Source organism: Nyctibius grandis, chromosome 1 (genome assembly GCF_013368605.1).
Source record: "Nyctibius grandis isolate bNycGra1 chromosome 1, bNycGra1.pri, whole genome shotgun sequence".
Classification (NCBI taxonomy): domain Eukaryota; kingdom Metazoa; phylum Chordata; class Aves; order Nyctibiiformes; family Nyctibiidae; genus Nyctibius; species Nyctibius grandis.
This window is the reverse complement of record NC_090658.1, coordinates 34,083,603-34,535,242: the sequence shown is the minus strand read 5'-3', so window position 1 is coordinate 34,535,242 and position 451,640 is coordinate 34,083,603. Positions and strand designations below refer to the sequence as shown.

Here is a 451,640-nt window from a genome sequence, read left to right as displayed (position 1 = left end):
TCTTTGCTTCTCATTCAAGGAACTGTAAAATGAGGTACTTGAGAATATGAACTACTCTTGTAGTTCATGAAGAGATTGTAGCCAGTTCACACTGGAAGTAATTTTGTATGCTCCTGGGAACTTTTATACCTAGAAAACAAATGTAAACATTTCAGAGAATACTGCTTAAAATGGACTATGTTTATTGGCACCAGGTGTTTATTTCATCACTCAAATACCTGATTAAAATTCTGCACACAGAACAAAAATAATACAAGCGGTAGTAAGCTGTGGTTCAACACAAAAGCTGATGTGGCAGGAGCTACTGTATAAGGATACAGTTCTAGTGTAACCAGTTCATAATCTCATGCTTAGCTGAGACTGTGTCTGTACATACTTTGCTACACAAAGGACAGCACTGGAGAAACAGTGCATAAGATTAAACTGTTCAAAAGTATTCACAGTACACATTTTAAATGGTGAACTTGTGCAATAGTGGGCTTTATCTCTTGCTATCAGCAGCTTCTCCAGGAGAACAAACTTTAATGCTGCTGGAAAGAGCCACTCTTAATAACAGTTCTCAAAGGCATCAGTGAGAAGGACGTATTTTTGCTTTCGCTTCTTAGTCTTCATTCATTTTTCCCTTTTGTTGAGGCAGCCAGCATGGGCAGGTGGGCATTTGAAAGTAGTTCTGCTTGAATGTTGCTCCTTATGGCTTTTCAGTACTCACCACACGGAAAAAAAGAATCAACTTTGTTCTTCTTGCAAGCCCCTGCACGTTAGTTCAAGCAGATTAAAATACGGACATTGGTCTATAGAAGTGGTAACCTCCTTGTGTATTTTACTACAGTGATTGATAGACTATTTCTGCAATTAACTGGAACTCAATGCAGACATGCTTTACTCGTTCTGGATAGAGCCATGGGTTTTTTGAATTTCAGTTCTGTGATACTGTTCATATACACCTTCCCATAAACTCTGCGTGCTTCGTCTTCCAATCTGAAGTTGAGTCAGGAGGAAAGAAGTCATGAAAGCAGGAGGCAGAGGATGCAAATTGCCAAGAGCTTAGGGATCACATCCATCTTCCTCATCAAGTCAGCTCAGATCATAAAATGGTAAAGAGGCAAATAATTACTTGCCAAACAGCACCAACTTTCTTGACTTGGTACTACAGAAATCTTTTGCTTTATCTTTGTGAATATACCTGTGTAGAGTTTGAGTCAATTCTGCAACATATAGGCAAAGAAATGAAACAGGACTGTCAGAAAACATTTTTGAAGGATTATTTAGTAATAACTACATATTTTGCTACGGGACCTTCCTATTTTGCAATATGCTGCTGTTTTCTTGGGAAGAAAAACAAGCAGAACTTTGTAAGACTAACTGCCAATGATTTCACATTCAATACATGCATCTGAAGCATTAGGAAAAGATTACTGAAATTATATATAGTTTTTAAAGATGACTACATCCTCTAACAAAAGGGTTTTGTTGTTCAGATAGTAGCAAGTGTTGATGGCAATGGTTTAACCATAAGCAGAATGTTCCTTTCTGCTAGGTTTGTGCAAAGCTAAAAACATGCAATAGGATGCTGTGAGTTAATAACTTCTAGCACGGTGCAGTGACTGTGTAGGTACTGAGAATAAAATTACAGAGACCTACTCTTGGCTGTTGGCTCTCCCTTCACACGAAAGGACAGAAGATGGCATCCGCAATTTCCTCCTTGCTTAGTCCCTTTTATTCTTTTCTGAGTTGCAGAAGACACTTTCCTCTACGAAGTGTGCTGAGGGAGGATGGGAAACTACATTCTAACTAGAGTTCTAAACACTTCAGGGTTTTTTAAAAAAAAAAAAGTTGACATCTGTGAAAGCAAAGCATTGAAGTCATCTGCTGTATCAGAGATGCAACACCAGAAGGAGCGCTCTTTGGGGTTCTCAGGACACTTGAAAATGGTGCAGGTTTTTTTTCTCCTCTTAAATTGTTCAGGGTCTCTTTGAAGCAAAGTAGCAATCCTTAAAAAGGCATGACATTGTATCATCTTTTGAAGGGAAAGCCTGCCTGATCAGTGCTTCTGCATTAAGAAAGCTAAATGAAAGGTTCATTGTTAACTCCTGAAATGCTTAGTCTTGTCTCCCTACTTTTCAAAGGAGTGAATAAATGCAAGACTTAGAGAATCTGAGCCCTCTGCTAGATAAGCTAAATTCAGAGTTCATGCTAGCAATAGTTTGTCTTTTTGTTGTTGTTGTTTCATTTTTTTTTTCCTTCTTCTGCGGTGTTTAAAGTATACTACGTTTGCTTCAGATTCCTGAAAGCTTTAGCTAAACCAGTTTCTGGAGACATCTTTTAACATACTACATTTGGCAGCAGCATGAGGAAGATGATGAGGTCCAAGAATAAGTTAAAATTTAAGTTAACCACTGTTGGCTAGCACAACTGTTCTTGTCTACACTAGAGTTTTAAAGTGATGGCTTGCTAAAAATGTTTTAACTGATCCACCCGCATCAGCTTTGCATGAATCTTGCTCCTTTAGATAGTCTGTCACGTGCACAGCAGCCAGAGGTGTTAAATTTATTCTGTCTGCATGCAGACTTTCCCCTTCATTACCCCCCATGTTTATATAGATTAAAATACTAATCAGGTAAGCAGCAGTTAGGTACAAATTCTATAGCTATCATCAAGTCACACTGAACACCAATTGTTTTCTGTTTTTGACTGCTTAGACTCAGGTCTTGTCAAAAATAAGAGTTCCAAACAGCTCTTTCCGTACACAGCAGACACATACAGACACACACACACACAAATCTCCTGAGACATCAAATGGCTGAAGCAGAATTATGCTTTGGGGCTAAAAACAGCTTTCACTTTCTGCACACCCACATACATATAATCAGTCCTTGTCTGGCTTGTTTTCTGGGGAAATGTAGCATGTCCCAATATCTCAATTTGCCTGTTTAATAGTAGCTGCAGTTTAATCATTATCAACTACTATAGACGTAGTCCTGGAAGCATCATTATGCTCATTTGCAATTCCATGAAAAATACTCCCCCCCTCACAGCTGAGAAGTTTGAGTGAATGCTAACAGTTGGGTTACAGGTATTTTTCAATAGTGTGTCTCATGCTGTTCCTAGGGGCACAGAACTTGTGAAGGGGTGGGTGAAGGGTGTGTGTGTGCAGGTGTAAGATCAGCTAGGTGCTGCTGGCCATGTTCCAGCCGCTCCCTTAATAGCAATACTTTGCCTCTGTTTGAGACAGCAGCTCCTGCTAAATTACTGGGAGCAGGGAAATATGTGCTATTTGAAACTTACTGGCTGATACCTCTGTCAGCCTCTGTTCTAGCCCCCATGCAGGCCTTCATTTCTCTACTCCCTGCCTTCTCTGCTGTAATTTCCGTAGGCTTTCTCTATCATCCCTTTCGCAAATTCTCCCTCATCAACTACAATGCCTCCTCCCACCGCCAGATTGTCATGTTCAAAGACAAGAGTCTGTGTGAAGACAACATAACAGTAGAGATGATCATATCTAAAGGTATTCAGGCTTGTATTGCCAGTAGCTGTTTCTGTCTGTAATGAAAATGTTACTTTTAAGTGTTAAATGGCTGCTGCTGTTTAGTATATGAAAATCCTAGAGCTGTCTTAATACACTGTAGCAAATAACATTAAGGCTGAGTTGTACTTCCACTTTAAACCCCTCCTTCATTGCTCTTAACTTTCTTTGGGGACTTTCTCAATACAAGGAACCTTAAGGCTAGCTTGATACTACAGCCACTAGAGATATGCAAGCAGTGTTTAACAGTACCTCTACAGGTACCAAATACCCATCCAGACCAAGAATAAAAAAAATTTGTTCTGCCTTTAATTCTTTCTTTCTATTGTTAACCCAATGTTGTTATTCTGTGGATAAAATATAAAGCTGTCACTCATTTGCCAAGTAATGCTAACTGTTTATCAATCACACTGATTGATTTAAAATTATTAGCATGTGGTTGATACTATGGGTTGGTTTGGTTTCTTTACATCAAGCTTCATGAAGACAATTCTCACCTGTGACAACTACCACAACAAGCAGATTTGATTGACATAGAAACCATGGGTCAAGTAGACCCAAGTCAAACTGCTGACGTATGTCAGAACCAGTTCCTTGCCTTTGCTGTTCTCAGTCTGGATAATAAAGGTAAAGCCAATTATGCTGCCCTAGCTGCATGCATGTGCAAGTTGTCCACTAGCTTGGCAGCTGCAGTGGTGCTCTGCACTGTTACCCCAATCCCTGAACGATCTCAGGATTCACCAAACCTATCATCCATGAGACCATGAAGGCAATCTAGTTGTATATTGTACCTGCTCTTTCTAACCACGTTTGTTGTGTGAAACAATAAAATTGTTTATAAAGAGATAAAATGTATTAAACAAGACAGTGCTGATCTGTGATTGAATTGTGCTTTCTGGGGTGGCTTTCTTTTATCAGTATTTGGCTGATAGCAGAAAGGTGGGGAATGAAATTCAACAGCCTATGGAACTTAAATCACTTCGCAGGAACGGAAACAAGCGTTAGGCCCTATACAATCTGCATACATCCAGCAAGCCAGAAAAACTAATGCAGTCTTTAACCATTTGTTTCAGACCAGCCCTGATTCAGTCACTGAACACTAACACCGATCAGTTTTCCTTAGCCAACATTCAGCACCTTTCTAGAGTAAAGTCATGGAGGATCAATTATTTTGAAAGCAGTCTGAAGATAAAACATACAGAGTTAAATATCTACCGTAAGGATTACACAGTTCTGTGTAAAATGTACCGAAATAGAACTCTAATACTGAAATGTGTTTCAAATACAACATTACATTTCTGATTTCTCAGAAAGCACCATGAGAGCTAAGATTGGGGCATTAACAGCAGAAAGAACAAAAGGCAATAGGCTTCCCATACTGTATCATTCTTCATGGTAAGACAGTCTGACCCTTGCTGTTCTTACTGTTTATGGATTTCTTGGTGTAATTTTCTGTTTGAGAGAGCTGAACCGTGAACTACAGTTTGTGGATACTGTGTAATTCCATTACTAGATAACTGCTACTCAAAAGCATATAAGAAGAATGAAAGCATTGTCTTAGAATGGCTAATTTTATTATTTTTTTTAGAGCATATGGCTAAGGGGTTGATCCCCTAAATACAGAAAAAAGAGAAATCTAAAGTAGTAAATTCTTCCAAGGAACTTGTGTAAACTCTTCCTGCACAGAATTCATCAGCATGTTAATTCGAAGCTGCCATGTAAATAGTCTTCAGTTTAAAAAAAAAAAAAAAAAACAATGATAAAATGACCTGCTCACTTCAGTCAGAAGCACATTCTTCATGCCATGCTTCTACTGCATACAAATTACGCAGTCTGCTACCCCTGACTGCTGGGGCCCTATCTGTGCCAGCATAACCAGACAAAGTACAAGCATTGCACGGCAACTCTTACAGTCAGTGAAGGCAGCTGAACTTCAAAGGTTCGCAACAGATAAAGGGTTTACATGATGCTGTTCTAACCAGTCTTTTGTATTACCTCTCTGATGGTATGTAGGCCTTATGGAGAAAGTATAACAACTTCTTTTGTATCAGTGAGGCACCGAGCAAACTAAGACTTAGTCACACACAGGGAAAAAAAAAAAAAATCTTTCCTTCTCAAGGATATGGAACCTGGTTGCATTCCATGAGTTGCAACAGATCTATGACACTCACAGGATAGTCTCACACACACAGGCATTAGCATTATTTGATCAGGTGACAGACTATGCAACATTCACCTGCAGGCAGTTCAGCAATTTCTTCATGCAATTTGACAAGGACAGAGAAGTACTACTAGGCGCTAAAGTTATCCCAAATTTATTTGAATGTGGTAGCCACCCCTGATACAGAGTTGCAGTCCAAACCCACCTACGTACAAGAATCAAGCTCTTTTTGTGTATTTGTCCATACTGACTATGCCATACCAGTAAAAAAAAATGCCATCCCCTGTGTGACTGGCACACAAGTACCTCATCACTCCAAAGTCATAGGCAGTATCAAGAAGTTCAGAGTCACTGGGCCCCACTGAGACCTGTGTGCCAGCCTCTCTACAGAGGAAAGAGTACAAAACCCTGCTACTGTGGACAGAAGTCACTGTGAGATTTCTTGCGCCTTCTTTGGTAGGCAGGCAGGAGAAAAGGGTGGTGATGTGTAAGATACTGACTGTACAGTGTTTGTGCAGCGCTGGAGCTAGTGAGGCATCTCCTGTTTTAGTTTCATGCTCTGCCCCTACCCCACTTGGCCACGATCTGCCTGTACTCTGCAGACCCTCTTCTCCAGCAGTAGGAAAGGGCTTAAGACCTCCTCTGCAGTAACATCTACCCACTTTCTCTCCCCAGACAAGTAGCAGATCAACACTGGCAAATGATGATAGATCAAAAGCTCTAGAAGAGGAGGGAAAGAGCAGAACTCCCCATGCCACCTTGGACTGCTGAAATCCATAATGAAACCTTCCCTCCCTCCATCCCCCAAGTCTTGTTCCAGGTCCTGGACACCTGGCAAGCAAAGCTCAGTGAAGGGACACACATGTTCCACACAAGCTTCCTTCCTACATCCCACCAACTCTCGTCGAAAGTTCCAGTGGTGGCTTGGTATTGGTGGTACTGGGAGGTTTGGTGGGGGTGGAAGGGGATGCAAGACTTGGGTGGAAAGTCCACCTGGCATGCAACAAGGGCAATTGCTTGGCTGTTTTTAGGCTTAGCACTAACCAGCCTCTCTTGCTAGCCAGGCTGTGAGCAGAATCTAGCAGTTCATTTAATGAACTGACAGTGCCCATTTTATCATCTTGGACACAGAGTTTCCTGCAGAAGCTAGGTTTAGTTACTGACCCAACCTGTGGGTGCAACAAGACCAAAGTGTTCCTCAGAAGCAGAAATAGTAGATCTGTCTGCCACATTTTCATTCTTTGTTTGCTGAAGATAAGCCCTGCATCAGTGACCCCACAATGCCAAGATATGACATAATATATCTGACTCCATGCTGAACTAATGCTTTGGCTCAGTATTTGATTTTCACAAGAAATGAAAAACAAATAGACATGGGCGATTACTGAAAGGACAGGTCACTAGCCAGGGTGACTGGGCTCTGCAGTAGACTGACTTCTTAGAAACCATTTAAGTTTCCTAACGTTAACTGGAGTACTATTCTTCTCTTTCTTGTGCTAAGAGGGTGTTTGATTTTGCTTGCAGTGTTGCAAATGCAGCTGTTTCCTCCCAGAGGTATTTGCCCTTTGGGAAAGGGATCAAAGCATGCAATCATATTTGTAAAGCACTGAAATACTTGTAAAAAATTGTTACATACAGACTGACTATTAAGAGTCTGTCTGTCGGTATTAATTTCAGAATAGCATAAAGAACCTTTTCTACTGGAAAAAAAAAGCTGCCTGTGTATAGGAGAAAGGGTCACACACGTATTTATTTTACTGAGTATAAATAAAGCCAGTATGTGGCTCCTGAAGGAGACCATGAACAAAGTAAACCCAGAAGCTGAAGGTCAAAGTTTAAAGGACTTTCCTTTCATTTAACAGCCTTGAAGTAGAAATTCTCCCCCATCTCACGTGGCTGCCTCTTCCATTGATCAGGTCTTTGCTAGCACTCCAGTTTCACATCTATATCTATCTAATGATCAATGTACAAAATTTATTGACCTCCAGCGTTTAGCTGCTGAGCAGTAAAGCTAAGAAGTAAGAGATGTATCAAACAACTATGAAGACTTCTGGTATCTGGCTGAAATGAAACTTGTTCCTAGATAAACTAGCAGCTCCTTCAGTTTGACCATTAAGATTCCATCCCCTTCCACTGGTATTTAAAAAAAACATCTCTCGCAATGCTGCAGCACCAGAGAAATTGCACGAGGCTTCTGTAAATTTCTGAGTTAATAGTGAAATCTTAAAACACAACTAAGTGCCATGAAAATGAGTTTGCTACCATCTTTTCAGGCAGCAAAGACTGCAGACAATGTCACTCTTCAAAAAAACTTTTAGTTTGATATTGCTAATAACAGTTCTCTAGACAGAAATTAAATGCATAGAATTATGCAACTGCGTTAAAATGCTTCAGTGTAAGTAATTCTACTTAAGTGCTGCAGGAAATAAAGTAAGCAAAAGAAGAAACACTTCTTTATAGCAATAAGAGGATCTGATGCCAGGAGAGAAGCAGCCATCCCAAGGGCACAGCAAACAGCTTTGTAGGTGTTGTTGCACTGACCATCCTTCCACTCCATGCAGATGCAAAAGCAGTTCTGTACTTCACTGGAGTATTGCTCAGCGTGCATTGCTTGGCTTGCAAAGGCATTGATCAAGCTAGCTTGCAAATCTGGCCAACAGTGTTAGGGCTGTACTTGTCTACAATAAGTCTGGTTGAATCCTTGCCACCAATCTAAACCTCTGTGTCTCGGACAAGTCCAATGTGGAGATCTCCTGACTGCAAATTTGCTAGCCATAGTGCTCAACACCTCAGTATCAACACACTACCACCATGCAGCAAGGACAGCAGCAGCAACACTGACCAGACTTCAGAAAAAATGTGTGTTATTTCTTAGATTTGGCAGAATTGCCATTTTGGCAGCTAAACTGTGCGCACCCTTGCCCTGCTGAGTCTCATGGCCCACTCTCTGACCTCAGTATAGCTGATGCTTTCGCATAAAGACCATTTCCTGTTGGAAACTGGGCAAGGTCTCTTCTGCTCTAAGATCACCAGGCCACACTAGCCTGCAAGTGATGAGCTCTGCCATCTCCTTTGCTTTTAAAGCACTCTGGACAACCATGATGCTGCACAAAACACACTCATTTATTTAGTCAAATGACATTAGCTCTGTCTAACACATTGGTGCAGCCAAACTGACATTTTTATTGATCCAGGTAGCCTGTTCTATGTACCCTCTTCATTATTTTCCATTTGTCCAATTAATGTAAAAGGAGAGATGAAAAATAGGCTGTGACAGGACCCTGAATCAGCTAGAGTATTCATGTGGAACTACTCCCTACCTTTTCTTTCAAATGAGCACATCAAAGTACACCAAGAAGCTCCCAATCTCTAAACTAGAATATGACCTAGTTTATTAGGCTCTAAAATAAGCCCTCTCTTCAAATAGATAAAAAACTGAGATCTGCTTGGCAAGGCAGTCAATAAAAGAGTTTCAAAGCAAATCCTCCATTCCTCATCACTGTCCTTGCAGAAAGAGGGACTCTGTCTCTCCTGCTGGTGTTTCCCCACCCTTGTCGCTCCTCTTTCCCTCTAAAAGGTTTTCCTAACTGAAAAGAATGACTATTTTTTTCTTAGAGAAGGTGCAAATACTTCCACAGTATTTCACCTGAGTGCAGCAGCTACAAGATAAATGGGCAGCTCTTCCTCACTGCTACTCTGCTACAACACACAGCACTTGAAACAATCTGAACAAACCAAGCAGCTATACCCTTTGCTGCCTAAGCCATCCATCTGGTGCTGTTTGCATATACTAAAAAACAAGAACCGTCCTAGCTAGCACAGCTCAACTGACATGCCCGAAATCTTCATTACTACAGTACACCCAAGATAATGGATTTCCTGCAGCCAAGCATGAGCAGAAGACCTTGGAACAACGAGCTAGCTAAATTTAATTCAGAGTGTTAAACCTTGATTTTTGTTTTCAGATTTGATGCACAACTTAAAAATAAGCCATGAAGAGCTGCAAAGACAATATTATTCTTCCCTTTCCAAAGAAGAAACTAAACAGAAGGCAGCTGCCAATAAGGTAGCATTTGTTTTAGTCACATAAATAACATCTTCCATAACCTCCTTTCCTTAATGTCAACAAATGACAGCAATAGAGAAACTGAGATAACAGCAGGTATCCCATGAGCCCAGAGGTAGCATTGGGTCTCAAGTGATGGACAGCTGAGCACTGTGTGCCAGATGGCCTCAAAACCTGTGCAGTGGCTCGGCTCATTCTGAATGGCTTCTCTTTAAAGTAGAAAGTACATGGTACATGTTTACTAAGTGGGAATCAGAGGGAGATGGTTTGTGTAACAGCTCTATTTTTTTGTTTTATTTTTAAATGAGATGTGTGAACCTGTAAATCAAAATGTTTTTTAAAAGCTCTCCCTTTTCACAGCTTCCTTTTCCAGCTGCCAACATGTTTTATATGTACAAGCTTTGAGAATTTTCATGATTGTTTGATGCAATAGCTTCAACAACAATTGTGGGGTTGTTCAATGTTTATAGATACATACAATTAGTTAGCATGGGGATGGCTTTGGTGCCCAATTCGTTCCATTTCTGTTTTCTCCAATACATTTCCACTGAGATCAGAATACCAGAAACAGAGTCAAACTGCACAAGCCAATCAATCACAGATGCTGAACCCAGCAGATGAAACTGTGAGAAGTGCCTTTTGAATAGCGATCTGTGCAGTCAGTGTCTTTTTTGCAGCCTTCGCTGATTGCCTTTGAGCTGGATCCTCAGCTCCAGTGACATCTTCAAAGAGACCAACAGCTGCAAGGTATTGCACTGATCACTCCCTGGGCTACCCAGGGAGGTGGTGGAGTCACCATCCCTGGAGGTGTTTAAGAAAAGACTAGATGTGGCACTTAGTGCCATGGTCTAGTTGACACAGTGGTGTTAGGTCAAAGGTTGGACTCAATGATCCCAGAGGTCTCTTCCAAACTACTTGATTCTGTGAACAGACTAGCACTAAAATGGCTGTGAAATCTCCCTGTGTCAGAATGAGATACAGATATTATAACACAACATGGAGATGTGAACTGGAGTGGACAAACAAGACACGCAAAAGGAATACAGCATTCGCTGACGGTAAAGGGCACTCACCCACAGCGTCAGCCCTCTTCTCCTTCACCTGTGCTAGTTCTAGCCAGATCCAATAGCTGTCTGTAAGATCAATGAACCAACAGCAAGCGTTTCTAAGTCAGCCTGACCTGTTACATTCAAGGCATAGCCCCATGTTTATATTGTGTCCATGATCCTTGGGTTGGAAGACGTGTCCCTAGACTGCAGAGTCTCTGGGATTCTAGATTAAAGCCAGGGATAACATGGCAGAACACAAGAAACACAGACTTCACAAGAGGAATTTCTTAAGCACAGCCGTTTTGTGTGAAACACAGAATCACAGACCAGGATTCACAAACCCCAGGTCTCTGACACAGCAGCTACCTAAGCCCACTGACAATGCTAAGGAAGAGCACGAAGAGCTAGAGCTGCACAAAGATTTCAGCAGGTACCTGTCCTGCCCAACTCACAGGCTGCAGGCACTGAGGCAGGCCTCAGCAGCAAGGTTTGCCAGCAGTAATGGTGTGGAATGGCAAAGGGGCCCATGCTAACGAACCTGAGCTAACAAGCTGTAACCGGCACTGTGGGAGTGCAGTGGCCGTGGCCACAGCTACAGTCATGGCACAAAGGAAGCCTAACGTACCGTCAGAGTCCTGGGTGGTGTGGAGGATGGGAGAAGGAGCATGATACGTACCTAAGAAATACCTGGGATCCAACAGTCTGGTTGGCAGAAGCAGTGTGAGGGCTCTGAGAGTTTTCTTTTTAACACAGGTGCTTATAGTCTATAGACAGTTGTACTTTCAAAGGTACAGGTTTATGCACATCTGTACTCCTACATCAGGTAGGACCTGAGCCTGTCTACACTGCTGAAAGGAAGCAGGCAGTAGAAGAATCTACTCAAAAAGCAAACTGCTGTCTAGACTTGGAACCAAATTCTGCTTCAGCTTTAACAAGAACAGCCAGGTGACTGGAAAACAAATGAGAAAAACAGAGGTGGGGTCACAGAGTGAAACTAGAAAAGGAGGAATCTAGGCCAACAGAAGCTGCACACAGGAATCACACACACTCAGCTGTTCCAGGTGTTTTCTGTGCTCAACAGCTGGGAACGATCAGAGGTGCAATCTCTGCCCTTTATAAGAGCTAGGCATGAGCATGGGCATCTTAGAAGTGGGAGAACAGCTCTCAGGGTAAACTGAAAAACTCTGCTGTAGATGCTCCTCACATTCTGCATCCTGAGAGACCCAAGCTGGAAAGTATAACCTCAGTTAGCTCTGCAGTCTAACTCTGCAGTAGAGGAGCTGTAAAATGAGAGACATTCCATTTATTTATCAGCTTACCAAGTAAAGAACTCATGCAGAGCATGGATGGCTCAGATGTACCTCATCCCCCCTTAACTGTCAGTGTAGGGGGTGCTCTGAGCTAAGCACTCTCCCTGCTATTGCAGGTGTTAACTGCCACTGGGCTAGGAGGAAAACCCAGAAGTTCTTCCTTCCCCCAAAAGCAGTGCCCCACTTACTAGACTACACAAAGAATGCAAGGGCAAGCCCAAGTGACACACCAGAAGACTTCAAGAATCACTGCACAGCCTAAACATGCCAGACATTGCTTCCTAAAATTGCTTCTGCAGTTGTTGAATCATCAGAAGAGCTCTCTTCACACCTGCTGCAGTTTAATTGGTTTGAACGCAGATGACCAGGCTGTATACAATATTCTACATATGGTGGTACAGTCTTAGTACTTCCCTTTTTCTGCTGAAAATTCCTCACAAAGCATGTCTGAAAACAGGAATACAAAATTGAGATCATCACAGGCTGCAGGTACAGTGAGCTTGTCAGAACACCCACTATCCACGTTCAGTTTGTTGAGAGCTCTGCTAGGGCAAGGGGCTGGCCACTCTGTTTTCCTCAGCCCGCTGGTTCTATTTGCATTACTACCATACATAAAGCAACGGTCTTTACTCCTTCACAGTTCACATACCTCCACTCTACAAATTTTTCTCCTAATATTGAGGCAAACTTAATTGCTCACCAAGCTAAGTGTGCCTCAGGCATACACTTCCTGTGCTGCCCTTTAAACATGGAAGCAGTCACACAGAAAAATCTAAAGAGCCACTGAAAAAATTCTTCGGTCTCATCTTCACTGCACTGCCCACAAGATACATGACAATGGTTGGACAAACCATCCTGTTCTAACACTGGTCACTTCCCAAGTTGCAACTCCTCCCCCCTGCCCTCGCCCTGTTCTACTGTTATCCTATGTTCCTCTGGCCTGTTGTGTCCCTCTCTTATTTTTCTATAATTGTTCAAAAGTCTTTGGGACAGGTCTTAACTTTTCATTATATACACAGTAGAGTCTTGAGTCTGATTGGAGCTCTTAGATGCAATGATACAAATTAATAATAATAGCTGCAGAACAGTGGTAATACTCTCCAGTTGTGATGGGCATGCTGGAAAGATTACTTGATGTTTATAAAGCTCTTTGAGACTCTTGGATGAAAGTCAAGCTAGTGATGCAAAGGATTTATTATTCTATTCAGCATTTCAGTATCCAAGGCTAGCATCTATTCTAGTTGAAAAAGATTTTTACTGTATTGTAAAATGGAAACAAAATGAAATATATACAGTGCACAGTGCTTTATATAAGGCACAGGCAGCACAGAAACAGAATTTCATTATTGAAATGGATGTAGCTGAAGCTGTTACACACAGCAGGTAAAAGACCAGATTCAGTGACCTCTTATTCCATTTAATCGAAACTGTTAGTATATGGTTTTCCAAAGGCCAAAGAAAAATTCTGGGTTTTTTTTTTTCTTTTTTTCTTTATCAGATATTTCATCAGTTTGTAATAAACCTTTTTAGTTGCTGTTCTGGTTTGGACTAGAACAGAACCAATTTTCCTTTCAGTGATTTTTTCCTTTCAGTTAAGTTTCCTGTAAGTAATTGCACTTTCCGAAGCTGACTACATGTTTTTCAGACAGTGTCTGCTTGTAGGATTGATAATGCTCAAAGTTCATAGTTATTACTAAGGTAACGATAGGAATGGTATGCAGAAAGGCTCTTGCTTAGACTTATTCCTACAGAAACCAAGGTCACTGCTAAATTCCTCATGATCCACAAGTGAAAGGCCGTAAAAGAGTTGCACTTGCAGGGAGGAGCGGACAGGACAGGTGACCCAACATTGACCAACGAAGTATTCCATCCCATACATGTCACTCCCAGTTTAAAGCTGAGGGATCACGAGAGTCACCCTCTCTTTTTCTATGGCCAGCATCCGAAGAGGACTCTGTCCATTTTTCTCCTGCTTTCGATCCCAATCCATGCATTCCTGAATCCAGTTCCCATCTGCCACTGAGACCAGTCTGTGACTCCCCGGAGCCTGCCCTGCAGCACCAGTGGTGATGTGACCGACATCGGGGGAGCTCGATCTTGGTTCTGTATGCATTTGTATGTATTTAGTTATTTCCATTATTACGATTATACTCCTTTTCATTGTTATAATTTATTAAAACTGTTTTAACTTTCCAACCCATAAGTCTCTCTCCTTTTTCTCTTTTCCTTCCCCTTCTGGGGGCAGGAAAGGGTTAATAGAGAGCACCTGCCATCCCTTTAATAGCCAGCCCAGCTTTAAAGCTTGACAGTTGCTTATGATGTGAATCTCAAGCAGATTTGACCAGCAATGAAATGAAAATAAAGTGGATGCACGTTTAACAAACAAAACCACAGTTCTGTAATACTCCGTGCATTTAACCACCAGATCATAACCATCCAAAGAGGCTGCACTCCCTCTGCCCCATCACAAGTTTCTGCTCATTTCACAGCATCCCCCACTGCTCTACTTAAATGCGGGTCCCTAGTAAGTTCCCCCCTCCTCCAGTTCTGTGCTTGCTGAGCACAGAGGGTAGATGATGCTGTTTTAATGGTGCTAGTTATGCTATATGTGGTCTTGCTGTTTCTAGGAATAGACATGCTCAGACATCAATTAACATCTAATTGCGGGAATTAATCTTGTTCCTCTGCCTCAGACGCCACAGAGATCAAACCAAGCCCATTTGCAGCTCTATTTTTAATTTAGTGGAATTATAGTTTTTCCAATCCAGTGAAAAATAATTAAGTGACATGCTGTCCAGAGAATATACAGTTCAGGGATCAAGATGTTTATGAAGAAATGAAACAAGCAGAAAGAGATCATAACTCTTTGTGCCAAAGCAAAACCATCTTTGTTATTGCAAGTCTTTCTTCTCTTCTTCACACCTTCTCACCAGTATTTCTCTTTACACCCTCCTGCTTGAATGATCCTCACAGAGACAGTGAGGATTAAGAGAGTGGCTTGGGAAGGAGCTGAACTTATCACCCTAGCAGACAACCCCTAATTCTCAGGGTCAGCCTGTGCACAGGGGCAAAACAAGCATGGAAAGAAGATAAAACAAGGAAGTGGAGAGAAAGGATTTAAAAACAACAACAATCAAGCAAAATGTTTTTGCAGCACTCCCTCAAAGCAGTCACCCATCTTCTTTATTACCTGCTGAAGAAAGAAATTGCAGGCCACAGACAAGGCTTTGTACTGTATTTTGCAAGTCTTTGTACTGAATGAAGCCAAGCAGATTTCAGCAGACAGCTCCCAGTCTTAAAATACTGCCCCAGTTTCCTGTGTACGTGAGCAAGGAAGACTTGAGCTTGGCTGGTGAAGTTAGGCTGGAAACAGGCTGGATTATTCAGCAAAAAAACCCAGAATCCTATATGATAAGAGCGATCCTGCAGTAGATAACAATCAGAAAGCTATCTGAGCCTCACCCTCTAAAAGGGCTGTGTGAGATAACTCAATCGTGAGACCACACTTTGGGATTGGGTCACAACACCATCTTATATTAAACCTAAAGCATCTGAAGCAAGCATTATGTCCTCTTACAACGCAAACTAGTGACCTATATTTCTCACTGTATGGAAAGGGACTTTGATGGCTCCTTCAGTTTTGAGAAAGAACTGAACCACTCCTTCCTCATTCCTAGGTTAAACTGGCAAAGTCCTAGGTTAAATTCCAAGGTCAATTGGCATGCCATGTAGCTTCACTCATTTTTACTGCTTGTGTCAGTCCAATTATTCTCTTGGCTCCTCAGCACCGGTGGCTAGATCAGAGTAGATCTCACCTAAGGCCATCTCCCCTTTTGCTTCCTCTTTCTGTCATTTGCTAAATACATCATGCCTAGTGATAAATACCACTGATACCCTCCTTTTACTTCCTCCTGCTAAAGGAGAATGTGGAACATTCCCATTTCAGTGCCTTCATAACAGCTCAAACACCTTCCAGAAATGTAGCTTAAGGAAAAGGTGCATGTGTGAAGCTTTCTGGCACCTTTACTGTAGGTCACTCCCTGTGTCAGGAGCCGATTTGGAGCAGATGAACATCAGCCAGCCCTGCACCCATAGAAATTTCAGAATTTACCAAGAAATAAAAAGGGTGGTGGAGGAGCACCACCATTCCATCTACTCTCATAGGCTTTCAAATCCCACTTTCTTACTTTAAAAGAAAGGAATGGTTCCCAGAGCTCTGGCAACCAGACCCACCTTTCCCACATTGCATTGTAGCCCTAAAGATGACAAGTGCTGGTGGAGATTTGCCACATCACAGCTGACTCAAGAAACTTCTAGTTCCTGTAGAAGGGGAAGACGCTCAAAAAAGAGACTCAGTTTGGGGAGACTTCCCTAGGAACAGGTCAAATTCACACATGCTTATGTGTGAGTGAAAGGCAGACACAGGCTGTTTGTAGCAATCTGCAGTAAGAAGTAAGACAAGAAAACCAAACCCATTTATTCAATGCACATCATTAGTTACTTAATTTACATTTCTACCAAGCAGCAATAAACATCCTGCTGCTGCTTCCCATTCCCCTCCCCCCAGCCTTTCCATTAGGAGCTCAGCTGGAGGCAAGGAAGGGGCAGGAGAGGAGGGCAACAGAGAACCTAACTCCATAAAACAGTTCCTAGTTCTCAAAATACCAATACATAATTCTGCCGATACATGTCAACCTTGACTTATAACCTCTGTGCCCCCCTGCAGTCCTTACTCATTGCTGACAGCAGAGCTCCAAACTACTAACACCACATCTCAAGAACAACATGACTTGCACTACTTCTACTACCTTATTCCTGGAGTTTTCCCCTGTCCTTCCGAATTGCATGCTCCCAAATCACTCCTCACCAACAATCTACACCATTATGATCCAGCACTTTTCTGAAGCAAGAGAAAGTAATGTGATCAGTGAGAGAGCTAAAAGAATCCATTCCACACTGTTTCATCCTATCCTCCCGTAAACATACTTTCTTTAGGAGACAGATATTGCAATAAAAGAAGAACATAAAGAAAAGTGAACCCTTCCAGGCACAAAGGTCTTAATTCTCTGTCCAGGTGAAACCCCTACAAAACACATAAAGCAAGGACCATTCTAACTGGATAGTGATTACCTTATTTGCAAATTACACAGACTTTTCTAGTGAGAAAAAGCATTTGCTATCACCTTGGAAATAAATCCCATGGTACGGAAGAAAAGAAAGAATACAGAATCAAAACTCTCAGATAAAGAAAGTAACCTTAATGTAAACCCTAAGCATAGAAACAGTACTTTAAAAAGTAAGCCATGCTCAAACAAAAACATTCTCACATTCAGAGATCTCATTTCTTTCTTCACAGACCTCAAAGGCACAGACAGTGACACCCTGATCCAGGAGCAATCAGCTTGCTTCTTCAGAGTAACAGATACACACCTGAGCTCAACAGTAACAACTAGTTACAGTTAAAGTGGTGCAAACATGAGAAAAGAATTCAAATTGCTAAACACAGCAGTGGTTTGGGGAACATGCCACAGGCATGGAAGTAATGGCAAAGCACTTTACACAGTATTTGTAAATAACAGCCAAGACTTTACTGAGTAGGAGGAAAGGGTGTTTAGGTGAAAGATTGCAGTATCCCATTTCTGACTTAAGCTGCAAAGGAAACCAAAATGTGACTTACATTCCTACCTCAGTTTCCCATTTGTATAATGATGATACTAATATTCAGACACTTTAAAAAACATTTTACTATCTTTGTTTGACAAATGCAACATTAATTAAGTTTATTCGTGCTAGTCACTTCTATCATACTCATTAGCTCTACTTGAAGACATCACAGCTTTATTAGACACCAAAACGCCTTCATAAATTTCAATTACCTAGTACAAATTATTACTATTATTTTACTAACTCTAGTGTAATTGCCTGTTGTGCATACAATTACAAAGTTAATACATGTAAATCTCACTTTAGAAGTTCTTTCTGCAGCTTTTATCTGCATACATAGCACATGTGTGTGCTTACATAATTTTTTTCATTAGCTTTAAAATCTCCGTCCTGAAATTTTCACTGTGCTTACACATACTGGTGTGATTTAGACATTAAAACATTTTTTTGTGATACCACTTACTTCCAAAGCAGTCATTTGTGTCACTGAAAAAAAAAATCATCTTACCATTTAGATGTATGCAGAAATATTTACATTTACAAGAAGTCTTGAAAAAGAGGATCGCATCATTATTTCTTTGATATTTTTTTAAAAGAGGAAAACAAAGACAGCCACATAGTTGGGTCTTAGGGATAATTAATGTATCAAGAGCCCAAATTACTAATCAACAGCTTTCACTCAGCTGTTGCCTATTGATGGCAATGGTCTGCTTTTATAGAACACCTGAGGACTCAAAACATGCACCTGGGAGAAAGCAGCATTCAGTTTTGAGCATCACTCCAAAGACTGTTATAAATTGGTAAAATAACTGGGTTCCCTGAGGCAGGGATCAGAACTCTGGACTCCCAGGTGACTGAAGTACTTCATGTCGGAGCCAAATTTCCTTTTCCCATGTATTATTTTTCTGCATGATACTACAGCTTCAGTAAAACAGGTAGTAAGTACTCCATCTCTGTCCTAGTAAGCTATAGGCTTAGAGTATTTCTGGGAGTAGAGAGAGACGTGAATTTGAAAGTTGTGAGGTTGCAAAGAAAACATTCTCTCACTTTCTGCACGGTTTCTCTGACAAGGTGTTATATACCAACGTGACACCTCCATCTCTTCTCCTACAATGAGGACATGTTAAGGAAAAAATAAAAGCTCTCTTCTCTTTATAGTCATCTCTGCTCAGTGAAGAACTCCAGATGATATCCCAAGTGTTTCTGAATTAAACACTTGAACTCTAGAGAGAAACAGAATGGATGATAAACCCTTCCACTCATAGTTTCCTACTGGCTAGCTCTGTCCTTTGTTGAAAACACTGTTCTGGATGTCATTTTGATATACCTATCTTTTTCTGTACCTCATTCAAGGAGTGCAAGTGGGATTTGATACAGGTTTTAGATTCAAATTCAGGGACAGGTGATTAAAAAATAAAGCATTCTGGCATTAAAGTGCCATACTTAATTGTGCTGAACTGGTTTTGGTATCTAGCTCTTAGAAACTGACATAATGAAGCTGTACTTACTTGCCTTCCTCAAAATTAACAAGCACCTGAACATAAACACAGCAAGTTGGTTTTTAAATAAAGAAAACTGTGGAAAAAAGGGTACAAAATTAAATTGATGGAAAGCAAAAAAAAAAACTTGTAATATTAGAATAAAATAAGGGATTTGAGGTAAGACTATAGTAATTTTACCTACGCAAGGGTGAGCAGGTCCTGTACAGACTCATATTCTTCCCTGGAGTGGGGCACAAAGCTGTGAATACCACCTTGGGGGCCACGATGGATGGCAGTCCCCAAGAATTAGATGGGAAATTATGAAACCATGATTGGAAAAGCAAGGAAAACAACAGATAAAAACTGAACGAATCACAGGGCATCTCTTGTAAATAAACATAACGACAATGGAATTACTGTCAAATTAAATTATACAAATTACGGATTGTAAGCTGTAGCTCCAAAGCAGCCTGACTGATTACTCAAAATGAAACGAGAAGCAGGAGGAGGACACCGCCAGCATATTAAGCAGCTCCTCACCCGACAGCTGCAGCTCCAGCAGCATGGCCAGGCCCAGGAGGGAGCTGGGGATGAACCACCCCGGAGGCAACTTCACTTACAGCACGACATCAACAGCCTACACGTTACTTTTAGGTCTTGTTTCTCCCCAGTGTGGTGCAGTCCTTGGGTATGGGTGCAAGTACCCGGCTGGGAAAGCATCGACAGGGATGGTGCGCTAAGCAACAGGCACAGGCCGTGGCAGTGACAGCGACCGATGGCGGCGTGCCTGCCTACTGCCGCCGTGGCGGAGCTGCTCAGGCTACGGAAAGGAAAGTCGCTAATTTACCCAACGGAGTTAAAACAAGGCAAAAAGGAGCCCCGGCGGCGGCACCGCCACCATCACTACCTCCACCTCCTCCTCAGCCGGGCGGCCCCGCCTTACCTCGGCCGCGCGGCCGGCGGTCTCCGGCTCCCTCTGCCGGGGCCGCGCTAAGGGCATCGCCGGCGCCGCTGTCCCCGGCTCCGCAGCTGCAGCCCCGGCGGCGGGCAGCCCCTCCGCCCTGCCCCGCCACGGGCGCGGCTCGACCCGTTGGGGCGACCGTCAAACGGCCGTTGGAGCTGCCGCGAGCAGCGTCCGCGTGGGCCTGTGGGTGGCGGAGCGGAGCAGAGGGGAGGTGCCGGGCAAGGCCGGGGGCCCGCGGGAGCCCCTCTGAGGGGGCGGCGGCCGTAGGGCGTCTGCCGGGGGAGGTGGAAGCGATCGGGGTGCGGCCGCTGGAAGGGGTGCGGGCCCTGGAGGAAAGCGTGCGGCGAATGCTGCGGGAGAGGGGTCGGAGCCCAGAAGACGGAGCGCTGCTCCGGGCGGAGCCGGGGAGGGGGCCGGGGCACGGCCTGAGGGAGAGCCAGCGCCGTGGGGAGCGGGGTGGCTGCGGGTCGCAGCCCTGCGGTGACAGCGGCTCTCCGGGCGTTTCTGGGCAGGGCCCCAGCGCCGCTGTGAAACTGCGGGAAGTGCTGCAGGTCGGAGATGGCCTCTCCAGGGGATTCCCTTGGGCCCGCCCGGCCCTCGCCTTGCGAAGGTCTGCTAAGACGTGCTGCTGTGTTAAGTCTTTCACGGTGATATCTGATCCGAGTAAGATACCTCTCCCTGGGACAGATAAACCTCTTTTCTTGTAAAAAGTAATCTCATTTTAAATTTGAATGGTCTCCTTCAATAGAATAAGTTGTTTTTATCGTTTATTCTGTCTGTACAAAACACACCAGATTGGTTGCTAGAGATAAAACTATAGCAAAGGACAATGTTTAACAAAGATATCAAAGGATTTCTCACAAAGCGATGCTCAATATACACTTCACAGTATTAATACCAAGGAAAGAAATAGATGGCCACTGTAGATCATCCATCTCCAGAGGGAAAAGGACTTTCCACAGCAGGTTTTTATGTAAAACTTCATCCAGCGCCCAAAAAGTCCCAATCGGTCCTTTCAGACGTATTTCACTGAGTATCACAGAACAAAATAGTAAACCTTAAATACATGATTGGCATTAAGCTCACAATGTCAACCTTAATATGTCACTGCTACCCATCTGGCTGGGTGTGTGGAGATCAGAAGGCATTAAATAGTTTGTAGATTGCTTTCCCTTCACTCTTTGCTTGCCCAGCAGTTTGGCAGCATTTGCTTGGGATACTCTGCAACAAATTATGTGAAAGCAGCAAACCCAAATAGTTGTCTCAGCTTCCATAACAGCATGAAGCTCATACTGTAGCTCAGCTAAATCTTTTGAGGTCTTGGCCAGACAAACTGTTATTTACCTGACCTGCTTTTATTTTTTAATAAAATTGTCTTTAAAATGTATGAGGCGCATTGGAGGGGACAAGGTGTACAAGGACAGAAAGTGCACTCTCAGCCAAATAAACAGCTAAACGCAATAAATAAGTAACGAGAGGAAGCAGAAGGCCCTGAAAGATGAGCCCATAAACATGTGGGAATGCGCAAGAGAGCAGTCTTGTAGAAGATCAAACACTACAGCTTTGCTCCCAGACAGCCACCCAGCACAGAGGATGTGGAAGAGAAACCTACCGCTGCTCAGGGCAGATGCAGTAAGACTCCAGACACAGGCACTTCCAGGGCTAGAAATATTAATGCTTTACATGGAAGTAGTCAGACATGCTAATTGCAGGTCGCATGGGAAAGGAGAATCAGTTCCTACTTGCAATGATGAGCTCTGTGTGGCTGTCCTAGAAGGATTAGACAGTTTGCCGTTTCAGTTCACTAAAAATCTATGGCATTGCTCAGTAATGACTGAGACCAATTCAGGGAAATCTGGAATTGTCTTTGCTTCTGCCTTTCCCTAACACCATGTGTCCAGGAAGTCGGAGATGCTATGCAGGATCTCTAAACCTTTACAGAACGGGCAGTAAGTAATATGCCTAGGCTGCTTGCTTGTTCATAAGAAGAATTAAAAGTGAAGATGGGGGTGGAGGGAGGGACACGACTGTGACCTGCCACAACTGATGCATACAGAAGTACATGGGGAAAAATCCCAACATCCATCTGTGGGAAAGTGACACTGTCATGAAACTGTTAAATCTGAATTGATGCCATTATTCCCAAGCATTTCATTGATTTGTTACATTGCCAAAAACATTATTAACTGCCCAGATCACTGTGTGTCCTTGGCTTTGCATTTCTCCATTTAAATAGATGGAGACTCAGGGAGATATTTTCAAATAGAGGAACTGTAAATTTAAGCACTATTTGATTTTCAGAGGTGCTGAGATTTCTTAACTGCCAGTGAAATGAATTGGAGGGGTATTTGCCTAGCACTGCTAAAATTAGGTTGGTTTTGTTCAGGTAGTGCAGGGATTTGAAAATAAAAGCCTAGTTTATGCACCCAGACTGAAGATTTTGACCGTGATTTTTATCAAGCATCAGTCTAAGGGCAAGTGCAAGATCCATGTGGCACATGGAAAAAAATCCTCATTTTGTTCTTTACAAATGTTAAGAGCAGCAATTTTGACTCAGCTTTTCTTTCTCAGTAGCACAGGGTGCTCTGGAGACAAATGGGCCTGCTCTGTTATGTTAATACTTAGATGCTCATTAGTAGAGTTGTCCCCTTTGGGGTAGAGGCAGGGGGGAGGTGGGGGGGTGGGGGGCGGGGAGGGAGGACAGGAGGATTGATAGCTAAAATTTCTAACACTGGCTACCAAAAGCCCTTTTCTCTGTTCCTTAAGAGGGGAAAGCCTATAAAAAGATTTGTTTTACCATGAAAATGCAAAAGGGCCTGTGGTACATTAATTTTTCATATGGAAAAGATAGAAACACGTTGCAAGTTTAAATAATTTACTTAGAAGAGGTAACATCCTCTCTTTTATCTATAACTCATTCATTTTTCAAATACCAATGTTTCTGAGGAACAGACCACTGCTGGCTCCTGAATAGTTTGTAGTGGTGTGGTTTTACCGGCTCAGCGGAAACCCCAGGTGACAATCCAGCCCCTAATGCCAAGTCATCCCACCACAGCAGGATCAGTGAACAGCGGGGAGAGGGAGAAGAAAGGCCCCATTGGTCAAGACTTCTGTAGTAAAATGCACAGGTGAAACCCAATAAACCATCCCCTAAAGCAGCCTAAATCCTTATGGTGATACTCTTATTAATTCATTCTCGAAGCATCTGGAATTGATATTATTCCTGGACTCCCATCTATCAGGATTTCTGCGATACTCTTTCACACTGTAGCTATTACATGAATGGGAAGCTTTGCTGCTTTCTGGGCTTAAGCTCTATATAAGGAAGAGGAACACCTCCCAAACCTTTTCTGGCTACATTGTGAAGTATTGTCGAATTTGATAATTAATACTATGCAGAGGGTTCTGAGTACAACAGTGCTAAATAGAGAAGAACAGAGGATGTTTGAAATGCACCAAACACATTCAAAATACTTCACAATAGCAGAAAAATGTGTCTGTCTATTTACAAGCAGTCCCATCTTTCAGAAATCTCCATCCAAATACCAACATTGGAAGCCTTTCTTTTTGCCAAGAATTCACTCCAGTTAAGAGACTGAATCAGAAAACAAAATCTGCTGCTGCTTTCAACACCTTTCCCAACAAGAAAGAGCATTACAAGCATAACAATAAAGTGTATTTTCTAAGGTATTGCTCTCACGCTAGGAAAAGCAGCTTTGGAAACACCACCACCTCGAGCCTCTCACCATGTCGGGAATGGCATTAGCAAAGAAGCTGGCAGAAAAGGAGCATCTTAATCTCCACTGAGTGGTATTGGAGTGTAACCACTCACAAAGGTCTTTCTACCATGCGAGGTCTACTCATAAGGAATTAGATCAGTGTCTCTTGTCTCTCACTGCAGAATGGCCTTTTTAAAAGAAAAGTGGAGAAAAATAATTGTTTTGAAAATTCCACATTACAAAACTATCTGACAGATGGCAGCTGACAGGGAATGTGGCTGTTTTGCCCTAACTTACTTACACATCTGAGGAGCAAAGAGCATTCTGCACTTGGGATGGATAGTTAAATCATGCTTATACTATTTGCTAATGATTAGTTTGTGACAGCTGATTATATTAGATACTAGCTATTTTCCAACAGCTATATGACCTCATGGAACAAGCCCATATCTATCTGATTTTAGATTGCAAACATTACAGTGCCAACCGGTGATGGCTATGAGTACAGCCCCTCTGCTAAAATTTCTTTACACAAAATAGTGAGTAGGTCTGGGTGTGAGATCCACTTATAGAAACTGGTATCTGCTCAGAAACAAAATTTAAACTCAGTGGGTAAATAACTTGTTGCAGATAGCTTTTGGAGATTGAGAGTGGCAGGCTGGGCATACTGTCACTGTTCTCCTCTGTACCCACAAAAACCATTTGTAAGGGTACATGCTGCAGATCAACATAAAGGACAAGCAGAACATCAAACATTTTATTTATGGAAAAAGTGAATGTGATGATTTTGTCAGCTGCTTCCAGTAGATGACATGAAGCTGTGGGCAGGAAATAGGAAGCTCTAACAGAACAAAGCTTTTCGAAAGGGCAAGTCAAGCAAGCGCTCTCTAAAATTTCCAAAAGAACAAGCCAACATTTTGCAGGCAAATCTGCTGTCTGGCTGGATCTGTTTACCACCTGCCTTATCTCAGAGACACAGCTGAAATAATAACAGGGATTTTGATGCTGGTGAGTTACTTTAAATATGGCTTATTAAAACCCTGGGTGACTTGGGAACGTGAAGTATTTGCTATAAGACACAGTAATGTCAGTATCAGGGACTGACATGTAAGAACACCCTTGTTGCTGGCCATAAGCTGGCCAACAATGAAGCCTGTGTGCTCGAGGAGGGTGGAACATGACTTGGTTTCACTCCAAGGAAGGGGCTTGAGGAGGACATGGGAAAAAGGGGAAAGTGTATAAATCCGAGAAGCTCAGAAGGACAACCTAGTCTACATCTATATCAGTGTCACTGTCACATTGGATGGTGGCCAAGATAAGACTTACTCTTCCAGAGCTTTTATAAGGAGCTGAAGCTTTCAGGCAGTCTGGAGAGAGAACTGCTATGGGACTGGGTATGACATGGTGCTTTTCTTATTAAAGAAACGTGATTAGCTTGTTGCTTACTGTACTTCCTAACCTTCGTGATTTGAAACCTGTTTCATGCTAACCATGCCTGGCTATGATCCCAGTGCATAGGACCTTGCTGTGAAGGCAGTTGGCTACCCAGGAGGGATGATTAGTGACTACCCCCATCACCCTCACCCAGAAAAGGAAAATAACTTATCTGACCTTTGCAGGAAACCTGAAGCCTCCAGCAGCCTTGGCAGCTAGATGAAGTAGATACTGATCAGTAGGAATCTTGCCAATGGTGTCTCTGGTCCACTCCTGCCAGCCCTCGGAGCACACTTGGCTTTTGCATCCTCCAAGGAAGACTCATACTTTTCTACCAGTTCCTGAATCATCTTTTTGTCGTCACAAACATAACAGAGCAAATGGGTATTCACTGAAGCTGGGGACTTTTAAACAGGACTTTTCTATTAACATTCATTCTGTATCCTTATCCAGAAAGGTGAAATGTTTGGCTCATATTGTTTATTGCTTCACGTTAAGTAAAAACAATTGATTCTTCATGGACGGGAAGTACTGGCACAGAGGTACCAATCAAAATCTTAGTCTCTAACCCACAACTGTGTTAGAATGTGGGAATCAGAAGAAAGTGTCAAAAGAATCAATGTGCCTTTACTCTTCATTATATAGTAATAAAGGAGAATTTCTTACTCTGTATCTGACTTGCTCTTCTCCCTTTTATCTCTCTGAAGCAGGGCAACAGAACATATGCACACCGAGTTACTCAAATCCAGTATTTAAGACAGCAGAAAATGGATTATAATACTATTCTCTGCCAGCTCTCCAGACATCTTATAACAGTTCACACAGAATCACAGAATGTTAGGGATTGGAAGGGACCTCGAAAGATCATCTAGTCCAATCCCCCTGCCGGGGCAGGATTGCCTAGACCATATCACACAGGAACGCGTCCAGGCGGGTTTTGAATGTCTCCAGAGAAGGAGACTCCACAACCTCTCTGGGCAGCCTGTTCCAGTGTTCGGTCACCCTCACCGTAAAGAAGTTTTTCCTCATATTTAAGTGGAACCTCCTGTGTTCCAGCTTGCACCCATTGCCCCTTGTCCTGTCAAGGGATGTCACTGAGAAGAGCCTGGCTCCATCCTCATGACACTTGCCCTTTACATATTTGTAAACATTAATGAGGTCACCCCTCAGTCTCCTCTTCTCCAAGCTAAAGAGACCCAGCTCCCTCAGCCTCTCCTCATAAGGGAGATGTTCCACTCCCTTAATCATAATTGCTAATTCAGCCTCAGAAACCCCAGTGAGGTAGGCTGGAGCCATTATTTTCATTTTTCAATATGAGGAAACTGAGACAGAGTGAAAGGCTGTGACTCATGGAGTATTGCTTCAGGAGGACATCTTAGAAACGTGCAATTGCTGCATCAGAGCAGACTGGTTCATGTGAGCTCGGCCCCCCATTCTCACTGAACTGCAGAACAATGTGTTGGCTTAGCTTAACGGTATTGGTCACACATTGGCAATTGCCACCACCAGATAAATCAGAGGAAGGTATAAAATCCCAGGGCATAAAATCCCATCATTCCCAGGGCATGCACTAATCGCTTTTATTAAAACCGCTGTCTCCCTCTTGCTTAATTGCTGCATATACCTTATGTTATTAGCTGCACAGCCGCCAAGCTTTAACAGGCCACAGAAGGGTGCCTTCTTCCTACAGCTTTCTTTATGTCATCGTATGGCACCCTCCTGGAAGATAACTGTGAGGGTCCTTTAGATGGAGAAGCTAGAGCTCGGCTATCCAGGTTTCTAGACAAGTGCTATAACTGTTTATTTTTTAAAAAATTAGAGGCCCCATCTCAACCACAACATTTTAATGAATTTATGACTGCAGTGCTCAGTGTGAACCCAGAGCTAATTCTATGAGTTAGGTATCTATCCTTGGTGCCTTCTAGATGACGTCCTATACCTGTTGTGTCTGGTTCCTCTTTCATCACTCTGGAAATTATAATTCTGGATATCCTTTAAAAGGTAAAATGAAGTCTTCCAGTGGCTTTTTGTGTTCCCAGGATTGGACAGGCATTGGAAAAAGAGGCTGATTTTTCTTTTGTTTTCTGCAACTGTAATGTTGGACTGACGTGCCTGAAGTTGGACACTTAAAAGTCTTTTGCACTAGCTCATCCTGAGTCCAAAGGAGGAAAGAGAATTGTGCTCTACATTCAAGCTCTATGAAACCAGAGTAGTCCTTTATTAGGGAAAAAACCCCACACTTTTAACTTCAGTTTCTGTTTTTTTCCAAGATCATCTAGAACTTGAAATCCATAATATTTTGGATTGTTTGCTTTGTCTGAGAGCTACTTGTTTTAACTCATCACCCACTAAGATCTTCTTTGGGTCCTTTCTCTAGGATATATCAAAGGGATGAAAAAATTAAGTAATTTTGGGGGAAGGGATGCTAGTGTTCAGTTTTCCTTTATCCATTAGAGAATCAGGATAGTCTATTAGTGCTGTTGTAGTGAAAATACAGCTCTCCTTCAAAGTCTTTAGAATGACGAGCTGATTTTAGTGGTTGGTTAGATATCAGTTTTAATGGAATTTTCCTTCCTCCCCCGTTAGCCAAGAAGGGGAATGTTTCAGATTACCACTGTTCCCTGCAGTTTTCCGTGTTCTCCCAGGGAGATGAATGTATCCAGGAGGCAAATAAAACCTGCTTTGGTTCTCTCTAAATATTTGAGTACTCGGGATTCTCTTCAAGGGCTTTTCATTTAGCTGCCTCTCCTTTTGCATATACATTTCAGTTGATCTAAGCAGCTCATCCTATTTTTCCACCAAAAATACTGATAGCCAATGTATCTGATTTACCATGACAGTGTAGAAGACAAGCACTTTTCCATGCTCAGCTCAAGACACCTTTGCAATCCATCTTCTTCTCCTGCACCTCCATTTTGTAGTTGTCCGAGCTTTGCAGAGCTGTAATTTGCAGAAATTAATGCCATGGACATTACTATACAATTACCTCTCTGTTTTCTGGGATTGGATTATTCAAATTGTGGTTTATCTCTAGTGTGGCTGCAGAGGTAGTTGGTTCTGATACACTTTATATTAAAGCTTAGGTGCAGTGGTGGAGAACATGGACATACCACGTACAGGCTTGGAAATCACAGAGCTGTTCTGTGTTGCATGGAGCCCCCACTATAAACCCTGTGAGATTCAAAATATCTCAGTGCCTGTGCCACACTGGCAGGACCAGGTGGTCTGTCAGGAATACTGTGCATGGACAACTTCCAGAGCCACAAGAAGTAAGATGGAGTACAGCTGTGCACAGCAGCTCTGCGCAAGCTGAATCTGAGCTAATGCCATGCAGAACCACTGCCTCTGCACCTGCAGCTCCATGCTCCTGGTTCCAGGGCTTGTTCGTTCAAGCCATGATGTAGCTGCAGACTAGCACCAGGCTAGCACCACACTGGGTTAATGAATCCTCCCTCTGGAAGACTGGGGAACGCTAGTGTGACTGCAAGAGCCAACCTAGCTCTGATATGGCCAGATAATAAGCTCAGCTGAACTCAGACTTGCACTGGACACTGACATTGGGTATATTATATTGTGCTCTCAGGTGTACCCAGTAGTACTTGTACAGGCTTCTCATCTCACAAGTTTGCCCATTACCTTTGATAATGGAGATTTTACTATAGGATCTCTCTCCCATCTCTTATCCGATAGTATTTATGTATATGGGAAGAAGAATAAATATGTCAGCTGCGATCTGTAAATTTGCCCAACAGTGCAACTGCAGCAGCTCTGCACGCATGTTTCCATTCTTAGATGAATGCATTTTGCAAGAGATTCTAAAGATGAAAAACTGTCCAGATATGACTTTATCAAACACAGCTTCATTCTTGGTTCATTTGTTGCCTCTGATCCTTTACTTATTTACACACAGATAAGACAGATTCAACGTGGAGTAGCACCTGCCTTACATTTCCAAGAGGCTAAGGAATGACCAGGCAGAGTGCCAAGACTGAGGATGCTACTGGAGAGGCCACCTGACACAGAGAAAAATGGACTGGTTTCTCTAGCAGAGGTGTTAAATTAATTAACTGTAGTTTGTAATATATTTGATATGCTTTGGGCCTTTCGTGTTCAGGAAAAACAACACTTTGGAGGGAAATAACAGTAAATAATTTTTTGAATTAGCTGATTATGACTACTGTTTCTCCACTTCTAGCGCTATTCCCAAGTCCTTGGCTATCCTTTTTTGCCCCATTTGTGTGAGTGATTTCCTTCAAACTGATTTAATAGAAAGCATACTTGCATGAACATTTCATTTTGCTACAGCTTCTCCACAACTAAGCTTCTTTGGGATTTTTGGCTTCCTGTATCTGTTTTTTGCCACAGCTTCTCAGTTTTCTCTTTATTTTGGCTGAGATACAAAATCTGAGATTCTGAGCAACTTTTTGCTTATTGAAGTTCCACTTTTTGAAAGAAACAGAAAATAGCTCAGTTTTCTTCAGGGAAATTCTGTTGGCTGTTTGCCTTTTTAATGCCTCTTCCATCTCTTTCTTAAGGATCTGTACCGCCCTTTTTATTTATTCTCGTTCTCCATGTCTCTTTTTTCCTGCCTATTTTTCCTCACTTTCCCCCCTCTAACCTTTCATTTTCTCTTTCTTTCCAGCTTCTTTCCACTGTGGAGTAGAAACTCCTGTTGTCCTCAGTCCTGCAGGGTTTTTTCACTTGCCATGCTTTGCAAGAAAAGCCTTCCACCTTTAAAATGCCTTCTACCTTTAGAGTAGAAAAGTATACCTTGATGTCAACTGTAATATTTGAATATAGCATGGCATTTTGAGTGTTAAGTTTCAATTTGACTATCCTCTGCGCTGCCTCCTCTTTCTGTATGTCATTCTCCAGTATTGTCCTAACTTCCACTCTGAGCCATGAGGAGGACACAGTCATGTTTATTCAGAAGTCCCACTTGACAGGTGAAGACAACTTCATGGTTTGCTGAGGCTTATAGGAAGTTTTGAGGTGGTTATTAGCTGATTAATAATTGTAGGAGAATGAATAATCTCCGTAGCCAAATCACTGTCCTGCCAGTAGCATCCGACAGGCTAAGAAACCCATTTAAATGTAGAGGTATGTACCCAGATTCACCAAACAGGGCATTTCAAGGGTGGGTGTTTAAAATAAAACTATGTTTTGGCAAATAAAACTTACATCAATAAATTATAAGCCTGTAACTTTCCATCTGCAGTCAAATTACAGTCATACAAGATCCTCTACCTGACTACAGGGACCAGTTTAGTAGTCAGATATGCAAGTTTATTTTGAGTTTCACTCTTGAATCTATCAGATGAGGCATAGCTTCACCACTTCTGAGCTTGTATCCTGCAGAGAATTTAAACTGTCCTACAGCTATGGATCGTAAATCCCTGACCTGACATTGTAGTGAGGGGTACTCGTTTGCTGTTTCCCTGCTACAACCATTAGGGAGTGCTTCCTCTTGATCAGAGTCCACAATATGAATTCCTACAGATCTCAGGCTAGCTGGTGAGTTAGTTAGCCTCTTCTCTTTCTGTCATGAAAAGAAGAGCATAGCATGAACAGAGGCCATGAACATAGGGAACAGTGCAATTATTTCCAATTCATATTTTTACCAGCTGTTAATCATGCCAGCAGTTTCCTCCCACTCTGCTTCATGTGCTGAGCCTCCTCATTTCCTTTAATTATGACTTAGTACAGTTGTCAAGCAAAAAGATTCTCACAAAGTCCAAGGCTCTTCTGAATTTAGTGATTGTCAGCCCTGACAGCCGTTCAGATAAGTTTACTGAGTACATTTTAGCAACTCCATTCAAGGAAAAACAGTTTGTCACCAAGCTGAGATAGATACCATATTGATCCTTGCTGGTTATATTGTGGGACAGCCACTTTCCTGACACATAGTTGTGCCGAAGGGACACTTGCATCAAATACAGGGCATAAAATGATTGCCCAAAAGAGCAGTAGGAAGGACCAGGAAGGAGGAGACAAAAATATGCAGAGCTTAGAGCTGATTCATCTATGATACCCTGTTTCACTTGTTGGTTTCTCCTCCCTCTCTCAGCATTTTTCCCCCTTAATATAGATGTTCCTTCCCACCTGCATAAATTGTAAATCTGACATCCCAGACTGAATTTAGTCGTGCTGTTTAGTGGCAGTGCACCAGGCTGAGCATCAGTATAAATACATAGACTTCTGTAAATGTCTTGATTTTTTCCTTAGTGAAGCCATTAGTCTTGTTTGGTAATCTAAATCCTGTTAAAGGGAAATCTAGACAAAACAGTAATTGAAAGACAGACATACAATAGTGAAATATGAGAGACAGCTGTTACAATCTCTTTTGCCTCTAGGTATGAATAAAAAAAAAAACAGCACCCCAAGTTAAGTTTCTTATGTTGTATGCAACAACATGTATTTGTATGCAACAAATCTTGAGTAAAGGCTGTCCCAGGATGGAATATACTAGCTGCTTTCTCTAGATTTAAAACTGCAATGAAAACAGGATACCATGTTTTCTACTGAGAGAGACCACTGTTCTATGGTTTCCATTTTCATGTAACAGACATTTGGGAAAGTTCCTTTAAATCCATAATCCAGTCTCTGGTATATAAAAATCAACTCCTTTTTCATTTGCTTGCACACACTTAAGTGCTTTCCCACAGGCTTGTCTGTTTTGAAACCTTATCTATTATTTTGTGTTTGAAATTAGATTTCAAGCTCCTTGAGACAGGAATCCCATAATGTATCTTGCACTGCAGAGGTGTTTAGAATACACTGAGGTGACTTAAAAAACGTATAAAAAAGAAGAAAACATAACCTGGCAATGATTCTGAATTTCACAGGCCTTCATTAATGCACATCTCTACCAGTTTTTACTTCTCATACAAAGGATTCTGGGTTAGACCTGGAATTAATGATTGCAGGTGGGCGAACTGTGAGCAAAGGCTATAAGCATAATGTTTTTACAATATTTTAGTTACACGGATCTGCTAGTAGGCTGTCACCTATATAAGTAAAGACAAGTCTCTTCACCCAGCTAGCTGATCAGAAGAGCGTTTTCACCACAGACACAACTTAAGAACTCAAGTCATTAGCTCAGGAGGCTTTTTATAGTGTTTCTTGAGTCTTTAAAGATCCTTTTGTCTTGTGAAAACACCAGCTCTTTGGGAAAGAGGTTGCCTTCAAGCCATGCATGTTCTGCTGTTTCTGTCTTTCTCAGATACCTATCATTGCCGGCACACTGATACTTCCTTCTGATTTTACATAGGGTTTTATTCCAAGCATTTTCTGTAATTCTACATTATAGAAACTAATGTTGATTCAGCCGTAGAGTTGAACGTTACACTCTTAACTCACTATGCCTGTGTAACCTAGCTAGGCATAGGCAGTGCTCATTTCCATGGTACCTGGGTGCCCAGGCAGAAAATTCCACAACAGTTTTCATTAAGAGTAAATAGAGTAAACCAGACAATTGTGCAGTTTTGAGATCAAAAGTCTCTCTCACACGTGCCTAGAATCCACACTGGTTGTGCCACTCTGGTGACTGCTTTTGCCAGAGTTCATTTTCCGGGTGATGGATCAGCAAGAAGCAGAAAGAATTTCTGAGAAATCACTGCACTCTCAGTCTCTGGGCAGTGACAACAGCAGCACAAACTGACCTTATCTATCGCTGATGAACGCTCTCCTTAAATACAAACAATGCAGGAAAGCAGCTGATATTGCAACTTCTTTGGTAAAACTCTGTGATTTAATGTGTAATACAGAGAACTCCAGCGGTTCACACGGTGCGAGAACATTGCCAAACACTCTGATTTGTGCGAGGCAAAACTGGAAAAGTAGAAAACGTGGATAAATATAATACATTGTCTTTGCTTGTTTTAACTACTTTGAGATGTATTTGCCAGTTAGCTGAGAGACTTGGGGAAGCTGGATCAAAGAAATCTCTTGTGTGTCTGTGTGTGTGAGTGCATCTGCATTTTTTCGTACATACATGTGCATATATTCATACATCTGTAGTCTTATTCATCTAGAAAAGTGGGTGAGGAGTTAGACAAGCTTATACAGTAGTAGTTGTACCATCAATATCTATAACCAGTTGATTATTCTCAGAAAAAACTCTGCAGGGTTTATTTTTGGTTTTATTACTTTACTATTTCAATTTTTGTTATCTTAATGCTACTGTATATCTGATGCTTTAGAGGTGTGAAGTACTAATAGAGTATAGGCAATAACTATAAATACTACATATGCCACCGACCTTAGGCTATACCTTTTCCTGATTTACAGCCTTTGGCTACCCACTATCTGCCTGATTTTCACTAACAGGAGGAGGAAGAAAGGAAGAAGAGTGGATTTGGGAGTTCAGGGGCAGAACATGACAGTTGTTTTTGTATTTTCTGTTTTGAAACCGCATGGAAGATAATCCAAAGGCTTACTACTTTCTCACACTAATGTTGTTTGTTACCATTAATTCATCTTTGTTGTTGATATGCATACACTGTACTTCTCAAAATCATGGTAACATCTTTCACAGTGTTGCTTTCCAACATCTGATGCTATTGCAATAAGACATTATATGAAACTACTTTATTACTATGACTAAGAATAGAAAAATCTAATAGATGTCTGAATGATAAACACTAATGCAATATACCATACCATAGTATGGTATATGCTGTGACATCCCTACTAGGAACTGGAAAAAGCAGCATCTAGTTTGGTTTGGGTTGGTTTTTTTTTTTTCAGTTGTGGTCTGAATTGGTTCTTCCTCAGCATTGGAAACCATTGCATAAGAGGAGTGTGCTGATCCTATCCTGAAAAGTCTCACCTAGTTTGCATTTCTTTGGACTGCAGTTTAGGATTTGTTGTCAGTGTGACTTGCTGGCTTCACCGACTCCTGTTGCCCTCTGCAAGACGAGCCTTAAGCAGGCCAATGCACTTGTTCTCTCCCCCTAGAATCACTATGTCACTACCATGGACATTCCCCCAGTATGATGATGTGAAAAGGCATGGTCTTTAGGAAAAGATAAGTGAAACAGCAGGACAATTGCTTTATTGTGAATAATATGGTTTAAACTGGGCTTTTTTTTCCTTTTACGAAAAATCTGAACACCCATGTTTGACTTGGCACTATCATTAAGAAACTCATATTTTCCTGTTGCATGGGTGGAACTACATTACTGTAATAGCTCAGCAAAGATCCTTGAGCATGTAGCATGCTGTAAATTTGCTATAACGGAAGAAAATATTTCTGGTCACTTTAGCAGGAGGGGAGTCTCTTTACTGTGACTCCCCAAGTTTTGCCATGGAAATCAAGACACAGTCAGCTGCAGGTAGTTGGAAGTCAAAGCTGCCTGCTTGCAATAGCTCCCATCTCTGAACAGTCCTGTTCAATATATGATGCCTTCTGTTCACTCTTTGGTGTTTCTGCAGCTTTCGGTATTCAGATATTGAACTTTAAAAGCCTTCCCCAATTTAACACAGAGCCCCTGAATGCATCTCTATCTAGGGAGGATAATTAGATGAACCAGGCACACAACGATGTTCCACTAAGGATAGTCTCTGTGGCAAACCTTTGAAAAGCAAAAGATAAACTCCCACTGGAATACACAAAGAAGCAGTAACCATATGGGGATTGTGATGTTGATTATATCAGAGAAATCAAGAAAAACATATCTCAGGATAAGTCAACATATGGCAGGCATCTGCAAGGCTTAGACATTCTCAGCTTGGGCTGTGTGTTTCTTACACAGGTCACAGAGAAAATGCTAATGCCAGGGAAAAAATATGAAAGATCAAAGTCTGCACATGAGCTAAAGCAGCTCAACATGTGGGCACAGCAAGTAACCCATGGAGCAAAACGAGCAGTGTAACGTATTGCAAGCTGATGCTTCTAACACCTGATTGCAGCCACAGGGGTGCAGCTGCAGGGGTACAGACGCCTCGGTTCCCCTGGCCTGCAGCCTGGTCTTCTGACCACCAGTATTTGCATCATGAAGAAAAGAGTAATCAGACCTCATATGGCAGGACAATCGGTCATCACATGAAGGGATAATTAGAATTTATCTTGCCCGAATCTCATACCGTGCTGATCACCATGGTTTCTGAAAATGCACTTTAAACAAAAATTAAACTGTTGTTTTTTTCTCCACACCTCACCCCCTGCCCCCCCATCTCTTACGAATTGCTTCCTGCCTCTTTCTATTCTTCTGTCTAGGACCACTCAACAGGTCATGTACGTTTTAGAGAACGCTTCCCTTCAATTAAAGCATCGGACACCACTCCCTGCCAACAGCAATATAACTGATTTGACAGAGCAACAGATGGGTGATAACATCTATGCTAGGAATAGTTTGCTCTCTTTCTGGAGGCAGTTCATACATTCACAAACTGGTCAAATTTGTTTTGTAATGCACCAGTCTATCATTCAGTGAAAGTGAGTTAGCAATTTCCAAGGTAATACCCCTATTTCCCTGCCAACAGCTCTGACAGGAGCCCCTGGGGGCATAACCATTAAGCAAACATCTGTGTACTTCCTATCTGTCAACATCTCAACAGCTTCAGAAGTGGGGGCTGACATGAAGGACCTGCCAGCTTTACCTGAGCCCAAATTCTGAGGCAGCTGAGATTAGCAGAAACTCTGACTGAACAGTGATAAAGACCCAGAGATATACTGAACTGCACAAAGTAGCAAATTGCTGTTTTCCTAAATGTATTATGTTCAACTTGATACAACATATGTCAACTTTTACAATAAAAATCTCCCTTGAGAACCTGCTGCAGGATTAGTATTGTCATCTGTCTGGTGATGACACCGTATTGTCATCTTGTCAAAATGATTAAGTGAGCTAAAAAGCTAAAATTTTAGCACTTTCATGATAAATAAAATGCGCAAAGGGTTCTTTTTGTTTGTCAGCATCTTCTGTGTTTTAGTAATTTGGCTCTGAAGGAGGAGGGAAAAGAAAAAACAGAGTGGGGAGAAAGACGGGTAAGGAAAACCATTAAACGTGAGAAAAATAAGACTGCTATCTGCCCATCAACCTTAAGATTAAAATCACTCAAAAAACAATGGGCAATTTTATTTTCACTTAGGAAAGAAAATGATAAAGCAACTCGCTACTTCACATTCTCAGAAGTAAAATCTAGACAACAGCTGTTACCTTATAGTTTCTACAATATTTTCAGGGCAATAGAATATGTTAGTATCTTCCTTGCCATAAAATGGACCAGCCAACACTTCCAAACAACATCTGAAATACACCTTTGCATAGCACCTAGCAGAGAATATTGTCTTCCGTGAGTCTACTACTGAAACTGAGATCTTATATCACCCTTAATATTTATTAAAAACAGGGAGGTGTTGCAAGTGACATTTGTGGTGGAGGCTGTACTGCAGTTATCTTGATACAAACTTGTAATCAAGTTGAAAACATTTGATATTTTGGATTTAGATATTACACTAGCATCTCAATTGGATAAAAGTCAACAATTAAATTTGATGTAGGACTGCTACAGGCAACCGTGGGGCACTCTCTACGGCACTTTAGATTTATGTGCCTACTGCTATGTCTCGCCCATGACAGCATGGTTCATTTGGCCTGCCCGCTACTGCAATTAGCAGAGAGAATTAGAGGTCATATTCAATACACATAATATAAATATCTACCAGCTTCAGTGTTCAGCCTACTTCCCACTGACTACATAGTGAGTAAGGATTTGGCAGCCTTGGAAAGCAGATGATCTAAACTATTTTGTCGTCTCCTGATCTTAGAAGCTGTTATAGACACCAACCTTACTTGTAGGTCAGTTGGTTGATGTGGCCCTGAATATTCATGTTTCATCACCTCCTTTCTGTCTCATCTCCTTCACACAGGTAAAAAGCCTTGCAACCATTACAAGAGCATCTCCTTGACTATGGATCATGATAGCGTAAAGTGAACTGCCAGGCCCTTTCATGAGCTCTTTTATATACATAAGTCTGGCCAAAGGATCATTTTCTGAAGATGAACAATAAGCCTTCTTCCTCTTTCCTTAACCTGCTGAGGGAATATCTGAAATGTGTAATAGTTAAGCTTAGAAACCATTGCGTTTAAGCTATTGGGACAGTCGTTCCCCTGAACAGCTACCACTGGGAGCTGTTCAGAGTTAATGCCTGGAAAACAAGAAAGAAAATGCCCTGGAGTATTAGTAAACTTGCAGCTTGTGTTTCTGAGGTTGCCAGTATTAACAAGGACATGAAGGGAGTAACAGCATCCTCTTTGGGCAGACATTTTAATCACCCTAGTCACGTACTGGAACCCCCAAATGTTGGCCCATCACCCAAAAAGGTTATGTGCAAGTGTGAGAGACAGGGGAAGTTCTTAAACACACTATCAGTCAAACCTGAATCTGGCAAAAGCCAGAAGATTACAGGATTTCTTGCTGTAAGTCATGCATCCTAATGTAGTTTGAAACAAAAAAGAAAGATCAGTTCCATGGGGATTTCAGATCTCAAAATATGCAGGATAATGTATGTATGCTTATACTATTGCTCCCAATTCCAGAAAAGTGGAAAGAATACTGGAGCTTGCTGACTGTTCTAATCAGGGGCTAATACTAAACCACAATTGTGCCAAAACTTTCCCCAGTTAGTTCTTAAGACTTTGAAATTACCAACGCTGTGTTCAGTGTTCTCTGCCCAAGTACTTCTACAGGTCTGCTGTTGGGAATGTTGTTTTTGGCAAGAGAACTACCTATATTTCCTTCCATTTAAATAAACCTTTTCACTATTCCTATATGAGAACATGGACAAAGGAAATGTTTGTGTAGCAATGACATGCTTTATTTCCCTTTCAGTAGATTGAACTTGAGCATCAGCAAACAGCTGTCACCAGCAGAAAGCCGTCCACGCTGGAGTTACAACAGCACAAAGAGGACAAAAGCTGCCTGGAGCAGGACAAAAAAGCAGTACCATTAAACATATGGGAAAGAGTTAAGTGTACATATCAAATGGAAAGCTGTTGACTGGGAATGTATACCCCTACTGTTATCTCCTGTGTTTTTGCTAAAAAACATGTTTCTTCTAACAGCCTCAATTGCAAAAGCAGTGCTTTTTTTATCCTCCTATTAGGTTTTAACCTAGACAACACTATGACAGCATCAAAAGCACAGGTAGTTCCTTTCCTCGTTCCATTCACATCCAAGGGTAGCTGTTTCCATCTGATATTATCATTAATAACCAGAGAAATCAAAATATAATCTAAGTTTATATACTGGCAGCAAACTTCTACTGATACTATATAGCTTAGAACATGGCTAAAAGAGCATCACGATATATATTCCATTTATATTAACAAAAACCCATTTATCTATTTATTAATAGTGAAAATATTAGCTTAAAAATACATCTATAAAAGAAAGTGTCACCTCCATTACATGATGCTGAAGTCTGAATGGTGCAATTAGCAATAAAACTACACTATGTCAGCACCTTAGCAAAAATATCTTTTCACCCAGCAGCTGATAACACGTGATAATGACACGTCTGAATTAAAACAAGGATGTTTATGTAGTGTCCTAGCACAGAGCATGCAGCATAAAGAACACACCCGTCAGACATCTATTCATGCTACTTTCTCATTTCTTAAAATACGCATCGTACATGTTCCTTTCATTAGACTGTTAGAAAGCAAGACCTTTTGAGATCGTCATAGTGGTGTCAGTTTAATACACTGAAATGATGGATTGATAGTAAATTGCCTTGTTAAACAGAATGGACTTGTAGAACTGCACCAGGGAGCCTCAGGTGTGCCTTAAGCAAATTTCTAATACTCTTACTGTGCCCCTCATGGGTATATTCAAATACATTTGTTTGTGTGTGATTTCTTCATACATGTGCCTAATGAAACCATGAAATCAGGCTGCAAAATGGCTATTTATCAAAAATGAATACCTCTGAGTAGAGCTCAGACTTGGTCTCATGCAGTCTCCAAGGCAAGGGCAATTAGGAGTAACAGTTGCTAGAATCACTTTTCCTTTTATAGGGTTTTCAAGCAGCAATCCTGGAATCTGCAACAAAGCTTACTACCCAAGAATACAACAGTCCGCATTTTCAAAGCTCACAGACTCTCTGAATCAAATTAGGGATCTCTCATTAGCGAAGCGTGTGCATGAACACAGCTGATTTGCTTGTAGCCATTTGTGTACATCAGGGATGCAGAAATATCTGCAAGTATGCATGACCTACAGGCAAACAAGTCTTTATATTAAATAAGCACAGCTGTGTCTCAACTTAAGTTGTTGCCTTGCGCATGAGCTCCAGGCAGTAGGTCACACAATTTGAGAATAACCAAGGCATGAGGCAGCACCTAAGGGTAGACAGGGGAGCAGATGCACTGGAGAACAGTTAGCTCTCCATGAGGATGACCAAACACCTTGGCTGGTCCATAGCTGTGCTTCCCCGGCGGGGGGGGCAGGTTGATTACCTGCACACAGCACATGCAGGCCCTAAGCAGCTGGTCCTGTCTTCTAAAAACCACACCACAAGCGGCAGTGAAGGACTGAATGAAACGGGACAGACAGGCAACTCTCAGGTAAAAGAGTATGTATGACCTGACACATCTGCAAATGTAAAAGCTGTTCCACAGTGCACAGAAGCATGGGTCATCTCTGTTTCCTCCTTGATAAACACAGAATGGGAAAACTCAGGATGGCTTTTGTAGAAGAAATAATTACCTCACAAATACATTTAGTGCCTTGAAGAAGTCAATGAGCACAAGGATACCAATGATTGAGTTCATATATTATGCTTAGGTTTCCAAAAAGCTTTTGATAATGTTCTTCACAGAATCTCATTTTCCTATGGGCTACCATCAGAGACAGGACACCAGAGCAGGGAGACTGTATGGCTCACTAAAGGCTCCAAGAAACTGAGCTGCCATAGGATATAGAATGTCCTCTCATAAAGAAATAACTGTTCAAACAATAGGAAACCAAATATACCTTTTATATTCTAATAATATCTCCTCTTGCCAATTTGATTTTATCCCAGAGATGGTGATATTTCAGTGCTAAGCAATACCACTCTCTCTCTTACACATATGCTGTGAATCTTCACATTCAAAAAACACAGGGAGGTGTTTGATCAAACAGAGCTGCAGAAGCGAGCATTTCCACAAACGCATCGATAACAACCAGCCCACATCCTCTCTGTGAGCCAGAAGGGAACCTGCGCAGCAGTCAGGCAGTTTGTTGCTGAGGGGAGCGAAGAGTTGTGAATATTTCAGTTTCTCCCCGAGTCATGCAGTCTTCAAGGAAAAAGCTTACTAATTTAAATGTCAACCTTCAAATGTAACATCTTAAAAAGCAGACAACAAAGAACGGTCGTTCATAAATGGGACTAAAGTTGGCCCAGCATAGACTAGACACATGCAACTTCCCAATGACTCAGCTGCATTATGGGATATTTTTGTGATGCATCCACTCTTATTAAATGGGATATGCTTTTTTCTATGCACCTTGGTTCTGATGCTTTTGAGACAAAACCCACATACTTTTCCAGCTGTAGAAGGCCGGCATATTATTGGGAGAGAAAAAGGGAAAGAGAATCACAGAGCACAGAAATACAGAGACTCAAATAAGATCTTATATGATTATTTCTTTTTTGCCTTGAGCTGTAAGGCAACCATTGCCTACTTTCTAGGAGATTTAATTTGCTTAGCACAGCCTACAAGGATATTTAAGCAGCAGTTAATAGAGGGTAAATTACAAAATGAGGAAGTAACAAAAACGTCCTGTTTATGTGCATTTTGCTCTGTATCATGAAGATAAAATGATTGTGATTTAATATGTATCTGGTCTTTCCAACTCAAACGATGTGCCACGGTGTTTTAAGCTTCAATTGCCACTGCTCATTAGCAAGTGAGTCCATCACTTAGAATTAGAAACAACTTTGAAATAAATCCCCAGGCTGTAGCATCCAAACTGACTCTGCGCTCTGCTACTGTTTGAAAGGCAGCTGTATTTCCACTTCTGCACTCTTTTCATGATCCCTACCTGTTGATGACGATTTTACCAGCCTAAGCACAAAGATAAACTGGACCCTTACGAACACAAGGAGAAAGAATGTTTCTTCTTAGCTTCGCTCTCATCCAACTTTTTTTTTTCTCCTCTCTATGCTTTGTGAGTGTATTTTTTCTTCTGTAACACTTGCTACAAATTGCATTGTCTTGAACACAATCAAAATTTTGCCTGAAGGCTGTAATGGAAATTTTCCAAAGCCCTCAAGAGGCCTCTGATTTGTCAAGATAGAGCCAAAAGCATTTACCTTTTTAACTTGGATGCATGGCCTGGGAATGCAGATGGCTTCAGCATTCAACTTCTCATTGACTGGAGCATACAACTTTCTGGCTTACATTCAGCCTGTACTCTATTGGGCAAACACAATTTCAAAGGGCTTCCTCGCAGCAGTATTCCCCCATGCTAGAAGTGTCACAGTTTAGTAACTGAGGTGAGTGGCAGCTTACGCTCCAAAATCCACACATCCATTTTTTAAAATCAACAGCAGGATCTGACACTTAAAAATCCCATTTTTACCCTCAAAATCTAATAATAACTGTAAAACTTAATAACTATTGTATGGCTTATCAACACACAAAAGATATTAGATCCAATTATATTATGGCATTGTATGGTTTGCTGTGGTACCTCAAATTGATCTCACAACTTGGTATCATACTTCCATCTTTCAAGTTTGACCTCTCCACTTTCTAGGTAACAAGGGTTATATACATTTATGAAAGGAAGAGCGTGACACACCTACAAGTGCTTAGAAGATGACACGACAGAGGAATGTATTGTTGTTAGGGGAGAACAGTCACTGCTTTCGGGCATGAAGTTCTGAAATCCAGGCTGGACTTACAAAAATTCTGTTCAATATGTGAGGCTGACAAGCCAGGCAGATAAAGGCCGAATATTCATGAATCAAACATTCAGTACTCCCACATTTCATGGTAGTCCAAAGGAAATCAAGTGCTAAGTACCTCTGAAAAATTAAACCTTTTTGGTTCGTTTGAAAACAGATTCCCAAGTCTCAAAATATTTGCACCCTTTTTTTTTTTTTTGTGAAATAAAGTGAAATACACATTCATACACTTCTTCCAGAGAGTACAGTGGCACATTCTGGTAGCAACCTAATGGCAGCTGATGTTCTCAGCATTCGCAGGAGCTTCATGGATGCACACTCGCCTGAAAGTCACTGTGAAAATCACCAGCATCTTCTATGTTGATATTAAAACTGCATCATTATGAGTTAATACATCAATGATGATGATATTAATTTCCTTGCCATACTGGGAAATCAATACAGTTCTGCCAAAACTCTTCTATTCTCACATGTAATATGTGAGCAGCACCAGAGAGGCTCTACCATTATTTTAACAAAACTACAGACAAGCAGTTAAACATAAAAGATCACTTTATTTCTCAAATCACACCCCTCTCATTCTTGAAAAGGTGCATTTCTAATTGTCCCTATCTTAAATATATTCTATATTTTCCTGTGAAGTTAAATACTTTAAAGAAAAATCCCCAAAGATATAAATACAAAGCACAACAGTTTCACTTTATGATTTGCTTTGAGCATTGTCTGGTCCTGCATCCGCTCTGGCGAGTTTTGCTGTTCTTTGAAACTCTTAAAAGAAATTCAGAGCCAGCCTTCCTTGCTCTCCAGAACCCTCTGCTTATCAGCTGTTAATACAAACTGTTAATACAATGCTAGAGCATGCACAGAATAGCTTGTAGCAGTTTAATAATTCTATAATTTTCATTACAAATACACACGTTACTAAGGATATAATTGTGATGCTTCTTTTTCCAGATGCTCATAGAAAATTCCATGTTACAAAATGCTTGTTTGATGATGTGCACGTCTGCTGGTGAGAAGGAAATCGGTACTAACAAGGTTTGCCGGGTTGTTCAATGGGTAACTTACAAAACCAGACAATTCCCAAAGGTATTGATTGGATCAAACCAATTAGCCCAAACCTAATTAGCCCAAATAGTTGGCAGTGCGTATCCATTGTGGTACAAAATGTTACCAATGTCATCAGAACATGACATGTGGGGTTTTTTCTCATATGATGAGCACAGTCCAAAGCAATAGCACAGCTCCTGCTAACATGCAGGAATGGAGGTCTGACGATGCAAGTCTTATGACGGTTATCACGTTAAAGGAGAGGTGAAAGTATTCCAGTGCAGGCAATATCATGTTCCTTCAAAGAGCTGAGACCAGAAATGCGAAGCGCTTCCCATATCAGAAGCTGTGCTCCTGAAATTTTTTTCTTGAAAGAGGTATCAGCATGAGCCTGAATGGGGGTGGCTCTGAATTCATCCCAGCTACGTGTCTTACTCCAGAGACAGTATTCCTGAAAACGCAGTCAGGGTTTGGCAGGCTGATTTCACTATGTATACATGAACTTAAAGAACATTCAAAGACTATGATAAAATATTCACCTTAGCTGAAAGTTGTACCTGTTCACAACAAGGTCTGAGGTAGTTTAGAACCACTCTACGTTTAGGAAATAGGAGAAAGAAGGGATTTAATGCACATAACTTGCAAGATACAATGATAATTTCTACAGAGAAGGGGAATGTAACCATATAGTTTTAAACTACTGTCTGTCAAGAAAGAGGAGCACTGATAGAAATGAGTGAAAATGTTCATTAAAAGCTGAACTTCTGTTTACCCTGGCTCCTTATATTTAATTTATGATCTTTGAAGGAACAATATTAACATTCACTCCAGGAAGAAAACCAATGATAATAATGAAACCGAGCAAAGCAGAAAGGGAAGAAAATTTTACAAGATACTGGACAAGGTTAATAGACATGGGCATTGAATTGTGAAGTAACACTATACTTCTCAAAATGAGTCCATGAGCTCAGTGTGATATTTGAATCTCCAGACAGCTGAAATACCTTCACACAGGAACACTGAAAATTCTTTTAAGATTCACTTTTGATGATGCAGTTTATTTAGAACACAACACTTATGTACAACTAACACACTGAACAACGCACAACTAGCAAAGTGAGCATATATCTGGTGCATCATGGTGAGAGAGAAATAGATTTATATTTAAACTTAACTTAGATAAGCCTGCACAAAGCCTGACCTACTACTTAAGTCAACAGAAAACCTCTTAGTGATTTTTGTCTTAAGAGTAACAAAACAGTTTGCAAACAGACTATGGAAGTACAAGCTCCAAAAGGGCTAATATTTCCCATATCCACAGACAGACAAATTTAAATTTTGCTCACTAGCACTTGACAACCTACTGGTAGTTGCCTTTAAAGTCTGATGTGAACAAACTGGGACTAGGATATTTTATTCAGCATATGACAAAGAGGTAAAAATAAATAAATTTTAAAAATCCTTAATTTATCACAATTTGGAGGAAAGTTCCAGGGAACACCACAGCAACAGTGGTATGATGCTAGGCAGGGAAGAAAAGAAAAGGAGTAACACGCAGACTGGGAGAAGCACGTAGGAAAAAAGTAAGAGCTGTAAGGACGGGAGACAAACAGAACTAGCTCAGACCACAAGAATCCTATCTTTGTGTTGCTCCTCCCATGAAAAACTACTAAAGCCTTGCTCCCTATGTTGTCTTCCTCTATTTTTTTAGTGCTTGCATTCAAATGAGTGATAGATTCCTTAACAAAATTCCCTAAATTAAAAGAAAAAGAAAGGCCACGTAGAAACACATCTTTGCAAATAGTCACTTCAACTTAGGTAACACATACATTTTCTCAGCTATACATACAGATGCACACATGTAAGTCCCTACCAGTCTTTCCCCCAAACTGCTCCCTGCAACTCCAGCTCTTGCTGTGTCATATGTTTCTAATCTAGTCATCCAAGTCCCATGATCTTTGTATTACTGCATACAAATTATGAGAAATTCCTGTGAAGAATTCTACTATCTTTTAGCAGCTGAAAATAACTAAAAAACCCAATAGACAGCTATAGAAGATGCCAAAAAACCAATTCTGTGGCTTGACCATGCTTCAAAAGCACAATCTAAAATTTTTATGTGAAGACAAAAACTTAACATCCATTGTTAAATGCATTTATTGGATTCTAGGTATTAACTATAGATCACCTAGCAACTACAGCTCAGGAGTACAGAGACAACAGACAGGTGATGTCGACCAAAAGTGATACGAAGGAAACGAGTGATTTCTGGCAGGTGTGCCAGTTCCCTGCTTCCTCTACAGAAAGCAGCTGCGATACCTTGTATTCACTCAGATTACATAGCACATAGTTTTAGATGCACAAACCCTCACCTGAACAGTAATACTGCCCAACTTACTTGATATTTCAGGAGTCACCTGGTGCTTTCTGGACACACAGTATTTGCCGTAAAAGACCACACAGGTCAGTTTTGTAAATTCCTCACACTACTTAATGAGGTTGTTGATGTCTGTCTGCCAGTTTTCAGGAGTCACTTGATAATTCTGAAAATCATGAGAGAATAGGTTGCCTTCTTTTGACCAAGGAATGAGTATCTGCACAAAGAGAACAAATGTGCCAACATGGTAATTATGAGACAGATGAGTAAAAGTTCTAATGAGGAAAAAGTATTTACATTGTACCAACAGAGCAGCTCTCCTCCTCTATGATAGCCCAGGGCCTGAAGTAGCAGGGGGCACTGGAGAGGCATGTTTACACCTGGGCAGGGTGAAGTCACCACTCATTCAGATTTTTAGCCAAAGTAATCTGAACTTCAATTCCCATGACACTTACGTAATGAATCAATTATAATTTTTTTTCAGAACACTGAGTTGTATTAGGCTGGAAGGAACGGGAAAAGAAGTAACTCTCTAATGTCTTGTTGGGTGATAATGTCTAATGCGAAGGGTGTGCGGAGCTGATTCTTCACTTCCTTTCACCATTTGTATATATTGTAGCAATTAAACAGATACAGTATTATAAAACTGCTATGTAGTTGTAAAGGCAGTCAGTCTGTTGGTAAGTGACAGATACCTGCAGTTTCCTCGTATTATACTACAGTTTTTAATTTGGGCTTTCTTTATCTAAGAAAAGTTGCAGGGTGACTTTAAAACTATTTTTCTAGTAAGCATTTTCAAAATTAAATGCACACCCAGATTCTATCATGGAATACAGGTGGGACTTTGACATTACTTCAGCCAAAGCTTTGCAATGAAAGCTTGTAAAAGGCCAAAGAAAAGTCTGCAGGGTTTTTTTGAGCAGTTAACAAAAGTCATACGAAGGCTCGCCCTGTGAACACCACCAGCCATAGCATACAAGGTAGCTATGAGGAACAGGTGAGTTCTTTGGACTGCACCCTGTCTCTGAAATGAGCATTTAACTTGCTCTATTTTATACACCTCACTACAGCCAAATTGCCAATACTTAACTGGGCAAAACCAGCTTTGGACCTGCTCACCCATACCTTGTTTAGACATTTGCACTTTTTAAAATCAACCACAAAACACAGTCAGCATCCTGCCACACCACAACGGTAGCATTTCACACCTGCCTGCACAGCATTTTTTTTTTTTTTTTTTAGTTTTGGAGCTTTAGAACCCATTCTAAATTCACAGAATCACAGAATCAATCAGGTTGGAAGAGACCTCTGGGATCATCGAGTCCAACCACTGCCCTGACACCCCCATGTCAACTAGACCATGGCACTAAGTGCCATGTCCAGTCTTTTCTTAAACACATCCAGAGATGGTGACTCCACCACCTCCCTGGGCAGCCCCTTCCAATGTCTAATAACCCTTTCTGTAAAGAAATTCTTCCTAATGTCCAACCTGAACCTCCCCTGGCGAAGCTTGAGGCTGTGTCCTCTTGTCCTATCGCTAGTTGCCTAGGAGAAGAGGCCGACTCCCACTCCACTACAACCTCCCTTCAGGTAGTTGTAGACTGCAATAAGGTCACCTCTGAGCCTCCTCTTCTCCAGGGTAAACAACCCTAGCTCCCTCAGCCATTCCTCATAGGTCAGACCCTCCAGACCCTTCACCAGCTTGGTCACCCTCCTCTGGACTCGCTCCAACACCTCAACGTCTTTCTTGAAGTGCGGGGCCCAGAACTGGACACAGTACTCAAGGTGCGGCCACCAGTGCCAAGTACAGAGGGACGATCACTTCCCTAGACCGGCTGGCTACACTATTCCTAATAGAGGCCAGGATGCCACTGGCCTTCTTGGCTGCTACTAGCTCAGTTTAACATATATATATATATGTACTCCTAAAACTTGACCCAGGACTTCTATTTCTGTATCCTGAACAAAGCTTTGTGCAGCTTCTGTACAGATCTGAGTTAACTAGTACAACTGACAACAACAACAATCTGTTCAGAGAGAACTAAGGATTCTAACCTAAATATACCATTAATAGAGATGGGGACGGGAACCAGGCCTCAGGCATCCTCTGGGATCTACAAATTATTATTTCTGAGGCACGGTTCAATTCTCCAGCAACTGATACCGGGACATACAAGCCTAAACGTTTACTCTTAAACACATTAACTCTTACTGGCTCTGATTATTTGCTGACTACTCCAGCCACAACAACAAAATTACCAATGCGTTCACTTGTCCATTTGACAGTATATTAACACCTGTCAAAACACAAGCCAATTAATATTTTCATGGAGAAATGCAATGTGCAGCATGTCTACTTCCTGTGAAACCACATCTAAGTTCTAATACCTTATTGAGCGTTTCTGAGTGGGCATCACTGTGTAACCAGAACTACTAATACACAACAATCAGACAAGAACGGCATTAACTTTGTCTTCTAATTTTCACACTGACTCTAGATGTACAAAACATCGCTGAATAATGAGTAGATGCTCGCACTCATTTGGTTGGAAAATTTCATTTACTTAGAGTGGAACAATTATAGACATCTTTTGCTTTCTTTCATGGAAACCAACTCTCATCAAGTCAGACAATAAACTGAAAATTCTCTAATTTAATGTTATCGTTAGTAAAGATGAAGATGCATTAAATTAATTTGAAGTTTTCAGCAATGCTGAGACACACTGAGCTCTTTCATGAGTTGCCATAATAAACAAGAAAAACTGATTTTCATGGGGAAAAAAGAAAGACATGGAGCTCTAAAGGAAGGAAACTGAAATGAAGAACAGTTCCTTCTCTAATAAAACTGGTGATTCCTCCTCTGTATTGAATAACTTCTCTCATTGTAATTCCATTTAACATGCCGTTTGAATTTGTCTTAGAGCTGATTGGCAATGGCTTGAAAAGAGCTACACAATTTTTGCTCACTTCAGGAATTAGTTTTCCTGGATAAATCAGTTTTAGGGAGTTGATATTTGGCCATACATTTCTGTGAATAAAAATATTTCAAATGCACTTGGAGTAAGTTTATTACATAACGAGACTTTAGAAAGAGCTTTGTTGAGCTCCATATGAGTTGAGCCAAAGTCTGAATTCAACCTATGGAAGAAAAACCAAGAAAATGAAGCCTGGGGAATTTAAGGATACTAAAGTACTAAACAGAAATTATGGCTCAATGGTGACAATATAGTTAGTTCCATTATGTAGAAATCTAACAACAGGTCTATTTTATAGTTTCTGACATGAAAGCAATGAATACCTGGTCAGTTCTGCTCTACTCCTGTTGCAAATAAAATACAAGTAAGTGATAACACAGTTCTGAATAATTATAGTATTTCATCCCTCTGATGAACCCTGATATTAAGCCGTAACAGCACAACTTCCACTGAAAAAAAAAAAGATTTCAGAAAAATATACAAGAACTTCCTTTGTCACTAGTAATACTCTGCTGACACAAAGTTTAAGACAGAGGCCTACACTAGGCAATACAGATATTAGGGGTGTTTGTTGGCAGGTAGCCTTTGAAGACCAAGTAGATTTTAGGTCGCTTAAACATTTCAACTTTATTTCTTTGAATAAAAAGGTAAAGGATTCCCACTAGAAAATGTGAAGTTGTGGCAGTGCTTGTCTTAAAAGCCTGAGAGCTCTATGATCCCATTGGACTCACCTCAGTGACAGGTTCTAAGAATAACAGGAGAAAATAAAGACTGGGAGAAAGGCCATGTGTGACTGAGAATCAGTCTAATACTAAAAATTTCTATTCACCTGTATAAAGGGACAATGAAAAGTTGGTTTTTGTTTTGATTGATTTTTGGGGGTGGGGAACTGGAGGGTCTATAGGACCTGATAGTTTTTGCTTTGGGAATCTCTCAGATCTGTTCATTCAGATTCTTGGCAAAGAGTGAATGTCATAGGAAATAAATAGACATTTCTGTTCAACAGTGAGTCATAGGACGAGATCAAAAAGATTTGCAGTAGGTTATAGTCTACAAGTCTTATTTGTATCATAAAAATTAATTGTGCACATCAAAGATTACAAACTGAAAATCCTGTTCTTTCTCTGAGAGCCTAGACTCAGAACAGCTGGCACAAACTTTTAAATTTTTTTTTTTTTTAAACATTCTCTACAATGGTGACTACTAAAGACTAACAGCTAGGAAGTTACACCCTTTGCTTATCCACAGCTTGAGAAAAGCAAACTTCTTTGATCAAACTGCAAAGATATACCACCACTGACTTATCTACCAAGGACTTAACTACCAAAGACAAGACATGCTCCATGCATCTCAGTAGTTCCAGCATGGATTACAATCAGAATAGAAAAGTTTTCTGGTTTTACTTTTCAAAGGAAAAAAAAAATATCCAACTTTCTGGACCTATACTTAAACAAGAGAGTTGTGTCCCCAGTAGGAAGTCTCAAACCTTTCATGCTCCAAAGGCTGTTAAGCCAGAAGGTAATTAGCACCCTAGATGAGGTGCTGGCCAGCACGAGCAGTATCCTGCCTCAGAACTCCAGACCGTCTGAGGCAGCTGTGGCACATCTTATAAGCTATATATAATGCAACAGGCATGCATCTTCACTGACAGATGTTCACAGGTCAGAAGACAGCAATGGAAAGGGAGGGGGTTGTACACAAATGTCAGAACTCAAGTGCAATTTGGCAATGAAAAATACTATAATATTATTGATAAAGCCTAATCAATTTTATTTGAAACAAGAAAAAGGAAGCTTTTCTTCTTCGAAGTTTCTATTGATTCATTGCTACCACTTGTTATATTTCTTCCTGTTTTTAGCACAACCCATATCCAACAGGGAAATTCTTTCAAATTAAGTAGTGTGATAAATTAACATACTATTTGCTATGTTGATATAACTCATATTATCACTATGTTTATGCAAAGGAAAACTGTATTTATTCTACACTAGCTTTGTTTTCTTCTGACAAGGCTATTTGTCACCACAGGAAATTCCAAGTTCATAAAACCAGATAGCTGACATATCCAATATAATAGACTGTGAGGAGTAACAACCCTCCTAATCAATTTTGCCAATTACATCAGCGTTTGTCTTAATACAAAACCACTTTATCCCATACTGAAAGACCAACATGGAGCTCTTCCTAAAAAGTCATGTAGATCTGGAGAGTAAGAGACTGCATCATCATCAGTGTGGTAACAGAATAAGCAAAGCGGCAGGCAGCGTAATTCAGACAGACGTAGCTGGATAACGAATTCTGTGATTGTAAAGTAAGAGCCAGATTTTTTACAATACAGTGTAAAATCATCGTATGTTATGAAGATTATGAGAAAAGTTTATCCACACACAGCCTTTGATTTTTTAGCTCCAGACTGTAAAACTTTTTTCTTGGGAAAAAATATGTATCTGCAAATTCTTCTTTTTGTATTCTGAACAACTGCTTGTCAGCGACCAGATACAGATCCATTTTTCTAATCCAAACATTTTTGCTGATCTGTTGCAAGTTTTCTTAGAAATACAGATAAAGTTTAAGTAATCATCTTCAGGAGTGAAAAATATGTTTTTCTTTAAGATGGATGCTTGATTTAGGAATTTCCTTTTTGAGTGTAAGAAATGACAATTTTGTACTTTGAAAAGTCAACTAAGGTCAAGATTAATATAGCATTCATTAATTAGTTTGTTGATGTCATGAAGGCTTTTCTTGTCATCCCAATGATGAATGAGGGAATTTGCATCTCGGTAGGTAAACATATTTGATACTTCCTTAATCTACTGCACAGCATTTGCTACAGCCAAAAATAAGAGAGAAAGTGAAATACAGAGTCAAAACAATTTAGAAAACAGATTACTAGTTACAAAGGAATATGAATGAAGAATAACTTTTAAAAATAACATATATTCTGGACTGATGTGTTCCATAAACATTTTCTTTGCTAATGGAAGCCTTCAGGGAACAAATAGTTATTTCATATGCCTTCCATTCTGCTCGAGACATTTTAGATTTCCACTGTGGCTCTGCCTTTTATTTCCTTCTGTTCTCCTTGCCTTGGTTAGATTAGAGAGGTAGGGTGTTAATGGGGTACTTGATGAAGATTGAAGACCTATTTTGTCCCCCCCTCAGAGACCAGCCTGATTTGAACAAATTGAGGAGAGTGAAGCACTCTCTTCATGTCCTTGGGAAAAGCCTTTTCCATTTCAACATTTCCATCTTTCAGACCTGGTCCTCTTTGTTCACAGAGAAAAAGAAAGAAAAAGTGCCAACACAAGAAGGGTTTGAATAACTTCATATAATGTCAGCGGGGCTGCAAAAGCTCCCTTTCAAACTCTTTTACAGCTGGTGAGCATGTGAAGGCGAGGTGGATCCAGGAGGGGAATGCAGGGAACTAGTGCTTGCAGCTCAAACAGGGCGAGGAACAAGCTGTTGTCCACCAGTCCCCACCTCTGTTGTTGCCACTTCCTTACTACTCTCATCCTTCTGGGTACTGTTTTGTGCTGGACACTCAAAATGCACACAGTGAAACACCTGGAGAGAACAAAAAATGAAGATAAAACAAAACAATTAGATGCTGGCAAAAGCATGATCAAACTATGATGAAGTCTATATGGAAGTATGCAGGCCAGATCAGTGCTGAAGTACTTCGACAAATTAGAATGTTTCACCATGAGGTCAAAAACATCTGTCCAGGGGCCATAAACATTATAAAGTGATACAAGTGGAGCAAGAGAAGGCCTTCAAATTATACCAACCTTTACATATGACACTAAAAATTAGAAAGATGGTTCCCAAAGCAGATAGAGGTATTTGTAAATGATTTTTTCTTTGCCAAGTAGCATAAATATCTACTACATGCTATCGGATAACAACAACAATTATATTAATTGTCTTAAATGTATCTTATGATCTAATTACTTCCTCAAAAGGCTGAATGTTCATACACGCTAGGAATGAAATTTAAATCATTACCAGTATGACTCTATTTCAAGATTGCCCTCTACTGTAATAGCAATGGTAGCTCTACAGACATATACTGGAGTATGCAGAAAGGTATTCAGAGTGTCCAAGGAGGCTGCTGCTTCATCAGATTAAATATTCCATTTCAAGCAGTGATCATTTTCTGAAGTTTCAAACAATACCTGGGACCACTGCATGGGTAACTGTATCTTAAGAGTAAGAGGACCATCTGTTTAAGCATTTTTTCCAATTTATTTTCTACTTTACTTACTCTTACTTCTACTTGTTCTTGAAGTTCTTCTGGGAGAAGAAGGGGGAGGAACTCTTTAAATTGTTACAAAACTTCTTTCCACATGATTTCTCATTACTATGAATTGCACTGCTTTGCCACATACTAAACAAATAAATCTTTTCTTATACTGATTTAAAATTAGCTATTTTCTCTTTCATTGTAGTTTTATAGCTAAAGCTTGATGAATATTAAAAACTGAATTTTAAAATTATTGGTTTAACTTAATTTTGTATGCTTTTATGACATCTTCTATCATTCTTGCACGTAGAGCACATCTTTAAAGCTCTTCTCACAGCAAAGGTAGTCTCTTATAATCTTGACTGCCCTTTCCCAGACCCTTTCAAATTAATGTGGGCAAAATCAAATACCAGAAACAAGACATGAGTATACTACACATTCATACAAGACTACAGAATATTACATTTTCTACCCTTTCCTCAATATAACTGAAAATCCTGTTATTCTTTTTGACCATCCCTGCTCAAGTGCACATTGAGCAGATGTCAGCAATAGCCCCTGGGCCTTTTCTGAGGACGCAGTTAGCAAATTAAAATTCTGATAGCATATATGAAATGAATAAAAAAATATTCACAGTCACTTTTTTTTATCCCCATTATATTTTCTTGTGCTTCTCAGTGTAAGAATTCTTGCAGTTTTTTATACAGATACATAAAGATGCATGTTTATATTTCTATATATACACACACACATGCTCACATAAAGATGTATCGCTATGCCTTTATATATACGCATATGAACAGATTAAAATCTACACCCATACCCACACATACACACATGTGCACAAAATGTTTTTTCTCTGCATTTCTTCTGGTGAGTTTTTTTCTAAAGCTGAACTAATTTCTACAGTGGCATGAATTCTCTCTATCTGTTACAGTTCTTGAGAAGCCCATTTTTGCACTCAGCTACACTTCTTGAGAAGCCCATTTTATACTCATTCTGTTCCCATGTTTTTAAAGTAACAGCTACTGTCATTTTTCCAGCTGCTCTTATCAGCATCAGGATTTGCAGAAAAGAACATTACCTCATCAGTGCACCTCTGTAAGATGCTTTCCTTGAAAGGCAGCACAGTCTAATGAATGGGATGGAGGTCTCCAAGTCTGAAGATTCCATATTTCTACTGTAGCCCACACCAATAGTGTTTCTCATTTAAAACTTCACTTTACACAGTGATGCATGCCTTTTTAAACATAGTATGGATACCACTGAAATTTAGCTAATACTAGCCTACGAAGTCTGAAGTACCCAATTCTTAAATTGTAACTTTCATTTTTACCGATTCTTTCATACTAAATTCTTAATGCTTCACTCAGCATCTGGCACATTAATAAGCCTGTGAATTTACAACATTATTTTCAGTTACTCTGCCACTTCAACATAGAGAGAAGACAGCTTGTGAAAGAAGCAGAGGAGAGAGAAGTACAATTGAGCTCATCTGCTTCATCCAATATTGGAATTATATATTTCAGAACAGTATTACTAAAACAATCCTGCATGTGCTTGTCTCAAAAGGCAGAGATGACAGTTCAGCATCATCCTCTGATCAACGGTGTGTTATACTTCTCATGGATATTTTAGGAAAGGTCTGACACACAAAGCAGGAAGGCCAAGTACATATACACTGGTGCAGTAATTTGAAAGATAAAGCTCTCACATTAGCAAGTAGGTGTCCTTTCCAGGTCAGTAATACTGAAGAGGAATAACAAGATAAAACTTACACAGTCAAAGTATCAGGTGACCTGTCTAACAAATAAATGATAACAAGGACTACGGAAAAATAATCGTTTTCTTTATAAAAGTAGGGTGTTGAGAAGCTCAAGAACACAAAAAGTTACACTTATATCATGTTCTAACATAACAAAAAATACACAAATACCAATTCAAAAAATCTGTGAACACCATGTCTTTCAAAACTTGGAAAACATGGCAAAGTAAAGCTGAGTTTAAAAGATGAAATCATTCACAAAATGAAGAAATTTTATGGGTTTTTTTGCAATTCCAAAAATCTGCTCTTCCCTTGGGAAAGTATAGATTGTGCTTCAAAGGTATGTGTTGGTAGAACAAGTAGGGAGTATTTTTGTACCTATTACAGTAAAACTCCTTGATGTGAATATGCTGCCATTAGCATCTTTTGTTTAAAATGAGAATGGTTTGACATAAAATACAAGCAGCTGTGGGCAAATAATTCTGGAAACTGCTTGTGTCCTTACTGAAGAGACTACTGAGACTACAGACTCCAGAACAAACCAAGACTTTGGTTATACTGTTATTATTTAAGTTGGAAGTATGAAAAATACCTTGCTGCCTTCTTTGGAAAATGAAAATTTATGACAAAATGTTACAGACCATCTGTTTAATACATATAAAAAATGTAATTTAGTAATATGTGCAGGCTGATAATTTATCTCCTCTACAAGCTTTAGGAGAAAAAAAAAAAAGTGTTGGGTACAGATTTTAAAGACAAAAGAGGAAGAGACCTAGAAGAGCAGCATGTGTTTATAGTTTCACTGAGCCACTACATGAATAGCTGTAACCTCAATTTGCACATACTGATCTTCACTATAGTTATGCAATGCTCCTTATAAATAACTACACAGGATATTACATTCCCTGGAAATGGGAACAAATTTGAAATGAGAATTATGTTTAAAAGCCCATTACTCTTCAGAGCTTAAAGCTACCTTTAAGAATTAAAAGTTAATGTTTCTTGTAGGCTGATTTGCTAAGTTTATGCAATGCACCTCATTCTTTTTTAATAAAGAGATGAGAATTTACTGGCAATAGACAGCAAACAAAGCTGTCTATATGGATCAGTAATGGAAAAGGCCTTCTTCATGCATGTACAACAACCCTGGAAGCAGCTTCTGGCTCTGTATTTCCAAGAAATCACTGATTAAGACTGAACGTGTACAGAGACATTGCTTAGAAAAAAAAATTTAAAATTGTATTCCCAGTTCAGTTGATTGGTCAGCTTCTTTCCAACTGTCTGCAGAGAACCAATGTTCATATCCAGTGGTGCATATGTTTGCAATAATTGCTCTGAAATTGGACATAAACAATGCTATCTGACAATTCTTCCAATGCTTAAGAACCTGCAAACCCATCTGCTAAATATGATCAGCAATCCTGACTCCTAGAGTTGACAAACTCTAATTACTACTAATGTAATAGTGCTATCCAAAGTTCACTGTAAAGTGTGAAAGTGCAATGTTTTGTGGTGACCTACTTGTGTGGGGGATGTAGATGTGCATGCATACACACAGAAGCAGCAGCTTTTGGTGCCTTTTATAATCTCATTGCATAAGGTCCTAATCTCACAAAGACTTACATATATTCTTAAATTCACATATTGTAAATTGTTTCACCGAAGTCAGCTGTAAAATCTGGACTTCATCTGAGACAATACACAACAATTATGAAAGACGGAAGCACAAGTAAACAAAAACAGGACGATATTGCACTTGGTCAGTTAGAGCAAAATATATTTTTTCCTTCATAAAATGAATTGAAAAAATCTCTGAGTAAATCAGTTAATTATTGGTTAACTGATTTACGAGGTATGAAAATTAATTAAAAGAGAATCTTATGCAAATAAGTTTTTCTTATGAAGAATTAGATTTTCCTTACGTTTATTCATTAAAACGATAATATAAAGGTGATAAAACCAAGTAATCAGAGACCGTACACCTTTCTCTAGTGCACTAAAATGGTATTTTCATTATTCGTGGAAATAAGGATTAATTTAAAACCAAAACCAACACGAATGTTTGATGGCACTGTGGAAAGGTCAAAACCAGAGACGCTTTACTGTACTTTGTCTGTAAAACCCCCAAAATATTCCCCAGACTGGCAACAACCCTTCAACTCTGTAGAGGAAAGACGATAACATAGTTCACAAGTACTCAAATAAGAAGAGCATTCATTCTTATTTTGCTAGATTGCCAGAGCAAAAAAAATGAAGCGAGTACATTTTTAGAAGGCATTAACGATTTCACTGCAAGATATTAAAAACTGTACTGTTGTATATTCATGAAGAATATAGGTTTTCTTAAAAGTTCCTTACCTCATTAGCTGTGTTGTGAGTTCCGACTATTCTGATAAAAGATGCGGGCTGTTTATCAAAAATGATTGTTTGCCAGGATCTACAAAAAAAGTTCCAGAAAGACACACAAATATTAAACATGGCCGCAACAGCTTGCAGTAAAATAGACAGAGAATCCATTCAAGTGACCGTACGTTCTATTATCACTTAATAGGGCAAATGGAGAAACACTTTTCATCGCCTGAATTTCCAGCACCCCTTGTTCATTTTTATTTTTAAGTGCCTTGACTCTGCTTATGTGTTTTCATACATACCTTATACTACTATAATTTGTATGCAGGAATAATACTCATACTATTGCTGAAAGTTAAGAAAATGGTAAAAGAAAAAAAACCTGAATCAAAGTCTAAAATCCTTGACTAATATTTACTGTATTAGATAAACAAAAGATCAGATAAATAAAAGTAAATGCACCCATCAGTTAACTACTCATGAGAAATCATCAGAGCTTGGTTAAAGAAAATTACAGCTCTGACACAAAGGCAGTGGGGAGAACAGACCCCCCTCCCAGAGCTGGAGTGTAACTTTTTGGGCTAGACTGAGAGCACTAGAGGTAGACTGGGACCACTATAATCTTCCTTCCTCTTCATACTCTTCTGATCTGGGTGAGGTACACCACCTCAAGCAGCCATATACACAGCAGGAAAAGGACACCAATACCTACCATACCTTTGTGCTTGCAGAACACACTGACAGTAAACCAGAAGAAACAAAAAGAATAATAGGAACTAGAGTTTTCAGTCTGATGACAGTCTTCCACTACACTAGATTAGTACTTGAACACATTAGAATTTAAATTATTTTATATTCATAAATCATGAAAGCTAGATAGAGAATTCAACTTTTTAGCAAAACTAGACTATCACAGGAGGCTTCAAAATAAAATGTAGTTAAGCAGCACTTGATTAACTCACTAGAGAAGAAAAACATTGGATAGTTTTCCTGAATGTGTTCAGAATACCTTCAGAAGTGTTCATATAAGAAATAAAGGACCAAAGCAGAACTGGAATAAAACCCCACTCACCACCAGCAGACTACCCCAAAGCCCGGCAGTATGAACAGCTTAGTTGCTGACTATTTATCAGGCACTTGAATTTTCCTTTAGTAGGAAAACCTCTTTGTCTCAAACACAGCATTTCTGGGTTTCATTTAGTCGACTATTAACACTGCTGTCAGGTTATATTTGCTTAAAGAAGATTACGAGCCCTATCAAGACCTAATTTCAAGTAGTTTACTGGCACTACTGCATGAAGTAATGGATGTAATTAGAGTTACTCATAATAATACAAAGGTAAGATCTGTGTCAGCCCTCAGAGGTACAGGAGTTATCTAATGGCATGGTTTATTTATATCCCTTATGCATCTATGTCCTCCTTATTTTAAGGCTCAGGCTGCTTCTTCAAACTCAAAATATAAAATGAGAATGGACTATTTTGTTGACTGTCTCAAGATCTGAAAGACTGCTATGATTTAAACATTTTTTTCCCTAAACAGGAAAACAATTCTTATTGAGTTTCCTTCTCATATTACTCTAGTATAGCCAGTCAGTTAACCATCATGGCTAAACGTAACTTGTTACCTCGAACTACAGAGTCCCAAAGATGAGTGGCTGGGACAAGCAGATGATTGCAACACTACTTCTCATACAAAGTATTGCCATAGTTTGCATTATGCATATGCTTTCACATTTAGACACGTGCACTTTATTCAAGGGGAGCGATGATGTAAAAATCAGATTTCCCTATTTAGTGATTTGGAAAATATTCTAAATAAAAGAGTTTAAAATCCTAAAGAAGCTATTAAGAACAGCCTGTGCCTACCTAGCCCCTAAGGTAGAGTTTGTGCTCTGTTACAAGAAAATAGGTTAATTAGGGATCATAGAAGAGAATATAAATGGGTCTGTGTTTATTAATAGTACTTCTGAGCACTGGTCAAATACACACTGCAAGAGTTCAGTGCAGATTTTCCAAAGATGGCAGTGAATGCCATTGTCTGTTGTATGAAGTGACAACAAGGAAGCTGATGCATCTATTTGGGAACACAGCTGAAGAGCATGACAGATATTAAGAGAGGTTGAGAAAAAGCCTCTGAAGATCCTTTTGACAACACACTTCTAGATCAGCTCCTCCAGGAAGCTCCTAAGTTCTTCCACTTCCCACGGCATTACAAGTCCTTACTTTTCTGCTACAATGCTGTTATTAGGATTGGATTATAATTACCCTTTTAATAATAATACAACATTGTAGAAAACAGTAAAAAAAAATCTTGAGGATGTGAGACTTGAAGTGAGATACGGTTTTCAACAAATTTGATCCTACGAATATTTACTGTTCTGATATGTGTCCATTTCATTCCTTCCCACTGGAAAAAGAAAGTCAAAATCATAGACAATCTGTAGAAGAGTTATTGAAATTCAAGTTATCAAAATTCAAGAATACTGCCACTAGAGAATTAGTACTTAATGGGATAATGAGCAAATTAGGTCTCTTAGTTTCTATTTCCTTAGCAAAAAGGAAAAAAAACAAAGTAGAAAACAACCCAAATGGATTTGGAAAAAGTAACTTTTGAAATAAGCAAGGCAAACCTTGTCTAGAAAGTTGCACTGATCTTGACTGTAACAATGCATTTGAGAACACTGATACATACAAAGCAATACCTCTGCAGTACTGATATAATTATGCAGCAAAGAGATAATTTATGCAGTGTAACTATACCCATAGGGGAAGAAAGATTACTGACAGAACAGTATCAAGGCATATCTGACCTCTTTTTGCATTTTTTTTTCTGATACAACAAATTCAGTAAGACTTATATTTATATATCAAGCCATAACAATTGTTCAGTGGTGTTCCTTGATTAAATTAAAGACATCATAGGTAAGCCTTAAGTTTCTTTTTAATTTTTTTTTTTACTTCTAGTTATCTCTTCTGGTACTATTGTAATGATTTCAGTTTTTCTGTAGAAATTTTATTTTCCAAATTATTTTGTAGTCATGCCATTTGTGTAGTCATGCCATGCATATATGCTTATTTTATACTTTCCTCACAAGAGCTAGTCTTTCTGTCCTCAAAACTGCTTTTGATTTACAAAAATTTCCTCCAAACTTCATACATAGCTCTGGTATTGATTCATACATAAATCACTGTATTCCAGGAACAGCAGCATTAAAAGATATCAAAATCACCTTATTTTTGGTCTGGGATTAGATACTTCTGTACAATAGATGCCATTTCTTCACCTTTACTCCCCATATGCCAAGCAAACAAATCTTTCAAGCTGGTGGCAATACTTTCACTTTCTTTACCTAGGACACAGTCATAAAGAAGCTATCAGAACTTACTGCTCCCATAAACTGACGTTGTTGTCTTTGGACACTCTGCCTCTCTGTACTCCTTATTAGTGACCCTATAACAAATTGATTTGTCAGGGGTTAGCCTTTTTAAATGTTTAGGAAGTGTTGATCTTTTTTTCTGCTTTCACACCTGTCTTGCTGGTTGATTCATTTTAGATTTGCTGCTCAATCTGCAGCAGTCCTGGTCATCACTTTCACAACAGAAATAATCACTGCTTCAAGCAGATGTTTACATCTCTAAGAGAAGACTCAGGACTAGCAGCCTACTCAGATTTATACCAGGGTTCTCAAGCTGAAATGCAGCACTACAAGTTGTTTGGCTAGCAAAGGTCTCCTGATACCACAGCTCCGTTTACCAAAAGAAAATAGCCTTGTTATAGTCCTACAGTGTTTTATTTAACACTCTACATCTCACCTCAGCCACTCAACTTCTAACTCTCTCGTTCTGCCCCACTCCCCTAAGGAGATGCAGTAATTGATGATTCGCATTCCAAAGCCATGCTTGCATCCTGTGAGCCTGTCATATTTAATCACATTTTAACTATATTCATCTTCTATAATAGCCTGAACATAATTTAGATAATTATCTTTTGCTCTCTTATTCTCTGCCTCTGCCTGTCTTAGAGCTCCTTGCAATGAAAATCACTTTCTCTGCTCAAACATATAAACAGGCTCTTGGGCCAAGTGCTTTCATCTCTCCAACAGCAACAGCTGTCGCTGAAAACTCAATGGCTCTGTGCATCCCACAATGTCTTCACCATGTTCTATTCAGAGCAAAAAGAAAATCATTAGAAACCCCTCCACTTTCATGTTTCTTTCTGTCTTTTTCTTTATTAGGCTATTGCAAGAAGAATGCAAGAAATACTGACGTCCAGGTAAACTATAACAATAGCTTGCTATTGCTTAAGCTATAGCTCCAAAATAGCAATTCACCTCTTTAAGAATTTCTCAGCATTTCGAATCCTTGCCTAGTTATTTCTATGAAAAGCTGCTATCTTTCTAAAGATTTATTACATATAATAGGATATAAATAGTGACCCTTCCCTGTTATTTCTTCTCTTCCAGAAAGAACAAATTAAGAAAGAAGTGGAAGCTTATCTTTTATTGAGGTTTTCTAATGAGCCACTGGCACTACAGAATACTACCATACTGTGGGATAACCAGAGCAGCACTGATCATAGCTGAAAACAAGTTCAGGCCAAAGATGTAATACAAAAGAGAAAGCTGTTACATGTAACTAACATTCATCAAGCTGTAATAACCATATCATATTCATACCATGGCTTGCTTTAGGCTAAGCACGTACATTTTGTGTCTCCTCACTTTCCAAGGTGACATACGACCTCCATTTTTTGTTCCTCTCTCCAAGAAGAAAAGCAAAGCAGATTTGGAAGCAAATGTGGAAATTAACACCACACCCTGAAAAATGTCAACTACCAGCAAGTAACCTCCATTTTGCTTTCTAATGCTTGTCCACATATGCCTCATTCTGTAGTAAGTAACAAAACACTTCTTACCTTATTTGGATGTGGACTTTTTCAACTGTGACTACGTATTTTTTTTAATGACATACAGCATTCATTATGATGGAACAGTGAGGAGATATTTGTAAAAGCAGATGACAGGAAAATGAAAGGAGAGTTGTGTTGTCTTTCCACACATCACTCTAATGACTGTACCGATGTAAACAAGGCAGCAAGTAACTAGCATGTGATCCTGCCAAATAAAAAATTGTGTGCACACATAAGCAAGCCAACTGAGACTCGAGAACACATCATGTTCTGCATGATATGTGTTACACCCCTTGCTTTATTAATGAATAGCATACTAACATCTGCTATGGAGTACCTACAAAATAAACACAGAAGCGTGCACTAAAAAAGCGATAACAGTTATTGTTATACAGACATTTTTCTTTATACAATACCAAAAAGATCTACAGCTACCTTATAAATTGCCTATAAAAACCATGTTTTCCACCATAACAGTACTAAACAATAAAGTGAAGTAATACTCCCCTCTCCTGTTAAAACTGTATTTTAACATGCTAATTCAGAGAGTCAGACTCATAAAGCACAGAAGTCAAACCGAGTAGCTGGCTCAGCCACCCCCTTTCCATCCAGTCTCCCAAGCCACTGAGGGGGAAGACAAAGTATGAGAAAGAAAACACTGTGAGGAATTAAAGGTCACCTACATTTCGGTTTTCAAATTAAAGTCAAATTAAGTGCAGTTTTACCCCTAGTCTACCTCAACTAAAAACTGAGAACTAAAACTGAGTTTCCATCTATTCTGCTGTCACTATGACAGCACTCTCTCAAAAGGTGGCCCATCAAACGTAGTACTTCTAAGGAAGCAAGGAAGGTGCAAGCTAAAAGTAACAGCTTTCTCTCTGCAGCTCAGAGGCAGAGGCAAAACTCACTTAGTAATGCATCTTGGTTGTATTTAAGCTATAGTCCATTGATGAGACAGCAAATATACTTTATCCAGTCTAATACGGAAAAAGAAAAAAAAACAAAAAGGACTTAAAGTACTAATGGTAGAGGTAATGAAAAATGGTTAAGAGGAATATAATGAGAGTCTAAAATAAATGTGAGAATAATAAATACTAAAAATCACCTGTTGCAGTATTTGTTACATAACAGCTTTATATATTGACAACTAAAAATATGTATTCTCACCTTTTGAGAAAACTCCCCTCAACAGTTTTTATTCTAAATACACTTCCAATAAGGAACACATAATTCTGAAAGCACCTGAACAAAATTTGTAGTTATTTCTGCCCTATGATTGGTCCCTCACATCAACCCAAACAAAGTATCTATCTTCTGTAAGACCATTTTATACTAAACTGCTATAAATGTTTTATTGCATATGATTTATTGTAGAAACCAAATGTGGGCTTGATTAAGCAGACCTATTAGAATAAAAATTCTGACATAAAATAGATTTAATGAAGTCTATACTGACTTTCTGACATCTTTATAAAGCTTCTAATGTGAAAGACTCCTTATAGTAACCCCTGCTTTCACACCTTCAGTGCTGACATTTTTGCTGTTTTAGAAAAAGTATTACATAAAGAAAATGTTAAAATACAGTCAAATTGAGCAATGGTAAAACTGAATGTACTAATTATTTTTCTAACTAAATGTAGTAACCAATTTCCAACTATATCCACATGCCAATGTAGGAAACCAGTAGCATTTTTGTACTGCATAAGCTGTGTACTCATACAATTTAGCTTGCTCACACATTTTTTTTCAGTTTCAACAGGTTGTCTTTCTGTACTTCCAGAAATATAGTTTATATTTTAAAATCTTACAAAAAATGAAATTATTAGCAATTTGCTGGAAATTGCCTGGCAGAACGCCATAAGCCAAATTTCTATGCTGCAGAAAGAACTGTGCATGTAGTATCTACACATACATCCTTGGGGGATGGCAGTGGTGGCAGACAAAGGCTGTGAACTTGACCTACGAGTTCATCTTACATACTTTTGTGTACACCACAGCACACATGCAGAAGACAAGCTTGCATAATCCTAGAGGTTGAATTGGTTTTGTTGTGCTTACTCATTATCAATAGGTACTGCTCCTGATGTTCACATAGATAGCGAAGATATGAAAAGCCACCCAATACATTAACATACCAGTAATACAACTAGTGGGATGCTTTTAACTTGGAAGACTTCTCCCCACCATAATCCTACAATAGATTGTAAGCTATTTTTATTATATAACTTTTCATACCAATGGAATGGTTGATTAACAGCAAATATATAAACAATATTTTAGAGATATGAGGCAGAATCATGCTCTCTATTAATCAGTTCCTTTGTAGCATGTAGACTAACACTGTATTTATCGCACTTCTCTCTTACATTCCCTTGGGCATGATTTCATGTCCCACTCATAAAAACTTCACATTTACAGCAACCGCCCTTCTGTTACTGTCGATAACATCTAATTGACATGTCAAACCTCCAAGGAATGCAGTAAATTGAACCGCAGCCTCTAAGAAGAATAAAACAGTGAAAAAAGTAAATCAGCATGTGCCTCCTCGTAACAGCAATACAAGCACACTGAGGTTTGGTACTGGAAGGGAGGAAAACTGCAACCCCTTCTACTACCACACTGAATTATCTATTAACCTCAAGGTCAGAAAATAAAGCCTTGCGACCTCAGACTGAAACTCACCTAGAAAAAAATGGAACCGGCATCCATGACTGCAGTAATTTTAGACATGAGACTAAAGTGAACTAAAACAGACAAAATAAAAAAATACAACTTTTGCTTCTGTTACCGTGTTTTATAACTGAAAAAATGTAGCTCCCCTCCCAATAGCTTCTGATAAACTAAATTTTAGTATTTAATTCGTAACTCTGTACCTTAAAGATTTATAGACAAAGAGCTGTGTAAAATTCACAAATATAATTTTAAAAACAGAGAAAACTTGACTCATGATGAAAGAGCACAAAATAAAGTCAAGCAAAACTTGTTTAAGTAGCAACCAGGGCAACAGGAAAAAGGAGGAATGACTTTATAAATATGTAGTTGAAGTGTATGAAATCCATTAAGAAAGAAAAACGGGTTTACAGGGATAGAATAAAAATAATGGAATGAAATTAGGTAATATGATGTTCAGTACTGGTATTGGGGAAAAAAATTCTTACTGTGGGAATTCAGTGTAATAGAAAAGCAAAGAACAGAATGGAAGCACCATCCCTTCAAATATATGAAACAAACTGACAGAGCATTATTCTAAAAAAATACACCACATAGCGCAGAAATCCCCAAAGGATGAACCTAAAGATATAATAATTCTTCTATTTTGTGATTCATGGATACAATCTGTCCTGGTAAAAACATTATTGTGAATAAATCAATGGCTTAATACTGCATATATCTCAACACAGGATATTTATAACGCTAAAGACCATACCTTTTTTGGTCAGCATAAGCAAATGTGTACTTTTCAGAGTTTTAATGAAATTAGATCCTGAATATCAACAATCTAATTAGGGCAAATCTCTAGACTTGATGCGTTAACATCTGACTGGCCTTCTGACTATACAAGTAGATGTCAACAGTTGCTATATTTAATGGCTTTGCCTGTAAAGAAAGGGCTACAAGCAAAATAGTAACTTACCATCTAGCTCATGAACATTTGGACATCTCCTGTTCATTGGGTTATTAGGTGATCTTATGCAACAATGAATTTCAAGATAAACAAACATAACTGCAAAACAACAGTTCAAGTATTAGGCATTCCTTTCTTAACTCAGGCAGATAAATGGGCCAGTTTCACAGGAGACATCTATAATTTGGATAACCTTTTTGTAGTAATATTTATTTATAAAGGTGCTGAGAGTGTGCATGCATGCATGTGGGTATGCGCATGCATGCACAGACATTTTCAAAAGAGAGAATATTACAACTCGGTAGAGGCAATCCAATGTACTGCCATAGGATCCTTCCATAATATAAAAGTAGTAATCTGCATTGTTGAGTCCTTACCCAGAAGCTTCAAATTTGTTCCTGTGCTGACTGGAAGAAAAACTTTGCTTAACAGGATGCAAGAGAGGAGTAGTATTCTCCTCCTAGTAAGAAAATTAGGATTTCTGTTACATTGAGCAGAGTTGGCAATAGTTGGCAAAGACCTCTTAAGACAGGCTTTTCCAGAATTGCTCAATGTTGTAGGTCAAACTGGGACCCAAATGTTTATGGGCAGGAATATTTAAGTATTCTTAGCCTGTATGAGCAATCAATCACAGAAGGAGGACGATAGACTTTACAAATATCTGAGAGGGGCAAGATACACTGAGGTAAAGCTGAACAACAGAATAAAGTTAAAAGAGGAATAAACTTACTAAGAGCAAGTTTTCTTACACTACCAAAGAGCTTCTCCATGGCAAATAACAGAAGGTCGAAGAGGTCATATATTTAAGTGAGGCTGACCACTGAAAACAATGCCGTTTGTTGTAAGACAGAGCCAAGATTATGAATACAATTTATTTTATAAGACAAAATTAACGTTTACCCATATAGCAAAATTTAATTCTGGCAAGGCATTATCTATAAGGTTTAAACGACACAGTGGTGATTTCCCATCATGTTCACATTTAGCCTGCATCTCCAAAGTAGAGTTATGTACTGATAAAATATGCAATGTGTAACTCACCATCTTACTGATCTTCTTTAATATTAAAAAAGTTACCACAGAACAACCAAGCAAAATATAGCAGTGCTATAACTCTCGAGGAATACATGCATTTCTTGTATGTCTACACTGTAAGGAACACTTACAGACCGCAGTATGTGGCTGCAGAAATGGCCTGCTCAGGTATCCATCTCAGTGTCTCAAAATCTTACAATCTTCAGTCTCAGCAAGCATTTCCTTATAATTAATTATCACCTTTTCAGAATTTTTTTTAGCACCCTTAAACTTTTCAAAAGGCATAAAGGTTTTACCTTTCACTAAAAACCACAGTGTTTATATCATCTGATTTCCTTTTTAGCCTGGCAGAGATGATAGATTAAGTCAAGAAGAAAGGGTACAAAGAGGAGAGGACAAAGTTTTATGATTAATCTCAGGAATAAGAATATGTAGATCAGGTCTTGGAGCTTCAGTATCCAGGAGTGTCCCCTACCTACAATATATACACCATATTTATCAACTTAATATTGGTTCTACAAAATCTAATTCATTAACACTGGTGAAGTATTTTTAGCTGTTTTGGTGGGACGTGTTGAACACAGCCATGGTACCATGCTAAAGTAAATGCAGAAGACAATCAAGTGAAGTTGAGAAGGATGTTTTAAAATGGAACATAGGGAACGTGTTCTCAGAACCAAGAAGTCTGAATGCTTCTATAATCTGGTCCCTGGGCTCAGGGAAACACAACTCTGTTTTGAATATCAGTGTTTGTATAAATCTATCCTAACAACAAGCAGTAAAGCAATATTAGAATAAGTAATATTATCTCAGATTCTTGTGTGTTCTTTCCTTCCACCCACCGCTCAACAAATATTCTGCCCACTAAGCAATGCTGTGTCTCTGGCATATTAAAAAAAAAAAAGAAAATGGACTGGGAAAGTCAATGGACATTGAAGTGTATCTGAATCTACCCAATGCACATGTGAAATATGCAACAAAAAGCCTATGAAATGGTTGATGCCTCAGAATGACAGATTTACCATAAAACATCAAAGTGCATGTAAAGTAATCGGTGAAATAGTTTAAATTCATATTGTCTTTAAGAAAAAGTAGTAAAACAACAACAAGAAGTCATATTGGAAAGCTGCAGAAACTGGGTTGTCACACAAAATCTCAAATAAATGTGTGCAAGAAAGCCTTCACTCTTGCTCAGTGGACAGTGAGCGAGAAAAGTTGCTGTGTCAGAAGGAAAGGCAATGCTGAGCACTATGCATGGAAATAATGCAAAGGACAAGTCTGACTATCCAAACCATGACTTTGCATTGATAACTTCTAAACTAAATGTGGTCAATGAATGCAAATTTGACAAATCAACTGTAACTATGTTGGATTAATGTGTTTTTAAAAGTCACTGGCATCAAAACAGAAGGCAAGAAATCTACAGGAAGGCCATGTATCAGACACATAAATGACAGCAACAACTTGTGATGAAAGCACCACAGCATGTCATCATGGTGATTTACACATCTTACAAGACAGCACAAAATCAGTGATTCTGGCAGCAGCAGCTTGCATTGCTCAGATTCAGTTGGGATAAAAGTAGTTGCAAAGAGGAATGTATAGATGAAAGAATGGCTAGTGCAGCATATGCAAGAATGAGTGCAGCAGCCAGAAAACAGATAGACCAAATCCCATCCACTTTCACAATACGGAAAACAAATCCCTTCCTGGTCAAACCAAAGATGCTTTATGAATGTCAATCCAGGGAGTAAGACAATCAGAAAAAGAATGAATAAATAAAAAATGTGTGAATATCAGCCCCCAAATATGTTTCTGATAAAACAATTAAGGCAGCCTCTCTCTCCTTCAGTACTGTCTTTTCACTCTTCAAAGCAGAATGAAAATACATGTACTGAAAACCCCTCCTGTGTCTGGCGCTTACAGTAGAAGCAGTGGTTATCCATAAAGTGAGAACTAGCTTCTACTTAAAATGTAATCTCTTGTAATAAGAATAACTTGAAAGTCTGCTATATTATCACAGAAGCTTTAGAAAGTCATCTGGCAAGAATCAAAACGGAAAGCCATTGGCAGTCTAATTTCTACTGAAACTTCAATGCAATAATAAGAAGAATCAATAATAAAATAATTATAATAACAAATAATAATTCATGAAAGGAAATGAATGTTTGCTTTGATTTTTATTTTAAATAGAAGACTATGCAACAGATATTTTACACATAATTACCACTATTTATTTTGAAAAAAATTCTTTTGAAAACCATTTTTTTTTTTCTAGATTATATATCTATTTACATCATTAGCTTGACAATTTTTACGGGCCTCCAAAGAGACATTAAAGTCTTTGATGGCATGGGAGAAAAATCCAATACCTAAAAGAAACAGGTACTGATACTATCGGTATTATTTGGTATTGCTTATTTTATCTGAGGCAGAACTGAGCTAACATCCAAATTGATGTCAGAGTTACTGTGATGTTTTCTTCCCTCTCCTCACAGTAATGCACGAAGAGGAGCTGAGAACATGGCAGCTGCACGGCAAAATGGAGCAAAGCAAAACTTCAATGCATACGGCACATGCAGAGCTGCAGTGAAATAAGTGTATGGCAAAACATTCAAGTGAGACTAAGACACAGTGGTTTGCAACTCCTTGCTACTCTGTTCAAGGCTCATTCAAAAGATCCATACATATTTGTGGCTGAAAAGCAACCACAAGGAAATGAAAGTAGAAGTGGAAAAAAGAAAAGACAAATTAACAATTTGAAAACCTTCTTGTGATCCTGAATCACCGTTAAGAAACGTAACTGAAAAGAAGCTAGACCTTTCTTCAATCAAACTAGACTCAGCTAAAATAAAAGCTAGCAAATGAAAAGTTAGATGCAGTGTTTCCACACTTCTGAGAGGTCCCTAACGCTCTGAAATGGAATACGACTCTGGTTTCTCTCTGTGAAATCTTAATTCTTTGTGCTTAATAAGGCAGGTCTGTGAAGCTGGAGCCTCTTTCTTCTTTTGCCTTATTAGAATCTTTCAAAATGTGAGCATATAAACACAAGGAAAAATGCCTTTGTCGTTCAGGGCTTTTAAGCTCAGTAATTACACAAAATGACCCTTTATATCTGTCTGACTTGCTCCAGTAGGCATTACTAGCGACATAATGAACAGATTAATGAGAACCCTCAGTTTATTTTTGTGAAGTGAGACTTGAAATTGAGCTTAACAAGCAAGACATCTTGCTTGAATATATTTCATCTTTGTATTGTATGAATGTGGCTACACTGAGTTTGGCAACTCTGGAGGAGGCATTTGGATTTCACATAGTTGCTGTGAAATTTGCTTCATGTGAAGTAGGACGAACTGTGGTTGAAACACTGTTTGACAGAAGAGGTACAAGAACAGTTCTGTTGTGAAATTAACTTCATGTTAAATAGGATGAAGTGCGGTTAAAATATTCTGACATCGCAGCTACAAGAGCAGTTCCTTTTGTCCTGTTTCACCTCGCCACTTGGGAGCTCAGGTGTGAGACGGAATGAAGGATTATACAAAAATTAGGAAAAATGTTATTTTTGTCATTCTTGATATGACAGGACAGTACATGCAAACAATACTGATGGGAAGCAACAGAAAAAGTGACATGAGCATGCAGGCAGTTGGAAAGGCAAGAGGGCTGAGAAATGTTCAAGGTGTTTTATTATGAGAGAAAACTGTCCTATGATAGCGGTTAAGGAGAAGAATGACAGATGAAAAAGGATATGAGGGAATTCTAAAGATAGGATCATAGAGTGATTTGGAGGAATTAGAGGAGGACAGGAGGAAAAAGTTGCTATGTTTGTGGCTAAGAATAAGGAGCTACATATATGAGTACATAATGTGCCATGTGCAGTTACAAGAAAAGGTATACACACACTTCAAATATTCTCTCTATAGCAAAAGAAATAATCACATCATGATAAAGATTAGCCTGGTTTCACAAAACTATGCCCAGAAAAAAAAAAAATCTAAAATTGAGTTTGCCACTAACATTGTGTAAAGCAGAAGTATTTTCTCACTTGAAGTCCTTCGACAACATGCAAAACACTCTTCTGTACAGCTGAAAAGTGGTTTAGAACTGTTAAGTGCATGACCTAGATCTCTCTAGGTGTTCTTAACCTGTGGTTTATTATCTAACGAAACACGGCAGTGCCTGAAAACTGGAAATGCACAGTACATCATAGGACAGAAACAGGAAACACTGGACAAGAGCAGTAAACCTCAAAGTTAAAAATTATTCTTGAAGACTCAATCAGAAGACTGTTAATAAATTTTGTTAATGAATCTCGCATCCACATCCCAAAGGGTTTTTCACGCCAAAGTACTAATTACATTCATACAAAAACTATAGAAAAAAAAATGAGGGGAACTGATCTGAGAACATAGGATTTGAAATAGCTATTATATAATAAAAAGATAATAAGCAATGGAAATGTGAAATTAAGTTTGGAAGTTTTTAAACATTTATCATAACAGCAGTATACTCTTCATAACAAACAATGAGTCCGGGGTGGGGGGAGATATAGTGCAGTATGTTATAAACCTTCTGGAAATGAAGTCATGCCCTCCACAAGAAAATCATAAAACTGTCCCAAACCAGCCATATAGACAGTTGATACCAACTGCCTTAGAACTGCCCATCAACAAACAATAGTCATTGTCTTCCAAATTCTATCTATTAGATCCTTTTTTCCTACTAAGGAATTGAACATGGCATATCTGCTGCCAATGGATTAGATCCATTTCACAATAACTACACAAGAGAATAAAGAATGAAGGTAAGTTGATAACCATCATGATAGCCTGTTTCATATTTGTCTTTGCAGGGCTTCTTTTATCAAAAGTGTCATTAACTCTGAGGTCTGACTCTTACAGCCCTTTGGTATCTTCTGTTTTTCATTTGACTTTCAGACTCTGTCAGCAAATTCTTCTAACAAGTGCAGGTCTCTATTGTTTGACACTAACACACTCAAGCCCACTTACCATAAATGTTTTAAAAAACAGAACAGAACATGACTGTTTTTCATTACTGTCATACTGTGTAGAGAAAAACAGCTTACTGTGGAAAAGAAAAAAAAAATAGCCTCCATAGAGCATTTGAAAATTGACAATTACACAACCAGTATGCATTAATTGGCTCCCACTTAGGGAAGGTACGCAAGCTTCCCCTGTGAAGATAACAGACATCCAGTTTCTGTCTTCAGCCTTTTAAAACTGGGAGAAGAGGAGGTTAGGAGTAGCCTGTCAGTTCCTGGCTTTGAGTACCGAATTATTAATTTACACCAAATACTACATTAAAAATAACCATTAAAACAACTGAAAACAGCATACTGATAGTTTAAAGGGGAAGTTTATGCTTCAGTGGACTGCCAAAACCAATATATGCTATTTAAACATAATTTAATTTTCTTTCTCATCATTTTGTTTGCCACTTACTGATCACCAAAGGTGTCTGTTGAGGTCTGTGTTTGCTACCTTTATGGTTCATCCTACCCCTTGCACCAGAGATTCGCAAAATGATTTGGAGACCTCACAGGACACTTGCGAGGCAGCATGCTAATGACTTTCACAAAGGACTAACTCCACTGAAAGACTGGGTAGACAGAAAGCCAGGCAGTAAACAGGAAAGGAAACAACTCTTATCCACATGTCTTTGAAGACAGGAAAGTGAATAGAGAATACTACTAGCAAAGTAAGTTTTCTCATTGCTAGTGTTCTCTCTCTCCAAATGTGGGCCCCTGTGAAATTCTCCTGAGTTTTAACTCCATCCACTTTCATTTGCCACTGCAGCATATCCTACACAGAAAAGCGAGTGAGTTACTTTTCTGGAGTCTACTGCAGTGTATTAAACACAGAACTAATGCCAGAAAGGGTAAACCTGGGATTTCAAGACCTTACAAACCACCTAGACTGCACTCACATCTCCAAAATTTGTAAGAGAAAACTGATGTAATCTGGAGTATATTTTTTGGCAAGAATTCATATATCAGCCTCACACAAATACATGTGTACTGATTCTTAGCTGACTGTTGCTCTGAGAGGTACTTGTAGTCAAAGAGCAATCATAGTCCCAAGCAAGGACATCTCTACTTCTCATTTTCTTTAAACAAAGACACATAAGCCTAAGTGATGACAATTTTTACACCAATGAAGGATTAGTCCCTTTCAGGCTGGGATATCCAAGTATTCATAAAAAAAATAGGATTTGGCTGAGACAAAAAATAGTTGCAAAATTTGACCACAGTAGCAAAAGGTTTGTTTTGTTTCTTCCAGGCGAGTGAGGGGTGCGGCATTCATAAACATATGGAAAAATGAAGAGATGAGGGTGCTGTTGCTTCCACCTCGTTATGCTGTAATCTGGTTAAGGCAAATTGCTGAATGCAGGAACCTTTAACCATCTGCCTAAACCTGATGATGAGTCAAATCCAGGCACAGTGCAGAGTTTCATTCTTGCTTTTCCTTGGGGAGTGCCTGAATCACTTGACTAAAAGGCATTTAGAGGCAGATTTCTCTCTGTTGGAGCTGTGGTGTTTGCATAAAATACCAAGGTATTCCTGGCAAGCGGAGGGACAGAAATGGTGGGGGGGAATCTCTTGCACCCAAGAAGAATATCTTTACCATTACACTATGTCGGTAAACCAGACAAACTGTACCACCTTTGCCTTACTACAGCATCTGCTAATTTTGGTTAAAATCCAACTTTTCATCTCCTCTGTTTGTTATTGTTGTTAAAATTACATGAAAAGAAACTTGTTTGTTTTCATGGCAAAAAAATCCATGTTTTCAATTTGTTTTGAGATTTTTTTTTTTAAACTTACAGAAACCAAACCAAAAAGTCAGTTCTTCACACATTCCTACCAGTGACTAGTTCCAATTTTCTCTTCTTCATTAAGAAGTCTCCATCACCATACTGAAACCTTGCCCAACAATTTTAGATGAGGGCCTTCATTCAGTACATGAATCACTGAGTGGTGATGTCTAATCCATTCTACATTCAACTGATTTGAGCACTAAGGTCATAGTACCACATTTCAGTGTTTTTCAGTAAAATAAAAGTGGTCCAGCTCTTGACCGTACGCAATTATGATCCTCTGTACTTTACAGACCAGTCCTAACATTTGTAGCATTTGGCGTTTATATAGTATTTTAGCTATTTATTTTACATATTGAATATATATAACTATATAATATAAAATATATAAGTATACATATATTATTGCATATGCTCATTTTTCTATATTATACATATATGTATTATATAGTATTTAGAGTTATCAACCTGCCATTAGTCAAAGTAATTTTTGAGCTGAATTCACCATTTCTGCAAATCCTACTCGAAAACAAAATCAAACATATTTAAAGGGTTTTCTTTTCTGTGGTGGGTGACTGTAAAAAAAAAAAAGTCCAATTTGCTGATTACAAAGGGCAAGAGATTTAAATTGAACATTAAAAAATGCTGTCAAATGCAAAGAAATCACCTGAAAATTGAGGGTGGTTATGTGGCGGGGGTGGCACAAACCTTTCAACTTATCTCAGTTACAGATCATACAGTATTTAAATGTAACTGCAGAGGACAGACAACTTTTAAAGAGAAGTAAGATTTTTCAAACTGATGCTCTTTCTTTACAATTTTCTAGTGCTTGTTAAATTGAATTGTTCTGGAGTCCACTGAGCTTTTGTAATTTTAAGCTTCAGGACCAAGTCTTTGTATTTGTTTAGAGCAGATAGTTACTGACAGTGCTGGAACACTGTAAGTCTGTAGACTTCAAGATTAAAGACTGGGATTTTGCTAGCTGGATGCATGTCTGTCAGAGCAAGAAGTTAGGCAAAATACAATTCTCTAATCCACATGAAAATAGTTCCTGCAGCCACAGTTTTTAGAACTTCCAGAGCACCTATGTTTTGAATCAAGATCTAGAAGTATACCATGAGAAGGCGGCTGCCTTTATTTTAGGGATGCACCTATACTTGTCCAAGGCTAAGGCTTTTAAAAAAAAATAATTGTGGTTTGAATATGGTGAGTAGATACTTGAATGGGGCAGTAAACCAGCAGTTCCAGCTGCACTGTGCATGCTTAAGGCAGTGCTCCTTTTGACTGTTATAGGCTATTAGTATCAAAATGTACAAGGAAAAAGTGCAGAAAGATTCTGATTCTGAGTCTCTCTCTTTTGTGGTTTCAGCCTTTTAGTGCTCCCACTGCTGGAGGCAGACAAAAAGATGAATTTTATCTATTATGCTGAGATGCCTTTGAGAATGAGTAAATCTCCTTTACTCTTTCTCCAGACCTGCAGGCAGAACACAGGTTTTCTGCTCATCAATACCCTGCCCTTTACAGACAGTGAAAGGATGCGTCAAGTGATCCTTCACCAACACGTCTAGACCACACTGTAACATGTTTGAATTGCAACATTTGTTAAGAGACGGAATATAAACCTTAGAAAAATGTTTATCAGCATTGTTGCTAGAAAGGACTGAATAACTCTCTTGCCTGATGTGACAAAGTGAGATACATCTCTGAATTTGTAAAATCAATTTCGTTTTGATTGGCACAAATACAGGCTGGGTGGGGGCTGTCCCCATATGAGCTGACGACCTCAATCTTGTCCCAGGAAAGCAAGCATATCTCATGGAAAACTGACTTGGGGAAAAGGAGGGAAATAAGATTTTTATAAGTCTGAGCTTCCCTGGGAATCAGCCAGGAGATCATATCCTATCAACATTCACTGAATGCTTAGCACACCTGGCTTCTGGATATGTAACGTATAAATTTGCAGCCTATATTTTCAGTCCCATGACAAGTATCTGGGTCATTCTTTACTTGGAATTAGAACTACTGAATGGTTTAAGGCAGCTATCAACACTGAATTACTCTTCCATACTAGAAGAATGGGTTTTATCAGCAGACCAAATAATTACAGAGAAGCCAATGGAGAGTATACATGTGGAGAGTATTCATGCCCAGTTTCTCCTGACTGAAGTATACAAATGAAAATGAAACGGTTTTTCTCTCTTTTTAAGAAGCATGTTTTTTCTATTGAAGGGTCCTGTTCAAAAGCAGAGTGGTCAGTGCATATAGGTGAGGTACTCTGCTTTTGAACAAAGTCAAGCTTAGGTAACTAGTTGATCTGTTATGGTTTGGTCCCTACCCCCACTTTTCCCATCCCCTTCAAATATCACACAATGCTTTTATGTGCTTCGATAAGGGTGGAATGCATTTGATAACGAAAATCCTTTACCAAGCATACTCTCTTTCTTCTCCTACCATGTTTCTCAAGGAGGGGTGATCTGACACCAAGGTCACCATAAACATGTGAACTGAAATATGATTTAACTTTCAGTGATCAAAAAACCAAGGGTATAGTAGGCAGACTGTTTCTGAGAATGAACAATCAAGCTGATTGTTTGAAGATCCAGTACTGATGTGCATCTTCAGAACTTGATTCTGGTTTGAAAGGCTAGATATTCAGCCACATTAGAAGCTGCTACCTCCTAAAGCTGTATTTACAAGGATCTGGAGTTAGTAATCCCTAGGTTATGTAACGATTATTCTTTTCACAGTCAAAAAGTTACCTATGTAAGTAACGAACAAAAGGATTAAAAAAAAAGCTTTCTAGTCCCAATTTTGTGCAAATAAGTGGAAAAAATTAAACTCACTTGCAGGAAATATTTGTGCGATCGGTCACCGTAGTCCATTGCTGCTGATTCGTTGAAACCTCAATGTAGTAGCTGTAGCTCCGATCATCACAGTCCCAAAGTAGCAACCTAAGTATGAAGAAGTCGTTGAGTGATAAGTAAGATAAACATTAAACCAAGCTGCTTAAGTTGTCCAGTCCTTTGTTTCCTCCTCTTAATCCTTTTTAGATTTAGCCGTTTCTTTTGGAATGTGCCTCTAACACTCAACAAGGTCTTTACTGCTTCTGTCATCTCCAACTTGAGTGTCTCTATTCTTATTATCCTAAGGCCAGTAACAGACTTACAGGCTTATAATACCATCTTACTAATATCAATCTATTACACTTATCCAGTTATTTTTAATTCATCTGAAAGTCAATAAATGAATGAATTTATTTGGCATGTGTCATTGCATGCTTTAAACCTGAATCAAAGTTCTGTTTGGAAAGGTCAGTTTAAGAGGGGAAAGAAAAAAGATTCTGGTGACTAAAAAGATTACACTGTCTTCTTAACTGTATTATCTTTTTTTTTTGGTAAATAAATCAGAAATGTAAAAAAAAGCAAGTAGGAAAATGGGAATTCCCAGTCCTGGTTCATCATAATATGAGAAAAAAGGCACTGAATTGTTGACCAAATTGCTAAAAAGAGAGAAGAAGAAAAAAGAAAAAAATAGAAGTCCCAGGGACTCATTCCATACTCATTCTAATGAACATGCAGCTCTTCGTGAAGGGCACTAAATGACATATTCAACAGCCTTCAATTTCCATACTTGTCTCACAGCGAGGAAGATCTAAAGTATCAGGGATGTGATTTAAGTATATCGTTCTTAAAAACCACATCTGGCAAATGTTGTATCCTCTCTACTCCTGTTTACATGGGGATTATCTTCCCATTGTAAGAGATATTTGAAACCTCAACATCATTCCTCAATTTCATTTTATTTCTAAGGATATGAAATAAAGCAAAACCAAGAACCTTGCCCCTCCTCTCCTCTCTCCCTCAGTGGATGGGATTGAAATATGTGTACTTAAGAAAAACGGCCAGCACAGACTTATTTAGCAAAAACCACGAAAAATTCTATCCAGCATGTTTGTGAACCCATATGGAGCATCCTTTTTTTCCAATGAAGCATCCACAAATAACAAGAGGGTATTTACACAACTTCAAGAGGCAATGGACTGGCCAGAACAGAGGCAGACATTTCTGCAATTTCTTTTTTAGAAGCAGTTAAATGTTGTCCATGTTTTGATTCATAGATGTGGTTTTGCCTACATTTTATGTAAAACCATTGGCTGGTGCCATTACACTCATTACCAGGGTACAGTTTAGAAAAATTAACTGCTGTTCTTACTGTTTTCACATAAACTCAATGGCAAATGTGATATCAAAAATAAAATTTCAAAAATCTTTTCTATTTGAGTTAGAGGTGACTGGAGACAGTTTTTGAATTGCAATATTCTAAGTGGACAATCCATATGAAGTCTGTCATGGAAAATCATGTTTTGCTGATTTTGTTTTCATTAAAACTCTTATTCTCTGAACCCTTACTCAACACGCCAATGGAAAATAAATACTCTGCTGCAATATATTGGCTGTTACCAACTGCTGGTGCCTCTTGATCCTCAGGTTCTTGTCAAAGTTAGCTAACACTTCCTAGGATTACTGCTTAAATCTGACTATTTGTTACAGAAGCAAATGAGCCTGCTGTAGTCAAATAACCAAAGCACAGCTAGTTGTCCGAAATAGCTATAACTGCAATGATGACCTAAGATGATCATTGTAGGTCCCCTCCAAGTGAAATATTTTATTGTATTCTAAATAAGAATCACTATAGCCACACATACAGAGAATTGCTAAAGCCAGGTAATACAGCTAACTTGGGTTCTTTCTCCAGCTGTGAGGAAGAACTTCCACAGATCCACATTTTTCAAAGTGCAATAGATAAGGATCCATTGATTGTCAATGAAAATAGCTGAGACATATATAAAAAGAAAAGGAACTTCTGCCACACTACAGATTTTCCCAGGCACAGTTTCAAGCTGTCTCTCTTTAATCATCTTTCAGAAGAGTATCCAAATTTTATATTATAAATTCCTTTCTTCTAGTTCAGAAAGTCTTTCTTGCTTTCAGCTGCTACCTCTGCCGAGAGGAATGTAACAGCAAAAATTATTGCTCACTCTTAACATTTAAAAACACAATACTCTTAGAAAGGAAAAATGACCGAGCCAGGTGCCTAATGCAGAATCCTTCCTCTTACAGAGAGGTGCAGTCCCAACCAGAAGCTGGACCATCTTCAGAATTTGGTTAATAAGGACACATATGTCTGTATCTTTGCCCTAAAGACCAGTCCTATTACCTTACTTTCGAAACAATCTATTTTAGCTCTCTATTTCCCATTTTGGAATCCCAGCATTAAAAGTGGAATTGGCTCTACTGGACAAGCAGATTTAAAATAAACTCCCTAGATGCTCTCAACTGAACCCAGCTCATTAATATTATAAAAAATAAGAAGCTATCAAAACAGCTTTAAAAAGCTGAAATAAAACACTTAACAGAAGCCTTTTAGCACATATTAATACTGTCTATTTGCAAATTTAAATATTCAGAGTTGACTTAGTAAAAAATAAAAACAGTTGCCTGTGGCATGATGAAAGACGTAAAAAAACCCCCACCACCCAACTCCAACCCTTCTCCCCCTGCTTCATCAGATCTTCCCCATTCTGCTCTTCTATAGCTTGAAGGTCTCCAAATACTGAAGAGACTGAACGAAACGCATTTTTCTGTTAAAAAAAAAAATTAAGAAAAAGTTTATGGATTAAAATCCTAGATTTGGTAACTGCTAATAATCAACAGATCCTGAATCGATTTAACATCTGTATGTAAACCAAGTCTTCTACATGACAAAAAGAGGGAAAAGCAAGAACATACGTAAACTTGTTTTCTTTTAAAAAGGCTATTAAAATGTAGCTAATTATGCTTTTCGATAGGATCCTTTTCATCATGGGAGCTCAGTGTTGTTTCCTTGATCCATGTTTTCAAAGCTATGATCAAGAGTTTCAGTATCAGAAGCACACTGGTGACTGTAATTTCAACTAACAATACTGTAATTAAAACACAACTGGCTCGACTTTAGAGCAAAAGGCTAACAGGAAATATGTATTCCTTTTAAGAATGTGTATAATTGCTCTCTCCCAAAACAACCTAGCCCAAGTTAAATAGGCTTAAAAAAGTGCATGGCTTGGAATTATTACAAACCAAAAAATGATTGAATTAAAGTTGGCAGAATCTTTCCCAAAGCAGTTTAGCATGAATGCTAAACATAGAGATTTCTGTTTCTTTGGGACTTGTGAAATAAAATAAAAAGTTCTTTCTTCACCTCCCTGCAGTAGCTTTTTTAGGAGGACTGGGGAGGGAGACTGATGACAGAACCTATTTGGAATTTATTCTGCATGAAATGCCTTTCTGGATAAGCAGTGAAAAACCGTCAGGTGATTACATGAATATTCACCAGTGCACAATGAGCACAAGGGCCACTTTTTATACCAGGTATAGTAATCTTTGAAACACATTCCAGGCAAACTACCAGGCTAAACTTTTGTAGAGAAGCTACGTTTTGCTAAGATGGCTATTAAATGACAGGAAGGAGAATATTCCACTTACAAAGTCAGAACTACACTCATTGAAAATGCATTGTTTATAGCAAAATTGCTCATGTTCCTAGGACTTCCCATATTAGAATAAAAAGCTAAGTTAGCTTGTTAGTAAATCTTGCCCTTAGGACTGAGAAGGAAAAGTGGAACGCAGCTTTATCCAGCTCACTCCCTGCAACGTCATGAGATTTAAACATATTTCTCATAGGTCACTTCTTTGGGTATCTAAAGTCTAAGCCTGTTAATCATTTAATATTGTACTGTTATTTACACCAACATGTTGAAAATAAAATAAAATAAAAACTTTTGAATATAAATAACATTTCATATTGCAGGTGTGGGAAACTGATTATATTGGCTACCTGTTACATCAAAAGATGCTGCAGTACATTTTTTAACAGTATTTCCCTAAATGTCATGTGTTTGCCTGTGACTGATTATTCTGCATTTATACAAGCATTTTGTGCTGTCTCTGCTTGCTTTTTATTCCTAGATTTCTGAAAAAAAGACTGTCACTGTTTAGTTCAGACTGCATTGTATCTACACAGACTCCAGGTGTTAGCAGAATACCAAACAATAGACGTGCACCTGACAGGATGACACCCGATTCCTGAATACTATAAAGTCAGTAGTTACCACATACAGTATAAATATTTCATAGTTCTGTGTTCATAAACTATTTGCATACTTATAGAAACCCAAAAGACAGAAATTAAACCATGATGTAGTGACATTTGTTGAAAGATGGGGAAAAAGAATGAAAACCCAAAACCATACGGAAACAGTATTTTTATACAATTGTCTCTGCATTTTTGCCTCTGGTTCTCTACACACCCTTTTACTTTCTACAGATATTTATGTTTCAGTAGTTATCTTGCAGGAAACCAATCTTTCTTCAGGATCCTACAAAGGAGACAAAATTCCTGCATATTTGATATGCGCTTATATGTTCATTTATTCTGAGTTACGATTTCACTCTCAAGTCAGGCAAGCACAGAAAATGAGCAGCAAAGAAAGAAAAACTTCATAAGCAGAAGTAGCATGGAAAATTAGAAAGCATTGTTATAGAAATTTTCACATAATTAATGTAAAAGTTCTTATGGGTTAGGGAGAGAAGGATCAATAGGGGTGAAATAGAATGAAGAATAGAATAATTAATATAAATCTATCTGAATAAACACAGGTGGGCTTTCACAATCCATGAATATTGTTCTCAAAGCTCCTTGTGTAATCCTGACCTATGACTGAACAAATCATCAATCAAAGCTTAATGAGTAGCTAAGCAGAAGTAGGCCTGGAAGTATTACCTTCTGATGATTTTAGTAAAGGGGATGTATGGTTAACCTTTTCTTTACCTTAAAAGAAATATAGGATACTTAGAAATAAACATTAATAGAAATAAAGTTCTAAATAGACTTTAGCTATTTTAGGTTAATACTTAGGAGACGCTGACAGTGGAAACCAGACTCTGGTCAACCCGAATCAGGACGGGACGCTGATCATGGCAAGAACATTAGGGACGGGGTGTTGACTGGAGTCGGAGCGGAACCAGAACATAAAGATCAGCTGACCAATGGAAAAGAATGGACGTTTGTGGACTCCTGACAATGGACTCTTGTGGACTCTTGACGAAGGAAGAAAGAGGAGTTGAAATAGTTAGTGGATTATTAACAAAAGCTCGTGAAAAGTTTATGAGGTAATTGATTATTAGTTTCTATATAAACCGATAGTGAATTTGAGTCAGGTACCATTCACTGCGATGGTGGTCCAACTCTGAGTTGTTTAATAAAACCAGCAAACCTAGAGACCCGGACTCTGCCAATTTTCTTTAACAAGCATAAGATATATATATATGATGATGGTATAAGCAACCAGTAAACACATTAAAGCTAACTGATACTATTTGTTAATTTAAGAATTACTCTGAATACAAAAAGCAAAACAGTTGGCTATCACATATTCATATTAGTAACAAACTCTTCAAATAGATTAAACTGGGATAAGTGGTTAATATACTTTTACAAAGATGTAAAATATTTCTAATTATTTTAACATGAAAACCACTACGGTACAGAAGAATTCTGTCTCCCTCCACCACATACATGATAATAAATCCTGTTCTATCTTGGTTTTGTTTGTTTTGTTTTGGTTTTGTTTTCTTTCTTTTTTTTTTTTTGAAATTCACAGGACAAAAAAAACCCCTATGAAGTTACCAGCCAATGATTGTAGCATTATAGTATTAGATTTCTATTCCAGATAAATGCAGGGAGAGTCAGACAGAGAGCTATTGTGATAGGGCAGTCTTTTCAATACTAAAGTTTTAGCCATTTAAAAGTTAAATTATGTTTACTATGTTAAATACATCAATTGCTGTCTTTCTGTTCCCAGTTAAATATAATAGTTTTTCTGTCATTGATAAGGACCTTTTCAGAGAGGAAAACCAGCAAGATTATTTTCTGTCCGGACAGGCAACAATGTGGAAAAACTACCTAAAATAACATATTTTCTCTGTTAACTGTTCCAAGTATCTTGTAAGCTGTTCCAAGTAGGAGTCTTAATAAAAGAATAAACCTCTTAAATCAAAAAATGTTTTAACTTCTATAATCTAAAAGATAATACTTGGTTATAATTATTTTAAAATAAAATGTTTTCCAGGTCTTTTCTAGCAGAAAATACTACTGAGCACAGACTATCATTACATCTGTTTCAGAACTTCTGAGTAAATTTTGATGTGGAATTCAAGAGTTCCACACTTATATACAAATACCTGAAGAAGTACTTGATATTAACAAGGTTTCAACATGGTTTCAACATGGTCTCCCATAGCATCCCTGCATCCAAGTTGGGATGTTACAGTTTAGATGGGCAGACTACAACATGGGTAAAAATTGGCTAGATGGTTTAGTTCAAAAGGTAGTGGTTAACAGTTCATCATCCATCCAGAGACTGGATGCAAGAGGAGTTTTCTCCAGAGTCTGTTCTGGGACCTATCCTGTTTAATATCTTTATCAACGACCTGGACAAGGAGGTGGAATGAGCCCTCATCAAGCTTGCAGATGACAGTACACTGTGGGGTGCAGTCAATACACTTGAGAGTATGGCTGCCATTCAGGAGGGCTGATTTCCAGCCTCTGGGAAGACTAAGGCATGGGCAAAAAAGAACCTCATGAAATTCAACAAGATGGAAAGCAAAATCCTGTACCTCATACAGACTAATCCACTTCAGTAGTAAATGCTACAGTCTGACTGGCTGTGCTAAAAAGGACACAGGAGTCACATTGAACAGAAGATGCCATTAGTTGCCTCTGTGTCTTCTCAGAAATGAAGGCTAGCAGCATGTGGAGCTGTAGCAACAGGAACTGAGACAGCAGAACAAGGGAAAGAGATTATTCTCCTTTACTTGACACTTGTTAGATCACATTGGACATACTACATCCCATTTTGGACCCAAATACAACACTGAAGATCCGAGCAAGTCCAGCAGAGGACCATCAAGATGGCCGGAAGGGTGGAGCACACGCACTGTGCAAGAGGCTGAGGAAATTGGCCTGTTCAGCCTAAGAAGGCCTGGGGTTGGGGAGGAACCTAACAGCACTTTTCAATACCTGAGAGCAGGTTATCAAAATGACTAAGCCAGGCTCTTTACTCACGTGCGCAATGGGAGAAAAAAAAAAAAGACAACAGTCAAAAACTGAAATAGGACATTCTGGAGGCATAGGAAAATAGGAACCTCATGAAAAGGAAAAAAAAAAAAGTACATTGGAACAGGCTACCCAGAGAAGCTGTAGAATTTCCTTCCTTGGAGGTTTTTGAGACCTGACTGCTTAAAGCCTTGAGCAGGATGGTCTTTCTTCATGGCTGACCCTGTTTTGAGGAATAGGCTGGGCTAGATGTCTTCCTCAAGTCCCTTCCAACCTGAATGGTTCTAAGGTTAAGACAATGGGATGAATTTTGCAGAAAGCATGCATACAAGATACACTCCTGAAACATTAAGCTCTCTATGCATTTCTAATGCATATTTGAGTACCAAGAGTTCTTCATACTCAGAATTTAGTTGCCATGGTAACATGTTCTGACTTGGAGGTTCTCTCCAGTGGTATTCTGATATCTATAGATTAAAAGCCTTTACTACCCTTTTTTCAAAGGCTCATATATTTACTGTCTCTGATACAAATATATTTAATGGCACATTTATGTCTCTGAACTTTAAAGATATGTACTTTAATTCCCAATTATTCATTTAGAATCCAAACCCACAGCTTTAATAACTCAATTTGTGGGGGTAAAGCAATTCACGTCATTCTGCAGTCACAGTGTACAGTTAGCCTAAAGAGAATGCTCCTGGAAATTTTTTTCTGTTAGGTGGGAGGGTGATATCAAGGGAGTTTTCAAGCAAGCAAACAGCAGGAAAACAGACAATGAATACAGTTCAATCAGTCGTGGAAGACATTCTGTTGAAAAAAAATCTCTCGCTTTCATTAAGATGAAATATTCAGACTTTTTGCTCTAATCTATGTTTGTATGTAATTTGACTTCTGTACCAGTCACAGATTTCCTCGTGCTAAATAAAGAGACCATTGTCACCATCTTTAGCATTGCACAGTACAGGACATGTTCTAGATGCTTGCCAAAGCTGTAGCTGCTGCATAGAGAAGCCTCATTTCCCCACTCAAAGGGGCATCTTTCCCTTGGCTGTCTATGATCTGCAACAGACGTGGCTGCAACTCAAAACACTTGATCTTCTAGGCAGAACACGAAAAGGAAAAGATGATGCTAGCATTTCTGACTCTAGGCAATGGAGGTAGTCTTCTCTGTCAGAAGATATCCTACATTATGTTTGTTATTGTTGTTTTTTAAGGCAAGCTGTTCATCTTGTTTGTCCTATACATGCACGTAAGCTGACAAAGATGAGATTCTGACCCTGTATCTGTACAATGCAATATCACACAAATCACTAAATGCCTTTTAGTTTTAAATTATGTAATGTTTGGGGTTTTTTTTGAATTTGCTCTACACACTTGCCAATTATACAATTATAATTTCTTCGCAACCAAAAGTCTAGCTCACCTAACACTCTATTTAATGAGACTTACTAAAAATCTTCTGCTCAAGAATAAACACTAGCATAGTATTTAATATAGGAAAGTCAATTTTTTGCACTGACTTGAAAAGACTGTACGATTCACCAATTGAAATATAGCAGAAAATGGTAAGATAGGAAGACAGAGACTATGAACTGAGAAACTATGCATTTTAGTTAATATATTCTTCTCCTACTCCTTCATGTGGCCAAAGCTGCTGCTGCTACTTAAATTTAAGTTGAAAGTGGCATCAAAACAATGTAATTACATTTTCAATTACCTCTTTTAAGAAATAGGGAGTACTGTGTCTTCCTGGTTTTCTACTTGAGATGCAATACTTAATTGAATGTTAAAAACACCAAACTCAATAGCATAAAACATTGAGTGTGGAAAGCTGCCAAATATACTTATTCAACTTGTTTCACACAGTGAGAACAATGCCAGACTTGCATTATGCATAACATGTATAGCTAGCATACAGACAAAACAGTACTTCTGCTAAGTTAGAGATTTGCCTGGATGTCTGATTTTAAACTTTATCTTCAAAGTTTTATAACCATCATAACAATGCCACAAGCCAAAACCAAAACACACAAAACAGAAATTGGCAGTTATAAAAGAGCTTTCAAGTCTCACTTGCTCATCAGTCAGTTTGATGAGGCAACTCTTAACAGGCAGATGGCACCGAGCTAGTTCCTAGCGATAACATACCTATGCACATGGTCTCTGTTGCAAGCCAGTACCTCACCTGGGGTTTCAACCTTTGCTCGCTGGTACTCCAACTTCAGAAACCTTTTTCTTTTTTGCCATTGTCTCAGAGAATACAAATTACATCCCTGACAACTTACTCTAAATTTACAAAGAATGGGAAGCCATTAAGACAAGGTTTTGTATGCCTGATTTTATGAAACAAAAGAAACATTTACAGTCAGAGAATCTAAAGTTGGCAAGAACATTTTTGTCTTCACCTGTGAACAATCCCTCTCTCCAATCTACTTCCAAAGTTTCTACATTAGCCAAAAGTTTGTTCTTCACATGTATACAGACATCCACTGTAGAAATAGCCCAATGAATTCAATACAGATTTAAACACATTCATTAATCCAACACTGTAAAGCAATATTCAGGTTACTGTACCCTTACTATACACTCCACGTTCAGGTAAGACCTGGTACTAATTGTATAGTGAAAAGGAAACCTGGCTGACTCGAGATGATGGCTTTCTTCAATAAATGTTTCTATTTTCACGATGAGGTGGAAATGAAGAACCACACCTACCTTGACCACAAGTGAGACTGCAATTAAATTTCTATTTTTATATAAGTATATACCTTTAATCTTACAATTTGACTATTACTATTATTATGCCTCTGAAATGTAATATTTTCTGGAATTGCACTGCTGTATCTCAACATACAATTCACACGTTTAATTTTTAACATGTTCATTATACTGAACTAAGCAGCCAAATGACAACTACTAAACTAGTCTCCTAATTACTGTTATTTCCACATGTCATGTATTCTAAAGAAAATAACTATGCTCAGCAAAAGTTTCACTGTTGCCCTTAATTTAGAGAAAAATAAACCCTCTTACCGCATTGATCCAATCATGTAGGGCTGTGCTAGCTGTACTACAATAGCTCCACTCCCAAGCTGATGGCACGTGTACCCAGAATCCCAATCATAGTTTTTTGTGTCTCCATTCAATAAGGCATTGCGACTGCGACTTACACCCTCAATCACACTGGCACATTCTGCAATTGTTGCCACATTTTCAGTGGGAACTGTGAATTAAAACACAAAGACGACAGACATGCAGTCAGAAAACAGTTCAGGTACCAATGGTCTTTATTTCTGTGAAAGAATGGGAAAAAGAAAGAAAAAGGATGAAAGTATGATTAACATAAGGAAATTCAACTCTTATTTAACATTAACTATGAAGCAGAATCAAGCGGTACAGATAACTTTTTTAGCATCGATACTGGAGTAGCTTGGTAAATTAACAGAGGGATTTCTGTCTTGGTGATATGAAAGCACTCTTCTAATACAATTGGGAAAAAAAAAAAATCTTGTCCAGCAAAACTTTTGACATTTTCAAACAATTTATTCTGGTTTTCATGATGAAACCTGCTCCCTGAACATGTAAAAATCAAGGTTGCCTGTTGAGCCTTTGATTTTTTGGGAAAATGTTAAAAGCACTGATTGTTTTATCTAAATGATAACAAAAATTATTTCAGCACAAGCTGTATTTAAAAAAAGCTCAGATTTTGTGTTTCAACTCTGATGAAGGACAACCAATCTGTGTGGTAGTACAATTTAAGAGAGAGAGAAAGAAATAAGTTACCAAAAATTATCACAACGACAATGATCAATTTACCATCATTTCCAAATTCACAGTATCTCATATCAAACGTTTTTGAAAATCAGAAATAGAACCACACACAGACAAAACAAGAATGGCACAAAAAAACCCCGAGAAATACAGAAGACTTACAACCAACACTATTTGAATTTTCACAAGAAAACAAATTATGTATAGTACAGATGCAGATATACCATTTTAAGCCCACTGCACACTAATAACTTAATTACATACTTTTAATAGTTGTCTGTAAAATATGTATTTAAAATACTGCAACATCTGAAAATGGCTGAAATATAGCTCTGTGATATTTCAGAGCTAATCGTAAGAGTCTCCAGCATCCCCAAAAGAGACAATTTTCAATGAAGAGCTAGGATTTTGTGGTTTAAGTGTGCTAGTGGTATCAGCAGCATGATCTTAAGAAAACCAACAACCAACCAGCACACCATAAACCACACAAGATAAAGGTGCAAGCTCGTGTCCAAGTAATAATCCAAGGCAGTGGAAAGGCAACAGTTTTCGAAAAATCTACTGTACTATCAAATGTACTATCATCTCTGCTCATAAAAATTGCTAAAACTACCATATTATTATTCTAGAAACCTCTTGATTCGCTATTACTGAAAAGAGACATTCAGAAATTCCCAGATTCTTATGGGGGAGCAGGTGGTAGACATCAGAAGTACTTCACTGGGAACAATCTCAATAAAGCAAAGACAATGCAAACTAAGAGTACTGGCATCGAAATAAAGTTTGCCTTGGCTTCCTTGTCTTCCCCTCTGCCCTAGAAGTACGGGAACTTCTTTGAGTATCCATTTTATATAGGCATTAAAGCATCTTCTACATATTGCTGCTTTTTGTAGGAAGAGGAAGCTACTAAAACTTAGGTTAAAAAAAACAAGTAGAAAATGAAGTGTCAAAATCAGTGTTCACATTGAGGCTCTATTGCATATTCTGGACACCCTCTGGGCTATGTAAGGCATTAATTGAACACAGTACACCTCAGTTCATCCAATATTTTACCTGCATGCCCTCTGAGCATCCTCCTGCTCCTTCACACGTTTAGATTTCTGCACAAATCTGTGACCCCCTAAGATGTTACCCTGATTAGTCAAACTCCTTAACAACCGCACAGAAACTGTCTTAGTGTGTCTTTAATATAATTCTGTGGTCTTCCCTACAACAGTTAATTAGAAAGTGACTCTAACTAATTGCAGTGTGCAGAAGGTACCATACTGTTCCTTCTCTCTAGGGGGTCTGCCACTCCCTATTTTGAATGTTCATTATCATCTTTTATATCTGCTTGATAAATCTATTAAAAATACCATATGGTGGGGACTCTGCTCTGTGCTGTATTTTCAAGTCTTCTGGTTGTCTTTCTTTTTCCCATTAGAATTTCTGCTTCAATTTAGGTCACTTGTTTAAAAAAACATACTGCCAAAACCAACAGTCTTGTTTCTATTTTTGCTTCTTTTTTTTTAATCCGCCAGCTATCCAGCTTTTACAGTAACGGATGTTGTAAGAGAAAACAAAAGAGGGGATTACAAATACGGAAATTCTATTTTTCCACTGTTTATACAGCAGTTTTGCTCTAACAAATCTGATTTGCTTTTATGGAACAGAAAAGATGTGCGTTAGCAAAGCGTACACATTCTGTAAGCAAACAAAAGGAGATGATGATTGAGGTTACAGGACAGCAGCATCAAACCATTTATTAAAACTTACTTTCCTGTCTCCTGGTCTTATGCTGCAGTATGAAGAAATGAACAGCTTGGCAGTATATTTAATTCTAGTAATAGCATTTTTATAAAGGATTACCATTTTCAAGGCATGGCCTAAGGGCCACCTATACTGGCTATATTCAAAGATAAGACAGATATGTTATTCAACTGTCCTTAGAGATCCCCCAGGTGAAAAATGTACCATGAGTGTGTGGTAGCCTCAGTCATATTTATTTATCACTCCTTAAGCTTTTTTTTCTTTTTTTCTTTACTTGATTTTCCATCGGATTTTTTTTTTCCCTGATGTACTCAGGAAAAAATTAACACAGTCGCATTAACTGCTTTGCATATCTGAGTGTAAAGTACTTCCTTTCATCTCCCAGTCTGGACAGGTCAGATTTTGCTTTCTGTCCATCCACTGTAATTTCACTGCAATCAGCTGGCTAACATGAGGGAGAAAAAAATGACAGAAAATCCTCAAACAACTCTTAGCAACACAGAAAGGAACAGAACGGAGCAGGTTCCTGCACCAGCTCACGCACCAGCCATTAATGAACCTTAATTCAATTACTAAAATAAACATACAGAGAGACAGCAGATCTACCAAGTAGTCTTATTTCATATGAAGTTAGGAATTTAAAGCAATATGGACTGTTGAATATATTAATACTGCACTCCAGGTGACAGTCAGTCAAAGGTTCTCAGCTAAAGTGTCATCACTGCAACACAACTGTCCATTTTACTAAATTCTCTTAAGACACAAACCCATTAGTTTGTGAAGAAACTATAAACAAGAAATTATACTAGAAGAAATAAATTTTTGTTTTAGTTAATACAAAGAAGTGATTTTTTTCTCACTCTGACAGCTGTTAAATGCTCAGCTTTCAATCTCTCCATTTTTAATGGTAAAATTGCATTCCTTCTCTATCTGAACATCTACCAAGCTGACAAAAGTTTCCTCATTAGAAAGTAATGGTTAGAAAAAAGAAAGCTGAGAGCAAATTAAAAAAAAACCAGAATTATAGATGTCACTATTATTCCAGGGTTTGATTTTATTGTATTAAATAATTAAGAGGATGTTGGGCATTTTGCTTTCATTATTTGCACATGCCAAAAGATTTTTTAAAGTCTAATCTTTATTCAGTATATGAATTAGCACTTGTTTATTTGCTACACGGTAGAAAATACTAAGCCTACAGACTTTTCAGTTAATTAAAAGTACAGTCATGAAGTCCAGTCTCCCCTCCCACGCACTGTTTCTTATTTTCTTGAGCTGAAACTTGCTGATGACATTGCTACATTTCATTTGAATCTTCAATGAAGAACTCAAGAAGTACCAACTTCAAATAAATATCAACAGCACTTCCACGTGTTTCAGTGAAAAGCTTTCTGCAAGCCCTGTTTAGCTGGAAAAGAAAACCCCACTAATATTTTGTCAATGTCCAGCTGTCAGTTTGGATTAGAATAACTTCAGAGACGGCTGATTTTTCAGTTGATATCTGCTAGAGCTCATGATTTCTGATCCAATAAATTAGACCAAAAGCATTCAAGCAATTAGAACTGGCCATATTTTTAATTGCCAAGCAATTGGCTGACTACAAGGCTCTTTCATTAAACATTCTGCCTGAAGAAGGCTTTCAGAAATAGCTGTTGTTTCAGAACAGCCCTAGGAAGCACACATCCTTCCTTGCAGCACTGGAAAAAGAAAGGAAAAAAAAAAAAAAAAGAAAAAAGTAATTGGAACCATATGAACAGATCTCTTGAAGAGTGGGCAGCAGTAACTAAACCGACCATGTGGCTGTCCTTTCCTGTAGAAAGAGAAAAAAAAAAGTCCCTGCAGTATTTAGATCATCTTCAAATTTTCATCATTTCCTAAGGCTATGCTTGCCGCAGAGCTGACTTACATTGCTGGGTAAACCTGCATAGTTTTGAAAGAAGGCTAACCTTTAAAAAAGAGAAGAAACAAAATATGATAGCTTTGTGTGGAGTCAACATTAAACTAGACACAAAAATAGCATCTCTCACTGCTTGGAGAGAGAGAGAGAGCAAGCAATCTTTTACAAAGCTGAACTACACACTAGGAAAATGGTATGACTGGTTTCTCTCTGTTATACATTTAATTTTTTTTTCCAATAACTGCCAGTGAGTAGAAGACAAGTGAATGATTATTTATTCATTTTTTCCCTTTTAAAACAAGTTCTCCTAAGGCAGTGAACAGCACACAAATGAAGGTTCACAATGATGCATAAGTACTGAACAGCATTCCCCAGAGGGTGACCAAGGACATTCCAGTGTTTATATCCGTCTCCTGCTCTTCAGTCATCATTCACTGTTCTCCCTTTCTTGTGTAATGTAAAAGTTACAAGATAGTCTGATAGACCGAGACAGACTACAGATAAACACCACTTCATATAAAAGCCTTCCACATTGCACTCCCTATGACCTTAACCGGGCTCAAAATAGGATGGTAGGCTGGTCAAACCCACATGCCTGCAGAGTCCCTGACTGTCCCTCAGCACTGAGTACTGATAAACGGACTAAGTAAGGTTATCAATTTTTTCCCTTTGAGGCAGAAAAGAGGAATTGCTTCTTGTATTTAGGTGGGGAAAAAAAAAACAAACCCCAAACTAAAAGAGTCATTGCATAGAAGCAGCCCTGTACCCACTGTTGCAGCTTCTTGCCACTGGGCAGATTAGAAGCTTTTACAAAACATCACATCACACTGGGTACTGCTTCTGCCTCCAAAGGAGTACATCTCTTGCTCATGAAAACTTTCATTTGTTTTAGATTCTAGATTAAATATTAATGACTAAACACTACTCTAAATTCCAGAAGCAGAAGTTAATTAAAAGCAAACACTATGCTTCTAAGATTTAAAAAAATATTTACATCTCTGTTAAATGAAAGTTATGTCAATCTCGTGATTCTAATATGTAGAACTGTTAACTTACACTAACATCAGAGATAACACTATGCCAAAAGGAAAATTACATCTCAACTCTAACATCTGCGTTAGGGAATAATTTCATATGATTAAATTAATTTCTGTCACTTACCTCATTTCACAAGACAACAAAGTGTAAACCAACACTAAAACATCAGACAGTGCTAGAAAGAGCATTTCCTGCTACTTTTACTTCAAAACTGCTACTCAGCTACCAATGGGTCACGTCAGTACTGCATCCGGTACTGTGTAAAGTAACTGTATAAATCATCCTCCATATTAACTTTTAAATGTAATACGTCAAGTTAATAATTTGTCATGGAAACCTTGTACGCTAAAACACAGCAAAATAAAATTGCTATTGTAATGAAACAGCGCTTAATTTTTATTATTTATTTACCAGCCTTCTAATCTTCACTTTACAGTGACAGCCATTACATAGATACTATGTATCAGTAGTAATATATCTGATAAATTATCTTTTTTGTATATACAGCTTTCTGATCAAGTTGAATAGGCTTCATGAAAATTAAATAAATATTTACTCTTAAATCTCCACATAAGATCTCTAAACAAATACCTCAGTGGCCTTATTTCTTTGGAACGAGGCTTCAAATGACAAACTCTTTGCATTTTATTTTCAGTGTTGCTTTGGTAGAAGCAAGGGTCACAAAGTCTTTCTGAAAGAACCATATGGCCTTCAAGAGCTGACCAACATCTCGTTTTCTTAATAAAACAGGTTATGGAAACAGCAGCTGTGTTTGTTCTAACCTACTTTAATACCATACTGCATAAACAATGAACCCAATAGTATTTCCTAATACTGCTTTTCAACAGTTGAGGCTGAAAGCTTCTATACTCAGTCAAGCTTAAAAGCAACCTACTCTGATTACTGCATTTTCATGTATTTCCTGGAGCTTTCCTAACTGCTTGCAGTTCACTTTACCCTATCCAGTCACTGCAGAAATAGAAACAAGCATTACAAATCCTCATTAGAGCAATACAATAAATCTGTGCCAACTACCTCACTGGTAGTCACACTCATTTTTTACAGAAGTGGAACTGGGACAGTCTGCTTGATCAAGGGAGCCATATAACATTCTACCTTACAGTAACCATCACAGGTATGTAAAACAAAGCACTAAATGGATATAAGGTCACTTTGCTGGACCAAAGCTGTTCAGAGTATTTTTGAATAGGTAATGTTGATGGACACAAATTCTGGAGGAACAGCCTTTGTGCCCCTGCACCATTTCACAGCAGGACAGCCCTCAACTAGTCCCAAAATTTTTCCATTTGTCCGTTTCTCACCATAAATTCTGCAAGGTCATGTATCCAACTGGTGCTGCCTCATGGACAATCAGAAGTTGGTTCACATCCCTCTTTCAATTAACTACTCACTGAACTCTTACTTTTTTAACTTCTATTACTTATATTGACTACTATCCCTTCAATATAAAAAGCTCTACAGGCCTCTCTCTGCTTATTGTAGATCGCTTCAAATGACTTACATGTTCAACAGCTTCATTTACCCACACTGAATGACAGCATAGTTCCACTGATCACCATGAACAACAATGGATACTTACTATTATGTAATCCAAACCTATTTACCCATAAGATTCTGTAACTACAATAAAAATTTTCATAAATGGATAAATTTTAATAAAGCCATATAAAGTCTCCATCCCCTAGATTATCTTTGAAACTCATGAAATGCTGAAACAGATCAAATAGTTCATCTCACTAAAATGCTCACTAAACCACAAAATATCATAGAGTGTCAGAAAGACAAGTCAATTACAGTACAATTACACTTCCATGAACATAGATCAATTCACTACCTTGCCTACTGTTACAACCAATCTTCGAGTTAACACAAAAAAAAAAAAAAGGAAAGCAAATGTTATTTGAGTCCTACATTAAATATTTGCTAAATAATACTGATAATCTTAGATCATATATATATATATATACACACACAGATACATGCATCACTTATTTGCCCACAGCAACTTTGATTTTGTATTAATTTAGGACTTCATAGCTAGCAGCGCTAAATATGAAGTTTAGCTCAAAGGTTTTATCAAACTTGAAATATTTTGGTTTTCCCCTAACTAGCTTACTGAAGGTAGATGTTTTCTTTAAATACAGTTCTTCCTTACTGCTTATTCTATTTTCTATAGCAGTTGCAATACTACTTGCAAACTCCCCAAAACAAAGGGAAAATTTCCTATTTGCATTATGGGACAGCTTGTACACTTTGGGACTATACAACATAAAAATTAGTAAAGCATGATTTGTCAGGCAATGCCTTTGTGTAGCGCATGGGGAACAGGCTGAAGGAGTTGTGTCCCAGTTTTTCACAGCTAAATATTATAGTTCTCTCAGAAAAACATTTAAAAGAAATACATCTTACTAAAATCTTCCCTCTCATCCTTTTTTGAAAACTGTTTACCCTTACATCTACCACAGGTGCATACTTTAAATTTAAATATATATTTTAAACCAGCATGAACTCTGAAAATTTTGCTAAAATTCTCAATTTCATGCCAGAAGTAGCAAACTGTGGGAAATCCCACCTAGACAACTACTAAAAGGTGCACAAAACTGTTCCCAATGAATTTCAGGATCTCACTCGTGAGTTTATATGGAAGAAAGCACAGAAATCAACCTGGTTTTGGCTATTAGAAAAAAAAAAAATTGTTATTAAATCTGACTTTGACATAGTTTATCATTCAGTATTGTTGGTCTGTTGGGGATTTCTATCTTAAGTAATGCAGTACTATGTAGAGGTACTTAAATCAGTATTATATAAGCTGTCCAGAGCTCCAGAGGTAACAGAGCTGCATCCATGTGGCATTCTGAGAATAAGGGTAGCCAACATAACGTTCTGTCATTGCTAAGCGTGTCTATGACTTTTTAGGGGAAAATCAGCACATGAGAGTTTACTTTCAGCAGTTGAAACCAGGCTGTATAAGAGGCCCTAAATGCCCAAATCCATCTTCACTGCAATAAATAGCTCTGGTTACTCCATCCTCATTACGAATTCAGGCTCATCTAGTGGGAGGCAAGAGCAACCATACTACGACACACACAGGAAAATTGGATTAACAGCACAGAGTGACTCAATTACCAGTGGCTTTGGCAGCAGTAGTTGATTTAATTTGAACTTTAGCATTCCTGTAGCAGCACTAATTAATCCACAGAAATGGAATTTCAAAAAAGTCACAAGGACTAGCCAACTACTTCTATGCTAACAGCATCATTTAACTCAAGTTAGAGATTTCTGTGTGGAAACAGAAGTGGCGTAAGAGTACAGTGATGGCCAGTCTTCAAAGGCAAGTGTTTGCAACAGTTCATGTAAAAAGAAAACAGTTTTATCTCTTACCTATCAGGCCTTTCTCAAGAATAAAGGTTTTGTTTGAGAACATGCATTCAAATGCCACAATATGGAAAACTTTGTTCACTGTGTTGTGGGTCCCAACAATTCGAATATACCTACAGGGGGAAAAAAAAAAGATAAGTAGCACAAGTTAAGTGTGACAAACTTCTACACACTAAAATATAAATAATTCAGCTGGACTATATTGTGCAGACCTGTAATAACTGAGTAACTGTTAAAAAGAATAAAATTAAAATAAGAAAAGGAGTAAAGAGAGTATAAATTTCACAGCAAACTTGCATCTACTTAGGATGATGGCTCCAGTACAATTTAAGGAAAAAAAAAATATTTAAAGAGCTGTGAAATCGATCAAAGATCTTTCTAGACTAATTTGCCAAGAAAAGTAAAATGAGGGACCTTCTGGTTCAGAAGTGGTCTTTTAGTGCAAATGTGTGCTCATGGAGGCTTTAAATAATAATTAAAAAATCCCTTTACCAACTACTTTCTAACACAATGAAAGATTTCATACAGCCAGGACAAAACCAACAAATCAGTGAGGCTTTTCTGCAGAAGCCAAAAATTAATTCCATTTTAGCATGACTGTTTCCAATTCTAACACTGGATGTATAGGATATCAATGTCTTTGTCAGTGTATCTTTTCTTAATAGCAAAAAAAAAAAAAAGCAACCTGAATCTGAGCAAATATTATGAATCAAAGCTAGCTCTGGGTTTCATTCCTGGTTGTATAACTTATACTTCTAGACTCTAACTGAAAATCAAATAGAGGTGCTCTTGAACACTGTGACCTCTTCACCTTCTCTATTACCCTGGAGGCTTCACCTTCTATAAACAGCCATTAACCTTGATTCAGTCTGATTCCCACATTTTCTTAAGAGATTCAGCAGTTCTTACTATAAATTTTGAAAAAATTTTAAATTGAATATTGTACACCATCTCAACAAACGTTGAACAAGCAACACAGAAAATAACCTAAAACGAATAGTGTTACCCACCAAAATGGGTTACCCACACTGCACAAGGCTTTGTCTTTAAATAAACTCATTTCAATTAAGAAGTATCAGAATGTATGCATCTTAAGCAATATCCTCGGTCTGTGGTATAAAGCAACGTTTCACTTATGCAGTATAATTATAGTTCCAACATAATGGCCATCCACCAACAGCATCATTTTGGCTTGTGTTCATCACACCAAGCTGAAAAGATACACAGCTTTCAGTCCTGAGATTTTTTTTAAACAATAAAAAAAATCCTCATAGCTATTTGCCATACTAATGTTCAACCTCTTCCTACACTTCAAGACTTGAGTGCCTTATGAAAGAGCTCTTATAAGCAAGCTTCAATGACTGTTACTACTGATATTCGTTTGTCTTTACTATATATAGAAAAAAAATCTTCTAAAAAAATAATTTAAAAAAATCCACCCATTACATGCAAACGATTTCAAGAGACAACAAAGTTACCTGAATATCATGAAATCACTAAAATTGCCGGGTTTTGACCTCTGCTCCTTTTAGCTTATATAATAGTTTCATTTAAAAAAACAACTATTATATCTTTTGACAAACCTGACACACAACATGCTAAAAATTTAACTTAAAAAAAATATTTTAATTATGACTTGAAACAAAAAAGAATGATATGCTATTCCCTAATTAATATTAACTCACAGATCAATTAATTATCACAGTAGCAAACTTCCTGCAAATCATTCTATGTAGAAAAAGTAGAAGTTGCAAAACTGGAGAAAATATTTATTTTTTCATAAAGAAGGTGAACCTACATTTTTAAGAGTAAAGCAGAACTTAGCCCTCGTTATGTAACTGTGACAAGTGCCTGCCAAGAGCATCACAGGAATCTTGGTTGACCATCAGGGAAACAGCAGTTCTTTCCCCAGACCTGCCCATGTGAGCCAGTCAATTGGTGCAAGGTGATACAGGAAAAGCCACATTTTGGGATTCACATTATGACGGCAAAACCGTATCAGCCTCAGTTTTTCTTAACACGCCGAGGATAACTTGCAGTGCTTTTGCAAGTGACGCACAGTCAGGAACAGCCATAGCAAAAGCACAGAGGACACACAGGAGTAAGACTCCAAGGTTTCTACTCACAAAGCTGACCTTCTGCAAAATTCACACTGAAGATCCACTGAAAAGATTACAATCAAATTATTCAGGGGACTAATATTTTGCTGTTCCGAGAAAGTTAACCTGAAATTTTAAAGAATCTTTCAGTTTTAGGAGGTCTGGTAGACATCTTCAGCTAAGGGTACGCCTCCTCCTTGAAGTTACATGCACAGATGTATTTGGTCCAGTCTTTTCAGATTATTTTCTTATCATCAATTCACAAGCACAGCATGAACCCTAAATACACAGGCAATGACCAGGATACAACGACAGTAAACGCTCTCGTTCTATCCAGCATCAGAAGCGCAGAATTCAACTAACCACAGGAACAATCTTGGAACATTTGTGAGTGCGCGTGGAGGCTGGCTCGCCATAGAGACTCCCTCGTCTCTCTCAGGCAAGAAAGGTATTGATTGAGTTGTGCTGCTTGGACAAAACATGCTCTAGGCTAACTAACAGAGCATCGCTAATGGGGATACTTTGACATACTTCAGTTGTGCTTCCTTGCTTTAAAGGGTTTAGAAAATAAATAAAGTAACAATATCAATAGGAACACAAGAAACTGCTTCATAATTAGTTTTAAAAGCTAATTTATTCAGATTTTTGTGTTATGAAATTGTAACACTAGAGCAAACTTGATTTGCTTTGGCTTTTTTGTTTTGTTTTTGTTTGGGGTTTTTTTGTGGTTTTTTGGGGGGGTTTTTTTGTTGTTTTTAATATGTCAAGAGGGTGAGACACACACAATAGGCTTGAATAGTTTGCCATAGGAAAAGCATTTTATCATACTGCACACAGGTTAAATAACATATCGCTCACTGGTTAACAAAGTTCTCTGACAATAGGCAGAAAGGAACAAAGCTTATTCTAGTATGCTAAATGGCCTATCAGTTATTTTGAACAATAGATGACAATGTTTCACATTGCTGGAAAGCTGAAATTTTGTAGTAATGTAAAACAAAATCTCAATCTTATGAAGTATATTATTTTGATGTTGTAATGTTATTACAAGGTAGAACATGATGATATGACAAACCCAATCCTTTCTCCCCAATATAATACATATATTTTATTCTTTCCTTATCTATCTCAAGTTGAATGACCAGCATGATTTTCTGTCTGAGTCTTGCATTCTTCTACTTGGTGGAAATTAAAATAACGCAATCTTCAAAATTACTTTAAACACCCTAACCTCTAAGATCACATTCTCAGATTTTGCATAAAAATGCAAGATACTAAAGCTGCCATAGCCTGAGACTGTAAAGATAATCTTCCCTCAAACAAGGCAGAATTGATTAGAAATGCTCAGTACTGCTACGTAAACAAACTGTATCTGAATTTCAAATATCACCAGTGAAGAGTGATATTGAAGGCACATAACCTGTTTCAGAAGAGTCAGATGAAGACATTGTAACTAATGAAGTAGTACATTTTAATGAGAAGAACACAAAACAATGGGCTGGAAACAAAGAGTTGGCTCAGAAATATGACAGCGATTTAAAACTGCAATGTGGACAACTCTAATGTGAGCAAGAAGTCTTAATGCAAAGCATACAGATTTCAGAAATTTAAAATGCATATTATAGCTCATGACATGCTTGAAAATTTGTAAGTATCCTAAGCAGTTTTCTGCCAGACAGAAATGCAACTGAGTCATGATTAAAAATAAAAGTATCCTTCAGGCAATCAGACTATGTCTACCATCTCATAATTTTCTTGGAGTGATTTATTAGCTGGAACATAAGAGTACAGGTAATGAAATTAATATGAACAACTTTTCAGCACATGCAACTTTGACAAATGCTTAAAATGCACGGAACATGGTTTATGTGATCATTCACTAAGTTTTTAAAACACACTGTAGTGGTTTTGGCTGGGACAGAGTTAAATTTCTTCATAGTAACTGGTATGGGGCTGTGTTTTGGATTTGTGCTGAAAACAGTGTTGATAGTATAGTGATGTTTCAGCTGTTGCTGAGCAGCACTTACACAGAGTCAGGGCCTTTTCTGCTTCTCACATCGCTCTTGTTATGAACTGTCTATAAGACATCATCATGAGATCAAAGGATACTCAAGACTGCAGGAGCGAAGAATTTCAGTAACCCTGTACCTTTCAGAGTCCAACTTTGGAAGTTTAACTGCCTTAACATTTGCTTTCTATTTACATATTTATACAAAAAATACACCCCATAAGAAAACAAATGAATCTTGGTTAACTTAGTATTTTCTTTCTTGCAACTAAGGGAATAAGAAACAAGCAGTTGTGGGATTGGATGTGCTGGAGTGAGTAACTTCTCCACTCTCTGTACCCTCTGTATGCTACAACAAATCAACCTACGGAAATAAAATAAAACCTTTAACTGCATAATAAAATATTTGTTTTTATCTTGATTCTTTTACATACTTAAGAATGAGGTCAAACTTTGCATATTTTTGCAATTACTTTTCACCTGTTCAAGTAGTGAGAACAAATATGTTCACCTCTAAGATGAGTGGTATACTCCCACCTCCAACACTACATGCTTGCAATTATTGTAGTCCTCGGAATCAGAAAAAAAAAAGAGGAAACAAGCTAAAGGTCATACTTTTAACAGATGACATTTCCTGAAGTACAATACAGGCATCTTTTATGCTGATTAAATCGACATAATACATATACTAATTATTTCCGGTAGCCACACAGAGTCATTTTCCTACAAGTGCCTGGCAAGCATGTCATTAATTAAAAAAGGACCACTGACCCGACTTACTTGCATATACTGAATTACAAGACAATTTAAAAGCTTTGATTACCACAAGGCAGATGGGAGGGAAAGTAAGCAGAAAGCCCAAACCCTAGATGAACAAAAAACTTTAGAGCACTTTGTTGGTGGGTAACACAAGCTTGGGCAAACCCGATTAAGTCAAGACATAGGAATGATGAAGAATTAACTGTATAATCAAAATCCTGGTGCCAAACTATGAATTTTAATTATATTGCTCACTGAGGAAGAGACATGGCAGACAAAAATGAGAAGGACAGACATTAAAAACACTACAGGCTGTTTTTCCAGTGAAATTAGAAATCGTTCACTTTCCTGTCAGGAACAAAGCAGCTTTATACAGCAAAAAGTTAACTATAAATCCTTACGTGATAGAAGAGTAAAAGAACCACAATTCAAGGGCTAAACTAGCTCCTCTGTCAATGGACTTTAGACTCAACTGATAGAGGGGAAGACAAAAAGAATCCTGAATCATTTTAAAAAAAAAAAACCTTGATCACTTTGGGGGGTTTAAAAGTACTTCCCCAGCAGGTGAACAGGACTGCAGCATGAGAATTTTGCCCCTTTAGAAGACATTTTATTTTGTTTTTTTTTCCCTGTTGGAGAATAATAGATATCGATAGTATTTAAGTGCTGTAAGAGTTTCATCCACATGTCACAGACTTCTGTAGTCACAGTTAGTCATGCTACACTTGGCCCTGAGATTCCCACAGCAGGAGGTACCAGAAAAATCTGTATTCTTCTTTTTTTTTTTCCCCCACTAACAAGAAAATTATTTTAACTAGAGGGAAACAGCATGTTCTACTGGATCTTGATGGAATCTTAAACTACTAAAATCTGAATGAACTACCTGGCTTGATTAATTAGGCAGCCACATGACGATGCCCTCATCCATCCCCTATTTTTCCCAGAGCAATTCTTCACCTTTACATGACACTATGACTTGGGCAATCTGTTCTGACTACAAATACTCACATTTCTGAACAACTACATTATATTTTACTTCTGTTCTTTACGTTTGTACAGCTGACACATTTAACTCGGGTTACAGCTGCTGCTGAGCATACCACTGATTCAGCTGTGGATACCCTGAAGGACTACTAATACCAAAGCTCAGCTGCCAGCATCAGAAGAGTACTTAGGACATATGTGTCAAAGCATAAAAATATGCATACTCTAGGATCTGTTTTAATCCTTCATTATAATAGCACCAGTAAGATACAGACAAATTCTGGAACATATTAAGCACAGATTCTAATTCCTTGAGAATATTGAGACAGAAGACTAAGTAAAGAGAGGTAAATGAAATTAACTGGTATTTTGCACTGATATTCACTCTAAGTCACTATCAAAGCAACTCAGATGAGCAACAGCAAACTAAAATAAATACCTAAATCCAGCTCTTAAGAACATGGCATTTCATTTTCCTTCGTGGAGCATTTGGTATGAGACACCAGTGCTAGTCCTACATACTTCATATCTCCTCTAACTGCATAGAAACCGCTAACATTCACATTCTGATCACTGCCACAGAGATGCATGAGATACAGACCAGCACACAAGGGCATTAGAAGACATTCTGTTTGTCTCTTAGTGGAAAAGGAAACAGCGCTATTCACTGGCATCTAAACCCCATTTATTGACAACTCCCTAAAACATGTAATCCTTCAGACTCTCACAGCTGAATCAACAGACTCATGGCAGGAGTATTAAAAAAAAGCAAGGAGGAAAAATCTATTGCCAGAATCAAATCATGTGGAAAAAACAGTGGACATAAATAAATATATAAAATAAAGAATTAAGGTAGAACAAAGGTGGAAAGCTTTTCTGTCTTTTGACAGGAGACAAGTTTTCCTGCACTTAGACAAGAAAGTCTAATAGAGTCTATTTTATACTGAAGGAAACCCCTGCTGCAAATACAGAAAATACCAGTGACAAATCAAATAAAACGCACAAGACAAAATCATTGAACTCTAGAGTAGGAAAAGCACATGTAACACCTGCAAAGCCTGTACAGCAACAAACATTTTCACTTCTGCAATATATGCAAATACAAACAACAGTGTGGCATTGAAGTGGCTAAAAATATTGGTATACAATAATTACACAGGATTTGTAATTGTTTGTCTACTACATATAAGCAGCGTATCAACCAAGCAACCAACGGTTCTGAACATATTTAACCAAATTAACACTGATGTGCACGGGAACATAAGTAACATCTGCATGATGTGATAATACATTTTGTAAATCTGAACTTGGCTCTGCAGGTTTTGTTTCAGGTCAGATCTCAACCCAAAACAGTTCTATTTCCCAGAACCTGTCGAGATATGGGCAGAAATCTCGAATATCACCTGATCTCATAATGGACTTTCACCACATGAATTCAAAATCTGGTAGAAGAAAATAGTAAGATTTTGATGCCTTGAAATCTCTATTCAAATCCTATCCCTGATTCAGCTTTGCAGCCAAACGCAACTGAAATATCACCTTAATTTATCTTTATGACATGTCACAGAATCAACCAACCAACCAGGCTGGAAGAGACCTCAGGGATCATCGAGTCCAACCGTTGCCCTGACACCACCCTGTCAACTAGACCATGGCACTAAGTGCCATGTCCAGTCTTGTCTTAAACACATCCAGAGATGGTGACTCCACCACCTCCCTGGGCAGCCCATTCCAATGTCTAATAACCCTTTCTGTAAAGAAATTCTTCCTGATGTCCAACCTGAACCTCCCCTGGCGAAGCTCGAGGCTGTATCCTCTTGTCCTATCACTAGTTGCCCAGGAGAAGAGGCCGACTCCCACTCCACTACAACCTCCCTTCAGGTAGTTGTAGACTGCAATAAGGTCACCTCTGAGCCTCCTCTTCTCCAGGCTAATATAGCCAACATACAGGCTGTATGTCGGTTGAATACATAAAATGGGACCCTAATAAATGAAATTTTATAGAAAAAAATAGTTCTTTTAAATAAAAGGAGAAAGCATGGTTCCTCAGGAAGTCTAGTTCTAGCACAAAGTGGACATGGGATTTAGAGAGCAGACATGAGCTTGCTCTGGATACCTTCCAGGCTGGTGTGACATGGAGCAGATTCCTTCCAAAATGCACATAATCTTCAACAGGACTTGTTTTCTTTGAATCACAGTATATCCTGATGTGGTTTCATGGCTTTGGGTCTATTTAGCTTAGGTTTAGATACATTGTAGCCTCCACATTTTTAAACATTGAATAAAACAGAAGAAAATACAGGAAAGTTCTGTTCAATGAAATCTGAGAATGTTTTTCATTTTCCCCAGCTTCTCATGTTCCACCAGCCTGTGAATTTAACGTGCAATAATTATTTCTTGCTCCAAGGACACCTCAGTAAGAGCTGTCTAGATCTAGACTGGAATCAGGTGACATACAAGATGACAAATACCTAAAAAGTATTAGAACAAAGTGATACAGAAGCAAATGGTCAAAAAAAAAAAAAAGATATATCAACTTGCATCAAAGTAGCTCAACAAAAAAATAATTGCGGTTTTGACCTGTGTTTAAAAAAAGCAAGGAATTCAGAAATTCTTCCTATAAAAATATAGTGAAGATATATATGTAACGTTGTATTTAGCTCTGGCATCTGAATATCTGACAGAGAGTCGTAAAGAAGGGTGGATATTTTAAAAGAGGATGAAAATGATAAAAAAAAGATGACAATTACTGAAAGAACCCTTTTTATACAAGGTTTGTTTGGATGAATCATTACTAGTCAGAAGTACAGCAACCCTAGGTATTTGAGCACGTAAGCAGAAGAGAATAAGAGAAGACCTCCCAGGGCTCTCAAAAGGGGGTCAAAAATGCACATGAAGAATGAAATGTTAAAGTAAATAAATAAAACCCAACCAAACACCATCCCCTCCCCTCCAAACAGTATGACTTCTAACTTACTGAGAAATATATCCAAGGATATGCAAGGAACACTACCATTTGTTATGTTAAAATTATACCAGAAAAGTACTAAGCATACTCGAGTGGAAACAGCTAAGTACTGGTAACATAAAAATGACTGGACACATAGTTTTCATCAATATTTTTATGATTTGAAAATTTGTACCTATGAATACAATTCCTTGCAGCTGGAGGTGGTTAGAAAATCAATGCAAAGTATTGCTGGCTCAATTTGTAATTTGCTGTGCAAAAAATTTTGGAACACTGAAATGTGGGGTAATTCATTAAGCCGAGTCTGCCTTATACATTTAAAACATTTATGATAAAGCATTTACTGTTAATATTCAAGAGGTTTAGATCTGAGGCAAGGATGGCTTTAATTGGCTCCTTAACTAAAGATATGATCATACATTATTAAAACCCTTGTACTATGCAGTGATTTACAGATGCCATGCCAACAGCAACTATGTCACTTACAAGAAACATCAACTTAAATTCCTCAACAGCAGGAGCAATGTTTGTAGGAGTAAAACAAGTAATGCCCTACTTACACTAGTGGCAAGTCAGTTCTGATTGCTTTGGTGTTCCTTTCTAACATAATTAAAGTGTGCAACACCTGTTCTGCTCCTGACAACACACAGCTTAACCAAACTCTTAACTATGATTGTTCTTTAGACACATTTTAGAAATTATTTAGTGAAGACTCAAATTCACACGGAAATATCTATCAGACTCTATGAAATGGAAGAGAAGCCTCACTGGAAATTACAAGACGTCTTCCATATTGGTGAAACAAATGACTGATGCGAGACAGATCACTCAAAGTATCAACCAATTATTTCTAAATTCACTAAGTTCTGTGTTTTATGAGAAAGATCTGTCATGGTATTAATTAGCGGTATCACCTGCTACACATATATGCAGTTGCTACCTCAGTTAATCAGTGTTTCTAATGCACATTGCTTACACTTTCCAGCATATTCAAGACCTAACTGCTAACTGCTGCAGGCCTGAACTGAGCTATAAAATAAAGGACAAAAGAAATATTATTTATGGGACTATTCATCAGACATGGACAGTGCAGCAGATTCAATCTCATAAGCTTCATAGGTCTAGTTACTTTTAAATCAAATTGTATTTTACTGGAAATAATAGATAACATGGCAAAAGAAGATCATAAATTTGGATTACAAGTAGGTCTACATTAACCTGCACAAACACTCCTACACAGCTCAGCAGCAGCGACATGGTGGAAGAGAAGGGCAGTGACTTCCAACATCTGTATACAGATAAAAACTCCAGAAACTTAAGTTCCTGTTAGAAGAGTTGAATTATTGTTATTTTAAAGGCAAAGCATTTGAGACAGACAACTACTTTAACATAAGTTATTTCTTGTTCTTTCTGCTTCTCTCTGTGCTGGGTTTGGCTGGGATAGAGTTAATTTTCTTCCCAGTAGCTGGTATGAGGCTGTTTTGGATCTGTGCTGAAAACAGTGTTGATAGCACAGGGATGTTTTAGTTACTGCTGAGCAGTGCTTACACAGAGCCAAGGCCTTTCCTGCTTCTCACACCACCCCACCAGCGAGTAGGCTGGGGGTGCACAAGAAGTTAGGAGGGGACACAGCCGGGACAGCTGACCCCAACTGACCAAAGGGATATTCCATAGCATATGATGTCATGCTCAGCATATAAAGCTGGGGGAAGAAGAAGGAAGGGGAGGACATTTGGAGTGATGGCATTTGTCTTTCCAAGTACCCACTACGTGTGATGAAGCCCTGCTTTCCTGAGGATGGCTGAACACCTGCCTGCTGATGGGAAGGAGTGAATGAATTCCTGGTTTTGCTTTGCTTGTGCGCACAACTTTTGCTTTACCTATTAAACTGTCTTTATCTCAACCCACGTGTTTCCTCGCTTTTACTCTTTCAATTCTCTCCCCCATCCCAATGTGAGGGGAGTGAGCGAGCAGCTGTGCAGGGCTTAGCTGTTGGATGGGGTTAAACCACGACATCTCTTTTCCCACTTTTTTTTTTTGGTCATTTGTTTTAGCTGTAGAGAACCACATTTGTCATATACAATTTGCAACATTTCTCTTGCTGATTTAATAAGCAATCAGGAGAACTGTTTGATTAATTCAGAACAGTACTTTGCAACATCTCACCAATTCAACTGATTACAATGGGTATTAGCTCCCTGAAGCACCACCATCAGGTTGGAGCGGTACATTGGGTGCCACAGCCCCAAGAAAATTTTATCATTTTGTTAAAATGTAGTACTTGATCTCCTACAATATGAAAATAATTTATGTTTGACATGTCTATGAACTACACCACTAAAACTTGTGAGCAGGTGAGCAGACGTACAGAAGACAGAAATACATTTACTGAGTTACTGAATTCAGGTCTCTTCGCCTGGTTCCTTAACCAAAGAACAATTTGATTTAATAACTAATCATATAGTTCCCTTCATATAGTAAAATATCTAAAAATAATAAACTGTTTTAAATCTAGTGTCATAAATCCTAAAATCAATTTGGAGGCAATGGAAGAAGAACAGAATAAATGGTAACTAGAAAAATAAAGTAAGACTTTTCTTTTAAACCTTATTTCTTTAATTTCAAGTGTAATGGAAAATAAAGTGCTCACCTGTCCAAAATTTGCTCAACACTGAGTGAGTTACAGATAGGTTCCTTCTAGGTGATACTTATCCATCATAATAAATAAGCACCTGAAAATTATCCATGAAGTTTCACTCTGTTGGAACACACTAAGTCTAACAGCTGAAGTTGCTATGCTTTTCATAAAATGATAAAAATCATTACATTTCTGGAAATCAGTTTGGGTTTTTGTGCTCTTTGGGCTCACACCTTATCTTTAAGTCACTCCTGCTCCACACTGGAACAGTTTGCTGACGATTCCAGCTCAAACGAAAGACAACTGAACATCTTTACCAATACATGCAGTAAAGCCAAGGTGCAACAAATCAAACCTTTGCATGTAATTCTATATTAATGTAACGCCTTCAACCACTAACCAAAAAGCTTCCGCTATTTCTGTTAATACATGCAACTAACCATATAAAACAAGCTGGTGCCAGAAGTACCTAGAAAAGAAAACTGAACCGAGGAATTACCTTTCATTTTGTCTCAAGACATTAAACAATATTATGTTCACTGAAAAACTAAGAAGTTAGAATGTGTTTGTGTTCGAACAATGTCTCACTACAGTTATTGGATTTTTCCAGGAAAACCAAAGAGTTACAGGTTGTCACACATTATCACCTATATCAGTGGTGTAAGAAGTATCTCACTGGGGTGAATGAAGCAATTTGTCATTTATACAACACCACCTGGTCACCACAGCTTAACGTAACAGGACACTAACAACACAGTACACTCAGACTGTGTTGCAGTGAAGGGCATTACCATTGTGAACACCTCTACGGAGAGAATTTTATGGAAGTAACTGAGCACTGTAGAAAGGATTATATTGCATGTTTGTATCAGTAACAACAACAAATCTGCCTTGATCTTCCTTTGTAATGCCTTTCAAATACTTAATAACAGATCCCACGGAGCATTGAAAGGACCTGAAAAAGTCAGTACTTGCCTCTGCACAAATATTTCTAACAGTTGCGCCAGGATGACTACTTCTGCAATGAAGTAAGTTTTATGGCCATGTAAAAAACCCTAGAGTTATAACTTCCTTCACTATGAACAAAGAATCTTTTATTTGGGAATCAAACAGAGCTCTGTCTAGATACCTACTTAAAGACAGAATGTATTAAGCCATAATCCTTTTAGCTATCTATATATTAATGAGTGTCAGAGAGAAGTTTCATCAACTGTTTCAAAAAAGTAACAAACTCACTGCGTATAAAAATTGCACTAAAAATGCTGAAGGTTGCAAACTGATAGGCTAAGAGCCAAGTTATGACGAAATAAAGTCTCTTAAAATAATTTTAATGATCTACCTGGGATCCTCTAATGTAACAAACTTACTCCTTTTCCATAAACCCCTGCCTTTTTCAGTCCAGAAGACATGTAGTACTCAGAAAGGATAAGTTTTCTTTTCCCAGCTTAATGCTGTCACTGAAATATTTCCATTACTCATGAATGTACTGTATTAGGCCCCAATTCAGGTAGATCTTCTTGATATTTTTTCCTTTATCAATTAAATTTGTTACTATGTTCAAGACAAAAACCACTCAAATGTAGCTCTAAATAACATTTTTTTCTCTCTCTATAAAAAGAAAATGTGAAAGAGATTAAGTGCTCTGATCCATCTAAACTCTTACCACTTCTTATCTTATCCCTGATACCACCTTATAAACTCGGGTCCCACGTCTGGTTTCACCCCCATAGCAGCTGGAAGAATTCTGCCCATACAGCACATACTGATAAACCAGAGCTCCCAAAACAAAACCACAACATTCGGTTTAATGGGAAGTTGTTTTCTTTCATTTCTGTCTGCTTTGGAGTATTGCTGAATTTACTTAGCTAACACTTTAAAATGTGACTCCTCAAAAAAGAAATAAACCACTATACTTGAACCAAAAAGTCGGAAGTAAAAAAAGGAAGGGGATGGGGGGGGAATAAAAGGGGAAAAAAAAGTCTTTTCAATAGCCCCCATCCTGCACAGCAGGTGAGATAGTGAGAATGAAATTAGTGATTTAGGATATTAGCTCTAACAATTGTACAGCCTATCAGAAACCTGCATTTACACATTTGTGTTGGAAAAAAAAGTGCTAAGCTGGTATATTCACATGCTTGTTTCACCATACCTACCCTCAGGATATCTGATACCTCTCCATCGTTACTACGTTGTATCTGGCCTTCCCAAAGTGGCTATGAGCGTAGGCAACTCTCTCATACTCGAAATCCAATTAGACCACTACAACATTACATTGGAACAACTGCCATTGAAAGGCATTAGCTTGTATCATATCATCTTCAAGAAGATTTTTTTTCCTCTAAATAACACGATTCTTGCCTCAAAAGCGACAGCAGTGCTCTGCAGTAAAGAGTATCTTTTAAAGGAATCTTACCATGCAGTTATGTGAATCTTGATTCAGTAGACATTACCTTCATTAGCATATCAATTCAATTTACCTGAATGTGCTGTATTACCTTTTAAACCATCTACTTGACTTTATTAAGCCGATAATTTGAACTCAGTACTGCATTATTTTGATATGCAGCTAAGAGAAGTTTATGTATTTTATTCTTGTATATTAATGTAGTGAAAACATGTTTCAGGAGGCAGCTCTTCATTATACTTCAATGCTTTATTCCTAGCTGTAATTGATGTCAGCTATGACTAGGAGGCTATTATCAGGCTAATACTATCTTTTCCTCCATAATATTATTATTCTCAGCATAATCACGTAAATCTCTGTTTAGAAATACAAGCAATCGATATTATTTATTGCTGTATTTTCATTAACTAGAAATTTACAGGGAATGCAGGACTGTGACTTATTTTTGTCCTTCATGGAGTGGAACCTTTGAACTTCAGAGCTAAGGTTACCCTGTCACATGCCCTTCTGTCCTTCCTTACCTATGTCCAAAGTCAAAGTTTCACACTTCATTTTCAGATCTCTTACTATACCTCCTCCTCTCAGCTCATGCCTCTTTTCTTTCACCTTGGCAGCTCACTTAGTGTTAGCATTTCTCATTTTCCTGCTAGGTCATGTATCCCGAAATAGATGATATATTTGATATATTCAGAATGAATGTTGATATACTTAGAATATAGCCTCCAAATTTTTGTTGAAATCAATAACTAGCCTGTGTACTTTTCACCATAAAATGTTTAAGAGCCCTACTGCCTCCATATTTAGCAGGTGAGCGTAGTATTGATTTATGTAATGTATGTCCTTTCATGTGTACCCTATCCATCTATTTCATATCTGATCACAGAGCTTTCTTGACTTCCTGCCACTCCCAATGGCTCAACTATATCAACCCCAAACTCACACTTCCTGATCATTTTTTTTAATATTACTTTATATTGCCTTTTTAAATAGTACTCCAGAGAAAGCTGGTCAGTGTTTCTACCTAAATACACACAGCTGACTCTCAATAGCTCACTTTCAGATTCTTAACATCAACTCAGTAAAGAGATGGATAAGCCATAAGAAGTCAATAGTGCCAAAATGTTAGTGAAACATTGTTTTATAGAAACCTTCGAAATTGGTTTAAGAGAAAAGAGTCCAGGAGCATGCTTACTTAGCAAATGTGATGGAAGCATATGGAAACAAAGTCATGGTAATATTAATGCCACAGTACCATTGGTTTTACACCCTATATTGTGGATTAAAGCTCATACAAGTCTTGGAAAGAACCCTCAGAATCTCAGTAGCTGAAACCTGCATCCCTACAACTCACCTGCTATTATTATCCATGGTAGCCAGACTAAAGTTAAAATGTGCATGCCTAACTCATGTTAGGATCACATTTTCATTTTGATATACACACACCCCATAGAAATAACATTTCTACGTGATCAAACTGGATTTAAAATGATTTCTTATACTCAGGTATTCTATTATATTTGCTGATTTTCCACAAATAAGTAAAACAAAAATATAGCGGTTGGACTTGACAAATTTCCGCTGTAATAATTTTATATAGCTGGAATACTAAAAATCATTTGCCCAATGTCTGATTCCATTTTTTATATGTAATGACCAAGTCCATATATTAACCACTGTGTGAAAACATTACAATTAGATACTATTTAAAGATGTATGTCTGTACACAACAAGCAATTTGGGCAAAAGATAACAAAATGCATAATGCTAAGAGAAAATCAACTAGCGTAAGAGATTTGACATCTACTTCTGTTTCAGGAGAGGTATTTAAGAAAAAAAGAAAAAACAAAACAACAACAACAAAAACCCCAATCAACCTAACAACCCCAAAGCATTACTATAACTAAGGAAAGTAGAAATAGTAGGAAAAGCGAGAAAAAGAAAAAAAAATAAAATGCAGTGAAAATTAATAAACAGGCATTTCCATGTTGTTCTATACTTATCTCGTTCCAACACATCTTTTTAAAAGAACTTGTTTTAAAAGTAATATTTAACCTCAAAGCAAAAAGTAACATAAAAAAATTCTTTCCCCATACAAATGAGATCTGATTTTACTGTGAGACCTCTTAACATATTTAGCTTCAGACTTTCACCATGGTTTGGGGGGCGGGGGGACACCTTTCAGCAGAATTGGTTATCCCCCTTAGCACAACCACCTCATGTTTGAGTTTACCCAGTTAGAACCCACCTGTGCCCCATCAGGCCATTATGGAAAGCATAAAGGGGCATTACTACACTTCTTTTGTTTCTCACAATACAAAACTTTGTTCTCCTGCACAAGCACAGAATAATTTTGAAAATATCTCAGCAGGTGTGCATTGCCAACATTAATTTGCAGAGAATTTAAAGGTTACTTTTATCATAAATAATACACTATTTTTGTAGAATGTCAGTATTCTAAAAGGTAAACCCTGTGCATATGCTTTTAGTTCCACACCTACAGCTTTGGTTTTCCACCTCTGTTTCAAAGCAATAATGTTGCACATACATAGAGAGAAAAGGACATCTGCAATGAATAAATAAAACGTAAAAGTATGTTTTATTACACTGCAAATGGAGAGCACTGTAGCTGCACCTGTACTATGGCTCTAGCCATGTTTGTTTTGCATTAGTGAAGTCTATGAACACGCCTACTCTACACCAAAAAATTCAACCTCGAAATGGTTCACATTCTCATAAATACTAATGCTAAACGTCTGAGACACATTTAAATTAGAACTCAAAGTTAAACCTTCATGACTTTTGAAATATTAAACCATCATCATCAAAAATACATTTTTAGAGGTATTAGTAAATTTTATGCTGTGATGTCCCTTTCCAGAAAGGGACATCCCAGATCTGCACTTCAATAAAAGGTTTGGACTACAGACCGAACTTTATTCAAATAAAAGGCTGAGACTGAAAACGTGGTGAACCCTTTGGCCTGGAAAAAGCAGCCTTGCTTCTGCAAGAAACATACAGTTTAAACTACTACTTGAAATATTCTGTTACTAATTTTCTTCTGTATTTATACACATATTGCTGTTAGTGCCATACGATCACAATTAAGTTCTGCACCAGTAGATCAGGATAAGCAAGCCTGATTTTCCTTACTGTCAACAGATTAATACTCTGGCTCTTCTTTTTTAAAAACTGTCTGTTCAAGACCTGTTCAACATCAGTATTCTCCACAGTATAGAGAATTCACTATATTATTGATAACCAATATAGGCTTACACTCAGTGTTCTTACTCTATAATAAATTCAGTCTGAAGATTAACATTAAACCTGTCCCACGCTGTATGAGCATGTAGTTAGCAAAAAACCCAAACCCCTTTCTGTATCAGTGGAGATTAGAATGATGATACATCCTAAAAGAGGATATATTCGAGATGGAAGTCATTAGCACTAGCCATCATTAGTATGCTCCCTATGCAGAGGGCAGAAATGCACCAATTCTAACCACCACCTCTGAAGTCCCCACGCTTGATATTTTGTTTTAAAGTAGAACATTACTCCATGGTCAACACATTCAAACATCAAGAGAAAGTGTTTCTACAACAGTATCTGAAAACTAACTGGTGGAGACTGCTGAAGGGGAAACAATTACGTCCAAAAAGTAGCCCATCAGAAAGTGGCATCATAAAAATTTCCACTTCTGCCATCCATATAGAATACATGATTATATTCTCTGGGGTTCCCCAGTTAAAATTAACTGGTGTATATATATGTATACACACACATATATGTACATATATATACATACACCTTTAATTACTAAAGAAAGCACAAAGCCACAGTTAACAGCTAGAACAGACTTGACATATTAGCTTATGAGCTTCAGATTTCAAAATAAGAAGTTGATTTAACATAGCACTCAATTACAAAGATCGAATAAAAAATGTTTTAAAAGCTTGAAAGAACAGGATTATACACCTCATCTGCTCAAGGGCAAGCATAAACTAAAGGATGCTCATGTGAGGAAGATTAAAATGACAACATGCAATTGATGATTAAAGGAACTTTATATATATTCAGGCTCTGACGTTCTTAAGGTGGAAAGAGGTGAAGGCTAACTTCCACAGAAATGTGGGTCAATCAAGTAAAACTGAGAATATCAGATACAAAGATAAATCACGTTTGGATATTATTGCTTTGATATTATACTTCTAAAATATTTTTTTCAAGATTTTTGAATGGTCTGCACAGTTTTATTTGTTTTGTTTTTTTAATAGAAATGTATTGACTAAGAATGGATGATTAGTCTCCTCAAGCAGGCAAGAGGCATAGAAGGGACATCCTGGCATTTAATTTAATATCAATAATATTGCCAGTTAATGTCCACATTCAGTAAATTTATAAGTTAAAATATGGAGCAGGTAACTACCTAACATTTGATGTAGGTTAATTCCAACTTGTTATATGTATCAGTTTTGAAAAGGCCAAAACTCTTATAGGAAACAAATTAATTTCCTTTTAAGGACATCTACACAAGGCAAAAAAAGATTTGCCAGAATCATAGAAATGTAATCTTATTTAAATCTTAAAATACATGACAAACTTTCTAAACCTACCACTTGAAAAGAACTAAGTATTACGATTATTTACTAAGGGTTTGGACTTTTTTATCCCTCTCAATTTGAATGAATCATTTTGTGAAGGTACACAGCCTATGAGTTTAATACTACAGAACACAATAGACAACAAAGGGGAAAGTTTTCAAGTTCCAATATGAAATTTCAGAGCAAATTGCCTCCCCCAAATACATACATTACATTGTGCAGAAAACCCCAGTCACAGAAGCAGGACCAAAGATTATCAAATTCAAAGGACAAATGACAACGATCTTGTCATTCCCAATCTCACACAAAAGATAACATGATAATGATTTAATTCTTTTTAACTATATTGGGTTGGGGTTTTTTTGCTAACTTGAAAACATCAATGTAGCTCTTATTCAATTCAAAGTCTCCAGCCCTTTCTGTTTTTTTCTTTATAATCCTTGCTCTGCTGAATTTAATTGCCTTGGCAATACCAGAACACTGCCTGATCCTAATAGGTCAGCATTGATCGCTCTAAACCAATTGGTTCCTTCATTACAGAGAAAATGAAGTAAAGAGAAAAGGCAGGTGTGCTCTCGCACAGTCAGCTGGACTTCAGCTTCTCTTGCCCTTCTCCCTCATTAACCAGCAACCAATCGATCAGGAACCTGCTCACAACCCAAAAAACTATTCATCACTTCTGACATGGAATAGTTTTAACGGTTCACTAAAGTAAAGAATATTTGACGTATCTATCTTTAGAGCCTTTAGAGCTCATATGGTTTTTAAACCGACGTCCAAGAGAAAGGAAAAATCGAAACATTACACTCCTATATAGTTCTAGTCTAAACCTCAAATCCAAAAAAAAAAAATCTCTTGTTAGTTATTTGCCCAAGACAAGAATCTGTGGTGTAGAGTACCTAATTTTAAACGTTTTTTTATTGTGAAGAACTTTGATGGATAGAAAGACCACAGCTGGGAGAAAGAGTGCAGATGGCCCCACCCCCCGCTTCCAGCTCATTCTCTTCTGCATTTCCATGGTCTTTAGTTGAACAAATTCAAAATGCCAGTGAATGTTCATCCTAAAGCTTTACATACCATTTCTACCTCCAACTTTTAAAATATCTGAACACTGCTTGTATTTCCAACCATTTCACATCACTTTTTCCTAATAGTCCCTTTCCTAACAAGCTCCACGCTTCATTTGCCCATGCAATTGCAACAGAACCCCTTTACCTCATTTGCCAAAAATTACTAACTGTTCAAATTACTCTTAAAAATTATTCTTCTTGAAAAGTTATCTGTACTCATTAGCTCTTACTTGAGTCAGTTATTCATGTTGTTTCTTCTCTTTCTCTGACTGTAAACTCTGCAGAATATGCCTTGTCATTATGCTTTGTTCACTAAAACAGGTTTGTAATTTCACACTACTATCAGTTCAAAATACTGCCACCAAGGCGATTCAGGAGAAGAAATCAAAGAGATACTGTAATAAAAATATAAGCAGGGAACACAACATTAGAAAGGGAAAAAAACCCACCAAACAAAACACCTCAAGAAGAGAACTAAACAGAGCATAAGGGAACAAGAAATGAACAAATGGAAGAGGCAGCAGACAACAAACAAACTGGGTGAAGAAACAAAGCAGAGTGGCACCACTTTGATCAGGAAAAAGAAAATTCCAATGAAAGATATTGCATAAAAAATTTAACTTACTTCTACTAAAAGAACCAGAAAAGAGAAACAGAGAACCAATACCTCACTTTATGGTACACTGAATGGGAGGAAAAATTTAAGAGGGCAGCAGAACGTAGAGGTGTAATCCTTTCACTTGCAAATCAGCATAAGAGCCATTTCTCTCCCAGTTATGTCTATTGTCTCACAAATAAAAAGAAAAGGTTTAGATTATTAATTTGAACAAATTCAGGGAATTGAATCAACTGAATTCATAGAACCCCATAAGGAAAATCAGGTGTTTCATCTGTGTTCTTTGTAATAGAAAAATGATGTGACCAGTGAAACTCACTTCAGTTGGGAAAAATTCTATTCATTATATCCTATTTATCCCAGAATACTCTAACAATTGTTAATTATACAGTAAAATAGAATTACGAAGGACAAATAAACTAACTCTTTTGCTAAATGTTTCCTCCCCTATGGTAACATACAGTACCAGCTTGTTTCTCCTGTTGTTTTTCACCCTCTTTTTCCCACCCTCCCCCCTTCTCTTTTTTAAACCTTTGAAGCAACTGTCCCATGTATCATTCAAGGGCCATGATTTCTGAAAAGATAATATTGCTATTCAGGAACACAATCTCCTGTGAAGCAAATCAATTCACCAATACAGTACACTATATAAAGGGCTATTCACATTAACTAAGTTAGCAATTTGGATTCTACCTGAGCTCCAGAGGATGATTCAAGTTCCCCAAGCCTGGCTTGGTTATCCTTTGTCATTGAATCACACACACACATTCATGAGTAGGTATCTAACTTCAACAGAAATTGGATGATTACACCTGCTGTGACTATTCGGCAACACACAAATAGTCATACAGATGTCAAAAGAGAAATATGAACACGCTCAACAACTATTTTAAAGACCATATGATGAAAGAACTTGACTGATCTTTCCCATAAACAGTCAGAAATTATCTTCTAATGCTAAAAATACTTTCCAGTAGATTTGTGACAATCCTACTAAAAAAAAAAAAAAATTGACATACTACTGCAGAAAAAAAATGCAGGGCCATTTTTCCTTTGGCATATTAAAAATCAGTTAAATCAAAGGTTCCCAAATTCTTTGGACAAGATGACAGTTGCAATCCTCCAAGTTTCTTAGACCTCTGGATACTCTATCAAACTTATTAAAAAAAAAAACAACTTATGAGTACCAGGATAAAAGAAGTCTGTTTTTCTACTGATGTGTGTCACAGGCTTCACTGGTTTTGACACATGCAAACTCCAAATCAGGTTTCTCCAAAACTGGCTATTTATAAAGCCTTTTGCTATCTCTGTCTGACCCCCTTCTGAAGAGAGATCCTATGATGTCTGATAATATTTAAGCCTTTTTCCAGTGAAGGCTTTAACAGAATCTCTTTCCTATGTTTGGTGTCTGTCAGCATAGACTTCATTTCTTTATGGAATCAGGTACATACCCTATAAAAGAAATGTGCTTTACCACAGTATGTCCCCCCACAAACAGTAATCAATAAATCATAGTTTATATACCATGGAGCTAAATTATCCCATGAATCACTTCCAACTCATGATGCACATGCTGACAACCAGAATGCAGAAGAAACATTAGCTTTCAAGAAACAATACTGTACTGACCCTATGGTCATCAAGCTGGTTTTATTTGAGCTACCAATTTGAGTCACACATAATGTGGAAATCAGAGTCCAGAAGTCACAAAAAAAAAAAAAGGCTTAAAAGAGAATTTAAGACTTCATTTAGTCCATCCCTCCTGTCACGCTGTCACAAAGAAAGGTCAAACCACATTTATTGCACTCCAGACAGATAAATATCTAACCCCTTGTTAAAATTCTCCACTTACGAAGCTCTCACAGCCTTCACAGACAACCTGTATTTAGCCAGTGTGACAGTGTTTCTTAGTGCCAAATCCAACTTTTCTTCGCTATAATTTATGCCTGTTACAGGAAAGCTGGAGAGGTACTTTTTACAAGGGCATGGAGTGATAGGACGAGGTGGAACGGTTTTAAACTGAAAGAGGGTAGATTCAGGTTAGATATTAGGAAGAAATTCTTTACTGTGAGGGTGGTGAGACACAGGCACAGGTTGCCCAGAAAAGTTGTGGATGATCCCTCCCTGGAAGTGTTCCAGGCCAGGTTGGATGGGGCTTTGAGCAACCTGGTCTAGTGGAAGGTGTTCCTACCCATGGGTGGGGGGCTGGAACTAGACGATTTTTAAGGTCCCTTCCAACTCAAACCATTCTATGATTCTTGTCCTATTCCTTATGAAGCTGAAGAATATATTTATCTCTTGTTTTGTATGAATTTTTTACCTTTTGAGGGGTTTTTCATGCCTCCCCTCAGACCTCTCTTCTCTAAACCAGTCAGTTGCAAGTTTGTCCATCTTGCCTTGTAGGTCAAACTGTGCTGGTTCTTGGTGTTCCCTTCCAGACTTTTCCCATGCTTCCTGAAGTATGAATTGGTAGTTCCCTCAAGGGTCCAGAATTAGCAATTCAGATGTGACTGAACTGAATGAGTGATGCTGATTCATATTACAAGCTATACTCCTGCTTATATATTCAAATATTATTTTTTACAACAGGTGATACTGAAGTCCCATGTCCAGATCAGCATTCAATAAAAACTGCAGGTCCTTCTGGTGCTGAAGTGCTAGTCAGTCATTTGCTCCTTATCCTCATTCTTTAAATTGTATTTTCCTGCACAAGTACAGATTCTTGTACTTGTTCTTAGAAAACTGCATTCTATTTATTTCAGACTGTGTCTCCAATTTGTCAAGGTCCTTTTTAATTCTAATTTTGTCCTTTCACATAACTGCATCTCCTCTCACAGTTTCATGCTATCCTCAAATCTAAGAAAATATAGTGGGTTTTTTTACCATCCAAAGCATTTCGCATATACTGAGTAGTATGGAACACAAGAAGGGTCCCATAAAAATTTCACATCTTATATCTTTCCATTTTCCATTTCCATGTAACTATGATTACAACAGGTGCTGCTCCAGTTTTATATCCACTTTACTATATTTTCATTTAGACCATGTTCCCCTTGCTTGCATACTGAAATACCATGTTAGTGTGAAAAGCTTTACTGAAGACAAAATATGACATGTACTGATTTATTTCTTATCCATGCTCTGTTTTTCTGCCTCAGAAGGAAACTAAATTTACTATCTGCTTTTGACAAATCCAGTTTAGCTGACAGTAATTTCTTTATCTTCTAGTGCCTACAAACAATTTGGTTCAATTACTTGCTCCAATATTCTTCTGGAAACTGAAGTTGTGCTGTCTGACACAATTCCTCAGCTCTCTCTTTTTGCTCCTTTTAAAGATGGGAAAAGAACAAACTTTGTGCCCATTACCTATTTTCCATGAGTTCATAAAATCAATAATTTTTCCAAGCTAATAGGTATAAATTACAACTACTACCTTAAAAGCTGTTTTCTGGGGATTAGAAAGCAAGTTATATATTTACATAAGTAAATAAAATGGGAACTAGAATATAGATTACAAGTACTAGCAGAATAACTTTATTTCTGGTTCTACAGTTACTAATCGTTAACTTCAACTATTACTGCCAAGAAATTGGGGGCTTACATATTGCAAATTTTCAAGGACAATATCTGATAGTTTAAGTTTAGCTCATTAGTCATATTTCCCAATTTGCATAAAATTTTATGAATGATAGAACAAGTACTTCCCCTTCCCTAACACAATTATTGCTCCTTACAGCTTCATGGTGAAGTAAATATGGAACTTTGGAATTAACTTTTGCATGTCATGAAGTTTTGTATAGTATAAAAGTAAACAAACATCAAAATGGAAGAGGAAAATTATGCCTTACTACGTAATATTCTCTAAGAGGCATGAATCAAGAATGTGGTAAACACAGTGACAATACCTTTTTATCCTTTATTTCTTTTTTTTTTTAAATCATTTGGAAACTGTTTTAAAGAAAGACTTTCTGTGAGAATATTCAGCTCTAGTGGTAAAAAGTGAACATAAGCCATAGATGCCAATAGCTCTGTTCTCTAATTTAATATGATGCAATAGTGTCCTTAACGATACACCACTGATGGCCTTTCAGAGACCTCCACTGGAAGGCAGAGGAGGGGGAAAGACTTTAAGTGAGAGACTATCATATTCTAATCCAACCTTCTTACAGAAAGAACTTAGATACCTCTCCTCTCCTCCTCCCTCTCCCCTAACCAAAAGCTACAGGTGTCCCCACTATTTACACCAAGAAAAAGACAAGAAGAGATCCCACCTCTTTCTGGCTTCTTGATAAGATTCCACTCAAGAGAAAAACCTCTGCAGGTGCGAGCTCATCTTACCAAAAAAGCACAGAAGCTACTGTTCAACACACACCATGACATAAGTTTTATTCCTTTGAAAAACAAGCCTACCATATTTTTTTAATATAGTGACTTAAATCACTAAAAATGTGATATCTGATCTGCTGGCATCTGCCAAGTGTCCATAAGGATCATCCATTGTTTTCTACCAAAATTTTTTGAGTACTATAGAAAACCGTCTTTCAAAGTCTGTCTCATCGTACCATATATGTAGGTTAAAATAAAAGAAAGAAAAAAACTAAGAGGGGAACTATTTAAAAAGAAAATTTTTTTCTAAATGTAAATTGGGTAGTGGAAGGCATAAGAAACTGAAGGAAGGCAACTAGCTCTGTCTTGCTCTTTCACTGCACATAAAAAATAATAATGTTGAAGTAAAATAATGTGGAGTTTGTTTTTATTTATTTGAAATAATTGTTTTATAACATGGCTAAATGGGAAGCAAAGCAGGACAATCTATTGCATTTGTTTGTTTCACGCAAATACTTGCATGTTATTTACACTATTGTTTCAAAATTCAGGGGCCCAAGGCAAGTAAGTAAACAGAAATTCATCTGTGTCAATAACAACTCCTTATATGCTTTGCAAGAGTGAGCTGAGAGCTGCCTTCCCACTTTAAAAAAAGTGTAAAAACCATTTTAGAACAGGCAACCACTTCAGTAACATCAGCCTATGGTGTTGGTAACAGATCAGTATTTCATGTTGGCATTCTTAGATTATTTAGATGCAGTAATCTTTGGGTAAAAGAACAGAACTCAGAAACCTGTGAGAGAAATTCTTATCCTAGTATCCCTGAAAATCTATACTCTGATTAGAGAGATACTTACAATCTGGCTAGGGCAGCTGAAGTTCCTGCCTCCCAACCAGAAGTTTTAGGCCTTTCATATGAAGCCATTTTCCTCTGCATTACAAGAGATGCAGTACGCATCATTGCATCTCAGTAGAGACACCTACACTCTACCAGAGGATACAGTAAGTAAGAAAATGATCAGAAGCTAGTTAGATAAGGAGAAGATAATGTACATGTTTGTTTTAATATATAAGTGTAAAGTAAGAAAAGCTATGTTTGCTCCTGTAGACATACTACATACTTCCTGACAAGAACAGCCTCACAAAAAGTAAGAGGCTAGATAAAATCCACTAAGACACCTCAGAAAAAAGCTGAGTACTTTACTAAGTTTCATTTTCAAAATTATTATATCATCCTTTGATGACCATGATCAGGTAACAGAAGAATGAGCAGTATTCCACAAGACAGATTAATTACCAGCTCTTCTTTTTAAAAGCTGTTATTTTGCATTCTCTTTTCCTCCATATAATACAAAAATCTTAAAGGAAACTAACAAAACATACCATGATTTTAAAATATTATTTCAAAAATTGTCAGTCTGAAAAAATAGAATGTAAAAATAGATAAAGTTAGAATTGTGGGAAGAGTTCTATCTTCTGATGTCACAACCTCAAAGATACCTCAAGTTTTCCTCTTGCCACTGAGTGATGGGCCTGCCACAGAGACATGGCTTGGAATTTTTTTTTTTTTTTTTTTGTTTTGTTTTTAAGATATTCCAGTCCTCCTAATGAGGAAGGATGTTAGGTGAGAGACAGTACAGAATGACAGTGTAAGTTTTCAAAGATGACAGGAGGAACAGGAATGGTTTCCTATTCCACCCAAATGAAGTGCAACATCTCAAATTTCAATAAATATTGTATATAAATGAAACTATGTACTGATAACTGTGCATCATACTGAACAAGTATAAAAGACTTAAAAGCTAAGTCTTTTTAAAAAAAACCACCAGCTTTAAGCACATTTAAGTTCTTAGTTTTTGAATATAAGATCCCTCAAAAGCAGCCATACCTAGGAGTTTCTATAAATGCCCATGTATCAGAAAAAATAACTAAATACTAAACATTTTCTCTCTTATTGCTAATCGCACTAAAGCAAACCATGATTTAGATAAATCAAGAAATATATATTCTATGATTTAATTATATGAATACCAACTTATCTATACACATTTTGCTGTCCAACTACTCTTCCAGTAACTTGGCGAACATGGTCGAGAAGGATCAGGAAAACTCCCAGCCAAAACTTTAACAAGCACAGAAACAAATATTTCTAACCAGGGACCAGAACTTGAATGTAGTGTTTCGAAACTATGGTTTACTTTATTGAAAGACCAGCGGTATCCTTACTACAGAGAAAAGGCATATTCTTTAAGCAGTGCTATAATTTATACCATTTTCAGCATAAAAAAAAAAGACAAGGAAGCAAAGATATCAGTATCTTTCATTACATTCACTCCCATTTGATTTTTTAGGCAATCATCCCTTACTTGAAAATTTTGCTTGTAGCACCTATTTGCTGTTTTAACTATAAAGGCATGTATTGTAACTCAAAATAAGATTTCAGACATACATACTATAATCAGAAGCAGCAGTATATACTGCACTCAGAAGAATACCATAGTGGCACGTGATCAACAGAGGCAAATGATCTGGGACTAGGCCCCAGAATATCCTTCTAAAGGACAGCTGTTTGTTTGCAAAACCTGTCCCAAAAAACAATACTACTACTGTATCAAGAACCACACTGAATAATGTTATTGCGAAGAGAATGACACAAATTTGATTTTAAACAAAAGAAATGAAGTAAAATGATTAAAAAATCAGAAGTAGTACTGTTCCCCCTCTTCCACCAAGCAGATTAGCCATACTACAGACTTTTACGCTACTAACCCACTTCTGTGTGCAGCATATTGTGTCTAACATGGTTTGTCCAGCTCAGGTACCCCATCTCATAAATGCTACTGTACTGCCTGCACATACTTGCATCTTCCTTGTATTGAGTCCCAAATAAAAGTCCCAAATCCAGTTCTGCACTCCAGTGTCTCAGTATTGCAATTCTTGAATTGTGACCACGAGAAACTAGTGTGGGAAGGAAGAGCCGTACTGTCACATGAATTTAACTCAAGTCCATGAAGACTGTTCAGGCCACATCCAGGCTAACTTCTGCAGGGCTGCTCAACCATTTCCTACCCAAGTTTATTACATCGGAACAAGCACAACACTGGTACATGTATTCCAAACAAAGCAAAACAGAAAAAGTTAGGTGATGGCACAGCTGGAGTGGGCATTGCTCTCTACCTGGTCATCCGGAGCGGGAAGGAACAGAGGGCAGAGGCTTCCAGGCAGGTCTGCAGGAAGCAAACTAAGCTTGTACAGGGGCTGAGATGGTGCTAATAACCCACTCTATCTCTGAGCAGCTTTCAAATATACATCTTGGAGATGTCTCCATTGAACTTTTCAGCAAATGGAGATTAAAAACCAGGCACTAAAGACTATTATCTGTGATATTACTGATCAACCCCCCCCATTTTCTTAATTGATACCTGCACCATAATTTTAAGCCAAAGTAAAGGTATCTTTGAACCCCCAAAGCAAAACCCGATGTCTCTCTCTTTCTCTGTACTAGTATACTTTATTCACTGTAAGAAATTAAGTCTGCACATTGCTAAACATAACATCTTTCCTTTGTCAACAGGCTCTTCAAACTGTAAAGTTAGAGTAACCATTTTCTAGCTTCAAGGTTTCATCTTCCTTTATTTCAGACAGAACGTTAATAAAGTTTAGTACTAGAATTTCAAAGACTGAAAATAGCTGTATCCCACTGAGGAATTTATGGGACCTATTTTTCATGTCATTACGAAATGAAAGTCAAGACAGTGGTCCATGGTTAATTTTCACCCTGGGATCATACTTCCTTTTGTAGGAAATCTCCTCACTATGAATTCAACTAGAACAGCAATATGCATTTACTTATCTTATTATTCTGCTAATAGTTCATTCTCTATTTTTAATATAGACATATACATTTTTCTGCCAGTAGCTTGCTGTTTCCCTGTGAAATAAAGATAAGCTCTTGCCTTTGAGCACAGTTTACTAGTTGACAATCCAGCCAAAATGCCAGAGACTGTCTAGACTGAAGTCATCAAACTTTGAGGCATTCAATGCACTCTGGACATTACAGAAGGGTCCCAACCATCAAAGCTTCAGTGACCCTAACTTCTTTGCTGACTTTAATTAAGAGGAAAAAAAAAAAGAAACCAAAAAAAAAAAGACACCAAAAAAGAGCTATCATTACAAAAAAAAAAAAAAAAGAATAAAAAATGCTGTGAAGTCAGCTGTAATTTCTTCTTTTTTCTGCTTCATTGACATTTTTGTTTTATGGATTAACAAGAGATGGCAATCCAAGACACACTTTCAATTTTCAAAAAAACATCTTTCATGTCAAAGTCAGCGTTAGCTCCTTTTCACTTAATATCTCAATCAAAACATGCAAGTGTTACACCAAATAAAGCATATTAGGAAATAAAAAAATATTGAACCACAAATAAACACCTGAAAGCCATTTTCATATAAGCTGCTGGACAAAAAGAAGCTTCAAGAACACTATATCTGTAGCTTTGGCACTTTGTAATTTCCAGTAACATCAACGAATTTCACTTTTGAAAAAATATTATAAGTCCACAAAATGAGAATTAGTTACATTTATTTTACCACTCTATTGAGTATATTTCTCAGACTTTCTCTGTCGCTGCTCCCATCACCCACCGCCTTCAAAGAGTGGTACAAAAGACATCAGCAGCAGGTTCAGTGTTGTTTTGCTAGTTACAGTACTGCCTTTTTGTTTGTGACAGACTCTAGTTTTGCTACAATAAGAGACCACATAAAAATTAACCTGTTCAACCTTCGACTATATCAAAGATTAATCTATTCCATCCATTACAATACTATCTTACTGATAATAGGGATGCAAGAATAAAATCGGAGCTAACAAAACTCATTCTGCAGCTTCCACAGTACTTCATCTCCACAAATATAATTTCCAACTAGTATATTTTTTTCCTGAGACAGCAGGAAAGACACAGCTGGACAGGCAAATTTTTCCAGTCAAACTTATCCTTCAGTATTAAGACACTTGATACATTTAATGTACTTTCAGACCCAACAAAACATGGTTTCCAAACTCATTCAATGGCACGTTATCATTCTGACTTTCAATATGTTTATTTTATCTCCATGAGATAAGGATTCAGAGCAATCACCGCAAATACATCACTTCTCTTATCACACCGTCCTCAGCTGGGGGTCAATTTTGGTGATGACATAAAAAGACGGCGCTATAACAGCCTCAGACACTATTGATTTAGCATGAATGGCAATGACTCAAATACATTGGCCTCTCACAGAAAGAAGATAAAGGTTAAAAACCAAGATGCAGAGCACACACCAGCATCACTACCAGACTCAGGGAAGTAAGACAGCTACAAAGCTTGTGCACTTAAGTGCAAATGCCTAACTTTGCAAACATATTTAAATCAATTTTTAAAGTAAAATGGATACCTTCTGGCAAGAGACAGATACAGAGTCTATTTTCAATGAAATTCTCTGTTCACCACATTGTTTCCAAACCAAGAATATCACATGGAAAGAATATTTTTCATATAATACATTTGATTCTGAAAGTACTAAGGCCAATTAAAAACCCAAAAGAAAACCCTTTAAACTTATCTTTTAGAAAAAAGGCAAGACTTTGTTAAATAGATTTCTCTTTTTCTGAAGGAATTGGATACTTCAGCAGACATAGCAATAGTCTGCAATACACAAAGAATCCCAAATTCACCACATCACATATTATTTTACACATATTTACATTTCTGCTCTCTTAATGTCAGTTATATAATAAACCAAACTTTTAGTATTCAAAGCAAAAAGCTTAAAATGTGTTAAAAATACATCATTATTCACACTGCTAACAAAAAATTCCAATGAAAAATATTTCTATGAAACTGTACAGCAGAAGTTTTCCATTTACAAGGAATTTAGGAAAACTAAAATTAATCTTCTGAAAAGGAATGGAGTATCCTTTGTTTGCTATCACATTAGCCTGACCAACACAATAATACTTAAGAGCAAATCTTTCGTATAGCCATGTCAGTATACAGAAAAAATAAAAACAAATGCAAACTACACCTCTGATCAGCATGTCTATACCAGGGAAGAACTGTAGAATGGGTGTAACTGCACCAGCAAAATACTGCTATGGAATCAGTCTAATATATAGCAGGAAAACAATACTTCCTTTACAAAGGTTTGATGGTCGTGTATTTATGTTGCAAACTGTTAAAGACACAAGCCACTAAAATTTACTTGTAGGGTTAAGCAAGAGCAATCGAAGGTTACTTGATTTCTGCATGACACAATCATCATGGTGATTTAAGATCCTTAACTAATATATACCACTCTCTTACCCCTACGTTGGTTCACTCTGCAGTCTTTCTGGTCCATTCCCATGTCTGTGCAGCCTGAGCAGGAGCTTTTTACACCCCTCATAAAGGTTACTTTACTATACCACATCCCACAAAGTATGCTGTGTTACAGCATATAAAATCTATGCTAGAATCACAGGGAGTGGGGTAGGAAAAAAAAGAGTGTAGAAATTTTGCTAGATTCCTGAAAGCAAATATTTTCTTTCCCTGTTACATTTAATAGCAATAGCTACCTGTCACTCAACTCAAATTCTGATAATTTTCCAGTGGACCTACACTCTCTTTTCCTCTTCTCTTGCACAAAAGTGTTGGCAATAGCGGAACCTTCTATTTCTAATATACTGCTCATATCTGCCTGTCATTCATGCTGAGATTTAAATAATGAAGTCTACAGGTATTAGCAATGTTATATGATTTTATTTGCAGTTTCTTCTGGCTCAACAGATGCACAGTAGGCTCTTCCAATATGCCACGTTTTACGAAAGTTAGCTTAAGCCATGACAAATTATCAGTTAGTATCTTTATTGTGCAAATTGGGTACAGGTCTGCTCTTAAACTGTGAAAAACTTCTCCTATCCTTAGTACCACCTTAGTCTGCAAATAAAGGTGAACCGAAGCATTAAATCTCTCCATTGCACAAAAGAATCCTGGAAGCCCTGCACCCTTACCTGCAAGATTCCTGTGCATCTGATCCCCACACATCTCAGTGTATTCAACTAAAACTCTTCCCTACGTTCCACATCCCAGGGGCTATGTACACCCCAATTCCCCACTCCTGCCTCACTGAAGTTACTCATTCACCTTGCTCCATGGAGCTCAAGTGCCTCTACTTCTCAATGCCCCTCTTCTTCTTAATATGTGATCCATGTGCTTCAACCATTTGCTTCTATGCTAAGAGAGGTATTGCAGTACTCTAAAGGTCAGAGCTCCAAGTTGATCCCCATCTTTCCCGCTACATTTATTGATATTTATTCCTCTCCAGAAACAGTAGGAGACTGTGTGTATCTATACATATAGATGAAACTTAGGCTTTCAGATGTATAAGCTAGATGGTAGGAATGTTTTAGACCATCGCCTAGAGGATAGGATATTAGCTGTTGTTTTAACTTGTGTACAACTTTTCACAGAAAAATCCAAGACAGAAATATGAATGATTCAAAATCCAGAAAAAATTCCAGTAGCATAGCCAAGGTTAAGCTAATATTAGCATCAAACTGCCAGTATGATACTCCCTCACTTATTTAACTTTTTAAAAGCATTTATAGCTCTTCTGAAAAGCTTCAGCTCAACAAGACCAGCTAAAATGTCAGTGTGCAAGAGTTTGAAATCCACAGTGAAAAGACATTAAAGTCACATTTAGTTATATGATTCATTGCTGTTGCTTCAATAGTAATGAACAAGGCAGTAAATCGGAAAACACGTCTACAATTATTTCTGCTATTTTTTTGGAGAAGCTTTACAGCAAGAATAAAAAAAAGTTACATCTTTTAGTCCTACTGAAACTTGCAAAACACTTACAGCAGGGTTTTATCCCTTTTACTAAGTGCCTTGCGGGGTAAAAAGGCAATTGCACATCAGTTGTAGGGATTAGAAACTTGTATGGCATCTGCATAAAATAAAACACCTAAAATATAACACAATGTTAAAGTTGTTGTTTTAACTGAATGAAGTCTGGAGTATTTAATTTAGAATCCTCTTAGTAACTAATTTCCTTTATATGTACTCTTCATCTCATTTATGAAGATATTCCACGAAGCTTTGGAGAGTCATAACATTAGACATACCCATGCACACAAAAAAATCAGCAAATATCACATTCTCAGCTATGCTTTAATTTCAACATATTTTTAAAATTGAACAGTCTTTAAAAACCAGTTAAGACTCTAATGTATTTAATGCTACAAAAAGCAAGATTTTTCCCTAGCCAGAAGGGATAATTTGATGCTTGCAGTGTGATTTTGAGCCTGCTAGGTTAGCTAAGTTTATCCCAAGAAGAGGGCTATTCATTTGTCAAAATGTGATGTACACTCCCTAGTTCCTCACAGTAAAATATAATACAAGTCAGCAAATGATGTATGCGTACAGTTGGAGCTGAGACATTCAGGTTGGTATATTAAAAAAGCCTAAGACTGACTGCAGGGCACATGCTCCATTACTGCTGAGGACAAAAGTACAGAGTAAAAGAGGAATAAGACTAAAGGAAATAACAGAGGAAGGTTGCATGATTCAGGCTTTGAATGCTGCATGGTTGAAGTGGGCACAACCCCTTCAAGGGCTGCAGAGTTCTGACATGATGCCCGAAAACCCAGGTAAAGCAAGGTTTTCTCAAGTGTCCCCCAATATTTGAAGCCTGTTGCTTCACTTTACATTCAGGACTGTAAACTGAGATCAAGAGAAGATGGGAAAAGAACATGAAACGGCAACTACAGTAAATGAAATACTGTATTATAAAACATAAATTTAAGGAGCCAAAGTAAGGTTACAGATACTACCTTGATTTTGGCATTTCTAAATATCCAATTACTGGATTTACAACTTTGCAGAGAAAATTTACACCGAAAATTCAATAGTAATTTCTGAATTTTAAAGCCAATAGGTCAGTCTATCATATGGTGTACTACTATCATCCATTCCAGTGACAACAACATACACATTTATCATGCAGACTTGTTAACTAAGAGTGACTAAGAACAGCAGCAGATACTCATTCTCCATCCTGATCAGCAGGACAGGTGAATGGGACACTCAGCAAGTTTCACAGACATTTGCTGCCAACAGAGGAATGCCAACATTCAAGAATTCCTGGTGCTATTTTAAAATTAACTGGGTGAGGGAGACAGAGAGCAATTCAGTCAGTCACCTGCCTCCTGGATCTACTCCTCCCCAGCCTTTTTTCAAACCAGTGCCTTACTTGATTATTAAAGTTCAAGATATCTGAAGGTGCTATTAGTTACAAATAGAAATGTGGCACAATTAGCAGTTCTGATTTTGCTTTTGCTTCATTTACTTATGTTCATACACATTTCCGATTTGGAAAGGTGAGGTTTGTTTGTTTGACTGTTTAAGTTTACTTTGTGTTAAAAATCCTTCTGCAGTTTAAATAAATATACAAGCTTGGGAAGGTATCATCAAGATATCTACCATGAAACCAATTAAGATATACATTATATATGTTGTTAATTTTAAACCACAAAATAAAGGTAGAAAAATACCACCACCACTGAAATACAAAGATCTGAACTTCATACTTAACACACTGATATTTTAACTCATTATATCTGCCCATTCTGATGTTAGGCCTATGAATTAATAAGAATCAAAATTAAATAGTAAATGTTAATAAACTGTAGGACCAATTGCATTAAAAAAAGCACACCTTTATCCTAAGCTTCATCCAAAACCAAAAGATGGGGTCAGTACAGTTGAAAGGTAAAATATTTTAAGACAAGTAAAAATGAAATACAGTAAATTTGTTCACACTACCAATACAAGATATAATGATTTATAGAAACCTTAACAAAATACCCATTTAAATATTATTGATTAAAATACACAAAAGCCTAAGTGTTGTTCACACATTAATGCAAATTCTGACCTCTATGCGATGACAGGAAAAAAACCCTATCAGTAATCTATCAGCAGATTACTGCACAGCAAAATACAGTGTACAATTTTTGTGCTACCTCCTGATATGTAATTTCCAATCCACCACTCAGAGACAGGCTATTGCCTGGCTCGTCAGATTGTTCTGCAAAGGCAAGTACAAAACCCTTTGAAAGTCAAATAACTCATTCCTCACAGTTTTGCCAAAAGAGCAAAGAAAGGGTGGGCAAAAAGGAATCACTACAGCAAAGTGCCTACAGGCACTACAGGCTACAGTTTAACTGCCTTTTGATTGGACCGGTTTGTTCCTAAAACCAAAATTTTTGGGAAAATGCATTTCCAAAGCCTTTCTGTCCCTTCCTTTCTATCATCCACGAAAAAATGCCAACGCATCCTCGGAAAAAGAACGTAGATCCTCTAGTGCCGCAATGTCTCGAGATGAACAAGAAGTCACACAACTATTATTTAGTAACAACAACAAAAACCATGAGGGAAGGGAGATGAAGAAAGAGAAGCAAGCTTCTGCTTACTGTGTGTTACTTGGTTCAAACTGAATTTCCCTTGTTATCCATCACTCAAGTCACAAGAATTCAAAATGTTTTTCCTCGTATTTCAGAGGGGTCAAGGATGCAATACACAAACTCAGTACCAGCACTTCTAGTGAAAAGCACCTAGAGAAAAACTCCATTTTGACTGACTTCCCACACAAAGTATTTCTATTACATTATGCAGCAAGTGACTGAATTTTTCTTTTGGCAGTATATCAACAATGTTAACCCTTACACTTTTATGTAAAGGTATGAATGCACCTACAATTATGCCCACTCAGAATACAGTTATGCTGTTGTTGTAAAGCAGGTTCATAAGACAAATCTGGACTATACAAAGCAAAAGCACTTGCACTTCGCTTACAAACAGCACAGCAAACATAAAAACAGATGAGCAGGATGGAAGTACCCATGACCTGCCTATCCTGAATGCTTTAGGAACTTGTCCTAGAAAAAAAATTTTTTACTGCCATGCTTATGAGGTCATATTGTACTGCAAGATGAGAAAGCAGATAAATACGGAGGAGAGTATTAACGAAAAGTCCTTCATCAGCTTCTCAACCTACAGTGTTACATGGAAGCTAATCAGCAGAATTGCTACTTTCTTTAAAATAAATAATGCTCTAATGGTAGGCTCTCAGGCATAGTCAAGCCCACGAAACTCATCCAGGGAAAACGTCTTTGAGATGTTAACTGGAAGCTTAACTGCTAAAAACTTGGGTGCAACACTTTTGTGCTTCTTGCCGATCACATAATGAGGAGACAGAAAATGTACGTGAAGTAGAGCTGCCAGGTGTTTGGGGTGGGAGGCCCTTAAATTCAGGGGGCTTGGTGTTTTCCAGAACCACATAAAACAACTTGATAGAGCTTCACCTAAATAATTCATATGAATCAGGGGTGTCTTTTTTTGCTTCAATCCTAACATGTATGTCACGTGAGTTTTTTTCTGACTCCCTTTTAAGATAATCCCGGGAAGCTAGATTCCTCCTTCCTAACTTTCCTAACTTCCTCCTTTCTCTTCCTCTAACTTCCCCTACATAAAGCTGGCTGATACTTAAGTCACTGCAAATTTCTTTTTTTTTTTTTTTTTTATTACTGAATACTTTCCTTCAAACTTTGGGAAACTACATGCCCTCAAATACCAAGCAACAGAAGAGAAAGGCAGCAATGAAAACCTAAATATGCTCATCTTTTCTAGCTTATTTCCAGCAATAACTGGAAAGCTGTCTGACAAAAACATGAATTTCAAAATATAACCTTTTAGTGAAAAGCAGAGAAAACAGTACACTACACAATGTCCCACAATGACATTCCTTTTCATGTTTCAATTAAAAACAAAACAAAAAAACCCAGACAGAAACAAATGCTTCCACAACTAATGGTCAATTCAGATTTACCTGACCAGCATAAGAAAAAAGTGAATTTAATCAAGGTACGGTTCCTTGGAAAAGAAATTCCAACTGTGGCTACTCTTTGCTTTTCAGCTATAAAACACGTAGTGCAGAAAAAGCAAAAGCCAACATTTCCTCCAAGTCTCTTGGTATTCAACAAGGTTACTGTTAAATTTAAGAACAAAGAGCTCTACCTTTCAGCTTGGGGAAAGAAATCCAATTCAAATACAGAATTAATACAGCAGTCTAACCATCTGACTAAGAGAGTTAGAATAAAGTAGTTTAATACTAAGTATAGTGATAGGGACCAATAGTTGCAGTGTAGATTCAGTTCTACTGACCACAGATAAGTATACTGTCAAAATGCATTCATTTTCAGAATAGTGTTACAGAAACATTTTACAAAAAAAAGACTATTTGAACTTGCTAAAGACCAAATACTCTTTGAACCAAGCCTGTTAGATTCATAGATATTTTCTTTTTCTTACATTCAAATTATCATGATGTGACTATTCCTTATCTCATTATCAGGTAACTCAACTTTCTACTGCTGACATTCTGAATTAACCTGGTCATTCCCATTATCAACTCTCATCTGCTAGCCTCAAAATAAAATTCTTAAAAACAGTTGAGCTGATCGAACAACTTCTCTACCATCCAAAAGGGGAGGTCTCACTCCATTTCCAATTTTATTATTTCAAGCTTCCCACCATTTCTACTTCCAGCCAAGGAGTTCCATCTCTTTTCTTGCAACACTTCTGGTGCTTATCAGACAATACTTATTCACTTAATCTACTTAGCTCATTAGGAAGTAGAAAACTACCGTGTCATGGATCAGTGAGTTGAACCTGCTCATGCAGAGACCAGACATGCACTTGAGTCAGCATAATGGAGAAAGGCGACTATATTCACTGAGGAATGGGGAAAAAGATATTTCATCCTTTTCAACCTTTCCAATATCCAGCTAAGGATTGTACTTGCACATACAGCTAACCTTTCTTATGAATCAATTAGTCTTCTAAATTGCTTCAGAGTAGTAAGAAAAAAACATTTCCTCACTACTGAGAAGAATTACTCTAACAGCGAGCATCTCAAGAGATTAAGTGAGGAGACACTGTTCACATCATCAACTTTGAGCACATCTTCTCACAGCATTGCTTTGAAGCAGAGAATGAGCAGAATTCATATGGCGAAGCTGGGGTACTCAGGTACCTGAATGATAAATGACATACCTGAAATCACATAAGGCACCTAAAACAAAGTAGAGAACTGTACCCAAGACACTTAAGTCCCATGTTAGTACTCTAAGCAGAAGGCATCTTCCTAATGAATATGAAGGCAAAGGGTCATCAACTGAGATCTGACAGATGCCACGACACGGCTATCAGAAGCCAGGCAGCTGTACTGCCTGGTTCCAAAACCACCTTACTCAGGCTACCAGGTCATACTAAGCTGCAGAGCAACTGACCTAGATGGAGCATCACATGCATGTTACATGCTTTCCAATATTTAAGCTACCCTAGCTATTTCTACACATCCATGAAATTCACAAAATCTTAACTAATGAAATTTAATAAAATTATTTACGACTTTCTAAAATCCAAGCATCAGAATCCTAGATGCAAGCGTTGTTCTTCAGATATATTTTACATCCTTTTCCTTTTCTTTAAAAAGGGAACAAAGTAGCACTTCTTTCCAAAACTGCTAAAATGCAAGTGTAAGACAAATTGCAACATAAATGTATCTGAAGCAATGAAACACATACAAAACATTAAAATTTACTACGAAAGAGATGTTTAACTAAGAAAATAATCCTTTGCCAAAAATTTAGTAGCAATATTCATTAGTTCTTTCCCCAAGACACGACTGTTCTTATTCATGCTATGACATTTCAGGTCTGATTAAAATACAAAATCTCTTTAGGAAATGTTAAGACTATATTACACCATAATTTACAGCTTATCTGTCAAACTGTGACAATGCTGTATTTCTTGTCAAACAACCTGTATGTCATCTATTACTATGTATGAAAACTCATCCTAAAATAACTTCACTGTTGTCAGAGATGCTTGTAAAACTAAGAAAGTCCACCATTCAGTAAGAAATGCATTCCATATATAATCATAAGAGGTTATACTGAGCTTTATATTGTGTACCTGTTTATGGGAAGATATATGGCAACATTCACTCTTACTTTCATTGCTCACTCTGTCCTGAGCTTTCTCAAATATTGTTTCTGTATGTGACAAGAAAAACAGAGGCATGTTGATGTGCCCTGAGCACCTGGAAAATTGGGTCAGGTGGCTGTACAATCACTGCTGTTCTTCACCTAGACTAAAGATTATTAGTGATGATTCTAAAGGGAGCTTCAGTAAATAGGGATTTGAAAGAATCCTGGTTACCACAACTTCGAAGGTAATAAAAACTGAAATAACAGACCTTATGCAAAGGTTTATACCAATATTTTAAAAATGGCAAACAACATAGAATAATAAAGATTAAGGTCAGTCTGACAGTCTGGTTGAAGAGGCTAGAAAATTGAAAAGGACATTTTTGTACAAGCATTTGATCTCTCATGGAAATGCTTAAACTGCAGAGAACAGTGGGAGTTTTGGTTGACACACTGTAGTTTTTAAAACAGATATAAAATTTTCACTTCAGTAAACCAGATAACTAGCTTTCATTTCTATTCATGGGCACCCCTAGATGAGGCATCCTAAAGCTAACCAAAATGTAGTGATAATAAACATGCCATGATTTCCCTCCCTCCCCCGAAAGAAAATAAATGGCCAATTGTTTTCTGGCTGTACCTTCATTGTCAATAATGAGGTTGGGGAGCATTTTTTCAGCTGCAATAGCCGTGGACTCCTGATAAGAAAATACTGCACTAGTGAGTCCTCGCACAATGTAAGCTATTGAATTCCAAATAAGAACAGCAGGCAAGACTCTTACAGCATTCTAGCAGTTGTCTAATTTCAGTAAATTCAAACCTTTAAAAACTGCACAATAAAATGCTCTTGTACACCTTTATTAGCTGAATCTATACCAAACAGCAAAAACATTCCTGATGAGATCTCTGGGCTTGAATGATGAGGTTTTAACTTCAAGCAATGGGAGACAGGAATTCAAGTACAACTGGCAGGTAAGTCAACATTTTAGTCCCTTGTTTGGCAATTACACTGATTTTGTTATTTCAGCAAACACAACATTCACTTCTGTTCAACAGAAGAATCACATAGATTTAAAAAGCCTGTACAATTGGTCTGCAAAAATCGAGATTTAGTGGAAACAACACCTACATCAAATCTGCACTTGTCTACTAAAAAAGAAAGACAGGGAGAATTATCAAGAAATATAAAACTGAAGAGAAGGAAGAAAACAATAGATCCCCTGAGAAAATACTAGTTTTAAAAGAAAGTCTTCAAAACTATGAGTATCTCCAAGCTTTCTTTCCAAGTAACTTCTCATGAACCCCATTGCAAAATAAGAATTATTTTTAGGGGTTTAATGTGGGTTTTTTGTTGGTTGGTTTTTTTGGTTTGATTTTTTTTTTCTTTTTTTAACACATGTAATTGATGCTAAAAACAATGTCAGCAGCATTTTGTTTTGATCTAGTCAAATAAGGAATTATATGAATTTTAGTAAATTATAAACTTAAAAATTTAAATAACTTGCAATTAAACCATTACTGTCTTTCAAACAAGTTTCTAAATTAAAGCCATCTGAAGAATACCAATCATTTATCTGTTTAATGTGAAGAAGGAAAGATACATTTGGAGAAATTTTTTTTTTTCTGAAGAGAAAAAAATTTTAGTTATAGCGTAGCACTCTCTAGTGGTAAAAGGTGTTCAAGTCAACTAAGTCTTTGGAAGAATTCTATATGACTAAAGAAGATATCATTTAAATTATAATTTTATATGACTTAATATATGTCTGTTTCTTACTATGGTGGAAAAAATATGGTTATTTGGGAAAAGTGCTTGATTTGTGGTGTTTTTTGTTAGTTTTGTGTTGTAGTAGTTTGGGGTTTTTAACTATGATCTCTCACATGCAACTTTCCTCATGGCAATGTTTCAAATATCATCTTTATGAAGACTACTGACGCTGAATCTAATAACATTTCAAACTTTCTTTAAATTATATCTTTTAATTCATATCTTTGTAGGACATTCCATGAACAACAAAACAGAAAGCATTTGCATAACTCTCCATTTACATTCTCTGACTTCAAGCATAGTCCGTAAGTACAAAACACTTTGAACTGCTTGAAAACAGTTTCTACAATCTGGATGTATATGTCTTTCTGAAATATATTTCCATGAGGCTGATGACACAGAGGTTATGAATGAGGATTTGGATACCCACACATGCAACCAAGTTGTATTTTATATATAATAAATTGTACCTAATGCATATAAAGACAAAGATCATCTATTTCCACTAACCCACACAAAAATGATGTGAGTTATAATATTTTATGTTGTATTTTTAAAAGTAATTTTAAGATAAATATTAGTTTTGCACACACCAATGCAAATTCACTCATCTGTCTCCTGGGAACAAAGACACGAGGTTGGTTTCTGCAAGAAGTGTAGAGGAATTTCCAATCAGCTCACTCCCTACCTCTTCTTCTAATGGGATCCTTATGCTCAACACAGTTTTGTTTGCTAGTCAAAGATGTGACTGTACATTTCATGCTAAACCTTACAGTAATTTTAAGGGTGGAATAAATAGTTTCTCACAGGCATATTCATTTTTGCTAAGAAAATACACTGTACATATACGATAGTTCTAATACACTTAATGCTCCAGTACAATGTCTTGTGCTACACTGCAAACTAAAAAGCCTAGTCTCTTGCTTCTAAGAGGTGCTCTTACAGTATTTTGATAGGAATAGGAATTTGAAATGTTAGCATGTTGTCTCAGAGGTGTGAGTAAACGTAGTATTTTGCCGGCACCTTTCCTTACCGTCAAACAAATGGACATTCTGCATATAAACTCTCAGAACAAAAATTACTTGAGATTTCCTGCTTACATCTCCATCTCAAAGTTGATCTGCCTCTGCATTGCAAATTTCAGTATAACACTAGAGCCTAAAGAGCAGCAGTTTTTTAATTTGGTATCATCATTTTTATCAACAGGCAAGCAATACAAACCTAACAGTTCTCATCCTCCAGCCCTTGTACTCCTTTCCACGTGAGAATGCAAATGGCCCCAGTTCAACAGAAAACAGAAAAGCATTCAACAGCAGAGACAGAATCCCCTTTTTGGGCCCATAATGAGATCTCCAGAGTCCAAGGCAAACCAATAACAAATTGTACTTTCCACACATTGGGAAGTGGGGGCTGTGAGGGTGGAGAGGAAGAAAACCCTGGAGCTTGTCATCTGAAATTAATTGAACTTCGGCATGCCAGGAAAACACTGGTAATAAACCCTCCCCATCTAAATTAAGGTTTTACACCATTAAAAAAAAATTTATGGCAGTAATTTCATCATGAGTTTTTCAAGAAGACCTTGCTGATTTTCTTGCACTCAGTAGAAAAATCCCAGAGGAGCAATGCAGGCAGCAATAAGGCAGACTTTTGAAAAGATACCACTTAATTTCTCACTCCTTCCCTTGCACTATTGCTCCTCTTTCACTTTTATTTAACTGAATATTAACTCTATCACTGCAATGTGCTACCACCAAGTTTCTCATTCTGTAAAGGTAGTAAGTCCCATGCTTCACCATCCCCCTGAGAGGGTATTAGAACTCAGCAGGTTCATCACTCATTCCATCATCCTAAAAACAGTCCAAAGATGCTAGACAACTTGGGTTTAACAAAATGGCATCAAAGATCAAAACAGAAAATATTTTAAAATATTAAATCTCAACTTGGGCCAGAGGATAAACTTCCTATATAAGAGTAACTGACACTGCACTTCTTATTCTCTACATGCTGCAGAAACAAAGTGATCTTGGATTTGGCTATTGCTGAATACATGTTTTGCTTCACTCACTTACTCATCTTATATCCTATTAAAAATCCAGCAACTAATATTGCATCTATTTAATATACAGCATCCTAACACTTAATTCAAGCACTAAAAATAAGAGTTCGCAATTTTAGTTTGTTCTGCAAACAAAAGCAGATTAGCTAATATCTTTTAGCTTTATTTTCCTCATCTGCAAAAGGATAATGACTACAAATTAAAGGAATTTTTAGTATTATCCATGCACTCTACAAAACCTAATAAAAATTATCAGTCACATTCTTTATTGGTTCACTCTGTGTCATAACAGAAAATGAAAATATCTATACAGCTCACACATATATCTATTGTGTCACTGAACAGCTTACACTGAGATGCTTTTGGTGTGTCACAAAAATGACTATCAAAGCTCTCCAAATCAATCATTTACCAAGTTGAACCTACACACACAACTTTTCACATTCTCTAAAACACACTATTCAAGCAAACTAAAGCCATTCCTTTCATGGACCTGTTGGACTCCATCTTAGGTCCACCACCTCCAAGCCGTTCCCCTACTCTGCACAGCAGTGACTGTGCACAAAAGCGTGTGAAAAGCTCTTCCAGAATTTAGTGTTGAGATTACTCTAGCTACACTATTGTGTTAGACTTGCCCCTGGCATGATTCCAGCCTAGCCCAAATGGCACTTCCTTCTCAAGGACTGCTTGAGGGTCCATACGGGCCAGAAGCTATTCCTCCCATGGGCAATAGGGATGGTCAACCCACTCTGGAAGCTGAGAGAGTTTAATAGGATGGATGTGGCCACAGTGTGACAGTTGTGACCGTTCATTTCAGGACTAACGAATGTGCCTTGGGACTCTTGAGTTCATTAATTGAGATGCAATTGTAGACTACTTGAAAAGGTTTCAAAAGTCTATTACAATAGTTATTAGAAACAAACATACTTTCTAGGCAGAATGATAAATTCTTAAGTTTTTTCAGGATTCCTAAGCATTCTCTATGCTTGCCTTGCACAGGCCATGTTTCTATGCTTTGCACATGACACTTGCTCCAAATCCTGTCTTCCATATACAGCTTACTTTGCCCTTTAGCTAATACACTCAGTTTAAAAGGCTTTGTTTACTTTAAGAGCTTATCCTCCTATTCCTCTCTTCTGTCCAGGCTTTCTAAATCTCTCCAATGTCTTCTGAGACTCACAAGCTACACAATTCTTAAGATCTTATTTAATCCCCCTGATCGGGCTAATACTCTGTTTTTGAAGAAAGTCTGGAGCAAGCCACCTGCCTTTATCTAGGATAAAATAACAGTTTTGTTACTTCAATGTAAGAGCCATAAAACTGGGATCAAGAAAGAAAATAGAGTGGCATTTGTTTCCCTTTAAATACCATAATTATCAGGCTGATCTTCTGATAATAACTTTGAGAATAAATGAGAGTGACACTGACAGGAACTATATTATCCTGCATTTATGTATTAATTCAATTATATTATCTGAAGATGCACAAAAATGCTTTATAAATAATCTTGACCACGTGCCACATATATCTGCCACTTCAACTGCTGAAACAGTTCCAAATCCTATCTAGCACAAATATCACATCATTTTCACATCAACAAAACATCCTTCCTAATTCTGTTGACACCATTTGACCCATTTTACCTTAAGATAACATCAGTACCTACAAGCTGTTGTATCATGGTTGACCACAGAATTCACCTCGCTGTCCAAATTTTTCTAAGCATCTTCCAACTCAGGACAGAAATATGCTGCCATAGTAACAATAGCCAATGTCAGCGAGGGATTAAGACTTGTCCCGGATCAAGTATGAAATGTTTCCTCTTCATTTTTCCCTCCCTCGTCCCTGCAGTATGACCCAGGTCTCAATTTTACCGAGATAAATAAATCATGAGCTCTGGTTGTCTTTACCACCTCTGTCTATATGTAAGAGCATGTTTAGGCTATTAAGCCATATAGGGTAAACTAAAACCAAAGTAAAAGCACAAACATGACATTGCTTTAAGCTATCTGGCATTAGCTCAGCAGAGAATCAAGACCATCAAAAACACAGAAGAAAAAAGATTGATGTGACAAGATACGGAAACCCAACAAGAAGCAGCAGAAAGAAGGGAGACAGCAGCTCAGCAAAATGAAGGCTCAGCCTGCTCCAGGGAATGCAAGACCAGCACTTTCCCGCATGACTGATGACTGGCCTGCAGACAGTCGCTAGGGGACTGTGCTGAGGGTGAGGAGCATATTCATGATTAGTCTAAAAGTGTGTTTTTCTCAGTTAATTACCGTGCATATAAACAAGAACTATTCTTCACTCACAAACTGGGTATGATCCTGCTGTCAAGAATCCACAGTTAGCAGAAGATACCGAACAGCGACACAGAGATTTGACAACTGCACCGTGTATCTCTATCACTGTGGAAAAAATGGGGGGAAAGAGAAAAGGAAGTCTCAAGCTTGACCCTTGGAGTTCCTTTCTACATCTAACTCAGTGGACTGTTCTTCTTTCAATAAGAAGCTGACAGTTTCCTACACACTGAGCAGGGGAGTACCAACTCTCACCGCAAGCGTAAGAGGTTAAGAGAAGAAAGTGAGAGTCACAAGCTCAGCCTCAAAAGTCCCCACCTCAGTGCTAACCTTGACCTCTGGGCAGAGTAGGACCAGAAGGAACCAGCCATCAAGTCCAGGAAGGCTTTCTGAGGCAGTGACAGATAAAATGGCATACGGGAGTTGTGTTTTAGTCACTAGTCCAAGAAACCAGTTGTCTTAACACTTGGTTTTCTGAATCAGAATGAATCACCTACAATTCAGCTCTGGCCTGGAAAGGGGATGCAAGCACTAAATAAGGAATTAATAGCTTTTCTAACTATAAAGGTCTCCAAAAAGATAGAGAAGGAATGTGGGCATCAAGACGGTGTTAATGTGCAAGCGATCCACTACATTTAAGTTGCTCAACAGAAACAGCAAAGAGGAAAGCAGAGTCAAAAAGAAAAACGTCTTTCAGCTGCACATGATCCAGCATGCCAGAGAGGAGGCATTTGTTCCATCTGTATTTTTGGAAGTTGTCAGAAATTGTATTCTAGAAAACAGGCCGCAAAAATTACTCCAGTGACCCTGGAGTAAAATATTATTCACATTAAAGCTTTAATGTTACAGTAACTATAAATGACAATTCTTCTAACATTAAAGTGTGGTCATAATTCTACAGAGCAAAATTTTCAACTTTATTTTTAAGATCACACTCCCGCCGTGCCTCCAAGTATGGCACAGCATATTCTAATTAGATGATGGCAATTAAGTTCACAGAATTTCTTGCATATTTCCCTCCTACATCTTAAAATAAAAAAAAATCTGCTACTCCGAGTGAAAAGCACAAGTGTATTTCAGAATATGTGGATAAGAATGCCCCGTTGTGGTTCTTGATATCAGTGATTACTGCTTTATTTTAGCTACTCCCTATAACTTCCACATCTATTAACTCTTATGTAGAACTTTGAAAATATTTACCTGTAATTATTATGAAAGAAGTCTATTCTAAATCACCATGGCTGAACACTTGAAACATCACACACAAGATAATATAAACCACAAAAAAAATTCTTTCTTTGCCTACAGTGATGCTAATTTGCACATATTATTACAGGTCTTGCATCATTAAGATGAGACACATTAATTTATTCCATCTCCATGGAACTTTTGCTTGATCAGTGTACAAGTATTTTAGACAACTTTGATGAAACCACTGCATTAAATGGGATGGAGCTTATTACAGAATCACTGAATCAATCAGGTTGGAAGAGACCTCAGGGATCATCGAGTCCAACCACTGCCCTGACACCACCATGGCAACTAGACCATAGCACTAAGTGCCATGTCCAGTCTTTTCTTAAACACATCCAGAGATGGTGACTCCACCACCTCCCTGGGCAGCCCATTCCAATGTCTAATGACCCCTTCTGAGAAGAAATTCTTCCTAATGTCCAACCTGAACCTCCCCTGGCGAAGCTTGAGGCTGTGTCCTCTTGTCCTATCACTAGTTGCCTAGGAGAAGAGGCCAACTCCCACTCCACTACAACCTCCCTTTAGGTAGTTGTAGACTGCAATAAGGTCACCTCTGAGCCTCCTCTTCTCCAGACTAAACAACCCCAGCTCCCTCAGCTGTTCCTCATAGGTCAGACCCTCCAGACCCTTCACCAGCTTGGTCGCCCTCCTCTGCACTCGCTCCAACACCTCAACGTCTTTCTTGAAGTGCGGGGCCCAGAACTGGACACAGTACTCAAGGTGCGGCCTCACCAGTGCTGAGTAGAGAGGGACGATCACTTCCCTAGACCGGCTGGCTACACTATTCTTAATAGAGGCCAGGATGCCATTGGCCTTCTTGGCCACCTGGGCACGCTGCTGGCTCATGTTTAGCCGGCTGGCGATCAGCACTCCCAGGTCTCTTTCCGCCGGGCCGCTTTCTAACCACTCTTCCCCCAGCCTGTAGCACTGCCTGGGGTTGTTGTGGCCGAAGTGTAAGACCCGGCACTTGTTCTTGTTGAACCTCATGCCGTTGGTCTCGGCCCATCTATCTAACCTGTCCAGATCCCTCTGTAGGGCCTTCCTACCCTCCAGCAGATCGACACTGCCACCCAGCTTGGTGTCATCTGCAAATTTGCTGAGGGTGCACTAAATCCCTATGTCTAGATCATCTATAAAGATATTGAACAGCACCTGCCCCAAAACTGAGCCCTGGGGAACACCACTAGTGACTGGCCGCCAGTTGGACTTTGCCCCATTCACCACCACTCTCTGGGCTCGGCCCATGGCTGGTGTCGGGCTCTGCCAGACGTTCCCCTGGGGAAGCAGAGGCAGCTGCAGGGGATGTTTCTTCAAGCCCGAGTTTGCAGCTCAGGGCTCGAGTACAAATCCACGTTCAGGTTCAAAAAAAGGGATCAGGGACAGCCGAGGGACACGCAGGGCCCTCCGGCGGCACAGGAGAGGAGCCAGCTGGGCGCTGGGATGTCTCAGCTCAGCGCTGCCAGTTTTGCTGGAGCTGGTTTGCCAAAGCAGGGGGCATAAAGCGGCTCGGGGATGCTCGGGAGGATGCGCGGCTCCGTCTGAGGAGGGACCCGAGGGAGATGGGGTGTGTGCGGAGGGTTGGGAGGTGGTGGGGCTCGAGGGAAGGAGCCACACGAGACAAAAAGCACTTGGAAAAGTCCTCAGCAGCCAAACTCACTAGCCCAGACGTGCTGCAAAGCACCTCACCGGGTGCCGCGGCCAGAAAAGAGCCTTTGAGGAAAAGCCGGGGAGCACGAACCCATTTTTTCTCCTTCCCCTGGGGGGAAAAGGTCCCGCTCCACGGCAGGGTGCTGCACCCCACGTAGAGGAGGACACTCGTGGGGGGCTTGTCACAGCATCCTTGGTTGGGAATGGGGGACTGGGGATGAGCAGGAGGGGGCTCAGTGGGATCCAGCCTCTGCAGGCGGTTGCTGTGGTGGAGGGGCGGGGGGGGCTCTGCTTCTTTGCCCACCATCCTGTTGTAAAGGGGCTGCTGGGAAGGTGGCGAGCGGTTTTGGGGCAGCGCGGGGGGGTACTCGGCTCGGCTCCCATGTGCCAGGCTGAGACACGGCAGAGGGCGCCCTGCTGCACGCGTGCCAGCGGCGGCGTGGCCGGGGCAGGGGGGCGGGCTGGCCCCTTCCCAAAGCCCCGAGCAAACCCCATTGCCTCCCGAAACAGGGACCCTGGCCGGGCCTCAGCCCCTGCTCCGCGGAGGGCAAGGTAGTTTGCAGCCCGCAGCTCTGCATCCTTCCAGCCCTGCAGCCCTGTGCCCCTGCCCCACTAATCACTAAATAAATTTGGTGGTTTGTTTCTGAACAGCTCAAACACAGGTCATCCATGGTACCAAATGAGAAGGAGTGTCAAGCAAGTTCAGAGTAAATATTCAGAGAAGATACATTTTAAAATCAGTTAATCTTTAAGGATTTTATAAATGATACACTAAACAATTCTTAAGTACTAGAAAAGTAAATACCTAGCAGCATATTTTTCTGCAGAGCACCTCACATGTCACACAAAACTTCAAGTGAGCATCTGCACTTCTCCAGCATTCACATTGATAAGAAAACAACCAGATACACAAGAAAAGTTGGCTTAAGAACAGTCTCCTAAATTTGTCATTGAAGTTGTAGTAACAGAAGAATTCTTAATAATTACCCAGTTATGGAAAACATCAAGGAACCAATTTTTGCCAAAGAAGAATGAGCTATTGGCATGTACTTTGCCATACTATTACCCTGTAAATGAAAACGTGCAAGTTAGAATTGAGAAACACCTATAACTAAAATTTCTAGAATACAATCATCTTCTACATACTTTGCCAAGCCCATCAGCAGGACAGAAAGATGTGTCTTTTGAATGATCAGACCAGTTTGCCTTTGATTTTCTTTGCATCCATATAGGTGATAGGAAAATAAAAGTTTTGGTGGCTGCAGATATTCTTCCTGCTAGCTTGCCTGTGTATCATTACTACAAACCCCCCAAACTCAACTTGCGTATGGCACTGTGAACCTTTCAAGGATGCCCCATTCTCTACAGAATGACAAGACTGTCAGTCAGTTGTGGAAACAAAGTATTCTAAATATTCTGCTGACCCCAAACCTTATTATTTATTTCCAGACATCTGTGGGGAAGACCAGTTAGGCGCTAGATGCGATGGTGCCAACACATGCCCATGTGCCAGAAGACTGTAAGGAACCTTCAGTATCTTCCCAGAAATCAGATCATGCAGAGATGATGCAGACCAGACACAGGTAACTACAAATTTTCCATAACACAAAGGATAAAAAGGGTTTAAGAAGACTGAAAAAATAAATTTTCTAACAGTGAACAACAGCTTCTGTTAAAATGATGGATTACATGCTCTTCTGTGTAAATTACACGAGAGTACAGTGAACCCCTTTTTCTTGACTGTAATTTAATACTCATGAACGTGTCCGACTACTGTTGATGATATGAGGAACATTCTCTTATTGCTAATCTGCAGTATGTCAATCCGCACCAAGAGGATAAAATACAGTTATAGCTTCTAGTTTCACTCAAGAGTGAATTATTTCAATTTCATTCATTTTCACTCCAAAGAAATAATATAGATTTGCCATATTGAAACAATTTGTTTCCCTTTCATTTACACACTTATCTATGAAGGCAAGGTGAAATATGACACAGGAAGTCATCTCTCTTTAGAGCTGTTATATGTGCTTTATAATTTACTACAAATAGGAATCATCAGCAATAATGTCTTCCAGCCCTTCACCCTATTTTGATCTACTGAAGTTTTAAAATCAGTTTTCATCTAAATATACATTAAATCTTTCCCTTAAAAAAGGGCGATGAACTACAATCTGAATGGGAAGAGTGTCTATGCATACACATATACACAGTGTTCTACTCATCCTTAGTTTTCCTACCTATTAAAATCAGAATCAATAATACTCCCATAAAAAAACAAAACAAAACAAAAATAACTCTCACCCTCCAAATAAAACATTAACATCACTCGTTAAAGTGAAAAAAATTTAAATTGTCTAACATCAATGAAAGTCTTCATAGACGTTTCACAGAGAAAATTGTCCTGCTACCGATACTGTAATAAAAATAATAACTTAAAAAAGCGAAGCTCAGTAGTTCTTATAAGTGAATTTTATCAGATAACAAACTTATTAATATGCACTGAAGAACACAACTGTATGGAAACACCCTAAGGCACAATTAAGATTGATTGTATGCCTTATTACTATGTAGTCATAATTTACTCCTCATTTTTTCACATGTCCAAACACGTGTCATTTAAACTCTTAATTTCTAGACCCTAAGAAGCTTGTTACAGAAACAGTAATGCATTACTTTCTTTCGAATTAATTGCTCTTTTAAATAAAGTTATTTTTAAACACCATTATCCAAATTGTGATGACATAAAAAGAGCAAGCACATCTGGTAAGGTACTGTGAAAATGAACACGTAACGTCAAATCACATGGAAATTTACTATAAATTCCCCACACACAAATCCTACACATTTGAAAAATCAAGTCTCTCCGAAAAAACTCAAGTCCTTCAAAATCATAAGGGTTTTTCAGGATTGTTCCAATCCAATTTAATTGTAGCCACTTAAAAATATATCTGCAAAACAACCAAATTTCCCCCCTCAACTCTACATAATTATTTTAACTTCAGAATGTTTCACTCATTTTAGAAGGCTATAATTCTAGTTATTAACTAAAAAAAATAAAAATTTTTTAAAATCCTGCATGTCCATCCTCCCTCCAAAAACAGACATTGGGTAACATGAGAAACTTCCTGGATAAGTTTAGAGAGATATTTTTGGAAAAATAAAACAAACAAAAACCACACATTTCATTTTAGCTTCTAAAGTATATCAGAGAATTAATCTTTGCAAACAATGAATCAGCTTCAACCCAAAGAAATGCTGCCAAATCCTACTTTTTCAAGCTTTAATACAAAAACACAAGTCTCATGTGAATCATATGGTCAGTCAAAGAATTGTGAAAGCCAAAGCAGCTTTTTTCATTTGCAAAATACTGTCCATACCAAGAAAAGAAGAGCCATGAAAGCTATAATCTTGTTTCTAAGCAGCCCAGGAACCTTCTCCTTAGTGCAGCCTCCCAGCCATCAGATGAGAGTAAGCTTTTTTGGATAGTCAAATGCCACGGGGTGGTGGGGAAATCACTGAAATATTGCACGTCATTGTGAGGGGTGCTGAGAACAAAACAGAGTGTCATTCTTTCACTCTAACAGCTTGGGGTGCCCGTATCTCCAATGCTCACATGCAGTTCTGGTCTCCACACCTCAAGGCGCACGCAGTAGAAGCACAGAGAAGATGACCTAAAATCATAAAAGCAACCAACCGAGCAGATGCAACCAAAGAGGAGACGGTTGAGGCAGCTATGCTTGACATTCACAAAATCATAATAAGAGTGGAAAAGGTGAATACAGTGTTGTTATTCACCAAATCCTGCAATGCCAGAACTAGAACACGCTGAAACTAGTACAAGAATTGTCTAACCAGATAAAACTACTTTCTTCATGCAGCGGCTAATGAGCTTTTGGAATTTGTTGCCACTATAAGCTGTGAAAGCAGTTGGTAACAGCCCAGTCAGAGAAGGACCTTAGATGAATGAATGGACAAGAGATCTATGAATGTATAACTAACATATCAGAGGAGTATAAGGGGAATGGAACACAGCATGGCCAGGCTCACAGGCTCTCCCTAACCAGCACCTCTCCTGCTCTCAGGGTCAGAGACAGGACACAGGGTGAGGTGCCTGTTCATCTGACTAAAGAAGGCACTAATGTTGTTAATGAGAATGCAGCTTGATTAGCCAACTTTGCAATTTGCCATTAAAAGAGGCAGGATAATTGAATTGAAGAGAATACAGATTTACAAATCAATATTTAATACACCTTCCATCACTGCTGTTATTACCCAATACAAACAACAAAGAAAATGGTATGAAGAAAAGTAAAGAAGCCACTACTTTACTGACCATCAATGATGTTACTTACATCATCTAAAATTTCCAAGATCTTTATTACATCTCCTGTAAAGTATGGAAATATTTGTCCCAATCTCACAAATGAAAAACAAGCATCCAAAGTATAAAGCTTTAAAAATTGCTTCATGGTAAAAATCAAAACCAAAATGCAGAATCTGATGTTTTACAAAGATCACTCTTTCTCTCTTTTAGAAGACATTACAAATAATAAAATACCTGCTTCCAGTAGTGGCCTGAAAATGATAAATCACACGTGGTTTTCCTATAATTATGCCTACTGTAAAAAACACTATCTTTTAAAATAGTTTTCACTTGCACTGATTTTTTTTTCTAAATAGGTTGTATTTTCTTGTGTGATCTCTCTTCCAATGCTATCTTTCCTTCACTCACTCGTTTTTGTCAGTTGAAGATACTTATGCACACTTTCACGTGTCTTATTTCCTAAAAATTTGATTCTCTGTAGCACCTAATTTGGTTTTTTGTATTTATTGGCCTTTTCAGCCTGGTTTTTCATTTTCAACTGTTTGTGTCCTATCTGCTTCCATACTAGGGGGTGAATATTCCTTTCGTGAAACATAAAACTATTTAAAAGCTGCATCAAATGGAACCATCAGCCTAATCCTCCCAACTGAAACTGAAATGAGAAAGAACAACTGCAGTCCAAGCTCAAGAAGCTTAAGCTCAACACCAGTCCTACAAGCTTCTTTTGAGAAGAAAAAAGAAAACTGAATAACGCAGTTTACTTTACAGCTTTTCCCACTCATACACTGATTTATACCTTTAAAAAGTGCTACACAGAAGATAACTTGAGGTTTGTGAACAAAGGATGAAGTTTAACCACAGACAAATTTGCTTTACTATAAAATTTTTAATGTCATCCAAATTATTCCACAACTGAGACTGGCCTAATGTTGGTTGACAGATGGCTTTATAAACTCAGAAACTAAAAAGCGAATCCACATAAGTGTATTATCTGGTTTTACATTTACAATTGGAATATTCATAATGTGTACTTGTAAGTGTGGTACAGTGTTTCAGATACACATCAACAAACCATGCCCATTATTTGCTGAGAAATGGGGAAAAAGAGAAATGCTTTATACAATGGCATCAAACAACTTCAACAGATGGCCATCACTGATCAACAAACTAAAATAAACCAGAATTCTTAAAATATGGCAAAACAAGATTTCCTTTTGTAAAAGCCTATTTTTGTAAATATATATGGCAAGTTTTCACAGTTAATTCTAGCTCTAGGAGTATAACAGATATCACAGAAGAGGATTTAAAGAAAAACAGTGTTGAAGATGCCTTTTAAACACAGATTTGTCTTATGCAACATTAAAATACAACTTGCTGTAGAATTAATTATGAACAATTTGATAATTTAGTGCTTAGATGTATCTCTATGTATTACTATCAAGCTGAATAACTACTGATGATTTTCACCTATGTCAAATCTCTTTTATGAGGTGAAACAGCTTGAAAATAGACCTAGAAACAATTTACAGCTTAAGAAACTCACAATGAATACACCAAAATTCAGAATATGTAGAAATTCTAACAATACTATGAAAAAACTGATTATTATTAGGTCAAACATGAGAAATACGTAATCTAGATATCTGAAAAATTAATTATTTCTTCTAAACTATAAACCAAAAAATAAGACTATTTTTTTTATAATTCATATCCAAAAAAATGGATTGGCAGGCACTCTCTCACATTTCTCAGGTTTTTCTATATAAGCCATATTGAGTCCTCTACACACACTTTTTCAGACAAATACTCATTTTCAGAGCATGAGCTGTCTGGCAGGTTGTCATCGACAGCTTAAAGGCACACTAGCTTTTTTGCTTTTCCTCAAAGCTGAGTTGGGGTCCTTAGATCAGGATTACTGAAATTGCTATGGCAGAGACAGAGAAGGAATTTGAGAAGAAAAAAGCTGCCTTGATAATGTTCTTGATGAAAAATGTTATTGATTACACCTGTAGAGAAATGAGCTTCTATATCACTAGGACCACATTTAGAGCTGAAATCAGAAGGGCAAGCCTAAGACCAAAAGTATACATAACCTGAAATGAAGAAAGGGGTCTTTTAAATCAATAAATGCTTCACCCCAGAGGAGGCAATAGCTTTCTTGATCCTGTGTAGACGATCTACACTGTCTGAAAAATCTGAGACTATTTCTTACCTTAGAAAAAGAAAAAAATGCCAGACTGAACATGTGCTGGCAAAAAAGATGTTTAAACACTGAAAGATAGAAAGATAATCAAGCAGCACCTAGTCACTAAAATGGAGACTTCAGGAAATCATTTATTTGTATTTCACAAAGTTAAAAATCAAAGTACTGGAAACACGCCAATAAAGATTACTTAATATGATCACTTTCTACTAGAGTGATTAGCTCTTCTCTCCACCCTCACCCCCCCACCAAAAAAAAACCCAAAAAACCAAACAAACAAAACAAAAAAAAACCAAACCAAACCAAAAACAAAACAAAAGAAAAACAAAAAAGAAAACTGCATGCCTGCAGTGAAAATTGATTTGTGAAAATAACATCAGTGAAAACCCTCAAAGGTCTGGAATGACATTTCAAAATTGCTTTCTTTTAATATGTTTCTGTAATACAAACCGAGATAATTTTTACTTGTCTCTGGACATTACATTATCACTGTATTGCATACAGTATTAGAATTACAAAAAGATTTTAAGATTTCAATTATCCAGAAATGAAGAAAAGCTAATTTGTATTGTGCAGCAAGGGGTTTTTTTTCCTAAACTCTGAAACATCAGCATATCTGCACAGTTAGAAGTAAAATATTTACACAACAGTCAATGCTTCCCAAAGCACAGTGCAAATAAAATAACTAATCAACATGTTGCCTACGCAACCATTTGTATTTCTCAGGTGTGGTAACTAAGGTAAAGATGGTTTTAGTTGCCCAAGTTTAATCATTCCATTTGCAAGAACTCCTTTTATAAGGATATTAATGACTTAGGGACAAAAAAAATTTTCAGATGCTTTTCAGACTGACTGAAGGCCTTACCAGAGCTCCTGTCAGCAACTCTTAGTCTACGTATTTCATTTAGGTCAGTGATGTAGTAGAGTTGCATTTTAAGTTAAAACAACGTTCAAAAGCCTCTTTTGGATGTCTATGTGCTTTTTCTAAACACCGCTGTTCTTCACTGAGGGAGGGGAGAGGACGCGGAATTACTTGCTTAAAAAAGCAAGTGCCAAATTAGGTCTGCAGACACTGCTTTCTTCTCTGTTTATTTCAAGTACCTGGGACAGTGCTTCAGCTGCTTTTTCTTCAAGAGTTAACTCCTTGCTTGTTTCAACATCTTCCTAAATTCAGAACGCCTTTTGGCAAATTATAATTACTAAGTTTCCACCAAGCACAGGAAAACTACAGAATAGGTATCTACTACAGGATAAGGATGTCATAGATGTACTGGTAACGCTGAAAGTGAGATACTGCTGCCTAATCAGTAACTAATTTCAATGAGTGACACTCCCAAGTAGAAGGAAAAATAAAATGACTGCACCATCACCAGTATAAAGCACAGGTATCTGAGGTTGCCGGACCAATAACAGAATTAAAGAAGAAAATCATGCCTAGCCTATACTTGAAGATCACATCCCTTCACATGTCACTACCTGCAAAATAATTGTGCACAACTACCAACATTTCTTAGTTTAGAACTGTGTTAGTACTGAAACATTTACTCTTTTTACATTTTGCTTTTTTTCAACACTCGGGAGACAAGGACTACAATTTAATTTGTCTCCACTCAGGCAGAGGATTACAAATGGTGTAATCATTAGTAGCAAAAACTGTTGAAGCACTGAACAAAAAACCCACCCAATATCATCAATGCTTAATAAAAGGAAAGGTAAGAAATTCTCTCTGCTCTGATAAATACATTTAATACATGAGTACACCTTCTAAAGTAAAAATAATTCCACACCACACTTTCTATAGCAACCAAGTACTTTAAGGGAAACACAAAGCACTTGAACATATTATACCAAGACTAATTCAACCTACTAGTATTAAAAAACCCCAACATTTTTCAATTTAAAACAAATTAAAAAACACGGAAAATAATATGCTTAAATAATTTCCCACTTTTACAGCATTATTCTACAGGCATCTATCAGTTCTTTTAATAGAAACATGCTTTAGGACCAAAAACTTATGCAGTAATGATTAATTAATATTTCCCTTTGATTAGTCACATTATAATATCTCAAGAAGAGGTAAGACAATAAAATAGTAGCAAACGCAGATAAAAACTGACCCCTTTCCCTTTCCATTATCTTTTCCAAATTCCGGTATTACTGACAAAATAGCATTACTTTTCAAACTATCAATTGGTCTGGTTAGGCAAATACTCCCCCAATTAAAATTCAGCATCATCCAATGTCAGATGGAAACACTGAAAATTAATTGAGAGTTTCCTTCTGATTTAATGTACCATCTCTGTACTTGCTCTCTCTATAGCAAAAACAGCAAGCCAGAACAATTCCAAGTGAAGTTTAGTACACAAGCACAACATACACTAGGAATAACAGTTTCACTAAAGGAGTTTAAACAAAAAGAAATTAAGTCTTTTTAAACTTTTATTATAGTGACACCTTGTGGCTACATTTGACTGACTTTGAGATCCCAAAATTTTTCATTTTCTTGTAATTCCTTTAAAGTTGTTCTTCAAAATTTGTGGTCTAGGACAAAGTAAAAAGATGAAGACGCAAAACAAAAATGAAAGGATGAAAAAAGTGAGAAGGACAAAACAGAAAACAGCAAACAGTACTGCCTGTTCAAAGATCTTTACAGGTATTAACATTCACTTAATATATTTGCACTTTCTTATCACAAAAAAAGAGCTGTGGCTTAGAATCACAATTCTAACTGCTATCTCTATTTGAAAATCTGCCTTTTTTTAAATGAACTATCGTTGCTTACCCATATTCAAACTGTTATCTTCATGGGTAATAAAAAATACCCTACAAGCAGCTCCTTTGTGATTTTTATCACTGATTTCTTGAAACACAACACAATTCAACGTTGTCAGGACTATGGACTGAGTAAGTACTATATGACAAAGAGTTAATTTTTTAATATAATCAAGAAGATGGCATTCATTTTTTCAGGTTAATGACAGGGTAAATAGTTGGCTTAATTAACAGGTACATATTAAAAATACTTGGAAATAGGAAAGAAAAATATTCACTTCAAAAACCAGTAACAACACAAGGATAACAAACACTCAAGCATTCTCTTCTACATTTCCTAACTATTACAAGAGGAAGCTGGAATAACTATGAACTTAACACTTGTTCCTAACTCTGACAGGAACCTGCTTACTTGACTATTTTCTGCCTCCCATCTTCCCTCTAAAGAAAGTCTTTAGCTCTACGTGAAAATTGCTATGTAAGTGCAAACAACGAACACAGGACCAAAAGAAATTCTAAAAAAGAAAAAAATACAGTACCATATTAGAAAATAAAAAATTACCCTGCAATCCTGCTCTCTTATTTGCTTTTTCTGCATAGTATATGGCTGTTCAAGTTTTAAAGGTGGTAGAATAATGTATTCTAAAAGTATTTAAAGCAAAAACTAAGTCTTTCTAAAATACAATTATGTCAATTAAAAGCCCTAGTATTATACCTAGCATTTTCTCTTACTTAAAAAAAACGGTCAAAATACAGCAACACTGTCTCCCACCTATTATACTAAGCTTCAATGCCTAAGAAATAACCTTCATCATACAAATTAGCTTCTATAACTAAATCAGGGATTACATCCTACAAATAAACATAAATAAAGATAAATTACACCCACAAATAAATCATCTTCTGTGTGTGAGAACACATGAACGATCTTCTCATCCCCTTTTCATTATAGAATTTCAGAGTCTTTGGTCACGGCCCTTCCATTTTCCATCTATTAATCTAGACAAAGGTTATGGCTGGCAAAAGTTATTCTGAACCTATTAAAACATAGACTGGAGCAACCTGGTCTAGTGAAGGTGTCCCTGACTGTGGCAGGAGGGTTGGAACTAGATGATTTTTAAGGTCCCTTCCAACCCAAACCATTCTATGATTCTATGATACAAGTAAGTAACAGGAAGAAGAAATGAGCATAAATAATCTTATCACATTACTTACTTGATTATGTCTAATCAGTTTGGATGGCTTGGTACATGCTTTGCCAAGTACAAATTATCTTTCATAGGAATCACAATAATGCCCCTAACTAACGCTATTTTGAATATGCCACAATGCTCCATACATCAAAAATAAAAAATCAGTGTCATGATAGAGACTATGACACACATAATAAAATAAATTACTTGTTAAGGAGACTGAACTGGTCTTAATTCATTGTGGTATAAACTATTTTATTTAACAACTAACTGCCAGAAGGCTGCATTTTTTTCATCCAGCTGGTGTGAAAGAGGCATTGATTGTACATTTAAAAATGGATAGATTCATTTAAGAGAAAAGTGAAAGGTTTTCAAAAAACAAACAAAAACACCAACCTGCATACATGCAAATAGAAGATACACTCTAAAAATTTTTATGCCCATGGAAATGTTTGAATAGCTTCTTAAAACTCAGGTGAACACGTTAGTTCAGCCCTTGACAACTCTCATCTTTCACAACTAATATTTATGTGAAAGGGCTCAAGTTCCCTTTGTAATCTATATTTGAACAACTGCTCTAGTGTATCAGACACAAACAGGCTGTCCTTCAACAATGTGAACAGAATCTGGCATGTTCTACCCCCTCGCTTTGAGAAAAGGTGTGTAAATAAAAAACACAGACAATAACCCTAGTCTCCAATTCTTTGTTGGTCCTCAAAATGTCATCCTATACAGTGATGCCGTAAAGCACTCTGAGCTAAAATAAACTGTTTTAAAAAAAACCAAACAAACAAAAAACAAACAAACAACAACAACAACAAAAAAAAAAACACCCAAAACAAAACAAAAAAAAACCCACAAAACACCACCTATCTCAAACCTGTACTGGTAAGTACAAAAACCTGAAATGAGAGATAGAAAAAGAAGTTTAACACTCCTTGCTTACTTCTTTCTAAACAGAAAATTAATAAAAGCCAGATAAATTAGAGTGTCAAATACTAATACGTATGCATACATAAGCCTCCTTCACTCAAAGCCTCTCTTCTGGAGGTCATCTGGTCCAAACCCCTGATCAAAGCAGAGCCTACCTTCAAGTTAGACCTACTTATATTAATATAAATAAATAAATAAATAAACACAAAGTTCTTAAAGTGGAACTCCTCAAAAATTTGTCAGCAATTTTAAGACTAATTACATTTAAAATAGTCTTTTCTTCTTATTTACAGGAAAAAAATACATAAAAAGAACAGCAAATTATAGCCACAGTACTTTTACTTTCGACTAGCAAATGTACTTTTACTATAACCTAGGCTTCAATTCACTGATGTAAAGAGAGATCACAGAACAGCCTTATCTAAACTACCCCGAATTATCATGTTGACTCACAACTGAGAACTCATATTGCCTTAAGGTTATTGCTCCTTAACAATACGTACTCATAAACTTACATTGCTACATGACTTTCTCTTTATCTCTTTCACTAGCTCTTCAAAGTAGCTGCACCTCCAGGGAATTCCCCACCACTTGGTAGGTATGATACTGAGGAACAGAGATTTATAGAAAATAACAGGTTTACTGAGGATCATGGAGCAGAACAGGAAAAATTAAGAGGCATGAGGACTACATGATAAGTAAAGCTGTGCTGTAGTTACCTGGACAACTGTATACTTCAAATATCTGCTAAAGTAAAACTGCAAGGGGGAGGTTTCCAGGTGTGCTTGCGCACGCATTTAAGTAGAAAATACATCGCAATGCATACAAAAACACCACATGAAATGAAATCCCTCCTGCTAATCTCTTCCTCCAATAGAGGGCAAGTCACAGACTATTAAGAGATCGTTGGAGAGCTAGAATGTACAAGAGGTCCTTTTGTGTCAAAAAATGAGTAAGTGTCGTGGTTTAATCCCAGCTGGCAAGCAAGCACCACACAGCCACCTGCCCACTCCTCCCCTCCCCGCAATGTGGTACGGAGGAGAAACGAAATAATGCAAAAAACTTATGGGTTGAGACAAGAACAGTTCACAGAATCACAGAATGTTAGGGATTGGAAGGGACCTCGAAAGACCATCTAGTCCAATCCCCCTGCCGGAGCAGGATTACCTAGACCATATCACACAGGAATGCATCCAGGCGGGTTTTGAATGTCTCCAGAGAAGGAGACTCCACAACCTCTCTGGGCAGCCTGTTCCAGTGTTCGGTTACCCTCACGCAAAGAAGTTTTTCCTCATATTTAAGTGGAACCTCCTGTGTTCCAGCTCGCACCCATTGCCCCTTGTCCTGTCAAGGGATGTCACTGAGAAGAGCTTGGCTCCATCCTCATGACACTTGCCCTTTACATATTTATAAACATTAATGAGGTCACCCCTCAGTCTCCTCCAAGCTAAAGAGACCCAGCTCCCTCAGCCTCTCCTCATAAGGGAGATGTTCCACTCCCTTAAATCATCTTCGTGGCTCTGTGCTGGACTCTCTCTAGCAGTTCCCTGTCCTTCTTGAACTGAGGGGCCCAGAAACAGACACAATATTCCAGATGCGGCCTCACCAGGGCAGACTAGAGGGGGAGGAGAACCTCTCTTGACCTGCTAACCACACCCCTTCTAATACACCCCAGGATGCCATTGGCCTTCTTGGCCACAAGGGCACATTGCTGGCTCATGGTCATCCTGCTGTCCACTAGGACCCCCAGGTCCCTTTCCCCTACGCTGCTCTCCAACAGGTCTGTCCCCAACTTGTACTCATACATGGGGTTGTTCTTGCCCAGATGCAGGACTCTACACTTGCCCTTGTTATATTTCATTAAATTTCTCCCCGCCCAACTCTCCAGCCTGTCCAGGTCTCTCTGAATGGCTGCGCAGCCTTCCGGCACGTCAGCCACTCCTCCCAGTTTTGTGTCATCAGCGAACTTGCTGACAGTGCACTCTATTCCCTCATCCAAGTCATTAATGAATATATTGAATAGTACTGGTCCCAGTACCGACCCTTGAGGGACTCCGCTAGACACAGGCCTCCAACTGGACTCTGTCCCATTGACCACCACTCTCTGGCTTCTTTCCTTCAGCCAGTTCACAATCCACCTCACTAATCGATCATCCAGACCACACTTCCCCAGTTTAGCTGCGAGGATGCTGTGGGAGACCGTGTCAAACGCTTTACTGAAATCGAGATAGACCACATCCACAGCTTTACCATCATCTATCCACCGGGTTATGTCCTCATAAAAGGCTATCAAGTTGGTTAAGCATGACTTCCCCTTGGTGAAGCCATGCTGAGTACCCCTAATGATCCCCCTATCCTTGATGTGCCTAGAGACAGCATCAAGAACAAGTTGTTCCATCACCTTTCCGGGTATGGAGGTGAGGCTGACCGGTCTATAGTTACCCGGGTCCTCCTTCTTGCCCTTTTTCAAGACTGGAGTGAAATTCGCTTTCCTCCAGTCCTCAGGCACCTCTCCCGTTGCCCACAACTTAGCAAAGATGATGGAGAGTGGCCTAGCAATGACTTCCGCCAGCTCCCTCAGCACCTGCAGGTGCATCCCATCAGGGCCCATGGATTTATGGACGTCCAGATTGCTTAATTGGTCCCTGACCCAGCCCTCATCAACCAAGACAGATTCCTCCTCTATCCTGACTTCTTCTGAGGACTTCTTCAACCATCAAAACAAAATAAAATAAAACAACACTAATAGCAATAATAACAATAACAACTGTATGAAAAGGGAAACAATAAAAAGAGAAACAAAACCCAGGGAAGACAAGTGATGCACAACATAACTGCTCACCACCCACCGACCAACACACAGCCAGTCCCCAAGCAGCAACCACCCCTCCCAGCCAACTTCCCCCAGTTTATATACTGAGCATGATGTCCTATGGTATAGAATATCCCTTTGGCCAGTTTGGGTCAGCTGTCCTGGCTGTGTCTCCTCCCAACTTCTTGTAGAGAAGCAGCTGGGAGGACAGGGGCAGCACGAGAAGATGAAAAAGTCATTGGCTTAATGTAAGCATTGCTTGGCAACAAGTAAAACACCAGTGTGTTATCAACATTATTCTCAGCACAAATCCAAAACACAGCCTCATAATAGCTACTATGAAGAAAATTAACTCTATCCCAGCTAAAACCAGCACAGTAAGGTACCACCTAAAACTCTGGAATAACGTTCTTCCCGCCACTCTTCCCTCTCTGCAGTTTCAGGCAAGGCTGCAAAGAGCCTTCACCAAAGCAGAACAATGATATTCTCAAAACATAGCACAGACACACACAGAGATGAAGATAGTTGAAGGAGGGGATGACAAACAGATAAACTGATGTTGAAATAGAAAAAAATCACTTTTGGACAAGTCTTTGGATGAGGCCAAAGGATGGCTGCCATTTTGAAAGAAGGTTAAGGAAAGTCCCACCATCTCTCTTCAAATCTTCTTGCTAACATGATGGAAGTAAAAAAGCTGTGCTTACTAACAATCTGTCCACTTTGCATCAAGTCAAGGTCACACGCACACACAAAAACATCCCCAAGAAATGTAAAACACCTATAAACTCCATAAAGCGCTTCACTTTGCTAGCTGATTTATTACAGACACCTTTAAGGAAATTTATCAGATATGCACACAAACTAGAGGACAGCGCTGACCATTTCAGAAAAACAGTAAAATCAGACCATAAAACTTACAGGGAAAGGTGAGAATGCACTTGTTCATATCAGGAAAAATAAATTTCACGTCAGTTACATTCAGTATGAACTTACTAGAAGGACAGGGAGGCTGAGAAAGAGCTATCTGAGAAGGACAGACACACAAGTGACCCACCAGACTCTTTCCACATAGACTACAACTGTTTGCCAGCAATCCCATCTTACAGAGCAGTAAAGATCACAGAAAGAGGTCATTCTTTGGGGAAAAGAAAACACTTCCCCGCCTTGGGGATTCCAAGAGTTGCTGTGCTGATTAAAAAGTTTATGTCTACAGAATAATTACTACTATACAGGACATTTCCTTTTTGGGCCTATGACCCAAAATCTAATGATGATATCTTTAGAATCTAAAGATTGTGGCCTCTCTATCAATGAGCTCGATTCAGTTTTTGGATAAGACAGCTTCAATGTGATTATAAGCTTTTTCCAGAATTCCCAGTATCTACAGTAAAAAGACAATCACCTTAATAATGATTAAACCCATCTAGCTGCTTTGGTTTACACAAAGCATTGCTCAAACCTCTCTAGTCCTAACTCTCCCCTTTCTCTCTTTCACAATTGTTTTAAACACTCTTTCAATGCAACAGCAGAAAATATATAAAATATAAAAAAACATTTCCAAGTTGTATAGCAAGTACATAAACACATTTTAAACATTTTGGCAGTCAAGGAATGATGTTTACTACTGAGTGAAAAAAAAAAAAACATCAGCTCAAAAGGAAAAGTGAGTATGACTCAAAAAAAAAGAAAAAAGAAAAGAAAGAAAGGAGAAAGAGATACATCGTTAGAGATGGAAGCACCAGAGTTTTCAAAACAGGATGCCTGCAATTTATCACCTATATTTATACTAAAAGAGCATCCACCAAGAGAGACAAATTTCTTTTTTTTAAGATAGCTGATGAAAGTTGTGTATATCATACATTATCAGAAATACATAATGCAGTAGCAAAATCCAGCAACTCATTCTGGTGTCTACATTATTTAATGATAGCCATGCAACATTACATTGATGAACTAACCTGCAAACGCGGGCAGGAAAATACAGATTCTGCCAGGACCGACAGAGGTATTTAGAGTGATCAATAACCCGAATCCAGTCTAACTCATCCATGGACACCTCAATGTAGTAGGAATAAGACCTATGGATTGCCAAAAAACACTGGTTAGAATACAAGCAGCCACATCTTAGGTATTAAATTTTACACTTTCTTCTGGATTTTCCTACCCACAGATCTGTATCTAAGATATCTAAGAGACCCTTATTTTCAAACTAGCTTTGAAAATAAATTCACATGCAGTTATGTTAAGATACATTTTCAGAATGACTTAAAACATCCTAACACTCACAATCTGCAGTAATTAGATGAGACCACTGTCCCTCAAAAAATGCAATGGATACTTTCAGCTCAGTCATAAAAATAATCATTTGTATTCCTTCTGCGTGGAATAAATCCAAAACGCCAGCGACACAGTTATTATTTCTATTGCAAAATCAATAAAGAAAAATAAAAAAAAAATAGCAGATCAAAAATGCAAATTCAAACCCTGCACTTGAGAAAAGCAAGTTTACTTTATGACCATTTTCTCACTGATACTCTTAACTTCGGACCCTTTCAGTTGTTTACAACACATTGTTAAGCCTGTCGCTACTTACTTACCCCAAAATTTACTCATAAAAAACAAGAAATAAAAAAAGTCACCAACACAATCTGTGTCTTCCTCTTGCTTATCAATTATGTTTAGCTTATAGTTTGCTGTTAGGAGAAAGCAAATCCAAACTAAAACTTAAAAGCCATGGCTATTTCCATATTATACCTACAACAGTGATACTTAGAATGAAGTTGGAACTCCACTTGTGTATCAGCAAATCATGAAATACATGTTTCAGAATATTTTTCTTCTCTTAACGTACTAGTCTGCAACATTGACAGGCATTTCAACAGCACCATGTTAGCGCTTAACCTCCTTTCACATTGATTTCTAAAAGAAGAGTTGCTCTTCCAGGGTTCTACATAGACATTTTTTGTTAAACGTTAATGCCTTTGTTAGTATTTCAAATTTTTTGCTGAGGACTTAGAGAAGTAGATTTCTAAAGTGGTATTGTTTAAAAAATCTTAAAATGTTAGATAACACTGTTAATACCAATTTATGCACTTAGAAAGGTAATGCAAAGTCTTTAAGATGTCAATCGCATAATCAGCTTTCACATTCACACCAACCAGATATGTAACATTCATAATCCACGTAAAGCCGCTGTGTTTTAGCAACATTATTATTACTAGCCCATGCACATATGACCAAACTAGGCTCCAGCATTTTAGAGTTTGAGCAGTTTGGATCCAAAAGTTGCTGACTTTCTGTCCTCTGCGCGGTGAGAATTTAGGGATTCTCACATCACCACCGCTAGACTAATGTGAATTTGTAACCAATATAAAACATGCTACTTTTGTTTATGAAGGTATCAAGCAAAGAAAATATCTCAAAAATACAGTTCCATTATCAAGGCACACCATGCCTTTTATTTTTCTTAAGGATAGAATCTTTTTTGCAGAGGTAATTTCGACAGCTAGTCTCTTTAGCACCTAAACTTGAGGTGCAAAACACACCTGTTAGCTTGTATTTGTTTCTGTAAAGAATACACATTATCTATTTAAAGATATCCAACAACCAGAGCTTCATAGAGACAGTTAAAATGAATGAGTAGTTTAAAAAGGTGTTCAACAAGAAGCCACCATGTGCTTGTACAATTGTTAACACACCTCTTTTAGAGACATAATTCACGTATCCCGTGAGAAAGATGCAGATAAGTGGCTGGTAATTCTTAGACTAGAAGTGTATATAGCTTGGAAAGGATCTCTAGAAAAAGCAAAGACAATCTTAGAACAAGTTCCTTAAAGTCTTGCCTGGTAAAGTTCTGCATACCTCCAAGAACTGATATCCATAACCTCTCTGGGCAAACTCTTCCCACATTCAACTACCCCATTATGAACTCTTTTCCTAATATTTCATAGGAATTTATATTTTTGCTTGTGTCCACTGCTCTGTGCCCTCTCAGCACACAGCTGTAAGAGGAGTCTGGCCCTGTATTCTCTATATTCTTCCATTAAATACATCAATAGCAATAAAATCTCCCTTCTAAGTCTTCTCCTCTTAAACGAGCAAATCCTCTCAGCACCTCTTTGTACATCGTGTACTCAAGCCCTCGTCATGTTGGTGTCCGGTTGAACTTACGCCAGTATGTCGGGTATCTTATAATGAGGAGCCCACAACTGGACAAAGTACTCCAAATGCTTCCTTTTCCACTTATCTTAGACACATGAGCTACCAGAGGGAAAAAACCTAACAACTCAGGTACTTTGCCTGGTAAGAAGCAAAAGAAAGTCCAATAGCAAACTTTTCACGGATAAACAAGTCAGGATGACACAGAAACTAGATCCACTAGCTCCACTAGAACCACTGTATCCTCAGTACTTCATGAAGACAAAAACCTCTAGATTAGAGGTCCTTCTTGTCTGATACTCTGCCACCAACAATTGTTTGTTCTACAAATTTCAGAGGAAGGGCACAGGACACCAAGCAACAGATACTTTTTAAATAAGTTGTCCCGAGGAGAAGTATTTTTCTGAGTTTCAGCAGCTGCCAATTTACGCCTTGCAGATGAGGGGCATTTTACCAGTTACAAGCTCTCTAAAAATTGCTAGAGAACTCCTCATTATTAGTATGTCTCTAATACTTTTTGAAATTTTATAAAGTTGGTTGATAATTGGTTTATAAATTTGGTTGATCTTCGGGGACAAGTACTATAATATTGTATGAAGTAACTCCTTGTACCTTCAAAGATTTACTTTTCAATCTTTCCAAAAGCAAAAGAGGAGACGCATAAATTCCAGTTGAACTGAATCAGGAGAACTTACTTGAAACAATTAAATAGCTAAAAATTAATTCAGTTTTTGAATGATTAATAACTGTAATTCATATTTTAAAAATAATTTAACTTACAAAAAATAAAGATCAACGAAACATTAGTACACCCTGTTCTAAAATAACACAGCTCAGCTAAGAAAACAAAATGCAACTGTTTTACAATTCCGAAGTGTTAGTCTGGAAGTAACATAAAATTAATCTTTTATCAGAAAGGTAATAATGTGTTAAAAATACAAGTAGCTTGTTTTATTGTTTTTAATAGAAAAGTGCTTATGAATACCTGCATGAGCTGTCTACTGAATTGCAAAATCTTTGTCATGACAAGTTATAAAATGAATATATTCAATTTGTCAGAAAAAAGAACCTTGGAATTTTCCTACTTAAGCAGTCACTCAGCTGTTCAAATATGCATAATTTGATTTTTCATGCATTCCATAATAACCTAAAGTAGCTGAGCATAAATTGGCTAAGGCATCCATGGCAGTTCATACTTCACCAGTCTCACCATGAAGTGGCTTCTAATAACTATTGTAGTTAGTTGGTAATTCACTTTTGAAGTAAATTTTACTATTTCTTAATTATTGTCAAAGTGTGTTATTTCTTAACAATTTTGATATATTGAAAAAATCTGAACAAACATTCCTTCAATGTTTGGAACGTAAATATGTAAGAACATGGTTTCTGCAAAAGAACTAGAGTATAGTTTTTCAAACTGAAATAAAAGCAGCTGAAAACTAACTGGCAAATAGAAAACAATTAAAAATTGAAATTACGAAAACTTTCATTAGTAATATAAACTATTTAATGAAGACACAAAATTACACTGAAATATTATGAGACAGTTTAGTATCACAAAATACGATCTGGTGTGAAAGCAACTGAAACTGCATTTAAAAAACAGGGTTTTTTCAAATAAAACTTGTCATTGTCATGTCCAACACTGTATCATGCTGTTTCTATAAAATATTTAATGAAAATTTTGCATTGATATATTACCAACAGTACAAAATGCATTACCTTTCCTTTTTATGTCAACTTGGCACCTACCGACAATCTCTGTCCCACAGGAGTATTCGTATGTGGTTGATTATTGACGGCTGGCCTAGTTTAACTTCAATTCCAGAACGGCAGTCATCATCGATCGGGTGTCGAGAGAAGCCATGATCCAAGTCATAGTTCTGAGTATCCCCATCTAATAAAGCAGACTTCAGCTCCCCTTTTACAACCTGTGCTCCATACTTCATTGTTGCAATATTTTCCCCCGGTACTAAGAAGAAAAGGAAATAATTGCTTAAGTTTTACACTCTCATACTGCAAAATAGATGTTCTGAACATCAACTGTATTAGGTCAGAACAAAGACTTATTGCCAGTACCCTTTCTCAGTCACAAACACATGCTCAAGGAAAAAAAAAAAAAACCACAACGTACAAAAAGAGAGGCATTTCAGAAATCTTGCTTCTTGCATTTCATTTGATGTCCCCTAGGTCTTTTATGGTAGTAATAATAAACAGTGACCATTTACTAGTATGTAGTATCCATATTCTCAGTTCCCTTCATGATTTTACAGAATTCTATTGCACCTTCCTCATACAATCATCACTTTCCTCCTGGTTTTAAAGTTTTGGTCTATTTAATCTCTCCTTGGGATCAACCTCTCACCATACCTCTAATAATTTTTTTGTCCTTTCTTTCTGATGTTTTTGTTTTAATTCCAACTGGGTTGTTTTTGGGTTTGGGTTTTTTTTTAAGTGGAAGGAAACTAAAAATCATATAAAATGCTCAAGATGTGGATGCATCATGAATTTGCAGAGTGGTATATACAGTGGTATAGCTATACAAGCTATCTTGATATCTATACAAGCTTCCAGTACTCTGCAAACCGAAATGAACCTGCGTGAAATGGGAAACTTTTGGCTACTTGGGCTTTGAACCAGTATGGTAAATCAAGTTTTTTATGCCACCATTTCACAGTAATAATAATAACAACACAATAAACCTGTTACATCCTAAGAAGAGACCTTCCATCAAGATAACTTGGAATAACAATCCCTAACTCCAACTACAAAACAATACATTGATGAACCACCCCATTAAAAAGACATTTTTAACAGTCTTGTTTGAGAAGGGACCCCAGAAAACATGATCTGAAAACTAAATTATGAAAAGCTGCTGCTGAGCTTTTCAGGCAGGTTGGCAAGAGAAGTATGAATTTTAACAGGATGTTAAGTTCAATATCTAAAGAATAGAATTTGAAGTGGTAAAATTTTAACTATATTGTAGTACTACTAGATAAAACCATCAAATGCACAACTATGAAATTGCAAGTGGTGGTCAATGTTTCCACAAACAGGAAAAAGTGCCAAGAGCCTGAACTAGTACTAAAACAATGCAGAAATTCAATTCTCTAAAAAGCTGTGATGTTGACAAAAATAGAAATTTTGAGATTTGGAGCACAGTATTATTGAGACATAAATATGCATAAAAAGAAGTCAGAAAACACCATTTAACTTTTTCAAATTTATCTACTGCACTGCCAACAGAATGTCTTGCATGGTAAGACTTTCACAATATCCTAATATTAACTCATATGTTTAAATATTAATATCTGTAACTTCTAAGAGAGAACAAAGGGAAGATGCAGTTCTGAGAAAGTTATTTTCAGGGCTCATCATGTATGATAAATGCTCTTTGAGACTCTGCACTGTAGTCTAACTTTTTTCTTTGCTGTGGGTCAAATACTCTATAAATCACATATTAGATAGCAAACTAACAAAGATCTTTCTAAAGCTCAGTGTTAGACATTCTTATTGAGTTAATAGAGAGCACAGACAAAAGTCGAACAAAAGGCTTCTCACACTTTTTAGGCTTCCTTTATAGAAGTCTTTCTTCATAGAAAGACTTGTTTATACTATTTGGGCAGGCATGTAAAGACTAAGAGAAAAATCAAAAGTACAGAATCACAGAATGTTAGGGATTGGAAGGGACCTCGAAAGATCATCTAGTCCAATCCCCCTGCCGGAGCAGGATTACCTAGACCATATCACACAGGAATGCGTCCAGGCGGGTTTTGAATGTCTCCAGAGAAGGAGACTCCACAACCTCTCTGGGCAGCCTGTTCCAGTGTTCAGTCACCTTCACCGTAAAGAAGTTTTTCCTCATATTTAAGTGGAACCTCCTGTGTTCCAGCTCGCACCCATTGCCCCTTGTCCTGTCAAGGGATGTCACTGAGAAGAGCCTGGCTCCATCCTCATGACACTTGCCCTTTACATATTTATAAACATTAATGAGGTCACCCCTCAGTCTCCTCTTCTCTAAGCTAAAGAGACACAGCTCCCTCAGCCTCTCCTCATAAGGGAGATGTTCCACTCCCTTAATCATCTTCGTGGCTCTGTGCTGGACTCTCTCTAGCAGTTCCCTGTCCTTCTTGAACTGAGGGGCCCAGAACGGGACACAATATTCCAGATGCGGCCTCACCAGGGCAGACTAGAGGGGGAGGAGAACCTCTCTTGACCTGCTAACCACACCCCTTCTAATACACCCCAGGATGCCATTGGCCTTCTTGGCCACAAGGGCACATTGCTGGCTCATGGTCATCCTGCTGTCCACTAGGACCCCCAGGTCCCTTTCCCCTACGCTGCTCTCCAACAGGTCTGTCCCCAACTTGTACTCATACATGGGGTTGTTCTTGCCCAGATGCAGGACTCTACACTTGCCCTTGTTATATTTCATTAAATTTCTCCCCGCCCAACTCTCCAGCCTGTCCAGGTCTCTCTGAATGGCTGCGCAGCCTTCCGGCACGTCAGCCACTCCTCCCAGTTTTGTGTCATCAGCGAACTTGCTGACAGTGCACTCTATTCCCTCATCCAAGTCATTAATGAATATATTGAATAGTACTGGTCCCAGTACCGACCCTTGCGGGACTCTGCTAGACACAGGCCTCCAACTGGACTCTGTCCCATTGACCACCACTCTCTGGCTTCTTTCCTTCAGCCAGTTCACAATCCACCTCACTACCCGATCATCCAGACCACACTTCCCCAGTTTAGCTGCGAGGATGCTGTGGGAGACCGTGTCAAACGCTTTACTGAAATCGAGATAGACCACATCCACAGCTTTACCATCATCTATCCACCGGGTTACGTCCTCATAAAAGGCTATCAAGTTGGTTAAGCATGACTTTCCCTTGGTGAAGCCATGCTGAGTGCCCTAATGATCCCCCTATCCTTGATGTGTCTAGAGACAGCATCAAGAACAAGTTGTTCCATTACCTTTCCGGGGATGGAGGTGAGGCTGACCGGTCTATAGTTACCCGGGTCCTCCTTCTTGCCCTTTTTGAAGACCGGAGTGAAATTCGCTTTCCTCCAGTCCTCAGGCACCTCTCCCGTTGCCCACAACTTAGCAAAGATGATGGAGAGTGGCCTAGCAATGACTTCCGCCAGCTCCCTCAGCACCTGCGGGTGCATCCCATCAGGGCCCATGGATTTATGGACGTCCAGGTTGCTTAATTGGTCCCTGACCCAGCCCTCATCAACCAAGACAGATTCCTCCTCTATCCTGACTTCTTCTGGGGCCTCAGGGGTCCAGGGCTCCTCAGGACAGCCTCCAGCAGTATAGACAGAGGCAAAGAAGGCATTCAGTAACTCCGCCTTCTTTTTATCCTCTGTCTCCAGGGCCCCCACCTCATTCATCAGTGGGCCTACATTGCCTCTAGTGTTGGCTTTACCTGCAATGTATTTGAAGAAGCCCTTTCTGTTGTCCTTGACCTCTCTTGCAAGGTTTAATTCCAAGGAGGCCTTAGCTTTCCTAGTTGCCTTCCTACATCCTCTGACAACAGACTTATATTCTTCCCAAGTGGCCAGCCCCTCCTTCCATGATCTGTACACCCTCTTCTTCCACTTGAGTTTCCCCAGCAGTTCCCTGTTTAACCATGCAGGTCTCCTGGTACCCTTCCTTGACTTCCTACCTGCTGGGATGCTCTGATCTTGAGCTCGGAAGAAGCAGTCCTTGAATGCTAACCAACTATCTTGGGCCCCCTTACTTTCTAGTACGCTGTCCCATGGGATTTTCCCTAGCAATTGCTTGAAAAGGCCAAAGTTGGCCCTCCTGAAGTCCAGGGTTGTGATTCTGCTAGCTATTCTGGTCCTGACACATGAGATCCTGAACTCTACCATCTCATGGTCGCTACAACCAAGGCTGCCCTCAACCTTCACCACTTCAACCAGACCCTCCTTGTTAGTGAGGATAAGATCCAGCAGCGCTCCTCTCCTAGTTGGCTCATCCACCATTTGCATCAGAAAGTTATCATCAATGCACTGGAGGAACCTCCTGGACTGAGGATGGCTGGCTGAGTAGGCCTCCCAGCAAATATCAGGGTAGTTGAAATCCCCCACGACAACCAGGCCCTGTAAGTGCGAGACTGCTCTCAGCTGCCTGTAGGCCTCATCACCCTCCTCATCCTGATCTGGTGGCCTGTAATAGACACCCACAACAGTATCACCCCTGCCAGCCTGCCCCTTAATTCGCACCCACATACTCTCAACTCGCTCCTGATCCGCCCCTGGACAGAACTCAATACGTTCTAGCTGCTCACTCACATAAAGAGCAACTCCACCACCTCTCCTTAGTGGCCTGTCTTTCCTGAACAGGACATAGCCATCCATGACCACATTCCAGTCATGCGAGGCACCCCACCAAGTCTCTGTAATTGCCACTAGATCATAGCCCCCCGACCGAACATGGATTTCCAACTCCTCCTGTTTATTCCCCATGCTGCGTGCATTGGTGTACAGGCATTTCAGGGAGCGAGCTGAGCACACCAATTTCTCCGAGTAGGGGAGAAAAGACGAAAATCTTCATGAAGTAGAAAACAAGTCACCATCAATGTAAAACCATTTAAATATCATATATCCCACAACCAATGCATTTTTGTTTTTAACGGTTTTGCAAGTTTTTCTATTAAAATAGCACTTCCTATAGGAAAATACACTCTTATTACAACATTCATTTTTAAGCAATATCCAAGATACAAAGCAAGAAAATATGTTGACTAATATTATTCGAGGAATAGAAATGGCAAGAACAGTATATAACAAGATATTTCATTATGTAAGCCTTTTGAAACACATAATAATAGATAAAAACTCAAAGCACAATAGTCACTAAATGAGAAAAAAAACAAACAAAAAACTTGACACTTACTTAACATGCCCCTGTAGTTGAGGTCCATGTCCCGACTCTCGGAACGAATCTTAATGGCATCTAGGATGACATCAGGTGACAATAATCCAGAAGGTCTTACAACATTTAGTAGTTCTGTTAGACTCATTAGTGGCAAACGTACTGCTTGCATGATTTCAGCATGGTTTTCCTTGGGGTTATGTTTACACCAATTCATCAAAGCTTGGAAAATGTCCTTCTCAGAAGCTGCAAATGAGTCCCTCAGTACAATACTTAGAAGAGAAGCCTGGAAAGGAAAACAAAAAAAAACACCAAATAAACAGAAATAAAATTAAATTTATTGAAAAAAAAAAAGAAATTAAAATAAGGCAAAAATTAATGGGTATTTTAACTTGTAGTTATTAAAAATAATCTCCAAAGAAGTGACTACCTGAAACTGTAGCTTGTTTTAGCTACTTATGCAAGAATTATAAAATCCATCACGTAAATAACGTAAATCCATCACATAAATTACAAACTCACTAACAGAAATAAGTCAGAATTGAAATGTGGAGAACTGTTCAAATCAATTTAAATCCAGTTACTACTTCAAATTTACTTTAGAATATAAGAAGTGATTTGAGGATTTGGTAGTATAGTTCAAAGTATTAATTTAAACTTAGGCTGGTATAAAATACTGATGAGGAAAATAAAGTGTGGCTGTAATCATCTTTTTAAACCATTTCTAACTATTTGGCATTCCCTCCCTGCCCCCCCCGCCCCTTTTGGTACTGACTTAAAATCAGCAGATAAAAACTTCAGTGGTTCTTACTCATGCAGAAAACCCACTGACTGCAAAATGAGAGCAAAATGAATTGAACAGCTTTTTGATTTTCACTCAGCAAGCAGAATAATTAGGAGTTTGCCTAAGAAAAGGATAAATTTCTCATATATATCAGGACTGGCTACGCCAAAGATGTCATAAAGTATGCGCTTCCTGATGAATGACGTTTGCTAATTTCTTTATTGATAATATGCTCTCAGAGCTCAGATTTAACAAACTGCGCATGACACAGTAGAGAGAAAAAACCCATTTTTTTCCCCTACACAACTAGTAATTTAGTCAGTGGAGCAAAGTGTCTTGCACTTATTCAAGGTATAGACCCATCACAGCTTTTCCACTTAAAACACTTCAAAAAAAAAAAAATTATACCATCACTTGTTCAAGATACTCTGCTGCTTCACGTGAACTCCACTTGAAAACACTCTATCACTATTATGTCCAGCTCAAAGACCATTTCACAGTAAATGGAAAATTTTACCATCATAGAACAGCCTGACTCGGCCACAAATATTTATGCATCTAACAACACCACCACCACCACACAAAAACCCCAAACCACCCTACACCACCACCAATTATGCAATTTCAGAACATGATGACAATCAGCAATACAAATCACAGCAACCTCCAGAACGCTTTAGCTTACACAGTAGAAAATCACCCATCACTGAGACAGCCTATATCAAGAAATCAACAGAAAGCATCTTCTGCTATCTTGAAGTCTTTACCTTATATCCCCTGGGCAGCATTCGGAAGGCAAATTACATTATTTCAAGAACAGATGAAAAAAAGACAAATTAAGATTAGATTGCCTGCTCCCACCTTTTAGAATACTCCATCAGATTTACTATATTTAGCTATACTGACTGGTCAAAATTAAATACGTAAAAAATTCAGAACAGATCACCAGGATTTTAAGTTCAGCTTGGCTTGAACGTTTCCAACGGTCACAGTTCACTAGTATAAAATGATACCTGTTAACTAATATATAAACTTGTATTCGGTGCCCCTATTAGTATTTTATCATGAAGTTGTATACAGATTAAAATTAACATTCCTGGGGAAAAAAGTGCAAACAGAAGATATACCTTAGAAAGAGATAGGAAGCCTTCGCTGGAGAGCACCTCTTGGGCATTTCTATCCATGAACATATAGCACATATACGTTAATTTGGGAAGGGAATAAAGACTGGCAGCATCAAATGTCATACAGACATTCTGAATATTAAGTATTGTGCAAAGATATTCAGACGTGGAATCCTCCAGTTCTGGGAACCCATATTTATGTGCTAGGCTTAGGAAGTCTATGAGAACCTCCTCTTTCTCATCCCGTAGTGTAGCACGACCAGTGTAAATATATTTCAACAGCATGGTAAATGCTTCTGCAGTGGTGTCCTGAAGAGGAATTTCTGCTTCAGGCCGAGATTCTCTCATTCCGCCATACAATAACGCTCTATAAGGAAGACAAAATTTGAGAAATTTATACCCTGATAAAAACCAAGCAAAAAGTAGAAAGAGAAAGGAATAAATGACTATTTACGGCAAGTGGAATACAAAGGGGATATGATTTAAGAATCTTCAAAAGAAAAACCCTTATACTTGGTATTTAAAGTGCAGCTCTGCTCTGAAAGCAGCTGCACAAGAATAATATTCTAATGCATCATGTTTTTATCCTACACAACAATCACTCCATCTCCACTTTGAATAATAGCTTGCAAAGCAGAAATTTAGATATGATTCTCATACCTTTTTTTTTAAATATAGTACTATCAGTGAGAAAGAAAAAAAATGAAAAATTTTCAGAAAGCAAGTGAAACCAATAGTTCACCACTGTAACAGCAGTGGGAGATTAGCAAATCTGAGGATTCTTGTTCCTCTACTCCTTACTCTAAACTCAGCAGACAGCAACTCCGATGAAATCCTGAATCTTGAAACAAATCAAAGTATTCACAATTATTTCTTAAAATCTGATGGACAGTTTGAACACAATTTGCATTCACACTTCAGTTTGGTTATTAGCTTATCCCCTCTGACAAAATTAACTGGGAGATGATTATCAGCAAGTTCTATTAATTACATTTAGAGTGAAAAATGCCCTTCTCTTAAAAAAAGCTAGATTAGTATTATTCCTAGTTTTAAAATACATATGTATCAGCCAGACCTCTTTAAATACTCAATTCCAACATGCCAGAATTAAACTTTCTAACTGAGTATGTTCCATAGAAGCACACCATCCGTACTCTGAGAAATCAAAACGATTTCACAGCAGAACTTTTCTGTTCTGAAGTTATCTTTCCTTTGAATTTGTGAAACTACCTTCAAATCCAATTTAATGAAGGTCAAAAGAATAACATCATGACATGGTATTTATCTTTTTATATTTGGACACAATGATTTGATGTGCTGGGAAACATTCACACAGAAAAGGTCACACTCAATGGACAGATGATTACACCCTGAAAAGTTCATAGAGAAACAATGTTTATCTTATTTGCATGAAAATTTCCTGTGAGCCTGACAAAAAGCTATACTTCACCTGAAATAATGGCACTTAGCAGCCAGGATCACTCTGTGTGCCGGAAAACGTTTCTTTTCTACAATAAAGGTAACATCACTATATTCTTCTCCATTCATTAGAGCACCAATATGCTCTGACAGAATGTGAACGTGGTCAATCTCGCCCTCAGCTGTGTAAGGACGAAGTGGATGGCTGTTACTCATCTTGGAGGGATGGGGATATTGGTAGCCTAAAGGGAAAAAGAAAACAACCAGTATTATAAAAGGGCACAAGTATTAAAAAATGGCAAAGATCAAGCTGCAATTACAAAAAAAGCGACTAGTGTTAAGTTACCATATATTACAGGAAAAATGAATCCAAGAGGTTTTCTATTAAAGTTCATTTACAACAGTACTCAATGTAGCTTGCATCAATGATTCTAACCAACAGAGAGTATTTCAGAGAATTCCATCACCTTGCTGTTCTGTCAATCCATTCACTTAAAATAAAAAAGCTTCCAACAACAAGAATTTAAAATTACACAACTTTAATTAAAATTATCATTAGAATTTTTTCTGAATTAAAATGCACATAGATTATGAAGAAATAAATGATTTGACCAATTAAGCATAGTCTTAACTCCCAAGTCTCTACTAAAATCAGCGACAAGTAAAAATATCAGTGTTCTCGCAGAATTCCAATTAACTTTCCAGAACGGGGAGAAAATAAACAATCAGGACAACTTTTAAAAAATAACAGACAAAGTCTGTCAAAGAGCAAAGCTTTACAATGCACAATTCAATTTTCTTACCCTTTCCACTCAGTCTCCTTGATGCCTTCTTGTTCCCTCATATATCTATGAAAATAACCCCCCTAATACCTCTCAGTCATAAAAGCAGGAGACTGCCACTAAGGTACAATACAGATTAATGAATGCATTGGTCATATCTTCTATGGAATTATTTTGTTACTTCTTAATTCAGAAAAGGGTTTAGTTTTGTTTTGGTTTATTTCAGCAACAGAGGCTTTCTGTAGTCTCAGTGGCAAAAACATTCACAGGAGAATTTAGGTCTTAAATCAGCTTCTATTGTTACACTTCAGTTTACTTTTAAACAAAAAGATGTTCGCTGTTTCAGATAATAACCATCCATATTTTCAGAGACACCTTCTGTGCTTCAATGACTAGCCACTTTTCAAAATGGGCACGTACTTAGTGCTGAAGAAAGATGGTGTACCACAAGAAGCAGGAAAATGATGAGGCCATACCCCGCACACAGCTAACACATTAATCTTTCAAGTGAAATGTTCATTACATTAATGCATTTTTAAGCTATATTTTAAAAAGTATTACGAGAAAATATGCATCCGTTTCCAGTCATTTCTACCCCAACACAGAAAAGAAAAAACCATGCATATGAGGTTAAGTATTATTTGCACTTCTGCAACACCTGGAAACGCTTAACCCAAAAATCAAGATACTGTAGAAACACAGTCCCAAAGAACTTTAAACTAAACTAGAAAAAGTGACAGAAATAGAAAATGAGATTTGAGAAAAATACAGCATACTAAATTGATAATACAGATCACAGCACAAACGGGAACAAAACCCAGCTTTCCTCAGGCTGTCTCTGCTACTTGAATTAGAAGCTGTGTGCCTGGGTAGCCATTACAGTGTGGAACCAGCAACACTGGCTGAGATACTGGAGGCAGCCTAACCATGGGAACACGGAATACTGTACAGTCATTCTTCTATCCTGACAGAAGGGTAAATTAATTTTTATGGTTTTTCATAGTAACAGACTGTTTTCTCCATTTGCACTGGTTAATTTACAATTAGCTAAGACAACTCTGCACTGAACAGATGTATGCAAGATACACTTCCAGTAACATTTACTGTGTAACAAGCAAGATTAACTTAACTCACATCAGTCCAGTTGCATCTACTTATACTAGCAAGAATATTTATCACAACATAATTATTTGAGTGTTTATAGACAATAAAATCGTAATGCCCTCCAAATATAAAACCTTTTATTACACCAAAGGAGCAAACAAAAGGATGTATTTGTTACTCAGATGCAAATCTCAAGCGTCGATACTCCTTCAAGGCTTCTGTACCTTCCAAGTCTACAATTGCTGTTGTTGATCTCCATTCACAATAGCCAGGCAACCCAATTATGTGCGAGTTACATGCACATTATCAAGCAACTCTGTACTCTCTCTTCTGCTAGTTCTGATTTTGATTGATTTGGGAAGTTCATTTATGATACTTCATACACGTACAAGTACAGGCACAGTTTGGTTTTAAAATCTATTTTTAATTCCATTTTTTCTACATTCTACTTCTTTGTTTCCTTCATCCACTCATATCTCTAAAAAACAAGAACAGGTACTGTCTGCATAAAACTGAGAGACTCTAAAAGCGGTAAAGATAAGGGAATGCCATCAGCTGCATACTAACTTTGCTTCCAGTAGCTGTGGATATTGTCATGTGCCAATAGGGTGAAAAGTTCAAGGGAAAATTGTTTCCATTTCAGGTTAAATAAATAAATAAAATCAAAAGCACACTTCCTTCTCAAGGGTACATAAACCTCTCTCTAAACAAGAATCAGTGTACAGAAGATGGCAAAGTCTGAACTGGGGACATTTGCTAATAAGCCAATGATGCCAGCCCTTGTGAACACCAAGATTCTGAACTACAGCAAGCCATGAAAGTAGAAATTTAGAAACCTCTGTGTGTAAGCTGCAAGACAAATTTGTTTTGATGTTTAATGCTCTCCAAATTGCTGGTACAATGTACTATTCTAAACTGTCAGTTTCAAACACAAACATCCTGACAGGGAATACAGGACTCAAACAAAAGCTACAAGCCTCTGGCTGAGAAGCCTTTCCAACCTTGAATGACACAAATTGTTGAAAACTGGCAACTTTATGAAACTACGTACATGCCTTATATGCTTTCTGTGGGTGACACTATATATTGAAGAAGCACTCAAACTCATTTATTTGTTTACTACTACGCATTTCCAAGACAAGTTTCGTCTGTATTGTGGATTTTCCACATAAAGCAGCCCAATAAGAGCAGTCCCGCCTTCAAAATATAGAACTAAATACTATATGACTTCAGATTTTCTCAGACTGGATTAATTAATGTTACGAATTCAGTCAACCCTTAAAGTGACCTGCACATTTCTTGTTTGAGGAAGTAATATACTGCTTTAGTTGTGGCAATCTGCTGTGAGCTCACAACTTCCCTGTATAGCTAAACATATATTTTTGTAGTTGCAACTTAGAAGTATTATTTACAATAGAAAGACAGATGCTGCCGGGACCTTGGCAAAACCCTTCCTGAAGATCCCTCTGGCATCTTCTGTCATCAAACAAGTCACCCATTTCAGAGGATACTGGTGTTTGTTCTTCCTGGCAGTCAAAGAAGAGCACTTAACCAACTTCAGAATAATAGGCCAAGCCATTTATGAGCCTCTTGCCAGCACCATAACCTATTTCCAGGAGGAACTCAAAGCTAATTATCTGCTTCAGGAGTCAGCTGCTGCAGGTTTGTTCATGCCACAGAAATAAACAAAACAAAACAGTCTTCTCAGTGAGTTTGAGGCACCACTAAAACTGCAACAATCTCAAAAGGCATCTGTTAAGTCAGAAGGCCTACAAATCACTTCTGCCTAAGACCCCATGGGAAGACATGCTTGGTGGCCATCTTCAACAGTGAGCATGCGAAAAACACAGCCTAGTATTTATTACATAAGGTAACATGTAATATTACACAATGTGTGTCATGGCTAGAAAAACAACAACAACCCCCCCCTCAGTTTTCAGCTTGCTGTATTTCTTTTTAGTTAAGTAATCTGTAACATGCTACAGCATACAAAAACATGATCAAGAAAATGCAGCAACAACAGCAAAACCCCAATGACATCTTTACTAAACAACTCTCAAACCAGAGCTGCAATAAAGACTGGTACTCAGTCACTTTCCCCCCTGCATTTGGGCTACCACTAGAGAGTCTGTGAAAAGCTGTTTCAATGAAACGTGGAAGAGTTGGTTTTATACTAGGCACAGAAAAAGGAATTTAAGAAATTGTTCATGAATAATTTGGAATTTTAATATGAGTGAAACATGTTTACATAACTAATAACCCTATTAAAACTTCAGAAATAAACACAAGTAAACAGACTATTGCTAGAATTAAAAATTTTATGAAATAAGTCTGAGTTATAAACACAGAGCAAATAATTTCATACCCTTGAAACACTTAATTCCTTCATCATCTAGTTTGTACCTCGCAAGATAATAGACGTTGTCAGACTTACACAAAGGGAATTTTCTTAAATATAATTCTCTTACACTGCTATTTTATCTAGAAATAGGAATTAGTTCTCAGCTGATTGAAAGGGATTTAAGTAGTATTTCAATTTTTTGTAACTCATTACTTCATAAAATATTTTGTTATGCTTTTCCATAACAAATAAATTCCAGCAAAACATTACTTTAATTACAATTTCTATTACCATACACTCACAGAACATGGTAGGTTGCTCATCTGCAAACACATTCCCATTACTTAAGTGCTGCAGTGCTAACGTTTTATGTTCTGCTCGGAGACACAGTCCTCCGATAGAAAAGCAGGAAGAAGTTTAGCTAGGTACAAAGAACAATATACTAAGTGCAGATTATTTATTAACACACATATAAAATAGGTTTTAATGCACTCAATACAACCTGGTTAAAACGGAATACAACTTAAGTTAAAATCTCAAGAGAATACATTGGTCTGCTCACCAGTAAAGCTGTCTGAAAATTTTCAGTGGATGTAGCCTGTAGGTAGATGACCAACTTCCTGAAAATTAGGGTTCTTCACCATTCTGAACAACAGACAGATTGAACAGCAAGCTCATAGAAACACTACTCAGCACATCTATCGGCACAGCAACAAGTGTACCATGTCCTGAAACAATGCATGAAATATATACCATGAGAAACTGGGGGCATGTAGCCTATGGCAAAAGTGAGTGAGATGCATATTTCTCAGTTAAAATTTTTGTGGAAATAAATCCTTAAAAATTCCTCCATTCTATGGTAAAGCTTCTAATAACGTTACAACATAGCACTAGAATTTCGTCATCATTTAATTTTGACCATTTTTTTAACTGTCAAAAGAAGATGGTAACATATTGCCATTCATTTGTTCATTATACGCCACAAAAATTTCATCCTGACATTCTTGCTACAGCATTAATGCCCCTGAGAAAACTTTTTTTCCAGCATGGGTGTTCTAATTAAACCAAACTGTATCACACACATTCCCTACACATCCAAAGTTCTCTAAATGTTCTTTCCTAAGAACTAACTAAAGGTTTTGGGGGTTTGTTTGGGTTTTGGTGGTTGTTTTTTTTATAATACTTCAGGCAGTTGCAGATCTTTCTCCTGTGCAAGCCTTTAATTTTACAAACAGGAAAACAAAACAAAACTGTAGGGTGAGGAAATACAAAAATATAGAGGCTTTATTTGTTTAAATACATAACCAACATAATGAGTCTCTCTAAAAGTATAGATTATTATTATTCTTCCCATCATACCTGCCAGCAGGAAAAATAAACTATAATTAATTTGCTAAACAGATGATATCTTGATCTGTGAATTATCTCACAAGAGAGACACTAATCTTCATTAAAGTATATGTTTAACGGGGCAAGGTAGGAAAAGGAAGAAAAAGTATTTTTAGGTAGTCTGATGAACTAAAAAGTAACCACACCTTAATCCAGCAAATTGAAAACAGGTATTTGACAAAGAAGATCACCTGGTTTTGGAGAGTAACGTGTGATACATAAATATTTGTTCCTACAAGTAATGTCTGTTACCAGATTGGCTTGTACTATCAAAACACATTCAAAAACCACTTATGAAAATTCTTGTGGGTTTTTCTTAGATAGATATGAGTGAACAGACCCCAACACAATAGTATACTTCACGCACACGATTTACAGATTTGTGACATAACACATGCCTCATACCCCTGCATTGTGAGTAGGCTCAAATTAAATCTTAAAACACAAAAAATTAAGTGATCCCAGCACAGGGCTTTGGGCGGGGTCTGTGTGCTGTACTTGAAAAATAACGTGAGCAAAGAGCATTGCTGGGCAAGCCACATCACAGGCAGACTGGTAACAAGTTAACACCAAGTTGTTTCTTTTAAAGTCTGATAACATGACAGCTGCTTCTAAGTCAAAAGTAAGGTCAATGAATCACAGCAACGCGCAACTTGCAAGAGTAGTTAAGTACTAAGACCCCAGAAGAACCTGTGAAAATATCGTGTGTACCATCAAAGCGTCAAAATATTGAACGAATATGATAAGTAAATAAATAAAAGCAAGCCACAAGAGGGTCTTGCAAAGCGCAGGGGCGGGCACAGGGGAGGGCAGGTGAAGCAGGCGCACCGGACCCAGGGAAGAGAGGGCGGCCGAGAGCCAGCGATCCGCCCAAGGTCGCGCCCGGGGAAGCCAGGGCCGCCGCCTGCCCAGAAGCCGCCTCCCAAGTCTGGAGGTGCCGAGGAGGTGACCCCCGCCCGCTCGGCCGCCCCCCTCCCTCTCCCTCTCCCTCCCACCTCCGCAAAAAGGCGCTTCAGGTGAGGCCTGATGCGCCCAGCAGCTTCCCGCAGGCGGCCCGCGCTCCCGGCGGCGGCGCTCCCTCGGCCCGCGCCCGCCCCGCCGCCCGCTCCCGGTGGGAGCAGCACGTCGGCCCGCCGAGGGGCCGGAGCCCACCGCGGGGGAGGCCTCGGGAGCCGCCGCCCGGTCGGCAGGAACCCGCTCCGCAGGGGGGAAACGGCCGCCGCGCCCGACCACAACCTTCCCCCGGGACTCACCAGTCCAACCGCCGCCAAGGCCCCCACCCCCCGCCCCGCCGCTGTCGCTACGTGAACCGGCGCGCTGACGCCACTTAGCAACCGCAGCCGTCGTCCTGCGTGCTGACGTAGGCGAGCACCCTCAGGAGCGGGTCCCGGTGGCGGCGTGGGCTCGCTGCGGCCTCCGCAGTTCCGTTCGGGCGGCGCCAGGTTTCCTTTTCCGGCCACAGAGCGGAGGCGGCCGGTGGCAAGCAGTGCCCGCGGGGCCGAGCCTTGGGGAGAGCACTTGGGGCTCGGGCCCCGCGGCAGGGCTGGTGGGGCGGGCCGCGGGCGCGTCCGCAGCAAGTCGCGACGCCGGTTCCCCCAGTGAGGGGAGTCGCTAGGCCTGGGGCGGCTGAAAGGCCGACCAGCCCGCCGGCACCGCGCCTTGGCACCCCTCGGCGGGAGGGTGGGGGCGGCGAGCGGCCCCGGGAGCGCCGCCTGCGCTCGGTGAGCAGGGAGAGCCGGGCGGCCGCTGCAGCGCCGGCGAAGCTTCTCTAGGCGTGCTGAAATAGCGGTGTCCCAGGCAGGGGACCTTCGCGGCTGCACCCTCCTGCCTGCGGGCCACAGCCAACGTGTCAGCAGATGCCAGCATTTGTCAGAAACCGGGCACTTGTTCAGACAACAGGGACGCTTAAATGTCCGGCCCCTATAAAATAGCAACTGATGTTTAACCTTCCCAGTTGCTCTCATCTGCTGGTGCTCGACTACGTCCAACATACGTGTTTCCTTTAAGTGTAACGGTGTGCTTGCCAGTCTGTTGCCAACTGGTATGTGTTCTGCTTTCCTCAGTAATGAGAACCTCTTCCTGTCTGTAAGGAGAATGTGGGCTCGTCTCTATGTGACCATTAGATTAATTTCTAATGTACTGTACAAAGCTAAATTTAGGCCCTCCAAGTGGCAAAGCACTACATGGTATTTAATGCCATGCTTTATTTAGCAGAAAAGAATCATTACCTTGGAAGAAGTAAAAACAGCATTGTCTGTAATCAGTAAGAACATTGAATAATTTCAAAATCAAAAGTTTTTACATTTAAAGTCTTTAACATCTGTTGCAGGCTAAAAGAATCATCATTAAGTGTTTTTCTTTAGTAGTTTATTCTTGGATTTCATAACTGAGAATACTGGTTTTAATTAGTTCTCAGTATGGCAAGCAGCAGTAACTTTTTTTTCTAAAAAAACCCCACCATACCTTGTCCACTTCATGATACTGCTGTAATTAGTTTGTACGTGCCAGTGTTTTTTTACTAGTTTCCTCTTTATTATCTCATCATCTATCATGTTGTCTATACTTTGTCAAGCACATAAAAAAACCACGGGTTATTCCAAGATTAGCAAACGTGCTTAGAGTAACTTCCAAGTACTGAGCAGAGAACCTTCAGCATAGCCTGCTCCTCCTTGTGTAGTTATCCACTGAACTACTTATGCACACCCTTTGACTTACTCATCTGATTTATGAACTATTCCGGTTTTAATTACTGCATCCCATACAATTGGGTCAATAGCTTTACCAGTCACACACACCTGTACTTTGACGTGTAGCGAAACAAGTCCAAATGAAACACTGTATGTTGATACAAATGAACCACCAAGTTACATGTTTGCAAAATTTTGATATTTTCCTTGCCAAGGCCTTGGTCATAAAGCTTTAGATGATACATCTGTAGCGACTGAAATAAAACTTAGTTTTAGACAACTTCACTTAGACTACTATTAGTCTATTTTTTCTACTCACACAATCTAATGAGAGATTCTGAATGGTAAGGAACTGCAGTTAGCACTTGTGCTTCAGCTGAGTTTTACTTCAAGTTCCTATTTCAGAATACCAGCAGCAGAAGGGATGTACATGAAAAACAGTTTAGCTGCAATCAGCTGAGTGCTTTGTCTCATTGCTGTAGCTCTCATGCTTGTTGGCACTATTCTTATCCTACTAACCTCAGAAGATAAATTACACTACAGTAGTCTTCAGAGTCTCTTAATTACTGCTGTAAGGTATTCTGCAATATTGTGTACCTTTTTTAAAGTAGGGTGAGATTTCATGAGTCAACTGCGCCAACCTAACTTTCTGCTGAAAGGAACAGCTTTATTTACTCCTTCAGGAAACTAAGGAGCCTTGAACTGGCTTCTCATTTCTACATAATCAACTTGGTATAAAACTAACCCAGCATTCAAGAAAATCTTTGCCACTTTATTAAGCTGAATTAGCCTGCCTGGGGCAGGAAGTGCAATGTCAAAAGCCCCACATCTGGGAGGAAGACGACTGTGAGATCATGTGGTGACAGCTATCAAGACAGCTCACCTACTCAGGAGATCTTGCTCCAACCAGTGGTAACTATATTGTCCCTATCAAAATGACCTAACATACAGGAGAATAACCGCACAAGGAACAAGGCAGGGAACAGGGTAGGTATTAGTTCTGGCAGTACAGGAGGGCAGAAATAGAGAATACAACAATGAACCAACAGTGTTGATTATTGCAGAAAAAAGGCAACTTGGCAAATACTCAAGGGAAAGAATCTATTGTGTATGAATGACACTGATAAGGCACCACCTAAAGCACAGTATCTGTGGACACTGTAGAGATCAGCCAGAAAATATACAAACGACCATTTAAAATATCGTGGTTGCTTCATATAACAGAAAACTAAAAAAAAAAGATTTTTTGCATTACTATGTCTACCTTCCAATGAGTTTATGATTGCTTGCACATCCATAGGGGGTATTAAGCAGAACAATAGTTCTCACATTCTCTTTTCCAACACTGTCCTGGTTTGGCCTAAACCAGGCCGATTTTCCTTTCAGTGATTTTTGCTTTCAGCTAAGTCTCCTCTAAGTAACTGCATGTTTGCAGACAGTGTCTGCCTCCAAGACTGATAACGCCCGAAGTTTGTAGTTATCGCTGAGGCACCGGTAGGGATGTTGTGCAGTAAGGCTCTTGCTGTACTTATTCTTAGAGAAACCAAGGTCACTGATGAATTCCTCACTGCTTACAAGTGAAAAGCCGAAGGGGGGGGTCGCAGCTGCAGGGGGGAGCAGACAGGGCAGGTGACCCAAAATTGACCAACGAGGGTATTCCATTCCACACACGTCATTCTCGGTATAAAGGGGGGGGATCACGAGGGTCGCGCTCTTTTTCTGCTATGGCCGGTGTCCAAGGAGGACTCCGTCTGTTTTCCTGCTGCCCCCGATCCCGATCCGTGCATCCCTGAATCCAGCTCTCGACCGTTGCTAGGCCCAGCCTGGGCCTTCCCGGAGCCTGCCCTGCAGTGCCGGTGGTGACGTGGCTGACTTCAGGGGAGCTCAATCTTGGTTTTGTATATATATTTGTATATATTTGATTATTTCTATTATTATTATTATTATTTTTTTTTCATTATTATAGTTTATTAAAACTGTTTTAACTTTCCAACCCGGAAGCCTCTCTCCCTTTTCCCTTTCCCTCTGGGGGGAGGGGGGGGGGATAACAGAGGGCATCTGCCACAGGTTTAATAACTGGCCCAGCTTTAAACCGTGACACAACACCTAAAGCTCAGATGAAGCATATAATCTATTTTACTCATTTCCAAGGGTAAACAAAATATCTTGGATTAAGTTTTATGAATTATTTTTTATGTGGAGCTCTGTAAAATTACTAAGTTTATATATGCTGTGTTGTTAAGATGAGGCAGACAATTAAGGATTTTTCAGATAAAGAGAGAGGACAGCAATACTTAGCATTTGTCATTAACATGTATTAGCATAGCAGAAATCAAATGCAATACTTTCTACATTTCTGTTTTAATTTATAAACCAGGGAGTTATTGACAGCTATTATTAACTCTGCACATTAAGTTACTAAAACGTCCTGCTAATCAAGTGTCATGGTTTTGTGGGGATACAGTTTATAGAATAAAGTTTCTGTTACATTTTGTTTTAGTTTGTGGCAGGCTGTGGTATGGTGATCAAGGCCCTTAGCAGTTAAATCCAGGGCAGCTGACCCAGGCTGGCCCACAGGTGCATTCTGTAATATTAATGTCAGGTTCACTATAAATGGGAAACTTGCTGGGGAGGGGTGGGCCTCTTTTTGCTCTGCTCTCTTCTCCCCTTCTTCTTCTCAACAATTGCTATCCCTGGAGCAACTTGCCACCACTCTGTGGGCTAAGTATAACTTTGTGTGGTTTTGTATTACTATTGATACTGGTTCCCTTATTTTAGTAAATCTGTTTACATTTTAACCTATGAGTCTCTCTCCTTTTCCCAATTCCCTTTCTCTGTTGGGGAAGGGACATTGGGTGATAGAACAACTGGTTATTGTTTAGCCCCGGGTGCAGGCTAAGCAAAAAGATCAAGTCACACAGTTATCTTCTTCACTACTGTACTCCCACTTCATCACTAGATTTCTTCTCAAAAAAGAATCCACAAACCAAAACAAATAGCCTTTTGGTTATCTAGGATTCAACAATTAGCAAAACAACAGGTCATACTGCTTTAAAATTATTTTGTACTTTTCAGCAATGCTTTATTTGGAAGTAAACTGCAATGCCATTACACTATGCAATAGTCGCATAACTGAAGACTTAGCAGGAGTTAAGCGCTGCTTGAACCACACTAAGAGAGGGCAGAGGGTTTTTTGGTTGTTGGAAGAAACAACAGGATTTCAAAACTTGACATTGTTTACACTGTTTGTGACAGGTGGAACAGCTTATAATCAAATAATTTGTGTAACATATGTAAATGTTACATGTTTTCCTGCTGTTTACTGGTATCATTTCAGTAACCATTGCTTGTTTTGAGAGGGCAGATCAAAACATCTACTAGTAGGAAACTGTTGTTTCAGATTTTCGTTAATTTCCTAATGCAGAACATACAGAGTGTTTAAGTTAAATATAGCCCCAGACTTTGATTAAAACAAAAATTATGAGCAAGTTCTTTCTAGTGTTGGAAGAGACAAGAAGGATCACTGTGAGTTAGCAACTATGAGACCTTTTATCTTGGCTGTCAATCAGCAGCCAGAAGCTAAAAGACTGAACTCTTTCTGCTGGATTGATTTGTTGCCTCCATAAAGTTTCTTGTTTAAGGCTGCTCCTCAAAGATTTTTGCCTGGCATAATACAACATTAGGACTTTTATAAACATGCTACTACTCAAGTCAAAGTTAGGTTGACATTTTATTTTCTTGTATACAAGATAGGGCATGAAGCCTTCAGGATCTTTTGACTTCATTACAAAAATATTCTGAAGTTTTGGGTAATTTTTTCCTCCTTGTTGAAGCTTAGCAGTAGAAACACACGATTTTTTTTTTTTTGTCAGTTTAAATCTAAACAGTGTGAAATGCAGTGAATTTCTGGTCACGTATCTTTTGGTAGTGTTTAGTGAAATATTAACATAATGTTTAAAAGGAGAACCTGTGAAAATGCTCTTCCAAAAAATGGTTGAGTATTCCTAATTGGAAACAAATTGCAGTGGCATCACAGGACAAGAAAAAAGGAATTCAAGTACAGCAAGGTCCCAGGGGATAGTTTTAGAGGAGACTCTGAACATCACTGATTCCTCTCCACTAAGTGAGAATTTCACAAATGCTGTTACAGATTTTCATCAGAGGACTGAAAGTGGGTATCTCTCATATAATATACTTCATTAGAACTAAGTAAGAGTCACCATGTGGTTAGGGTTCAAAATTTCAATCCAGTAGCCATCAGGATCCTGAACAAATGCAAGTCCTTTCATTTTACCTATTAGAAAAAAAAATACAAGATAAAGTTAAGACTACATGATTAGTTCTTAATGTTATGACTACTTTGAAAAATATTTTTCCTTTTTTTCTTTTGCATGAGAATTAGGTTAAATTTAGACAGCTAATTTTGAAAACATCCAGATTAGTTTTTAATTAGCATTAGATCTGTGTATGCTAAATTGGCAATCTTACTCTCAACTAAGCTGTAGTTTAAAGTCACTTTGAAATTTTATTTTTTGTTGACTGGAGTTTTCTGCATTATGCCCCTGTAAGTGTTCATCCTCTAAACTCAGAAAAATATTTTTGTACTCCAGGATGTTTTGAGATATTTTCTTGGTATCTGGCTTTGCCAGTATAAAATCCTGTGTTCCTCTCCCATCATTCCTGCCTCCACACTGAAGTTTTATGTTACTGGCTTTTGTTTGGTTTTCCCCCCAATGTGGTTTACAGTACATATTTGCATCCCTTCATAAAACAGAAATGCAGGGCAGGAATGTTTTAAATTTTACTGTTGGAAAAAATATTACTTATTAAAACTGAGTCCCCAAAAGTTCTCTTCAACAGTAGATCAGGATAGCAAAGTTTAACATGTCATCTTAACGTGTTAACCACACACTTGCTTTATGAGGCTATTTACTGTAATAGAACCAATGTAATTCTTAATATATTCTAGTTGCAAAAACTTCTGAGAGAATAGTAGATGTTTGATTAAGTAATGTAGGAAAAAAAATAACATTGGGTCTCTCAGACTCCTCCACAAACAATGAATGTGAAGTCCCAAACTTCCTCCTCCTCGGCATTTGCTGCACCAATTTCATTTCTTAATGTTAAAAAACAGCTTTTGCTCTCCCCCTGCCTTGACTGCTTCAAGAGTTCTTTCCTGGGATTTATTCCATTTACAGTCTAAGCTTCTCCTCTTGTGTCCTTAGAGCTGTGCAGTGATACAGAATCAAAGTCAGGATCTCTCACTTCAACTCTCTCAGGGTTCAACAGGTGCTGAAAGAATTAAAAAGGGCTCAGAAACTCCAAAATGCTAGAAATACTACGTTCAGTTTTTAAATCAAGAAATCCATGTTCAAATTAAGTTTTCAGCTACACTTCTTACATTTGCTTCAGCTGAGAACACAGTGAATATGATGAAAATCACTTAAGTCTGTCTTCAATTACTTGTTCTTACTCCTCTAGCAAGGAATCTAAAAGATCGATTCCAATACATGTAAACTGAAGCCTCATGTACCAATGTTACTTTCAAACTAAAAAACCCCACTGTTACTACAGGCCACAGTCTAGTTTCTATAGCCAGAAGGAAGAAGTATCACAGATTTGTGCATGCTGATGAGTATTAGATGCCCGTTTTGGAACGCATCAGTCATAAAACTCTCACGAGGTCTCTTCATGAAAGAGAATCCAGTTGAAAAATGCAAGACTTTTCACCACTGATTTCTGCATTTTAGGCTATTTTGACATAGACATTCTTTGTTTATGTACTCTCTAGACATTTGAGCTCTACGTTATGCATTTTTTACTAAAAAGTCAAATATGCTATAGACTAATGAGGCTATTTCTACCAAAGCTGACAGAACAGTTAAAATGATAATTAGCTAGTAGGTGGTGTTAGGTGGATTTAAATAAAAATAGCCAGAAAAATCAAGAATTACTCGGTTTTAATGGGTGGCGGTAATTATGTCTTCCGAGTCATCTTGTTTTCATATGATAAGAACCAAACAAGTATGAAATGTGGGAATTTGATCCATGTTAAAGTAAAATCTGTAATAACTCCAGGCAGTAGTATACATAGTAAACTATGACATCAACAGAGCATGTGAATTTTGACGAAGGTCAGACTACATACAGAAGGCACCTAGCTAGACTGATTAACTGTTGGTACTGAGATAGATCTATTGTCAGTTTTGCCCTCTGTAAGAGGGTGCAGGGGTAACTGGTTCTAGCAGTTTCTGAGCAGTCACAACTACTAGAAATGTATTACCCAGTTTCCCAGGAAGATCTACTAGGCAGAACATATTAAAAGCAAGGAAAAAAATTGACTTGCATTTCTGATCAAGACTTACCATCATCTGGTTTCTTCACAAATTTCACTCCTAGTTCTTCAAACCTCTTACAAGTTTTATAAACATCAGGGACAGCAATTCCAATGTGTCCTGTGCAACAAGGTAAAAAGAGTGAAAAACACTGTAAGTACTGCTAGGTATGCTAGGAAAAAAGTTTACATGCTGTAGTTCACATAAGATATGATTGTATACAAGAAAAACATTGCTTCAACATTATTCTCCTTCAGAAAGTTGGCTTTTTTGATAATGCCTTTTAAAATAGGAACTTTAGAGTTAAAATATCTCATTATTTAGGTGAGAATATTATCTAGAGTAGGAAAAAATAAGATTTTCAATCAAACGGTTTTATCTGTATTTCATTTCTCGAAGCACGTCCCCATAACAAGATTTTGTTGCATTTCTTCAGTTCAACAGGACAAGGAGGTTATCATTAATCCTGTATTTGTAGAGACTAACAACAGCACTATGCAAGGCCTGAGCTTATAAATCAGTTCAGAAGCTTTAAATATCAAGTGGCTAGACTGAGTATGAAACTTAATTCACAAGCCAGTGACCTTTCAAGCACTCAAAATACCAGATCGAGCCACACAAATACTATCCTCAGTGCTACAGACAGACAGAATTCTCCTTCTAGCTTAAAATGAGTAACCAGTGCATTATAAAATAGAAATCCCAATGTAAATTAGTCTAAACGCCATGATAATCTGATCCACAACAGCAATTACTGTTCTTCATTCAGTAGTTACTATTAGCATGTGTTGCTTGCCGAAGGATTAGATTCTTTATAAAAAGCGTAACTGTGGCTCATTACCCTGAAACACATTTGTTCACCTATTTTCATGATCTTTCACAGCATACATGCTGGAAGAAGAGATAAAGGATGAGATGCAAGTTCCCTTCTTTCCTAGTGCTAGTACATTTTCTTCAAAGTAACCTATTAGAAAAGTTTTTTCACCCATACAAGTTTAAAATATTTTCTCTACTAGTTCTCATTAAAATAAAGCCTACAGTGTACACTTATCCAACAACCTTTGCACAGAATTTATATAGATGTTTTCTAAAATACATTTGAAATTCCATTTTTCCCCAATACACCAGAGAAAAAATGTAATCACAATAAACCAAAGCTTAAAACCTACAAACACAAAACTAAAGACCTACCAAATCCTCGGGGATCTGAATTGCCATTGTGGTAAGACTGTTTCTCATCATTTTCAGTGCCCCAGTTGCTGTAAAAAGTAATTATTACATATTGAAGAAAAGCATAGAAATTAACAAATCCTAAACACTCCATTTCCTCAGGAGGATAAGTTGTTTCTCCTAAGAAACCAGAGAATTTCAGCTGTTGGCTGCATTCATTAAACTATCAAGATTTTCCCTAGTCACAGGTCCTAGGGATAGTCTCGGGGCTAATCCAGTCGTGTTCACAGCCCTTCACTAGCATTCAGGTTCTACACTGGAACGAGCCAGAGACACACCTGTCTCATCAGAACAGAGAGAAGGTTGCGCTGCATGAGTCAGTTTATCTACCCATCACTGGGGAACAGTGAGGGTAGCAGGTCCTGAAGCCAAGCAAGACAGTGGGGTATTTAGGAGAATCTTTCTGCACAATTACAACGATTAGTAGCATTAACCAAATTGTCCTGTTTATGGGAAGTGTATGTTTTGATTTAATACCTCTTTTGATCAGATGCCAAAGCAATAGTTATCCATTATTAGGATGCTCTGGGGATCCAAAGGGAATTCTAACCACACTGGGTTTTCCTAAATTCTGTGGCTTCCCTGCCCAGATGGCACTCAAAATACAGCAAGCATTATTTCCTGTTTATGTTCCACTCTCCACCTAGCAGTTTGAAAGAGCTCTGGAAAGAGAAAGATTAAGCTTGCCAAGCATCCAAGATCTCAGCCATATTTTAAGGCTTTATGACACTAAAGATGTTTTGACAGTACTGTTTACATTTTTAAATTCAATCCAACAGGATTTACACTCATCCACTTCTGCTTAATCACTGTTAGCTAAATGTCATCTCTTATTATATTAATACTTACTGTGTCAGTTCAAGCGTAGCTTTTCTAGAGAAGGTCCAAGCTGTTCTCTCAGTTTTATCTTTCGGGATATCATTTTTATCTTCATACGCCAGGAAATAGAGCGAGAACTTCATAGCAGGAAAGTCAAATTTTTGAAGCAGTCTAAATGGCAACAAATATTTTGAAATAGTAACTTTAAAAGGCCATCAGGTAACTTGCAAATAAACCAAGACGCTTCCCCCATAGAAGAATTACTGCTGTGATTTTTTGCCTTTCCGACTGCAATCCACATCTTAAAATAGCTACATTTTGAACTATCACATAGAAACAGTCCAGAACACATTACAAACCTACAAAAATTTGAAGAATCAGATGCTTAAAAGCCAAATTATTAGTAACTGAATAGCAAACCCAGTACAAAGGCTCAGGTCTTGAGGTTGCCACTCTGTTACTTGTTGGTATTTCCTCAGGAAGATCTTTATGTTTATCCACTTTAAAACATCACCAAGGAATAAAAAGATTTACTTTGAAACTTAGTCGTTCTGGGGAGCTCACTGGCACCAGACAAAGTTTAAGAACACAGCAGGATTAAAAAACAAACATACCTTTAGATGAAATATTTTTACAATTTCAATAGCTATGTATAATGATAAAATCCATTTCAAATGTGACAATTTAAGCAACTAAAAAATACTTGAGGAGAAAGCTGCTTATAAAATTTATCCTTTTACTAGATGCAAAAAGTCACCCACTTTCCGGTGAAATATTTGATACATCTCTATTTTCACCTAATTTCCAGAGATGCTGTGGCATACTTCAAACCATTTTTATGCAGGACGTTTAACTAGAAGAAGCAGGCATGCAAAATAAATCTAATTTCCTTTTCAGCTTACTAGGTATTTAATTTTTGTTTTTTCACACCCACATCTTCACTAAAGTGGAAGTAGCTTATTTTACTTTAGTCTGGACTCATTTCAAGATGTTTAAAAATATACTAGAATTTTGTTATGAAATAACTCATTTCAAATGTCAAGAATGTGCACTGAGCCTTAGCATAAACACGTTAGGCTACTGCAGGGCATCTGCCTCCCAACGGCCTTCTCCAAAAGACTGAGTTCGGACCTTGTCTCCAGCTTCCACTGCCTTGGTCTCTTATGACCGAGGTGGTCATAAGCCACATCTGAGAACTAGTGGAAAACTTAATTTCAAGATTTATAGCAATGACTCCTGATTATAAGCACTGTCATAAAAGTTACCAGTTAGCTGCAGGCTCAGTGAGGAGGAAGTAAGCAAGTTGTACACTGATAATTAATGACCTATTTAAGAAAAAAAGAAATTTCTAGTCAAGGCCAGTATTAGTTCATTTGCAGCTTAGGCACTAACTGTGCTGTGGGAGTTCTCAGAGATTGCCAGACTGTCCAACTGGGCATCAGCTGATGGGCCAGCATTGTTTATGTACTTAGACCAATTAGTATAATTACATCAAAATAACAAAAACTTTTCAGAAGAACAGTAGGAAAAAAAAAAACAACTTATTGTGGCATACAACTTCTACTCACGTCATTCCAAGAACTCTTGTATAAAAATCCAGTGATTTCTTAGGATCCTTTACTCTTAACATTGTCTGCTGCAACAAAAAATCCTGTGGGGAAAAAAAAGGTTTATTATTTATACATCAACCAGAACTTAATTATGGCTATTAACAAAGATGCCAGTTAATAATGAATCTAAAACTAGCAGGTTTAGAAGTAACAAACGGAGTACTACATTTAAGTGTAAATAAAACCTTTTATCTTGATCCTACACGTACAGATTTGTGTTAAATAAATATGCCTTTGTAACATAATGTTTAAAACAAATAAACAATAACACCACTGGTATCACTCAATATATATTATATATTATCAGTGGTATCAAAAAAAAGGGTATCATTCTTATGTTTATTATTCTTTTATGGAGCTGTACTGCACATGAACCACTTGTGCATGCAGCACAGTAGGCACATGAATATTTGATAGCAGGCCTCACTGCAGACACACAGCTAAACTCCTGGACTAATTATATTTATTATTTCATTGCACAGGTGCTGAATTTGTGTCAAGCTTGATGATACTTTGGCAGCAAAACCTGCCTGCAATTTTCTAAGGGTATTTTCCTCAAGCCATATATACCATATATTCCTCAAGCCACTTTATATACCAAGGGCTAATGAACAACTAAGTGGATGAAAAGTGAACAGTAGGATAGCCTTGACAGATGTATTAAAAAAAAAAAAAAGACAGATGTAAAACAACAGAAGTGCAATTACAAGGTTCTCCTAATTAAAAAAAAAAAGAGTTTGGGATGTTTTGGGGGATTTTTTTTGCAACCCTGGCAGGTGCTGGCTGAAGAGCCCTCGGAGCACCCTATGGCCCCCGGCAAGCGCGGAGCGGGCCTGGCTCTCCTAGCTCCAGCAGGACCGACGCTCCGTGCACCAGCACCGCCGCCCACCCGGCTGAGCGCGCCATGGCGGGCCGGGACGCGGGCCGGGGGGTCACAACAACCGGCCCAGCCGATCCGCCCTTCACCTCGAAACGCGAAACCGAGCCGGGCTGGCCGACGCCGGGACCATCTCCCCGCACAAGGCGGGGCGGCGCACCCCGAGTGCCTGGGCAGCTCCCTGCCCAGCCATCTCCGCCCGCCCCTCTCGCTCCCTCACGCCGGACCCTTCCCGGCCCCATGCCGCCTCCTATCCACCGCACGTCCGCCCGGCAAAGAGCTGGGGGTTGGAGGGGAGCGGGCGACCGGCGCTTCCGCAGCCCTAGGGCGCCCTCGTCACCCCCAGGGCATCCTTGTCACTCCCATCCACCTCACCTTCGTGCTGGCATCCGGCTCCGAGCAGGCACCGTAGGCTGCCTCATCGCTGAGGCCGCTTAGCTCTGCCGAGGCCGCCATGTCGGCAGAGGAGGACGACGCGACGGCGCCCGTAGGAAGGCGGTGCCTCGCCCCGCTCCGCCCCGGGGGGCGTCCTCCCTGCAGGCGGGCCGCTGCTTAGCGGGGACGCCCAGGGGGTGCTGTAGGGGTGCCTGGTTAGATTTAGGGATGCCTGTTCGTTCCTAATAAGCGTTAACGAGAAGCTGCCTGGGTGTGGAGTTAATTAGCTGAAGCGTGGAATGAAACCGTGGACCGTCTAGGTTGCCGTGACGATGCGCCCCTCCAGCTGCCGCTCGCGGGCAGAGGGGACCATAAACGCCTAAAGCAGGCGCAGGGTGTCCGGCTCCAACGGCACGGTGCGTTTTTGTAAATCCTTCCGGCTGCCGGCACCCGAGGGCGGGCTGGGAACCCGGCCCTGTGCCCTCAGCCCTGCTTGCGGCACAGCTCGGGGCGCTGGTTGGTACCGAGCCGTGCTGGGCTCTGCCTTTGCCTGCAGGGGCTGCGGGAGGGTTCAGATTTGGCGCCCTTTGGAGTGGCGCTGTGGCATTTTAGTATGAAGTTATTTCAGGTGAAAAATAATAATTTTTTTTTTCTAAAACTCGTCATGAAAAACAGGATTGAATACTCTGGGGAAAAAAATACACTTTTGATAATTGAGAGAAAAGCACTTTCGCAGAGCAGCATTCTCACTGCGTTGCTTAGGTAACTTCCACAGGTACGTTTAAAGCCAACCCCTGAGCACGGGAACGTACGGTACGTCGCCGCGCAGAGCTCTCCGGTGCCCAGCACGGTCTTTACCGTAGAATTACGGTTCAGCTGCTGGGGGTACAATTTTGGCTGGCCTTACCTGCGCAGGAACGGCGGGAAGGGCCGCCTGCGGCCTCCCGCGGCGGGAGCGAAGGGGCGAGCGCCGCAGCCGTTACCGCGGACCACCTCCGCCGGCCGCTATCACATCACCCGTACTCGCCGTGTCCCTCCGCCGCGCTATGTAGCCCCAGCACCGAGGCAGAGCGTGAGGGGGCTGGCGCGGAGGTGACTCCTCGCGGCGGGCGTTGGAGGCGGTTGCGCCGCCGCCTAAGGGGGCAATGGCTGGCGGTTGGGCCGTTGCGCGGCTGCTCCCAGCTCCGTGAGGCACAGCTCCAGCCAGGTCGGTGAGGCTCTTTGCCTGCATCTCTCTGCCAAAGCCGAAGTGCTGGGTGAGGCACCTCAGCTTTTCAGAAGAGAGCCAGAAGTCAGTACTCCTCATGTTCCATGCTTAGGAATCCTCCACTTTTCCTTCCCTCCCTCACCTCATCCTCCTACCTTCTAGGACATGTGCTGGAAACTAGGCTCGCTTTCCTTGCATGAACATGTCCTGTAGACAAGGTTTAGGGTATCCTGGAGGGCAGGAAAGGAAGTTTCAATATAAAAGCACATGAGCTGTTACAACCAGGGTAGGTAGACAGCTGGAGTTCATGCTGTTTTTTGAAAAATGTGAAAATCCCAGCTGAGCCAACAGACGTCTTGAGTACAGATGTTTGGAGAGGCAGGGAGGATGCCAGTATACCATGTGGTCTTTGTTTTTAAAGCAAGCTTTAAGAACCGCACCTCTCTCACCTTGAGCTTTAGGGAAAGGTAGGAACTTCACCATCCAGCTTAAAGAGGACTAGTTAAAAGGCAAGGAAATTAACATCAACCTATTACACCTGAGTGTCAAGGAGGAAAGTACCCCTGCTAGCCTTATAGGTGACCAGCCCAGTCAGATAAACATGAAAGAAAAGAAAGGAATTAATTAATTTAGAGTTTACATTTTCGTTTTTTTTTCATGACTTTCCTAAGTTATTTTTAGTATTTTTACTTCGAGAAAGAGACAAAGGTATTCTATAACAGATGCCAAAAGTCCATAGAACAGTGGCCACTTTGCTACTCATGGGCAAAAGTAAGGAGATAGTAATGTAGCACCAAACGTTGCTTTTCATGTCAGCCTCACTTCTGATTTTTTATTTTCTGAGTCAGGCAATAGTGTCTAAGAGGGTCTATAACGAAGTTACGCATGTGATTGTCTGCCCTAAGGTTTTGCAAAAACTACTAGGTAATTCTTGATAGTTATTTTAATTCTCATAGTAATTATCCTCTGAGCAGAATAACAATTTCCATGCTTCTGTTTTTATATTATCCTGGGATGACCTTAATGGCATATCTTAACATTTGCTTTATAAAATATTTCTCCATTATAGTAACCCTGTGAAACTGAACAAGCTATTTTTAGAGGAAGAATTAGACACAAGGTAAGGAGTTTAGGTATAGCTCTACTGGAGTTTACAGTGCCTTAAAACTAGTTGCTCAATCCATGTGTAGATTTGAGCACACTGAATAAAACATTTAATTTTCTATATGAATTTATGAGTGTTAAGATCTACCAAATGGGATTGATGGCAGCCAGCACATGCAAGATGAGTGCACCCCAAGATAGGAAAACATGGAGAAAGAGGATTTAGGTGCTTCTTTGTAGCCCTGAATTATGGGCTTGGGATTCACAAACCAAACCTTTCCGAGGCTGATGTGCTAGTGGGGTAGAAAGGGAAAGAAAATGGAAGAAGCCACCTTTTCATAACAGCCTACTGCTTAGCAATCAGCTATGAATATACTTTGTTTTGGGCCATTTTAGAAATCCTCATCTGGGACGATTAACCTACTAGTCCTTGGCCACCAGGAGATGGACCGAGAAATTCTTTTCTCCTGTTGAAGAATGGTATCCATTCCCTATGCACTGCAGTATTCCAGGGTTTAGGCACAGAATTAAGAGGAAGTTTGACTCTGTTTCATTATGCTGAAGATGTCTGATCTTAAATCAAATATTTTTCACTGAAATAATACTATCCAACATCCTCCATCTTGCTTCTGCAAACACACATGTTAATGTTATGCATGGTGGGGCATTCGTATAAAAATCACGTGTAAGTGCTTGTGTGAGCAATGCTTTAAGACCTGGTATGGAAGTGTATGCCTTTTTGTAAGCTCGGTTGCTGAATATGTGTGTATATTTTGCAAACTAAAAGTTAAATCATTTATGTTCTAAACTATTTCTATTTCTCAGAATTCAGATATTCAGTGAAAGTACTAATATTTTTTAAAAGTTACTATATAGGAAGATGTTCACAAAGTATAAAGATATGGTAAATGATTTTAAAGAACTCTTTCTGTAATCATCTTCAGCTTGACACTTGTAACCTATCATAAAACGTATATAAATGTCTGTTATCTTAGGAACTTGAAGAGGACTTGATGAGACTCTTAAATTTATATATGTGGGAGGTCAGTTTTTTGCATTTTTATTCCCTACCTTGCTCTTCCTTCTGATCTTCTTGAAAACGTAGACTTGAAAAATCTAGATTGTTACAAACACAATTTTTTTTTCAGATTTCAGAATGAAGGGGGTACAAAAAAATAATAAAGAAAGTTCAAACACTGGGGAAGATGCTGGGCCTGGTCTTGCTGCCACAAACAGTGCTGGGCGTCATCTCACTGCAGAGAGTTCTGTGCCTGCTCCTGTTACACCAGAAGATGCTGTAGCCAGATCTATTCTCCATACTCGACAAATAGCAAGCTTTTCCTCTTCCCAAGAGTCTGTTGCAAGCCGAAGGATATCTAGGTTTTGCCGGAGCACTAGTGGAGCTCTGTCCTTTCAAGAAGCTTTAAAAGAAAAACAGGTTTAGTATTCAGCCTCAAGTCTTGAAATAAATTTCTGGCTCTTTTCTCAGATGATTAAATTCAGTTTATATTAATTATTCCTTTTTTTTTTTTTGTTCTTTCCTTTTTGTTTATACTCAGTTCTTTTATTAAATTTTTCCTGGTAGAAAGTGACCGAGTCTTTGTTTTTAATGTTTGCAGTATTTTAACATTTTACTTTAAATTAATAGAGGAAGGAAGCAAGAGATAGTAACTGAATTATTTACACTGAAGCAAAGCTGTACCCAGTTTAGTTCCTGCAAATATTTACCCACTCTAGATACTTTAGTTTTAGATTGATTTGTGACCTTTCTGTATTAATATAATACATTGAAATATTGATTGTGGAAAATAAAACCAGTTAATATGGCACACAAATATCTTAAAATCTAGCTGTAGTATATTTAATGTTTGCTTTTCCTTGACATATCCTCAGAGTTCACTTTACTTCTTATAATAATTCTCAATAATTTGTTCTTCTGTTAGCCTCTGAAAATTTAGATATTTTTAAAGACTAGTAGTCTTATAATAAAAGACAGTAGATTTCAGCATTAGTTGCAAATTAAGTAGCAGGTCGTTGTTGCGATCACTTTGTGTATTTTTAGATTGAAAGACGTTTAATGTTTTAGGCTTGATACAAAGAAGCAAGAGAATATCGAAGAACAAAAGTTGATGCTTCATATAAATACATATTTGAAGTTCTCAGTATCAGTCTAGGTTTGGACTTAACAACTGTGGAAGAAATGATTTTGGATGTCCCTTCGGTGAGTGTGTTCTGTATGTTTGTTGATTTCAATTTTTAATCAAAATATGTAGCCGACTGCCCCTTTGATATGAAGTGTTATCCATCATTTAGATTGTTTCTGCCAGAAAATGTGATTAATAAGGCACACAACTCATCTAAAATGATACCTGACTAAATCATTCAGCTTAGTTTCCTGGCAGATTTGCAAATATTCACAGGGTTTTTGATTGTGGCTTTTTCATCTTTCTTACCTCAAGGAAAATATAACTGCTGCTGTTATTTTGACCCAAGGAGTTCTTGTCACATCTACCAGTTCCAACAAGTTTCATCCATCTCAGCCTGACATTATTATATTCTAAAGATAATAGTCTTTATTTTTTAAGCTAGTCCTCACCGAAATGCCAAAGATTATGCAAAAATATGTGTAACTTTGTAGGAACGTTTTGAAAATTAAGAGTGTTATTTAGTAATAAGAGGGAAGATTAATCTTGTGCCATTTAATTGGTGTAATTACATTTGGAAAGACTCATCATATAATTTCCACTTTTGAGTGCTTTGTTTATTTCTGAATGTTTAAAAGATGGGATAAAGTGTGGTTTGTAGAGTGAGTAGATTCCAAAGGTGTGGAACTTCTGAAAGCTCAGTCATTCTTTGTGTGTCTTTAGTCTTGTGTCTTTCATAGTGTTTCAAAGTGTTTGAACAAACAGGAGCAACCAGCTAAACTCTTCTTTTAGCAGAGTATCAGAACTCAGTATAGCTGGATGTGAAAAGATATGGCCCTTGCCTTCTCTGATTGCATGATGTTATTTTTGTCTGTTAGAGATTTGACTTAGCATTCAAAACTCAGCCAGATATTGTCTCCTTTGAGCAAACAAATCAATTGTTCGAATTTCAGCTGTTCGGTTACAAGCCAAATTTAGTCCCAGTCCAAATTTGTTGTTTATTGTTTATTTACTGATTTTATATATCATAAAATGTACTTAAACAGTCCTGGTTTTTCTTATGCTTATACAACACAGAGGTGCTTTAAGTGCTGTCAGCCAACTAACATTTCCTTTTTTTACAGTTGCTAGGTGGTATATAGTTTTAGATCATCCTGACTTCATGTAAAACTGCTGTTCTACATTGAGTTTGATTAATTCAGACACTTGAGAACCTTTGGGTTCTTAAGGCATTTTTTTTTGTTTTGTTTTGGGGGAGGGGGTTGCTGTCATCAGGACCATCTGAAAACTTCTTATGGTTGGAAAGTTTCCAGTTTTAGTTTATTCACAAACAGCTTAGGCTGCTGGAGCTGTGTCAACATTGTCCTTTAACAAACTTCAGTAAATTCCCATATACATATCATGTCTTTGACATCCATGAGTTAAGTTTTACCCTTTAATTCATTAGTCTGTATGTGTATTCACACAGCGAGTGTTTGTACCACATGGACTTGAACGAGAAGCTGTTTGAAAAAGCAGTAGCCATGGGAACAGCTCACGTCTTGACTCCTGTGTAAAATCATACAAGTCCAAAATTTACTGTTTGCCTTTCTCTTCCTCTCAAGTTGGAGTGCTTTTTGTAGTAGTGAATCTTTTTCTGACTTCTGTCATTGATCTTTCAGTACTTTACCAATTTTTCTTCTTTCACTATTTTTGGGGGGAATTTTTCTCAGTTTTAACCCTGTTATTCAATAGTGCCTGTTAATCAAAGAGAAAGCACAGCATGCATTTCTAGAGCTGGCTTGCTTTTACTCATTTTGTTTTTGCACAATGTTTTCTTCTCAAAAGAGTGGGTTTAAATTCTGTCCACCTGGGTGTCACTCATTTTCCTGTCACTGTTCTGATTCAGATTTTATATTTGTATATTTTGGAGAAAAAAAAAATCATGGTTATAAGAAATATACCACATTTAGAGGTGTATGCTTTGTACTTGAACAGGTGATGCATCTCCAGACATACTTTCTAGCTGAATTTCTGACTTTTTTGATGAGGTGGAAACAGGAGGTCTCACTACCAAGGTTGAACCCTTCAGCTGGACAGTTTGAATACCCATTCACATCTTGTTGAGTTAGTCATCCTTGCAGATAACTGCAGAGACTGTGAAAGAATCTGGATTTTGACCAGATCAGTACCTTCTGATCTCTTCCAAACCTTTGAGTGCTTTTCAGAGCTTTGTTCGCTTCCTGCTAAATCACATATCCTGGTTTTACCAGGACACACAAATTGCCTAGGGCAGTTTGAAAATTCGGATTTTGGAAGCCCTAGCTATAATTTCAGGGAAGATCTTCAGAATGATAATCCATACACAAACAGCGTCTGTTTCAAAGCGTTGTGTCCTTATTATGCAAAGCACCTTGTATAATACGACAGAATAAAAATGGCCATCTAGAGACCTGTAGTGTTTTAGGGTGGCCAGTTTATGGACAGGTACAGCAAGCTAATTTTGGGGTAACATGGTCTCCCTCAGATGTGATCTCATTGTCCTGCCAGAGGTCGGCAAAATCTCTGTCATCATGAGAAGGTTTTGAAGCCAATGTGGCCAATTCGTGTCTCCAGAATAAAATCCTCACACGTCATGCTACTCCTGTTTTACAAATGAATCTTTTACATTTAGGGATAGAGTAGCAATAGCAGGGTATGTCAAGTCATGCAAATCTGCCGTGTGTGTTTTTAAGTCTTTTATGACCAGTTACTTCCAGTTGATACTTTAGACTTACGAATCTTTGTGAGTGACAGAATGTCTCCAGTGTCTCTGCATTACTGGACAAGACCATAAACATACAGTAATCAGGAGCTAAGCCACCTGTGTGTGCAGGTTCCGTACTTGAAGGCAATATTTGAAATATCTGTTATGTTATTTTGTAACTCCACACAATATTTGAGGATAAACATTACATGCCACTAAAACTTTAAACAGTGACACGGTTAAATTATTTTTGCGTGTCTTAAGGGCACATAAAAATTTAATATTTTGGATAACACGTATTCACTTTTTGATTTAACAGTTGGAAGCCTTTGATTCTTTTTTTGCCAAGGGAGGAAGTAAAACATTGAAAATTTTCTATCAAGAAGGAAAAGCACCAGGAATAGGTAAATTTTTAGCAATATTAATACAGGCGGATGTAATAGTGCCTTCTATTGTTAATTTTGTTTACTGTTTCCCAGAATAAAATATGTTTTTACTTGTTCATAATTTTGCAGTCTTTTGCTATAAGGACTGAAAATTCATATTTTAAATGCTTGCTTCAAGTTGAATTGTTTCAAAAAATTGCAGTCAATTTCAGCCATTCTTGGAAGGAAGGCTATAAAAAGATAAGTTCTTCTGAAATCTTAAAGTGGTTGCAACTTTTTCTTACAGGAATTATGCCCCCAGTTCATTAGAAAGTACTTCTATAAAACCTGTCTGAATTTGCATTTATTTTTTAGTTTTCAAGTGCTCAGTAGAGAATTAGAATTTAATGTCTGAAATCCCTAATGATTCTCTAAGCACTGAACATGATGTTCCCTTACCTATTTATACGAAACAATCCAATTGATAGGATTATATCCACAGGTGACCGGAGGGTATCTCTTATTCTCTATTTTCTCACTTAGACATGACATCTTGTTTGATAGGGTGAATGCGAATAAACAAAGTACCTCAGTCACCAGCAAATTAACCCAGAATGATAGGCCTGAGCAAATTCATTTGTCAGTGCAGTACAATGTGTCACAATTGCTTTGTAAGACAGATGTTATGTGTTTGGTGTAGATTTTTAATTGTGTCGTTCATTACAGCCATGGATTCTGCCATTTTTGCTTTTCTTACACACAAAAGAAGAAAATAAATCATGTCTACGTTGAATTTTATTTTACTATATTATTTTTAAGCATTTTATAATACCTTTACTTTTAAAAATAGTAACATCTATGAAATTCTTTTCAGAATGTGGTCGAACAATTCCAGGAGTTGTAAAAGGAAGTAAAATGATGCGATTGTATGTGGACAGTGCACCAGACAAATTCGTAGGACTATGCTTATTTTTCGTTCGTTGTAAGAATGACAGCCCTATAAGTGCAAAAACTATACACGAGGTATCCTCTCATATATTTTAAAAACTAAAAACTTGTAAAGTAATTATTTTTGTTTCATTATTTGTTTTGCTGTTGTCACATAACTAAAGTTACTGGTAACTGCATTTTTTGAATGTTAAGCTATATCATGCTCTTTGCTCTCCTTTTTGGGTAGACAATGCATAGCTGTATTCAGCAAATACTCAGGATATCTCATGAATTCAGTGTCTTACAGGACTCTTATTAAAGAAGTCAGCATTTAGAATAATTTCTCATTCTCCTTGCTGTTTTTGAAGAAGTTAAAGCCACTAAGTATGTTTTAGGAAATCTCTAAACTAGAAGGACTGACTGAAAAGACTTTGTTGCAAATACCAGGAGAGGAAGTTTACTTGTACCTTTCTCTTTTATGTATCTTTGAATGCATTAAATATGTATTTATCCTATGTAAATTATGTAGCATGAGTTTTTCTGCTTTACAACTATATCAGACAAATTATTAGGTTAAGTGTAGGCTTCATTCTCATTTATAGCTACACATCTTAATACTCAGGCAGTGCTCAAGAGACAGTAAATTGATAAGGATCAGTCCTAAATATGTGTCTTCGAATTAATATGATTTCACATTCTTTGGGCAGAAAATCCATTATTAATTTATATACTTTATATTATATATTAAAAATGTTTTATTCTTTTTGAGAGCTTAGAAGGTGAAGGGGGAAGAGCACTATTAGAATTAAGACAAAAGATCTGTCTTTATCAAGAGTCTCAATATTGGTCATAAATATTACTTTTGCATCAAATTCCTTACTGAAGTGATGAGAAAAGGAAATTTATGTTCTAGTGTCACGGTTTAAAGCTGGGCTGGCTATTAAACCTGCGGCAGATGCCCTCTGTTATCCCCCTCCCTCCCCCCAGAGGGAAAGGGAAAAGGGAGAGAGACTTCTGGGATGGAAAGTTAAAACAGTTTTAATAAACTATAATAATGAAAAAAAAGTATAATAATAATAATAGAAATAATCAAATATATACAAATATATATACAAAACCAAGATTGAGCTCCCCTGAAGTCAGCCACGTAACCACGGGCACTGCAGGGCAGGCTCCGGGAAGGCCCAGGCTGGGCCTAGCGACGGTCGAGAGCTGGATTCAGGGACGCACGGATCGGGATCGGGGGCAGCAGGAAAACAGACGGAGTCCTCCCTGGACACCGGCCATAGCAGAAAGAGAGCGAGACCCTCGTGATCCCCCCGCTTTATACCGAGAATGACGTGTATGGGATGGAATATCTTCGTTGGTCAATTTTGGGTCACCTGCCCTGTCTGCTCCCCCCTGCAGCTGCGACCCCCCTTCGGCTCTTCACTCGTAAGCAGTGAGGAATTCAGCAGTGACCTTGGTTTCTCTCAAGAACAAGTACAGCAAGAGCCTTTCTGCACAACATCCCTACCAGTGCCTCAGTGATAACTACAAACTTCGAGCGTTATCAGTCCTGGAAGCAGACACTGTCTGCAAAAACATGTAGTTAGTTTCAGAAAGTGCTGTTACTTAGAGGAGACTTAGCTGAAAGCAAAAATCACCGAAAGGAAAATCGGCCTGGTTTAGGCCAAACCAGGACATCTAGGAAGTTTGTTACGTGAAGTATGTTAATATTTTCTGATTTGAAGGACATTTAAAATATTGGAAAATTAAAAATAGTCAGAACTTGTAAAGCTTAGTTTTGGAAAGTAGGCAAAAATTTCATCTGATCCAAAGTAATATATATTCAGTCAGATAATTGCTTCTAATATAACTTCAAATATGAACATTCAGAGCATTTTTTGCTATTTGCATTTCATTACTTAGAACCTAGTTGTAGATGGGACATTTAGAATATTTTTAATTGCTATGTACTATTTAAAAATTTCCAAACTTTATGTATGATAGGGAAATAACTGAAATTACAAAAATATAACCTGGCAGTCTTTTAAACTGTATTAAATCATACTGACTTCCCTTTTTTATTGAAAACAGTATCTTAGGATCACATTGTAGATATCAGTATTTTGTAAAGATTTTGTCTCCTTAAATTAAAGTTTTAATTGAGAAATTAGAGTGCCTTTATGAAAAAATACACTGATTTTATAATACTGTTTCCAGTCTAAGTTACTGTATTACTAACAATCATTCTGTCACAATGCAGGATATATTCTTTGGTGTTTTGGATGCCACTGAAGGACTCCTACGTGGTATTAAGAATATGATAGAAAAGATTTTTCTCCCTGCTATCCTTGCAACAAATAATTGAGGTGCTTTAAGTCAGACCAAACAAGATACAAAAGACAAACAGGATTTTGTAGAAACAATTAACAGATACCTTTCATCTTTAGAAGGTAAGCATTACATTTAGGAAACAGCAAAGTTTTCCAGGAATTCTACTTAAGAATTTCTGTCTAAAGGCACTAGCACATAGGTAAGGAACTTTTCCTGTTCTGCAAGGAAAAATAAAATGATCAATTACTTACATAATAAATGCATGGGTAGATTATTTACTTAAAAAAAAATCTTGAGTGATGTTACTTCTAAGGAGAAACACTGGATTTGAAATAAGAATTTTCTGTTTTATGTAAGTGCAGTAAAATGGCTATTATACTGAAACAACACTGATTGCAGACATATATTTCCAAATTTAAATTGTTTACACTGGTAGAAATTAATTTTAGAGTCTTAATCAGTTCTGTATTGTAACTGCTTTTTTTTCCAGGGGCTATACTAAGCATTGAAGGAACTGTTGAGTTGGAAAAAATAGATTACATTAATTTTTCTGAACTCCAGTCCTTTGAGAAACTAACTGCAGCAGCTGATAATCCTGACATGGTTCACCAGCTAGAGGAAGTACTTATGATATGGTATATGTGATGAATGGGTTAACTTTGTTCATGAAATCGCATGTAGGTGTAGAAGGCTTTACTGTAACTTAGCTAAGAGAAACCACAAACCGCAAACATTCTGTTAAGTAAACAACTGCTTGCTGATTAATCACGTATATATAGCAATACTCTCACAGCACATGAGCAAGACCCAGGTCACCTAAAGGACACCTGAGGAAGACTTCAGCCTTCATCCCAACGACCACCAGGAGGCAGATAACGACCACCTAGCAACTGGACACGCGAGCGCAGACACAACGCAGAGGATTCTAGAAGCCACGTATACAGGAACTAAGGACTGTATAAAAGGGGATGATTCGTGTAACAAAAATGTATTCTTAGGTCCAGGATCAACATCCTGTTATGTAAGATAGTAGGTTTAGAAGAACATGTGCTAAGCTTGTAACTAGATAAGGAAATATCAGCACAACCGACAAACGACAAATGCATAGATAAGAGGGAGGAGACTTACGATAATGAGTTCCTGAAAATAATTAACATAATCACACCCATTCCCAGAACTAATTGTAATAACCCTACTCATATTAACGAATATGTATGCTTTATTAATGAATATGTATGCTTTGTCTAATAAATTGATGTTTCCCGTGTGATTCGGTGTGAACCGTTGGTGGAGCTGTGACACCCCTGGTCACCCAGCGCTGTTTTGCTCATTTATTGCTTGCTAATAAATTTTCTTGTGAGCAACATAGATTGGCTCTTCCGATTTATCCCAAAAATCTATAACAGTATAGACAAATTGAACGGGTAAGTTGTTATTTTAACACATCAATCCAGCATGAATATGTATAGCTATTTATAAATGAGATATGAGACCTGGAGTTAGTTGAAGGCTTCAGCTGCATCTCCACCTGAGTTCTTACTCAGGTACATGTGCTTCAGGTTACTTGTGCTTCACTTCTATGCACAAGTAGGTAGTCCTTATCCCTAGGAACTTAACAGTCTAGCAAGAATAAGAGTTTCTGAACAGTTGATACACAAATAGTAAGTAGGAGACAACAGAAGGATGCAGGAGTAATAACACTGGCGAGGACCACATATATATACAGTTAGGTATACTCTATACATTACCTGTTAAGTTTCTGCTGCCAGTCATGGTATGAGATGCTACTCTTAGAAAGAACTTTGACAAGGCCCATTAGGGCATTTTTTTTATCCTGTGTAAATCTTACATGGTAAGGTCTCAGTTATCCAAGAAATTAGTGTGTGAGACTCCTGTGATAAAGCACAGAACCCTTTGTCAAAATACACAATCTGTGTAGACTGGGACATACTGTACTTATTAGGGCATACTATGCTTAGTGTGTTTAGCTCACAAGAATAAAAATGTAAAAGACGTGTAAAAAGAGCTGACTGCATGTTTATCAACATACAAATGAGTACGTTTATGACTTAATGTCTGATATTTAATGTTTTTATTAAAATAGTTCTTCGAGTTTTTTACAAGTGAAGTTACGTTTGCTGCATTTCAATCAATAGATTCCAATTAAAGAAAAAAACATGGATACGTGCTGAGATTCACCCAGTTTATGACAGCAGCTGAACATATGTATTAGTTGCCTTCATTTCAGTTTAAGAATATGATTAAGAGACTTAGGATGCTTTTCCAAATCAGAACCATTTTCATGTGTCAATAACTGCAAGCTTGTTCCTTTTTAAGTTAGTCTCCTCAGAGTGTTTCTTCTTTATAATGATTTGTCTATTCTCTATAGTAGACATTTGTTTTTTTTTTCAAATTGGTTGCAGGTTCTGATTGAGAGTAAGCAGATTAGGAAAGAAGCTGATGATTCAGGTCCACTGACTGAACTAGAGCATTGGGAATGTATGTCTGCTAAATTTAATTTTATTATTGAGCAGATCAAAGGACCAAACTGCAAAGCTGTCATTAATGTTCTGAAAGTTGGGCGTTCTAAACTACTAAGAATAATTATTTTTTTTTCTTTTTTTATGTTGTTTTTTACTATAGTAGACAAGGATTGCAATATTTATTTTGTTTCATTGCATCTAAGAGAGATTTCCTGAGGAGAATTAAGAGAGGGAAATTTAGGTATGGTTCTGGTGTGCTTAATATAGTAAGAGAAAGAACAAGACATTTTTAGAGACACAGAAAAAAATTATCATAAATGAAAATATCTTTTATTGCCTGCTTTGACAATGCCTTTTAAAAATTAATTTACCAAGGTTTACTTCCGGCAAATCAGTGCAAGTTAAAGAAATAGTTCACTACATATGAAGTTTTTTACAGTACTGTTTTCCCTCTAGAAGTGGCAAGAGTTAGATGCCAGGATCACAGATGCAGCAAATGAATCAAAAGATAATGTGAAATAATTACGCATACTTGAAAAAGTTTGTCAGCCACTTTATAACTACGATCTTGTAAGTATGCCTTTTGTAATTCTTTAAGCATAGTTTAGATATTTACATAGAATGCCCGGAGCAAAAGAAATCTTCTTTGTATTTGCTTAAAAGTAAATTTTTCTGATTTACTTTTCTATTTTCCTAATTTTTCTGATTTTTTTCTAAATGCCTGTCAAGCTAAGTGTTAAAGCATTAGTTTATTATATATGACATAAAATATACTTTAAAATATGTATTTTATCAATAAACATAAATACATATGATTGCCTAGTAAGTCAGTCCTGCTGCCAATGTTATTTTTAAAATGAGCTAAAACAGGTACATATTTGTATTATAATACGAGAATCTCAAAATGTCTTGCATTGAAAATTCCATATGTTTCAATGTTTACACAGCTGTAATCAAATGAGGTCCTAAATGGGTAAAATAATATTTTCGTATTGAAAACAGTATTAGCTGCTTCTATTTGCAGAAGTACCAGCTAGTCAGAATTTAAATAATTGGTTGTCCATGTACACTAGTCAGCCCTAGTTCAAAGTATCAGTTATTAGGTGTATTAACTATTAATTATTAGAACAAGTATGTGTTCCTAATGATTGTTGCAGAATAGGATGGTAGGAGGAAATACCCCAGGAAAAATTGCTTATTCTGCTTTGTTTTTTAGTCCTCCTTGTTTTGGTCCTACCTGCCTCCTGTCCTCTGTCAGGAAGTGTTGCATTTCGTTTGAATTTCTGGCAGTTTAGGATCCTACTTCAAAGTTTTAACTGAGGGGAAGCAAAAAGACTGTGATAGTATGTGACATAGAGCTGATACTACATGGAATAGTAGAAGAGAGGAGTATGATAAACAGTATTACTAAGCAGCTGTTTATCTTCAGCTCTTCAGAGTATCACTAGAGGGTGCCAGGTATCAGGCCATAATGAGGAGCTGCTTCGTAGGAGTCATGAAGATAAAATTAGTTTTATCTATCTATCTTAAACAAAGACAGACATTTGTGGGTGGAAACCCATTAAAGAGTTCATCATATTACTAATACTGGATAGTTAACTATAGTTCTTTGTTTAATCTGGAACAATTTGGATACATCTGAATTTCTGTTTCATCTCTTGGAACGTTGTTGCATAGATCAAGATAATTTAGGTAGGATTTTCTACGATATTCAACTTAAAAGTAATGACTTCCAAGTTAAACATATCCTGTTCTAAAAAGAACTACGTTCTGGATTGAGTTGAATTTAATGTCTGATACTGAAAAGTATTTTAAATATTAGTGGATCAGGAATGGGGTACATGCAGATTTAATGTGATATTTAGTGTGTGCATAAAATATGGCATTTAGTGTACGCAGTATCACACATAGTCACATTTGTATCTGAAGTGGTTTACTATATGAAAATTTAGACTGAGCATTTAACTCAGGGCTTTGAATCAGAGAAATCTCTATACAGTCCAGTATTCAGGGCTTTATTTTTCATCAAGGATTAAAAAAGAGATTCAGAATCTCCTGATTTCATTTGGGGGCAGGGTGGTGCTGATGATGTGGACACTGAGGGTAGTTTTTGTACCATATAGCCTTTCTTTTACACTCTCCTGCCAAATGCAAATGCCTGCTATGTCTATCCACAGTATTAGAGTGTTTACTTTGAGTTTACAGCCCAAAGTTAATTCCAGGAGCTTGGCTTCTCTGTTGAGGGGTGGCAGTCAAAATTACTTTTTCTTGATATTCTGAATTGCAACTCTGATAAGTTCCTGATAACGTTAATGAATTTTCGATTTTTGCCTTTTTTTCTCTTTTTTTTTTCCAAATACTTTGGAAGTGATTGAATTACAGAATACTTGTAATACCACGGTTTGATTTTAATGATCTGACCAACGATTTCATGAAATCTGTGAAAGATTTAGAAGTTTCATATGATGATTGAGTGAATTAGGCACTCATTAATTAAACTAACGTTGTGACGATTGTTTTGTGAGTTTTGTGAAAGGTCCGAAAGAAATATTTTATGTAATGATTGTTATCATAGTGTAATTGCAAAGAGTATATTTAACAGCTGTACTTGAAGGAAAAGAAAAGCATTAATCACAGACAACCACTGTCAGCTGCCAGAAGAATACTTCTTTTTGTGCCAAAAAATGCAACCTGGACTTCTTGAATCAGTGTTCGATTTTGATCATCAAAATAGAATATTAAAATATTCATATTAATAACTTTAATGTGATTTCTCACCAGATCATCTGAGAGTCTTATTGTTTTTATTAGTTGAGGTTTAAAAATATATTGAGCATGATTAGCTTTTTTTTTTACAAGAAACGTTTTGGTAAGATGACATGGCATTTTGAAGATTGGTTCATGTGATGTAGGGAAAAATGTAATTTAGAAGTTATCAATAGAACAGAAATATAGTTGCTAAGAATAGAAAGTGAAATTTTTCTCAAAACTCTGCTTTAAGGTGTCAATGAGACATGAAATACCGAACTTGATAAATGCTATACGAATGATTCACCGTGTTTCAGGATATTACAATACTTCTGAGAGAATAACATAATTGTTTATAAAGGTAAATATACTAAGTATAATATTCATTATAAAAATTATTTGATCTTTCAGAAAAAAAACTAATTTTGTTTAAATCAGTAAGACATTTGTTAAAAAATGGTAATAGATAGTGGGTGTTTGCATGGGAAAGGAAGAGAAGTCTGTTGATCAGGAGACGATTGAACTTGTATTAGAGACTTGTCTTCTGGGAGGAACTTTGTTGTTATTCTTGGTTCAGCGAAATTAATTTTTTTCTTGTCTTCTTGATTAATCTTCTGATCTGAATTAATCTGCTCAGTTGTTTCCTAAATCACTGAATCCACAAAGATTATTTTATTATGAGCCTTGAAGACCTAATTGGCAGATGGCCATCAGTCTGACTAGGCTATTCCTCCAAAAGGTATGAAAGACAAAAGGTTCCTGTTTTCAGAAGCAAGTCATACTTGAAAAGTTAATTGAATCTCAGATCATAAACTTTGCCACCTTAAACAGAAAATTAAGACCGGCTAGGTAATTATACCAATGTCTTTTGCAGAATCCAGGTATTCACTACAGGAAAAAATGGTTTGTGTAATGGTTTTAGAACAAAGAAATCCTTCATAACTAAAATACACACCTCCAGTAAGCATATAGAGGAAATTCACAGTAGACCTTCATTACAGCAGTTTTGGGGGTTTTTTTGGTTTTGTTTGGTGTGTTTTTTGGTTTGTTGTTTTTTTTTTTTTTTTTTTAGAACATGCCAGGTTTTAGTGTAAAGTTTGGATACAATTCAATTTGAATTTTAAGAAATATGTGCTTTTTTTGAGGCTATATTTATCCATGGCTGGGGCTATTTTCTGTACATCAGATGTTAGGTATAGATTATGCAGCAACGTTTATATTGTCTGTTATGTAATTGTTTTTTATATGTCTGTGTATTGACACTTGCTAGTGTCTATTATTTAATGGTCTAAGGCATTCAGCATTTCAGTAGAGGCTAATAACAAACTGATTACATGAAGCTGTGCTAAGAAATAGCAAGGAAAAAGCTCTATTTTAATCCAGTGGCTTAAGGTCGCCCTTACTGTTTTTACTGCTATTTGAAGATCACCAGAGCTGACGCTGGAGGTCCTGTCTACAACTTCACTAGTCATCGTATTACAGTGTGAGGCTGCCTTTGTTGTGGCAGTTTCCGGTCTTTATTCATTTAGGGATTCTTACAGCCTGCTTACAGTACTCTTGTGCGTCAGGAGAACGTTTTGAATTGGTCACGTTATTTAATAGACAAAAAAAGATTATCTACCTGTAGCAGTTCTCTGAGATGTGTTTTCTATATCTGCATTTACTCCTGTACTCCTCTCTTTTTGTCATTACAAAGTTTGGATTTTTGTGGTTAAGGATTAGAAGAATGTTCTCTCCTTTTCATAGCCATGGGAGACCAAGGTAAAGACATACTGCTAGGATAGATAATTCTTTAATGGCAGTTTTTAAATAAGGATGCAAACACTATGAAGTGTAAAGATGACAACATAAATGAAGAATAGGTAGAGTTAAATAACTTCTCTTTGGTTTTGAGTTATGGTTGGTGATATTCTGTGTTTATGCATATGTATTGCTGGGCTTATAGTACTTATAAATGCTTCCTGGGACTTAAATATGGTTCTGGGAGTGTTTTAAGACTTTTATAGGGTGTTTGTCATGTATATTACACATATTGTTTAGCCACTGTTATTCCCGCAGGTGAAATTTATCCAAACTCTGATGGTACTAATCCGTGTGTGTGGGAATTTTGTTAGATTTTGTGAAACAGGCAAAATTCCCTATGAGCTGGAGACCTACTTGTTTTCATTTGTCTGCACTAGGTTACAAATCAAATGGTCATGACACGTAGAGCATATATTACAGATGGTGGCTTGTCTTGTGTCTGGGAGCAGGAGACATCAACGGTCATTGGAAAAATTAAGGTTGGTATTTTGGTATTTTATTATTTACATATCAAACCTGTTGATTACCTATTGATATGCACAAGGAAGACCATATCAATATGTATCAAGTACATGACACCTCTTTACTGTTTTATTTCATGATGCTTTGAGTGTTTTCCCATTTCTTAGCCCCTTGGCATTCGTTGAAATTAGAATGGCCTCATCTTTATCAGGATGGTCAGTCACTGACCTTGGAATTGGCATCTTCAAAATATGTGTGACCAAGGAATTTTGTCATCCTGCATAATCCACATTCTTCCCTCTTGAGGATATCTGATATGGTACCATCTTCCTCTACCATGGGGAACCTGGTATTTGAACAGACTCTCACTTTGTTACAGTAGCTCCCTCCAATACCAGATTTCCTTGGCACACCACAAAAGTTCAGTGCTAAGAGGGTCTTCCTTTTCTTCAGCTGATGGTGATATATTAAGAACAAATTAAGCACATGCAACATACCATGGCAAAATATATTCAGCTGTAGGGTTAGTGGTTGCCAATAATGACTTCATTTCCACCTTCTCCTTCATCAGACCTCAGCTACTGACTTCCGGTATTACCCAGAAAGATACAGGATTTGATAGTCCTTTAAAAATTAGGTCCAGAGGTACAAAAGAAAATGTATTGAATGTATGTCTCCTGACATGACAGGATGATATGACTCTAATAAGTCATCTGTTTCATTGAGGTAATCTTGTGGCTGTTCTTCAGCTGACAAGCCCTCATTATTGTGTGAGAGAAATATAAGCCCAATTTCTAATCATGATGATAGTCTTCGTTTTAGTATCTGTATATTCTTAAAGATCTGAATATTCCTTTCAGTGGAGACCTTTTTCATTTCCTATAACTCATAGCCAATTGTTATATATATATTCAGACAGTCTGGTGACTGCCAGTATATTGTGATAAAATCTGCTTTCTGTTTTCCAAGAACTGACAGAAGATTTTGTATTCCAATGATTATAGACTTTACATTTCTCACCTGTCATTATTTTTAGATCTGATAAGGTCTTAGTATTTTAAGTAAATGATCGACTGAGAAAGATTATTCTTCAGTCTCATTAAACATACATTAATTTGTATAATCAGTTTCCTTTAAGTCCCCTGGGAGTTCCAAACGGACTACCATGTTATGCCAAATTCCGTCGTCCAGAGGATAGTCTGATCATTCTTCATTAAGGTAATGGCTTTTCTTAATATTCAGATGTCTTCTTTAGAGCGGGAGTCATCACTTGCTCTTCACTGGCCTCTAAACCTCTCTACTTCAACAAGAACTAAAACTTTCCTTCTTTTTTTGGTGACTCATTTCCCAGTATTAAGCCTTTTACTGTTCTGTGCTGTTGTATGTTCATATCTTGCAAATATTTGCTACACGTATTGAAAGAGAACCACTGTATCTAAGTCGTTAGTACCTGTTGACCTGTTGACCTGTTGACTGAAACTGGATTCAATGATAATTAACCACTTTGGAATGACAGTAGGTTTGAGTTTTCCAGTCTCTCACCCATAAGCATAGCATAATGAGAATGGTATTCATTCCTTCACTTTTTAGGACTGCATGTTTCTATTGAAAGAATATCAGAAATGCTTTCATGCAACAAAGCAAGAGATTTTGGAAACTCTAGGAGAAAAGACATTCGAAGTATCGGAAACGTACATTTTTGGAAAATCGGAAGCTTTTTGTAGGAGATTAGAAAAAGTGAGTACACAGTGTGCTGTTGTTAAAAGTAGAGAAGAAGAGCTTCTCCAAAGAACAGGTGGACACTTGTCAACATACATGCTCTTATTCATCCTGTGAAGGAGTTTGTAACTCTCTATTGAGAAAAATTAGGCACTTCTACAGAGTAAGTCATCCCCATACTTTAGGCAGTTACCTCACAATGCCCTTCTGAATTAGTCAATTTATCTCTGTTAGTGTGGAGAGAAATAACCTGATTGATCTAGACTTAGATCATTATTTTAGGAGGTTTAAAATTATGTGAAAAATAACACACCTTTGCTTTTTTGAATGGTGTTCTAAGGCATTAAAAACTCCTGTTGCTGCCAAAAACAATTCTTCAGATGATTCTGCTGCTTGTTGTGGTATTAACATTTAGCTTGCTAACCCGATGAAAGGATTTTGAACTAGCATTCATGGAGTTTGCATGGAAAAGATAATAGGTGCTCCTTGGTGCAGAGTAAGATCAGACAAGGGATAAGAGGATATTGGGGCAGGCTAGGAATTCTGTGAGTCTGAAGTTTTTCCTTATCATGCAGTATATATACTAATCTGTAGGGTTGGTTTTTTTGTTCTGTGAAATCTCTGTGTTGTCAGTATGCATATGTCATGTTTTAACTATTTTTTATATTACCCTATTGAATCTAACAGTGAAATATAAAAAAAAAACCCTTTACCATCAAGAAAAATGAAGATGATTTTACTTTGTATTGAGTTGTGGTGAGAACTGATGTTGAAAACTGAATTGACCATGCCTTGTTGAAGATACTTCACTCAGAAGCTCAGAAGCAACACATTTGTGAATGCAGTAGTTAGAGAAGTGGCTATTGCTTATTTTATTTTACTCAGCTTTTAGTTTATAGAGGAAGTAACAAATAATTGGTTATGAGCATGAACATAATGTTTATATTTCAGATTACAGAGATGATAACTGTAGTACAAACTTTTAGTGCACTGAGTCTGTCTACCATCGAAGGGATAGATATTATGGCAGTAAAATTCAAAAATATCTACCAAAGTGTTCAAAAGAAACAATATGACATCCTTGATCCACGAAAAAAAGAATTTGAAGTGGATTTTGTGAACTTCAGGGCAAAAATTGAAGATTTAGAGGTAGGTAATATTGCTACCTACAACTTGGGGAAGAATCTCATCACTACTTACTTATTCAGTATCTCCCTGAATGTCAGTGAGACTTTGGACTGTGAAAAGGCTACATTGTTCTTCCAAAGAGCATAGAGTTTGTGTTTGTCTGGAAGGAGGCTTTTTCCGTTCTTTCTCCCCCTTCCAAAGGAAGCTATGAAATGCATCATACAGTCCTCACTGAAGATCAGTCACTCTGCAGCCAAAATGACAAAAATTATGAGACCTGAGAGAATGACCTACATGGAGATGGTTTATTAGCCTGGAGACACGTGGTTAGATTTTGGGCAGAACAAAGCTGCAACTGTTTTCAGTACATGATTTGATTCTTTCGTAAAATTGTCTGGCATTTTAAGAGATTACTTCACTAACACTAGCTATTTATTGATTGTCTCAAGCATAGACTGGTGAAGGCTGCTATTTAGTGCTTTAAGCAGTAATAATTTCAAATGCTACTATGTTAAGAAATTATCAGACATCAAAATACTATTATATGACTAGAAAAACTATACTAAATTATATATTCTTTAGATGCAGATACAGACATTTATGCGTACCTGTTTTGGGAGAATTTTGTCTTCACAGCATGCACTTCAGTTACTTCAAAGGTACTAGCAATTATGCTTTAAAATATTTCAAAGTAACTTCAAATTACTGATTAGCACAATTTAAATAACACAGCTAATTTTAGAACAAAGGACCTAATCAAGAATTTTTCATTATTGGTGTTCTGAACCATGTAATCATCCTAAAAGATGTATTTTAGCTTTCTTATGGGAATCAATATATTCTTCTGTTTCTTAATTTCATTACAGTTTATTTGCTATATACAAGAGGATACTAAAAGAAAAACTTAAAAAAAACCACAACAGCAACAACAAGAAAAAACCCACCAGAGCAGAACTTTTCAACTTGCTTAAGCTTGCTCAAAACAAAAAACATTCCCAGATCCAGAAGCATTTTCAGATTTGTGCTTCTTTCGTTTTATGTAACGTTCATATATCCCAAAATAAAAAAAAAAATTACTATTTGTGTTTTAGAAATATAATTTTGGATACTCATTTTTAGTACAGGTTTCAAAATCTGAGAATTCCATGCCTTCAAGAAGAAACAGTATGTACAGTTGGTTGTATTCTTCAACATTATGTAGCAGAACTTGAAGCTACTAAAAAGGTATTTCATTTCTTTGCAATAAATTTTAAACATCATGATAAAATAAGAGCAAATATTTTAATATGAATAATTTTTTTTTATTCTGCCCATTTCACTAACTGACTGTCAGTGCTCAATTTATCATACTTCTATTTTCCTGTTATAGATAACAGACCTGAGTGTATAGGCAAATACGATATATATGCTCTTGTGGGCAAATGCGTCATCACAATTTTACTTTTTAAATGAAAATCTTTTCTGTTATTCCTTCATCAAGTAAAGAAAAAAAGTGTGTTCTTCACTGGCTGTGTACATCACTTGCATATACTTTTCAGGGTTTTTTTTATTATATGAGGCCTCTACAGTTAATTTGCATTTATACGGGGCTATTATCTAATGCTGTAACAGTATAAAATAGATATAAAATGTAGGTAAATTGCATTTATGCTCATTATAAAGTAATTTTCCATGATTTGTGTAGTGTACCATGACTGTAGCATAAATGAGAATTAACTTGTCAGTTAACTTTTAACATTTATAGAGGAATTCAACTAATGTGACATTATATGTCTGCAAAATAAACATCTGCGTCAGAACTAGACATCCATACTCCCTTTCTACTCAAGAAACTAATGTTCTAGAGTCAATTCATCTGATCTATTTTGTATGTTAACTTAAAGATTTAAATAATTCCGTTGAAATGGCCGTTTTCTTCAGTGAGTATAATGGGAATCTGGAAAACCAGACTGATGCAAATATTTTTTAAAAATGTTTACTTTATGTCAGATGAATGACACGTTTACGTGAGGAACCAAATATCTGTAAACTCTGCACTTATGAGAAAATGAGTCCTCTAAACAGTGACTTAAAACTGTAGCCTAGCATAGCTGCTCTGAACCACTCTTTAGTGTCCTTTCCCTTATCTACTCACTGTATATACCACTTCCTGAACCTCTAATTACTGGCTTAATTTGATGAATGTATTTTCAGCAGCCCTGCCTGCTTAAGAAACCGCTGACCCCACCCCTGGCTGCTTTTTCCCAGCCAAAAGAATAGATAATGTTTTCTGAGGGGGTTTCATCCATGTCAGTTCCTCTGTTACGTTCACTGTGAAGCTACTTGGGTTTCTTTTGTTGGCAGTGTGCAGGAGACAGTATAGGGGTAAGAAGACATACCTGTTCAGGTAAAACCTCTCAGTTAACAATATAGCTTAGGCCTTTCCTGAGGGCAGTTCCCAAGCAAAGGAGGAAAAGCCCCAACAAGGGTTCTCCCAATGCTTCCTTACCCAGCTTGCTTTCATAGCAGATGACTCCAAAGTTACACAGCTGCACCTGTCAGGCTTGGCCTTGAATATTGGCTGCTCAGCTCCTAGGTTTGCAACACCTTTTGGTGTACTCAGGGTTCTGTCATAAGTAAGCACATCTAAGAAACAGCATGACGTAATGAAGACAGGAGACATACCTACAACGGTATCAATATGCGCATGTCAGAAGAGTAGCAAGTGGGAGAAGCAATACATTTTTCTCTCAATGAACTGTTGTGTGACTCCACACAAATTTAATCTGTTTAGGAGGAGGAAGAAATTGTGGTACTAGAGGGAAAAACAGTTTAACATTTCAACAGGTATTTTTAATCCATGTGTTTAATGATATTGTTCTTATCATAGCTTTACCAGATTCAGAAAGATGACCCTCCTCTTGCTCGAAACATGCCACCTGTTGCAGGAAAGAGTCTGTGGGTGAGACACCTATTCAGGAGAATAAATGAACCAATCAACTATTTCCATGTAAGTTGATGGGAGGAAAAATTATGTGTTTTGTGTGACAGTGAATTTACTTCACTAGAGTCACCATAGTGTTTCTGGCTATGATGATGTTACTTCTTGTATGCTAGGAAACCTGTTTATTTGTATGTGTATATCTAGTTAAAAAAATATGCTCTGCAGTAACCACTGTTGTAGATCCAAGCTGTAGTGTTTCTTTGACTTACCATTGAACTAGCACCCCAAGCTGGAAATATGCACTGAGTTGTTAACATGTCTGTCTTCATGTTGCGCAAAGAAATACTTCACCATTCCAGCCAGTGGTGTTTTTCTTCTTTTTGTAATGGAGCAGACTGGGGCTTGTACATAAGACTCATGTCCTGTATTTTAACTGAGTACCCACCTCTTCTGTTCCTCTAGCCCCACAGGGTTCTCTCATCTCTTTACCAAGCGGCTGCTAGGAGTAGCTTAAGGCATAAATATGGACTGCCTGACACCCTGAAATTCTGATGTGTATGTTCTGGTACCACTGAAAAAGCAAGTTTATTATAAGGACCCACACAATAGCTGCAGTACTGTAACTGAGAATCTGATCACCAGTTTCACTGTAGATGATTTCTAAACTAGTCTGGGAACAGGGAATTCCATTACTGAATTTCTCAGTTCTACATTTTCTGTACCATTAAACATACAGCTGAAAGTTGGTACCAGCCACATAAGCTTTGGCATTTATGGCCCTTAGGAATTTCTTGATGTTGTATTTCCTTCCTTCATTGGAATAGTCAGAATCTTGCAATAGTAGGATCTGCTACAGCAATAATATTTCTTGAAATGTTTGAGTGATTCTCCTACAAAGTATCTAGGGTCTCCTGCCAAGTTAACTTCTATGTGAGAGAGGTTTTCACTTTCCTGTTTCCCTCAGATGGCAATAATGATTACCTAAATCTGCTCCAAAGAAAACAGACATAAATATCATTACTGATTAAAAAAGGAGAATTTTTTAAAAATCAGTTTTTAGTTACTGTTCAATTTTGAGTAGAACTGAGCATCCATTTCACTGGGAATTACAAGTGTTTATCACAGTGTAATAATTACTCTTACATGTGTTAAATATTTCGTATTTATTATTCACAAGTTCTTACTGCTTTATCGCACTATAAATTTGATTCATAAATACTTTATACAGTTTTTAAGAACCCTGTAAGTATAATTTGTAATATTAACTTATGTAATGTATAGTCAATAGTTAAATTAAGGAAAACCCAAATAGTATGGTTTTCTTTTGATAAGGTTTTGATTTGAATGTACTGTGTTTTAACAGAAAAAGTCAAATATCTTGGCAAGTCCAGAAGGTAAAGCAGTTGTTCGATTATACAATAGAATTGCCTATGTATTGGTAGAATTTGAGGTAGTCTACCATGAAGCATGGATGAAGGAAATTTCGCAATTACAATATTGTAAGTAATTGGCTTTTTAAAAAACTGTTATTGAATGCTATGTTAACACATAAAATCAGATAATTTTTAATGCTATGTTAACACAAATCAAATCAGATAATTTTTAACGTGCAAATTAATCATGATCAAATAAGCAGGCCCAATAATACAAACTTTTGTCCCTTACTGACCTGGAAACTTAGTTTTGATGCAGAGGATTGCAGATTTGGTACACTGTTTGACAGATGACTGGAAACAGTAGTGAAATAAATTTAAGGCACACAGTTGTTCATTTTTGTATTCAAATTCTTTATGTATACCATTTAATAATCTTCCTGATTTCTTTCCACTATAATAATTTATAGAGTTGTATTATCCCAGTCCCTCTTATGACAGTATTACTTTATGCCTAGAAAAAAAATGTTTCATAACCAAGCTTTATCATTTTAAGATTAAATGAGAGTTGAAGTTTAAAAAAAATAAATTTTTTTGAGTAGATTTTTCATGTAAATTGTAGATACTCTGTGCGCTTCAAAATTAGGAGTAGATCTATAAGAATAAAATCTTGTCATCACACAGTCAGCAGAGGTTTTTGTGTTGCTGCTGGGACTTTTAGTTTGTTTTTGATTTTTGCAATATCCCTATGTAAGCATTCATCCTCCGGGTTAACAAATTCCTGTAAGATACTGAGCGTCTCATAGGCATTGTGTTTCCAGGCCCTTAGAAAATGAATTTCATAATTTTCTAACTTGAGCTAAGAAAAAATATGCCACAAATAAGACTGGATCTGATGCTTGTGTAACTTATGAAGAGAAAGGTTATATATGGCAGAAAGCTAATATGGTGAAAGTCAGTTGTATATTTTCTTTAACTGAAAATGTGAAGCTATTTCACAAGTAACCATATGTATTTAATCACTATATACTAATATTAGAAATCTGTGTTCCATAATAATTTGTATAACAGAATTGTTTGTCTTAGAAACTGATATAAAAATATCTTTACAGCCTTGCAAGCCACAATATTTGTGCGTCATCCTAAAACTGGGAAGTTCCTGGTTAATTTTGATCCCCAAATTTGAGAGATTGTCTGAGAGACAAAATGTATGATCAAGTTGGGTCTGGAAAGTACCAGAACAAGCGAAAAAGATAGTAAAAATAGAAAATAACCTGAAGTCAAACAAGTTGCGCTTAGAGGTAAACTTTAAAATTATCATGATTGTTGTTTTAAAAAATAAAAAAGAACACTTGATTAACCATAGAAATTTTTCTATGGTTAAATACAGATTAAAGCTGGGTATGAGGTAGTTTAAGGTAAATTTGTGGAATGCACAGGTGGATATAGAGAATCTCATTTGAAAAACCTCTACTAACTGCCGTGTGGGCTAGTACATACTTAAATATGAGCATATATATTTCTCATACCCTGTGGCATGTTAAATATATTCTGGTGATGAAATAATTAGAGCTATCCAAAATGCATTCACTATCTGAAAAAAATGCAGTTTTACAGAGTGTGTAAGAAGCAAAGACTGGAATTCTTCTGGATTGGAAGATATGGTGAACCACAAAAATATCAAGAATTTTGCAGGTTACCTGCCAGAGAAGCCAGATTTCTGATACTTGTTGTAGTATTTGCTATTGTTGTAGCATTTAGAGAAGCTTATATCTTGGGGGTGAGGTGCACCATACAAGATTTGTGTGTGTATGTAAGGCATCAGACGAGGACGTTTTAAAACTGAGTTTATATGTGACTTTAATTACCTAAAGCATATGATACACAGTTTCAAGAGGGTATTGCAAGTTACAGTCACTAAAGCTCAAGCTGTCTTTAGCTCTAGAGAAAGATCATACTTTGTCTAGCTTTGTGCATAAGGACTAGGAAAGTGTTGTGTGAAGGCTGCTTTCATTCTTCCTTATGTAGCATGGTACGGATTCATTACATTCCAGAAATGATGTACGTAGGTATGTAATGTCTGTGTAAAATTCTACACTTGTTTTGAAACGTAGTCTTGTACTGCTTTCTGTGTTTTTTTCTGATGATTTGGTTGTATAACAGGTTGTTTGCTTCTGTAAAGAAAGCACCTAAAATATTCTCATTCATACTACCCTTTCTAATAATTAACAGGGTCTTCTCCAATGTTATGAAGATTTTTGTCAAGAAACACCAATGGTTTTTGTAAATCTAATGGCACCAAAAATGAAAAAGGTTGGTATTGCTAAATGCACTTCAGTATACTTCAGAAGCTGTTAGAATAACTTAATAATAGCTTATAATTTTAAAATATTTAGATGGATCTGCATGTTGTGAACTTAATAAATTTTACTAAAACCTCTAAGACCAAAAATTTTCTCTTTGCATCCCTCATACAGTGCTCAAATAATGTGTATTACAGTAAAATAATCTTAGTGCCTATGAGATGTAAACCCAGTAGAACAGAGAATATGGGCTTTGTGGGACTATTTATGTACACAAATCTCTGGCTTTGACACAGAAATAAATTATCACTTATTTCAGTTTCAGAGGTTTTCACGGGAAGTTGTGCTTTTCATTTAGCTGAAATACTAAATGTCATGTTCTTTGTCTTTGCTTGGAGAGAATTATTAGCTTTGTGAATTGAGTCAGTCTCTTCAGTGATGTAGAAAGGTTATATGCTACACTAAAGGTGCAGTTTTATTGGAGAAGCAGAATGTCTATTCTACAAGCCACTTTGTTTTGCCAGACACTTGCAAGTGTACATGTGTGGTTGTTCTAAGTAACTCTTCCCTTTTTGGTTGTAAATAATAACATCAGAAGGTTGCGGAGTTTGTATAAGTTTGTGTAACTACATATTTGGCGTGTGCCGAAGTGTGAGAAACAAAAAACTCATCCTTGCTCTTAACAGTTAAATAATAAAAGACAAAGAGATGAAGTGATGGTAGTCTTCACTTCAGTGATACTACTTGAAACATATCGTAGAGGGAATCATAAACCTCTATATTTTAGAGGAAACAACTGGCAAAAGAGAAGGATGAGTATTGTACAAACAGCAGAAGATGAAAATGGTTTTTTTTTTTGAAGAAGGGAGAGAAGTCTTCAGTGTATAGGAAGAATAGAGGAAAGCACAAATCCAAAGATGGAATGAGCAAATCTAACCTATGGCTACACTGGTGACATAATCTGACAGCAACTCATGTAGAGCCTTGAACTGTTTCTAGATTGACTATGTTGGTTACCAGTAACAGTACCATCCTAGCATTGTGGAGTTAAATATATTACCCCAAAGCATATATATTAAGATAATAGTAATGGCTGTATTTGCAAATAGCTGTGTGTCTATTTGAGCTGAATTCATTGTTTTATCTCTGATATAGACATAGCAAAAAGAAACCTTAGGATGAAGAGAGCGGGTGAAGTCCAGGCAGTGACTTGGTAAATGTCAAGATGAAAGAGTAGACATTATAGGTGGCTAAGTGAAATCAGTTCGAAGTTTCTCAGCAATTAAGCAAAATTAAAATTCTGTCACTTCAAGGATGATGGGGATGGCAAAATTTAAAATTGTGATGGCTGTATACTGGGAAATCAGTGAGAAGTTTTAGAGTTCTAGGCAAAAATTTCAAGGGAGCTCTGTGAGAGAGTCTGGAAAGGTAGTTTTTCCTAGCCTGGCGGCAGTATAAGATTTCCTTTTTCTCAGAGTCCCATCTCCTTCGAAGGTACAGGATCTGCAATGAAGGAAAGACCTTGGTGTAGATCATACAGTGACAGGGAAACGAGCTGATTTCAGCTATGTGCTGAACATATTGGAGGTGACAAGTCCAGATGAAACAGACCATGGAGAACCAAGAATTCACTAAAGGAAACAGTAGGGAAGAGAGGAATTTTAAAATTAGCATTGAGGTTGTAACAAAATTTGGAGGTGATCAGTGTGATTCAAAAAGGGACGAATGAAAAATGTCATTAGATAGATACATGAGGTTGAAAGACAAGTTATTATGCTGTTGAGAGTTGTCAAGATATATGTTAAATGACAAACTGTAAGATCAATAGTGGACTTGATTTTAATTTTAGGAAGTAGTGGGAACCACTAAAAAACACTATCCAGGAGAATAGGAAGGGGAAGATCTTTGCTGAGCATGTACACTTGACAGTTGTGAACAGAGGCTATTGTATGCACTACCCTCCCCTTTCACAGTATTGCATAAATTTATTTGATGTTTTCCTTGAAAACTTGTAACCTTCCTTGCAAAACTTAGACACAATTCTTTCATCGGTGCCATTAGTGATTCTAATAAAAATGGCATTTGTTTTTAATTATGTGGGATTTTTTTTGTTTAATCTATGAAATTGTATTTTTATGCTTAGATCGAAGCTGTGTTGAGGCAAGGACTTACCATGTTGACTTGGTCATCTGTGACATTGGAAAGTTTCTTCCAAGAAGCTGATCAAGTTCTGTATATATCTAAACAGTTTTTGAAAAAGTTATACACTTGATCACTATATAAATGAAATGAGAGTTTAGAGAAATTATTTCCAGTACACTGCTCTTCATATTGGAAATTAATCTACTTATTTTTGTACCACTTGAAATACATCATAGAAATTTTGTTTGCTTGTTAAAGTGTGTTCTTTTTTTGAAGAATGATATACTCAATTATTCGCTCACATTATTGCCCTCAAATGTTTGATCTTTGCTTCCATCTTGCAGTAGAGGATATTTCCACTTGTTGTCCTCAAATTCGTGTCTACCACTCTGATTTTCAGAGTCAGCCTCTGCTTCTCTTTGAGTGTTTGTCCATGAGTGCAGTTGCACACAAGATAACCTCCATGTAAACCCTGTGTGCATTAACTGTGTGCATAGCAGGTGTGCTGTGAAACTGGCCTCCTCTTTGTGCAGTCCATAAAATAATGAAGGGGCTTTTTTCCTCTCTTAGTGTTTGCCACGTAATTTCTGAATTCTTTTGATTCCATTAACATGCTGGAGGACCTGTGTTGGTTCTTTTTCTTTTCAAGACTTCACCTGGATAGTCAGATCATCTTTCTGGCTTGACAGTTGACTGTACGGCTCTGATCTGGCAGATGGTTAGTCACTAGGGGGTTGTCATGGTTTAACCCCAACTGGCAATTAAGCACCACACAGCTGCTCGCTCACTCCTCTCCTCCCAGTGGGATGAGGGAGAGAATTGAAGGAAAAAAAAGTAAAACTCGTGGGTTGAGATATAGACGGTTTAATAGGACAGAAAAGGAAGGGAAAATAATATGCACAATACAGTTGCTCACCATCTGCTGACTGAAGCTTAGCCAATCCCTGAGCTGTGGTATCGCCCAACCAACTCCCCCCAGTTTATATACTGGGCATGGTGTCATATGGTATGGAATACCCCTTTGGATCGTTTGGGTCAGCTGTCCTTGCTGTGTCCCCTCCCTGCTTCTTGTGCACTCCCAGCCTCCGCTGGCGGGGGAGTATGAGAAACTGAAAAGTCCTTGCCTTAGTATAAACACTGGTTAGCAACAACTAAAACATCAATGTCTTATCAACATTAATCTCATCTTAAATACAAAACTCAGCACTATACCAGCTAATAGGAAGAAAATTAACTTTATCCCAGCCAAAAACAGGCCATGGGTATATCCACTTCTTTTTCTGTATGGCAGAAAAACATAATTATGATCAAGTGCTCTGTTTGCTGCTGAAACCCAGGCTGAGAAAAAGATTGGCTATGTAAGAAATTAACAGTTCTCTGAGCCTGAGTATATCTGAAATAACTATGTCTTTTATAGCTACACTCTATTTTGCTTAAATATGTAGGTTGTGTACATTTCTGACTTTCTTACTCTTCTTGTATCAATACAAAAAGATGTAAACTTGGTTAGACCCTTGATTACTGTGAAGGGGATATTGTAAACAAATAGGGAAAAAGTGATGTAAAACAGAAGCATGAGTGATATTGTGACAAACAAGATAGGATATCACAGATGCAGAATGTTTCAGGTAAAAAGTAAAAAATTGGACAGAAATCAGTTTTATTTCGATTTTGCCACAACAAATGCACTTCACTACAGTTGAATGAATGCTAATAATGCTGTAATTTAGAATCAAAAACCCAGTGAAAAGCTATGTTGAGTAAAAGAGGGAGAAGGACTGAAGACTAAACCATCAAGCAAGTTACAGCAGCACTTCCTGCCCCTTCCCCCCCCACCCCTGCCTTGCAACTAGTATCATGGCCAGTAAGATCATGAACAAGAATCTAATCATCTTACATTAACGTAGCTTGTTTTGTTACTCTGTTTTATTTAATCTAGTGGCAGCGTATCTTGCAAACTGGAATGATCTGGAGTCTGACTTACTATTACTGCCTGTCTGCCTAAAACTGCAGTTAAAACAGCAGGGATTCATCAGGAGTCTAGCATGCATAACATCATGGAGCAAGAATTCTCTTCTATTCCATCAATTCCTAAACTTTTGGGACGGAAGGAAAACAAGTTGAAAGAAGCTACTCTTAGTCTTAGGACCACTTTCTGATGAGGTTCTCTGAGCATAGGAGATAATTCTTTCCATTGTCACTCATTCATCTAATCTCCAAGATTGGACAGCTCTTTGAGCTGTCAAGAGAAGCTCATTCAAAAATTAGATCATTGCTGTTATGGTGCAGTAGTCTTAGCTTATACTATCTGTGAATTAATTTCACTTACACAGTGAATCTTAAAATATGGTGCTGATAACCAGAAACCTGTGAAGAAGTAGGTGGAAACACCAAATTCTTCTAAAGATTTCACTTTCTCAAGGATTCATATGTCCCAGTTTCCCAACATGGAACCAGCAGATAATTAAGAATTACAAAATTTTGTTTTTAAAGGACTGCCTGAAATGAAATTGTGCACACTACTAATCTTTTAAGAATTGTGTTATCACAGTGTGCAGAATTTAAATGCACCCACTCTTAGCAATCGAATTCTTGTTTTCTGTGGCAATAGTAACTGTATAATTTCCAGACTTTACATCTGTTCTTTCATTGTTCATATTCCAGATTGTCTGCAATGGAACATGTTAACAAAGACTAAATTTTTTGTAGGGTTCTTGTCTCCCTAAATTCCCTGTGTAGATAACAGAGGATAATTCACAGTAAAAGCAGGCTATATTTAGCCATTGTAAATATTCCCTAAGTTACCATAACTTATGAAGCATTGCTGGGCTTCCTTTTTTTTTCTCTGCTTCTCTCATCTTCGGGTCTTTTGTGTTGGCGCTTTTACCCCAGGGTTTTCTCTTATGATTCACTTTCTCAGAGGATTTTCTACTATGTAAGGTTCTTGCGTTTTCACTGGGTGGGGTGATACAATTTTTATTTTTCTGTAAAACATTGCATACCTGCTAGAACTCTCTAAAATAGAATATATTATGTTTTAAAGATAAATGTACAGTATTAATACAATTTTCTCTTTTCAGGTTAATGATTTTAGTGAAGTGCGGATTGATTTAATATTAAAAGAAATATCAAATACTCTTTTAATTGTGTTACCAGTCGATGGTCCTATCAAAACAGAGGATATGTTGACCTGTAATGAGGTGTGTGCCACTTTACATCTTTGAACTTGAATTTTTGGGCGTGTTTTAAACAATGCCTTAGTAAATTAATATAAAACTAGAAAATAATTCTTCTCAGTGTAGAAATACAGAACATTATTTTTTAATTAAAATATTTTGGTAAAAAGATAAATTGGTTCTTAGGTATTTGAGATAGTTAAGTTTTAGTATTTCATAGATAATTTTTGTTTATTTAACTGCTTCACAATTAGATGAGATTTTTTTTGTATGAAGATACTCGGACATATGCAGCTTTTGTGTTTTTTTTTCTTTTTTCCTATTTTTTTCCAAACTGTTTTCTGAAATGAAAAGACAAAAAGTACTTTCCAACAAGTATATTTGAGAATTTGAAAGTTTTCTTGATTCCAAAAGAGGCTAAAAATGTATTTAGTTAGTTAATTACTGCAAGTAAATAAAATTGTTAAGGACAGTTTTGTATTTGGCTAATTTCAGATTCAGACTGTGACCTACCTTCAATATTCAGGGTTTTCTTCTGGCCCTTAAAAATACCATTGCATTTCAAAAATGGAAATTAAAAAAAAAGCATTAAAATATAGTGATAATATAACAGAAGATTTTTATAATTTTGAATAAAGATTTTGGGTTTGGTTTCTCAGTTGTGTTTTAAAAATGTTGCTGATTCATTGAAATAGTCTCAGTCTGAAGAACGCAATACTCAGGGAAATGTTTTGGCTCTCCATGAAGAGGAACAGTAATAAGATAATCAGTGATACTAAGATAATTCATTGATATTTTTATTTAACAGACTTACACTAAAGAATGTGCTGAGTTATTGAATCACAAAAGCATGCACATTGAAGATGCTGTTCAAGAACTAATATCTGTATTTGAAAATAATTATGAAATTAAATATTCCAAGGAAGCCTCAGAAAAACACGTATTACTAGGTAGATAATGTTGATTATTTAAAAATTTCTGTCCCTAGTTCTGTAGATTTATCTAGTACATATCAAAATTGAATTGTTTTAGCTAATTTTCTTCAGACTTCTCCCCCCCCACTACAGTTTCACCTGTGTCACAGTTCTGCCTTCGTTTACCACCGTTAAACTAAACCACTAGCCTATGAAATACAGAGGTAATTCAGTATTGGAGGAATTTCTAGAATTAAACTCTGTCCTTCTGTTTAGATTACCAAGGTATTTGCTCTAGGGGAAGGACATTATAATTCCATTTTTCTTAGTCACTCATGTAACTTTCTCCCCCCCTCTATAAGTGAAATACAGTGTTCCTCTCTTCTCAGCTATGTCAGGTATCTGATACTGTCCCTCCCTTTGTGACTTTTCTGCCACAGTAGAATTGTATCTCAAATACTAGTACTTTACTGGCTGGTCCATTTAAATTAGTAGTCAATTGACTATCAACTGCTAACATACGAGGCTCACAGCTGATCAATATGACTGGTTCCCACTGCCCTGGGGTGTAGTACAAAGATTTTAGGAGGTCCTGTACCATTATAGGAGAAATAGTTGGAGGAAAATATTCTGGTTTAAGGAAAAATGTATTTTGAGGCTTAATGAGTAATGGAGCTCCTCTTCTTGCACAGGGTTTTTTCCTTCTGAGTTCAGTTTCCTCTAGGTATAGAGGCATGGTCAGCGTCAGTACTCCAGGTAGTTCAGTACGATGCAACCAGAAAAACCTGATGAAAAGATACTTCTCTGTATTTTGTTAAATTGTTTATATTGATTTTTTTTTGGCCATTTCCAGCTGATATATCCATGTCTGTCTACCTATCTTTAATAACATATTTGTAGTGCATGGTGTTTGTTAGGCTGAGGCTTATAGGCTTGGCTCTTACCTAGATTCCTGATGTGAAAAAAATGATGTGAAATAAAACCAATTAGCTGATCCAGGTACTACTAAAATAAAAAGCAATATTATTTTGCCTGTAAAGAGGGGGGGCAGCAAGCTTCAAAGCAGAACACAATGTTCAGTTAACAAAAAATACATATTTTTTAAAATTTACAGTGAAAGAAAAACATTTAGTGTTTGTAAATAATGAAGAGGAGAGAGAAGAGAATACTTCTGCAACCCTTCATGGTGACAATAGCAAGGACAATGATAAAGAAGATCAGTTTAAAAAGGTATTTTGTGATAAGAAGGGAATTTTTTTCAGACTGATCAGATTTGTAAACAATATCTTGAGTTTTGGTAGCTAGTTATCTGTATTACAGAAAGACATCACACAGAGAATATCAAACATAATGTAAAAATGATTAAATAGTTTCCCTACAAAGTGAGTTTAAGATGGATTTTAGCTTTCAAATGTATGTTCCATGTTATTCCAGTTATCACCTTTATTAAACAAATTCTCGATGTGTGAGTGGTAAGCATAAAAGTTTGGGTAGAATATTGTGCCTGAGCCTAACACAGGCTTTCCTTCTTCAATGGGCAGAAACATTCGTCCTCTCTATCCTCCTCTTCCAACGTCACCAAGAAAGATCACCTTTGTACTTTTTCCTTGAAGAATGCAATCTCTTCATATTCAGCAGAGAAGGGAGGTGGAAGTAGAGAACAAAGACTCACAAACTTGCAAGCACAAATGCAATAATGTTACAAGGTTGCATTCTGTTGTTTTGTGCTAGTGATCATTACATGTTGCTGTATTTTTTATGTTGTTCTTAATCTAGTACAGTCAGATTTTAATGTATTTGTCTCTTATTTGAAAAGGGTACATATGCACCAATATTCTTGGATAATTCATGGTGGTTTTGTTTTTTTTTAACAGGGAGAGCTTTTCTGAAGCAATATAGATTTCAGCCAGATCTCAGTATTCTGTCTCTGAATGAGACAAATTGAGTTTCCTCAGATGCGGGATTCTCTTTTTCATCCAACTTTTACTTATTTACTTACTTAGAAGCTATTTTTCCCCCAACTTCCCTGCTTGTGTTTCTCATGTAGCTTACAGCATGAATTCCTTCAGACAAGAACTAATATGTTTGACTTAAAACTTTTTGAAATAATCTTCAGGTTCCTGTCTGAATACAGTGCTAAATAATGTACATTTTATTTATTACAGAAATGTGAAGAGATGGTTGCCTATTTCAGTCACCAGCTGCTAGATAGCCTCCAGAAAGCCACCCGACTGTCTTTGGATAGTCTTAGACAAAGAATATTTGTTTCAAGGTAGGTTGCAAATGAAAGATTCCTTCAACAGTATTATCAGAACAAAGTTATTTCTGTGTTAATATAATTATACAAAAATATATTCACATGTGTAATGATACATGCACATGTATCATTAGTCAAACAGTTCCAGACCTCTTGGCCCTTTTAGCTCAAGCAAAACCTGGAGAGCATTCACTTTTTGTGGCAGTGATGCTTTGGGTCCACACTTCTCTTTTATGCTTTAATTCTTTATGTTGTTATAGTCTATGCACTTTGTTTTGTGCAGAAAATGAAGTTTATTTCTACTATTATTTCCCCTCTGCCTGTACCCTTTTGTTTTTATTCTCTTGGGATTGTTTTCAAGATGCTGTTAATAAAATTTATTGTCCAACACAAATGACTAGAACTTAAATGACCATTCTAAGTCATATATGGCAGTGTGCCCATACATTCATCTCATTTCAGATTATTTCTGCAAGCATGGCTATGCACTCTTGAGTTGTTTCCCATGGGTTAAAGATCATCCATGCACTCTTTATGAATTCTATATGATAATGGCAAGATCCATATGATCTTATAATTCTCCTGCATTCAGTATAATTCCCAGAGATTCTTCTCTGCTTGAACAGACATACACTTCAGAGAGAGAATTGCTTCAGTATAATACATTGTATATTGCAAAGCCTACTTAGAATTCTATTAAGAGAATTTATTTTAAGCAGGTAAAGTTGATGATGTTTTGTTATTAACGTGTGTTGAAGCTTGAGTTACTTTTTTCTTTTTCTGAGGCCATCTTTCATAGAAAATGTATTGAAATCGTGATCTTATTGAAGTCAATAGGAGTTTGTTTGAGTCCTTTATATTTGTCTACAGTATCGTATTGTTGAATTCTCTCTTGTTTGGTCACCATGTCATTTCATAGCATTTAGAAATTGTACTTTGCGTTGGTTTTTTTTTTAGTTTTAGTTTTGAGTGAGTTTAGGTCATGTGTTTATCATTTTGCACTAGCTTGTCATCTTTGAAACTTTTTTTTTCTGTTCCGTTGAATATTTATCTAAAATGTAATGAGGCAACTTTTACTCTTGATAGGTTGTTGCATGAAATGGTCAGTAAAACCACCTTATGCCCTACTCAAAGCAGTGGCAGAGTTCCATCATTCTTAAATTGAGATATTAAAATCCAGAATCAGAAAATATTCTGGATAAAAAATTCTGAAAGCAATGGCTAGATCCAAGGCAACCTTTGAATGATAGAGCTCTGGCTATTATCTTTACCCTTTAAACAAGAAACTTCTGTAAGTTTTGTCAAGTAGTTCATAACTTAATGTGAAAATTCTCCATGAGGGTTTGCTCAGAAAAGGTAGCTCAAAATTATATTTCTAAGATAATTTGAGGGGGTTTCATGGTGAAGTATTTATGACAAGTTTCAAAATTATTTTCAGCAAAACTACATTTGGGAGGACAAAGTCTTCTGTTCCTCCGAGCAAATCTGAAGAGGTAGCTTCTTTTCTAAAAGCGGAAGTACACCTTGCTATTCCCAATGTGGTAAGTTATGTGTCATATGGGTAAGCTAAAATACACTGTCTTATAGTTATGTCTGCATTTGCCAAGCACAGGATGTGGGCGTGCTTCTACTGAACCAGCATCCATTCCAAAGAACAGTTACTCAGGCCTTTCAGTGCACTGAGAGCAATGATGAAATGTGCTCACAGTCACAGTGTTCATGTTTTCTCTCTTAGTGGTGCTTGGAGAACCTGGCCTTTTATTGTTCTTGTGTGTTTCAGCAATTATATTGCAATTTTTCCTCAGCGTTCTTTGGAGAATGATTATGGTTCTCCTTCATGTGTAGCAGCTGCATTGCTGGAATAGATTTTTCATGTTTGTTTTTTAACTGTTTTGTTCCTTCTCTGATTTAAATCCTTTGTTGAATAAAAATAATGAACATTATCTTTGCTTAGTTTGGCTTTAGTCATCTCGATAGGAAGTAAGATCACCAGAAGGAGGAACACTGTACAAAAATGAGAAGATTCAAAACCAAGAAAATAGCTGTAGATTTGTGTGTGCAAAGAACAAAAAGGCAGCTTGATTGCAAAGAACTAATAAATGCTTTTCCTTTGGTAGAGTAAGAGAACTCTGTATCACCAATATGTATGGTATTTTGTTTTATATATGAGAAGATAACAATATTATCCAATTGTCTTATAAATATTAAAAGTTTTATATTAATGAAATTATGATGAAAGAAAAGCTCTGTTCTAAGGTGATATTCCTTTGACATTGAAGCTGTGTTCATAGTGTCATTCTGTTGTACATTCACAGTGTGTGTGTACACATAATACACGAGGTCTATCAGTATAGAATTTTTACCTTGTTGATATTTGCATAAGCATAAAGCCCTAAGCTCCACCCACTGTGAAGGAAAGTGCATCTTTCAAGTCCTCTGAAATACTTGACTGATCCAGGGCGGTAATCAAGTGATGCTGGGTAAAATAACACTTTGCTAATGCTGGTAGGATTTTGCAAGATCCTTGCTTTTATGCATAAAACTGCACAATCTGTGAAATTGATTTATAAAATATCAGAGTCACTTTTAAGCAGTTCTGAACACCCTAGTGAATGATTTCATAATTTCAGTATAATGGCTTGCACATGAAAGCTATAAGATGACGTTCTAAGGACTGTATTTGAGGATTGAGCTTATCCCAAGAGTGATCTTTCTTCTGAAGTTTAACAAGAAATACTGTTTTTCTGTTCTTTCCTGGATCACTCTCAGGTAGGTTCTTCCTCCTGCTCAGTATTTTGGAGAAATTGATGTGTGCCTTTACTCTACCTTATCCTACATAGAATTATTTTCAAACAAGGACAGGACAAAGTCACAATTAGCAGTATTGCTGCCAATACAGTTCAAAAAGTTTTGGGTTCAGAACTTCATGGCTGTTTGTTTACTACTGAATAAAACAGGCTAGAGGCTGTTCTTTGACCTCGAAGTGAACTGACCTGAAATGGTGTGTATCCACAGTAGTAGTAAATGCTTTTCTCCCTGAATCCAGGAGTTTGCATTCAAACTGTGTGTTAGGAACAGCCCTTGTCATGCTTTGTGTGCCAAACTGTGCCTGAATTTTTTCTGGGAGAGTGCTTTATTGCATCATCCCAAACTATGCTAAGGGAGCATACTAGCATTTATACAGTGTGGATGACGGCAGACCAGAGCCTGTGTTTTGACCCTATTCTGTTCGCTAGTTGTTCTTGACTCAGATCAAGAATCCTCGTTTTCCTTCCAGTTCTTTTTATCATGTGCTCTGGTAGTTGAATATGAGTTCTCTTCCTCTTCTGACTTGGGTATTAGATTGCTCTCAGAATTATGATACAAAATCCTTGCCAAATATACAAGTTGAGATCTCCACAGTTACTGCATGGAGTTCCATTAATTTACTAAAAACTGTGCTCTTGCAAAAGTTTTTGAGGTAATGCTACCTTTGGGATTAAAAAAAAGAAATTAGTATTTATTCAACTAGGACCTTTGACACTTTGGTCTAGGTGGTTTTGTTTGCCTGAAATTACCTACAATGTGAATATATGTATAGATAAGCACATAGAAGTTATGTAGCTGTAAATCTTCTTTAAAATGAGCTGTCCATATGTATTTTTATGACCATCCCTCTTACAATTCTCTCTCACAGAATTTAGGATCCAGTGGTTAAGAGCAACAGAGAGGAGGATCTTGGTCTCCAGTGCCTGAAGGGGGCCTACAGGAAAGCTGGAGAGGGACTTTTTACAAGGGCATGTAGTGATAGGATGAGGGGGAATGGTTTTAAACTGAAAGAGGGTAGATTTAGATTAGATATTAGGAAGAAATTCTTTACTGTGAGGGTGGTGAGACACTGGAACAGGTTGCCCAGAGAAGCTGTGGATGTCCCCTCCCTGGCAGTATTCGAGGCCAGGTTGGATGGGGCTTTGAGCAACCTGGTCTAGCGGAAGGTGTCCCTGCCCATGGCAATGGGGTTGGAATTAGATGATCTTTACGGTCCTTTCTAACCCAAACCGTTCTATGATTCTATGATAATTTTTAATGCTTTATAATTCTAGAATGCAGGAACCAGGACTTGTAATGTATTCCCACAGATTATGAAAAATAATTATAAAAATGCTGTTTAAAATGTTGTAGGAATTGTAAAAATAATTGTAAAAGACCCAATAAATCTATGTACTTATACACTTGCTTGTCATTTTGCCCACACTATGACTGTACAAATAGGTACTAGGTCAGTACAGTATGTTTCATTTCTTTAGAGGCAATTCTGAGCCAGACAGACTCTTAAAGTTACATTTTCCAGCTTCTCTTCTGGGGCAAGTTCTGCAATTTGTTATGAGTCGAGTAAAACTGAGGTCTTAGAAAATGACTATCGATCAATCAGTTGCATTTATTTCAATAATATTTCAACTTTTTTTAAATAGGTAATGGTTCCTAGTTTAGACGATATACAGCAAACCATCAATTGCATGATTCAGTTAATATTGGAAGTAAGTCATGGAGTTGCTCAGTGGGGACAGAGATATTTGCAAAAATCTATTTTAAGAGCAGAAACAGGCACACAGCAAGTATCTTCAGCAGGCTTTGGATCGGCAGGAAAAATAGCCAAAAAAGGGGAAAGTAAGTAGTTTTTTTTTAAAATTTATTTCAACCTTTTACTTTGATAAAAATGCCATATATAAATATTTGTGAATAAGCTCACTTTTCTTCAAAGGGTCCAACTGTGGATTATCTTGAACTAATTTGTTGGGTTTATTTTAATTTAATTAGCTGTCTTTTTCAGAAATAGCTTTTCAGGCTTATGTAAGTGTTAGAACTCTGAGAAACAATAAGCAAACCAAAATCTTAGAAAAATTGCTAAGTTCTGAATCTCCTATTTAATTCGAGGCAAAGTAAGCTTGTAGATTTATCTTTTTACTTACTTACTATGGAATGTAGCTATAATGATATAGTTGAAACGATAAATAATGATTGTAGACTAGCTCTCATTGTAATATTGAGATAGAACAAGATCTAGTTTAATAATTGGATTTCAGTAAAGATTTTAATTGCTGGCTATATTCCTAGAATGGATTATAAAACACTTCAAGTGTTTGTTCATGTGACTATTCAGACTGTAGATAGACCTGCATCCATTTTAGGCAGATACTTTTTTCCTTAATATTATTTCTAAGCATTTCTCCATATGCTTTTCAAGCATCCACAAAAGCCCATATATATTTTTACCATCCAGTTCTCTTAGCTGCTTGGCTGAGCCAGTGATCTGCAATACAGTTGTAGCTTTGTTGTGATTCCTTTGGAAGGTCTTTAATCTCTTGGAAAGTTTTTCTTTTTGATAGTCCAGAGCTGGGACTTTATTCTTCTACTAATGTGCTTTTTATGATTTTAACCTCTACAATGGGCTTCAAGCAGGGTAGCAGGAGACTATCCTCATCAGACAGTTGTAGCCTTTTCCTCTGCTGTGGCAAAATACATCAGCCAGTCACTGTTTTCATCACCTTTAAACTACTCATCAGCAACACCTGGGGGCATATGTTAATGTTTGGCCAATGAGATCTATGGAGTACACTGGCAAGGATGGATCAGTCTGAGACTTTGTTTCCAGTGACCAGACCCCTGAAAAGGTCATCAGAATAAAAGAGAACTTGAATTTGCATTAAATCATCCCCATGAAACAACGTGTGTGGTGGAACGAGTGGATTTTTCTTCTCCATTCTCTTAAAACTGCTTCAGAATGCTCAGGCATTGTTATGACAGAAGGGGCTCATTAGATCTCAGGGATATCAGCATCTATATTGACCCTGATTGTCTCAGCAGCTCATGAAGGATGAAGGAGGGACATAATAAATTGCATTTATTTTCCTTCTATTTGAGCTTACTTAGTTCTTAAAGGAGACAGGGCTCCAGTTTCAACATCAACAGTGTAACTGGACCAGCAGCTACCAGTGTCTAAAGTGCCTTTGAAAGCATATTTGGAGGCAAGAGGTTTAGGAAAATCTCTAGGTTCTCCTTTCTCTTCTTTTTTTTTTTTTCCTAACCTCTTTCAGACAAGACTGAAAAGACTGACATTAGCAGTTTGTGAGACAAGTATAGCTTCAAGACATGACAAACTTTATTTGTGCACTCATTAATATGTGACTTGGCGAAGTTTAGCATCTTTTTTGAAACCACTAAGTAGAATAAGCAGAATTTATTTATTTGAAGCATATTAGAGTTCAAGAAACTTACACTGTTTTAAGGGGTTTTTACAATTAAAAAACTTTAATTATATGAATTTTTAAAAATATAAAACAACACAGAATGTTTATGAGGCCTTGTTGTGTTCTAGTTACAATTAAATTACAGTGGAAAAAATTGAATACATGAATTAATAAGACTGTTTTCTTTCCATTTGGAAACATTCACTCTAGATTGAGTTTGCTGTAGCTGTATAGAGCCTGGCCTGAACTAGCACTTGGTACTTTCATATTAAGCACTTAGAAGACAGATATTCAAACTTACTGAACAGCATCATTGCTTAACTTGGCATGCATAGGTTTAGAACAGAAATCCAACCAGACTTTTAATGGTCATTCACTTACATATAATTTTATTTTACAGAAGGAGAAGAAGATGTTGTCCTGGTCAGAAAGCTAAGAAATTTTTACTCAGGTGTAGCAGAACATGAAGATATTTCTAAATTAGTTGTGCTCCTCTCTTCTTCTATGAATTCTATAAGAGAAGTAGCTAGTGAAGTTCTGCAGGACTTTCAGAAATATAAAGTGCTGTGGACAGAAGATAAAGATGCCAAAATTCAGGTGAGTTTAATGATGATCACCTACAGGACGGTTCTTCATTAATCTTATCTTTTGAAATCAGAAAACATTGAGGGGAAAAAAATCAAGGAAAAAGATGTAGAAAACACATTAACAGCTGAAATTCTTACTTTGTCTTTCAGTAGTAATAGTGGTGTATTTCCAAAGCAGAAGTAATAGCATGCTACCCAGTTTTTGTGTTGGGGTTTGGCTTTTCCTGCTTCTGTGACATTCTAGATACTGATAAACTGGTCCTAATTTGTTTAATTTTTGTTTGTGGAACTCTGGATTTTAGGCCACAAGAAACTACTTCAGTCTGACATGATGTATACTGCAACCCATAGAAATTCCCACAGCATCAGTGCTGATAATTGTGCACTTTTCTCTATGGAAAACATTTATTTTGAGTTTAATACATATTTTATTCACCACCCTTCCTGTAGTTATTTTAGGTGGTGAGTTCTGCATTCTCTTTTCCAAGAAGACTCATCTATTCAATTCTTGGTTGTTTGAACTTGAAGTTGAATCCTCAAGTGTGGTAGAAAAATTTAGTGTCTGCTACAGCGAGAAAAGTTAGTTTCTAGGAATTGGAGGCTGCTTCAAAATATTTCACTCTGTCCTCCTACAATGGAGTTTTAATTTAGAGTTTGAATTTAGAGGTTCAGTAGAAGGAAGTTGGCTTCTATATCTACTTTATTTAACCTTGGCTTAATTCAGTTTTCTATTCTTATCTTTTCTATTTAATGGACTACATTACATATACATAGATCTGTGAACATCACATCATCTTGCTACAGGACCACTGGTATCTTTTGAGTGTCACAATGGAAGTTGTGCAGTTTATGTGGGCTAAAAAAACCCCACTTTATATGCAGAGCTGAGAATTTACTGTTAGTCTAATTAAAATTTTAAGCCTAATCAAATAAATATTATTAATTTGATCTAGTTACTACTGAAGAAAAGAATACTGCTACAGAGAAAGCCTCAATAATAATGCAGTTAAGTTTTATACACACATGCCCTAGTTTCTACATTCTTTCTTCAGCACTATGCTATCCCTTCCTTTGCCTGTCTGGGTACTCTCAGACAAAAGAATAGAAGTGGGAAATAGCTTTCAGCATTCATTACTTGCCCGTGCAATGTAGGCGTATTGAATACAGCTCTTGTGTAACGTTTCTGAAATGCAGCTTTTCAGAATGGCAAAATTTTCTGTGCTTGAGTTCTGCTCATGGAACTACTTAGAATATGTGTTTTATTGTGATTGTTTCACATATAATGGGGCTAATGGTGTAGTCTTTCTGGAAGTGCAGGCATGTATTTTTTGATCTCTGTTTCGTCACCTGTTTTCACACAACCAGTAGGCACTTAATATGTCTTGGATATCTGTTTCTCTGTTAAATTTGACTGGAATTTCCCAACAAGCCTGAGAGTTACTGACAGGGAAATTGATAAACATGAACACCTCATCACATGCATTTTACTATATTAGCAAGGCTACAGAAGGCTAAAAACAGGTATAATATTGGTGTAAATTTTCAGTAATTCCTGAATAACTGTTGCAACTTGTTTTACCAAAAGTATGCAAAAGGACATTTGTTGATTGACATTTTAAACTACACACAGCAATTTTTGGCTAGCTGTCCATCTCTGACTGAAATTAAGAAGAAATACTTCACTATACTATGTTTGAAGGAGAGATGAAAGATTTAAAACCCATTATTCTTCTTGGTCCAATTGAATTGCATACAGGTATGACATTTTTTATCTTTGTATGTACAGTAAGATACTGAATACAATAGTTATGTTATTTGGTTTATTCTCTGAAATAAAGGCTTTACAATACAAAATTACGGAAGAGACCTCCCTGACTGATCAGCCAAGGCTCACTCAGACCCTTCTAAGGAATCTGACTTTAAAAACCCCTCCATTCCCCTTGCCTTTTGCTCTTTGGAGTGGTGAAATTAAATTCTGTCATGGCTGTGAAGTTATCATGAAGGCTTGCTAAAGAGTTAATGAATGTGTATTGATACTGATTTGGTCATTTCTGACACTGATCTAAGGCACCAGGTCAGCCAGTGGTTATAAAGAGCATTGGAAGCATAAATCACCTTCTCTGATATTGGTACAAGAATAGTACATAGCTGCATTAGCTTCTTTTTCACTACCAATATTTGTTTCAGCAGGAGATATGGCTGCTTAGCCATTCCAATATTTAGCATCCACAGGTCTCAGAATATCATGTGTTTTCCTGTCCACCTCTAATGTCTTTAAAGATAGAGACGCATCAAGACCTGGTGTTAGAATGTGTTCCCTCACACAGTGTGTGTTCTCTCAGTTCTGTACAACACCGTGCCTCAGTACCTGGCCTTCTGTGGCCCTGACAACTTGGTACTCATTGATCATGTTACTCTGAAGAACAGTCAGGTGTGGAAAAACGTATTCTTTCCAGACAACTGCTTGTTGAAGAATTAAGCCATTTGTGCTATGACAAAGACGCAAGGTTTTCAATGGCACTTATCCCATTCATCTCACAGATTATGTAGCTGACATGTCTTCTCTGGACCAGTGTTTACTGGGTTGTTTGATGGATTTTTTTTTTTACTTTCTGTGGCAGATGTTGTCATGGTTGTTATCTAGGGAGAAGTAGTAAATGTATCCCTTTCCAAATGAGTGTGGCCATGTTTCTGATGAGCAACCCCCATCTTCTAAAAGATTAGACTGAGAAATCACCTCTGTACAATTTGTCTTCCTCGTACATCAGAGAAGACAGAAGCTGCACTCTTTGATGACTAGAGTTCATTTCAGGATCTTGGTGGCACGTTATCCCTAGCTTTCTTCCAGTGAATAAAGAAAGTTGTCAAACTGCTGACTGCATATCCTCATCCAGTTCCTGGATGCAACTTCTTAATGAAACCACTCTGGAGCCAACTAATTCACTCTGGAAAACTCTTGCTGTCTATTATTCTGTGACCAAGAGTGATAAGAAGCAGTGTATCCAAAAGAATATGGATTTTGTTTATGGTCACACTACTCCCTCATCTGTGACCACTGCATGAGAGGGAGGCAAGCCCTCTAGGTTCAAGAGCAAGGATATTAAATGTTTTTATGATCTGGGGAAGCAAGTTTTTTTCTTGGACTCAATTTAGGTTTGGGAGTTCATTTATTATCACTTATATATTCTAGCTTCTGGACAGGGTACAGTACTTTTCTTCAATTACCCCTGGCCTTCAGGAATAAGATTTTCAATGCTAATATCCACATTATTAAAGAAGAAACCATATCTGCTGTAAAATTTGTTTTGTGAGCAGAAGGCTTATATGCTGTTAGTATCTTTCAGTTTCTTTCACCTGAGTGCAAGATGTTGCCTACTAAAATCTTAATTTATTCTGATAATAAGTTAGAGTGCCAATGATTGTCTTTTCTCTCTCTTCGGTGTTGGTTTGTGTTTATATATTAACTGCATATGATATGATGTGACACCTTACTGTTATAGTTGTGAAGTATTCCAAATCCCAGTATTGAAATCCCAAGATATCATTTCCTCAATAGGTATAGAACATTTAAATATCACTGATCTTTATGCATTTGGTTAATATATATCAAAAGTATCCTCTGAGAATCTGCATTAAGAAGTAGTCGTTTTTCTTCTTCATTCGTCTTCGCTATGTATTCTATTAGATAAGCTTATCAATATGTTTTAGAGATATTAAAATACACAATAAACCAACAGAAATATATTTAAGTAAAGTTGAAATTGTTTTGGAACTTTTAAAATGCAGTAATTGGATTACCTATTTTCTTTTCCTAATTGCTGTTAAAGAACCATATGTGATGATGTGGGGTTTTTTTTACAGAAAAATATCAAGATGTTGATTGAATAATTTTTTTTTTTTTTTTTTTAAATCAGAACCCCTGAAAATAGCTTTAGCAGTTGAAGCCAAAGCCTGGAAGATACTCCTCTGTCGTTACTTAAATGAGGAATATAAAAAGAAAATGACAGACATGATGTCATTCGTAACGGAATATTTAAAGAAATTGTCTCGACCTCTGTGTGACTTAGATGACGTCAGATTTGCGATGGAAGCTTATCTACTATACATGATAATAAAATAGAAATGGATATGACTCTGGAACCTATTGAAGTAAGATGACTTTTAATTTTTATCTTGCTGAATATGATATTATATAATAGGAGTCATAAAATAAACTGAGAACCCAAACAATGAGTTTATTGTTCTGAAGGATCTAGGCTGAAGAAAGTGAAAGAAAGTAATATTTTTTTGTTGTTATATTTAGTATAAATTATGAATCGGTATTAGATACTTTGCTAGATACTGTATGAATGCTGAACAGAGAAAAATATTCTCTCTCAAATAAATGATAATATAAATACAATCTAGGAGACAAGTTGCAGAAATAAGCAGATGAGGGCACAAGAGAAAGGAGCAATACTCTCCCTTTTGCTGTGTGCTTTTCCATTAGCCTTAATCCTCTTGCTAACTTTTCTGTATCTATAAACAAACATCTTGATCATTTAACCTCTTTAAATATAACCAGAATGTATTCATAGAGCCACATATCATTGTATACTGTCAGAAACTTTCAGCATTCTTTTAGTTTTCCCAATAAGAAAAAAGCTAAAAGAAGCTCATTAAGTCTTATATATATTTGGTATTTATTATCACATTCTGAAACAGTCAGCTTAATAGAACACATTTTACATTTTCGTCCACCTTTTGGAGAAGAAATTGTATTGCTGTATAGTAACAGTTTCTTTCTTGAAGACTGTTCTATTAACAAGGTACCAGAAAGGACTTTCAGTGCATTGTCATAACTTTTCATAGTTTTATGTTAAGAAAGTGGGTTTTGTCTTAGCAGTTTATGCAGTGGTTTGTAAGCCAGGAATGGTACAGAGACTACTTGAAGGCAAATATAACCAGTTCTGTGATCCAAAAGAGGTAGAGGTTAAACAAGTAAAGGAAGAACTTGAACAATAATTTCAACATTTAAAGTACATTCAGATCTGCTAAATGTTATTTCTTAGTCTGACTGTCTTCAGGCTGAAGATATGGACACGGTAATCATACTCATAGATGTTAAACAAGCAAGAGTTTGAACTCAGTAAACTGAGTTCAGCACTGTCTATTCTTTCATGAGCTTTCCTTAAATAATGAAAGAACATAGAGCTGATGATAAAATCAAGAAGTGAATATAGAACAATGACAACTGATCAGTAATTTCAATATTTTGTCTTGGTTTTTTGGTGGATTTAATTAGAACTTTATTGATGGGGTGATTAAGGATTATATTTCTTACTAGAATATGATTGAAAGAGGGCTTATGTAAGGAAAAGTAGGACAGGAAGGGGACTGAGCATAGTTGATGTGGATTTATCAAGAGAAAATCATGCATGACCAACTTCTCTGAGTCTTTTAGAATATTGTATCCTTTTAAAAAATATTTCTGCCATTTCAAATACATTAACAATGCTGAGTGTCTTAAATAGTATGGGTTTGTAAAAAAAGCTACAAATATTGCAGTAATGCTGAAAACTTAAAATGGTTTTGACACTGTTGAGAGGATTAGATGTAATTAGTTTGATTCAGAAGTATTTTCTAACCTTTTAATTTAACTCTATTTTTAATATTTTCAAAAGTACGTATATTATTTTGGGAAGAAATATAATATAGAAGATTAGGACAAGGATTATTTTACAGCAGAATAACTGCATCATTGAGCGCAGTCCCCAACTCTCCTGCTACCTAGTCCTGTTATGAGATTGGGCAAACTCCATCCTAAAACAACTTCAGCTTTCTTGGTACTTTCTTTGCACCCCTAGTCCTCCTATTAGAACAATATTCCAGAATCTTACATTATTAATTTCCAAAATGAAGGCATGACTAATTGATGTACATTTGTATTTGTGCCAGTATTTGGTATTTTTGAGTATATCTATACTACAGTTATAGAGCAGTACAGGCCTATTAAAACAGCTTTAAATCAATCTTACATAATGTTAAAGTCTGATTGCTGAAATACAGAGCTCCACAAGAGCTGAATTGTATTACTCTGAAATTGAAATTTGTTTAAGGTAGTTCAAGTAGAAGTGCATAAAAGGTCAATTACTTTTGTAACTGCAGTGAAAAGAAAAACCTTCAGTACAAATAGTTCTGTCTTAGGCTAAGTACTCATCCTACCTATTTACCCATCATTTCCTTCCATTCTCCATTTTGTCAATATATCTTACCTCTTGGCATTACTTTGGCAGTTTTTCATGGCTTAAAACACTGATGGGTTCAGGTAACACAAAAATGGTAGCATAACCTTCCTAAACTAGGGGGAGAGGATCTGTACGGCAGAATGTGGAATTTTTTACTTCAATTTTTTTTTGTTATTGGCTTCTAGTCCATGGTGTCATGGTAGTCTAGTAAATACATGTTTTCCTGAAGGTTAACTGATATATCAAATATGGCATTATGAGGCATAAAATTGGTAAGTGAAGAATTTCCATAGTTTTGAAATTGCATTTTGACAGTCAGAGTTGAAGGTTGGGTCTTAGATTTGAATTATTTCTGAATTTCTGAGTGGGAAACACTAACCAGAGACTAATAACCTTTGAAGGAAATATGTGCCAAAGAGTATTTTTCTTTCCGAAATTTGAGGTTACATACGCTGATAGAATTTCAGGGATTAAGAGTCTCTTAAAGAAGCAAGATGTTGACAGACACCTAATTGGCAGTATCTTGTCTTTCTGTAAAATGATATCTCCAAGGTCACAAGACTCAATAAGGATAGCAGGGGTCCCAGCTCTGGAGCCCGCAGCATGTCATTCATAATCTGCCTTTTTGCTGTAGCTGATTCCTGTGTCCCAAATCACTGAACTAGACATTAATTCTTCACTAATGAATGAAAAGAATGGCAGCAAACAGAGAAATTTATAAAATATACAGATGTTTTGCCTGGTTTTCTAAGGAAAAATGTGATCTGTGATGTCACTGTCTGACCATGTCTGTGCTCTTCTTTTTCAGCATTCTTGAATACTTTTTTTTTTATTCTATTGGCTTGTTTCAACTTTCAACAAGGCAGATTTTCTCACAAAATAACCTTAAGTGCCTATGAATTTTATAAAAGTCAAAACTTCACAGTAGTCCAAAAACAGACACAAAATACTTTCCCCCTCAGGGAAAGGCAGGCAGGTATTAAACATTCTATTTGACAGCAGCCAGGGAGCTAATCAACATGAATGTGCTGGCACCCACACAGCACCAACATAGGTCTAAACCAGACACAGACTGCTGTATTGTACTTGATTACAGAAAATATGAAATTATATCAGTGGGAGGTAGAGAGATAAGTGACAAAGGATGCAAAACCAAGGGAAATATGACCCAGGGTTTATTACTCTTTTTTGCTAAGAATATACTTTATCATTTACATCAGGACATTCCTGTGGTGGGTCAACTGCTTAATTCTTAGTGTGTAGGCTCTGTAAAAGTGTGGTCAAAGAGGTGAATATTCATTTAACTGTTTTTCTGGGGTTTTCCACATTAGAAGTATATAATTTTCATTTTCTTAGTGAATAGTTTCAGAACCACTAACCAAAAGTAGAGGAGAAGGTGGTCCTATCTTTCTAATTTTCATGTCTAGCTTCGAAGTGGTATGTTAATATATGCCACATGTATTACTGGTATTGTAAACGGAAGTAAATATTATATTTGTACTAGGATTACATATGTGAAATTTAACTAATTTTTCTTTGTTTTTTGTTTGCCAATAAAGACTTTGTGATGATAAGCAGCAGATAAGCTATGTTTTAATGCAAACTGCAATATTTCTGTTTATTTGCAAACATAACAGTGGTTAAAACTGTTAAATATTATGATTTTGTTAGTAAGGCATTTGCATTAGTTTTTCCTAAAAAGGTAGACTAATTGACACAAATTGGAACATTACATAGAAAATGTTGACCTCAATACAAGCTACTTCATATCTTCTTGTCTGTTTTTAAAATGTTTAAACAATTCCTATTTTGACAAAAGAAGCATTTACCACTGTATCAATTTAACTCAACTGCAGGTGCCGTAGACTACCTAAAGGACTCCAACACTGGCAAGCATTTTTAGATCTCAAGAAAAAAATCAATGATTTTAGTGAATCCTGTCCTTTGTTGGAAATGATGACTGACAAAGCAATGAAGCAAAGACACTGGAATCGTATTGCTGAAACAACAGGACATCAATTTGATATAGAATCTGATTCCTTTTGCCTTCGAAACATCATGGAAGCACCAATTCTTAAACACAAAGATGATCTTGAGGTAGGTACATACATTTTTTCCCTACTTGTTAATTTTATACAGTCAGCAAAAATAATATGATTACTTATAAAATTACAACCTTTTTTAAAAATATTTTTTACTTTTGTTAATATCCTCTCAATCAGACCACACTAAAATAATTTATATTTTATTTAGAAGTTCTTATCCACATGAACAAAGACTGAGGTAGCAGCTGGAATCTTTGGACACTTCTTTCTAGATAATCTCTTCTCATTCTTTCTGGCCCTATTTTCTATCATTTTCTTATCCCTTTTTAAACAGGAAAAAAAAACCCAAAACTTCAAATGATCATGGTCACCTAATTTTTTTAACTCTGTGGATGCTTTAAAGATTTGTAAATAAATCAGAAATTTTAGAGGAAGGCTCCATGCTTATTGATATTCAATATGAATACTTCTCTAGATCTTTACGGCTTCTTCTGAACCATACAACTTCAAAAGATCCCCAACATAATCTGAAAAAACTGTCAATGGAGTTTGCAAGTTTTATAGGGTAAATATGCATGCAGAAGCTACTGTTATAGTTATACTTGATTTATATGAAAGCATTCCAAGGTGACCTGCTTAATTTTGAATTAAGCTCTGATTTAAATAGAATATTGGACTTGATGACCTTTCCAACCTAAACTGTTCTTAAATTCTGAGATTCTATAAATTGAAAAGTGGTAACATTGAGAGTTCACCTGGTGATGAGTCTACATCACTACCCTAAACCTTGTAGAAATGATGATTCAGAAATCTTGTTATGCAGAAATAACAAAATGTGAAGCCAGAGAAATGGTGTATCCATGCATTTCCAAGTGTGTATTTTTCAGTTATCCATACATGTATTTTGAGTGAGTAAAATTAGTAGTGTGATCTCTGCATGTGTGACACATTTTTGTACTGTTTTATAAAATTTCATATATTATTTTTAAATATTTTCTCACTAGATGTAAAATATTAAGAAAGATTTAATTTCTGAAGAATAAAGATTCTAAAAAATGGTACTTTCTTTGCAGGATATATGCATATCTGCTACAAAAGAAAAGGATATAGAAGCCAAACTATCTCACATAACTGACATTTGGGGAAGCCAAATTCTGAGCTTTTCATCATTCAAAGGGAGAGGAGAGTTACTGTTACAGGGAACTGAATCATCAGAAATTATAATGTTGATGGAGGACAGTTTAATGATTCTTGGCTCTTTACTGACCAATAGGTATTTGTCAGTGTATTGTGTATGGTATTTTCAGAAACACACAGAGATAGCAGCTGTACTGTTATTAGGCTAAATCAGCAGTAAAATTGAATGGAATATTATTTTTTAATGGAAAAGAATGTTACAATGTCTAATGGAAAACTTCCTCAAGTGGAAGCCTTTCATGTGTTAGTAGCAAACTATTGTCTCAATATATATGAATGTAATCAAGCCGGCAGAAACTTTCCACCAGATTCTTCTTGCTTTTAATGAAACAAGTGTTGCTTGGGGTTTTTTTTCCACCATTGGACATATTTATTTTATAATAGCTTTATTTAGAATTAAATAATTTCTGTTTCTCATCCCTTTCTAGATACAATGCACCATTCAAAAAGGAAATTCAGAGCTGGATTTATAAACTAAGCAGCTCTACAGGCATAAATGAAGAATGGCTGGTTGTGCAGAACCTCTGGATTTATCTTGAAGCTGTTTTTGTAGGGGGAGATATCGCAAAGCAGTTACCCCAGGTAAACTTTAAAATGCTTGCCTATTATTGTGTATTAAAAGCTATCTGTGTAATAATTTCCAACAGATTATGCTGTGAAAGTACTTATGTTTTTGCTATATATAGGAAGCAAAACGTTTTCAGAATATTGACAAATCATGGATCAGAATAATGCAACGAGCTCATGAAAACCCAAATGTAATTAACTGCTGTGTGGGAGATGAGACTATGGAGCAACTTCTCCCTTATTTACATGAACAGTTGGAAGTATGTCAGAAATCACTTACAGGGTATGAATTGTTTGATTTTTAATGCATTATTATTTTGAAAAAGGTTTATATGAAATATTAATAGTATTTCAGTCTTACTTTCACTCTTATGTAGAAGAAATTGAAGAGCTGAAATATTCTAATAAAAATCTTGTTCAATTTTAAAGATACTTATTGAAGAAAAGACTACTGTTTCCTAGATTCTTTTTTGTTTCTGATCCTGCCCTTCTTGAAATTCTTGGACAAGCAAGTGATTCTCATACAATTCAGGTAGAAACTTGGTCATTTTTTTCTGATTGTAACAAAAAAAAATAGAATATAGAAAAGCATTTAATAAATTAAAATGTAACCATTTTCTTCTTATAAACTTTGCTTGAGAAAAATTTTCTTTTCTTGCTCTTTAGTCTTTAACAAAATATGAAATGGATATCTAATTTAAAAAATCCTCAGAATTTGGAGCATGAAAATATGATCCCATCAAGTGATTTACTGGTGGTTCCTTTCACAACTAAACTGACAGAAGGGACCCTGTGAGACTTTCCTGCTTTGAATATGGCCAAATTCATCTAGCTAGTCTGGACTGTTACTGAAGGTTTTTAGTCCAACTGGTCTGGATCGGTACTGAGGGTTGATTGAGATAAGATAGTTGATCTCACACAATAGCTGATCTCTGTTCTGCTAGATCACCTCTGGTAACTGTAAAAAACCAGCAAATGGAGGTAAAATCCTACACAATCATTTCTGTAATTATTACCTACAGATGTCCTGAAATTCATGTGTAGGTTCAGATGAACCTTTGCAGGATAACCTTACTTGAGATTTTTTTCTGTTTGCTAATGTTATGTGTTTACATTGAATGACTTCTGAATTATCCTTACAGCCACATCTGCCTTCCATATCTAACAATATAAATGAAGCAGACTTTCACCCAAAGGATTATGATCGCATACTGGCAGTCGTATCAAGAGAAGGAGAAAATATTCCAGTAATTCTCTAATTTTTTTTTCCAGAAATGTTGTTGATAAATAAATCATTCTATTACTGAATATATAAGTATATATTAAATGGAATTATTATTAATTACTAATGAACATTTCAGGGAATGCTGTAACAAAACTATAGTATGTCTTCATTAAATAAATTTCTAGTATGTTTATTGAAATTAAATCTGTAGTTGTCTTGAATAGAAATTTAGTAACTATTTAGTAACTAATGTTCTTGAACAGAAGTTTGGTAACTATGTTGTATTTTGTATCCTTTACTTTTATTAATTTTTCAGTTGGACACTCCAGTGGTTGCAAAAGGACCAGTAGAACTTTGGTTACAGGATTTGTTGCGTGTGCAGCAGATTTCATTGCATGGCATAATTAGGGCAGCATATTACCAAATTATTGACCCAGGATATCAGTTGCTGAATTTTCTTAATCAGTTCCCAGCGCAGGTGAGATTACAGGATGTGGATTTGTGTGTGCAGTCTGGGTTGTGTGTGTGGGGAGGTGGGATGTAAAGAGCATATGAAATTGTCTATATGAGGAATTTTTCACAAAGGAAACAAGGATATGGATCTACTTAGTAGAAGGAAATCCTTAATGACTTCAATTTTGATACCCTATATATAGCATAATATTTTTCTTGTAATCTACTTTAAAATGACTTTTTTCTTCTCTTGGAGAATATAAAGTAGAACTTATATTTTCTGTAATGGATATTGAACCCCTCTCAGATGCAAATAAAATTTCATGTGCAGATTGATTTCTCTCTCATAATTTAAGAGTGCAAGAGCTATGATTATGATTATTTATCTCATCATTTACAAGATTTACCTCATAGTTCACATATTTGTCACTATGATAATGCAGTCCTAGTAGAGGCTTATCTTCAAGAATTCTTGTTTGCCTAGGGACTCCTTCATCTTACTGATATTTCATACATTTCATTAACAAGTAATGAATTGTTTCCCATCCTGTACAAATTCTGACTCTTTAATTTGCTAATCAGGACAGTGCTGGGTGTAAATTTTTTAACAAATTCTGCAAATATTAGAACTGGCCAATACATTGCTAATTTAAAAAAATTCAGTATACTTAAATATTTAATAGAATTATCTTGAAGTTGTATTTATGCCATAATTATGTATTATCTCAGCAGTATTTATTTTTAAAAGTCTACTACTTTTCTTTAAACAGATAAGGACTGTCTGTCTTATTTGCAGGTCAGACATTTTGAAGTATCCTTATTACCATCTCCAAAGGTCTCCTTTCCCATGTCTTGCTAATCCAAATGTTTTTATGTTCAAAGAATTATTGTGTTAGGAGAGGCGGGATGGGGTGGAGAAGAACTAAGAAATGGTATTTGGGCAAGAAATGGAAAGTACAGAGAAAGAAAAGCTGTGTCATAGGACATAGAAGAAATTGGGCAAAATACTGACAAATATTTGAAATGTTTTCTTCAAACTGCCATTTTCCTGTCTCAGAAGCTTCTATTATAGGTAGCATGAAAAAGTCACATCCAAAATTTTTTTTTTTCTCTGACTAATTGGTCATTCTAAAATGAATTTGTTTTAGACTCTACTGATGATAGCCTAATGATTCTAAAATGGTGAGGTATTTCCTGTTACACAGTCTCTGTAACCATAAATTCACTACAGGTATCAGGAGACAGAAAAGTGGAAAGAGTGAGTGAGTCAAATTTTTAGGTCTCAGTGCTTTGTGAATGTAGAAATGTGAGGGGAAAAGGTATTGATACAGTTCTCATCTATCCTGTTTTGTCATGGGTGTACCTGATATTGTAAATCAAAATCAATCCAAGATTGTAGTTTACACGCAACGTCCTGTAACTCTCTAGATTTGGAAGCAAAATAGCTTGTAGTTCAATGTGCTCCAGGCTGTACTCCAGTCATGACAGCATGTTAGAAAGAGAGCAATCCATCCCATGTTCAGTAGAAATGCACAGCATTTTTTTTTATGTTCTTTTATTAGCTATGTGTTGGCAATGCGAAATTTTCAGCAGGACTTCTCCGCACAATTTCAGACCTGTTTATGTTTGTGATACTGGAGTACACTAACGGATTCTAAGCGAAACTGAGAATCATCCTTAATTTGTGTGTATCTCAGTATGTGACAAATTTTCGTAAAATTTTTAAAACATTTTCTCAGGAGTTTCCAGTACCACAGCACAGCTAATTAACTCAGGCACAGTATCCTGATGAGATAGCTTCATGCTGATGTAATGATAATTTCGGACTCCCTATACCATCATTTATTGTTCCTGTTACACCTAAGTCTTCTATAATAAGGCTAGTGTTCAACAAGCGATTCTTTTGTATTTTTTTCACATATTAAATTTGTAGGTTGGATTACTTGGGATTCAAATGTTGTGGACACATGATTCAGAAACAGCTCTACAGAATGCTAAAGAGGACAGAAAAATCATGCAAGTAACCAATGGGAGATTTCTGGAGATTCTGAATATGTTGATTAGCCAGACCACACATGATCTTTCCAAGTTTGACAGAGTGAAATTTGAAGCGCTTATTACCATTCATGTGCATCAGCGTGATATTTTTGACGATTTGGTAAAGTATAGATTTTTATTTCTGACAATTAAAAGCATTTACTGTTATAATAATTTTTCTTAGATGTGGTAGCTACAGTCACATGTACGTATGCATATGTTTGTAAGACAAAGATGTCCGTAATCTCACCGTAGTAAAAATAGTACACTTTTGCTTAAACTAGTATAAAATCCATCAGTTCTGTCATCTAAATATTTACTCCAAATTTTTACACTTTTCTTAGAATATTTCAATTTTCTACTTCTTCCTACAGAATTGTTTTGATAGACAAAAACCTTTTAGTATGTCCTTTCTTTGAAAAACTGTTGTATTACTCTTACTTGCATAACTGAAAAACGAGTCTGCTGAGGGTGTTGTAGCTTTATCATCATAGATAATTTCCTCATGGCTTGTTACAGAATCTCAGTGGTTAGAACTAGGCTGCGCTTTAGCTCCACCCATTCTAGAGTTAGAGCAATGATAGCAACATCTTCCATATCTCCTAGTTTCTTCTTTCTGTCTCTCTTATTCCTTCAGAGAGCAAGCTACTGGGATTCTCTTTCTGGCTCCTAAGGAGAACACATAGAAGACAAACAAACAAAAAACTCTACTAAAATCAACAGATAATGCCAATCCTATACTTGAACTTCTTAGACTGTGCTAAATTGTTTACATTCCTTTATTCTTTGAGGAATGCCATCCCTCAACACTACATGTATCTCATATTTTTACTACTGATGACAGGAGCTTATTAGATTGTACACAATTTGCCTTCCATGCCTCAGTCAGATTGTTCCTTCATCATGATCTTTGTTCCAATGTGTTTGGTGGATTTAGCAGTGTGTTGTTTGCTAGTTTCACTTGGATGATGAGCTGCACTACCAAAGCAATTTAAGATTAATTTGATTAACAGAAATGTTGTGATGATCAAGTTAAGTGATCAGGACATTTTTTAATATCAGTTTAGCATACATTTAAACATATTATGTGATACTTATATGTATTTCAGTTTACTTACATAGGAACTTTAACTTGAGTAATCACTCATTATTCTCCAACAAATAAGCATTTTATCACAGTTATCAAATACAATAAACGTGGATGCTCAGTTATAACATATACATGTATTTATTTTCTTTTAAGGTAAAAATGCATGTCAAATCACCAACGGATTTTGAATGGTTAAAGCAGTCTAGATTCTACTTTAAAGAGAATTTTGATGAAGTCTTGGTATCCATTACAGATGTTGATTTTGTTTACCAAAATGAATTTCTGGGTTGCACTGATCGTCTGGTTATAACACCTCTTACAGACAGGTTAGAAAAACAATTATACATAATGAACAGTTTTAATATGTATAGGTTTTTTTAACATATATCTTCAAAGAGATACATTCTGAATTAAGTCCTGCATGGGCTAGGTCATTCATGAAAATCTTCTCATACATTTGCTTAATCATACTTTTTTAGAAAAGGTAAAATAACGTCTCACTAACTTGTACACTTTTAGTAATTCCTAGAAAAGTTTTATCACTGCCTAGTCTTAAAAAATATTTACTAACAGAAATGAATCGTTTTAAGGTTATATAGTAATGTATCGTTTAGCCTTATTTCTATACTGAAGAAAAGATTCAGTCAAATATTTTAAATTCTGTAATAAGGGATTCTATAAAGATTTTGTGGCTACCCATGTCTTTGAAAGTCTAAGACAACCTGTCAGTGTCTGTGGTCTTATTAGTACTGGGAAACAGTTTAGATTTGTCCATAAGAATCTAGATGTTGACAAAGTCCCAGCTGTATGCACTCACTTGCCATTCTTCTGTATCCAGGCAAGCAAATGACCATCGATTTTGTTTCAAATGTGATTTAACAATGAGAATTATTTTTCTTTTTTCCTCTTGGGAATTTCTTGGCTTCTTTTTTTTTGTCAAAATTCTTCCTCCATTTATTCCTTTCTTGAGATTTCACCTTTGACCAAATGAGAAAATAGAAAGCCAAAAGATTCTTCACTTGCAAAAACATCCCCTCAAGAAACAAAAATAACTTCCAACCTACAATCATTCACTTTACTGCCTATGTGGAGTATGTGCATGTACAGCTTTTTGAACACCTTTATTTCTCCACAAGAGGTAGAACTGCTATTGTGACAATATGGAAAGTTCAGTACATTTCTGCAGTGAACTGTACTACAGGTATTTTTGAAGCAAAATGTTAAATTCTACCCCAAAATTTGCCTTGACCCCAATATAACTGTAGGAGTAAAACCCTTATGTCACTTTGAAGTTTCTTATTGGTTAGAAATCATCAAGGTCCCTGCAGTGCCAGTTTGGCATAATATATTTTAGTGATTCAAGCTAAACTGTAGGAACTAGTTAGTTATTAAACTCTGTTCAATTGTGGATTTAAACCAGAAATACTTTAGTTAGAAATGCGTTCAGGGTATGTTGAGTTGATTTGACAGTGAAGATACCCCATCATTTGTGTAGGAACTTTGTCATTTAATTCCTTTACCGTTACTCTTCCATACCCTACCATGAACGAAAATTGTAACCTAAGACTCACATATAACTAAAACAGTAGTCTGAACTTTTTAAGACTTAAAAAAAGAGGGGTAAATCTTAGGTTTTTTTTTCTTAAAAATGTAAAAATTTTTTACCCATAATTGTGGAAGGGGCCATATATCCTTATTCTTTCACACTTGAGGATTTAGACAAAGGTAATCTAACCTAGTAAAATGTATACAGATTAAGATACTACAGAATCACAGAATCACAGAATGTTAGGCATTGGAAGGGACCTCAAAAGATCATCTAGTCCGATCCCCCTGCCGGAGCAGGATTACCTAGACCATATCATACAGGAATGTATCCAGGCGGGTTTTGAATGTCTCCAGAGAAGGAGACTCCACAACCTCTCTGGGCAGCCTATTCCAGTGTTCGGTCACCCCCACCGTAAAGAAGTTTTTCCTCATATTTATGTGGAACCTCCTGTGTTCCAGCTTGCACCCAAATATGATGAGGTGGCAGAATTCAACAGCAGAATCTGCTCTTTATAGCTGCAAAAAGAGTTAACGACAATTAATTTCCTTTTTGTGGTGTGCATTAATTTTTAGCTCGTCTAATATTCACAGTTTGTAACAAACTAGATTAAGACCTGATAAAACTTTTTGCTTTTATAAATAGTGTTTAAATGCTGTATTTTGTGACTTTTACCAATCTGAACTTCCTGCACTCATATAAATCAATGGAACTGCTTTATGAAGAAGTAATATTTCAACATAAGAGCTGTAGAATTTATCACATAACTCATTTATATCTTATATATATATACACATATATCTTTCATATGATTTAATAAATTAATATGAACTAACATTTATAGGTGCTATATAACTTTAGCACAGGCTTTGGGAATGAACATGGGAGGAGCTCCAGCAGGACCAGCTGAAACTGGTAAAACAGAAACGACGAAAGACATGGGAAAGGCTCTGGGAAAATACGTAGTAGTCTTTAACTGCTCTGATCAGATGGACTTCAGAGGTTTGGGTAGGATTTTCAAAGGTAAGACTTCTTCATGTAGCATAGAAGAGACCTACACAGGTCATTTAGGAGGTGCAGTTAGAGCAGGTTGTTCAGGACCTTATTCATGCTGGGTTTTGAGTATCTCCAGGGATGGACATTCCACACCACCTCTGGGCCCCTGTTCAAGTGTTTGTGTCCATTGTCTGCTCTTCTTCCACTGCACTTCTGAGAAAAGCCTGGCTCAAATTTCTCAGAGCCTCCTATTAGCAATAGGCTTTCCCCTTAGCTTTCTCTTCAGGCTCAACAAATTGTGTTCTCTCAGCCTCTCCCTCTGTGTCATGTCCTCCAGCCACTGACCATCATGGCAGCCATCTGCTGGACTCATGCAAGTGTATCAATGTCTCTCCTGTATTTGTAAGCCCCAAACTGGACACAGTACTACAGCTGCTATCTCACAAGTGCAGAATAGAGGCAAACAATAATTTTCCTCAACCTGCTGCCTACGCTCTTGCCCAATATGCAGCTGGCTTCCTTTGCTACAAGGGCATAATTCTGATTCATGTCCAGTTAGTTGTTAAGCAGGAGACCAGGTCACTTTCTGCAAAACAGCTTTGTAGCCAGTCAGCACCAAACCTGTACTGCTGCATGGAGTTATTCTGTTCCAGATAAAGGACTTGAAATTCATAAGGTTTCTCTCAGCTCATTTATCAAAGTTATGGTATTGTATGTATTGAGAAACAAGGGGTGAAACTATTAATGTTTTTTATATTCTTTTTTTTTTTTTAGCAAGCAAATAATTGTGGCATAAAAGTGCCTAAAGCTGTGGGTTTATAAACATATTGCACCTTTGAAAGTCAAGCTATTCAAATTCTAAAAAATCTTTGAGTATATGACAGAATCCCTTTAAAGTGATTTAGCCTTAACTGCGTAACAATAATATACTCTGAATCAGTTGGATAAATTTTTCACTTTTAAATAGCCATCTTTCAGTATACATGAAAGAAAACTACTGCCTACTTGTACTTTAATATCATTTGGAAAAAAATGCTGCTACAAATTTTTATTATAAAGTGTTGCTAAAGGAACAACAATTATCTTAGTTGCTACTAAATAAGTGATACTTTTCCAAATTGAAATTAGGCAACTGTGAAATTAATCCTTTACAAAAATGTTATTGTTATTATTATAGTCTTCTAAATTATTTCTCTTTCCATTTAATTTTCTTTCTCTGTCTTCCTCTTTCTTTCATAGACAAGTTCACACAGAACATTGTCCACACTTTGGATGTTGTTAATATCATGCACCGTTACATGAAATACTTGTAGTTTAGTGTGGACTTACCTCTATGCACAAGCAGTACCATTTTATCTGCTCTAAGATTAATATTTTCTGTCTTGTGAGATTCAGAGTTTTATTTAAGGCCCTAGTTAGTGCAAAAATAATTTCAATTTTTAATTGTAACCTTTATAAGAGGCAAGAAAAAGTAATTTAAAAACATTGTGAAGTCTGGAAGACCCAAATGAAAAGAAAACACTTGGAATTTTTTGTTGTAACATTTAGGGCTAGTCTTTTGTAGCTCTAAGTCACTTAGGTTTTTTTAGATTAACAATACAGCTTTTTGTAAATAATTGAATTGTCGCTTTACAATAAAAGGCTACATTCACAGAAAGATGTGGACGAAAGGTCTGCCAAATGCCCCAAGATATCAAAAGATTTTTTTCTGATTTTGATTCACTTTTAAGTATTTTGTATAAATTAACTAATATTAATTCAGATTGGTATGGAAATAGTCAGGTGGATTAGAGGACGATAGGCCTTGGCCACAGGGCAATAAATAAAACTAATCTTATTTAATTATTTGAAGGAAAAGTCATCTAGTTCAGATATCTCAAATATGCATGACGAGTAACAAATAATAAATTTTTCTGTCCCGGTTTTAGGTCTTGCACAGTCTGGATCTTGGGGATGTTTTGATGAATTCAACCGAATTGAGTTGCCTGTCTTGTCAGTATCAGCACAACAAATCTGTATTATTTTAACAGCAAGAAAAGAAAGAAAAAAGCAGTTCATTTTTTCTGATGGAGACTGTGTAGATTTAAATCCAGAATTTGGAATTTTCCTAACAATGGTAAATGTAGTAATAATTCCAGAGGAGTGACAAATTATGCTATATACAAGTTAATTAAATGGCAAGGTGAAGATAACCCATTTTATTAATTAAGTGATACTGTTGCTGTAGAATTAGACTAAACTACTGGAACCCATAAATAATGTGATTATTCATGAATTGCATGCCTTCAGTTTTACTTTAAGATTACTGAAAAGCTTCATAGTTATGTCCCTTCATTACTGTATTGCAATTCATTATGAAGGCTAAGAGTTTGGCCAAACTTCCAGAATTCTCTGTGCTCACTGAGAGGACTGAAACATTAATATGCTTTACTACCTTATCTTGAAAAGCTTCAACAGTATTAGTGAGAAAGATACTGTAGGAAGAAAAAAGAACATTTACTTAAAGCAGGAGATGTAGGAAAGAGATTTTTCAAGGACATATGTCTTGTCTAATGGGTAGTTGTCTCCGTTTAGCCTGTATCTGGGGCTAAACAACTGCCAGCTGTTCTACCACCCAATGACCCCTCCCCAGCCAAGAAAGGGAATTGGGAAAAGTAAGGAGACTCATGGGTTGAAATGGAAACATATAGTAGTCATGAGCTGTGCACTGCCAGCAGCGAATGCTAGATGTCAAACACTGCGAGCACCACAAACAAATGGGAGGGTAGAGCCTGGGATCAGAATGACAGGCGAGACCCTCCAGGGATGATGAACACTGAGAAGAGAGAGCCGTCCACAGCAAACTTTCCAATTTATAGTGACCGTGACGTTTACGGTATCGAATACTTCCATTGGCCAGCCTGGGTCCCCTGCCTTGGTTTTCACTCCTCCTAGCTTAAGCACCTGGCTAACTCAAAAGTGCTAATAGCCTTGATTGCTCTTCTCAAAATTGCAGCTTTCCTGAACAGAAAACTGATTCTATGATTCCATCCCAGCAAAACCAGGACAGTACTTTACATGGATATATAAAAAGAATTCTTCAAGCTTATTTACAGAAGACAAGTATGATGATTCTGGAATAAACCACCCTCCTTGTACTGTGATGGCAACAGGTCTTTTCAAAACCTGTGCAAAAAATTATCAGATCCTTTCATTTGTTGATACAGAATGTGTCTAAACTGGTAAATATGATCCTGGATGTCCACTTTTGGCCTTTTGTGGCAAAGGGGCCCATTCTGCTCTGTGCCTCAATCCTGGAATCAGTGCGGGCATTATGACAGAACTGTGCTTCTTATATCATGAAGTTTTTATGGACGGTATTTAAGATACATTATTCCCTTTCTTGTAATGGCTACTTGTGAAAAAGGCTTGAAGTATATATATAGATCAAAGTTAGGTCCCACAACTGAATGGGTAAGCTGCGCAAAAAAGATATGCAAGACAGTACGTATAATTTTATACCAGTTACCAACCATTACCCAAGGGAGAAACAAAAAGTCCTGGATTTAGAATATTAACTTTCAGAGTAGAACTTTCAGAGATGCTCAGAGGGCTGGAGCACCTCTCCTATGAAGACAGGCTGAGAGAGTTGGGGCTGTTCAGCCTGGAGAAGAGAAGGCTCCGGGGAGACCTTATAGCAGCCTTCCAGTACCTGAAGGGGGCCTACGGGAAAGCAGGAGAGGGACTTTTTACAAGGACATGTGGTGATAGGATGAGGGGGAACGGTTTTAAATTGAAAGAGGGTAGATTTAGATTAGATATTAGGAAGAAATTCTTTACTGTGAGGGTGGTGAGACACTGGAACAGGTTGCCCAGAGAAGTTGTGGATGCCCCTCCCTGGCAGTGTTTAAGGCCAGGTTAGATGGGGCTTTGAGCAACCTGGTCTAGGGGAAAGGTGCCCCTACCCGTGGCAGGGGGCTTGGAACTAGATGATCTTTAAGGTCCCTTCCAACCCAAACCACTCTATGATAATATGCTGTCTTGTTGCCATAAGTTTCCTAAGGATTCATAGCACTAATTCCTGTAATCTCATGGACAGGGAATTCTATAGTGTATATTTCCTAATGCCAAGGCAGATGGCAATCCAAGATGACTTTATGGGAAATTAAAATCTTCATCTGCATGTTTGAGTGCAGAATAACTGAGGAGGTCATAAATATCTTTTGACTGCTTCTAATTTCTTAAATGTCACCTGTTTGATGTCAGAGTTACTCCTCATGTTTGCAGCAAGTTTCCAGAAATCTAGTAGTCAAACTTTCTTGGTCATTAAAATTTTCTTCCATATGATTTTGTTGTAAAGTTTTTATGTTTTAAGTTTGACTGTGTTATTTTTACTGTGTCATTACGAAATATTCTCTGTGTATTCTTGAGCCAATATTAAAATCAGTTCTGTCACTAAAAGAGAATTACAATTTCTTATATGATTCTTACTTCAGTGGATAAGATTCACTCACAAAATATTAAACATTCAGTGAGATTCTGTACTTTAAGGCTAGCCTTTTAAACACAGGAAATAGAGAAGGGCATCCTAATATTTTTTCACTGTAGACTGCTTGTTATCCTATTTTTTCTTAATTATTATTTTGGCTCTGAATTGGACACTGAATTTTTAATGTGTTACAAAACCTACCTCTTCTGCAAAATGGTAATGGAAACTTTATTTGCATTGGGACTACACTAGAAGAAATCAACCAACCAGACTCTATTCCATGAGATTTTAAAATTCTGATTGCTGGCTTGTTATGATAAAAAATGCAGCTATTACTCTGGCAGTTATGATTAAGTTATTAAATTTGTAGTTATGGTTGAAGGTTTTTCTTCACATTTTAGTCATTAGTAGACAAGAGTTCTAACTCTGAACAGATCTAGGTATTTGTGCATAAATTTACTTTTATTGAACAATAAAAAGGATATTATTTTGACTGTTGTAAATAATAATGCAGTATGGTTTCTTATATAGAATCCTGGATATGCTGGATGTCAAGAACTACCAGAAAATCTCAAAATTCAGTTTAGAACTGTTGCAATGATGGTTCCAGATAGACAGGTACAAATACTGACTGAACTGAAAGAAAAAATGTTTACTTTGCTTACGTATCTTCAGAAAAACTAATGGAATTTCTAAAAAAAATTGTATTTCAGATGATTATAAGAGTTAAGCTTGCAAGTTATGGATTTATTGATAATGTGATCTTGTCTCAGAAATTCTTTGTTCTTTATAAACTTTGTGAGGAGCAGCTCACTAAGCAGGTAGTGTTACATATTCCCTTCCTTTTTGTCTTCGTATTTACACAATACAACCCCTTAGGTTTTGGTTTGTGCAGATTGTTTTTGAAGCATCACTTTTATGCTTTTTACCAAATATTGAAGTAGTTTAAATATAATTCAAACAAATATATCTATAAAATTTTTGAACAAATAACCATGTTAATTCATGTATATGTAGTCACGTACACACATTTGTTTAATTGTTAAAGAATGACAGTTTGTGGTTGCAAGTTGTAGGGATCGGTTCCTTGTCCCCCTCTTTTTTTTTTCCTTTCGGCACTGTCTCAGAAACCGTCCTATGCCACGTGCTCAGACGCCATCTTGTGGAGGCCCGGACTGCCTGACCTTGGCGACATTTTATGACGCAAGAAGGTAGGCGCGGACTTGAGAGGGAGGTCTCCGCCCTGCACCCTCCACCTCCTCCGGAGAGACACATCCGGCGACAGCCTGGCAATGGGCCAATTCTACGGTGCAGGAACTGGACCTGTCCCGCCCTTGGACCTGTAATTGGTGCGAACTGTTGACTGGCGGCTCCATGTCACATGACTCTGCTGAAAAACTCTATAAAAGAGGCCGGATCGCCCGACCACGCAGGCCCCCACCGCCGTCTTCCGAGAATCAACAAAGGACCCGCAGGACGCCGCTGGATCCCAGGGTGGTGACTATCCTTTCCCTCTCAACTGTTCTTGTTTCCTCTCTTTCTTTTACTTCTCTCTCTCTCTCTCTCTCTTTCTCCCCCCCTTCCTTGCTCACTGAGTTGCCTCATTGTTGGACTTAATATAAGTCAGAGTTAAGTTTATTGATACTGTGCCTTGGTTGTGCTTTGTCCGAACTCAAGGATCACGAATCTATTTTATTTCGGGTCAGGATTTTGGGGGGTGCTTTACCTGCAGGCAGGTTAAGCATACTGGGTGATTTATAATCTGGCGGGCCCCGCGTGGGCTGACTGCATTGAACCAGGCACGCTCCACGTGGGCTGCACTGGAGTTACTAATCAGGCAGGTCCCTCTTGGGGATTGTCTGCATTTATTTTCTAGATTTACTTTTTTTACTAATTAGGCGGGCCTGACGTGGGCTGTCTGCATTTTATTTCTAGATTTACTCCTTTTTACTAATTAGGCGGGCCCCACGTGGGCTGTCTGCATTTTATTTCTAGATTTACTCCTTTTTTACTAATTAGGCGGGCCCCACGTGGACTGTCTGCATTTTATTTCTAGATTTACTCCTTTTTTACTAATTAGGCGGGCCCCACGTGGACTGACTGCATTTTATTTCTAGATTTACTTTTAAGGCAGACCTTAATCCGGAACCCGACACAAGTGCATGAAGTTCTCTGTCTAACCATGGCAGCCAGGTAAAAATTAACCTGGTTATGTCATTTTTCTGTAAGAATTATCTAGGGTTAGAGAAAGTAGTTGGAAATTGGAAACCACAGGAGGGGCCTCTCAAGTTTGATTTAAGTTGCACTTCTCCCCATAGCACTGCTTTGATTTGAGGTCTTGGATTTAAGCTGCCTCAGTTGGGAAGACCCAGTCTCGAACGGAACTATTATTTTTTTAGAACCCTGCCACAGAGAGCTACAAAATAATTGCTAAATGGCATTATAAATAGTGAAGTCAGTTAAATTTAAATTGGAAAAGAAAAACCTTATAACCTCCTCCCCCTTTCCTGAAAATAACCTGATTATCATTCATTTCTTTTAATAGAATAATTCCTGAACAACAGCAACAATTCCTGTTTTAGCTACCTTTTCCAGGCAGGGCAACTATACTATACAATATTAAGTTAGGTTTCATATACTGATGAAATGAAGCTAGAGAACTTGTTACTGATGCATAAGCCTTTTTCCACTCTCTAGGTCCATTATGACTTTGGTCTGAGGAATATCCTTTCAGTACTGAGGACTCTTGGATCTCAAAAGAGGGCAAGGCCAAATGAAAGTGAATTAAGTATTGTTATGAGAGGGCTAAGAGATATGAATCTTTCTAAACTGGTAAGGATCTAGTTTAATATTTTAGCACCATGTATAGGCAAGTCTATTAGATATTTCACAGGGTTTTGTGGAATGTTAGAAAAAATCTCAAACATCCTTTTCTTTAAAAATAGAAACATTATAATCATCATGTTTTCATTAAACAGCGATGAGAGTTTATTAGACTTGTAAACAGTGCTCAGGGTGCATACGGATGACATTTTCAAAATGTCAGCTGTCCTATGGGCTGGCTGTATTTAGACAATATGTTCTTACAGTTTATTATTTTGAAATAGAGATTAATTTTGGTTTGAGAACATTCTTTGGATAACCACGCTTTAAGCACTTAACTTTTTTTTGTTTCAGATAGATGAAGATGAGCCTTTATTTCTCAGTCTGATCAGTGATCTCTTTCCGGGGTTACAGTTAGACAGTAGTACCTATGCTGAGCTTCAGACTGCAGTAGCTAGTCAGGTTGAAGGGGCAGGATTGATTAACCATCCACCATGGAATCTTAAGCTTGTTCAGGTAAAACTTTTTTTTTCCCAAAACATTTTTAACAAACAGGAGTCAGAACACCGTTTTAATAGTTAAACCACTGTCTCACTCAAGGACCTGTGCTTCTAATATTGGAAAAACCAAAGGTTTGTGTACACCACACTAAGGAAGACCATTCCAAGGGACTTACATTTTTATTTCTTTAAATTATCCAGAAAAAGAAAAAAAGATACCTTAAAGCATGCTATTAACCCAGCCTTTCCCAGATACGGTAGTGCATCTAAGTTACTTGAATGAGGCAGCAAGGCACCTACATGGGTCTCTAACATGAGTTTCTTAGACTCGAGCAGGGACAGTAGGGCATAAGAAGGATTGGGAGGCATTTTGAAGGCTAAAGCAGTAAATAAAGAGTGAGAAGAAACACAGCCAGGACAAAACTCCTGCTAAGTAGGAGGAGAGAGCTAAAAGACTTTTGTAAGGGCAAAGAAAATGTAAGAGGTATGTAATTTCTGACTTAAATATATTTCCGTAATGAAGGAGAGTCTTCATGATGAGTTTGAGCAGACAGAATCACAGAATCACAGAATCAACCAGGTTGGAAGAGACCTCAGGGATCATCGAGTCCAACCGCTGCCCCTACACCACCCTGTCAACTAGACCATGGCACTAAGTGCCATGTCCAGTCTTTTCTTAAACACATCCAGAGATGGTGACTCCACCACCTCCCTGGGCAGCCCATTCCAATGTCTAATAACCCTTTCTGTAAAGAAATTCTTTCTGATGTCCAACCTGAACCTCCCCTGGCGAAGCTTGAGGCTGTGCCTTCTTGTCCTATCGCTAGTTGCCTGGGAGAAGAGGCCAACTCCCACTTCACTACAACCTCCCTTCAGGTAGTTGTAGACTGCAATAAGGTCACGTCTGAGCCTCCTCTTCTCCAGGCTAAACAACCCCAGCTCCCTCAGCCATTCCTCATAGGTCAGACCCTCCAGACCCTTCACCAGCTTGGTCGCCCTCCTCTGGACTCGCTCCAACACCTCAACATCTTTCTTGAAGTGCGGGGCCCAGAACTGAACACAGTACTCAAGGTGCGGCCTCACCAGTGCCAAGTACAGAGGGACGATCACTTCCCTAGACCGGCTGGCTACACTATTCCTAATAGAGGCCAGGATGCCATTGGCCTTCTTGGCCACCTGGGCACACTGCTGGCTCATGTTTAGCCAGCTGTCGATCAGCACCCCCAGGTCTCTTTCCACCGGGCCGCTTTCTAACCACTCTTCCCCCAGCCTGTAGCGCTGCATGGGGTTGTTGTGGCCGAAGTGTAAGACCCGGCACTTGTTCTTGTTGAACCTCATGCCGTTGGTCTCGGCCCATCTATCCAACCTGTCCAAATCCCTCTGTAGGGCCTTCCTACCCTCCAGCAGATCGACACTGCCACCCAGCTTGGTGTCATCTGCAAACTTACTGAGGGTGCACTCAATCCCTACATCTAGATCATCTATAAAGATATTGAACAGCACTGGCCCCAGAACTGAGCCCTGGAGAACACCGCTAGTGACCGGCCGCCAGCTGGACATTGCAGTAAACAAAGGTTTTTCTCACAGAAGTTTTGAATTATAAAATTATGTGTTTGGCAGATTTTGGAAGACTGTCAATCCTATACTGCATGTTTCCAGCTGATTGGTTTATGAGTCTGTTTTCATCTGCAGATTCTAAGTCTCCAGACTTTCAATTTTCCATATAATCTCAGTTTTATTTCGACACTCTCCTAACAAATTCAGTAGTGCCTTTGAATAAGAAGGTAGACAATATAATATTTTGGACAACAATGTAATATTGAATTAGTCAATTTGCACCCAATATCTCCTTACTGTTCATTAGGGATTTAGCTTCAGATTTTCAACAGTTTGAAGTATTTTGCTGCAAATTAATAGCCACAGTAAATGCTGCAAAGATTAACTGTGCAGTATCAAATGGAATTAGGATATCAGGAATTGAAGTCCATGGGCAGAAATTACATAGCTGGCCAATTTATGATGACGAACAAGATGGACATGTTATGCACAAAATTTTTAGAGAGAGATAATATTTTTTTGTTCTACATTTGTTATCTGTGAAACTTCTGACTGAATTGATGCTGTCTTTATGGAAGACTTGCTGGGACTAGAAATTTCTATGTTATTTTTGATTAGGGCTTGTTAGGAAGTGTGAGCAAGTTGGTGTTCTACTCATACTGCTTGGTCAGGGAAATATTTCCCTGATTTAACCTGTATTGAATGTTTCTTCCTGTGAATGAAAATCTGTAATAAGTTTCTGTCAGGCACTTACAGTTGTGACAGAGTAAATAACCGTTAGTGCATCTCCATGCTGGGGTTTATCTAAGAACCAGTGAGACCAGAGCTTTTACACTACTTGTTCATTTCACAGATTGATGTCCTCACTTGCTTCCCCCCTCCAGTGTTACATTCACTTAGTCTTGATTTCTCTTCCCAGCAAGGACTTCATTCTTGGTGTGGGAAGGTAGGGCAAAAAGTTGTGTCGGTTTCTGTGCTGTGCAGCCGCTTGCAGCTACCAGGACTGGGCATTACTTGACAAGGTTTCTTGGCATAATCCAGCATTTGTCTACATACATCTCTCTGATCTCCAGGATCTTCCCCTGTTTCCAGGATCTTCTCCCTCTTTCTGGGCCCCTTTTTTTCCAAGACCACTTCCTCTGAGGACCCTTCTTTTCCGCACCACCTCTCCGTTCCAGAACCTTAAGATCCTAGTTTTGCCATTAAGTGTTCTGCGTGCAGAAGCACTGTACCTTATCACCTCCTTATTGGTGGTTCTGTCTTATGTCTCTTTATTAATTGTGGGACTCAGGACATGCTACTTTTTGTTTAGTTCAGGTGTTTTCAGAATTTATAACTATCTCAAACCATTTGCGTCTAGCAGATAGCAGACATGTACTTGAGTTCTGAAGTCCAGTTTTGGATGTTCATCCACACATGCACATGTACCAAATTATCTGTCATTTGTTAGCACTCACAATTTAAGCTGTTTTTTCATCTACAACAGCTTCATAATGTTTTAGGTAAACATTATAAGTGATCTCAGCTTTGCTTTCTTCCTTGTAATTTCCACTGACTATTTAACTGTATATATTCTGGTATTGTTCCTGGATTATTTTCTTCTGCTGTTTTTATTTATATGTTTTTCTTTTGGCTGTTTACCATCCTCTGGCCCACCTCATTAGGTGGATGAATATGATTTATTTTAGGAGATTCAACATAGTTTCTGTTTAGGGTTATCCTGCCTTAAAAGCCTATTGGAAAAGTCAATAAACTTGTAGCTAAACGAGATCTGGTTGATACGGTCTGCATGAAGGAACAAAGGTGTTTGACAAAGTTCTTTACAAAGGATTTACATGGAAGCTAAGCAGTCATAGCAGAAGATAGGAGGTTCATTTCTAAATAAATAACTGATTAGAAGTTAAGAAACATGTGACTGGAGTATCAGTTCTTAGGAAGGACAGAGGTTATCACTGAGCCTGAGGTACCTTTACTGGGACCAATGCTGTTCAAAATATTCATAAACAGTTTGGAGAAGTTTTAGATGAAGATGTTTACTGATGATACTAAATTAATCAGGATGGTAAGGACAAAGCACCTAACCATGAAGAACTGAAGACAGACTTTATGACTGTATAAATAGGTAATAAAATGGCAAATTAAATTCTGTGAAGATAAGCATGAAGAGGTTCACACAGGGAAAAACAAACTGTTCAATGTTATGAATAGCAGACCTGTGGAACAACTTGCCAAAGGGTATTATAGATGATAAAAGTTTGTGTAGGTTCAAGACCAGTCTTGATATTTTCAGAGTGGAAAAATCCTTAGAGGATTACTAAAACCAGAAAAAGAGTATTTGGTTCAGAAAGCCCCAAGCTGAAGAGAGTAACAGCAGGAAGTACCACCCTCAGCACCACCACAAGCCAAGAGAGTTTTTTCTTTATTTTTACTCTTCTCTAAGCGTCCACTTTTGGTCACTATTGCAGATGAGATGCTGGGCAAGCTGAAGTTTTCATCTGATTTGTTGCAAGCATTTGTGTATTTTTATGAGTCAGTTTAATTTGTTCTGTTTTCTTTCTCCGAAAACTTGTTACAGAATATTGCTAAGTCCCAAAGCATCATGGGAAATTTTGAACTCGATCTTGTATATGTATATGTATACATATGTATATATGTAAAATCCCTTAAAAAGCTGTTCTGTTACCCTAGCTCTTAAAGGACGCTTATTGTATAGGCATAATTTAAAAGGATAGTTGATGATCAAATTATTTAAGTAATTTTGAAAATTTTATCCAGTTTTATATAGATATCTTCAATCTATTTTCTTGGGTTTATAGTTCTGAATTTTATGTTATTCTTTGATAACCTGTATTGGGTTTCAAATTATTATTTAAAGTTTGAATACATAGAAATAATGCATGTGCATATATGTATAAAAATAAGAAGTGATTATGTAATAGTTTGAATAATTAAATATTTAATCTAAATAATTTAAATAACTTAAATATTAATGCATAATATTTTAAAATATTTTCAGTCCATTAACCTTCTGGAGGGTTTGATTCCATCGAAGGAAGAAGGTGGTTTATCAACTATATTCCATCTGCATAAATTGTTCTGCTTTGCAATAATGTGGAGTTTAGGTGCCCTTCTGGAGTTGGATGGTAGAGATAAACTCGAAGCCTTCATTAGAGCTCATGATAACAAATTAGACTTACCAGAAATCTCCCCTGGCACCAGTCAAACAATGTATGAGTTTTATGTTAATGATTACGGTAAGAAAAAGCACTAACGTTCTTTTTTATACTGGCATTTTAAAACTGAGTATAGCTTCTTTGAAATTTAAAATTACTCCTTTAGTCCTTATTATACAGTCATATGAGCAGAGATTTCTGATTACAGTATGGTAGTAATACAGATTCTGTATGCAGCACCTCTGTGGAAGTGAGAAGTCAGAAACAATGGATAGAGTACTCATTAGTAACATTTTCTTATTTCTTTTTTTTGTTTGTTTAATTCTCACAGATTTCTGTTAACTTAGCTAGACTACAATTTTTAGATAATTTATGCATAGGCTGGGTTTGTCTAAATTAATATTAGTTTTATATTTAATTTCCTCACAGCTAGTATTTTTCGTTTAAAAATATATTCTGATTTTAATTCCACTTAATAATTATTTATGCATGTCTGATAATCAGTAATAAATCTTACCGTTTATAAAACTGTAAGAATAGTTTGAATGTTGAATGTTGAATGTTGTGAATATTGATATTTTGAATAGTGTGATATTTTCCACAAGGAATTTATAGTTTAAGTAACACACACACAACCAATTTCACAAACAACTTACTGTTCTTTCAGAGTATATTCTCACATGAATACATCTATTTCTCTTGTATCTAAATTCAGAATTTTTTGCCAGCAATGTTGATTTAGTGTGCACATATGCAACCCATATTCTCACATTCTATAATTCTTCACCAGCAGTGTGAGAATGAGTTTCTACGTAAACATTCTTCTGGATTATTAATCAGATAACTATATAAAAATTTAAGAAATATGTGTATATTTAGTAGAATCGTAGACTAATTAGCGATCATGACTAAGTATGTCCTTTGTTAGATGCGTTTTAGCTAGATTTGAGAAAAATTTATCCCTTTTTATAGCATCTAGTTTGGGTGTGGTTTTTTTACTAATAAAATATTGAACGTGTTCAAAATATTGTGAGATATTTTCCTCTTTTTTGTCATTTCAGGTGATTGGGAGCACTGGAGTAAAAGAGTTCAGGAATATGTTTATCCAACAGATAATATCCCAGACTATGCGTCTATTCTGGTTCCAAATGTTGACAATGTCAGAGCTCAGTTTTTTGATAAACACAATTGCAAGACAACGAAAAGTAAGTACAGGATTACTTATTTAACTATATGCCTACTATATGAAATAAATAAAAACCTACTTATAAAGTAACTGGGAGTTGCAATCATTCTTCGTATTCTCTGTCTCTAGTCATTGTATACCAGGTGCATCGTTATTTACATATTGCTCTATTTTTATTTTCTTAACATGAATCCTCTGTACTTATATCTGTGCATGGGCAAAATGTTTAAAATATTTTTATAAAATAATTTTTTGTCATAGTAGTTTAACTCCAACAACTTATAATTTTTCTCAGAGAAAGACATAAATCCTTATTTTGTCTTTACACCATATTCATTTTTCTGATTTGTGCTTTCTTGAATAGGGAAACAAGGAAAATAAATTTCACAAAGCAGTTCACTAAAAACCTGAGACTCATAGCCTTTAGTCTATTTTTTTTTCTCTCATTAGGAAAGCTGTAGTTAATAGCAGTAGCCACAACTATAGAAAAGGAGAGAACACTCCTCATACAGCTTTAACTAATATGGACCAATCTGGTATCATGGCTTTTGACTCATGCCACATTACACAATAGTTATTCGAACATACATAGGCCTATTTTCAAATTCTGAAATATAAGTCAATGTACTCCCTTCTTAGTAGCTGGAGTCAATATTAGATATACCACAAGTGCATGAGCCAGTGCTGGAACCTGTTTTTTTCTGTAAGATTCTGGGTTTTGGACAGAAAACCTGTTGATTGGGTTTGATGAAACTCTTCCAAAGGCCGTAATGTGGCTGTGCTGATCGACAGCCAGCTAAACATGAGCCAGCAGTGTGCCCAGGTGGCCAAGAAGGCCAATGGCATCCTGGCCTCTATTAGGAATAGTGTAGCCAGCCGGTCTAGGGAAGTGATCGTCCCTCTGTACTCGGCACTGGTGAGGCCGCACCTTGAATACTGTGTCCAGTTCTGGGCCCCGCACTTCAAGAAATATGTTGAGGTGTTGGAGCGAGTCCAGAGGAGGGCGACCAAGCTGGTGAAGGGTCTGGAGGGTCTGACCTATGAGGAATGGCTGAGGGAGCTGGGGTTGTTTAGCCTGGAGAAGAGGAGGCTCAGACGTGACCTTATTGCAGTCTACAACTACCTGAAGGGAGGTTGTAGTGAAGTGGGAGTTGGCCTCTTCTCCCGGGCAACTAGCGATAGGACAAGACGGCACAGCCTCAAGCTTCGCCAGGGGAGGTTCAGGTTGGACATCAGGAAGCATTTCTTTACAGAAAGGGTCATTAGACATTGGAACGGGCTGCCCAGGGAGGGGGTGGAGTCACCATCTCTGGATGTGTTTAAGAAAAGACTGGACATGGCACTTAGTGCCATGGTCTAGTTGACATGGTGGTGTCAGGGCAATGGTTGGACTCGATGATCCCAGAAGTCTCTTCCAACCTGATGGATTCTGTGATTCTGTGATTCTGTGCCTTTGATGTATCTGACACAAATTACGAAAAAGTGCAAAATCTTTATATTTGGAAACAAATAATTAATCTTTGTACATTAATGCCTTGGGAGATATTGATTATATTTCCAGGTACATTTTTTTGGCCATCATTGGAATAGAAATAACAAACATTGAAATCTTCCAAAAGAGTCTCTGAAACCTGGCATTTGGCACAATTCAGTGTTTCTGTGGTATACTGTTTATATCTTCCTCTCTTCAGTTGAAAAGCTTCAGCATTCAGTGTGCAGTGGGCCTTGTCTATGCTTGCCTGTTGAGCAGAATGTTCCCCTCCATGGAAGCAGTCAGCTTGCTTTGTTTTCAAGCCCTTTTTATTTGGTAAGGTTTGATTTAATCACATATTGAACTGTGATAGAGAAATACCTTTTATTTCTTTTTTTTTTTCCCCTGGGTCAGATTACAGCAGCATGAACTTTCTTTCCAGCTACAGCTGAATTACATGTACTAGATGAAACTAAAGTGGTGTTGTACAGGTCTGACATCACTTGTTGGCTCTGCAAGTTTATTACTATCATCTGTGTTTATCATGGTTAATTGATCACTTGGATGTTCAAAAACAGGGCGAAGAATGAGACCATGTGGTTTCATTGTGGCTATCTGTTGGAGAGCATTAATTTAAAGCAGGAGCAAGTCAGTCAGGAGTATTTGAGCATTTCAAATCTCCTGCAGGAATCTCCTGCATGATCAACTTCAGTGCTCACAGTCATAAATATGTAGATACTCCCTTTTGCAAACTGATTAAATTTCTTTCATTGAGTGGATATAATAATGAAGATAATACCATCTGTCAATAAAATAAGTAGGATGAAAATCTGAGCTAGGAAAAAGCCATGGAGGATTCTTACACGTCTGAAAAATGAGCAGGGTTCTTCTCTAACTCACTTTCATGAGATGAAATGGGAGATTTCTATAAAAAGTTTGAGAAAGGAAAGAAGTATTCATCTTTTGGTTCAGCAGCTTTATGATTTAGATTCAGATTTTACCAAGATAAGAAGGAAAGCAGGAAAGACTTTCTTCTTTCTTGCCACATTTATTGCTTTTTTTTATTTTTCAGGGAAATTACACGTAGTGTACAGATTAACCAGAAAATAAGTTATAGAATAGTATATATTTTAACATACAATATTAAGAGAAAGCAGAAATAAAATACGTACTATCAAAATATCAGCTTGAAACAAGGATTTTCTGCACATTTGAATGAGCCATCAGAAAGGAGTAAAAATGCTTTGAAAAATAAAAATATATATAGTGAGGCATACATTAAGATAGCATGAGTTATTAGAGCAAAAATGCTACATTAGAAGCATCAAATGCTGCTGTTTTAAATACTGCAGCGATAAGGAGACAGAATAGTTATATTCTCAGTAAAAGGGAGTTTGTTTCCAATAATAATAAAGCAATCAGTAATGAAAAACAAATTTGGGGAAAAAATCTAAAATTTCCTGACTATTCTGTGAACATCCCTTGTCAAAATCTGCTTTGTCAAACCTTGATATCCTGACTAAGTGATTTAAAGGCCATATGCAACAGCAATCATCTTGTTGTTAAAGCATTCTGAAAAAAATGCATTGGTTTCATACTCCTCCGTGGATGTTTAGAGAAAGAATCAAGCATGTCCATGACAGGCAGTTGATGAAATTCAGGACAAAAAGCACAGGTCAAGTTTGGTTTCAATTCTGAAAACCATACTGCTGTCAGAGGACACATGGACTCTTTTAAGATCCAGAAGGCCTTTCTTGCTAAGTCAGTTTATGTCAGCATAATTAGGCTGGGGTACCTGGGTAACAGACTTAAAATTCCAATTTAGAAGAAGAGAATTGGATAGGAACCAGTGTTTCTTAAAGGAGGGATGGTGTTCTCTTGAGGAAAGTTGAAGAATAACTGCCTGCTTGGAAAACAGGTGATTTTCCTTTGTTGCTGTTACATAGGAGTCATTCTCAGTTCCTTTTGTGAGTGAAACATAAAACACGTTTCAGAGTTTCACTGTTAAATTGCTTCTTCTCCAGTCACTTTCACTGGCCTGTCTAACAGGGGACATGAGCAGTACAGTACTGACTGTAAATCGATTTTATGTATCTTCTCACACATTCAGTTTAGAGAAAAAGATTGAATCAGGTTTTTTAGACAATATATGGAAATATAAGAGGAACTTCAAAAAGGAGTGCATTTCCAGAGGTGGAAAGTAAGTCTTTTATCCAATTGTTTCCTACCTTTATTAACATTTACCATAAAGCCATAGGTATTTCTGGGTCAGTTAAGACTGCTGTACACAGGTCAGTATCTGTTAGTCTTATTTGTAATTATCATTACATCATGTCTCTACAGACCTTTTGCGTATCTCTTTTAGTAATATACTTGAGAGGAGATATAGCTAAATCTAATTTATACTGTATTGTTGCTTTAAGGGCACTGCTGGGAAGGAACTATCCTATTACATGCATGTGTCACAAAGGATACCTATAGCAGAAGCAGAGAGTATAAATTTTATATTCAAATTAGATGTCAGAGACTACTTTCCATTATAAAGAAAGCCGCCTTAGAGTCATCCACTACAAGAGGCTGCTGTACTGAATGTGTTAGAAAGTGGAAGAAGTTGAGCAACTGGAAGGAAAACCTCTAGTACATTCTCTCTTCATCCTTTCTCTTTTGACTGTAAATAATTTGTTTTGGAGAATCTGGGTAGGATTAAAAACACATACTGTGTCACTGCATATGGAGATACAGGAAAAACCTACCAGAATAAAGTATCATTCAAAAGTAGACACAGAAAGTATCCTTTTCTCTAAAATAGGTCTGTTATGAGTATTTAATTAGAAGTCTTGATACCACTTAGGTGATTTAAATGTCTGTTACAGGCGGTTTTGCTCACAGGAGAACAGGGGACTGCGAAGACAGTCATGATTAAGGGATACATGAAGAAATATGACCCAGAAAAACATTTGTCAAAATGTTTAAACTTTTCATCTGCCACAGAACCATTTATGTTTCAGGTAAAAATACAGATTTTAAGCAATTCTTGCATATAATTTCCTTGCTAAGTATTTAAAGTGTACTTAATTCTGATTATAAAAGAGGTGATATAGAAATAAAGTCTAAAGTATCTTTTTCCTCTAAGTCACTTAAACACTTCAGAAAATTCCATAAAAAATAATTTTTGCAGGTCAGAATAAAATGTAGTCCCTCACATAGAGATACATATATTCATGACTGCTGTGTGCTTTTTCATTATGGAATTCTAAGAATCCATTTTTTGCTGAGACCTTTCCTTTTAATTTTAGATTAATGGAAATTTTTGATTATAGTTCTTGAGTTTTTTTCTGAATCTTTAATTTATAACTATAATTTTTTTTAAATAAAAGGCAGATTTCAACTTACAGATCCTCTTATTTTTCCACAGGATCAGAAGTCTAATCTTTAAGGTCCTCTAGCACGACAACTTTATAGAGATTTCCCTTTCCCAATATAACTGCTAAAAGGTCCATATAAATAGAAACAAATACTATAAATAGCTTTTTCAAATTATCGAAAGGATGATTTATACCACTGTGCTATGATTCAATACTATTAATTTGCTACGATGTGAGCCTGTAAGTTGAATTGGCTTTCTTGATTGAAGAGTCTGCTCATGGAGCAGGTCTTACAAACTCCATCCAAAAATCAAGCGTCTTTTTTAAGAAGCTACTGTAAATGTTATTAAGAAAATGGTGAAAATTAATGGCTTAAACATCTATTTTTTTGAAATTCCAAACTCACAGAACACCTTCTGAGCTTTTCTGCTATGTGTAAGATCTCTGGCCACGGTTTGTATCAAACTGTGAGATGGAATAAGGCAGGCATCCTTTCATTCATGCAAGATTAATTGAACAGTCGGTATCTCTGTATCAGTGTCCTTTACTTAGTGTATTATGGGTCCCTAGAATGTTACGGTCTTAACAAAACGCAGACTTCCTTGTCTCTGGTACAGAGATTCTGTGAAAGGATCTTATAGTGTCTTGTCTCTGCTACAGTCCTGTAGTACCTCAGAAGATACGCTTTCTTTTCATCTAGCTAGCTGAATACATAGCTCACCCTGCTGATTTCTGAGAGAGAGATGTAGAAGAAAAACAGTTGAAAGAGCCACACTGAAAATATTTTTTTAATTTTGAATCATCATGCTGAGGATATTTGAAATATTGGGTGATTTGGGGTGTGTTAGATGTGCTACAAGGTTCTTAATTTCTTATGTAATCATTTTCTTTCTCTTAGCAGTTCATCTTTTTCACCTTAATCACATATGTCCAAAATCACACGTTAATGCTAACAATGTTCTATATGTGTTTATCTTACAACACTCAGCTAATTATTTTCTGTTTTGAAAAAATGGGACAAAAACATTGTACAAAACCTGTATCTGTTTTCTGTTTCTAAAATGCTATTAATACTTATAGATTTATGACAGCACATGCCACTGTGCTTATATAGGATGACAGTTATGCTTGTAAAACTAAAAGTTATTTGTGTAAGAAAACATTTGCTACCATCTTGTAAGGTATTTTTTCTGCCATTGTTTATGTTCCAAGTACTTTTAAAACTACTGTGGAGCTGTAGAAATTTGAAGATTTATTTCAATTACATATCAATGTCTTATTTGTCTGTTTGATCCTGCTTCTTATTTAGTTGAAAACTCAAGGTTATTGCCACCAAAATGTTAAAATACTACATTACTTAGCTTACAAGACATCTGGGAAACCATTGTAAGAGGAATCTCAGTTGCCTCTATATGGTCTGCAGTTGTACTGCAAATATGAAACAATTGAACTTAGCTAGGGGAAATCCAAAGCAATCATAATTTTCAGACAGTGCATGACAAACTCCCTGAAATCAGATTCCATTCCTCTCCAGAGCTACCCTTTGGAAGGGAGATTCTTAAGTACATTTCTAAATAAGTCCAATATTTATAAAAATTACACTGTAGATAATGAGAATACTATTTCTGCTTGTTGATGTTCTAGCTTGCTCATAATTAATACAATGTTGATTAACCCTTAATTTCTCAAATTGTGTGTGCTATATCTTCCCACTGTCTCATTGATTTGTGAAGCAAGAGAAAAAAAAAGCAACTGAATTCACAACTTCTGATTTGTTCATTTTCTTTTCTCGTAGCAGTTTCTCTTGCATTAATCTTGACATGTTTGAAGACTGAAATACAATTCACAAGAAGATGTCATGTTTCATACAGAGACAATGCATCATACTAAAATTAATGTCATTGTAGTTTGATGACTTCATGGTAATAATTGGCTTCCATGCTGATAATGGAATAATAATTTCCAAGTTTGAAAACTTTTTAAAAACTTCTCTGGTAGCCAGAGGTGGGTTGCAGGACATAATCCTAAGGCTGGGGAATTGCATAGGAATGAGTATGATGAACAAGAGAAGAGGATTCCTTAATGATGAATCAGAGATGAATCTACTAACAAAAAGAGAAAATGACTGGATAAGTGCTGTAGCAGAAAGCAATAAGTAACACATTTTCTAACAATACTTTTTAAATATTGTTGCTTTGATGCAAACTAAGAACTTTCTTTAATTTTTAGAGGACAATAGAGAGTTATGTGGACAAACGCATTGGAAGTACTTATGGACCTCCTGGAGGCAGAAAAATGACTGTTTTTATTGATGATATCAATATGCCAGTTATCAATGAATGGGGAGATCAGGTAAACTGTTTTTTAACAAATATGACTTATTCGCAAGTTGTTGCGCTTTTTAAAAATGTAATATTCATGGAAATCAATGGGCTTCCTCAGTACTTTAACTAACTCAATTACTGGAAATGCTTTCTAATTATGGTGCACTGATGAAGAAAAAAAAAGAGAGCAGATTAGATTTACTGAAGGGAGATGTAGGATAATGGTGACATATCTTACATTATCTCCACTTTCTCGTTTTTTTTTAAGACTAAATAAAGCATCACTGTACTAAAATGCTATATTATTAGTTTCAAGATTGACATTAATTTGAGAGCACCAGTAAACAAACTTTCTGCAAAATGAAAGTGTGATACATTTGGGAAAGCAATAAAGGCTGTGTCCAAATCCACGGGTAACACATTGGCTTGTGAATTGGATTAAAGATTTTTGTCTTTTGATGAGCTCATGTACAATTTGGGTGTGTAACATTCATATGCCTATATAGACCCAAAATCAGGCAAAAGTGTCTCACAGTAGCTCTGAAGTATTTTCAGCCCAGGATGCTAGGTCTTCTGGAATGTCTGTTCTAACATAAAGACCAAATATGCATTACTTTCTTTTTATTTGCTCAGAGTAAATAACAAATGAGAAATCTGGAGCCTCTGTGCAATTTTGTACGCTCAGGCTCTCTGGCTTCAGTGATGCTCACAGTTTGGGTTAAGGCTGCTCAGAGCATTGAGCTGGATTGTTAACAGTGTGGGTAGTAGGTCTGGTTGTGAGAGTGGGCTTGGACACATATTTAAGTGTCAGTACGAATATAAGTGAGTCTATATAGAGTGAATAGTTCCTCTTCACTTCAGAAAGGTGTTTTTGTCAAAATGGCAGTCAAGCATGTGTTTTTAGTGTCTCTGAAGTGGAACCTGGCCTTCTTCTTAAATGCTAATATATATCAGTTCTTTGGTTTGCATCATTTGCTCTCACAGGAGAGAACTTTAATTTTTTTAAAAAATCGAAACTGGCATTGAGTAACCCACAACACTGAACTGCTTGACCATAGTCTAGAACATAGCTGACTGTGTTGGAGGCAAAGCCCTCACAGGCCCAGGCAGTGTTCAACAGGAAGAATCTCCATTATGGAAGGACCTGCACTAGGTCTTCCATTATGGCCTCAAGACATTGATGAAATATTTTTAATGCAGTGATGGTTTGCAATTGGTGCCCTACTGCATATCATGTGGCTTTGTTGGGGTGTGTAAGCACATAAGACTTGCTGAATATCACTGGAGCAGTTGCTATGGGGGCAAACTCTGGTGCCTCCTGGTCCATACAGATGCTGTAGAGTGGAACGTGGAGCGAATAACCTTTTCAGAATAAACATCTTCCTGTTTCAAAAAATAATTAGCTGTTTTGCTTCAAAGAAGCCCCAAGGGAGAATGGAAAAGCATAGTTTGAAGATCTGGAGCTGAACGTACAGCAGCAAAATATGGAACAAAACAATTTTTTTTCCAGTTCATTGCTTTATTTAGTTAAAAGGAATACAAACACATTTTATTGATACTGTATGGTAGTACAGCTCTGAAAGAATTTTCCTGCTGTTTAAAATCACGTAAACCAAGATATCCCATATGACTAAAGAAGATAGTTTAATCTGAGTTTAGATTAAGGTGAACACTTCTCTCTAGGGATTAGTGGTAGTGTTACAAGAAGAAATTAAATTATCAGGGTATATTTTCTTTTTTTCTTGTTTGAATTTCTAATTTGTACAAGTTACATAAACTTACAGGTAACAAATGAAATCGTTCGTCAGATGATGGAAATGAAAGGAATGTATGGCCTGGATAAACCTGGAGACTTCACTACAATTGTAGATGTACAACTAATAGCAGCAATGATACATCCTGGAGGAGGCCGTAATGATATTCCCCAACGTTTAAAAAGACAGTTTTGTGTGTTCATTTGTACATTGCCATCCAATGCATCCATAGACAAAATTTTTGGTACTTCTTTCTCTTGTTTTAGTATAAAATTTTTCCATAATTGACTTAAAACATATAAAAGTATGTTCTCTCTCTCACTTTTGTCATGCAAATTCAGAGTACTTCCAGTGAAACAACTGAAGCTGTATTACAGCAAAAATAGTGCCATGGAAGAGAAAGTAACCCCTTTAAAAGTTTGTCTTTCTAATTTTGGACAAGCAAAGTAATTAATAAGAAAGTAATGGCATTTCCTGGAAGAATATGAGCACTGCTATTACTATGCAGGTTACCATTCCCCCTCACTGTATGAAATGCCCTCTGTTGCTGAAGTTCTCAATTCTGATAACTTTGTCAATACAGTATATTGTGGAAAGCCAGCAGTTACTGCCAGTTGTTTCTACACCAGTTCAGAAAAGCCATGGACAAGAGAGTAAAAACTATTTCATCTATAATTTAAAAGCAAATTAATGTTTTAAGTAAGTACTTACATGTCTTACATGTCTTGCTCACAACCTACCTTATTATAGGCGGCTGTCAGAAGCCGCCCGGTCGCCGGCCCTTGTACTCGTGGGCGACTTCAACTTGCCGGATGTCTGCTGGAAATACAACATGGCAGAGAGGAAGCAATCTAGGAGATTCCTCCAAAGTGTGGAGGATAACTTCCTCATGCAAGTGGTAAATGAGCCCACTAGAGGAGGGGCCCTGCTTGACCTGTTGTTTGTGAACAGAGAAGGACTAGTGGGAGATGTGAGGGTCAGTGGCCGTCTTGGGAATAGTGACCATGAAATGTTAGAGTTTTCGATAGTGGGGGAAGTAAGGAGGGGCAAGAGTAGAACTTCTGCCTTAGATTTCCGGCGGGCTGACTTTAGCCTGTTTAAGAGGCTGGTGGACCGAGTCCCTTGGGAATCGGTCCTGAAGGGCAAAGGAGTCCAGGAAGGCTGGACATGCTTCAAAAGGGAATTGCTAAATATTCAGGAGCAGGCTGTCCCAGTCTGTAGGAAGGCAAGCCGTCGGGGAAAAAGACCGGCCTGGTTAAACAGGGAACTTAGACTAGAACCTAAGGAAAAAAAGAGAGCCTACTTGCTCTGGAAGAAGGGTCGGGTAACTTGGGAGGTCTATAGGGACGTGGCCAGGTCGTGTAGGGAGAAGATTAGAAGGGCCAACGCTCAATTAGAGCTCGATTTGGCTGCTACAGTCAGACAACAAAAAAAGCTTTTACAAATACATCAACAGCAAAAGGAGGGTCAAGGAGAGCCTCCACCACTTGCTGAATGAGGAGGGTAGTGTAGTGTCAGGGGATGAGGAAAAGGCAGAGGTGCTCAATGCCTTCTTTGCCTCGGTCTTTAATGTCAAGACCAGTTGTCCTCAGGAGACTCGGCCCACAGAGCCTGAAGTTAGGGATGGGGGGCTGTGTGAACCTCCCATGATCCAGGAGGAGACGGTTAGTGACCTGCTGTGCCAGCTGGACACCCACAAGGCTATGGGCCCGGATGGGATTCACCCCAGAGTAATGAAGGAACTGGCAAATGAACTTGCCAAACCACTCTCTATTATCTACTGGCAGTCCTGGTTAACTGGAGAAGTTCCAGCTGACTGGAAATTAGCAAACGTAACGCCCATCTATAAGAAGGGTCGGAAGGACGATCCAGGGAACTATAGGCCTGTCAGCCTGACCTCGGTGCCAGACAAGGTGATGGAACAGATCATCCTGAGTGCCATTACACGGCACATGCAGGACAGTCGGGGCATCGGGGCCAGCCAACATGGATTCATGAAAGGCAGGTCCTGCTTGACCAACCTGGTCTCCTTCTATGACAAAATGACCCTCTTAGTAGATGAGGGCAGGGCTGTGGATGTAGTCTATCTAGACTTCAGTAAGGCATTCGACACTGTCTCCCACAGCATCCTCCTAGGCAAACTGGCTGCCCGGGGCTTGGATGGGTGGACTCTTAAATGGGTTAAAAACTGGCTGGATGGCCGAGCCCAGAGAGTGGTGGTGAATGGGGCAAAGTCCAGCTGGCGGCTGGTCACTAGCGGTGTTCCCCAGGGCTCAGTTCTGGGGCCGGTGCTGTTCAATATCTTTATAGATGATCTAGACATAGGGATTGAGTGCACCCTCAGCAAATTTGCAGATGACACCAAGCTGGGTGGGAGTGTCAATCTAATCTACTGGAGGGAAGGAAGGCCCTACAGAGGGATCTGGACAGGTTAGATAGATGGGCCGAGACCAACGGCATGAGGTTCAACAAGAACAAGTGCCGGGTCTTACACTTCGACCACAACAACCCCATGCAGCTCTGCAGGCTGGGGGAAGAGTGGTTAGAAAGTGGCCCGGTGGAAAAAGACCTGGGGATGCTGATCGACAGCTGGCTAAACATGAGCCAGCAGTGTGCCCAGGTGGCCAAGAAGGCCAATGGCATCCTGGCCTCTATTAGGAATAGTGTAGCCAGCCAGTCTAGGGAAGTGATCGTCCCTCTGTGCTCGGCACTGGTGAGGCTGGACCTTGAGTACTGTGTCCAGTTCTGGGCCCCGCACTTCAAGAAAGATGTTGAGGTGTTGGAGCGAGTCCAGAGGAGGGCGACCAAGCTGGTGAAGGGTCTGGAGGGTCTGACCTATGAGGAATGGCTGAGGGAGCTGGGGTTGTTTAGCCTGGAGAAGAGGAGGCTCAGAGGTGACCTTATTGCAGTCTACAACTACCTGAAGGGAGGTTGTAGTGAAGTGGGAGTTGGCCTCTTCTCCCGGGCAACTAGTGATAGGACAAGAGGACACAGCCTCAAGCTTCGCCAGGGGAGGTTCAGGTTGGACATCAGGAAGCATTTCTTTTCAGAAAGGGTCATTAGACATTGGAACGGGCTGCCCAGGGAGATGGTGGAGTCACCATTTCTGGATGTGTTTAAGAAAAGACTGGACATGGCACTTAGTGCCGTGGTCTAGTTGACAGGGTGGTGTCAGGGCAATGGTTGGACTCGATGATCCCTGAGGTCTCTTCCAACCTGATTGATTCTGTGATTCTGTGATTCTGTGATATCCTACCACTTGAGATTAATTGTATATTGCATTTTATCTTTTAAGGTATTATTGGCTGTGGGTACTTTCATTCATGTAGAAAATTCAGCCCTGAAGTATGTGATATGGTGAAAAAATTGGTCCCAGCAGGCAGAATATTGTGGCAGTGGACAAAGGTATAAATTACAGGGAAAGTTTTATCAAGATCAGTCTGAACAGAGTGCCTATTAGTGTAATTTAGGCACATGTTCCTTAAGAACATATCTATAACAATAAAAAAAACAGGAGAAAGATGGGCTAAAAAAGTTTTAGAGATACAATCTGGAAAAATATCAGATCACTATACAAGACAGATGAATGGAAATATCAGTCCATTCATTCCTATAGTTTTATTCACGTTACCCAAAGCTTTAATCAATACAGCTAAGGAACAGGGAATGAAATTCCTTATAAATTATTTTTGATTTATAAAGCACAAAGCAACATATTAAATAATTACATGTTTATAAGAATCGGGGTTTTACATTTAGTGCTAGGTCCTGCTTCCAAACAACTGAGATTTTTTGATGACTTCTTAGAAATTGTTTACCCACAGTATTGCATGAAAGTTAGTAGTTTTGTTATTTTTATATTTCATATGTGTTATAAATTATAAATTCATAATTTATATTATTTTTGATACCATCTAAATGTTATTAATTTTGAATATCAACAATATTTTTCTTTAGACAAAAATGCTGCCTACACCGTCTAAATTCCACTATATCTTCAACCTTCGAGACCTTTCTAGAATTTGGCAAGGCATGTTAACTATAAAGGCGGAAGAATGCAACAACAACACTGTCCTTCTAACACTTTTTAAACACGAATGTACGAGAGTAATTGCTGACAGGTATAATAACTATAGCATTTTATACTTAGCAGGTTTAGCCATTTACTTCATTTACGCTCATACATCTGTAAAACTTCTTAATATGATAAACCTTATTAGGCCAATATGAAAAAATTTGTCTTATTTTACAGGCAGTCTGCATTGGAGTATTATCCCAACAAATGTCATGCTACGTACTAATAGATTAGAACAGTAATTGGATGGAGAACTCCAAAAATATACACATATTCTATGTTATAACCTACATTTTTTGCACTTATCTTTGGCTACACTCAGCCAGTTCCTCTGTAAAAAAGAGGATTGGATTGTAGTGTATCCTAAATTTATATACAGAGAATAATTTAAAATTGCTTTGATCTCCTCACAGAAAAAAGCATCACATGCCTATGATTAAAAAATGGCCCATCTCCTCTAAATCTCCTTTAAATTATTCATAAAACAGATACAGTTATGAGTTGTATGCATTAAAGATCCAGTAATATTTTTGTGTTTACAGTGTTTAAATTTCTTGTGAAATTCTAGATGGAGTACTGTAGCTACCAGTAAAAACTTGACATATGCTACTACTACTGTGGATTTTCACGAATATAATTATTTCTTATTCTGTTATCCTGACGAAGGACCTTCATAATTTTTATAAAATTAATGCTTTACAATTAAAGCATTAAATGTTGACTCTTAAAAATAGGTAAGTGTATTTTATTACACTGCCTTTACTTTATAAATCTATCACAAAGTGAAAGAAATTAAAACAGAGGGCATGTTGTATTGCTTTTGCTTTTAATTAAACATAAAGGTCTTGCAATGGCAAGTGCTTAGGAGTTACCTGCCATGACCAGAATTTTTTCAATATTCAGCATAGGAACTTATCTATTTTAAGATGCCGGCTACATAAATGCAGTTTGGTGCAGACGATTTGGCGTGGTAGCAGGCAAGTTGCATACATAATGATTGCATTGTATTCAAGCACAGTCAGGCTTAATCGCTATTATTCCAGTATAGAATCATTGAATGGTTTAGGTTGGAAGGGACCTTAAAGATCCTCTAGTTCTAACCCCCCTGCCATGGGCAGAGACACCTTCCACTAGACCAGGTTGCTCAAAGCCCCATCCAGCCTGGCCTTAAACACTGCCAGGGAGGGGGCAGCCACAACTTCTCTGGACAACTGGTTCTGGTGTCTCACCACCTTCACAGTAAAGAATTTCTTCGTAACATCTAATCGAAATCTACCTTCTTTCAGTTTAAAACCGTTCCCCCTCATCCTGTCACTACATGCCCTTGTAAAAAGTCCCTCTCCAGCTTTCCTGTAGGCCCCCTTCAGGTACTGGAAGGCTGCTATGAGGTGTCCCCAGAGCCTTCTCTTCTCCAGGCTGAACAGCCCCAACTCTCTCAGTCTGTCTTCATAGGAGAGGTGCTCCAGCCCTCTGATGATCTTTGCGGCCCTCCTCTGGACTCGCTCCAACAGCTCCATGTCCTTCTTATGTTAGGGACCCCAGAGCTGGACACAATGCTCCAAGTGGGGTCTCACAAGAGCAGAACAGAGGGGCAGAATCACCTCCCTGGACCTCCTGGTCACGCTGCTTTTGATGCAGCCCAGGATACGGTTGGCCTTCTGGGCTGCAAGCGCACATTGCCGGGTCATGTTGAGCTTGTCATCAACCATCACCCCCAAGTCCTTCTCCTCAGGGCTGCTCTTGTAACTTGTCAATGTAAAGAGCAAAGGTATAAAAGAATTATAAAGAGTTCCATCTCTGTTTTCAAAAGATAAGAAGGACAAAGTGAAATCCTCCTAAGTATACATTGGTATGTGGACTTTAGCATGTACTCAGTTAAAACAGAAACAAGACGAGATATATAAAACTTAGAGATGAATTACACATTGACAAAACTGGTGGATAAAACAACTGCCCTCCATTTCAGGTAAATGTTAGAAACAGTTCCAAACGAAACGTAGACCATTGTCAACCAGTTTTGTTTACCATCCCTACCCGTATCTTCTAGAATCCCTCATTTTCTTCCCTGAGAGCTCTGAATCAGCTGGCAGATGCCTTCTCATTTTCCCCGGGAAGGTGCATTAACAAACTTGAGTTAAGAGCCAGGGAAGTAAGATTGCTATTATGACCAGTTCCAATATCCCAGAGGAACTCTAATTTGAAAATCTTGCTCACTTTCTCCTCTCTCCTTAGATACATACACTGAGTTCAGAAAATGCATGCAGGAAATCTAAAAGGAAATCTTATCTATGAGTTGTCAAGAATATAAAAATGAAGGCCAGAGTTTTGTGCTGACTTTAGTAGTTATTTCTCTATAATCTGAGAAAGCCTACTCAGTGTAAATCCACTACAAAGTCTAACAAACAGTGCTGATATTTCTAAGTGCCTGAACTACCATACGTTATGCAAAATTACAATTTACCTGAAACTGATGTATATGTATGTACATGTGCAATAGAGTGCTGTTGATATAAAAAGGGGGAAATGTTTAATTTGAACTTGAAGTTAGGATCACACCCACTGATGCAAAAGTGTCATAAAACATTGAGTGTATTATTTTCTGCTTTAAAGTTAGGAGTAATATCACTGACATTTACAGAAAGGTTCTTTTTTTTTTTTTTCATCTGTTGTGGGGAATTTAAAAATACATGGAAGATACGTATTTGTACAGATATGTTAGAGAGAGAGAGAGAGAGATAGTGTAGTCGTGGAGTCTCTTATTCCACTCTGCTTTTAGATTCCATAGTGGTTAGTATTACAATGTCATCACTAAGATCCTCTAACAGTAATGAAGTATATAATGTATGTCTAGGCTGTCTCTGTACCACAGTTCTTTAGTATTCTTTGTCTTATTTGAAAACTCAGAGCACTGTGTACAGCTTTTTCATGTTTGTCCTATTTTCCTCTCAGAGGTATCACTGAAAAGGAAAAGAAGTAAAGATGAAATTTTTTTTTTCTGTAGTTTGGCATTCACAGTTGACATTCCCTTTTTCTGGGATTGAGGTGGTTCTTGCCTTTTATGTTTACCAGTTACTACTGAGCATCATTCTTGATTGCTTCTCAGATAATCACAACCACAGATAATCACAGTAGTCAAAGATCTTGAACGGTATTAAAACCATCTTAAACCTAACAATGGAAGCAGATACAGTTGTTTAAACAATGAAATGTAGTCACTAGTATTGTGTTTGCAGACTTCGCTTTATTTCAATCTGCATTAGTCCTCCCCTCCCCACCCCCTGCAATATATATCACCCTACGTTAATTATGGATTTTGGTGTAAGAGGGATTGAGAATGAAGTCAGGTTGTAGTGATATATACTATCTTTCTTTCACTACTCCTTATCTTATTGCAGTTTCATAGGCAGTACTATGAAGAACATAAACTATGCTATCCTGCTGCAGATTGAAAGATGACAAGGGTCACTTAGCCATGGTTATTTGGGAAATCATTCAACCTTTTTCGTCTGAGAAATGAAATGATCTGTCATTTCCTAGTTCTAGGTGAAAGCTGGAAAGTCAAGTTGTTTCTGTATTTTATGTTTTATGTGATTGAATATTATGCTTTAGAGTATGGAAGTATTTAATTTCTGTGAATATTGCCTAATCCATTTCTGTCATTATTGTTTAATATGTATTGCCTAATATGTATTTTTCTTTGAATTGTTACAAGTTTTTTTTAGTATTTAATTATCTCTTTTTCTCCCTATATAACTAGAAATATTTTTTTTTAAATTGTACTAATCTGTGATTTTTAGATTTATTACTCCTGAAGATACAGCCTGGTTTGATAAAACTATTACTAAAGCAATGGAGGAATATGTGGATAAAGGCTTAACAGAAGTTCTCCAAGCTGAACCGTATTTTGTAGATTTTTTACGGGAGATGCCTGAACCAACTGGTGATGAACCAGAAGGTTTTGTGTTTGAACCACCAAAAGTTTATGAGGAGGTATTTCATTTTACGCCTAAAATACTAGGCACTGAAGTTTTCCTTTCATTATTAAGTATGTGATATTGCTGAACTCATATCATACAGAAAGTTTTGTTGAATACCTACCACATTTTTTGTGAACATGTATCTAGATTTTTCTGGTTAGTATGCAATAAATCATTTTAGTGATGTTAAAGTTAATAATGCCACGTAAATGTAGTTCATTCATTCCTATTCTACTTGCTCCTTTTTTTCCCACCATTAGCATAAAATTTCTTCTTTAAACACAACTACAATCACTACAGTGAATTAACAAGATAATCTCATTACACGTGGCAAATACATAAACTCAAGTTTGTGAAAAAATGTCAGTGCAGTTTTAAATTCTGAAGGGCTACACTAGTATTGTTACTGAATTTTTTTAAAATTTTTTTCAGATTCCAAGCTTTGAATTTCTTTGTGAAAAATTGCAAATGTATCAGAGACAATACAATGAATGTATTAGAGGATCATTTCTTGATTTGGTGTTTTCTAAGGATGCAATGACACATCTTATTAAGGTTTGGGGTTTGTTGCTTTTTTATTGAACTGTCGCAACAGTGTTCCTGATTTGGGCAAGCTGTGCTTAAAGGGCATTCTGAAAAGCTACTTTTATCCCCGAACTTGCTTGCCATCTTTGCGTAGTCATTTTCAAGAACTGGGAAATAGCTACAGTCGTTTTACCTGTTTTCATATTTTGTAATAAATACCTTATTTTTTATATTTGTTTAAGCTTCTGTGTATTCAGAAGATTTTCCTTGATAGGAAAGGTGATGTCATAAAAAGGCACATTTATATTTTGCATATAGAATGATTTTTAATCATTAATAATTCAAAGAACACTTCAAAGGTATCTGTTCCTGACAAGTGACCAAAGCAACATGAGGCAGAATCTGATTGGATGAGAGACATGAAAAGAAATATAAATTAGGGCTGCAGTAGAATCAGTGTGTAGGGTAGAGGAAAGTCTCAGTGTACAATCAGTTGAACCCCTATTCAGAAAGGAAGATAGAAGGAAATAATTCGTCTGAAGTCAGAATCTGATTCATGGGGGGAAAAAAAGGCTAAGCGTGAGATTTGTTTGAAGCACTGTGCCTCAGGTTTAGGAAGCTGTGTTAGTTATCTGAGGAATTACTTTAACTTGATGATCTGTTTAATAATTTTCTTTTTAAATACAGTTCATGTGATGCTAGATGAATTTCAGAAGACCTTGGAAGTCTCTGATACTCTATTTCCATTGGCAAATTTTAACCGGAATATCTGGGATGTGCAGTTAAGTAGTAGAAAGGAGCTGTGCTGTAACTATGGTGACAATAAATTTAGTCACCCTCATAACTATATTAAAATAGAAGTCTAAATGTGAAATTATCTCGATAGGCTCACTGGGAACTGTGCATAAAACCAAAATTTCCTTGAAGGAAAAAATGAATGGAATTCAAAAGCTTGACGTAGATGCCAATCTTTTGCATTTTCTACAAAACTGACACGAGTAAAGCAAACTGTAGCATCTAAAACTAATAACACACTAACATGTAGTAAAACCAAGAAAGATATGATGTATATACAGGAGATATGTAAAAAAGTAAAAGCAAAAACAGTAAATTTGTAATCCAGCTTTTGTATCTGGGATACTTGTTAAGAAAACTATCTCAAAGAAGATGTTGAAGGTAGATAAAATAGAAGATAACACTAAATGATGGTTTAAATGTGTCCAAGTCTTTCAGACGCTTAAAATTAGGAATGTACTATGTTTATTCTTCTAGCTAAAGGTTTTTTGTTGATATTTTTAAACACATTCAGAATGATACTTTCAACATAGAATGAAGCTCTAAATGTGTGTCTTTACGTATTTAAATCTTATGTGTAACTAATTATAACTATCCTATATTCTTACATGCAGCTTTTTCATTAGCTACCCAAATTCCTAAAGAATGTAGGAGTATTCTTTTGAGAGGAAAAATTTTCTGCAAGTATCCTTTTAATAATCTTTACATTGTACTCTAGTAAATAAAGTGTACAGTATAACAGATTTTCAATTTTGCTAATTAATGTTTTAATTTAAATTTATTAATAAGGTTTTCTTCTATTTTTTCCTATATAGATTTCCTGGATAATTTGGACAGCATATGGAAATGCTTTACTTGTTGGAGTTGGTGGTTCTGGAAAACAAAGTCTTTCAAGGTTGGCCTCATTTATTGCTGGCTATAAAATATTTCAGATCACTTTAACCAGGTAAGAAATGCAAGGAATGTATAAATCCAGTTCATGCTATTGCTTTCTCTTCACACAGTCATAACCTTTTTAACAACCTTTTTTATTTTTTCATTTTGTCACCATTTCAAAATAAGGAAAACAATAAATTTGTATCTGGTTTGTATACAACATTGGATTAAATTTGAGCTGAAAAAGCTGGACCATGTGTTAGCTATTTGTCATGGTTTAAGCCCATCCAGCAACCACACAGCCACTCATTCACTGCCCCCTGGTGGGAAGGGGGAGAGAATTGGCAGAGTAAAAGTGAAAAAACTCATGTGTTGAGATAAAGACTGTTTAAATAAAGTAAAAGCTGCACACACAAGCAAAGCAAAACAAGGAATTCATTCACTACTTCCCATTGGCAGGCAGGTGTTCAGCCTTCTCCAGGAAAGCAGGGCTCCCTCACACCTAACCGTTACTTGGGAGGACAAACGCCATCACTCTAAATGTCCTCCCTTTCCTTCTTCTTCCCCCAGCTTTATATGCTGAGCATGATGTCATATGGTATGGAATATCCCTTTGGTCAGTTGGGGTCAGCTGTCCTGGCTGTGTCCCCTCCCAACTTCTTGTGCACCCCCAGCCTACTCGCTGCTGGGGTGGTGTGAGAAGCAGAAAAGGCCTTGGCTCTGTGTAAGCACTGCTCAGCAGTAACTAAAACATCCCTATGCTATCAACACTGTTTTCAGCACAAATCCAAAATAGCCCCATACCAGCTACTAGGAAGAAAATTAACTCTGTCCTAGACAAAACTAGCACACTATTCCTGAGCCAAAATCTGTGTGTTTACAAAGGATGTTTTCCCTATCATTTATAAAACACTATAATCTGAAAATAGCAGTATCTGAGTTGCTTTGAATTAACAGGAAATGTTTCTTATTCCTCCTATATCCTATAATGTAAGCAATCTGTCAGATGATTTAAAATTGTTATATAGAACAGCTGGAGCAGAAGGACAAGGCGTCACTTTTATTTTCACTGATAATGAAATAAAAGAGGAGTCATTTTTGGAATATATTAATAATCTGCTGTCTTCAGGCGAGGTAAGAGTCTCAACATACTTTAGAAGCAGGAAACTGCAGAATTTGTCCCCACTAGTTTATTTCTATTTATTTTGGTAATAATAAAATCAATAATGATTAACTCTAAAATATCTCAACTTTTAAAATAAGGAGTGCTCTTGGTATGGAGTTCCTTTATCTCTGTTTCAGTGTAAGCCAGGAAAAGATAAGGAGCTGTGATAGGTATTTCAGTAGCTTTTATTAAATGAGGATTCACTGGCCAGTCAAGATCTGTGCTTCTCCTGAGTTAGACTTCCTAGTCTTTAATGGAGTCACATGAAGTTTAAATCAGGGACAAATTTGGTTTTTAATCTGTCTGAACTGTATATATGCAGAGAGAGAGATACAGGTGTAAACACACAAATATTTATAAACTCTATAATAATTACATCCATGCAATTTATTTTCTTATCAATTTTAATTTTATAAAAAGATTCCTAATTTATTTGCTCGGGATGAATTCGATGAAATCACCCAAAGATTAATACCTGTGATGAAAAAAGAGATGCCTCGGTGTCCTCCTACCTTTGATAATCTTTATGAGTATTTTTTAAGTCGGGCAAAGAAGAACTTGCATGTTGTCCTCTGCTTTTCTCCAGTAAGTTTTTCTTCATATCTGTCTTCCTTAGTTGCATTAACAAATTATCTTGTGAGGTGTGACAGGATTATTCAAGCTTTATAATCACAGAATGTTAGGGATTGGAAGGGACCTCAAAAGATCATCTAGTCCAATCCCCCTGCCAGAGCAGGATTACCTAGACCATATCACACAAGAATGTGTCCAGGCGGGTTTTGAATGTCTCCAGAGAAGGAGACTCCACAACCTCTCTGGGCAGCCTGTTCCAGTGTTCGGTCACCCCCACCGTAAAGAAGTTTTTCCTCATATTTATGTGGAACCTCCTGTGTTCCAGCTTGCACCCATTGCCCCTTGTCCTGTCAAGGGATGTCACTGAGAAGAGCCTGGCTCCATCCTCATGACACTTGCCCTTTACATATTTATAAACATTAATGAGGTCACCCCTCAGTCTCCTCTTCTCCAAGCTAAAGAGACCCAGCTCCCTCAGCCTCTCCTCCTAAGGCAGATGTTCCACTCCCTTAATCATCTTCGTGGCTCTGCGCTGGACTCTCTCTAGCAGTTCCCTGTCCTTCTTGAACTGAGGGGCCCAGAACTGGACACAATATTCCAGATGCGGCCTCACAAGGGCAGAGTAGAGGGGGAGGACAACCTCTCTTGACCTGCTAACCACACCCCTTCTAATGCACCCCAGGATGCCATTGGCCTTCTTGGCCACAAGGGCACATTGCTGGCTCATGGTCATCCTGCTGTCCACTAGGACCCCCAGGTCCCTTTCCCCTACGCTGCTCTCCAACAGGTCTGTCCCCAACTTGAACTCATACATGGGGTTGTTCTTGCCCAGATGCAGGACTCTACACTTGCCCTTGTTATATTTCATTAAATTTCTCCCCGCCCAACTCTCCAGCCTGTCTAGGTCTCTCTGAATGGCTGCGCAGCCTTCCGTTGTGTCAGCCACTCCTCCCAGTTTTGTGTCGTCAGCGAACTTGCTGACAGTGCACTCTATTCCCTCATCCAAGTCATTAATGAATATATTGAATAGAACTGGTCCCAGTACCGACCCTTGAGGGACTCCGCTAGACACAGGCCTCCAACTGGACTCTGTCCCATTGACCACCACTCTATGGCTTCTTTCCTTCAGCCACTTCACAATCCACCTCACTACCCGATCATCCAGACCACACTTCCTCAGTTTAGCTGCGAGGATGCTGTGGGAGACCGTGTCAAACGCTTTACTGAAATCGAGATAGACCACATCCACAGCTTTACCATCATCTATCCACCGGGTTACGTCCTCATAAAAGGCTATCAAGTTGGTTAAGCATGACTTTCCCTTGGTGAAGCCATGCTGAGTGCCCTAATGATCCCCCTATCCTTGATGTGTCTAGAGACAGCATCAAGAACAAGTTGTTCCATCACCTTTCCGGGGATGGAGGTGAGGCTGACCGGTCTATAGTTACCCGGGTCCTCCTTCTTGCCCTTTTTGAAGACTGGAGTGAAATTCGCTTTCCTCCAGTCCTCAGGCACCTCTCCCGTTGCCCACGACTTAGCAAAGATGATGGAGAGTGGCCTAGCAATGACTTCCGCCAGCTCCCTCAGCACCCGCGGGTGCATCCCATCAGGGCCCATGGATTTATGGACGTCCAGGTTGCTTAATTGGTCCCTGACCCAGCCCTCATCAACCAAGACAGATTCCTCCTCTATCCTGACTTCTTCTGGGGCCTCAGGGGTCCGGGGCTCCTCAGGACAGCCTCCAGCAGTATAGACAGAGGCAAAGAAGGCATTCAGTAACTCCGCCTTCTTTTTATCCTCTGTCTCCAGGGCCCCCACCTCATTCATCAGTGGGCCTACATTGCCTCTAGTGTTGGCTTTACCTGCAATGTATTTGAAGAAGCCCTTTCTGTTGTCCTTGACCTCTCTTGCAAGGTTTAATTCCAAGGAGGCCTTAGCTTTCCTAGTTGCCTCCCTACATCCTCTGACAACAGACTTATATTCCTCCCAAGTGGCCAACCCCTCCTTCCATGATCTGTACACCCTCTTCTTCCACTTGAGTTTGCCCAGCAGTTCCCTGTTTAACCATGCAGGTTTCCTGGTACCCTTCCTTGACTTCCTACCTGTTGGGATGCTCTGATCTTGAGCTCGGAAGAAGCAGTCCTTGAATGCTAACCAACTCTCTTGAGCCCCCTTACCTTCTAGTACCCTGTCCCATGGGATTTCCCCTAGCAATTGCTTGAAAAGGCCAAAGTTGGCCCTCCTGAAGTCCAGGGTTATGATTTTGCTAGCTATTGTGTTCCTGCCACATGAGATCCTGAACTCCACCATCTCATGGTCACTACAACCAAGGCTGCCCTCAACCTTCACCGCTTCAACCAGACCCTCCTTGTTAGTGAGGATAAGATCCAGCAGCGCTCCTCTCCTAGTTGGCTCATCCACCATTTACATCAGAAAGTTATCATCAATGCACTGGAGGAACCTCCTGGACTGAGGATGGCTGGCTGAGTAGGCCTCCCAGCAAATATCAGGGTAGTTGAAATCCCCCACGACAACCAGGCCCTGTAGTTGAGAGACTGCTCTCAGCTGCCTGTAGAAGACCTCATCACCCTCCTCATCCTGATCTGGTGGCCTGTAATAGACACCCACAACAGTATCACCCCTGCCAGCCTGCCCCTTAATTCGCACCCACAAACTCTCAACTCGCTCCTGATCCGCCCCTGGACAGAACTCAATACGTTCTAGCTGCTCACTCACATAAAGAGCAACTCCACCACCTCTCCTTAGTGGCCTGTCTTTCCTGAACAGGACATAGCCATCCATGACCACATTCCAGTCATGCGAGGTGTCCCACCAAGTCTCTGTAATTGCCACTAGATCATAGCCCCCCGACCGAACACGGATTTCAAACTCCTCTTGTTTATTCCCCATGCTGCGTGCATTGGTGTACAGTCATTTCAGGGAGCGAGCTGAGCACACCGATTTCACCCCAGGGGGATGGGAGGCCTCCTGGTCTACCTCAACACTAGAGCGTTGCCCCAGTGGTGCAAGCCCAGCTACTACCCCATCCCGCTTCGAATCTAGTTTAAAGCACTCCGAATGAGCCCTGCTAATTCCTGTCCCAGAACCCTTTTGCCCCTATGACATAAACCTTTCCCATGTATTACCGTCACGCCTGGTGTCTTATAAAACCAGCCGTTATCAAAGAACCCAAAGCCCTGCCTGTAGCACCAGTCTCGTAGCCAGGCATTTATAGAGAGAATCCTACTATTCCATCCCACGTCATCACCTGAAAATGGAAGGAGGGAGGAGAAAACAACTTGTGCCCCAGACTCTTTCACCAACCGTCCTAGGGCCTTGTAGTCTTTCTTCATCCCCCTCAGACTACGGGATGCAGCTTCTTCCCCACCTGTCTGGAAGATCAGCAGGGGGTAGTAGTCTGTGGCCTTCACCAGGGCCACAGACTATATTTTTAAGGAGATTTAAAGGCACGTAAAAAGATTACTGAAGTCTGATTGTAGTTGCTGAGATAATAACAGTAATAGTACTGTTGTCAGAACTTAAAAGCAAAATACTTAAAAAAAGTAAATCATTCCTTACATGTTGAAGTGATTTTTATTTTTTTCCTCCTGGCATATTCTTTCGTAATACAAGTCAATGAAAGCATCTTTGTGGAATTCTTCCTTGTTACTTGAAAACAAGAATTTAATGGAAATTAAAATAAGTTAATTGAAGTTTTAAAATATTAAGAAACATTTATATTTTTCATGAAGTTTGTTCAAATTTCGTAAAATATTGAATGTTGGAAATTTAGAAAAATACTTATATAAAAGAAAGAAACTGTGCAGGTTTTCTAAGCAGAAAATTAGCAAGGAAAAAAATAGACTATTTAGTTGTTTATATAAATTAAACATTTTGATCAACCTAATTAAGTATCATATCATCAATTAACATTTACTCTCTTTAGGTTGGTGAGAAGTTCCGTGCACGGTCTTTGAAATTTCCTGGTCTCATATCAGGGTGCACTATGGATTGGTTCAGTCGATGGCCCAAGGAAGCTCTTGTAGCTGTAGCCAGTTATTTTCTTTCAGAATTTAATATGGTTTGCTCTGCATCAGTTAAAGCACAAGTAGTGGAAACCATGGGTGTCTTTCATGATATAGTTTCAGAAAGCTGTGAGAATTATTTCCAAAGGTAATATTTTATACACATGCAATAATTAATCCCAAAAGTATTGCTACTGATAGTGTTTTTTGAACTCATTGTGTTATGTCAATCAATAAGCATCTTTTAAGACTAATACAAACATAAATCTTCTATATGAATGTATGCAAAGGCCATGAAAAGTAATGACTATTATGTTGCAAATTCATTATCTTCATTCCCATTATTCAATGATCTTTAATATTGCTTATGTGGATAAAAACAACGTAATCAGAAATAAGGGTTTGCATTATGAAGAAATTTGATTTTGACTGAATTAAAGACTTGTTTTATATAATCTTCTGTTTCATTGGAAGTAATCAAATGGTTGCACATATCAAAAATATGTACGAAGTTGATGTTGCCAATATACCGTGTTTTAGGTATCAAAGAAGAGCTTATGTAACGCCTAAATCCTATCTCTCTTTCATCAATGGCTACAAGGAAGTTTCTACTGAAAAGTTAGAGAGTATTAATGAACAAGCTGAACGTATGCAAATTGGTAAGCAAAATAGGGATAAATGTATCTTTCTATATATGGTCTCAAATGATCTGGTTTTAATATTAGTCTTCTTATTCAGTGATCACTTAAAATCAGTTCTGCTGGATCACAATACAAAACTGGTAGCATATGAGGACCATTTCCAAGCACTCCAGCTATCACCAGCTCACAATGATTCTCTTACAAAAATGCCTCAAAGATGCTGCCAGCTTAGTCATTCATCTCAGCATTATATTAAAATTGAATATTTCCATTTTAACATTTGTAATAGAAAGTAGAACCTGAAAATGGCCAGAGAAAACATCTGATTTACTAGTGTAGAGAGAGGTAGCTCTAAACACATTTATTAATTTGCTTCTGGTCTTTTCTATGGCAAGTCTTATTATACAATCTGAGCACTTCACAGTTGATTTATTTCATATTTCTGCTGCAGAATAAGTAGCTGTTACTTGTGGTTGTGTAATAACAAGGGATCTGAAATACAGGAAAAGTATGGTTGAAATGTTCTAATTTTGGATATCTGTTTGAAATTACCTAATCTTTGGCATTAGATTAGTACCTACTGGGTTAAGAATACATTTCTAGTTTTCTCTGGTTTGCATCTAGATATGCTTTTCTAAATTTGCAAAGGCAACAGAACAGCTTAGGAAACTTGTTTTTTATGGGAAAAGATACTGTATATCAGTCTAACAGAACAGATAATTCTACATGATAAGATTTTTCATACAAAGGTAAAAGGATGTAACATTTAGACAATGATTAACAATGCAACTGGTACACTTCACATGAAGAAAAGAATAGAATAAGAATGTGTAGATATTCACAAACTGTTTGCTGAATTAGAGTGAAGTGTAGAGGAGTAAGAGATTCTCAATTTTCACATTATGCAAATTTCCCTGTATGGATCTGTTGCCAGTTCTAGAAATCAGAACTTATCATTAGTCTTGCTTGAGATGGGGATCAAGTCTGAGAGTCTTAAAGATTTCTGAGGGTGGCAGTTTTTTTGTGTTTTTTCTCCAGTTCTTCTATTTTCAAAAATAGTTTAAAAGAAATAACCTAAGTAGCTTCAGCACTGCCAAAAAAATGTCACGTGTAGATTTTCCTAGCCTCTCACATTATATTATTGCTAATTCCTTATGTGATCATCAAAACAAAATAATCACGTACAAGTGACAATGTACATGTATATCTTCTACTGCAGCATCTTTGTCATCGATACTCAGAAAATCATTGGTGTCAGCTTATGGGCACTACTTATGCCAGTTAGAAAATATTCTAAATAGTTTCACTTGCATAGAAAAGGTGTATTACAAAACAACAATACTGGTCATCCCTGATGTTTCACTGTTTATTGCTTCCTAAGGAACTTTCTCAAAAAGTTTGTTATTTAGCTACTATCTCACACATCCATCCTTTAATCCTTAGCCTTTCATCACTTAATGTCAAAAAGATTTAGAATGTTAAAAAGATTAACTTTGAAAGTTGGTTCAGTTTGTTAGGAGATTATCCTGATATGGGATTTAAATTTTATGTTATTAAACTCGGCTGAGATAACGTCACTCTTTTCATCTCCTTGTTGAAATGGTTTTCCTGTATGTAATGATGTCTGGGTCAATTCAAGATGTTTGTAAAGCAGCAAAATTGTAAGAAATACCTTGATCAATACCGCTTTCTAGAAATGTCTCTGGCTCGAGCACACAAAGTCTCCTTGTCAGCACTGTAATATCTATACGAGCAACATATTTTGAAAGATAGAATTAATCTCTTCTCTTCTGCTTTGTCACTTTGGGTGAAAAATCTTGTAAGACAGATGAGGAAGAAACTGAGATCCAGTGACAATTACAATTATTTCTGAATGCTTAACATCTTGTGTCTTCTCTCAGAAGCTATCTGGGGAATCCTTGGTAGAGAACCACATGTGTAGATAATGTCTTTTCATATAGAACTGTGATTCTACAAAAAGACCAGGTTAGCTTTGATAAAGTGGGCATGCCATTGATTTGAGCAACTTGTTGCTAGATCTCCTCTAATTAAGTGACAGAAATTACATCCTTGAGATGCTAAGAGTACTGTGGCTTAGTATCTTTATAAAGATTTTTATAATTTTTCTATATTCTCTACTTTTCTGCAGTCATCATTCAGAGAAGTTACAAAAAACATTAACAAGAGGTGAAAGATTACTTTGATTCTCTCTATAGGATCAAAATATATGGTGCCTTTTTAACTTGCTTTAGATAAGTTGTAGCTGAAATTTGTCATTTCCTCATGCAATGATACAAATGCAGTATCAGTCTCATTTTCTGATTGTCCTGTGATTTTATGACACAACAGATTCTTTGACATACTCCTCCCTTTTTTTTTTAAAGTCAATATAATGAGCGTAAGTATATATTTTATTGCAGATAATATCCCAGCTATACTCTTTTAGGTACTGTTTACAGCTATAACAAAATAGAACAAGTATGAATGTCTCTTTTGAAGAATCAAGCTTGTTTATAATAATTTTGCACCTCGTAAAATTATTTATATCCATGAAAAGTGAACAGTAAGCACAATCACGATAGTATGACTGGTTACGCCCACTTTATCTCCTTTACACAACCTTAAATGAGAACACAAGGTACAAGGCATTTGGGATCTAGAGCTAGATTGTATTATCTAACTAGGAAAAAAATAGTTTTCATTTTTCTAAATTTTATATTTTACTTATTAGGTCTATCTAAGCTGATGGAGGCCAGTGAATCTGTTGCTAAACTCTCTCAGGAGTTGACCGTTAAGGAGAAGGAACTGGCTTTGGCATCTATTAAGGCAGATAAAGTAAGTACTTGAGCGTTAAGTAGCAAAAGGCAGTGGATAGCACCAGGAAATAATAGTGCGGTAAAGTGCTATTGCAGAATTTTCTCATAATTTGTACAACCCAAAAAATGTGCTTTGTGGTCTAAAATGGGGTTTCACCCCTATCTCTGTAGCATGTTGATTCAGCATTTGCTTCTGAAAGTGAGGCACTTTAAGACTGCAACAGAGGTTAAGTCCTTCCTTGTTCTCCTTCTGTTTCTTACCCGCTCCTATAAGCGTCAGGTTTCGTTTTCTGTTTCTTGTTTTTTTTGTGTGCTTGATTGACGTTTATTAAATTTGGGGTTATATGTGCACTTATTTGCAGATAGGAAGTTAACAGATGATAACAGGACTTAACTATTTCAAAATTGCTTAGGAAAAAGTTCACCACAGTTCAGTTTCATATTTTGTCTTCTACATTCGTAAGGTGTCTGTGTGTTCATGAGATTGGTCGTCTGGTAGAAATCTAGTTTCCAAAATGGTTCTCTGGAAAGGTATGTTAGGGAATGTATTAACATAGGCATTCTGTTTTCTGAAAGATCATAGAATCATAGAATATTTTGGGTTGGAAGAGACCTTTAAAGATCATCTAGTCCAATCCCCCTGCAGTGAGCAGGGACATCTTCAACTAGATCAGGTTGCTCAAAGCCCCATCCAACCTGACCTTGAATGTTTCCAGGGATGGGGCATCTACCACCTCTCTGGGCAGCCTGTTCCAGTGTTTCACCACCCTCATTGTAAAAAATTTCTTCCTTATATCTAGTCTAAATCTACCCTCTTTTAGTTTAAAACCATTATCCCTTGTCATATTGCAACGGGCCCTGCTAAAATGTCTGTCCCCAAAAGATACCGTAATGCTATGATGGTGCATATTTAATATGCACTGGAGAGCAAACTTTTGGCTAGTGATGGCCAAGGGACTACCTGCATTCTTCAAGGCCTTTAATCTTGTAAGAGAGAAAATTATGTCAGAACGGGGTAAAGTTACACTTCTCACGTTTCAGGAGTATGACAGATATGCTGGTAGAGTTCACTTTGTTTAATATTTATATTTGATATAAATTTTTAAATAGCTCTCTGGCAATCATTCACATAGCCTCTTAGCTGTCAACTTTTTCAGTAGGGCATTACTTATGAGTCATCAGAAGTAGAAGACATATGGACAAATAATAAAAGAACAGACATTTATTTAACCTATGTGTAATATTGTTAATATTTTATATATTTCTTTCTTTCCCTAATACTGAGCCCTATAGAAATCAGAATTGAATTTCATGAAAAAAAATTGATTTAGGGATTTGAGGATTTTATCTATCATTTTTTTCTCACAGGTATTTGGGGGCATTATTTATGTTCTTGTACATGCATAGAGTGCTAGCCTTGAGCCTATAGCTGATACTGGTCAAAAAAGATTCTGGCACCAACTGTGTCACACATGCATAAGAGAATTAAAAATATATGTACTGAAGAACCAGATACAAATGGATAACTTCATTCTGTGAATTCACATGGGGCTGTTCTTTGAATAGACTGATTAAAAGTGAGTCTAGACTAAAGGAGTAAAAGACAGGCTGACCATTGATGCAGATGTTTGCCATCTTCCATTAGTTTTATTAGCTATACTATTTTTGCTTTTATCTGCAGAATTATAGTGAAAAAAGCAAATTCCTATTGTATTGAAAAAGTATAGGTTCAAATAGGATAAAAAACTGGCTTTAAAAGCCACTGAAAGGTCTTCTAGGTGTTATAAAAATAATCCATTTTTTACTATTCAACTACTGCTGAGAGACTCATGATATTTCTTCATGGGGGTTCCATAAATTGTATTAATTTTTATTCCATATAGTTAGGGTGAGCTTTACATTTTTCTGTATAATACCCTTTACATATCTGTTTTGTGTCTGATAACTTAATCACTTGTTCCACCATTTTGATTTATACATTTTATGTGTTTATTATCAATTCCAGGTACTAGCAGAAGTCACAGAAATTGTTGAAGCTTCAGCTAAAGTAAAAAATGAAGTCCAAGGTGTGAAAGATAAAGCACAAAAAATCGTAGATGAAATGGATTTAGAAAAAGTGAAAGCAGCAAATAAACTGGAGGCAGCTAAACCAGCGTTAGAAGAAGCAGAAGCTGCGCTGAATGTGAATAAAATTCTTACATTTTGATTAGTATAGTACTATTTGAGTCACCCATGAAAAAAAGGCTAGAGCCACCAACATGCAGTTGTCACTTGGTTTTGACTGCTGTCACCAGCTCTTCACAGTTAGTGGTCATGTCTCTGATGAATATTTACAGACCTCACATTTTGCCTTAAGCACGTAGAGATTATTTTATAGTGTTTGTTCTGTTTCCACCCTAATACTTGATCATTATGAAGGCATAAAGCTTTCCAAAAGTTACAGATGCCTTTAAAATATCTGTTATTCTGAATTCAAGAGAATACTTCTTGTGCTAAAGGAATGTTTTTTCTTCATACTTCACTAGTTGTATCTTTCTTTTAAGAGGAATAAAAAGCTGTCTCTTCCTTCACCAAAAATATGTTTAATTTGGAGAGAAACATAAACCAAAGTGGATTCAGGGTGATCAGAATCAGCGTTAAGAAATATGGAGGCATTACGGTGCTACCTAATTTCATTATTCTGCTCTGAACAATTATAAAGTAAAGAACTCTGGAATCAGAAATCAATGATGTATTATATTTTTAAGACCTCCTGTTCCAGTTACCAGAATTTATGTGACAAAAAATATTGAGTGAAAAAAAGCCAGAAAAGGAGCATTGTTTGCTCTTACACTGACATTTAGATAATGAGATAAATGAAACTTCCAAAAATGGTCACAAAATTCACTTATAAGATATGTGAACTCATACATTATCCTGTGGTTTCTATAATGTGTCTGTAACTTCTCCTTCTAGACAGGTAGTGACATGCGTATATTTTGTAGACACTAAATTAATGTTAGTTTTGAAGTTTGCAGTTATTTATTATTTTTGTATTAGTTATTGAACTCAGCAAAGTGTCAGTGATGTTACTAGAAAATGAAGTAAAAAAGCAGTATCTCACACCTATCATAACTTAAAAAACAACAAAAATAACCAAATCCATCTCAGAATAAATAATGACACTTAACCCTTAAAAATCCAAAATACTATTTTACCAAGGAAACTTGTTTTAATTAAGTCTTATGCAATTTTACAATATACTTCAGTCACTTTGACAAGTTAAGTTAATGCTGCTGTTCCATGTATTTAAATTTTATTTTTGAGTGGTGTCTTTAGCATTGGGAAAATATTCTTTTCTAATATATGTTCATTAAAATAATTAAGTTTTCATGAAACTATGAAATTTATTAAAGTCCAATTACTCACTTTTTTGTATGTACTTAGTACAAACTTGCTTCAGAGAAAAGTATGACAAAGAAACATTAAAATTAAGATCTTGAATGGAAAAACAGAATAATGGCATTGATGCAGGATTCTGTTACATTTTTCTTCAAATAGACCATCAAACCAGTGGATATCGCTACTCTTAGAAAACTTGCAAAACCTCCTCACCTAATTATGAGGGTCATGGACTGTTGTCTGCTACTATTCCAAAAGAAAGTAGACCCAGTTACCATGGATCCAGAAAAGCCTTGCTGCAAGCCATCGTGGGGAGAATCATTAAAAGTAAGTGGAGTTTTTAAACAGTATTTCTTAAACATCAGAAATAGCAACTTGCATATCAGAGAATTTATGATGCTGTTTACTCAAAACAGGACAGAATTTGCAAAAATTCAAACGTATGGTTTTAAGATAGGCATAGTATATAAATAGAGTTTATTTGGTAGCAAGTAGTAGGTGAATTGCTTAGAGACTTTTGCAGTAGGAACTTTGATTTATTTGTCATCAGGTCATACGCCAGGAACAGGACAAGGAAAATGCAATCATACCAACCATGTTAACCACACATGAGATAAGGATGTTCTGGAAAACCCCTCTTATCTTTGGGAACTTGTGGGTTCACATTTAAACATTCTTTTCTGATCCTCCCAGGCTCCTTGACTGTTTGAAAGATTATCTGCCTGACTAAGAGAGAGTAGCTTTTCCCATTATGCATTTCAATATTCCTGGCCCAAATTCCTTGGTCAGACAGCCATTTTTTCCTTTTGGACTTTGATCTTCTCTCAGGATACTCTTATTTCCATGCCTTCTCCTGCCATTCTTTAAATCCCATTCTACCTCTATTAGCATATTAATTTGCCAATATTACTGCCTAAATTCTTTTGTCATGTAGATGAGGAAAAATACTTATTTTGAATATGAATAGAGCTCTTGCTTTTTATTTAAGCTTTTCCAGGAATTAAGAAATCATCGAAACTTTTTATTTTCCATGGACATAATGAAATGGGATAAGCAGTTATTCCATGAGTTGCCTTTAACATGTTAAACATTTGCTAGAAAAAAGCTAAAACCAATGATTTCCCTTTCCAGAAGAATTTATATCACATTTCACAAATGCATAAGCAGGGTTTTTTTGCATTCTTTAGATAAGTTACAACTGTATCTCTGAGGCTTTATCTTGGTTCAATTTTTTATGAAATGCTGCTTCTTAAATGCTTTTTAAATTGCAACATGGGAATATGGAAGATGGAAAGTACATCAACAACTTTCAAGCCTAGTTACTGAAGTGTAACTGCTTAAAACTTTAAAATAATTGACAGCATATGGCAGGAGTTACAACTGAATAGCACACTTATAATATTAACTGTATGAATTACCTCTTTTTATAGAAGAATTTTAGGAACAGTTTTTTAACATACTCACCCATGAACAAGCTTTTGAGTGTAAAATGTGTAAATAGCTTATAAATATCCTGTGTTGTTTTTTGCAGCTTATGAGCGGCCCATTCTTGCAGAGTCTACAGCAGTTTCCTAAGGATTCAATCAATGAAGAGACAGTAGAATTACTCCAGCCTTACTTTAACATGGAAGACTATACACTGGAGTATGCTAAAAAGGTGTGTGGTAATGTGGCAGAACTCCTCTCTTGGACACAAGCAATGGCAATATTTTATGGTATTAACAGAGACGTCTTACCTCTTAAGGTAATACATCATCTCTTGCTTTGTGTTTGCTTTCCATGTAATTTAATTTCATTTACTTTAATAGTAGTAGGATTTAAAAAATGTATTTGGCTAACTTTATTCAGACATAATTGTCTGTAGACTTTAGTGGCTACGGATGATAAGAGCAGAAAAACCCCATATCCTTCTCTTGATTCTAGACAGAACACAGAACAAAAAATTAGCCTAGATTAAATTTATGTGCTCTGGTTTACTGTCTACAGCGAAAGCTGTTTTCAGTCTTTGTTTTTATTATGTTATAATTACTTTATAATTGTTTTCAAAAAGTTGTACCAGGAGAGGATCTTCATTCCTTCTCTAAAGAGTCCTGCAAACAGAGGTTTGCAGCTATTTTACCTTCTTTGCTTTCACATGATAACTTAGAGGGAGTGGAGGACTGTTATCTTGCCAAAACATTGGCATTCTGAAGAGATTCAGAGCTCACATCAATAAAGGAGTTATGTTGCAATAGTGGGAACCAAACTGAGTAAAACATTTTTAAGAGTAATTTTTACTTTATTGTGGGTGCTCCTTTTGACGTTTATGGACATTTGAATAAAAAATTTTATCAGACATAAAGACCATATATAAACTCAAATGCAGTGATTGTTGCTTTTTGGATTCTAAACCAAGTATTTAATCCCTACTTGTAGCACAGTGTACACAAAAGAAAAAAAAAGTGAAAGGGGAAAGCATCTGAATGGTGATTCCAAATATTTTCCACATTTTTTGTCACTAGTAGAAGTGTTATTTACAAAAGCAACAGTAACGCATGTGGATGATTCAAAAAATTATTTAATGAATTTCCCGTGTTCAGCATAAACATCAGTTGAGGAGCAATGGGAAGATTCATTGGTTTAGGACCATGATTTTCTAGTGGGTAAAAGCTATATTGTTAGCTGATAAAGGACCAATCTCTTGTTGTGATTGTTGATTGCTACAGAATGTACAAATAAAAAAGAAATAATAAAGCATGTAATCAAACAAGAAGATTGAGTGATTGTTCCTCTTGGTTAATCAATATGTACGAATTGGAAACCTTACTTCCTTAACCAGCTTCTTTAAATGTAAATTTTTTTAAAAGAAATAAAGTTGACAATATATAGTAGGAACCTTGAGTACTACATTGTTATTTAACAAAAAAATCATATCTGCAGTGTATATATGGCATAGTTTTCAGATTTAATATTTTTAATATGTGTATAAATATTAATATAATATATATTTTGATGTATTGTTGTCTCATGATTACCACCTAAGCAGGCTTAAAATAATTCATCAAAGTATATTCAATTTTTTTATGATTATTATTTTAACATTTCTTCTCTTTGCAGGCTAACTTGGGAAAACAGGAAGGCTACCTGAAGGTAGCTAATGCAGAATTAGCAAAAGCTCAGGAGGCATTAGATGAAAAGCAAGCTGAACTGGATAAAGCGCAGGCAAAATTTGATGCAGCAGTGAAGAAGAAAATGGTGAGATAAAAGTATTTTAGTATTACGAAAAATGCTTGCGTACAATACGCTATGTAATCAGGAATTGATACAAACACATTTAGGGCCTGCTACCTTGAATGACAGGGATGAAGTTCAAGTATAAAAAGAAGATGTTTAAATCTATGTTCTCTCATATTTCCTTCTTTCTGTGAATAGGAACATATTAGACAGCAGATGCACTTAGAGTTCTCAGGAATGAGTTTTAAATAAATAAAATAGTCATAATAAATATAAGAGGATGATAAAAATACATGAAATAACTCTTTAGATTTTTGCATTCTATTATTAAATTAAGTATGACTTTTTTCAATTTTAGGACTTACTGAATGATGCAGAAACATGCAGAAGAAAGATGCAAGCAGCCTCTGCACTTATAGATGGACTGAGTGGAGAGAAAGTTAGGTGGACTCAGCAAAGTAAAGAATTTAAATCTCAGATTAACAGGTATCGTCAGAGAAAAAAAAAAACAAAAAACTAAAATAGTTGTACTTCATTTTCCTCCTGGAAATTTTAATATAGTTACATAATTAAGTGAACTATCCTGAAATTTGAATTTTCCTCCCATAAGTGAATACGTGAGTCCTACGTGCTTGTATTTCACTTCAGAACAACACCTCTGATTTTGGAATTTATTTCTAAAGGGTTTTTTTCTAGTGCAGTTATGTACCTGTATTACAGCTGCCTCTCCTGCCTCCCTAACACTACACCTCTTTCCCATATTTCCAATAGGCGGGAAGTAGGGATGATCTAAGACTGACACTGAGAAGGAAAAAGGAAGGATTCCTAGCTTAATACTGGACAGGAAAAGAAATATCTCTTTTGATATTAGTTATGGCATATTTGAATAAAAGAAGGAGGCCTAGAGACCAGACAGTAACCCTTGTCCTATAGTCTGTGTGTTGAAACTCATGTGGGACAGTAGGCCTTATTCTGAGAAACTTGGGAGTCCTCATCGTGTTGCTGTCCAAATGACAAATGTTGAGCAGCCTAGGAGCCAGAGGTCCTAGCTGTCTAGAAAACAGGAGACCTGTCAAAATTGTTGCTAAATGTAAAGAAGCTGAAAATTTAGGCTCAGCTTCTGTGGAATGCTTCTGTTTCCATAAATTTCCTATGGGAGAATTGGGCATTTCTGGTGAGGTCTGCTCATTCCAAAAGAATTAAGTTTGTATCTTTTGATAAATATTGTACTGCAGACATAGTTTTAAGAAGTAAACCAATTTCTTGCTTCAGTTACAAACGAAGGAATAGTTGTTATCAGGGCTTTATTACTTTATGAGGGTGAAGATAATGTTTTCATACAATACTACTCAAGTTTTGCCACAAAAATATTTTGGAAACACAAAAAAACTGTGTTGTTCTCAAAGAGCAAGTTCTCTCCTTAAATTGTCCTCAGGACAGAAATCTTATGTTTCAAAAGCTGGTTGTCTAAATCAACAGAAATTGAAATTGTACATCACCTTTTAATTATTATTTTTGTCCTTTTCTAGACTTGTGGGAGATGTACTGCTCTGCACAGGTTTTCTTTCATACTGTGGACCTTTTAATCAAAACTTCAGAAAGCTTTTGCTTAAAGATTTATGGGAAGCAGAGATGTGGGCCCATAAAATCCCCTTTTCTGAAAGCTTGAACCTGATTTCTATGTTGGTAGATCCGCCTACAGTAAGTTCTTGGTGCTTGGGGGGTTTCATTTTAATTTCAATTGACATATTCTGTGACTGTTAGCCAGCATTATGCTTGCTTGGAACAGACTATAATCCCCAATATTGCTCTGCAATGTAGTTCTGTGGTTTCCAAATGTTCTTGGCAATTTCCATCAAATATCTGAGTATTGAGCAATGTTTAGATAGATAAACAAGTTATATATTATAACTAAGTGACACATTATACTATTAGACAATTGCGAGTAAGATAGTGCACTTTCAAGTGTCTTATTTTGATAACCTATAACCACAGCTATATATCACATATCTACTAATACAGTGGGTTTGGTTGTTAGTTTTTGGTTCTGTCATTATCTGGGTATGGTTTCAAAAATAAATCTTATATCAGAGAGAACAATTTAAAAAGAATGTGTAATATCTTTTCATTCAACGTGAATGTATGAGAAATCAAACAGAGGACAATGACAGAATCTTAGAGTCCTTCAGTAAATATTAAGCCCTCAAAGCTCTCTTAGCCTCGTTTTCTCTTAATTGATCCCAATGTTTAATTTGCCTGTCAAGCTGCCTTTTGACTTTTAAAATATACTTTTTCATCATTCTATGTAATTAAAAACATTCATAAAAAGAAAATCCTGGAAATATTTTTCCATCGGCATTAATCATTTTTTAGCAGGTTCAGATATGCATCCCCCTTGGCTTGATGTCTCCATTATTTCTTAGAACAATTGTAATTGAAGGATAATTCCAGTGAGATTTTATTCCAAACTACTTTTTGGTGTTTTTTTTGTTTCTTTTTTTAATGCTTCAGATTAGTGAGTGGAATCTTCAAGGACTGCCTGGAGATTATCTCTCTATTCAGAATGGTATCATTGTCACTAAGGCAACTAGATACCCCCTTTTGGTAGACCCACAAACTCAAGGAAAATCATGGATTAAAAAGAAAGAACAGGATAATGAATTACAGGTGAACAGTGTTTTAAAGGAATAATGTGCTTGCTTATATTTAAACGTTATTGCTTTAGGGTGTGTCTGCATTTGAGTCAGTGTAACTCTCATACATACATATCTGAGGTGACTTTAACTTGTATGGAGACTGATAATGATGTAGGTGCATCATCAGGGAACTTGACAAGAGCTGCAAATCCCATTCAAGGACTTGGAAAAGATTGTATAGTAAGTATATACTGGTATGAAATCTAGCAAGAAGTATGAAAGAGAAGGAGGTAGCCTTATGTTCAAAATTGGTGAGTACATTCCCTATACAGAGGGCAAAGTGGTAAAAAGTATAGCAAAAGAGTATAATATGAAATTACTAAATGAGAGTAAATTGGGCAACTATTAGTAAGATTACAGACAAAGGCAGGACAATTTACAGCTTTGAAAATGTAGGCAAAGTACTTAAACTGATGAGGTCCAGAATTTAGAACCCGAGATGGAATTCATACATGAAGTTACTGCTACAAAAGTAAATTGAGGACAACCAGTTGAAACCAAACCCAAGATAAATCTCTCTATCCTAATGTTACTGCAATTTTAATAGCTCTTTTATAGCTTAAGTCAATAAGATTAAATGTCTGATCATGAAATATAATACAAAGACATTCACGTGTCACCTGTAGTTTGCATCACAAATGAATTTTTCACAAATGAAGTAGCATGGGAAAAAAGAACCTGCATTTTAAAACCCTTAACCTGAATGTTGCAGAATCTCACATGTCCTGAATCTCAATAAATTTTCGAGGTTTTAGGATCTCTAGATTTTGAAGATTTTAAGTCTTGGAGTAAAGTGAAAGTGAAGTTCTTGCTTATCATTTTATCATTAATAAAGCAAACTGTCAGAACCACAGAAAAGTTGAGGTTGGAAGGGATCTCTGAAGATCACCTAGTCCAGCCTTCCTGCTCAGAGCAGGATCTACTGAAGCAGGTTGCCCAGGACTGTGTCCAGTCAAGTTTTGAATAACTTCAAGGATGGAGACTTCACCATTTCTCTGGGCAACCTACTGTAGTGTTCAGCCACCCTCACAATAAAGTTGTTGGGTTTTTTTCTTCTATTTAACTAGAATTGCCTATTCAATTTGTGCCCATTGCATCTTGTCCTGTTACTGTGTGCCACTAATAAGAGTCTGTCTCCCTGTTCATTCTCACACACCAGGTATTTATATACATAGGTAAATACCCTTGTGAGTCTTCTTGAGGCTAAATAATCCCAGCTCTTTCAGCTTTCCTCATGTGTCAAGTGCTCCAATCCCTTAATAATCTTGTAGTCCTTTGGTGGACTCACTTCAGTGTCTCTCTTACATTGGGGAGCCTAGAACTAGACAGAGGGCTCCAGATATGTCTCTCCAGTACTGAGCAGAGGGGAAGGATTGCCTTCCTCAACCTTGCTAGTAATGTTTTTCCTAATGCAACCCAGAATGATGTCGGCTTTTGCTGCAAAGGCTGATTGCTAGCTCATGTTCAACTTATCCACCAGGACCCCAAGGTCCTTTTCTGCAAAGCTGTTTTCCAGTAGAATGGCCCTATTTCAGACCTGTCAAGAAAATCTTGAAAATAATATGAGAACTTTCTGAAAGTCAAAAATCTAGGAAGCAATACAAAATTAGTGTTTTATTTATTTATTCATCTTTTTTAATGATTTCATATATTATGAATCCCATTTCATAATTCAAACATATGAGTTCATAATGTTGTAATAACAATTAATCTGGTAGACTGAATTCAGATTTCCAGAAAGAATCTCTCAACACTTCATGTCTAAAATTAGAAAATCTAGTCCTCAGGACATAGAATAGAAAATTAAAGGTTAGACGTCTCTGATTTCAAAAATATATGTAATATCTTCAGTTCCTAATAAGCTGTACCACTTTTACTTGGTACATTATTACTCTCGTAATGAAGTTTTGCGGATTCCATTACAGCCAATATTTTAATTCAGCTTTTTATGGTACTTTTCATTGTATACACAAGAAATATTTCTGCATAAATGGCTGCATGGTCAACATTTATTACTTTCTTTAAAATGCAACTAACAAAAAAGATGAAAAAGTTTTCATAGTTAGATCTGTGGTTTTCATGTAAGACTTTGAAGTAATGTTTTTGTCCTTATATCAATTTATAATTTACTTTTTGAGGTAACAACTTTGAATGACAAGTATTTCCGTACACACCTAGAAGACAGTCTTTCACTGGGACGATCACTGGTGATTGAAGATATAGGTGAAGAGTTGGATCCAGTCCTTGATAATATATTAGAAAAGAATTTCATGAAGAGTGGTTAGAAAGCGGCCCGGTGGAAAGAGACCTAGGCGTGCTGATCGACAGCCGGCTAAACATGAGCCAGCAGTGTGCCCAGGTGGCCAAGAAGGCCAATGGCATCCTGGCCTCTATTAGGAATAGTGTAGCCAGCCGGTCTAGGGAAGTGATCGTCCCTCTGTACTCGGCACTGGTGAGGCTGCTCCTTGAGTACTGTGTCCAGTTCTGGGCCCCGCACTTCAAGAAAGATGTTGAGGTGTTGGAGCGAGTCCAGAGGAGGGCAACCAAGCTGGTGAAGGGTCTGGAGGGTCTGACCTACGAGGAACGGCTGAGGGAGCTGGGGTTGTTTAGCCTGGAGAAGAGGAGGCTCAGACATGACCTTATTGCAGTCTACAACTACCTGAAGGGAGGTTGTAGTGAAGTGGGAGTCGGCCTCTTCTCCCGGGCAACTAGTGATAGGACAAGAGGACACAGCCTCAAGCTTCGCCAGGGGAGGTTCAGGTTGGACATTAGGAAGAATTTCTTTACAGAAAGGGTTACTAGACATTGGAATGGGCTGCCCAGGGAGGTGGTGGAGTCACCATTTCTGGATGTGTTTAAGAAAAGACTGGACATGGCACTTAGTGCCATGGTCTAGTTGACAGGGTGGTGTAAGGGCAACGGTTGGACTCGATGATCCCTGAGGTCTCTTCCAACCTGATTGATTTGTGATTCTGTGATTCTGTGAAATCCGGAACTTCTTTTAAGGTTAATAATCAAACAAAAGACCTGGAATAAGTAGTTAGCTTTGTGATGAATGATATTTTACCCTTTTATTCCAAATCTCTGCTGAATCAGGTAAACTTTGTATTCAGTAGGGTAGTGTGAAGAATGAAACTGAACTAATAAAATATAGGAGACAGAGCCTCAGCTGAGTAGTAGGCTCATGAGTCTAAAGTTTAACTACTGAAGGTTACTACTGAAGATTCCGAACGGGAACCAGTTGTGTTTATCCTGTTGAATGCTTACAATACTTTCTCTTGATTTTCAAGCACTTTCATTTTACACTCTTTAACAGAATTAACAGAATTGAAAAGATCTCTCTCTTCCTAGTGTGGAGCACTCATTGTAGCAACTGCAGACTCTTTAATCTGGAATAGAACTGTTTTCTGATGGAACAAGCCAAAACCCACAAAGTTTTATTAATAATATTAAGTACATTCCCAACCTTGAAAAATCATGAGTTTTTCTGACCTTCATTAGATAAAGAAATCACTCCAAAATTTTAAAAACAACCTCCCTTCAAACATCCTGAAATAAAAAGACTGCACATGCTGTATATTTCTGTAGGTATTTTTCTCAAATATTATTAATTAACTGTCTGGGATAGGAGAGAGATGGTAGACCAGATTGTTGATGATAATGAAAATAAAATTATTGCTATTTTTGTGGAGTCATTTTACTTTGAAAGTCAGAAGAAACAATATGCTTAAGGGAGTGGTTTGGTCCTACTCCTTCTTAAGCCAGGTATTTGAAGTGGCCTTGGAGGCTCATACACAGTGATCAGATTTCCTTGTGCACATGCAGCTTTCAAGTTAGACTGCTGATCTGGAATATCTTAACTTCTGTGAAAAATTCTGTCAAAAATCTGAATACACTCATAGTTCCTTTAGAAAAAGAGTCTTTAACATCCACTTAGTCTTAATAAATATAGAATTAATTTCCAATAATTTATGTTCCATTGTTGGATCAAATAATTTCTTTTTTTTTCCCTGAATATAAGAGAACAATGATTTCTCCAAAGGTCAGTAGTTTCTACCATCTTTATCTGAGGTGTGATTAGAAGCACAAACCTAAACCAAATGGTTCAGAAGCCATTAATTAGAACCCACAGTGGGAGTAATCCCTATATTTACCTGGAGGGGAATGCTACTTTTATAATGTACCCTAACTGCTACCTTTGGTCATCAGTTGTTATTTTCATGACAAATTTCAATTGTGAAATAAACTTCCTCTCTTTGGCATTTCAAATAATGTACTTTTTTTTCTGGTCAATATTATTGAGTTGAATAAAGCTCATTTTCCTCTGCTTAATAATATTCTAACTTACTTCACAGGTGAAAGTTGGTGATAAGGAAGTAGATATTATGAGTTCATTTAGACTGTACATTACTACAAAGCTACCCAATCCTGCTTTCACACCTGAAATTAATGCAAAAACATCAATTATTGATTTTACTGTTACAATGAAAAGACTTGAGAATCAGTTACTGAGAAGAGTAATTCTTACTGAAAAACAGGTAACCTGTCAGTGCACACAAACAATAGTGATGCTTAATTTGTTTTTTATTTGACTAGTTTTAGTATGTAGGGGAAAAGAAATGTTCAAATGGAAAAAAGACAGGGGCCATTTTAGAAAATTTTATTCCGATTCAGTATAGAAATTTCCAAATAACAAAAATACACCTAGAGGATCTTCTACATATGGCTGTCAGTATGACACAATTAAGCAGAAGCATTTGGCATTGATACTTCAGAAGACACTGAATAAACACTGCTTTAAAAAAAAAGAATGATTTAAAACCACATTTTAGATACCTGAAAAAGTAAAATGCACATTTCATTAACTTCAAAAATCATTAACTGAATTTTAAGTGTGACTCATAGTTACAGTCCGTAAAATGTCATGCCGTTTTCTTGTTTTTCAATAATAGGAACTAGAGGCAGAACGAATTAAACTCATGGAAGACGTAACTTTTAATAAGAGGAAGATGAAAGAACTGGAAGACAATCTTCTGTACAAACTAAGTGCAACCAGAGGTTCTGTATTAAAGTGTAAAAAAAAACAGGATTAAGCAGATTAGGCAGATTAATCTGATTCACATTAGAACATTTTCATACAGAAATTGATTTATCTATCCAAGATACAATAAGAGAATATCCCATGGCAGAAATCTGAAGTATGGTGATTTACCATAGTATGGGGGATTTGGTACTATAGCATGCCACTATATACTCAACACTAGACACTAAGTATTTTTAACACCTAAACAAGTTTTGTGAAACAAATCAATTTCTTAAGAGCTTTCTGCCCCTCAAATGAGGTAAGGTAGCTGATCATGGGCAAATCCTTAACCCATTGCAAAGTACAATGGGCTAGCTTAAATGGTGTTGAAAGTCTTTTGCAGTATGTTAGGAGCCTGCACATGGTCAATTACTATCTCTTTGGTGGAAAAAGAAGGGGGTAACTTCCAGCAAATTGGTCAATAAGTCCTTGAGATACCTGAATACTGTTGTGTGATTATTGCCTTTAGGATCCTAAGACATTTTGACTTTGAGTGTACCAATCAACAGACTTTAAAATAATTGAAGTACTGTGTATGAATATGTATGTTATGTGCATAAGAAAGTTCACTTCTCTAGTACATGCTGTAAAGCTGTTGGTATATATACATTCATATTGACATAGGTTGAATGCATTTGTTTAGCATGTTGAATATAAAAATATTAGTATTACATATCCTATTTGGTCTCCATTTTAAAAGCTTTCTGTATTTCAGCAAATTATTTCCAATTGTTATAAATCCTGTAATTTGGCCTTTCTATTTTTACATATATCAAGTGAAAAAATGTTATAAAAATGTCCTAAACATCCAATATTTGACTTTTTAGGTTCACTAGTAGATGATGAACCCTTGATTGGTGTTCTCCAAACAACTAAGCAAACAGCTGCTGAAGTAGCTGAAAAGTTGTCTGTGGCAGCAGAAACTGAAGTGAAAATTAACACTGCTCAGGAGGAATATCGACCTGGTGCTACACGTGGAAGCATTCTTTATTTTCTTATTACAGAAATGAGCATGGTCAATAATATGTATCAAACTTCACTGGCTCAGTTCTTGAAGTTATTTGATCAATCCATGGCCCAGTAGGAAGACACAGATTTTTCTACTATTCAGATGTTTTTCTTTCCAATGTATTTGCTGTTATTAACATGCTTTCTTTGTGCTTTGTTTTCATGATTCAGATCTAAGAAGTCTCCTTTACCTCAGAAAAGAATCTCAAATATTATTGAATATCTTACCTTTGAAACTTACTCATATTCTGTTAGAGGCTTGTATGAAAACCACAAATTTCTCTTTACCCTCCTCCTGACATTAAAAATTGATCTTGAGAGAGGACATGTGCGGCGGGCGGCAAGGAAGGCACAGACTCTGAGATCGAGGATGCAAGGGCCTGAAACCGAAAGGCCTAAGGCTTTTTATTGTTATGCTACTACCCTATTTAACTGCTACAATGCAGGAGCCAGACTAGGCAGTTCAAGATAACATCAACATTCACACACTAAGCACTCATCACCCATCCTGGGAAGAGCCCACAGTGTCCTGGGCTCAAAACATCAACAACCATTCCTGTTTTCAGCTCTGTGTTCAGAACTGACCTTCAACACATGTTTACTTGTTACATGCCTCAAAGAGCCCTGTGAACTGGTCTGGGCTCCTTTATCTCAGAAGCAAGCAAAAACTATTCTCAGTGCAGTGTTCCCAAGCAAATCTTATGCTCCCCAAGTAAAGCACAGCTCTTTGCAGGCTGAGGGTCTTCCACAGACATGTGAAAAACAGAGTGTTCCATGCACTCATTAGAGGTATGTTTAAAAGATTATTTATATGTAGAGCTAATTTCAACTTTTTAAACTTTTATACCATTTCAAAGTATGATTTTTTTGGCTGCATGGTTTCTACCAGTAGTTCTGTGGGACCTGCCTGTGCCCTTATCCCTGCTGTGGTCCAGTGAAGTTAGATGCAGTTCCCATCTCTGCCATTTACCCAGGCTGTGTTCTGTCCTGAGAATAAGATGATAGTTCTGCTTCTCAACTGGTTTAATAATTGTATATTTTTGTAATATATTTATATCCTTATTTTTATAGTTCAGATGACTTCTTGCTCCTTTGCTTCTCTGCTTTGATGGAGCTGAATAAAGCTACCTTCTAAATTGCCAAAACAGCTCCACATAAATTCCAGGAAGTGCTAGAAACAGTCTTTTAACAGTTTCAACTTGAGTTTTCACTGACTTTTGCCAACCAGCTAACACTGACTGGTAGAGAACATAATGTGTTTCTGTGGCCCAACTGGACAGGCCTGCCGCCTCTGCACTCCGTGAATTTGTGCCTCTGCTGAAAAATGTGATCAGGATTGCTTACGTGGAGGTCCATATAAAACCTGTTTGAATTTTAGTGTTCAAATGAATCCTCCAAAGGTCTAATGTCAAAGTAGTGAACCTAGATTTGAAGATCATTATCTTCCTTTAATGAATAAAATGGATAGGAAACAAGATTAAATTAACTTTCTGTTTTGCTTTCCAGTTTGTTGTAATGGTTTTATCCTCTGAGAATGGTATCCAGCTACCAATTTACCACTGATCTCCGGCAGGGCATGCTTGGAAATGCTTTCAAAATTAACTGTCTGCTTTAGTGAAGCAGTAGACAAGGAACCATATTTCTTGGCTTGCTCATGGATTCTTGTTTTGCCAGAGGAAAATATGCCTTGGGCTTCTGAAGCAGAAAGTGGTCACTTACCCCTTTTTAACGGATGAGAATCTGTAATAAAAGACAGGAGAACTTTTAGCAATTTTTGTCTAGAACGTATGATTGCAGTTTCCTGCCTAGCTTTACCACAGTTGATTCGCTAGTGAGAAATTCTGGTGGTGTATAAAATGACACTGAGAAATTCTTCTGGGGTATAAAATGATACCAAAGTAACAATAGATTTTCTATAATTATTTATGTGATATTAAATCAGATTGGGAAGTGGGCACATGCCTAGCCAAATTGTCCTGGACTCAGGTATCTTCTGCAATGAATGGATTGTTCAATTTTCCTCCTTGGATGAGCAGTTCTTGGTGCAAAATGAATGCCATGTTACCAAACATCATCGGGCAGCTGAAGAAAGGATTTATTTGAAAAATAAATCTCTCTTCCTCTTCTTTCCTTTTTTTTTTCCAGGAGAGCTTTCATGGCTTATCATCAGCCATGTTATCATGGGATGTCTCAGAAATAAGCATTGTTATTTGAAATGCAAAATTATCTAGAACTCATTATTCAGCTAGTCTCAGGAGATTATCAATGCTAACTCTTTCCTTCTGCTAAAGCACATAAATTGAATTTCATTCTATTGTTTGCTGTATTCCATTAAAGCCAAACACTAGGCCCTTCCTGAATATTTTAATGCTATAGCTTGAAGGTAACCTTAAGTCAGCAAAACAGGGAAAGCAGGTCCCCAAATTATAGGAAAATAGCCTCCCATGATGGTGGCATAGAATTTTTATTAAAACTGTAGAAAGAAACAAAATCTAAAAGATATGAGAAAATCTAAGGAGTTTATTGACAGTTTTGTAGGTATCTTGACACTTAGGTAGGCTGTGTCCTTTACCAGTAGAAAGTGAAGGACTGGCACAAGTGAAGAATATGATCTTCTCTAGCAGAAAATGTATTTTACTAAGAAGTTCCATAAATATTAGAGAGCATGTTACAGAGGAATTACAAAACATCTTTGGCTTTGTTGACTTAAATAAAAGCCAGAAATATTGCCAAGTGTGCTATTTTATGGACAACTAATGATTACATCTTAAAATTAAGAAAGTATTTTTGGCTAAAGTGATCGTGATTCTCTCATAGAATTCAATAATTTGCAAAATATTCCTGTTGGCCTGTTGTATTAAATTTGGAAAGATGTGATTCTGGAACAGGGTATCATTTTTTAATAATACTGCTAATAATGGATTACAGATTTGTGTAAACACTTTCTGTTATCCTCTCTTTGTTTTCCATTATTTCAGTTTGCAGAGACTAAGAGGAATTTCTGGGATCCATACATGAATCCCGGGCCTTTATTTCAAGCTATATATCCTAATGCCAAAAACATAAGAGGATACTTGAAGGAAACTTTAACAGGTAGTTACAGGAAATGCAGGAAAATCAGTATTTGCATCTCAGATTTCATGAAGCAGCCCTTTCTTTCTGTGAGGTTACTGAAGCTTGTCATCCCTGGGGTAAAGGGAAGCAGAAAAAGTACAACAGTAGGAAAACTTTGTAATGAAAGCACATGAAGTAACTTTACATTTTTGCATGACAGAAATAATTTGGATTTCTACATAGGAACTTCACATTTGCCCTTTAATTGGCCCTTCAGTAGTTCATGAAAACATTCATATATTAATCGTATCTAATTCTGTTTCTTGATTATATCTAACTGTATCCATATTTGGAGGAAATCATTGCACAAATTTTTCTAGGTGCTGGAACTTCTCACATATGGCTATGAATGGCAAAATGAAAACTAATTAAAGGAAAGACTTTTTCAGTCATTGCATATTTAACTCATTAACATAACAAATGACTAGCCATAAGAACTTAGCAGGATTTATCAAAAGATTAGGTATGGATATTAATAGCAAGAACATTAAGTATTACAATGAGTCTGGGAGATTACTTTGCCAACATGTGTAACATTCTTTTGATATTATAACTATGGATTTCATTAGAGAAGAGGTAGAAGTTTGCAGTTGAGAAAACGAGAATTTCTTTTCAGTTTCTTTTCTTTTTAGGAATAGCAGGATAAAATATAGACTGCCTAAGGGAATGTCTTCTGAGGAATATTTTTATCTCTCAGATGAATACAAAATGATCTTTATTGTAGTATCAGCACAGACGAAAAGGAAAAGAGATTATTAAAGACTTTCCCCTACTTCAAATATAATCAGTACCATGTATAAACTTGTAACAACAAACTGTGTGGCAAGCATGATCTAAGATGAGAGGCTGAGAGAACTGGGCTTGTTCAGCTTGCCGAACAGAAGGCTTAGGTGAGACCCAATAGTAGCCTTACAATACCTATGAGAAGGACATTGAGAAGACAGAGCCTGGCTCTTCACAGTGGTGCACAGTAGGACGATGAGAGACAACAGGAAAAAACTGAAAAAAAGAGAGGTTCAAAGTGGATATAAGGGGAAATTTTTTCATTATGAGGACAGACAAACATTAGAACACATTGTCGAGAAAGGTTGTACAGTCTCCATCCTTGGAGGTTTTCAAGACCAGACAGGATAAAGACCTGATTTTATCTCGTAGCTGACCCTGCTTTGAACAGATTGGACTAGAGACCTCCTGAGGTCCCATCCAGACTAAATTATCCTATTATCTTATGAAATAAATGCTAAGTACACAAAAGTGCAATTAGTACCCCAGTGAAAATTACATGGGACAGAAAACATAATTTAAAAATAAATATCAAATATATCTTGACCCCTGGAATGTCACATGTATTTTATCAGAATGTTTTTATCTACAGGAGGTGCAGCATTGGATCTACAGGCTTGCCCACCCAAACCATTCCGCTGGATTCTTGACATGATGTGGCTAAACCTAGTGGAATTGAGCAAACTTCCACAGTTTGCAGAAATTTTGAATCAGGTGATATCTACTAATTATCTTTTTAAAGTTAATAACCAGTTTCCCCATCATAAATGTGCTCCCATATTTTACATTTAGAATGCACAAGAGATGTAGTTAAGAAAAAGGCCAGGGAGAATGCAGAATAAAGGCATAGAAATGAAGAGTTAGGTAGCATGAATGGGGGTATATTTATTTGCTCTATGTTTTTTTATCTACTATATTGTGTTTTGTATTATAGTCATTGAGGTAAAAAGAGAACAGGAGCAAAGAGCTAGTAAAAAAAGGAAATCAATGAAAGAGAGACATAAATAAGGAGAAAGGATAAAAAAAGTAAAGGTATCAAAAAGGCTCTGAAAGTTAATCTATGAATGTCAGACTTTAACTTACAATATTTTATGTCTTGAGTCTGATAGATTTTTACAGGTAAATTGCTGCTTGTTTTTAAATACTCATTTCCATTCCAAGATTAACATGTTATTCAGATATGATCAGCTAGCTATACAGATACTATTTATTTTATTGAGACATATGAACTTATATGCACATAAGCTTGTGACGTGTTTATCAATTGTTTTCTTTACTTTGGTAAATTTATCTTAGTGTAGTTAACACACTCCCTATGCATTTCTCTTTCTGTACCTCCTAAGCACTCCTTGTTAATCAGGCTGAAAACCAGGACACTAAGTTCTTCTTGCTGTTTCAGTAAGTCCATTTTGTGATGGCATTTAGTGCCCTGAAGGGTAGCAGAGATTTTATCTAAATGGTGTACCTGGAAGTGGTCCTGGCTGTTTCCCAACTCTGTATTAAGGCAAGATCTGGATACATACCTGCCCATTTCCTCCAGGTTATGGTTTCTGGAGGTATCAGAGTACTGAGCTAGAAGAAAGCTGGGGGAATTCTAGTTAGGTCTTCACTCTGGGTTGTTAGAGCACCAGAACCCAAAATGCATGCGACTGCACACTTGCTAACGTTATTTAAATTTAGCCATGGTGTTATGAATTATGTATTTTGCTTTTAATTTGTAGATTGTAATGGTTCTATTATAGGACTTTCCTAGAACTAGTGCAAACAAAATTTTAGATTCCAAAATACTTAGGTGACCGTGTTACCCGCAAAGGCCTCTTTTTTTAACTAATCTTTTAGCACTAACTTAAAATTGCCATATATTTACAAGTTGAAAAGTGACAATTAGGTTATTTTAGTAATAGATAGAGATGGAATCTTGGAGGGTGCCAAGTAGGATATAATTAAAAAGCAAATATGGAAATAACATCTTTTAAATACTTATTTGCCTCCATTAGATAATGCTGTAAATACAGTTGTATTTTTGTATCATTATTAATTTAGATACAAACAGAAAAGGATTTCAAGTAAGTAAAAAACCCTTCAAAATGGTATACCCAGTTCTCAAGAGGTTCCCTGTGTTTTTCTTTTTTCCTTGCCAGTTACAAATCTTTTTCTTCTCTAAAAATGAAGTCCTCCAGTCCCAGATGCCTAACTTAATTTAATAAAGACATATTCCTTTTTAAACATTTAGATGACCTTGTTCCTTTTCACACTGTTACTACTTCCAGCTGTGGTTGAGCGAGAGACGGTACAAAGAAATATATAATGAAAGCTTAATGATTTCACTGAGTCCCTTTGGCTCAGTAACCTATCTCTGGCTGTGGCCTACCTTTGAGAAGGTACCTTGTCTGAATAGTCTCCTAGCATGTGGTCAGGTTGATGTCAGTTAATGTAGAACTGAGCTATTTGCTTATAAAGTAATTTTTTTTCTCAGACTTGGATTATAGTTCAGAAAGGGACATTTGGTGTTTATGAATCTCTCTGAATGAGTTTCATTATAGGAGATACGTGGTTGAAAGAGGTCCCTCTGTGTTTGTTTCTCGCTCCTCTCTCGGTCCATTTTTGGTGTAGGTTGTTCTGAAACTACTTCTATTTGAAACCAAGTCAGTCAACTGGACAGAGCTACCTGGTTTATAACAGGCATATAGAACTGTATTTCAGAACAGATGGTATCAGTATGTTCCTTGTTCTCCTTCCAGTGATCTGAGAATGTTGCAGTAGCTGACTCTTCTCAGTTACTGCATTAAAGGCTCAACTGCATAGCAATTTTCACTATGTCCTGTCCACCAATATCCCCATTTTTTTCATATCTTTTAAAATGAATTATTTTAAATAACTTTAAGTAAGTGATTAAAAAAAAAAAAAGATTTGTGAAAATGCTAAACAAGTATTCAAAAGCGCATGTAAAAATTGTGCTACAAGTTATTTTATTGCATCAGCTAAGATCTCCGTGGCAGGACTTGGGATAGAATGGAGTTCCCCAAAGCAGCATTCAGCTGCCTTATGCATGAGATCATATCTTCCTACGTTCACTGTATACTTTTCACATGCTGCAACAAATAAATCAGACACTCTACAAAAAAACAACATTAATTACTAGACCATGATTTGTCTTTGGAGCAGATTCAACCTGTGCAGTAAAAAAGGCCAGAATCTGATGGAAGAAGTATCATATTGTTCTATGCTATACACCCTGAAGGAGGAGCTGGAGCATCTAACTCCTAAGCCTTTAAATAATAAGCCTATAAATTGAAGCTTTGCAAAGTCATATCTTTTATCCAAAAGTAGTTGTTTGGGGTTTTTTTCCCATGGGAAAAATAAAGACTCATCCCCAACACAGATGCAATCCAGCTCAAGAGAGTTGAGTCTGTACCCTAAAAGACTAACACACCCAATGAAACATCTGCAGAATTTGACTAAAGGGCAAAAACAGTCTTACATTTCCCTACTTGGGTCCTCAGATACAAAAGCTCTGTTTAAAATTAAGAATGTCCCAACCTGATAAAGGTACCCAGAACAGAAAATTCCAGTGCAAATAGTTTAAGGCAAAATTGGAAGCAACTGAAAAGTATTGAACAGTCATAAGTAGAGGGAAGACTACTAGCACTGTCTATTATTTTATCTGTAAAGACAAACCTACAAACATATATAGAATGCGTATGTATGTATATATGCTTATTATGAAGCAAAAATCTCTATATGACAAAAATAGAATTTCTAATTTAAGTCTGGTCTTTGCAACAGGAAGAGGCATTGAATTTGTATCTTGGTATATATTTTTATTTCTAGGTCTTGGTGTCCAGACCGAACGCTTATCCAAGCCAGGAAATATATTGTAAATTCCTTGGATGAGAAATATACAGAACCAGTCATTTTGAATTTAGAAAAAACTTGGGAGGAAAGTGACACACGAACACCTCTCATCTGTTTCTTGTCTATGGGATCTGACCCAACTACTCAGATTGATTCCTTGGCTAGGAAGCTTAAATTAGGTATGAAGTAATTATTCATTGTCATGTGTTAAGATACAGAAGAGTAATGTAAGTAACTTCAGAGATTTTTTTTTTTTCTGGAAAGTATTTCTTAAATTCTGTTGCACTATACATTGTTCCTGAACCATCATCTTAAAGATAAAACAATATTTTAAATAAAAGATGGTATGCTGAGGATCATTCTGTATGCAGTTGGACAGTAATGTTTTCAGTTCTTTTTTTTATAAATTATTATCATCCTTCCCAGTGATGATTTTTTTAAATTTCTAACTATAAGACAATATTAATATTTTTTTTTTATTCTGGCATGGTGACAATACTGTTTTCTTGTTTTAACTCTTAACTGCAGGTAACGTGAAAATCAGCAATCTGCTTACAAGATCACTTTGTAACAAAAAATACCCACAAGATCTGCATTTGTATAATCTGGTCTTTATGACTACATTATATGGAAATTTTGAAAAATTGTGCATACAAACTCAGTTGGAAATAGATACATATATTCATTATATTAGTCACATTAATATGTTCACAAATGCAATTTTACAATTATGTATTGTGCTCATTTATGTGCGTCATTACCTACAGTTAAAAAAAATCTTGGTTCATATTTCAAATACTGTGGCTTACTTTGTTAAAATTTGGCACAAATTCCCATTAACAATAACATTAGTCAGTCTTCCACTTCTACAAACACTGTAAATATTGTGGATGTATATTTTAATGTTATTGTACAAAGTTTCAATGTTTAGAAAATTTATACATAGTAGCATAATGTGATGGTGAAGAGATTCTACTTTCATAAGTATATATTTTTGTATAAAAATGTACTTAATTGTGCTGTATTTATATGAGTGTTTTTTTGGACTGAATTTGAATTCTTTTTCTGAAGAATGTAAGTTCTTTAATCATATATTGTCAAATACGTTGTAGAATGTAGGACGATCTCTATGGGTCAAGGACAAGAAGTTCATGCACGCAAATTCATACAGATGTCAATGCAACAGGTGGGAAAAAAAACACTGCAATATAAGTTGATTGTTTTAGCATTCTTTTACACCTCTTTTGCATGCAATCTTTAATATTTTGCATTTTTAAGGCATATCTTAGGGTAAAATGTCTCCTTGAGTGCCTGAGCCTAAAAACTTTCCACATGTGGCAGTGGAGTCCAAGTCAATACTTCTGACAGCAGTAATACTGACCAGCTTTTCAAAGGTAGCACATTACCTTCTTATAATAATGCTGTCATGCAACGGTAAAAGGACATAGCGTCCTAGTTCTATCCTGCAGGATTTGCAGATCCCACCTCTTTACTGGAATTCTTTTTTTTTTTCTTTTTTTTTCTTTTTTTTTTCCCCCTCCTCCCCTATGAGAGCTACTTAGAAGTTGCGTAGTTTCTACTATATAAAACAGTGAGTGCACACATAGCTTATAGCTGTACATACAGAAGGATGTACTGGCTCGTAATACTGCCTAACATTTTCCTCACATCTGTGCTAGTGAGAGGGTCTCTTGCTCACTCGCAATTGGTTTTGGTTCTTTGTTTCTTGAATTGCCTATCCTTTTGGCTTTGAGTCTCAGGATGTCTAACAATTTCCAAACAATATTTAAGAATTTTTATCTTAAATATTGTAATGTATTTTGTTATGGCAGATCATATTCTCAAACAGTAAAAACATGAGAAGTCTAAGCAGCAGCTCCAGAAAGATTATAATTGACACCTCAAATACAATATAAAAGTTACAGTGTAAAGGTAGCACAGGCTGGTCAGCTGGACACTTCAAAGAGTTGTGGACAGTGTTGCAAATAAAGACATACAGGGAGAGTTGCCATAGCATCCTTGCAGCTAAACTGAGGAAGTGTGGTCTGGATGATCGGATATTGAGGTGGATTGTGAAGTGGCTGAAGGAAAGAAGCCAGAGAGTGGTGGTCAATGGGACAGAGCCCAGTTGGAGGCCTGTGTCTAGCGGAGTCCCTCAAGGGTCGGTACTGGGACCAGTTCTATTCAATATATTCATTAATGACTTGGATGAGGGAATAGAGTGCACTGTCAGCAAGTTCGCTGATGACACAAAACTGGGAGGAGTGGCTGACACAACGGAAGGCTGCGCAGCCATTCAGAGAGACCTGGACAGGCTGGAGAGTTGGGCGGGGAGAAATTTAATGAAATATAACAAGGGCAAGTGTAGAGTCCTGCATCTGGGCAAGAACAACCCCATGTATGAGTTCAAGTTGGGGACAGACCTGTTGGAGAGCAGCGTAGGGGAAAGGGACCTGGGGGTCCTAGTGGACAGCAGGATGACCATGAGCCAGCAATGTGCCCTTGTGGCCAAGAAGGCCAATGGCATCCTGGGGTGTATTAGAAGGGGTGTGGTTAGCAGGTCAAGAGAGGTTCTCCTCCCCCTCTACTCTGCCCTGGTGAGGCCGCATCTGGAATATTGTGTCCAGTTCTGGGCCCCTCAGTTCAAGAAGGACAGGGAACTGCTAGAGAGAGTCCAGCACAGAGCCACGAAGATGATTAAGGGAGTGGAACATCTCCCTTATGAGGAGAGGCTGAGGGAGCTGGGTCTCTTTAGCTTAGAGAAGAGGAGACTGAGGGGTGACCTCATTAATGTTTATAAATACGTAAAGGGCAAGTGTCATGAGGATGGAGCCAGGCTCTTCTCAGTGACATCCCTTGACAGGACAAGGGGCAATGGGTGCAAGCTGGAACACAGGAGGTTCCACATAAATATGAGGAAAAACTTCTTTACTGTAAGGGTGACTGAACACTGGAACAGGCTGCCCAGAGAGGTTGTGGAGTCTCCTTCTCTGGAGACATTCAAAACCCACCTGGACGATTTCCTGTGTGATATGGTCTAGGTAATCCTGCTCCGGCAGGGGGATTGGACTAGATGATCTTTTGAGGTCCCTTCCAATCCCTAACATTCTGTGATTCTGTGATTCTGTAAACTCAAAATATTGGGAATTAGTCTTATTCCAGTATTCTGAAGGACTAGAATATCTCTGCTAATAGAAAGTAGAAGACTGCAAGAACTATATTGATAAATGAAATGTATTTTTCCTCTGACCATAACTGACAGTTAGTCCTTACTAAACCAGGAGTACAGCACTGCTTGTAATATTCACCTAAAGAAGCCAGAACTGACTTGTGTTCAAGTTGATTGGTACCATTGGTACCATATTACCTATTTACCAGTGGCAGTATTAATCAAAAGTTAGATAAGAAGTTAAAGATGGATTAATTATGAGCTTTAAAACTTAACTCCTCACAATATATGACATCCATTAGGTTCTCTGGGTCTCTGTCCTCACCCGTGAGAGTTCTGGAAGGCCAAACGGTGAAAATGAGATCACAACATGGAACACTCTGCAAGAACAAATGTACTTTTGAGTCTGTTGCAGATTCATTATCAAGATTATTTCAGATTTCCATCCGAACTAAACAGTTCTTTTGTCACTTCATTCTCCAATGTTTAAGATGAGGAAATGCTTCTTTCTTCAGACTTCTGCAAAGTCCTGTTGTCTTAATCTGATAGACGGAAGTGCTTCAAAGCCTTTGCAGGACTTCCTGTCTTTCATGCAGAAAAAAGAAAAGGTCAGGCAGTATCAGTTCAAGGAATTCCAATTGTATCGCCTGCTATCTGTGAGATATCTTTATTTGAGGGGGAAAAAAAAAATTTATTGCCAGATGACATTTATTCATTTGATCATAGTACAATCTGCTTAATTTGTGTTTCTCTATTATGGACAGATATAATACTTGTATATGGCCTTTACTGCACACTTGCTGGACATTACTGCATAATCCAAGGTTCTCTAGCTAATGCAGCCTTGGTTATGGAAGTTTTTATATTGTATCCCAGTAACCTCTCAAGTCCTACTGAATGTTGTGACACCAGTACTGGAATATAGATGTACACTGCTTTGGAAAAAGAGAAAAAAGAAATCTCTTTATAGCAGGTAGCATTTTTTATGATGTGCAAATGCACACATACATCTTTCATACTTCACCGAATCACAGAATCAACCACGTTGGAAGAGACCTCAGGGATCATCGAGTCCAACCGTTGCCCTGACACCACCCTGTCAACTAGACCATGGCACTAAGTGCCATGTCCAGTCTTTTCTTAAACACATCCAGAAATGGTGACTCCACCACCTCCCTGGGCAGCCCATTCCAATGTCTAATAACCCTTTCTGTAAAGAAATTCTTCCTGATGTCCAACCTGAACCTCCCCTGGCGAAGCTTGAGGCTGTGCCCTCTTGACCTATTGCTAGCTGCCCGGGAGAAGAGGCCGACTCCCACTTCACTACAACCTCCCTTCAGGTAGTTGTAGACTGCAATAAGGTCATGTCTGAGCCTCCTCTTCTCCAGGCTAAACAATCCCAGCTCCCTCAGCCGTTCCTCGTAGGTCAGACCCTCCAGACCCTTCACCAGCTTGGTCGCCCTCCTCTGGACTCGCTCCAACACCTCAACACCTTTCTTGAAGTGCGGGGCCCAGAACTGGACACAGTACTCAAGGAGCAGCCTCACCAGTGCCGAGTACAGAGGGACGATCACTTCCCTAGACCGGCTGGCTACACTATTCCTAATAGAGGCCAGGATGCCATTGGCCTTCTTGGCCACCTGGGCACACTGCTGGCTCATGTTTAGCCGGCTGGCGATCAGCACTCCCAGGTCTTTTTCCACCGGGCCGCTTTCTAACCACTCTTCCCCCAGCCTGTAGCGCTGCATGGGGTTGTTGTGGCCCAAGTGTAAGACCCGGCACTTGTTCTTGTTGAACCTCATGCTGTTGGTCTCAGCCCATCTATCTAACCTGTCCAGATCCCTCTGTAGGGCCTTCCCACCCTCCAGCAGATCGACACTGCCACCCAGCTTGGTGTCATCTGCAAATTTGCTGAGGGTGCACTCAATCCCTACGTCTAGATCATCTATAAAGATATTGAACAGCACCGGCCCCAGAACTGAGCCCTGGGGAACACCGCTAGTGACCAGCCGCCAGCTGGACTTTGCCCCATTCACCACCACTCTCTGGGCTCGGCCATCCAGCCAGTTTTTAACCCATTTAAGAGTCCACCCATCCAAGCCCCGGGCAGCCAGTTTGCCTAGGAGGATGCTGTGGGAGACAGTGTCGAATATCTTACTGAAGTCTAGATAGACTACATCCACAGCCCTGCCCTCATCTACTAAGTGGGTCACTTTGTCACAGAAGGAGACCAGGTTGGTCAAGCAGGACCTGCCTTTCATGAATCCATGTTGGCTGGCCCCGATGCCCCGACTGTCCTGCATGTGCCGTGTAATGGCACTCAGGATGATCTGTTCCATCACCTTGCCTGGCACCGAGGTCAGGCTGACAGGCCTATAGTTCCCTGGATCATCCTTCCGACCCTTCTTGTAGATGGGCGTTACATTTGCTAATTTCCAGTCAGCTGGAACTTCTCCAGTTAACCAGGACTGCCAGTAGATAATAGAGAGTGGTTTGGCAAGTTCATTTACCAGTTCCTTCATTACTCTGGGGTGAATCCCATCCGGGCCCATAGCCTTGTGGGTGTCCAGCTGGCACAGCAGGTCACTAACCGTCTCCTCCTGGATTACGGGAGGTTCGCACAGCTCCCCATCCCTAACTTCAGGCTCTGTGGGCCAAGTCTCCTGAGGACAACCAGTCTTAACATTAAAGACCGAGGCAAAGAAGGCATTGGGCACCTCTGCCTTTTCCTCATCCCCTGACACGACACTACCCTCCTCATTCAGCAAGTGGTGGAGGCTCTCCTTGACCCTCCTTTTGTTGTTGATGTACTTGTAGAAGCTTTTTTTGTTATCTTTGACTGTAGCAGCTAAATCGAGCTCTAACTGAGCTTTGGCCCTTCTAATCTTCTCCCTACACGACGTCGGGTCTTTATCCCCGATGGCTTGTCTTCCTACACACCGGGACAGCCTGCTCCTGAATATTTAGCAATTCCCTTTTGAAGCATGTCCAGCCTTCCTGGACTCCTTTGTCCTTCAGGACCGACTCCCAAGGGACTCGGTCCACCAGCCTCTTAAACAGGCTAAAGTCAGCCCGCCGGAAATCTAAGGCAGAAGTTCTACTCTTGCCCCTCCTTACTTCCCCCACTATCGAAAACTCTAACATTTCATGGTCACTATTCCCAAGACGGCCACTGACCCTCACATCTCCCACTAGTCCTTCTCTGTTCACAAACAACAGGTCAAGCAGGGCCCCTCCTCTAGTGGGTTCGTTTACCACTTGCATGAGGAAGTTGTCCTCCACACATTCGAGGAACCTCCTAGATTGCTTCCTCTCTGCCATGTTGTATTTCCAGCAGACATCTGGCAAGTTGAAGTCGCCCACGAGTACAAGGGCCGGCGACCGGGTGGCTTCTGACAGCTGCTTGTAAAACGCCTTGTCCGCCTGCTCATCCTGGTTGGGTGGTCTATAACAGACTCCCACCGTAATGTCCGCCCTGCCGACCTTCCCCCTGATCTTCACCCGCAAACATTCAACCTTGTCATCCTCACCATCTTCCTCAATTTTGACACACTCTAAGCACTCCCTAACATATAGCGCTACCCCACCGCCTCTCCTGCTTCGCCTGTCCCTCTTAAAGAGCTTATAGCCATCCATAGCAGCACTCCAGTCATGAGAGTCATCCCACCACGTTTCTGTGATGGCAACCACATCATAACCTTCCTGATGTACAGTGGCTTCTAGCTCTTCCTGTTTGTTGCCCATACTGCGTGCATTGGTATAAATGCACTTCAGCTGGGCTAGCGCTTGCCCCTGACGCAGGCCTGTCACCCCTAGGTTCATTTGCAGTTGCCCTGGTCTTATCCCTCTCCCCCATTGAACCTAGTTTAAAGACCTCTTAACCAGCCCTGCCAACTTCTGGGCCATAACCCTTTTCCCCTTCTGATTCAGCTGTTCCCCATCCGGCATAATCAGGCCCGGTGCCATGAAAGCCGCCCCGTGGTCAACAAACCCAAAATCCCACCTATGGCACCAGTCTCTTAGCCACATATTAATCTGTTGTACTTTTATAGTCTTTTCCCTATTTTCACCAAATACCGAAGGAATTGCAGAGAATATAACCTGTGCACCTACCCCCTTCACCAAACGCCCCAAGGCCCTGAAGTCCCTTTTGATAGCCCTGGCACTTCTCTCTTCAATCTCATCCCTACCCACCTGGAATACTAATAGTGGGTGGTAGTCAGAGGGCCTCACCAGTTCAGGAATCCTCCTGGCAACATCCCTTACCCGAGCCCCAGGGAGGCAGCAGACTTCCCTGTGAGTCGGGTCTGGCCTGCATATAGGGCCCTACGTTCCCCTTAGCAGGGAGTCGCCTATAACAATTACTTTTCTTTTCTCCTTTTTGGAGCTGGTTGCAACCCTCTTACTTGGTTGCTTCTGTTTACGTAGCCCCGTAGAAGTTCTTTCCCCTAGCATTGTGTCTTCCTGACACTCAGGAAGACGCTCAGGCTCCAGCACCTCATACCTATTTTTCAGGGGTCGCTGGGAGGGGAGGAAGGTCGGGATGGGATTCACCTGCCACCCCGAGCAGGGACCTGCCTCCATTCCCCCCCATCCCCTAGGTCTCCTCCTGCTCCTTGTGGAGGAGGAAGAGGATCCTCCACTACCTGGGGAGCATTAGGCCCGTCCGTTTTCCCCAGGACAGGCAGGGAACAGCACTGCCCGCCAACCTCTTCCTGGGATGCTCCTGTGCTCCTTAACCTTTCCACCTCCTCCTTGAGTTGGGACACCAAGGAGGTCAGGTCGTCGACCTGTTCGCACCTCACACAGGTGAGGTTTCCATTACCCTCGAGTGTCAGGGCCAGGCTCTGGCACTCCCTGCAGCCTGCCACCTGCACCTCCGCATGCTTCCGCGACAGGTCTGTTTGGGTTGCCATGTCTTTTCTGGCACCCGCAAGGGACTTAGGGCCCCGCCGAGTGGAAACAATACCTTCCTGCCCGCCTACTCTGCTCGCCCTGCCTGCGTGAACTGCCACGCAAACTGCCATGCCCCTGTTTGCACGCTCCTGTTCGCCACGCTTCGGGTCGCTCGTGCTCCCCAGGGGGCCCTTCAAATCTCCCACGGTGCCTCCGGCTACACCCCCTCCTCTCCTGGGACGGGACTCCGGGCTGCTGCTCAGGTGGCCCTGAGTAGAGAACCTGCCCAGTACAGCCCGGGAGAGAGTCAGCACCCTGCCCAAAGAGCTGCAAACGGCTGTGGCCTCCCCCGCCCCGGGACACACACAGTCACTGCTTACTCACCCTGTCCCCTCTGGGCATGGACTAGTCCCTGTCCTCCCAGAGGTTTCTTATCACCCGATCAACAGGGGATGGTGCTACGCCCCTCCTCTCCTGATTTGCTGCCGGGAACTTCCGGGTCCAGATGCGGGGCTGCTGCTCGGGGGGCCCAGAGCACGGAAACTGCCCGGTACAGCCCCATCTCGCCCTCGCCCCGCACTCACCTCAGCTGCCGCCGCTGCTGCCGCTGCTGCCGACTGACTGTTTGTTATGGTTTCACCACGTTTAAATCTCCCGCGGTGCCTCTGGCTACGCCCCCTCCTCTCCTGATTCGTTGCCGGGAACTTCCGGGTCCAGACGCGGGGCTGCCGCTTGGGGTCCCCAGAGCACGGAAACCGCCCGATACAGCCCGATCTCGCCCTCGCCCCGCACTCACCTCAGTCGCCGCCGCTGCTGCCGCTGCTGCCGCTGCTGCTGCTGCTGCCACCGCTGCCGACTGACTCACTTCTTTGTGAGACATATGAACACTTCTTTGTGTTCATATGTCTAGAATGGTCATCATGAACTTCCATTGCATTGGAATGGTGAAAACTGGGGCATCCCTGCCTTTCTTTGCCCTCAATTAAAACCACAAGGATACTCAAAACAGCACTCTGGTAGAGCTACTAGTAACAATTTCTGAACTAAATGCCTTGGTGGTGTACACGTTTTACAGAGGGAGTGATACATGAACATTAGATTTGCAAGAACAAACCAGAACTAGTGAATATGAAGACAAATATCTAGGGTTTTTTCCTACCTCTGGCCAAGAGTATATAATATGATTGAAACTGCTATGCTGTGTTACAGGTAGACAATTTTAAAAAACTGCGCCTGATTCATTTGGGAATGCGACAAACTGATCGAAAATCCTCTTAAAAAAAGTGGTTCCCCGTAAAAGAAGGAAAAAGAAAACCCTTCATTTAGTCTTTCTTTTTTTTAATATCCATCAGTTCACCATAAATATTTCAATTATATTTTGTCACCAAATGTTATTTATTTCTTTTTAAATGAATTAAACCAAAATTGCCAAAATGAAATTACAAGTTGTAATGAAATCCACATATCACTGTTTAGAACTGATTAAATAATGCTCCTTTTTTAATATCAGGCTTCTGATTCATCAGGCTTCTAAAGTGATACTACAAAAGCTGATTGAATTTAAATTCATAAGCAGAAATGCAGAGAGATAATAGTCAAAATAGAGCTTTCATGCAACTTGAGAGCTGAATAAGATCAAAATTAATATACAGAGGTTGAATTTCATGCATATGCATTTAGTGTATCTGCAATTGCAGATAAACTAATTGTAGTTGAAAAGTTTTAGAGTCTTGTTGCCACCTCTTTACACTTACTTTAGATTATGTTATCAACAAATAAGTTTTTAAAAAGATGTATTCCTTAGATTTCGGCTGTTACTTTTCCACTTAATTCTTTTGGATCTGATGACAGGATTGCTTATCACTGGTGTTTTGCTGGGAGACAACAGGAATTACTTCTTTTTGCCACTAGGTAGCACTGATACTTTACTTAGAATATTGTCTCTGGTTATATTTTCATTGTGAACAACAGGATGTGGAAATAACTTTTGCACTAACTTTTCCTATTTGCTTTAACTCCGCCAACATAAAATCAAATGATAATGCATATTCAGGAACAGAGCAAAAGTCAAAAAACTCAAAAAAAGCCCCAAATCCAAAAAGCCAAACATGCAAGACCAAATTTGATCCTAATATAGGCAGTTGGTTTTAGCATTATGAATAACTTTTTCTAAATTTTACATGGTAATAGTCGATATTCTTATTTAGGGAGGCTGGGTGTTGCTTCAGAATTATCATCTTGGACTGGATTTTATGGATGAACCACTGGGGACACTTCTTACTGCTGAGATACAGGATGAGACGTTTCGAGTTTGGATAACTACTGAACCACGTCCTAAATTCCCAATTACACTGCTACAGGTTTGTTCAAATACTTAATTCAGGTACCTCATGCCATCAAAATTATTCAGATTAAATGTGTAAATGGAAATTAAAGAAATGGAGTGGGAAAAAAGAACCAAACAAAGACAAAGAAAAAATGAACTTACCTTACAATGCAAATATCACTTTAAACAGGAAGGTTACTTACCAGTAACTGGAAGTTCTCAAAGATGCATTATGTATATGTGAATTCACACTAATTCTGTGCACAGAAATACTAGAATCAAAACTATCAGGGTTTACCTGTATCTCTTTTTGCCTAACCAGATGCCTTTGTGAATAGAGTAATGCCTGCAACTGCTCTTAGACTCTTCCAGATTTCCCTGTCTGAAATAAAGGATAAAGGGGACAGAATACACATGGACAGCACATGTCAAAGAACATCATCTACCAAGAAGTCACTTGTTTTTCTTTGGATAAACTATAAATGGTTGTTCTGTAGGTCTCAAGGACACGTTTTTCATCAGTTCCAGGAAAATTGCCTAAACTCTTATGTAGTGCATTTAAGTCACTTATGATGGTTCCTATCACTCTCACAGCAGGTCATAATGCTAGTTAATATCTAGTGTAATAGACGTGTGTTGACACTTCTGTGTTCATCAACCCCTTTTGAGTGGGAGTCTCCTTAGTGGTTCTCATTCTCTCTAAAAAATAGATAACACACCTGATATCTAGGATGTGAAGAGAGGGATGGGTTCCTTTCTCAAATGAATCTAGGAGACAACCATGGAAAAAAACTATGTATAGAAAGCTAGCTGTATGGACCTCCATTCTCTTGTATTCTCTCAACAGAAAATGAAATCATCCTGCATATTCAAAGGGTTTATGAATAGTGGGGTATATCAACACACAGTTTGCTAAAAATGAGAATAGAAAACTGAGAGGGTTGCTAGACGAGTCTTCACTGTATTTATCTCAAATGTTTCACATGTGATTTCCCAGTCTATAGTGTCACATTACCCGTTAAAATATTAACATATTCAGGGATTCCAGAAAATGAATAACTGACAAACCAAAGGTCAGCTCTTTCTCAGAAGAAAGGAGAGAATAATTTGGGTTTTTTTATACAGAACATTCATCAAAAACTGAACAAGATATCCTTTGAAATGTGGAAAGACTGTTTGGCAAGTGTTCCCATTCAATCCAACACTTTAGTGTGTTCATGTGCAGATAGGTCCTTGCAGAAGGCTGGAGCTCATCTCTGAGACAGCTTGCCTGGGCTCTGCAGCTCAGAAATAAGTTTGTGAGGCTGAAGTTGAGAAGTCATTCCTTAAAAATAATTGAAGTTCTTTACCACAAATATGGACATAGTAAAACTGGTAGGTGAAGTACGTATTCATCAGTGTCTTCCATTAAGTGTCTCTTGGAAGCAGAAACAGTTCAGAGCCATGCTTGCCATTCAGCCTACGGGCAGCCTGGCATTTACTATCCTTTCAATGCATGTTTAAGCCAGCTAGATAAGTACTTACTGTTGGAGCAGAAAAATACTTTTTTATTTGGGTTCCTCCAGCATTTGAAAGTGTCTCAAGGAATACAGATTTTGGTAAGGTCAGTCTGTGTCTGAACTGATAGATTCAAGTGTGCCCATGAACATTACCCAGCACTGGAATGCAATAGTCCATAGGGGTAAGTAGTTACAACATTCTCTGACATGAGAACCTGTGCTAACTAGCACTCTTTCAAATAATTTGCAGGCATGGTTTGACAATTAAAATTTTGTAGAAACTGTTCCCATTAGGCAGTTCACATGAAACTAAGGGGCTGTATTCTAAGAGGCTGTGGCAGTTTACTACCACAAATGTAGATTCCATGCCTGCTGACCGGAGTGCCCAGGAACATTCTTAGGTGAATCTAATTTACTGCTGCAGACATAGCCACAGAGTTCACAGTAGCCACTGTGAACACATCTGATCTGAGGAGAGATGAGATTTCTTTGTATTTACTGTGAAGACCTGGGACCAGAAATACAACAGAGTTCTTGTGATCTACTCTGGATAGTTCTCTTCTATCATTCAGTCATTGAATTAGGGATAGGGAACCATATGATGCCTTCTGAAAAGCATGACAATTGCTTCCAGGTTGTTGATGAAAATTCTTAGATCCATGGACAAATGTCAGTGATGCTTCTGACCAACATAAGCTGAAGGTCTGTGTTCAAAATCTTAATGTATATTACAGAGTTTTGTGGCCTAATCTAATAAGTAGTCCTTTTATGCAGTTTATAGTAAAACTACGTATTAACTTTGTATCTACAATGCTTCAACTATTTACGTTTTATTTATAACTAATACTTGTGACGTTTTTGTATGTTGCTTGTTTTGTTCAGTAAACAAATCCAATTCCTTTATCTTTTTCACATGACAGATTGCCATAAAGTTCACAAATGAACCTCCCCAGGGTGTTCGTGCCAGTTTGAAGAGAACATTTTCTGGAATTAATCAGGGTGTCTTAGATGTTAACAATATGCCTATGTGGAAACCTTTGCTTTACACTGTAGCTTTCCTGCATTCTACTGTTCAGGTATTTATTAGAAGGTTTGCAAATAGTGTTATATATGGAGTCACATTAACAGAGGTTCCTGACAATACACATTCTGATATTTATTGTAGCATCATGTTGCAGGGCTGAAGCTTTAATTTCTATAATCTGTATTTCAAGATTCTTTATTCTCTTAATTGTTTTATAATTTTACATAATTTTCATACCATGGGCATTTAGAATGAGGACTTTTCTCATCTAATTTTAGCTGTCCAAAAGTTAGTCATTCAGTGTAAGGGGAAAAGCTCTGTCTGTAGTCAATAGAAATAAACACCTAGCTGTGACATAACTAGATGTCAAAGACTGTCAGTCATTGCTGACCTGGTAATTTAAACTCTAATAAATAAGTTACCACTTAGTTAATTTTAGAATGTCAGTATTACACTGTTTATTCATTTAATAAACGTCAGCACTATTCAGCAATTTAATTCTTAATTTCTTGGATTAATTTATTCTACATTCTGAAAAAAATCATTGAGCCAGGTAACTGAGGTGGTTAAAATAAAGTTGTGAGAAATCTAATAGTGTTGGATGTTTAAAATGTTTGGGCTGCAGATTATATTCTCTTATTTTTATAGTCAACTATTTTTCTGTTCCTGCAAGTGTTGTTACTTTATTTTCAAATATGTATGCAGTAATAAATTTGAATAATGTAGTGGTGGCAGCCTTATAATAAAGTTGGGGATTTTGAAAAACCTATATTAGAACAATAGAGTGAAACAGTAAGACAAAAGGGGCAACCTAGAAGCCTTTGGATAACTTAATACAGGAGCTTGAAAATTGAAACTATCATTAGTAGACTGTATATGTAGAAAAAAATTAAAAACTATAAAAGTCAGCATTGTTGAGTGTGCTGAAAATGCAGGGATTCGGTTATTCTTTATATTAATTACTTAATATAAAAATCTGATCATCCCCCCTGACATGAGACATTTCAAACCTATGACTGATACATTGGTCAGTAAAGGTAGCAATAAATGGTTCTGTTGCATTTTCTATAAATATTTATCCCTCATGGTGTAACTTAATAATAAACTCTGGTTTTTACTGATGTGTATGAGGCACATAGCTGTTTCCTAGGCTAGCTTTCTTCTTCAGTTCAATTCTTTACTCCACTATTATTATTATTATTAAACTTTAATAATGAAACAAAACTATACATTGTTTCATAAACATATTTTGTTTTAATTGTATTCCTAAGGAACGACGCAAGTTTGGGCCTTTGGGTTGGAATATTCCCTATGAATTTAACTCAGCAGACTTTACAGCCAGTGTTCAGTTTATACAAAATCACCTAGATGAATGCGACATCAAGAAGGTGAATACTAAAATTTGCATACAGTATATTTAATTGCTTTGTACAGCATCTGTAATTTGTTTTTTCTTCATATTACTATACATAGTACTTTATTCATTGCTAGTCTTTCAGTGCAGCTTCTAGTGATCAAGGTTTCAGATTCTCTGCAAGACTGTCAAGCTGAAATATTTGGCGTGCTATCATCCATGTAAAAATATGTAATAGTTAAGAACTTCAGAATTTGATCTTGGTTTTTTCAGTACCATATCTAAAATATTAACAAGTCTACACAATATCTGTTTTGTAAAGGGAGCTAAACTATTTACAGAGTTTGACAGAGCCATTCAAACTTCTCTATGGCTGCCATTTGGTCTTCTACTATTTATCAGGGAATAATGTAATAGAATAGCCATTCCTTGCAAAGCAGCACTTTGTCAATAGAGAAAGATTAGAAACTGGGGGGAGGGAAAGAAAAAGAAAGAGAGAGGCAGTAGCAGCTGAGAGTGATTTCAGGTCACACAAGAAATAGAGATATATTTCTAATACCAGGATCAAACCCAACTCTACTATAAAATTATAGAGCTGAGCTCAGAAAATACATTAGAAATAAAGTATTATTTTTTTCTTGCAACAATGATCTTTTCAGCTTACATTTCAGAGCCTTATGAGCTTCACGTGATATCAGAATTACAGGCTGGGTACCTTTTTCTTTACATGTAATAACTACAATCTTTTATTTACTTTCCTTGCATCCAGGGGATATCATGGAACACAGTAAGCTACATGATTGGAGAAGTACAATATGGAGGCCGAGTTACAGATGACTTCGATAAGCATCTTCTTAATTGCTTTGCAAGGGTGAGAGACCTTGAAAATACAGGGTTTTTTGTTGATTTTATCAGCAGCTGCAATACAGAAATCAGAAGACCACCCTTCTGATGAATATGCACTTCTTCATAAGTTTATAAAAGTCTTTGGAGTAAAATGGATTTTTCAAAACTTCATTCTTTGACAGTGAGGTTCTTTCCCTTGGTTTCTCTTTCATGTTGAGCAGAAACTATTAAAAAGACTTAGGTGGAACTCAAACTTAGAAGACATAGCTTTTAATGATTTATTCAGGTATTCAAGTAAAATTAGATGTAGTAGCTAAAACAAGAACCCTAATTCTCCAAGAATAAAAATGAGATAAAAAAACCCTCTGAGTAGCAAAGTAATTGTGGTTTTTTCCTCTGGATTTTTCACAGGTGTGGTTCAATGAAAAGATTTTTGACAGCACTTTCTGTTTTTACACTGGATATAAAATTCCAGTGTGTGAAACTTTGGAACAGTATTTTGAATACATCCAGTCACTCCCTGCCATGGACAGCCCAAAGGTCTTTGGTCTCCATCCTAATGCTGATATTACGTAAGTAGATCTCAACATATTGAAAACAAAGACCCTTTCTTTTAGTATTTGGAAACAAATCCTTATGAAATGCTTAAGTAAAGAATATTTTTAATAGGAAATCTAGGATTCGTGTGAATTTCACTATTGAAGTGGAACACTTGATGTGTATGTACGTGTTTATGAATGCAGTATCTTCAGCTACATTTTACATATTCTTTTAAAGCAGTCAGAATTCTTATTACTTACTCCTCACGGTTTTAGAATTTTTTTAAAATTTGAAAGCATTATAAAAATTTTATATGAACACGATACAAGGTTCTATACAGTTCCACTACAGAAAGTTTCTAATGTTTGCCTTCTGTTCCAAGTAGTATATTATTTTTCTGTGCACACTCATTAAATGACTCTCTGAATTGTCATTTGGTTTACAGCACTCCTTTGGATGTAACTACAGTCTTTTGTTGCCATCAGTCCTGCCATTCCCATTATTTAAATGAGGCTTTTCAACCTCACCAAGTACTAACTCCATTTAAAATTTTATCTTTGACTTAATTCACTTTTTCATTCCAAATAATGTGTGTAACAGCTTGGCTTTTATTTCCTTCTAATGTTATATGCCCTGTGAAAGGATATGAATCATCATCATATTTTTTGCACTGAAGTTCTTAATAATTCTGCCATGAATTATTGCATTTTCATTATGTCCACATTCATTGTTCCTTAACAAGCTTTTTGTATTTTTAAACAAAACAAATGTTATTCAAATGCCCAGATGCTGTGGAAATCTAATATCTTCTAACATTTTTGGACAAAACGATAATTTCCCACAATTTTTCAGTCTCAAATTTGAGAGGTTGATGCCATATCAAAATCCCAGCATTCTAAGCATGCTGTGAGAACAGTACACAGTTTATTGTCAACTCTGCCTAGCACCTACCATTGTAAATACATACTTCTGAAGAGAAGAATCCAAGAGTAGATTCTGTTTCAGGTCATTCTCTGATACTTGCAAGTCCTCCCTTCCAGAACTGATTAAAAAAGAGCCAAGATTTAACAGAGAACTAAACAAAGTCTTAGAGAAAGACGTGCTTTGGATCCAAAATTAGGCTTGTAGGAGGGCTAATTTATAGGAGGAAACTTGAGACTAACAGTGTTTGGGGAGCTTTAGTGAGTAGAAACAGTGCTTTCATTTCTTTCTAGTACTGAGTTTTTCTTCCACTTGGTACATCAGTATATTCCTGCTACTTTAGTCCTTTTTCTGGAGATTTTCCTTTGTAGGTATTTCTTTAGAGCCTGGGGAAAATATTCAACAGCTTCATGCTTTTTTCCATGTGCTATCACAATCAGTTATAGGCAACTATGCACATGTACTGTCTGTCTAAATTTCATCTTTGACACACAGCTCAAATGCATTAGCATCCCTTGACAATATAAAAAGTTGCATTCAAATTCTCCTTAAAATATCCTATCAGCTCATCTCAGAGTATGCAGAAGGCTAACTGCTAGAATTGGAACCCTGAGACAGCCAGGACCTCCCCTGTTACTATTACTGAGGACAAGAAAGACCTTATCTCTCACTGGTTTAGCAGGACAGTTTTCTAGTTCAGCCAAGAGCTCGATCCATTGATTCCAACTGTAAGACTTCACTGAGTGTCAATACTTTAATCCACTTGGGTTTAACACCTGAAGTCATTGCGACATTGCAATTGATTTTAACTTGCTATATGAATTGTAGGCTCTGCAAAGGCAACATAGTTAACAGGTACCTGAGCAGGCAAGGAATGTTGTGGCAATCTGTCAAAACGCTTTCTCCAATTGGTTCCATACTGAAGCCTTAAATCTAACTGAATTTTTGTAAAGCTACTGCAAGCTGTTATTGAGCAACTGAAGACAGAGCAGAATCTCCCATTGTCCCTTGGTGAATGTAGGGTTTTGAATACCACGTTGCAATGGATATTGCTGTTTTCTACACAAAGCTAAGGTAATGTTTCTGTCAAACTGCACTTGTTCTTAGTTTTAACTTCCAGTACAGAAAATTCCTGATGGCACAGACTGCAGCTATCAAACTATGATAGGGTGTTGAATCCAAACTCTGTAAGAAAATATCCTTAATAATACTTTTTGGAGCAAATAAAAATCCAGAGAAAATTCCTTCTTTTTTCTTCTTATGACAAAATTTGCTTTGCAATACTGCTTCAGGGAAAACCAGTATAAACAGGTATAAAGTGCTTTATCTTACGTACTCACTTTTAGGCAACATTGACACTGTAAATGAGATTCATTTAATGTTGCTTTAGCTTCTTTTATGGTTACCCAAGCCTTCCTATACTGTAATAGAGAAAAAAAGACCCTTGTAAAGTGCAGTTCCTCTGATGACAAAGCAAAGTCTAAAATACATGAGCTGAATCATGCTGCTTTGCATTACATATAAGGGCAATCTGAACAAACAGCTGTTATGTAGATATTTACACTTAGATGTATAAATGTGATCAGGGACACCTCATTGAGTATGTCTGATTTCCTTCCCATGAACATGGTACTTCCTCTACAAACCTATGCAATCTTTTTTTCATTATTGTTTGCATCTATACTTCATCATTTTATTTGCAATGTAAAGGAAATTCAGGTTTTCCAAAGCCAAGAATTTTTTTTTTCAGAGTGTCTTTTATATTCCCTGTGTCCCACTGTTACATGAACGAAATTTCTTGTTTCTATTTTCTCCTCACTTCCACACTAGAATATTTTTTTTAATTATGTACACATTGAGATGCATCTTCTTTGTCTTTTCTAATTTTATTAAAAATAAAAATCTTCTTGTTCAAACTGCTATTGCTATTCATGTTTGCTTCTTTATACAAGATTCAGATGATAATTTTTCCTCTCAAGAACATTCCTAGCTTGTGTCATTGAAGAAAGGAATATTACTTACCTTTGATTCTGCTCCTTTGAGGTTATTTTTCAAAAACTGTTCCTTGCTTTTTCCCTAAGTTTGCATATTGCCTTCTTTTTAAAATTGTTTCTATTTTTGTTTAGATTTGGGGAAAGACCATTCATTTTTTATAATTCTGTAATATTTTATCATTTAATTGATGTAACAATCATGGGACCTCTTCCTTCCACAAAGAATAGTCTGACAGCAGTACTAGAAGAACAGTACTTGCAGTGTGAAGAGGAAGGTTCACATCTCTTTTACCACTAGTTGTTAAATCAGTGAGACCAACAGTAAGGGTTACAACCACAAGTATGTCATCCAAATTAGGAATGAAGCTCTGAGTCCAAAAGGAATTTGATTTTATCCAACTTTTCTGCTCATATGTGGTCTTGAATAAATCTATCATTCTTTAAATGGGACCATAAATGGAAAAAAGCTTGAGAGTTTTGAGTTGAGGGTTATTAAAAACTGTAAAAGCCCCACCATTCCTATGTTCAAAAGCAGAAATTATATCCCTTGAGAAGCAAACTGCCAGTAGGATTTCTTCTATTTTTCTGATTTATAGTCTTTATAATTGCATTCACAAACAGTTTATGTTGAAATGCTGCAATATCTAGCTTCTGTAGTCTTATGATACTATCTCCAAAGCTTAGATGCTTTAGGACTTCATGTGTTCTATCCTGTGACACAATCCTTGGTTTCATTGCTTACATAATTATGTACGACAAAGTAATAGAAGGAGATGGGTGTCATATGAAGGTCAAAAAGTAAAACTGACATGGAAAACTATGCTTTGAGTCAGTATAAATTTATGTTCTGAGTCAAACTCAGGCTGTATGTTCCTCATGGAGCTGATCCTGTAAGGTAAAAGTAGGCAATGCCAGCACTGCACTACCAACAGATACACTGTTATGTTTTCTTTCTTACTGCCTCTCATAGCTCTATGCCACTAGATAGCATTATAACAGAAGTACTCCTATAATTCTGCTTGTGTTGAAAGACTGCCGTGATCTACTATCTTTTACCATCAAATGCCATATGAATTTACTTCACTTATTTGTATTGGCTCAGAACATAAATTTACGTTAGCACTGCCCATGATGTAGTATGGAATAGGAGGTTTTAATCTCCAATGTTGTAAATCTAGCAGCTTTTATCCTGAAATACCTCAAGGCAGAATTAATTTACTTATTAATAAAGGGACAGCTTGCAGAGTTATGCCTCCACCTTTTCCTTCTTCTGCATTCCACTTTTAAGAAGTAACTAAATGAGGGAAATATTATTATTACAAAAATTTTGTTGCTTTTCTTCTAAGCAGTAAATAGCTGCTTAGAAGTCCTTATCAGGCATATGCCATTTTCTTCCCTTTCCTCAGAATCCCTGGAAATCATATGATAGGTTTTTCACATTCTCAAAGGCTGAGAAGCAGCCTGTGGAACCCTTTCTTCTTCTTAGCCCTTGAATTAGAAAAACAGCAGGTGTATAGCAGGGAGTGCAGAGGGAAGTTCATATTCTTTACAACCACAGAAAACCACACAGTTCATGATCGGTGTGTTCAGTTTGGCGCAGGAGGCAGAGGAAAACAATTTCTTTTGGGAGTTTCTACTTAACCTGGTAACACACTACATTTTTTCTCAACTTTCAAGTTGTGTGTTCTACAAAGTATCCTTTTAACTGTTAAAAAAAATCCCAGCAATTTATAACATGTATCTTATCCCCTCAGATACCAAAGTAATACAGCAGCTGATGTTCTAGGTACTATTACCAATATTCAGCCTAAAGAAAGTGGTGCAGGATCTGGAGAAACTCGTGAAGCAATTGTTTATCGTTTAGCAGAAGACATGCTAGAGAAACTTCCTCCAGATTACATACCCCATGAGGCAAGCTAATCTTGGTTGTTTTCTTACTGTTCTCTGTTGAGTTTTCACATAAGACATTCCAGAAAAGAAACCCTGAACTGTAAAGAAAGATTGTATAGCTAGTAGCAGATTCAAACAAGGAACCAACATCTTTATCGCTATCAGTGTGAATTGATATGGGGGTTTTCTATCTAAAACTAAGACATATAACAATTTATCAAGGAGATAGGTCATGGAGGCTATGCTTGGACTTCCAAAACTGCATGTGAAAACATGGAAAAAAATCAGTCTTGACTTTTTGTGACAGCAGTCTCCTGAGCCTTCTGGGTGAAGTTCTATTCTAGCAAAATCATGAGTACGTAGGTAGCAACAGACAAAAAAATAAAAATAAAAACTGCAACAGTTTTAAGGTGATAAATGTTACTTGAATAATGTGAAGTACAAGTCTACTATTTACTTTTCTGAACACAAGAAAGTGAAGAAGTCTATGACAACGGTATTTCAGCATTTCAGTTTTAAATAAATTCCTTCTGCACTCCTATATTTTAGGTAAAAGCTCGTTTAATTAAAATGGGACAACTTAACCCTATGAATATTTTTCTTCAGCAAGAAATTGATCGAATGCAAAAGGTGATCACAATACTTCGCAACAGTTTGAATGATCTTAAATTAGCCATAGAAGGAACCATTGTTATGAGTGAGGCAAGTAAAAGCATATTTACTATGTATGGAATACTCTATTTTACACTATTACCTTGATTGCTTTAGTTCATATATTATAATTTCATTCCTTCAGAATTTGAGAGATGCACTTGATAATATGTATGATGCACGAATTCCTGAAGTATGGAGAAGAGTATCTTGGGATTCTTCAACACTTGGCTTCTGGTTTACTGAACTTTTGGAAAGAAATACTCAACTCTCTACTTGGATATATGAAGGAAGACCAAATGTGTTTTGGATGACTGGATTCTTTAATCCACAAGGTAAGGGTACTGAAAGGACTTGAGCAATAATGTATTTAATCATAATTTAATGCTTTTTACTACATATCTAATTTAATATTACACCTAGAAAAAATGTTTTCATCACTGTCAGAATATGTCATAGAAGCCAAGATGATAAATGGATTCAAAAAAGAGATTAGATAGAATCATGGGAAACAGGTCCAATGGTAGCAATAAACATGACTATCCAAACTCAGCCTTCGAGTTGGGAGGTTCCTAAGCTTCAGATTGCCAGAATCTGAAAGAACATAGAAGAGAAAGGATTTATGTGCCATTTTGCCTGTTGTAATATTATTTCACTAAGCATCCGCCTTTGTCCAGTATCAGAGACAGGATGCTTGTACAGATGGTCTTTTAGTCTGACTTGTAAACACAGTTTTTGTATTACAAGAAGGAAAACATGTAGTTAACAAATAAAATGCTTTATTTTCTTGACATATTGTAGCATGATATGATACAGCTTCTAAAGAAAATATACTTATTGATAATGATACAGCTTTTAAAGAAAACACACTTTTCCTGTGGTTTCACGCCGTTTAACTCATTTCAAACTGTAAGTTGCAAGTATGGAAAAGCTTTAATCTAGGGAAATATGTTATTTATGTGCTGTACAGTAGCAACAGAAAGAATTTTTTTACAGTAAGAGCAATCATTCATTGGAACAATCTCCCCAGGGATGTGGTAGAGCGCCTGTTGCTGGACTTTTTCAAGATGCAATTGGACAGGGTGCTAGATAATCTCATCTAGGCTCCCTTTCCCACAAAAGGTTGGACCAGGTGATCTTTTAAGGTTCCTTCCAACCTGAGTTGTTCTATGATTCTATGAACATGCAACTATACCAGAATTTATAGTAGTTATCTATCTTTCACAGAGAATCCTCAAACTGTAGTTTTCACAGTGTTTCCATTTCACAGGTTATTTAATGAACAGTTTGTTCACATTCATCAAAGATATACTGCAAAGTACAAGTGAACATTATCTATCATCTGTTATAGCTTGAAATATTTATCATTTTATAGGAAAGAGAAAGAAAACCAAATTGTAACTATCTCATGTGTAACAAAACCTGTTACCTTATTAGATGTATGTTCATAGAAGAATCTCATGTAGCCTACACAACTGCCCATATAAAATTCTCGTGAGAAAATTCTCTCATGTAACAGCTATGAGGTATTTTTTTTTCATTAGGATTAACCTCTGAAATCCTTGAATGTTTTATGAGTTATCTTCACTTACTGATGCTTTTATTCTTACTGGCCTTTCTATGACCAGGACTGTAAAAAGTACTGATATCAAATTTTTTTTGAGTCGCTCTCAGAAAGAGTTGAGGTGCTTGGAGTGCTTCCAAATTGTAATTAAAATATGGTATTAAGATGCCAATCAAAACATCATTCCACCTCTATCATAAATGGCACAGCTGGTAAGCATACTGATCTCTGATGATTCAAGAGCAGCACTCTTGGTGGTGTAAAAGAAGATAATGGACCAGATTCTTCTGACCAAACAAAATATTTAGCCTAATAGCAAACAAACCTGAGACACAGATAGTCTTGAACTTGATGATTGCTTCAGCCTCTGTGTTCCAAAAAAATTGTCCTGTAGATGGAAAAAGAAGTCTGCTAAGCACAAAGGTGTGCTATGGCTAGAGGTGAGGTATGTATAGTTAATGCATTCATAATACTGCTCACCAGGAAATTGTGAGTAAATCAAATCACACAGTAAAGCTTAAAAATTGACTGGTGTGAGGCAAATCAGAAATTGGACTCCTCTGTGCTGCTGTTGCAGGAAAATCTAGACTGATTGCACTGGTGAATCAAGCTCTAAATCTATCATAGCATTGGCAAATACATTATAATGTTAAAACATGAGGAATGTATTTTATCAGTTTAGTGGAAAAATCTATTTGCAGTACTGTAAAGTATCACCAATAATTGTATGTAAAACCTGTTGTGATTTTATTAGCAGTTATCAGTGTGTCTCCTAAAAATTATCATTATTAAAGGAGAATGAATGTTTGTGGTGGTGCAATATTCCATTCAGTAGACACAGCACTTGGAATGAACAGGCTTATGAAAAGCCAAATACCATATTATAAAGATAAAATCAATTTTTAGCAAAATTTAGAAACCTAGATCAGACTGTTTTGTTTTTATCGGGATATGTAGTATTTGAGAAATGAATCCATGATCATTTCAAGTACTACATTAATTGTATTTACATCACATATGAATATTTTAGCTGTGACAAATAGCTTTTAATAGGCTTTGTCCTAATTAGCATGATAAACCAGTTCTTGCCTCTTGAAATGCTGTCTTCTACTGCATGCCCATATACTTTCATGATTTCCCCCTGGCTTGTCAGTATTTCGTTTGGTGGTTTCTCCTCCTTGTAGATACTTGACAGCCCATGAAATGCTAGTCATCTTTTCCTTTATGCCCTATCAAGAAGGAACTGATGCCATTTCATCTTTAAGTCTTTACAGTAATCACTCTTAAATATGCAATTCTCTATTAACATTTCTCTCTTCGCCTCTATCTCTTTCTAACAACTCCAAGTAGTACTTCATCCAGTAGCATAAAATAGCAGCTATTGGTTTTTTGGTGACTGTGTTGTCATCTTCTGAGACACTGACACAGAAACAACCAGGTATTTACTGCCCAGTTGTTGGTCATCTTGTGTTTGTACTATTCAGCCCTTTACCTCTCAAACCTTTTCTATTGCAAACGTCTGTAAAGCCTGTTCAAAACAATACTCCAAAACTCACTGCTTGATTGTGTCATCCTCTACCTTCATTTCTGTCTAGGACTCGCTTTTCTTCAATAACAAAATATAATTTTTTTCATCCTTCATAGGCACTGCTTTGTCTAGATTCCTCATGCTCATATAGTTATTTTTATTATCACATTAAGACACACCTTTTCTGTTTTCCATCAGTGAAATTTTTTCTACTTCTTTCATTTAAAAAAATGCCTTTTTCCTAAGTTGTCTTACATAAATACCAGCTCACATAATTGGTATCTTGTCTGCCTTCAAATTCCTTCTTGAAACACAAATCTACCATGGATCCTGTAGTTGATTGCCTAATGATAATTTGTAAGTTAGCATCCTGAGCAAACATTTGTTAACTGAATAATTCAATAGCCAAAAAAAAGTATATTATTTGATGTGCCATTTAAAAATATTTTTCTCAGTGTAATACATTCTATGCTACTTTTGTCATTTGTTCCTATTTTGGCCTCAAAGCAAAGTTTGCTATCATTAGTCAGGGTGCTTGTTTTCCATAGAACTCTGAATATGTCTATAACATTCAGTGCAGAACCATGCAGATAACCGAGCAAGATGTTTTTGTCATGTGAGATATGTACTAAATCTCTGACCTAATTTCTCAAGGATTCCTGACAGCAATGAGACAAGAAGCAACTCGAGCACATAAAGGCTGGGCTTTAGATACAGTTACAATACATAATGAAGTGCTAAAGCAAAACAAAGAAGAAATCACAGCACCTTCTTCTGTATGTATGACATGCAAAGATGCTTCAGTATTAATTTCAGTATTTAATTTATATTGTGCATCATTCAGTCGTTTTGGATTGCTACAGGAAAATGTTACTATTGTCTTCACCTCACTGTTTTTGTTCAGCATAGATGATAAATAGCAATAAGTATGAAGATTTTAATTTTTTTTATTTTGCAGTTACAAAAATGTTTTGTTAAAAGAACAATTTCATTGTACCACCTCTTGATTTTTGGACTTTATAGTAAACTTTGGATCAAATTGTGTAGTGTATGGGCTTTACTAAACAACTTTTATTGCCATCCATTTCAGTAGCATTATCTTCTGAAAAAGGGTGATATTATAGTTTAAATAGTTTGAAAAGATTCAATGAAGTCAGATTTTTTTACTATAAAATATATATTCCTTTTAATGGTTTAAGCCAATTACTCATTTTACAAAACAGATGCTTTATTTTGTGTGATGTATCTGCTTACTCTCCACACAGGAAGGAGTATATATCCATGGGCTATACTTGGAAGGTGCAGGCTGGGACAGAAGACGTAACAAACTCATTGAATCTACACCAAAGATTCTTTTTGTCCAGATGCCTGTGGTGCATATATTTGCTGTTAATACCACCAGTCCTAAGGATCCCAAGCTCTATGTTTGTCCTCTTTACAAGAAGCCCAGGAGGACAGACCTGAACTATATTACAGTGATCTATTTAAGGACGGTAGTGTCTCCAGACCATTGGATATTGAGAGGAGTGGCTCTCCTGTGTGACATCAAGTAAACTGGTTTTCATACCATAAGAGAAACAGATTATATGGCACATATAACCAATTACATGTGTAATTCTTCTACTGCTTTTCATTTGGTGGCCATTATACTAGAACTTTCATTGTAGTCTTGGTTTAGTGATTTTTTTTCTCTGCTTCCAGTAAATTCAGTTTGTCTTGGCTATTTGGTGACAGTTTTAAAGTTTTCAAAATAAGTTCACTGATAGTAGTCTTTGATGTTTCCCTTATATTACTTAAAAAAAAAAGATTTGCTTTAATAATACAATTGAGGTAAAATAAAATGTTGTTAAATCTTAAAGAGAAAAACTTAGCTTTTTCACATTCTTTCTCATATACAGCTTTTAATTTGTGTTTCAGTGAAATATGACAACAGAATACAATATAGAACATAAAAAAAATTTAAGTTCCCCTAGATACAAGTTTTTAAATATTCCTGGATTCTGCTTGATACATACATTATTTTCTTTGTCTCTGCAGGAAACTTTATATTTAAGACAGAAAAGTATATTTGATCCATATTTTTTGCTTGAGGTTTTTGAGGGCTTACTTGTTCTTGTTAAAGTAGATAGATTAAGCAAAACTACGCCAGGTATGTTTGTGTCTGGAATATCTGACAGAGACCAGTACATTCTCTGTCCAGTTTAGCTGTGTGGGAATGCAGCTACAGAAGTAGAACAGTGCCAACTACTTAATATGGATGTTCTTGTAATTAAAATAGAGAAACAGATTATCTACAAGTACAATTATTTTCCTGCATCTCATCTTAGCTCTAAAATACAGGGTGGAGTCCTTGGAGTGGCTATCACAGAATTATTCTGTGATAAACCTGATGAACATCCATGAATTTTCCAGACATAATTAGTATTAAACTAATTCTATGTATGTAATACTTAACAAGATACACACTCTACACTATCTCTTTAATAATCTGCATAAAATTTGTTCATCCTTCAAATACCTGTATTTGGCAACACAGGGTTTCACTTACACCCCATGACTGGACTATGTTCTTCCTTTTGCAGTTTAAGAGCGATCAAATGCATTGGCTGTGGCAAAGTGCAGCTACTACTTGATGAAGTCCTGGGGCATCTGATGGGGTGGTAAAAGGCTCTTCTTGAGTTAGAATCCTACGGCTTTCTGTGAGAGGTCACCATCCCAGGATATCCTTTTGCAGAAAGGCCGTAGCATATAGGAAATAGCAATACATAGATACAAAATGATGAGCAGAGTAATGAAAAGGAAGATCTCCAAATGCAATTAAGTAAAATGTTTCTTCTCTCTCTCTCTCCTCTGTAGACTTAGTTAGAGCCAAATACAATAAACCAGCTAAGGCATTAGGTAAAAATACACAGAAATTGTGAAAGTTAAAAGTTGTACCACAGAACTACATCTGCATAGACGGACAAAAAAAAAATCTGACTGTGCAACTGCAAAAGATTTTGCTCCAAGTAACCAAAAAATTGATGACAATACTTGTGGTGGGTTGAACCTGACCAGCAGCTAAGTACCTGCCCAGTTGTTTGCTCACTCCTTCCTGCCCCAGCAGGATGGGGGAAAGAATTGGAAGAGCAAAAGCTAAGAACATGTGGGCCGACATGAAGACAGTTTAACAAGTGAATCAAAGCTGCACACACAAGCAAAGCAAATCAAGGAATTTATTTACTGTTTCCCACTGGCAGACAGATCTTCAGCCACTTCCTGGGAAGAAGGGCCTCAGCACATATAACAATTACTTGGGAAGACAGATGCAATAAGCACAAATATCCCCATTCCTTCTCCTTTCCCCAAGCCTTTAGAGCTGAACATGACATCATATGGTATGGAATATCCCTTCGGACAGTTTGGGTCACCTGTCCCAGCTTTTTCCCCTCACACATTCTTGCACACTCCTAGTCTACTCTCTGTGGGAGCAGAGGGGGAAAAGGTTTGTATCCAAAAAACAGCATAACAACTATAGTGTATTCATTCCTAAAGTTTTTTCCTGGTCTGGCTTTTCAGCTTAATTACAGTGGGGGAAAGAATGTGTAACCCCGTGAATGCCTCCACAGGTCGAAGATGTGCATTGCCACATTTACAAGTGAAAGTCTATATTGGAAAATACCAGGGAAGGTGAAAATTAATAATGTGCTAAGTTATATAACTTACACCAAAGCAGATTTTATTCTCCATCCTGTATAATATCAATAATAGAGATGGACAGTATATTGATCTCAATTATTTCATATGTTGCATCAGATTCTTTAAAATATCTCTTTCTTCTGTTTGTTAGAGTCCGATCGTCATTTCCTATCTCCTCTGAACCTGTCTGGGGTTTTGTTCCATTCTGTTTCCTCAATACCATGCATTAGCTCATTACTGTTACATTGTAATATTACAATGAATGTTAATTTCCATATAGCTTTACAGTTAGTTTATGGAAATAATCTACGTTTTGTGACAGCAACAATCTATTATCTGTTCAGAAGGATCCTTTTTTGTCTCTGCATGCTTTAAGAATATTCACAAAGTATCTCTCTGTCCTAGTTTTATGTGAGATAGTAAATTCTTACACTTAACTTGGTGACAGCCAGCTCGTCAAGCATCTAACAAGGTGCAGTTGATTACTTGAATCACCACAAATCATTCCTCCCAGCTGATATAATCTATAGGAATTCAAGACCTCAGTTCAAGACCTTTCACTCCCAGGAATGCTCTACACATCCAGAATATTGTAACAAGCATTTAAATTTCTAAATTAACTCTAGCATAGTTTTTTTTCAAGTTACTGAACAAGTTACTTCCTGAACCTTTTTATGCTCATTTGCCATTTAAGATACTGCTGTTCAAGTTGTGAGACGATGTTGTGGTCCCTGAATTAACAGAGAGAAGAATGTCGTGTTAGCAAAACACCAATATTTAACAGATTATCAAAAAAAGACAAATACTTGAAATATGACATTTAACTAGCCTCTGTGAAAGCAAGGGCCTAACTCATGAAGGTCTGTGTTTGAGAATGCAAAGAACATGTCCAGAATTAGCTTAGAGGCTAATAGTCTGTATTATTCTTTCCTCGCTTGGTAGAACTGTCACCACCCAAAAGGATTTTCCTACCCATTTCCTCTGATGTTCAGAGGTAAGTTCAAGCAGGTGAGACAAGGGAAGGCATACTCTTTCCTGCTGCTTTAGAATAGATACATTAACTGGGAGTCATTGATCTGCCAGTACGTCAAGATACTCACTTTTCACAGAAGTGTTTATTCTTCGGTGATGATTCATGAGGAGTCTGGAGAATGGCTGTATGATGAACTTTTATATAACAATGTGTAGAGTTAATAAAAACTATGGGAAAGAGCTTGTAAATGTGGGGGGAAAGGGATCTATTTTCTGGTCAGGTTGCTAAATCTCATAAAACAACTGACTGGAATGAGCTTGTTCCAAGAAGGTAACATTTCAGCTGAACCTCAACTTAAAAAATTTGTTAATTCCACAGAAGAATTTTCTTCATCCACACTCTCTGTTTCTGCCTCTAGATTCTGATTGGTTGTAACTAGAATTTGTTCAGCAGAGCTTCGGAACATTCACTTTCAAGGTGAAATATTTTATGGAAAGACCTACAGTTTTCTCGTTCAGTAATCTCATTCACTGACTATATCTATTCTTAATATTTAAACTAATTATTTTTGACAGTCTAGAAGAACATTTGGCAGCAGAATGTAAGTATAATTCTGTTGACACAAGTACTGAAAGTCAAATGTATAGAATGTGCAAGTTGCGGTTTCAAGTATACTGATGTTTCTGCTGATTTTTTAATATTGGAGTGTAATTGCACAGCTATGACAAGACTCTTGATCAGATTTCTTCAGAAGGCTCTGGTGTTATTTATACTCCTAGGGCACACATCACACATACTAAACTGGACATTGTAAGATGTGGTACCTGTCTCTGCACCACACAAGCAGGGTATTCCTGAGGCAAGTCTAGTTGTATAAAAGCTAGAAGAGATGCATTTGCCAGTGATTAATACTGCCTTGAGAGCATAAAAGAAACATGCATAGATTAACTCCTAGAAATTCAGGAAAACTTTGGGTTTTTTTTTAACTTGGCAACACTCCACTATAAAGGTCAAATCCAGCAACAGACTTTAGAAATAGAAACACCACGTGATTCTTATATAGCAGAGATTAGGATGGGGAAATAAACAACTGCTAACAAGTATGACTAATTTTTATGCCTCTTTATTTCCATTACAATTTCTAATTTATTAGATATAAATAAATGCTAATAAGGTCCTTTGGGATATCTGAACAGTCTCTGACTTACTGCGTTGGTTATTTAGTAAAGGAATGACTCAATGAAGGTATTAGTTAGTTGGATGACCAGTAATTAACAGATATCCAGGAATGCAAGACCCAACTTTCCCAACTTCCACTATCTTCACATTCCTAAATGTCTAAAAGGATTAGTGGTTGTGTTCTGCCAGTTAGAAAGTTCATTTTTTTGGGACTTTAACTTAATTCTTATCTTGCTGATAGACCTATCATTTGCCTTATATTTTTGTATTCTTTATTATTATTCAAGATATTCTTCACAGCATTCAGGTGAGGTTCAATCTAGCAAAATTATTTTATAATTTTTTGTAAATACTGAGATCTCATCCAAAATTTATCCTTAATGTCAGTTCCAACATTTACCTTAATTAAGACATGGTTATCAGTATTTTTCCCCCTAAGCCTCATCCAGCTCCAGGGAAATGTGATTCCACTCTCTGGATATTAGGAAAACGTTACCTTTTTATCTTTCTAGGACAAAATGACACATCTGAAGTTAAAGCAGGTCCTCTCTGACCCCTTGCCTTTGCCCCCACCCCTGCCCCAACTCCTGGACTTTCCTTGCGGATCTGCAACTTCTAATGTTTTACAATATCAACAGGTTGACTCCCCCAATTCACTTTACATTTCATTTTTCCAAAGCAATCTTGTCAGCGTATCTTAACAGATAGATAAACTGTCTGCAGCTTCCTGCATATCTTCACTAATTAGTAATTCCTCCTACCAGTGTTATGTTTGAAATTCAGATTAGTCAACTGGTTGTTCAAGAGGTTAGCTAATTAAAACTCCTAATATTAACTTCTCAAAGTCTGCTGGCTAATCACCAAAGCGGGATTTCTGTGAACAGATACTGAAAGGCAGAATGACTATTTGCCTTACAGACATGGTAATTCAGAGAAGTGTGTTAAAGAGATCATTGCCCTTCTTCCTTGCAGCTTCAGATGACTTACGAGCAGGCTGCTGTGTAGCAATGGAAATGAACGATGGTTAGGGTCACCCTCTTTTTTTGGGGGGTTGTTTATGATGCAAAAAGCTATGGCCTCAAAAGACACTGTGATTAACAGTTTGTGATCTCCTCGCTGGGCACATGAGCACAAAAAGTAAAAATACTGTAATGTAAATAGCCATGTAAGTGTAAATGGAAAGGATTTAACCTGTATATTTACAGTCTTTACATATTTATTTATTTACATATTGACATCCAAATGGTACCCCCCTCTCTCTCTTTAGTCATGATAGCACATGGGAAACCCATGAAACAGGTTCCCTGTCTCAATCATTCATCCAGGGAATATTATTTGATCCAAAATGCTAGACTATAAAATATCACCTCTTTCTCAAGAGACACATCCTGCCCCTCTTCAAGGATATTTTTTCTCAAAAACCCATCAGATGCTGCAGAGAAGCTACTAAATGCTTGTCTCAGCATTTGGGAAGCCTTTTACTGAGGGAATCCAGGTCCTGCCTACTAGGCATCTAGCAGCAGAGTAGACAGAAATCATCTCTGTCTCTTTGGAAAAGAGCAGCATTATGATCATTGCACATGACATCTATCAAACTGTACAAGGCAGTTTTCCTTTTCTGTATCAAGGTTTCCCTTGGTGAGAAGATATTGAATGGAGTGATTTCCAAATAATTTCCTCACAGAAAAAAGCTACCACTACAAAAGAGGGAGAGAGGAGAGTAATATTTCTGTCAATTTTACTTAATAAATAATAATTTGACTTTACTCTTTCCTTCTTTTATTCTGTGATTCATAGCTTCCTACTTTCTTCTGTGAAAAACGAGGAGAGAAATTGAATGCTTTACAATTTCCTACCATCATTGCCTTTGTGGAGCCATCTTTTCGTTTTGCTCATCCTAGCAGCCTTCTCTGGTCCAAAATAAAATTCTTAACATTCTTGAACATTCTTTCCTTCCTTTGTTCTGTGATTCATAGCTTCCTACTTTCTTCTGTGAAAAACGAGGAGAGAAATTGAATGCTTTACAATTTTCTACCATCATTGCCTTTGTGCAGCCATCTTTTCATTTTGTTCATCCTAGCAGCCTTCTCTGGTCCAAAATAAAATTCTTAACATTCTTGAACAGGGGATTTTTAATTAAGAAATTTGAATTAGGGGTCAGGGATTGTGGTAAGAAATTCAAACTGTAATAAAGTTGTTTCCTATTATATTACATGACTGCAAACAACCTTTACATTTCTATACTTCTAAGATTTCTAAATATAGGAATTTATGGGTCAGATTCACAAATCACTCAACACAGGGCCATATTAATCCTTCAAGAACATTTTATGGAAAAGATTTAAAGCAATTTCTTCTTTATAAGACAGAGAATGTAAGCTTTGTATTGAAAATAAATACCATCTCAATCATTCCCTCCATGCAATCATTACATAGAATGAATTCCACAAGGCAGCTAGACCCCAAAAGTAGATACAGCTATTTCAGTTCATTATGTACTTTACAAAACTTTAGTTGAAAAAAAAATCTTTGCACTCATTTGTTTGTTGTCATCAAGAAATACATAGCCCAAAGTGTACAAGCCATACTACTGACAGCTGAAAAATGGAGCTGTCCATTTTAAGCACTACTCGTTCTTTTCATATATTTACATACAATGAGGCCCTCACGTCTGGAACTGTAAACTAGCAACAACTTAAATTCATTCATTCTGAGTCTGCATCTACAATCACAGAATCACAGAATCAACCAGGTTGGAAGAGACCTCAGGGATCATCGAGTCCAACCGTTGCCCTTGCACTACCCTGTCAACTAGACCATAGCACTAAGTGCCATGTCCAGTCTTTTCTTAAACACATCCAGAAATGGTGACTCCACCACCTCCCTGGGCAGCCCATTCCAATGTCTAATAACACTTTCTGTAAAGAAATTCTTCCTGATGTCCAACCTGAACCTCCCCTGGCGAAGCTTGAGGCTGTGCCCTCTTGTCCTATCGCTAGTTGCCCGGGAGAAGAGGCCAACTCCCACTTCACTACAACCTCCCTTCAGGTAGGTGTAGACTGCAATAAGGTCATGTCTGAGCCTCCTCTTCTCCAGGCTAAACAACCCCAGCTCCCTCAGCCGTTCCTCGTAGGACAGACCCTCCAGACCCTTCACCAGCTTGGTCGCCCTCCTCTGGACTCGCTCCAACACCTCAACATCTTTCTTGAAGTGCGGGGCCCAGAACTGGACACAGTACTCAAGATGCGGCCTCACCAGTGCCGAGTACAGAGGGACGATCACTTCCCTAGACCGGCTGGCTACACTATTCCTAATAGAGGCCAGGATGCCATTGGCCTTCTTGGCCACCTGGGCACACTGCTGGCTCATGTTTAGCCGGCTGTTGATCAGCACCCCCAGGTCTCTTTCCACCGGGCCGCTTTCTAACCACTCTTTCCCCAGCCTGTAGAGCTGCATGGGGTTGTTGTGGCCCAAGTGTAAGACCCGGCACTTGTTCTTGTTGAACCTCATGCCGTTGGTCTCGGCCCATCTATCTAACCTGTCCAAATCCCTCTGTAGGGCCTTCCTACCCTCCAGCAGATCGACACTGCCACCCAGCTTGGTGTCATCTGCAAATTTACTGAGGGTGCACTCAATCCCTACGTCTAGATCATCTATAAAGATATTGAACAGCACCAGCCCCAGAACTGAGCCCTGGGGAACACTGCTAGTGACCAGCCGCCAGCTGGACTTTGCCCCATTCACCACCACTCTCTGGGCTCGGCCATCCAGCCAGTTTTTAACCCATTTAAGAGTCCACCCATCCAAGCCAATACCACACATTATACATCCAATACCACATACCACATATCCAACACCACATATCCAATAACAATACCACAATACCACATACCATCCAATACCATCCAATACCATCCAATACCACACATTACAGAAAACTGGGTGATTTCAACCCCTGCACCCCAGCACTACGTAACTACCATGAGACATTTCATGTACTGAGCACATTCTCCTACATGTAGGCAGGCAACAAGTAACAGAACAATTAGGATTTATAAGCACTAAACTAAAAATAATGAGATTTAATGCATAAATGTGTACTGTGGCCATTAACCAGAAGAAATTCTCCTGCTTCCTAATGCACTACACATTCAGAAGTTTTATACATTGATCTGTCATATAACTATTTGCTGTAGCCATGTTCTGATAGAGAATACTGTAAGATCATTTTGAATATTACTAAGATGCATAAATTACCCACTTCCCAAAGTCCAGGTTTCAAGGTAAAATTCAGATGATTTTATTCCTCCAAATATATTGAAGTATATATAACTCCAAGACAAGATGATCTCCCTTCTAAACACCAATGTGCTTGTAATTGCAGTTGTAGTTTATGTGTTTGTAACTCTCATTTGCATAACACTGCTCAGAGCTACCTTATTTTTTTCCCCAGGAGGTCTACAGAAGGATTCAGCTTAGATGAACTTTTATTTCAGTTAAGTAGGTATCTATATGAATTAAAATTCTACAAACACCATCCACATTCAGTGATTCAACACTAAAATTCTTCTGCTTCCTTTCCTAAACACATATTTCAAATTTCCAAGTGATTTATTTGAGTAACTTCATAGGTGCTGGTCTTCAGCTTGGACACTTTAGCTTTTATCAAGCTTGGAAAGATCTTTACTGACAGTTCCTCTTGGCTTTGTAATGAAAAAAATGAACCAGAATATATTCACTGCTGCGGCACACTAACATTACAAGACACAAGAGTAAACAGCTAACAGCCTTTCAGGCACATGGGCAACTCTTATACAGCCACAGTACAGGGCAGCAGCTCCCTCCATTGTTCATATAAATCCTGAGTTTAGGTAAAACTTCATTCTCCAAATCTCAGCAACCCTGTACGCTGCAACTTCAAATATACATATACAAGGTAGAAAGGAATAAAGTCTCACTAAGAGTTTACATCTATTTGCACTGTGGTTGTTTCCAAGAATTGGATGTCGCTATCCCATAAACAAACTGATTACAAAAGACGATGTTTATAAAAGCCAATAATTACTGGTCATGCAGGAGCACGAAGTGCCGAACTTGCACTGAAAACTGTTAACATTCTTTAGGATACTGCCTAAGGCAGCTTGGGAAAATGTCTGTTACTCAGCAGATGTCACAGCAGAAACATGCAGTTTCTCCATGAAACAGAGTTTTCTCTTTAGAAAGATTCAGAGACAAAGCATTCAGTCTCATGTGGGGCAGGGATGTTCCTTTCTGCGTATACAAGGCTAGTGGGCACAGTGTTCAGGCAGGAGAGAGCCCGAACCCTTGCGAAGGCTTTGTCTCACCCACGGGAACCTCCCAGGGCAAGCCACCAGTTACGCTGTTTCCGTAGAAAAAGGATTATCGAGGGAGGTTATTAAAAGAGACACTGAGCTTTTTCAAAACGCAGTTTTGCCCTCAAAATATAATAAATTGCATTAATAATGCTCAACGGTCGCAGGAGTACAATAATCCCTGTGTTGCAGTGTAACTGCAAGGCAGCTTCTCCCTAATACATCTGAGAGCTTTGGTTCAGCCTAGAGCTAAAGGAATAAGAGAGAAGTTATAAAGTCCTGCATTTTAAATAGCATTCGCAGTCCTTCAGCTACAGAAAAAGAGGTGTGCGCCTTAGCAAACAAAATTCTTAGGTTGTACAAAGATCCCTCAACTCATTGCATTGTATTTTTCAAACTGAAAGGTCCCCAGCTCCTTTCAAATTTGGGTAGTGTTATTTTAATGCTTCACTTGGCTATTTTCAAACTGTTCTTTTCTTACGTTAACACTGTTAAAAGATCAAGTTAAATTTTAGTATTAATAAAACCATGAATAAATATAACAAAAATCTAGCAGACCCCAGTTTTAGAGACAATTTTCATCAATATTTCCGCTCCCAAAAGACTTGAATTTATTGTACAAATACCTTTCCATCTCTAGGAAAATGACCTCTCTTTTATTACAGTGATTTAAGTCAACAGGATTTGTTCAGTCTTCTGAAATTTGATAGTAGCTTCTTAATGGGCACAATGAAAATGTGCCTGTTCAGTTTTTACTCTTACCCATTTTTTTTTCTTCCAAAAACATTTGTGTAGATAACACTAGTGTATGATGTCATCATACCTAAAACGTTATCTGATTACTTCTGGAAAGCAGAATTATTCCTAAGTAATACTTCTGCTTCCAAAGTGATCTGTGTCACCCTCAAAGCTCTGATAAGGCTCTTCAACAGAGACATGAGCCTGTTAAAGCTGTGCGAAAGCAGCTGGCCCTCTGCTGTGCACAGGTGCTGGGAGTCATCTTGGGAGCAGAAGTCCTAACTGGAAAACGTAATTAATACGTCTGGTGCAGAAACAACAGAAAGGAGCAGAGATTTGCATGTGAAGAAGGTGCATGCACCCTGCTATGGCTGGTGGTGATATCCAGGTGGAAGAGGTTTCTTTCCCTTGATTTAAAGGTTTCTGTTGCCTGGCCTGAAGGAAGCTGAAGGACATTTTGCTCGGTTGCCTGGCAATTTCTTTAAAAATCACAGTCTTTTCATTGTTCCAGGTGACGTTGCTGTGGCTGAACACACTTTTTCAATTAGATCCTTATTCTTCATTCCTTCTCACTGTTCCCTAAGTCTTCAGCAATGTCTGTAGCGGACATATTATTCTACAGGAACAAAGTACTTATTTTACTAGGATTGTAAAAAAAGTAATCTCAATGGGCAACATAAAAAACATCACTTGAGGGGTTTCAACTAACTTGGGGTGTTTGGGGATCATCTCTTCTAACAACCCAAAATCTATGTTCTTTCTCTCCACTTTGGGAGTAATTTTTTTCCTTCAATCTTTGTTTTCTCTCACTTTATAAAAGTCGAAGGAAACATCTTTTCAGCCTTCAGTTAACCAAACCACCACGGCAAATTCTTTCTGCCTGGAGTTAGCTGTTGAGATGTAACTGCTGTCCTGCCAATTCATACGCTGAGGAATGTCATGATTTCATGATCTCACAGCATCAATGCTCTGACTAGTTACATTCCCAAAGCATCAGCCTGATGCTGTGTTGTATTTGAAATTAATATACATCATTAATATTTAAGGTATTAATTTCTTTGTATTCCAGCAGCATCTAACAGACCAACGTGAAATCTTTCCCCCAGTTCCCTGTTCAGTTTTGAGCTTTCCTTCTAAATCTGTTTCTGCATGCTTTCTTCTTCCAGATGCTGCGGTATAATCTCACCAAATATAAGTGATTTATGGAAGGTTTAGTTTTGCTAGTTAGTGCAAAGTGAGTACGTAAGGACAATAACATGAATATAGTACAAAACACGTTCAGAGCACCTTTTTGCTAGGCGAGTAAGTTTTCTAAATTCTCCAAATTTACACATCATATTACTGCTAGGACTGACCTGTGCCCTGACTTTAACTTAGAAACCAAGCTCTGATCTGATGCGCAGCTCTGCAAATACATGTTATAAATGGGCAATTGCACTTACTGTTATTAAAAACAAGTAGAACCTCGACATCACGACCAGCACGAAGGGCACCAAGATGCCCAAGCCTGGACAAAGTCAGACTAAAACAAAAGGAGTTGAAGAGGTGGGGGACGGGGTCGCAAAGGCGTTTTCTCGGCTTGCTTTTTTTTCCCGTCCCGTGACGACACCAGCACCCAGCCCGCCCGCCCTGCGCGCCGCGGGCGACCCCCGCAGCCCCAGTCCGCGCCGGCCACCCAGCCCCGCCGGGCGGCGCGGGGCCGGGCCGGGCCGGGCCGGGCCGGGCCGCACCTGGGCCGGCCCCCTCCCCGCCTCCGCCGCCGCTACAAAAGCGGCCGCCGAGCCCCCGCGGCGCTCGCCGTTGTGCTGCCGTCCGCCGCCGCGGAGTCTCCGCGGGGAGCGGGAGCCTTGCCGGGCCCCCGCGCATGGGGGGCCGCCCCGGACATGCCCTTCTCCCCGCCGGCGGCGCTGCTCGGCTTCGCTCTCGTACTGCTGGCGGCCGCGGGAAGGTCCCTCCCCGTGAGGCGGGTGAGTGCCGCGGCCGTGCCGCCCCTGTCTGCCCAACTTGCGCGGCCGCGCTGAGCGGCTGTGGCTGCGCGGGCACCTGCCCCCGCCCGGCGGGTCCCCCCTTCGCTGCCCGGCTCGGCATCCCGAGGTTGTTCCGCCGTCCCCTTCAGGGCTGGAGCAGCTGCTGCGGAGGCTGCTCTCCGCCGCGGTTTTCCGCGCCGCGGAGCAGGACGCGGCCGCGGGGGAGCTGCGAGAGGCGGCCAAGACTCCTGGTGCCCGGGTGCCCCTCGAGGGCAAGTTAGAAGTTAAACCCGTTGCTTTTGTGGGTGCCCACGCCAACTCTTGCAGCAGAACGAGGGGCCGCGGGGTTGGTGCGCGGGGACATTCCGTGCGTGGGCCCCGGTGCAGCTCCAGCACCCGACGCGTGCGCCCCCCCGGGGGGGCCTTGAGGGGAGAGTTTGGGTTGAAGGCGAACGGAGGGGAGGAAGCAAGCGGAGACGCTGCTACTCCCAGGACGTTGCCCTCGAGGTGACGCCCCCCCGGGAAATAACACGCTGGTTCGTAATGTCAAACAAATGGTGCCGTGGGAAAAACCGAGCGGGGTCGTGGCCGTGGGTTGTAGAGTCGGCTGCGAGGGGGAGCGAGCCGGCCGGGGACGCGGTAGATGCGGGGGCGGGGGAAGCGGGTGGGAACCCCCTTTACTGAACCCGAGCAGGGGACGGCGGGCAGGATCTGCCCGCCCTGCGCGGGTGGCCTCGCCTCAGCGCTGCCTCCCCGAAACCACGGGCGGGTTACTCTGATGCTTCCTCTCGCAGCGGCCAGGTGAAACCAATGAGGCCGGTGGGTTTTCCTCCTTTTTGGCGGGACCCGTGGGCGCGGAGCAGCTGCCAGCCCTGCCGGGCTGTGTCGTGGAGGAGCCCGGAGCAGCGGCCGGCTCGGGGGGGAGCTGGGCTGTGTAGCCCGCACACAGCGCGAGGGTGGGCAAGCAAAGGGTAATTTGTTGTGAAGAGGAATGAGAGGGGATGGGGAAGAGGGAGGGAGGGAAGGAAGGGGTGGTGGACAGAGAAGGCAAACTGCAGTTCGGTGGGGTTGGGGACAGAGAAGGACAAGAGAGACTGGTAAGAGGGTGGAGGTGACAGGAGGAGGGCCGCTGCTGTAGGGAGTGCGAGGGGCAGACTCAAAGCCGAGGTTGTGGGCAGTGGAGGTGAAGGGAGGGACAGTGAAGCTGATGACAGACCAAGTTTACTGTCTGTGCAGTTTCTTTTTAGCTGCTAAAAGTTTTTGAGGTTACTGATTTATACAGAACAGCACTAAGATGACCTGCTTAGTTCCCAACTGGGTCTAAGTCTGTAGGGTTGTCTGAGGCACTGGCTTCTGGGTTTTTTTGGTGGTTTTGTTTTCCTCACTATGGACATCAGACCCTTAAAGAAGCAACAGGCACAAGTTGCATCAGGGAAAATTCCAGTCAGGAAAATCTCTTTGTCATGAGGATGATCAAATACTGAAACAGGAGCCCAGAGAGGCTGGGGACCCTCTGTCTATGGAGGTGTTTGTTATTTGACAGAATAAGGCACTGAGCAGCTTGAGCTTCTTCTGCCACTGAGCAAACTAATGACGAGGCTCCCCGAGGCAGAGAATCAAAGTGAAGTACCTTTGCCAACAAGTGGTCTCCTTTAGCCAGATGCAGAACTGGGGGGAGGTGAGTGGAAAGAGGCTTCTCTGGTCTCAACACTATGATCACCCTTTGACTTCAGTCTCACAATAAACCGAGTACTTTTATAGTCTCTTCTGACACTAGAGGGTCTTATCTGACAACTTGTCTAGAGCCGTGATTGTGCTTATACACTGAGAAAATGTACAAAACGCTCTGCTCAATCCTATGTATACAAAAGCATGAGACTTCTGCTGTCGGGAGTTTTTGGTCAGGTTCAGTTCAGAGTAGTGTTAATAGGTAATATTTAAATAGGTAATATTTAAACTGAAAATAGCACTGCTTAGGCAGTAGTGGATAGTAAAATCTAGGTGATAACAATCAGCTGCAAGGTCTTCAGGTTTCAATGGGCAAGAGACAGGTGTGTTTTCCTTTGACCTTCCCTCTCTCTTCCCCCAACCAAGTGAAAAAGGGGAGAGGGAGAAGAGAAAGCTGGGAATGTACATAGAAGGAAGAAAAATTTAAGTCCAGAGTTTTTATTTGAGGTTGTGCTGTATACTTGCCATCATCTTAAATGTAGGATGACTGGAAATTGCTTAATAAGTGTTTAGATCTTCCTTACTGCATTGAGGGTAGTAAAATGACCAAGAGCTGGTGGCACATGGCTGCATTGCAGAATCTTATTACTAATGACAACCCTGTGTCCTTTCCCTGCTTGGCCTTGAGCAGCAATGTCCTGCTGCTGACAGAGCTGACACGCAGCTGGCTGCTGGTTCCCTACCGTCTGGTTCTCTCTTGGGTTTGGATTTCAGATCCCAGTTTTCTATGTAGTACTTATTCTCCAAGGTTTGATAAGATAATCTTAAAAGTAGTTTAAATGTCAGTGAAGAGCAGACAAGAGCTGTGCCATAGTTGGTAATGGGAGGGTCTGCTCTTCAAACTACCCTGCTGCTTTTGTTCCTCAGGTTAAAATGTGAGTAGTACAAGCTCCTGGGTGAAAGTACAAACAGTTGAATTCAGTGGAAAGGTTGCTAATCTTTTGCTCTCCTCAGCTCTTCTTTCTGAAGTGCTGTTGTATGGGAATAGAAAAGTAGTTACATCAATATCAACAACACTTCCATTAATTAGAGCACATGGGTGTTTAGCTATGTGTGTGTCCTTGGCGTTCTGTTAATTACTATTGTGTTATTTAGGCTTATTTAGATACAGTCGCTAGTCTGTTCTCCAAATGAACAGTCAGCACGACTTCTTAGGTTGCAGGTGTTGGGGGCGCATATAGTTACTGCTGCTTGCTCCGCCTTCTGAAGCCTTCTGCGGCTGCTTCTAGTTCTGCAGCATCTGTGTCTTTAACCGTGGGTGTCTAGGATCAGGCATTTGACTCGGAGAGTGCTAGCTTTGAATCCTGATAAGCCATGATGAAAAGATGCAGTGTGAGGGAGTGGTTTCACGTGCCTCATTAGTTTGCTGTACTCGGCCGTTGACAGCACAGAGGTCCCTGTGTGTTTGTTCCAGCATGGGCTTGCAGGACCGTGCCTATTTTGTCTTCTTGTCTTCTGTTGTGTGCCCTAATGCTGAGAGAACTGAACTAAGGCTCCTGACTACCACTGTTGTGTAGACCTTTTTTCCTTAAAAGTTGTTAGGGTGGGAAAATGGCTACAGAGCTTGTCTGAAAAACAACTAGAAAAGTGACCTGGAAACTAGCGACTCCATGCAGAAGCAAGGATCGGGGGCTGGACTGCATCTTGATTAGTTGGATCTTCACCTGGGCAAAAGTCCCTCCATACTTAGACTGGCTGGAAGTTCTGAGTTATTCTTTTTCTTTCTCAGTTTTCTGCTCCCAAAAGCTCACGTGGAACTCGTTTTCTTGTGCTTGCACTCTGAAAATCAAAATGTGCTAGACCAGTCTCAGCAGCACATACTGGCAGTGGTACAGCAAGCAGCGGAGGGAAGGGCGAACAGACAAGGTCTGACACTGTGCCACCTTTCTGTAGTTGTTGTCAAAGGATACTTGGCTGGCTTCTAGGTAATGAGCTTGTTTCCCAGGTTTTTAAAACTTAATATTTGTAGGCCACTTAAATTCGTGACTATATTAGTATGGTGTAAAACTTTGAATTTCTTAATAGTACAGTCATCTAAATTAATACAGATTAAATCACTGTCCCAAATGACTTTTATGTATTCAGAAAATAATGAGGTGGTTTGTTTTTTTTTAGAAAAAATTCTAATTTTCTGGAAAATTTATAAAGCTAGTGACAGTGCCTGTGCTAAAGCCAGATGGCCTAACACAGCAAATCTGATTATACAAGATAGAAAAAAAGATACTTATTTACTTGTTATAATATCCCAAACCTAACTGTATGGGAAGGGAAAAAAACATTTCAGGCTTGAGAAGCCTGGGATATCAGATCTCCCAGGGCCAAAGGAAAAGACTGTATTTCATACAGCAGAACAATGACTTGGCCCTTGGCATTGTTTTAAAGCTCTGATGTCTGGTCCGGGCAAGTTTAAGTTAGTGAAACAGTTGTCAAATCTTTCTACCTTCCCCATATTTCTAGTGCTGTTACTGCACCCCCCCACCAAAGTAGGCAGCAGTCTGAAACAGTTTGGAAAAAAGTATTTAAGTATTTGAGGTAAAGTGTAGGAAGATACAGCTGGGCCTGGAGGGACATGTTTCATGGCTGTACCAGCAGTGAAGCACGTGTAGCTCTCTTCTGAGAGAAGAAAAGCTCATATTCTGAAAGTGATGGAAGTGGCGGAGCTTTGCAAAACTCAAACTCCTGCCCTCCGAAAGCTGTAGCTCTGTAGCTGCAATAAAGTTCAGTGAAACTGTGACCGATATACAAAGCATAAACAGTTGTCTGCTGGCTGTCAAAGATATTTTTAAAGGTATTGTATCATATACTGCTTCTGTTAGCCTGTCAAACTAAATTGAGCTTTAATTTGCTGCATTGATTGATCACCAGTTACTTGAGAGGACAAACCATGAGGAACCATTATCTCTGAAATCACAGGGCCTTTGCTAGTTTATAACTTGGAGAAGTCCTTTGGAAAACTGATTGTTTCCTTCTGCAGTGCTGTAGTGAAATGAAAGCTATTATCTTTGCGTTCGGCTGCTTTCATTAAAAGCTTTTGTATTTCTTTCTCTGTGGTAAATCAGTGTATGTACTGCCGCCAAGGCTGTCTGCTCAGGTTTCCTTGGCGCAGTGCATCGGTTCTATTAGTTTGTGTCTTAACAAAAGTAAGTTTACACAATGATACGTCTTCGCTATGGAAAAATCTTGTCTGCTCAGTAGATAAGAGACCTTCTGTTTAAGCCCTACAATGTTGTTTTCTTGTGAGGCTGAATTAAAACATCAGGCAGAAACTCCTTTAAATCAACTCTTCCTAACCTAACTACCAAAGAAAAGATTGAGTTTAATGCTTACATCTGATCCTTCCCATCAGAAGAGCAATGGGGTAAACAGTACCTAGGGATCTCTAGCTTGCTGAGTAGAAGGTAGCCCATTCAAATGTCATAGTTTTATACAAAATGCAGCAAATTTGAACTTACGATAGGTGAATATAGATTTGCTGCTGGTGGCTGAATACTGTTCTTTGATGCCTCTTTGTTCAGTATTGGAAACTGGTAATCATACATTGCAGCCACACTGGCCTGTCATCTGCTGCATTCCAGTGATCCTTTGATGTGAATGTGGAGGAGCTTATGAAACGCGTGTTGATCTTCACAGGTAGGAGGAGAATCTCCAGGCAAAGATGCAGCAGCAGCATCTGCAGTTTGTAAGCATAAGTGTGGAAAGTCCACCTCTTCCACTGCTGAAGGAAAGTAGATGACTCTACTCTTACTGCTGTGAATGTGGACCCGTGCAAAGGGAAACTCCCTGCAGTTTTATCGGGACTTTGGTAAGCCTTACAGGTACTGTTCCTGCGATACAGTGTGGCAGATATTTGTGAAGGAGAACACAAGTGGATTTCCACCAGTTATCTTCCCCTTAATCTCTATGGTCGTCTTAAAGAAACAAGCAACGACCCCCGCTCTCTGATGTACGTGAATGAATTGATACAGCTTGCGAAGTGCAGATGTGGTAGCATAAGAATCTCTTTCCCAAACGCTTACTTGAAACCCTTGTGAGTGATCCCTTGCCCCAGGTTCAAGTATGGCTTCTTAATAGTCTCATGAATACTGCAGCTACGTATAGAATAGACACAGGCTTAATTTAATTGAATGAACAATTGAAAAATGGTAACTGGGTAGAGAAAATTGTAGTTTACACATGTGGAAAAGAATAGTTCCTTCAGCTGGTCATAAGACTACATCTTATTGCTGTTGCACTATAATTGATTGTTAATGGATTGCTGTCTTATAGCAATCCATTAACAGCAGTCTGCTATTGACTGCTATTTTTCTTGCAATTGATTGCATTTCATTATTAGTTCACCCTCTTGCCATCTTTTTCCTAAATTGTGTTATGTTGCCTTTCCCAATTACCGTATTTTTCTGTCTTGTGCTCTTCTGTCCATTGAGCTCATCTGCATTCTCCTATTCTGTTCTTGCCTTGTCTCACTTATGCACATTCCCTGCCACTCTCCCAGTGCCTTCTTTGATGCCTTCAGGACAATTTTTGAAACTTGCATTCTTGTCTTGATGTGTAGTTTTAGCTGCTGTTTGCTGCTGCCGTTTTCCTTGCTCTGTTGCTACTCCTATGCACTCTCTCTGCTGCACTACGGGAGAAGTTCAGGAAAGTGAACCTGCTTTCTGATTGTGGCTTGGAAGTAGCTAAAGAGTCCAGATCTGTGTGGAAGAACCTTCTGCAAACGTTAGAGGATGAACTGCTTGAGCACAATTAAGAAGCTTGTGGGTCTTTTGGTGTCCTGCCTTCTTCACTGCTTCCTGTTCCCTTAAAGGACAAGTGAGCATGAGTTAGCTTGCCATCTAAATTTTGTTATACTTGGGGCAGATTGTCTGCTCACCTGCTCATGCCTCTTACCATTGTTCAGGTTGATCTTCCCCTGCCCCCTTTGTAAAACTGCACTGTTTCTTTTTCTTCCCTGCCTGCCCCCTGCCACTCCGATGAAGCAGTTTCTTATCAATTTGTTAGACTTAGTGTCTTCAAGGCAAACAGAAGGGGTGTGTGTATGGACATATCTGCATGGGACAATCTCTGAAATCCTGCTGTCTTTTAAGACTTGCATTTCTGACTAGGATGTTTTGGTCTCCCCTCTGAAATGTGCTGTTCTGGTGCTGCTCAGCATAAAAACCGAGCCTACTGAAAGGCCTAGCATCAGGTAAACCAAAAAACTTTTGTTACTAGCCCAAGGGAAAAGCTGGAGGGAAGACAGTGCTCTCATATATATCCTTCTCTAAATGGGAAGAATGGTGGCCACAGAGACTTTTGCATTGAGTACATCTCTGGTGCTTGGCAGAAGATTACGGAACAGTCCTCCTACACCAGAGCATGTTTTTGTGGCAGCATGAGCAGTTTAGACTGTGACTTGCTCTTCCGTGTGGACAAGCCAAATGCAGACGAGAAGCTCAGCTACCAGAAGAGCTGCCTCCTGAGTGCTCTGGCTCTGTTCATAGTGGGTATTTCTCTGGTGCTTTGTAAGGTGATCCGGCTACTTGTGAGTGTGTCTTATGTGTTGAGGCAAGTTGAGGAATGGCAGCTGATGCCATAACCAAGCTTTACCACGCTATCTACTGAGCTGTGATAATCAACGGAGATGTACAAAACTCCTTCCAAAGGAGTGTGGGGATTGCACCTCTTAAAACCAGACTTGGGATATTTCAGGATGTGTAGTGTCAATCTTCCTTTTCCTCTGAATTCTGCTAGCAACAAACCTCTGCGTTTCTTTCCCATAGGAAACAACTGTCTTATTCTTCCATTTCCTAATATTCCTACTCCCTTTCTGCTCTATAGATATCAACACTGCTCATGGTATTGACCAACACCTCCTGGATGCTATATTCACCCTTATGTATTGTTTCATTCTGAAAACTGAAAAATGTTTTTCTTTGCTCAAAGCATATTCCAATTCCTTCACTACAGCTCAACTCTTTGCATGTAAGTTTCAAAGAGTTTGTTTTTTAATGTGATCACATTATGAGTAAAATTTTGCATTTGCTCGTCTTTCATCAGTCTAGTCTTTCTTGGTGGCTGAAAAAAGCCCTCATAAAATGAGTGTAATTGGGCTGCATGACAATGTAGGGTGTGACTAGGTGGGGATAAAGGAGGGGTGGCAGGTAGATGACTTCTCAATTGCAGCAAATGTGATTCAGTCCTCTAAAAATCTCCTAGAGCAAATAAATCAGAGGATTGCCTTGTCACCATGATGGGTGTCAAAACCCACCCCCACCTTCAAAAAAAAACAAACAAAAAACCAAAAAAACCCAAAAAAAACAAACCCCAAAAAAACCCCAAACCAGGAAACCACCCTAAACCAGTACTGAACTTCCATAGCGTTGTAGAACATCCATTTTTTTTTTTTTCTTTTGAGTTTGCTGTCATGTATAGGGCATTAGAAGAATTGTAGGTGAGAGGGTATGGTATGTTCCTGCAAGTGCAGAGATATCATCACGAAATCTTTTATTTTTTCAAGATGACTTAATCAGCTTTTCATGGAGAGAAGAAAGGACAAAGGATCTGTGCTCAGTTAGGTGGGGAGTTTTTAAGTTAGTTGTTAGATTTGAGGCCACATATGCACCAAGCATATGAGAAAGTATTTGATGTGCATGTTAGCAGGAGCCTTGGTGGATGTGCCTAAAGATTGTATTCTATGCTGCCGTTCATTTCTAAAGCCCCATCTTTGGGGAGGGGTTGGAGACATTAGAGTAGCTTTCTCTTGACTTTTGTCTTGCATCCTTTTGTGATACTCAGCTCTTTCTTAGCTTTTTGTTGAGTGCAAGATAAATCCTAGGCACAGTGTGCCATATGTGCTGTCAGCATCCCAGCAGATTTTTTTGCTTCCTCCTGTAAAGGAGACTTTACTCAGAACCATTGCACGTAAAGTAATGGCAGAATGCTTGCTCCCTTTGGAGGGTGTTTCTGGTCTAGTTTTCTGCTTTTGCAGGTGCCTGGTAGAAATTCTGAAGTATGGGGTTAATGTAACTACCAAGCTGTGGTGTGAAAAAGTAGTAATTATTGCCTTTCAAACTTTCTGGGAGACCTGCCTGATATCCACAGGCTTCTGTCGTAAGATTCATTTCCTGACATGCACAGACTCCTGGCAATGCAGTAACCTCTTCACAGATTTTCTTCAAGATGGAAATTGGTAACTTTGCTCCTCTGACATGCCTAGAGTTCTGTACGGAAGCTGCTGAAGAGTTGCAGTAAGACATTTTGACATACAGAAAGGTTTGGGTGTACAGAAGCATTGACAAGCATCAGGTGTCTTGCTTTATGCTGAATTGGAGGGGGAAACCAGGAAACTTTCAAAAGACTTGGTTTATAAGTTACAGAATGCTCTATTCAAGTTACTGTTTTGTGAAATGAATTCATTTACTCATCCCAATTTGATCTTTGTGGTGTTCAGATTCAGTTAGAGTGAGCCCCTTGGGAGCTGGAATAAGGTGGCAGGGCAAGGTGCCTGTCCGGTTTGGGAAGTCTAGAAGCTTGTTGCCTTTATGTCTAGGCAGCAAGCCTGTGACTCCCTGCAGACTGGTCATTGTGCTGAGGAGTTTTGTACACAGAAATTCAAATTCTGCAACTTTTGGACAGGGTGAGAATCTAGATGTCAGCACCTGAATTTTTCACTCTGTTTCAGTAGGTGGAATTGAGTAGGAAGTGCAAAGTTTGAAGGGAACACCAACATCTAGGAAAGGTAACAGCCTGCCTCATGTGCCCTAATATCACTAGAGGTGCTACTGCTGTTGTGGAAAGAGCCAGACCCTGGAAAAAACCCTGCACTTCCATGTAGGTCAGCTTTAAAAGTGTTGTGGATATTGGTAGAGCTGTGCATAAGAAGATACAAATAAGAGATACAGCCCTGTATCACTGGTTCAATGATACTCAGTTATGTCAATCCCCATCTTCCTCCTTCAGTCTCATTCCTCCCAAATAAAAACATTCTGTTGTACAAAGCTAGTTATATAGAATGAATGAAGCTTTTAGGTTTTGTCACTTGAGATGAGAAAATTAAAGGTATAGTATTTTATTTGAATTATTTGAAATAGTCTTTGCTTTTGTCAAATGTTGTGGTGTCCTCTAATCTATTGCCCTTTTCATTACCATTTCTTAATGAAGAAAAATTCATCAAGTAATATTTGAAAGGCATCACTCTAAGAATAACAAAAAGATCCCATTCCTTTTAAACTTGGTGACACCGCAAGCAGAGTACACTCTGGGGAAAAAAAAGACAGGGAGCTATTATATGCTGTTTAGAGTGACACTGCATAGTTATAAATCTCACATCAAATAAATTAAGATGTATTTGTAGTGGATGTCTTTCAAAAAGCCCCTAATCCTTAATATGTATGACTTGTCTAAATGAAATATGAAGCATTACAGAGATGGTACGGAAGACATTCAGGTATAAAGGTGGTCAGAAACATCCTGTTCAAACAGTATTTCAGAAGAGTAAGTTCCAACACATTTAGTGTTGTGATGGATGTGCTTTAAGTGTAGATCTCACCACTCCTGTTTATTAGCTGAATTTAGCTAAAAGTTGACACAGGAAACTTTTTAAAAAACTGCATTCAATCTCATTCAGTTTAGCTCCCTATGGACTTCCAAGGGGCAGATATTATTAGTTAAAGCATAAACTTGCATTAGAAGATATCTGTAGAATAATTCAGTGTGCTCTGAATTTGTTCATTGCTCTTTGGGATTAAGACACCTGATGGTAATGAATAAGGCTATTAAGCTTTCTAGAATAAAACTGATTCTATTACTAATAAGATTTAAGGATAAAAGAATATTAGCTTTATGGTTTGAACTCATAACTTAATGGCCTTGCAATAGTAGAGATGGTTGTAAATTGCAGGAAACAAAGCTGGAGTTTCAAACTGCATTTCTTGATTTCTTACTTGTTTTGATGTCTAGGCTACGTTGGTGTCTGAGGGCTGGAATCACAGAATGGCTAGGTTGGAAGGAACCTCTGGAGGTCATCTGTTCCAACCTCCCTGCTCAAGCAGGGCCACCTAGAGCTGGCCATGTGATGGAAAAGATTATTTATTTATTTACTTGTGTGGTAAGATAACATCCATGCTGTTGGGTCATTGAGCAGCCAAACAGCTTTGTATTTCCTAATCTGTTTGGTTTGGTTTTTTTTTTTTTTCCTCTTCCTTGCTTCTTATAGTAAATGAGTGCTGGGACATCCTCTAATGATTCAAGGAAGCTTTCGTCTTGCTCCTCATTCCTACTTTCTTTTGCACTCTGCTACCTTTCATCCTTCTTAATTAACTAGAAACTGAGTTTACATGTGTTATTTCACCATTCAAAACTTTTTTTCCAGATGCAAAGGTCTAATAAATCTCCATACAAGACTTGTAATCACTTGATTGGACTCAGAGCTTTATGTGATTGCACTAGCAATGAAACATTGTATGAGTAGGGAAATGGGCAAATGCTTACATGGATAAATCTTCTCCCCTACATATTAATTCTAGAGGAAGCTGTTACAGTTGTAGACTGTTAGTTTTCTGTAAAAGAAACCTTGAGGTAGTGCAGCTTTCACTACTTCTGCTTGGTTTTGGCAAAAGGGTGTCACAGGCTTTCCAAATGTGAATAGCAGTCTCTTGTTTGGACCTTTATGGTGATCTTCCAGGATGTTCTTTCTTTTCCCAGAAAGAAGATAATATAGACGGGTTTGTGGTTTTTTTGTTGTTGTTTGTTTGTTTGTTTTTTTTGTTTTGTTTTTTTGGGTTTTTTTGTTCCTTTTTTTTGTTTTTTTTTTTTTTGTTTGTTGTTGTGTGTTTTTTGGGGGGGTTGTTTTTTGGGGGGGTGTTTTTTTGGGGGGTGTGGTTTTTCAGGGTGTGTTTTTTTGGGGGGGGGTGTTTTTTTGGGGGGGGTGTTTTTTTGGGGGGGGGTGTTTTTTTGGGGGGGGGTGTTTTTTTGGGGGGGGGTGTTTTTGGGGGGGGTGTTTTTGGGGGGGGGTGTTTTTGGGGGGGTGTGTTTTTGGGGGGGTGTTTTTGGGGGGGGGTTTTTTTTTGGGGGGGGTTTTTTTTGGGGGGGTTTTTTTGGGGGGGTTTTTTGGGGGGGGTGTTTGGGGGGGTTTTTTTGGGGGGGTTTTTTTTGGGGGGGGTTTTTTTTGGGGGGGGTTTTTTTTGGGGGGGGTTTTTTTGGGGGGGGTTTTTTTTTTGGGGGGGGTTTTTTGGGGGGGGGTTTTTGGGGGGGGGTTTTTTGGGGGGGGGTTTTTGGGGGGGGGTTTTTTGGGGGGGGGTTTTTGGGGGGGGTTTTGGGGGGGGTTTTTGGGGGGGTTTTGTGGTGGGGTTTTGTGGTGGGGTTTTGTGGTGGGGTTTTGTGGTGGGTGGGTGGTGGGTGGGGGGGGTTTTGTGGTGGGGGGGTGGTGGTGGGTGGTGGTGGTTGTGGGTTGTTGTTTTTTTTTGGGTTTTTTTTGTTTTGTTTTTGTTTTTTTTTTGTTTTTTTGTTTTTGTTTTTTTTTTTTGGGGGGGGGTTTTGGGGGGGGTTTTGGGGGGGGTTTTGGGGGGGGTTTGGGGTGGGTTTGGGGTGGGTTTGGGGTGGGTTTGGGGTGGGTTTTGTTGTTGTTTGTTTGGGGTTTTTTTTTTGGTGGGGGGGTAAAGGGGGATGGTGGTGTATTGTGGGGAAACTCTTTCAAAACCTGTTCAGGATAAAATGTTTCCTGTCTTCATCAGAAAACTGAAATTTCTGTATGGGGATGGGTGGGAAGTATGTGCTTTCAGCTACAAAGTAGTTGGGGCCCTCTTTGGGGACAAGGCTCTGAATTCTATACATGGGAGAGGAAAGAGAAGAAGATGGGTAATGAACTGTCCATGTTATTGCTGTGGTAGTTATGGTCAGTCTGAGCAATCAAGGGAGATGTGCTATCCAAGATGGTGGTTGGTGGCAAGGAGTCTGGCCAAAGTGAAACTAGTGGCTCATTTATAAGCTGTTGTTCTTTGTTAGATTTTTCTTCTTATCTTATATAGCTCCGGTGCTTGCAGATAAAGGCTTTCTTCTAGGAACTAGGGAATGGAATAGTCAGGTGAGAAAAGAGAGGTGGCTCAAGATTTATGTTAAATGTGTCTCTGTGGCCCCTATGCAAGTCTGGTGGAACATCTTGTGGCTGATAGATGACAAGAAATGTCAAGTTTGGGCTCAGGGATGTGTTTGCTTTTTCTCCTTGCCTATCTTGCACAGAAAGATTTAAAGTTGCAAACTTTCAATAATTTACTGCCTTCATTTTAAGGAGATTGAGTTACGTGATTAACATTCCTGTGCACGTATGTTTTAATTATTGAATAGGGAAATGGGTTACAGTGTTGTCTTGCATTCTGCGTAGAAAGTAGGAGCGGTTGTCACTCTCACTATTAATAACAAGGTAGGATGACCACACATGCATGTTGCTATAATCCATGCAGTAAAATGACCCCTTCTAAATACCTGTTTTGAGGAAGGAGTGGTAGTGATGAGCTCTCTTCTGTGTGCACTTAATTTACCAAGTCTGTGTGCTTAGATACTAATATGATAGGTGCCTTGGAAATACCTGTAATAGCTATAGAAAGCAGTGGAGTACGAATCCCTTTTTATATTGAGTCAGGGTTGAATGGCTATGTTTTTCTGAAAATGTTCTCAGTTCCTGTATAATTAATTGTGGGGGGAGGAGGGGTTACAGCTGCACAGTAGACACCTTAATCAATGAAACTATTTGTACTATTAAACAGTATACTCTTTAGAGCCAGGCACTTAATAACAAACTAAGCTGTCAGTTGGTGCTACACATACTAGTTAGGGAGCTTGAAGGCTGTAATATTGAGAGAACAAAGCTAATGTAAACATCCTTTATAGTTGATGAGGTTAACTTTCTACTTGCTTTCAGTAATTAGTTTCCTTCATGTCTGTCCCTTGTATTGCCCCTTGCTTGTAGAGTTCTCCTGGGGTTCAGCAGCTTGGTTCACAGCCTGGCTTTAATTGTTGTTGTGTGCTGTCCCCTATTGTCTTTGAAAATATTCCCTAGTTTTTCTTCAACAGAAAGACTTAGAGAGTCCTCTTTAATCTTGACTTTGCCATTCTGTCTGAGCTGCTTGGCATAATGCTTAAATAAAGCTTTAAAGAAAATTCATATGTTCAAGTAATTAATGAATATGCCTGTACTTCAGAGAAGGGGAGGGAGAGAGAGCCTATGTACTGGCTGATCAAGAGAAACTATATTTCCAGTTAGCGTACTAGAAAGAACTTGCATAAAAATCCTGAATTCCAAATTCTTTTTTTCTTGTCCCCAAATTGCATCTGAGATGATGATCTTTATGTTGATGCTACTTTATGGCCTCTGGAGTTTTTTGGTTTGTTTTTAATTTATAGCTGTTCTTGTTCTTCCCTATTTTCCCTATTTTTGTCATGCTGAAAATATTTGGAGCAAAATCAAGTTCTGGAAATAAACAGATTTATTACACTGTTCAAAGTGTCTGTATCCTGCTCAATGGACAGCTGGGATCAGCACAGAAGAAAAGTGTTTCTTGAAAGGAGCATGGGCAGCAGACTATGTCACTGGGAAATGAGAAGATAATTTCTTAGCAAATCTGTAGCAAGCTTGGAGCACTGTCAAGTATGGGATGACAGGCAGCCGACATAGAAATATTCAACTTCCAATACTATTGTGAGCTAACTGCTTTGTGCTTATTTTGCAATGCTTGTCTTTAGTTTTATGATCCAAACTGGAAAAGAAGTTTCTGGAAAAGAAACTATTTGAACAGTTGGGAATGGAAAGTGTCAGCCTACTTTGGTCTTGACTAAACCACTTTATCTTTATCTTTAGCTTCCTTCTCCCTCTCATCTGTCTTTTCCTCCACCCTGGCGCCTTCTTAAGTTTTTGACCACTTCTGGTCCAAGTAATCTGACAAGAGAAATGTTCTGCGGGTTAGTGTCCTTTCCATTAAAAGTTCTGGTAGAAACAAAACAGACAACTGGCCAGTCTGTGTGTTTGTCCAGTTGCCCAAGCTGCTCATCTAATGGGCTCCTCCAGGGAGTGTGTCTCTGCTCTGGACAGAGCTGTCTTCCTGTCCTCCGTATAGTGAGTTACTGCCTTTTTTGGTTGTGTTATTTCTTTCCTTGAATTCCATAAAAAGGATACTTCTGGACAACTCCAGTTAAGACTGAGGTTTTTAGAATTTCTTATTTTTTTTTACCTGAAAGACTTGTTTATATAGTGATCAGCCTAGTGAGATCCTGTACTCAACTGGAGCCTTACTAAGTTGTAGTGATAAGCACTGATGTTTCTTTTGGTTTTGGAAAGCTAAGAAGAATGTTCTTTATTTTGTTGTCTTTTTTTTTTTTAAACACTCTCTGTAGCTGAATGAGTCTTCATTTTGGACATAGGAAGTGCAGAGGATGAAACTTGGATGAATTCATGACTCATAAATAAATAAATGCAGAATTCAATACCGAGGGTAATTGACCACAGTAGCAGATTGCCTAAGGGTGCAGTGGATTCTCTGTCACTTGGAGTCTTCAAGTCAAGATTAAATGTGTGTCTGAGTGGTAGTTTCTGGTTAAGATAGCATGTGTGAGATGGATGCAGAAGTTAGTGTGGGGCTCTAGAAGGTGCTATTCAGGAAATTGGTAAGATTATGATCATGGGTTCTTCTGGCCTTGAGGTCACCATGGTTGCCATGTACCATTCCTAGCAGCAAAAGGTGAAACATCATGAGTTGTCTAGTAACAAGCGTAGATGAAGAGATCTTAAGGGCTTTTTCTTCAACAGCTGAAGTCAAGTCTTTGTTTCTTTGTGAGTAATAAACATTTGACTCCTATCTTAACATTTTTATACAGGTAGTGGTCTTCATTTTAGGCTCCTCTTGGTTCTAAGATGGTGGATAATCAAGATTATTCTTATGCCTCACTGCTAGCTGTGCTGCTTTTGTCTCTGCCTCGCAGCACTCATCCTCTTAAACATTTTGCCTGTTTAATTTTACCCTGGAGAGTTTGCCTGTCCAGCTCACAGTGTTGATGGCATGAGTGCTTATGGTGGCATAAGGAGAAGAGGGGAGCGAGGCATGGGGGAGGAAATCACCACCTTTCTCTGGGACAAAGAAACCACTTCTTTCAACAGCAGTGCTGGCTTATGCTGCTTTAAATGCTGATAGTTATGCTCTAAGATGACTCTGTGCTCCAGAAGTGCGTCTTCAGGATGAATTGAGATGTAAAACATAAAGATACTTTGCAGAGCGACTTAGTTCAGAGAGCAAACTCTTCCTGAGAAAAGACATCATGTCAAATAAAGCTGCTGCTATTTAAATTCCCAGCTTTTTTCTCTAGCCTATTCTCTCTGAATCTCTTCTGTTCCTACAAGTGCTGCTTAATTTAAGGTTAATGTCAGATGGGAAGTATGTGGCTATGAAACTACAAACATGGAACTAATGGAATGATCTTAATTCCTTTAAGTGACCTATCCATTTTCAGCTTTATTACTGCATGGTCACTGTTTCCCTCAGTGCTTTGAAAATTGGAGCTGGGGGAGGGGGAGCTTTGTGCACAACTTAAAATGTTCATTTTGGCAAAGGTTAGAGACCTGGCTGGAGGGGCAGCTCTTTCTTCTGTGTTTCCATTTGTCCAGTCTGGTCAGCTTTCTTGAGAAGCTCTCTGCATGTTTTTCTTTGCTTGGCTTACGAAGTTGTTTCACCTTGCTCTTGGGCTTTATCCTGTCTCTTGCTTTCTGAAAACCAGTATGCTTACTGCCTGAACAGTAGTCTTCCTCGGTTGCTCACTTTTCCCCTTTCTTTTGAAGGTCTTCCCAAAGAAGGGTGGGAAGAAATGTAAGTCCACTCAGCTTTAACATCAACACAATCGCAGTTCACTTCTGTAGCTTAAGCTACAAACCTGTTTAGCTCCATATACCTCTGTAAGAGTATCAAAAGGAAAGAAGGGGTGGGAGGGGGAAGGCCGATTTCTGGGGAGAGTTATAACTGTCTTTGAAACTGGCTGTTGCCCCAGCAGACCTGCAGGGCTGTGATATCTACCAGAAGTAAAGAAATAAGACCCAACCCTGGAGCTGGTAAGGATCCTGAATGAAGAAAATCACACGATTTCCCACATGTTGTGAAAATGATGTTTTGAGACTCCCAACCGATGAAGATCAAAGCCTGCTAGAAGTGGCCTGAAGATGGGGTAGGGATAAACTTCTGAAAAACTAGAATCTGAGTTCCTCTCCTGTGCTGCTGTTGGGAGGCAGGAGCAAGGTAGCATGTGGGATTGCCTTGCAGAGCTAATGCATAGACCCTTTGCTAGTGGTTCAACTTGTGCAGTCAGTGCCAGGATCTCTAGGCAGAATGACTGAGTATTAGTATCTGAGTATTATGTATGCAAGGTTAATGCAACACAGGTAAGAGTGTAGAGGAATAAGGAGAACAGTGAGCTAATGTATGCATGATACTGAAATGGGTTGCAGGCTGCTTACTCATTTCTTACCCGATAAAAATATTTGGAAAGGAAATTGGGTTTGTTTGTTTGAGAGACTGATGGTGTAGAACGTCTGATAAACTGTCCTGATATTGACTACTGAAAGAAATGTTTGAGGATTGTTTTTTTATTAAAATTCTTAAACTACAAAATCCTCTGAGCTCAGGGAAAGGGTGTACTGAAGCAAGATCTCAGGATTAAGCATACAGAAGGATTTTTAATTTTATTAACTTCTGTGTCATCTACACATGCAGCTGTTATGGTACTAACTTCAGAGAACTGATACTATTGTCATTTCCTTGGGGAACTAAGAGAAGACAGAACTCACGGAGTCTATTTGTGTCTTGATCACCCATTCACTTGCTGTAACACTTGGCATCTCTCATAATATTTTCATTCTGCTGTGTTTCCACATTGAAGAAACTACAGTGTTCTTTTTGAAGGAGGTATTGTGGTAGACTAATTTGCTTTTGAGGAAAAGCCTGATCTGATTCCTATGGTAATAGTGTGGTTCATAAGTTGCTTTGCAGTCCTAGAGTAAGGAAAGTCTGTGATTCAACTTGACTTGCCTGTATTTCTGTAGTGTCCTTCCCTGGCTGAGAGGGACTGTAGAAAAACTGGGAAGTAAACCTATTCTGGATAAATTTGACAGGTACTTTTACTTGTGTAAAGAGGGAGAAGGGGAGGATGTTATTGATCCTGCCAATCACTTGAGTCAAAGGTAGTAACATAATGTTATTACAATGAAATACTGAATTGTTTGGAATTCCTTGATTTCAAAGTCTTCAGCCTGCTTAGTCCTGTGGAATGCTCTAAAAGCACCAGTCCTGTATTAAAGATACAAAAAAAAAAAAAAGGGGGAGAAAAAGCTAATGTCAATTAAAGTATTAAAGGAAGCTTCTGATTTTAATGGCTTTCATTCCTGTGTCCTGCAACTAGTTGAATTCTGTTTGGTTGTAATTTTAAGTATTGTAGAAGATGGTGATGACTGTCCTCAAGAGAATGAAAAAGCAAAAATCAGGTTGGAGCTGTTTTATTTTTGCCTTCAAGGAAGCTGAATTGGCCTCTGCAAATAAAAGCAAATGTAAAACTGCGCAGGAGTGAAAGCAAACATTGTAGCACACTCATATCTGCTGTTGACTCATGCTTGTAACATCACTTCTGGAGAAAGATGACAGTACAGCCTTAGCTACCAAGACCTCACAAATAGAGCAGGCTGCTGTCAACTTAAGATGATGCTTTAAATTGCCCCTCTGTTTAGAGGCTTCCAGGAGCATAGCAAGAAAAAAAAAGCAGCCCTATGTAGGGAAGCTAAACTCTTCGAAGTTCTGTTTTACAAGAAGGTAGAAGGAAAAGGACATGGGAGATGGCATGAAGGCAGGAATACAGGTTCCATGTTTGGGTGGTCCCTGGAAGTGGTAACATCATCTGTCTCCCTCTGCCTGGGAACGCAGCTCAGAGGATGCTGCTGCAGTAGACTGTGGTGCCAGATATTTTTTCTTCTAGCTTGTGCCCCCTATTGCTTTTGATGTCCAAGGACTGCAAGATCTTCCCCTCAAACTTTGGATAAAATCACATGATCATCCAATGTGAGTTTAACTTCAGGCATGTTGGTCCTTGTTTGTCAACCTGTGTTACTTCTGTGTTTCATGTGATCAGAGTGCAGTCCCTGGGTAGCATCTCGGTACACCTTTTTCATTCATCTTACTTTTTTTTTTGTTGTTGTTCATTTTAATGTTTTTCCATATAGGCCGTGTTAAGACTCTAGCCTTTATGCAACATTGCTCCTGTCTTGTTTTTGACAAATCAAGCCCTTGGAGTATAACACTTGGCAGCCATGTGGGTTGAATGCTGAAAAGTATATAATTATATGCAGGCTATAAAACACCACACTGCATCCAACCAAGTAAATGTGAACTCTGCTGTGTATGATACAGTACTGCAAGGGGGATATTATTGTAGAGGTTCTGTCCTGTCGTTGTGTTATGCGAAGGTGTACCTCTGCATTGTCTTTAATATTTTGAAGGAAAACAGATAATGTCTGGAGAATGAGCTTTACTGGCAGAACTTCTCTTGTATGCTCTATTCTCAAATGTGACATAACTGTTGATGAAAACACTAGCAATTTGCAAAGGTGCTACATATAACTGCCTTGGCAGAAGGATGGGTAGGCGGGGAAAAAGCAGTATGGAGATAATGGGACAGTGGACCTTGAGCCATGGTGACAATGAGCTGCTGAGCGAGTTAATTCGCATTAGTTAAAACCAAAATAAACTGCTGCCCTCAACTAGAACTACAGAAGCCATACAGATTTGATTGCGTTCTTTTCTAGCAATCTCTAAACAACAGTAGATGCAGAACTCATGAAATTATGTACTGGAGTTTTTGGTTCTGTGTGTTGTTTTTAGATAGCTTTGTAGTGATTTGTTTTTCTATCAAATCCTTTTTTTTTTAACTGGAGATCTAAGTTTGTTTAAAAGAAAAAAAGTGTAAATGGGAATGTATTCAGTGAGAGAAAGGTCTGTGAATGTTAATATGTCTGATTTATTTGGGATTTTTTCTTATTATTGAGCTTATTGCAGGGATTGCGGTGATGGGATGACAAACTGGTGACCAGGTTGATGTTGTTACAGGATTCGTGATCCTGGGAAAAACAGTGAACTCTCTACACCTTGCCTTGTCATCCAGCACCATGGCTCTTTACAAAGAGAAGGTGAAAGGTGAAGGTGAAAAGATTTAGAGTTTTTCTTGCCTAGTGAAAATACAGGTTCTTTACAACAAAGTTATGTTCACTCAGTCCCTGAGGTTGTGGTGAAGATGACTTTTGTTTTTTTTTTGTGAAATCCTCTTTTTTTTTTTTTTTTTTTTGTTCCTGGAAACTCAAATGTTGCAGTTCCTTGGCTCTGTGGGACTGCAGGCTCTGTCCCTCTGCTCAGGCAGCTCTGGGACTGGACCATTGCTGGCTGTTACAGAGAAACTAGTCATTTATAAGCTTAAGAAGCAGATCCTTTTAAATGCATTTGGTTCAGTATATCATAAAGAACCAGCTTAACTAATTGCATTTTAAACTACAGCAAGAGGAGCCAAAAGTCCAGCTGTGACAAATGTTCTTTGCTTTGTTTTGCTTCAGCAGTTCAGAGACCTTCAGGATGAGTCAGTTGCCCAAATGTAGGCATCTAGTGCTGCTCAAAACTTCCTACAGTATTCGAGACTCTGTATGGTACTAACAGATATGATCAGGGTGCAGGGGAAACCAGCACCTCTTTGCAGCTGTGGCAGGAGACAAAGCAAGGCACTTGTGCATGTTGAGAGGAACAGTAGGTGCCTGTGATCAGGCATCTGAATTCCACCCTAAATCTCCTCTACTTTTTCAGCCCTATATATCCCTCACTGTCCCTCTACTCCATTGTGATAGTACATGATAGCGGTGTCCCTCATGGGTCTGTATTGGGACTAATACTGTTAAATATCTTTATTAATGACATAGACAGTGGGATTGAGTGCACCCATGGCAAGCTTGTGGGTGACACTTAAGCCGAGTGGTGCAGCTGATTCACTTGAGGGGAAGGGATGCTGTCCAGAGGGATCTTGACAGGCTTGAGAAATGTGCCTGTGTGAACTTCATGAAGTTCAACAAGGCCAGGTTCAAGGTGCTGCACCTGGATCAGGGCAGTCATCAGTATCAGTGCAGACTGGGTGATGAATGGATTGAGAGCAGCCCTGCAGAGGACTTGAGGATACTGGTGGATGAAAAATTGGACATGAGCTGGCAGTGTGTGCTCACAGCCCAGAAAACTAACCATATCCTAGGTTGCATAAAAAGAAGGGTGGCAAAACAGGTCAAGGGAGGTGATTCTCACCCTCTACTCTGCTCTCATGAGACCCCACCTGGAATATTGTATCCAGCTCTGGGGCCCCCAGTACACGAAAGACATGGACCTGTTAAAGTGGGTCCAGAGGAGGGTGGTGAAAATGATCCGAGAGCTGGAACACCTCTTCTATGAAGAAAGGCTAAGAGCGCTTGGGTAGTTCAGCCTGGAAGAGAGAAGGCTTCAGAGAGACCTTATTGTGGCCTTTCAATACTTAAAGGGAGCTTATAAGAAAAATGGAGAGAGACTTTTTCACTAGGGCTTGTAGTGTGATAGGACAAGGGGTAACGGTTTTAAACTAAAAGACGGTCTAGTTATATTAGATATAAGGAAGAAATTATTTAATATGAGGGTGGTGAGCCACTGGAACAGGTTGCCCAGAGAAGTTGTGGGTGCCTCATCCACATAAATGTTCAAGGCCAGGCTGGGCAAGGGCTTTGAGCAACCTAATCTAGTGAAAATGTCCCTGCCCATGGCAGGGGGATTAGAAATAGATGATCTTTAAAGGTCCCTTCCAACCCAAACTGTTCTGTGATTCTATGTTATTACAACATTTTTAATGAAATGCCAAGTTCCTCTTCCAGTAGCATAGGCTGCATTTTTGTTTCTAAATCTGTGAGGGTAGATCTGAAGTGCTCTTCTCATCTTCAGCATCATAGCTTTCCCTGCTCCCACAACACTGCTCAACTTTGCCTTTGTTCCCTCCATAATGTTTCTAGTGCTACGCTTTTTGTATATCTCTAAAAATGCAATTTAAAATCTTTATTCTGATGTTTTGCTTGTTCTGTTATATAACTGCATCAATAAAAGTCCTCTTCTAAAGAGCACTTCACAAAGTATGTGTCTAGATTTGCAATGCACAGTAAAATCTCCTTGTGCAGGAGTCCTGTGATAATTTAATTCTCGTGAGTGCTGGCACACTATGTCTCCCAGTAAAATTATGGGATTGCTTTCTGCTCTCCAAGAGTTTGGGAGTTATGGTTGCTTTTGAATTTTTCTTTTTTCTTCTGTCTCTCTGCATACTTGCTCAGTAGTTTCTTCTGTCGTGTTTGACTGGCTCAGGTACTACGGCCTTGACAGGAACATTTACCAGAACAGATGAAAGACATTGTAATGAAAATAACATTTTCTGGTAGCAACGGCTGTCAATCTAAATATGTGTCTGCTTCAACTGTAAGCATTACAATTCATGGGTCCCACAGTGACCAAAGAGGAAACCTCTTTCCAGGCTGGGAAAGCTCTTCATGGGACAGAAAAACTCTGCAGGTAACTGTTCTCATCCCAGGTCTGTCCATCACTGAAGACAGAAACAATACAATAACCCCTTGAACACAGGTTTGTACCACATTTTCAGTCTATCCTACCTGACCTACAGGAGTTTGATTTTATTTATGTCTCTAGAAGATGATGCTTAATTTTGTAGCATGCTGAAATATTGGGCTGAATCTATTCCCTTGATTTTTTGAGACTGTGTACTGTGCAAGTTGATTTAGGTGTTAAAAATTTTGCTTTGATATCTATGCCTTTGAATGCCAAATACTTTGCCTTGATCCAGAAAATTATAGGAGCCAAGAGATATTATTCACATTGAAACGCACCTTGTCAAAACAAAAATTTCGGGGATGGGAAGAGAAAACTGGCCAGTTTCAAAGCATGAATGAAGCATCCCAGGACAGACCTGGTATGTTTGGTCCTGCAGTGGAAACCCTTGTGGTCAGGGCTGAATTCTCCCCCCGGTCAGACAGCTCATGTATTTGGAACAATTTGTGAAACGATAAGTCAGCTGGACTGGGAGCTGCCTGTGCGTAGTCAACAGAAGTACTGAGAAGCAGGAATGTGCCTCAAGTCAGTTTTTTTTTGTTCTTTAAAATACCTTATTGGAGACTCTGGGCAGAATCGTTCTGCATTTGGAAATCTGCTTTTCCAAACCTTCTTTAGGAGAGGCATACACTTATCCTTTTCTCCTTAATCTAGCAAGAACAATTCTTGGTCCCTTCTGTAGGGCGTCTTGACTGATCAGATGATACAATATTAATTATGCTTCCCAAGTCATATGTTACAAGATACTTTGTCAGCAGTTGGATCACTCTGGACAAATCCCTCACCCTTTAGAAAAAAAACAAACAGGATCAAAGCAACTTTTCTTTCAGAGAAAAGTCCATTGCCAGCTTTCTAGGAGCTTTTCCTGTAAACACTTCTGTTCCTTAGTTACTAATGAACCAATGACTTCACTAGCTCAAGAGCACCAGAAAAAGAAACCTTTCAGCATCCTCCCTGCTAGTGAAAAGCAGCAAATGAGCTCCCACAAAAGGAGCTACTGGATTCAGCGAGAGACTCCCTGGTAACATCTGCCAGCTGAGTTTTCTCTTAGGCTGCAGCAACTTAGCGCTTGGCTTTTATTGATGCAGACCTATAGCTTATGCTGACATAACAGATGATTTAATAAGTTCCATATTATACAGGAAAGAATGTCAAGTCAGAATGAGCATAAAGCTAGTAATGTGCAGTCTTCACCTATCTTGGACTTAGTTGCTGTGATGATTCTGAGCAGAATAGCCTTGGAATAATGTGTCACTGGACTTTTGGAAAAGACCAGTAAAGGTTAAAAGTAACTCGCTGGTGCTTCCGAGATAAAAGGCAGTAAATGTATCTGAACCCTCCTCGCAGGAGATAGATATGCCATCGTTACTGTGCGAGGGAAGAATACCAAGGCCATATCAAAGTATGGTTCAATGCCAGGTTGCCTAGTTCTTGCTTTTGAAGACCAAGATTAGCATTTTGGAGGTCCCAGTGGTTGTAACATTACATATGAGCCTTTAGCGGCAAGTTGAAGTCTTGCTTATTATCCTGAAATGTTAAAAGCATGAAAAAGCTGTAACGTAAGTGTTCCCATTAAAAACAGGCAACCAAGGCACAAAACACAAATATAAGGAGGAGTTTCTCGTTCTGTTGCATGTAAGACCTTTTCTATGGTGATGGGAGAAGAGGGAAGAAGATAACCCCAGGAGTCGCAGGCTGCTACTGAAGCTCTGAGAATTCTCCCTTCCACTCTAAATGGTGCCATTTCATGGTGCATTCTGTCTGGTCTGAGCCCCCTGTAGATTTATACTCTGTGTGCTCAGATTTTGCTGTATTAGAATAGTGCTTTTGTAATTGATCAGCTTGGATCTGTGTGGATGAAGTTTTTGTTGCAGCAGGAATAGTTTCAAAGATGTTGAAAAGTGATTAAAATGCTTCCTTTTATGGTACGGTCTATGAAGATAAATGATGGCTACAGAAAGAGACTTTACTATAAAGGTATTAAGTATTTGTAAGGAATTCTGTCTTTAGGCTGTTGAATGAGCGAATTTATCACTAGAGATTAATTACACTTAATTATATGCATACACTGAAGGCTCCCAGTCTCTGCTCTTGCCTATCTTAATTTTTCTGCATCTGTTTTATGCTCCTTAGGCTGTACCAGTACTCACTTCCTTAATGTCCTTCATCCATCCTTGCCTTCTGACTCCTTCACCTTAACCAGTCAGCCATGTTTCCATCCTTTTCTCCTCCACTATCCTTCTGTGATATACTTTCACAACAGCAAAAGTACTACTGTTTTTCCTCCCATGGTTGAGTATAACTGGAAAAAAAAAACCCAACAAACCCACAACTAAAATGCAAGGACCACTGCTTTTAGCAACAAAAATATAGTCCTGAGTTTAATAAAGCTATTTGAACCTTTGCAATTTACTCCAAATTTTTGGTACTGACCCAGGAACCTTGTCCTTGTATATGTGTGTTTAGTGCTTTGATGTTGCAGAAGGAATTAAATAACTGTTCTTGAAAATACAGTCTCTCTCATTTGAATAACTACTCACAGTGTAAATCTGTGGCACTGTATAACTTGTGATTCTTGATCATATGGGCCAAAATCTCTGGGAAATGAGGATTAGCATATATTAAAATCAAATTTAAGTCAATTTGATAACAAAATGTGGTGTTTAGCTGAACCAGAGTGAACTGTTGCATAGGGAGAACAAATTATGTAGTCTTGGGATTTATATTTGATAGTCTTATTGCAACAGACTATAGATAATAGAAAACTGTCTACCAAATCAGTCATCTCCACAAAAAGGCATGTCTAATTATTTTACTCTTATAGTTTGCTAATCTCCTTGTTAGAGTTGTCTTCTCATATTATGAGAAACCAATATAAGTAGAATGTTTCTACTTTTTCATTAAATGGAGGGATAGAGGCTTGTTTTTTTCCTAAGCTGTAATTAAAGCTGGTTATTCCTGCATTCACGAAGGCAATAGATGAAACTTGATTTAGAAGAAAATACTTTAAGGCTTGCTGATTGCAAAAGAGCTAATTTTCTTAGTGCAAGCAGTTTGAGGATATTTTCAGGATATTTTAAAAGGTTAGAGTCTTGTTTCTAAATGAAACTCTGTATGCACCTTTATCTTGTAATGATTTTAAAAGCTGAATTTGGATTAACTTCATGTGGTCATCTACATGTTTGATCAGTAGTTACTTTTGGGGAAGATGTATGACACTTAGCTTCTGAAATTATTCTGAATCATAATTTAAGAGTTCATCCTGACAATGTTCCTTCTGATTCATTTATTAAAGTATTAACCTGGTGATGAGTGGGTGGTGAAACAGTCCTGTATAACTTCAGTAACCATCCGTGTAAAATGAAGACCTTTTTAAACAACGCATAACCTGAAAGTTACTTTTTAAAGACTGCCTGAGAGAAACTTAGGTTTGAAAGTTGTTCCCTCTCCCTGTACTCTGGTCATCCATCTTTATTCAGCCTACGTGGATCTGTACATGGCATTTTTGTTTTAGTTACTGGTTATTTGTTTCTCTACACGCACCTGTAGACCTAATTTAGGTGATGATGTTTTCTTTCTCCTTCAGGTGTGTTGAGCATAGATCACTACACTACAGGTTTTTGTCTTTCCATAGGCACATAGGGTTAAAATTCAGTAGAATGCATTCATTTTACACTAGGGACTTTAGCACAGACAGACTTTGGCAGCATTTATTGGCATAGATAAGATGATTTAAGTCAGGCGCACAAGGGTCAGAGTTTCAAAGATCCACAGGCTTGTGCTTGTTTTGACTTCAGGGGGAGCTGGCTAAATTCTTCTAAAAATTACAGCCTTGAGGCCCTAGCTGCAGTTAAGTTGCATGTAGTTATTCTTGAAACACAACACAGGTATCTAATAAATGTGGTACTTCTCATCACGTGTACAAGAGCATCTTTCTCATTAAATATAGTGCCTTATTCCAGGCAGAAGCATGATACATATGGTGGTTTGTTTTTTTCAGACACTTTTTTAATCAGAAGGATACAAGAAAAGAGGACGTGAGAGGACTGTAGTCCAAAAACGGCAATTCTACTTCTGTTCTTTATACCAAGGTGATTGTACTGATGTCTGAATTTTAGTCACATTGGTTGTAGTGGACAGCATTCATTTTGGCTTTCCTGAAATGCAGTATAGGTTTAAAATGACTTTGTTTTAAAACAATCCTTCCCATGCCCTGGTTTCCTTCTAACCATCTGAAAAAGATTTAGAAGCACAAATGGAAAATAAAAATTAGCAGTTGAAGCTGTGAGGGTAAAATTACAAGGATTATTTACCCTCATGCTTCACTTAATAAACTGATGGACAGATGGGATTAAATGAATTTTCCTCCACTCAGTGTTAGTGTGTTGTACCATTAGGTTCATGCTGTTGGTTGTATGTCTGAGACATCCATGCTGGGCCTTTCTCTGGAAAAACAATGCTGAGTTAGCTGCATTATTGATCACTTACAGCCTGCTAATCCTGACATTTGTAATTCAGTTTATACGAAATCGGAGAAGGGAGAGAAGGACTGATGTCTCTTTTCTTAAATCCAATGAGTAAGCTGGGCCTCTCGTGAGCCAGGTGGGGTGTCTGCTTGAGTTGAGCGAGTAGCCAGTGCTAAATTTTGCAGTTTAATAACAGCTAATATCTTTTTGTGTTCAGACAGAGTTTGTACATACTTTTCACCCTGCCCCCTCAGTACCTGGGCTAGCTGATGGTTGGAACCTACAGCCTTTCAAACTGTGCAAAAAGGAGCTCCCTGCTCTTTCTGTGGCTTCAGGAAAAATATGCTGGATGCAGGGAAAAGCTGTTGTTCATGGAAGAAAAGCTGAGCTGGCAAAGCTATTCATCCACATTCTGGAAGAATGCTTGGGGAATATCTGCTGAATACAGTGAATTAACTTGGGTCTCATTTATGGGGTGCAGAAATACTGCTGTTGGAAAGAAAACTTCTCCTAAATAGGACTTGCTGCTGTCCCTGTCTTTTCATGAGATAATAAATCACACAACTGGTGCATGTTCAAGAGAGCAAGGCTAGCTCAGTTTGGGTTTCAGTGAGGACGTGGTATAGTTGTTTATGGGTTTTTTTCAGTTCCTCATAGTACAAATAGAAAGGGATTTCTTTGGTTGGAATCAGGTAAATGCATAGCAGCGACCTTGTACCCCTTATGATAAGCAGTGCTGTTTTTGGCTTGTAGTCATTATTCACACCCACCTACTCAGGCTGCATGAAAAATGCACAGTTTAAATCCCTGCAATGTCTGAGACTCATGATTTCTCTTTCAGAGTTCAGATGGATCCCTCTCTGGGGTTATGCAGAAGTGGAAGGAGTATCAGCTCCAATGCCTGAAATACTTCCATGAGGCACCGCCCCGTCACGGCAGGTAAGCCTGCTTGGTAGAGATAGGATGTATTAATTTTTAAAATGCATGATAACAGTAGCAAGGGAGTGATTATGAACTTGAAAATACTTCTCCAGCTTACTTTCCAGTCTGTTTCTTCTTTATCTCATTTGCCTTCCACCTGCTCACTGTGGGACTCTTCCTCTGTTGAGGAAGCATCTTATAGAAACAATATCATTGTAAAGGTGTTAGTCTTAGGTCCAGAGTGTTTTGCAGTGGCAAGTGGTGTCTGTAACACATCAAAGCAGCACACTAATGTAATACCCTTGAAACTTCTTTAGGGGTCAGCGTTGAGAAGAGCACACAGGTGTTAGGAAATCTGGGGACCATGCTGTTCACATTGACCTAGCAGTTTGTGGGCCTTAAAGTTGGTGTTAAATTATTTTGAGCATTGTAAAATGCTCAAATGGCTTTTAAAAAAAAAAACAAGTCTTAGTGAAAATGAGAATCGCAGCTTGGTCTTAGCAGTTGAGCTGCTGTAATGTGCTGAGAGCAGCTACGATGTGCCAGCATCATGGTGTTTAGAGGACGCTGGTGACTTGTCAATGACACTCAGAAGTAGATACAGTGCAGCCTCTCCTATGCTTCAGTGCTTTTGTGACACACTGAGAAAGATAAGATGGGTCTAAATTTGTATCTGTGAAGAATTATTTCAAAAATGTTAAACTTTGCTTCTCTTTAGCTACCTATTATGGCAGAGTGAGAGCGGGTAGCTGATGACAACAATGCAGAGAAACATTCATCTCCTCTGGTGCATTGTCCTGTTGAGCGGTTTGAGTGCTGCCCTCTCAGAATGACAGTGTAATAAATCTGAAGTAGTGAAGTATTCTCATGTGATTAAGCTGTAATGCAAAGTTATGGCTGTGTGTGGGTATTTTGTTGATGGATATATAGATAGGCTACACTTTCCAACTGCATGACTGTGAACCATTCTCAGGAATGATTATCTACAGTATTCATAGAAAAAATATATTTTAAATAAACTGAGACACTTAAGGTGTGTAAAGAGAAAGATGGAATGGATCAGTATTGATTTACCTTTCTTGTCTCTTGATTTAGTCAAAGACACTAGTCTTCTTCAGTTCCCTCTGAAACAACAGTTTCCTGTTGTGTGGGGATAAACTCCTTTGGACAAATAAATCTTGTTTAACTCTATGTCAAGCTTAATTGCATAATGCTGTTACGGCTTAAATGCACATGTCCGTGTTTCCTTTTATCTTCTGCTCTTCAGTCTTTTCGTCCTTGCAGTATTAATACAAGGCAGTGGCATGACCCTCCCTTCCATCTCTCTGCAGAAGGCAAGTTCCGCAACAGAACGTTTGACAATTATGCCTGCTGGCCAGATGGACTGCCCGGCACCTACGTGAATGTCAGCTGCCCCTGGTATCTCCCCTGGGCTAACGCAGGTAAGAGCCTTTCCTTATAGGCACAGCTTTACACCAACCCTCTTTTCCTTGAACAGTCTTAGCAAGGATAAAATTGACTTAAATGGCTATGAGTGCAGTCAGTTCTCTGCAACATAAAAGTAGGAATGGGGCTTAGTATGATACACTTTCTCCTGCTAAATGGAGGTAAAATGAAAATGAGAGAAGAACCCTGTTCTTAAGGGTTGCATTTAGTTTGGATCTGGTTTTGCTGCTTGAATAGTGGTGACTATTAATAAAATAGTACTGTGGTGCTTGTTTGAAGCGACTATCGAATAATAACAATGGTGGGTTTGAAAACTGTGAGACTAAAAAAAGTAGCAAAGCTAGAAGCGGTAGGCTCATCCTGTCATAGATAAAGACAAAAAGGTCTAAAGTGAAAAATGTTTTTGTGCTGCTTTCCTGAGATAAACTTATTCCCAGAATGCTGCAAGATGAGGGTATTGTCAGTGGTTTGCAAAGAGACTTTTTTTTCTCTGACGTACTTAATGTCGCCTTTAGATTTTACACCCTTATGTACATGTACACTTGATGCCACTTGAAGGCAATGTGTATTAGATCGCTTCATCTAGTATTCTGTCTTTGAAACCAGTGACTTGTACGCTTGTTCTTTGTGAAGACCTTTCTATGTTTTGAAGTCTAAATGAAACAGTTTATTAAGTAGCTACCTTGGTGTGGCAAATTGTCTTCGGCCCCTGTTAAGGGACAGAGGATATCTGGTTAGTGAAGATGTATAAATCTGACTGCTGGACGTAAAGATGGTTAAAGTGTGGAGTACATGTTGTAAGTGTTGGTACGAAGGGATTTCAGGGAATGAAAAAGAAAGGAATGGGATGGGGTGGTCAGAGGATACTTAAATGTATTGGATAATGTGGGACCGGGGCATGATGCAAATGGTATGGACATAAGGGGTGGAGATTGGACTGGGTCTGTCTGGGATGGAGGTAACTTTCTTCATAGCAGCCCATATGGTGCCGTTTTTTGTATTTATGGCTAGAAGTGTTGATAATGCACCAGTGGTTTGGCTGTTGCTGAACAGTGCTTGCACAGCATCAGAGCTCTCTCCAACACAGTGCCCTGCCCAAGGTCAGTAGGCTGGGGGTCTGCAAGGAGGTTGGGAGGTGACATAATTGGGACAACTGACCTGATCTGACCAAAGGGATATTCCCTGCCATAGGACACTGTGGTCAGCAATAAAAGCTCAGGGAAAGGGGGAAGAAGGGGGTAGAGGCACTCATGGTTATGGTGTTTGTCTTCCCAAGTAATGGCTTACTGCATGTTGAGGCTCTGCTTTCCAAGAAAGTAGGCTGGACTATCTGCCTGCTGATGGGAAGCAGTGAATAAATTCCTTATTTTGCTTTGCTTGCACGTGCAGCTTTGCTTTCCTTATTAAAACCAGTCATTATCTTGAAAGGGGTGATGGTGTGTGTGTGTGCGGGGGAATCCTCACACCAAAATCAAAATGTCATCACAACACTGACAAAGGTTGGACAATTTACACACACAATAAAGCTCCACCCCTTGTCCCTTCACTGCTTTACAACCACAAAAGATACCCCACAATTATTCCCCTCTCTGGCAATGTCCAGACCCAGTTTTGCCCATTACCTCTCCCAGTTTACTGTCTTTATCTTGACCAATGAGCTTTTCCATCTTATTTTCTTCTCCATCCTGTTGCGGAGGGGAGGTGGGGGAGCGGCTGGGTGGGTATCTGGCTGCTGGTCAAGGTCAGCCCATCACATCCACCATGGTATTTCCAGGAGCTGCAAGGAAGTCTCTGCTCTGGTGCCTGCAGCACCTCCTCCCCTCATCAGTCTCTGACCTCAGTGTTCACAGGGCTGTTTCTCACACTTTTTTTTTCTTACCCCTCACTGCCAGCCAGTGTTTGCCCCTTTCTTGCATACATTTCCCCTGAGGTGGCACCATCTTGGCTGAGGGGCTCAGCTATGCCCTGCGGTGGGTCCATCGGAACTGGCTGTGTCCATTATGGGCAGCTCCAGCCTCTTCCTCACAGAGGCCACCCTGCAGTCCCCCACTGCCAACACCTAGACACATTAACACTTGGTAATCTGCTGTAGCACTTAACAGCTCTTAGTGTTGAGTGGGAGAGATGCTTGGAAACGTACAAATTTGGTATGGTGTGTGTGGGGGGAAAAAATGTCAGGTCAACTATTACAACCCTTTAACTTTGTGGCTAGCTTGTCTCAGAAGCTAGCCCTAAAACAAAAGTGGATTGTGTTTGGATGCTATTTTCACTTTAACTTGGTGCATCTTTTATACTAGGGTTTCAAGGGAAGAGATGGGAATTGTTAGTATTGTACTTAATGATTAGGAACACACGTGGTGTGTGTGGGAGAGATCGTCTGCTCCACTCCTTCTGCCCCTGTGCTCCGGGGTCCTGCTGCCACTTGGTTACCTCTTCTGCCTTGTCTGCTTTCCTAAGTGACCTTGCACTCTTTGGCAGTTTTATTCGTGTCTTGTTTGTGCTGAACATCTATGTTGGGGTGACTTCCCCTCTTCCCTCCCACCACCAGATGTATTGCTCTATATTCTACTGGTGAAATATTATGCTGTTGTGTCCATATTTCTGATTTTCTGCACATCTCTTGTATTATCTCAAGCTGTCTTGGTAGTAACTGCCAATTTGATAACCTCTGAAGTTAAAATGCTATTTGCTAATACTCTTCAGATTATTAATAAAGATGTTATGGTTTTAGAATGGGTAAACAAGCTTTTATAAAATGTATGAAATTAATATTTACCTCATAATTAATTGACATAAAATCAGATGCTGCAGAATTTTTTCCAATAATGCTAATCTTTCTGGATATCTAAAACTCTTCACAGGATTAAAATTCTTTCCTCTAAACTTGTTTACTTGCAATCTTTAAGACCCTGGACACAGTTGTTTGACTTCCAACTGCTCTTGAAACATCACTGCTGGAGAGTGCCAAGGTTTAACACAATACTGCAGATTAATAAATATTGGAAGTTGCAATATGTTTCATACTTCTGGAAATAAGTTTTTTAAAAAGTTAATTATCCTGAAAATAGTGTTTGTTTGAGTGAAAAGAATAGCAGCATTTTGTATAACCCCTTGCTAGGGAGATTACAAAAGTACTTCAGAAAGTCATTAGACCTCTGGATGTGTTCCCTTGTTATGCATGCTGTGCATGTACCTCAGGCTCTGTTTTATCAGCGAGGAATAAGAATGGAACAAGGAGGCCTTTCATTGTCTAATATAAAACAGAGAACTTTGTATCGGTGCCAGGTATGCAATTTAGTAGCCTGAATTACCATGACCTGATACTATTTCAGTGATGTCTTGTGGATTCATGTTCAAAGTGAATGCAAACTGGGCTGCCATGATGAAGAGGTAACATCTTTATAATAGACTATGCTAGAGCAATAGGAAATTAGACACCCTGTGATTTACAGTAGTTACTAAAGCATGCTTATTACTTGTTCTTGCTTAGACCCCTCCTTGGAACTTGAAATGAGTCTAGCACTGCAGGCCTTTCATCTCTTCACCTGATGAAAATGGAAGAAAATTAAAAGATGAGACCTTGTTTGGGAAGTACCTTCAAAACATGTTAGTGAAGGTCATCATTAAGTGTGAAGTGCTTCAGCCATGCTTACTCATTTAAGGCTGCTGTTCCTTTGATTAGGAGTCAGGTTTTCAAGTGCATTAAAAAAAAAAAAAAAAAAATTGCTGGGGGACTTCCCACCATCCCCCAGAAGTCCCCTGGGGAATAAATTGAAACACATGAAACTGAATACTGCTTATGATGGAGTACTGAAATGGAGCAAGCATTGACTGCAAGTCTCTTGCACCTGGCCATTCCTGTAAAAAGTGTAGAAAGAGTTCGGAAGAAGGGACAGGGTGACCCAGGAGGCATGGGAGACACTGATCACTTCAAGGATAGGATTAGGAAGGCCAAAGCCCACCAGAATCTGACAAGTGATGTGAAGGGGCAACAGAAAGGGCTTCTAAACAGATACATGAGAGAAAAATTTGGATCCACTGCTGAATGGGGCAGGAGGATCTTGTGACAAAGGATGGGGAAGTGACTGAGGTACTCACTGCCTTCTTTGTCATGGCCTTTACTGGTAAATCTTGCCTTCAGCAATCCTGGCCCCTGAGATCAGTGGTAAAGTCTGGAGCAAGGAAGACTTACCCTTAGTGGAGGAGGGTTAGGTTATGGAACACTTAAAGGGGACATACACAAGTCCATGTGACTTGGGTGGGATGTACTTAACAAGTGCCGAATGAAGCTGGTTGATGCTATTATGAGCCCACTCTTGATTATCTTTGAAAGGTCATGGCAATTGAGGGAGATTCCTGAGGACTGCAAGAAAGCAATTGTCACCACTATCTTCAAGAAGCGCAGAGGAGAATCTGGGGAACTGTAGGTGATTGGCCTTGCATTCAGTCACCAGAAAAGTGATGGAGCAAATAAACCTGCAAACTGTTTCCAAACACATGAAGGACAAGAAGGTGATTGGGAGTAGTCAGCAATGGATTTATGAAGGTGAAATCATGCTTGATGAACCTGATGAGACGACTAGCTTGGTAGATAAGGGGAGAGCAGTGGATGTGTTTAATCTTGACTTTAGTAAGGCTTTTGACACTGTCTCCCATAACATTCTCATTGACAAACTGATGAAGCGTGGATTAGACAAATGAACAATGAGATTAACTGAAAACTGACTGAGCTGATGGGTATATAGTGTTGTGGTCAGCAGCACAAAGCCCAGTTGGAAATCGGTCCCTAGTGGTGTACCCCACTAGGGCCAATACTGTTTAACATCTTTATTAATGGTCTGGATGATGGGACTGAGTGCACCTTCAGCAAGTTTGCAGAACATACAAAACTGTGAGGAGCGGCTGATACACAACATGGTTGTGCTGTCATTCAGAAGGACCTTGAGAAGCTGAAGAAACAAGCTGACAGGAATCCTGTGAAGTTATGCAAAAGGAAATGCAAAGTCCTACCCCTGGGGAGCAATAGCTGCATGCACCAGTAGTGAAGGTCCTGGTGGACATCAAGCTCAGCAGGAGCGGCAATGTGCCCTTGAGGCAAAGAACACCAACAGCTTCCTGGGCTGTATTGGGAAGAGCATCATTGGCAGCTCAAGGGGATGATCCTTCCCATCTGCTCTGGAGGGTGAGACACATCTGGAGTGCTTTGTCCAGTTCTGGGCTCCTCAATATGAGAGAGACATGGACATACTGCAGCAAGTCCAGAAAATGACTGTGAAGATTATTAGAGGATGGGAGTGTCTCTCATATGAGATGAGGCTGAGAGCGCTGCTATTCTTCAGCCTGGAGACGAAAAGGCTCAGGGGGGATCTTATGCGTGTGGTCACAAATTGAAATACAGGACACTTCCTTTAAACATAATTATTTTACTGTGAGGTTTGTTAAACACCTGGAACAGGTGACACAGAGAGGTTTTGGAGTCTCTATCCATGAAGAGAGAGTCAAAGCCTGACTGGATGTCGACCTGAGCAACTTGCCCTAGTTCTCCCTGCTTGAGCAGGGTATTACACTAGGAAATCTCCAGAGTTCTCTTCCAATCTTTGCTGGTTTGTGATTCTCTGTTTCTGTCGCTTTTTTTAAGATAAGTCTCAGTAACTTGTTACTGTCAAGTGTTACAAATTTCCATTGGTGTCATCCAGAATAGAGATGGGGAAAAGAATTTGCATGGGAAGAGTTTGTAATGCTGGAGCATTCTTTGATCAATTACAGGTTTTGCAAATGTTATACTTTAGCAGCTTTTAATCTTGTTTGTGTCCCACTCTTCTTGTCGTAGTGGCTGTCAGTCTTGAGCCTGCCCTTCTGCAAATCTCTACAGCAGATGTAGCTCAGCAGGTTGCCTAGCAGAGTGACAAGCCAAAACTGATATGGAGAACTTTTTACCTGCTCAGCAGCTATGTGCTCTGTCACTAGTCCAACCCCACATGATGTTAGTAGGTTCTGGTCTCTACTTGCTGCCACAGAGGTGCTCACTGAGGTGTAACTTTCTTCTTGCTTCCTTAATGTGGCACCTTCTGAATCGCTGCCTGTATTGTGGGCATGGGTTCAGCAGTAATGCTTTCTCCAGGTCTTTGGATTGCTCATTTATTTCAAGGTACAAAAGCAACTGCAGGGAGATGGGAATCTGTTCATTGAAAAGCTTGAGAATAAAACCGGTGTTCTCAATGCTGTCCGTCTATTCAGACTTGTGTGCGTATGGAGACTCAAGACTGGTCTTTCACAAGGCATGTCCATGGAGGATGGGCCTGCAAGTCTTGTGTGCTAAGCAATGTGTGCATTTGCAAGGTTTTGTCTTGCAGCATCTCTTGCCTTGTGATTGCAACATCCGTCTTCTGCCCTTTTTGAAAGTGCTGCTTGCTAAGGCAGCCTATAAAGTACAGCAGAGACAATCAATAGTGTCCCACTTGTGTGTCAGATATCTTTAGAAACACTGAGCCTGAAACTTTTTTTTTTTGTTGTGTTACCTGGCAAGTGTGTCAGCATCCCTGCCAAACTCTGTACTGGCATGCTGTCAGCAAGGATGGACTCTGAAGGCTGGGAATATGCTAGTGATTATTCAAGAAAGATCGCAACATTAGACCAAGATTTTATGCTTGAAATCATGTATCCCTGTACTGCTACAGACTTGCTTTGTGACAGGCAAGTAAATTAAACCTGAATTTTTAGAGGAATTTTTGTTTTATAGCTTACACTGAAGTACTGGGCATTGGGTTGTCGGTGCACTTTTAGGATGTGGCTCAGAGGTTGGTTTATTACGTGTTTCTTCAGTGGCACTTCACTGCTGCCTTTTTTCCATCTGTAGCTGTGCAGCAAATGAGATTGGGAATTCCACCCAGTGGAAGTGCGAGGTTTTGTCCTTGTTCCTTTGTCTTTTGCGCCCCATCGCCCCGTGCAGATCAGTTTCCTGATTGGTGTGATTGCAAGTGTATTAGCATTCATCTGCTTCAAGTATATTGGTCATCATAGTTTTGCCTTAACTCAACAGGAAATTGTGACATAAGGGTATTGTAGGTATCTGGGTAGTCAGTATCGCACTGAAGCCAAAGGAGCTGAGGTTTAGAGTAGCCTCTGCTTCAATGCAGGCTAAACCATTGTCACTGGAATGAGAAATGGGTGGCTAATGTATCTTACAGAACAGTGCAAGGGTTTGATGTTACAGAGAATGAGGAGCCCAGACACTGCTGGGCTGTAACTACATGGTAGGAGTTCATAAAGTCATCTCTGTCCCTCTAGTAACATGTAAAGTAGCTTTGTGCATGCAGTGAGGAAGCCGTTTGGGAGAATGAGAAGCAGTGGCATTGGGACAAACAGAAGGTGGAGGGGAATCTAATTTTGGTCAAACAAAGCATTCTATTTAGGACTCTAGTGAAATTCATAAATTTTCTCTTTGGAAAGACTTCTTGTTTTTCAAAGTGGTGTTTTGAGATGCTTTGAAAATATGAAGTGAAATGGCTGGATTATCAAAACACATGCATGTTTAATTTCTGCCATGCCCTGCTTCTTCACCCCCAAAAGAACCCAAAAAACAAACCAAAGCTTTTTTTAGCCTGCTTATGCATCTTTGAAAGAGCAACAATTTCAAACCTGTATGGGCTATTTCACTCCAGCTCTGTTTTGCTTCTATTTGCTCTTATGCAACTCCCACTGTTAAGCAGGTCTTCATGGGAAGATGCTGAAGTAGCAGGAGGGAGGCTGTTGCTAAAAAGGATTTGTTCTGTGAAGTTGCCAGCACAGATTGTGGACCATGGCCAAAGCTTGTTGAAGGCAAATTCAATACTTTCTGGCTGCCTGAGTCAAAGCTTTTGTTCACATATGTGTCTTGGGCCAAACCTTGCCTTTAGTGAAAACCTAGAAGCCTACTCAGTTTATGGTAGCATTGAGGTTACCCAGGTAAACTTTGCATGTTTGCTATCCACACTGCAGTCAGTGAGATTACCATGAGTTATACTAAGGCAGCGGCTGTCTCAGGGTCTAGTCAGCGCAGAAGCCTCCGAGAGGAGCAGTATTCCTTTAAGGGATGGCAGGCACTTCACCTCACTGTCCCTGGCTGTGTACTTTTTCTTGTTACCTTCTTATATTGAAGGCTAGCTGCCAATAACACCATGTGGATTTGGAAACTGTGGAGCTGCACAATCATCTTGCAATTATGCCTCCTGTGGGTTCTGATATTTTATTGTTTAATAGCACTAAATCCTTTTTAATTAAAAAACCTTCCAGAGGTACTAGTTTCAGACAAATATGTGAACAGTAGCAACATCAGTTGCTCCTATATGCACTGGGCTTCATAAAGGCTGGCTGCAAACTTGCATTAACACAGATGTGGCTATTATTTGGATCTCCACTCAAAATCTTCTGGACTCTTTGAATGCTTTTGTTTCAGCTTAGGACCTGTCTCTGGTTTTGAGGTATCTGGCACCTGAATGGCTCGACTCCTGGTCTGTATCTGTATTGGTATCTTACTTTGGCACTGTAGTGAATTTTGAAGCAACCCCCTGATTGTCCTACTTGCTGTGACTGGGTTAGTTTGAGCAGTTTTGGGGTCTGTTTCTGTGGAGGAATCTAAACGAGAAGTTATTCCCCAGGTGTGCATTGGATTCTCTCCAGTCCTGGATGGAGACATAAGACCTAATGATTTGTCTATACTACTGTGAAGTCTTCCAATATGACCATACATGGGCCATTGGAGGACTCCTGAACTACCAAGCTTTCATTAAATCCTGAATGTTTTCTGTGCCAGGTAAAGGGCCAGATGGCTTGTATGCCTTTAACTGCTGTTGACCATGAGGCCTCAATGCTTTATAATTCCCCATGTTCTCTAGTTCCATGTTTCTCCTAGTTTGAAATCCTTTCCTTTTTTTAACTAATAACTTCTGTTGTTATTCACCTTTGCTTAAATCACTTGTTTCCTGTAATTCACTTTATTTTCTATATTATCCTCTCTTTACTACATTAAGTGTTGCAATGGTGACACCTGCTCCTTTGCTCTCCAAGAAGACCAGGCAAAGTACAGCCTGGGGACCCCTGGAAACAACATAGCTTTTCAGCCTGTGACGTGAAAGACCGGAAAGTCTCTCTGGTGGCAAAATAACCCAGCAGTAATATCAGATGATCTTTGATAGTAACCTTGTGTCTACCTCTGGCTACTAGAGATGCAGTCAGAGTCTGATTAAGTCTAATAAGTTGAAGGGCATCATGGAGATCTGGGACCACAGCTGTACTTTGCACAGTAGTTTTGCCCAGTCACAGAGATTGCATGAACTGAGCTTCATCTTGGGGGCATGGTAAGGCAGAGGCCAGAGAATGGGTTGCTGTTCCAGAGTACCTTTAGGAGCAAGGACACATCCAGGTCAGCTCTTTCCCTTTTCCCCCTGCTGTAACCTACATCTGAGACCCTTTTTCCAGCACTCCCCATTCCGTCTCTGGTGATAGAACTGCTTTTCCTGTCTTTTCTTTAGGTAAGTGTAAGCTCTGCATGAGGCTTTCGGTAGAAATGGGGCATTACCTCAGAGCTGCCAAGTGCTGGAGGTTACCAGTCTGACCATGAGGATTTTATGCTTTTTAAAAGCAATTTCCATAGGGCTATGAGGTATAGGCAAACCTTCTTGTGGTGCAGCAGGGATGGTGGAAACTGTCTGCACAGTCCCCACTCTGCATTAGTGTCTAGCTTAGTGCTGGCTACTGTTTAAATGATGAACTCAGCAAGCCTTTATACTTCTCTCCTGTGTGGCATCTTCCCCTCTCCAAAAGCTGTGGTTGTAGACTTACACAGGTGTAATGGCATCATGCACAGCAATAGTTCAGATCCTATTCCCTGTTACACAAGCAGCAGAAACATAAGTGTTGAAATGGATTTTGTTTGGATCTGAGATTAATCTGTGGTGGTTGTGGCCACCAAGGAGAAGGGCTGAAAAAAGGAAAGAAAAGCTCGTCACATTTGTCAAGGTGTTGCCACAAGTGCTTTGGGTCCATGACACGCATATTGTGAGCCGAGTGAGAGAGGATTACAAGTAGACTTCTGCCTTGGCAGGGATTTTGGGTTGTTGACTGTTGGTGGGGATGGCCAGTAGCGTAATGCCCTCCTCACACCAGGTATGCTCCTGGGCTGGGCAGGTAGCAGTGTGGTGGGGAGCAGGCTGGTGGTAAGCTCTGGTTTGGTGTCAGGGGACTGATATAACAGACTTCATCTATCTGTATCTGTAACTCTTGCTCAAGTGTTGTCCCATGAGCAACGTAGGCCCACCAGTCTCCTGGGCCCATTGTCTGCAGGCCATTGGAAAAGCTTCTATAGCCAACTTTTTCCTAAAAGTGATTTAGTGCCTTACTCCCCTTGCCCCTGCCATCAAACGTGGCCATATAGGGCTGATGTTCAAGCAGCTGCACTCCTGGGGCATCTGCTGTGCTGCAGGATTAAATCCACTGTCCTGGTACTCTTTCCTTTCTCTAGGGTTGCCTGTGTTTGGGCACTCGAACTCAGAGGGGGAGGGAGTTTGGGGGCAGAGTGCCATAGTGCCACAAGCAAAAAGCAGAAACAGAAGATTCTTGCTTTTGTTCGTGAGATCTCCTGTGGGTGATGATGCTGGGGCAGTGAAATGCTGCTGTCACCTGTGCGAGGCAGACCAAAGGAAACAATATATGTTGCTTTTTAGAGGGGTCTGTGGAAAGCTCTACAGCTGAGGAAGGAGATGTTTGTGTGAGAGTTTTCCTTCAGATGGTTTTGAAGTATAGGCATAGCTGGAATGTTTGGTTTCGGGGACCAGATTAAACGTTGTCTGGTTTAATCTCTCTCACTTTTTGTTTAATCATCTAGTTTCATAGTTTGAGATCTTCTTAAAACCAAGATAGTTAGCAGATGGCTACGTGAGCATGTAGCTAAACTACCTGTTTGTCTTTAAACATGCAAGAAAATAAATTTCACTTCAAAAATTTGATACAGTGAAGATGATTAGACATTTATTACATTTCTTCCCTTCTTTGCTATAATAAAACCAAGTTTCCAGAAAGCTTTCCATAACACTGGAAAGGGGTGTGACCTTTTTTCAGTGAAAAAGATGTTGCTTTCCATTTACTAACTCATAAGCAATTCAAAATTTATACTTCCTTGCACTAAAAGCTGTCTCAAGCTAATTGGCAGTCTCAGTTTGCTTAAAAAAAATAAAATCCCCTAGTCTTTCAAGTTCACCTCTGCCTCTGTTTGTTAGTCTCCATCTGGTAGTACACCAGAGGACTCTAGAACATATGCGGCACATCTCAAGGGTAGATATAGGAACTGTTGGAAGAAATAATTTAAAAAATCATTAACAGATATTTATTAACATGCATCTATTGTGGGCCACGTGGCAATGCCATTCTCCATTTTCTCAATCTTATTTGTTTAAACAAATGAAATACATATTTTAAATTGCTGGTTACCTTCAGATTGAGGTATGTGCAACAGAGCAGTGGCTTATGAACTTTCAGCTGGGATGAGATATGTGACTTTCAGGACAGTGAAAAGCTCTGATTCCTCTTCTACTGCAACCAAAACATGGGCATTCCTCATCAAATGTGTAATAGGAACAGGAGACTTTGCATGTGGCCAGTCATTGAAGTGTATATATGGGTGATGGGAGCGGCTACATGTTGTTCATATGTCAGGTACAGATATGGTCAGTTGAGGCCCTCTGGGAAGAATTTAGTTTTCTGCATTGCTGGACACAGCATAAATGCTGGACAGCCTTGCTGTAGGGTATCAGCTTGCTGTGACTGCGTCTGTGGGAGTTAGAGTAGTTGGCAGGACTGAATGTTTTCCAGTAATTTTTCAGTTATAACTGTATAATGTTTTTGTTTTGTTAAAATAATTCCTTGAGATGTAGTGTCAAGGATATCAAGGCACACCTCTGCAGAGACATAGCTGAGCCTCATTCTGCAACTGCTTGAGAAGTTGGACCCAGCTGATCTGACTGTGAATAGAACATTTAAGTGAGAAACACTGTTATACCCAGCTGCAAGGAAGCTATTGGACTACCTCTGTGCCTTGCCGGTGCTAGTCTAGCAGGTAGCTTACCTTCCAACAGACGTGTTTGAGCTCACCAATTACCTTAAACTTCATCTACGCTCTCATTAGAGGTTTTGCGTAACTGAAGTATATATTATCTACCCACTTTTATTTGTTCTCGGTACCAGTATACGCTGTTAAACGGAGGGACCTCAAACCTTTCTTCAGGTTACTTGCACTTAAGAACTTGCAGTTTTTAATTAGAGTGGAGAAAGAGTAAACTGAACTAATTAAGGGCCTGAATAAACATAGTACTTGTGTGTGCTACGTAATTAAATGACTTGCTGAAAACAGCTTATTCTCTTTCTGGCTTACTTAAATGTTGCTAATTAGTCAAGTATTGATTTTTTTTTTTTTCCCCCCCCTCAACTCCCAAAGATGGGATAAAACATGAATAGCTGATCTTAATGCAGCATAGGTGGAGAGCACCTTCCTAGAAGAGCCGTATGACCTACAGCCCACTTCTTCCTTGCTTTTTCAGGAATCCCTGGCACTTCACCTTTGTGTGATGGAAATGCTCTTGCATCCAACCTAGACGTGTTCTCTCACATACCAAATACACTTCCGATGTGATTGTGAGCTTAAAGGTTGCTTCTTTCTCCCAAGATCCTCAGCTGAATTTGAGTGAAGATACAACTCAGTCTACTTGTATATCTATAAAAGTAAATATTTCTGTAAAGGTGAATCCCACTCTTTACCTCTTGAAGTTATTAGCTCTGTGTTTGTTTGAATTTTTAATAATTTTTCATTTGACAGAGTAGTCATGCAAAAAATATCAGCTGAATTAAAAGGTGTCTGCATGTAAGTAGTCAAATTATAGAACATCCGCTCTTTCACGCCATTTCACAAATGTAATTTTAACTTGAAAACGTGCTAACCTATACAATGTTTGCACTTGTTAAACATGTACATGGTTTTATTTATTTTGCAGTATTACCCTTTTCCACTCACGTGTTTTGCTGGTAACTTTCCCCTTGAGAGTTTCTCTGATAGACTGGATTTCCCTGAGAGACCCAGGTCTCTGATATGAATTTTGAAAGTATAGCTACTCCTCCTCAAACATGCTCCAAATGTTAACTATTAGGATTCCCATACATCACTTTAAATTTTCTTTTAATAAGAACAAAGGTTTTCTGGGCAACATGTTATGAGAGAACCTGGTTACATGACTAGTTCAATGAAAATATTAATGATAGTAGTGGTTGGCACCTGGCCAGACTCATCTGACCTTTCTGGCACTAATTTATTTTTTGACAATTGGAATGAGCAGAAATGAATTAGGCAAAAAAAGGATCAAGTGTTCATCAGCATATTTCCTCCGAGAGCAAAAAAATGGCTTTCACATGCAAACCTGCCTGATAATTGTCCTGGAGCTTAATGAAGCAGGGCATCAACAATTTCCTTTAAACAGAATGAAAGCATGGGTAAAAATGTGGAAAATATTGCATTTGTGTGGCTGATGGACGACAGTGGGCCTCTCTAAATTCTTAAAAATGTGAGGTGGAGTTGGCAGTGGATATTCAAGGAAAGGATTGCACCTTGGCAGGAAAATAAAAGTTGAAGTCAAAAGGATTTTCTGTTCATCCAAATACCTTTCAAGCAATGGAAACTGAGTGGAAACAGAATAGAAAGCTTGGTGAAGATTACCAATAGAATGGTGTAAGAGTTCCTGATTTTTAGACCAGGGGTATGTCCCACCTGTGGGATGGGGGGTAAGAATCAGAGCTTGAGGTAAAGATTGGCTTTGTAATGGAAAGGTAAATCCAGACATAACTCTGCAGTTTTAGTTGCCTCCAGTAATTATTGACAGGAAAGATGGTGGTTTCCATAAGGAAAGAACTTAGTGATTTTTTTTATTATTTGTAAGAGCTTGTCTTTAGTAGCTTACAGGTTTGCAGAACTTTGACTGAGATTCAACACAATAGAAGTCTGTTTTAAGGCTGATGTTTTTGAAGAACATTTTGTCAAAACCTTGTTTTGCATTTCATCACGTGGATGAGGAAGAGGAAGCGGCTCCTATGGTATTGATGATAATGCCTCTTGCTGCTCATGCAGGTGTGAATTCCTTATGTGTGCTCTCTAGACTTCCTAGAGTTTGTACCTACAGTCTCCAGAGGCCACATGAGAGCAGAGCAGTCTGTTATCCTCAAATCCTGTGTGACTGTTGGGCCAGATGTGCTTTTGGCACACAGGCTGAGCAGGACTTCTCGTGCCCTTGCCGGGCACAGTAGGCTCCAGATCAGAGGGCAGAGGTGCTTCATTGATTTCACCCCTCCTCACTGCTTGGCTGGAGCAGGAGGAGGTGCTGGGGTGCAATGAGAAGGGCTTGAGGAATGGATCGTCGAGAAGGAGATGTGAGAGGCTGGAGTCAGGGTGCAATTCTGTTTAATTCCAGTGTTTTTGGAGGATGGAAAGTCAGAGTAGGAGCTGAGAGAGGAAGAGAAAGTGCACTGTGAAAGGGAAGGGTCAGCAGTGGGTAGGCAGATCAGCAGCATAGAAGTAAGCATTCCAGCAACAGGGAGGGCTGGAGGAATAAAGCTGAAGAGGAGAACGAAGGAAGGGAATGCAAGTAGGGGAGAAGGAGGAATGGTGTGACAGTAGCTAAAAGGAGAGGGGCAAAGGAGGCAAAGAGGAAGGGGTTGGGAGAGGAAGGCAGAGAAATGTTAGTGTTAGAGTATATCTGCTACAGAGCTTGAAACTCAAAATTGGTATCCTCTTGTTGTGTAGCAGAGAAATCCATTGGCAAAGCATGTGAGTATATTGATGTGGCGCAGGCAGTGTCCTGAGCAGTAGAATCAAGGGCTGTATTTATTCTTACAGCTGCGCTAGCTGGGTTTGGGGTTTTATTGCATAGTACTACTTCTTATCGTGTACATGCAACTTATTTCTGTGATGCCAGGTCTACAGAGAGTATAAAAGCAACATCTGTAGGAAAGCGTTTACCACCTGATATAATTTTTCTTTACAGCTTCAGATGCTTTAGCTCATGTACACAGAGGTAACAAGCCTTTAACCAATGCCAGAGTGCACAACTTGCTCAATAAAAAAATGTATGTCTTCACTCTTTGAAATGCATGAGATGCTTCATTGTATTTGTTCTGCTTTGAAGTATCCCCTTCCTTTACTTTCTGTAGATAGTGGGTAACACTTGTGGAATTACAGTAATCTCTAAATGAAGTTTGATGGTTTGGGTTCCTTTTTATGATATGTTTTGCAGTTGCCTGTGCTGAAAGCTTCCAGTTGTTTAGGATTTTTTGGTTTATCTTTATAACTGTCCTGTGAGAGATGATAAATTAGGATTATCGAATCATTGGTTCTTTATAGCATTGTTTTTGAGGATAACTAAATACCATTAATTTCCCTGTTGCCAAAGATTGGCAATGTGTTTGCAGCACCTGGCATTGGTTTTAGCCTGCATCTTCTGGAGCTTCTTGTTTTGCTCAGAAGTTGTGTCAAACAAGCGGTGTCTATTTGCATGTGTACTTCCCTCACCCTCCTAGCTATGCATATTTAACATACTAGTTATCTGTTGATTTGTCTCAAAGTTGTTTTTCCTTGCTTTAGCTCAGCAAGGATTATGCTAATGATTTGCCTAGCTGTTCCCCTTCTAGCTTGTTTTTCTTTCACTGTCTGCATGTTTTGTTTGTTTATTTTAGGGTGTGTTTTTTTACTTATTTTTATAAATCCTTGAAGCACGGGCATAGTAAAAGAGGTCACTTCCCCTGCCCTGGGAAGACTTTAGTTGTGTCTTTTGTACCCTTTTAAGAAAACTTTTTATTGCATAATTTTTTGCTTCATTTTAACATCCTCTAATGAGATGTCTTCTATTAATTACATTAACTGATCCAATAAATTTAAAACACAAAACCTCTTAGCACTGTTTTTACAAGTTTATTATGCATTAAACTTCCAATCACGTTTGTTGTTGCAATAAATTTATTCCAACCCACTTTTATTTATTCTGAACAGAACTTTTAATGGTGGTTTTTGGTATCTTACCAAACCTTCACAAAGCTGTACTATTATCATAAATACTTGTTTTTCATAACCTTCTTTTATTACATTAATTCACATATCTTTTATAGTTCATAAACACTCTCTATTAATCCTAATGCACATATACTTGCATATATTTTTATGAGTTGCTTTTTAAAGTATATTTCAAAAAGTTATGTTAGGTTTCAGTGTGGTCTAGCATAGTTAATGCAGCTCTTCCTCAATACAAGTTACTCAGCTGAAATATTTGGAGAGTATAGCTCCTTTTAGGGTAATACTCTGTGTTAAAAAAGGTATTGTTTTTCAGGAAGTTATTTTAATTTTTGAGATATTAACTCCTACCCAATGATGTATAAGGTTACAACTTAATGACTGCTTTATGATTTGGCATGGTTTACTTTGCTCACACAGCCTTTATTGGCCACCTTCATGCAAGTAGTTTTAATTAGGAAGCTATATTCTATCACTTTTCAACAGATCTCTTATTCCTTCATGTCCTGGTTTGGCCTAAACGTGTTCCGTTTCCTTTGAGCTGGTCCAGTAGGAGGGCATTTCCTCCTAAAGGCTGCAACGCGGGCCTGTGTAGGTAGAGATTTAAGTTGATTCTTGATCCTGGACAGTTTTTCTGACAGTTGTTTCAATGAGTCCTTGTCTTCCTTAGAAGTCACTTTTCCCACAGCCGAGACACGGGCCTGCAGTGGGGAAGAAATATTATCTTCATACTGTCGCATACAGTTAGCCATTTCGCCCACACTAGGTCGTGCCATAGCATCTTCTCCCCAGACTAATATTGACAATGTATGGGTATGTGTCGGTGGAGCACTCCTCACAACCTTCCGGAACATGGATCGGTTGCATTCCACTTCATCAGGATTTACAGGATCTACAATGTCCCGTGGGTATCTATAAATGATCTCTTGCACAGCCAGTTCTCTAAGGTAGTTAATACCTTTTTCTATAGTGATCCATTTGCTTAGGTGGCTCATAACATCATCTTTATAGGGATACCTGCTCTTTACAGCTGACAAGAGTCGCCTCCAGAGACTGATAGTGTTTGACCTTCTTGGAAGCATCTTATCAATACCACCATCTCTGGACAGGGATCCCAACTGTCTGGCTTCTCTACCATCCAATTCTATGTTATCCGCCCCATTATCCCAGCATTGGAGCAACCAGGTAATAATTGGCTCACGGTCATAACGACTAAAGTCTTTCCTTATACTTCGCAGTTCTTTCAGGGATAAGGAGTGGTAGGTTATCTCTGCGTCCGAGTCCGAGTCCTCCTGTGATTGTTCTGCTTTAGAAGGATCTTTCTTGTGTGATGGGTCTGCTTTAAAAAGACTATCAAGGAAACCCCCATCTGTGTCAGGCCCTGACTCTGACTGAGAAGGGCCTTCACCTGGGTCCTGTGCTGGCTCTGCCTTAGAAGGCTCTGAGTCATCATCCTTCACTTTACTAGCTGATTTCTTTCGGTGTTTTCTCCTGGTTACAGGGGCAGCATAATACCTACCGCTGTTGCTGCACTGACATCTAATCACATAGCACACCAGTAACACATTCAGGACACCCAAAAATAACAACATGCCCTGTTCGAATTTTGTAGGGATCAGCTTGGCAAAAAAGGAGCAGATACTATCAAAATCAGTTAAAAGACGCCCGGTGTGCGCAGCTACCGATTCGCGATTAAAGCTGCCCATCATTGTATCACAGAGATAAGAGATTGGAATAATAACTGCCCAGTCTATCACGACATAAATCAGTATCACAACGCATACCGAAACGACACATTTCGACCAGCACGCCCTGTTAAACCACATGTAAGCACTAACACACAACGCATATGGCAAGTAAGGTATGATTACACTTAACTGTCTTAACTGTAAAACAAGCTTTAAAAAGAAAAAAGGTAACACAAGGTTCGCAAATGACATTATCATCTTAGCTATTTGTTTTAATTTCCAACCCCTCGTAAATCTCAAAGAAAGAAATCTGATACTCTCTTGGCTGAGCTCTCTGGATCTCCTCCCACTGGAGCTGGGATTCGACTTATCAGAGCAACCTGTCGGAGCTTCTCTCGAGCCCCACTTTGGGTGCCAATAAATCTGTCACGGTTTAAAGCTGGGCCGGCTGTTAAACCTATGGCAGATGCTCTCTGTTAACCCTCCCTCTCCCCCCCAAAGGGAAAGGGAAAAGGGAGAGAGGCTTCCGGGTTGGAAAGTTAAAACAGTTTTAATAAACTATAATAATGAAAAAGAGTATAATAACAATAATAGAAATAATCAAATATATACAAATATATATACAAAACCAAGATTGAGCTCCCCTGAAGTCAGCCACGTCACCACCGGCACTGCAGGGCAGGCTCCGGGAAGGCCCAGCCTGGGCCTAGCGACGGTCGAGAGCTGGATTCAGGGATGCACGGATCGGGATCGGGGGCAGCAGGAAAACAGACGGAGTCCTCCTTGGACACCGGCCATAGCAGAAAAGAGCGAGACCCTCGTGATCCCCCCCGCTTTATACTGAGAATGACGTGTATGGGATGGAATACCCTCGTTGGTCAATTTTGGGTCACCTGCCCTGTCCGCTCCCCCCTGCAGCTGCGACCCCCCTTTGGCTCTTCACTCGTAAGCAGTGAGGAATTCATCAGTGACCTTGGTTTCTCTCAAGAACAAGTACAGCAAGAGCCTTTCTGCACAACATCCCTAACTGGTGCCTCAGTGATAACTACAAACTTCGAGCGTTATCAGTCCTGGAAGCAGACAGCGTCTGCAAAACATGCAGTTAGTTTCAGAAAGTGCAGTTATTTAGAGGAGACTTAGCTGAAAGTAAAAATCACTGAAAGGAAAATTGGCCTGGTTTAGGCCAAACCAGGACACTTCACTATGCAGAATGGATCTGCTTGTGAGATATGCAGTAAAGGGGGCTCTTCTCTGCAGGGTCATTGCCTCATTAACTGTGGGAGTTTGTGTTGAGTGAGGCAAGATATTGCAGAGCTGGCAGGGATCATTTCTGCACTAGGAGAACTGAATGCCCATGCAGAATAAATTTTGTGGCTACATGATTTTCTTTGTTGTATAAATCTGGCTTTATTATGTGACTAGAATATGCTCTTTAGTTTTTGGATCATCTGTTTGCACGTATGAGATAATAGCACTTAGTGTTCATTGGGGAGCTGAATTGGTGGTCTTCGAATGGACCATGCAAATAAAAAAAAAACCTGTATTTGCTGTAGACTTGGTTCAGTATGCTTAAATATGACTAGACCTCTCACAGTGGTAAGGATGAATAATTTCCCATTAAATGATCTCCCTCTGTTCTGTATCCTGAATAAAACAGTGGATTCTGTTGCAAAGCTGTATGACTGTGTACGTAGAAACAGTGTTATTGGGTGGAACTAAAACCCACGTAAGTAGCTTTAGCTTAATGTTTCCTAGATCTTGAATGTTTAGTTTTGTTGTGTTAATTTCTTTCCAAAATGAATATTTTAAAATAAGAATTTATATGCAGGCAATATCCCTTGGGTGATGCCAAACAGCGTCATCTCCATATGCAGAATCTCTGATTTCGTGCTTTTGATAGCACAGCACAGGATTCAGGCACTGAGGATTTCTAGGGCACGCAGGGGGGGCTCGTGCAGCCTGTGGTACGGCCTGTGGTCGCTTAATTGGATCTTCCCCTGCAACATGTAAAGGTATCTGTTAGGTCTGCATAAGCTCAAGTCCATCTCTTAGTAGGATGGTGGTTGCATGACTCTTTCTCTTGCTGTTGCTCTTCTTTGCAGTAATTTTTTTTTTTTCACTGGAAAAAGCTGGAGGGATCCTTGGATCTTTCAAGCTGGGAGCTAGTGATGGGGAAAATTTACCGTGGGGATGTTTGGATTTGTTTCCCCACCTCCCACCCAAACCGTAGAACGTAATTGAAAATTAATCTCTTCCTGCTGCAGGAACTTGAAGTGACCACCAACCTTTCTGCCTTCAAGGCAAAATGCAAGGTGTAGCTGTTTTTCAATTTTTTTTATCATCACTAAAGCAAAGGAGTTGGGATGACTAATATGCTATGAGGGAGGAGGAATAGTGGAAACGGATACTAAATAAAGTACTCATAGTTAAACTGCCTGCTGAGGTACTGTAATTTCAGATGAGTGGCAGTGAGCCCAGCATAAATGCGCATTTTGATAAATTTGATTCTTGGACAGTAATGCAGGCTGGAGCTCCTCCTGCTCCCCGGAGGCTTCGTGATCAGGCTGTTCCCTGGTGTCACATTTCCAGCTGCACACTCACGGGTGAGTGCACAAGTCCTGGGTTTAGGATGTCTTTGCTGTAAGCAGCACCAGGATTGGGACTGAGTGACACTTACGCAGCAGCTTTTACAACCAAGAGCGGCTCTTTTCTGGAGAGCAGTGCCCTGGTCACACGAAATGAAAACTGAACAAGAGCTGCTGATGGGGGTGCAACCTCCTAAATTCTGATAAATTGTTGTCCTCATCAAAGGGCAATTTGCTTATTTCAGGAACAAACCAGTCTGTTTTGAAGACTGTCATGATGCTCGTGTACTACAGAGCCTCTGTTTTATGGAGAAAATTGTTACCTTTTTCAAAACGTTTCCCCTGCTGGAAATAGAGAATAGGTATTAACAGAGGAGAGGTCTATGATACTTGACACACAGCAGCCAGACAAAACTGCGGTCTCTCTTGTTCTTTTTCTCAGTCTCTCACCTCTCTGCTTGAATAGAATTGATTGGATAGGACATGCTGTAATTTGTCTTCACAATGAATAATGTTGCAGTTTATGTCCCAGGTAACAAGTGATAGGATGAGAGGAAACGGCCTCAAGTTGTGCCGGGGGAGGTTTAGATTGGCTATCAGGAACAATTTCTTCACTGAAAGGGTCGTCGAGCATTGGAACAGGCTGCCCAGGGATGTGGTTAAGTCACCATCCCTCGAGGTATTTAAAAGACGAGTAGATGAGGAGCTTAGGGACAGGGTTTAGTGGTGGAGTTGGTAGTGTTAGGTTAATGGTCAGACTCAATGATCTTAAAGGTCCTTTTCAACCAAAATGATTCTATGATTCTAATTGGTAGTTATCCTCAGGGACAGTTGGGTGAGTAATCTCACACTGGCCCTGACGTTGTAAAATGCAGTTCAGGTTGGTTGTTTTAAGCAGAGAAATCATTTAATTTGGTTTTATTTTTAGTAAAAGGGGGCTAATGTTTGTGAGCTTCCTGTGCGTGTGACAACATATTTTTTCCATATGTAAAAGTATTTAGCCAGTTGTAGGATTTGATTTGATTTGATTTACAGGCTCATCAGAGAACTAGATAGATCTTATTAACTGCACTGCTAACTCTTGGGCTCTCTGTCATTTATCAGTTTACAGAGACTGAGTTTTGGGCATCAGTCCATGTTTTAACATGTAATTCTAATGAGGTGTGATTGACACTGTTCAAATAGACTGGCATCATTAAGCTGCTGTTCCAATGGTTGTGCAACTTTTAGCTTACAGGTTAAATAAAATCAGATTCCCTATACATTGGCTGTAGATTTTGGTTTTGTTTGTTTGTTTGCAGAGGATGATAGCCAATTCTAGAATGTAACAATCAGTGTGACTTGAAACATTGATTATATGGTAACAAAAAGCATAACAAGACTGGAAAAAGGTATTGTAGGATAGCAAGGAGGCAGCAACCACTTGAACCTTCAAAAAAGATTGTTCATCATGCTGGTCTGTTAGAACTGAAGCTGATCATTGTATGTTTGGTATTTGCACTTCATTAAAGGTAAGAAGGCCTGAGTCACTCTGCAGAATTCAGGCATGGACAAATGTGAATCACCTCTGACTAAACCACCTGCAAGCAAGAAACTGAAATTGCTCAGCAGTTGAGGGGGAAGCTGTGTGCGTGTCTTCCTTCTGTCATGGCACACAGGCGACCTCAGAGCATGTCATTGTTAGTTTGCCTCTGTATGTATTAATAACTGAATTTTTTCCAGGAACAGCCTCATATGAGAGCTGAAGGAAATGGGATTCCTGGTGAGCTTTGGATCAGGCCCACAGCAGAGACATTGTGTATGAATACTATCCCTTTATCCATTTTAGGAGGTTAAAGATCTCTGCCATCCTAAGCCATGACCATCTGTGCAGAGAGGGAGTCATAAAAAGTCCATGTGAAAAAATTGTTTTAAGAACATTTGTAGGTAGCTCTAATGCAAACCACATGCTTTCCTCTGAGCAGTAAGAATGGTAAGATACTTGTAGTGCTTGAGTCAAAACGTCCCTGATTAAAAGCCAGTGGATCCCTTTGAAATTACTTGGAACTGCTTTCAAAGCAAAGATGAGAATTTAGCTTTTATATGAAACAAAAAAGATCTAAATTCCCCACTTCAGGTTTTTATCAGTTATTTTGGAGACACACCAGAGCAGAATTTCTGGTGTTGAGGCTGTTCCTGTCCCTCTCTTCAGTGAGGAAACACCAGGGAAGAGCATTCAGTTAAGGAAACAACTCTTTTGAGCAGTCATTAACAGCCTTTGTCTTGTGTTTGGGTGGTAGCAGGAGGCTGCCTGTGATGGAGCCTGTGGCCCAGAGGAGGAGTAGACAGAAGTTGTTTGCCTTGTGCTTCCAGGAAACAGAGAAACCAGGAGTGGGTGCAGGACCATGCGGTTCAGGAGGGGTCTGCTCCGAAGGTGTATCCTGCAGCAGCCATGCTGCGTGAAGGCTGGGGCTCATGGGACTGTGGATTTGGGCCTCCTTTTTGGGGGGACTTCTGCAGCCAATCATGTGGCATGTAAAGACGCCAGCACCTCATGGTCTGGGTTTGCCTCCCAGGTCCTACATGGTGCTGGTGTCGGATGTGCCCAGCTGCAGGGGATGAAGGTTGTCGCATGTGGTGTGTATCCAGCATCAAGCCCTTTGGGGTCCCTACAGTAAACCTCTGCTGATATCGTGTGAGTTCTGTGGTGTTCAACACATAACTGAAAATAATCTATCTCCACAATGGTGAGACTGGTTTTCCTGTTCCTGCGAGTAGCTGGCTGCCTCCAGGACATCAGCCCTGTGCTCTCTTCATGTCATGAGTTGTGCAGTCTCTCAGCTCTTTCATGAGCATCTCTACATATATCAATCAGAATCTCAACACTGCCTTAAAGTCTAAGTTTTCTTTTAACATTTTCTATCTCTTAAACATTTTGGCTGATAAATGGTTCCATAGACCAGACATATATACGCTCTCACACACTCATACCCAGTCTCATCTGTTTGGATTTTTGGTTTGATTAATTCTTGTTGCTTCTTAAGGCTCTTCCTGGATACAGGCAGCCCAGTTGGTCTTTAGGTGCCTCTGGGTCCTGCACTGACCACCACTGTTATGGCAAGTGGTGAGGCTACGATAACCTGGCGCAGCTGGCTTGCGGCTGCCTAGAAGTCCGTAAGAGCTGTCAGTCCAGTTTGAAGGTTTGTGATTCCGAGATGTGGCAAGAGCTCTCCTTTCCAGTGTAAAAGGGTTACATTTGTTTTTCCTCATATCTAAATGAATTGCCTCGTCTTTCTGTCCGATGGCTAATTTCATGTTTCATTTACTGTAAAGTCTTCCATTCTCCAACATATGCCAGACTTCAGCATACAATAGATTTTCCTTCTTATTATTTCAAAAGAAGTGTTATCAATAAAAAGAAAATTAAAAATGTGTCACTATGATTTGGAGAGAAAATAAATACACTGAGGATAAGCTTTCATCCCAATTAGACCTTGACAGTAAGAAATACTGGGGAAAAAAGCTCACAAAGGATGTGAAATAATGTTTAAAAAAAAAATCAGTTCTCCTTAGCAAGTTTTTCCTTTTTTCAGGACTATAGTAGAATTTCTTTTTTGTGTGAGATTTTCTCATAATAATTTTGTCTAGTAATACTTTTTGGTTACAGCTCATGCAATGGCAGTCAGACTGAATTTTTGAGTCCTGTGACCCCCTGGACTTTAGCCCCCTGGACTTTAGCCCCCTGGACTTTAGCCCCCTGGACTTTAGCCCCCTGGACTTTAGCCCCCTGGACTTCAGCTTCATTGGCTTCTAATATATAATATTTACTGATTCCTAGAGCTGCCTTTGCATAGATGTTTTGTATGGATTACTTCTATTTGCTGTCCATTAATCTTGAGGGGGAAAAAAATGATGCTTTTCTATTTGCTGCCCTCCATCAGGTGAGATACCCTTAACATTGTAGCAACATCCCAACTGAAGGAGGGGTTGGCACTGGCAGTAGATAATGAGAGCAGGTGACAACATGTTCATAGCAGTTAATGGATGTGAATGTGTACGTTGCATGCGCTGCCCTAATCTCTCCTTCTGTTTTTGTGTAAACTTATGCAAACAGATATCCTTAATAGTAAGGAAAAACCTCCATGAGGCATAACTTAATTTTTATATCATCTCAGATAACTTTATATTATCTTTTACTGGTATATTCAGTACACCAATTACAAAAGCAAATAGACTATGTCTACCAAAACCATTATCAGTTATCATTTAGCATACTCATTAGAAATGGCTTAATAGAATATGTATGTCTATATTATTTTTAAAATATCATTCTTCACTTAGAATACCTGCTACTAGTCTACCACTGACAATTATCAAACAAATTGCCAGTTGTCAACTAATATGCAAATAGACTTACTGGTTTGTTATAATTTCAAATAAGTTTCAGTATTTTCCCATTGAACAGAACTGCCGAGTTCTAATGAGTTCTGGTTCGCAGTAACGAGGGAGCTGACAGCAGGATGAGGTTGCAGTAGGCAAGGCTGGGTTTGAGCAAAAGCTGTAACTGAGAGGTATTTTGGTACCAAGGTAGAACTGAACCCTCCTAACTTGGCTTCTCATACCTCAAAATTTTATAAGTGAGGCTAATTCTGGTTGAGGGATTGACCCAGAACTGCTTTTTGAGGGGTAGCTGCATAACATAGAATAGGCCAGTTTACTGTGTCAGAAATGTGATTAGTAAGAAACTTGGTTTGCAAAGCAGCTGACATCGTTACTCTAGCTGTGCTCTGATACAGGGGCGTCTCCAGGTTGCTTATGTACAGCTGTAAGAGTTGTTGGACTTCCCCAATACTCCAGACACTGGAGAAAGTGTTTCTTTTGATACGGTATGGTTGAGAGCTCCTTCCCCTCTGTGCTTTTATTTTGGTGCTTCAGTCTGATGTAATTTTATTATGAGCCATTTAATTGTACCTGGTTTTACAAGATCAAGATGTTAACTGCTTTGGAAAGGCATTTTATTTATTGCTGGTTTTGTTATTCAAACATGTGGACAGAAGGAATAAAAGGAGTATATGATGGGTAGTTTAGGCAAAGATTTACAGCTTCATTTTGTAGCACAGATGTTTGTATAAGCATTTACATTTTGGGGAGCTTGTGTTAGCCTACCTGTTCTGAAGTTTCTCTGGATCTGCATGATCTCAGAAAAGAAAAAGCCCATTTACTCTTTGTGGAGTCTCAGACAGCTCTGTGCACCTTGCCCCGCGTGCAGCCTCTCCTTCCGTTAACCCTGTATCTGGTTTTGCTTCTGGCAGTGCCGCATGGGCAGGCGTACCGGTTTTGCACCCCGGAGGGAACGTGGCTGCTGAAGGAGAATTCGACCCTGCCCTGGAGGAACCTGTCTGAGTGTGAGGCCTCTGACCAGGTAAGAGTTTCCATCTCTTGCCGCTGTTGTTTAGGACAAAACAGAAGAGAGGAAAAATACAGTCATTGATGCCCACGCGTTTTTGTCCTGTCAAAGTAATCTTTACCGACTCGTCCTGGGTGCCTCCCTTCAGTGAGCCTAATGGTAAGGGACGTCAAGCCTCTCCCCTTCAACAAAGGGAACGTGGGAGGGTACGTGAGAGCAGGTTTAAATGTACATGAGAGAACCACGAGAAGTGAACCCGGTAGTCCCAGTTGCAGTGCGGTGCAGGGAGCTCAGGTGCAGCCCACCCAAACTGGAGGAGTGACCTAATGTTATTCCTTTGCCTTTTCTTTCATTGGCACGTCGTCACAATAAAGTGACCATTCGTTCTCTCTGTCTTGTTAGCAGCTATTAAGGTGATTAAGATGAACTGAAGTGAAGGATATTTGCTTTTCACCTTTGGGCAGGGGGCAGTCCTGCTTTTTGTTTGTTTGAGGTTTTTTTTGTCTTTTTACCTTAATTTGCTGTGGGCAATGGAATTAAGCTTGTCAGTGTTATTTTCTTGCCCTACTGCTTTATGCTCTGCAGGGGGCTGAGATACCTGGCACCAAATGAAGTAGAGGGTAGGCATTTCCAGGGGATTTTTGTCAGCCATTGGCGTCAGCTAGCACACTGTGTGCGTTCCCATGACACGTGATACCATTACTGTTGTGAGCCTCCAAGGGCGATGCTTTTCCTCACATAAACTGAGTGCGCTCTCTCTCTCCCAGGGTACTAGGAACTAGTACATACCTAGCCAAAACAATTCAAGTGTATGAAATTCCCAAGTGCTGCGGGATTTGTCCTCTGGAGTTCCTGTTGCTCAGTGCCTCATTCTTCAGAAGGAATAAATGGCTGCAGACTAGGAGGATATGGGAAAAGAAATAGTTTCAAATTCTCCAAATATGTTAAATTTAACTTTTTCCTTTAATTTGCGGCCTTATTCCTTGTCCCTTCCATGTTCTGGGGTATCCCAGCAAAGCGCATTACCTTAACTCAAGGTGTAAGCCTGGTCGTGTGACTTTTCCTTGTTTGCCATTATGGTTTCTTACAGAGCTGTGTTGGGACATGCCAAGGAGAGAGATGCCTGAAATGTGAACAGTCATGTTTGGTTTTCCAGCTAATGTATATAGAGCCCCCTAAAAACCTACTTTTTGTTTTATGCATCTTGTACATGAGAACAAGAGGTTGTTTTGATAAGTTTTCTGTGTATTATGTTACAACTGTTACTACAATAAAATCCAAAGGGTTTGTGAGTGAATCCTTATAAAATAACATTGTTTAAGTGAGTGATGTGGTTTTGATCTGTATAGATGTTTTAAATTGTCAGATCTCAATAGTTTGCCTGAGCTTTGATACTAAAGAGATTTTTCTTCTCCCTTTGTAAGGCAGCTCTCATATCATTCCCTTTAAAACATTAACCTGGCAAATCCCTGAGGAACAGCCAGTATGTTCACCTTAAATCCTCCTGGCTGTGCAAAGTACATCTGAATAGCTGTACTTATTTCTGAAGTACAATGAATGTATTCCTTTGTACAGCACAGGTCTTGGGAGTCAACTGCAGAATTAGCAGCTTGAAGAAGGGAAGTAAAATGCCTGCGTCTATTTAGACAAAGATACGTGCTTAGAAATGAACCAGAATAGAGAATATGAATGTGTCTCAAAGGCTGAGCAATAAGCCTGTGTTATAATTCAGACCTGCCTGTAGCTTTTCAAACACTTCTCCCGAAAGATTTTGGCCAGCGCTTTCAAGCAAGGGTCTCAGTGGTCATGACTTCAACAGTGAATCTGAAGAGACCCACAGCCCAGGACTGTCAAGGGGGTGCGAGCATCCCTGCTGCTCTGGCCTGCATCGGGTCGCTCCCTCCCAGGCAGTGCTGTAACACCTAGGTCATGAGATGGTGTTGGGCTATGGTTCGTTACCAGGAGGTTGCATAGTTGGGGCAGAAAAGAGACTATTTGGGGGCAAAAAAGAATTTAGTTGTATGAATGCAAGGCACACTTTACTTCAGAGTCAACGAATAGGACCTGGCTTCTTTTATTTCTAGGTATAGACGTAGCCAAAGGACCTCCCTCATTACAGCAGTAAGGAGACTTGCGTTAAGTCTTCAAGTCTGAAAACATCAGCTTTGCCATTTTTACTGCAAGGTTGAGTTGTGTCTGTGCTTCCTGCCATGTGTTTAAGACTTGCTTGTGTGGTAATTCATGCCTCTCCGACTTTATTATGAAATAATGTCACATTATCTATTTTCTAGCCTGGCTGCAAAACCCAACTGTTGAGTGAACACGTGGGAGCAGCTGGGGAATTAAGATTAAATTTTTATTTCTTTAGAGCATATGGAAAGTGGAAGACTGATTTGATATGTGCATTTAAACTTGAAAGTAGGAGAATGACTTCTGGTTATCATTAAGAAAAGTTAGAAAGCAGCTGGGAGAAAAGAACTGAAGCCCATGAGCTCTGTCTTTTCCTCCCTCCCCTTTTTTTTACTTTTCTTTTCTCCTTTATATGCTCTCAGGATGCACCAGAAGAACAGCTCCTGAATTTGTCCATCATATACACCATTGGATATGCTCTTTCCTTCTCTGCCCTTGTAATAGCAACTGCCATTCTTCTTGGATTCAGGTAACTGGTGAAGCTCTGAAGGGAATGGAGAAAAGGTGTTATGTTTTTCTAAATGATAGTATCAGACTTTGACAGAAACATTTGATTATTTTTTTCCCTTCTTCTATCACCTCATTATTTCTCTATCTTATGTCACTTCTGTGTTCCTTCCTACAGTCATTTTTCTCAAAACTCAAGTAAAATACCTAAATTTTTGCAGTTACCTGTATGAATGTGTGGAAGAGATGCTTTTATAATTTGAAATATTTTGTTGTGATATATTTTATTTCAATGAAATTTCCACTGGAAGAGATGGAAAAAGAGAGAGATTCCAGCATTCCCTCATGGTGTGTCACCTTGCAGATGAGGCACTTGTCTGGGGTGTAAGAAGACATCTAGGACAGGAGTTTTCATCTTAGCTTGCTTGGAATTACACAGAGCATAAAGCTCAGTATGGCCTATTTCCCAGCCCTCGCGTGCAGGGTGTATCTCAATGCACAAATGGATTTTTGACACAATTTCTCTTTTTGGAGAACTTTCAGAAATTCTTGTTTCTTTTGCAATATGGAAGAGAACCTAATTTTGAAACTTGAAAAGTTTCTGTGAAATAAATTGCTGTCACCTGGTCAGATTGATGTATTGACTTCATCCGATATGCACCAACAAATTGCGTGGAGCGCATCAAAATTAAGAGACTATTGGTTGCACATGCCAATGATATACTGTGTAGGTTTGGTTAAAAAAAGAAAAAGGAAAAACCAAATGAACAAACAAACAACTTTGGACTCCAACAGAGAGATCTCTTTCTTTTTTCCATCTGTAAATGCAAGAGGTGTCTTGGTTCCAGCCAGACTTCCCTGCAGTTTGGGGATGCTGAGCACAGGAGACTGGTATTCAGAAAATAAAGATGTGATCCTACTCTGTTGTGGGAAGGAAGTCCCTCTGCTATGAAGTCCTGCTCCCAGCTGCTGTATATAGCCAGGTCCCATCATTCCTCTTCCACACTGATGAGGCTGCCTCCTTAAAAAGTATAGTTTTCCATCTCCTAGTATTCTTATTTGAAGTCAGGTCAGGAACCTTCAATGCTCTGATCCTTAAGAAACTTTCTTCCCTGAGTAAGGAATTATTGCCAGTTAATGATCATTTGCTCTGGTGCCAGCACTCTGTGTCAGCAAGGCAGCCCCTCTCCTTTCCTCCCTCCTAAGTGTTTATACCCTTTACATGTTTAAAAAGATCAGCCATGCCTTTTAGCTTCTAAGTTCCAAAACTAATGATGCAAGCCTTCTAATATTGTACCACTATACATTGTACAACCATTGTACTTCTAATATTGTACCACACCTTTTAGCATTGTATTATCCCTCCTCCTTCCAGTGGAGAAGCATAGGCTAGCAATCTCAAAGAAGATTTAAAATGACTACAGAAATGCAGAGATGTGCTCACCCTCTGTGAAAGCCATGTGATAATTATGATTTGTACGTGTTGTACCTGTGCAACTTTGGGACTCATCTGACAAAACACCAGATGGTCTTGAGGTCTCCAAATGTCTCCCTGGATAAGTGCTTTCTCCTTGTTTCACCCATCAATGACACTTTTTGAGTAGTCTTAGAAGCCCAAACGTAAAGGTCACAGAGCACAACCATATACTTTTTGAAGGAACGAAGGATGCGCATGTTTTGGCAGGGAACAAAGAGCAAGTTTGTCACTGAGGACTGGTAGGAGAGAGGGAATTTTGATGCCCTGACTTTTGTGGAGAGATGCTTTAGCATTTTTTCCTTTAACTGTGAAGCAGGGACTGGAGAAGTGTACACAAGTGTGTGCTTCTGATTTTGAAAACAGAGGTTTCAGAGATGTTAAAGGGCCTGAGAGCCTTGTTAATACTATGCCATCAATCCATTTTGTGCTTTCCTGTCTAAATTGTTTATTTGGAGACAACTTAGTCCTGAATCTCACAAAATACATGAGACCTACCCCTGCGTGGATTGCAGTTGCTGGATTCTGACTGGAACCTCTGCTCGTGGCCTCTCCCCAGTACCTGTGCAACCTCAACAAATGGGGATCGATCTAATTCAGTGGCAGCAAAATACTGATGTTCTCCACTTTTGCAATAGGAAGGCCTTTTTAAGTTCTTAGACTACACAGTAACCTTTGCGTTTGTTTTTAATAATGATACAACAGAGGAAACAATCATCTCTAGTGTCCAATTTTGCATCCTCTGAAAGAAATGGAAGAAAAGTCTGTAATTTCAGTGATGGAAGCTGAATTAAGCCCATAACTTCATGACTGAAATGATTTGAATAATTTGCATTGCCTGTAGCTGTAGCCTGTAGCAGAAATACTCAGTAACTACTTGCAACCTATTTTCTTCAATTGGCTAATTTACATAAATTTTCAATCAGATTTAAATGTGTAGCAGTTCTGAAGGGTAGCAACAAATAAATTTTGAGTTAAAGGGAAATAAATATTAATCATAGGTAAGTTTTGAAATAAGCTGTGGCTTAAGAGGTGCAAAAAAATCTATTTGACCTATGAAAAATAAAAGTTCTACTTCCTTTTCAGTGCAAAACCAGTAACTTTCAGACCAAGTCTATTTTTCTACCCAAATTTACAGAGCAGTAAAAATAGACATTTAAAGCATAAGTTCACTGAAACTCTCGCTGGAACAATTACTGTTTATTGTATGTTACCTGTATCTTTTAGCATCAAGAAAGAATCATACCCAGTGTAACTTCCTTGGAAGGAATATGTGTACCCTTGCAGTGCTGGAAGAAAAATGTTTGTGGATAAGGCTGGTAAAACATTGGCAGCACTCTGCAGTTGGATACCATTTACATGACTGCAGTTTCTTTTGCTATCCCTTAACATGCTCTTTTTTGACAAGTAGCAATTTTATTGTCTTTGCAGCTGGCTGCTGAAATTCAAGAGGAATTTTTTCTTTGAGGGTTTTTTTTTTGTTTCAATTCTGAATGCAGAGGTGAAAATTCTGTTCCTTTTAGTTCTACAGAAAGTATTTACAATTCCCCCAGGAGGCAATCTGAATACAGATTTTTCTCTTGTTGTCAAAGCAGTAATTTACAGGTGGATGTTTTCTCATTGTGGGTTTAAGCACAGCCAGAAGCTGTACTGCACACCGAACTGAGCCTTGCCAAGGTAAACCTGTGCAGTGACATTGGGGTCAATTCAAAGAGATTAGATTCAGCATTATGTGAAACTTGACTTTTTTAGTCCTTTCAGATATGTCTTCTGAAAATGACTTTATTTTTACACTTTTAAACTTTTAAAATATCTTTTTCCTTATGCACTGATCTCCTTCCTTCCCCCAAACATTCGCATTTAGGGCTGAAGTTTTGACTGTCTTTTCCTTGATAGTCACTTCTTCCCAAAGACAGTTTGAAATCCCTACAGCCATTCTCAAGTTATAGGATTTCCTCTGGTACCTTCTGATTTCTAACAGAGCTCATTGTTCCCTTCCTCAGTCCTATCTGTGATGTTGCAGCTTTTACATAGGTTGTGGATCATGACTGGTTCTTCCTTTTTACAGACATCTGCATTGTACGAGGAATTATATTCACCTGAACCTCTTCACCTCTTTTATCCTCCGGGCTATATCCGTCTTCATTAAAGACTCAGTGGTGAAGTGGATGTACAGCACAGCCACACAAGAGCACCAGTGGGAAGGACTTATCTCCTTCCAGGTAGGGGCAGACACTGTGGTGGTTCTCAGGATGTTGGAGTCATCACTGTGGTGTGTCTGCATGACAGCAGGCAATTTCATTTTGTACAATGAGGGTTGTACGATATGCTGTTCTTCAGTCCATGGAGTTTCTCTGAAACTTGTAGCACAATGTGTGTGTTTGTAGTTGTGCCACCCCGGGCTTGGTACAGGCAAGTAGTTGATGCTGTGGCATGTTTCTCTGCCTGTGAGAAGTTTGCTCCTGCTAGACAGAGGAAACACTAAGAAGTGGATTTTTTATATTTATATATATATATATTTATATTTATATATATATATATGTAAATGCCCATATCTTCTTCCTGTGCTGCAGGTTCATTTCTTCTAGCAGTGACAAGAGGGCATTCATTTGCTAAGCTAGCACCTTTTGTGATAGGACTGTCCGGCTTGTATAATGATCAAATTAGCTGGTCATTCTTGGAGGTCTTTATAATCTGTTAATGACAGAAAAAAGGGAAGCACCTGATTAAAATGCAAATATGAAAGCATTTAGAAAAGGCTTTGGAGGAACAGGCTAATTAAATACTTCCAATTGAAGGGAGAGGATGTACAACACTTGTGAATATGATGAAAGCAAGCCTTTCCCCCTTCAGATGTGGAATACAAAATGTACTTGAATTGTCAAAGAAAGGGATTTTCATTATTTGTATAGCTCTTGTGATTCTAGAACATGGGTACGGTGTTTACTGTTGCAATACAAGGTTGGGGTCGTAAAGGATATGTCTTCTGATGCATACTTAGTACCCATCCTTTTCTGACACTGTGTAAGGCTTAAGTGCTAATACCACACAGTGAATTTCATATGATGGCTGATTTCTTCTCATCTGCCGTGTATCAACTGGCAGAAAATAACATGTAATGCATGCGTCAAATAGTTTGGAAATGTTTGCATCAGATTGCAAGTCATTCCTTCCTTCCAGAAGAACCTAGGCTTTATGCTTTCACACATTGTTTATCCAATAGTGGTTTCATCCAGTGTGATGCATATGTTAATTAGGTCATCGGGCTGCATGCTTATCTAAAGCTCTGCTGACCACCTCTCTGTAATTTACAAGCTAAGAGAGATTTTACACTTAAATGTGATGCTCTGGGAAATATTGATGTTCTATCAAAAATCTTTTGCTTTGGAAAATATTCAAAATTATGGCATCCACTACTTGCTCTTTATAATGGAGAAATTCCCAGCTGCAGAATAGAATACCACAGAATATCTGGGGAAATGAGAAGATTCACTGACTGCCGTTGATACAGGACCTTTCACTTGCTCTTCTTTTCATCTTTGTGTTGTGCTTTTCAAATTATAATCCATTGCTTATTGATGGAAAATGCAGAACATGTAATTTTTTTTAAAGGAGGAATGTTGTTGAAAGCATCTACCTGCTGTGTGTAGCACCTGTTACTGGCTTCTGTCCTTTCAGTACTCAAATATGATTAATCTAGCAAGCATTGTTTTGAGGAGCAAGGAAGAGTAAGAGAGAAAATCAGTCTTTTGGGTTGGTATCCTTTTTTTTTTTTTTTTTCCCCAGCCCCTGTTGCATTCATTTGGGCTGTGCTTTCTTCTGTCACAGGAATCACTCAGCTGCCGCTTGGTCTTTGTGATGATGCAGTATTGTGTGGCTGCAAACTACTACTGGCTGCTGGTGGAAGGCATGTACCTGTACACGCTGCTGGTACTTTCAGTCTTTTCTGAGCAGAGAATTTTTCGGCTTTATCTCTGCATTGGCTGGGGTAAGTTGATCTTTCCACATGTCTGCCTGTGGCTGTGTGCACCAGCAGATGGTATAATAGGAAAAAACATTGTATGTCTATCATAGTGCTGCCCAGTTCCAGTCCTTCACTCTCCATTCCCTTTTTGTTGCTGATCCCTTATCTTGTTTGATAAGGGTGCTGGGCCAGCACAGCTCCTGCATGCTTGCAGTGTAGAGGCTGTGGGTTCATAACAGGGGTGCTGTGTGGCACCGCAGAAACTCCATAAACCAGTGGCAGGCACATCGTACTTTTCCTTGAAGACGTCAGCTTCCCAATACAGAAGACATGTGAGTGATTCCAGGTGAGTGTGGACTTTGCTGGACTGCCCTACTTCATCTCCTGAAAATTTCCCATTACATTCAAAGATGTGTTAACTACTTGTGGTGCAAAACAGCAATGATGTCTTGTATCTGGTCAAGGATAACAGTAGAGAAATGGTGGCAGCATGAGCCAGAGGGATTCAAAAGGGCTGATGAACAAGAGGCTGCTAGCAGGGAATTGTCAGGTTGGTTATGTGGGCAGAGCAGGTCAAGTCATGCTTGTCGGGCATGTGCGTGCTTGAGATTAAAGACTGTGATGCCTTGAAATCAGTTGGTTGAGCCAGAGTCGCCTTTTGTAGAAATGCTGAAGCGTTGATTCTTTCAGTGTCCAGTTGGCCTGAAAATATATTACTGTTCAGGATTAATCCTATTTTTGGAATGATCGCTTGTGTGCTTTGTGTTCTCTCCCTTCCTCTTCTCCCCCTGCCTCTTTGGTGGAAATCAGGCGTCTTATGGAAAGCTGAAAGTAAATCCAGTACTGCAAGTGCTTTCACAGATATTAGTTTGAACATTTAAATTACTTTAACTGTCTTTCTCTATGGATTTGTCAGCTGTGAATATTCTAGCAAATTAGTTCACTGGTAAAATGCATATAAATGGCTTACTGTGAATTACCTAATTCTACTGAACAGTGATATATGAGGAGCAAAGGCTTTCAGGCACATTGATAGGAATAAATAAATGCAAATAATAACAGTTTCCTGCTGGAGAATTTTAGTTTAAAAGTTCTATATCTTCCATTATTGTTTTACATAGGACATGCAGCAAAAGCAACAGCATCTTGTATAACATTTGAACTACATATGTTTTAATAATATTTTATGAATAGCCATGCCCTCAATTAAAAAAAAAAAAAGGATGGGGGAGCTATCCTGAAGCACTGAGAGAGGTGATGAGAGGAAATGGAAAAGAAATTAGAGCAAAATTATACCTAGCCAAATTCTGAGGGTATTGTGTTTTATAAGTAGGGGATAGGATGGTTTTGGTCTGAATCACTTCTAGTTAGAGTTCGTCTCTTGCAACAGCAGAAGGCAGAAACAGGAGACGCTATTTTGTTTTTGTTCTTCCTTTACAATTGAGGTTTTGCTACTGTATATTGAATTTCTGGATGAGTTTGTGGAAATGAGTGGCAATGCCAGAACTTGGCACTGGATATATGGGTTTCATCCAAGCTTCCTAGAAAAGCTCTCCCTGTGTCATTCAATCCTCATCTGTACAGTTTCTTGCTATTCTAGCCATGGCTGCATGTGCAAACCTTGCCAATGATTCTCCATCTTCAAATGCAGAAGCATCTGCTATTTCAGTCCTCCCAGATTAGTTATACCAGGTAACAGTTTCGTCTCTAACACGTGAAAAGAGATGAAGATTTTTTCCACTCTCTCTTGCTGCTTCACTGGTGATTCCATTTTTTTGGGTGCTCAGGTCCCTCACCGGGTGCCTTTCTGCTGTATGCAAAGCTGGGAAGATTTTGGTTTTATTGAGCAGCGTGATAGCCTCAGCATAATGCCAAGGCTTTAGAGAGCCAGTACGTTCCTGTCTGAGCTGAGAGAGTCCTGCTCTTTGAAACAGTTTATCAACTGTAAAAATAAAGCTGGGTCGAAAAATAAATACCTGTTTGATTGTCAGAGCTGATTTGATACCCTGGCCCTTTGTTCTGTTAATGAATTGTGCTCTTGCAGGATAATTTTTAACTTGTTCATTACTCATCATTTGAATGAATATTTATGTTTTCAAATTTCGTCTATGTATTGTTCACAAACTTAGTGGGTGTTAGTCATTTCATGTTGTTATTCTAATTATAACTGAACTTTGTGATCACTCACAGACCATATGGTATTGTTTTTGCTGTCTGAATAGCTTCTGCAATCCCCCATGTGATCACATATGTTTGGGCTTGTACTTCTTTCAAATGTACACATGAATAAAACTGTGTATTCTCCTCAAGGTTTTTGTCCACCTGAGTGTTTGCACATACTCTTGATCATGATGTTTGCCCCGTTGTACTTCTTTCGAGGAACAACAGGTCTCAGAACAAACAAGAGATTAGAGCAGATTATTTCCTCAGGTAATCCTAAGCAAAACTGGGCCAGCTCTCAAATAGGTAGAAATGTCGCAATACCTTTTTCTCTCCAAGCTTTTTAAACTGCTGTATTAAATAGGGCTATATTTTGTTAAAACAAGGGAAAAAGCCCATGTAATTGTGTAAATAAAAAAAGTACTTCTCCTATTTTATGTCTAACATGATCATTTCATCTCAATTCAAAACATGGAAAGGGTAAACCTGCTTTTCAAATAGAAACATGTAAAAAATACCATACTTAGTCTGTGTCTTCCTAGGAACAGTTAGCAAACAGTCAGGAGTGTAAAGAAAAATTAATATTTCTCAAATATATTTTTGCTATGTGATAATTTCAGGTGAGTTCTTAATGTTATTAGATGGTACTCCATTTAGTATCAGTTCAAATGAGTAATTATTCTTTGCTATTGAAGTGTTTTATAAGAGGAAAAATCTGCTTATCTCTTGTTATTGTACTTTGCAAAAGCTAGAGAAATTATAAAATCTTGATAGACCTAAGGAACTAATGTAGTTTTACAAATTGGGAGTCATTTATATTGACATCATGTATATTGACAGGATTCTATAAACCTTCCTGATTACTTGTGAGGTAACTGTATTCCTGTAACGGCCACTTCCTTGCCAAGATTTCACACCATACTAGACTTTGAGATGGTAGTGTTAAATTTTTCCTATTTCATTTAATGTGGAAAATGTCTTGCTTATATTGTCTTTCTCTTTGTGAAAGCAGACTTTCATACATATTTGTCAGCCCCGAGTTCCACATGTCTTACTGCAAAAACAATGGTTTATGCCATTTTCAAAGCTGATGGGGCGGGAGGGAAGCAGAAACACTAACAGCATCAACAAACAAAATTCTTCATAGGCTAATGGCAGAGCAGGTAGATGGGTTGTTCCCTTCAGTCTGGAGGTCAGCACAACAGCAGCTAAGCAGGATGTTGATTCAGATAGTCATTATCACTTGCAGAAAAAAAAAAAGAAGCTGCTGCTGGTGTTGGGACACCAACTCGCTCTTCATCGTGTCTGAGCCCAAGTGAAGAGTCACTGAGCTTGACATTGACTTCAAGCAGCTGTGTCAGTGCTGTACAAAGTAGTCTCCGGAGAAGCACATTTTATATTGTAACGCTGCTGTGTGCGTCTTTCAGCAGCTTTTAGTGGAAGAAGAACCTGTTGACATTCAGAAGAGGGGAGGAGGGAGGAATGGGGAAACAACAGCAACATCCCACAGTGACATCCAGATGGGAAGAATGACAGGAGGAGACAATTCTCAGCACCAAAGGCTAAGAAGAAAATGTTAATAAAAAGCTGAACATTCTCTGAACTTCTATGGCAATTTTACACTCAGCTGCACTTGCAGCAGGGAAACTGCCATAAAAAATAATTCCCCTCCTTCCAACTGTTGGCAATCCAAACTTGCTCCAAGGAAGAATATTTTGAGGGAATGAAGCTATTAAAGGCAGGAAGCCTAGCTGGGGTGTCAAAAATCTCCATTCTCGTTGCTGGGAAGATCTGACTGGAACAGAGCCAGTAAGAAACCTACCTTCTGGGGCCCAGTATGAACTCAGTATAGCGACGGGATGCATTCATTGCACTAACCATTTCTTGTCTGTTTTCAAATGAAAACTCTGTTTCAGACAAGGATGTGAAAATTGGTTTTGTGTCCAGACTGATCCTGGTAGGAAATGCATCTGTCAGGAGTTTCTCTTAATTCTCTTTACTCTTGTCTTCTGGATTCAACTCTTTCATGCTTTTCCCTTTTTAGAAAGGAAAACATTTCATCTTTTCTTCTCACATCTTCAGTGCTCTTATTCTTTCTACATCTAGTCATTTTTATTTATCAGTTCTTTCAGTTCCTCATCACATATTTGTTGCATTCATACGTCAAGCAGTTGATCAAGTCGGACTGTCTTGGATGGTCTTCTGAGAGAAAGGAGAGGATCGGAGTTGTTCTAACAGCAGTAGTGTCCCTCTGGTTTGTGTGCCTGATTGTCTCAGAGGTTGAACTTCTCACCATGTGGAAACCATTGATGTCAGGTTATGTCTGAAATATGAGCTTATACACAAACTCATCAGTCCTAAACTGGTGTATTCAGAATACGTCCTTATTTAAGGGTCTCAGCGGGATGGCAGTGCTCTGGTCCTACAGAGACCAATTTACTTCACGAAGAATCTCAAATGAGCACGTGAGGATGAGGGGGAACCTCTCTTGCTCCTCATACATCTTTCTCTCCTGAAGTTGCCTTTACATACAATGCAAAGCTAGAAATATAATGTGTCTGTAAGAACGAAAACTTGCTTGCGCATCGAGGTAAGGGAAAGAAGGAAAGGCTGTAGGAAATAGCACCACCTGGTGACGCCTTTCATGGTAACTGCTACTTAGTGGACTCCAGAGCAACCCTAAGCTTTTCTGTTCTTTTACCAAAATATCTCACACCAGGACATGGAGGTTTCCATTAGCAGCAACACAAATTGCTCTCCTCTTTGCTCATTAGGGACAGTGGAGCATTATGAAAATGTCCACCAAACGGTGGTTCCTGTGTAGAATTTCTCACAGCTTTCTTCTCTTACTACCCCATGCTGTTGTCATTCCGGATAATGCCTAGTTTTCCAACCTTTTTTTTTTTTCTTAATATGCAGACACCTGGCCAGGTGTAGAATATGTAGCTAGAGTGAAAATAAGTAGGTTGTGCTGCTTATTTACGTAGTGGGGTGTTAAGACATCAATTTGGCAGTTCCATTACTTTCTCGTCATCTATAATATATATTATTGTTGCAGCCTGTAGCTCAGATGCCCTGTTCCCTGTCCTTTGAAGTTGAACTTTATTAGCTGAGCTGTTGGCATGCTTATTTCCTAGTACACTTGACAGATTCCATAATCACCATGTAGTGTTCAAAGATTTTTGGTCAGTTAGCCTGCAAGAATTAACATGGCAGAGGCTATTATGAGCAGACTGTTGCAGTTTCTGGCATCTTCAGCAGTGATGCAGTACAGACCAAAGTAGATGTTACCATGTCCAGAATTCAGAGACCTTTCTGTGGTCAGTTAATCTGGGAAAATACCAATCTCTGAGCTTTCTGTATGACAAAAAGCAAAACCAGAAAGAGTTCAGCCTATGTCTTAAATAAGTGCATCCTATAAATGGGTGCAGTTTTTTCTCAGATATCTGATATTCTTTGAATAGCAGCAGCAAGAGAAAGAGATGTAGGACTGAAACTCAGATGCACCAAAAGAGCTGCATGTTGGTAGCCCAGGACTGGAATACAATGCTGATTCTGTTAATGAATGATAGCCACCTGTAAAGTTTATTCAAGGAGCTGTATACAGTTTGCTTCCACTGCGTGCTCAAGACAGACAAATTTCTCTTGACTGAGTGAAGTGACCAGAATAATATTTGCATTTGTGCCAGTTAATGTAGGTTAATTACATATCAAGATTGTAAATTAATCTATGGAGAGCCTCAGTGATCCTTGCAAATTACAGTTATTGCAGAGATGCTGCAGGCTTGCTCTTTTGCTGTTGTGAATGACTTCTACAGACTGGAGGTGGATTAGGGAATGTTCTTGGGGCAATCTTTTCTTTAGATCTTGACTAGGGCTTTGGAAAACTGGATGCATTCCCATCTGCTGAGAGTGTCCCAGGCAGTTTTCAGAGCCACCATTTCTTAGAACAAGACTTGGTGAATTTGGTAAATATCAGATAATTTCCATGTAGAACTTGCACTGATGTTCAAAGTTTACACGTATGTATTGCACGGTTAAGTCTTGGTGTCTCAGATTAAAAAGTGTATTGCTAGGACAGAAAATAATGTGACTGATGGTGTTGCAACACCAAGGCACCAGGGGCCTGCATCACAAGTGGGAATGGGCAGAGGATGTTGAACAAGTCACCTTGTACATGCTGCCTATTAATTTGTATAATATTTGCATAGCAGGATGCTGATGTAGGTCAATAATACCAGCCTCTCTCTAGCTAGGCTCTTTTGAAATATAATATTAATAACAGATTCTCAATTCAAATGTCAAATAATGCGATTACATATGGAGAGATTTCTGATGTATCCAGAAGGTGGAGATATCCACGAATCATTATTGTTATCACTCGATATATCCATTCCCTCCACTGACATACAGCCTTTGTGCTCTCAATGTTCATGTCTTATCCTGTAAGTTTCATATTAAGATGTCTTAATTCTCATCAAAGTCAAGAAAGGAATAATTCAGACTATAATTAGTTTCTGTGAATCAAAGGCTCATTTGTGTTTGGTAGTGATTTGCAATGAGCCTCTTCTTAATCTCTTATGCCACTATCAAAGCAGCACGGAGTTCTCGGTAACTTTCCTCCCAAAATATTGTGTACTCTCTGTATCAGGTACACCCATGGAACATGTTCAACTACTTGCCCAGATAATATCTACTCAATTCATTACCTTTGCTATTATTCTAATTATTGGTATTTTTTTCTTGCTGGTCTTTGTTTTCACTGATTCTGTAATATTTAGCTGTTCTGATAGAGAAAGAATACAGTACAAAAAGAGAAAAGGTTTAACTGGTAATACCCACTACAGATACTGCTTGTAGATTTTCAGACTGCAAGAGATCACTGATTTCCCTGTGGCTTCTGCTCTCAGGAATTGTGTATTTGCCCTGTGCAGTGCTTACTGCTGCACACTGATGTTCTTATGGTCCCTTACCACATTGGTTCTTAAGAAGGCAATAACAAAGCACATTAAATGTTGTCCTTCCTATAAAATGTACATACGGCATCAGACACTGTCCGACGAGGTACACAGAGGAATCTTGATCCATCCTTAGGCAGAAATTCCTCATCCTGCTTGTAGAGTCTCAACCTGCTCTCCTGCCTTGTGGGCTTTTTTGGCATTCCCTGTACTGAGTATTGGTTGGTAGATGCACTTTTAAATTATTTTTCAAGACCTAGGCATTTCATAAATGAAATAAATTGAGAGCCTTTGATGTTGTGAAGCAAGTAATGACTGCCAGCTTATTTGGCTTTTCTCTCTTCCCTTTACACCCCAGATAAACTGACCAACCGTAGCACATGCCCTCTCAGGTAAGCGTAGGACAAAGCCTCTTCTCAAGACCAGATGCTTCTGCTGTCTTTGCTGCAGCCACTCAAGTCCATGCCGGGTACCGCAGCCCAAACTTGGGACTTCTCTGCGGGGGGGGCCTGAGCAAACTTGCTACATGCCATGTGCCCACACTCCCCTTTGACATTGGGTGTATGTGGGGCTGAGCGTGCTCCAGCCCCGATGCCAACAGACAGCCTGAGCTTGGTGCTGCCTGAGTACAGTGTAGCTGACCCGCGGGCAGAAATGTGGATGCAAAGGTTCAGGTCAGAGCACACTGCACTCTTCTCTGGTGTGAATATAGAGGCTAGCAGAGCTTCCAGAAATTTTGTTCCCTTGGCCCCTCTGTGAAACTTTCCACAGAAAAGCTGGTATATGCTGAGTATGGGGGTGATGGTCTGTTGTTATTCACTTTTCATGCCTGTTAGGAGTAGGGTGGGGGCCCAGGCAAAATGAGTTACATGTATTAGTTACTTGCAGGTTAGATTCCTCCTCCCACCATTGACAGCCATCGGTGCTGGGTAGGAGCTGCAACCCTGCCACCAGTTAATTATGTTGCTCATCATTATGTGGGGGGTTTGTCCTTCTCTCTGTGTTTCCATGTCTCTTAATGTCAGTGTCAACCTTGTCTCCTCTCTTCCCAGGTGTGCCAATGCTGTTTGTTATCCTCTGGGGAACTGTCAAGTACCTTTATGAAGATGAGGGGTTGGTTTAGTTCTGATTTTTCTAGCTATCTCATTTGTGCTGTATGTGTGCACCGGCAGGTCATTGTTTGCTTTCTGTTTGGTGTGGTTTGCTTTGGCAATGTGCTGAAACCTCACATAATTGCTTCTGTTTTGTCTGAAGGTCTTGCATAACATTTCAGAAAGGAGCATATGTTTCTTTCTGATGAGAATTTTCTGCATGTCTGAATGAATCTATCCTTTTGCAGGTCAAGGAAAGGTATGTTTTGTTTTTCTGTAGTTACAGTATCAACAGTAGAAGTCATCATACCCAACCCAGACCACTTCTCATACTGTGCCTTTGGCAGTAGCCTTTACAGTTATGCTTCAGAGGAAGGCAAAAACCTCCCACGGGATTCTGCCTGCGATTTGTAGTGGTTAGCTTATGCCTAGCAGCAGAGATGTGATTGCCTGTTCTTGTTTAAGCTTCTATTATTTAGATCTTCTTAAAATAAAGGCACATTCTCTGTCTGCTTATATTAGTCTTGCTGAAGTCAACTCTACCACACACAAGACTGCTGCAAAACACACAATACTTTTCATCCACTTTTACCATAGTGGCTCTTCTGAAAAATTGCCTTTATATATGCTTTATGTACCAAACAGCATTGTAGTTTGTGGTGTTTTTTTTTGGTTTGGTTTTGTTTTGTTTTGGTTTTGTTTGGTTTTTTTGTTTTTGTTTAAAAAAAAAAATAAGGGAGGAAAGTGGTTTCCTCTTCTTAGTGACTGCCTGGAAATACTTGGGTAGCTTTCTTTGTGATGAAATAAATAACTTTATGCTATTTCCTTTTTATTCTAAATGTACTATTTATTGGGTCTTCCTCTTACTTAGTTTCCAAACAACCCAGCCAGGTCTTCTATAGAGGGACTTATTTTTCTCCCCACCCCGCTCCCCGACACAGTCCTTGCTGGAGAGATGGTGCAATGTGAAAATTCAGTGTAGTCAGAGCCAACCCCAGACTTTTTTCTGGGGTTCGTGAGTATTAAGAAATGGCTTTTTTTTTTAGTGTCTTTCATAGTGCTGAACCAGTTCAGTCAAAGCTGCCTTTTCTGGCTAAGCAATGCTGGGATTTTCTGACTTTCCTTTTCAAGGTTGACTTGATAATATTCTGTAGCAAGATTGTGGCCGTACTGATGTATTGCAAGTTTTGTTGAAATTATCGGAATAGGTATAAAGAACATGTGGCCTCTGAACGGGCCATATTCCATGGGCATATCTTCCCACTATGTAGAAAATGTATTCAAAGTGCTCATGCTGAGCCTCCTACATTATGCGGTGCTCAGAGCTGATTTATGATTTCTGTTAAGGAAAACCGTCACTCACTGCCTTCAGTGGACCTTAAAAGGGGCAATTTTGCACCTTATTGAATTTTCTAAATCTTGTATAAATATTTGTAAAATACAGCGATAAATAACCACGTGCAGCAGCCTCTCTGAAAGGCGAGATTTCTGTGCCTTGGGCGGGCATTTGCTGGAGCAGCCAGGGATATCTTTCATGCTGTTTGCCATAGCGCTGTCACCATGGATGTGCAGCGGGCTGTAAATTTAATTTGTGACTTAACTACTTCCCTGGCTATGAGGAATGACTGGAAGTAAATGTGGTCAGGGCTGGGAATTTGAGGCAGTCCTATGAACGTAGCCAGTTGAATGAAGGACTGAAGCCTGCAAGACTTACTTACAGATTGGCTTGTTCTTTCCTTACATGTGCGAGTGTGAACTCTTTTAGAAAGCAGTTGCTGTTTTAAAAAGAGAGCTATTGAAAAAGGCTTTGTCTAGATTACAAATAAAATTAAAGGCAAGCTGTATTTCTTAGTTATTAGACTGTGCATAAAGATCTGATACTTACATACCTGTGTTTCTATCTGCAATTAATTATGGGAGCAAGACAGCCAGCCTACAATCTTTTTAAAAAATGGAGCTATTCAGCTGTACTTCTTCAAAGTAAAAATTCAGTGTTTTCATTTTTAGAAAAAGAATACCAGATGGGCAAGCAAAGGCAGAAACTTCCCAGTAGCCTTTGTTTCACTGGACCTATTCTCTATTCACGGCTCTGAGGCTATTAGTAGCCAAGCATCTTCTGCGTGGTGCTGAGCAAACTGCAGGGAGAGATCCCAAACACAGTAGTTGTTGGTGTATTTATCAGTGTGGCAATCCCAGAAAGCACAGATGGACAAGAAATCATGTACAGATCTATCAATTTTATTTTCTGGACACTTTAATAGCCATGACACTTTAATTGGGCTGTAATGTTGTTTTATTGCACATATTTGTATAAATTTAAAAGTAGCTAAAACTGTTCTGTGCCACAGGAAGCAAATTAATATACACAGAAATGTAGCAGAGTTAATGTAAAGAATCATTTCTCAGCCTCCGTCATTATCAGGAAATTTTAAAATTGCCTCTGCTTCCACTGCAGCTAGTCAGAAAATTAGGACTCTACTTCCAGCCATGCCTATTATCCTGCTAGTCTTGAGGGGTTCAAATAATTTTAAAGGCTCCATGAAGCTGGCTCCCAGTCACACGTACCAATTAAGTTCTCCTGTTACTCAGATTCCAGCTCAGGTACACTGACTGCACACAATATGTGCACCTGTTTTCTCCAGTATATAAAATACAACTGAGTTATAGGTTGTGGAGCTGCTGGTTGCAGTAATATGCTTGTTATGTGTGCATTATACTGAAATTGAAAGGAAAAATTAAATCCTCAGCCCTTCTTGGGCTTTTGCAGTACTTGCAAGGGAATATGGAATTGCCACAGCCAAGCTGCTTCACTTTCCTCTCTAGTATGTGAGCGCACATGGGTGTGGTGGTGTAGCATGGATCCCTACCATGGTTTGCTAGTTTCTCTCAAGTTGACTGTCCCATTACAAGGTTGGAGAGGGTTTACTTTCCACCAACATCACCCAAGGTGAAGTTTCATAGGCCTGTTAAGAAACCTGAAGGAAAATTGAGCATGTATATGTTCTGGCAGATGAGATTTGGAGATGAAGAGAAACTTGTTTTGTGAAGGAACTTATGTTTTCTGTAGTGCTGTTTCACAGTTTGTTTCACAGCCTGTGTAGCTCAGAAGCCTGCTGGCTTTACTGATGACTGTTGCTTTTGAATAATGCTGAGCAATATGGCAGGAGGCTAACAAAGTTATTTCACGGAGATATTAAGAATGCTGTCCCTGCAGCAACAAGCGAAGTGGCATGTGAACACTGCCCCAACACCTGGGCCATGTGTGTGCACACATGGCCCATCATACAGATGGGGGTGGCTGGCTGTGGCCAGGGTGGGATCTAAAAGAACCAGATGTACAAACCCCCCAGTGTGAAGTTCACTTCGAAACAGTGATCGCAAACTGTGGCTTTTGGGCATCACTTTTCTTGTGATTGTTCTCCAGTATTGCTCAAGGACACAGGAATTTAAAAAGCTAAAATGAGACTTATGAGGAGAACGAAGTATTATAATGCCTGTAGCATGTTACTTGGCAAAGGGCTCAGCTGGCCAACAAAAGGTGGGAACTATTGCTCCCATCTTTGATTTTACTTGCTTATAACTTTTAAAACTCCCTTTGGGCCTGAAACCTGTACATATACACTGAAGGAACTGGAGTTAGCTGCCTTAATTGCTTTCTCCTTGTGGAAATTAGTAGGTCCTTTTTGAAAATAAGGAACAAATAAAATAGATGACTGATCTAAATATTGAGATGAGAAAAGTGATGGTGGGTAATGGAATAAAGAACTAACAAACAGTTAAATAACGAGATGACCTAACATTGGAGACTGCAGAGTAATAAAAAATAATGCAAAAAGCAGAGGATAGGAACCATGCAGGAAAGGTCTGACTCAAACAGATTCCCCCTCCTTCTCCCTTCAGCCACATGAAAAATTTGACTTTGGCTTTAATGGAGTAAATCTTCACCATTAACTGATGATAATACATAGAAAACTGTGGAGGAGAGCTAGCCATTAGGGCAAGAAAGGCCAGTGAGTAGTATCCACTTGGATTATGATAGCTGCAATAGTACAAATCATTCAGTGTTTCTTAGAAGCAACTGCATCTGTTTCCATGTCAGCGTGATGTGCTTTCCTGGTATCTGGTCCTCAGTATTGTTTTCCATCTGCATTGCTGTGACAGAATGAAAAGCAGGAGATTTTAGTAATATACTGAAACTTTTTCTTCTTGTCTCGTTCTTTTGCCATCTTCCCAGTTGCTGGACCAGAAACTATAACATGAATTACTGGCTGATCATCAGACTGCCCATTCTCATCGCCATTGGGGTGAGTACAGGGCGTGTGCAGCGAGCTGGCAGATTTCCATGAGAACACGACGTGATATAGTACAAAGAACAGATGTGCACGTGGCTGTTGTGCATGTCCAAAGGCTAATAACCTTTGAGGGTGTTGACATTTTCATTCAGAAATGTGATTTTATGAAACCAAATTGGTTTCTGTCACTGGAATTCCCGACTAGCATTTTGTTTAATTTGGCCACATGCTGTCATGTTGTAGTGGCAGCACATGATAACAAAACAGCATGCTGCAGCAATCCAGTTAACTCCGTGTGTGCAGAAAGCTATGGCAGGTCATACAGGGAGGAAGAAGATAATATTCCAGGTACTGGGCTGCGGAAGAGCAACAAATTATGTGGCATTGTGAACTGCCATGTTCTGCAGCCACAAAACCATATCAGTCTCAGACCACCAGACAAGGCAAAAGGACAGCTCACACCTTTACTGTGTCTCACTCCCCAGAGATGTAGGTAAGCTCCCCTGCTTTGTTTAGTGATCTGGCTGTGTTTTCAAAGGTGACTTGTGCATTCCTAGATGATGTATTTAGAGCACAATTCTTTAGCAAGGAGTTGAGTTCCATGGCAAATTCTGCAGCTGCAGAGCAGCAGGATGCACAGGGACCTACACATGCATACACAAACCAGCTTTTTTGAACACTTACGCACATGTGTTTCTGAATGACGATATAAATCCTTCTCTCATTTCTCCAGGTAAATTTCCTGATCTTTATCAGAGTTATATGCATCATCATCTCCAAACTACAGGCCAATTTGATGTGCAAAACTGACATAAAATGCAGGTATGTCATATGGTGGTCTGACACTTTTTGTGCCCATCAAAATGGAAGTAGACAAGGAGGTACGTGAAAGGAGTGGATTGACAAAAGTGGTTAAAGATCACATGCCTTGAGTACTGCACAGATGTGGTGTCACACATTGGTATGACTGCTTGGACAGTCAGTCCCCAGACAAGCCTCCTGGTGAAGCCAGGGCAGGTGTTACACCTGTGTTATAGATAAACAGAAGGCTTGATCTCAGAGTTCATCACTTTACAGTCTTCCATAATACTAGATGAATATTAATTAAGCAGATATTTTTTAAATACTTGCAGCATATGCAAGTACTGGATGTTAAGGTCCTTGAATGCATCCAGAGGAGGGCAACAAACTGGTGAAATGGCTGGAAGGAAAGTCCTGTGAGGAGCGGCTGAGGACTTTGGGCTTGTCTAGTCTGGAGAAGAGGAGGCTGAGGGGTAACCTCATTGCTCTCTACAGCTTCCTGAGGAGGGGAAGTGGAGAGGGAGGTGCTGAGCTCTTCTCCCTGGGATCCAGTGATAAGATGTGTGGGAATGGTTTAAAGCTGCACCAGGGGAGGTTTAGACAGGACATTAGGAAGCATTTCTTTACTGAGAAGGTGGTCGAACACTGGAACAGACTTCCTAGAGAGGTGGTCGATGCCCCAAGCCTGTCAGTGTTTAAGAGGCATTTGGACAATGCCCTTAATAACATGTTTTAAGTTTGGGTCAGCCCTGAAGTGGTCAGGCAGTTGGACTAGATGATCACTGTAGGTCCCTTCCAACTGAAATATCCTACCCTATTCTATCCTATCCTGTTCTATCCTATCCTATTCTAATTTGAAAAAAAATATTATGAGTGATAGAAATAAAAGCTTTAACTTCAATGAAGATCAAGATAGGGGTACTTTGGAGTGTTGTTCCTTGTCCTTCTTGCCAATTGCTATTGGGGCAGACTTTCAATCTTGAATGCATAGGATGTTTCAAGAGAGATGTCAGGGTCATCAGAGAAATGTTCAATTTTCATTTTGCAGGCTTCACCCTGTCCGTGTCTGTATTCTTCCTGTTATTTAATCAGCTTGCTAAGATTCATGGTCATATCCTTCATTTCTGCATCTTGGAGAATACTTTTGTATTGCAGTCTGAAAAATAATGTAGAAATAACAAGTTAGCTATTGAATTAACCAGTGCGGAGCTACATGCTGTGGTGGCTGGACTGTTACTGGCGGTTGACTTAGCTAGTCTGAAGTTGGGTATTTCAATGCGGCAGCCTTCTAAGCTAGACATGGTATGTATTTTGGTGCATTCTCATCAGAGTATAGAGTTGCCTTGTATGTTACCTACCTTCTTTACCTCATGTGAAATTTTGGAAATCTTATTGCATGTTTAGAGCTCAAAGTAGAGAAAAGGACTCGTTTTAACAAGCTTTAAGCTTTGCTTTCATGCCTGCTGTTTTTTTGAATATATGTGACCTTTATTTGCCAGGGTAAAACTGGCAGTGGTGGAAGGGAGGAATTTTCCAGTTCTGATGGCTTTAAGACATTTAAAAGTCTGTCTAAATTTGCTCTGTAAAGGGAGAAAACCCTTACCCTCATGACTTCTGCAAGCAGCAGGAAGGTTTGATGCAGGTGAGCCATTTTTCAGAGGTGTATGTTCATTCATTTCTTCATGTTGCATGTTCAAAAATCTGCTGTGTACACAGAAAGGCTTTATCAGAAAAGGATTTACCCAGCAACAGAGCCGCCCTCACTGATGAAGACTATAGTCTTGGTGGTCTGTCCAGAGGTTGGTGGTTATAGCCAAAAGCTTTGGGGAAGTCTTTTGCCCAGAAGAGTTCAGTTCATTGGTATGCTTCTGATGATGACAAGACCAGTAGTCAGAGATTCCTGTATCACAATTTTTCCCCCCCCTTCTTTTCTGCTCAAAGACACTGGAAAAGATTTTGAGTGGAGGGAAGACAGAACTTCTGTGTTGGAATGTGTTATTTTAAACAAGGACCAATCTAGATGTCCTAGAAAGTCACTAGCTTAAACACAGTTGTGTATAGAAAGAAGAAAAGTATTTTGCTCTCAGGCTAGTCTTTCCTTCACCTCTCTCCTGTTGCGCATTCATTTGACAAAGAGAGAGAGAGTACTGTTCAGTATGGCAGCAAATCCCTTTTCCCTACAGAAGGACTGGAATCGTGGAGAAACTTCTCCCCTTGCTGAGGGAAAGCATTTTCTTTAGGCAGATCTTCATTACCCAGGAAGCCTTTTCATAGGACTTTGCATGGCTTCATGTTTAAGGCAGAGCTCTCCAAGTATCCCATCTAGAACAATTAGCTAGGGCATTGCTGTAAACCTACACAACTTCCTTTTTTTACCCAGGCGATGCCTCCAGAGCCAATTCAGCATCAGCCTCCTGCTTCTACCTCTGTCTCAGGCAGGTGGTGGTGGTGAAGCAGAGCCTCCATCACAAGACTTCCTGGTCAGCTGCTCATTTAAACAAGCCCTCTGTTCCCTAATGCAGTAGTCTGCTTAGGTCCACTAGAGATCTGCATTTCTGCTTACCTGTATGTGTAAACTGTTTAATTTCAATAGTTGCTTTGATTCACCATCCCTCAGTCCTTCTGTATCAAGGACATTGGCAGGCCACTGGATGGGCTGACAGGAGCCTTGCACTTGATGTGTAATAACCCCATGCAGCAGTACAGGATGGGCAGTGACTGGGGAGAAAGCAACTTTACAGAAGACCCAGGGATGCTGGAGGACAACAGATTGAACATGATTCAGCTGTGTGCCCCTGTGACAGCATAGGCAGACTGCATACTGGGCTGCACTAGTAAAAGCATAGCCAGAAGGTCAAGGGAAGTGACCTATCTCCTCCATTCAGCACTTGTGAGACTGCTTCTGGTGTTGAGGTTGAGGCTCCCCAGTACAAGAAAGACATTATGTCCTGTCCCTCTAACCCCATAGGACTTGCATCAGTTTTGCACCAAGCTAGCTCAGGGGCTGGACCAGGCGACATAGAAGAAGGTGCTGAAAACTGGGTTTATTCAGTCTGGAGAATAGAAGGCTAAGCAAGGATTTAATTGCAATCTTTAGCTACCTAATGATGGTTATACAGAAGATGGAGCTGGAGTCTTTTCAGGCATGCACAGTGAAAGGACAAGGGACAGAGGTCATAAGTTACAGCAAGAGAAATTCCAATTGCATGTCAGACGTGAAAAAAAATGCACAGTGAAAGTGGTCTGACGCTGGAAGAGAGGCCCAGAGGGGCTGTGGAGGACCTTGGAGATATCCAGAACTTGGCTGGACAGAGCCCTGAGTAGCCCACTGCAAACTGGAGTTTGACCAGAGACTTCCAGAAGTGTTTTCCAACCTGAATGATTACATGATTCAGAATAGCAGCCAACAGCGCTAGGGCACACAAGATCTACTGAGTACTGACAGCTCTGCTAGTTGAGTGACTTTTTATCTCCTGAATTGCCTCAGGACAGGTTGTTGTGAGATGTTGATAGGTTCTGTGGCCCAGGATAGCCCTATAAACTCCCATGTGTGGCTCCGGCATCTTTCATTATCCTGTTGGGTGGCTAGGATGTATGTCTATCAAAAGAGAGTTAAAGACCATTCTTGTGAATGTTCTCCCATGGTTGTATCCCTGAGCATTGCTCTCTCACAGGTGAAAAATGTTTTATTTCAGGTTGGTTCATTTTTTTTCCTTTGCTAGCTGTGTCTTTGAACTTGCCGTTTAAATCATGGACTCATCACTCACTTTAAGACAGTTTAACTGCTTTTATAAAGTGTTCTGCAGTTATGGTTAGTTACAGTGTTTTGATGATTTAACACACCACAGAGGTGGGGAGGAATAGCAAATACTTCTCCCTTTGCCAGGATATTTTTAAAATATTCCAATTATTGATAGATTATTTCTTTCAGGGCGTCAACAAAGTAGGTTTTGGTAATCTTTCCCACTTACAGATGGGGAAAAGGATATACAAGAAGACATCTTAGGTACAAGAAAGCACATGGCCCCCTCCTGAGTTTGGAAGAAGATTTTCCAGGTGAAATACAGCCAGTAGCTGAATACAGAGCTTTGCTCTCAGCAGGAAGGGGTCTGCAGTGGAGTGGCAGGGGCAGTTAAAACACATTGAAACCTACTAAGGTTATTTTGAAGATTTTTTCTTTTTCTGCAGCCTCTGGAGGAGGACCCTGCGACACAAAGTGGTGCAGTGACTTGGGAAAGCTGACAGAGTGTCAGAAGCAGAATGCAGAAACAGTGACTTCCCAGTGATCGTTGGGATCAACAATGATCTACTCAGTGGCATTGTTTTTTTCTTTCTTTGTGATCTTAGGCTGGCCAAGTCTACGTTGACTCTGATCCCGCTGCTGGGGACCCATGAGGTCATCTTTGCCTTTATTACTGATGAGCATGCCAGAGGGATGCTGCGCTTTGTGAAGCTTTTTACTGAACTCTCCTTTGCTTCTTTCCAGGTAGCACTCACACCGTGCGCATGTGGATAAGATATTTTTTAACTGCTGTTTGGGGACCTGCTTTCTGTCTCATTGCATGTTCCCTGTTCTGTGTTTCTCAATTTAGCACTGGATATTACAGGATTATGACAGTGGAAGGGAAAGTATGAGGACTAATTTTTAATAGCCAACTTAGATATTAGTGTCACATACTCTTATTTTCAATGTCTTAAATTTACCACAATAAACTGGTATTCCTATCCACATATTAATACCTACTTCCTATGGGACACCTCAAGGCAATAATGAAATTGTCTGTGATTTCCTGTAATTGTATAATGGCATTGCTAAAAGCAAATTTTGTGCTTTCTCCAGGGTTTTTGATACTTCTTGGAAAATCTGTACTGTCAGAGGTAGCTGTCTACAGCTGTAACTGCATGTGAGGAGGATGAAGGTTTACTGTGATTTTTATTTAGCTGTTGCCTTAGATAAGGCCATTTCAAAAGAGTCTCCTTGTCTAAGGGAATCATTATTCTTCTAGTTTCCCTGCTCACCCACTCATTCCCTGTTTATAAAGCACAGAGCTGTATTTAAGATCACTGTGAATTGTTCACTTATGAAGTGTTCATAACTTGAAACCAAGTAAGGAAAAAGGAGGGGAAAGGAATCTTCAGAAAAAAAATAACAGGTTGAAGAAAACAGTAACTTCTTTTTCCTAAGATCATGTGCTTTGAGACATAGTTTGGTCAAACCTCTCCTCTGGCATCAGAGCTGATAGGGACCACAGATTGTCTCCATCTTTCAGTCTTATATGCGACATACTAGTGTGGAGCCTCTAGCCCTCTGCAAGTTTGTTTGGCAAAGCGAGGGAACTGCTCTGCTCACTGCTCTTCTGGTTTTTGTTGATTTCAGGGGCTGATGGTTGCAATTCTCTACTGTTTCATCAATAATGAGGTAAGAGAGCCACTAGTGGTTCCAATTTGCCTTATCAGCATCTGCTATAGGAAAAGGAAATTGAAAATGGTCTTGAACTGCTAAATTGTCCTTGTTCAGGGCTTTTTTACTTTTTTACACGCCCTCCTTTGTACAGCTACACAGGATCACTCCTCAAACAAATGTTGTTGGAAGGAATTCAGACAGTATAATTTAGGGCTGCTATCTGTAGACATGAAATCTTGCAAGTTGTCTTGTTCACAATTCTATAGCTTGCACTGCTGGAGCTTTTCGTTTATTAAGAATTATAGCTGCTCTTAATCTGTCTCATAGTGCTTCTTATTTGCTTGTTTTGGTGAACATGGGAGTAGAGCCCATTTTATTCTGAGAACTCAGCTGGCTGGTGGGGGTGGAGGGTCCTCTTGGCTAATGCCCGTACAGTTTGGTTTCATTTGGTTTCTGTGTGGCCCAGCTACTTGAAGACATCATTGTGCTCTCATTCAAACTGAGCTTCATGGAGTGGTGAGCTCTCCCACAGACCCAGAAGAAACGTAGCCAGGGCTTTGAGTTAATTGATTGCAAGTACCATCTTCTATGGTTTCTGCTGAATCCCAGCCCCCAGAATCTTAGGGAAAAGAGTATTGTTCTGTTTCTATTGCAGGGATTTCTCATGTTACCTTCCAAGTGATGATTATTATTTATTCAGCAGCCAGGTTTGCAAGGGAAAGAAACACTGCTGATTTGGCAGCACATTATTAAGTTTAATGCACATCAATGTTTTACACTCATGCTAAATCTACTTCTAAACATGACACGGTAATTCAAGATCACCTATTGAGAGATAGGCCTCATCAAGGAATTGGAATCAATGGAAAAATGTTCTGCTTGTGTCATTGTGGCCAGTCTGGAGTCAACAGAAGAGCAGCTGGCATCCTCAATTAAGCCCTGCAGGAGACTGTTCACTTTTGTAGCTTGAAGGGGCCCACGGGAAAGCAGGAGAGGGACTTTTTACAAGGGCATGGAGTGATAGGATGAGGGGTAATGGTTTTAAACTGAAAGAGGGTAGATTTAGATGAGATATTAGGAAGAAATTCTTGACCGTGAGGGTAGTGAGACAGTGGAACAGGTTGCCCAGAGAAGTTGTGGTTGCCCCCTCCCTGGCAGTGTTCAAGGCCAAGTTGGATGGGGCTTTGAGCAACCTGGTCTAGCGGAAGGTGTCCCTGCCTGTGGCAGGGGGGTTGGAACTAGATGATCTTTAAGGTCCCTTCCAAACCAAACCATTCTATGATTCTATGATTGTGGGTAAGATTTTGTTTAAGTGAATATGTTAATTGTACTGCTTACGGAAGTCAGAGGTGGGTAGCAGCAGGCTTTGCTCAAGCATGCATTAGAGAATATTTATTTCAAATCCCTTGTACAGCTTTACAGGTGTACTTTAATCCTGAAATGCAGCACTGTCTGCTGGTGCATCATGTATTTCTTTTCTTCACTTTGGCCTTTGCGCGTACATTCCCTGTGCAGCTGCATCCAGGCCTCTCATGAGTAATGCCCAATCATTTCCTCCATGTGATACAAGGGCAAAGGTACATCATAGCCCAAACTTTATTGCAAACGGGTAGGCTTGTTTCATTTGAGGAAAACTTACTGTGAAGTAGCCTACCTACATTTCTAAGAGATGCTCCAAATCTCTTGTTGCTATAGTTCTCTTGCCTTTGTAATGTAATTTGTAAAATCTAACCACAATGTGCTCACCTTCACAGAAAGCTAATAGACAATCTAGGATGAATTATTTTACTTGTTCCAGCTCTTGTTAAAAGAAGGGAGAAGGGTTTTGTCAAGCCCAATCATCAGCATCCATAAAATAAATCCATGTAAAGAGTTTGATTAGGTCAAGTCTCTTCTATTTCTTTCCTAAACTATAGGAGAAATTTTTCCTAAACTAAATGAGAAACTGTTTTTCTTCTGACAGACTATATGTGCACGAAGACTATCCTTGTTTGCAATATGGTCTATATTTTTATTTTTGTCTGTTACTCATTGACTCCTTTTCTTTTTCCTTAACCATACAGAATGAAAGTTTTTTGCAAGTCCTGGTTCCAGATCAAGAGTAGAAATGAAGCTAGAAGTGATATTAATGTCCTTTTCTAGTGTCTACTTATGTTAAAACATCAAAATATGTTCATATTTCGGTCATATTTCACCTGAAAGATTCTGGATTTTCTCTAATATTGCTCTGAAGCCAACAGCAGGGTCTCATCAGATTGCCTATTATCACCAATGTTCTTTGCAAAATGAGCTGGGCTTAATATGACCAGTTTTTCTGCAGTTAGTGTTGCTTTCTATAAGAAATATTCTAAACCACAGAGATGCTGCCTCTTTCCACCAGAATTAGTTTAAGCTGGTTCAGGTTTCATTCTCTGTAGTCTTGCTTCTCCTTTTTTGCCTCCTTCCTATCACAAAGGAAGTACACCTCACTGTCTTCTACCTTAAAGCATCTGTCCTGACTTCAGGACTCCAGATTTTATTTTTTTTTACTGCCCAATCTTCCCTTTTTCTTATAATTTCTTTTCATTCTCTATACAAACTATCCGTTGAACTCCATCACCACCTCCATTCCATCCCATTTCAGACCTACTTTCCTTTCACTATGATTTGCTAAGATGTTTTTTTTGCCAAAGTTTAACTTTTTTGTAATCAGATTCCAGATTCATTGCCACACTCTCAACATCCTTGCCCATTAGCTGCGTTAAGCTCAATCAGCTGCTCTCTGTGAGAAGTCTTCTCCACCTTTAACCTCTGTGACCATCTTTTCCAAGTTCTCATACCTCTTCCCTTTCTCTTTCAAAATACTCTACGTAAAAATGTTCCTTCTTCCCCTTTCTCACGGGAGCTTTGTTCTTGGTTCTCTTTTCCCTGTATAGCTTATTTCTGGGGAATCTTATCCACACGTGAAAGATACTGGGCTAATTATTTTGCTGAAAGATCTGTAGATCTACTTCTGTGCTCAATAACTGCCTCTTTGCAAAATAAATCTTAACCTGTTCCCTCAGTCATACATTCATAGCTGTCTAGGCAAAAACTCAATTCAGCACAGACAGCAGGGCTGCTCTTTACCCTTTTCCTAACCTCTGGAGAAAAAGCTAATATTCTGTCATTCAGATCCATTCCCAAGACATCATCTCTGATATAGTCTTCTGTTCAGGTCTTCCCATGCACTTCATCTCAGTCTTGCAGGCTATTTGTATCATAGCTCTAGGGTACAGCCTGTCATGTCCAGCCAGACTCAAGACTCATTTCCTCCTTTTGATTGATTCTAAGATACCCATTTCTATTGCTTATTGATTTATTCTGTCAGTAAGTACGTTCATGCTTTCTTTCAGGATCTGTCTGTAAATGTCTACAACTGCTTTTTCCCAGTGCTGCCTATTAAACCAGATGTTTTCCATGCCCACCTGAAGTACTGGGGTGGTAATACAGTCAATTCTTCTCCTGCAGACAGTATGGTCCCTGCATTTCACTGTTGCCTTTTCTGTCTTTATCAGGCTGTTCTCCCTCATTCTTCTGTGCCAAGCTATCCCAGACACACTGCCTTTTTCTGGTGTCTTTGTGCAGTTTTTGACACAACAACCCACGGTTATCACAGTAAAATACAGCCTTCTATCTCAGCATCTTTCCTTCTGTCCCATTTGGTTGTGATACCAGAGGGACCGATTCTGTTATCAAAAATGCAGAGATGCAGCCGGTTCCCACCAGGACAGTATTCAGTAGAAGGGCTGTAGCCCAGAGCTGACAAGCACTGCTAGAGGTAACCGCCAAGGGAAGTCAATTGGTTATATAAAGGCTTTGCTCCATTTTTAGGGCTGCCTCCCAGATTCAGTATTTCACAGTGAACAAGCAGAGCAGACAGACATACAGCAGCTGGTTCCCTAGGAAGTTTTCCTCAGAGTATGAAGTTTTCAGCAGCCTGGGTATGATGACAAGCCTGTGCTGGAACTGCTATAAACCTATTTAGGCTTTTGGTGGTCAGTACCAGACCTTAAAAGGAAACAAAAAGGAACTCTCCCAGAGAAGGCTCACTTGAGTGGCCCACCTATAGTGAACTTACTTCCAGGCTGAAGTACACACCATAATGAATTGATTACTGTAGTTACACTCCTGCCTTTTTCTAGAGTAAAAAAGGTTCAATTTTATGTCCTCTGCCTTATGTGTTAAAAGCTAATGGAGGTTCTTCAGTCAAGTGGCAAGAACTTTGCCCATGGAACAGGAGGATCTAAATTGTGTTCTTGTTTAGCAGTTACAAGACCCTCGATAAACTTCCAAATGAGTACAGAGGTTACACAGTTTTAACTCAGAACCTGTGACTGGATGAGCATATTTTGTAGCTTTAAAAAAAAAGCTAGTATCTGGAATGGGATATTGTAATTGCTATTTAAAAAGCAGGGGGAAAGTACAGTCTTTAACATGCTTAATTGTTGGGTTTTCAATTCTGAATAAATCTTCATTTTTTTATGGAATAAAAAACCCATAAATATTCAAAGAACAAAAATAATCCAAGATGTAATACTGTTTAAATCAAACCAGAAGTTAAAACAGAACTCTTAAGAATACCTGTGGTAACAGTATTGAGTGGGAAGCCAGTCTTTTCAGTCATTTCAAGGCGGATAAGCAAAATCAACTTAATTGTTAGTACTGATTAGGGCATAGAGTACATTCAGTATTGCAGTTGAATACAATTTAGAATAAAATAATGAAGATAAGATTTCCTGGTGCATAAAAGAGCTTTATTTCCACAAGTAAAAGTGAATGCTGTCATTATTTTAAATATGAATGTCCTACAATGGACTAATAAGATAATTGGATAATTTGAAGGAATAATATTGCAGGTTTAAAGCATTGCCAGCTTTTCTCAGTAGTGTGGTATCTTTATTTTTTTACTTGCTCTTTTCTAATGGAGTCATTTAAAGATCTCATTAGTTCTACACTCATTCCTTTTGTTTCCTTCTTTGCTTCTGTTAGGTTCAGATGGAGTTTCGGAAAAGCTGGGAGCGCTGGAGACTGGAACATTTGTATGTCCAGAGAGACAGCAGTATGAAACCTCTGAAGTGTCCGGCCAACAGCATCAGTAGTGGAGGCACGGTAGGCAGTAGCGTCTACGCTGCCACTTGTCAGGCCACGTTCAGCTAAGATTTCTGCAGGTGAATCAGACTGAGAACAATGAACTGTATAATATACCTGAAAACCCTTAAATACCCAAGCAAGTGGCTTAAGTATGCCATCTCCAGCAAGAAACTTAAGCATATGCTGCTCATTGCCTGCAGGCTGTTGGACAAACATTTCTAGGGAAAGCAATCTGCTAATACAATCAACACATCAGAGGAAAAATTGATCACGTCTAAAGTAAGTTAAGAGTTTCTTCCTGTTTGCACACAAGGCCTCCAGGTGCCCAAAACTTAAGCATAACATTGATCCAGTCTGAAACCACAGGGTCAATGTCTTATTATTGTTGAGTGGGCGAGCTGCGTGATCGACTGATTAAATTACAAGGATACAGAATATGATTATTGCCAAAAAATACATTTAGACTTTTATGGGGATAGGGTAAGGTGCTGTCACCAATTTTAGAAAAAAAGAACTTAGTGGGACACAACTTGTGTTTTAGGGAAGAATCAGTTTTGTAGTAAGAGTTTCCCAAAGAAAATATGCTTACCTGTTTTCTGGGTGCGTGAAGAACAGCATCCTGAAGATCTATCAATGCAGCAGGTAGCGTGGTGCATATTTCTGATTGCTCTTTTTAAGCTTCACTTGAAAAACAAACAAACAAACAAAAAAAAGAGTATCTGGTAGGGGCCTCTTCTGCTATTAATAGGTGCACGTTATCTCTATTGACATGGATGGAAATATCCCCTGAATGCACAGCCCTTCCGTTTCTGTGTGGTACTCTGCCTCTTCAGTTGGCACACAGGTGTTACCAGGGACAGGATAATGACTTGTGCTTCAAGAGGACATTTTCTTTCTAAGCTATACTCTGCTTCTTGTGGGTGCGAACACACAGAAGTCAGTTTGTGGCCACAGCTGGTCTTAGCAGACTTCACCTACTTGGAAAAGATTCGGTAGCTCACAGTGTGGGCTCACTTTTGTCTCCTCCAGCCTTGCTCGTTTTCTCCAGACAGGAGATACCCGCAAGGTGCTGCGGGAGGGCACCACCGCTGAAGGTCCGCGGCTGGGGGTTCAGCATGGCGGACAGCTCCTGGCTCCCCCCTCCCGGGGCTGCCCCACAGCCTGCCTGCCATCGAGGGATTCAAAAAGTGCCCCCCAAAACGCTATCCTTAACTCAACGGGCTTTGTCCGTTTGTTTAAAACTGTGAGGGCTCTTGCAGTGAATGCATCTGCACTGCTCATCGTGTTACCCTCCCTGATGTTTACAAGAGTTGTTGGGGAAAAACAGAGGTACCTTTACAAGCAGGACGTGACCCATGCCATCACTTAAGAATAAGCTTTACATATCTTTACTCAGCTGTTGCTCAGGCTCTCTTTACGACAAAGAGGCAAGGTGCCAAAACTGGCTCTGAGAATATCCCTGTCCATAGACTTCTTGTAGTAACTTCTGTGGCGTAGCAGTTAGACTACTCAGCAGAGGTAAAAAACCCGACTTTTACATCTCTTTTTGCACTTGCATTCACAGCCCCTATTGCAAAGGAGGTGGACTGGATATTCTGAGATGTAATTCAGCATCTTTCCTGCCTGCAGCTAGATTGCTTTGCATGGGATTATTTAATCATTGTATTAGAATCCAAATTGCCAACAGGGTGGATTAGTTTTGCAATCATCAGGTTAGAAATGAATTAGAGAGGATGGGTTACCTTCTTCTGCTATAATGCTTGTAATTGAGCTCCAGGGGGAAATCAGACACATTTGTAGAAATCCACCACAGTTCTCAGGCTGGTTTACGTATGTTTAGCATGCTGGCTTCTACACAGGCCACTTCCAGGTCTTCCCTTCCTAACATCCATTGCAGAGCTGACCTTGGAATGAAGCACCTCAGGTTCTTGTAAGTTTAGTAACTAGCTTCTATATGGTGTGACCATCAATACAACACCTGCCTACTACATGCGTATGTTAACTGTGGTCCTGCAATTTAATTAATTAGCTTCCTGTACGTAGAGAGTATGTTTGATATTTCTATTTAACATCTACCCTTAAGTGGTTCGAATAAGAAAGGACTGATAAAGTTAGTCACTGGTGGGTGAAAAGGCAGCATGATGGCAGATGAAATTTACAGCTGTATGATAATACACATCAGAGGGAATAATTTCACTCATGAATATTCAGGAGTGGGTGCTAGTTTTCCAGGGCCCTGCTTAGTTGTATGCAAACCTGAGGAAAAAAAAGTTTCTGCTACTTGCACAGCTGTTAGCAAACAGTTTTGATAGTTTTGCTATGACAATAGGAAGTTACAGAAGTGTTTTAACACACTATTATGCTGGAAAAAGTGTATGTAACAAACGAAAGAGGACAGACATAGGAATAGAAAGTATTTACGTGTGGTAACAAACCTGTACTTAGCTGCTGTCACAAGATTCTTTCAACAGTTTGACATGCTTTTGAGTTATTAGGCTCCTCTTGCCCCTCCTAGTCACTTAAAAGCTGAGGGCTCTGGGCCCACAAGAGTAGCTCCAGCACCAGATGTCAAACTTACCTGGGTAACTTCTGCCTTGTTAGAATACCAGAGAAAAATAAGATGACAAAGTGAGATCTTAGCCAAGCAGAGGGTTGTGGTGGAATTTTCTTTCCCCCTCTCTGATTAAGCTCTCACTTCTTCAAACCTTTTTAAATCTCCTCCAAGTACTGAGGGAACAACTCAGTGGAAGTAACTGCCACCAAAGCAGAATTACAGTAGTCATGTATTGTGAGAAATGCTTTCAGCAAGGCCTAAACACCAATTTCTCTATCATACTTCATCTACTTCAGTAAAACCTTTTACAAGCCTTTGTTATTATTCATGCCATCTCTGTTTCAGAATTTAATGTGCATTTATTTGAGTAGCATGAAATAAGCAAACCAACACAAAGCACTGCAACAGATGAACTGTGTGAATTTTTATTTCTTGTGCCTTTCAGGTTCATGCTCACTTATTGTGGTAACTTGTTTCATGAAGCATTAAATAGAAGAGTCTATAAATTCACTTGGACATAAAGTAACTAGAGTTTATAACAAATTAACACTTTATTTCCAGCATTGCTGCTATAAAGTTTTATAATTTCATGGATGTAACCTTATATTTAATATGCATGTATTTCCTTGTTTTAAAAAAACACCCCCACAGAATCAAACTGTACAAGATGTCAGATTCTCAGCTCCCCATAAACGCTATGCTGATGTTTATTTTTATCCTTGTGAATAAAGGTTCAACTCACAAAATTCTGTCACTTACTGGTGTATTTACTTTAAGTATCACCTGACTACTTCATACTCTGTAATTAGAATATTTTTTAAGAATGGAAAGACTCACAGTTCATGGTTCTTCCAAGGAAACAAAGCTTTATGTTTGGAACTCTACGTCCACTACAAAGAGGCCTTTGAACCTGCAAAGGCTATGTTAATCAAAATCAAAATGCAGCGTGTTTTCTGTATAGAGTCAGAAAGAATTAGTAAGAATAGTGAGAACTCTGAGGTTTTTTTCCAGAGGATGGTGGAATATGTGCAAATAAAATAATTCTGTGCTCAGCTTTAAAGAGCAGACCAATGTAGAAGCTAAGAGAGCGCTGTGGAGAGCTACTGAGAGATGCTTAGTAGTGTTAAACATATTACCTGTGCTTTAATCTATTATTCTCTTTCCAGTCCAATTCAGTTCAAAACACCACTTCCTTTTGTTTCCCCAACCAATAAAACTTCTGGTAAGTCAAGCCTGAACACTGTATGGAACTGTTCAACTAGAAAAGGCTTAATGAAACAGCATTTGAAAGACCAATTTGTGACTTTTCTTCTCAACTCGGTCCTCAGAGGCACAAGTTCTACCAGCTGCTCTTCACTATGACTTAATGATTTGTTTTAATGCAATGATCTACATATTAAAACTGCTGGTGGATCATACAAGAAGTACACCTGACAGTCTGGGGGATGAGGGTGAGAAGCATCAGCAGCTGTGCTGTGGTAAAAGGACTGAATCCAACAACAGGGCAAATCCCTGTCCATGTGAGGGCCTCTTGCATTTCACCCTCAACTTTTTTTTTCAAAATGGTGGTTAAGAAAAACATTGTACCTGCCAGGAATAACAACAAATCTTCTTTGCTTACACTGCAAATAATGAAAACTGTACTATGAAGTGAACAAAGACCTTGCATCACAATCAGGTATTTGTGTTAGAGGGCAAACAGAAGCAGCAGCCTATTTTAGGTATAGTGATAGTGCCTCATGTCTTTTCTTCAGAAAAAGGATTCTAGCCAGTGCTGGGAAGAAAAGCAGTTGGCCTTTCTACTAAAGGTGTCGTCAAACACCAGCCTTCCTCCTATCAGTGGCAAAGGTCAGCAGGAGCTGAAATTCACCAGCTGACAAGGTGACAGCTGGAGCTGTGACAACGGCCGTGCCTCTCGGTGCCGCTCCAGCTGCCCGGGGGTTTGCTGCCAGCTGCCCGGGCCCGGACTCCCAGGGAACAAGACCAGAGCGCACGCTTTGCTACGGCTTTATTCGGGACCGGACCGCGCCTGGGCAAAGCGGGCTAGGAGTAAGGCGCAAGTGGAGTTTTGCATAAAAATGCCCCCCCTTTTCCTCCTCCCCCAGCCCTTCCTCGAGTCCGTGGTGCGGCGGGGCGGAGGTAGCGGGGGCCGCCCCCGCAAAGCGGCTGTTCCCGCCAGCCCAGGCGCTCCCCACGCGCCGGGCCGATCGCTACCTCCCGGCGGCGGGCCGGTAATGCAGCTCCCGCTCCAGCTGCTCGGCTGTCAGCGTCCCGGCGATGGCGGCGCAGCCGGGGTTGAAGACGGAGTAGGCGCTCAGCTCGCCCCGCCGCCGCTCGGCGGGGCCGCGGGTGCCGGCGTACATCCAGTAGAGCAGGGAGAGGACGAAGTAGGGCAGCCCCAGCTCCAGCTCCGCGAACAGCGCCAGCAGCACCGCCCACAGCAGCACCTTCAGCAGCAGCGGACGCGCCCACACCGGCGCCGCCGCCCCGCCGGGACGGGCCTGTGGTGGCAGCAGCGGGACGTGGCGTCAGGGACCGACTCGCCGCCACACGCCCCGCCCCGCCCAGCTCGGCGCTCACCTCAGCGCCGCCGCCCGGGCCCGCCGCGGCTGCCCGCTGTTCCTCGGCGGCCTCTGGAGCCGCGGCCTTTCCTGGCGGCTCGGGGGACCGGGGCGAGTCGGCGGCGCTGCCGCGGGCGGCGCGGAATTGAGCGAGGCGCCGCTCCACCGCGGCCGACATGTCCACCCCGCGCCTGCGCAAGGGCGGTGCGACAGCCGCGCTGCGCACGTGACGGTGCGGCAGCGGGGCGGGGCCGAGGAGCGCCCTGACCCCGGGGTAGAGGCTGGCGGCCCGAGGGGGCTGAGGTGGGAGCAGCGCGAGGAGGATCCCGGGCCGCCTCAGCCCGAAACGGAGGAGGCCCGCAGAGGCTTAGGCGCCCCCATAGGGAGCCACAGCCAGCCACCCCCTGCCTTGCCTCTTCCAAATTGGTAGCAGAGCCAGCCATTTAGCTCTGAAGAAAAGCTGAAAATCCCCAAAGGCCTCCCCGTTCCGTTTTGGGCTTTTTTTCATATCTAAACCTTCGTTACTAATATCAACACCAAAAAGAAAAGGAGCAGGAAAGAATAAGGCATGGGGTGACCAAAGCCTGAGGAGGGTGAATAGAGGTGTTAGCAGCCGGGGTGACCAGCAACATTTGCATTAGGCATTTGAGCAGCCATTGTAGAAAAGCGCTGAGCGGCTTGGGAAGGGGCGGCATGGAGGAGGAGGGCACCTGGGCTGGGCATGGCCAGCAGCCCGGTTCGCTCGGCTTGCCGCGGGTGTCTGCTGCTCTCCGTGGGGTGAGAGGAGCCAGGGCTCTCCCTGCGGCACCTGCTCCAGGCTGCAGAGAAGTGCGTGGTGGGCTCCCTCCAGCGCAGGCCCACAGGCCTCACCAGCGTCCCTCAGCACGGTGTCTCCTAAAACCAGGCCCGTGTGTCCCGCCCTCTAAACAAAAAATTAAAATCGGGAAAACCAGCTCTGTCACATCATCTTTCAGCTATGGTTAGAGCTACGAAATGGAAATTTATTTTCAGAAGCTGGCTCTTAGCCTCAGGAGTAAAATATTTATCACTCTCCAGCAGTAATAGTTAGTGATGAGACATCATTTCATCCTGCAGTGCTGTTTCCAGTTACTTATAGCTTTCTCAGAAGTGACCTTTAGGGCTGAATATCTCATGCATGTGTCAGCTCAGAAGTGAATATGAGAAGTCTAATAAAAATCAATTTGGGTGTTCTTAAGTTATCTTAATGTGGAAAAAATTGTGTTTTTTCCAGCTAAATCATTTTTCAAATGCCTATTTTATGCTCTGTTACAAAATAACTTTCTTTTAACCTTCCGACTTTGCAAAAAGTGTCACAATGAATGACATTTTTCTCTTTATTTGTGGAAATTTGATTTTGAAATAGCAGTTCAAAATATTTTAAGATAGGCTGCACAGGACATTATTTTATTTTGCTTTTTTTTTTCTTCCTCATGTACTACTGTTCATGAAAACAGCTCTTCCAAGAAGTGCTGGGTAATTCCACATATTACATTCTGTATGCATCATTAGTCAAACTAGTCAAACTAATAGTTATACCTGAGCTTAATAACCCTTTGCAAGCTGCACCGAGTGATTCACATGCTATCAGATTTTATTGAAAATTTACTGGTTCTAGTATGTATTTGCTATTGTGCATCCAAATAGCTATTTTATGGCTGTGTCAGGCTGCCTATATTGCCATGTATTGTTAGGAAACACATAAAAGAGTGCCATGAAGCATGCCTTTGAAGCCTAAAAGCATTACAGTAACCTCATCTGTAAATGAGTGTTACACTGCAGAGAAATACCTAAACAGATTTGTATCCATAAAGTCTTAAATGACTTCAGTATATCCTGTTTTTAAACTAACAGCTTCATTGAATAGACCCTTAGTTTCATTTGTTTGTTTAATAAACCATCTGGACAATTTGTTCCCTACTCCTGTGCTTACAAAGATCCTGGGCAGTTCACCAAGCCCAATCTTTGGATCCTCAGCCAGTGGTTGGGAAGGCAGAGGGTGCATGGAGAGGTTGAAGAACACTTCTCTGGGACTCGTGAGTCACTTCATGCCTTTCTCAATATGTATGAGAAAAACAAGTTGATTATAGTCTTTTTGTAGGTGTGAGACTATGAGCCAAGTCTTTCTCCCCTTGGCGCAGCTAAGAAAATGATTAATCAAAAATGTTGGGTACTATTGATAGATCTCTAGTGCTTCATTCTTGATAACTGAAAGTCTGGAACTACTTGTGATTTTTTTTAACTTGGTTTCATGCTAAATTGTAATTGTCATGTCTACAATACAAAGAAGCCCACATGCACATTCCTCTCTGCCAAGAAGAAAACCTGTTTTCTTTATATTTGAAACCTTTTCCTTTATCCCAGCTATCAACTTTTCATTAGATTTTAATATTTATGATACAGAAGAATCTTTGCATTCTGCTCTCAGCTAATTATCACCAGCTTAAGGGACGACTTTTTCAGTACATGGGAACTTCCAAATCATTAGGAACCTTGGCTATGGTGTTCCATCAGCAAGAGAACTGAAGGAGATGAAGTGGCTGCTGAAAGAATTGACAAAACAAGAAAACTGTCAAAGCCATGTGCAAAGTGCTGTCATTTTTTTATTTTGGGGGCGTGACTGTAGAGTTTTTCTTAATTAATTTTCAAGTGTCTCTGCTCTTTCATGCTCCTTAAGGAAGCAAGCGAACTGAAAAATAATTTTGGGAAATATTTTTACATGACAGAAGGCATTAGAACTATTTGTGGCAAAACACCAACCCAACTGAGTTAAGCTAAGTGTTGAGAGCAACATTCAGATCTTGTGGCACCCTTTGCGTTTATCACATCAGCAGCCCATCACCAGCACGTCTTGACGTCTCAGCAACCTCTATTCAATACTACAGGCTCAGGGCCTTGCTCAGTGGTTTGGAGTGTTGTTCCTTACTTCCTACAGCTGCAGTTGTCTCATTGTGCATGCCAGCTTTTTCAGATATATCAATGGCAATCAAGTCACATTAATTCTCTTGATGGATTAATCTAATTCATTGACAGAAGCTTTCTCCTTCATGGGATCAGCATCCACACACACACAGACTTGCTAAGTGCCATAAATGCAGACGGAAGGGCAACCCATTATTAATAGAATGACCTAGCTTAATTAGTTCAAAGGAACTGAGGGAGCATTAGCTTTAGTTGTTGAGGTCTTGGAGAACACGTGTAAAACAGATTGAAGTGCACAGACTCATACTAGTCTAATTCCATAAAGACCTTTCTGCATATCCATTTACCAATCCGTTCTAAACTGCAAAGAGCTACTTCCTTTGTAAAAATTGGTCATTAATTTTCATTCCTAAAATAACAGCATCGGGGTACTTTGCCTTTAGACATAAAGGAAATTTTCTGTCTGTCTTTTTATTGAAGTAGTTGAGGTTCTGAATTGCAAATTTTCACATCTGTGTGGTTTCAAAATGTGTGCATTTGTGTATTCAGCAGTGCATGCTAAAAGGTGCTGAGACATTAGCACTTATGTTACTGCTTTATATGCTGAAATGCTCTATATTTAAACACATTCAAGGCATGGGCAATGCAGAATTATTAATGTTTCCATCACAACTCTGTGAAATGTTCCTTATCGTTTCATGGGAAACTTCCATTTGCGGAAAAGAACAGAGTAAATATCCCTTACTAGTACAATGTCAGCTGCAAATGCCAGATATTTAGTGAAATCATTGTAACAGAAAAGGGATATAAACTATTTTATTACATTTAGAAGGTAACACCCAATGAGCATTCTAGCTGGGATTGTTTTGCCGTATTCATAACTTTGATCTGATTTGAAAGTCAAAGTTTTGAAAACTTCTAAAACTTCAAAAGATCAGAATACTGCCTTTTGGTTTTTATCACATAGATAGGGTGGGAAAAAATGCAGCTGCCACCTGAAATTCACTATAACTGAAGTTAAGTCAAGTCCACTCTTCTCAAAAGTTTTTTTTAAAAAAATACTTTGTAAATTAACTATCAAAGCTCTTTTATGAAGTTGGAAATACTTAAGGTTCTTTGGGCTTGGAGTGCATATTTTTTTTTATTCTGGGTTTGTATAGCACTTAACCACAACAGTCCATAACTAGGTGCTGCAACAGCATTTTCCCCGTGTTACAGACAGGGAAAATGCAGTAAAGAGACCATCAGAGAACATCTTAAAACCAGTTCTAGATCTGAGTTCTGGTTCCGCATCTGTTTCCTTCAAATCCATTGGAGTTTAGAACATAGAAAATGCTATATGCCAGAAGGTGAATAAAGAGTGAGGAAGACAAAAGAGGAATACATTACCCCCTTACACACACAGACACACAGACGCACGCACGCATGCACGCACGCACACACTCTCTCTCTCTCTCAATCTTCAGAAGCGTTTTGTTAAGAGTACACCGTAAACTTTAATGTTCACGTTGGCCACCAGTTTTATACAGCCACTTCCACAAAAATGCAAAGGGCAACAGAGCACTGACAGGTTTAATTTTTAGTGGAGCAGAATGCCCAGAAAGGCTTTGCAACAACCTTTTCTCATGCCTTCACATCTCTGCCCTGTATGATAGGGCAAATCATCATCCAAAAGCACTGAGCTGTCATCACACTTGGCGATGTGCATTCCAGCCAGCTGGCTGGAGCCTCAGGCTCTTGCTGATAAATACAATTTGCCTGGAACCAGTCCAAATGTGGGTGAGAATGCACCTGCACCCCTGAGATTGGTATAGCAGGCATTAGGGCTTAGTGCTATTTCTTAATTCCCA

At 38.6% G+C, this 451,640-nt stretch overlaps 5 protein-coding genes across 7 annotated transcripts; 2 read left to right on the top strand and 3 right to left on the bottom strand.

Annotated features, from left to right (window-relative positions):
* Positions 1-42,808: 42,808 nt before the first annotated feature.
* On the bottom strand, positions 42,809-178,542 carry BTBD9 (BTB domain containing 9). 2 transcript variants are annotated; one of them, XM_068397352.1, is made up of 12 exons: positions 178,497-178,530; positions 176,417-176,582; positions 171,659-171,869; positions 170,212-170,575; positions 168,322-168,586; positions 163,170-163,389; positions 159,218-159,337; positions 95,454-95,563; positions 86,630-86,819; positions 76,285-76,392; positions 57,043-57,121; positions 42,809-52,240 (listed from the first exon to the last, which is right to left on the bottom strand). In XM_068397352.1, the coding sequence occupies exons 3-12, from the start codon at positions 171,841-171,843 to the stop codon at positions 52,115-52,117; spliced, it is 1,767 nt and encodes a 588-aa protein (XP_068253453.1). In that variant the 5' UTR covers positions 171,844-171,869; positions 176,417-176,582; positions 178,497-178,530; the 3' UTR covers positions 42,809-52,114. The 2 variants fall into 2 exon arrangements, with proteins under 2 accessions (XP_068253453.1, XP_068253459.1); XM_068397358.1 differs by lacking the exon at positions 176,417-176,582 and having other exon boundaries at positions 178,497-178,542.
* Positions 178,543-182,224: 3,682 nt separating this feature from the next.
* On the bottom strand, positions 182,225-191,290 carry GLO1 (glyoxalase I). The gene is made up of 6 exons (XM_068403823.1): positions 191,177-191,290; positions 189,883-189,965; positions 188,345-188,485; positions 187,457-187,524; positions 186,296-186,385; positions 182,225-184,224 (listed from the first exon to the last, which is right to left on the bottom strand). The coding sequence occupies exons 1-6, from the start codon at positions 191,255-191,257 to the stop codon at positions 184,136-184,138; spliced, it is 552 nt and encodes a 183-aa protein (XP_068259924.1). The 5' UTR covers positions 191,258-191,290; the 3' UTR covers positions 182,225-184,135.
* Positions 191,256-343,425, top strand: DNAH8 (dynein axonemal heavy chain 8). Its single transcript, XM_068399510.1, has 70 exons — positions 191,256-191,288; positions 191,952-192,248; positions 198,676-198,760; positions 199,596-199,744; positions 204,394-204,546; positions 211,057-211,203; positions 212,137-212,334; positions 213,433-213,537; positions 215,183-215,254; positions 216,600-216,686; positions 224,135-224,254; positions 225,039-225,180; positions 226,259-226,374; positions 227,310-227,416; positions 228,840-228,942; positions 231,853-232,048; positions 234,029-234,225; positions 240,628-240,641; positions 242,299-242,539; positions 243,561-243,760; positions 244,113-244,266; positions 244,371-244,511; positions 245,394-245,498; positions 245,793-245,954; positions 247,863-248,087; positions 249,210-249,382; positions 251,447-251,625; positions 253,527-253,714; positions 256,598-256,684; positions 256,780-256,887; positions 258,764-258,898; positions 259,244-259,405; positions 263,963-264,200; positions 265,181-265,324; positions 269,666-269,784; positions 272,371-272,493; positions 274,250-274,407; positions 274,970-275,117; positions 278,177-278,340; positions 282,092-282,284; positions 282,704-282,826; positions 284,407-284,537; positions 285,496-285,601; positions 290,152-290,378; positions 290,771-290,889; positions 293,603-293,706; positions 295,693-295,869; positions 297,228-297,395; positions 298,600-298,812; positions 300,165-300,302; positions 300,640-300,767; positions 301,811-301,982; positions 302,793-302,948; positions 307,333-307,515; positions 307,930-308,035; positions 308,888-309,075; positions 312,047-312,161; positions 313,558-313,679; positions 327,093-327,245; positions 329,631-329,786; positions 331,006-331,122; positions 331,858-331,959; positions 332,346-332,506; positions 337,144-337,300; positions 337,829-337,981; positions 338,076-338,265; positions 341,677-341,798; positions 342,288-342,515; positions 343,060-343,171; positions 343,301-343,425. The coding sequence occupies exons 1-70, from the start codon at positions 191,256-191,258 to the stop codon at positions 343,423-343,425; spliced, it is 10,320 nt and encodes a 3,439-aa protein (XP_068255611.1).
* An 11,404-nt stretch (positions 343,426-354,829) lies between these two features.
* On the top strand, positions 354,830-444,985 carry GLP1R (glucagon like peptide 1 receptor). Of its 2 annotated transcripts, none has more exons than XM_068408327.1 (13): positions 354,830-354,890; positions 382,583-382,680; positions 383,947-384,104; positions 409,748-409,857; positions 412,395-412,501; positions 416,022-416,175; positions 417,782-417,941; positions 426,088-426,148; positions 430,361-430,430; positions 431,152-431,240; positions 435,567-435,705; positions 436,597-436,638; positions 441,634-444,985. In XM_068408327.1, exons 2-13 carry the CDS (start codon positions 382,610-382,612, stop codon positions 441,799-441,801), a joined length of 1,329 nt encoding a protein of 442 aa, XP_068264428.1. In that variant the 5' UTR covers positions 354,830-354,890; positions 382,583-382,609; the 3' UTR covers positions 441,802-444,985. The 2 variants fall into 2 exon arrangements, with proteins under 2 accessions (XP_068264428.1, XP_068264436.1); XM_068408335.1 differs by lacking the exon at positions 354,830-354,890 and adding an exon at positions 381,291-381,366.
* Positions 444,986-446,280: 1,295 nt separating this feature from the next.
* On the bottom strand, positions 446,281-447,042 carry SAYSD1 (SAYSVFN motif domain containing 1). Its single transcript, XM_068408346.1, has 2 exons — positions 446,870-447,042; positions 446,281-446,790 (listed from the first exon to the last, which is right to left on the bottom strand). Exons 1-2 carry the CDS (start codon positions 447,026-447,028, stop codon positions 446,500-446,502), a joined length of 450 nt encoding a protein of 149 aa, XP_068264447.1. The 5' UTR covers positions 447,029-447,042; the 3' UTR covers positions 446,281-446,499.
* Positions 447,043-451,640: the final 4,598 nt, after the last annotated feature.

Coding starts and splice junctions, on each gene's coding strand:
- BTBD9 (XM_068397358.1), bottom strand. CDS start 171,843: ATGAGTAACAGCCATCCACTTCGTCCTTACACAGCTGAGGGCGAGATT. Junction 95,564..159,217: donor TTTCCTGCCCGCGTTTGCAG/GTTAGTTCATCA, acceptor TTCCCCCTGTAG/GTATATTCGAATTGTTGGGA. Junction 76,393..86,629: donor TACATGATTGGATCAATGCG/GTAAGAGGGTTT, acceptor CTTCATACTTAG/GTTGCTACTTTGGGACTGTG.
- DNAH8 (XM_068399510.1), top strand. CDS start 191,256: ATGTCGGCAGAGGAGGACGACGCGACGGCGCCC. Junction 295,870..297,227: donor AAGCAGAAGCTGCGCTGAAT/GTGAATAAAATT, acceptor TTCTTCAAATAG/ACCATCAAACCAGTGGATAT. Junction 312,162..313,557: donor CTTGAAGGAAACTTTAACAG/GTAGTTACAGGA, acceptor TTTTATCTACAG/GAGGTGCAGCATTGGATCTA.
- GLO1 (XM_068403823.1), bottom strand. CDS start 191,257: ATGGCGGCCTCGGCAGAGCTAAGCGGCCTCAGCGATGAGGCAGCCTAC. Junction 189,966..191,176: donor AGCCGGATGCCAGCACGAAG/GTGAGGTGGATG, acceptor TTTTCCCCACAG/GATTTTTTGTTGCAGCAGAC. Junction 187,525..188,344: donor GCTACGCTTGAACTGACACA/GTAAGTATTAAT, acceptor TACTTTTTACAG/CAACTGGGGCACTGAAAATG.
- GLP1R (XM_068408327.1), top strand. CDS start 382,610: ATGCAGAAGTGGAAGGAGTATCAGCTCCAATGCCTGAAATACTTCCAT. Junction 382,681..383,946: donor GCACCGCCCCGTCACGGCAG/GTAAGCCTGCTT, acceptor TCGTCCTTGCAG/TATTAATACAAGGCAGTGGC. Junction 412,502..416,021: donor GCCATTCTTCTTGGATTCAG/GTAACTGGTGAA, acceptor TCCTTTTTACAG/ACATCTGCATTGTACGAGGA.
- SAYSD1 (XM_068408346.1), bottom strand. CDS start 447,028: ATGTCGGCCGCGGTGGAGCGGCGCCTCGCTCAATTCCGCGCCGCCCGC. Junction 446,791..446,869: donor GCCCGGGCGGCGGCGCTGAG/GTGAGCGCCGAG, acceptor CTGCCACCACAG/GCCCGTCCCGGCGGGGCGGC.